General features: G+C 38.3%; 5 protein-coding genes, 1 long non-coding RNA gene, 4 other non-coding genes and 2 pseudogenes across 40 annotated transcripts; 5 read left to right on the forward strand and 7 right to left on the reverse strand.

The window, feature by feature from the left end:
• Positions 1–6,456: 6,456 nt before the first annotated feature.
• Ttc8 (tetratricopeptide repeat domain 8) lies at positions 6,457–57,580 on the reverse strand. Of its 2 annotated transcripts, XM_023566127.2 has the most exons (15): positions 57,387–57,569; positions 49,147–49,176; positions 43,631–43,751; positions 42,402–42,465; positions 42,144–42,303; positions 41,837–41,926; positions 39,169–39,213; positions 30,886–30,971; positions 26,584–26,671; positions 23,402–23,512; positions 13,421–13,560; positions 11,923–12,097; positions 11,506–11,628; positions 8,662–8,745; positions 6,457–7,034 (listed from the first exon to the last, which is right to left on the reverse strand). In XM_023566127.2, the coding sequence occupies exons 1-15, from the start codon at positions 57,498–57,500 to the stop codon at positions 6,918–6,920; spliced, it is 1,548 nt and encodes a 515-aa protein (XP_023421895.2). In that variant the 5' UTR covers positions 57,501–57,569; the 3' UTR covers positions 6,457–6,917. The 2 variants fall into 2 exon arrangements, with proteins under 2 accessions (XP_023421895.2, XP_003472513.2); XM_003472465.5 differs by lacking the exon at positions 49,147–49,176 and having other exon boundaries at positions 57,387–57,580.
• Positions 57,581–60,739: 3,159 nt separating this feature from the next.
• Positions 60,740–76,877, forward strand: LOC100733141 (ras-related protein Rab-18-like; annotated as a pseudogene).
• Positions 76,878–77,174: 297 nt separating this feature from the next.
• Positions 77,175–77,313, forward strand: LOC111757616 (small nucleolar RNA SNORA8). Its single transcript, XR_002791919.1, has one exon. It is a non-coding gene; the product is annotated as a small nucleolar RNA SNORA8 (small nucleolar RNA).
• A 4,560-nt stretch (positions 77,314–81,873) lies between these two features.
• On the forward strand, positions 81,874–287,311 carry Eml5 (EMAP like 5). 13 transcript variants are annotated; one of them, XM_063240921.1, is made up of 43 exons: positions 81,876–82,516; positions 146,019–146,178; positions 147,696–147,773; positions 151,530–151,628; positions 154,631–154,699; positions 157,950–158,135; positions 158,479–158,614; positions 160,100–160,301; positions 163,231–163,368; positions 169,376–169,632; positions 171,016–171,228; positions 186,683–186,850; positions 187,508–187,614; positions 188,046–188,164; positions 189,142–189,328; positions 191,879–191,984; positions 193,847–193,940; positions 194,965–195,065; positions 200,239–200,441; positions 201,214–201,325; positions 202,271–202,398; positions 218,758–218,899; positions 240,981–241,133; positions 241,802–241,933; positions 243,161–243,249; positions 243,831–244,007; positions 246,518–246,719; positions 247,430–247,556; positions 257,573–257,651; positions 258,931–259,060; positions 261,522–261,620; positions 264,248–264,268; positions 277,123–277,296; positions 278,061–278,269; positions 280,122–280,279; positions 282,086–282,200; positions 282,844–283,032; positions 283,184–283,353; positions 284,260–284,422; positions 285,097–285,200; positions 285,902–286,055; positions 286,488–286,588; positions 286,857–287,311. In XM_063240921.1, the coding sequence occupies exons 1-43, from the start codon at positions 82,320–82,322 to the stop codon at positions 286,891–286,893; spliced, it is 5,985 nt and encodes a 1,994-aa protein (XP_063096991.1). In that variant the 5' UTR covers positions 81,876–82,319; the 3' UTR covers positions 286,894–287,311. The 13 variants fall into 13 exon arrangements, 11 of the variants coding, with proteins under 11 accessions (XP_063096996.1, XP_063096993.1, XP_063096997.1 ...); XM_063240926.1 differs by lacking the exon at positions 286,857–287,311 and having other exon boundaries at positions 81,874–82,516; positions 200,353–200,441; positions 286,488–286,829; XM_063240923.1 differs by lacking the exon at positions 286,857–287,311 and having other exon boundaries at positions 81,875–82,516; positions 171,085–171,228; positions 286,488–286,829.
• LOC111757593 (U6 spliceosomal RNA) lies at positions 113,804–113,910 on the reverse strand. Its single transcript, XR_002791901.1, has one exon. It is a non-coding gene; the product is annotated as a U6 spliceosomal RNA (small nuclear RNA).
• LOC106028183 (pumilio homolog 3-like) lies at positions 118,748–135,523 on the reverse strand (annotated as a pseudogene).
• A 2,304-nt stretch (positions 287,312–289,615) lies between the features above and the next one.
• Zc3h14 (zinc finger CCCH-type containing 14) lies at positions 289,616–337,646 on the reverse strand. 9 transcript variants are annotated; one of them, XM_003472341.5, is made up of 17 exons: positions 337,461–337,646; positions 337,024–337,066; positions 330,039–330,153; positions 327,725–327,765; positions 326,740–326,935; positions 326,051–326,480; positions 324,798–324,958; positions 324,067–324,167; positions 320,820–320,975; positions 303,807–303,878; positions 298,618–298,777; positions 297,365–297,597; positions 293,756–293,876; positions 292,859–292,995; positions 292,151–292,239; positions 291,317–291,423; positions 289,616–290,828 (listed from the first exon to the last, which is right to left on the reverse strand). In XM_003472341.5, exons 1-17 carry the CDS (start codon positions 337,494–337,496, stop codon positions 290,822–290,824), a joined length of 2,205 nt encoding a protein of 734 aa, XP_003472389.2. In that variant the 5' UTR covers positions 337,497–337,646; the 3' UTR covers positions 289,616–290,821. The 9 variants fall into 9 exon arrangements, with proteins under 9 accessions (XP_003472389.2, XP_005004918.1, XP_063097004.1 ...); XM_005004861.4 differs by having other exon boundaries at positions 292,151–292,242; XM_063240934.1 differs by having other exon boundaries at positions 292,151–292,242; positions 337,545–337,645.
• A 26,158-nt stretch (positions 337,647–363,804) lies between these two features.
• Ptpn21 (protein tyrosine phosphatase non-receptor type 21) lies at positions 363,805–436,746 on the forward strand. 3 transcript variants are annotated; one of them, XM_063240881.1, is made up of 19 exons: positions 363,805–363,944; positions 367,400–367,768; positions 387,961–388,130; positions 392,904–393,001; positions 395,993–396,060; positions 396,965–397,035; positions 399,331–399,418; positions 399,751–399,839; positions 403,752–403,839; positions 404,729–404,808; positions 413,300–413,360; positions 413,964–414,048; positions 418,095–419,596; positions 424,194–424,331; positions 425,498–425,719; positions 428,023–428,151; positions 428,322–428,556; positions 429,082–429,242; positions 429,864–436,746. In XM_063240881.1, exons 2-19 carry the CDS (start codon positions 367,589–367,591, stop codon positions 429,990–429,992), a joined length of 3,594 nt encoding a protein of 1,197 aa, XP_063096951.1. In that variant the 5' UTR covers positions 363,805–363,944; positions 367,400–367,588; the 3' UTR covers positions 429,993–436,746. The 3 variants fall into 3 exon arrangements, with proteins under 3 accessions (XP_063096951.1, XP_063096952.1, XP_003472512.1); XM_063240882.1 differs by lacking the exon at positions 363,805–363,944 and adding an exon at positions 364,033–364,174; XM_003472464.5 differs by lacking the exon at positions 363,805–363,944 and adding an exon at positions 366,563–366,714.
• Positions 376,898–377,019, reverse strand: LOC111757586 (small Cajal body-specific RNA 20). Its single transcript, XR_002791898.1, has one exon. It is a non-coding gene; the product is annotated as a small Cajal body-specific RNA 20 (non-coding RNA).
• LOC111757626 (small nucleolar RNA SNORA2/SNORA34 family) lies at positions 385,267–385,403 on the reverse strand. The gene has a single exon (XR_002791928.1). It is a non-coding gene; the product is annotated as a small nucleolar RNA SNORA2/SNORA34 family (small nucleolar RNA).
• An 11,712-nt stretch (positions 436,747–448,458) lies between the features above and the next one.
• On the reverse strand, positions 448,459–478,328 carry Spata7 (spermatogenesis associated 7). 6 transcript variants are annotated; one of them, XM_013155304.3, is made up of 13 exons: positions 478,147–478,328; positions 473,681–473,755; positions 471,443–471,538; positions 468,270–468,317; positions 464,854–464,987; positions 459,243–459,506; positions 459,037–459,119; positions 457,937–458,003; positions 455,754–455,869; positions 454,032–454,082; positions 452,594–452,671; positions 449,422–449,479; positions 448,459–449,171 (listed from the first exon to the last, which is right to left on the reverse strand). In XM_013155304.3, the coding sequence occupies exons 1-13, from the start codon at positions 478,163–478,165 to the stop codon at positions 448,617–448,619; spliced, it is 1,644 nt and encodes a 547-aa protein (XP_013010758.1). In that variant the 5' UTR covers positions 478,166–478,328; the 3' UTR covers positions 448,459–448,616. The 6 variants fall into 6 exon arrangements, with proteins under 6 accessions (XP_013010758.1, XP_003472388.2, XP_013010757.1 ...); XM_003472340.5 differs by having other exon boundaries at positions 459,037–459,506; XM_013155303.3 differs by lacking the exon at positions 471,443–471,538 and having other exon boundaries at positions 459,037–459,506.
• Positions 478,329–478,363: 35 nt separating this feature from the next.
• On the forward strand, positions 478,364–489,245 carry LOC106028215 (uncharacterized). Of its 3 annotated transcripts, XR_010044807.1 has the most exons (5): positions 478,367–478,544; positions 480,577–480,678; positions 483,784–484,009; positions 484,407–484,486; positions 485,750–489,245. It is a non-coding gene; the product is annotated as an uncharacterized LOC106028215 (long non-coding RNA). The 3 variants fall into 3 exon arrangements; XR_010044806.1 differs by having other exon boundaries at positions 478,364–478,544; positions 483,784–484,486; XR_001201821.3 differs by lacking the exon at positions 484,407–484,486 and having other exon boundaries at positions 478,371–478,544.
• Positions 489,246–507,318: the final 18,073 nt, after the last annotated feature.

The following is a 507,318-nucleotide window of genomic DNA, read 5'->3' on the forward strand; positions in this document are numbered from 1 at the left end:
CAATAGGCACTTAATATACAATAATTGCTTGCTGTGATGAGGTTCTGTGTTCAGAGCTATTTTATGCAGAGTGTGGTCAGACACACCTGTAATCCTAGACCTAGAGAGGCTGAGCAGGGGAATGCTGCAAATTCAAGGCCAACATGAACTACATAGCAAGACCCTGTCTAAAAAAAAAAAAAAAAAAGTATTTTATGAAGGTCCAAAATGATGACCTGGATCCTTCAGTTTAAAGCCTTTTCAGGGAAACTGATACATCTCCCATTGGAAATGTATAAGATACTTCCCTTTGATTTCGCACTAACAGTTTTTTAATAGGGCTACTTACATTATCTACTTCTTCTTGAGAGAGTTTCAATATTTTTATGTCTTGAGGAATTTAGAGTTAATAGTGGTTTTTTTTTTAAATCATTGAGCAAAGTGGTTCTCAACTTTAGCACATAAAATAATGACCATAGTCTTAGACACTAATTTGGATATTGTAACAAATATTACAAGACAGAAGACTGTATCCTAGGGTAAATACTAATGATTTTCTTGCCCCACAATTTCTGTTCAGTAAAGTACAAAAACAGCACATAACTAGCAGCTCTGCCTTTGTAAAAAGTCAACAATCATGTTGAAAAAAATATTTGTTGCAAACTGTAATTAATGAGGCACCATCTGTGAGAGGCAGTGTTTTTCCCATGAGCTATGACTATCTCGACAAATTGTTATGCTTTGTAACACAGATGGGAAAGAGAAAATCGTGTAACCAAGCAGAAGTGTGGCATGAATTATCTGATCAGTTGCATATGCTAGGTGGTTCAAAATTTTTTAGTTTATTATCTAGTATAAAGATATTCATTTTTACATTCTTTATAGAACACTTAATTTGAAATCTATATCCTACTTGTATTGGGTTTGCACATATGTTGGGGGTGGTTTACTGGGAGCTGCACTCAGGGTCTGCACATTGAGCCCCATCCTAATTGTTTACTTTTTATTTTGAAACAGGGTTTCCATAAGTTTCCAAGTCACCCAGTCTGAGTACAAAGGTGCAATCCTCTTGCCTCGGCTTCCCAGACCATTAGCATTACAGCGTACACCATCACATTCAGCTTCTACTTCATATTTTGCACTTGATTTAAAATATTGACTCCAGAGCAATTCTTACAAAACCCTTCTGCATTCCAGGACTTTTCTACTCCCCCAAAGTTAGTTTTTATGACCAGCATACTCTTACTACCACTGCCCGATTCTCACCCAGCCAAATTCAATCCTAATGTCTCCTAAATATGTTCAAGCATTAGCACTGCCTGGAGTGCCTCTCCATAACCTTGGTCTCCTTTCTGGTTATCAAAATGCTGGTGATTCTTCAAGTCAAGGCATTCCAGTGAGTTTTCTCATCTGTTCACAATGTTTGCTCACTAAAAAACAAAGTTAGAGAGCACCTGAGTTTTTATAGCACTTACTTTGTTGGAGAAAATAACATGATACTTCAGTTAATTCGTATATTCGGATTTTTTTAAAAATCAGGTCTAACATGAGAAAAAATAGAGAAAAAAGAAATAAGTTCTCATACTACAGCCATCTGACTTTTGCAAAAGGGGTCACAAAGATATGTTGGAAAAAAGACATTCTCTTTACCAAATAGTTCTGAGAAAACTGGGTATCCGTGTGTAGAAGATTGAAACTGAATCCCTATCTCTTTTCCTGCATTAAAATCAATTCAAAGTGGAACAAAGACCTGGCTCTAAGACCTGAAACTTTGAAACTACTAGAATAAAACATAATGGAAACCATAGGCACTGGCAACGATGTCCTAAATAGAACTCCAGTAGCACAGGAAATATATCAACAAGTGAGATTACATCAGATTTTAAAGTTTCTGCTCAACAAAAGAAAGAATCAACTTAGCAGAGTTAGCCTACAGGATGGGAGAAAATTTTTGGCAGCTACTCTTCTGACAAAAAATTAATATCTAGAATATTTAAAGAACTGAAAAATTAAACAATCCAAAACCAACCCAATTAGTAAATGTGCAAGTGAATGGATAATTCTGAACAAAAGTACGAATGATTAATAAGTATATAAAGAAAGTTTAACATCTTTAGCCATTAGGTAAATGCAAATCAAAACTACACTGAGATTTCATCTCACTGCAATCAGAATGACTCATAAAGAAAACAAATGACAATGAATCCTGACAAAGATGCAGGGGAAAAGGAACACTTTTATGTGCTGGAAGGAACTGAACTTAGTACAGTCATTATGGAAGTCAGAATGGAGGTTCCTCCACAACCTAGTAACAGAGGGATCATTTGATCTGTCTATACTACTCCTCAGCACAAAGTCAAAAGAAATAACTACTACAGTGACACCCACACACACATTTATTGCAGTATAATTCACAATAACTAAGTTATGAGAATAGCATAAGTCCCAATGAACAAATGAATAACTAAAGAAAATGTGGTATGCATACATGATGGGATAATATTTAGCTGTAAAGAATAATGAAATCATGCTATTTTCTGGAAAATGGGTGGAACTAGAGACTCATACAGTGAAATATTCATATTTTTTCTGTCATATAAGGAATTAGGTAAAGGACTGAGACAGAGAGGACAGAGACAGACAGACAGACAGACAGACAGAGACAGATACAGAGAGTATGGGGAGAAAGACAAGATCTAAAAGTAGAAGAAAGATTATTAGAGATGAGGAAGGGTTTCAGAGCAAAGGGAAGCAAAGAAAGAAGTGGGGGGAGGTGACAATAATCAAAGTACGTTTATGCATGTACCAATATGCCAGAATTAAACATGTGATTACATGTAATTAAAATTCACAAATAAGATAAAAATAAGGTCTGTTGAAGAATCTACATATAGTAAACCTGACCTTTGGTAAGAGTATTGGGTGCTATGCAGTCTTTTGAAAATAATTTTATTGAGGTATAATTATCATACAGTAAACTGCAAATATTTAAAGTTCAGTATGAGAGTGACACATGTGTACACTGGTGAAACCATCGCACAATTAAGAAACTTACTCATCACCCTCAAAAATGTCCTCATATGCCTTTCTGATTTCTCTCTCCTATTGCTTCCTGCCATCAGGCAACAAGGATCCTTCCTATCAATATGAATTAGTTTGCAATTTCTAATATTTTACATAAATGAGACGATGCCATATGTACTTGTTTTTTGTTTGGCTTCTTTTACTCAGACTAATTATTTTGATACTCATCCATCTTGTTATGCAATTTCAATGCATTTTTCTTTATTGCTAAATACTATGTGTGGATATATCAGTTTATTTATCTAACCATCAGTTGTCAGCTATTTGAATTTCCTCTAGTTCATAGCTATTACAAATAAATCTACCTTGAGCATTCATATCTTTTCTTAAATGTATGTTTTCCAAGTTTGAATTGCTCTGAATGCTAATAGTCACTTGATATGGTTCATTAATTTAATTATCCTAATGTTTTATTTTCATAATGACTATAATAATGTATTTGCAAATATTTTGTTTCACACAGGGGCTTATCTTTCCATTCTCATAAAAATGTCTTTTCAAGCAAAGATGTGTTCGACTTTTTAAAATCAAATTTATGAGCTTTTTCTTTTGGGGACACCTTTTATATTATGATCAGAAACCATTGTGTAATCCAAACCTACAAATATTTTCTCCTATTTTTTCTAAAAGTTTTACACTTAAAAGTTACCCATTTGACGATTGCCCATTTAGAATTAACTCTTGCATGTCGTGTAAAGTTATAAAGAAAAGTTAATTTTCTGCAAGCAATAATGAATTATAGTGAAAATACCCTTCTTTCTCCATGTAATTGTCTTGGCATCTTTTCAAAAATGTTTTCAGAGGTGTAGTTCAATGACAGAGCACTTACCAAGTGATAATGAGGTCCTGGGTTCAAGCTTCAACAGTGAAAACAGCGTCTTCCACAGACAAATGATTCTACTGTCAACTTTTTATTACATTCCACTGATCATCTATCCATGTTGATAGTAATACCACACAGTATTGATTCTGTAGTGATTATGGTAGCTTTAAAAGTCTTGAAATCAGGTAATGTTAGTCTCAAATAATAGTATGTTTTCAATAGTTTTTTTTTTTTGCAATACTGTTAATTTTAGAGCCAACCTGTCAATTTCAATTTTTAAAAAGCTGAGATTTTGATTCCAATCTATAAACATGATCTCTCTCTTCACTTAAAGCCTCTTTAATTTCTTGCAGCAATATTTGTACAAGTCTCTATATATGACTATATATGGTCAAGTTTGTGCTAAGTATATATCACATTTTGGATGCTGTTGTGAGTGGGGTTACTTTTGTAATTCCAATTTCCAACTGTTGATTGTGAATATATAGAATTTACTTTGACATCAAAGAAGTGAAATGACCACCTCTCAAAAACGTTTTTATTCTTCTAAAGATAACCAATAATGCCATCTGTAAGGAAGGATGTAAAACTGCAATTGTTTTCAATTGCTAAAGAAATTTTTTTCCATCTAATCTGAACCTTGCTGACCATTTTGGAATTCAGGGATATATTATGGAACATTCCAATTTTGAATTCCTTAGCATTTAAAACTGCATGAGGCTGGGCATAGTGATTACTCATTTTTCTAGCTACTTAAAAGGCTGAAGCAGAAATATTGCCCGAGAACTGGAGTTCAAGGGCAGTCAGGGCACCATGGCAAACAGCTATCTCACTAAACAAAACAAAAACACCGTCTGGTAGTGCTTTTTTTCTAAACTCAGTAGCTGGGTTCAATATTTCCCACAACTGAGTTCTACCACATTCTTTCTAAAGTCTTTATTTTTTAAATGCTTGAACTCAATCCCCATTAGAAGGTCTTGACAGAAATCCTTCCTAATAACAACTTTAAAAATGTAGTAACCTGTTATTTTAATTTTCCTGTCTCTGGGCTACATCCTAATGGCTATCTCTAATACCCTGCTGAATACTCTGACTCTGGGCAATGCCATTCCAAAATGCACAAGAGTTACTACCACAGAGGACTTTCTCAGAAGTGACACATCAGTGATAGAGGAAGAACTTCTAGCCTCAGCAATTATTCAGCACAGCAGTCCGCTTGCCAAATTTCATTTTCATCAGTTAGAAGCAAGCTCGATGGTGTGAATTCTGGTCAAACAATTTGTAGCTACAGGTTGGACACCCTCTTATCTCTAATAGGAGACAACTGTTGGTGGTCTTTCTACAGAAATGTTGGTGCAGAAGCCAGAAGACATGTAACGTAAGGGTAGCTCTGTTACAAAGACACACAGAGCTCCTGAGGCACAGCGCCTGTATGTTCCCGCTCTGTCCTCAGCCATCGTGACCCATCCTTCACATCACAGCTCAAACCGACAACATAAATTCAAGACAAAAGTCTCTCCGTGCCATCTTAGGAACGCAGAATTCTTTAGTTTTTTGCTGCATTAACATTCATTTTAAATGATAATAACTATTTAAAGGAGAAACATTGAGAAACAGTTGAATATAAGGTTTCAGAGTTCATACTCAAGGGGCAATGGCAATCACTTTTGAATCTCAGGGCTATTATTAGCTAAACTCCATTAATAACAGCACTGCAGTAGACTGCAATGGCACTGAAATGAATTAATTCACATAGTGTTTAGAACGCTCAGGCATATTTAATGGCCTCAATGTTAGCCGTTATTCTTAGCTCTTACTTTAAATGTACTAATAAAATTGCTTGTATTATACAGTTTGAATTTAAATAATGAACAGAGTCTTAGGAAATCTGATAGCACTTAAGGAAATCTGATTAGCACTAAACAAGCACACATCAGGGAAAACCTTAAAATAATTCAAGTCTGAAGTTAAGGAACAAGATCCTGTGTTCCAGTGGCACCTGTCCCACAAAACAGCTGTGTGAATCAGGGCCTTGCATCCTTTGTCTATGGCGCAAAGGGGCTTCCTTGTACATTCTCTGAAGTTCTCTCTACTCTCTAACAATCTATCATTCCTTGAATTCAAATTTTTTTTTCTATTAGCTAAGTATGGTAAGGTAAGTATGAATAGCATGTAAATCTCAAAGTATTCATGAAGTTAAAAAATAAAAATAGAACAAAAAATGGTACAGTCATATCCCAAGATATGATATGAGCAGCTCTGATTCCACATGTTCTTGTGTGATGACGTTAATGACGTTAATGAGAGCACAATTTCTTGACCAGAAATGGTCAAGAAAGTTCAAGCACCATCCCAGGACCTCGCAATCCACCCTTTCTTGGGACAGACCACAGGTGGACTCCAACCTTAACGTTCTTATCTTAATAAGGTGATATCCTATACATGCCTTTTCAAGAATAAAACAAAATTGGTGGCATATAATTTTAAATGAGTTCATTTATAAGAATACAAGAATACATCTCATTTCAATTGAGATGAATAAAACAAAAACTCAAGAAAATGACAGAATGTTGATGTTTTACATATTGATTTATTTTAAAGCATAATATATATTTGATTTAAAAAGTTTGAAAAAAATGTTTATTCTCTGCTTAGGATAAAGACACACTATTAGTTTTAAAGGCAGATTCCAGACTTCTTAAGTTGTATGATGCCTGATGCTTAAGGATTTTAAAAATATACAATTATGAAAATTTGAGGTAATTATTAATATGGTAAAATAAAACAAGCATCCACCATACAATGTGAGAGATTTCATGATCTACTTGTAAATATTTAAATGCTGTATCTCATAATATCTATGTATAAAATTCTTACTATAAAGTTTTCATTATACATTCTAGTGAAAACTCTTGCAGGCTTTCACTAGGTACTCTGCGCAGCATACAGTATACTGCAGATGTTCCACACATACTACTTTTTGTGTTTGTATAATAGCTTTTCGTAAAAACATTTTTGGTCTCAGGAACTATCAGAGTGTAGAAAAATGCTGCTTTAATTGTTTGATTAATTGTTGTGTATCCACATGATCAGGAAACGCTGCTTCTGCTTTCCGTGCGGCAATGTAACTTCTCTGTAGATCTCCAATCTATAAGGGACACCAGAATACGAACAGGAAAAAAATGAGTACAGAGTGAAAAAAAATACTAGGCTGATGCTGTAGAAATGCAAAGGGCTCTTAAAGGTTACTTGTTTGATTATGCTACTTTAATTTTAGAATTCTTTCACCTAGATTATCTCAAAAACTACATGAGAAAAATAACCAATTATATCATTTATGCTGCAATATAGCTGTCTAGTTATGAATTCAAAAATCTGTGTTTTCTTCCTGTCACTGGCAGTATTATAAACTGCCATTTGAATGCTTAAACAGATCACTTTATATAGCTTAGGAAAACTATTTGTAACATACTACAAGACATGTTTTGACTAGCGTATTTATCTTTTGACAGAAAATTCAAGCAAACAATTTGTATTTAAAATATAATGATATTCTCTGAGAGGTCTTAAAAGGTACCAACACAATAATGTTAGGAAGAACTGTTTTTAACAGTTTATAAAAAAATCTTTGATTTCCAATGAACTCTGTGTTGAAGTCCAGTCCCAAAGGAAAACACACATACTCTGAAAATCACTGAATGTATGCACTTGTAAAATAGCAGAATTTTTTGGTATACATACACATGCACAAACCCTAGGTAATTCAAGTCTGGTGGTTTTTTTGGTAGCATATTTATTTGTGCACTAAAATAGCCGGGGGGCTGGGGATTTAGCTCAGTGGCATAAGTGCCTGCTTGGCAAGCACAAGGTTGAGAGTTTGATCCCTGGTACCAAAAAAGAAAGAAAAACAAAACCAAAAAACATAGCTGGATAGAGTAGCACACCTGTATTCTCACACTCGGGAGTCTGAGGCGGAAGGAACCAGAAAAGTACAAAACACCTACAACAGTGGTTGGTACTTTCAATCATTCAAGAAAATTACAGTTTATGAATTGCAGCTTTTTCTATTTTCAAAACAGAAATGAGAGTACAGATAGGCTCATACTCCTGCTACAAAAAAAAAAAAACATTTTTTATGTATTTTATCAATAAGGACTCTAACATCAAACATTTTGAACCATTTTTGTATCTTCAGGATAGATCCACCTTCCAAGTTAAAGGGTGGTTTCCAAGCAATAGTTAGTTATGCATTCCCTTTTGTTTTCATATTATTAACAAATTTTACATAATCCCTTGTAGCCTTTGGATATTAACTAGCTTGAAACAGTATTAACAATCCCATTTCGTCCATATTGTTCATAATTAAAATGGCTTTCACTAATATCCCTAACTATATACCAATCATGACAGAAACACTGTGGTAATGTGATCAATAAATAACATACAGGATACATTTGCTGTGAAAGCAAACTGAGTATTTTTTTTAATGATTAAATATCATTTTTAAGACAGAAAATATTTCATCTGCAATTTATAATAGTGTTTAGTTAATATCTGGTGATAACGTTTATTTTAAACTGTACCTTGATGCAATATAGATGGTAGTGTGTGTATACAGAATAAGTCAGAGTTTTAAAAAAATCATTTCTTTCAGATTGAAAAATTAACCTTCTGTTCAGGACAATACAGTTAGAATTTTCTTGTTTATTTGTATTTTGAAGCCATGAAAGAACAAGAAACAGATCAGATGATAAATTAATAAAAGAATAGACTACCTTATCAGATATTGCTGCAAAATTAAAATGTGGTTCATACATATGGGGTGCCAAAGACGATGCCGTTTGTAACAGTGCTCGTGCCTGCAAAAAAACAAAACAAAAGATATATCAAAGGCATATGAGCATGTGTCAGTATTACATGTGGTATTTTTTTTAGTAAAAAAAAATTCTTCACCTACAACAACACCTAAATAAGCATGATCCTGTGATATATGCAGATGACATATCTCATGAAATACAATGAATGACCTTTTTAGAAATACAGTTAACTATTGTTATTTTAACAAAATTATATTAACTGTAAGCACCTCAAAAAACAGAAGATATAAGACAGTTGAAAATTTAGAGTACATTAAAAGTTATTTTATGACAAGGATATATAGGGATAAAGAGAAGGGGAAAGTGGAGAAAGGGAAGAAAAAAGAACTAAGATAATTTATATACATTTACCAACTCTCTACAACGAATGTAATTATTAATTACTCCAAGCATGTACTAGTAAAAGTAATTTTTAAAAGATATTTGAGAACCACTTCCTTGTAAAATTTATATTTTAGTATGATATACATTGTAAAATGTAAGTTTAATGGTAAACAAAATTCTCTTAATCTAGTTTTTGTTGTATGCTCTAATTACATGTTGCCTAACATAATTTTTATAAAAAATACCAACAAACCATAATAAACTTCAAAGCCTAAAGAGCTGTGTTGGATGACAGTAAGCAGGAATGTATTATACTGCAGACTGGTTTTTTAAAGGAAATAGCAATGGAAAATGATGAGCTTTCTGTTAGTGAAAATTCTGTTCTCAAAACATAAAATCCACACTTTGGCGGGGGGGAGTGTTTGGTCCTTGCAGGCTCAAAGGATCATATATTGCACAGGCCACTGAGTGGCATGATACACTCAATTATGTCGTTAAGACCACAAACTCAGCATAACACGCTGTTGAACAGACTTCCAGTTTGTAGTTAAACACAAAACTTGTATCCATGACCCCAAGGACAAATTCATGTATCTTTTGGAAATGAAAAATAAAAGGATATCATATAAGATGGTAGGTATTAATTAATAATGAGGTTAGTGGAAAACCTTTTGCTAAAACATTTCAAGTTAATTTTATCCTAGAGAAACTATAAGTAGTAGGAAGGAAAGAAAAATCATCCCTACATATTAGAAAAGAAGAATCACAAAAGCACTGGCTTCATGTCGACCTGAGCAAAGTTCTAGGACACAATAAATGTCCACATTAGAATAATGTTCATAAATCAGAGAATTTGTGAAACAAAGTTATGCTTCTGCCCTTATTAGCAATGTGGTTTGAAGAGCAAGTGTCTGTCCCAGCACACTGTTCACTACGTCTGTAACCCTGGGTACAACTACAGACCCTCTTCCAGTCTCCAACACTTCATCTCTAAAATGGCAGATGTAGTAATAGTTACCTTTAGTTGCCACTAATATTGTGAGAATATAATTAGCTTTTGTTATTTATACAATAATAATAAAACTCATTAAGCACCTATGCTGTGCTCAATACCATGCCTCGACTTTACAGAGATGATCCAGTCTTCACAAAATCACATTCAGCAGAGACTATCAGGTAAGAAGAAGGGAACGGGAAAAATAGGAGAGGAAGGCAAACACTGGTAAAAGGGGGTCTGAATATGATCGAAGTATGTTACAGCATGTATACAATGAACCTCATTATTCTGCACAATTAATATGCAGTAATAAACACATCTTCAGGTAGGTACTGTTATTACTCTATTTTATTGATAGTGCAATTATTCCACAGACACTGACTGGGCACTTTAACATGTGCTGGGTACTATTTCTGATGCTGAGAATACAGCTCTAAATGGCACATGAGGTCCCTGCTTTCACACAGCCAGCGTTCTACACACAAATAAAATAATATCTGATAAAATGAGAAGTACTATGCAGAAGTTAAAAAAAAATAGAAAGGAGCCATGCTAGCCCCTGGTCTCCTTGAGACTGGTGTTGACATGGGTTTTCTAAGGAGGTGGCATTTAAGACTGAGTGACAGAAAGCAACCTAACATTGCAAGGTCAAGAAGGGACATTCTGAAGGCCCTGACGGAAGAAGACTGAGCACCGCGTCATCTGCAGAGCAGCAAGGCAGCTGAGGAGGCCGGAAGTAGGTGAGAAAGCAGGAAGCAGTGAGTGGCACTCGCCGGCTGAGAGGGAGGCACAGACCACGTCATGTGGGGCCTCACAGGCCAGGTTTGAAAGCCCAGGTTTACTCTAAATGCCAGGCACTGAAGGATTTTAAGCAAGATGGTGATGGAATAATCTTTTCTTATAAACATTTTTTAACTCTCCTAGGCCCTTCTGAGGAGGGTGTATTTATCAATGAGTCACCCATGAGGTAAGTGTGGGAAAAGAGCAAGACAGAGATGGCAGCAGGGTGGAACAAGAGGCCCAGGCTCACAATGTGACTTTGAGGAGGGCTACACAGGTTTGCTGAATAGGATACTGGGGCAGGGATGGTGGAGGAAGAAGGAAAAGAGAGGTTTCGAGAGTGGCTCCTAAGAGTTTTGGCAGGGATAGCATGATGGTGGATGGCAGATGGTCAATAATGGAAGAGTTTGCAAAGACAGGGAAGAGCAGGGCGGTGCATAGCATCCTATAAAACCAAATGTTCTCTTTTGGAGTCAGAAAGTAACTTGCCCAAGGTCACACAGCTAGCTCATAAAGGAGCTGGGATTCAAACCCAGGCCTGTCAGATTGTAAAGCTCATTTTAAAATTGTATAGTGACAGCCACAGGTGACAGCTTTTCTCTGAAGGAGGCAGACTATCCTTGGTGTCAGTGTTCCCTGACCTGTTCGACATGGCCCTTCCGCATCTCCAGCACTGCCAGGTTGTTGTAGGCCTCAGCGTGATGGTTGTTGTTGACCAGGGCCAGCCTGAAGCACTGATGGGCCAAATTCACGTCTCCTATGCCCTGAAAGGCAAAGACACATCTGCATGTGTGAAGCCATTCACTGACCCCTTCCCCAACCCTCTCTCTATCTTCCTCAGATAAATCTTTCCCACTACCCAGAGACAGCAAATCCCATTGGTGGGAGTCAAGTACGAATTCTGGGTAATAACTAGGGGATATAACATGAGCTGTGGTGACTGCTAGAAATCTTTAAATTCCCACCTAATACTATAGCCAGGATTTACAATGCCCGAAAATGTCTTCAAACTAATTTATTTTTCTAGAACAGAAATTTGCTATCAAAACCTAACATACCACAGCTACGTGCCCCAGGTTGTACCAGACATCAGCTGCCTCTTCTTCATTTTCCACCAGAGAGAGGGCACGTTCAAATGAGGTCAGAGTCATATCATACTGCTGGGCATAGAAGCAACACAGCCCCAGATTGTTTAAAAGCTGGCAGTTATAGATGCCCATCTGCAAGAGTCGCCTTTTCAAACAAAAAGAGCACAAATGTTAACCGACTTTACAAATGTTACAACATGTATTTTTCACAAAGTTAGAAATGAATGCATTTTATTATTATCAACACCCACAAAGAATATAAATAAAAAAGGTTATTGTAAATGAAAAGGTGTTTAAAGCATCTCTTTTATAAATGGTGTTAGTCATGGGGAATATGTCCCAAGTCAAGGTCAGAAACAATTTATCTATGCTTTCTTTTTCCCCTAAAAGCTTTGTTACAGAATAAAATAAGAAATAGTCATGCAAAAGAAAACCGTCGCATTTTAGTTTTAGAAAGCCTTAGTCCCTGGAGGTAAATCTCTGAGACCCTCCAACCTAATGTGAGGACTATGTGTCACATTTTTCTCTAAGTCGTCAGCTGAACTGAATACTGTTTTTGGCTATCTGAACTTTGTAACTATCTACACTGACTTCCAATGAGCTTCCACCAAGAAGATACCATCAGTGGGTCCCTATATTATCTACAGCTTTCATGCTGCATCTGCATCTCACGAGCCCTGTTTTGCCACTAGACATACTTAATCCCAGAGGGCAAAGGACAAGAGAGTTTAAGCAAATGAAAATTCAACTCAGCTGACTGCGAATGCCTTGACCCACTTTGAAGACGTGAAGTATTCAGCTGCATGTACATGGGATGCATATTATATGTTTTACAGTTCCAGTATTTTAAAGAACCTTTGTCAGCTGCCAGTCATTTCATTGTATGTTACTTCATTCCTTGAATGAAGAGAAAATCATAGTTTTAAAATGTATTTTAGAAGGCATATGTAAGATTAAACTCAGCACGCCCTCAAAAGAGCACCAATGAACATAATTTATTTAGACTTTGAAAAAAAATATTTGGAAGATGAGCTGAAAGAACTTCACACAACAGGTGATTCTGCTTCAGACCCTCATCAAGGTTCAAACGTGGAATCTAGTTCTCTGTATGCTGCTCTTCACTCTTTTGGTCTCGGTGTCTTATGTTTAGTGGTATCAATGCAGGTACTGATGCTAAGGATTTTATGTAACTATGAAGCTGCTATTGATAAAGTGGTAAGTGACTTACTCTTACAGTAAGTTAAAAAGAAACTCTGTCAATTTTCGCAGGTGCATTTCTGCAAGATGCTAACATCCACAATTTCAAATTATTAGATGTTCAAATGCTCAGAAAATATCTGAGTGTTGGAATTTTTAGGTTCATCTATATGTGACCTATATATTATTTCTCTACATTTCTATCCTACTTTTGTTGCTGTCTCACTAATACCTCACAGGTAGGTAGTTTATAAATTGAATGTAAACATACCTGTAAAACCGGAGAGCTATCTCTGGTTGATCAGAATAAAAGTGGTTGCTTCCAATGCATGCGATGGCTTCTACATGAGTATTGTCTTGTTTCAAAACTTCTTTGTAGTATTCAGCTGCTGATGAGCTGTTGTTCATTTCCTATTCTCCACCGAGACAGAAAAGTTTTATTAACACTGAATGAGAAATTATTTTTTTGGGACCAATTTAAGCTCCTTCATTCAGCAAATACTGATTGAGAGCTTGTCACATGTCAGATCCTAGCCTAGGCTCCGGGGACATAATATGAACAAAAAGATGAAGTCATTCTCAGGGAGCCTACAAGCAAATGAATAAATATGGCCTACAATGTCAGGCAAGGAAGAGTGATGTGAAGACACACAGGGTAAGGAGACAGACAGCGAGCGAGCTCCAGGATGTTGCAGAAGGAGAGGTCACCTTAGAGGAGGAACCACTTGGATGGAGATTAAATGAAGCAAGGGATCAAGACGTGAGCACACACAGAGGAGCTCACTCTGGCTGCAGAGATGAGCAAATGTCCAAGCCTAAGATGAAGACAGTTAGAAGAGCCACACAAAGTGTGAGCAAGGCTGGAAAGAAAGACAGTAGCAGAGGAGGAGACCAAAGAGGCAGCCAGCCATGGGAAGAGCTTCAAACTGTTTTCTAAATCCAGAGAAAATAATTAAGAGGAGTAACATAATCATACTGTGCATTTTTCAAAGAGTAAAACTTGGCTGCTAACTGCAAGGCAAACAAAAACAAGGAGGGAGGGTAGCACGGAGACAAAGTATCTAGGGAAGAAATGATGGCAACTTGACCAAGTTCAAAAATAGTTACATATCTAATTAACAGCTGAAGAAACCAGCTGGGCATGGTGGTGCACGCCTGTAATCCCAGCACTCTGGGAGCCTGAAGCATGAGGATTACAAGTTTGAGACCACCCAGGTCAATTTAGGGACTTACTAAAACTCTCTCTCAAAATAAATCAGGTCTAAGGATGTAACTTGGTGCAAATGACTTGAATTCAATCCCTAGTATTACAAAAACAAAACCTTCTGTGATTATTATATACTTTCTAAAACACTGATAATCATAATATATTATTTTTGTTGTTGTTATCAAAATAGGGGCTCACTATACTGCCATGGCTAGTCTGGAACTTCCAGATCAAGTCACCCTTCTGCCTCAGCCTCCTGACTAACTCACTCATCAGCACATCCTGCTCATATAATATTATTAATAAATGTCGTATCTCTCAAATCCACCTTAAGGGCTCAGTTCTGGCTTTGCATCCTTCATGAAGAGTCTCCTGTGTGCTCACTTTCCATGGCTCTTCTGCCTCTCAGCTTAGATGAAATTTCCTGTGACCCACATATTTGATGCTCATAGTTTTTGGTAAGATTTTAATCATATTTCATTACACCCAAAAACCTCAGCCAATTGCAAGAAACACTATGTAATCCTTTTCTAAACATGGAACTTTTACTGATACTTACTGATAGGCTTATTAGATCTAAATGCAATGCAGATCACTCTTGCATACTGTCTATAATATACACATAAAAATAGACTGAATAAAGCATTCCTTTGCATGATGAGCCAAGTTCTTCTGAATCCTGTTTCAACATGGCCATCCATGTCTGTCAGTGATACAGCTTTTCTTCTTTTAATTTTATTTTTGACAACTAATAATTTTACATATTTACGGGGTACGATATGATGCTTTGCTACACGTCCACATGGTGGGAGGACCACATCAGGATAACGAACATATTCCTCACCACACTTTGTTCTCATTTCTGTGTTGAGAACATTCAAAATCCACTCACACCATTTCCCAGCAGTATGTTCTATTTTCTCAGGGATTTTCTTCCAAGTCAGTTATTTTGCTATGCCACTGCCTGTGCTTTCTTGATCACACCAGCAGGTGTCAACGAAAGCTTCCAGGCAACAATCAGAAAGCAAAGGCCAAGTTCGCCCCGTTTGGAATAACTAACAAATTTTTTCACTGGCAGATGTTGACAACTCAGTGACAACAGTCACTTGACTAAGGGATCAAAAGATATTACCAGCTGGATGTGGGGGCACACACCTGTAATCCCAGCACTCTGCAGACCAAGGCAGAAGGATTGTTGCGAGTTCAAGACCAGCCTGGGCTACAAAATGAGTTCAAGGTCAGCTCAAATTGCATAGCAAGACACTGTCTCAAAAAAAAAAAAAAAAAATACTACCTATCATAGCATGCAATTTCAGAGATGTTAGTATGTGAAAATATATCTACTTTTAGAATCCATGAAACTTGGCAAGTTCTTGGAGAGCAATACCACATGGTATGCCTCTCCTTAGCACCAAGTTTAGAGCTTCTAGCTACTGAAAAAGAGTTAAACAACTTCTAGAATTTTCTTATCTCTCATGATTCTATCAGAACAGTCTCTCAAATTTTTGGGTCTCTAGATTCCTTTCAAACTCTTAAAAGCTGCTAAAAATTCTTAAGGAGATTTGTTTACTTAGGTTGTATCTAAAGATGTTTAAAATTCAATGGAAAAAAATTTTTAAATATTTACTAATTCATTCTAAATATTATGCAATAATAAAAAATAATAAAAATAAAATCATTAATGTTAATATATTTTTTATGAAAATATATTAGGCTCTTCTGAATGGAGAAAGCTGCAGAGGGAACACCACACCTGCTATCTGTGGTAGTCTAGCTCAAATTAGTCTAACTCAGAGATAAGAGAGGATCAAGGCTTTGGGGCTGAAGACCTAATGCTACATGCTCCAGTTCTGTTTTTATCAGTAACAACATTAATGAATTAAAAAAGAATTAAAGCCAATAATTTTTTTAAAATGCTGTACATCAGACTATACTGAATGATTCTATTTATGGTTAAAATATGCAAACTCACGTGTGCCCTTTCTGTGAACAAAATTATATTTCCTCCATTCTCCATGAAGTTAGTGCTTCATCTTCTATTTGTCTACATTTTGTGGGTATCTCTCACAAATTTCTCAATTTCAGGAACAGGGTGTTATTTATCAGTTCCATAAAATCCTAATAAAAATTCCCAGGTAGCTCCACATGCGTGGTTTTTCTGATGCGCATTATATTTGAACTTCTTACCCTAAGGCAATAGCATCCCACTGGGTAAGGCTTCTAAATTACAGCTGCCAAAGGTTACTATACCTGCTACAAAGAACACTCCTGCCTCCATGAGCATTTTGTGCAAGCATGGGGATGCACTGAATTATTTTACAATATCTACATACTTGACTGACAGCCACAGAAATGAATTTATGTAGTCACAAGGAATTTGAGACTGAAATATACTTATGTTGCCAACAAATTCCTATACAGTTTTTCAACTGACTTTTTGTAAACTTATAAAATACTTCTCTATGCTAAATAAATTTAAACACAACAAAAGGATACAAAATTAAAAGTAAAAGCCCCAAACTCCAATGCACAGGGGCTTTGTTAGCAGTTTCTTGAGTGTTTTTCTTAAAGAAATTTTATTTGTATGAAGTATACAGACAGCTCTGCATGTTTTTACCCTGAACAGACTCACACTATACATTGTAATATAGTTAATTTTTTTCACTCTTGTGTTTTGGCATTCTTTCCATATCAAAGCAATCTACTTCATTACTTTTTATTTCTATATGATGTCCCAGTGATACATAGACCATAATTTACTTAATGGTCCCTTTTTGGTGAGCCTTAGCTTGCTTCCGCATTTTTTTACCATAAAATATACTATAAAATCATCTATGTGACATATCTTTGTGCACTTGTATGAAAAAAACCCTCAAGAAAAATTTCGAGAAGAACTTTTGTGCCCCAAGAGCACATACATGTTAAAGTCTCATCAGTAGCTGTAAACAGCCACCAAACAGACTGTGCCAAAACACACTGCCAACGACAGCGTTCAGCTGCAGGCTGTTACTCCCAGCCCTGGACAACCCCGGATAGCACAATTTCTGCACCTCTCCCCACCTCATTAAGTGAAAAGTAGCACAGCATTGTTGTTTCAGTTTTTCTTTCCTTAACTTTGACAGAGGTTAGTCTCTTAACACACAAAATAACTATGTTTCTTTTTCTATGAACTGCCAGTTAATTTCCTTTGCCTATTTTTCTATGCTATATTTTGTCCTTTTGTTATTGGCATTTTATTTTCTTCTTTTGTCTTGTCTTTGTTTCATGTGGCTAAATAATTCAGGCTGTTCTCCAACTCCTGGCAATCCTCCTCCTCTGCCTCGCAAATTCTGGGATTATAGACATGTGCCACCACACCCAGTTTATTATATTGGCATTTTAAGCTGCTATAAAGAAATACCATAAACTAGGTAATTTATAGTCAACAGAAATTTATTTGGCTCATAATTCTGATATAAACAGTGCAACTGGGACTCTAGGACTGCTCCTCTCCACAAACCTGAAACCACCACCACTACCCCTGCTCTAACCACCACCACCACCATCTTTGTCCCAAGGCCTACTACTCAGGGGCAGAGATAAGATAAACAGAGATCTCGGAGCCTGCCCTGGAAATTTTTAAAATCCCAAACCAGGGTGCATGTGCACCAGACCCTTGTGCACAACCTACAGTAACCTTTCTTCACCTTGACCTTATTGAAGGTTCATGCCTGTGTACATCCAAGTGTGACTTACAGGAAAGTGTTGCAGGCAGCTGAGCTTGTTAGAAATATTATAGGCAGTGAGATAGGGCTACATCCTCCTTAGAGGCAGTGCAGACACCTGGTACCTGCCAGGAAAGCTAACGCCTCCTGCTGTGGCTCAGGCCTCAAGACAAAAGACTGTACGAAGGCACCCATATCCTGGGATTGATACTCTAGTTCTCATCCCCCTAGGAAGGAGTCACAGCTCTGTAAGAATGCCCGCTTTCCACATTTGTCCTTCATGTAATCAATTTTATCTGAACTATTGATCTTATTGGCTAACTATAGTTATGTCCCACTCTATGCCCATGAGTCTTTTCAGTTCCCTGCCTTCCCCTACCTTGAACCCATGGTTGTACTCAGTCCCTGGAAAAGACAGAGTCCCTGACAACCCGCTCGAGGCCCCTTCTGTCTCTCTTCAGACAGCAGCTTCCTTTCTCTCAATAAATACATTCTACTCTTCACCTCTGCTGTTCCTAAAATTCACTCTTCGGTTTTAGAGAACACGAACTCGCGGACATAGAAGGTTGGGCATTTCATTCCCCTATATCAAAAGGACATGTGCAAGAGACACAGCTGACATGACTCAGCACCTGTCAATCAAACTAGCAGACCCACAGGAGGAGCGCTAGATCGAGAGCAATATTGTAAGTCTCTAAACCCAATGCTCTCTGTGTTCATGCCATGTCTCATTTCACCGCCACAAGCCTGCTCATTGCAAGAGTACTGTCGCCTAGTTAAATTTTGTTTCTGTTTCCTTACCATCCCACACCAAGTCCAATTCTTTGTTCATCACATACAAGAACCGAGGAACTTGTCCAGGATCTCATCACCTCCAGTACCAGTTCTAGAGGCTGAGAAGTCCAAGATCAAGGGGCCACACCTGGTGGGGGCCTCCTAACTGCGCTATACATGACAGAAGGCAGCACTCAGGAGGGAAGGGAGAAGGGCCAAATTCATCCTCTGTGATGAATTACCCACTTTTGTCATAATAGCAGGAAGCCATTCTTGAAAGCAAAACTCCCATGGTCCAACTGCCTTCTAAATATTGTTGTACTGAGGATTAAACACGCAACAAATGAGCTTTGAGGGAGACACTCAAACCACTAGGTGTTGGGTAGGAAACTGCCTTCCTGTATTCAGGAGGCAGAAATGACCCTTGAGGATCCCTGGGCATTGTCTCTGCTTTCTTATTCTAGATGCAATAAGCCTACGACGATGTAAACTCAATTCAAAAACCAAGGAAGTTTGACGTTTATAAACATTCCCTCTGAGTGGACAAGTATAAAAGAAGTTCTTCCAGATGGGTGTCATGGAGTCCCGAATATGAAAGGGTGCTGGTAGAGTCAACAAGTGATTGGAGGAAGGGCTGCAACTCTGTGGTAGAGCACTTGCTGAGTGGAACTAAGGCAGGGAGTGGAGGGAGAGAACTGTGTTTGTGTGGTGTGTGAAATTCTTAGCAAATTTTAAGTGGTATATAGGAGAAGAAAATCAAAAAGTCTTGTCTGTCTCAGATATGACAGGTATTTTCTCTGTTTGACACTGTTGACTTTCGGTTTTGGTTTAGTTTTATTTAAATTTTTGTTGCTATTTAGGAAGTTTATGTTCTCAAGTTTATTGACCTTTCCTAACTGTGTCATGTTTAGAAAGATCTTTATTCCAATTTGCACAAATAATGCATCTGCATTTTCTTCTGGAACTTTCATGGTTTCATTTTTTGAAGTTTTGGCTCCTCGAAGTTTTAAATCTGGCAATAATAAATTATTTTAGTGTGAGAAATCATGACTTATCCAGCTCTATTTTTAAACTATTTAATAATCCAATAATTCATTTGGCTTAACAGGCGATCTTTATCACATCCTAAATTTTCATATGTATGAACATATGTGGGCTCTATTTTCGTCCTTTAATTTATTCCCAAATGTGAACTGTTTAAGTTATACTAGTTCTAGAATAGATTTTATTAATATAGATTTAAAATAACACCTCTAAGTATCTAAACATCATTAAAATACCTAAGAAAGTTGGTATCACTTAAATGATTTTTCCAATAGTTTTATTTTTTTGAACCATTTTACAAAATAGTAACTATATTTAGATTTTCATTTTATAAAATAAAACTGCAAATAATGCAAGGAAATGAGTGGTACAATGGCCCACAAAATGTTTTGCCTCAGAATCATCTAGCTTATTAGAAATACTCCTTAGTCCCAATTTCCATGGCTCCTGAGGAAGGTGATAGGTTTACACACTTCCACCATAATTTTCAGACACAATAAAGTTCAAGGACTACTAGAGTAACATTTCCAGAGTTAGAATCTAATTTCAAACACCTTTCAACAAAGAACAGCTAAAATAGGGCCTGTCTTTCAAACAAAAAATGTCTCCAGAATAACTAAAGCCACCAAAATACAATGTAGATACAATAAACATTTTAAAAGAGGGCCTGTACAAAACAAGCAATGAACCAGAGGCATGTTCTGTATAAATAGGAAACATTTAAAAGATACAATACCAAAACGAAAGTGATAAATAAAAAGGAGAGAACATAATAGCAGAGAATCCTCCCTCAAGGCATATACAATGTAGGCTGCAGTACTGAGGAACAAAGCTCACTAATTAACTCTAAAGTCACTGTCCCATGATGAGAAAAAGAATCCCCTGGAAATCTGACTTTGGCGTGCTGAGTTTTGGCAGAAGGGAAGTTAACTATGTAAATCCAAGGGAGAAGTATTCCACCTATTTCAAGTCAGGGCTTAGTCTTTCACTATTCTATCTGCACAAAACACAGTCCCTACAGTTGTTACTTCCTTTTTTCAAGTGCAAGCTTAATTCAGTGCAGCCACAGAAGGCGGCAGCAAATAAAAGAATCCACCCAGGGACCACACCATACCTCAGCCCTAGCAACAGCCATAGTGACAGAGGCTTGCAAGGACCTCTGAAGAGCACCGTACTGCACAGCGCAGTGGTTCCCCAGCCCTTTCTGCTAGCACTTCCTGCCTCAGAGGAGAAGGGCAAGGACCTGGAAGAGCAGAGCCTAAGCGCTCAGGAGCTCCAACTGCATCAGGAGCATTAGCATGAATTTCACTGGTTTCAAAAACTGATTCCCTTTCATTTCCTTTCTAAAGTTTTTTGGTCCAAGTTTTGTTCATATTCAGTTCAGGGTAACAACAAATGAAGATAGAGCAATACACAAAACATCTATGCTGACTGATCAGAGTCTTTCACGTACATAGTCATCAAAATTATATTTTTAAAAGCAACACATTTTTTACACAATTTAAAATAATATTTTTCCATTTTAAAATATTTTTATAATTTTAAAAATAAAATAAAATAAGAATTTTTAAAATAAATATTTTTCCATTTAGTAAAATCTTTGTTCATTATAAAAAAAATCTGGAAAATATAAAAAATGTAAAAAAGAAAATAAAAAATCATTCACACAAATATAGCAATTATCTCTATCTTCCATTCTTCTTTAGCACAATAATTTTAAAGTGTTGCACCTAGAACTTTCAAGCAATTTAAAGAAAACAGAGATTTTTCTGTTCAGGATTGTAGTTCTGAGCAATGCAATACACTTTTTAGAAGTAATAAAGTAACTGAAACAAAGAAATGAAACCATCTGCACTGGCAGACAACAATTTATTTACTTAGATTTGCAAGAGAATCTATGGACAAGACCTTAAATTCACTGCAGCTAGAATGAAACTTTTTTTTTTTTTTTTGTCTTTTTGAGACAGGGTCTCACTATGCAGTTCACTCTGGCCTTCACTTTGTAGCCCAGGCTGGTCTCAAACTTGCAAAGGATTCTCCTGCCTCAGCCTCCCAAAAACTGGGATTACAGGAGTGTGGCACCATGCCCAGCTTTTTGAAACTAATTTTTAAAGAGTAGTACATTCTTATTCACTTGAAATAAGTAAATAGAAATACAAGAGAGGAAAAAATTAAGGATTCCACTCAGTTTTATCTAGGAATGCATATGTGCAGAAAAGAACCAAATCAGCTATTCTTGGAGAGTCCTGGGCCTGGGAACACAACTGGTTCCCTGCATTGATACAAGCTTTCCCCAACTGACAAACACAGCTTGCTACACTTAACTGTAGGAACAGTAAGGGTTTGTACTGAACACCTGCTTACTGGTGGGAGTTTGAAACTTTGTTATGCAATAGCAGAGAGTATCTGGACTAGCCCCCTAACAGTAACCCCAGATACAGTTTCTAATGAGCTACCCCGGTGGACAACACTTCTTGTGAGTTGTTATAACTTACTTTTGGATGAAATTAGTATATTCTATTTGACTCCAAAGAGAGAACACTGTGGAAGGCTTTCCTCTGAACTTTATACCACATTGGCTTTTGTCCTTTACTGAGTTTGCTTTTTTATCTTTTGCTCTAATAAATCTAAGCTGTGTGTATCACTATAAGCTAAGTACCAGTAATTCTAGGAAATTACTGAATCTCAGGGTGACTTGAGGGACATATTTACAAATTATTCATTGAAGGACAAAAAAGACTTAAGTACATTAAGCGTTGTATCATGCCAGAGAACGGGAAGAAAGGCAACCCACAAGCCCAATCCTATTGTGCGTATATTTAATGCAATTCTGATCAATACACTTGCAGAGTTTTTTTAATGGTTCTTAATTAGTCAATTATAAAATCAATATAGAAGACTGAAGAGCCAAAATTAGCTAACTGTAAAGGAGAAACAAGGTGCCAGAATGTGCCGAACTTGATTTCAGAAATTACCATACAACTATAGTAATTAGGAAACAGGGAGATAACTCAATAGGGCTTCTCAGAGAATTGGACAACATGACCATAAAATATGTAAGAATAAGTATTATACTATAATAGTCAAGACACTCCTGATGAAGATGAACCCTTTTAGATACTAAGTGTTATAAAGTTATAGGCATTAAAGGAACAGACCAATGAACGTAACAGAAAATCCTCAAACCATATCACCAATAAATGAAATAATGGTGTTTGATATTATCAACTTTAGGAAAGGATCAATAAACAGGCTGGGAATACAGGCTATTTGTACAGGGAAAATAATATAAATATCTTATACCACTTTAAATATTCTTCTATATTTCTGAAACACTTCATAATAGACACTTATCTTGACTAGATGTATACACTAAACTCTCTTATTCTACTGATAAATCACAGACTGACAATCATAACTTTATAAATTGTTCTCCTTGTTAGAATCCTGAAGGACTCTGAACTTATTTAGATAACATGTAACCTCAATTTAACCTCAGATTTCAAAATAATTTGAACTTTACCTCATAGATCCTAGCAATCCCACAAAGCAGGGTAACTTCTCCTGGAAACGTATCTAAGCCTTGTTTGAAAAGGTTTAAAGCAGTTACAGGTTGATCCAATGACATGTAAACCTAAAAACAAAACACATTTTAATAAAAGTATCAATTCTTAAAATAACAATACTTATATGTCAAGACTACAACTATGGATTCACAACAAATTATCTACTAGATAACATAGTAAATATTTTTCAGGAATATGCAGAATTAATTTCCAATTATGTTACAGTGTTATTGCCACATGTTACACCTAACGCAATCTTTCACCTTTTCCTCCAACAATTATTTATTATGGACTCACTATTGTCAGAGAGGATGAACAGCAACTAGACAAGAACTCAGGAGAAAACCCTTCCAGGCTAGAACAGGCATGCATATGTCTAGAGGCTGGCATTAGGGAACCAAATAGGAGACTAAAGTTGAAGGCACTGGAGAAAGAGGAAAGAACCCAAGAAACAAGGTCCATGAGGGTAGCAGTGCAGCAGGTGGTTGGGGAAGGCTCCCCAAGAGAGGAGAAACAGGTTTGTAAGGTACGGGGTCACAGAGCTGAGCCGCTGCATGCTGAAGGCTTCCACCTTAACCAGAAACTAGGACATTAGCACGGATAATCCACATGCTTACTAGGAATCTCTGAAATAGTGAAGGAGGATTTTATGGGCAGAAATGTAAGACATGTGCTGTTATGGGTTTGGATCATGAAAAGTTAAGTATTGCTTTGTTAAGAAGCCCAAAGTGCAAATGCAGAAAACTATAATACAGCATTCACCTCTCAAGTATGAGATTACAGGGACAGATATGGATGAAAATATCTTCAATTTTTGACTTATACACTGAGCTTCTTTTTAAAATATAACACAACTACAAATTTAAAATATTTAAGAACTTTAATTAACAATTAAAGCCTTTAAGAAATGATGTTGTTCCCAAAATCTGCTTGATTTCTATTATATAGCAACTATCTTTACATATATTAATGGAAACGAGTAAAATTTACCTCCATATTGACATGTAGGCTTATACAAAAATAGGTAAAACCATGTACTTAACAATGGTTAAAACAAAAAATAGCACTTTTTTCAGTCCCATGGCCAGGGATTAGTAATTAAGAAGATGATAATTAAATGGTATGACCTGAGCCTTAATTTCAATCTGCCTCTTTCAAAAAATTTACCAACAGTGATGCTTAGAAACTTCTTTCAGAATTTAAGCAGTATAATATACAATGTATAAAAGAAAAACTTAGATACCAAACAATTTTGTTTATGAAAGTCATTGTAAACATACTAGGATTTGCAGAACAAATTTATATAGTATAATTTTCATTTACTTTTTAGTATACTAATTTTTATTACTATATTTAAAGACAAGTAGGGGTAGAGGTTTTTTTGGTTTTTGTTTGCTTGTTGGGTTTGGGTTTTGGTTTAGGTTTAGTTTGATTTGGTTTGGTGTTTTTGAGACAGGGTCTCTCTGTGTATCAATCAGGCTGGCCTTGAATTTGTCGCGGTCCTCCTGCCTCAGACTCCCAAGTGCTGGAATTACAGGTGTGCTCCACCATATCTGACTGGGTAGTTTTTATTTAATGAAATTTTCTTTTCTGAAATGAAGAGTTGATTGGTCTTGTGCATGCACCACTGCCAGGAGTGAAGGCACTTCCCTTTGTATTATTTCTGGTGTAAATCACCTAAGCTCTGTTTTGAAACTAAATGGATAGGGCTGTTACTAAGGAGCTCCTAAAGGGCTGTCCCGCCCAGAGAGCCCCACAGAAACCACAGCCAGAATTATGAGCTTACAGCTGGGAACTTCTTTACAGGGTTTGTCAAAAGTTGCTTCATCAAATAAGGCAGGTTTACTGAGTTTGTCCCAAAATTTTCCTTAAGATTCCTTTTTTAAAGCCTTGACACCAAATCTGTCCTCTCTTGGCTGATTTTCCAGCGCCGTTCATCTGGTTCCTGGGTGATATCACAAATTTAAGAGGCAAAGTCAACCACTGCAGCCTAAGACGTGGGACAGAAAGCCAGCACTCCTGTCATGCTCATCTCCTTTACCACACTTTTTAATTTAGAAAATACTGAAAGACGCAACAGATGGTTCCACAACAACCACTTCATCAAATGTTTTTCTTTCAAAGTACCCTTGAAGAAGGTCAAGAAGTAACTTTATCCTGAGACCGCCTGAGTGTCCCTTATATAAAATGCTTGGGATCAGAACTGCTTTCAATTTCAGGTTTCCTTTGGATTTTGGTGTATTTGCATATACATAATGCAGTATCTTGGGGATGGAGCCCATTTAAACACAAAATTCATTTTCTATTTTATCTGTACCTTCTCCCCATGACCAGAAGCTAATTTTATACAGTGTTTTCAGTGCACCTGCATTTTGACTGTGACTCATTGCACGGCATCATGTGTGGAATTTTCCACTTGTGACATCAGGCCAGGTATTCTAAGAGTTTCAGATTTTGGAACATTTCAGATTTCAGAGTTTCTGATTTAAAATGTTCAGCCTTTACTGAGAATTCTAGGCAGCCTTTCATTTCTGCTGTGGCTGTGGTTGGTACTAAGCAGCAGTGAACAGGCTCCGGAGTCCAAGAGACCGAGGTTTGAAGAGTGGCTGTAAACCAGGGACCCTGAAATGCTTACCCTCTTGAAGCCTCATTTTCCACAAGTACAAAGGAAATTATAAAAACCCACTCTGCAGAATATTGTGATGATTAAATTAAACTGCATATCCAATGAACCAGATAGAATGCCTTACGCTGAGTAGGTGCTCAATTTAAAAAAAGGAAAAACATCCTTATTATTCTGGCAGAGACGAGCAACTAAGGATCTCTGTAAGAATGGTCGCTGTTTTCTTCGACCTCGTTAGGTGTAAAATAAATGTGTTGTAGGCAAAAGGCTACTCTGGCACCTGTTACTTATGGGTGAGCAACATAATTTTTTACTGTCCTAATGGACAACCTTTCAGAAGGGTTTTCTTATTTTTCACAGCAATCGTTTTGTCCTGAGGTGGCTGCCCTCCGTAGATAATTTTTCCCTTGCTAGAAAGAAAAATAAATTCAATCTGAACATATTAATATGCCAAATACTCCTTAAGGAAGTGGCAACTCGCCCCAGATTTCATTCAGATTAATGGTATTTACTTACTTTTGCCAAATAGAGAAATGTATCTACCATTTCCTGCTGCTTCAGGGCTGATTTAAACTGTTTTTCTGCTTCACGATACATTCCTAACCTAAAAACAGCCATTAAAATAATTAGACGTTCAACTAAAAATAAATATGACAGCATATTTTTTCAAACCCCCAGGACATGGATAGAGACAAATTAGAACTGTAAGAGCAGGCCTGTGAAAGAAGCTAATTTGTACACACACATGTACTGACATGTGTGTTAATACAGTACAGTTTAGCAAAGTCGCCTGTCTCCCATTTCCACTGGCTGGCTAATCCTCAAATGGTGTGTGAAGAGCCTGCCTGCCGAGTAGTCACAGCAGGACTAACAGCTTCCAGTAAGCCAGGTCACATCAGTTCACTACCTGAAGAGCTTATGATCAACTGGACATATGGCAAGTGACCTAAATAGATGCTTAGCGTCTCCATTTTACTGGAAGAACCGGAAGATGTTACTTTGAAAACATCTCCTGCTCTGAGACAATAGCCCATATTTTTAGTTACTCTTAAATATTTTGAGGTAAATAATAATTTCCACTCAAGTAATACCACCGTATCATCCTAGAGATCTTTTGTGTTTCTTTTCCTTTATTTGGTATCTGATACTGATTGTCTCAGTCTATGACTCTGATTTATGCTCTTTGCCTAAATATGATTGTTCTGAAGGCAGTATCTACGTCTTCTGCCCAGGAAACCTTTTCTTACCATTAAATCCATCACTGAAGCATATTACACAGCTTTAAATTCAGTCTGTCCTTCTAGACCTGTTAGGTTTTCTCGTCACTATGCATCCTTGGTTATCTAAGAGCCACTTAGATATGATAATGTCTCATTTTATAACACAAGATCAAAATCATATACAATATGTACACTGTACTGCTTTCACTTAAAGGATTGGAAAAATAGCCTTCATCAATTTCCATAATCGATACCTCAAGCATTTGGTGTGGCTGATACTCAAGTAACTGCTGAGAAGTGGGCTTCAAGTGATTACGTGTAGCCCAAAAATTAGCCTCAGTCAGAGAATGTGTGACGCAGCAAAAGCCCCTGCCTCGAACAGCCCACAAATATCACAAAGAATATGTATAAAACGTTACTGGAGAAAAGCACCAAAAAACAATATATACACATCAGTAACTGAGCAAGCAAGGCTTAATCCCATGAGTGAGGCAGTCACTGGGTTTTATACACACTCATCACTGAATTTAAAAGTCTGTATACTTTTATTTAATGACTACCTCTTTCCAAAAGTGACTTTAAAAGGATTATAATTAAAAAGTATACATAAAACAAGAACAGCAAAATAGAAATAGATTTTTAAACAATGTAAATGAAAGGATAAACGAATGAAATGACAATCAGGTACTGAGGTACACAGAAGCCAAAGGAAGAAAATATGAGTCTTATCTTTTTTCTTAATACATCCTCGAGAGAAAATGTCCAGCATTACTGGAAAGGACTTTTCCGTATGTGTTCTTTTTTCTTTTCTTTCCTTTTTTTTTTTTTTTTTTTTTTTTTTTTGTCTTTTTGAGCCAAGGTCTCACTATGCAGTTCAGGCCAGCCTTGAGCTCACTTTGTAGCCCAGGCTGGTCTTGAACCTGCGACAATCCTCCTGCCTCAGCCTCCTGAGTGATGGTATTACGGGCATGAGCCATCACGCCCAGCAACCATATATATTCTTATGCACAGAAAACTGAGTAGACTGCGTGCAGAGAAAGTCTAGGAATAATGGAAACATTAGTCAAGTTCATAATTTCAAGTTGGTATCAGAATCAGGATACAGAGAAATAGTTTCCAAGAGCAGCCAATATTTTTCTTTCCAATTTAATTCAACTAAATTGTCAATCAACAACTGCCTGCAGGTTTTGTGATGGTAAGGAGATGCAAAAATGAAGTTTACAACCGTGTCCTCAAAGTGACAGCAGTCAAACAGTGATACAAAACATCTTCACACACATGCAAACTTAACTGTATTATAGCCAATAAGAAAAGGTTTGGGAGCACAGAAGACAGACAGAGTGAAGCAGGAGTTTCAGGGAAGGACAGATGTGATTTCAACAGCTAGATACGATAGCGGTGGTGGAGGTGCATTTCCAGATGGAAGTAAACTATGACATAAGCACACAGGCAGGAAAGAAAGTATGCAATATGTTAGAGGAACACTGAGAAATTGGTACAATTGATAAAGATAATGAAAACAGTGAGATAATGTCGACACGTAGACTGGGACAAAATTATCCTGCTGTCCTTAAAAGCCATACCTCTTTCTAGAGATGATAGGGAATTACTAAGGGATCCAACAAAAGCTGTTTATCACGATAGCTATTCTCACTGAACACTGGAAGGACTGATGGGCAACAGACTGGAGACAGAAACCTAGGGAAGAAGCTACTATCAAACCTTAAGCAAATGGTACTGAAAGCCAGAATGAGGACACTAGAGTGGGAATGGGTAGTAAAGGAGCAACTTTGAGTTATTGCAGAGATGAAATCAATAGAACTTAATGACCTGGAGCAAAGGGACAGAAATCAATTTCAGGCTACATTTCTGGTAATCCATTCTTGACCTCTGCTATTGAGGTCAGGACTTCTTTCTCTTGGGTCCCACTGCACTCTGTCACTATGGGACCACACTTAAAATTATTTGCTGCCTGTCTAAACCATTTGAAAGAAGGGACAAGCTAATATATCTTTGTAATGCAATTTAATGAGAGTAGTTGCGTATAACTATTCTACTGAATGAATGAATGAATGAATGAATGAACATTGAATACATAATAAAGATGAGCAAGTACAAAGGATAGAAAAGAATGATCAATATGACAAGTGTATTCATTTAAATGTCATCATATGTGGGCAGCAGAAGGAATCAGGTTTGTGTTCTTCTTTACTAAAGATTTTTGAAGTTTCTCCTTGGAGGTGCAAGAGTTCAAAACTGTCTAACAAATTATATTCATAATATAATTTAATGTTACAATGTACATCGTACAGTGTAAACAATATAGTTTAATGTTACAATGATCTAAAATTATCTTGGCCAAACATATTTCCTCAATCCAGAAGTTGGAAAAAAATACCTTCTTCCTAGAAATTCTGTAGCCAGTGTTAATACAATCATGAGTTTTATGTGAAATATCTAGATGAAAAGTACTCTTAATTTCAACAGCAGAACATTTCATTTGCATTATTCATCTGTCCCACAGTGTTTGAATAACACTGAAATTTATAAATATTGAAGGACGCTCATAGAAACTGAAATCTATCTTGTTTTTGAATAAGACATTGTTATCTTTATAAAATATAATTGTTTTAAATTTGTGTTTTCCAAGTGTTCTAAATGCATTTCAACACCAGCAGCAAGTTTCAGGTCTTTCTTACTAGTTGTTACACAAATGTTCATAAAAATCATGATGACTTTTCTGATCTCTCAGTTGATTTGCCTTGAAATGTACCTAAACACTAAGGGAATGTAAGAATACTCAGGACCTACAGAAATAATATGGGATTGCAAAAATAGTAAGAGAACTGGCATCAGGATGTGGAGCTCAAACTCTTACTCTGCCATTCACTTTATCTTTGTGAGACTCAAATTTTTCTCATCTGAGAAATTATGAAAAACAGCAGCTATCTCTGAGATATTGTGAGATTGAGAGAAGATAATATGAACATAATATAATATCATATTATGATAATAATCGTAACTATAAAGCGCCTTCCATTTGGGAAGCATCAGTGTAAATGAGAAAAACTTGAGAACCAAGAAGATGACAGAGGAATCAACAGACTCAATTCGGTCCCAGGGTTGTTAAATATCTGACTCTTGTTTTAAAGATAACTTCTTATTGTCGCCTTGTGACTACTGAGTAAATGCTCTCTTGAATAAGCCAAAGTCTTTACTGTCTCATAAGGAAATCTACCACTCCCCCTAACCAAAAAGGATATATTTGAGACACATTGCTGGAGGCTCAGCATCAAGAAGGAATCAATATATAAAGACAGCTGCATCTTCTCCGTCACAGGCTGCCTGGGTGTGAATCCTGGATCTGCTTCTCACCAGCTATGTAAGTTGGAACAATTTATTTCCAATGTTTGTGACAGTTTCTCCACCTTAAAATGGAAGGAATGAATCTCTGCAGAATCGCTATTAAAGGTTAAATGAAGCCCATTTGGGGGTGTCTGCAATAGGGCTTATATTTAGTGCTCAATAAATTATTTATTAGTATACTATGAAAAACCACTTCCACTTCTAAGTCCTTCACAAATAATCAAAATTTTACCTGTAGTAACATTTTCCAATCTGCACTTTCCACCACCAGTCCTTGTACTGAGAATGTTCCGTGGAAAGAGCAGCCAGATCCAAAGCCTTTGAAAAAAATTCACTTTAGATTAGGATGTTCTTTTCTAACAGTAAGCAGTCAGAAAGATAAGTAACGAAATAATCCATATAATTAGTACCAATCAAAACATGCATTAGAAATCAGGCCGAATCATGTTTCCAGATGGCCCTTCCAATTTTCCCTAAATAATCAGTTCCAGACCAGAGGGCTAACAGCAGATGAGATGAAACACACTGATCAAAGGGAAGCAGATGCACAATATACTGTATTTTAATACACGAAATTGGTATTAAAAGACCACAGGCTTTGACTGTCTTCCTAGCATTTATCTACTTACGGTCTAATGATTCAAAATGTCTCTTAGACTTTGGTGATAGTCAAGCTTTTGGTAAGACAGGTCCAACAGCATCTCCCACTTTAAACACAGATGTAGAGAAACAGTGAAGGGTCATAACAAATGAAACTGGCTCATGAAAAAAGAGCTATCGGGTGACTGCCACCTTCAACAGGCATGATTCTAACATCTCTATCTATCAGTAATTCTAAAGGTCAAAAGCTCAAATGGAAAGAGAAGTCCTTCACTGCTTTCATACTGTACATCTCCTTATCTCATGTCTTCAATATCTTCTGGTTTATTCTTTCCACCATTTATCAAAGAGATGACAAAATAGGTATTGGGATTTTAGAAGAAACAGAAACGATTTTGAAAAAACTAATTTTGGCAAATAAGTTTTTACATAAATTCGAAGTTCAGAAGTTTGAAGCCCCTTTGACAACTTGATGAGCAAAAGTTGAAGTTATTAGTTAAATGAGCAATCTAGCTTTAAAAAAAAATACTTATTTTTTCCCTCAAAGTAGGAAACTTTTTACTCTGCAGCCAGTGTTAAAATAACCATGATATCCAATCGCTTGATTAAAGTATCACTTAGATATTCATTTCTATTATCTCAAAATGCAACCCATATTACCATCCACTTCTTAATATTAATTCTTTTCTGAAATGAATGCTGGAAGAGTCCTTTCAATTTCTATTGCAAAGTTAATTACTTTTCCCTGTGTTCCCTATCTTCTCTTGCTTCAGGGGAGATCTCTAAATATGCAAACTCCTTATAAAAGAATACTGTCACCATGCTGAGCTTCTAATGGACTTGAAAAATCAACATCTCTACTTGAAAGCTATGGAAATTAAAAACAAGCCACATACTACATTCCCATGCTTATTTTTCTTTTTCCCCTCCAGCCAGAAATAAAAATGAAAGCAAAAAATGAAGACCAAAGTATAACTTCAATTAGTATTATCTCTAGAACTATTAGGAAAATACATTTTCAATCAGCTCAACTCCATCATGCACTGTAAATCTGAACACATTAACTTTAACTACATCTTTCTAAAGATGTTTTCCAGCACACAGATCATATTTATTCTTATGTTTAATATAAAAGACCTTCTATATTTTAGGAAAAAAATGCCCTTCAAAATTCTTGTCCATATTCTGGTTTCCCAAGGTTGGATTTAGTTTATTTCAGGATGCTGATTTTGCATTTAAATATTGTCCTAAAACAAGTCTTGTGGTGGAGGAAGGAACCGTACGTTTATTCTCTCCAAGAAGGCTACAGATTTAGCTCAATGGCATAAGTGCTGCCTGGCAAATGCGAGGTTGCGAGTTTGATCCCTGATACTAAAAAAAAACAAAAAAAAACAAAAATCTAATTTTATCAAGAGAAAATACAAATTATTGGTATAGAATATAAATGGTTATTAAATTACATTTTAATGATACTTTTCCATGAGGAATCAACTTGCAATACAGAAAGATACTTGTGACAATTTCAAATGGCCCCTAAGCTCCTTTTTTTTTTTTTAAATATCTTGACAGAGCCAAGGACAGAAACCATATGATCATATCAATTGATAAAGTATTTGACAAAGTCCAACAGCCATTCATGATAAAAAAAAAAAACTTACAGAAAATTGGAATCGCTGATCTTTATTAGAATCTGATAAAAGTCATCTGTGACAATCAACAGCCAATATCACACTAACTGGACAAAAACTGAAAACTTTCACTAGTCTAACACTGAGAACAATGTGGTCCACTAGCACCATTCTGAAACATTATTAGCCAGAGTAATGAAACAAGATAAAGAGATGAAAGGACAAAGGATAGGAAAGGAAGAAATTAAATGATCATTATGTGCGCTGCGGTAGTTTCTGGAATGTTGCTATACTCATAAGAGATACTTGAGAACTACTTGTTGACTGAATTAGTTATACTGCTTCCAATCTATGTTGACAATAGCTTAAGAACTAAAAAGAAAAAAATTTTTAATAGTAAAAGATTTATAAATAAAACTTACATCTCTAGTTTTTTAAATGGTGACAGATCTATATTTCTTTAAAGTCTTCCCCAATTCTTTTAAATAAATGACAATATATTTATACTTAATACTCTTTAAATAATGTAATAAAACATATCTATATTAATAAGGTCTTAGAATGCCATTTTAAAAATAAAAATCAAGTTATTAAAGGAATCTTGGTGGATCTAACCAATATAATGTATGTGAATTTGTCCGACCACTCCAGTTTTTAAAAAGCCAACCTTTCTTAATCTCATTCAAGTTGTGACAATTTCAGGTTGATGAAATTAAAGAACATATAAAAAAGATTTTGGATTGTCAACCCACATGCTACTTCCATTTTGTCAGACTGCCAATATTGGCCCAAGAGGAAGGGCTAGGTAAGGAGAGTTATTAAAAACTCAAGGCTGGGAGCTGGGGATTTAGCTTAGCGGCATAAGCACCTGCCTTGCAAGCAGCCAGTCGTGAGTTCGATCCCTGGGAAGATAAAAACAAAAAAAGAAAAAAAAAAAAAAAAATTCAAGGAAGAAATACAATTTTCTGTGGATCAGCTTTACTTTTGCTTAACATTTAAATACTACTTCATAAGTATTCTCTATACTTATTTACAGCATTCTCTGCATTTGTGTATAAACATATACAATCATCAACCTACATGTTACTGTAGTTTTAGCAGCCAACTAGATTGAGACAGTATTAAAACCTCAAAGACAAAATTTAGCTTATTTTTATTTTCTTACAATTGAAATACCACTTCACAGTATTCTTTACATTAATCTCTAATATTTTCCATATTTATATGAGAAACTTTAAAAACTTTTTTGAAGGGGCTGGGGATTTAGCTCAGCAGCATAAGCACCTGCCTTGCAAGCAGGCAGTCGTGAGTTCGATCCCCGGTAGCGATAAAAAGAAAAAAGAAAAAAAAAGTGTAAAAAAAAAAAAACTTTTTCGAGGCCATCCAAAGTAACTAAATAAAAGCACCTCTGATTTCTTAAGCATGTTTAAAAAGTGATTTCTTTGTAGTTTTTTCATCTAAAGATGAAAAATACATATAAGCTATTTTTAAAATGCATGCTTTATGTTTGTTATATAACCGTTGCCTCCATCAGAAAATAACTTTTGGGGGGCTAGGGATTTAGCTCAGCGGCATAAGCACCTGCTTTGCATGCACATGGCTGTGAGTTCGATCCCCAGTACCGATAAAAAAAAGAAAAGAAAAGAACTTTTGTTGTGAAATCTAAAATGACATTTTAATAGAACAATGTGATAGACAAGAGCATTAGGATGTGGCCGGCCCAGGAAAGTAAGAAGGAGGTCACCAGATCTCTGTCCTACTCAGGATCCAGAGTCCCCATCGCAATACTGATACATGCGCACTTACAATTATTTATTTACAGAATAAACCAATCATCTAATAAATCAATAAATGAATTAGTGAACAAAAAAGAACATAGAGGAACAAATAGTTTGTACCTTTTGCTAAGTTGAAGCAAGACAAATTGCCTTATTGCATGGTCTATAACATAGCCAACAGGAGTAGGCACATGAAAATACTAAAGATACAATTAACAGCATTTTAATTTACTGCTGTACCTAATTTACTGCCAAATTTATAAAGGAAAAGTTGCTATAATTTTACTGTTGCAAGTTTTTAAAAGTAAGTTAAAATTAGACTTAATCTCTATTAGTACCGTAGCTGTTTTCCTTACTGTTGCAATCCAAGCTGCTGGCACAACATAGGCAATCAACAAATATTTCTGGAAAGATTACATTTTAACCTCACAGCACTACTATTTTCATTTTTAAGTATCTGTCATATACTAGAGAAAGAGAAAAAAAAGACAGAGACAGAGACAGAGAGGGTTATAATTCTGCTCAACCTACAAAATGCATTCTTTTTGGGTTCACATTATAAAATAAACATTTTTCAATTTTTATCACTTTGATTATGATTTTATAATTATGATTACTAGTGGCTACATGAAATTTTATCATATTAGTGATTATAACTCACTCTCACTGAATATTTAGGTTGTTTTCCAAGTATTTTTGCTACTGCCTCTGCAAAGACATTTTCTGAAACTAGTATTTTCTGAAATTCTTTGAGAAATGAAATTATAGAACAAATTAAATACATAATTTTATGGCTACCTGTTTTATATTATCAGAATGTTCTCCGAGTTGTTCCTCTTACAACACTTATAATAGATGACAGTGAATGACATTAGCCCCAAACAGTCAAAGCTGCTTCATTTCATATTTAGGTTGTTGAGAAAGGACATCTCTAAAGTACTGATTTACTGGCATTATCTCTAATATAAACTTTTTATCATATGGGTCATTTCCATTTTCATAAAAAGTTTCCTAAAAAATTCAGATAAGCTTTTTAAATATGAGACAATATTTTAAAATCATATACATATTTTGCCCTCCTCCTGTGTTTTACTGTTAATTTTCTTTGTGCTTACTGTATAGAAATTATATATATGAATCAGAAAATCTCTTTCCTTTGTACTTGCTTCACAACTCTAACCTAATTTATAAAATATTTTATTGTTTGCTAATTTAATTTTTTAAAGTCTTCACCAATCAATTATTTAATACAGTGTCTAAACAAAATTTTATAAGTGTCACTTAGAGAATTATAAAGATCTATTTCAAAAAGAGCCAGGAACTGTGTTTAGCATTGCTTGTTTCTAATGTACTGAGATTTTTACAATCAAAAATAAAAATATAAAATTTACAAATGGGGACTCCAGTTCTTAATAGTATTAAGCATCATTTCCTTGTTACTGAGATACACTTAACAGTCATTTTTGTTGTCTCGTTTCTATTATTCTCTGATTTCTGTTTGTTTGCTTGTTTGTTTTATGAGGCTCTGTCCTTAAAACCCTACTGAGGCACCTCAGCTCATTTCCTACAGTGTAAGAAATGTTTTTAATGTTTCTATAGTTTTTAACATATACTCTACAGCAGTGGTTCCTAATCCTTGCTAAAAATTAGCATTGCCTATGGTCTCTGAGTAACAGAATTAGCAGACATCCATTGGGGATTTTGATTCAAGAAGTCAAGCACAGATCTAGAAATCTATTATTTTCCAAGGCCCTTGGTATTAAGAAAATGAGCTCGGTTTACCACTGTAGCCTCTAACCAGCTGAGAGGAAGCGCTTCAGTGATCAAATTCTAAGTTTGCCTCACCTGATATAATTCATGCAGTTCCACTCTCTCTGCTTTATATAATGGCGTCTAAATAAAATTTCATTTAAACAAAATTATTTTGCTGCTTAAATGAAAACCTGACAGTCACTGCTCTATCTGTTTTAAGGTCAAAATTTAAAAACCCAATATATATGAAGATCTGTGAATATAGTCTCTCATATTAGCATAACATTGGGAGGTTAAAATCTAGTTCTTAGACTCTTTAGTATGTAAATCCAAAAGCGCAAGAAAGAAAACCTACATTTACTGTCTTTGGGAGTGGGCTGGTTTGGTTTACTTTGGTGCTAGAGATTGAACACAAGGGAGTCATACATGTTAAGCATATACTCCACCACTGAGCTACATACACTCTAGCCTCATTGTTTTTTTGTTTTGTTTTGTTTTTTCCCAGTGTGGTTCTTATTCTTTAACATTATGTAAATCCCAAGCTGTAGAATGTTATCTTCAAGGTGCATCTTTTAATAAAGACAGCATCATCATGACCTTCAAAATAGCATGTGACCTGTTAAGTTTCTGAACTGATCACCTGGAACACCTCCTCCTTCCAGGACTCACTCCAGCCACACTGGCCTGCTTGCTGTTCCTCACAGTCCAGTCATGCTCCAAGCTGCCTCTGCAGATAAGGTTCTGAGGCTGAAATGCTCTTTGCACACAGAACTGCATGGCTCCTGTTCTCCGTCCTCAGGTCTCTGTTTAAATGTCATCTTTTCAGTGTGGATGCCACTGACCATTCCCCAATCCATCCAAAACTGCATTCTCCTCCGTGTCATTTCTTCTTCCCTCATTTGCTTTCCTGCTATTTTGCTGTCATAGTGCGTCTCATCTCGTGACACTTTATTTTTAATTTTTGTATTTCTATTCTCACCCAACCAGAATATAATCTACAAAAAGAGAACTTTTGCTCGTATGTTCCCTTTGTGATCTCAGGACTGTAACACTGGCTCAAAAAACAAACTGGCTGAAAGAATGTCCCTTCAACAAATGAGTTAATCTTTAAAAAAACAAAAGCACTAGCTTTATGATAATCCAGTAATTAGAGATTTACTCATTTATGAAATGGATAGAATTTTAACATTTTTTAATGACAGTAGACTCTTGACTTTTACATATCGTCACATTCAAGGCTCTACTGTGTAGTAACTGAAAGTAACAATTTGTATTTACAGAAATGTGCATGGTTTCTCAGCTTTTGTTCCCTCTTTTCCATACAAGACTACTTTTCCAAATATCTCATCACAGGTAACTACCATTTTCGGTGTACCTGGCCTGGATTCTCACCTGCACTTAACTGCCACCATCTCTCAGCACATATCCAGCAGTACCTTCACGTGGGTAGCTTTTTGTAACTTCAAACTCAAAAGGTCTCTAAGCGAATAATCTAGCTTCTTTGCAAACTGACTGCCTTCTCCAATTATGCCATTTCTGTTAATAAAACCATCATTCAGGGCTGGGGATTTAGCTCAGCCTTGCAAGCAGGCAGTCATGAGTTCGATCCCCGGTACTGATAAAAAGGAAAAAAAAAAAAAAGAAAACCATCATTCTTGAAACATCCACAGGAGGCAGAGTTGACCTGTGTCCCTTTCCTTTGTCCCCAGTATCAAGTCTATTAGCAAATTCTGTCACTTTTTAAATTTTTATATCTGTTTGATGCTCCTATTTGGGAAATAAGGTCTATTTATTTCTCATTCCATATTTTGTTCATGTATTTGCCTTTTCTTTACATCTCTTTTCCTTCCTTTCCACAAAATCCTACTTATTTATGGATCATTAATAATATTATCTCTTTTAAATTTTTCTCTTTGCTAGTTGGTGATGATTTGGGTTCAGCAATTACTTCTTGGTTTCATTTATGTCAATTTTATTTCCTCAGCAAGACTGCATGGTTGGTAAAGGCTGGCTAATCACATTTTTATTGGTTCTCCAGGTAGACTGTACTGTGGTCAACACACAGAAAACACAACTAAGGAAAGTATTCTTGTTTTCCTGAATACTTAATAAGTGGATATAAAGCTTGTTCCCTGTATTAATAAGAAAATGAGGAAAATGAGACACAACAGAATTAACTTCATATGATCTAGCAAAATTCAGAGTCTGATAACTTATATTCTAGCATGTAAAAACTGAAACAAATTTAAAAAGACACATACAATATAATCTCAAATTCTTTGTCAAGCAATTACCAAGACTGACTATTGCTAAAGCTGGATGATAGTTGATTCAGGCTCTTTATATTACTTTTTCTATATTCACACCAAAAATCTTCAATCATAAAATATTAAAGGTAGGAGAGAGGGGCACATGACAAAGAAACCAGAAACAGCTATATTAGTAAACATCTAATGATTACATAGGCTGAAGAAGAATGCATCAACAATGCTAACAATTAATGTAAATAATAAACTTTAACTCAGTCTATTATGCAATATTCTTAATTATCTTGATCTCGTCCTTTAGTGGAGAACTACATAATCAATCCAGGCAAATTATCCTACAGAAACTGATAGTGGATTTACAGTGTTAGTAATTCACCAATCTTTAGTAATTCCATTTACCTATAGGGTAAGAATTAGAATATTTCAGCATTTAAATCCTCAAAGTCAGAAAAATTACAATAAAAGAAAGTAACATGAATTCACAACTTACAGTTTTAACATCATTTTCATGGTGAAAGATATATTCAAACAAAGCCTGTGAAGAAAAAAAATGACAAATATACATTTGGTTATTTTCTATGAAAGGTAATTTATTGTTTTATTAAACCCAAAGTTTGACTGAATAAAAATAATCACCATACTCTAAAATGCATGGGATTCATAAACAAAGGACCTAATTGTTACTTGTTAGAATCTTCATTTTGAAATGCTGCTATTTAAAACTGATTTCTGTTTTTATAGACTATCAACTAGAAAGCTCAGAGAATTGAATGTTTTTCTTCACATTGCATATACTATTTTATTAGAAGGAGACAAATGAAAATTTATTTTTAAAGACTAATGTTAAAAAACATTCAATCAATTTGTATATTCTACATTTGTAGTGGTTATAACTCAATAATGATGATTTAGATATGGAAAGTCTAGAAGTTCTTCAGAGATAAAGTGTAAGTGTAAAGTGGGATTTTTTTTTTTTTTTCTTTTTGGCTTAACTTCTAAAGTTGTTTCTCTTTAGGCAGCATTTATGGTAACTCTGTGACAAAAAATGCTCAGGGCTGGGGCTTTAGCTCAGCGGCATAAGTGCCTACCTTGCAGGCACCCAGTCATAAATTCAATCTCCGGTACAAAAAAAAACACAACCACAAAAAAAAAAAAAAAAAAAAATACTTGGGGTTTTTTTAACAGGGTGCTACTCAATTTAACTCATTGGAATCATTAGGGGATCCCAGACCAGGTCAACCAAATCAGACTTTAGAATGAAGGGAGATGGTGAAACCCTGGCACTATATTTTTTAAAGCCCTTGGATGTATAGCAAGGGCTGAGAACCATGATTTTTATACTTCACCCAACTTATCCAGATCAAGAAGCAGTACTACCTTATCAATAGTACTATTATTTTATATTTGCATGGAGGCTAACATTCCTGGAAGATAGCAAGTTTATTAACTGAGAAGATGTGAGGGCAACCAATAAAGAAATAAAAAAAACAGGACAAGGCCCTTCTTTAAAAAAAAAAAAAACTTTAATAATCTGTCTATGTGTTCTATTACTAAAAAAGAAAAGAAAAAGTGCAGTCCATGTACCACTGCCATGAAAAAGATGTGACAGCACCCAAGATGTCTGAGCATCACCACAGACATACATTAGGAGTCCTGATGAGGCAAGGAAGGTTGGAGCCAAAGATGGGACCATCTGAAGTTATTTCCACAACACACTAAAAAAACCACGAAATGTAGTTTATGCTAAACCTTGTACACATACCAAGTCCATCCTGTATGCATCTTAATTTAGCTGAGGGAAATGCCTCCCATAACTGCACTGCCTCATTAAAACACAGCAATGGCATTGACTAGCTAGGTGGTCACCTCAAGTAAACAGCTCATGTGAGCTCCTTTTCATACGCTATTCTCATAAAGGAAAGGGAAATAAAGCTTTACAATTCTGCTAAATGCAGTTGATTAGATTGCTGTCAAACAAGAATTTAAGAAGTCATTAGCATTAGTATGGGCTGACTGCCTCCTGCCAAGTGGCACTGCATTTTCAAATTTAAACTTCAACTCTACATGACTAGTGTCCACTTTCATTTACTACTAGAGTGTGGCATTAGAACTAAGATCGAGAATGAGCTCAGAGTCCACACAGAGTTTAGAGACTTGAACTGAAACCTGGGCTACGATTAAACCATCTGCCAGAAAACAAAGGCTCCTGTCTCTGAATTATTCCAAGCTCACCCTCACATCTTTTATACTGGAAACGCCATGGACACCTCATTTTCTTTCATTTTCTTTCGCTCCTTTAATGCATCTCTCTTCTTTTACCTTCTTCCTCTCTACCTCTAATTTTTTCTTTAAAGTGGTATTTAATCTCCAAGTAATTACAGTGATCAATGTGTTTGGCTTGCCACTGTCTGTTTTGAATACTCATTACTGAAATGCATGATTAGTTACTAATAAAGAGCATATATTTGCATTATTCTTTTTACAGCCCTAAAATAGAGCAAGGACAAAATTTTTTCTGAGAATAATCAAAACTTGAAGCTTACAAATAAACATAAACACACACAAAACTCCTTGAGATTCATTTCATAAATGTGATATTATATCCCTGCTTTCTTTGGTAAAAACTGTCTCGTTTTGTGTTGTTTTTTCGGACAGATCTCAATTTGTAGTTCAGGCTGGATGTAAACTCACCCTGTGACTCAGGCTGGCCTCAAACTCAAGAGCAATCCTCCAGTCTTAGTTTCCCTAGTGTTGGGAGTATAGGCATGCACCACCTTGCCTAGCAAAATTAGTGTTCTTTGTTAAGAGAAAAATAATTTCCTGTAATAATTTCTTATAATAAAGCATAAGTACTTTACTTCTGATTGACTTTCCTTACTTCAATATTAAAAGAATCTCTACACATTATAGCAATTGAACATTTCCATTTCAATCAATATATAGCTTTTTCTTCACAAATTTTTATTTTGCATAGTGTTATTATAAAATCATACTTCTGGGTTTTTTTTGTTTGTTTGTTTTTCTTTTTTATCGGTACCGGGGATCGAACTCACAACTGCCTGCTTGCAAGTCAGGTGCTTATGCCGCTGAGCTAAATCCCCAGCCCCTAAAATCATGCTTCTAACATCACTTTATTTAAAAACATTTTAAGTACATACCTTTGCCAATTTAGGTTTCTGGGAATATTTTGTTAAATTCAGTCTAGATAAATTTATAAAGGGTCCATCAGGACTTGTAAGCATCGAAGCCTATGAGAGAAAGGAAGATGGAATAGAAAATGTGAAGCTTTCTTTTGAAACATAAATGGAGTTTAACATGCATAGAAATTATGAAGGCAGCATGAGTGAAAAAGAATCACCTTCAAAAATTTCCCTGTAATTCTCCAGAATAACAGCAGCGAGTGATGTAATATAACAGGAAGTGACTTGGGTGACACAGGGCTATGGCAAAGTTCACAGAGCTTACCGTCCCCAGCCTGATGAACCTTCCCGAGGAGCTCGTGATGGGGCGCGCCGTGTAAGCGGTTCTGGGTGTTCTGATGGCCTGTTCCATGGTTCCCGGCCTTCCGCTCTGTGTGCTGGGCCTGAGGAAGCCTGTAATGGGTCTTCCTGCCTGAGTGATTGGCCTGTGAAGAACCCAAATTGTTATAAAACAAAGAAGATCAACTGAGGAAAATGCTCATATTGTCAATATTTAGCAGAGAGTATAAACAGAGGCACGAACCTGACAGCTTGAGTGGGCCCTCCTGTCTGATTAGTGCCAGGGAGTTTCAAAGACGTTCCTGGGCCTAGGAGATAAGAAAGACAGCAGTTGAATTCATGCATTTATTAATCTGTAAAAAAGGTCAGGTAATCTAATTTTCGCAATTGTTTTGGCCTGGTGAAAAAGATGTTAATAGCAGAAAATGTATTTTAGGGAAACGTGTTTGAGATGAATATTCAGTATGTTACTTATGTTACCACATTTAATCTTCACACTAAGTCTACAGGGGACATAGTTTTAACTTATTTAACAAAAGTTAACCAAAATAAGTAAAGATCAACTTATTAGTTGAGCTCATATTCAAATTCAAGACTAACTGGTTCCAAAGTTCAAAATGATGATTCTATATTCACAGATTAACTATTTTCCATTTGATATCCTTCCAATAAAAGATCATTCACTAACCCATATCTAGAATTTAGATATCCTGGTTCTGAAGGAGTGAAGTATTAAGGAAGAAAGACATTTTAACAGGAAACACATGTATTTTTTTCTCAACTTCCACTTCAAGTTTTAAAATGATCATTACCTTCGAAAACATACACATGACTGAGAATCTGTATCAGCTAGTAAGTTACCAGCAAGATCATCATATGTCATGGTAACCATTCAATACCATTTGTCACACCAAACTGCCAAGCTGCGGACTGGACCTCTGAACAATCCCAATGGATCGTCACAGTCCAGCATTATCACCTCATGACCTCACACCACGCATTGGGGCAAATCATGTCAGATTATAGCAAATGAGTGATGCTTTCAGATGATTATCTCACAAAAAATCCTTTTAATGCACTTCTGTTGTTGGGGTGCTTTTTGAGTTTAGAGACCCAAATGAACAATCTTCTGATGTATTCTGATGCAGTTCGAACATAATGCATTTCTATAAAAGTATTTTTAAAGGCATAATAAACCTTTTAAGGAAAACTGTATGTCAGTCTCATACCTTAAGTTAAAGAGAATATCAATGAATGGTGGAAGGACATACTTTGTATTATAAGACAGAGCAAAAACCATTTACTTAAGGTAATTTGTTAAATATATATACACGAAAAAATATATATACATGCTTCACTTATACAATGTTTGTATATTTATATAAAATTTACACATATATTCTTTCAATATGGACAGTAGTATTCCTCCTTTTAATAGCATTCCATTAACTTAACTGAAGAATCAATACTTACGTGGAACTTGAGCAATAGCATTTTCATCCAGAATCATTTCTGCAATTCCTTTCTGATCTACATCAATTTCATCTATATATACGATTTCAGTGAGTGCTCGTGCTTTTAAAATCCAAGCTGCCTACAAACCATACATAAATAAAATATACATTAAAATAGCACTAGAAAGAGTATTATATAGCTTATAGCTAGCTAACATTCATTTTTATTAGTTAATTTTTATTAAATATGTTTGCCACTTAACATATTAGGCTACTTTAAAGGGCTATGTCAAAAAACTAAAAACAGAAAACAAGATCATTATCAATCAACAGACACATTAATATATCAATTACCCAATAAATTAAAATGTGAGAATTACCTGGTAGTTTCCTAACACTCCTTTTTGAAAGTAAAAAAAGATCCTTAAAGAAATTTTTCATAGAAAATTTTGAAAACAAATTAATGAAGTATAACCCTGTGCTCTTTCAGCCTTCCTCTTCCAGGGCCAAGACCTCATGAAGCCTTCCCTGATCATCTGCTTGTCTTCTATTTATGACTCTAATCTTATGCACTTAACCATATTTGACAAATGCTATATTATTTGGGTATATATGAGCCCTCTTCTGTCCCCAAAATATATGCTTTTTTACCTTGCTAACTTTTGAATTTTCCATGATATCTATAGTTTTTGTATATAATAGGCAGCCAAGCAATGTTGGTTGACTTAACCTAAGATCAAATTGTCATGATATTAAGCAGCTAATCAACACAGATGACTGTGATCCATCCAGTCAGAAAACCTGCTAGAATATGGGGGGTGGGGAGAAAAGGTAATTTAGAAATCTATTTTGGAAAATATCAGCTTTGCTTTAGATTGAGAAAGTCAATATAAAGGTACACAAGCTTAATGTTCTCATTAAACGGATGAAATTGCTTTACAAGAAATTTTTACCTTTACGCTTCACTACAGAAAAGCAACAGAAAATGATAGGGCTCAGTGTCCAGTGGAGAAGTTCGGGAGAAGGCAGTTCTAGAAAATAGTAGCATAGATTTGACCGTACAGTTTAGAGGGAGCAGCGGGAAGGGAAATTTGAGGGGATTAGACTCAGTATACTAAGGATCTGGCTGTGAAGCTGGCAAACGGGGTGAGACAGGAAAAGATGGGGTGAGACAGGAAAAGATGAGTAATACAGGAGGTCCACAAAGTCCTCACATAAAGAACCCACGACGCATTCAGTCAGTCGATCTATATTTATTGATACCTCCTCGTTACCTACATAGCATCAGGCTAGGTTCCAAGCAGGAAACACAGCAAGATTTAAAAGTGGATCCTAATGTTCCCGAAAACCACACCTAGCGGACCAAATGACAAAGCAAAGTAGTGCGTGATGAGTGGGTGACAACTGTGTGATTGAGAAAATAAGTTTATAGAAGCTGATAAGGAGATACCCTTTTGTGAACAAAAGTAATTGAAATGCATATTTGTGCATTTTGTAAAAAGAAAATAAAAATTCCATGCTATCATCTATGAGAGAATAAAAATAGGCTGCCTTTATTACATTGGATTAAGTAATTGGCTTTTTGGCTTGTACTCTTTTGGTTGAAGTTTATTGGGTTCTTACCAGATAACTTATGGCAAAATGTTTCACATGCTATGTATGAATTTAACACAGTAATGAGTATATTATAGACTCAACTAATTTGTCTGTAAAAAGAAAATCTATTCTAATTGGAAGCACATCTGACTGTGGGAGCCACCAAAGAATAAAAACAACCTGAGGTTTTCACTCAAAAGAGATCAGGAAAGACACTAGATCTATACAGCTATTTCCAGGGAAGCCATCACTGTTTTAGACTAATAGTCTAATTTTACTTCAAAGAAGGACATAAACAACCCTGATTTATCTTAAATGGGCAGTGAATACTGCCCTGCAAATATCTGATAGCTTTAAATTTTCTTTTGTCTGGACCCTGGTGGATAGGAAGGACTGCAGCATCTTGGTGAAATAGTAAAGCTGGACACAGCCTCCTAGTTCTCTTCTTTAGAGCTACTGTGTACCAGGTCCTGAGAATGCAAAGACTTACAGTCCTAGTTCTGACAAAAAAGAATTTCAGCGTAATGGGGGGGGGGGGGGTCCTAATAGTAAAAATAACTTGGTGTGGTACTCTCACCTGTAATACTAGCTACTTAGGAGGGTAAGGCAGGAGAGTAGCAAGTTCCAGGCCAGCCTGGGCAACTTAACAAGACCCTAAAACTCAAAAAGGGGAAGTAGCTCAGCGGTACAGCATTTTCCCCCTGCATGCATAAAGTCCTGGATTCAATCCCCAGTACTCAAAAAAAAGAAAAGTGCATTATGGGAAGAAAGAGGAAAGGTAGCCAGCTACCGGTTAGTGGAAAAAAGAACAGAAAAACACATTTTGGCTCTGTGGCCATGTCAAGTGCCCAGTAAGGCAAAGGCAGGCTAGCTCCAGAGCTCGTGGTTCTTGGAAACTCCTCAAGAGTTTAAAATGGTTGAAGAACACGGTTAACTAAGGAAGCCATCAGAGGGCTGGGCTAGAGAAAATCGCAGAGACCAGATGATAAATTTGGTATGCCACAGCGATGTATAAGGGTTTTATCCTGACAATGAGGAGCTAATGAAGCTTCAGAACTACTATCTAGAATCTTAGTTAAACCAACTTTTTAAAAATATGGTCTTACAACTAGGTATCATTTATATATTTTATTATTAATCATCCATGCATGTATTTTACTTTTAACTATAGTCCAATCAATCACACTTCTTGAATTCTTGCTCCCTCTTAAATGTTGAGGAGGGGCAAATTTTTACATATTAAGCTAAGCAAAACATAGGAAAGTGAATCCACTGTCCCTTCCTAGCAAGGTGAATAAATATTTATAAGAAGTCAAACAGGAACATTTTTAAAAATTCTGTAAGAATCTCCTTTTTTCAAAAAGGTAAATAGATTTATATTTGTTTTGATTTTTAAAATCTAATTCTTAAGAAATGGGGATAATGATGTGAATTTTTGGTATTTGAGATTTGCAATAAGCTTGATATGGCAGTGCACACCTGTAATCCCAGCTACTTGGGATGGCAAGTTCCAGGTCAGCCTGGCAATTAAAGACCCTGTCTCAAAACAAAATTTAAAAAGGCTGGGTTCAAGCCTTCGTATCACACACACACAGAAATATGTAATAAGTTATACTCAAATCATTATGCAATTTAAAATTTTATCAGAGTCTCAGAAAAATTAGTATTTCTGATTTTTCTTCTATCCAAACAAAAAGTGACCTTGAAAGTCATGCCACTGCTAGATTACACATCAGGCTATATTCACAGAATGATGCCTGGCAATGTGAACAATTCTTGAGATTTTAATGAAAACAACAGATGGGGCTTTGGTTTTAAAATATATTTTTTTAAATTTTGGAAATGAGCCAACTAGGTTTTACAGACCAAAATCTTCTGCTTGTTTTTTTTTTAAACATAATTAGAGTACACACAGTAATCTCAAATTGTCCCTTGAATATAATTGTCTTCCAGGCATAGTGGTGCACACTTGTAATCTCAGTACTCAGGAGGCAGAGGCAAGAGGATCACTACGAGTTCAAGGCCAGCCTATACTATATAGCAAGCCTTGTCCCAACCTCCCCCTAATAAATAAATCGTTTTCTCAGGCATCTTTATCTTAATAAATGGTAGAATCACACAATTTTAAAATAAATAGTTATTTATGTAAGTGTATTTGAGTAGTTTTGTATTGAAGTACCTCCAAAGTTGAAAAAATAAGAGAAAACACATCTATTCACACAATTATAACCACTGTGTCAACTATTTTTTATATCTGTGAAACATACTCTCATCTTATTCATCTACTGAGTTAAATTTCTGGATGTTCCTCTTCAGGCAAATACCTGCCAGTTAACATCATGAAAATACTAACTCACTTGTTTTAAGTTTTGTGAAATTAATCCATTTTTAGTTATAAACATATGAAGGGGTAAAGATTTTACTGGCTGGGCAAAACCTGTTAAATTATCCTGTTCATTCCTACTGCAAGGCCAGTAGTTTAAGATATATAAGAAATAATTTGATAGACTACTTATTATTAAATTAATAATAATTTGATAATTAATATTATTTATTAATAACCCCCAAATAGTCTGTCTGATCTGACTCAGACATCATAAAAATCAGTACAAATATTTTATATTTTGATTACTCTGCAAAAATGAAAATTTAAGTATAAGATTTTGAATTGCTATTAAAATGCTTCATGTTTTCAAAGAAAAGAAGACAACATTGTAAATGAGTGAGCACAGAAGAATCCACCCAGTCTGGTACCCATGTAGGTCTTTATCCACTATAAATCTACAAAACAGGACAGAAAAGTAATGCTGAAGATGTTCGTGAAACCTCTGCACTTGTTTGATGAAACTTTTAAAGTTTCAAAGTAAGCGCCATTTACAGCTTTCCAACCATACCTATGACACAAATTACTGGTATTTTAATTGAATTTTAATTAAAACCTTCCAAAACTACTGAGAACAAGAATGTACATTTATAATTTACATCCTTCTTGAGTGACCCGTACATGCCATTCAAAAAATAAGTTTTGCCCTATAATTGTTTGTAAATCAAGATTACAACCCTTCAAAAGACAAGTATCACCCTTTTAAAGAACAGAAGGCCACATTTTAGTCCCCTTACATTTACAGGCTTCCATTAGAGTATTTTGTAAGTTGTTTTCTATCCTAAAAGGTTTCATCATTTACTCATATGCATTTCATGTGAGGTTCAAATCTTTCATCTGCCTACAGGACACTGTTCATGTTCTAACTCACTTGGCAGGGCAAACACCCGGCAACACTTAAACTCTCTAATTGTTACTCTGTGCCTCCTTTTTCCTTGTTCCCAGACCTTCCTAGCTAAAAGCTCCACTGGCCAGGGTCCCCCTAACCAGACTCCTCTCTCCCAGGGCTTCCTCCTGCCTCAGTCTATTGTGTCTGATCCAGTTAGCAGATCGCTGACCAAGTGTCACCCATAAACAAGTTGGTTTGGCAGAGTGGCAGTCTGGCCAGTGTCCCTTCCTTCTTTCCTCATTGTGGCAAGTTCTTCATTCTTCAAGCTGACAGATCAATTAAAACCAAGACCTTCCCAGCACAGTTATGCCCTCCTACTCAAGACCTACTGTGCCATCCATCACAGTCTTTCCAGACACTTGTGGCTCTGCTGATTCCCCAGCTCCCTTCCTAAGCCCACAGTTTTCTTCAGCTCCTTCATTCTGATCCTTCAGATCATTCTCATTCCTTTCCATTTAAGCGCCAGGTCTTAGAACATTAGTTCTACAAGGTTATCCATAATCACTAAAGCACTAAAAATATAGTTATTGACAGAAAAGCGTACATATGACTAATTTTCTAACAAGACTAATTGTGCAGCAAATTTTCTAATCTATAGCAAAAACTAAGCAGCTGAAGTAATAACTACAGCATTTTCTAGACTAAAAGGTTGAAACTCAACCTTTACCTGAGACACTGGAAAATCAGGAGCTGGTTCCTGGAAAGCATTAAGAAGCCAGTAAGCATGTTTAAGAAATGTAACTTCTAAAATGAAAGGTTTTAATGATGAACCAAGTATCTGTACATGAATTCTAACTCATTCACTAAAACTCCAGTTAACTTTAATCTTTCTACCAGTCTCAAGAGTTCTGTAAAACTGACACAGAAGGCTAAATTGCCTTTGATCAGAAAATTCTAATTAATCTAACCTCATTCAGAGCATAAAGAGGAGGCATCTTTATTTGTTCACTGAAGATACAGTATTTCAGAATTTATGACTAATTATACCAAAGAAATGCTGCTTTCAAAGGTAAGCTCATGACATATAAAACACTCAAATCTTAATCACTTAGGGGACACAATGAAAATTCAAATAACATAAACCTACTTTCTGCAGAAACATAATAGAATTAGGGGCTGGTAATTCAAACTGTAATATCTGCTGAGAAATTTTTATGAACATACTGCAAAATATACAGTTATGTCAGGTGTGATAAATTCAGTACCTGAGATTTTTATATCTAAATTAAATGGAACCTACTCACGAAAGCGATCAAACTTACAATAAATTTATTTATAAAATATCTACACTTACACATCTAGGCAAAGCTTCTACTGAGCATTTAATCATGTTTTTATTGGACAAATTACTACAAAATAGAAAAAGAGGGCCCCCGAATGCTCTTTAGTAATATATTATCTGTATCAGCCCTGTGTGAACCATGGTCATCATGAGGATATATGACACATGACAGGAATTTGAAAGCAAAAGACAACATTAGGCTAGAAAGTGAGAACCTCAAAGAATGGTTTAGGGAAAATGCAACACTGCACTGAAGACAAAATAGAACTAAAGAATACAGTAATTGGAGATATTATTAAAAAAGGATCTGGAAGAAGGATGGATTTCTTAAACACAACCCATGTCTAGGAAAACACAGATACAGGGAGTGAGATGGGAGATGAAAGAAGTGACCCTTCCTACTCTTTCTGTGTCCAGTTCTAAACATTGGTTCATTATCTTATCTGAATGTCACATAAACCTCTGCAGGAAGCAACTGGGTATTATTATCCATTTTACAGATAAGAAAACAAATTCAGAGATGTCAAGTGATTTGGTCAAGACCACACAAATGGTTGTGAGAAGCAAGAGCTCTCTTTTGGTCAGGCTCTCTAAGAGGTTCAGACAAACAAAAAGAGCATGAGTTGGAAATAATAAGGCAGGACCGAAGGGTAAAGTTCAGAGAGATACAACATAAGTATAATCAAAATGGGGCAAAGAGTTTATCAGGGGTCATTATAGACCGTGCTTGAAGAAGAAAAGAGAACAGCTAAAGGAGACAAAAAACAAATGATGCTAAACAAAAGCTAGGCGCTTGTTATTCTGCAAGTGGCAGAGAGATTCCTCCAGTGACCCAAACTGAAACCAGCAGTTGAGCCTCACAGGATTTGATCCTCAGATGAAAGGCTTTGTGATCACTGTCGTGTACTCCTGCCCCTCAGGAATATATCTATGACTGCAAGTGAAGAGCATGTAGAGAGCTAATGAGGAAAACATGAGAGGCCTAGAGAATGGCGAGATGTGGAGACAGCTGAGCTGAACAGACAAGGCCTAAAAGGGAGTGAGGCCGGAAACACATTAATTTCACAACACGCTCAGAGAGTCAGACATCCCAGGGGCCAAAAACATTCTGTGGGGAGAAATGCATATAAATAAACGACAATACAATGCATTAGATGTTATATGCACATTATGGAAAAAACAGAACAAAAAGCAGAAGACATGGGCATTAAGGGAGTAAGTAAAAGAGATTATTCTAGACATTATCAAGTGCCAGTGATTTATGAATTGCATTCAGTGTCATTTCCCCATTTTGTCACTGGACAGTTCCCTCACATGTGACTTCCAATGGGATGACCTTTGCTTTGTCTTCAGGGAGCTACTCAAGGCAGGACTTTGAAAGCTCAGGCACCCTTCACTACCCCCTCAAATTAAACCAATAAAGCTACTACCTGGAACTCTTTTAAGGCCTAACAATAAAACCTTGACTTTTAAACAATACTTTATGTGTTCAATCTCTAACATATAAAAAAAAGAGTACTTCAAAACCTTCATATATACTGGCGTAATCAAGCGTAAGGTTAATAGACAAGCACCAAACATCAATCCCCTTTTTTAGAATTCAGAACTGACTCCCAGTGACGGCAAACCAACCTGAAACTTCCCTCCAAATCTCCTTCAAGTGGGCAAGTGGACCTGTGAAGTAGACCGATGGCCACTGGCCTGGAACCAGCAAACACTCATTAGCATCAACCTCAACTCACATTTACTTCCTCCCTCCCTCCCAATGGTACAGTTTTCTCTTAGGCTGGTATTACTTCAGAGAATTAAATCTCCAGATAGTTCTGAATGCAGCTTCTTAATTGCTACCAATATTTACTGCAGCTAATGAGTCTACCCAGCTTTACTCCAAACTCCGCTGAGTCGTTACTCAGAATTTAAGAATAAAAGGAAGGAAGAAATCTGTAAGATAACACAGAAACGGATTGATTTCAGGAGATTAGGGAGATCAAATGACCAAGAAGCCAAGTGGGAATGTGATCTACGTAATTTACCAGGAATAAAAGGTCACAAAATGAATGCCTCAGTATGCATAGAATCGAATGATTAAGTCGAGGTAAGTCTCCATGGTCCCAAAGAGGAAACACATTAGATAATTGTACAGAGATTTTTTTTTGGCTTGGATCACCACATTGTTGTCTCGACTAACTACTAACATACAGCTAGCTCTTTGGGGAGAACTGGTTTCATATCTCTTGTCTAAGCCCCGCAGTTTCCAGCCTTTTGTTCATCTTCAAATTATTTACAATAATAGCGCTGGGCTCTGTAACATTTCTCATTATAAGCAGAGGTCAGGGGAGTGGATTAGAAAAAGCTCTGACATGTAGGTAATGCTCCCACTTTTAATAATCTGAAAAATCTACTAAAAACCTCATATGAAATTATATTTTCTTTTAAACCACAACTCCCATAGCCTGAAAAATTACCATGTTGTCTGAAATGTTTAATTACAATGAAGCAAAAAAAATCAGGACTGGTTCTAAAGCCCCGAATCTGACATATGGAATACAAAGAACAATAATCAGATTAAGCAACTAATCAGGATGATCAGCACGAACTGCAGAAGCAAGCATTCCTTCGAGGTCATATTGCTCTGTGGAGACTGATTCGTAATTCCTGTCTTTTCTATCTAATAGGGTTGGGGCACAATTTAAATAACACTTTGAAAAAAAAAAGGCAATACTTCTCTTTGAATTGGTTATTCTTAATATACATTATTTTATTTAAAAAGGGAAACTATGAAATAAATTAACTTACCATCCTCTTTATTCTTAACAGATCTAAACTTCAATACCCTTCTGGTTTTGGGACCTGGTTCTCCGGACCTCCATATTTTGTATCCATTCTTCAAGAACTTTTACCCATCAAAAAGCATCCTATTAGTATGTTCAACCTATCCTTGAGTGCATTTGCAGTCAAAGAAAAATACGTTGCTCTAAGAAAATATGCTATTCCACAGTAGTGTTATCATACCTCCCTGGCTTGCCTGACTACCTGGACTTTGGCAAGAACCAAAAAGAAATTAAACTCAATGTCCTAGTAGACACCACAAGGCAATAATTAGAGATTTTTGATGATAGTATGCCAAAATGGTATCCCTTAAAGGGGAAATAAAAGCAGGTGAAGTAGTCTTAGAGACAGGTTTCATCGAGTAGGCTGATGTAGCAGGGCCAAAATGTTTTCTTTTTGAAGCTCTATAACCCAGTTTACAGGAAGATTAACAAATAACAAATCACTTTACTAAGGTTCATATCTTTCATCTAAGCCAGTGGTTTTCAGCCTTTGCTGCAATATCAAGGGGAAAAATATTGTTATTAAGAACAAAAATTATCACTTGTTTTGGAGAGGGGAAAAAAAAACAAAAGCAGAAATGAACCTATGTTGCACCCAAAAGAAATATTTTAATTTCTTTGCTCTTCCGTATATCTAAGCTTCAAAGCAACTCACTGATACTGAAATCAGATTTTTGGCACAGAAATATTTCGAACAGTTGAAAAGGGAAAGTAACGAAAATGTGGAAAGTCAGTAAATAGGCCCTGAGGTCAAAGAAGCAGGGGAAGATAAACAGCTAACTGTGGGTCTAAGAACTACCCACTCCACTCTAATCACACTTCTGTTAACTTTTCATAGATTATGAATCTTCTTCTCATTTAATTCTCTCCACTGAAACAATAAAAGAACCATAGTAAATACCAGAGACCATAACTACTATTAGAAACACTCTCCCAGCCTAGCCAAGTATGGTGGCACATACCTTTAATCCTAGCACCGTGGGAGGCTAAGGCAGGAGGATCACATGTATAAGCCTGGCCAGGGCAACTTAGTGACTTGATGGAAAGCAGCTCAGTGTCAAGGCCTTGGTTTCAAAGCCTAGTACTGTGTGGTATGAGTGAAGGATCTTCTGGAGATACCCAGGCAGAATTTTCTAAACAGACTTTTCAAAACTGACTCTCCAAACAAGAAATGAACTAGAATGTCCATAATGTAATTATACTTATTTGAAAGGCAAATGTACATTTAAGAATGTAAGACAGAATTAAAGTCTGGTGTTAATAACTAAGGATGGGAAGAGGAGAAAAAAAGATCATTAGGCAGCTAGAATGAGCTCCATAAACTAGCATATATGAATAACTCCATCAAAATGCATATATGAATAAGTAATATACTCATAACATTAACACTCTAATATATATTTTGTTTTCATTAAGAAAAAGGCAGGATTTCTTGAAGCTTAGGAAAAATCATACTAGGAAGTATTTTCAACATGAAATCAGGTGGGTAAAAAATACATAAACTGGTGCTAACAGTTGATAGCAGAACACCATTTAATGCTGGATCAAGGAATAACTAAGATAAGCAACTCCTATTAACTTTTCAAGAGCTTCATCCAGGTACCAAAAGCCTGCTTTGATAAGATTACTTTAAATTAAAAGTCTGTTCTTGGTCAAATGATACTCATTATCCTGGCAATGCATGTAATTCACCCACAAATAAGCTATTTTAACAAAACAAAAACATTAGAAAGGAAAAAGAATATTATAAATTTCTTCCAGATCTGGTACTGATTCTCTTAGTCCTACTCTGATATTTATCCAAGTCAAACATAGCAATCCCTGTTCATACCAATAAAACAGTAACAATGCATAACATTTCTATAGTCTTAGAAATTACATGTTACATTGTTAAGTATTATTTCAAATCTACAAGAAATAGGACAATGAAATAAACCAAGACCTAATAAGCTATATTGTCATAATGGTGTTAACGTATTAAAAACGTATTAATGGTTATCAATGTCAATAACAGCATTTCTCAATATGCTGTTGTATCTTGTAATTTTCATCATCATCATCTTCAGCATCATACAGCCACCAAACAAACCTAGTAAGTCTCGATCTTTCAAGAAAGGCATTAAGCTCTAGTAGATGCTGTCAAGAGGCCTCACAAAAGGACCCAAAGTTGTAATATAATATAAAAGGTTTTCAACAAGAAAATGTTTCCCTATTTTTTCTAGATAAAAGAAAAAGAGCTAAGATCTCTTCTGTTATCCCTTTTAGCCATAAATAAAATGTCGTTTTACCTATTAACTTCTCAAGGCAGTCTCTCTGCAAGATAAGAGATACTTGTCCTCCCGTCTCTATAAAATAACAGTCAGGGGTCCAATAAGTTGCAGAACTACTGACTTAGTTAAAATTAGGTAGAGTTTTCTGCTGTGGGACTTCCAAGAAGCTTTAATTCAAGTATATGGGTATGTCAAAATTACTTAACACAATCTAAAATCTTGAAATAGGCACAAATATATTGTGCAAAGTTACGAAAACTGGGTCACATACATGAGCCAAGGAAGCAGCACAGTGTACAGCTTACTAGTTTTGTATTTTAGTACTTTGTGCTACAGTCCGCATTTGTAAAACCAGGGAAACTAGTACCAGCTCCTAAAACGGTTGAGGATTAGATAAGAACACAATAAAATGCTCTGAACCAAGCTCTTAGCTATTATTTTTGTTAATTACCTTGCATAGTTATTCTCAGCATTAGAAATACTATATGTAGCTTACAAAAACGATGTCTGACAAGTAGTAAACATTTGTCATTGGAATAATCACGTAAAAATGATCACAATACCTAGCACAAATGAAATCTCAATTTACAAGTGCAGTAGTGAATGTAACTATAGAATAAAGATTATAGGGTCTTTATTAAACATTAACAAAAATACTGCTGCTGTGCCTGCAAGAACATTCCCCGGTGTAAAAGTATCTCCCCAAGCTAGTAAGAAAAAAAATCAGACCCTAACCCTGGGGGAGAGAGGAAAACCCATGGTCAAATAAGTTCCAAACTATTAGGCTAATCAAAATGATGTTTCTTTTCTTTGGAACTATTCAGAACCTTTAGCATTCATCTTGAATCTCTAAGGAGGGAATATACATTTCCCAAATGCATTTTAAGAAAACTTTCTTGCACTGAGCAACTCTTGGGATGAGTGTTCTGTGAACACTGAGTGGAACTAACCTAACTCAATAGAAAAATACGTAACGTTCTTATAGATCATTGTTTCTTAAGCAATGTCTAGCACATCAAAGGTCCTAACAAACTTCTGTCATTACAAATACCAACATTTTCTCACAGTTCCAAAGATAGTTGACTGTGAATTTTTTTAAGCAGCATCCAAGTGATTACTGTGCCAAGAAACAACCTTGGAAAAATGTTTGTCTACAAGAACATAGTCCTATTAATTAAGGTGAACTAGCACAAACAGAACCTAGATTAGCTTTACCATTAATATGGCTTGCTCGGCAGAAATCAACAGGTTCTCACCTACCCATGTGCTGGAATGTAAAACAGAGCCCAGTAAATGCCTTCACAGTCAGACTTTTACTTTATAACTCCCCTCAATTTTCCTTTTCGGCCAACATCTCCAATGCTACACTACTAGAGGAAAAAAACAGGAAACTACAACTGTCTGTATTCTGTATCTACTAGCAGCACTGAAAGACTGCACAGCTTTCTACTATTCTCTTTGTGAGAGAGAGAGTGTGTGTGTGTGCCTGTTGCAGGAGATACCATCCATATTCAAGTTATCCCTCTCTCACTGTTTATTGGTCATTTCATTCATTATAAACAAATAATGTAGGTTCCTTTTAAAAATTTTTATTAGTACATGTTTGCAGTACATAATGATTACATTCTCTGAGGAGATTGGTACATGCACATAACACATTTCAATTTCATTCATTTTTTCCCTCTCCCTCTGTCCACCCCTTTTTATTTTTCCACACCAGATTCATTTATTTTTTATAAGGCCTTATAAGTAATTATCATAAATATAGATTGAAAACTAAACGAATAGGCTAAAGAACTTATAAAACATGTAAAGTGATTGTGCTAAATTAAGTTACACTTTTAGATACATTGTAATCCAGGATGGACAATGTATATATGTAAGTTCCCTTTTAATCAATGTCACTATTCCTTCTTTTGGGGAAACTTCGGGTCCCATCCCTCCCTTCTATGATCAGTTTCCCTTGCCTAGGTAATTTATTAAATAGCGCGTGCATCCTTTCCTATCATACATTCTCACTCCTCTGTGTTGCATATGTTTCGAACTAAACTCCGCCCACAATCAAAAGCTCCTTCATTCTTGGAATCTCTGAAATGGGAAGATCATACATTTGAGCCAAACGAAAAGGCAGCTATATAAAGGAATGGAGAGTCATAGGCCTTTGTTTACGTGTAATTGTTTTAAAAGCAATTAACAAAAAGAACTTGAACTCATCCAGTCTAAAGTATAAGCGAATTATTAAACTTCCTAACCACGCTACAACTTAGGGCCCTAACTCTGGGATACTACAGGAAAAGGGATGCTGAAGTTTGCATAGCGAGCAGTCAAGGTACAGAACGCAGAGAATAGAGACACGCCAGCCACGGTTCGAAGGGGTCTCGCTCCACGCGTGTCGCGTCGGCGGACCGTACTGTGAGTCTAGCCTTGAGCCTTCCTCCCAGACTCCCCTCCCAGGAGCCAGGGATCCCCCAAAGCCCTGGGCCTCAATGCCAAGATCCATAGGCTGACGGGGGCCAGGCGGTACCTGATCATAAGGGGATTTCTCCAGCATCTGCGTGCACAGTTCAGCACAGAGCTGGAACTTCCTGCGCCTAAAATAGCTCCAGGCCAGGAGCAGCGGCTCCATCTCCGAGCCCATCTCGGCCCAAGAAGTCCAGCGAAGGAACAAGGTCCCGCCCCTGGAGGGCAGTGGGCGTGGACGGGAGCGGGTGGCGTCAGGCTCTCCCCGGCAACGCGCGGCGGCTGGGCCTCACGCGAGGGGTGCCCGCAGCGCGCCTGAGAACAAGAAAATGAAGACTACCGCGAGCGGAACTCAGCCTTAGAGTTTGCCCAAACTTGCTGCAAAACAAATTGCGTACTTTTAAAGACTACAGACCTCATTAATTTCGAAAAGTAAGATGCCCATCGCTTAAAAAAAAAAGGTAATGATTTAGACACCTCGCCTGGGGTCCTCCACCCTCCTGGGAGGTTTAGTTGCCTAGCAACAGCCGCTCTTTCCTCTCCAGCGGCTGGAGTGGGAGGGGAGTAGGGAAAATTAGAACCTCTGTGGCAGCTCTCTCTATTCTCCTTTGCTCATTCCTACCTGTGTCACCGTTCTAACTCTAGAAACAAAAATGTGGAAAGTTTTTCCAATACTGCCCTGCCCATCGTTAAACCCAAAGCCCTAAATCCTGAAACTCTCTAGTCTGTGTCTTCAGTTCCTAACCTCCGAATCTCAGTGTTCGAATTGCAATGGGGTTTAGAGATTGCTTGATCCGATCAACTCATTTTACTAATGAGAAACTGAGATAGGATCAGAGGAGTCAAAATATTTACCCAAAGTCCTAAGCAGTTAGACAGCTGGGACTGTAATCTGGGTGACCATAAGTAAGGGATTCTGACATTTTCCCCAAGTCGGTAATGTGTGCAGAAAATAAGAGCTCTTGAAACACTCCATCCTACCTCGGGCCCTGCACCCGAGATTTCGAGATTTCTTCAGGCACACTTCTGACTTGCCCGTGGCAATTTACAAACAAGCAGTGGTTGTGAAGACAGAAATGTGATCGTGATAAATCAGGTTAGGCTTCATGGTGGATAAGAAATCTTTTTCCTCACCTTCTTCCTACCATAGTGTGAGGGACAGGAGAGGGAAAAAAAACCCAATACTTCAAAACTGTAGGTTCAAACATAAATCTTTATGTAAAAAGGAACTGACAACACTCTTAGCAAAGAGAAATCATTTGCAATTTTCTCAAACAACTAAGGAACCATAATGCTGACATCATATGTAATCAAGATAAATTTTATAGGTATCAATTTAGGAATTTAAGTTTCTAAACTACAAAATGGATTGTAAATTTTTTCTTTACGAAGCAATCCTTTTTAGAATTTTTAAGTCTTGAAAGTGAATAATTATCAAGGCAATGATTGCTACAATTATGTTTACTACAATTGGTCCACTATGTTTCCCTGGAAATGATTTTAGAGATATAATTTGTCAAAAGGTCCTAATGCAGTTGTTAGTTAAAGTCAGGTTTTTATGAATGTGTAAGCTGGAAGTTGACAATTTAGCTCAATGTTTACAAGGGCTTTTAGTTTTCTGAAACGATGTAAGCAAATTCCTATGAGATTCTCCACCCTGGCTCCGTATTAGACTGATTAAACTTTGTATTTTAGAATAATTTGAGATTTACAAAGAAGTTGTATAGATAATACCAAATTACCATGTAATCCTCACCTTATTTTCCCTATTGTTAACATCTTACATTACCTTAGTGTATTTGTCATCACTAAGGAACCAGCACTGATACAGTACTATTATGCTACAGTTTATTTGAATTTAAGTGTTTTTCTTCTAATATATTTTTTCTATTCCAGGATGTCACTTAGGGTACCATAATTACAATTTAATCATATCTCCTTTGCCTCCTCTGCTTCATGACAGGTTTTCAAGTGTTTCTTCGTTTAATGACCTGTGGGTTTTGAAGTGTTACAGATTTGCTGGTTAGAATGGAGAATCAACGTGATTGGCATTAGGATCCTCCTGAAAGATTGGTGGAGCATGTTTCTGAGTGGGCCATGGAGTATGGACTTGAGTTCTATATTTGGTCCTTCCGCCCTTCCTCTGTGGCACTGTTTTTTCCTTCTTACTAACTACCATGACCTAAATAACTTTTCTCTACCATGTCCTTCTGCCATGATATTTCTGCCTTGAAGCCAGCCCACCATGGATTGAATCCCTGGAACCCATAAGCCAAATTAACCTCTCTCCCTTTAAGTTGTGAAGTTTGGGAATCGTGCCTCAGTAATGAGAAAACTGACTGATACAGAAAATTGATGCCCAGAATGGAGCCATTGCTATGATTTTACATAATCATTTGCTTTAGAAGCCTTTGAAACTGGTTTGTGAGAGGAATTTGGAAAACTTTGAAGATGAAGGATAGAGAAGCCCTAGAATGCTGTAAAAAATTGATGGCTGATTCTGGTGGAGGTCAGAAGACTATAATCCCAATATAAATGTGGACAGTAAAGGCCAGTTCAGGAGGTTTCAGTTGGGAACAAGGAATTCAATGGCAGTTGGACTAAAGGCAAAGTGTGTTCCACTCTGTAAAAAAAGTATTACCTACAGTTTGCCATGTTCTGAGACTTTGTGGGAGACTGAGGTTAAGGATGATGGATTAATTGATCTGATAGGGTAAACTCAAAGGTAGCCCAGAAAAATTCACCTTCTAATACTCCTAACTCATCCAGAGTAGCTGCCAATTTTCTATCTCTATCTCTCTCTCTCTCCCACTTCTTTTTCTCATACCTTCAAATAGTATTCTTTTAAAATTTAAAGAAGGTAACCCAACATTCAGGCTGTGGCATATGTACTATAGCTGGCTGCTTTTAACCAGATTTACAGTTAGATTTAAGGACAAAAATCAGAATAGGAAATTTCAAAACACTTAATTTTGACCCAAAAAGAACCATTGTTGGGGCCAAAAGAGGTATGGCTACTAAAGAGATTAGCATCATTACAATGAAACCAAGTGCTTTTGTACAGGGACTAGAAGAGAGATGACTTGAGGACATCTCAAGAATCAGCAAGATCCCACTTTTTGCAGCTCAAAGGTACAAAAGTACACATTTTATATTTGAAAAAGGAGCCTATGGGTCCCTGCTTGAGAAAGACCATTCAGGAAGTTAGATCCCAGGATTCATTTTACCATGTTCGGCCATCCAGCATTCAGAGTGGGTGGCTGGTATGATCCAAGGGGTCCCAGCTACTGCCCACTCTAGTGGCAGACCTTGGTATCATCCATATAATGCTGATTTTAACAGCTTATAGCATACAAGTATTGGAGAGTAAGGGAGAGTCCATCCTAGAAGGTCAGACAAGGAATCTCTAAGAGGGTAATGCATGAAGCTGTGGAAATGAAGCCAAAAGTACAGGGGAGACCTGAGGAATTTGGAGATACCAGGGACCTGAAATGTCTGCCAAGTAAAGCTGTGGGCCGCAAGCAGAATGAGCCCAAAAGAAAGGCTGTGTAATGACAACTAGCAAGGCCATAGGAGTGTGGCTGTCCAAGCCATCTGAAACTCATTATCTCACCCTGAATATCAGAGACATAACTTAATGTTTGACCTTGGATTTCAGTCCTTGCTTTGGTCTCATTCTTCTCTATCTCTCTGTTCCTCAGTTTTGGAATTGGAATATTTACCCTGGACAATTATGTCTTGGTATTATATAACTTAGTTTTGGGGGGTTGTTTTGTTTTATCTCTTTGAGACAGGGTCTTGCTATGCAATTCAGATTGTCCTTGAGGCACTTTGTGCCCTACATTTGTCTCAAACTTGCAATGATCCTCCTGCCTCAGCCTCCCAAGTGCTGAGATTATAGGAATGCACCACTGTGCCCAGCTGTTATGTAACTTAGTTTTGAGTTTTACAAGGGTTCACAGATAATGATTTGCCTTGAATCTCTTGATAGACTTGGACTTAGACTTTTTTTGGGTTTTTTTTGGTCTTTTTGAGACAGGATTTTACAATGCAGTTCAGGCAGGCCTTGAATTCACAGTAACCCTCCTGCATCAGCCTCCAAAATTCTGGGATTACAGATATGTGCCACCATGCCTGAATATGGACTTAGACTTTGCAGAAATGCTGGAACTGTATTTGCAGAAATGCTGTGTTCAGAGTTTGAGGATGAGCATATTGCATTTCCAGTTGTATTGTGTTAGGGAGAATTACTAACTTTTTATGGACTTTATTTGGAGATTAAGCATGGCTTAATGAGATGTGTTTTCTTAGCAAGTTGAGAGGAGATGGTATGTGGTAGTTAGGGTAGAATGTCAGTTTGACTTTAGGATCCCCTTGAAGAAGCACATTTCTTTTTTTTTTTTTTTTTTTTTTTTTTTTTTTTGTCTTTTTTCATTTTTTATCAGTACCAGGGATCGAACTCATGACCGCCTGCTTGCAAGGCAGGTGCTTATGCCGCTGAGCTAAATCCCCAGCCCTGAAGGAATACATTTCTAAGTGTATCTTGGTTGGTCAAGGAGACATGGCCTCATAGTGTCCCTTCATCTCTGGCTTTGTTCTCTTCCCAGCTGCCATAGACTGAGCATCTTTGCTTCTCCAAACCCTTCTGCCATGATGTTCTGGCTTTGGAGCCAGCTGGCCATGCTCTGAATTCTCTGAAATTGAGAGCCAAATCAAACCCCTCCTTTACATTGTGAATATTCAGTGTTGTGTCTTAGCAATGAGAAAACTGATTAAAATAGATGGTCGGGTATTTTGCAGAACATTTGGAGAGGGAAAGCAAAGTGGATCAAAGTGTGACATTTATATGTACAAATTCCCCATGATTAATGTATTTATTATAACAAACATATACTAAGAAAAAATACAGATGCCCCGGCTGAGGATTTAGCTCAGCGGCATAAACACCTGCCTTGTAAGCAGGCGGTTGTGAATTCAATCCCCAGTACCGATTAAAAAAAAAAAATGCAGTTGCCCAAATTCCATCCCTAGATCTACTGACTTAAATGATTTGAAGTAGGGCCAAAATGAATGTATCTTTTCTTAAGTTTTCCAGGTGATTCAGATGTGCAGTCAAACTATGCTTAGTAACATTTAAAAAGGAAAGCTTGCAGTGCACTTCAGTGCGAAGGCTCTAGGTTCAATCTTCAGTACTACCGAAAATTATTTTTTAAAAAGTCAAATAATGAGGGGAATTGTGTAGTATTAATCGAACTGCAGGATGTTACACATTTCCAAATGCAGCATAACATATGCCTCTATAAGGTTATGAACATTTATTTTTATATCATGTAAATGTGTTTACAGTTAACTGATTTTATTAATTTATACTTGTTTACATTTTTATAATGCTAACCATAAAGTAGAAATAATTATTTTTTAAGTGCTAAGAATAAGAATGGTAGATACAACAATTCCTAGTAAAGGGGAAAGATAACAATTACTAGGACTATTTTACTGCTAGAGAAAATGAAGCACAGAGACACAATTTAATCCCTTTAGGTCAGTTTTCAAATCAGTGCTAGATCTCAACTCATTGATTTTATCTTTTGCTCTCCAGCAACTAGATATCCCTTCTGTTTAATTCAATTTAAAAACAAATACTTAATATAAGGTAACTTTAAATGCCAAAGGTTAAATTTTCTTGAACATTAAACTGGAATTATTCAGGCCATTTAACTTAACCCAAAGAAACAAAAGAAAATGTTTCTTTTACCCAACAAACCCCTTGTTTAGTGACAACACAGAAATAAAGAAACCAAATCATCAGGATACTTAAGCAAAGAGTAGTTATTCGCAAGAGTACTGGCCTTCTGGTTAGATTTATTAGCTGTGTTTTTTCAGCCAAATTCAGAATAGAATTGTGATCATAATTCCAATACTGCTAGATATACTTTCTTAAGATGTCAAATAAACTGATTTGATATGCATTCTTTGAGACTACATGTCCTCTTGACACAAGCTTCTTGATAATTTTTGATTCATTTGACAAGCACTGATTGAGCACCTACTGTGCCAGGTCCTTTGCTAACAAGCAGGGCATGGATGAGAGGAGATATTGCAGCTTTTGGTAAACTAGGAATGTATGCTATTTCCTTAGTATATTAACCTAGGCCCTTTTTAAAACACAGCCCAGAGGTTTGAGATGGTGCCCTAGCAAATGTGAGGTAGAATATTTCCTAGCATGTTTGAGGCCCAGTTCAATCCCTAGCACTGAAAAAATAAAAAAGCCCACAATATACTCAACAGTATACACATAAAAAATTCCAATAAATTCTAACCTTGTGTTTACCAGGCAAGTGCTTGAGCCACTGAACTAAATCAAGGCTCATAAGCTTTGCTTTTGGAAACACGTAGAAAAATTGGGCTGGGGGTTTAGCTCAGCAGCATAAGTACGTGCTTGGCAAATGTAAAGTCATGAGTTTGATCCCAGCATCACAAATAAAAAGAAAGAAAGAAAAGAAAAGAAAAATTGCTTCACAGTTCAGATAATTGTCTTTCTAAAAAATTTTGTTGTATAAGGAATCCGGTTTTAAAAATATTTTGTGTTCTATAATTTACATAACACTCTCAGGGCTGGGGATTTAGCTCAGCGCTCAGCGCTCAGCAGTACAAGTGCCAGCCTAGCAAGTGCAAGGTGTGAGTTCAGTCCCCAGAACAAAAAAAAATCCAAACCCAAAAACACTTTCAGTAATTTGTAATGCCCCAGTCATTGTGTGTTAATTATATAAGATACACATATGTATGTATATGTATATGCAGTGCCATTTATATTAAAGTCAATACTTATGACCATATGAAACAGTCAATTTGTATGGATCTATTTTACAAAGCTTCATATTTTTCTCAAACCTTCACATTTATGTGATCCTGTATTCACAGAGAAATTGTTTTATGCCATAAAGTGGTCACAATTCAATATTATTTGTATTTCCAATACTTGAGCAGTGATTTTTTTCCTCCTCTAGTGAGAAATATACTCTTCATCCAACTCTGAATCAAAATGCACTACAGCACTGATAACTTCTCTGAAAAGAAAAATGCTTCTCAATTTCTGTACATGAGCTGCATTGCATTAGCCTCAAATTGCTGACCATCTGCCAAGATCTGTTTTCTTCTCGTAGCTCTCCAATGATGTTACCACCTGTTATTTTGGCAAAGATCTTAAGAAAGAGAAAGTACGGTTATTAAACAGCCCCTTTGATTTTGAATTTGCTTGTTTAAGTCTAAATTTCACAGCCAATTACATGGTCACTAAGGTGACCCATCTAGGTGTTCCTAGGAATATTTATCGAGTCCTTCTGATTTCTAGCAGATAAGACAGCCTAAACATTTTAAACTGAGCACGCATGAAAAGAGCTGATTACACTCAATTGCTTTTTCTATCAAGCTTTTTGTACTCTGGAAATCAGATTCTGTAGTCTGAAAATGAATTCATTTTCAACAATTGAAGTAAGTTTAGAATTTTGTTAGTATAAATTCTGTTCATGCAGCAACCACTTCCATCTTTCTCTTATCCTGATAAGAGCACAACATGAAAGACTGCCTATTTCTATTTCATGGCAAGGAGCAATGGGAGGTTCTTTTTACGCTATTTACAAAAAAGAAAAATAGGCCTAGATTTTTTTAGGCTAAGGTAAGTATATCTACCTGTTATGTGGCATTTATGTACAGAATGCTAGCACAAATACTAAAATGCAAAATAAAAGTACTGATTTTAAAAATGCAACATATGGATGGAGGTTTAGTGCTGTGGAGAGCATTTGCCTAATATGCATGAGATCCTGGGTTCCATCACTGCAAAGAAAAGAAAAGATGTAGTATACAATGTATGCTTACATCCTAATTTTTACCCTAATCTACCACAGAGGTACTTACATATGAATGAGAGAGGGGCAATAAGTAAGATAATGACTTTGATTTGGCCAGAGTACTGCTCTTTAAAATAATAAATTAGGCAATACTTCTCAGCACGATCCAAATTCCCTATTTCAACCTAAAAGCCCTGACATTTCTAGGTGCTGTCTACTTTTCTGACACATCTCAACACCTTCCTCTTGCTTACCCCCTAATCAAGAGACCCCTGGCATCCTTGCTGGTTCTTACCTGGACTTACCAGGGTATTTTTAAATTTGCTATCTGTTGATAGTCTCAGTCTTTCCCAGATACTTACCTGCTTCAGTTACCACTTTATAAAGTCCCCTTTGATACATTATTTCCCTGATGAAGTCCTCCGTCCAACCCACCTCCATCTCATTTCCTGGTCACAATTTTCTTCAAAGGACCTACTATTATTAACAAAATTCTCTCTTGGACCAAATTTTAGCCATGTTCTTAATTCGACCATGTTTATCCTTGCAGAATCCAATTATAACAAGAATTCTGCTAAGTCATTTAGAGAAAATCCTTCCCTCAATATCTGGTCAATTCCTTATATCCCCCCACCTCCCAGGTGATGTCTGATAATTCTGGCCTGCTTCAGAAAGAATTCTGTAAGGAAGAACTCCTACCCTGATGCCTCACTTCTCCTAGTGATTTTCCATTCACCACCTTCCAGCTGAACCCTTGCAAACTGCTCTTAGCTATAAAAACCCACTCTTTCTTGCTGTATTTCAAGTTGAGCCCAGGTCCCTTTCCCCTGATGCAATACATTCTGAATGAAAATTTGGCTTTCTTCTTTATAGTCAGGTTCTAGTTTTAACATCACCTGGTATTTATATTATATTATAAATATGATTGCATCATCTATTTCTGCCCCCTGCTTCCTTTGCTCTAGAATGTAATCACCAAGAGTAGAATCTTTGCTGTGTCTCCAGGACCTAGAATATTATTTGGTAACCTTTCCTGCAAGGTTAGACAGCTTCCCCCGTCTACCACGTGACTCACAGTATGGTATTCGGTATTCGGTGCTTTTCCCTGACAAGGAATACACTATTCCTTTCCCCATGTCCTTGGATTCACTTGGCTTGCCGTGGCCAAAGAATGAGGAGCTGGAAAAACATGCTCCACATTCCCCCACAAAATGTCAGAGCCTACCTGTAGTTGGCTGTTACACTTTTTCTCATGTACCTTCAGCCTGAGCCCTAGAAAGAGAAGACACATGGAGAAAGCAGTAGGCAAGCCAAGGACTAAAAACATCAGACCATCACTGCCAACGAACAGTGGGAACAGGAAAGAAACTTCAGTTACCACGTTTTAAGCTACCGAAGAATATGGGTCATCTGTTAATACTGAACCGCAAAGCTGACAAATAGTATCTTCACACTCATTTCTCCCGCCGTTCAAATTCTAATGTTCACTATTAACTGCCACTAGCAGGATGACAACTAATGTTTCTAGTATTATGTTTTATGTTGCTGCTACATATATCAAAACATTTTCTATTAATATTTTAACCTCTTTTATAATTGTTATAAATAGTATCTCATTGATGTAAAGGAATAACTTTTGGGAAAAAATGATTCCACAGAAAAGTATTAGAAAATGTGAATTATTCAATAACATCTGTACGAAGCTTTCTTAATGACTGGTCTCGAAGTCAGGAGTTTAAGCAATCCTCCTACTTCAGCATCCAAGTTTCTGTGCTACTGTGTTCATCTTCGCTGAGCTTTTTGAAAAAGTACATTATATTCAAAGGCTAAAAAACCATCGATCTGTGGTTATATGGTTAAGAACTATTCATGTTCTTTTTTTACTTTGGTACATTATTTTTTAAATAGCAATTTCTGGTACATTTATTTCACAAAGATTTGAATTTATCCCATAGCTCTTTTCTTTGATATCTTTACTGCCTGCCATGATCATGTATAGCTAATTCTGATTTTCATTCCATGGTGTAAATTTGTACCCAAATATATAGCCAGACCCTGTGTAACATTGTTTGGAAAAACATCTTTACCTTCACCACTGGTAACAATAATAACAACAACATAAATTATTATTACATAATATCTCTTGTGATGTTAGCCTCATTTTTTTCATTTACCAACTCATTGGAACCCAATTTGAGTTCATATAGTGCCTACCAAATTGAAAGCAATCAATGCCATTAAGTTATGGTCATCCAGTTCTTTGTTCTGTTTAATTATTTTTTTGGATAAGGATTATTAATCAGTCAAATTATTCCATCCCTTTGGAATATTCTGCAGTGCTTTCAAATGACTCTGTGCATATTCACCACTTAATTTACTACTTAATTTCTTCAGAAGTGCTATAATGTAACACTGCTTTCTTATACATAAATTTCATAATCTAATTTCAATATTATTGAGAGTGTTCTTTCTCTCGATTCATCTATGCCAACCTCTCCCATTTTTCTAATTCAAGGCTTTCACAATTGTGCAAATTTGTTGAAGTTTTAATTTTAGAGTCTTTCACAGTCTTCAGAGAGAAGAGACAATTCAGTTCATTGAGTAGTGAATTATATGAATTACTTCTCTACTAGACTCCCAAGAATCCAATGGAGTTTAAGTTGTCACTGTGTGAACTTCATTGAACTATTGTTACCAGAAAATATAAGATAGTCATAATGTTTGTTTTTTATAATCCTATTTTTATTTATAGGACTGTGCATTATCTGATCTTTCAAAGTTAACAGAAAAGTATTTTTAAAGTTCCCTAGCCAAAATTAATTTGTAGGGAAAAGTGTATTTCAAGAAGTATTCATGTTGAGTACGGTGGTGCATGCTTGTAATCACAATACTCAGGAAATCTAGAGAACAGCCTTGAGTTTGAGGCCAGCCTGGGCTACACAGTGAGTTCAAGACTATCCTGAATTACAGAGCAAGACCCTGCCTTAAAAACAAACAGAAAAAAAAAAAAAAAAAAAAAAAAAAAGAAGAAGAGGAAGCGGGGGAGGAAGAAAATCATCCAAAAACAAAATGTTTCATTTTGACATGCACACACACACACACACACACACTCACACATATGCAAACATATTGTACTCTTTAATTGTTCTTTGAAATCTCTAAGAATGAGATTTTTATTCTGAGCACTTATAGAAATTCTTTATGGAGTTCGATGAACATTATGAAGAGACAAATCATATTCTTATCTGCACTTTTATCACTCAGCAAAATAATAATACTTTGTTAGTGTTTCAAGTTCTTTTATAAGAGATGAATGTGTTTGAATGCTAAGAGGTAGGGCTTTGGGGAGAACAAAAGGATAAAAAGTCTCCATTTGGCATGTACAAGTAAATGTAAAAAATAAGATTGTAGGCATTTGATCACATTTATATGAAAAAACATTTTAAAAATAAAAATGATCAAGGTAACTCTATTGTTGCATTTTTAAATACTAATGTTACTGTTATGTTTTTCAATTTTTATTTTTATTAGCACACATTGGCAGTACATAGTGAATATATGCTTTGTGGAATGTTGCCATGAGTTTATAATGTATCAATTTTTTCCTCCCCTTTCCCTTCTCCTCCCTCTCCCTTTCTTTTTATTATAAAGAGAATAAAAACAGAAAAATCAGTAACCAAACAAAACAACAACAACAGCAACAACAAAAAAACAATAGTGACATAGTTTTGCAATACAAGAAGATAGGAATTTAACAAGGTTGCCTTATTGCACATTGTTATCTTCAAAATAGTTGCTGTGCACCCAGAGGCCCTGCCAGCTGGGGAGAATCAGCAGGGAAGCCACCTCCACCCCTTGCCCCACCCCCACCTCCCATAAGCAACTGGACCCAAAACAGACTGAGATAATAACTGAAGTAGGAAAGCAACCTGACATTTGTGTTGTTTGATTGACTTTGCAAGCCTGGGGCTGGTAGTGTAAGCAACCATTTAGAGGATAACAATACTCAATACAGTAATGAGTGTGGATTTCCTACTGTCCTATCACTTTTGTTTTTTTAATTTGCTCTTCTTTTTTATTCCCTTTAAAATAAAAATAACGAATGAATACAAATCGTTGCTCAGGCTACCAAATACAGGAATAAAACCAAATGATTACACAGAACAAGACATTGGATTTCAAAAACAAGACAGGAGGAAATCCCCCACAGTTGCTCACATTATCCCTACGCATGGACATAGCAGCCACTTCTAAGATTTAGCTATTATGAACTGTGCTCTACAAACATGCTTATTCTTCTATCCCTGTAATATGTCTTTAACTATTTGGGGAAGATTCTTGAAGAGACCTAGCTGGGTCAAGGAATTTCTAACTTCATTTTTTTGAGCCATCTCCATTATGGTTTCCATAATGGCTGTATTGGTTTACATTCCCACAAATAACCAAGAGTGTTCCTTTTCCCTGCAGTTTCATCAGCATTTGTTATTACTTGATAAATTATAATCTCTTTGTTATATCTCAAAATACTTCTTATGAACACCTTACCTCGAAGGATTTCTAAACTATAATCACTGATTTATCAGTTTATTTCTTAAGGCTATTGAATACAAATCCCATAACTTTTAATTATTGTGAACAAACCTGGCAGACATCATTTAACTAAGTTATTAAAGTTAATATGGCAAATAAAGGAACAAATATCTTTAACACTTGTATATAATATGCTGATGTCATATGTTTTTTGTGTTATTATCAAAAATGTGTGACTTGAATCTAGTACTGAAACAACATCAGACAGATCCAAATAAGTAATAATGTGCAAAATAAATAATCTTAATTCTTCAAAATGTGAAGATGACAGAAGATAAGATTTAGAAACTTTTTCAGATTAAAGGAGACATGGAAACCAACTGCATTACGTGAAAAAGATCTTGGATCAAATTATAAAATTTTTCCCGTAAAGGACATTAATTAGACAACAGCAAAATTTGGGTAAGGTTTATAGATTTTAAAATGGTACTATATCAATGTTAATTTTATGATTTGGTTAATTCTACTTAAAATATGAAATTTGTTTTAAAACAAAAATTTACAATAATAAGTGCAAGGGCCATTATTACAACTTATAAATGGATGTGTGTGCATGTGAGTATGTATGTGTGTAGAGGAAGAGGGGCTAGGAATGTTACATGCATTATATGCAATGTATATGCATTTATAGATACATATGTAATAAAAAATGGTAAAAGAAATGTGATAAATGTTGATTATTTGAGGAATCAAAAGATATGGATAATAAATTATACCTGAATTCCTACCATTTTTAAAATCTAACATCTCAATGTTAAAATAAAAAATTAGGAAAAAAAATATTTTCATCAAAATAAAATAACCACTATATTTATATGAGATCCAACCCAAAATGAGTTGATATTTTAGTTTGCACTGAGAGATAAACACTTTTTCTATACCTGAAAAAAATATTACTTTCACAGATTTCTCATGATCTGCAGGATTCACAATGAGAACTGCTTCCGTAACACGTTCATTATCATCCACATTAGAGTGGCTAGAATTTGTGCAAAGTCTCGAGAGGATTTTGCCTTTGCACAGTTGATTATTTGCTTATTTTATTAATTTAAATTCTGTTGATAGTCAAAAAGTTTTAACAAACATTTTTAATTACATTTATTAATAACAATACATTTTGGATTTTTAAAAAATATCATTTTTATATTGTACATATATAATCATTCTAAACTCACTAGTTCAGATGGTTTTTGTGGAATCTTTCAGCTCTTTTTTCCTTTCAATGTAATTTTTTCTTCAAAATCTTTAGACATTTGAACCAGGGATATAGCTCAGTGGAACAAGTGCCTGACTGGCAAGCGCAAAACAGTAACAACAAAAAAATTTTTTTAAAGGTTTGTTCATAATATGTCCAAGATTGTGCATGTGTTCTGTGTTATATATATATTCTTCTTGAGATCTGCTGAGCTGCTTGGATCTATGGTTTTTATCTTTTATTAATTTTATAAAAATTATTAGCCTTCATTGCTTCAAATATGTTTTTGTCTTTGCTCTTTTTCGTCCTTCTGGGACTACAGTTACACATATCATAGGCTGTGCTGTCTTAGGCCTTGAATGCTCTTTTTCTTTTCTGTCCTTTGCTCGTTTATTTCTTTGTTCATCAGCGTCTATTAGTTTGCAGACAAATGCGTTGGAGGAACTCTTGATCTGTGACATCATGTCCTTTATTTCTAAAAGGTACATGCAGACTCTTTTGTAATTTTTTTCTCTGCTAAAATTTCCCATTGCTCATGCATGTTATTCACCTTTTCTACCAGATTCTTTTACATATTAGTCATGGTTATTTTTAAGTCTCTGGTAGTCAGAGTTCTCCAGAGAAACAGAATCAGTAGAATGCATAAAAAGATTTATTATAATGGAATGTCACATGCACAAGCACAGAGACTGATTTTCCATGATCTGCCATCTGTGAAGAAGGAAGCCCAGAAAAACCAGTGGTGTAGTTCTGGCCCAATCCAAAGTTTTATGAAAAACGGGAGGAAAGGGAAGGTAGTATTTATTCTAGAGAGGGGAGAAAAGACTTAAATGAGAAATAGACTAAAACCTGTAAAACTATGAGCCAAAATGAATTCCTCCTTGGGTTAAAACTGACTAATATTGCTCTGTTGGGCTAAGTTGTGTTTGTACCTTTTTCTTATAACAAGTATATATTTCCTTAAGCTGTTGGGGTCTGTGCCTACATCCGCAAACCCCCAATTGGTTGCATGCCAAAGCTCAAAGGAATGAGACAAGCGGCATGATCTCTAGGGCTGAGCAGGGGTGAAATCCTCGGCAGAGCTCATAATTCTGCTAGCTGACCAGCAGACTGATGCTAGGCAGCCAGTATTTAATCAGAACACGCGAGGGGTTGAGTGGACAATGGAGGAAACCTGAACAGGATCTTGGGAGGGGTTCTAAGACAATTAAGGAATTGCTAACTAAGGAAAATTATGCAGAAAGCCTCCAGGTGGCCTCCAGCTGTACCCTATTTTGCCCCAGAGGGGTCTTCTCTTTCTTGGTTCAATCAGGCCCGGTCCATATCACAGCCCTGCACGTGTATTCAGCTTCATTGCTCTCCAACATTAAGTCATGCCGTTGACTTTATGTGAAAGGTCGAAGGAAGTAGGCAAGTTTCTCACTTGTCTCCTCATGGTGACTGATCACTCACTGAGACTTGCACTAAGTGAGACTCTGCGTTTTCCTGCCCCTAACCAGGTTATAGTTGGTGGGGAGGGAGGAGACTAAAGCTAATTAATGATAAAAGTATATATAAAATTCAACTTGATGCACATTAAGAAGAAGATGGTATTATGAGACTGTATAAGCAAGAGAAATGGCCTCTTCAGGAAAGTCAGAGATTTCCCTGTCCAGTGATGACTGATTCAGTATGAAGGCTGGATACAAGTCAGCTAGTTAGGAGTTCTCGGAGAAAGGGAGATTTCCTAATAGGTGAGAATCAGCGTGTTAATAGTCCCTATGGCAGGGTCATATGGAACAAATATTCTAGGAACTAAAAGAAAGCAAAAGCACCAGGGTAGCCAGAGTTTGGTGACTAGGAAGAGATGTAAAATGGGGATGGGGAGACAAGAGTAGGATCATATTAAGCCTCTTGGACTTGTAAAAGGTTTTGGACTGGAGTCAGCGGGAAGCCATTAGATAATTTCAAGCTTGAGTTGGTAGAGCTAGAGGGGAGTAACTGTAATTAGATTTACAAAAACGAATTTTAAACAGCATATCATTAAGATACTAAAATGTTTGTATTTTATACATTAAAGCCTTTGAATGGAGTATAGTTTTTCATTTTTTAAATAAAAGTTCTTGGAAATCAACCAGGATATACTAGAAGTGATTCCAAACATGGGAGTAATATTTGAACTACTCAGCGATATGGCAATATTTTGTATTTTATTACTGTAAGATGGAATGCTGATCTCTCTGTGTAATAGAAGGTCTAATAATATAAGGTGTAATGTAGAAGAAATAAAAAATTTAGTCAGATTTAATTACATTGCATAATATTGCAGAAAAATTATGATCTATATTCAGAAACATTTATTACAATTATATACACTTTAAAAAGGGTTACAAAATATGTAAATTGAGCATTTGTTGAATGGTCATAGGGTACACAGAATAAGATGACAACAGATATTGTTTGGAGATAATCTTTCATTTGTCAGTTAATGAAACACTAGTTTTATATTCCAGTAAAATTCATCAGTTTAAAACATATAAATATGACATTGCACTACTGTCCCCGCTATTTATTTTGAGACAGAGTCTTGCTATGTTTCTCAGGGTGCCTTGTACATGTGGGCTCAAGCGAGGGTCCTGCCTCAGCCTCCTCCTTCCAATTAGCTGGAAAGTGTGCTTTACCACAGCGGCTTTGACTTTTAAACATTCTGACAATATCTTCTTTTATCGTAAATTATCCCACTTCCTCTTTCTAGAAATGTCTAGAATAAGAGTGCATTTGCCCCTTCAGAAAATGTTCTCCTACATAAAAGTCAGCTTAATATTTATGTTTTCATAAATATTTTGCCCTTAAGATTTTGGTTTGTTTGGTTTTGATTGCACAATCTGTGGTGAATCTACTACTGTTACCTTCCCTAGATTGATTTTGAATATAGTAACATTTTTGTGTTTTGTTTGGTTTTTCTTGAGACATGGTTTTGCTGTGCAGGTCAGGCTGGCCTTGAGCTCACTTTGTAGCCCAGGATGGCCTCAAACTTGCAACAACCCTCCTGCCTCAACCTGGTGAGTGCTGGGATTACACCTTAATATAGCAAGTTTTAATGATGAGCAGAAGTCAGAAAAGTTTCTTTTAATAAGAGTATGTTCCTTCTATAATCCTTTTGTGATTTTAAGACAGTATTTACTTGTATTAAAATGTGTGAATATATTACTTATTTATATATTTTTTCATTTGTTTTTAAAGATACTTTATCTTCTTTTCCTCTTTGAAATATACATTTTTAAAGCATAGTCTGTGTATTTATTTTTCTTGATTATTACTCAATAGTACCAAGCCCAATGTTTCACACATTGGTGCTCAATTTTGTTTAAAAATAATTATCATGGGGGCTGGGGATTTAGCTCAGCGGCATAAGCACCTGCCTTCCAAGCAGGCAGTTGCAAGTTCGATCCCTGGTACCGGTAAAAACGAAAGGAAAAAAAAATAATAATTATCATGCTGGTTCTTCACTTTTTTTCTTCCCAGAATCACCTAGATGAAGAAACTGTTTTTCCTTCAGCATATGTTTTTGCCCCTTTGTCAAAGATTAGATGGATGAATGTATTTTAGGTTGTTTCTTCATTTTATATTCTGTTCTATTGATCTACATATCTGTTTTTGTGCTAGTACCATGCTGTTTCTATCACTGTAGCTTTGTAACATAACTTGATATCTGGGACTAGGGAGCTGCTTGCTTTGTTTTTATTACCTGCAATTGCTTTTACTATTCTGGTTCCATATGAATTTTAGCATTGTTGTTTCTGTGCAGAACGATACTGTTATTTTGATTAGGATTGCATTAAGTCTGTAAACGCTTTTGGAAGTATGGTATTTTGACAATATTGGTCCTGTCTATCAGTTCTCAGATAAAAAAATACAAATGGCAAATAAATATATGAAAAAATGTTCAAAATCATTGGTCATTTGAGAAATGCAAATTAAAACAACACTGAGATATCATCTCACTCCAGAAAGAATGTCTATCATCAAGAAATCAACCAATAACTAATGCTAGAGGGGCTGTGAGGAAAAAGAAACCCTTCTCCACTGCTGGTGGGAGTGTAGACTGATATAACCACTGTGGAAATAAGTGTAAAGATTCCTCAAAAAACCAGGATTAGAGATTCCATTCGACTCAGCTATTCCCCTTCTGGGTATCTTTCTAGAAGAATTGAAATCATCATACCACAGTGATATGTGTGCACTCATGTTTACAACTGCACAATTTGTAATAGCCAGATCTTGAAAACTACCCAAATACACATCAACTGAGGAATTAATAAAAAAAGATGTGGTGTTTTTATACAATGGAGTACTATTCAGTCATAAAAAGGATAAACGATGAAACTTTATATAGATAAATGTATGCAACTAGAGATCATAATTATAAGTGAAATAAATCAGACTTGCATGTGTAAACACTATATTGTCTCACGAGCGTAAGAACCTGAAAGAGTAAAAAGATGCAAATGTTACAAGATATATACTAAAAGGGAAAGAAACTGCTCAAAGGGATATACATTGTTTGATCGATTTTGCATGCCTGTGTCTTGGGAAACTATTTTGAAGATAACAATATGCAATATAGCAACTACTGTTAAATTCGTATCCTCTTGGTTTGAAATCCTATATTGCTATTCTTTTTGTTGTTGTTGTTTGGTTGGTTTTTTTATTTTTCTTTATTTTAAAGAGATACATTTCTCTTTAAAATAAAAAAAATTTCCCTTTGTACCTTAAGCCATGGGCTTCTGTCCCATGCAACCAAAGAAGTCCCAATACAGTATGGAATCTCAGGAAAAGGTAACAAATATTCAAGGTAAAACTTAAGATGCATAGTATTGTGACTACAGTATTTTGTTTCATACTTAATGTCTGACAAATCTGCATGCAGTAACTATAGTGTCAGGCACAGTATGAGGTTCTGTACACAAAACTGACTAAAGTTATAGATACAGAGATATTTTATGATAGCTTATTGAAATATTAAAATTCATAAATTGGCTGAACAAACTAGATAGAATTAATAGCGTGAATTTTAGTTTTGTGTTTTACATGCTTTGTTCTTTATTTCTTTGTAGACCTAAGGATAACTATCATAATGCTGGCACACAATTGGTAGTCAGTAGTTTATTACTTGCTTGAATTTTAGAAAATATTTCAAATATCTGAAGTACATAAGTCCACATTAGGAATTCATGTTTTAATAAAGACATTACCAAAGAGGTATTGTAGCTTTGATTTAAAGTGCCAAACAAGCTCTCCTGGGAAAGGTTTGAGAGGTACACACAGATGGGCTCTGTTGGAGCAGGGTCAGGCTGGAGGAGGACAAACTGACCACTCCAAAGATCCTTATTATCTGCAAGAGTAGCATAAGCATGTCCAGCCTGCTTTCAAGATTCATGGGTGATGCTTTTAGCATTGACCTCAAGGGGAAATTTTCAGTGGATGGAAATAAGGCTAAACTTGCAATTTGGGATACCTCCGGTCAAGAGAAGTTTCGAACATTAACTCCCAGCTACTACAGAGGCACACAGGGTGTTACATTACATGATGATGTCACAAGAAGAGACACTTTTGTTCAACTGGATAATTGGTTAAATGAATTGGAAGTATACAATACAAGAAATGACATAGTGAACATACTAGTTGGAAATAAAATCGATAAGGAAAATCATGAAGCTGATACAAATGAAGGCCTGAAATTTGCACCAAAGCATTTCATGTTTTTGATAGAGTCAAGGGTATGTGATGGTGTACAATGTGTCTCTGAGAAACTCATTGAAAAGATCACTCAGACGCTGGACTGTGGGAGAGTGAGAATCAGGATAAAGGAGTCAAACTGTCACACATGGAAGAGAGCCACAGAGGAAGGGCATGTGGTGATTATTGTTCTTTGTTATAAACTCTGGGAAGCTCCATCTCTTGCATATTTGATGAGATAGTGACATCTTTCTGTTTATAAGCTCTAACTGTTCTTCTAGGGACCTTGCAGTTTGCACATAATTGTTTTGTATCATGGCAGTAAATATTTGTGAGAAAGCCCACTCTACAACTTTCCCAATGATAAGCATACCATTTTAGACAATCTACACAGTTTGTAGTCTACAGTTCTTTAATGTAACAAAATACTTAATGTTTACAAGTACGTTTGATTTTATGATTTACGCTGATTAGGTACTTTTTAAAAACACCCATCAGTTGCACTGAATGGTATCTGCACTCAACAGTTTATTCCTGCTGATGTGTTCAAAAGACAGTGCGACAGGAATTCAGTGTGTGGCATCGTTGGTTTTCTTGGCTTTGTGCATGTTAAACCTGGTATTTCTACTGATACATTATGTTTTTCTAATACTCATTTTATTCGTAGTCAATATAATATTTTTTAAATTTAGAGTGTCAGCAAAGCGGCAGATCCATTTACCATAAATACTCCTAAAATACAGATCGTCAGCAGAAATTGGATGATAAGATCCCAGGACAGATGGAATGAGTGGATTAAGCAGCAAATTCCTTTAAAAAGGGCTATCTTGAAGATGACAATCTCATTGACTGACCTTAAGGAATATTGCAGAAATCACGTGAAATTTCTTAAATAAAAATTTATTTAATGTCCAAAAAAAAAAAAAAAACCACCCATCAGTCTAGTATACATTACTACAGAGTCTGCTTTGGGTTCCTTTTGCTTAAATACTATTAATTATGAATTACTTGGTAGGTAGAACTCCTAGAACAATTGGGTGGTAAACAGATACTACCAAACCTGTCAGATTTCCTTTGAGGAGTGACAAAGAGCATGACTTCACCACTTTCCTAGGATAGCTGGGAATCTCTTTTACTACTAAGCAAAATCTCAGTACAGACTGTAGCTCAGGACAATTCATAATTAAATTTCTATTTGTCCTGATGATGCTTCTAAAATAATACTGGTATGTATATTAAAGAAGTTTGATGCTACATTTTAACTGATCTCATTAATGAAGCTGGTTGTTTTTACTTTCAATCCTGTGATAGGTACAATGGATTTGCATTGCTTTGTGCAGTGTTTTTAATTACATGGTGTTTGGTAGGATGGTTTATTTTGGTTTTAGAAGGATGTAAATAGTGTTGATTAAGACATCTTTTTTCATAAATGTTGGTTGTAACTTGTGTAATATTTATAAATATCTACATCTTTTTTATTTTATGGAAAAAAGATACAATTTCACAACAAAATAATAGGAGAATAACAATAATTAACACATTACATGTTGTTATCTTTAAAGTAGTTTCTCAGGGTGCAACATATGGGCATAAAGCTTTCTCCAGTCAATATCAGCACAAATCTTCCTTTTTAATGAACTAAGAGACACTAATAGTATAACTGACTGGCATTTTTCCCTTTTCTCTACTGTCTTTTCCTCTTTCATGCATCCTAGTTCCTTTTTCCTTTGAACAATTTCTTTCCATTTCACAATATCTATTGTACATGTTAGAACTTATTTACTATTTCAGGAAGACAATATGCTGCTTACAAATGTGAGTCTGATTTATTTCACTTAAGAGTAGGGTTCACATTGCATCCACTTACTTATAAAAGTCTCAAGTTTATCTTTCTTTACGGCTGAGTATTACTCCATTATATATAAATACTACATCTTTTGTGCATTCCTTGGTTGGTGGCATTTTGGTTGTCTCCAAGATTCACCTATTATAAATTGTGCTGCCATAAACATGGGCGCTCATATATCACTGTGGTATGCTGCTTTTAATTCTTCTGGGAAGATAACCAGCAGGAGAATAGCTGGGGCAGAACGGGACCTCTAATCCTAGTTTCTTGAGGAATCTCCACACTGATTTCCACAGTAGTTGTACCAGTCTACACTCTCACCAAAGGGCTCCTTTTTCTCCACAGCCTCTCCAATATTTGTTATTGGTTGAGTTCTTGATGATAGTCATTCTTTCTGAGGTCAGATGGAATCTCAGTGTTACTTTAATTTGCATCCCTCAAATGACCAATGATGTTGAAAATGTTTTCACTTATTTGCCATTTGTATTTCTTCACCTGAGAATTTGTATTCATCTCAGATGCCCATTTTTGAATTGGGTTTTTGAATTTGGGGGGGGGGTAATAATTTTTTTTCAATTCTTCATGTGTTCTAAATAGAAATCCTTTGTCTTAGGAGCAAATGGCTAAAATTTTTTCCCACTCTGTGGGTTGTCTTTTCACTTTGTTGGTGATTTCTTTTGATCTCAGTTGTTGATTCTTTAAAGTATTTCCTCCACAGCCTGGAATTTATTCATGAACTCTCTACCTATACCTGTATCTTCAAGATTTCTATCTACTTTTTCTTCCAGTAGATACAGTGTTTCTGTTTTAATGTCCATATCTTTGATCCACTTTGACTTTAGATGAATGCATGGCGATGGACAGAGGTCTAGTTTTAGCTGCTGACATGTAGACAGTTTTTCCAGCACCATTAATTAAAGAGGCTTTCTTCCAGTAAACATGTTTGGCTCTTTTGTCAAAGATCAGGCGAATAAGTTTGCAGTTGTTCCATCTTCTAATCTGTTCCACTGGTTTTTAGGTCTGTGTTTTTGCCAGTACTATGATGAATTTATGAATATCTGCATTTTACAGCTTTCATAAATGACTAGTATTCAAAAACCTATTCCTGTGTTTTGAGTGGTGGGAAAAAAAACTGACAATTTGGGAAAGGCATATTCCTTGCAGATTCTAACCTGAGAAAATACTATTGCAATGAAAATTTTGATAATTTACTATAACAACTATTAGTTTATCAAACCTAACTTTGTATAGAATAATAACTTTTCCACAGTATTGTTTTCCAACTTCTTGCTATTGTACATTGTGTTTTTCTAAACTCTTGTTATTTAATTTACATTGATCTATGCTGTTTTTGTCTATTTTAAGTAGTTGATCCTTCAAAATTAGTCACTATAATACCCATCAGTAGGATTCTGATTTTAATTTCTTGGCACTTTATGTATAACTTCAAATTATAAAGATTTTTGTGGACCTTTTCAACATGCATGTTATTGATTTTACTTCAAGTTGTTTACAAAATATATATCTTCACATACAAAAAACTTCCCATCCTACTTGATTTACACTCATTAGTCTATATTACATATGAGCAATTTTTTATGCATTGTGTATTAATTCTGAAATGTTACCAAAAGGTAGCTAGTATGTGTTTATGATTTGGTCCTGTTGCATTAAACTTTAGATTTGTGTATTCATGTAGTTATTTTGAAAGAACTTCTAATTTTTGCTTCTGTGGCTATGTAATAATCTTTCTGTATGTTGAATTGTGGTCTTGATTTGGTTAAGATCTGCATATATACAGATCATTTGAATATAATTTTAAGAAATTTGTTTAAAAAATGTCTAACAGATGTCCATTTGTTGATCTGTAGACTATTCAAGTTTTTTCCACACACATCTTTATTTACACTACTTTCAAAAGATACAGATATTATTTATTTTATACTGGGAATTGAACTCAGGACCTTGCACTTGCCAAGTAGGCGCTTATGCCACTGAACTATATCCCCAGCAAGATACAGATTTTAAAGCTTGCTGATGTGACTTTAGTAATAACTGATTATATAAAGATGTGTGTGTAAGTACTGCTTAGGTTTGTTTTTCTTCCTCAAGTATTCATGAGTGGTTTATTTCCTAGCCACCTTTGTGCATCTGCCATCTCTTTTAGTCTCAACTTGTCATTTGAGGATAGTTTAATTAGCAGTGTTTTTGCTTCACACTGTACCCTTGAGTCATTAAAAACTGTAATGGAACATATGATAATGGAAAATAAGTTATTTAAATCTGTTATCTGAATACTTAAATATGTGTCATGAGATCCGTTATGATATTGTGCTGAAAAATCTGAAACAGGAAAATTTATTTCTCTACATACTCTCATAAAAATTGCCAGTGATTAATGTTCCAAAGATGTATAATAACACAACACTTAATCTTTTCGAAGTTCGCTGCTTAAATTTAATCGACCTCTTTTTAAGGAACATTTTACCTAGTCACAATATTTAAGTCACTCAACTTCATGAATATCACGGCACTAGACATGCTCTAAGAAGTCATTTAGCCAGGTAAGGTAGCAAACACCTGCAATCCCAGCTACTCAGGAGCGGAGGCATGAAGATAGGAGTTCCAGATCAGCCCAGGCAGTTTAGGGAGGTCCCATCTCAAAATGAAAAATTTTAAAGGCCAGGTGTATAACTCAGTTATGTAATGCCCTTGGGTTCAATCCTCAAGTACCAAAAAAGAAAGAAAGAAAGAAAACAGGAACCTACTGGCTCTTTAAATGACATTTTAAAAAATTCCAGGACCACTGCCACCTTATATTAAGGATCGTCATCTGAGGCGTCAAATGTACTTTGCAAGATTTTCTCCCTGTCATATTTATGGATCACAGAGCACTAACAGGCCGCAAGAAAAAGTAAGATATCAGCGGAAAAACAAAATAAAGCATCCTGTATTAATTCCCAGGCATAAAAGTAGCCCTTGCCAGGTGCAGGGGCAGCGGGGACCCGTTAACGATTTAGCGCAAAGACCACCAACAACAGGATCCCGGGGGCACTGAGGGTCCTCCCAGGTCCTAACAGTCTACGTAGGCGCTCAACGTGCAGCGTGGGGACAGACACTGGGATGGTCAATGCGGGAGAGCAACCGCGCAGAGCAGCATCCAAGCAGCTTTGAGACTTCCGGATCTCTGCACGGCTCCCAGACGGGGGTGGGGCCACGCGCGCAGGGGCGGGGCCGTTGGGGGCGGAGCGAGCACGGGTGAGGGGCGGGAAGCGCGGGGTGGGCGGGGCCACACGTGCGGGGGCGGGGCAAGCGTGATCGGGGGGCGGGGCCGCGCGCCTGCCGCTCAGAGGGCTTCGGGAGCGCGCAGCGCGGGACCGCTGTGCTGTGGCGACGGGGACGCAACTGAGGCGAGCGCCGCAGGTGACCGCGGTGAGGCGCCGGGTTCGCGGGCGGCTGAGGCGCTGTGGGCTGGAGGCGGGCCCTCGCTCGGCTCCTCTCACGGCCTCGGTGCTGCGGGCAGAGCGGACGCGGTGAGCCCGGGCCGGTGCCGAGCTTCGGAATCCCCCTGACAGCCGGCGCCGCCCGCGGCCCTCAGCATGCTCCCCGGGGCGAGGGTTTTCCTCCCGCCCGTGGGCTGAGCGGCGACGGCCGCTGCCGCAGACGCGGGATGCACCTGCCGGGAGCGGCTTAGAGGACGCGGCCGGCGGGGAGTTCCAGCCGCCAGCCGGAGGCTTTCGTCGCCGTCAGCGCCGCTGCAGCCGCGGGCCCGAGCAGCAGCGTGGGGGGCGCCCCGCCATGGCGGCCCGGAGCGCCCCGAGCTGCCACCTGCGGCTGGAGTGGGTGTACGGCTACCGGGGCCACCAGTGCCGCAACAACCTCTACTACACGGCGGCCAAGGAGATCGTGTACTTCGTGGCGGGGGTCGGCGTGGTCTACAGCCCGCGGGAGCACCGGCAGAAGTTCTACCGGGGCCACAGCGACGACATCATCAGGTACGAGGACCTCGCCTGCCCGCGCCCAGGGCGTCGTGACCTCTCGCGCGGGGAGCATCGCCCAGGGAGGAGTCGCGGGGGTCTGGTCCCGGGCCCACACACTCTGCCCGTCTTCCCAGGCTCGAGACCCTCTTGTCGGCCAGTGCTGCACCAGGCATTCGATTCCATGGCTTTGTGCCCTTTTCCCTTGCATCAAAATTACGAAAAGTGCGAAAGGTTATTTGGGTAGCACGTTAAAAAAAAAAAAAATTAGTGGGATTTTTCTTAAACGTGTTCTTAAAGAGCAAGGGAGAAATCTTTAGAGTACTGACCGGAGCGCTAGGGACCTAAAGATGGTCCTGGGAGGGCGCCCAGGATGGCATTCTGTAGGGCTGTCACCTCTTGATTATCTGTTAGTTCAAATTTCATTGCCTGCAGTTAGCTGATAGAAAAGAAACTCAGGCAACCCTCAGGCTACTCATATAGGTTGAAATTTGCTCACTTGAAGGCAGTTTGGTGTAGATCTCACCCGAAAACGGCTGTTAGAAAACGGCTCCACCGATGATCTGGTTTTATCTTAACTAAAGTACTCCTAAATTTACTTTCCTGCCTCTTTATTTAAATAAGCAGTGGGTTTTTTGTGTGTGCTTATTTTTCTTTTGGGGGCGGCATCTGCAAGTTGGTCCTAGTGCTTGTTTACATTTCTTTAGTGAGCGGTATATTTAAAATGTAATTATTCAATCAGTGTCTTAGAACTTTTGTGGTAAAGTTAGAAGCTTCACAAATAGGTCGTTGATCATTGCACAGCATTTTTGTCCTTTATGAAATAGAATGTATTGAAAACATTTGGAGGATAAGTGTGTGTGTGTGTGTGTGTGTGTGTGTGTTGCTTCTGGGTTTTTAAAAGAAATTTTGCGCTTGTTTGGCTAACCTTGTTCCCTTATGTTTGTTCAACTGCGCTTAAATTGGGTATTTTGAATGCAGTATCTTGGTTGATGTCTTGTAAGTAAGAAGCTCTTATACTTAAATTGTTTTGCTTTGTATCTCTGTGTATGATGTGTAGAAGAGGCAGTGGCCTAGGACAAACAAGGGAGAACAAGATGGAGTAAAGATAAGAAAAGCAAAAATTGAGATTGTAGAATAGAGAATAAGGCTTTTATTTAAGACATGGAGGTGGAGTACTGATTGTACAGGATGAGATTGTAGGTGATGCATTGCTTTGAAAAGGAAACTGACAAGTGATTTCATTTTTCTCAATTTAGGATTCTTTTTGTAATGGTGATCAAGGTTACAGACCTAGTAGAATTCTGAAGTTTAAGTTGCTAATTAAAGCAAAAAAAAAAACCTCTGTAATAATTGTTTACATTGTTATTTATCCCAAGAACAGAGGTAATCTTAGTTTCTTTTTCACTAATCCTTTCAAGTCTCTCTTTCATGTATTAGTACCAAGAGTACCTGGAGTAACTGGAGTACCAGGTATACTAGCTTTACCTGAACAAAACAGCCTTAATTGAAGCCTTCCTCCATGTATTATCTCTTAGGTTGAATTTAGTAAGTGGTGCAGATGTGAAGGATTTTCGGCTCTTCATAGTGCACTTGAATTTTTTTCTAGGTGGTGGTTAGGGAAGTAGTATTAACTACCATATACTAGTATTTATTGTATTTCTTTAGTTATTTGTTTACTAATATTTATTACAGTAATTAGTTTAAATATACAACAGAATTTTAATGTCAGAAATAATACAGGACTTTTTTGGTCACTTTTTCTTTTTTGTTTCAGGTTATATTAATACGTTTCTCTAGTTACTAGGTATTTATAGAAATTTTAAGACTAAATTATAAAGTATACCAAAGTAGGACCAGTTTTAGCGTGTTTGTCAATACCTGTCTATATTTGGAAACTTGCCAGTTGTCTTCCCAATGAATGTGATAGCTTTTAAAATTTGTTTTTCTGTTTATTGCTCAGCAGCAATGTTTTTGCAAATTTATTATGAAAGTATGAATATTATCAAAAGCTCTCAGATCTCTAATACCAGTAAAGACTGTTCATGGAATATAGTTAACTTGGTTTCCTTGTGGAAGTGACCAGATTTGTATTTTTTTATATATAGAATTTGAAGTGCATTGTTGTTAAAACATGGTGAATGTTTCTCATAAAATAGTGATAAGGTCAAATGGTAATGCATGTGAAATACATTGAGAGGTATATTATGCTGGGGACTGAGCTCAGTGGCATAAGTGTCTGCCTAACAAGTGTGAGGTCCCAAGTTTGATCCCAGTACCCCCCTCAAAAAAACTATGCAGTTGCTGATTAGAGTAATAATTCATTGCTTTTAAGTCTATCTTCTCTATTTAGACTAAATGATAGGTATAGTAGTTCTTTCCTTCAGTTGTTAGGTGGTGTTCTTAAGAAAACTGATCTTTTACCTAGTAAAAGTGGTTTCTGACAGCTCAGTATTTATGGTTATAGAAACTTCATTTAATCAACACAAGTCAAAATTGTATTTGGAAAAACAATTCCATTGTTTTTAAGGTCTGGATAATTTTTAAAATCTGGCAAGAGTTATGAGAGACCTATTTGTATTCTACCTCATGTTTCTAAATATGTGATTAGCTCAAGAATCAGTCTGATCATCAGAATAGTTTGAAGAATTTTCAGAAATTTTTACCCTTTTTCTCAAATACAGTAAGAGGGAATCTTCTAGGATTTTGGCTGGAGCCTGCAATCATTGTAAAAAGTGCCTCATGTGATTGATTGGGAATCATACTGCCATCCTGTATTATTAAGATAATCAGTTTGATGAAAAAATGTTCATTATCATTACTCATTAGAGAAATGCAAATTTAAACCACACTGAGATTCCATCTCACTCCTGAAAGAATGGCCAGGATCAAGAAAACTGCCAACAACAAATACTGGAGAGGCTATGGGGAAAAGGGAACTCTCCTTCACTGTTGGTGGGAGCATAGACTGGTGCAGCCATTGAGGAGGTCAGTCTGGAGATTTCTCAAAAAGCTGAGATTGGAAGTCCCATTTGTTCCAGCTATTCCACTTCTAGGCATATTCCCAGAAGAACTGAAAACATCATACTACAGTGAAAAATGTGCACCCATGTTTATAGCAGCACAATTTATAATAGCTAGATCTTGGAAACACGTTAGTGTCCATCAACTGAGGAATGGATAAAAAGCTGTGGTATTTTTATACAATGGAGTACTACTCAGCTATAAAGAATGATCACATTGAGATATTTATAAATAAATGGATGCAACTTGAGACCATACTCATAAGTGAAATAAATCAAACTCATGTGTATAAATACCAGATAGTCTCTCTCATGTAAGAAATGGTAAGAATACATAAGAGTTTATAGTAATCATGATTCCCCATTACATTGCTCTGAAGCTTTATAATGTCTGCATTCATTAGTTGGAATGGCTTTATCCTAGCTTGTTTGATTTTATTATCTATGATAGTATAAACAGCTATTTTAAAGAAAACAAGACATTAGAATAGCCAGTGCTGATTTAGTATCATTTTACTCTGAAGTTCTACTATGCCTTTGTTTTTTTCTTTCCTTTGGTTATATCCTGTTATATCTTATTGGATATTATTATGTGTAATAGTATAAACAAATTTTCTATGGAAAATGAGATAATATAGTAGCTATTGTTCATTCTCTGCTATTTGGTTCTGAAAGCCCTGTAATGCTTTCATTCTCTTGAATGGTTTTATGCTGTTTCGTATGTTTGATACTATCGTATATGAAGCTATACTCAACTATGTCAAAGAAAGAGACATTATGGTAGTTACTGTTAATTATGGGTTGTCTTGTGGTAAAATGCTGTGTTACTTGCATTGTTCTGATCTGATCTGCTTTGTCTCTTTTGTCTTAATCTCTTTAAAGTAAAAAAATTTTTTAAAAAAGATAACCAGTTTGAGAAATAGGCATGAACTCTCCCCTCAAACTTGAGACCAGAATTTACTTACACATTGTATGATATCTAGAAACAACTTTTCATAAACTATTAGACTACATATGGGTTTCATAAAATTTAATAACTAGAATTAGGTTAACTTTCACAGAGTGTGTCATGATTCTTTTTGATAAGACTTTTGATATGGGCAGAAAAATGATGAACTCCAAAAAGTTTTAAAAAGCGCTTTATTAGCTGAGCTTAGCACGACACTGTCTCGGGATGGCAGGAAAGTGTGCCACTGAGCCACGGGCTGCATGAGCCAGGGGTTATAGCAAGCTGCAAGGGGAGAGATCAGGGTCTTAGGATCAGTTTGTCCCCATAAAAGGAACCAGGAAGGTGGAACAAGCAGTTACAGAAACCAGGGAGGCAGGGAGGGGGTTACATGGTGGGTATGTTACAAGGTTGCAACTTAACTGGCAAATACACAAGTTTTACAGGAAGAGAGCAAGTTATAATAAGTACAGCATGTTTTGGGTTTTTGAGCTTCTTGCAACTTTTATCAGTCTGGATATTGAAACATGTAATATTACATTAAAATTTTCAAATACTACATGCTTTGAAAAATGAACTTAATAGAAAGATAGGAATTATGTAGAATAATGGTTGGAATACTCATAAATATGTATTAACTGTACTGTTTACCTAAAGCTGAATTTTTAGATTTGTATTAAACTATTTTCTCTTATTATTTTTAGACTGTCCTCCATGTAAATATGCAAATAATGAAATGTTTGGATATATATTAAAACATAGAATAAGTTTTTAGAAGTCATTAAGAATTTACTTTTATTTCAAGATTTTTGAAGTGGGTTCGTAAACAATATAGGAATCCAAGCAGCCAAATTCATAAATTTGGAATTTTATTAGCTGAGCATAGACCCCTGTTTCAGAGGCAAAACGAGTGGTGCTGAACTGAAGGGGCACAGGGCATTTAAAGCAAAAAAACTGCGAAGCAAAACATCCTGTGGGAAACAGTTTAGCTAGAATCTTAAATTAATTTTGGTTGACAGGGGTATCCTGCTTCTTTGATGAGCAGGTTAATTTTTCTCTCTTGTGGGTACATTCTACTTTTCTAATGGGATGTGTATCCTGAGTAATTTTTCAGTCTTCTGGCTCGAATACAGGGCACTTGTCAATACAGGGTATGAGATGGTGTCAGTTATGCTAAGCTCCAACAATTTTCTCTGATTTATGGAGCATCTGCTTTGTTTAAAGACACAGCCAAGTAAAGTATCAATTAAAATACTACTTTTGTGTACTAAGGATATCACTGGCATACCTTTGATATGGGTCTTGGTTACTTTTCTCATTGCTGAGACAAAATACTTGATGCCCAAAGCTAAAGGAGGGAAGGTTTATTGCAGCCATCGTTTGCAGAGGTTTCAGGTCATAGTTGGTTGGCTCTAACACAGCGTGGCATTGCAGAGAAATACTTCATAGCAGGCAGAAGGCAGGAAGACAGTGAAGCAGCATGCAAAAATCAGCAAGCCTGGTTTCCTTTTGTCCCATCCAGGCTACAAACCTTTTGGGTGGTGCCACCCATACCCAGAGTGTGGGACTACTATCTTCAGTAAATCGATTCAACCACACCCAGAATTACATTAATTCCAATCAATGAACTGATTTAATACCACATACCCTGAATTTCAGTATTACATCCATAATCAACATTCATGCATCCATAATCAACATTTACACACCCTAGATCCAGTCATCTCTGAAGAGCCACACCTGTGTCTGCATGGGGGTTTGGAGGAAGATATTTAGATACAAACCATAACAATTGAGAAGAGCAAATTTGAGAGGAAGGGAAAATCAGAAGTTCTATTTTAGAAGTGTTCTGTTGCCATGTCTAATAGACAGCCAAGTGGAGGTGTAAATTAGGCAGTTGGTCTTACATGCCTGTAATTCAAAGAAGCAATCTGGACTGGCTGGTATAAATTTGGATGTTATCAGCGTGTAGGTAATATTCAAAGCCACAAACTTGGATAAGTTCATTAGGGAATGAGTATAGACAAAAAATTTTTAAAAAGTGGATTCGTTGGTGGATAAAGTGTCAGTTGAGTGTGTATAGAAATGTGGAAGTCATGCGAAGAGTATTTCAGAAAGGAGTGATGGCTGTGTCAAGTAAAAGGACTTCCTCACCATAATATAGGTGTTAACTATTATGTAACTGTTGCTTCCTCATCAAATGACTCCCCAAAAGACTGACACATGATGAGAGACAGGGGAAAGTAGGAAGAAGACAAATGGTTCATGCCAGTGTACTGTGCCATGCCAGCATCCTTTAAGATTTATTCCAACAGTTCCCACTTTACTTAGTTCTTAAAAGTGGCTGGCAGCCCTAGACTCTTAATTACTGTACTCAAAAATGTGACCTTCAGACTAACAGCGTTATCAAACCTGAAAATTTATGAAAAGTCCAAATTCTCTGGTCTTATCTCATACCTGCCAAATCAGAAACTCCAGGTGTGAGCCAGCAATCGGTTTTAATTGCCTCCAGGTGATTTTGATATCATCCAAACTTTGAGAATCATTGCTGATTCCCAGCCTTAGCTACATAATGATACTGTTTGAACAGTAAAATAAAAAACCAACAAAGGCTAAGCCTCATCCCTAGAAACTCTGATTTAATTTGTCTAGTGTGAGACCCAGGTGTAATTTCTTTGTTGTTTATTTTAACTTGAGGAGAGGAGCTACTTGGAGATAGACCCTGGGGCTCATGCTCTACCACTGACTTACATCCTCAGCATTTTAAAAAATAAAGTCTTGCTAACTTAGCCAGATGATCTTAAAATCTTCCTGTCTCAGCTGCCAAGTGGCCAGGATTGTGTGTGTGCTACCATGACTGAGCTATTTTTTAATTTTTTAAAATTTAAGTTTATTGGAGTAATTTAGCTATACAGAATGACCACATTCATATAGGGTCTTTGTATGTAAAACCTAACCATGTCCATGATATATTTTGTTTCTTCTTTTTCTCCCCATTCCTAGCCCCTCTTTTCAAACCCACTTCCCTTCACTATTCACAAAACTCAGTTTTATGTTCTTTTTTTCTCTCCTCCCTTTCATCTCACACTTCTGTTTCCTTTTTCCTTTTGAAAAGTTGTTTCCAACTTCACAATATTTATTGTACATTTATGATCTATAGTTCTTGCACACTGAAAATGTAAATAAGAAATCAATGTGGAGATTGATCAAAAAAGTAGGATTAACAGTCCCATTTAACCTAGCTATTCCTCTTCTTAATACCTTCCCAGAAGAATTAAAAGCATCATACCATAATGCTATATGCATACCCATGTTTGTAGTGGCACAGTTTGTAATAGCTAAATCTTGGAAGCAACCCAATGAATAGATTTTAAAATGTTTTTTATATAATGGAATATTACTCAACCATAAAAAAGATAAAACTGAGATATGTATAACTTTTTAATTTTTTAAGCTTCCCAAATAATTCAGTTGCAGGGCTGAGGTTGAACCACAGCCTGTAGTTATAATTCATGTTTACCTGGTGGGCTAAGAGTTAACCTGCAAAAACCCTAACCAGTTCATTCACTTAGTATTATGCATTATGTAACAACGTGAGACCAAGGATGTAGCCCAACAGCACAGCACCTGCATGGCAAGTGTGAAGCCCTCAGTTCAGTTCCTGGTACCAAAAAACAAAAAGAGAGGCCTCCATGAGCACACCAGCTACCATTGAGACTCGTCTGTGGGTATCTAGTGCAAGCCTGGAGAAGTAGCCTGCCATGACTTAGAAAAGCTGCTAATGTCTGGAGAAGCTTGCTCTACACCCTACCGCCTCCTTGGGAACCTGGGTTAAGAAAACCTGACCCATGCCCCTACACTGTGGATGGGTAGGACTCTGGAAAGTCAGTTGTGCATATTATTGTGTGCAAGTGTAACAGGACCTGAAGACTGGACCTGCAGATGCCACTAAAATGAAATCTGGTGCCTTTGCATTCCTTTTGTATTTGTTACAGATCTTGTTCATTTCTGTACATAGGCATGTTAGTCGCTTAAGAGATATCTGTAATACCAGGTTTATTTGCTGTAAATTTACCTAACTGTCTCATCCTCCATCAAGACCAAGGACACCAAGATATGAGTAATTACACTAATTTTCAAGATTTTCAGGGTCATCTAAATTGATAGACTTTATAGCATCCAGTTTCAGCCCCCTTAAGTGATGTATAAAAATTTCCAGTCATCATTATAAACCAGCAGTCACCTTGTATTCCAAGAAAAGCAGACCAACCCATGACGAAAGTACCCCTTTCCCCACCAAGCAGGAGCAAGTATGCCATGACAAGAACTGAGATTGCCTCCCTAAGCAGGAACCCTCATCTCATGATGGGAACTGAATTGCCCCCTCAAGTAATAGTGACCCTCCCAGAGCCTTACACTAGTTCTGAGATAACTAGTCAGCCATCCACAACTTGGCCAGGATTACCTGGGCTGCCCCTCAGGTATGCAAACTCCCAATCTTTGTCTCTGTTCCCCTTTTATATAAAACCTAAAAATGTCTCTCACCCCCTCAAATCCAGGTTTTGAACCTCTTTTGTCTGTTATTCAGAATGGTCTTACTTTTCACTTTGTCATCTCCTTTATTGGTGTTATGAAATGCATGGTCAAGCCTGATCCTTTGGAACCCTCAGAGCTGTAACTTTTGCCCTAAAACTCCAGTGATACATCCCAAATGCAGTCAGCTGAAGTTTGCTATAATCTAGTGCCTCAAGTGGTAGTTTCAGCAGGTTCAGTGTCAGCAGTGGGTTTGGCTGAATGGTTTGGATCATTAAAAGCTCAAGATTAATACATTTCTCCTTTGTAGCCAGAATCCATAGTGTTAAATAGACCAGACATCCAATATGGTAATACTGGACTCAACACATAATTCTCCATGAAAATGAAGAGCCATCCCCACCCTGTGAAATTCTAAAATGGGTGTATTTTTGCATGGACAGTTGATATAGCACCCTTGCACTAGGGGAATTCATTATATGTGAGGTCCTGTTTCAATCCTCAGCAGCAACAACAATGAAGTAACTCTACATTTGTGTCCAGTTAGGACTACAAGGTGGTAGAATACTGTATTTTGGGGGGTGTAGGATCATATGTTGCCACATGAGACAATTGACTGGCTTCTCCTTAGTCTAGTATCTTCTATTGTATCTTCAATATGAATTAATATTCTGAGTCAGCATAAGAATGACAAGGTATTATTCTTAGCTAGTATAAACAAAATGCTTTGGCTACAGTAGACCATTCTGATTATAGGGTGGTACAAGGTATGGTTATATTGCTGAAGATTACCAGAATGCAGACAAAATCCTAAATAACTCTTGTATTTCATCACCCTTGGTTGGCCAATGTATATAGCATACTGTTGGATCTTGCTTTTTGATCCATTATGCCAGTCTGTTTCTTTTGATTGGTGAATTGAGACCATTAACATTGATGGTTATAACTGATATGTATTGACTTATCCTTGTCATGTTATTTTCCTGTTGTTGGCTCTCCCCTCTCTTTTTCCCTCCCTCTAATTGTTTTCCCTGGAAAATTCCATCTATTGAGGTTCATGGAGTTGTAGTCTGTATTATCTCTTTCTAGAATGTCCTTCAGAATATTTTGGAGTACTAGTTTGGTGGTCATAAATTTCCTCAGATGTTCTTTGTCATGGAAATGTCTTATTTCTCTATAAATTTTGAAAGATAGTTTTGTGGAGTACATCAACCTAGGTTGAAAGTTGTTTTCCTTTAGAACTTGAAGTACTTCAAGGTCTCCTTGACTTGAGAGTTTATACTGAGAAGTCAGCTGTAATTCTGATGGGCTTTCCTTTATAGGTGATTTGTTTCTTTTCTCTAACAGCTTTTAGGTTTCTATTATTGTGTTAAATTTCTGGAATCTTGACTATGATATGCTTAGCTGTAGTTTCATTGCTAATTGAAGTTCTATATGCTTCACTATTTGTATGTCAAATTCTTTTTCTCTGCCGGGAAAGTTTTCTGTCATGATGTCTGTGAACATTTTTTAAATATCATCTGCATTAAATTGACTCCAGTTAACCTTAAATTATTCTTCTTTGTCTCATCTAGCAGCTGCTGGAATTATTTCTCATGGTCCCTTGCTAGTTTGGAGAAATCTTTCTTTTCCTGGTCACAAATTGCAAGCCTGTCTTCTATATCTGTGATCTTGTCCTTGTATTGGCCTAATCTGCTTTGAATACTTTCTTTTTTTTTATTTTAAAGAGGGTAAAATTAAGCAGAACAAAACAGACAAAATATATCATAAGAAAACAATTTAAGAATCACAGATTTCAAAGCAAGACCACGAGAAATCTTCGTTATCTATTATATTGCCTCTTGTTTTCTTCCAAATAGTTGTCCATATCTTCACACACAGTGAATTCATACCGAACAAAATAGTATTAAATTGATCAGAACAGGATGTTGAAGGCATTTTAGGTCTTCAAGACGAGACAGTAGGGAAGTCAACAATGGCTGCCATAATGTCTCTCATTCTCTTCAAAATAACTGTCCATACCTTCATATATGTTGAAATTAAACAAAACAGTACAGACTAATATCACTCTGAACAGTGAATAATAGTATTGCTAGATTTTATATCATGATGCTATGGAATTAGCACTGGGTATCTTAGTGTCTCTTTTTCTTCAAAGTATCTGTTCATCGTGCATTATATAATCAATTCTCATAAACAATTTAGAAGTTCTATGCATGAGTGAATCTCTACATGTATACTTATTTTTTCTGTATTAGAGGGAAAAACAAATCAAAACAAGACAAACCAAAACAAATTCCTAGAAAAACACAAAATGAAAAGACATATAAAACCGCAATACTAGGTGATCTATAGTAGTTACTATAATGTCTCCTGTTATTTTTAATAGAATTGTATATATCATCGGCATAATGTAATTGAACATAGCAGTACCTAGCAATAGTAAAAAAAAAAAAAACATTGGAGACATTATAGGACTTCAGAAGCAGTTAATAATCAAATTGGAATGGGAATCATATTGAATCTTGTCATCGTCAGAGTAGTTGCCTCTACTGTCAGACTTGATACTAACAAGCATATCAGATTCGAATAAAATCAGTCAAGACAAAACAGCGAACAAACCAGACTCAAATAAGATCAGTCATAGTAAAACAATGTAAGTAATACAGGGCTTCAGATGAAGTTAATAGGAAATTAAGGATGGTTATAGTATATCGTATTTTGGGGATAGCTGTCTATTATACCCTCAAATCTAGTATGAGTAGACAGACTGGAACAGAATAAAATCAAACTAAACAGAGTGATAAGAATAATGTGGATTTTAAATCCTGATACATTATTAACAATGTCCTCTGCCTTCCTTTTTTTTTTTTTTAGAGAATTCCTCCCCTTTCACTTTCACAGGGTGCTTTGTACATTTTGGGTCTCACTAACTCCTTTTTCCCTTAATTTTTAGATTAGGGAGGCAACCCACCATCTACCTAAGTGGTTCTGAAACTTTTTACTTCTCAGCTTGATCTTGAGTTGTATTCTTTTACCTACTAAAGCCTCAAGGGTTTTCCTTCCTTATAGCTGAGTAGCTCTCCACTGCACAAAAGTGTCATGTCTTTCCAACTTATCTGCAGCTGCCGGACGAGCGGTCCTATTTCTCTCTGGTTCCCTGTCACATAGAGCATTGTTTTCTAATCTTTGACTTTTGGTTCATAAACCCTCTTTCAGGTTGATTATATTTCCTATACAGAGCATCTCAATGGAGCCTTTCTCCTGATCTACTCTGCCTGTGTATGTTTTTGCTAGTGTATCAAGGCCATCTGTGTTAGAGATTATAGCCAATCTTCTCTGCCTCATCTCTGCTATGCTATATTTCTGCCATTGGTTGTCTACTTTTCTCCTTCCTTCCACTGTCTGCCCTACTCATTGAGGCCTGTCTGCCACTGTTCCTGGAATCCTGGTGGGGTTTTTTCTCTCTAAAATGTCCTTCAGTATTTTTTGTAGGGTTGGATTGGTGGTCATGAACTCCAGTCACAGTTCCTCTTTGTCATGGAAATCATCTTGTTTCTTCATTTATTTTGAGAGACAGTTTTTAAATTTTTTTTTATTTTAAAGAGGGTAAAATTAAATACAACAGAACAGAATATAAGAAACCAGTGTAAGAAACATAAATTTCAAAGCAAGACAATCAAAGATCTTCACTATCTATCATATTGTCTCTTGTTTTCTTCCAAATAGTTGCCCATACCTTCACATACAGAGAATTCACACAAAACAACATAGTATAGAACGGATCTGAAGAGGACGAGGAAGGCGTTTTAGGTCTTCAAGACCAGACAATAGGGAAGTCAACAATGGCTGTCATAGTGTCTCTCATTCTTTTCAAAATAGCTATCCATATTTTCATGTATTTTGAAATTATACAAAACAAAACAGGCTAAAATCACTCTGAACAAAGAATAATAGTATTGCTGAGTTTCACATTATAATGCTACGGAATCAGCACTGGGTACTGTAGTGTCTTTTTCTTCAAAGCAGTTGTTCATTTCATCATGCATTAATATAATCAGTTCTCATCAACTGTTTATAGGTTCTATGCATGCATGAGTCTACATGTATTTCTATTCTTTCTATATTAGAGGAAAAACAAAGCAAATGACAAGACAAAACAAAACAAATTCCTATAAAAGCATGAAATGAAAAAGTCATATAAAACCACAGTACAAGGTGATACGGTTACTGTGTTGTCTCTTGTTATCTTCAATAGAATTGTCCATATCATCAGGCATAGTATAATTGAATATAGCAGTACATAACAATATTAATAAAAATAAAACATTGTAGGCAGTGTAAAACTTCAAAAGCAGATAATAAACCAGGATGGGTATCCTATTGAATCTTGTCATGTTCATTATAGTTGTCTATACTCTCAGACTTGATACTATCAATCATGACAGATTTGAATAAAATCTGTCAATACAAAATAGCAACCTAACAAACCAGATTCAACTAAGATCAATAATGATAAAACAGTGTAAGTTATATAGGGCTTCAGATTAAGTTAATAGGAAACTAAGGATGATTACCATACTATGTCCTGCTATTTTCGGGATAGCTGTCTGTGCCCTCAAATCTAGTACAGGTAGACCATTTGGAACAGAATATAATCTATCTAAACAGAGCAGTGTGAGAAATGTGGGTTTTAAATCCTGATACACTATTAATAATATCCTCTGCCTTCTTTTTCAAGACCGTTCCTCCCCTTTCACTCCTATATCTTCCAGCTGTAGCTAGTTTTTGGGTTTTGAGTATGTTAGGAGATCTTATCTCTTTAGTTTGTTGGAGATGAGAAGTTGTTGCTTATTTGGCCTAGTCTCTGTTTCTTTGGCACTGTTCCACTGTATTTTCTGTGATCCTTAGTCAATCTCAGACAGGAAATACCAATACCAATAGCTGTTAAGAACAATTATTTCAGTTTTGGCTATAGTGGTACCAATAGCATTGAACACAGCTTAGAAAACAACAAACTGAGCTAACCTTTAATTTGCGACTTTTAACCATATGAAGTAGTTTTGTGATTATATAACAAAATGTAAAACAAACCTGGATAAGAAAACTGATGGCAGTTATGTAATTATGGCATACATAATTACATGCAATATATGTCTGTAAGGTGTCAATTTTGCCCTCGAGGGTTAAAATTTAAAATGGATTAAGGAGAAAATAGAGGAGTGCAAGAAGAGAAAGAGATTAGAAAATAAGGTTGGAGAACAAATGGGGATCATGTCAACTTGGGGAAACTGGTGCAGAAGACTGAAGGAAAAGAGAGATAGAAGAGATAAAAGGAAGAACAGAACAGACCCACACCTACAAGGAGGTTAGGGACCACTTTCACACTCACATAAATACAATAGAGGAAAAAGGAAAGAAAAGGAAAAACAAATAGTCCACTTTCAGGATTCTCTCTGGTTTCACTAGTAAACAACCTGTAGAGGCAGAATCCCAAATGTGCTGATCTATTCCCCCAGCAGTTGCTTTATGGGGGAGTAGTGAATAATCTCAGCAGGCCTGCCCTGAGACCAGACTCATTGGGCTCACCACAGTCCAAGCAATTTCTGTGGGTCTGTGCCCAGCTGAGAGTTGCTAGATGCAGCCAGCAGCAGTTCTGGCTGGCCCATCTCCAAAGTGGTTCCTGGCTAATCATACTCTGTCTGTGGGAGGACCGAGTCCTCTGAACTCATTGGCAGCCAAGTGAAGTTCTCCATGTCCGTTGCTTCTTCCACTGTCGTGTCTCTCTTTGGAGGCCTTGAGTCACCAGCCTTCACTGTCTGTGACCCCATGGACATGTGTCCCTGGGTTCAAACAGCTCCACTCAAAGGCACCACTGGCTATCACTTACTTTCTTCTTCCTTGAATTTTTCCTTTTCACTCTGTGGACTTTGTTTTCATTTCAGATTCTTCCTAGGTTCAGTAGAGCCACTTCTTTCTTCTTGTCTTCCTCACAGTGCTATATTCCAGCAGCTGGACAGTGACTGTCAGAGAAGCTGTTTTCTCTGCAGCTTACTGCTCCTCCATCTTCTCAGAAATCTCTTGTTGGCCAATATAAAGTTAGATTGGATTGTTAAAAGATAAAGTGAAATATAGTGCCCCTCCTTTATAACACTGATATGCACACGAATCTGAAGTTGGATGCATGAGGGAAAACACCAAATAATTGCTGGGCTGCCTGCTAGGATGAGAGGGTAGGCATGGGGCTGAAAGTAGGCACTTTGCCCTGGACCTAGATATTTTGGGGGCTTGGGTACACAAATCATCATAACACAAAATTCTTAGGATTTATTTTTCCTCTAGGATAGGAATTTCATATCATGTTGGATTGTCGAGTAAAATGAGATTATTATCATAGAAGCTGTTAACTGAGATTTTACTCTAAAGATTATATTGTTCTTCACAATTGTGAACAAATACCTGATTTTACTTTAATCCAGAGGCTGGATAATCTAGAAATAAAATAAATTGGTTAGATGTGAGGCAAGAATTCTGGATTGTATCATTGTCAAAAGTATGGCTGATGTCAGCCTTTTGAAAGAGCTTGAGAAAGATTGTAATTTTATGTACTAGAAATATGTAAGGTCTGGTAGAACAGAAAGCACCTAAGTGAAAGTAAAAGCCCATAAATAAACTGATGGCAAGAGAAGTGTACAAGCTAGTTTGTTCTCCACATTAGTTCGAAAAACCAAGACATAGTTACCATCAGTTTTCTTGTCCAGGAAATTCTGCTTCTTTCCTTAGGAATCATGTACCTACCTCACTTTCCTGTGAAATTAATGTTTTCATAGATACCATTTCTATTATGGTTTGTGCCTGGATGTTCACTTGAAGTCTCTTGTAGTCATGGGGGGCAGGCTTTTCAGAAGTGGCTGAATTTAGAGTTTGTGACTGATTCATGGTCTAATGCTGGGATTAAGGATATGAGTGCTACACCTGCCCTAGGGTGAGTAGCCTGAACCCAGTATAAGGGATGGAAAAAAGCTTGCTCTCCCCTCCTCTCTTATTGCTTTTTCTGTCTCTTGCTGCCATGAACTGTTGTCCTTATGCCATGGAGCCACCCTACCTTGGAACCAGCCAATTATGGACTGAAACCTCTACAAACTGTGAACTAAATGAATCTTTGCTCCTTTAACTTTTGGTGTTGGGTATTTTGTCTCAGCAACAAGAAGAGTAACAGACATTTTCCCCCAAATCCATCAGAATCAAGCTATTTGTATCACTTTCATAGAGAATTTTCTAGGTTAGGATGTACGATATTAGATACCACTGCTAATAATGTGAAAGTTACATTACATATTCATTTCAGAATGGAAGGCAAAGGTGGTGACAGTTGGCACAGGCAGTTACAATTAAGAACTGTGCTATTTTTATTTGATACAGTGTTGCTCATAGTATTATTTAAATTAGCCACAAAATGATGACATACTAGGTCTAACCACCTCAATGTAAGGTTGTTATGGTTTGTGTCTAATGTCCTTCCAAAGCTTGATATAGTGATGGGGTGGGGTTTTTTGGAGGTAATTGAATCATCCTTTAAATGTTAGACAGTTTGGTGATTTTCAAAGTTTTGCTATTATAAAGATGATACAGTGAAAAGAATTGTCATAAGGATTAATTTTTTTCGTTCAACATTAATAGCTTTTTGGAATATTGAGTACCTGCTGTGTACAAGTCACTTTGTAGCTACTTAGAATTTAATATGAAGAAAAAGAGTAAAGTCTTCCCTATTGGAGTATACCTTCTAGTGGGGAGAGAGTAAGATAAATCACTATCAAAGCTAATTTTAGATAGTTGATACCTGCAGTCATAAACAAATGAGGTTAGAAGATCGGATATTTTAGAATGACTAGGGAGTTGGGGACTGCTTCTCTGAGCAAGTTATATTAACCTAACCATGAATGAGTTGAAGATCTGGGAGATCATTCTGGATAAAATGGCATAATGAGCTCAGCATATTAAAAAATTAGTGCATGTTAATGATACAGAATCATGGGTTTTGTTTTGGTGTATTACTACATGCACATAACATACTTTGATTATATTCAACCTCATATGCCTTCCTCCTTTCTTTTCTGTCTTGCTGATTCCCTTCATTGTCTCTAAGAGTCTGCCTTTTCTACTTTCCTGTCATCTCTCCTTTGTAAAGGATTCTTCATGTAAGAGAAAAATACGTGATACTTAATGTTCTGAGTCTGGTTGACTTTGCTTAGCATGATGGTCTCAAATTCCATCTATTTTCCTGATAGTGACAGGATTTCATTCTTGGTGGTTGTTTTGTACTTCACTGTGTATAAATGCACCACATTTCCTTTATCTGTTCATCTATTGATAGGCATGTAGGCTGTTTCCGGAGCTAAGGTGTTGTGAATTGTACTACAGTAAGCTGGCTATGCAAGTATCAATCACTATGGTGTTCTATCTTTAATTCTTTCAGGAATTTATTGTACAAGGTTTAGCTGGATCAAATGGTAGCTCTATTTTAGGTTTTTTTTTTTTTAACTTCTGTACTGATTTCTAACGTATGTACTGGTTCACATTCCCATTAAAGTGTAGAAGGATTCATTTTTCTTTCCATCATTCATTTATTTTTCTGTTCTTGATGAGAGCCTTTAAGACTGGGAATCTTAATGTTATTATTTGTTTTCCTGATGTGTAAAGATTTCTTATATTTCTTCAATACTTTTAGACATTCATATTTCTTTGGAGAATTGTTTAACTATTCCTTTGCCCATTTATGCTTTGGGAGGTTTTCTAATTTGTTAATTTTTTTTAGTTCTTTATATATATAGTAGTATTGATCCTCTATGGGAAGAGTAGCTGGTAAAGACTTTTTTCTATTCTACAGATTTTATCATGTTGTTGTTTCCTTTGCTGTGCAGAAGCTTTGCAGTTTGATTTAGTTGCATTTGTTGATTCTTGGTATTCAGGTCCTGTTCAGAAAGTTTGGCTGTGCCTATGGTTTCAAGTGTTTTCCCTGTGTTTTCTTGTAGCAGTGCCAAACTTTCTGTCATGTAGCTAGATGTTTGATCCCTTATGAGTTAATCTTAGTGCAGAGTGAAAGACTGTGCTCTAGTATTAATCTTTTGCATAGTTGTCCGGCACCATTTTGTTTGTTTTTATTTTTTAATTTTATTTAAGGAGGAAAAGAAAAAAAAACCAAAAAGGGTACAAGTAATAGAAAATTTAAAAAATAAACAGTAAAAAATCACTAGTTAATAGATTACATATTCTCATCTTAGAAATAGTTGTTCAAGTTACAAAATTAAAGCATATAAAGTGGACATTCAAACAGTGAGACAGCAAAGAGTTCTCTTTAATGATCCAACAAAACTCAGTAATACGGTTATCTATCTTTATACACTTAAACATAGATGCAATTATAACCTTTAGAACACTTTCTTTTCTTTTCTTTTATGCAATGATAATTACACATTTTGGGTTTTATTACTCCCACAGTTCTTACTACTTTTTTGGAAGAGAGTAAAACTAAATGCAACATATCAGAACACAGTCAGTCAAATCAAAAGGATAGACATAATAGATAATGTAAAAACAAAATACAAGGTGATCAACAGTGTTTACCATACTGCCTCTTGCTATCTTAAGAAGAATTACCTATATCATCAGTTATAATAAAATTGAACAAAACAGTAAAGAATAAAACCAAAGCATTGGAGGCATTACAAGACTTTAAAAGAAGATAAGAGACGACCAGAATGGGCGTCATAATGAATCTTATTGTCTTCACAGTTGTTGCCCTATACTTTTGAACTTGGTACTATCAAGCAAAGCAGAATAGGGGAAAATCAGTCAAAACAAGATGGTGAGGGCAGTACAGGATTTCAAATCAAATTAATAGGAAATCAAAGTAGGTTACTATAATGTACCCTGCTGTTTTTTATTTATTTTTCTCTTAATTAAAAAGATAAAAATAAAAAAGTAAATAATTTTTTTAAAAGGGGATTGAGATAAAAGAGGGCATAACAACAGAACAGCACAGGTCAAAACATAACCATTTAAGCAAAATAGCGTTTCACCACAAGATATCCTGACATAAAAGTAGTTACCATAGTGTCTCTTTCCTTGAAATCTTTGAGTATAACTTTGTATACAGTAGCATCAAACATATCCAGACAATATAAAACCATTCAAGAGAATGACAGTATTACAGGGTATTTAGAACCAACTAACAAAAAACGAACAATGGTTTCTGTATAATCTCCTTGTCTATAAAAGTTTTTGCTTATATTATCACATATAATATAATCCAATAAGATACAACATGTTAAGACCGATGGAGACAGAAGAACAAAAGCTTGATGGCACTTTAAAACAAGAAATTAAATCAGCACTAGCTATTATGATGTCTTGTTTTCTCCAAAATAGCTGTTCCTATCATCCAACCTTCTCTGCCTCATTTCTGTCGAGCTCTTTTTCTGTCATTAGCTGTCAGTTTGTCTTCTTCATTTCTCTTTCTGCTCCATTCATTGTGGCCTCTCTGCCACTGTTTCTGGACTCTTGATATTTTCCTTGTATTCTCTGTAGAGTTGAATTGGTGGTTGCAAATTCCCCTAGTTCCTCTTTATCCTGGAAGCACCTTGTTTTTCCATCAATTTCCAGGGACAGTTGTACAGGATATATCAATCTTGGCTGGAGGTTATTATCTTTCAAAGTTTGAATTATTTCCCCCCACACTCTTTGTGATTTGATGGTTTGTGCCAAGAAGTCTGCTGTAATTCTGATGGGTGTTCCCTTGTAAGTGATCTGTTTCTTGTCTCTGATGGCTTTAATATTCTGTTCTTACATTGGATTTCTGGAATTTTGATTATTATATGTCTGGGTGTAGCTCTGTTTGGGTTGTAGGTGATTGGGGTCCTGTATGCCTCATACATCTGAGTATCTTTACCATTTGCTAAATTAGGGAAATTCTCTTGGATTATTTCTGTGAATAGCTTTTGTAGTCCATTTGTTTGAGTCCCTACTTCTTCTTTTATGTTCTTAATTCTTAAGTTATAGATCCTCTTATCATCTTCTAGCCTTTGTATTATTGCTGTTTGTTTTCTTGTTATTTTTAAGAAGTTTTTCATTTCATGCTCCCACATTACAAATCTGCCCTGCAGTTCAGATAGTCTATCCTTAGTTTCTTTCAAGCTGTTATGCCAGCTTTAGATAGAGTTTTTAGCTTCCTGGTAATCTCTTTGAACTGCTTCACGTATTCTATGTTCTCTCTATTTTCTTCATCAAACAATTCTCCCCTTTTTTTCTGTTCTTCCATTCTACCATGTGTTTTTTCTTGAGCGGTGCTTAGCATTTCTCTAACTATTCTACTTGTATCTTGCTTCAGGTCATTAATAACTTCATTCCTGAACTCCTCTATGAGGCTCTGGAGATAGCGCTTTATGTCTATTGGTGCTGTGTCTGATATTGCATGTTTCTCAGGATTGGGGGCCGAGGACCCTTTCTTGTTGCTCCCTCTTCCCATATTTTTTGTACCTTTTATACAAGCATATATAGGAGGCCCAGTTTCTTTCTTTGTCAGTTACAGTTTGTTTGAATTGCACCAGCTAGGTGTTCCTGCCCCCTGCAGTGTACTAGAGAGACACAGACCTGGGCAGCCTATGCTTGGCCCGCCCCTCCAGGTCAACCTACCGAAAGCTTCACTGCTAGGGTGCACCTCCAGTTACCGGGATCTGGTTTTGGCTAGCCTGTTGGGTCTTAAGTCAGTGGTGACACCCAGGCCAGGCACTCCCTACCAATCCCGCTTGAGAGGGGAATATGCCACTAAGGACACTGCAGCGTCCTGTTCTGGCTAGTCTTTTTGGTCCCAGTATGTCCTTTGCTGAAGCCTCCTACTCTATGGAAGGGTCCCCGATCCACTCACTTACCACAGGTGGATGCAGGGCTCCCGGCCAGTCCCACTCTCAGTTCCATTCACTGCTTCCCACTCTCAGAGCTTTTGCGCCTCTCTCCTTGCTGTGCCGATTGGGACGCAGCAGCGGCTGCAGGAAATTCCAATTGCGGCTTCCAGTGGCGCGGGCTCCAGCTTCCGCGCTGAGACCTTATCTGTTCCTGTTATATCACCGGGATTGCATTTCCAGTTGGTTTCTCTTAGTTTAGTTCGTTCCTGGGTTGGCAGGGTATACCTCCCCTTGCTTAGGACTTCTCACCCCTCACCATTCCTGGATTTTAAGTGGGGTGTCTCAGAGAGCCTCCGTAGCTGCTCCTATCTATCTCCCATGTTTCCAGCACCATTTGTTTGAGGCATTCTTTTATGCAACATATATTGTTGGCCCCTTTGTCAAGGATTAGACGGCTGTGGTTTAGGTGTGTTATTTCTGTGTCCTCTGTTATGTTCACTGATCTACATGTCTGCTTTTATGCAGTATCATGACATCTTTGTTACAATAACTCTGTAGTGTGCTTCAAGTGAGATATTGTAGGGCCTGCAACATTGTTATTTTTGTTGTTTTTCCCAAGATTATTTTGGATAGTCTGAATCTTTTGTGTTTTCATATGAATTTTAGGATTGTTTCCTGTAGTTCTGTGACATGTCTTTAATATATTTATGGGAACGAGAACAGTGAGTTGAGGAAGAACAAATTGAGAGGGTGAGGAGGAAATCAAATTTTCTTTGACAGAGCACCCAGTTATATAAACAAGTAGTAATAGAAGTGAAAAACCAAATTAGCAATAATACAACTGTATCAGGAGACCTTAACACACCATTGACACCAAGGGACAGATCAATCAGACTGAATCACACCTGTGAACAAATGGACTTGATAGACATATACAGAGTGTACCATCCAACAATATCAGAATACACATTCTTCTCAGCAGTATATGGGACATTCTCTAAAATAGACCATATACTAGCACACAGAACATATTTAAATAAATGCAAAAGAGTTCAAATTATCCCATGCATGTTATCAGATCATAGCATGATAAAACTAGAAATTAATGATAAAAGGTACTGCAAAAAACCCACAAACACATGGAAACTGAATAACATACTCTTAAGTAATCAGTGGGTCACAGGGGAAATTAAAGAAGAAATTAAATAATACAAATACAAGTACAGCTTACTGGAATCTGTGCTATGCAATGAAAGCTGTCCTCAGAGGAAAATTTATTGCACTGAGTTCCCACATCAGGAAAACAGAATGAATACAAATAAATAACCTGATGCTACACCTCAAACATCTAGAAAAAGAAGAGCAAGTCCAGCCCAAAGCCAAAAGAAGGGAGGAAATTATGAAAATCAGAACAGAAATTAATGCAGTCTAAGAAAACAATCCAAAGAATCAATGAATGAAAGGGTTGGTTCTTTGAAAGAATAAATAAAATTGATAAGCCCCTAGACAACCTTATTTAAAAAAGGGAAGAAAAAGCTCAAATTCATGCAATAAGGAATGAAAAAGGCAAAATCACTACAGACTCTGTAGAAATACAGAGATGTACAAGGTCATCAACACTTATTTCAAAAACCTCTACTCTCATAGGTTTGATAATACAGAAGAGATAGACAGATTCCTAAAAGCATATGAAGTACCAAAGCTAGATCAAGAGGATGTAAAACTGTTGAATAACCCAATCTCTGTTAATGAAATTGAAAATGCAATTAAGTCCTTACCTACAAAGAAGAGCCCAGGCCTAGACAGATTCACTGCAGAATTCTACAAGAAATACAAAGAAGACTTAATGCCAACACTCCTCAAGCTCTTCGATGAAATTGAAAGGGAAGCAATCCTTCCTAAGTCATTCCTGGAAGCAAATATTACTCTAGTACCAAAGCCTGAGAAAGACCCAACTAAAAAAGAGAACTATAGACCGATCTCCCTACTAAACATAGATGCAAAAATCCTCAATAAAATATTGGCAAATAGGATGCAGCAAATCATCAAGAAGATTATACACCATGACCAAATGGGATTCATCCCAGGCATACAGGGATGGTCCAACATACATAAATCAATAAATGTTATCCACCATGTCAATAAAGCCAAAAGCAAGAATCACATGATCATTTCTATAGATGCAGAAAAAGCTTTTGATAATGTCCAACATTCCTTCAAGATAAGAACCTACAGAAAATTGGAATAGATGGTCTCTACCTCAATATGATAAAGGCCATCTATGACAAACCAACAGCTAGTATCAAATGGCAAAAAACTGAAGACCTTTAACATAAAATCAGGCAAAAGACAAGGATGTCCCTTATCACCGCTCCTATTTAATATAGTACTGGAAATACTAGCCAGAGCAATTAGACAAGAGAGAGAAATAAAAGGGGTAAAGACAGGAAAAGGAGTTAAATTATCATTATTTGCAGATGATATGATACTCTACATGGAAGACCCCAAAAACTCCATTCAAAGACTCCTAGATATAATAAATAAATTCAGCAATATAGCTGGATACAAAATCAATACACAAAACTCTATAGCATTCTATACACTAACAACAAAATCAATGAGAGAGAAATAAGAGAAGCCACACCCTTCATTCTAGCAACCAAAAAAAAAAAAAAAGAGAAATATTTAGGAATTATTCTCATAAAAGAAGTGAAAGATCTATATAGGGAAAATTATAATACACTGAAAAAAGAAATGGAAGATGATCTCAGAAAATGGAAAGACATCCCTTGCTCATGGATAGGAAGAATAAATATTATGAAAATGGCCATTCTCCCAAAACTGTTATACAGATTCAATGCAATCCCAATAAAATACCATCAGCATACCTCATAGATCTAGAGAAATCACTCCTAAAATTCATCTGGAACCAGAAGAGACCTAGAATAGTAAAGACAGTTCTAAGCAGCAAAGGCAAGGGAGGAGGCATCACAATCCCTGAGTTGGAGTTACACTACAAAGCAACTGTAGTAAAATCAACATGGTACTGGAATCAAAACAGAGCTGAAGATCAATGGAACTTATTAGAAGATAGAACCACAACTACAAACACACTCAACCACCTATCTTTGATAAAGGAGCCAAGCAGGTTCACTGGAAGAACGACAGTCTCTTTAATAAATGGTATTGAAAAAACTGGCTCTCCATATGCTGAAAACTAAGAATAGACCAATGCCTATCACCATGTACTAAATTAAAATCTAAATGGATCAAAGATCTGAATATTAAAATAGAAACACTAGGACTTCCAGGATAACATGGCAGATAGATAACAGCAGCTCTGGAGGCTCTCTGAGATAGCCAGCTTAGATTCCAGGAATGGAGAATCGATCAAAATGGCGGCTTGCTAGGGGATCGGGCGAAGAGTCTCTCCAGAGAAATCATACTAGAAGCTAGAATATGACAACATGGAAAGGGCCAGACAAATCGATAACGATTCTTATTAACCAAGACAGTTCAGCGGGAGGATTTAAAGTTGTGCTGAGACCATGAACGCTGATAATGGGAGGCTGCAAATCCCGCGCCTTTAAATCAACAAACTGACCCGTGGACCCAGCAGGAAAAGCTGTGTTGGCTTTTGGTGACTGCGGGAAACTGAGACCCGGGACTCCGAGTAGCAGCCAGGACTGCACTGCTGCACCAGAGGAGATCATAAAAGGCTCTGGAGTTCCAAAGCCAAACGCTGCACAGATTTCTGACCATTCCGCACTGTGCCGGGAGTGAACGCTGTGCACCGTTCTGCGCTGTGCCGGGAGTGCGGGAAAGGTGGGCGGCTTGGTGTGTGGTGGACCCGGAATGAGGACCTGCGCCGGACTCTGGTGAATACTGGGAACCCCTGGCTGCTGGGGTTGGCCAGAGAACATCTTGGAACTGGACAGTGCCCGCCACCACGGGGACATCAATAACACAGAATCTGGCGGCAGACATCTTAGTGTTGGGCAGAAACTACAGCTCAGTGACATCACCGGGTCCCCCTGTAGGGAGGGCTGGTGGAAGACATCTTGAAATTGGGCAGAGCCTGATTACGTGCTGGCTTCAGCTTCACACAGAGAACTAGTGGGAGACATCTTGAATTTGGGCAGATCTGCTGTTCTAGTGCTCCTGTCACAGAGAGGTCTGGAAGAGAACAGCTGGGATTTGGACAGAACCCTGTGCCATAGTGACATTAGTCAGCTGCTTCTGGTACAAAGAGAACTGGCAGGAGCTACTGAGGCTAAACCAAGCCTCTGCTTGGGGCCCAATAAGCAGATACAAAATAGTCACAACTCAGTGACATCCAGAAAGTACAGCTTAATTTACGGATTAACTGGCACAGAGGCTGGAGCCTAGCCTGTACCGCCCCTGCATCCCAGCCTACCCCAGATAACAGCAAATTGGGGAGGACAGCAAAAACTCAAGTCAGCACGCTTCTGAAAGGCCCTAAGCAATTTGGAGAGGGCCAGAGAACCCCAGGACAGTCTGAAAGAAATCAGAAACATGACAAGAGATAAAAATTAAAAAAAAATCCCCAGCTGCCCAACATGAGAAAATAAGTCCATGAGAAGTAAACACTGAAGAGAAAAGCACAGTAACCATCCATTGCTCGACACAGCATCAGCCGAAATTAAAAAGTACCTTCATGATCTCATAGAGGAATTTAAAGCTGTACTCCTGATCCAAGTGAGGCAAGATATAAAGAGATTAATTAAAGAAATGACAAGCCCCGCCCAAGAGAACACAGATGGAAGAACTGAGGAAATCAGAAAAGAAAGAGAAACTTCTGAAGAAGAATTTAAACATAACTTAGAATACATGAAACAGATCCAAAGAGAATACCAGGAAACTAAAAACTCCGTTGAACACTGGCAAAATGCCTTGACAGAAACTAAAGACAGCCTTCTGAAACTTGAAGAGAGATTTATGGCATATGATCGTGAAAGAAAAAGCCTCTTAAAAATAACAAGGAACCAGAAAGAAGCAATTCAAAAACTGGAAGATGACAAAAAAATACATAACTTAAGAATAAAGAATGTGAGTAAGGAAGCAGGAGCAACCAAAAATGAAATACAAAAAAAATATTCACAGATATATTAAAGCAAAATTTCCCATGTATAGCAAAAAGAAATGATATCCAGATAAAAGAGGCATACAGAACACCAGCTACCTACAACCAAAACAGATCTACGCCTAGATATATAATAATCAAGATTCCAGAAATCCACCAAAAGAACAGAATATTAAAAGCAGCCAGAGAAAAGATGCAGATTACCTACAATGGGAAAACTATCAAAATAACAGCAGACTTATCAACACAAACTCTTAAATCAAGAAGGGAGTGGGGAGAAATATTCCAAGTCCTGAAAGAAAAAAATATGCAACCAAAGTTCATATACCTGTCAAAACTCTCTCTCAAAATTAATGAAGAAATAAGATACTTTCAAGACAAGGAGGAACCGTGGGAGTTTGTGGCCACCAATCCAACCCTACAGAGAGTGCTGAAGGACGTTACAGAGAAAGAGAGGAAGAGATACCAGGATTCCAGCAACAGTGGCAGAGAGGCCTCAGTGAACGGGGCAGACAAGGAATGAGGGAATAAGGTGGACAAATTATAGCAGAAAAGTGGAGTAGCAGACATGAGGCAGAGACGGTAAGCTATAGTCTTTAGTATAGACAGCTCTGAAACTATATAAAAAAAGGTAGAGGTCATTGTTAATGGTGTATAACGATTTAAAAGACACAGTAGTCCTATTGCCATATTTAGTTTGAATTTAATTTGTTCTGGTCTGTCCACTCATGTCAGATTTGAGGGCACAGACATCTTGACCCAAAAATAGCAGGTTATACCATGGTAACTATCCTTACTTTCCTATTAACTTAAACTGAAATCCTGTATTACTTACATTGTCTTACTATGACTGATCTTAATTGAATCTGAATCATAAGACTATGGGTTGGCCTTGGCTGATTTTATTTGAAATTGGTATGCTTGTTAGTATCAACCCTAAAAGTAGAGGCAACTACTCTGAGGATGACAAGATGTAAAGGATATCCATACGGGTATTAGTAACAGCTCTCAAATCCTACAATGCTGTCAAAGTTAAGTTTTTATAAAAATAGGTGATACTATGTTTAACTATAATAAGCCAGTGTTGTGGACAAATCTATTGAAAATAACAAGAGAAAACATAGTAGCTATGGAAGATCATTTATATTGTGGTCTTATGTGTCTTATCCATTGCATGTTTTTCTAGGAAATTGTTTTGCTGTCTTTCTATGACTTGGTTTTCCCTATAATACAGAGATGATAGATATATATGTAGAAATTCACACATGTTTTTTTTTAATTATTTATGGGAACAGATTATATAATACAAGATGTAAGGAACAGATAATCTGAGGAAGAGACGCTGAGAAACCCGAGGCTTATTTTGTAGCATTATAATATAAATTCTAGCAATCTATTGTTCGCTGATTAGAATGACATTGGACTGGTTTCTTGAGTTCAATTTCAACATATGTAGAGATGGGGACAGCTATCACAAAGAGAATGAGAGATGCAATGGTAGTTACTATTGTCTTCCCTAATTTGGAACTTGAGGACCTAAAAAGCCTTCATCATCCTGTAATGATTTGATTAGTTCTATAATATGCAATAAGTATATAAAGTGGGTGAAGATAGGGACAACTATTTGTAAGAAACTAGAGATAGATAGACAATGAAGATCTCCAGTGGACTTGCTTTGAAATCTGTATTTCTTTAAATTGTTTTTTTTTTAATGTTCTGTTCTGTTTTGATATGTTTAATCTTACCCTCTTTGAGATGTAAAACAAATGTGTAGGACTGATAACCATGTTATTGAGCTTTTGTTCGATCATAGAGCAGAACAGTTTGTAGTGTCACTTTTTGAATGTCATTCTAAATACTTTAATTCTATAACCTGAACAGCTATTTCTAAGATGACAATGTGTAACTTATCAACCAGCAATTTCTTACCATTTGTTTTTCTGTAATTTTGTATTATTTCTACCCTTTTTTTTATCTCCATGTATTTTTTTGTTTCCTTTTCTTTTAAAAAAAAAAAGATTCCAGGAATGGTATGGTGTGGGGAGTCCTAAGCAGGGGGAGATATACCCTGCCAACCCAGGAACGAACTAAGCTGAGAGAAACCAACTGGAAATGCAATCCTGGTGCTATGATTGGAACAGCTAAAGTCTCAGTGCCGAAGCTGGAACCCACATCTCTTGAATTTCCTGTCACTGCTGCTGCATCTGAATCAGCACAGTAGGGATTGAGACACAAAAGCTATGAGAGCGGGAATCGGTGAACTGAATTGAGAACAGAGCTGGTGGGGAGCCCTGCATCGACCTGCGGTGAGTGAGAGGAATGGGGACCCTTCCATAGACTAGGGGGCTCCAACAGAGGACATTCTGGGACTGGGCAGACTAGCTGGAACAGGACGTTGCAGTTCCCCTCTCAAGCAGGATTGGTAGGGAGCATTTGACCTGGGTGATGCCATGAACTAAGACCCAGTAGGCTAGCCCAAATCAAGTCCCTTAGCCTGGCAGTGCACCCTAATGCAGTGAAGCCTTCAGCAGGTTGATTGACCTGGAGGGGCAGACCCAGCATAGGCTGCCCAGATCCCTGTCTTTCTAGTAAACTGCAGTGGACGGGAACACCTAGCCGGCACAATTAAAACAAACTGTAACCGACAAAGAAAGAAACTGGGCCTCCTATAAACGCTCATATGGGAGGAACAAAAAGTATGGGAAGAGGGAGTAACAAGAAATGATCCTAAGTCGCCAGTCCTGAGAACACTGATCCAGGAAAGGTAAATACAAAGGCGAATGAGGACAGAAAATAGGCAACAGGCAATATCAGGCATGCCACCAATAGGCATAAAGCGATATCTCCGGGACCTCATCAACAAGTTCAAAAGTGAAGTATTTAACCAAGTAAAGCAAGATATAAGTAGAATAGTTAAAGAAATGCTAAGCACCTCCCAAGAATAAACAGATAGTGGAATGGAAGAACAGAAAAAAAAGGGAGAATTGTTTGATGGAGACAATAGAGAAAACGTAGAATATATGAAGCAGGTTCAAAGAGATTACCAGGAAACTAAAAACTCTATTGAAAGCTGGCATAACAGCTTGAAAGAAACTAAGGATAGATTATCTGACTTGGAGGACAGATTTGTAATGTGGGAGCATGAAAGGAAAAAAGCTTCTTAAAAATAACAAGGAAACAAGCAGTAACAATACAAAGGCTAGAAGATGATAAGAGGATCTATAACTTAAGAATTAAGAATGTAAAGGAAGAAGCAGGGATACAAACAAGTGAACTGCAAAGGCTATTCACAGAAATAATCAAGGAGAACTTCCCTAATATGGGAAAAGGTAAAGATACTCAGATGTATGAGGCATACAGGACCCTAGCCACCTACAACCCAAACAGAACTACACCCAGGCATACAATAATCAAAATTCCGGAAATCCAATATAAGAATAGAATATTAAAAGCTGTCAGAGACAAGAAACAGATTCCTTACAAGGGAACATCTATCAGAATTACAGCTGACTTCTTTGCACAAACCATCAAATCATGAAGAGCGTGGGGGGAAATAATTCAAGCTTTGAAAGATAACAACATCCAGCCAAGATTGATATATCCTGCACAACTGTCCCTAGAAATTGGTGGAAAAACAAGGTGCTTCCAGGATAAAGAGGAACTAGGGGAATTTGCAACCACCAATTCAACTCTACAGAGAATTCTGCAGGATATTCTAAAAGGAAAATACCAAGATTCCAGAAACAGTGGCATAAAGGCCACAATGAATGGAGCAGAAAGAGAAATGAAGAAGACTAACTGACAGCTAATGACAGAAAAAGAGCTTGACAGAAATGAGGCAGAGAAGGTTGGATGATAGGAACAGCTATTTTGGAGAAAACAAGACATCATAATAGCTAGTGCTGATTTAATATCTTGTTTTGAAGTGCCGTCAAGCTTTTGTTCTTCTGTCTCCATCGGTCTTAACATGTTGTATCTTATTGGATTATATTATATATGATAACATAAGCAACTTTTATAGACAAGGAGATAATACAGAAGTCATTGTTCATTTTCTATTAGTTGGTTCTAAATACCCTGTAATACTGTCATTCTCTTGAATTGTTTTACATTGTCTTGATATGTTTGATGCTACAGTACACAAAGTTATACTCAAAGATTTCAAGGAAAGAGACACTATGGTAACTACGTTTATGTTGGGATATCTTGTGGTGAAACACTATTTTGCTTAAATGGTTATGTTCTTACCTGTTCTGTTTTGTTGTTATGTCCTCTTTTATCTCAATCTCCTTTTCTTATTATTTATTTTTTTATTTTATCTTTTTAATTAAGGGAAATAATAAATAAATACAGCAGGATATATTATAGTAACCCACTTTGATTTCCTATTAATTTGATTTGAAACCCTGTATTGCTCGCACCATCTTGTTTTGACTGATTTTCCTCTATTCTGTTTTGCTGAATAGTACCAAGTTTGAGAGTATAGGCAACAGCTGTGAAGATGATAAGATTCCCTATGATGCCCATTCTGGTTTGACTATTATCATCTTTTGAAGTCCTGTAATGTCTCCAATGTTTTGGTTTTATTTTTTTTGTTCTTTACTGTTTTGTTCAATTTTATTATAACTGATGATATAGGCAATTCTTTTTAAGATAGCAAGAGGCATTATGGTAACCATTGTTGCTCACCTTGTGTTCTGTTTTTACATTATGTACTATGTCCACCCTTTTGATTTGACTGACTCCATTTTGTTATGTCACATTTGGTTTTATCCTCTTCAAAAAAAAGTAATACAAACTGTGGGAGTAATAAAACCCAAACTGTGTAATTATCATTTTATTTTTTTAAAATTTTATTTAAAAGGAAAAAGAGAAAAAACTAAACAAAACAAAGTATAAGGGTCCAAGTAATACAGAACTACAAAAAAAAAATAAGAAATCACCAGTTAATAGATTACATATTATCATCATGGAGATAGTTGCTCAAGTCACAGTATCAAAGCATACAAAGTGGACATTCAAACAGTGAGACTGCAAACCGTTGTGTTCAATGATCCAACCAAAAACATTAATATGGTCAGCTATTTAACATCCCTAAACACACTTGCTGTTGTATCTTTTAGAGCGCTTTTTTTCCTTATCTTTTTTACAACAAAATTTACACATTTTGGGTTTTATTACTCCTTAGTTCTTCTTACTTTTTGGGGGGTGGAGGGGAGAGAGTAAAGTCAAATATGGCAAAACAAAGCTGTCAGTCAAAACCAAGGATAGACATAGCACATGATGTAAAAACAGAGTACAAGGTTGTCAACAATGGTTACCATAATGTCTCTTGTTTCCTTAAAAAGAATTGTCTATCTCATTAGGTATTATAAAGTTGAACAAAACAGTAGAGAACAAGACCAATAAAACTTAAGCATTGTAAACATTACAGGACTTCCAAAGGAGACAATAGTCAGACCAGAATGGGCATCTTAGTGAATCTTATTGCCTTCAAAGTAGTTGCCTATACCCTCAAACTTGATACTATCATACAGAATGGAACAGAGTCTAATCAGTCAAAACAAGATAGTGGGAGTATTACAGGACTTCAAAACAAGTTAATAGGAAATCAAAAAAAGTTACTATTATATATCCTGCTAATTTTTAAAATTTTTCCCCTTAATTAAAAAAACATAAAAAATAACTAAATAATTTTTTTAATGAATAAGGGAGAGATTGAGATAAAAGAGGACATAACAATATAACAATACAGGTCAAAGCATGACTGTTTCAGCAACCTAGTGCTTCACCACCAAAAAAAATATGGAACGCTTCACGAATTTGCGTGTCATCCTTGCGCAGGGGCCATACTAATCTTCTCTGTATCGTTCCAATTTTAGTATATGTGCTGCCGAAGTGAGCACGTAATTATCATTTTAAAGAAGAGAGGAAAAGAAAGTGCTCTAAAGGTTATAACTGCATATATGTTCAAGTATATAAGATAGATAACCATATTACTGAGTTTTGTTGGGTCATTGAAGAGAACTCTTTGCAGTCTCACTGTTTGTCCACTTTATATGCTTTAATTTTGTAACTTGAACAACTATTTCTAAGATGAGAATATGTAATCTATTAACTAGTGATTTCCTACTGTTTATTTTTAAAAATTCTGTATAACATATACTTTTTCTGTTTTTTTTTCTTTTTCTCCTTATATAAAATTTTTTAAAAAGACAGAAACACTAAATCTATTGGAAGAGAAGTTGGGTAAAAACGTTGAAGACATAGGGGTAGGTAGAGAATTCATGAACAGGAATCAAACTGCATGGGAAATACTTCCCAGAATCAACAGCTGGGATCATATCTTATTAAAAAGTTTCTGCACATCAAAAGAAATCTCTAGCATAGTGAAAAGAAAACTTACAAACTGGGAAACAATCTTAATGAACTGTCCCTCAGACAAAGGACTTCTGTCTAAAACATAAAGAATTTTTAAAAATGAGACCCCCAAAATTCAAGGATCCAATCCAAAAATGGGCATCTGAGATGAATACACAATTCTCAGATTAAGAAATACAAATGTCAAATAAATACATGAAAAATAGTCATCATCATTACTCATTAGAGAAATGCAAACTAAAACCACACTGAGCTTCCATCTCACTCCTGAAAGAATAGCCAGGATCAGGAAAACTACCAACAACAAATGCTGGAAAGGCTGTGGGAAAAAAGGAACTCTCTTGTACTGTTGGTGGGAGTGTAGACTGGTGCAACCATTGTGGAGGTCAGTCTGGAGATTTCTTAGAAAGCTGAGATTGGAAGTCCCATTTGTTCCAGCTATTCCACTTCTAGGCATATTCCCAGAAGAACTGAAAACATCATACCACAGTGATATATGTGCACCCATGTTTATGGCAGTACAATTTGTAATAGCCAGATCTTGGAAACAACCCAAGTGTCCATCAACTGAGGAATGGATAAAAAAGTTGTGGTATTTTTATACAATGGAGTACTACTCAGCTATAAAGAATGATCACATTGAGATATTTATAAATGGACGCAGCTTGAGACTATACTCATAAGCAAAATAAATTGATTGAAATAAATATAAATAAATTGAACTCACATGTATAAATATTGAATAGTTTCCCTAGTGTAAGAATACATAAATTTGGGGCTAGGGATTTAGCTCAGTGGCATAAGAACCTGCCTTGCAAGGAGGCGGTCTTGAGTTTGATCCCTGGTACCGATTTAAAAAAAAAAGAATACATAAAATTATGTGGTAATCACGATTCCCCATTATGTTGCTTTGAAGCCTCATAATGTTTTCATTCACTAATTGGAGTGGTTTTATTCTGAGTTGTTTGATTTTTATGGTCTGTGATGGTATGAGCAGCTATTTTGAAGAAAACAAGACATTATAATAGCCATTGATGATTTAATATCATCTTGTTTTGAAGTCCCACCAAGCTTTTTCCCTTTGTCTCCATCAGTTTTACCATGTTGTATCTTATTGGATTTTATTATATGTGATAGTGTAAACAAAATTTTTTATAGACAAGGAGATAATATAGTAACCATTGTTCGTTTTCTGTTAGATGGTTCTGAATACCCTGTATTACCGAATTTAGTACTTTCATTCTCTTGAATGGTTTTACACTGTCTTTTTATGTTTGATACTATAGTATATGAAGGTATACTCAAATATTTCAAGGAAAGAGACACTATGGTAGCTACTGTTATGTCAGATTGTCTTGTGATAAAACACTATGTTGCTTAAATTGTTCTGTTCTGACCTGTGTTTTTATGTCTTCTTTTATTTTAATCTTTTTTTAAAATAAAAAAAAAACAAATTTTCTTTGAACCTAGTAAATTTGGGATAGTCATAATATATCTTTAGCTCTGGGTTGGAGTATAAGTTTGGAACTTATCACTGTGTGTACGCTTTTAAAGCCAAGAAAAGGGAAGGGAAAAAAACAGCCAAGACAAAACCCTTCAGACACTTTATCAATCAGATGTTAGGCATGGTAGGTAGGACCTAACAAACAAGAATGAATAGAGGGAGTGATTACAGTGCTAGAAAAACCTAGAGAGGTAGAAACAGTCATGGTCAGTTGTGTTAATAAAATACTACTGAAAAATGAGGACAATACGGATATCCAGTTTACCATCCAATTTGGCAGAGTTACACATGACCGTAATTTAACTCAGGGAAGGAGAAGGAACAAAAGTGTACTCTAAGTAGACTTTTGAGACAGTAAAAGGCAGGGAAAAAGTTGGGACAATACTTTTGAGAATTTAGGCTGTGGGTGGGAAACATATGAAAGGTGTTATAGATGAGAAGTCAAAGGAGTTCTTTTTAAAAATCTACAGGCCACTATACTGACTAATGAAGAAGCAGTAATTCCAGAAAACAGTTTTAGGAATACAGTACTTGAAAGTAAAAGCAGTGAGACCCAGAATACAAGCAAAAAATCAAGAAATAAAGACATTTCTTCCATTTTACAAGAGTAAAGTCAGAGTCTGGCAGTACAGTTACAGTTAACATAGTTGGTAGGGATAAAAATGTCTCCTTTAATTCTGTTTATAAAGTACAAGGCAGGCTTATCAGCTACAAGACAAAATAGATGTTGCAGGAAGGTTAAGAAAAAAATGTTTAATAGGATTTTCAAGTAGTGGGAAATACTCATTTAAGATGTATGAAATTAGACATTTGATTAAAACAATTACATATAAGAAGGTAAATCTAAAGGTGACAGTCACTTTGTGTTTGTTTAATGTATTGCTGCTTTATAGTTATGATAAATTAAGAGAGTAAATGCTTTAACTTAAAATATAATTATGGGATTCAATGACTTGTGGATACCTTATTTCTTAACTCAATAATAGGAAAAAGAACTTTTAAAAATGCTTTTCAGTGTATCGTAAATGATAGTATCCACAAATATGATTACATAATCATCTTATTACATGTTCTAAAATAAGTATATAATTTGAATAGCTATTTTTTATTTTCTCTTTTCCAAATTAATGTGGGTTATTGAGTTCAATTATATGTTCAGCAGTATATTAGGCCCTATGTGAATAGAGCTTAACTATATTAAATCGACCTTAAAGATACTTAAAAAACACTCATGTTTTTGTTCCCAGTAAGAAAATTAAAGCTATTACAAGAGAAATTTCAGATTCCACCTACACATGCGAACAACACATCCATCTCCTATTGTGTATAAATTCTTCCACTCGTGCACTAGATCCTGCTGTTTTTTGCCTGCTCTAGAAATTCTCACATTCACCTATTGTATTTTTGTTGTGTATTGCGTGACCCCTGCAAGCATATAAAACATGTTTAAAAGGTAGTCTTCCTTAAAAAATAATGTTTTTGAACATTCCCCCCCAAGCTGAATATGCAGTGTAGGGGAAAAAATGAGCCCCATCCTGTAACTTCACATTATATAAAATTTAACTCAAATTATGTCATAGTTCTTAAATGTGAAAGCTAAAATCATAAAACATTTTAGAAAAAGTATAGAAAATAGAACACAAGTATGAATTATAAAAACAAATTATAAACTGAACCTTATTAAAATAACTTTTCAGACTTCTAGTAACTAAAAACAGTGTTGAATATATATTTTCTCTGGGTTTCTTCCTGGGAAAATAAAAAAAAATCACTTCATGAAGCCATAGCTTTAATATGTCTTAGAGAATCCCAAAACTGTAAAAATAACTATAAATAAAAAATGAAAAACAAATTCCATCTGCAATTTCATAAGCTCTCTTTCTTCTCTGCTGCTAGGCTTTGCAGGAAGCAACAAACCAAAATAACTGAAAAGGAGTATTTTAACTAGGTAATGTAAAGGTAAAGACAAAAAGCGTTGTACATAATGCACCTGTCTAGTTAGTAAGATTATTTCTCATAAGTCTAGCAATTATAAAATGTCTTGGCATACTAAAATAAGTAAAATAAGACTACATGATGAGAACCTCGTTTCTCACTCTTAGAGTAAAAAGTTACAAATAATAAAACAAGAGTTTTAAGTGAATCTGTGGTTTTATATTAAAACCAGAGATATTTATATGAGCTTGTGTTTTTTTGAATATACAAATGGGGAATATATCCGGGTATAGAGTACAGAATGTATACGTGGGTTAGTATGCCTACATATTTTTCCTGGCTTCATCTGCTGAGACAGCTTATGAGCAGTAACACTGAAGTAGCAATGATCACATTTAGTTCCTAGATCTTGCTCAGTAAACACCATTTTTTAATAAAAGGAAGTAGTTGTCTTTTAATAAAAGGCACTGGTTGGTTATAGGCCTGCACTAGCAAAAAAAGCTAGAATATATTATAGTGCAAGAGAGAAAGTAAGTTCTTAAAAACAGAGGGTTAGCATGTGGAAATATTATCAAAACCAATCTCAAAAGTCTCCTATAAGACAAAATGGAACAACTTGAGCTATAAAGTAAATAATGATAATACTGAATTTTAACCCACGAACAAGAGACTGTGGACCCAACCTGGTTGACTACCTATTTTTTTTTTTTGCTACTTATCTTTATAAATTTTTTATTGGAAAACATAAGTATATGTTAACTTGATTTTTAGAAACAATTTTTTATGAATAGATTCTTATGAAAAAAAGGAAACTTGTACAGATTCCCAAATTAACTTGAGGTCGACCTTGCTCTTCTTTTCTGCAATGAGAAAACAAAAGACAATGGGAAAAATGATTCCATTCTGTTCCTAACTGCTTCTGCCTATGCCCTCAGATTTTCAAGTAGAGTTTCTATTCCTTTGATAGTGTTTTTGATGTTTTCTAATGAGGGGATCAGGCTTTTCAGTCCAGCTTTGACTTTATTTGCAACTTCTTAGTATTCAATAGAAGTCTGGAAAGAATAATAGCACCCTGACTTACACCAGCCCAGAATTTGATGTTCTTCATACCAACATATTCTGAGTGTTTTTGCAAAACAGCCTTCTCTTCCATTTTCTTGCATCTTTTTATTTTGTTCTATTAACCACTTCAAAACTAGATGCCCCACAGGATGTTCTGCAACATGAAGCTTTCCATCCTTGCCATCAAGGTGTAGTTCTGCTGCCACCAGGCTGGCAATGGCATTCATGGCAGGGTGAATGTCTCCATTGTCAGAATCCAGAATGTCAGACACCAGCACACATGCAGACTTATCTAGCACCATCTCTTGGGCATTTCTTTGTAGGTAGTTTAACAAAGCTGGAGAAATAGATTCTAAGAGCTCATGATGGATCTTCATATCTTTCTTACTGTGTGCATTTTCATCTCCTTTTCACAGAATGTCAGTGATTTCTCTTACCATATGCATCGGATCCCTGGAACTCAATAAAAATAAGACCTTCTGTATTTGTTATTTACTATATCAGACAAGAAACTGATAATTTCTGATGTGATTATCTGTTTCACAAGCTTAATATCAATACAATCAAATGGTACCAGTAAAACCAAGTGAGACTACTGGCCATTAGCCACTTTTTCAACCTAAATCTTCATTTTTCACAATTACTTTTCTGTCCTTGAGCATGCCAGGTCACAAGCATTGTGTGGCTACTCTGCGCCGTCATGTGTGTGCCCCACTTACACAGTTGTTTCAATGATGAGTTCAACCAGTTCTAACCTTAATTTTGGGAGTTACATAGGTTAAAAAAATCCAAAAATACTTTACAAACTAATGAATGCTTAATCACAGCATCCTTTTGAGCCATTGGAATTAGAATCCATTTCATTTCATCTATAATAAACCCCGATTTTTCTGGCTGTGCCTCCAACCTTGTCAGAGTTGGATGTTCTATAGTCTTATATGGCTGAAATGTGTTCTCATAGAGCTCCTCAGTCAGCATGTTTTGCTCTAAATGGCTTTTTCATTGTATGCATACTCCATTATGATCAAGGCTTCGGCATGCTACAACATCTTCCTCACATGGCCTTTAAAACTTTTGATTATCTTTACAATCTGTGTTTTAATTCCATACATGAGAAATCTCTTAATATTTCTAGAATATTTGGCTTTACATAACTCAAACAAATTATTGCAACCAAATTATTGAATTATTGCTAACTCAACCAAGAATTGCAGTTCTTCAGAATCTTGCTTTGTATTCTTCATTGCGGTACTGAATATAATACTGGATCATGGAAATGGAATCGTGTGCAAATGCAAGTTTTTAATTTTCCCTTGCATCAACTGCAAGTTACTCATCAACTTCACTTTTTTCTTTGTCACAGTCTTTTCTTCTTAAATCTTCCAAATCTATTTTGTTCCAACAGCAGTGTCATAGTTGGTTTTGTCACAGAGCTGCCTGCTCTACTTTATTTCTTATTTTTGAAGACATCCCATTTGGGTTTCTTGGATGCTGATTCATCAGTTTTACTGTCAGGGTGGAATTTCTCTCTTGTTGAATTTTTTTGATATCATAATTCCCATTATATTTTTAATTAACATTTTTCTTTTGAGATATAGATTTACATATGGTTGTATGATATAATATAGACTAATTTGTACCTTTTTGCCTAATTTCCTTTAGAGGTAGCATTCATTATGTACGAATTCCTTTTGATGAATATAATCATTATGTATATGTAAACTGTACCAACAAACTTAATTTTAAAAACTACAGTAAGGTATCACTATCCTATTACAGTGGCTAAAATAAAATGTGGTTGACAACACTAACTGCTGGGAAGATACAGAAAATTAAGTTGCTCCTATATTGCTGGTGGGAATATAAAATTATACAGCCAGTCTGGAGATGTCTGGAAGGTGTCTTAATTATTTTTCTTTCATTGCTGAAACAACACAGCACCCAGAGTTAAAGAGTAAAGATTTATTTAGCTCACAGTTTGTAGAGGTTTCAGTCCATAATCAACTGGTTCCTTGCCAAGGTGGCACAACAGACAGGCATCACAGAAGAGAAACAGTTGATGGCAGCCAAAAGGTAACAAAAGCAACAAGGGACAACCACAGCTCTTTCTAACCCGTATGTCTCATCCAGGCTATTTAGGGTGGGTAGAATTCCCACCCTTAATCCTAGAGCCCTTGAGCCTAGCATTGCACCATGAATTGATCCCAGAATTACACAATCTAGATCCAGCCACCTCTGAAAAAATCCACCTATGACTAATGAGGCTTTGGGCAAGACATCTAGGCACAAGCCATATAATAGTTTTTAAAAATCCCTAAGCATACAACTTCCACCAATGTAGCATTTACACTCTTAAGCATTTATCTCAGAGAAATGAAAACTTACCAAACCAAACAAAAAAAACAAATAAACAGATTTTAATGTGAACAGTATTTTTATTCATAATGGCCTCAAATGGAAACAACCTAAATATCTACAAATGAATGGATGGTTAAATTAATTGTTACATATATACCAGGTAATACTATTCAACAATAACAAGGAATAAACTGTTTATATACATAATGACTTAGATGAATCTCAAGGAAATCATGCTGAGTGAGAAAGATGCCAATTCTGGGGCCAGGGATATTGCTTAAGGTAGAATATATGTTAGCATGTATAAGGCCCTTGGTTAAGTTTCCAGCACACATAGAAGACACACATCAAAAAAAGCCAATCCCTAAGAAATAGAGAATATATTAGTAATTTTCAAGATTATAGAATGTGCAGTGGGGATGTGTTGATGAGAAATGAGGGGTTTGGTTGTTGTTGGTATCTTGGTTGTGACATTGTGGTGTAAAATTACAAAATGCTACCTCCAGAGAAGTCTTGTTGAAATTACTTTGCTGCTAGAATTTGTTCTTAAGTCCTTTATCCCCTTGTTGCTTATTCTGCTTTTTTGGGTTTTTTTGAATGTAATTTATTTTTTTAATTTCAATTAACTTTATTGGTATATGCAATAATCACATTCATCATAGATAATTTGTACCTGTGCATAATATATCTTGATTTGTCTTTTTTCTTCCTCTCATTCCCCTCCCCATTTTTCCAACTCTTCTTTCTCTCATTTACAAAGCTTTGTTTCCATTTTATCCTTCTTTTCTTATTTTTTCTTTTCCCTACCTCCCTTCCCCCTGGCTCCCTCCCTAGTTCCCCTTCCCTTTTGAACAATATCTTCCCATTTCATCATATTTCATACAGTTTGATTCTTAGTTACACTTTCAGTTTCTCACATCAGTGAGTCAGTGCAGTATTTACACATGTGCCCAATTTATTTCACTTAAGAATATGGTCTTAACATCCATCCATTTAGCAATAAATGTCTCAAATTTATCTTTCTTTGTGGCAGAGTAGTACATTATATAAAAAAAAACCAAATCTTTACATTCATCAGTTGATGGGCATTTGGGTTATTTCCAAGATCTAATACAAACTATGCCACTATAAACATAGGTGTGCATATATCGCTGTGATATGATGCTTTTTGTTTTTAACTAGATGCTGAACACAGGGTCTTTTTGTGCTGAGAATTGAATTCATGACCTTGCCAGGCATGATGCTTTTAATTCTTTAGGAAAAATAACAAGATGGGGAATACCTGGGTCAAATGGGATCCCTAGTCCTAGTGTTTTGAGGAATCTCCACACTGATTTTCACAGTGGTTTTACCAGTCTACACTCCCACAAACAATGGAGAAGGGTTCCTTTTTCTCCATAGCCCCAACAGCATTTTTTATATTCTTCCTCCTTCTCCTCTTCATTCTTTTTGTTCTCTTCTTTTTTCCTCCTTCTCCTTCCTCCTCCTCCTGCTCTTCTTCCTCTTCTTCTCCTTCTCCTTCTTCCTCCTCCTTTTCTTATTCTTTTTCTTCTTCCTTTCCTGCTTCTCCTCCTTCTTCTCCTACTTTTCCTTCGTCTTCTCCTTTTCCTACTTCTTCCTGCTCCTCTCCTTCTCCTTCTCCTTTTTTTTTGTACTGGGGATCAGGACTCATTACCTCATGCTTGCCAGGCAAGTGCTTGAACCACTGAGCTAAATCTCTAGCCCCTGATTAATTTCTTGATGTTAGCCATTATTTCTGGAGTGAGATGAAATCTCACTGTTGTTTTAATATGTGTTTCTCAAATGACCAATGCTGTTGAACATTTTTTCATATATTTATTTGCTATTTGTATTTCTTCATCCGAGGATTGTATGTTCATCTCAGATGCCCAGTTTTGGATTGGGTCTTTAAATTGGGGGAGTGATTTTTTTCAATTCTTTAAATGTTCTGGATATAAATTCTTTGTCTAAGGGATAGTTGGCTAAAATGTTTGCCATTCTTTTCACTCTGTTGGTGATTTCTTTTGATGTGCAAAAAAAAAAAAGCTTTTTAAGATGAGATCACAGTTGTTGATTCTTCAAAGTACTTCTTATGCAATCTGGGTTTTGTTCATGATGTCTCTACCTACCCTTATGTCTTCAAAATTTCTCCTTACCTTGTCTTCTAGTAGATTTAGTGTTTCTGTTTTAATGTTCAGCTCTTTGATCCATTTTGATTTTAGTTTAGTACGTGATGACAGACATGAGTCTGGTTTTAGTCTTCAGCATGTGGAAAGCCAATTTTTCCAGCACCATTTATTAAAGAGGCTCTCTTTCTTCCAATGTGTTTGGCCCCTTTGTCAAAGATAAGATAGCTGAGTGTGTTTGGAGTTGTTTCTGTGTCTTCTAATCTGTTCTACTGATCCTCGAGTCTGGTGTTTTTTTGTTTGTTTGTTTTCTGGCCAGTACCATGCTGATTTTACCACAGTAGCTTTGTATTATAATTTAAAGTCAGAGATTGTGATGTCTCCTCCCTTGCCTTTGTTGCCCATGCTATTCTTGGTCTCTTAATTCCAAACAAATTTTAGGATTTTTGTCTCTAGTTCTTTGAGATATGTTAATGGTATTTGATTGAGATTGCATTAAGTCTGTGTAACAATTTTAGGATTATGGCCATTTCACTACATTGATTCTTCCTCCCTAAGAGCAAGAGATATCTTTTCATTTTCTGTTATCCTTTTTGATCCCCTTTTTCAGTGTACTGTAGTTTTCAATGTAGAGATGTTTTACTTTCATTGTTAGATTGATTTCTAAATATTTCTTTTCTTAATGCTGTTGTGAATAGTGTTTCCCTAATTTCTCCCTCAGTGGGTTTGTTATTTGTGTTTAGTAATGTTACTGGTTTTTGAGTGCTGATTTTATACCCAGTTACATGACTGTTGTAGTCAGGGGTTACAAGGAGAACAATTACATATAGGACACATAATTTATAGTATTATTTACAATGATCACCCAAGAGTTAGATACAAAGTGAGTGCAGGAAATATGTCCACAACACTAAAGGCCTAGAAAATCCAGCTGAGGGCCTGGATTCCATGGCAAAAACCTGCATGAGTTCTGCTGAAAATCCAGAGCCCACAACAATAACCCACACAAGTCTATCGTATGGATCTGCACTAGGAAGGCCCAAAGGTCAACAGTGGAAGCTGCAAAGTCTGTGCCAGCAGGGTGAAGGATCTGTACTACTAGGTTAATGTTCTACCCTGGAGCCATGAATCAATGCCCAAAGTAAAAACCAGGGTTCCCCCCAAAAGTACCACAGCCATCCTCAGCTCCTCCAATGATGAGAACAGCCAACTATATATTAGGAAGCCAGCATGACAGACTTCTCCTAGAGATTGAACAGCATTACACCTTCCCCTCCAGAGGCAGAAAGCAATGTTCAAAATAAGGACCAAAGCTCCCCAAAGTTAACCACAGCGATTCTCAGCAACAACGTCCTGAGCTCCTCTAGTGATAATCATGTCAGGGGAGCCAGCATGATAAGCTCCTCTAGGAGAACCAGTAGCTCCAAACAACACCACCACTTAGGAGAACCCACAAGGCTACAGTTCTTCTCTAAGCTTTTATGCTGGCAGCCATCCTCAGTGGTACATCCATGCTTAGCACCACCCTGATCCAGTTCAGCTGGTGTTTAAATTGACCACCAGTTACCAATCTATTACAATGACTGAATTTGGTTGTTGAATCTAGAAGTCTTTTGGTGGAGTTTTTGGGATCTTCTATGTAGAGTGTCATGTCACCTGCAAATAATGATAATTTAACTTCTTCCTTTCCTATCCTCATTCCTTTTATTTTCTTTTCTCTCGTCTAATTGCTCTGGCTAATGTTTCTAGAACTATACTGAATAGGAGTGGTGACAATGGGCATCCTTGTCTTGTTCCTGATTTTGGAGTGAAAGCTTTCAGTTTTTGACCATTTAGTATAATTTTGGTTGTTGGTTCTAATAGATGGCTTTTTATCAGATTGAGATAAAGACCATCTATTTCACTTTTCTGTAGAGCTTATCATGAAAGGATATTGGACACTGTCAAAAACTTCTGTATTTATAGAGATGATTGTGTGATTTTTTTTTGTCTTTTTCTCTGGTAATGTGGTGTATTGTGTTTATTGATTTGTATATGTTGAACCATCTCCGTATTCATGGGATGAATCCCACTTGGTCATGGTGTACAGTACTCCTGATGATTTGTTGCATTCTGTTTGCTAGTATCTTATTGAGGATTTTTGCATCTATATTCATTAGAAAGATTGACCTATACTTCTCTTTTTTGGTTGGACCTTACTCGGATTTTGGTAGTTGGGTAGTACTTGCTTCTAGTAATAAGTTAGGGTGTATCAGTTGTTTCCCATTAAATTTCTTTAGCGTTTCAGAAGTAATCACATTAGATCTTCTCTAAATTTGTTGTAGAATTCAGCGTGAATCTGTCAGGACCTGAGCTTTTCTTTGTTAGTAAGTTTTTAATTACATTTTTAATTTCATTTATTGATCCTGGGTTATTTAGAATTTTTGTATCTTTTTATTCAACTTTGGTAATTTATATGTTTCTAAAAATCTGACCATTTCATGTGTGTTTTTCATCTTACTAAAGATTCTCCAAGTAGATATTGATGATCTTCTGAATTTCCACAGGATCCATATCAATTTCACCCTTTTCATTCCTAATTGCATGAATTTGAATCTTTTCTTTCCTTTTTTTTGATTAAGGTTGGTTAAGAATTTATTGATTTCATTTAACCTTTCAAAGAGCCAACTCTTTGATCTATTGATTCTTCATATTGTTTTTCTAGTCTCGATTGCACTAATTTCTGCTCTGATCTTTATAATTTCCTCCCTTGGATGGGTTTTGGGCTTATTCTTCTTTTTCTGGAAGCTTGGGGTGCAACATTAGGTTATTTATTTGAGCTCATTCTGTTTTCCTGATACAAGAATTCACCACTATGAATTTCCCTCTTAGGACTGCTTTCATTGCTTCTCATAAGTTCCAGTATGTTGTACCAGCATTTTCATTTAATTGTAGATACTGTTTAATTTCTTCTTTAATTTCATCTGTTGCAGGGTAGAGTGGGGGTGCTGTGCCAACCAAGGCTGCTCAGTTCTACTTCTTTCCTGAGGTGGGAGTGGTAACCTCTTACTCATTGCTGTGCCAAGTGCAGTGCTTCTTAAGTCTCTCACACTACTGGCAGAAGAGTGGCAGGGGAGTCATGCTGTTCTACTCTATGCTTTCACCAATGCCTGTGCTGCCACTGCAATCGACTGCATTATCATCTGTAACCTTTTATTACTAGGTGTCTTGGTTACTTTTCTCTTTGCTGAGACAAAATACCCAACACTCAAATTTAAGTAAGGAAAGGTTTATTTAGGTGATAGTTTGTGGAGGTTTCAGTCCATAATCAGCTGGTCCCAAGACAGGGTGGTGTGGCAGAGGAGCAACAGTTCATGGTGGTGGAAGACAGCAAAGGCAACATGAGCAAAAAGGGAGGAGCATGGAGAGAAGACTCATTCTGTCCCTTGTATTGTATGTAGGCCATACCACCCTAGGGTGGGAGTATCACTCACATCCATAATCCCAGAATTGGACCATGAATCAGTCATAAATTCTAGAAGCCCACCCCCATGACTGCATGAAGCTTTGAGAGGATATCTAGACACAAACCACAACATGAGGCAAGTTGGGGTGGGTTGCTGTGGGGTGCCGTTCTGCTCCTGCCACTGGCATGGAGACAGCCCAGGCTGCTTAGTCCCACAGCACAAAGCTATTTAAGTTCCTGTGTCCCTCTAGCCGCTGGTCATGAAAGAGGTTATGCTGTTCCATTCACTGTATGCCCCTGCAGGCTTTAATCTTGTCCTTAGAGATTCCACTTAGTACTCTGGTTCGTGAAAGGAAAGAGAGGGGAGGGGAGGGCAAGGAAGAGGAGAAGAGGGGAAGGGTAAAAGAAAAGGTGGCCAGCTGTGGAGGAGGGAGTGGTTCACTGGAGGAAATGAGATGAGAGATGTAAAAACTGAGTCATCGTGTTGGTTGTGTATGCCTGTGGTCCCAGCTACTGAAAAGGCTGGGTCAGGAGAATCACTTGAGTTTGCAAGTTGGAGATGAGGCTATGAAACAGAGACCCATTATCAAAAGAAAAAAATGAAAAAAATTGTATTATATCCTGTAACATTTTTAAAGTCTAAAATTAATCAAAAGTAAAACATACTAAAAAATTAAATTATCTTCAAAGATACCATCATGAAAATGAAAACACAGTCTGTAAACTGGGAGACCCCTATGCAAAACATGTACTGAAATGAATTGTACCTAGAATGTTTGAAGAACTCTTGTGATGCAGTTGTTCAGCAACTAACAACCAATTTAAAAAGTCAAAATGCTTTTTTGCCCAGAGCTGCATTCCCTTGTGGAAAGTGCGTAATAGTGTATAGAAGCCCATATCCTGGACTTCTAGCTATAGTACAATGAAAATGTTCCCTTGGGAACTAGAGTGCTTAAGAAGAGGCTCTCATGAGGCTATATTTGATGTCTCTGACTTACTCGTAAGCTGCACATTCCTGGAACTGCCTGAAACAGCATGCCAAAGGCTTTGAGAACTGCAGTCATCCAGGTTTCAGATTTGCCTCTGTGATGTATACGTGTGGATAGTATTGAAAAGGATTTGAAAACTTAACATTAGAACTATATAAGGAGGCTTTGGACATGTGTGCTAAGCCTGATTCCATTATTTGCCCACTAAAACAGCCAACCAGCCAGGTGTACAAAAATATCAACATTATCCAGATTTTTCTTTTTTTGGAGACAGGGTCTCACTTTATTTCAGGTAAGCCTTGAAATCACTATAACCCAGGATGACCTTGAATTCCCTGTTCTCTCTCCTTAACCTCCCAAATGATGGGATTATATATATATGCACAATCATACCTGGTTCTCTAGAACATGTCAGGAAAAGAAAAAGTCATATGAATATTTTAATACTAAATTTATTGAGGCATCATGAGATTAATACAAATTAACTTTTGGTCTCTACGATTACAAGAGATGTTCAAAGTGACGGCTATTAGTTTCCAGACATTTAGTAATATGATGTTCTTCTGCTGCCTGAGTAACCTTGGTCATTGAAATTGCAGCACATGCATTTTCAATTTCTTCCCTAAGGAAGCAGTGTGGTCAGTTTTCTGTGATACACAACATCCTTTAGGATCTCATCTGTGAGTGAAACACCATATGTTGCAAAGAAGTCATACTATTTTACTTTTCCTGAAGAGTGACTACATTTTTTTGGCCGGCTCTGTAATAATAAATCCATAGTTCATGGTATTCAAAATGACCAGGATAAAACCTAAAATTAGCATGTAACAAGTTAGGAAAATCTCAACAACTTAGAAACAACAGTAATTTTCAGTCCCAAGATGACTTCATATTGGATTTAGCAAAGAATTTAAAGCAATTTTAACTATATGCCATGAAATGAAGGAGAATGTTCTTCAGACTAATCAAATGCTAGATGTTCTTAGCAAAGAGATAGCTATATGAAAACAGAATGTTTAAACTTCTGGGAGAACATGGTGGACAAATAACAGCAGCCATGGAGACTCTCTGAGATTATCAGTTTAGAATCCAGGAGTGGTGCCGTGTGAGAAGTCCTACGTGAGGGGAGATGTACCCTGCTGACCCAGGAACGATCTAAACTGAGATAAACCAACTGAAAATGCAATCCTGATGCTATAACAGGAACAGATAAAATCTCATTGTGGAAGCTGGATCCCATGCCATTGGAAGCCGTGATTTGAATTTCCTGCTGCCGCTACTGCGTCCCAATCCGCACGGCAGGGAGAGAGACGCACGAAAGCTCTGAGAGCTAGAATCGGCGAACCAAATGGCATTGAGAGCAGGAGTAGCAGGGAGCCCTGCATCGACCTGCAGTGAGTGCGAGAAATGGGGACCCTTTCATAGACTAGGAGACTCCAACAGAGGACATTCTGGGAACAAGCAGACTAGCCAGAAGAGGGCCCTGCAGTGACTTTAGTCGCATGTTCCCCTCTCAAGCAGGAGTGGTGGGGAGCGCTTGGCCTGGTGACACTGCGGACTAAGATCCAGTAGGCTAGCCCAAATCAAGTCCCTGCGCCTGGCGGTGCACCCTAGCAGTAAAGCATTCAGTAGGTTGACTTGGAGGGGCGGGCCCAGCAGAGGCTGCCCAGGTCTGTGTCTCCTTAGTACACTGCAGTGGGCGGGAAGACCTAGCCCACGAATTCAAACAAACTGTAACAGACAAAGAGGAAAAAAAAAAAACTGGGCCTCCTACATACGCTTGTATGGAAGGAACAAAAAGTATGGAAAAAGGGAGCAACAAGAAAGGGTCCTCAGTCCCCAATCCTGAGAACACTGATCCAGGAAAGGTAAATGCAAAAGAGAATAAAGACAGAAAACATGCAATATCAGACATGGCACCTATAGATATAAAGCGGTATCTCCGGAGCCTCATACACGAGTTCAAAAATGAAGTATTTAATGAAATAAAGCAAGAAATAAGTAGAATAGTTAGAGAAATTGCTAAGCACCGCCCAAGAAAAAACAGATGGTGGAATGGAAGAACAGAAAAAAAGGGGAGAATTGTTTGATGGAGAAAATAGAGAAAACATAGAATACGTGAAGCAGGTTCACAGACATTACCAGGAAACTAAAAACTCTAAAAACTCTAAAGCTGGCATAATAGCTTGAAAGAAACTAAGAATAGATTATCAGAACTGGAGGACAGATTTGTAAGGTGGGACCATGAAATGAAAAACTTCTTAAAAATAACAAGAAAACAAACAGCAATAATACAAAGACTAGAAGATGATAAGAGGATCTATAACGTAAGAATTAAGAACATAAAAGAAGAACTAGGGACTCAAACAAATGGACTACAAAAGCTATTCGCAGAAATAATTCAGGAGAATTTCCCAAATTTAGCAAAAGGTTAAGATACTCAGATGTATGAGACATACAGGACCCCAGCCACCTATAACCCAAACAGAGCTACACCCAGACATATAATAATCAAAATTCCAGAAATCCAATATAAGAACAGAATATTAAAAGCTGTATAAGACAAGAAACAGATCACTTACAAGGGAACCCTCATCAGAATTACAGCAGACTTCTCGGCACAAACCATCAAATCACGAAGAGTGTGGGGGGAAATAATTCAAGCTTTGAAATAACCTCCAGCCAAGATTGATATATCCTGCACAACTGTCCCTAGAAATTGGTGGAAAAACAAGGTGCTTCCAGGATAAAGAGGAACTAGGGGAATTTGCAACCACCAGTTCAACTCTACAGAGATTACTGCAGGATATTCTAAAAATGAAAAATACCAAGATTCCAGAAACAGTGGCAGAGCGACCACAATGAATGGAGCAGAAAGCGAAATGAAGAGGACAAATTGACAACTAATGACAGAAAAAGAGCTCAATAGAAATGAGGTAGAGAAGGTTGGATGGTAGGAACAGCCATTTTGGAGAAAACAAAACATCATAATAGGTAGTGCTGATTTAATATCCTCTTGGTTTGAAGTCCCATCAAGCTTTTGTGCTTCTGTCTCCATTGGTTTTAACGTGTTGTATTTTATTGGATTTTATTATATGTGATAATATAAACAAAAACTTTTATAGACAAGGAGATTATACAGAAACCATTGTTCATTTTCTGTTAGTTGGTTCTAAATACCCTGTAATACTGTCATTCTCTTGAATGGTTTTACATTGTCTTGATATGTTTGATGCTGCAGTATACAAAGTTATACCCAAAGATTTTAAGGGAAGAAACACTATGGTAACTACTATTATGTTGAGATTATCTTGTGGTGAAACACTATTTTGCTTAAATGGCTATGTTTTGACCTGTGCTGTTTTGTTGTTATGACCTCTTTTTTATCTCAATCTCCTTTTTATTATGTACTTTTTCATTTTTAATCCTTTTAATTAAGGGAAAAATAAAAAATAGCAGGATATATTATAGTAACCCACTTTGATTGCCTATTAACTTGATTTGAAACTTTGTATTGCTCTCACCATCTTCTTTTGACTGATTTTCCTCTATTCTGTTATGCTTGATAGTACCAAGTTTGAAAGTATAGGCAACAACTATGAAGACAATAAGATTCATTGTGACACCCATTCTGGTTGACTGTTATCTTCTTTTGAGAAGTCCTCTAATGTCTCCAATGTTTTGGTTTTATTGGTCTTATTCTTTACTGTTTTGTACAATTTTATCATAACTGATGATATAGGCAGTTCTTTTTAAGATAACAAGAGGCATTATGGTAACCATTGTTGATCACCTTGTATTTTGTTTTTACAATATGTACTATGTCCATCCTTTTGATTTGACTGACTCTGTCCTGGTATGTCACATTTGGTTTTACTTTCTTAAAAAAAAAAAAAGTAGTAAGAACTGTGGGAGTAATAAAACCCAAAATGTGTAATTGTCATTGTACAAAAAAAAGGAAAAGAAAGTTCTCTAAAAGATATAACTGCATATATATTTAAGTGTATAAGATAGATAACCATATTACTGAGTTTTGTTGGATCATTGAACAAAACTGTTTGCAGTCTCACTGTTTGAAAATCCCCTCTATATGCTTTAATTTTGTAACTTCAACTATTTCTAAGATGACAATATGTAATTAACTAGTGATTTCCTACTGTTTACTTTTTCTGAAATTCTGTATTAACTTTTTCTGTACCCTTTTTCTGTTTTTTTTTCTTTTTTCTCCTTAAATAAAATTAAAAAAAAAAAAAAGAAAACAGAATGTTTAGATCACAAGAATACAAAAATAGGAATAGAGAATACTCTAGTGGTCTCAGTGTCTGTCTTCATAGTAGTCAAATTGGCCCCAAAGATATCTGTACTCTAATCTGTAGAACTGGTGAATTTATGCTGTTTAAGCACAAGTGACTTTGCAGTAATTTAGTTAAAGACCTTAAGATACCAAGAATAATTTGAATTATCTATATTGGCCCAATCTAATAATCCAAGCCTGTAAAAGTAGAGAATTTCTTAGCTGCAAGAGAAATCATAAAGATCCAGAGCTTGAGAATTACTCATTGTGACATTGTTCATTTGAAGATGGAGGTGACAATATGGAGGGAAATGTAGATAATGTTAGAATGTAATGTTTATGAGGAGGCTGTGTATGTCTTACTGCCTGGTGGCCCTGATTTGAATATGTTGCATTCCTGCTGGCTTGAACCACCAAAGGTATATACCTCACTGTCCTGTTGGGCGGCTTGAGACAATCATGAATGTGAAGTGGCTCAGGCTGTAAAGAATATGTTAAGAGGTTCCATAAGGCAGGCCTGTTGGGGAAACAAGGTTGTTTATCCACAAAAAACTAAGTTTAGTTAACATTCTGAATGAATTTGGAAATTGATTCGTTTTCAGAGACTTCAGAAAGAAATGCTGCTATATTGATGCCTTGATTTTTGGCTTTGTCAAATGATAAGCGGAGGATCCACTGGAGTCACATTGTAACCAGATTTTCGCCCTGCATATCTGAAATAATAAATTTGTGGTGTCATAAAATCTTAAATTTCTGATAATTTGCCGTATCACCACAGCAACCTAATAAAGTATGGGGAGTGTTTTTCTCACAAGCTAATGACCTAGACTTCTTATTGTTGTTTCTTGGATACTGGAAAAGATATGATATTCCTGGGTCAGAGACAAAGGATTTTCTTACTCATGGCATAGCAAACACCATCATCCCATTAACTGCAGAATATACATTACATTCTTTTCAAGTGCCACTTGAATATCTAATATAGGCTATATATTAAAACAAAATTCTACAAATTTAAAAGAATTGAAACCATACAACTGATGTTCTATTGTGGGAGACAACTCTAGTGTCTCCCTTTGAATCCAAAACAATTACTGTGACTTTGAATATTTGGAGACTCATTCCCTTATATTGATATGTAAAAAAGATGACTAGGGTATTTCTTTCTCTCTTCAGTTGGCTCTGAGAATTGCAAATAAGGCTAGCGGAGGTGCTAATGTGTAAAGTCTAGCCATCAGACTGTACAAGAGTTTGCAGATCACAAACTGAAGTAATAGCCCCCAAAACAATTCCACTGCTACCTTACTTAGGTTATGTACCTTACTCAGGTTATGTAAATTGATCCTTCTGCATGTCTTTATCTCTGCAAATTACTGAGATGCTATCCTTGCCACCCACCTGGCCACCCAGCTCAAGTTACTCAGTAATCTCCAACATTCTTCACAAGATAATAAAGGCTGGAGAGGCCTAGGATCAAGGCCTTTGTCCACAAGTTCTCACAAAGATTGGACTTAGGGACCCTTTGGCTGCCGTTAACTTGGAATACGCTTTTGTGTTTTGATTCTCGCTGTGGATTGCACTGGTGATGGTAGATTGGAATTGACCAGCAGGGATTCCAGTAACGTCTCAATAGGATTACAAATATAACCTTTTGGATTGTGAGGAAAACTATGAGGATTATAATACTTGGGTGACTGAATTGGATATTTGGGTTTACAATATTCTATAACTATGATGCACTCTAAGGTCTTCTTTTTCCACCTAGTGCACTACTGGGCATTGAATATTGGGACTGAACCCAGAGCCTTATGCATGTTAGGCAAGTGATATTCAACTGATCTACCATGTGTCTCAAAGTGAAAGTGAACAGCACAAAGAAAACAGAAGAGAAATAGGAAATATATTGAAGTAGAAGAAAGTGAAAATACAAGATGTCAAACATTGTGAAATTCCACTAAAATAGTGTTTCAAGGAAAATGTATAGCATTAAATACATATATTTGAATAAAAAATATCAGGTATATAATTAAAGAGCAAACTGAACCCAAATGCAGTGAAAAGGATAAAATAATAATGAAAATAAATTGAGTCTAATATCAAAACAATAGAGAAAATTCAAAAGCTTCTTCTTTGAAACAATTGATTAAATTAATGTTATTGAAGTGAGACTAATCAGAAGAACACAAAACAAAACAAAAAAAGAAGTGACATTGTTGACCTAAAATTTTTGAAATGGTACTAAAGGACCCCTATAAACAACTCTACAAGTTGATAACTTAGGTGAAATGGACTATTCCATTGAAAGATATGAGCTATAAATTTACCCAGAAGAAATAGATAATGTAATGATAAGAACCCTATGTTGGATAGTTCCAGATCTAAATTGTTTCATAGATGAATCTCCCAAACATGCATCATGATACCAGTTCCACACAATCTCTTACAGAAAATGGCAGAAGAGTAATTACTCCAGAACTCTGAGGCTAGCGTTACTGTAATACAAAATCCAAACAAACACATTAGAAGAAAAGGAAATTTATACAATACTGTTCTTCATTAACTTTTATGTAAAACTTCTCAACAAAATGAGCTTATAAGTAAATAAAATCTGCAAGATAATGTATCATGATTTGTGGGATTCATTGAATACAAGACAGATTCAACATTTAAATTTAATCATTGCAATTCACTGTATTAATTGACTAAAGAAGAAAAATTATGATAATCTCAATACATGTAACATCTATTCATGTTTTTAAAATAGTGGGCATACTAGAAATGAAAGGCCACTTCACTGACCTAACAGTAAAATTAATAAATGTGTAGCCAATATAATGTTTAATAGTGAAATACTTGTAACTTCGGAAAAAAGACAAAGGTATCCTCTTACCACTCCTAACTAAAAAATTGTTCTAGATGTTGAAGCCAGTATAAAAGATAACAAATAAAAATAACTTACAGAATGGAAAGCAGGAAACAGTTCATTTCAATTCTGAGATAACATAGTTGCTCACTGAAAATTCCAAGTAACCTTCGAAAACAAAAACCAAAAAGGAACTATGTATTTACACACACATGCACAGAAACACAGAACCCCTAAGATTAATTGAATTTGGGAAAGTCACTGTGACCGTTAATCATGTACTTTTTTTTTTAATCTATTCAAGTTGAGCTATCAGTGATGAGTAAAGCACAGTTCTTGGTACATCCAGTGATGACTGACATGTAGGCCAACAAACTGAGGGAAGAAAACCACCCAGGGAATAAAAAGAGAAAGAAGTGTCCTTGTTTTAGGAGAGCTGAAGTCTTACCATCACCTTTGGACATCCATTGCTAGTATCTTTTGCTTTCCAATACAGACTTGTGCCATCGATTCTGTAGAGAGCTTCCAGGCTTTCAACTTTGGACTGGTGTATGTCATCCATTTCTCTCATTCTGAGGCTTCCATCTTCTTGAGTTTAGTAGCTATTGTATCATCTGGCTCTCCAGCATGCAGACAGCCATTGTGGACTCCCCACCTTTGATCCCAAAGGTGGCCATTATAGACTCCAACCTTTCATCCTATATGCCTACCAGATAATTCCCCTTGCATAATTATGCATGTATTTCTTACTGATTCTCTTCCTCTAGAAAGCCAGATAGTACAGTCACAAATACCAGGTAAACATATCTAAATCAACTGTACTTCTGCATACCAGCAACAAATAGAAACTGAAATTTTAAAAGATAAATATTTAAAAATATTTGCAAATTATAGAGTGGGAAAAAAGGACTTAGAGTAAGAATATGTGAAGTAATTTCAAAATTCAAAAATATAAAGATAACTCAAAGTGGCCAGAAGTATTGAACAGGTAAAGAAATGTCACTAATCATCAGGGCAATTTAAATTGAAAAGACTAATACTACCACATATTAGTGATAATACGGAGCAACTGAAACATTCTTGCATTGCTAGAGAGAGAGTAAAGGTACAACTGCTGGCAGTTTCTACATTTACCCTATCCTTTTTCCTTCAAGTGACTTTGAATGTCTCTGCACTACTGTATAAAGATATCACATTAAACTATGCAGGCCTTTGTGGTTTTATTCCCCAGTTTCCAGGTATGGGGATATTTTTCTTACATTATTACTTATGTGTCACTTTTAGCAATGAGAAAACAAGACTGAGATGATTTGCTAAGAAGACTGAAAACAAGTCTGTTTTGAATGTAGATCTGTCTGACTTCAGAAATTTTCCAATCCTTTTATTCAAAAAATATAAAGAATGTAATATTAGTTACTCTCTTTCCCACCCTTCCTCCCAGTGAGTCATATCCCCGGCCCAACTTTGTTTTTTTAAGCAAGTAAACACATACATACAATTAAAAAGTGTTATTGGAAGGAAATACTAGTTTAAAACAGTATCTGTTTATATTTTCATAAATACTGAACTACACCTGAGATCAACTTTCTTTACTATTAAGATACAATTCACATTACATAAAATTCACACTTCAAATGCACAGATTTGTTATTTAATGTTGAGGTGAAATTTTGCAGCCATCACTGCTCTCTAATTCAAAGCATTTTCATCAGCCCTAAAAAATTCCCATGCTTCTCCATTCTGCTGTACCTCCAGTCTTGGAAATTACTAATATGCTTTCTTTGTAGATTTGCTTATTCTAGACATTTCTATAAATGGATTCATACATGTGGCCTTCGCATATTTCTTTTTTCACTTCATGTTTTTAGGGTTCAACCATGTCATAGCATCTTATCAATACTTCATTCCTTTTTGTTGTCACATATTCCATTGTGTTGATGCCATATTTTATTATATTCTTCAATTGATAGACATTTGAATTGTCACTGTTTTGATTATGAATAATGCAGCTGTGAACAGTTCTCTGTAAATTTTTTCATTTCTTTTAAAAATATATTTAGCTTTTTGTTATTGTTATTTCTTTTTTTTTAATTTAAGGAGAAAAAGAAAAAACAAAAAGGGTACAAGTAATACAACATTTAAAAAATAAACAGTAAGAAATCACTAGTTAATACATTACATATTCTCATGTTAGAAATAGTTGTCCAAATTACAAAATTAAAGCATATAAAGTGAAATTTCAAACAGTGAGACTGCAAAGAGTTCTCTTCAATAATCCAAGAAAACTCAGTAATAGGGTTATCTATCTTACACACTTAAACATATATGCAATTATAACCTTTAGAGCACTTTCTTTTCTTTTATACAATGACAATTACACATTTTGGGTTTTATTACTCCCACAGTTCTTACTATTTTTTTTGAAGAGTGTAAAACCAAATGCGACATATCAGAACAGAGTCAGTCAAATCAAAAGGATGGACATAATAGATAATGTAAAAACAAAATACAAGGTGATCAACAGTGTTTACCATACTGCGTCTTGCTATCTTAAGAATTGCCTATATCATCAGTTATAATAAAATTGAACAAAACAGTAAAGAATAAAACCAAAGCACTTGGAGACATTACAAGACTTTAAAAGAAGATAATAGTCGACCAGAATGGGCGTCATAATGAATCTTACTGTCTTCACAGTTGTTGCCTATACTTTTGAACTTGGTACTATCAAGCAAAGCAGAATAGGGGAAAATCAGTCAAAACAAGATGGTGAGGGCAGTACAGGATTTCAAATCAAGTTAATAGGAAATCAAAGTAGGTTACTATAATGTACCCTGCTGTTTTTTATTTATTTTTCTCTTAATTAAAAAGATAAAAATAAAAAAGTAAATAATTTTTTTAAAAGGGGATTGAGATAAAAGAGGGCATAACAACAGAACAGCACAGGTCAAAACATAACCATTTAAGCAAAATAGCGTTTCACCACAAGATATCCTGACATAAAAGTAGTTATCATAGTGTCTCTTTCCTTGAAATCTTTGAGTATAACTTCGTATACAGTAGCATCAAACATATCCAGACAATGTAAAACCATTCAAGAGAATGACAGTATTACAGGGTATTTAGAACCAACTAACAGAAAATGAACAATGGTTTCTGTATAATCTCTTTGTCTATAAAAGTTTTTGCTTATATTATCACATATGATAAAATCCAATAAGATACAACCTGTTAAGACCGATGGAGACAGAAGAATTAAAGCTTGATGGGACGTCAAAACAAGATGATACTAAATCAGTATTAGCTATTATGATGTCTTGTTTTCTCCAAAATAGCTGTTCCTACCATCCAATCTTCTCTGCCTCATTTCTGTTGAGCTCTTTTTCTGTCGTTTGTTGTCAGTTTGTCTTCTTCATTTCTCTTTCTGCTCCATTCATTGTGGCCTCTCTGCCACTGTTTCTGGACTCTTGATATTTTCCTTGTATTCTCTGTAGAGTTGAATTGATGGTTGCAAATTCCCCTAGTTCCTCTTTATCCTGGAAGCACCTTGTTTTTCCATCAATTTCCAGGGACAATTGTGCAGGTTATATCAATCTTGGCTGGAGGTTATTATCTTTCAAAGTTTGAATTATTTCCCCCCACGCTCTTTGTGATTTGATGGTTTGTGCCAAGAAGTCTGCTGTAATTCTGATGGGTGTTCCCTTGTAAGTGATCTGTTTCTTGTCTCTGACAGCTTTAATATTCTGTTCTTATATTGGATTTCTGGAATTTTGATTATTATATGTCTGGGTGTAGCTCTGTTTGGGTTGTAGGTGATTGGGGTCCTGTATGCCTCATACATCTGAGTATCTTTACCATTTGCTAAATTAGGGAAATTCTCTTGGATTATTTCTGTGAATAGCTTTTGTAGTCCATTTGTTTGAGTCCCTACTTCTTCTTTTATGTTCTTAATTCTTAAGTTATAGATCCTCTTATCATCTTCTAGCCTTTGTATTATTGCTGTTTGTTTTCTTGTTATTTTTAAGAAGTTTTTCATTTCATGCTCCCACATTACAAATCTGCCCTGCAGTTCAGATAGTCTATCCTTAGTTTCTTTCAAGCTGTTATGCCAGCTTTTGATAGAGTTTTTAGCTTCCTAGTAATCTCTTTGAACCTGCTTCACATATTCTATGTTTTCTCTATTTTCTCCATCAAACAATTCTCCCCTTTTTTTCCGTTCTTCCATTCTACCATGTGTTTTTTCTTGAGTGGTGCTTAGCATTTCTCTAACTGTTCTACTTGTATCTTGCTTCAGGTTATTAATAACTTCATTCCTGAACTCGTCTATGAGGTTCTGGAGATAGCGCTTTATGTCTATTGGTGCCATGTCTGATACTGCATGTTTCTCAGGATTGAGGGCCGAGGACCCTTTCTTGTTGCTCCCTCTTCCCATATTTTTTGTACCTTTTATACAAGCATATATAGGAGGCCCAGTTTCTTTCTTTGTCAGTTACAGTTTGTTTGAATTGCACCAGCTAGGTGTTCCTGCCCCCTGCAGTGTACTAGAGAGACACAGACCTGGGCAGCCTATGCTTGGCCCGCCCCTCCAGGTCAACCTACCGAAAGCTTCACTGCTAGGGTGCACCTCTAGGCACTGGGACCTGGTTTTGGCTAGCCTGTTGGGTCTTAAGTCAGTGATGACACCCAGGCCAGGCACTCCCCACCAATCCCGCTTGAGAGGGGAATATGCCACTAAGGACACTGCAGCGTCTTGTTCCGGCTAGTCTTTTTGGTCCCAGTATGTCCTTTGCTGAATCCTCCTACTCTATGGAAGGGTCCCCGATCTGCTCACTTACCACAGGTGGATGCAGGGCTCCCGGCCAGTCCCACTCTCAGTTCCATTCACTGCTTCCCACTCTCAGAGCTTTTGCGCCTCTCTCCTTGCTGTGCTGATTGAGACGCAGCAGCGGCTGCAGGAAATTCCAATTGCGGCTTCCAGTGGCGCGGGCTCCAGCTTCTGCTATGAGACCTTATCTGTTCCTGTTATATCACCGGGATTGCGTTTCCAGTTGGTTTCTCTTAGTTTAGTTCGTTCCTGAGTCGGCAAAGTATATCTCCGCTTGGTTAGGACTTCTTGCCCGGCACCATTCCTGGATTTTAAGTGTGGTTTCTCAGAGAGCCTCTGAAGCTGCTGCTATCTATCCGCCATGTTCTCCCGGAAGTCCTGTTATTTGTTTTTTAAAGAAAAAGTATATGTTTATTGGAAATGTATCTCTTAACCCGGCAGATTTTCTGAACATCATACACTGCTAGAGTGAGATAAGTTTTTGCGTCTTTTAAATTGTATTTTTCTTTCTCTAACAATAAAATATATAAAAGCAATCACATTAAGAAGTGGCCAGAATTGGAGGGCCTTTGTCATAGCAGCATCTCTTGATTTCGGTGAATTCTTCACAAGTTCTTTGTCCAGCAACACCGTGGTCATTATTCATCACTAGCATTCTTTGAGCACCCTTAAAGTTTGACAAAAGTAAATAAAGGTGCTACCTGACTTGCAAAATCTTGTTACCTGGTCATTCTATTTGTTTCCTTAGGGGCTTTACAAGGAACAGTGTTTTATATCATTCCTCCATTTAGTGTGCCAGAGGTCCTTCCATTATAGTGCAGAGTGTGACCACAAGATCAGAGATGTGTCAGAGGAAACTACAAGAGAAAGGGGACAGAGGACACTGGACTACAGATCTCTGCTCACATAGACCAGTGTTAGGATGACGTATGTATGCAATTTGAGGACCGAGAAATACATTGTCTTTGGAACTGTCCTTAGGACATGTGCATGGGTGTGTGCATGTCTGTGTACATCAGTTTGAAGGTCTCTGCTGGCTGATCCTACATAGACTCCATGATCCCATCTCTGCTGGTGACCATTATAGGACATAATGGAAGAAGAGATCAAAAACCAGTGGATATGCCCATAACAGGTTGACATGATCAAAGCAAACAGTCCTTACCCTCCCGGGTCAGGGCCTGAAACTGAGGGTAATGGCAGCATCTTTCTTGAAGCAAGCTGGATTGTTTCTCTCAAGCCTGGCTTTTCCATAAGGATTCTACTAAGACCCACAACATGAAATGTGGGTAATTATTCCCTTCCATGACAGACAGCATCTATATTTAACAAAATAGTAACTGCTCAGATGTTGGTGTTGCAGCAATCAATGTATAGCAGAGTACATGACCAAAATCTTATATGGCTTAACTCAGAAATTCGTAATTTAGAACAGTGCAGTTTTAAAATACATAGATACCAATTTTTAGATCATTTAAAATTTTTTTCTGCTTGCTTTGATACTTGGATATACTTGAGAAGAATAACTTTAAAAATGGAAAAAAATAAACAGAAAAAAACACCCCAAGTTCCTCCACTGCATCTCCCATTCACTTTGGGAAGGGTTGATGCAGAAGTCTAGTGGGGAGCACTGTTTTCTGTAAAAGCTAAAAATCCAGGCGGTATAAGAAGAAAAACACAACAAGAAAATGAAAATTTAAAAAATCTCACACTCCTGTGATCAGAGAAAGGGTGGAAGGGACCACCAACCAACCAACCAAAAAAGCCTATTTTTCTGATTTTGTGTGTGTGTGTGTGTGTGTGTGTGTGTGTGGTTCTTCTTAGTTCTCTCTAAAAAGTTTCTATGGACAACTTTTCACAGTGCTTCATTGGGTCTCTGAAACAAGGAAAAGACAAGACAGAAATAATCCTAGAAAATTTAAAACTGAAAGAACTCTTTATTCTTGAAATAAGGAAACTAGGGCCTGAAAAAAAGTGTTTGCTCACTGTCATAGAACAATGGCAGAGGTCAAGGATGCCCTTCAAAGGCCAGCCCTCTCCTGTGCTGCCACCTGTTCCCAGAGCATTTTCCTCATTTTGTTCTTCCCCTCATTGTCAGAGGCACCTGTCTTCTGGCTTCCTTTCTGCTCACTGATGTGTTTAAACACTTTCCTGTATGAAGGTCCTTGAATGTATCCCCTCCCTTTACCTGGACAGCTACCTATCTTCACCCTCAACTTGGCTACAACTACTCATCTTTTAAATTTTTTTATTTTAAAGCGGATAAAAAAATAAAACCAATCAAAACAAACCAGTGTAAGAGACACATGACTTGCAAAATATTGCAAAATCAACAATAGGTACCATAATGCCTCTTGATGTCTTCAAAATAGTTGCATAGTAAAAATACAACAGAACAAATTAGAATAAAAGCAATAAAAACAAAAACATTAATGCAATAAAGGATTTCAAAACAAGCCAATAGTAAATCCAAAATTGCTACCATAACGTATCTTGCTATCTTTGAAATAGCTGCTCCAGCTATTGGATTTGACATGATCAAACAAAACAAAAGAGAATAAAACCCAATCCAGCAAAACAACGGAAATGATGTAAGACTTCAAGACCACAAGGAATCAACAATGGCTGCAACCCTCAGAAGGAGATCCCTTCCTAGATGCCACACTGCGTGCCACTATCTCTGAGCCTATTATCAGACCACGGACCCTAGACCAGCAATGTCATTGAAACACCAAAGCACCACAGGCATCCAACTGCATTTCACCTCCATAGCCATCATCACAGCCTGTGTTTATCCCAATAAGCTGGTCGCTCACAGTTGTAGGGAGGGATGTGGGGAGGTTGGTACTTCTTGTTTGCCAGCCCCTGTGCCAGAAGGGGCTGGAGTCTGTCTGTTCTATTCTGGCTGTGGCCCTGCATGGCACTGGTTCCCAGACTGGGCTTGCTTCCTGATGTGGCCTTCTCTCTACCCCTGGTCTGCAAATGGCTTTGTTTTTGTTTTTGAGATGGATTCTGACTATGTAATTCAAGCTGGTCTTGAATTCACTATGTAGTTCATGCTGCCTTGAACTCACAGTGTTCCTCCTGTCTCAGCCCCTCAAGTACTAGGATTACAGTGTGCGCCATCATGCCCAGTAAAAATGTATTTAGAAATAAAATTGTTGCATCATATGGTAACTGTATCAAACTGTTCTCCAGTGTGGCTGCATTATTTTATGATTCCACAAGCAATAAATAAAGAGTTTTCATTTCTCTCATCTCTACCAGAATAATAATTGATAGTTGTTTTTCAATCATGAGTGTGGTACATTGTGATTTGTGTATTTCCATAGTGACTGCTAAAAGTGAGCATCTTTATAAATGCCTTTTGCGTAACCTTACTTAGGAAAATGCATTTACCCTTTGGAAAAAAATGAGTTACTTATGGTTTTATTGTTGATTTGTAAAAAATTCTTTATGGATTCTAGATAGAAGCCCCATGTTGGATATGTATGCTGCAAATATTTTCTCCTCTTTTCTGGCTGTGTTTTCATGTTTGTGATAGTTGTTCTTAAATAACAAAATTTTTAAATTTTTCATTGTCTAATTTATCTATTCTTTTGTTGCTTCTGCTTTTGGTATATCTAAGGAGCCATTTCTTCATCTAAAGTCATGAAGATCTGTGGCTGCTGCTTTCTTTAACAGTTTTATGATTTTTGCTGTTATAGTTAGGTCTTTGTTTTATTTTGATTTGTTGACTTTTGTATATGAATTGAGGTTTGAGTCCAAATTTATTCTTTGCACATGGTTACTCAGGTATCCCTATACCATCTATTGAGAAGACTAACTTCTTCCCAATTAAATTATCTTGGTACTACCCTTACTGAATCGATTGGCAAAAAATGTGTAGATATGTTATTGGATTTTTAATTCTGTGTCATTGTCTGCATTTCTGTCCTAATGCCATTACCACACTTTCTGGATTACTGTAGTTTTGTAGTAATAAATTTTAAAGTTGAAAAATATCTTTCAACTTTGCCTTTTTCAGGATTGTTCTAGTTATGCTGGGTCTTTCTGAATTTTAAAATTGGCTTCTCAGTTTCTGCAAGAATGAACTGGTATCTTGGCAGGGATTTTGTTGATTTAAATTAATTTAGGATATGTTGCCATATTAAAAATATGAAAGAGGAGTGTGTGTGTCACTTGTGATTCAGTGGTAGCATGCTAAAGGCTCTGGGTTGGATCCCAAGCACTAGTGGTGGCAGCCGTAGCGGTAGTAGCAGTAGTAGTAGAAGTAGTAGTAACACTTTCAAGCCTAGAACTTGATGTCTTCCCATTTAGAGCTTTCAGAATGTTTTTCACTGGGGTTTTGTAGATTCTGTGTACAAGTACTTCATTAAATTTTGACATAAGTGAATTGTTCTTGATGCTACTGGTTGATTTTGTTTTCTGGATTTAATTTTTGGTTATTCTTTTATGAGTGCAGAGAAATGAATGTCATTTTTTTTTCAGTCCTTGAAATTAAACCTAAGGCCTTGTACATGATGTATAAGTACTCTACCACTGAGAAAAATCCCCAAGGCTTTTTATTTTATTTTTTGTTTTGAGCCAGGGTCTTATTAAGTTGATCAAACTGACCTTGAGGTGGTCATCCTTCTGCCTCAGATTCCCAAGTAGGTGGGATTACAGTAAGGCACCACCGCACCTGGCCTTAGTTAAGTTTCTATATTGTTCTTATATTCTTCAGCCGTGCTGAACTCATTAGGTCTACTGTTTTGTGGATTTCTTAGAATTTTCTATATAAAGTCACATTGTCTGAATGTAGAAATAATTCTATTTTTCTCTTTTTTTTCTTATCTAGTTGTCCTGGCTAGACTAGTACCTTGTTGAATGAAGTAGCAAACACACCCTTATCATGTTTCTGTACTTGAGAGGGTAGTTTTAGTCTTTCATTATTATTAGCTATAGATTTTTTTGATGCCTTTATCAGTTTGAGGAAGTTCCTTTCAGTTTCTGGTTTGTTGCATGTCATGAAAGGGGTTGCATATTGTCAAGTCATTTTTCTGTTAAAATGAGTATATGTGGGTTGTATTGGTCCTTTATTTTTTATAAATATATTTGTTGAATTTCATCTATTGAATCAATCTTGTATTTCAACTCATTTACTCTCCCACTGTTTGCCATTTTTTCAAAAGCATAATTTGTGTTACTGTTGTTTTATAGACTGATATTATATACTGTATTACTTTGTTACATTAAAATTCTAACATGAAAGCTGTAAAATGTATGTTTGTGTATATGTTTGCTTATGTGTGTTATCTTTGTGTACGTGTTATAAATTATATCAATGTGATAAATTCCCTGTAGGATTATATTCAAATTAATTTACAGATAAATGAAGACTCATACAAATTAAAATGGCTAAGTGACCCAGATGCTCTTTAGTTCTTAGAACTTAGATAAATTTTTTTGGTAGAAATAAAACATCGGACTCCTTTCTAGACACTATAATTTGAAATACTGAAACTCATTTAGGATTTTCTGGCTTGATAAATATCATATCTAGTGCAAATAGTCAAGCTAGATAGATACCCAAGATTCTGCTTAGATTCTTCACTTTTCTGTATCTTCTATATCTAGTCCATTGATTTTATTTTGATATCCTCCTAATTCTTCCTCTTTTCATTCCAGGATTTTTTTCTCATCTCAAAGGTGAATATGATGTTCTAAATTCAAACCAAATAAAAATTTACTTCCATTCTTTGCTTTTTGCTAATGTACATAACTGCTACTGTTATATTTTATTTTTATAAATCACTTCCTATGAATTAAGGTGACCTGTTTCTTAGAAGTGATATATAATTTATATATTACTGATATAATAGGAATGCTACTAAATGCCATTTTTAGACATTAATATGTAGTTGAATATTATCCAATAAAAAGAATGGTAAAGTGTAAAAGAGAGCTTAAAACAGATGAGTAGCATATTAATTTTCCCATTGTTCTCTTCTGAAAGTTCTTTTTTTAGTTTATTGCACCATATCATATTGCAGAAATTATGAATATATCTAGTTTATCAAGTATATTATAGAAATAGTAACTCTTTACATAGATTTTTAGTTGTTTGTTTTAAATACAAGTTATTTAAAGTAAATAGTCTAATGTTCATGTTGATATATAAGTACCATATATACTATAAAAGTTCTGTAAATCTCATTATTTGCTTACGTATTTATTCTTTATTTTTTAGTCTTGCATTGCATCCTGAGAGAGTATTGGTAGCAACAGGACAAGTTGGGAAAGAACCTTATATCTGTGTTTGGGATTCATACACTATGCAGACTGTATCAGTTCTAAAGGATATTCATACACATGGTATCGCTTGCTTAGCATTCGACTTAGATGGACAGGTATGTGATACATTTTTGTTTTTCCTTAATAATGTTGTAAAATGTGTACTGTAAAAAGTGGTTATAAATCTATAAATACTAAATTGAAAAGCATTTGATGAAAAATATTTGTTTATCCAAGAGTTAAGATATGTGGGTCAGGTGGTAATTGACTTATATAAGAAAGATGACAACAAAGGGCTTTTTTCCCATCATATCAAGAACTTAAGTTAATTGTTACCTTGAAAGTGAAAGAGATTCTGATTCAATGGAATATTACCTGATTGATATTGAAAATTTACTATATGTAATCCTTTTCCAAGAAGGGTATTTTACAGGAGAGATGGAAGCTATCTTAGGAAAAGCATTTCTCTAAGTATGGGATATGCATTTTAATTTTTAGTTACTTATAAGGTCATCTTTTATAATTACATTTTTATTGAAAATGAGATAATTCCTATGAATTTTTTATACAGAAATCAAAGTTCAAAGCAAAGGATATAATTATCACTCTACTGAATAGTTTCCAAATTATTTTCTACTTTTATTGAATGATTTTTAAAAAGTTAAACCAATCAAGCTTTTCTGTGGGGCTTGTTATAGCTAAATCATACTTAAATACTGTAAAGAAAGTTGGACTTGTAGGTGTAATGAATTTATAATCTTTAAAAGTTTTGTATTAAAATTAGACTTTAAAATCATTTTAACTTTTAGAAGAATTTGTTACTGCTTTTCAATTTAAAGTTAAATTTAGTTTTGTAGGTTTAGATTTTACAGACAGAGATTACAATATATTCTATCCTCTTTAAAAGATAACCAGTACCTATTTCATTTAGTCTGTGATTAGCGTCTTTGAGCATCATTTAGTCTATGATTAGTCTGTGGAATAGCGTCTTTGAGTAGGATAGATTCATATGAGATGAGAGAGTACTTTCGGATAAGGGACTGTAAAAACTTAATTGGAACCTCTTATTTGAGGAAAATATGCTTCTAGGTTTAATATTGTTATGTAGGTATGATTAGCAATTATAGAAACTTAATTCTTGTCCCATTTTTGCTATTATCTTCCAAGTCCTTTATTATCTTCATATTCAAATTTTGTTTTCTTTTTTAAAGGAAAGAGAATAATTCCTACTTCACAGGAATTTAAAATATTATTTTAAATCTACAAACAGTAGTTTTAAAAAAATCATTTATCATTTCAGGTGTTAAGAAGTTTAAGATGTTTTATTATAAGGGTCTTGCTCTTTTTAAATGTCATATACTGCATTGGGAGTGAGATCCAAGGAGAAATCACTTCATAAAGCCTTCAATTTTGCTTTCTTAAAGCAACTTACAAGAAAGTTCTTGAGTACATGTATTATATCACCATAAATCTTCATGAGAACATTGTAACATTTTCAACTTTATAGGAACATATTACCTAAAAGATATGTAGTATATACTAAATGTCAGGCATTTTGTTAAGCCTGCGTTATCTCATGTAAGCCTTGTAACAACTCTGTGGAATAGATACTAATATTATCTCTATTTTACAGATAAAGAAACTGAGACTTAGGTTAAATTACTTGCCCCAGGTTACACAGCTAGTAAATGAAACCAGAGCTGGAACTCAGGTCAGTCATACTCCAAAGCTCGTGTCTTTAACAGCAATGCTTTACTGCCTCCAAACATGTAATGTAGGAGGTAGTATATTTTAAAAGGAATTAATCCATTTTAAATACACAGAAAGATAAACTGTGAGGAATTGCTGCCAGTTGAAGATTGAGATTATGTTAGTGGTTTAACTTGAAAAATATATTTAGGGGACATAACATACCTTTTTTTAATTATAGAATTTTTTATTTTAAAAAGAATAAAACAAAACAGAACAAGGCAAATCAGAACAGAGCAATACAAGCAACACAGGACTGCAAAGCCATACAACAGGAAATCAATGATAACTAGCATAATGTCTCTCATTTACTTCAAAATAGCTGTCCATACCACAATAAACTCAGAGCAAAACAGAACAAAACCAATCAGAAGAATGAAAACATACCTGACTTCAAAATAAGACCAGAAAATTGACAGTGGCTACTATAATGTGTCTTGTTTTCTTCAAAATAGCTGTCCATGCCTTCACACATAATAAAATCAAATAATAGAAAACAGACTAAAACCAAACAAAAGAATGAAAGCATTATAGGACTTCAAAACAAGATAATAGGAAATGAACCTGTTTTCTCTCTATAAATTGTTTATGGGATTCTGATTAGGAATATTGTCTTATATTTTGCATTTTCTAATAGGTTTGACATTATAAGTGATCATTTAGGGTTTATCTGATCAATGAGTTTCCTAGTGGGTGGTAATGCTGAACCTTCTTGTCCCAGAGGCTTTCTTCGACAGAAGTTGAATATCCACACTAATGGTGGCAACTTCTGCTTTATTGAGGACAGCTAGGGCCTGCAAAGGCTGTTTATGTAAATCCACATCAAACAGGGACTAACATTTGATAATAAACTGGAGAGGTGGACAAAGGAATGAGAAATTTAACTGGTATCAAGTGATAACTTCCAAAAACATTTTCCTCATATATAATAAGGTTTAAGTTACAGTTGCAACTCTTCTAATTTATAGAACAATCCAATACATAATAAAAGTTTTAAATTTGATTTTGATTATAAGCTAGTACAAAATAAAATGCCTAATTTACCTTTGACCTATGCTACATGATTATAAAGAGTGTCATTTCTCCTGCCTCAGCCTCTCAAATGCTGGGATTACAAGTATGCACCACCATGCCCGGCTAAAGTGAATTTTCATTTCAGATAATACACTATTTATTTTTACCAGTTTTATTTCTTCTTTCTTCCTCCTCCTTTCTCCTCCTCCTCATCTTTTTCCCCCATCATCTTTCCCCATCACCGTCTCCCCCTCTTCCTCTACCATCACCCTCTACCTCCTTGGACCTTCTGCCTCCTTTTTCCTCCTTTTTCCTTCTCTTTTGTCTCCTGTTCCCCAGGGCTAAAATTAAAGGTATGCAGTACCACATCTGGCTTATATTCTGCTTTGAGAGCTCTCATTTTTCTTTTTATCATTTGTAGTTGTATTTGAACTTTTAGAACATTTTCGTTATAGTTACTCCTCTAATTTTGGTCATCTCCATAATTTATGGGTTGGTTTGTTTCTGTTGATTGTTCCCCCCTACCACCATGAGTGTTTCTATTTCTTCACATGCCAGTAATTTCTTCATTAGATGCTAACCATTGTGTATGTCATATTTCAGTGCTATATTTTATTGTATCTCTTTAAAATATTTGAACATTGTTCTTGAAATTGAGTAAATCCTTCATGGATCTGGGGTGATGCTCCTGGAATACTTAATTAATACACAGTTCAAAGAGGTTCTCCATTCTGGCTGTTAGAAATTTGGATGATTTCTAACCCTTGTGATTTTAAAACTGGCTTTATTTCCCCCTTTAATAGTTATTTTCTAGAGTTTCTTCTTAGTATAGCCTTACGAATTTTGTTCTATGCATGCAAAGAATAGTGTTCCCAAATCTCACTGATAAAAAGATTCTTAGATCTCATTTTCTGCTCTGGAAATTATATTCTTGGCTTCTCTGAACTCTAGGATCTGTCTTCAAAACAGCAAGTCGGCTGGGTTTTAGTGAGTTCCACTTTAAGTGTGTTTATCTGGAAATTGTGCTGGGAATTTAGCTCAGCAGCACAGCACCTGTCTGGCAGACACAAGGTCATGAGTTGATTCCCAGTACAAAAAGAAAAAAATGTAATATTTGGAAATTGCCTCCTAATGAAAGCTCAGGTATTTGTAAGACTCACCTTGTTTACCCCTCTTTTAAGGTTCACATTGCTTTACATCCTGAACACATTTGTTTCATGTATTTTTTACAGATCTTTATATATTTGTGGCAGGGAATAAATTCAGACCCTGATAATCATTCTTGACTACAAGATCACTTTTTCATGTTTCTTAACTTCTCTCATTCATCTATTGTATTTTTATATTTCATTGTTGTTTTTTTTTTATTTGTTTGAAATCAGGTCTTGCCATGTAATTCAGGCTGGCCTTGAACTCATTTATGTAGCCCAGACTGTTCTTGAACTCAGTGACTATTCTGCCTCGACCTCCTAAGTACTGGGAATACAAGCGTGCATCCCCACTCCAGGCCTTATTTTTCATTTCTAGAAATTCTATCTGCTTTTTCACATCTCCTTGATTATGTTTCATAGATTCCTATTCTTCGTTCATGTTCAACTGTTATGAAGTCTTTTTTCTTTACTTTCATTAAGCTTATTTTATATTGCTTTTATAATTCTAATATCTAATGTGTTTTGCATGATTAATTTTTCTTATTGTTGTGACCTCTTTTCATGTTTGCAGAGTGTTCAGTTTCATTTTTTAAAGCTTATTTTTATTGAATTTCTGTGTGTATGAATTCTTTGAGAGATGTGTTGAAAGTTGTATTCTTACAAGATTTATGTTTGCATATGCTCTGTGGTTGAAATTGAAGACACACACAATCCTTAGGAGCACTCTGAAATCAACTTCATACTGGAAAGATTCGTGACTACTGTGAATTTAGGTCATTCAACAATGTGAACTTTGCTTCTGGTTCTGACTGTTCAGGAGATTTTCTCACCTTTCATGCATTGCTAACTCTCTTTAAGGGATTATTCTGCAGTGTGCCATACTCTGAGGGGTTCATTGCTTTTTGTCATTGATCTACAATTTTAATGCTTTCTAGATTTATCACCTATTCCTCTTCAGTCTACAGGATAAAAATGAGTATGTGATTCATCTCATACATATGTATGTGGTCTCTTACCTGTTAGGATTTGTACTGGAAATGTTTGTTTTTGTTTTCATTTTCTTAACGCACCTTAGCAGTACATTTAAAAAGCTGTTTTTTACATTTTATCTAGTATCTCTAATTTTTTACAAGAATTATATTTAGGATATTTTGTCAGTCCTACTATTAGAAATCTTCTTTTTCTTAAGGAAGAAACAATATGTATGTATGTACAAGTTTTAACAAGATGAAACCAGGCGTGGTGGCTCATGCCTGTAATCCCAGCACTCTGGAGGCTGAGGTGGGAGGATTGTTGCAAGTTCGAGACCAGCCTGGGCTACAAAGCGAGCTCAAGGCCAGCCTGAACTGCATAACGAGACCCCGTCTCAAAAAGACCCAAAAAAAAAAAAAAAAAAGATGAAGTACATCTGCCTTATCTATAGAATACACATATATACGTTTTTATGTTTATAACATTCATGAATAGAATTTATTTGGCATTTGTAATCCAGTTAGTTGTTCTTTGATTTGTTTTCTTTTTTATTCCCTCTGGACTTTTTGGACATTACTCAGCGCTTGGTCTCTGTTGGACTGGACTCAAAGAATGCAGTTTGTGTTTGGGACTGGAAAAGGGGGAAGGTATTATCTATGGCTCCTGGACACACAGATAGAGTAAGTATTCTCCTTTGGGAGTGTGAATGAATACTGGGCAGGAAAAGGCTGAAGAAAAGTTCTGGAATTTTTTCTTATGTATTCTGTTACTTCCAGATTAAAATTTTATAGTTTGTAAAAAATTATACAATTACAGGAGAGAGGAAAGCATAAGAATGACTACCACTGGTTACCAATTTCTTTCTTAGATGATGAAATGTTCTAAAACTATCTGACAAGCACAAGGTCATGAGTTCGATCCCCATTACCAGAGGAAAAAGAAAGAATTTGAGACAAAATATCTGTTAAATTCTAATGAAGTTTTTGGACTGGGGATTTAGCTCAGCAGCATAAGTGCCTGCCTGGCAAGCTCTAGGTTGTGAGTTCGATCTCCAGTACCCAAAAAAATCCATTAAAACTGGTTGTAGGGCCAGGGATTTAGCTCAGTGACATAAGTGCCTGCCTGGCACACACAAGGTTGTGAGTTCAATTGTCCATACCCCACCCCCATTGTAATAATGGTTGTACAGTTCTGTGAGTGTACTAAGAGCCATTGGTTTGTACATTTTAATTGGGTAAATAATTTGGGAATTATATCTCAGTAAAGCTATTTAAAATACAATATTTTTAAAATTGTAGAATTGCTGGGCATGGTGGTACACACCTATAATCGCAGCACTTAGAGGCTGAGGCAAGAGGATTGCTGCAAGTTTGAGGCCAGTCTTGGCTACAAAGTGAGTTCAAGGCAAGCCTGAACTGCATAGTGAAATCCTGTCTCAAAAAGACCCCCCCCCCAAAAAATGTAGAATTGTGAGACTCAGAAACATGATTCAATGAGCATAGTATTAGCGGAAAACTTTTAACCCAGTGATTCAGTACAGACTAAATTTTCTGGGGATTTTTTCAGCATCTTTATTGAGTTGTAATATACTTATAAAGGACTGCACATATTTAGTATATGCACTTTTGAGTTTGGACATACACAAACATTCATTATTCAAATATTTTAAAATTTAATGGTTTATATTTAGGATCTGTTTAGTTGGTTTACCACTAACATGTTACATGTCTTATATTACTATGGACTGCAAATGGTGTGGTAGAGCGCTTGCTCTGTAGTAGAGTGCTTACCTGGTATGCTCAAGGCTCTGGATTCGAGCCCCAACAATACAGAAAAAATATTACAATTTTTTTAGAGACCTGCCACATTTTACTTTGGGAATTTGTTAAAATGTATATATCCTTTATTTTAAGTTACATAAGATTAATAAAATAAATATCTTGTAGTATAATACCAGTATTTCAATTAAATATTATACTGTTTTGTAAACAAAGACAATTTTATAATCTCTTAAAAATATCTAATGGTTGAATATAGTAAAGTCCTAACTCAAACCAAAAGAGAGGCAAAATCAATGATTCTTTTTTAGTACAAAGCTCAAACCGATTAAAGTTATACAGAAAATTTTGTGAATATTTTCAGGAGTCTCTCAAGCCTGTTATGCAGTACATATAGTTGAGACAATTATAAAATGTTAGGTATGTTTTATTAGTAAGCTTTCCTGTTCTTGGGACAAAGTACCTGACACCCACAGTTTATTTTGGCTCACAGCTTTAAAGGGTTCCATCCATCACTGGCTGGCACCAAGGCAGAAATGGCATGGTGGAAGGGCGTGCATGGCAAAGGAAAGCTGCTAAAGCCATGACAGCCAGCAACTTGAGAGGGAGAGAGGAGCCAGAACTGGAGATGCACCTGACAGGCACAGGCACAGGCACACCACCTCGACCCAGCTCCTAGCTGCCCCACCTCCTAACACTGTATTCAGCTCTGAATTAATTCCCTGACGCATAAAGTAATTCCCTCCTGAGAGTACCATCTCTGAACACATGAGACTTTTGGGGACGTTTTAGATGATAGCTCTGTATTCTGTCTTACTTAAATCAAAGCATTTAATATCTTAGTACCTTAGCATTTAATACCTTAGTACTTTGAATTTAGTAAATAGGCCAATTATTTTTAAAATTATTAGAATTTTAAAAGTATTTTGGGTATTTTAAAGTTGTGTTTTTTGTTTAATCTCTTTTATGATGGATGCATTGTTAAACATTAAGTTATAAGTATTTTTTCTTCATTACTGAAGAGTTGCTTTGTGAGTTTTTAGACATGATAAACAACTTAGGTTAGATTTTACATGGGTCAAGGAAATATAAAGACTGCCACATAGCAGAACAAGTGAATTATTTTTCAAATGTTTTTCTCTCCACTTATTATTCAATTATACATTTTTAATGCATATTTTCTTTCATCTGAGTTTTTTATTTATCACAAAATGGTTTGTATGTATTTAGGGTTTATGGAATCTTAGTATGAACCAAGCCTGGGACCTCCAAAATATTAAATATGTGTGTGTAAGTTAATTTTTTTGGTCAATAAATAATGAGAAAGCTTTAAAAACTATGAAAAATGTTTTGTACCTTTACGAAAATTGTGTTCTGTGGTAAAAAGCTATAAAAATATTCATCATTTCTTGTTCTATTCATGTTAAGTGTATGTTCCATTTAGAATCTTGCCCTGTAAAAATTATGCAGGTAATTGCCTAAAGCTCTAGTTAGGTTGACTATTTTTGTTATTTATAAGCCAGATTATTTTAAAAATTAGCTGGGTGTGGTGGCACATGCCTGTAATCCCAGGACTTCTGATGGCTAAGGCAGAAGAACCACTGTGAGTTGGAGGCCAGCCTGGGCTACATAGTAAATTCAAGACCAATCTAAACTGCACAGCAAAATAGTCTCAAAAACAATAAATAGAAGCCTTAAATATTTCATTCTGCTGACTGTTTCACTAAGTTCATGATAACTAAGAATGTTATTCCTTATTTTTACTTTTTGTAAAATTCTGAAACGTGGGGTTCTGATTGTTGAGACTGCTGCTAATAAGGGTTTGGGACATTTGCTCTTTTGGACAGGACTTTTAAGCGATTATGGAAATAAATATTTTAACTGTGAATCCAATTTGTTTACAGATATTTGATATTTCTTGGGATTTGTACCAGCCAAATAAACTTGTCAGCTGTGGTGTAAAACATATCAAGGTACTAGAAGGGTTTTGTTTTATAATAATCCTGTTTCATTTTCTGCTACCTAAGTATACATTACACTGTCAACAATTTAGAGTAGTTTTAGAAACTTGGCAGTATTTATTTTTTAAAAATGTCAACTTTAACGTTCATATGTTTAGTCTAACAAATATATATTGTATAGTTACCTTAAAATGTAAAGCATGTAGATGTGAATAAGAATTAATGAACCACTCTCATTAAAGGAATTTATAGTCTAGTGAGGTAGGATTCATTGTGTTCACTTTGTTTCTTTATATTTCACTTATAAGTAAAAGGTAGTATAAGGTAACCAAGTCAACCAAGTAAGGTAACCAAGTAAAGCTTTTTTAGCAGAGCAAAAATGGTATGTAGAAACATCATGGATAGAAGTGACTCTGCCCTTTATTCTGTGTTTTACTGGATGAGTTATTTAACCTATTAGACTTTTTTTCAAATCTTGAAACTGATTGCTCTCATCCTTGAAGAACTGATGATTAAAAAGATAGCATATTTGAGTGCCTCACACAGGATTAGCTTTCTGAAAGTATTTTTCTCTTTCTGTATTTGTTCTCCAATTTGACTTTAGCTATTATTTACTCTGCTCATACAAGTTCTAGGTTTTGTTTTAAAATTATAGTTGAGGGTTCAAAGACCATAAAGTTAGTAGTGCTGCTCACCTTGTGTCTGAGTCACTGGTGCAAATGGCACATACTTGCTTTCCTTAAACTCTTCTATCTTACAGTTTCTGAAAACAGTTAATTCCTAGTGAGCAGCTCTACTTGCTTCCCCAATTCTGTTTTTCATATTGTTATTGGTTTTTGAATCAGTAATATTAAATCTTTATCTTTTCAATAAATATTAAGTAGCAAAGGCACTATGCCAAGCTTTAAGGCACTATGAAGACAGAGATTTTGTCTTGTTCATCTTTGAGAGCAAGATGATGATTGACAGGTATATGCATGTCTACGTATATGTATCTTAGTAAATGATGGGCTAATTATGAATGGAGAGATCTTACTGATGATTTACATTGTAAATAAAGCTAAAAGTTATATATTCAGAGACTTTTTTTAGAGCTTATCTTCTAAAATTAAACAAACCTGTATCTTTTTTATGCCTTACATTTCTTTTCCTTTGATAGCAGCAGCAGACATCCCCTTTTCCGCCAAAATAAGACTTAGCCAGAAAATAATGAATCTTGAAAACTAGAAATCAAAACTGCCAGTCGCAGTCAGCCTATCCTAGCCTTACCTGCTATCACTATTCTCTTGGTTGGTGGCTGCTTTGTAAGGCAGGTAAGACAAGGATAGCCTGATTGAAGCTGGCATTCTTGATCTCTAGTTTTCAAGGCTGATTATTTTCCAACTAGGTTTTATTTTCAAGGAAACACAGGTGGCATAGTAGTAAAGCCAGGTGTGGTGCCTCCATGCCTGTAATCCTAGCACTCACAAAACTGAAGGAAGAGGATACCTCTAAGTTTGAGGCCAATTTGGACTATGTGGTGAGTTCAAGGCCAGCCTAAACTACATAGTGAGACACTGTCTCAAAAAATAAATAAGAATAGCATTATAGTTCTTTATGCAGGCAGTGTGTGTAAGAAAACTAAGTCCCAAAGGTGATCTAAAATGGTACAATAGCCACTAAACACTTGAAGCTTTTTAGACATAAAGTTAAATAAAATTTAAAATTCATTCTTCCAGCCAATTCCAAATCCTTAAATATTACTGTGTTACTGTATTAGAATGCATGAGCACACACTTTTCATCATTACTGAAAATTCTGATGGAGAGTTCTAATCTACAGTTTAGAGCAGTAGTTCTTAGCTCTTGTTTAACGTCAAAAGCATTTCGAAGGCTGGGCCTCATTCCCCAAAGATTTTATCTCAGTTTACCTGTGTTGGGGACCAGGAAATTTTCTAATTTTTCTAGGTGATTCTGATGTGAAAACAAGCTTGGGAATCACTAACTTCAAAGAAAATAATAGATTTAAATTGGGAATTGCTGAAAGGGAGAGACTGTTTCTACACAAAGAAATTATGAAATTTTTCATTTTAAAAATCATAAAATCAGATGTGGTGGCACCTGCCTATAATCCTAGCTTTTGGGAGGCTAACACAGGAGGATCACTGTGAGCTCAAGGCCAGCCTGGGCTACAGAGAGAGACTCTGTCTCAACCAAAAATAAAAAAAAAGCATGAGTTCAAGGCCAGCCTGGACCACAGAGAGACTCTGTCTCAAAAGAAAAAAAAAATTTAATTCATTAAAGTATGCACTAATTATTTGAATGGATAAGTGTTACAATTTTTGTTCTTTGAGGCTTAGGGCTTTAAAATATAAGTGTAAAATATTAAAATTATAAATTTTTAATAATTACTGCACAGTTAAATTTCCTGGGCATGGAGGTGCATGTCTGCAGTCCCAGTATTCTGGGAAGCTGAGGCAGAAGGCTTGAAAGTTTGAGTCCTGCTGTCTCAGCATTTTTAAAAAGAACTAACAGTATAGGTTAGGGTGTAGGTCTTAGATTCAATCCCAAGTACTGAAAAAAGGGAAAAAAGTTACATTCTCTCAGCCTAATTAATTTATACCGTACCATTTAACGTATTTGTCCCTGTACCATCTAAGTTAAAACAAGACATTTCTCTCTGCAAATTACAAAACTTTACTGAAATCCTCCTGATAGTATAAAACCTCTGGTCACAAAGATTTATGTTTGACTTCTCTGTCTTCTCCAGTTGATGAACAAATCCTTCTAAATTGATGTTTATCTTATTATTTAAACTTTACAAAAGGAAACTGCTCAGCTTTTAAAATATCCACAAGAGAAACATAGTCTTCCCTTCCTATTTTTAGTTTCCATTAGAGATTAAACATTAGAGTTGGTCATGTTTCCTGTCAGAACATGGTGTCTTATCTTCTTTTTCATTGCTAACTCATTCATGGCATTTTTGTCTCTGTTTCAAGTAGATTTTTTTCAGAAATCTAAGGAAAGCATAGTATATTTTTAAAATAATCTAGTTCAACCTCCTTATTCTTACAGATAAGGATTGAAAGCAGTGATTTACCTGCAGTTACATAGCTTTTGGCAACCTTAGAATGAGGATGTGAACATTGAATGCCATTGTATCATAAAGCAATTTATTAGGTAATTTCTGGTCTGCTATTTTGATATAGCATTGAAGTATTGAAATGTTTTATTTTATAAGCATTCTTTAATAATTCGATTATTATACTATGTACTTTTTTTAGTTTTGGAGTTTATGTGGAAATGCTCTAACCCCAAAACGAGGAGTCTTCGGTAAAACGGGTGACCTTCAGACAATATTGTGCCTCGCCTGTGCTCGAGACGAGCTAACATATTCTGGTGCACTCAGTGGAGATATATATGTCTGGAAGGGAATCAATCTTGTACGAACAATTCAAGGCGCCCATACTGTAAGTGTAAACACCTTTAGATGATGACTACTTAACCTTCTATGTTAGTGACTTTTCTTGTTGCTGAGACAAAATACCCAACACCCAACGTTAAAGGAGGAAAGGTTTATTGTAGCTCACGGTTTGTAGAGGTTTCAGTCCATAGTTAACTTTCTCCAAGGCAGAGGGGCATCGCAGAGGAGAAATGGTTCAGGGCAGGGAAAAGGCAGCAAAGTAGCAAAGAAGCATTAAATCTGAAATACTGTTTTATTCCTATGTCATATGAAAATATTAAGTAAGTTTCTAGATTTATATAGTAGATGTTTTAAAGAAGCTTATATTGTTACTTTATTTCCTCATCTAGGCAGGAATTTTTAGCATGAATGCTTGTGAAGAAGGCTTTGCTACTGGTGGCAGAGATGGCTGTATTCGTCTTTGGGATTTAACTTTTAAACCAATTACTGTGATTGATCTCAGGGAAACAGATCAGGGATATAAAGGTAATAATAAAACAAATGTCTCATTACTAAGCAAATTCCAAGCATACCAAGGATTGTTTCTTTCTTTTGATAAACATAATTATATGTTTTGGAAATATAAATAAAAAAATTTGATTTGCCTTTCACATTGTATACATTTTATTTGAAGGCTTTGAGGTTTTCTGTCTTTAGGGAGTTTGGGTTCATGTTATGACAAAGAGTATTTTATATATCTAATACGTGTGAGGATATGACCTTCAGAGAGATCTGCCAGGCACTTTGGTAACCTTGAATTTTGAAAATACTTCATAATTAGAATACTAAACAGAACTATTTACCAACGAAGCTGTTACAAATAAAGTATGTTGGTTATTTAAATGTGTATAGATATGTTTTCTTTCATCCAATTTGTAAGCAATTGGGGGATATTTTTTCTTTTAGTAACTTTAAAACACCACAATCTTTAACAGTGAAATTTAGCATATTTTCTAAAGTAGTATTGTAAGTCTCAGACTGGAAGTTTCTTTGATCTTTGTTTAAATTGTATTTTAGTCACTTGGTAGTGTACAGCCTTGGGATAATTATTTAGTTGTCTCTTTTTATTGTGTTGAGCATTATAATATTTTGAAACTTACAAAATAATTTTTGTTTTATAAAAATTAAGACAAAATTTTATGAATAAGAAAATAACAGTAGTTGTTACACGGTGTATTGTTATCTTTGTTATCTTCACACTACAACACATAAACCAAAAAGATTTTTACAAGAAAGAAACAGGTAGTAATACAAAACTTTCTTTTCAACAAATTAAAATAAACTAATAGTATAAATGAAACCAATTAGCATATATATTGTAAGATAAAGGAATTTGTGTTTTGGGAAATAACTGAAGTTTTCTCTACTTCCTATTTATCTCTCTTCTATTTTACTCTTTATTTGATGCTTTAAAAATTTGATTACCACAAGAATACTGTGCAGTAATTGTTATATTGACCATATTTTACAAATGATGAAACTGAGAAAAACAGCTTTGCTAAGATTGCCAAAGGAATTGTGGAAAATACAAAAGAAGTAAAATTCTCTTATCTGAATCTATTTATGAAAACATTGAGGAAATGAAACATTAAATAAAGTGAAAAGCCACAGTATTAAAGAAAAATATAATTCTATAAACTTAGGTCCTGTGTAATTATTTATTGAATGAAGCAGACTGTAAATGCTATTAAACATTGGCTAAGGAAGTAGATTATCTGGAGTTGTCTACCAGGAAACAAGAGGGTGCATATCTTGAAGGATGAGTGGAAACAGGTATATGAAAAGAAATATCATTCCATGTGGAAAATACAGGAAATTGAAGAAAGTGAGAGTGCAGAATAAGGACTTGCACATTTCTTCTATGTTAATATCCAAGGTATAAGAATTAGCTTTGAATTAGGGAAACTGGCAGTGTATTATTACAGCACTGATATTTAATGCAATCATTGACATTAAATACTTTTTCACCAGGTTTGTCTGTGAGGAGTGTTTGTTGGCGAGGTGACCACATTTTAGTTGGAACACAGGATAGTGAAATTTTTGAAATTGTAGTACATGAAAGAAATAAACCTTTCCTAATTATGCAAGGCCATTGTGAAGGTGAACTTTGGGCACTTGCTGTCCATCCTAATAAACCTTTGGCTGTGACAGGAAGTGACGACCGTTCAGTCAGGTAAGCAAATTACAGAGTCATTGCATAGATTGAAATTTATCTGTAGACAAAACTGAAAAAATACTTAAGTTTCAAATTTCAGAGCTTATAGTATATCAAATGAACAGAATAGGTACTTCAAATTAATAGAATTAATAACAAAAATATTTTTTCTCTGAAAAACAGAGTTTCCTTCATATTGAAATATACAGAGCTACCTATACCTTTTTTTGTTTTGTTTTGTTTTGTTTTTGTACCAGGGACCAAACTCATGACCTTGCAATTGCAGGGCAGGTGCTTATGCCACAGACTTAAATCCCCGATCCTATCTATATATATTTTTTTTTGATACTGGGGATCGAACTCACACACTTGCCAGGCAGATGGCTTATGCCACTGAGCTAACCCTACCCTACCTATACCCTTTCAATGGCTGTTGAATATATTGCAGTTTATTCAACTATCCATTTTTGATAGAAGTTTAGTTTCTTCCAGTTTTGTGTACTTAATAAATGCAGCATTTTCAATGAATACTATTTTGTTTATATTATTTTGTACATATGTAAATATTAATATCTGTTGTATATTCTTAGTAGTGTTTAAAGGATATATGTATTTTAAAATCAGCAGGTAAATATCTTACAAGGAACAGCAAAAATTTACACACCTATCAATATATGACAGTGCCTGTTTTCCTAAACCCTTGCCTAAAAAGCTGAAAAATGATACTGTCTTGTGTTTTGAAGCTATATATTTCTCACCTATTAAATGCTGTTGAGTATGTTTTTGTATGTTGGAAGGACATTTTTTAAAATTTTATTTAAAGAAAAACAACAAAACAGTAAAAGGGTACAGGTAATATAGAATTTCAAAAAAAGAAACAGAAAAAGAAATCACTAGTTAATAGATTACATATTGTCATCTTAGAAATAGCTGTTCAAGTTACAAAATTAAAGCATACAAAGTAGACATTCAAACAGTGAGACTGCAAACAGTTGTGTTCAATGATCCAACAAAACTTAGTAATATGGTCATCTATCTTACACACCTAAACACACTTGCAGTTGTGTCCTTTAGAGCACTTTCTATGTTTGAAGGACATTTGTATTTGCTTTTCTGTGACCAGAAAGGTTTTTGCCTGTTTTTTTTATTAATTCATTGGTCTTTTGCTTTAATTGACTTACAATAGGTTCTAATAATAATTGTGTGCATATCAGAGAAATAGTTCTGGGTCTATAATAGTTCTCACACAGTGGTTCTTGAACCTCCACCAGCATTACAAAGGAATTTATATGAAGTGAAAATTCTCAGACCTTTCCCAGGACCTAAAATAAGAAATTCAACAATTTCACAATCCTTCCAAATGACTACCTTATTGCTAAAACTTTAAATTGCTTACTAGTAACCTACTTAACTAATCACTAGTAAACAGCTCTCTTTGCTTGACTAATATGTGAACCATTCAAAAGCTTACCGTTGCTGTAACCTCATTTTAATTTTTAATTTTGTAAAGAAATTGTTGTGAGAGATTCTGTTCTAAATTTTCTACTTTTTTTGACCAAATGTTATAAAGGAAATATAACTTTCAACCTGCTAGATGTCTGATTTGCTGAGTTTATGTTTCCCAAAATCGAAAAATGAATTCTGAGGAACTGAATGAATTCAGAGGTTAAGAGTAGGAAATTTTATTGAGGGAGAGACAGCTCCTGCCTGAGAGAGACAGGAGACCCAGAAAGTGAGTTGTCCATGAGCCCACTTCTCAAAGGAAACTTTATAGAGCAAAACTACGAGGTGAGTACAAGGTGGGACACCGCTGTGATCAACCAGTAAGACTACAAGTATAACTGCTTAGATAATGTTGATCCAATGGGGAAGCAAGTCATGTAGAAGTATACACTGAAAGAACAAGGACCTTTTTTGGAAAAGATGAGTCAGGAAGTCCTGGTCACCCATGCCAGTGACTGATGCCTATTTAGAAGATCGATAATTGTTTATCTCTGAGGAAGGTCTGTGCTTCCAGCTACAGTTGTAATATATTCTTATCTTTTGCACTGACCCAGTCCTGTCAGATTGCCTATAATATTTCTACCTAATTTAGCTGTCTAAAATGTGTGTTTAATAACATTAATGTACATTTACATTCTTTTAACACAGCTATGTAATAATTACATAATAATGCTTTGCCATCTAATTAACGTTATGATCTATATTCCACTGGCATGTTTCAAATGCGATATTTAAAGTGAACTTCTATCTTTTTCCTCCTGTTTAAACATGATGAATATGTACTGATAAAAAAATAATAAATTTTTGCCACAACTGATGTAGTTTAATGTGAAGACCTTGGGTTCAGTCACCAGTGTGACTGGTTGATTTATTGATTGATATATATTTTTATATAGATATTCCTAAACTTCTCCCCAAGTACTGTTTCAACCCTATTCCACAAGTTTTAATGTGAATTTTTGTTAACTTACTTAAAAATATTAACTTATTTTCATTGGCATTTTATCTTTGTCTCTCTGTTATTTGAAAATCATCATTTTTCAAATAGTACATTTTTTCTAATTCTTTTCATTGTCAATTTCTAACTTGTAGGTTGGAACAGATTCCGAATTTGAATACCTTTAAATTTAAAATACCATATATAGTAATTATATATATGTATATATACACACACACACACATCCATTCATACTTTTTTCAGGATAGAGATCATCTAAAATGATGATTAGAACAAATTAATATGGTTGTATTGTTTTTAAAAACACCTTTGTCAATATAAGCATGACCAATATTTCTATTTTCACAGATGGTATTTTCTTGTCAGAAAGAAATTAAAATATCTCTATCTTACTTGAAATGCAATTATTATTTTAATTGAAAGCTTTTCATAATCATTATTTTGAAAGGATACATTAGTTAACTCTCTGTTTATTAAATTTTACAGGATTTGGAGCTTAGTAGATCATGCATTAATAGCAAGGTGTAATATGGAAGAACCAATTCGTTGTGCAGCTGTAAATGTAGATGGAATCCATCTTGCACTTGGAATGAAAGACGGTTCATTTACTGTACTTAGAGTAAGGTACGGTATTCGGGTAGAAGTACAGTGATTTTCTGTTCAGTGAGGTACAATTTTTAATACTCATTTTTCACCTATTTATTTTTTCTTCTTATTCTTAAAAGTGTGTTTCAGATATTGTCTCTTTAAACATAAAATAGATTTATAAAAGAATAGCTTTGTCAGGAAAATAAACTCAAAAACCTTAGTTTGAGGGGTTAAGAATGCTTAGTAAAGCCACGTGTAGTGACACATGCTTATAATCTCAGTGTCTGAAAGGCTAAAGCAGGAAGAGTTTTCTTATTGCCTTAAAGTTGGAAATATTGTACCTTAGCCTGAGCAATTTAGCGAGTCCTTGTTTCAAAAACAAAGAAAGAAATATAGATGTAAGTAAGTGCACAGACCCTGAGTTCAATCTTCAAATCCCCAGAAGTAGGAAAAAATAAAATTCATTAGACAATTTACTACATTTTTGAGCTATAAATTTAGGTTCTAACTTCCTTTGGTGATACTTTTAATAATGATCCCCTGCATTAAACAACCCCAGGGGTATTTAAAAAATGAGTAGATGTTTTTTGTTGTTGTCAGTCTCTGCATCCTATACTTTGAGAAACAATGCCAGCATCTCTTCCTTGAGTAATTTAATGAATTTGTTTTAAAAAGTTGAATTGTAGCTGAGTGTGCATCCAATTTGAATTCTGTGTAACTATTAAAAACTTGCTACAGATCCAGAGGTATTTACATGCAGAAGTATTAATGAAATCTGGCTTCTCTAGCTCAGTGATTTTTCTGTTCAGTACCTTGATTCAGATACCATCAATTCATTTCTCTCTTTGCGTCCCTCAGTCTGCAGAGTCTACTTTCTTGATAGCTCTCAAATGTATGTCCTCCGTTCCGTTCTTCTCAGTGTACTCTTGTATAGGCTTTTGTCATCTCCTAATTGGATTGGTGGAATAGCTAGTCTCCTTTTCCCTTACTTTTCTTCTCTCAAGATCTTTTTCACTCTTCACTGGTAGTGATTCCTTTTTAAACACATTTATTTTCATTCTTCTTACAAACTATGAGAAACGATTCATACTCTGTTTAGGATGAGATTCATAATCCTTTACATGGTTCACATTGTCACTCTTTCCAGCCAGTTTTCTTACACTTCTTTTTCAGCTTTACACAACTTCTTTCACTTTTTCAGATACATCATATGCTCCAGTACTTTTAAACTGTATGTGCTAACCCCTCTATTAGAAGTAGATTCTTATGATGAGGTATCTATGGTTTTTCTCTTAAAATGATTTTTTAAATTATAGGAGATGTTTCAACTGTTTTTAAACATTTAATACATTCACGTTGTTACACTATTATCAACACCATCTTTCTCTGGACCTTTTTTATCTTTCTGTATGAATTCAGCTTGGCATGACTGTAGCCATCTTGAAACATAACCACCATGACAATCTGACTAACTGCAAGTTTGTTTATCCAGACTGGAGCTTTACAACCAGACCTTGGCACCTTTACAACCAGTTACTAAAAATAATTTAAATAACATTACTAGCTTAAGATAAACCAGGTACATTCTGATTTGGATTAAGTCACTTTTGTCTGCAAGTGCGGATGTGGTTTTGTATCCCTCTTTCTGACCCAATTTTCTAGAGACACACTTACTCTTGATGCTGCCCAGGACCCTACTTCTCTTAGTAAGTCCCTCAATAAATTGCACGTTGTGTGTTGTGTCTCTTTGTCCATTTCTTTCTCCTAAGTGTCACCATATGTTGGGGCCTGTTGTCATACATGGATACCAAATTACCCCACAACATTTCCAAACTGAAACTCAACACCTTTGATGTATTAATTTTCCATCTTCCTCTCCCTAGTCCCTAGTGACCACCAGTCTGCTCTCTGTCTCTATGATAGAATTAGACTAATGTAGATACCTTATATAAGTGGGATTTTTAAACTAAGATTTTAAAGTGTAGTATAGATGTTGAATTAATTAAACTCCTTCCTAAGTCCCTGCGCCTTATTGCCTTGTTTCATCATGTCAATAGCTTCTTAAAATGAAATTAAAGATAATGAAAGTTCTCCATTCAGTTCTCAGGAGAGTTATAATGTTGCCATTGATTTGGTCATTAAATCTAGAATCTTTCTAACCAAAATCATCTAAGATTGAACATGTGTTCTTCATTTTTCTCATAGACTAATTTCTTTGGAGACTTATTATATAAATATTCATGTTAGAAATCCATGGAGACTAGTTATGAATAGTAATATTTACAATAAGCTTCAATTTTGTTTCTCTACAAGAACTGGAAGTATTGGAAGTTTTGGAATTAAAATGCTAATATTATAAATGTTTTACAAGAATTTACAATGTATGTAAAACAACTTAGAGTTCTATTATATTTCTGATATGCATTAAAGAGTTGTGATTATTATTATTTTATACATTACTTGTCCTTTCAGTTATACACTTATTTGTCCTTTGAATAACTGTGTGGCACAAATGGAGTGAATGTTATCTCTAATAAGGCTGTAATTTAGATACAGAATTAAAAATTGGTAATAGGATCCTTAGAATAATCTTTCTGACAGCTAAATGCCTTTGTAGTTTAACCACAGATTTTTAACTTACAAAATAACCTTACTTCTTCTGGATTTGCGTATTCTTGGTTCACTTTGTATTCTCCATTTAGTAAAGCAGGATTCATTAATATAGCTGTGCTAAGTACCCTCACAAGGAATGGTTATACAGTATTATGGTTGGAGAAACATAAAATGGATTAGAAGCTAACATACTAAATCTTTTTGTTTTCTTTTTGTGCTACTGGGGATTGAACACAGGACCTTTCAAATGCAAGGCAAGAGCCTGTCCACTGAGCTATACCCCCATCTCATTCCTTAATAATTCGTAAGATGTACACTAGTGGGGGCTGGGGATTAGCTCAGCGGCATAAGCGCCTGCCTTGCAAGCATGCAGTCGTGAGTTCGATCACTGGTACCGATAAAAACGAAAAAGACCAAAAAAAAAAAATGTACACTAGTGTACCAAGGCAAAAGCATGGTATCTTTCTAAAGATTCTACCCTGTGTTAAACTCACAGATTACAGCCTTATTTTAACAAGATCTAAAAGGCCTTTCGTAATTTTCTCTCAACCTCTCTCACCAGATTCAACTCACACTGTCACTCCTTTCTTATATCATTACAATTACCTGGCCTTCTCAAGCTGAACTTGAATATTTTCTTGCATTGAGCTCCTTCATATACTGTTCTGTCTGCTGGAACATGCATGCTTTACTTACCAGGTCTCATGTGTTCCTTGAAATAAAGTTTAGATGGTTATCTAATCCACTGTGAATATCTATCATGAATATCTATTCCACTCCATTTGACGGTGTCTTCCCAGATTTCCTTAGGAATGATTGTTCTGTTACATTCTCTGGTCAGAGCTATATATCTCCACTTTGTGATGTGTTACAAACTGTTAATATTTAAATATTCCCAGACTTTGGACTGTGTCTACTTTTTAAAGAAATCATAGCACCCACATACTAGTTTCCCAGAAGTCTTCATCTAGAATTTTTTAAATTAACGAGTGTTCACCTATAGTCTTCTTTCCTTTAAACTTGTCATAGAAATTTGTTTATGAGAGAGGATAGTCATAGCATTCATAATGTTTCCTTACCAACATAATATACCAGTCAGCCAGCCAGAACCTCTTTCTCCCTCATTATTTTATACTATGTGTGATTCAAAGAAAAAGGAGTATCATGACAGAAAAACCATGGATTCATGGCTCATTTAATTTTATCATTCACTGGTTGCATTTAAGTCTTTAAAACAAAAATGCTATTAAAAATACCAAAATAGTTCTGAAGTTTTCCAAAAGCATGTTATTAATGTTTGTGGGAATTATAATATCTCTAATAAAGGAAACATGAAAAGTTATCAAATAGTATCTTACTATTTTAAAAATCTTGCTCCATATAGATATAAATGAATGGATAAATACAGAGCAAAGAGGACTAAGATGTATAGATTTAATTAGAATCTAAAGGAAAGAATCAGTGGGAAAAGTATAGAGGTCTAGGAGTCTGTTCTTAGGATCTTGCTAAGGCAAAAGTGAGCAAGAAAGGTTTTTTTTGAGTACAAAAGTTTTAAATATTACAGTCTTGGATCTATCATTGAATTATTTTTCTAGATCTATTTCTAGCATTATATTGGTTTTGGTGATTGTTATTACTATAATTAAAAAGTTCCCTAGATGCATGGTGGGTCAAATACAGCAGAAGATAATTCTTCCATAGGTAGCTGTCTGAAGTCAGCTTTCCTTTCCTAGATGACTCAAAGACCCACACTCTGATTTTGTTGCACTTCATCAGTCCCTGGGCCAATCATCATAGATAGCAACATGTAGCCAGCATAAGAGAGTGTTTCAAGAGGGTGTTACTGTTTCCTAAAAGAAGCATAGCCTGGAAATAGCTTACTTCATTTTTTCTCACATCTCTGGTGAGATCTGAGGCATGTAGCTAAAGGAGACTAGGCAATTTAATCTAGGAAAAGAGAAATGAATTTTTGATTAAGTGCTATCACACTGTCACATATACTGGTTTTTAATTTTCTTTGATCTCTTTTTGGAGTTAAGTTTTCATCTCTTTCTTTATAAGATTAATATGATGCTAAAACTCAAACTGGCAACAAATCAGATTCATCACAGATTGCCTTCTGTTTTCATCCCCATGATTTTCTACTTTGTCTGCCTCTTCTTGTACCACCTTATATTATTCACCATTGTTCAGATTGCCATACAATTGGATACTTCCTTGCTTTGCTCATGCTGTATCTTCCTCCTGGAAAATACTCTCTCCTTTTTCAGACTTGGCCAGCGCCTCAAGTTTTATGCTTCACTAGAAATTCACCCTTCCCTGGCTCTTCCATCTTTAGTCTAGTCTTAACCCATCTTTCAGTATTGCTTACAGAGCTTCACACATTCCTGCTGAGCAGTTACCACATTTTATCATAATTATATTCATCTTTCACAAAAGGTAAGTTTGAGTGTAATTTCTTAATACTAAACCGAAATAAATATTTAATATTTTTGAAAGAAAGCTATATGTGATTGCTCTGAATTGCCCAGAGACCTTAAAAATTGAGAAAAATACTTGAGTTTCTGAAATTATCTACTTGGAACATTTCAGATCAGTGATGCAAAATTTATATAGGAAAAAGTCCCTGACACTAATTGAAAGTATAAATTCTCTCCTCCTGCCACCTCTTTGTTGTCCTTGCCTACCTCTTCTCTATCTCCTCCTTCCCACCAGTTCCACAACCTTGGAAACTCAGTAGAGTTAAACTAAGTGTTCACCCTCTTTTATGGCTCTTACCAATACCTGTGTTACTTTGGAAATGTTTATAAGGTATCACTGAAAAAAACTGTTTAACTTTACTGAATGACAAGATCCATAAGGGAAGATATTTTTTCTTTAAAGATATAAGGAGGTAGAAATCAAAGTAACTAGTAGTAGCTACTTAAACCTATTGTTGAAATAATGTCCCTTCTACTTTCTTTATTTTCTGAATGTAACTTTATGTATTTGCCTTTTAATAAAAATTTGTTAGAAAATTATAGTGTTTATAATTATGTATTTACAAAGAACTTTTATCATAAACATCTGTTTACTTTATTGTATGAATGAGATGCTTAGTAAGAATTTCTGAAGTACTTACTAAATTATAAAGTGATACTTTACTGCTCGCCACCCCTTGTGGTACTGAAGATAGAACCCAGAGCCTTGTGAATGCTAGGCAAGTGCTCTGCCCTGGAGCCGCGTGCCAGCCCCTCCACATCTTCTCTACTTCAGAAATGTGCATTGTTCCCATATGTTTCCATTAAGCAAAATAATTATTCCTCAGTGAATACAATTTATTTTGTAATTTATACACAATTGATACAGGCTCACAGTCATTTTAGACACATTGGAAATAGAATTCTCTTGTGATGTTTGCTCATGTGAACTCATTTTTTCTTTTTAACAGAGATATGACAGAAGTTGTACATATTAAAGACAGGAAAGAAGCAATTCATGAGTTAAAATATTCACCAGATGGAACTTACCTTGCTGTTGGCTGCAATGACAGCTCAGTTGATGTTTATGGAGTTGCTCAGCGTTATAAAAAAGTTGGTGAATGTGTTGGGTCACTTAGTTTCATCACTCATCTGGACTGGTCCTCAGACAGTAGATATTTACAGACAAATGATGGAAATGGAAAAAGACATTTTTATAGGATGCCAGGTAAAATTTTCTAGTAAATTGTATATAGTTTGTAGATTTTAGTGTCTACTTGACATTTTAGAATTTCACTAGAAACAGAATATAAGTTATATTTGATTATAGGAAATCAAGAGATTCAGAGGTAGTATTTCAAGCATTATGGTTTTTCTATAAGGCTGCCATATTATTTTGAAATAGTTCTGGAATTTTCCCTCTCCCTACAATTTTTGAGGTACAGTTCACATAGAAAAATTGTCTGTATTAACAGTGTGGTTTTCATGAACATATTCTGTATATTGTACAATGATTTCCATAATCAAGGTAATTAACATCCATCAGCTTACACTTTTTTTGGTATGATGAAACATTTAAGATGTTATCTCTTAACAGATTTCAAATATACCATGCAATATTAGCCACAGTGCTACAACCAACATGCCACACATTAGCTACTCAGAATGTGTACATCCTGCACAACTGAAACCTTATGTACGCTGTCATTAGCATTGCCTCATCCCTGGAAACCATCATTCTAAGTCCTTTTGTTTCCAAAATTCCTTTACTTGGAGAATTTAAGACCAATTTATATTGTATTAATTTCTCTAACATGTGAGTCATATATGGTAAAGTCACAATCTGTGTTAATGTCAAAATATAATTTTTGTGTGTGGAACTAAGTAAATATAATTGCTGCAAGTGCACACTCATAAATTAATTTTTTGTAGTTGCCTCAAACTTTTCAGTGTTAATACATCTAGTAAACTGAATTTGAAAAGGATTTTTCATCAAAGATTTTAAAAGGGAATAAAGATGGTCACTATAATACTGCTTAGCACTTTAATGTGAAATTTACTAAATTAGTTACTATATTCCATATTATGAACTTAATATATGTCCCCCAAAGCGTCTCATTAATAATCTGTATGTAATAAAGAATTATTGAATCCTCAAGTCCTCTTCCCTAATATAAATGTATTATTACCCTTACTTTTTAGTCTCTTTCAGTTTTCTTCTTTTGCAATTATGTATCTTAGATTTCTTTTTTAATACCTGATTTGCCACTTTCTCATAAGTTTTAACCTTTTCTTCTAATTTTCCTTGTTGCAATCTGTGTCATGATTTTATTAGAATTCAGTTTTATTTTCCACATGGATGAACCTGCCAAGCTGACAGTTATATTCAAATCTGTGTGTCACAATCAGTATAATTTCGTTAATGGCTCTTTAAAAAAAAAAAAAAGCTTTTTTGCATTTTCTTTTCTCCTTATCCAAACTCGCTTATCTATTTGTGTATTCTCAGTTGGGTAAAAATATTTAAAATTTGTGGTTATCATATTCTCAGTAAAATTTAAGCTTGAGTAAAAAAATGAAATAACTTCTTAAATTAAGATTGATTTATTTTTAGGAGGAAAAGAAGTGACAAATAAAGAAGACGTAAAAGGTGTTCATTGGGCTTCATGGACATGTGTTTCAGGCCTTGAAGTAAATGGAATTTGGCCCAAGTACTCAGATATCAACGATATAAATTCAGTAGATGGAAATTATATTGGCCAAGTTTTAGTTACAGCTGATGACTATGGAATTATAAAATTATTCCGATATCCATGTTTAAGAAAAGGTATATTTTCTTTCAAAATATTTTAAGTAGCCTCTCTCTTGTAAAAGATTTCTATATTCTTATAGAAAATTAATCTTTAGATAAGTAAGATTTTATATTTTTAAACGTGCTGGCTGGTAGGGGCATTTATCGTGGTAATTTAGAAATTATTGTCAAATGTTACACTTATTTTTGGTCATGAAATTTTTACTAGAAAATTATTTTTGAATTCATGTTTTTAATAACTGGGCTATTAGACCTCTTTCTTTTCCTGTTTTTTTTTGTTTTTTTTTTTTTTTTCTTTTCAAACCGTTTTGTTTTGTTTTGTTTTGTTACCAGGGATCAAACTCAGGACCTGGCACTTGCCAGGCAGGAGATTGTGCCACTGAGCTACATCCCCAGCTTCTTTTTAAACCTTTTGCAAGAAAACATTTTTCTCCCTACTTTTGAATCATTTCCTGTAGTCAAACTTTGCAGTAATGACTTACTGTCTTTAGTAATTTAACTTGTTAAACATTATTTCTGAGAGATCGTTCTTCAAACAACTTTTTTTCAGTTATCCTAAGGCCAGAGTTTGGAGCCTATTGGTTTGTTGGCTAGTGTGAGTACATTTTTGCTTAATGTATATTTTTGAAATTTATGTTCAATAACAATGAAAATTAAAAGTTCAAATGATCTTATCAATGGTTATTTTCTATGTTTTATATGTTACCTCTTTCTTCACAAATGTCTTCTAAAACTATATTAATCACTTTGTTTGATTGCATAGAGTTCAGTAAGTGAAATATATGTAATTTTCATTTACCATGCCTAGATTCATAAAACATTTCAAACAGCTTATAACAAGTTCATGAATATTAAAATAATTATAAACATCAGTCAGCACCAGAGGAAGTATATAGTACCACATTAAAACCAGGTAAATAAAATGATAATAGTCAGACATGAAATTTGATTTTGAACTTTAGAAAGTAAAAACAAAGCAGGGCACAAGATAGTTTCCAGCATAAGTTTCTTTAAAAAAAAAAAAAGGATACTCCTTTGGGAAAAATTTGTTTAGAGATTTAATTTTCAAAAAATGCTCTCCTATACATTAATCTTTAGATTAGGTGCAGTGAGTATATTACTACACTACCAAATCGTAGCATATGCAATTATGATTTTCAGCTGATCATTGACAAAAGTGATTAGACAAAGATTAAAATGCAATTTAGTCAAAGAGATTATGAGGATAACTAAAGTAGTTTGCTTCAAATACCTAGTCTACCATTTTCAAATTTAGGAGCTTATTTTTCCTAGAAGTCCAAGCTGATATTTCTGTTGTGCCTCTATAGAAGTGACTTCAGGATCCTTTCAGTTTTGCCACGTCACTTATTTCTTCCTGTGGAATATTAGTTTTCCAAGTGCATGTCACAATGCTTCGTAAGTATTGCTATGTATGTTAGCAAAGGCTAGCTAAACCTCTGGCAACTAAAGTACTCTGCTTTTTGCACAGTCATGAGAGTCACCAGGCATGATAAATTTCAGTATGATATTTGCCTAGCTAAACGGTATAATGTTCAGTAATAAATTATGATGATCTTAACTTTAAACATTGCTCCTGTTTGTTGCTTCACATACTGACTTCTATGCAATACAAAAATATTTTATCTTTCTGGGTTTTGTTCATTAATTGAATGTAGGTTATTGGTAATTTACCTTCTATAAAAGAGAAGTATTATTATTATTGCATAACAGTTTTATTTATAACATGAAAGAAAATATGTAATAGTCTTCTGAATGACTGTGAATATTTTACCAAAGTATAAGATGCTAATTTTGTCTAAGATATTAGTCATTGCTTCAAGAACATGAACATAAATTGTTGTTGTTTTCCTTTTGTTAGGTTTTTATTAGTAATGTTGTGGTAAGAAGACTTTTTTTTCTAGGTACTTGTCAGTCTGAGACTATAGCTAGCTAAGTGGAAAAAATGATGAGTATAATATTACATATTTGAAGAATTAGAAATATTTTAAGATTTAGCATTTAATTCACATACTTGCACACTATATAGTTAGAAGTATTTACAGAAAATTCCATTTCAGATTAACTTTTACTGTCATGTTGAAGATTAAGGAAAAGTTATATCTGATATAGTGATACAATTTAGATACCAATTCATGTGGTATCCGTTTGATAGCTTTGAGAAGTACAGCTTTCACAAAATATTGAAACATTTTAAATAATTGAAGTAATTTATGTTATTAAATCATTATAATTTCAAAACAAAATGTAGTGGGTTAGATCAGAAAGAATTAAATGCTAAATCTTAAATGCTTCACTTTTCTCTAGTCCCAGCCCAAAGCATTCCATTTTCCACTTATTACTCTCTTTGTCTCCAGATTATCTTGCTCTAGACTGTCATTTCTTAGATAATCCAGACTCTTCGCAGGCAGCACTCAGGGACTATGATGGAGGGTGAGCAGGTGAATGTAGGAAAGAATGGAAAGGAGGGTAGGTTGCTTAATCCACTACCTCCATCACTCTAATGATGATAAGGGTCATCTCTATACTTCTTGTTGACAAATGAAAGTTTATATTTGGGGACAGTATTTCTTTAGATTCCAAAAGAAAGTACATTGGAAAAACAAAAGAAAAATATCAAATGATTTAAAGAAAACAGATTCACATCAAGTATTTATACAGTGATGTTTTTCTAGGATTCATCTACATCATTGCATGTAGCTTCAGTGCTTTTCATTGCTATAAAATACGGTTGTAAATATATGCTACAATGTATGATTTATCCTCCCTTTTTATCACATACAAGTTTCTTAAAGATGATTACCCAAGAATGAAGTTGCTGGATAACAGAGATGTGAATTTTTAATTTAATATGACAATGCCTAATCATTTTCAAAGTGGTTATGCCATTTTACAAACCCTCTTGAATAACATCCTCTTCAGCACTTGGAATTTCCATGCACACTAATATTTTACAAGTCTAATGCAAATGATCACATTTTGATCATAATTTATTTTTGTCTAACTGCTATTGAGATTGGACTTTTTTATTTTTAGATGTTTTTAGTCCTCTGAATTTCCTCCTTTGTCAAAACACAGGTCTCTTTTCCATTTGTTTCTATTGTTTACTTGCTTGATTTATAGAAGCTGTTTTAAATACTCCAGTAGAATCAAGTATACTGTAATTTTTGCGGATTACAGCTGTCTTTACTCAGATTGTGGCTCTTTTTTTTTGAGCTTTTTTGTTGGATAGTTCTTAATTCCTATGTAGTCAAATCTATTTCTTTCTCTTTTTAAGTGGGTAATACTGGTTTGAATAGAAAGAAATACTCCCCCTCACTAAAAAAAGAATTGCTTACTATTGTTACAAAAGTATTGTCACATATTTATATCTAGATTTTAAAGTCATTGAGACATCATTATATGGGAAAAGTCTTTTGTGATATTGTTACAACTTACTAAACAAATTTAGTTCATATTAGCATTGTGCAGAAATACACATTAAAGCAAATTAGAGACTGGACGTAGTGGTGCATGCCTATACTCCCACTACACATTGAGGCAGCAGGATCACACTTGGTCAACAACACCACAGCAAAACCCTGTCTCAATAAATAAATAGACATCATGGCAAGTCGAGGAAGGGGTTGGCGATGGGCAGGCAGTGCAGAACTCATGATGCACTCAGGAGACACTCACCAACATCTACAGGTACTGGGAGAGAGGGGATGAACGAAACCCAAATACAGGAAGGCAACATGAAAGAGAAACTCACTAAATGAATTCTTGAATCAGGATTTAGAAAAAGAATCAGGGCTGCCTCAGGACCCTAGCACAGCTTAGAGCCCATGCCTGACAAGCAGGTATTTATATATGTGAAATGGAAAATAGAACTAATTATTGCATTAGTTTATATAGTATCTTTCCTGGTCATGTCAGATTTACCCTCACCAAAAATTGTGTATGAAAGAGTCAAACAGAAGCTTCCTATAAGCATATTAACTGATTCTGGCCTTCTTCAGCTTCCCTTTAAGTATACTTTCCACCCCACAAATACCCTATCATACCCCATCATCCTCCCTTGATTCCAGTTGTAAAAATAAAGTCACCAAAGCACTCTTCTTCCACTCATTTTCTGTTATCTTGTACCTTCTTTACTTCTCTCTGAACTTTTTTCTTTCTTGCCTTTCCCTTTTCTCATCATCACATCCCAACCTACTTATTAGTACTATTTTGTCTTCCTGAGTTATTGAAAAAAAGCATGAAATTTTAAAACAATTTTATAATTGATTCGTGGTTGGTTCTGTAGATGCTGGTACAACCAGTAATTGTTCTTCCCTGGCAGCACAGTGACCAAGACTGATCCTAACACATTGAGTAGGATAGTAGATTCATGAACACTAAAACATGACCAAAGCCAAGGTCATGTTACAGAAAGACATATAGTAACTAAAGAGAACTCTATGGTAATGACACAGTTTTTTCCTCTTCCACAACCATCAGTACAAAAATAATAGAAATACGAGAATGCAATAGGTTGCCTCCAAACTCTTAAATCTGCTTATCTCATGGGCACTGAGGGAGAGAAAAGTTCAAACAAACAACTCAAAACTAAATAATTTGTTGAAACAGTTCGAAGAAGAAACAGCCAAATGCATCAGAAGTTCATTGAGCTCAGAGGATATAAATAGATGATTTAGTTATTGTTCATTGAGCTTAAAGATAACACAGAAAATGTTGATTGGGTTTTAAAAGTAATATATTAATGACAAATTTACTAAAACATTAATGATTATGAAAAAGAATCAAGCAGGAATCCTAGATATGAAAAATTCAGTTGAAAGTATGGGCAGTAAGGATGACCAATCTGAGGAGAGATTGTCGAGACTTGAAGACAAGCTTGATGTAGTAGATAAGGTACTGAATGATAAAATAAAAACATCCAGACCTCATGAAAACTGGATCACACGATGGCTAGATGATTTTTTAAAAAGTAACAATTATAAGAGTTAAAGAAGGGTTTATACAAAAGGTATAAAAAGTTTCTTCATCAAAAAATCATAGCAAAAAGTTTTTGAAATCTAGTTAAAGAATTCAAACTTCCAGGTAAATGAAGCATATAGAATCTCAAAAAGCCATGATCAGAAAATAACTTCTTAATGAAACATCAGTCAAAATCCTAGAAATTTAAGTACAAAGAGAAAAATACTAAAAACTTTTAGAGAAAAACATCAAGTGACTTAAAAAGGCAAGTCTCTCAGAATAACAGCAAATTTCTCAACATAAATTTTAAAGGCCAGAAGAGCTTGGTGTGAAAATTTTTATGACCTAAAATTTCCTTTTAAAATCAGTTGTAGAAAAATAGAGACTTCCATGATAAACCCTACAGAAATCCACGATCACAAAACCAACATTGCAGAAAGGCAGCATTGCTGCCCCCTAGTTAGAGGCAGCAAGGGCCAGTATCACCAAAAAAGACCAAAGTAAAGAATACATCTCACTGGGAGAGTAGTTAAGGCAAAAGGAGAAAGGAATGAAGGAATCAGCACTGGAAAAAAAATACAATGACAAGATTCAATAAATACCTTTTAAGGGATGGCAAATAGAGATATTGTGTACATGTACCAATTCCCCACAACAAATGCCATCATTATGCACTGCAAACACGTACTAATAAAAAATTTGTAAAAGTAAATTTCCTTGAAGTAATGCCACTCAATGTAAATATTCTTAATTTCCCAATAAAAAAAGACAGACTGGTTGAATCAAAAAACAAAACCCAAATGTATACTGGCTATAAGAGATACACCTCATCTACAAAAATGACAGATTGAAAATGAGAGGATAGAAAATAGTACTCCATCAACTATAGCACAAAAGCAAGCAGGAATGACTATCTTCATTTCAGAAAAAGTGGACGTCATACCAAAGTTGATCAGAAAAGATAAGGTCAGTATATATTGGTAAAAGGAAAAATTTAACAGGAAAATGTAAAAATAAATATATGTGCACCAAAAGCCAGTGCACTCGTTTCATAAAAACTACTGGGCATAAAAGTACACAGACACCAATAAATTCATAGTGGGAGACTTCATTACCCTCTCTCACAAGTAGGTCAGCCAGACCAAAAAAAAAAAACAAAAAATCAAGTTAACAGAGTTGAACCATACCTCAAACAAATGGATTTAACCAATAACTACAGACTATTTGATCCAAAAACAGATGACACATTTTTCTCACAGGATATGGAACTTTATCCAAAATAGAACATACCTTAGGCCATGAAGCTTGCTTAAATAAATACGAGAGAACTGAAATAATCTCGTACATATGATGGGATCACAGTAGAATAAAAGTAGAAATTGACACCCATAGAAACTGGAGAAACTGTTCCAACACAGAGATTAATAGTACACTCATAATCAGTGGGTCATAAGAAATCAGGAAAGAAAATATTTCTAGACTCAAATGATATTGGCAATATAACATACCAAAAACTGTTGGATACAGTGAAAGCAATGTTAAAAGGAAATTTATAACTGTGAATACCTATTGAAAGTAGGACAACTCCAGATAAGTAACCTAGTAATTATAAAATAAGAGCAACTGAAATCTGAAATTCATAAAAGGAAAGAAATTATAAAGGTCAGAGTGCAAATTAATGAAACTGAAACTAAAATATATTACAAAATATCAACGGATCAGATGTTAGCCAAACACCAAAAGAAGAAAAAACTCAGTGCAATTAGAAAAAAGACAGGGTAAATCACAACACACATCACCAAACACCAGAGCACTATATGAAACTATTTCAAAAACTTATATCCCAATAAATGGAGAACCTGGAAGAAATGAATGTATTTCTAGACATATATGAGTTACTGTGAATGAATAAGGAAGATATAAAAACCTTGAATGGACCAATAATGGAATTAAAATAAAGGCAGTAATAAAAACCCTACCAAGTAAGAAATGCCCAGGACCTGATGGGTTCACCACTGAATTTCACTACAGCACCAGAGAACTGACCTCAATACCTCTCAAACTCTTCAATGGAATTGACAAGAAGTAACTGGCAGGTCATTTCTGGATAATACTGTTTTCCTAATAACAAAATTGAACAAGGATTCAACAGAAAAGGAAACAACAAGCCAAGTTCTTAAAGAACATAAATGAAAACACCATCAAGATGCTTGAGCCAAATGTGGTGGTGAACACTGTAATCCCAGCACTCTGGAGGCTGAGGCAGGAGGATCAACTGCAAGTTCAAGGCCAGCATGGGCTACATAGTGGGTTCAAAGCCAACCTGAATTGCATACTGAAACCCTGTCTCAAAAAGAAAAAAAAATTCTTTTGAATATAAAATAATGTAAATTATTGAATGTAAAAAAGATTAAAAAGATCAAACATCACAACCAAGTCAGTTTGTTCCAGGAGTGCAAATATGGTTCAATATATGTAAATTAATAAATACACCACATAAACAGAAGAACAGAAAACACATGACCATCTCAATAGATACAGAAAAAAAGCTTTGACAAAATCCAACATCTATTTATGATATTCCTAACAGAAATTGGTACAGAAGAACCTTATTTCCAATGGTTAAAACTCATATATGACAGATCCCCTGTCAACATCATATTAAATGGGAAAAAAAACTGAATTCTAAAATCAGGAATAAGACAAGGGTATCTCCTGTAACCATGCCTGCTTAATATAGTACTTGATACTTTAGACAGCGCAATCAGACAAGAAAAGGAAATAGAGATACAAAGAAGGAAGAAGTCAAACTTCTTATTTGTAGATGACATGTTCCTTTAAAGACCCCCCAGAAAACCAGGGGAGTCGTCTTAGAACTGGTAAACAGATTGAGTAAAGTGGCAGGATACAAAATACACAAAATCAGTTGTTTCCTATGTACCAACAATGAGCCCACCAAGAAAGAAATCAGGAAAACAACCCCATTCACAATAGCTTCAAGAAAAAGGAAAAAAAAACCCAATGTATTAATCTAACCATGGAAGTGAAGGACTTCTCTATAACAAGTAGGAAAAAAAAATTTGAAGAGGCCATCAGAAAATAGAACCAATCCCTTGCTCCTGGATAGGCAGAGTCAGTATTGTCAGTGTGGGCATATTTAGTGCAGTTCCTACCAAGGTACCAATGGCATTCTTCATAGAACTACACACAACATTCTGGTACGAGAAGAGTCCTAGAATAGCTAAAGAAATCTTGAGTGTTCCAGAATTGCTAAAGTAACTTGAACAACACCAGCAAAGCACAAAGTATCACAATCCCAGGTTTTAAAATACATTACATACAACAAGTGATTAAAAACAGCATGATACTGCCACAAAAAGTGACATCTGGGTCAGTGGGACAGAATTGAGGATACAAAAACAACCTAAGCAGCCATCTGATTTTTAACAAAGGAGCCAAAAATATATACCAGAGAAAGCATAGCCTTTTTAACAAGTGATCTGAGATTATCCACATAAATTAATCTAGAAGAATGAATCTAGACTCATTTCTCTCACCCAATAATAAAATCAAATCCAAATGGACCAAGGCCTAAATGTAAAAACAGACACTAAATCTAGTGGAAGACAAAATCTTGACCATACAGCATAGACAAGGATGTTATGAACAGAACGCCATTTGCCCAAGAAATAACAGCAATAAGATTACACCAAATTCAAAAGCTTCTCATGGCAAAGGCAACAACAGAGTGAAGAGACAGCCAACAGAATGGGAACTTTTTTTTGGCCAGCTACTCTTTGAACAGAGGACTAATATCAAAAATGTATAAAAAAACTAAAAAGCCCTTCCAAAATAAAACACATAGTCAAAAATGGGCAATTGAAATGGCATTTCTTTGAAGAAGTACACATGGCCAGTAAATTCATGAAAAGAAAAATTCAGCATCTTTGGCAGTTACCCAGTTGCAAATCAAAACACAAATTCTACCTTGCTCGTCAAGAACTCAAAACACAAATGCTGGTGAATTTGTAGGGAAAGGGGAGCACTTCTACACTGTTGGTGAGAATGTAAATTAGTACAGCTGCTATGGAAAAAATTAGTTTATAGAGTCCTCTGAAAAGTAGAAACAGAAATTCCACTCGACCCAGATGTACCTAATCTAGCTCTCTTCTTGAAACAGTATACAGTACTTACATAGTGAGATATGCATACCCATGTTTATAGCAGCACAACTCATGATAGCTAAATCTTCGAAGTAGCTCATATGCCAATCAGTAAATAAAATGTGGTATATATACAGAATGGAGTACTTCCTATTTAATCATGGAGAATAAATTTGTAAGAAAGAGAATGGGCCATAATTCTAAGTGAAATCAAACACAGTTAAATATCCCATTTTTTTAAAATATGAGAAGCATATACAAAGAGCAGAATAAAAGATGGTAGTAAATGGAGTTAGAGTTTGTGGAGGTGGCAAGGGGATGTAGGGAAGATGGGAGAGGGGAGGATGGAGATGGAAAGGGAGGTAAAATGATCAAGGTGTGATGTGTGCATCTACCTGTTCCAAAAGATAAATTATTATATATTGCAAACGTACACTAATAAAAAAATAAATGAAAGGGCTAGGGCTGTAGTACAGTGTGGAAAACCTTAACTGAATTCCCAGAACCACCAAAAAATGTGTAAGAAAGTAAAGAAAAATAAAAGAAAAGGAGCCGGGCATGTAGGGCACACCTGTGATCCCAGCACTTGAGAGGCTGAGGCAGAAGGATTGCCATGAGTTCAAGGCCTGCCTAAACTCTACACAGCAAGACCCTGTCCCCCCACAAAAGGAAGAAATGGAGTCATTGAAAGATGAACGTTTCCATATATTAATCATAACTAAGAATTATCATTCTCTTTTAAATGAGGAAAGTTTCTGTGCCCATTCTACCTAGCCTTGATAAATCCTTCCTCTGAAATACTGCTCCTAATTGACTATACTTTCTTTCATCATTTGCTATTATAGAGTCATAGTTTTTATTATGAGAAGAGACTTTCAGAGCATATAATCTAAATTATTTTAAAATAAAGGGAAATGGATTCGAAAAGACATGACTTGCTAAAACTTGTACTACTAGGTAGATGAGATCATACTTAAGTTTTAGTCTTTTGATTTCAATTCCAGTGGCCTTTACGCTATATATGCTTTTGTCTTTTCCTGTGAATTCTAAGAGTTGAGATCATGTTCATGTCCCTGACCCTTTTTTCCTTCACTACTCCTTTTTCTTCCATTTACAATCTAGCATTCCAATTCAAGAGTACAGGCAGAGTAAAGGGTAATGCAATCCTTTCCTTTGTTTTTGCCTTTTAATACATAATGAGTGCTATGTACCAAGCACTAGTGATAAATGATAAATGAAATGCCACCCCTATCTTCATGTAGCTTATAGTTTGGTATAGGAATTAATAGGTAAATAGACTGTTGCAGTTTCGTATTATAACTACAAGTACAAGGAGTAATCACAGGGAATTCTCGAAGTATGTTGGAGGATATCTAACTTGATGAATCAGAGTCACTTCATGAAATAATGTGATAATAGGTTCACTTTTATGGATATCCACCAGAGCTGGATAAGAAGTTTGGGGGTTCAGATTGTTAAGTTCTTTTGACTTGACTTCCGGGAGAACATGGCGGACAGACAACAGCAACTACCGGAGGCTCTCTGAAAGGCTCGGCTCAGAGGCCAGGAATGATGCGGACTAAGGAGACATGAACCGGTAGAGATATGCTCTGCTGACTCAGGAACGAACTGGGCTGAGAGAAACCAACTTAGAATTCAGTCCTGGTGCTAAAATAGGAACAGAAAAGACTCGGTGTGGAGGCTCGACCCCGCGCCATTGGAAACCGCGATTTGGGTTTCCCGCCGCCCAGCGGCTGGCTGCCTCCACAGCGGCTCGGCAAGGAGAGACACGCAGAAGCTCTGGGAACGGGAGTCTGCGAACGGAGTCGAAAACAGGACGGACAAGGAGGCGTACACGAAAACTGACTGGTGGCGAGGTGAGTGAGAGAAACTGACCCCCTACCACAGTTTGACTCCAGCGGAGGACTTTGTGGGCTTGGGCAGTCCTGTAAGAGCAGGGCGCGGTGGCGACTCCAGCCACACATTCCCCTCTCAGACGGGATTGGTGAAAAGTGTCTGACCTGTGTGACGCTGCGGGCAGACTCAGTAGGCTGGCCTAACCCAGATCCCAGAGCCTGACGGTGGCCCGGAGGAGTGACTGACTCCCGCGTAGGCTGCCTCCTCCGCAACTCCCTGGTGCACAGCGGTGGGCGGGAACACCTAGCCAGCGCAATTTGATCAGGCTGTGGCTGACAGGCAGGGAAGCCGGGCCTCCTATGTAAGCTTGCATTTTATAAGGAACAGAAAATATGGGGAAGGGAAGCAACAAGAAAGGCTCCTCGGCCCCCAATTCTGAGAAACAGGCAATAGTGGACACCGCACCAATATACATTAAGCGCCATATAGAGAGCCTCATAGACCAATTCAGGAATGAAGTTATCAACGACCTGAAGCTAGAAGTATGCAGAATAGTTAGACAAATGCTAAGCACCACCCAGGAAAAAACAGATGGTGGAATGGAAGAACAGAAAAAGAGGGGAGAATTGCTTGATGGAGAAAACAGAGAAAGCATTGAGTATGTGAAGCAGGTTCAAAGGGACTATCAAGAAATTAAGAAGTCTATCCAAGACTGGCATAACAGCTTGAAAGAAACTAAGGACAGACTATCTGAACTGGAGGGCAGACTTGTAATATGGGAGAATGAAATGAAAAACTTCTTAAAACAGCAATAATACAAAGACAAGAAGATGATAAGAGGAGCCATAACTTAAGGATTAAGAACATAAAAGAAGAAGTAGGGACACAAACAAGTGAACTACAAAAGCTACTCACAGAAATAATCCAGGAGAATTTTCCTAATTTAGCAAAAGGTAAAGATACTCATATGTATGAGGCATACAGGACCCCAGCTACCTACAACCCTAACAGAGAAACACCCAGGCATATAATAATAAAAATTCCAGAAATTCAATACAAGAACAGAATATTAAAAGCTGTAAGAGACAAGAAACAGACCACTTACAAGGGAACACCCATCAGAATTACAGCAGATTTCTCTGCACAAACCATCAAATCACGAAGAGCATGGGGGGAAATAATTCACGCTTTGAAAGATAATAATCTCCAGCCAAGATTGAGATATCCTGCACAACTGTCCCTGGAAATGGATGGAAAAACGAGGTGCTTCCAGGATAAAGAGGAACTGGAGGAATTTGCAACCACCAATTCAACCCTACAGAAAGTATTGCAGGATATTCTAAAAAAAGAAAAATACAAAGAACCCAGAAATAGTGGCGGGGAGGCCACAACAAATGGAGCAGAGAACAAAATGAAGAAGACAAACTGACAGCTACTGACAGAAAAAGAGCTCAACAGAAATGAGACAGAGAAGATTGGATGATAGGAACAGCTATTTTGGAGAAAATGACATCTTAATAGGTAATGCTGATTTAGTACCATCTTGTTTTGAAGTCTCATCTAGCTTTTGTTCTTCTGTCTCCAATGGTCTAAACAGGTTGTATCTTATTGGATTTTATTATGTACGATAGTATAAGCAAAAACCTTTTAAAGACAAGGAGAATATACAGAAACCATTGTTCATTTTCTGTTAGTCGATTCTAAATACTCTATAGTGCTGTCATTCTCTTAAATGGTTTTACATTGTTTTGATATACTTAATGCTACAGTATACGAAGTTGTACTCAAGGACTTCAAGGAAAGAGTCTATATGGTAACTACTTTTGGGTCGGAATTATCTGGTGGTGAAACACTATTCTGCTTAAATGGTTATGTTTTGATCTGCCCTGTTTCGCTGTTATGCCCTCTTTTTTCTCAATCTCCACTCCATTATTTACTTTTTTATTTTTGTCCGTTTAATTAAAGGGAAAAAATAGCAGGATATAATATAGTAACCCACTTTGACTTTCTATTATCTCGATTTGAAGCCCTGTATTACTCTCACCATCTTGTTTTTGACTGAGGTTCCTCTATTCTGTTTTGCTGGATAGTATCAGGTTCGAAAGTTTAAGCATCAGCTGAGAAGATAATGAGATTCATTATGACGCCCATTCTCGTTGACGTTTATCTACTTTTGAAGACCTACAATGTCTCCAATGTTTTGGTTTTGTCGGTTTTGTTCTTTATTGTTTTGTTCAATTGTATTACAACTAATGATATAGGCAGTTCTATTAGAGATAGTGGGAGGCATTATGGTAACCATTGTTGATCACCTTGTATTATGTTTTTATATTATCTATTATGTCCACCCTTTTGACTTGACCGATTCTGTTCTGTTATGTCACATTTGATTTTACTCTCTTCCAAAAAAGCAAGAAGAACCGTGGGAGCAATGAAACCCAAAATGTGTAATAGTCATTGTACAAAAGAGAGGAAAAGAAAGTGCTCTAAACTATATAACTGCATGTATATTTAAGTGTATAAGATAGAAAATGATATCACAGAGTTTTATTGGATCATTGAACAGAACTGTTTGCAGTATCATTGTTGGAATGTCCACTCTACAAGCTTTAATTTTGTGACTTGAACAATTATTTCTAAGATGGCAATATGTAATCCATTAACTAGTGATTTCCTACTGCGCATTTTTTTCTTCTGTAAATCTGTATAACTTGTACCCCTTCACTGTTTTTTTTTTCTTTTCTCCTTAAATAAAAAAAAAAAAAGAAAAGAAAAAGAAAAAAAAAAGTTCTTTTGACTTGACTTTTTTTCCTCTCATTTTGGTTCTGGTAGTTGAAACCAGGGCTGTACACATGCACACTAAGCATACACACTACCACTGAGCTATATGCCTAGTTCCTGAATGATTTGTCATATAATCTCTTTCACTAGAAATAACTGGTTTTTCTTAGACTAATTTTACAGCCTTGTTGAGCTGCCCTGGGTTTTTACGGGTGAGATGTGTGTGGGTGGTGTTAAGTTTATTGGTACAATTTAGATATACATAATGATCATACTCATCATAAGGAATTTGTACCTGTACATGGCATATTTTGATTCTTTTTGTCCCATTTCCCTCCCCCTCTTCCTTTCAATACCTTTCTCCTTCCTTATTTACAAGACTGTTTCCATTTTATCCTTTTTTTTTTCATTTTTTTCTTTTCTCTTTCATCTTTTCCCCTTCTCCTCTCTCTTGTTCCCCTTTCCTTTTGAACAAGTTCTTCCTATTTCACAATATCTATTATACAATTTGGTTCTTATTTATACTTTCAGTTTCTCACACTAGAGAAAACACCATATTTACATGTTTGCCCAATTTATTTTACTTGAGTATGGTTTCAGGGTCCATTTAACCGTCAATGTCTCTAGTTTATCCTTTTTATGGCTCAGTAGTACATAATTACATAAAAATCAACCACATCTTCTTTATTCAGTCATCATGGCTATTTAGGTTGGTTCCAAGATTCAGCTGTTACAAATTGTGCTGCTATAAACTAGTACCTAGACTATATAAAGTATTGAAAAGCTTGTAAACCCCCCCCCGGATTTAAAGACCCAATGCAAAAATGGGCATCTGAGATGAATACACACTTCTTAGATGAAGTAAAAATGGCAGATAAATATATGAAAAAGTGTTCAGCATCACTGCCCATTCAAGAGATAAAAATGAAAACAAAAAAATTCTCTCTCTGAAAAAAGTGGCTATTATGAAGAAATCAATAACAAATAATGGCAGAGATGTGGGAAAAAACAGAACCCTTCTCCATTGTTGGTTGGGAATGTACTGATACAACCACTGTGCATATCAGTTTGGAGCCTCCTCAAAAAAATAGGACTAGAGGTTTTGTTTGACCCAGCTGGATCAGGAATATAGCTCAGTGGTATAGCACCTGCCTGGCAAGTACAAAGTCCTGAGTTTGATTCCCCATGCCTACCCCCTCAAAAATTCACCTGACCTAGCTATTTCCCCTGCTTGGTATCTTCCTGAAGGAATTAAAAGCATCATGTCACAGTGATATATGTGCACCCATGTTGATTTAAAATTTTAAAGGATCTTCTGGGTGCTTGGATTGAGAATGTGGGTAAATGTGGTTAGACCAGTTCTTTGAATTTCACATAGGACCAAAGGTCTCAAACCAGAATTTTCAACTATATTAGTATTGAAGTCATTGATCCCTGAACTTTTCTCAGCAGTAAGATGTTGCCTCATATTTTTGCAGTTTCTACCAGCTAGATTCTAAATCAGTAGAGCAAATGTTTGCATCTTTTGGTATCAGCTCATCAACCAGTTTTCTAATCAGAATTTTTTCATTTGTTCATAATTAAGATAAAAGGAAAATACAATGCTTCGTGTCTACTAATTGCTTTTTGAAGTAGTTTTTTGTGTGTGGGCATTTGTTTATCAATTTAAAGATACATTTTTGTTATAGGGGCCAAGTTCAAAAAATATTTTGGCCACTCAGCGCATGTAACTAATGTCAGATGGTCACATGATTATCAGTGGGTTATTTCTATTGGTGGAGCAGATCATTCTGTCTTTCAGTGGAAATTTATTCCTGAAAGAAAACTAAAAGATGCTCTTCACATAGCACCCCAAGGTAAGTAGTATGCACCACCTAAACACTTTTCCCATCAAATAACTCTTCAGTCTAAAATGACAACTTTATAATGGAAGGATAACTTCATAAATTAACAGTATAGCTTGTTATTAGCAGAAGTGTCTAATTGAATTAGGTCCATATGTTTAAAGTCAGATGTTGCAGTATGGAATACAAAGTACTTGTAGTTGCAGTTTAATCTATCAAATGGTGAGCGAAGAAACAGTTATATTAGCAACACAGATATTTAATGTATCCTCTGGGAGATGGGTATCTAGGTTTTATATATGTTTTTTAATAAAGAAATATTATCTAATGTCAATTCATTGTTGCCTGTAGTACTTTTTAGCTATTTTCATTTTAATTGTAGATTATATTCACTTATATTTGCACAGACATTTAAATTTGATGTAGCGGTCATTGGGGAGCCAGTGAAGGGATTTAAAGGAGCTATTGAGTACAGTGAGTGGAGAGGAAGATTATCTGTAGTACAGTTTACTGACATCTGTGTCACTTGAATAGGTAATTTCATTTGATTGTTTTATGCCTTGTCTCCATGTCAGCTGAAATATTCAGCTCTTAATCATTAATTTTGCAATGTGGTTTGAAAAATGAATTTTATTTAACCAAGTGGTATTTCCTTTTTTAAAATTACAGAAAGTCTGGCTGATTCTAACAGTGATGAATCAGATTCAGATATGTCTGATGTTCCAGAACTGGATTCTGAAATTGAACAGGAGACACAGCTCACCTACCGTCGACAGGTAATTATCATACAGTTTTTACCTGAGAAGTCTACTTTCTACTTCTTGCATTGTCTCCCATCTATTGTATCTTTTGTGGCTTTATTCTGAAACAGTGTGTCTCTTTGAGTCCTACCCGTTTAAGCAGTAAAGCACACCTGTATAAAATGTTCTTTTATGTTAAGTGCTTCATACACAAAGTATATTTATTTTTTTTTGTCGGTAGATTTGTGTCACAGTCTACACCCCGACTACGAACGATTCTCTTATGAAGTATAGAAATTTCTAGGAACGCTAAGCACATTTATCACTGTAATACATAGAAAATGAGTTTATTTTTTTCAAGGAAGTTTTAGTAATGTACCTCGTTACTGAAAATATTTGCTAAAACCTGACTGACATGCCTTTGCTGATATACTTTTTAACAGTATTCCTACTTACATTTTTTATAGGTTTACAAAGAAGATCTACCTCAGCTTAAAGAACAATGCAAAGAGAAACAAAAAAGTGCTACTTCTAAAAGAAGACAACAGGCTCCAGGAAATAGTATTCGACTACACTTTGTTCATGGGTATAAAACAACTATTTCTCATTTATGGGTTTTAATTTTGGTTTACATTTACTAGCTGTGTGACTTGAAGCAAGTCACTGTCCTCTCTGTGCTGCTGTTTCCTATCTGTAAAGTAGCTACCTCACAAAGTTCTAATCAGCAGCAAGGCAGTGTTAGTGGTTACTTGTGACATTGTCTGGCACACAAACACTATATAAATTTTTACTAAACAAAAATAAGTTTGTCTTATGAAAGTACACTATTTATAGAAATGGACATTTTGTCTTTTCTACAACGTAAAAAGTAATCATCTCCCCCAATGTGTCTAATTTTCAGTGATACAATGTTTTTGTCTGAATGTTTTGAATTTCATGTTCTAATTTCAGAAAAATGCAGTTTCTGGATTGTAGAATATCTGGCAATACAGGTTTTACACTTACGCTTGACATCAGCAGGCTCTCCATTTGGGTTCTTGTGTCTCTCACTTAGCACTCACTTTCTTACCAGATTGATAATACTTTCCAGGAACTTTGAAAAAGATTGATTTTTTGACAGCATTTTCCCTCTAGGGTTGAAAGGCAGCCTTTCTATTTAGCTGTATTTAAGGCTGCTGTTTTTTCTTTTATAGTGTACAGATTTAATGTTATGTTTATGCAAATAGTAGTATACTAGATACACACTACTAGTATGTACACTACACGGTTATGTTCAGTGTTGACCTTAAGGTGAAACTTGATTCGATTCTTGTCCAACTCAGTTTACAATCAGAATCGTGGAAAGAATCAAGTTCATGAACCAAGGGACCACAGTACCTCTATTTTTCTGTGTTATGTTTGAATTTAGATACTGGTAATCAGACAAAGCTCATAAAAATTTATAGGATTCAAAATTGCTATTTTCTTTTAATTGTTTAGTATCTCTGAAAACTGTCAATTGACTATTTTGTGTTAGTCAAAAAAGACCAAAATTAATTATATATGATTTGCTTTCTGTTTTAGATACAGAGGTTATGACTGTCGAAGTAATTTATTTTATACTCAAATTGGTGAAATTGTATACCATGTGGCAGCAGTGGGTGTCATTTATAATCGGCAGCAGAACACACAGCGCTTTTACTTGGGTCATGATGATGATATTCTTTGTCTGGCCATTCATCCTCTGAAAGACTATGTGGCAACAGGCCAGGTAGGTTCCTTTAAAAGCCTAGTAGGTTACATTGTTAAGTTTCACATTGGGTCAGCCCTAGGAAATGAACAGTAGAGAATTATCTCAAGTGGTATGTTTTATTTTCATATTAGCAATACAGTTCCATTTTGTTTCCTATAGCTTTCTTCACAGTTTTATTGCTTTAATTATTGATTTGAAATTAAGAGCTTCAGCTTGTTTTCTTTCATAAAGATACACTTTTTAAAAAATGTGTAAGTAAAATTCATAGAAAACATTAAGCTTAGAAATCTTTTCTTAAAAGACCAAAAAAAAAAAAAAAAAGAAAGAAATCTTTTCTTGAGGTTCCTAAAATAATATACTTTTTCAGTAAATACTCTGCTCTGTTTTATGTTCTGTAATCATGGTGTCAGCTAGTGCAGGGTGTACATACTGCAAAAACACGTCAGTAGCCACGGCTGCTGCTTGCTCCTTCCTTGCTTGCTTCCTTCCACCCTTCTTCTCCTTTTCCTTCTCCTTTCCTCTTCCCCTTCCACATTTTCCCTTCTCCTCTTCTCTTTTCCTTCCCACCCTCCCTTCCCTTCATCTCCACTTCCCTTCCTCAAAATTGAACCCAGAGCCTTTGCACTGAGCCACATTAGTAGGATTTGGGGAAAATTTATTTAACGACTTACACATCTCAATCGAGAAGTGTAGTATAAGAGTACTCTGGAGGACTTATGAGGGAACCTGAAGGAGGTTTGTGCTTAAGTAATATAATGAAATTCTGAAGAAAACTCAGTAGTGAGAGGCAAAGACTAAAGAACAAGTCAGAATGGTATTATGAATCATCAACAGTGTCAAAACTTGCAGACACTGAATAAGAAAGCAAATTTAAAAGTCATGTTTAAGTAAAACATAGCTCCTGCTCCAAAGGAAGTAAGAGTTTATTGTGAGCCAAATTTGAATGGTCATGACCCATAAACACAGGTTCATGTTTCCCTGTGACATGTTCCACTGTGGAAAAGGCTATATTAGCTTTCATAGTCAAAAGAACAAAAGAAATTTATAAATCAGTGCATTTACCAAATATTGTACCTTGGTGGGGGCTTGAGGTAGGTGGGCTACAGCAGAGTGAGCAAGTTCTTCCTTAGGTTTCAAAGGTAAAATTCTTAGCTTTAGGATTGGTAGAAGCTAGAAATCTGCTAAACTTAACAGTATATTCCAAAAATTTGACTTAGTAGTCACGACAGTGTTGTCACATATCAAGTGACTTAACATTTGGTAGTAAATGACTTGAAAGAGACTAATTATACCCCAAGATAATTTTTGCTTTACCTGCAACATTTCATCTCTGCAGTCACCATGTTCTGTTTATCCAGCCTGTAGGATCTTCAATATAGATGTGGCTTCTAGAACTTCAGTACCCAGTCACTAGTAATGTTAAGCTTAATAAGTTAATGGAACATTTATTGATTTTAGTTGGGTTTTTTTTAACTGTAAAAGCTATGTTAGTTATTTTAGGAGTTGCCCTTATGTACAAAGTAAGTCTTAGAGAAAGTGGTTATTTAAATCTTGAGAAATAACTAAGAATTGATAGATTGCCTCTCCATAAGTAAACATTAGAAATCAAGTATATTATTCTGATTTCCATAGCTCTGACGAAGACTTTAAAGATGAAAAAAAAATATTTTGACTCATGGTTTCAGAGTCTTCAGTCCATGGTAACTTGGCCCCATTGCCTTTAGGCCTGTGGTGAGCCAGGTGAGGACCATGTGGCAAAGCTGAGAGGCCCACTTCAAGGTGGCCAAGAGGCAGGAAAAGAGAGAAGAAAGGACCCATAGTCCCAATATCCGCTTCAAGGGCACTTCTCCAGTACACTGATTTCCTCCCAGTAGGTCCCACCCTTTAAAGGTAGGCCCCACTACCTAAATAATACCGTAGACTGGTGACTAAACCTTTAACAAACAGGCTTTAAAAGAGCACCCAAGATCCAAACCATAGTACCATGCTAAAAGAAAGTTACAGAGTACTATACTGTTTAGAGTTTCACTTAATGCTTGGAGTTTTAGCTCTTTCTCAATTTTTGCTTACATTATTATCCTACTCTATAATATATTTTTTCTATTTAATCTTAGTAGTACGTTTTCTGAAGAGTCAACTCTGTTAACATTCTTTCATAAAGTCTTTCATCTACAATCTTTTTATTTTCATTAAGTACGTATTGCAAAGTATTTATTTAATTGAAAATATTCTGTTTTCCTAGGAGTTTGCAAAAGTTAGCTGCATACCTTAGTATTCATTGTGTCTACTATAGAAATCCTGCCAGTAATAGTGCTCAGTAAGCATTTATTATCTTTAATGATGAAGTATAGGATAAGATTTAGAAGTCACATAATTTTAGAACATTCCTAGAAACACTGAGCCTACCATCATTAGCTTTTGAATGAAGGTGAAGAAAAACATCAGTCATTAATACAATCTACTTCTTTGATCAATTTCTGTAGAAAATAAAGGCTGAAAAATGTTTTATTTCATTCTGACATATAAAAGATTTATTTATATAAAGTAACTTTCTAAATTATATTTCAGGTAGGTCGGGATCCCTCGATTCACATATGGGATACAGAGACCATTAAACCTTTGTCAATATTAAAGGGCTACCACCAATATGGTGTCTGTGCAGTTGATTTTTCAGGTAAGGCTATTTTCTGTCTCAATAAAAATGATCAAAATACAGAGGCAATAATAGTACTTTAAATCTACTTTACCCAAACTTGTGATTTAGGTATGACCTTTATGATTTTTATTGAATGTGTATTGTGTATACTGTTAATCTAATCAAATAGTGATGAAAGTGTGGTAGTTTATAATTATAACTTAGTGGCTATAATTTTAATGCCATTTAAAATTTGTATATTTCTATTAAAATGCTTTTCAGCAAAAGAACTGAAATTATCTGATAGTAATATACATCTCTCCTTTGGACAAATTTTTATTTCATTTGATGTTTTACACCTGCAAAGTAAACTTTGAAAAATGCTTGGAGTAGAAATCTAAAAACTAAAGATGGGAAAAGTGAAATATTTGTTTTAGACATTTCTATAAAATGACAATTTCAGGCTGTCTTAAAATTTCAGATCATGCTAGCATTTTGCTTTATATCTAAAAGTTTAAAAACTTACAGCTAGGTCTTCCACGAAAGTTAATGTGTTGAGAAGAGGGAAGAAAATACCACTAGTAGAGAATTTTATATGAAGAAATACTAAATTAGTGCTTTTTGAAGTGCCCCAACTGAAGTGATATTATCCATTATTATGATTTGGGAGAAATACACACTTTCAAGAATACAAATACCAAAGATACACTTTCAAGAATACAAGAATATAAGAAACCAAAATGGATCACAAGTTAAGTGAGTCAACAATAAAAATAGTAGTGGTAGCACTAAAGAACTAATTATGGTTTGCAAAAAGTGTAGCACAGCAGAAAAACAGTCCTTGTCATCTGAGCTTTGTAACCTGTAAACGCATGCACACCTGTTAGCATGCCTCAAAGATTCATCTAATATATTCATTATTTGGTACTTGATAGTAGTAACAACTAAAATAATTGATCTTCATTGAAAGTAATCATATCAATGACAATATGTTGTTTTAACCTATATGTTTTTCATGTGATTAATTTTTTGTGGTCACTGAGTTCTTATGTCACAAAATTTATTTAATTAAAGTAAATCTTTTCCTTCACTTTAAATTTTTCTTGGCTCATTTATTTTGCACATGTAAGTGACTCATTTAATAGACCCATAATGATTTTGCTTGTTTAATGGGATATAGTGTGAAGTTTTGATACATAGGTGTCATATAATAGTAAATTCATGGTATTACGCTTATTCATCACTTTATATACCTATTATTTTCCCTCCCTTTCCCACCCCCACCTCTGATTAAGTAAACAGAGTCAGATGAGAGGACAGCAACTATGTTAACATGACTCAACAAACCATTATCCCTCCCATCTTATAAATCTCATTCTTTTTACGGCTATGTACAATGCCTAACATTTATCACTATTTTTTAAAATTTTAAATGTGACTCTGTAGCATATTAGTTCATCTTCAGTTGCTGTAATGATATACCTGAAGCCAAGTAGTGATTTGAAAGGAAATTTATTCAGCTTAACAGTTTAGGAAACTGAAAAAACTTCAAGTCTCATGGCCATTGGTTCTGCCTCTGGTGACAGTTTCTTTGGCTGTGTCAAAACATGATGAATGAGTACAAGGAGGAGGGAGCATGTAAACACCCACTATCATGGAACTGTCTCCAGGAGACCAGCATTACTCCCTTCTGAGGACAGAGACGTCAGTGATAATAACCACCTCACGTTAGCCCTCTTAAAAGTTCTGCTATTTCAAACCTATCACACCAAAGATTCCAGCACTTAAAACTTGGGAGAAAAACCACAGTCAAGTGAGAACATGTGCCTTTAGAACACATGCTGAATATTTTTGATATTCTGAATCTTACTGGTCAGTGAGTACATCTGTAATTTTCACAGCCGATGGGAAACGTTTGGCTTCAGTTGGAATAGATGATAGCCACACTATTGTGCTGTGGGACTGGAGGAAAGGAGAGAAACTTTCAATAGCAAGGTATGGAAAAAGTTCAATGTCAAAATGCAAGAGTTACTTAGAACTTTAAAGAGTTTTTGATTAAACCAATGTTGATATGTTAATATGTGACTTATTGCTGCCATTTGTATTACCATTGAGTGAACATGAATGATTTCATCATTTCTTTATAGGTTTATACCTTGTGAACCCACTTTTTAAACAACTTTTATGATATTAAAAGTAACTATTATCCCAATTATCCATTTACAGAGAGTGAACGCTATATGACAGCTATTGCAGAACATGTTAAAATGCTTATATTGTGTATTTAAGTGAAAAGAGTACATATCACAAAGAAAGTATAGGTGATTTTTATTTCCTCATACTTCATTTCTAAATTTTCTACAATGTGTATGTATTAGTTATGCAAAAAATCATTGATAGTGCTAGTAGCCATAGACTACTCTTTGTATTAAAGTGAGATATTATGGCATTTAAAATATACGTAGGTGCTTTCACATACTGCATAGATAATGCCCAAGTAAAAGGAATTTTGTAGTTGGAAAGGCTGTATTAAAATGTAATGAACCTGGGTGTGGTGGTACATGCCAAAATCCACTCCAGAGGTAAGAGGATCGCTGTGAGTTTAAGGCCAGCCTCGGCTACAAAATGAGTTCAGGGCCAGGCTGATCTACATAGCAAAACGCTGTCTCAAAAAAAATAAAATGGAAGGAAGTATTATAAAAAATTTCTTTAACTCATTCATTTTACAAATAGTATTCCCTATGCACAGTATAGGTAACTGGATACTGTATTTCTGTATACTATATTAGGTATCCAGAAGTTCAGTTTTCATTCTTCCCCTCTTTGAGAATCTGTTGAACAGAGTTAACATAATAATGATAAAAAGTCAAATGCTGATTTCACTACCCAAACTGAGAGACAAGTGGGTAATAAGATATTCAAAACAGAGAATTCATGGTAGGATACGTATCGATTGTGCCAAATGTTGTTAGAAGATATATTTATCTTCAGAACTAAAACGTTTTGATATTTATTTCAGAGGAAGTAAAGATAAGATTTTTGTTGTAAAGATGAATCCCTATGTGCCTGATAAACTAATTACTGCTGGAATTAAACACATGAAATTTTGGCGTAGAGCAGGTAAGGAAGTGTTTCCTTTTACTCCTATGAACTTTAAGAAATTCAGTGAAAGTACAGTGTACGGACTGGGGATTTAGCTCAGCGGCATAAGCACCTGCCTGGCAAGGTCCTGAGTTTGATACCGGTACCAAAAAAAAAAAGAAAAGAAAAGAAGTGCAGTGTGGTGTCCTCGACCACATCCTGGAACAGGCCAAGGACATTGGTGGAAAACTCAGTGAAGTTTGGATTTCAGTTAATAAATATAGGTAAAAAAAAAAAAAAAAAGTTTTGTTTAGTTTTAACAAAGCAATTATGGTTGTATAAAGGGTTTACATTGGGGGAAACTGGATGGAAAGGTATATAATAACATCGCATTATCTTTGTATCTTTTCTGGAAAGTTAAAATTCCTCAAAAAAAGTTTATTTGTAAGTGATTTACTGTTGTATTGATGCATTTTAAACAAAGATGTGTTTAAATAGTATTTATATTCACAAAAGTATTTAACACATAAAGTTAATCAGTTGATGTTCAGATTTCTCCTGTTAATACATATTTTGTAATCTAAATGATAATTTACATAAAAATTCTTTGTATGCTATGGAATGATACAAAAGGGAAATGCTCTGTTGCCATTTGTAATGGGAATGTATGAATGTATTGGTTTGCTCCCCCCCCCCAGTCTGGGGGATTGAGCCCCACACCTTCATACTAAGTCATGTTTTCAACCCCTTGGAGACAGGACCTCCCTCGTAAATCACTAAATTGTCTACCCTGTGCTCAAACTTGGAATCATCCTGCCTTAGCCTCTTAGAGTGCTGAGATAACAGTATGAACACCACCATGCCCAGCCAGAACTTTACATTTTAAAATTTAAAAGATGTTGGCTGGGTATGATGCCTCACCTATAATTCCAGCACTCAGAAGGCTGAGGCAAGAGGATCATTGTAAGTTTAAGGCCAGCCTGGGCTACAAAGTGTGTTCACAGCCAGCCTGAACTGTATAGAAAAACCCAGTCTCAGACAAAAAATAATTAAAATAAAATAAACTATTATCTTCTTTCCAAATAGAATATACACTCATAAATCCCAGCAATATGACATCAGTGTCAAAGAATTAAACCTTTCAGAGAAAATATGTAAATGTAGGAAGAAGTAAAATATATATCAGAAAAGGATAGGCTTAGTGAAGACATATCCTAAATTTAACTCAGAAGTATGAATTGATTTTCAGATTTATTTGTCATAGATCCATCAGATCATAATGTATGTAATTACAAAGTAAAATGTATTCTTACACGTATAATTTCTTTTTTGAGACAAGGTCTCACTATATCATTCAGGCTGGCCTTGAACTCGTGGTAGTCCTCCTGCCTCAGCCTCCCACGTGCTGGAACTATAGGCATGCACCAACACCCAGCCTGGCCTGGAATTTGAAATTTCATTTCCACATGCTTAAACATACTTTTCATTTGGGCATTATAGTCACTTAGAATTACAGTATATATAACCAGCAAGCAGAACTTAGTATCCCTGTAATTTTTTTTTCTTAAGTTTGATGGGATATATAGTAAACCTGAAACAGCCCTAAGAGGATAAATGTTAGGCTTTTATATGCATTTCTGCCTTTCTCACTGCCAGAGTTCTGAAAGAGTTCATTAATCAAAGGGGAAATAAGTACTTTTAAAGTCCGACTAAGTACTCTTTGCCTGACCCTCTAAATGCATAGTTTTAAGTCAGCAGTATGGAACCTATGACACATGTGCCAGAGCCTGCTGTTTGTTATCATTGGAAGTTCTGAAGGGTTCGCCATTGCTGTTATAGGTGAGGTAATCTGAAGAAGATGGTTTAGTTCTGAAGCTAAAATGGAGTCTCTTGCTATCTGTCCCAGAACTAGACTCTGGGAATTGCAAGTTATGAATTATTAGTCTCTCCCTGAGATACTTGACTGTTCCGTGGGGGTCAGGGATGAGAAATCACTGACAGATTTTGAATGCAGTGACATGTTCTTATATACTAGGAACTTGTTATGTTGTGTGGATCATAAAAGCTATCAATTTTCTGAGTGGCAAAACTTTTTTGGTAAATGGTCAGATTGTAAATATTTGTTCCATATCAACAAAATCAAAAATATTCCATAAGTAATTATAGAAAAAAGAGCAAATTGTTTCTTAGAATAACTTGCTGTGGGGAATAGGCCTGGCAGGTTGAAGTGGGAGGGGAACCATGGCTAGCTTCACTCTGAAGCCATGTATCCAAGGGACACATGGATCCTGTTATGTCCTTCTGGAAATCCCAGCCTTTTGAAGTTCAGCAGCTAGCCAAAGACAGGACAGCTGCTGGACCAAGGTTCCACTTAGGTGTGTTGCACCTGCTACTACCAGAGCCCCCAACTCCTAACATGTGATCACATCAGGTTCTGAGCAGCAGCTAGTTGCAGCACAAATCAGGGTAGTTGTCTCCAACAGGAAGCTCAGTAGTGGCTGCAAGATTTGGCCCATAGTCATCAGTGGTGAAGCACATCCCTTCCACGTGTGCTGTGCAGCCCTGGCTGGCCTGGAACTTGTGATCCTTCTGCCTCAGACTTCCAAGTGCTAGGATTGCAAGCATGCACCATCATGCTCAGCAAAAACCCTCTTTCAGCTCTGTACTTCAGTTGCTGATCAGTTTCTCTTCTCACCTATAAAAGCCCCTCCAAATAGTTGGTATATCTTCTGTTTGCATTTTCTCATTCTCTTGAGATAAGTCTGACCTGGTTTTGTTCCCTCCTCACTCTATCCACTTGCTTTTGAAAGGTCACCATTAACTGACTGCTGTGTTTTGATGATCTACTGAATACATAGGTAATCTGATGGCTTCTCTTCTTCTGTGCTGCCACCCTGGTTCCTTATCTCCTTTATAATTTAGCCAGATGAGTAAAATAGGTTTTTTCAATCTTACCCCTCCTTTAATCCATTTTCAACCCAGAAGTCAAAATGGACCTTTTAGTAAATCATTTGTCAGATCTTGTTACTCTGCTACTCAAGTGTTTTCTGTCCTGTGTGGAGCAAAATTTACATCCTTATAATGGCCTGCACTGCGATCTCTCACTTTGCTGACCCAGTCTCTTAGTATTGTCTCCTTTACTTTCCTTGTTATTCCATACCAGACTCACTGGCTGTTTCTTGAGAATTTTAATCACATTCCTGCATTGAGACCTTTGCATTTGCTGCTTCTTCTCATGGAAGTATTATTCTAACATGGTTTCCTCTTGTGACCACCTCTTGTTTAGACATCACCATCTTAAGGAAGCTTGTATTCAAGCACCCTACTTTAAATGGACTCCTCTCATTGTCCCCTTACATTGTTTCCACAGCACTCATCATTGTCGTATTGACTATCTTTTACTATGAAACTCCTCAAAAGTTTCTTACTGTTTTACTCGTTCATAACTCTATTCCAAGTGCCTTGAATAGTTTGTGGCATTTGTAGTTTTTGAGTGACTATATAAATTCACTTAAAAAAATAGGCAAAAGATAGTCATAAATAGGTAATAAGAAAAATGACCAAACGCAATACTAATAGGAATGCAAATTAAAACCACAATAAAGTTTGATATTTCACGTTTCCTCGTCTGACAATCCCTAGTGTTCCTGACAGTGGGAAATAACAGGAACTCTTTTCACTGCTGGTAGTAGTGTAAGTTGGTATATCAACTTTGGAGAATAATTGGAAAGGAAAAGCTGATGCCTCTTTTATTTATGTACTGTTTCTTTTACACTATGACCACCCGTAGTCATTCCTTAAGAAATTCCTATACTTGTGTGGAGGAGATACCTATAAGAATGTTTAAAGCAACATTATCTTCAGTAGCAAAACCTTAAAAGCAACTTAAATAAAAAATGGATAAACTGTAGAATGTTTATGTCTTAGTTACGTTTTTGCTTTTGAGACAGAATAACCAACACTCAAAGCCTAGGGGGGGAAATGTTTATTTTGCTCACATTTACAGCACATTATCAGCAGGTTCTAAGGCAGAGTTCCGCACTGTGGAGGGATGAAGGAAGACACTGTGCCTTTAATGCAACTCTGGGGCTCCATACTCACCTGTTAAAAGCTCTGCTTATGAGCTAATGAGGCCTTTAGAGGACATTTTTTTATCTAAGCTATAACATTCAGCCTCTGACCCCGGAAAGACTCTTGGGTACCTCTTTATTGTAAAATATATTTAGTCCATTTCTAAGTGCCACCAAAGTCTTTAAAAGGAGTTGGAAAGGGAGATATCTTTCCTCCAAGTCACACCCCCAGTGACCTGCCTCTTTTGACCAGACCCTATCCTTAACATCAGCTATAGCATCCACATTACTTAATCACCTTTTAAATGTCCAGCCTATAGGCACATGAGGCATTTCAGGAATATTCGCAACCTAAACTGTAATAGTTGATACAGTGGTACCTTCATTCATGAACTTAATTCTTTCCATAATTCTAGTTGCAAACCAAACCAGACAAGAAGCAAATCAGATTCTCCAGGAAGTCAACACTGAATGTAACCTACTCACTAAATTTGATTCAGTTCTCATCCAATTGGGTTTATGACCAGAACTGTAGAAAGAATTCAGTTCATGAACTGAGGTACCGCTGTATAAGGGAATGATACATAGTTATTAAAGTGAGTTTTCTAGAGTTGCAGATCAGCATATTTAAAAATCTGTGACCAATCCTTGGTGAATAAAGTTGCAGAAGAATAAATATAGGGTGGTAGCTATAGAAAAATTCTAAAATATGAAAAGTATAATATATTACTTAAGGATTCAAAATATATACTAAGATGAGAACAACAGAGATAGAATTGACATGAATGGTCAGTTGTTTTGGTATAGATTTTTGTAGTTTGATAGTGAATATGTAGGTGTTCATTGTATTTTTTTCGTACCTTTTTATATTCTTAAATGTGTAATGAAACTTTTGGAAAACATTATCAAAAATGCTGCAGATTTTTTAGAACTAATTTAATCCATGTCTTGTTTATCCAGAAATCTGTGGCCAACACCCGCCATGCAAGCATTGCCCAAATCATCAATTCAAGACCCACATTTTCCTTTTAGTTCTTCTGTTACATGCCTTTCTGTTCAAATAACAGAAGAAGAGAAAATGTACTTCTTTAGAGTTACGTACATTTTGAAAGTGATGATTTATAATATTTTTTATGAACTAGGGGGAGGATTAATTGGAAGAAAAGGATATGTAGGCACACTGGGGAAAAACGACACCATGATGTGTGCAGTGTACGGATGGACTGAGGAGATGACCTTTTCTGGAACATCCACAGGAGATGTGTGTATCTGGAGGGACGTCTTTCTTGTAAAAACAGTTAAAGCACATGATGGGCCAGTGTTCAGTATGCATGCACTGGAAAAAGTAAGTAATCTAAAGAGATTTTTAAATTAAATATAATCTCATTGTGGAATATAAAGCAATTTTAGAAGTAAATGAGCATTACCTTTCTCCTTGGTTTTGCTGCCCAATTATATTGTGGGCTGAAAGTTTTGAGGGATTTGCTTGTCCTTTTTTTCAAACTCCTGAACACAGGATGATATAGATCTGATATGTAAAAAAAAGCTTAATATTTATTGAGCATTTATTATATGTGAGAAATTGTGCAGTGCATTATATTTAATCGCCATATGCTTTTGGATAAGTACCATTATTATGCCCTGTTTTAAATGATGAAGTTAAGACTCCCAAATTTTGACATGGTGGCACACACCTGTAATTCTAGTACTTGGGCAGCTGAGGCAGGAGGATGGTGAGTTTAAGACCACCCTAGATACACTGAGTTCAGGGCCAGGCTGGACTACATAGCAAAACCTTGTTACAAACAAAACAAAACACAAAAAAATTACAGAACACTTCAGGAGAATACATGTAACTTGCTGAAAGTGGCAGATCTAACTCATGGTTCCAAGTTAGAACCTGTTTTTAACATCCTAGCCTAGAATAATGTGTATTATCATTTTAAATAGTTTTGCTGATTCTGTGTTGATGTTTTGAAAGCCATAATGGATTCTTAGCTAATTCATGTTACTTACAAACTGACCTTTGACTGTATCTGTCCTCTTGAGTTTTTAAATATAAAGCTCTTATTTTTAATACATTTATATTTTTTAACTGAAACCTTTCATTTTCACAGGGATTTGTAACAGGAGGAAAAGATGGTGTAGTAGCTCTTTGGGATGACTCCTTTGAAAGATGTCTCAAGACCTATGCTATAAAAAGAGCAGCTTTGGCCCCAGGATCTAAAGGTGATTTGGTTAGTTTATTTTGTAGACAAATAGGTTGTTCATTAATGTGATTGATTATTGAGATAAAATACACGAATTAATTTTTTCCTTTACTTGTGGACATCACAGTTAAATGGGAGAAGTCACTTGACTCTGCAATCATTAATGTTCTTTCAAAAATCTATTTTCTGTCATATATATGATAAAATATTAACCAAGAACAGTATTACTAGTATTAATTTTTAACTTTTGTAATTTTCCAGAAAACTTTCATGCAGGCATCATATTTATCACCAATCAGGAATTTATTTTCAGACTTGGCACTTGTTTTACCTTGGTGTTCTTTCCTCTGGCCTCTGTCACCTCACAGGCCCTTTTTCCCTTTGTCCTTCACTGTATTTCTCCCTCAAAGCACTATGCCACACTCTTTCTGACTTCCAGGCCTTTTCCCATGCTATTACTTTTGCCTAGAATTTGTTCTTCTCTCCTCCTGCCCACTTCATTTACCTAACCACATGCTCAGTTTTCAAATCTCAAACACTATCTTGTCCTTTCCTTCCCCCCAAAATGGGTGAAAACCTCTTTCTATGTGCTCCTTTTCCCATATGCTCCTTCCATGAGCTCACTGTACGCTCCATAAGGGACAGAAACTGGGTCTGTATCATGTTTATAGCTATGTTACTGAAATCTAGCTTAGAATATTGTTAAGTTCTCTAAGAGGAACATGAAGTGGTAAGGAGGGGCTAATATAAGTGGTAAAGAGTCGTTGTCATGATGGTAGTAGGGGATATGGGATGGAAGAGAATTCTGTACAAGTGTGCTTATTTTGAGATTAATAAATAATTGAGGGAGGTACAGTGCATTATAATAATACAGCGGAAACAGCCTTGTAATGTGATTTCATTGTCAAAATAGCATCTTATAGTAATTTCACATCTATAAGAACATCTCCGTTTAACATTTCAGGTCTTCTCTTGGAAGATAACCCATCTATACGTGCCATATCATTGGGACATGGTCATATTTTAGTTGGAACAAAGAACGGTGAAATACTAGAAGTGGATAAAAGTGGCCCAATAACACTTCTGGTCCAGGTATTTTTAAATGTTAATACACTTTTAGTTTTACTTTGCATACAGTTTGTTGTTTTGGTACATAAGAGGCAAAAGTTGACAGTGGTTAAAAAAAAAGTAATGTTTAAAGAAAGATTTGTATATAGGAAAATTTTTGATTTAAATATAGTTACACTAGATACTAGTTAATATGCATATATTCATATGGAATAATTGCCGGTATTTGCATAAATGCCTATCACAAAATAAACTATTTGTAGTTAATTTATCTTAATAATTTATTTCATATTCAACTTTATTTTGTTGAAGTATGTTTGTTGAACATAAAGCAGCTGCCTTTCTGTGAAACTCTTCAGGCAAGTCATTCTTAAGTTTGTAACTTACAAAAAGAAAAAAATGAGTACTGAAGATATTTAGCAGTTAAATGATGTTAGTAATAAAACAAAAATTCAGAATTACTTAAGAATTTTATGGTAGAAATGTGAACTTAAACAGCAAAAAAAGATTCTAGCCACGTGGTTCTTAACATTTCCATCAAGAATGATGTATTAAATTTTAGATGTACGTTTCAGCAGTGTATTATGTTTTTCTGAAAAGTTTGGAGGAAAATTAAGAAGCACTATAAAACAGTTATGTGTGAGGTAGGATTTATCCTGATGAAAACAAGTCCTCATGCAATTATTTTTTTTTCTTAATGAGGATTTACTTGCCTTCTAACCCCAACTTTGCAGGACTCCAAAGCGTGTATGTAAGTCTAAACACTGCACATACATTTGATGCTTTATTATGTTACTGGTATTACAGTATTTTGACATATTGAGAGTATGTACGTAAATGACAAAACACTGTATTTAATAATACCTGATTTCTTTGAAATAAAGAAATGATGGTGTTTAATGTGTTTACAATCGTTTGGAAAATATTACCATTAGTACTGTTTTACAGTTGAATCCAGAGATGGAATTATTAAAAATTGTAGTTTCATAATGGTGATAAAATATTTGAAAATCATAAATGACATCTATTAAGAGAAAAGCTTTAGACAAAATACATTTAACAGAGTTTATTTGAGCATTCAGATACTAATGATTTGAGCAACACTCAACACTGGAAGAGATTCAGGGAGATCTGAAGCAGCATAACAGTGAGCTCAATGTGAAAGACAAGATCCTTGATTGGTTACAGTGAAAAAAGCTTTAATTAGAGATTAATTGGCCATTTTTGACTGTTAAATTTTAAGTATCTAGTTTCATTTTACTACTTAATTGGGACTTCAGTTTCCTTACACAAAAATGCAAAGCACAGGAGCTGTCTCACCCTACTAACCTCCCAAGTAAAATTGTTACTGTATCTTTTTCTCCCCTTTTTTTGTGGGTGTGTATGTTTCTGTTTATGATGCTGGGGATTGAACCCAAGGCTTCAGCTTCATTAGATGCTCTGCTACTGAACCACATCCCCGGCCTATTTTTTTTTCCTCTTTTCTTTTATAGTTTTTTGATACAGGTTCTCACTGTGCAATTCAGGCTGGCCTTGAACACTATGTAACTCAGGCTGGTCTCAAAATCAAAACATTCCTCAGGCTCCCAGGTGCCAAAATTACAGGCTTGTGCACCATACTTTTACTATAAGTTTAAGATTTCAGTGAGTTTCTTTTTGTTTTGTTTTGTGTTTTGGTACCAGGAATTGAACTCAGGACCTTGTGCTTGCCAGGCAGCACTTATGCCACTGAGCTAAATCCCTGGCCCCAGATTTCAGTGTTTTATAATCACCTTGACATCAGGAACAAGATACAGATATCAGGTGTCACTGTTATCTTCCAAGCTTATGGGTAAAACCTCAACCAATCAAATAAACAAATCAACAAAAGATGTAAGCATTTGAAATAAATAGACTACAGTGATATTTCCAGATATAACAATGTTATACTCCCCGGAGCCCAGCCTGTTTGGGACTCCCGCACCTCGCCATCGGTGTGCAGAGGAGGGGCTGGGCGGATCTGGGGCGCCTGCATCAGCCTTCCCGTGAGTCTGGAGGACTGTGGATATCTAAGCAAGCAGGGGAGGATCGCAGGTTCCAGAGGCACCGCGGCCAGTGGTGAGTGCTCAGCACACTCTGCCCAAAGCCCAGACTGTTTGGGACCCTGCAGGCTTCCGGGTGCAGTGAAGTGGAGAGTTGGGTTTGAGGCGTCTACATCTGCCTCCCCATCTCGGCTGCGCTTGGAGAGCTGTGGAGCTTCCAAAGGGCAGGTGGGCGCACAGTGTCCCTGAGGCCCAGCTTATCTGGAACTGCAGAGTTCTGAACAGGCAGAGGAGGGCCATTGGTTCTGCAGGCCCAGTGGCTTGGGGTAATGGGGTGCCAGAGTCTCAGGAGCTGGGAACATAGAAGGGGATTTCCAACAGACCCTGAGGAACCTTTCAAATAACACTTGAAGCACAGAAATATAGGAAAATGACAAAACGAAAGACCAAATTACAACCTCAAACCTCCAGCCCATCTCAAGAAACCCTAGAAGCAATGTTAATAGAAGAAAATACATGCCATTCACCTCAAATATCGGACACAATAGCTACTGAAATTAACAGGCAACTCCAGGAAGCTTTAAAGAAATTCAAACTTGAAATAATCTCCCAGGTAAAAGAAGAAATGATAAAAGAAATGAAAGAGATTCTGAATATATCTAAAGAAAACACAGATAAAAAATTGGAGGAACTAAACAAAAAGATAGAATCCCTAGATGAGCAATATAAGAAACAAACAGTATACTTAATGCAGATGCACAGAGATATACAGAAAATAAAAAACTCCACTGAAAGTTGTAAAAACCACCTTAATGAAAGTGAAGATGGAATTTCAGACCTTGAAGACAGGATTGCAGCTAGTGAACAGGAAAGGAAAGATCTTTTAAAAATAACAAGGAATCAGGAAACAACAATTCAACAACTGCAAGATGATGCAAAGAAAAATAACATAAGAATGATAGGGATTAATGAAAAAGAAGGAGACAACATAAAGGATGTCAAGAGGATATTTAGAGAAGTAATACCTGAAAATTTCCCAAGCAGGAGATCAGAAACCGACATCAGGATCAGTGAAGCATATAGAACTCCAAATAGTCATAACCAAAATAAAACTACACCCAGAAATATAATAATCACCATCCCAGAAATCCAACACAAGAATAGATTATTAAAAGCTGTTAGAGAGAAAAGACAGATCACTTATAAAGGAAAACCTATCAGAATCACAGCAGACTTCTCAGCACAAATAATAAAGTCAAGAAGAGCATGGAGTGAAGTATTCCAGATCCTAAAGCAAAATGATTTCCAACCTAGACTGATGTATTCTGAAAAACTATCATTCAAAATTGATGGTGAAATACGATACTTCCATGACAAAGAACAGCTGAAGAACTTCATGAACACCAAACCAACCCTGCAAAAAATATTGAAAGACAGTTTAGATACACAAAGGAAAAAACCACTAAGCAAAGCAGATAATTAAACAGAACAGAAAGATAAAGATGTAACAGCAGAGACATAACATGTCAACAATAAACCAGCATTTAACAGTAATAACCATTAATGTAAATGGTCTCAATGCACCAATCAAAAGAAACAGACTAGCAGAATGGATCAAGAAACAAAATCCAACCATATGCTGTTTACAGGAAACCCATCTAACCCAGAAGGATACTCACAGACTGAAAGTCAAAGGATGGAAAACAATACTTCATGCAGCAGGAATCCAAAAAAAGGCAGGAGTAGCCATTCTGTTTGCAGACAATGTGAACTTTAAACCAACAGTGACCATAAAGGACAAAGAAGGTCACTACATACTCATAAGGGGAAAACTCCAAGAGGAAGAGATAACTATCTTAAATATATATGCACCAAACTCCAGAGCACCCAGTTATATAAAACAACTATTAACAGAAATGAAAACTCAAATTATCAGTAACACAATTGTAACAGGGAACCTTAATACGCCATTGACACCAAGGGACAGATCAACCAGACAGAAAATCAGCAAAGAAATAACAGAACTGAATCACACCTGCAAACAAATGGATTTGATAGATATATACAGAATGTTCCACCCACATCAGAATACACATTCTTCTCAGCAGTACATGGATCGTTCTCTAAAATAGACCATATATTAGCTCACAGAACATATTTAAACAAATGCAAAAGAGTTGAAATCATCCCTTGCATGTTATCGGATCATAGCGCTCTGAAATTAGAAATTAATGATAAAAGATACTGCAAAAATCCCGCAAACACATGGAAACTGAATAATACACTCTTGAGTAATCAGTGGGTCACAGAAGAAATTAGAGAAGAAATTAAACAATACCTAAAAGAAAATGAAAACGCATATACAACTTACCGGAATTTGTGGGATGCAATGAAAGCCGTCCTCAGAGGAAAATTTATTGCACTGAGTTCCCACATCAGGAAAACAGAATGAATACAAATAAATAACTTGATGCTACACCTCAAACAGCTAGAAAAAGAAGAGCAAGTCAAGCCCAAAGCCAAAAGAAGAGAGGAAATTATAAAAATCAGAGCAGAAATCAATGCAATAGAGACTAAGAAAACAATCCAAAGAATCAACGAATCAAAGAGTTGGTTCTTTGAAAGAATAAATAAAATCAATAAGCCCCTAGCCAACCTTATTTTAAAAAGGGAAGAAAAAGCTCAAATTCATGCAATAAGAAATGAAAAAGGTGAAATCACTACAGACCCAATAGAAATACAGAAGATCATCAACACCTATTTCGAAAACCTCTACTCTCAAAAGTTTGATAACACAGAAGAAATAGACAGATTCTTAGAAACATATGAAGTACCAAAGCTAGATCAAGAGGATGTAAAACTGTTGAATAACCCAATCTCTGTTAATGAAATTGAAAATGTAATTAAGTCCTTACCTACAAAGAAGAGCCCAGGCCCAGATGGATTCACTGTAGAATTCTACAAGAAATACAAAGAAGACCTAATGCCGACACTCCTCACACTATTCAATGAAATTGAAAGGGAAGCAATCCTTCCTAAGTCATTCCTGGAAGCAAATATTACTCTAGTACCAAAACCTGAGAAAGACCCAACTAAAAAAGAGAACTATAGACTGATCTCCCTACTAAACACAGATGCAAAAATCCTCAATAAAATATTGGCAAATAGGATGCAGCAAATCATCAAGAAGATTATACACCATGACCAAGTGGGATTGATCCCAGGAATGCAGGGATGGTTCAACATACGTAAATCAATAAATGTAATCCACCATATCAATAAAGCCAAAAGTAAGAATCACATGATCATTTCTATAGATGCAGAAAAAGCTTTTGATAAGGTCCAACACTTATTTATGATAAGAACCTTACAGAAAATTGAAATAAATGGTCTTTACCTCAATATAATAAAGGCCATTTATGACAAACCAACAGCCAGCATCATACTAAATGGCCAAAAATTGAAAGCCTTTACTTTAAAATCAGGCACAACTCCGGGAGAACATGGCGGACAGACAACAGCAACTACCAGAGGCTCTCTGAAAGGCTCGGCTCAGAGGCCAGGAGTGATGCGGACTAAGGAGACACGAACCAGTAGAGATATGCTCTGCTGACTCAGGAACGAACTGGGCTGAGAGAAACCAACTTAGAATACAGTCCTGGCGCTAAAATAGGAACAGAAAAGATTCGGTGTGGAGGCTCGACCCCACGCCATTGGAAACCGCGATTTGGGTTTCCCGCCGCTCGGCGGCTGACTGCCTCCACAAGCGGCTCGGCAGGGAGAGACACGCAGAAGCTCTGGGAACGGGAGTCTGCGAACGGAGTAGAAAACAGGACGGACAAGGAGGCATACATGAAAACTGACTGGTGGCGAGGTGAGTGAGAAACTGACCCCCTACCACAGTTTGACTCCAGCGGAGGACTTTCTGGGCTCAGGCAGTCCTGTAAGAGCAGGGCGCGGTGGCAACTCCAGCCACACATTCCCCTCTCGGACGGGATTGCTGAAAAGTGCCTGGCTTGCGTGACGCTGCTGCCGGACTCCCTAGGCTGGCCTAACCCAGATCCCAGAGCCTGACAGTGGCCCGGAGGAGCGACTGACTCCCGCGTAGGCTGCCTCCTCCGCAACTCCCTGGTGCGCAGCGGTGGGCGGGAACAACTAGCCAGCGCAATTTGATCAGGCTGTGGCTGACAGGCAGGGAAGCCGGGCCTCCTATGTAAGCTTGCATTTTATAAGGAACAGAAAATATGGGGAAGGGAAGCAACAAAAAAGGCTCCTCGGCCCCCAATCCTGAGAAACAGGCAATAGTGGACACCGCACCAATATACATTAAGCGCCATATAGAGAGCCTCATAGACCAATTCAGGAATGAAGTTATCAACGACCTGAAGCTAGAAGTATGCAGAATAGTTAGACAAATGCTAAGCACCACCCAGGAAAAAACAGATGGTGGAATGGAAGAACAGAAAAAGAGGGGAGAATTGCTTGATGGAGAAAACAGAGAAAGCATTGAGTATGTGAAGCAGGTTCAAAGGGACTATCAAGAAATTAAGAAGTCTATCCAAGACTGGCATAACAGCTTGAAAGAAACTAAGGACAGACTATCTGAACTGGAGGGCAGACTTGAAATATGGGAGAATGAAATGAAAAACTTTTTAAAAATAACAAAGAAACAAACAGCAATAATACAAAGACAAGAAGATGATAAGAGGAGCCATAACTTAAGGATTAAGAACATAAAAGAAGAAGTAGGGACACAAACAAGTGAACTACAAAAGCTACTCACAGAAATAATCCAGGAGAATTTTCCTAATTTAGCAAAAGGTAAAGATACTCAGATGTATGAGGCATACAGGACCCCAGCTACCTACAACCCTAACAGAGAAACGCCCAGGCATATAATAATAAAAATTCCAGAAATTCAATACAAGAACAGAATATTAAAAGCTGTAAGAGACAAGAAACAGACTACCTACAAGGGAACACCCATCAGAATTACAGCAGATTTCTCTTCACAAACCATCAAATCACGAAGAGCATGAGGGGAAATAATTCACGCTTTGAAAGATAATAATCTCCAGCCAAGATTGAGATATCCTGCCCGCGGGAGAACATGGCGGACAGATAACAGCAACTACCGGCGGCTCTCTGAAAGACTCGGCTCAGAAGCCAGGAATGGTGCGGACTAAGGAGACATAAGCAGGTGGAGATATGCTCTGCTGACTCAGGAACGAACTGGGCTGAGAGAAGCCAACTTGGAATGCAGTCCTGGTGCTAAAACAGGAACAGAAAAGACTCGGTGTGGAGGCTGGAACCGCGCCATTGTAAGCCGCGATTTGGGTTTCCCGCCGCGCAGCGGCTGGCTGCCTCTACAGCGGCTCGGCAAGGGGAGAGACATGCAGAAGCTCTGAGAACGGCAATCTGCGAACGGCAGGGAGGCGTGCACTGACTTATGGTGAGGTGAGTGAGAGAAACTGACACTCTACCACAGTTTGACTCCAGCAGAGGACTTTCTGGGCCTGAGCAGTCCTGCGGGAGCAGGGCGGGGTGGCGACTCCAGCCACACATCCCCCTCTCAGGCGGGATTGGTGAAAAGTGCCTGGCCTGCGTGACGCTGCCGGCGGACCTGGTAGACTGTCCCAACCCAGATCCCAGAGCCTGACGGTGGCCGGGAGGGGAGACGCGTAGGCTGCCTGGTCCGTAACTCCCTGGTGCGCAGCGGTGAGCGGGAACACCTAACTGGCGCAATTCGATCAGGGTGTGGCTGACTGGGAGAGAAGCTGGGCCTCTTATATAAGCTTGCATATATAAGGAACAGAGAAGAAGAGGCAGCATGGGAAGAGGCAGCAACAAGAAAGTCTCCTCGGCCCCCAATTCTGAGAAACAGGCAATAGCAGACACCGCACCAATACACATAAGGCACCATATAGAGAGCCTCATAGACCAATTCAGGAATGAAGTTATCAACGACCTGAAGCTAGAAGTATGCAGAATAGTTAGAGAAATGCTAAGCACCACCCAAGAAAAAACAGGTGATGGAATGGAAGAACAGAAAAAAAGGGGAGAATTGTTTGATGGAGAAAACAGAGAAAGCATAGAATACGTGAAGCAGGTTCAAAGGGACTACCAAGATACTAAGAAGTCTATCGAAGACTGGCATAACAGCTTGAAAGAAACTAAGGACAGACTATCTGAACTGGAGGGCAGACTTGTAATATGGGAGAATGAAATGAAAAACTTCTTAAAAATAACAAAGAAACAAACAGCAATAATACAAAGACAAGAAGATGATAAGAGGATCCATAACTTAAGGATTAAGAACATAAAAGAAGAAGTAGGGATGCAAACAAGTGAACTACAAAAGCTACTCACAGAAATAATCCAGGGGAATTTTCCTAATTTAGCAAAAGGTAAAGATACTCAGATGTATGAGGCATACAGGACCCCAGCTACCTACAACCCAAACAGAGCAACACCCAGGCATATAATAATAAAAATTCCAGAAATTCAATACAAGAACAGAATATTAAAAGCTGTAAGAGACAAGAAACAGACCACTTACAAGGGAACACCCATCAGAATTACAGCAGATTTCTCTGCACAAACCATCAAATCACGAAGAGCGTGGGGGGAAATAATTCAAGCATTGAAAGATAATAATCTCCAGCCAAGATTGAGATATCCTGCACAACTGTCCCTGGAAATTGATGGAAAAACAAGGTGCTTCCAGGATAAAGAGGAACTGGGGGAATTTGCAACCACCAATTCAACCCTACAGAAAGTATTGCAGGATATTCTAAAAAAAGAAAAATACAAAGAACCCAGAAATAGTGGCGGGGAGGCCACAACAAATGGAGCAGAGAACAAAATGAAGAAGACAAACTGACAGCTACTGACAGAAAAAGAGCTTAACAGAAATGAGGCAGAGAAGATTGGATGATAGGAACAGCTATTTTGGAGAAAATGACATCTTAATAGGTAATACTGATTTAGTATCATCTTGTTTTGAAGTCTCATCTAGCTTTTGTCCTTCTGTCTCCAATGGTCTAAATAGGCTGTATCTTATTGGATTTTATTATGTACAATAGTATAAGCAAAAACCTTTTAAAGACAAGGAGATTATACAGAAACCATTGTTCATTTTCTGTTAGTCGATTCTAAATACTCTGTAATGCTGTCATTCTCTTGAATGGTTTTACATTGTTTTGATATACTTAATGCTACAGTATACGAAGTTGTACTCAAGGATTTCAAAGAAAGAAACAATATGGTAACTACTTTTAGGTTAGGATTATCTGGTGGTGAAACACTATTCTGCTTAAATGGTTATGTTTTGATCTGCGCTGTTTCGTTGTTATGCCCTCTTTTATCTCAATCTCCACTCCATTATTTACTTTTTTATCTTTATCCTTTTAATTAAAGGAAAAAAATAGCAGGATATATTATAGTAACCCATTTTGACTTTTCATTACCTTGATTTAAAGCCCTGTATTACTCTCACCATCTGGTTTTTAACTGATGTTCCCCTATTCTGTTTTGCTGGATAGTATCAGGTTCGAAAGTTTAGGCATCAGCTGTGAAGATAATGAGATTCATTATGACGCCCATTCTTGTTGACTTTTAGCTACTTTTGAAGACCTACAATGTCTCCAATGTTTTGGTTTTGTCGGTTTTATTCTTTACTGTTTTGTTCAATTGTATTATAACTAATGATATAGGCAATTCTATTAGAGATAGCGGGAGACATTATGGTAACCATTGTTGATCACCTGTATTATGTTTTTACATTATCTATTATGTCCACCCTTTTGACTTGACCGATTCTGTTCTTTTATGTCACATTTGGTTTTACTCTCTTCCAAAAAAGTAATAAGAACCGTGGGAGCAATGAAACCCAAAATGTGTAATAGTCATGGTACAAAAGAGAGGAAAAGAAAGTGCTCCAAACTATATAACTGCATGTATATTTAAATGTATAAGATAGAAAATGATATCACAGAGTTTTATTGGATCAATGAACAGAACTGTTTGCAGTATCATTGATGGAATGTCCACTTTACAAGCTTTAATTTTGTGACTTGAACAATTATTTCTAAGATGACAATATGTAATCCATTAACTAGTGATTTCCTACTGTTCATTTTTTTTCTGTAAATCTGTATAACTTGTACCCTTTCCCTGCTTTTTTTTTCTTTTCTCCTTAAATAAAATAAAAAAAAAAAAGTTAAAAAAAAAAAAAAAAAAGATTGAGATATCCTGCACAACTGTCCCTGGAAATTGATGAAAAAACGAGGTGCTTCCAGGATAAAGAGGAACTGGGGGAATTTGCAACCACCAATTCAACCCTACAGAAAGTATTGCAGGATATTCTAAAAAAAGAAAAATACAAAGAACCCAGAAATAATGGTGGGGAGGCCACAACGAATGGAGCAGAGAACAAAATGAAGAAGACAAACTGACAGCTACTGACAGAAAAAGAGCTCAACAGAAATGAGACAGAGAAGATTGGATGATAGGAACAGCTATTTTGGAGAAAATGACATCTTAATAGGTAATGCTGATTTAGTACCATCTTGTTTTGAAGTCTCATCTAGCTTTTGTTCTTCTGTCTCCAATGGTCTAAACAGGTTGTATCTTATTGGATTTTGTTATGTATGATAGTATAAGCAAAAACCTTTTAAAGACAAGGAGATTATACAGAGACCATTGTTCATTTTCTGTTAGTCGATTCTAAATACTCTATAATGCTGTCATTCTCTTAAATGGTTTTACATTGTTTTGATATACTTAATGCTACAGTATATGAAGTTGTACTCAAGGACTTCAGGGAGGGAGTCAATATGGTAACTACTTTTGGGTCGGAAATATCTGGTGGTGAAACACTATTCTGCTTAAATGGTTATGTTTTGATCTGCCCTGTTTCGCTGTTATGCCCTCTTTTTTCTCAATCTCCACTCCATTATTTACTTTTTTATTTTTATCCATTTAATTAAAGGGAAAAAATAGCAGGATATAATATAGTAACCCACTTTGACTTTCTATTATCTCGTTTTGAAGCCCTGTATTACTCTCACCATCTTGTTTTTGACTGAGGTTCCTCTATTCTGTTTTGCTGGATAGTATCAGGTTCGAAAGTTTAGGCATCAGCTGAGAAGATAATGAGATTCATTATAACGCCCATTCTCGTTGACTTTTATCTACTTTTGAAGACCTACAATATCTCCAATGTTTTGGTTTTGTCGGTTTTATTCTTTACTGTTTTGTTCAATTGTATTACAACTAATGATATAGGCAATTCTATTAGAAATAGCGGGAGGCATTATGGTAACCATTGTTGATCACCTTGTATTATGTTTTTATATTATCTATTATATCCACCCTTTTGACTTGACCGATTCTGTTCTGTTATGTGACATTTGGTTTTACTCTCTTCCAAAAAAGCAATAAGAACCATGGGAGCAATGAAACCCAAAATGTGTAATAGTCACTGTACAAAAGAGAGGAAAAGAAAGTGCTCTAAACTATATAATTGCATGTATATTTAAATGTATAAGATAGAAAATGATATCACAGAGTTTTATTGGATCATTGAACAGAACTGTTTGCAGTATCATTGTTGGAATGTCCACTCTACAAGCTTTAATTTTGTGACTTGAACAATTATTTCTAAGATGGCAATATGTAATCCATTAACTAGTGATTTCCTACTGCGCATTTTTTTCTTCTGTAAATCTGTATAATTTGTACCCCTTCACTGTTTTTTATTCTTTCTTTTCTTTTCTCCTTAAATAAAAATTAAAAAAAACAAAAAAATAAAATAAAATCAGGCACAAGACAAGGATGTCCTTTATCATCACTCCTATTTAATATAGTACTGGAAGTACTAGCCAGAGCAATTAGGCAAGAGAGAGAAATAAAAGGGGTAAATATAGGAAAAAAAGGTTAAATTATCATTGTTTGCAGATGACATGATGCTCTACATAGAAGACCCCCTAAACTCCATTGAAAGACTCTTAGATACAATAAATAAATTCAGTAATGTGGCTGGATACAAAATCAATGCTCAGAAATCAATAGCATTCCTATACACGAACAACAAATCACAGAGAGGGAAATAAGAGAAACTACACTCTTCACATTAGCAAGCAAAAAAATGAAATATTTAGGAATTACTTTTACGAAAGAAGTGAAAGACTTATACAGTGAAAATTATAATACACTGAAAAAAGAAATTGAAGATGATCTCAGAAAATGGAAAGACATGCCTTGCTCATGGATAGGAAGAACAAAAATTGTGAAAATGGCCATTCTCCCAAAACTGTTATACAGATTCAATGCAATCCAAATAAAAATACCATCAACGTACCTTATAAATCTAGAGAAATCACTCCTAAAATTCATCTGGAACCAGAAGAGACCTAGAATAGCAAAGGCAATTCTAAGCAGCAAAGACAAAGCAGGAGGCATCACAATCCCTGACTTGACGTTATACTACAAAGCAACAGTAGTAAAATCAACATGGTATTGGAATCAAAACAGAGCCGAAGATCAATGGAATAGATTAGAAGATACAACCACAACTACAAACACACTCAACCACCTTATCTTTGATAAAAGAGCCAAGCAGGTTCACTAGAAGAACGACAGTCTCTTTAATAAATGGTGCTGGAAAAACTGGCTCTCCATTTGCCAAAAACTAAACCTAGACCCATGTCTATCACCATATACTAAATTAAAATCTAAATGGGTCAAAGATATGAATATTAAAACAGAAACACTAATTCTATTTGAAGACAAATTGGGTAGAAACCTTGAAGACATAGGAGTAGGTAGAGAATTCATGAACAGGACTCAAACCACACGGGAAATACTTCCCAGAATCAATAACTGGGACCACTTCTTATTAAAAAGTTTCTGCATGTCAAAAGAAATCTCCAGCATAGTGAAAAGAAAACCCACAAACTGGGAAAAGACTTTAATGAACTCTCTCTTAGACAAGGTACTCTTGTGTAAAACATATAAAGAATTAAAAAAACTCAGACCCCCAAAGTTCAAAGATCCAATCCAAAAATGGGCATCTGAGATGAATACGTACTTCTCAGATGAAGAAATGCAAATGGCAAATAAATACATGAAAAAATGTTCATCGTCATTGGTCATTAGAGAAATGCAAATTAAAACCACACTGAGATACCATCTCACTCCTGAAAGAATGGCCAGGATCAAGAAAACCAACAACAACAAATGCTGGAGAGGCTGTGGGGAAAAAGGAACTCTCCTACACTGTTGGTGGGAGTGTAGACTGGTGCAACCATTGTGGAGGTCAGTCTGGAGATTTCTCAAAAAGCTGGGATTGGAAGTCCCATTTATTCCAGCTATTCCACTGCTAGGCATATTCCCAGAAGAACTGAAAGCATCATACCACAGTGATATATGTGCACCTATATTTATAGCAGCACAATTTGTAATCGCCAGATCTTGGAAACAACCCAAGTGTCCATCAACTGAGGAATGGATAAAAAAGTTGTGGTATTTCTATACAATGGAGTATTATTCAGCTATAAAAAAGGATCACATTGAGATATTTATCAATAAATGGGCGCAGCTTGAGACCATACTCACAAGTGAAATAAATCAATCTCGCATGTGTAAATACCGAATAGTTTCCCTAATGTAAGTAATGATTCCAATATATAAAAATATGTGTTACTCATGGTTCCCCATTATGTGGCCTTGAAGACTTATAAAGTTTTCACTTATTAATTGGAAAGGCTTTGTTCTGGGCTTCTTGATATGGAAATATTTGAAGCTATAGTATATGAAGTTTTATTCAAATATTTCAAGGAAAAAGACAGACACTATGGTAACTACTATTAAGTCGGGTTATTTGGTGGTGAAGCACTAGGTTGCTGAAACAGTCATGCTTTGACCTGTATTGTTACATTGTTACGTCCTGTTTTATCTCAGTCTCTACCTTATTCAATAAAAAATTATTTAGTTATTTCTTATGTTTTTTTTAATTAAGGGGAAAAGTTAAAAAAATTAGCAGGATATATAATAGTAACTTTTTTGACTTTCTATTAACTTGTTTTGAAGTCCTGTAATACTCCCACTATCTTGTTTTGACTGATTAGACTCTGTTCCATTCTGTATGATAGTATGTTCCATTCTGTATGATAGTATCAAGTTTGAGGGTATAGGCAACTACTTTGAAGGCAATAAGATTCACTAAGATGCCCATTCTGGTTTGACTATTGTCTCCTTTGGAAGTCCTGTAATGTTTACAATGCTTAAGTTTTATTGGTCTTGTTCTCTACTGTTTTGTTCAACTTTATAATATCTAATGAGATAGACAATTCTTTTTAAGGAAACAAGAGACATCGTTGATAACCATTGTTGATAACCTTGTACTCTGTTTTACATCATGCGCTATGTCTATCCTTGTTTTTGACTGACAGCTTTGTTTTGCCATATTTGACTTTATTCTCTCCCCCCCCAAAAAAGTAAGAAGAACTAAGGAGTAATAAAACCCAAAATGTGTAAATTTTGTTGTAAAAAAGAGAGGGAAAAAAAGAGCTCTAAAGGATACAACAGCAAGTGTGTTTAGGGGTGTTGAATAGCTGAACATATTAATGTTTTTGGTTGGATCATTGAACACAACTATTTGCTCTCACTGTTTGAATGTCCACTTTGTATGCTTTGATACGGTGACTTAAGCAACTATCTCTAAGATGATAATATGTAATCTATTAACTGGTGATTTTTTACTGGTTTTTTTTTTGTAGTTCTGTATTACTTGTACTGTTATACCACTTTGTTTTGTTTTGTTTTTTCTTTTTCCTTTTAAATAAAATTTTTAAAAAAAACCAATGTTATACTGTAACTTGGATGACAAAAGAATAAACTGCGTACTAGAACTAATTAGTTACTAGAACTAACTAAGGAGATCTATAATATAATCAGATACACAGTCAACATATAACACTTAATAGTATTTATGTGTAGTGGTAACAGCAAGTTGGAAAATATGATTTAAAAATTCTGCTCACAGCAAAAAAAAAAACTGTATAGCAACAAGGAATTTTATGGTTAAAATGTGCATTGTCTGTGGTAAGAAGACTCTAAGATTTTATTTAAAGATATGAAAGACCTAAATAAATTATAAATTCAATGACAGTACAGACCTTAAGGAGATTTCCAGAAATTTAGGGGCAAAAAAAAAATTTTTTTTTGAGACAGGGCCTCACATGTAGTCCAAATTGGCTTTGAATTCACGGCAGTCCTTCTACCTCAGCCTCACGTGTGCTAGGATTACAGGTGTGCACCATCACAACTGGATCCTAGGAAACATTTTTTAAAAATCATCTGCAGCAGAATATAACAGTAGCCAAAAAAATCTCTTTGAGAAAATCCACATGCTAGAAATAAAGATGGAACTATAGTAATAAAAAATTAAGTGTATATACTTAAATAGAAATACTACTATATGTTTACTTTTTTAAAATGTACAGCACAGTAGCATCGCTATCTGTGGATCAGTTTTGAGATCCACCCTTACAGGATTAAGTCTTCCAGCACATGAGCATGGTGGCACTCTCAAGATCTTTTTCACCAGGGTTTGGCAGTTTTCAGTGTACAAGTCCTGCACTTATTTTGTTAAATTCTAAGTTTCTTATTCTTTTTGGTGCTATTATAAATAGAATAGTTTGTTTAAGAGGAGATTAGGAGCTGTCTTTCTGGATGCTTTTCCCTCTAGCTAAAATCTCTGCAGAGGAATCTGGAATTGAAAGTAAGAGCAGTGGCATGTTTCTCTGAGAGTCCCAGGCTTTAAGAAACTGAATGCTTGGTAGGGGAGAAGGGGCAGCAGTCTCAGGTCTTCTTGAGTTGCACATCAGTGGCACTGTTCCCAAGGTTGAGCTTCCATCTAGAATTAGGGGTTGGGAAGGAGGCGGAAGCATCTGCTTGTTAACTGTATTCTCAAAGATTTTGGATGTGGCAAAGGGTAGCTGGGGGCAGGATGAGAAATGCTAAAACCCTGTACCTCCTAGGAAGATAGCTCTCCAATTAGAAACTGGGAGTGTCAGGTATTCCTGGTTGTGTCATTCTAACATGAAGTTGCCATTTGGATGAGTTGTAGGGGGAAGAGGGACTAGATCTTAGTTTAAATATCATAGACATACTGTGCTTACCAAGTTTTAACACATTTGCTTCAATATTTGTTTTATCTGCTTCAAAACATTTCCAGGCTTTAAATGACTCAAGGTTTAATTTTTTCATCAGTTTCACAGGTGAGCAGGTCTGTGGAGCTCTTCGTTGTGCCATGCATATATTTTTAGGCTGAACTGATCCTGTGTTTTCTTTATAGGGACATATGGAAGGAGAGGTGTGGGGTCTGGCTACACATCCTTATCTACCCATTTGTGCTACTGTAAGTGATGATAAAACCTTAAGAATATGGGATCTTTCACCTAGTCATTGTATGTTGGCTGTCCGGAAACTAAAAAAGGGTAAGAGACTCTTACATTGGAGCATAGATTCAATTGTCACAATTTTCTAACCTTCAAAAGTATGAGAAACCAGGAGTAGACACATAAAAGACTTTTAAGTATTTTGAAATGTTTACTTAACATCTACTTTTTAATGATGTTACAAAAGAAAATTATAAACAGTCCTTATGGAACCTCCCATGATCATGCCTAGACTGAGCCAATTTTCAGTAACATCTTAGAAAGACAATAGGAAATAAAGAGAAGTAAAGAGCAACTAAGTTTTTCTCCATTTGTGATTGAGTTATATAATTCAGGGCTGGAAACTAAGAAATATGGCTTTAACTTTAAAAGAGGTAGCAGAAATGGAGAAAGGTTATTTTAGTGTGAAACAGAATTGGGTACATGTGTAAGAGGCAGATGAAGCTATTAGTGAAGCAAAGTTACTATTAACCTAGGGTGATGAGGCCATACAGACAGCTTTGAATTTCTTAGTAAAGTAGGAATATTACAAAATTAGGAGGTCTGACAGGAGGAATTCCAACTGGCTATGTTGGGAACAGTTACTATAAGAAATGTGATATAGTCAACAGATGAAAGGAAGGATCGTCTAGCCAGAGTAACACCCAACTTGAGGTTAACTAACATGTGTATAATTCATTCAGTTTATTTTTACGTATTTATATTGACTTAAAATGCAGAATTTATTCTCTTTTAGGATTACTGTTCAGTATTTAATGTATATTTAATGTACAGTTAAAAATTTTTGAAAATCATAATCCACAGAATACTTGAACACTTGAATTCTGGTCAGCGCCTTCCATGTTTTTAGTTATTGATGCCCAGCATTTTTATTTTCTGTTTTTTCTTCCCCTACAGCCCTCTTCAATTGGTGTTGTTATTACTGATTTATGCAGTCAGTGTTTATACAGTTTCATCTTCACTTATACATTTCTTTGTTCACCGTTTCTTCTTGCATCTCAGACCTTTTTTCTAGTATCATTTTTTTCTTCCTAAAATGTAGCTTTAGAGTTTCTCAAGTAAAAATTTGTTGAAAATTTGTAAATGTGCACTTATTTAGAAAGAGAGTTTTCACATATACAACAGTTTAAGAATCAGTCACTAGATTGGGATAGGCTGTAAATACAGTGACTGGTATTTCTTCATGGAGGCCATGTGAAGACACAGGGACACAGTGTGCTAATGGAGACAAGAAATTGGAGTGACGTGTTTACAAACCTGAGCGGACCAGCAGTTGCTGAAAAGCGCCTGAAGCTAGAGACAGGAAGGCTTCTTCCCTAGAACTTTCAGGGGAACATAACGCTGTCAACATCTTGCTTTTAGATCTTTCATCTTTAGAATTGTAAGGGAACAGATTTATATAGCATTGACTATCCAATTGTGGTAATTCATTACAGAACCCCTAGGAAACCAGTAAGAGTGTTTATGTAATACCTATTCAAAAAGTCTTTGAACTAAAGGGATTATTTCGACAATATAAGCTGTCATCTCCATCAAACTTGAAAAGCAAACAAAGACTAACCCATGTTCAATTACAACTTCAGTGCAGTAATATAACTAGATACTTATGATTCAGAGATAAATTTTTTAAGTTCTGAAGTTATAGGATTGCATCATCACTGTTTGTATTATGGAACTCAACATAAATTTGAAAACCAGAACCATAATGAGTACAGTGAACATACATCCCCTCAGGAGGTCTAGTTTGATCTAGGCAGCCCAGGTGTGGAATGGATTCTCTGCCCCTGGGACAACTGTGGCTTTATTATTCCAGTTGTCTGCACATCTTTTACTTTTGATGTCTGAGAATTTTCTTTATTTTTTCATGAACTATACTTTTAAAGGATGCCTGTTATGATAATGTTTGTTTAAATCCAACTTCCCACCTGTTCTAGGTCTGCAACCAGCCAGCACTGTAAGGGCTGAGTAAACATGCATCTGTGATGATCGTTACCACTGTGGTTCTGTTTCTCTGCTCTGCCTTGTGACAGAACACTCAAAATAGTTAATGCCTGCTTCTCTCTTTCCAACCTGACAGTTGCAGCACAGCCCACTCCGCTCAGGCTTTTTGCTGTGTTGGTCTCTTGGGCCTGCTGCCAATCCCTTGGTCAGTTTTCACCTTGATTCACATCAGTTTTTGACACACTTGATCATTTCTTCCTTCATTTGACTCTGGAACTGGCTTCTTTTTCGTTTCCTTTGCTGGCTTTCTCTTTTCTTCCTGCTCTCTACATACAGGAATGCTCCAGAGATTCTCTCAGTTTTCTTTTTTTCATATGTATACTCGTGCTTGAGATCAGTCGTCATTCTCCCGTCAGAAGACAGAGCCCATACTGTACCAGCCATTTGAACAGGGAAATTTTAATAAAAAGAAGTGCTAACTAGTAGTAAAAGGTGGTTACCTACAAAGAAGACTGTAGAGGTGCCCATCAGAGAAACCAGCTTCTCTCACTAGTGCTGAAGGAAAGCGAACAAAGAAAGGCTGTGAAGGAGACCTATTTGGAAATGGTGTGTCTGCTGCCAGAAGACTCAGTCTGTTTTTGGTAAAGTCTGGCAAAGAGTGCAGGGCTCCGTAAAGCAGTGGCAACAGTCACTGAGTAAAGGAAAACCTTGGCACAGGCTACAGGCTAGGTCAGGACCACTGCTTGATGAAGAGTTTAACCTCGGGCCAAGGTCACTGAACTGTGAGTACCTCTGCTGGTGTTGGCACAGATCTTGCTGGAGGTTACAAAAGGGCTGATCCATTAGAGCTGTTACTGTGATGGTGGAGAAACTTCCTGGAGAACTCAATTAGGACTGCCATCGTGGAGAATGCACGCAGACTTCTGCCTGCTGGTGCCCTGGTTCTTCTCTGTGTAGAACAGCACAGAGGCAGAAGGAAAACCAACTCCTGGTTTAGCCTTGTAGTGTCTCTGTAGCACCATCTATTGGCAAAGCTTAGTATCAGCCTGCTGGCAAAAGAAAAAGGACTAAAAGTCCAAAGAATGGTAAATTTGGTACTGAGGCAGTAAATTAATAACTGATACAATCTACTCCTTTGGCTAATTAGCATCTACATACTCCATTTCAGACATATTTAAACCAATACAACCACAGAACTAACCTTATGCTTCTACCCAGAAATGCAGTTACCCTTGAAACAAGTGACATTCTTACCCTTCCCCTAAAAAGAAAAGATACGCAGTCCCAAGTCATTTTACCCACTGCTATCTATATTGGCTATTCTCAAATTTAGTCTTAATATTTTGTTACCTTAACACTAAACTTTTAAGTCTCCTGCAAACTTGTATAAAATATTTAGAATATTGATAGAGAACTAATTAGTATCCTAAAAAATATATAGAGATAGAACAAGCATGTATGCAAGTTACTGTAGTCCTTTTTTCTTTAATTGGTCATAAAACTGTAGTTAATTTCTGTGACTTCCTTTTTTCGCTATCTGTGCAGTAGTTTCCTAGTCCTTGACTAGAACCTCAGGTGAGCAGCATTATTAAGCGAGTAGGCAAGCCTGAACTCTTATACTGAATCTGAAATGTCAGTCTCTCCACAGAAACATGGTTGCTGTTATTTTCCCACTGAGCTTTATCACAGGTTATGGGAGAGGTAAGGGGCATCCCAGTGAGTTCTTCGGGTTCGACACAATGCTCTTTGCCTTCACTGTATAGCACTATTTAGTTCTCCCTTGGTAATCCTGACACTCCAGCCAGAGCTATAACTCCTTTCTTTTCCTGTTGGCTCATGTAGCAGTCTCATCTTCAATTTAGGGGATCCACTGTTATGTCTTCAAGTAGAAGCATTCCCCTGGGTCTTGGAAACTAAGGCTGTAGATCTACATCCTTCATAATTTTCAGGATGAAAAACTAAATTACATAAATTAATTACTAGATTAATAGAATAACCACCAAATAGAAGGACCCATTAGATTAACAGATGGAACCCAGTTCCATTTCTTAGATCCGTGCATTCGGGCTGTCAAGAAGATAGCAACAAATAATAGTCTGTGATTCAAAGTTTACACATAGCTTATAAGATGGAACTCCAGTCTTTCAGGAATTGTTTCCCAAATGGTGGTAAATTATTCTTCAGTAAGCCCTGCTGCCTTTCGGTTAGCAGCTTTGCTGAGTAATGGAAGTATCTGGTAAAACTAGTTAACTCCATAGACATGAGTGTGATACTATATGTTCCTTACCATGAATTTCTTAACCACAAATGTAGAAATCTGTGATGATGATTAAACATCTTGTTTGCCCATGGATGGTGGTGCTAATAAAAGCATTGTGAAAAAGGCAAATCCATAATTTGTGTCTATTCCACTGCGTGTGAATCCTTGTCACCTGCATAGTGGAAGAAGTTCAACATAATCATTATTCCATCAGGTGGCTGACTGGTCTTCCTAGGAAATGGTGACATATCAGAAGTTTCGTTGCTCTTTGCTATTAATAGATTAGGTGTTCAGCAGTAATGGTAGCAAGATCAGCCTTGTTAAGAAGGTTGTATTTTTTAGTCCACGAATAGACTCTGTCCTTTTCAAAGTGAGTCTGCTGAGCTAATTGGCTAGGAAAAAAAGGCTGATATCCTGAGCATAACATTTTCCTGTCTAATTATTAAGAACTTCTATTGTAGTGGATGGCTTTAGACACAAAAATCTTCACAGCCTGTGCTCTTTCTGAGAATTTTATTCATACTTATATTTTTCAGTTTTCTTGTCTCTAATCTTCCACTTCTGTTTCTTCCAGGTCCCTAACTATTCATCTAATTCTCTAGCAAATACAAGTGAATCAGCATAGATCTGCATATCTGGTCATCTTTTATAGCAAAGTAAAAGACCAAATGTACTGCTTAAAGTGCTGCCTCCAGGGAGATTTTAACTTCACTTCTGTCATTCAGGGCCACCCTGAAGTGGAGTTGTAAGCCTTTCAAGTGGATGCCAACGTATGGAGAAAAAAATTCTTCCTCAGTGAATTGATCATGAGGAATACTCATGAGCACAGAGGTATAGATTCTAAGAGGGATGAAGCATTGCAGCAGGAATTATCAAAAAGATTTTGAGCCCCCAATCATGCACATTACTTACAACTTTCAGATCTTTCCAAGCCAGGTCTTTCATATTTCATGTCCACTTGATACTTATTACTGCTTTGTACACTTATTCTGGGGTTTGGTTGTCATGTAACTTACAGTTTGTGATTAGAAACTCAGGACGCATGGTCACCTGATGATAACTTATGCTTATGCATTTATTCTAGCAAGGACTAGTAGCAAGCTAGAAGCTGTTTCTCTCTCTTTTTTTTTTTTAATCGGTACCAGGGATTGAACTCATGACTGCCTGCTTGTAAGGCAGGCGCTTATGCCGCTGAGCTAAATCTCCAGCCCCTAGAAGCTGTTTCTCAAAAGGAAAATAGTAAACTGTAAAGGGCATCATGAATTTGCCCTTTAGTATGTGATTTGCTGCATCCTACACAGCTCTGAAATTCCCAGGGGTGGGCAGAAGGGACAGCAAGAGGATGGAGAAATAAAAGACAGAAACATTGTACAGAAAGTTGAGTTCAGGTCACCTCAACTTGAAAGGTCCTGCACTTGAAAGGACCAGGGCTCTCTCTGGATAAAAGGAAAGGAACTGCTCAACCACCACAGTGCATTTACTAATACATGCAGAAAGTTGGGGTCACATGAAACCCCTTCGCCTAACAACTAGCTCATCTCTCATGCCCTGTATTCTCGGGGCTGGAACACCTGTTCACCTAGGGGGCTCCATTGCTCTTGGCTCAATCACTTGCTCGGCGGCTCCTGACAGTGGTCCTTCAATGTGATTCTCCTTGGGTAGTGTTCCATACAACATCCCTGCATGTGACAGGTAACTTTGGGTCTCAATGCATCTGTTGATGTTTTTTTTCCAAGAGGAAGGTCTTGCCTTCTTTTGCTCAGATGTTCACTGACAGCTGGAAGTTTTCTAAAATGAGTTGGTAGATGGGTGGCAGAAGCTTAATGAAATGTATATGTCGCTTCCAAAAAGCCTGCCAAGCATTTTCTTCCTTCTGCTTATGGTAGGTGATAGGAGGTGCAGCAACTTATATTTGACCTTGGGAGAAATACCTTACTCCCTATGACTGGACACTAGGTGGCGAGTCCCTGACTTTTTATGGGGACTGACTGCAGTCTGTTCACGTGTATTCCTACGACATCTGAAATACTTGCTTCCCTGTTTCCCACATCCATTCAGCATAATGTCATCAGTGTAGTGGGCCATTGAGATGTTTTATAGAATGTCAGGACAGTCCAGTTCTCTGTGGACTTACTATGGCAGAGAAAAAAGAATTGAAATAGCCATGAGGCAAGACTTTGAAGATACAAGACAGATAAAAGTAAACTGCTTCTGGTGGTCCTTACAAATTGGCATGAAGAAAAAAGCACCAATTTGGACAATAACTGCTTACCATGCTAGAGGCTGTGTTAATGTGTTTTAGTAAAGGTATTATATCTGGAAAAAGCAGCTTCCTGGTTAAATATATTATCCATTATTTAAAATCTGTCTAATTTCAGTATGGACTCCACAGGCAAGTTTACATGGTGTGATAGTCCCATTCCTGCATATCGAAAGGTGGTGTTTGTGATTTTTATAGTTATTGGCCTTGAGATGTTGCTTCTGACTTACTGGCTTGGTGAGATGAGAATTTCTAGATGATTTCACTTAGTTGTTCTTATCATAATGACCCTGCCTCCATGAACTAAAGCACCAGCTAGGAAGACTGTCATTCACTAAGTACTTTACTTCAGGAATTAGGCGGTAACCACAAGCTACCTAGACCCACTCTGGTTCAAACGTGGCCTAAGACTTCATTCCTAATATGATCACCATAAGCTCCCACTTTCGTAGAAAACAGCAGCATTTTATTTTCCCAACAATTAGTATGTTTTTTTAAAAGCATCAATTCAGGATCTGTGTGTAGTAATCCTTGAAAGTCTGGATTATTTCCTCTTCCCAGTCCACAGCCACTCTCCTAAGTGGTCACAGATCTCTCTGCAGAAGATAGACCTGTGTGGCATACCATGAGATCCTTTCTGAACAGGACCTAGTCTTCCTCTCAGTTAAGAGGCTTTGGGTACAGGGACTGGCTTTGGTCTGAAAGCTGGAAAGTGGAGAATCTGTGACTCTCAACCGTGGATATTTAAGTCATGTTTTTAGCTTTTGTGTCTAGAGCTTTTCCTATTGCATACTTAATGAGTAGTCTACCTGTTTCTGGAGAAATGTGCTTATGTAATTAGCCAGCAACAGAAATCCCCAAGGGCCAAAAAATTCTGGTTATTGGTATATACCTCCTGTCCATTGCTGTAAAACTATGTATCTTGTCTGTGGTTGTTAAGTTGCTCTTTGGCTTCTACTTCTCCACGAATCCCTGTTGAATTAGGGATGCCACATCAGCGGCAACATCTCCTATGTTGCCCTACAGAGGATAACAACAACAGAGTCTTCCAGGATACACATTGTGCCCTTCACATATTTCTTAGTACCTTAATGAAGTGACTGTTTTCTAGACTTTCATGGGGAATATAGTTGGTAGATGGGTATGAGGATTGTGTATTAAAAAACAAGAGTTGGTCATGGTAACGCACATTTAAGAGGCTGCAGTGGGAAGATCACTGTGAGCTCAAAGCCAGCCTGGGCTTTATAGTGAGTTCTAGGGCAGCCTGAACTACATGGTGAGACCCTGTGTCAAAAAAAAAGAAAAAAAAATTGACAGTCATACCTCCTTAAGATTTAGCAGGGGGAAAGATTTTAGGAGCTAGAAGAGAAGGTAAGTCCTACCTCTGTATTATGGGTTAGCCCATGAAGCAAATTTAACCCATCTCATAATTTTGTAAAAAAAAGTTTTGTTAGATCACAGCCATGTCCATTTATTGTCTAGAACTGCTTTTGCAGCACAATAGAGTTGAGTAGTTATAACAGAGTTTTATGTCCCGAAAAGCTAAAAATATTTAAATCTAGTCCTTTAAGAAAAAGTTTGGCCATCTTTGTGCTAGAGGATGCTTAGATTTGATCCAAGTTGTAAATCTAGAGACCACAAAGAGTAGCTGTGCTGTTTCTTCAGAGGGATGGGCATATGTTTCCAACCAACTGCCCAGACGATCAGACTTCTTGGATCCAGGGAAGCAGTCATGTGTACTAAAATATGAGACCCAGAATAACACAGAAGTTTGAGATTTCAGCTTTGTGTGAATCCAACCAGATGTTCCCATTCAGTGCTATGCTTTTTATATAAGAAGCTTGGAAAGGCTGTGTAATTCAACTAATGTTGTAAGCCTGCAACCCTCACAGTTAAAAGTTAAGTTTAATTTTTATCACTATGAAATATCAGGAGTGCTTTTAGACTTGCCATGATGCTCACTCGCTCTCTCAGGCTACAACTTCATGCAGAGTGGTTAAGAACTAAGCTGGTTACTTCTTTCTGTATACACTTCTTACATTCAGTGGAATCTATTGCATAGCACTGTCCTTGTAGTAATCATTGTAGTTATGAAGGAAGCAATCTATTGAGCTCCCAAGAAACTTACTTCAGCAGAGAATCTATCACCATCAACGGTAGGAAATAATCTGATTAATTCTGATGGCTGTGCATACCTTGGATTACTAGGATTCTGTTTTGTGTTGGCAAGGAATCAACACTGTGCTCAAGCACACAGTTTATGAAATGTTAACTTTAAAAAGTAGTTAATCATGAAAAAAGTGTAAGAGTTTTTGAGAGATGTACAAGTAGCAATTGCAAAAAACAGCTACTACTTATCAGACTAATGAAGAGTGGACAGGAATGAAAGTAAAGAAAGGACTATTCCTCTAAATCCACAGTTAAGATTGTGCTTTTTTGGAGAAGAATGCACCAGAATCCTTTGCCACCTGTCAGTGGTAGAGAAGTTTTCCAGAGGACATGGGTCTCAGCTGATGTAGGAAATCTGCTGTGGTGACAGAAGATTTACCTCTATTTTCACCTCTTTTACCTGCTGTGTCCAGCACACCAAAGGAAGGAACAAAGTTCCTTCTGCCTTGGCCTTGCAGTTTTCCTCCAGTGCCTTTACTGGCCAAAACCAAGTTAGCTGGCAAAGGAAAAGTGGATATAAGGTTCAGCTTCAGTATCAAATATCAGGAAAAAGAAGGATGACTTTTATGGCAATAAATTAAATTCCTTATCCTGTTTCATGGGTGTAACTACCATGCTACCACTTTCCATATCTCTTCCTTGTTCTTTGTTGGGATCCAGAGAAGTATTAATGTATCCAATTGGCTCCTTCATGTGTTCAGTTGAATCTTAAATCTTCGCCAACTAAAGGGGTACAGAAGTAAACAGTACTTCCTCTCATTTTCCCATCTCAGCATATGGCAGCACCACTCAAGCAGAAACCTAGTATGGATTTTTAAGTTTTTTCTCTTACTCTACATACAGTTACTCAGTACTACCTCGTCTATCTTCAGAATATGTTCAAAGTATGTCTCATCACTTCCACTGCTGCCATCCTGCTTCAGGTCATCCTCATCTCTTTAATTCTCAAATCATCCTAGGTTTCCTTGTTACTATGTGTTATTTTAACAGTGCATGTTTGATAATTAGATGACTTTTTTCACTTAATTCGTTGTACACTTTTTCATTCTGTACCAGCAATACGCCATCTCTCTTCCACAAATTTCATACAGAATACCAAAAGCCTTGATGTTTTCCGTTATGCTTGCTGATCTTTTGATGTCGGAGTAAGACTAGTTTTTTGTGTTTTTCAACGTGATAATAACTTCTTAAATTAATAAACTTACATCAGTAATCAAGTTAATATTCCATTTGTAATTTTGAGTCTTAAATAGATCTTCCGAATTGAAATTAGTAATTTCTGCTGTCAGATTTCTTTTTTTGTACTTATTTTAGCAGGGTTTTGGAAATAGTATGTGGTCTATTTTGGAGAAAGTTCTGTGTGCTGCTAAGAAATGCATATTATGTTGTAATAGGGTAGAATACTTTCTAGATATCTATTAAGTTCATTTTGTTCAAACGTGTAGTCCAGTTCCGATATTTCCTTGTTGATTGTTTATCTATCTCTCAGTGAAAGTAGAGTGTTGGGGTCATGCACTATGTTTGTGTTGTTGCTAATTTGATCTTTTATGTCCAGCAATATTTATTTTATGAAGTTAGGTTTACTAGTATTGCATATATATTTACCATTTTTATCTTCCTAATGAATTGTTCTTAACTAATATGTAGTGAATTTATTTGCCTCTTCTGGTTAATTTTGGTTTCAAGTTTACTCTGAGAATGAGTTTTCTACCTTAACTTGCTTTTAGAGTACATAAATAGTGTTTTTCAGCCTTTGATTTTTAGACTATGGATCTCATTTAGGATTAGGCAAGTTTCTCGAACACAACAGAACATTAGATTCTTTTTTTTTTTTAACCCAAAATGCCAGTGTGTGCTTTTTATGGGGGCATCGAAGCCATATGTTGAGAGTTATTGCTGAAAGTTATTGATCTATTCCTGATACTGTATTCTTTTTCTGTTGATGACTTCTTTATTTTTCCTTTTTTGTTTGTTTAACTACTCACCTTGCTTGATGTATTCATTCCATCGGATTTTTTTTAGCATGTTTTAGTTTAAGTTTATTGGTACAATTTAAGTATACAGAATAACCACATTCATTATAGGGAATTTGTATCTGTCCGTGGTATATCTTGTTTTCTCTTTTTTCCCCTCATTCCCATCCCCTCGTTCCTCTTTTCAAAACCCTTCCATTTCCGCATTCACAAAGCTCGATTTTTAGTTTATCCTTTTTTCTCACTTTTTTGTTTCAGTTCCTTGCTTTCCTCTCCCACTCCCTACTTTCCTTTTGCTTTTAAACAGTTTCTTCTCATTCATAATATCTATTGTACATTTATGATCTTATTTACATTCTCAGTTTCTCACAATAGAGAGATTATGCAATATTTGCATGTGTGTCCGATTTGTTTCATTTATGATTATAGAATCAGGGTTCATCCATTTAGTTATAAATGTCTCAATTGTGTCTTGCTTTTTGGCTGAGTAGTACTCTATTATACATTTTTAAAACCCACATCTTTTTATCCATTCATTGATTGATGGGCATTTGGATTGCTTCCAAGATTTAGCTATTACAAACTATGCCACTGTAAACGTGTGTGTGCATATATCGCTGTGGTATTGTGCTTTTAATTCTTCTATGAAGACATTCAGAAAGGGAATACCTGGGTTGAATGAGACCTCTAATCCTAGTTTTTTAGTAATCTCCACACTGATTTCCACAGTGGTTGCACCAGTCTGCACTGCCATCAATAATTGAGAAGAGTTCCTTTTTCCCCACAGCCTCTCTAGCATATGTTATTAGTTGTTTTCTTGATAATAGCCATTCTTTCTGGAGTGAGATAGAATCTCAGAATAGTTTTAATTTGTATTTGTTGAATGACTAGTGATGTGGAGCAAGAACTATCACAAAGAATCAACAACTGGGATCTCATATTATTAAAAAGTTTTTATACAGCAGAAGAAATCACCAATAGAATGAAAAGACAAGCCACAGAGTGGGAAAAAAATTTATACCAGCTGTTCTTCAGACAAGGGACTAACATCTAAAACATGTAAAGAACTAAAAAAAATCAGACCCTTCAAATCCAAAGACTCAGTCCAAAACTAGGCATCTGAGATAAATAGACATTTTTCAGAAGTACAAATGGCATCTGATTTTTTTTTGTACTTTGTTGGCTTTGTTGTCTCTGTCTAGGATATTCTTGAGTACTTTTTGAAATGCTTGTTTGGTATTCATGTATCTCTTAAGATGTTTTTTTGTCATGGAATGTCCTTATTTTTTCCCCATTTTGAAATATAGTTAGGCTGGAAGTTGTTTGCTTTAAGGGCATGAAAGACTCCACTTTAATAAATCAGACTCAAGTTTAAATATCACTTTGTTTCTCTTAGGTAAGAAACCCAAAGGGTAAACTAGGAACACAATGGAGCATAGATATGGAGAAAAACATGTTCAAATGGAGAGGGAAAGAAAGGGAAGGAAAGGAAAAAGGAAAAGAAAATAAAAGGGAAAAAATGGAAACAAAGCTTTTATAAATAGGAAAGAGAAGAAAGGTTAAAGGAAGGGAAGGGAATAGGGAGAAAAACTCAAGATATATTATGTACAAGTACAGAGTCCCTGTGATGAATGTGATCAATATGTATGATAAATATGTACTAATAAAAACACACAGAAAGAAACACTTAACTGTAAGATCTCCTGACCTTTAAAATTTGTATTGAGAAGTCTCCTGTAATCTGGATGAGTTTACATTGATACATGATAATTTTGCCTTTCTCTGACAACTTTTAAGATTCTTGTAGTTGGACATGTGGGATTTTGACTCCTAAATCTTGGGAAGTTTCTTTTTTTCCTTATAGTTAATTAGTGTCCTATAAGCCTTGCTTACTTATATGTTGAAATCTTTCCTCAAACTTGGAATGTTTTCTATTACGATTTCTGGAAATAGATTTTTGTTTCATGCGTGCTATCTTCCAATTTTTCTCTAAGTCCAGTTAGCCTTAGGTTAGTCTCAGTGTCATCTAGTAGCTGTCAGATGAAATTTTCTTGTTCGTTTACCATTTTTAAGCATTCTCTGAGTCATTTGCTGTGATTTTCCATTTTGGCTTCAATTTTGAAACCCTGTTCTCACATTGGTCATTTCTGCAATTTATGAATTCTATATAGTTGTCTATCTCCGTAACTTATCTGCACCTTTTCATGAAGTCTATATTTTGGTGAATTTGTCATTCACGCTTTGAACTGTTTTGGTCAGTTCTTCTAATTTTTTGTCTGTTTCTCTATAACTACAGTATATTGGCCAGTTTATATGTTGATTCTGTTATCTTTTGGGTCTGTTAAATATTGTTTTCTTCAAACTTGTGGAATTTCTATAGCTTTTCTTTAATGATTTTGTAAAGACCTACTAGCTGATATTTGCTTGTCTGTCATCAGTGTCTCCTTGAATCTGTTTTGGGAGACTTTGAAAGGTTTATACTGCCTTGTTTTTCGTGTGTGTGTGTGTGTGTGTGTGTGTGTGTGTGTGTGTGTGTGTTTCTGGTGCTAAGGACTGAGGTCAAATGGAATGAGCAGACTTGTTGTTGATATGAAGAACTCTGTATTTAGAACCTGTTCTCCAATGATGTGTTTGTGGCTTTATATGTCTAGGAATAATGTTCACTTCTATGGGCTTTTTAATTTAATTAGAGTGGACTCTGTCACCATGTAGTAAGGAGAAAATTTCTATTGGTTATAATAATGTAAGCAGAACTGAACATATATTAATCATAAACATTAAAGCTTATTTTGATGATTCACTTTTTTATTAGTACCTCTTACAGACTTTATTGTACTGTGATGTGTGAGGTGTGTAAATGCAGAGAGGAAAGGTAAAGGGAAGGGAGTGTGTCAGTGGAAAAGAGGAAGATAAGAGATATGTCAATAGATAGAAAATACACAAGAGGTCAGATTATGTTGAAGTTACCTTATAGCTAGGGTAAAGGCCTGCTGGTGGACAGTTGGGAGAGTTATTTGTGTAGTTAAAAGAATGTGTGCAGATGGGCGGGAAACTGAGACTGTGGATGCCTGTAAACGTGTTTGTTGGCAGTTTCATTTGGGTTTACTAAGCCAAATTTTGTTAAATATTACCTTGATATTCCCTTAAATGGTACTGTTTAACTTATACATAGCATTGGTTAATTCTTATTTTCTAATCCACTTATATAGTTCCCTGTTATGCTTATCCCTAGGTAGATAGAAAGGAGGGTAAAAGGTAAGAAGATGTGATAGTGAGGAGCAGGGTAGGGCTAAGAATAAGGCAGGAAGAGAGTTAAAAGCAGGGAAGGTAAATTGAAAGAGGGAGCAGATCAAGTGGGAAACTCTTGAAACTTAGAACCAAAAGAAAGACAAAGAATGAAAAGAAAAAGCAGATAACAGCAACAAAAGCCAACCAGAATAACCCAAATCTAACAAATTAGCAATGTTACAATACCTATAATTGCCAAAACCACCACCAAAATAAAAATCAAAACCTTGGCATAGTTGTTTTCAAAATTGATGGAGAAAAAAGGTACTTTCATGACAAAGAACTCCTGAGGAAATTTATGACCACCAAGCCATTTCTTAAGTATGTGCCAAAGCATGTATTAGAGAAAACAAAAACCACAACCACAAGAACACCAGTAGAAAGAAGCCAGCAGGCGAGGCAAGCAGTTAAACAGAGGGGAAAGACAGGGAAACAGCTACAGGTAAATAACATGAAAAACGTAAGCCAATCAGTTTTGTAACCATCAGAGTAAACAGACTCAACTCACCAATCAAAAGCAACAGACTTGCAGAATGGGTCAAGAAGCAAGAACCTATAATATACTGCATTCAAGAAGCACATTTAACTCAAAAAGAAATTCACAGACTCAAAGGTAAAGGATTTAAAACAGTACTCCATGTAACAAGATCCTAGAAAAAAGCAGGGGTAGCTGTTCACAATGTGAACAGGGTAGATGTTCACAATGTGAACATCAAACCACAACTGATCAAAAGAGACAAAAAGGGTCACTATATACTTATTAAGGGAAGACTCCAAGAACAAGAGATAACAGTCATAAATATATATATGCACCAAACATTGCTGCACCCAACTATATAAAACAAATATTAATGAACATGAAAAATCAAGTAAGCGCTAAGGGAGCTGGGGATTTAGCGCAGCAGCATAAGTGCCTGCCTTGCAAGCAGGCAGTCGTGAGTTCGATCCCCAGTACCGATAAAAAGGAAAAAGACAAAAAAAAAAAAAAAGCACTGTTGTAATGGGGAATCTTAATACACCACTCTCACAATTAGATAGATCAACTAGACAAAAAATCAACAAAGACATATCACAATTTTTAAAAGCCTGTGAACAAATGGACTTAATAGATGTCTATAGGATGTTCCAATGCACAGCATCAGAATACACATTTTTCTCAGCTGCACATGAGACCTTCTCCAAAACAGACCACATACTACCCCACAGAACATGGTTGAGTAAATGCCAAGGAATTGAAATTACTCCAGGCATATTATCTGACCACCATGCAATGCAATACGAAATCAGTGGCAAAACAAACCATGAAAAGTACATAAACACATGGAAATTAAACAACAACCTCATGAACAACCAATGGATCATGGAGGAAATTAAGGAAGAACTTAAACAGTATCTACAATTAAATAAAAATGCTGATACAACATACTAGAACGTATGGGGCACAATGAAAGCAGTCATACGATATCAGGTTTTGACCTAAATCTTTGATCTCCCAACTAGTGTATGGTGAAGGCTTAAATAAAATGAGACAAGTGGGATGATTTTAGGGCTCCAGAAGGGGCAGAACCCCTTAGCTGAGCTCAAGACTCTGAGGGCTAAGACAAAAGACTTTTTTGGACCACCCATTTTTATTAGGTCCAACAACAAAGGGTGGGGAAACTGAGGAAAGTACAGCCAATGAGCAGGACCTTGGGAGTCACTCAAGGATGTCTCCAAGTAATGAATCAAGTCAAGTTAGTAGAACTTTCTTATGATGAAGACATGGTAGAAGTGAGACAGTAGGAGTAATTCCTGCAGCTGCAGTCTCTTATCTATTTAATTGATGTTTGAGCCAAGTGTCCACAGCTGTGGCCTTATCTTGCCCTTTGAGATATCTCTGGCCTCATAGGCCACTACAAGCCTCATCCAGGACCAGTACTTCATAGACATTCACTTACTATGAATCAACTCCTGTCACCAGGCAACGGGCCGAGGCCTAGGACAGACTCACAGGTAAACACAGAAAGCCAATTAGTTAATTTTAAATCCTGCTCAGAGCTGTTTTGTAGTGGTCTCCAACATCTCCTCCTTTTTGTTTTTGTAGAAATACCTGGATCAGGGTAAGTCATGGTTGAATGTTGTCTAGGAGTCAGCCCGTCTTGGTTCCTCTTTGACAGAAGATACTGCCAGCGGAGCCATTAAGGCAACCAAAAGATTTTCAGGGGTTGGTGGAATTCCCCTTTTGGTGACTATATCTCTAGCCTCATGAATCATTGCTTGGATGTTGTTCCACTGGATCACTCATCTTTTCTCCTGCTCTCTTGGGGGAGCTGGAAATAGATTTTCTGGCTGTTTGGCAGGTCTCTGGGGTGAGTCTCGTCAGTTAGTCTCAGCTTCTGGAGGGCCCAGATGGATGGAGCCATCATGTAGGACTGTCTTTAGCACTGGCCACATCTCCTGCCAGGGTCATATATTGACAGACTCACAGATAAGCATAAGAAACCAATTAGTTAATTTTAAGTCCTGCTCAGAGCTGCTTCACAGTGGTCTCCAACAATACAAGGAAAATTTATAGCAGTAAACTCTCACATCAGGCAAACAGAATGAGCTCAAATAAACAATTTAATACTAAACCTCAAACTCCTAGAAAAGGAAGAACAAATCAGACCCAAAGCTCATACAAGAGAAGAAAATGTCAAGATCAGAACAGAAATTAATGCAATTGAGACTAAGAAAATAATACAAAGAATCAATGAATCAAAGAGTTGGTTCTTTGAAAGATTAAAGTTGATAAAATTCTAAACAACTTCATCAAAAAGGGGAAAGAAAAGACTCAAGTTCAGTCAACTAGGAATGAAAAATACAAAATCACAATGAATCATGTAGAAATCCAGAAGATTAGCAATATCTACTTCAAGAACTTGTATTCTAATAAAATGGAAAACACAAAAGAAATGCACAGATTCCTGGACGTATATGAATTACCCAAATTGAATCAAGATATAAATATTCTAAATAACCCAATAGCAGTCAATAAAACTGAAAATACAATTAAAACTTACCAGTGGAAAAAAGCCTAGCCCCTGATGGATTCATTGATGAATTCTACAAGAAATTTAAAGAACTAATGCCACTAATGCTGAAACTCTTTAATGAAATTGAAAGAGAAGCAATACTTCCAAAATCACTCCTGGAAGCAAACATTACTCTGATAACTAAACCAGAGAAAGACCTAACCAGAAAAGAAAACTACAGACAAATATCCCTAAAAAAAAATAGATACGGGGTCAGGGGGGTAGCTCAGCGGCATTCATTATTGCCTGCCTGGCAGGCGGGAAGTCATGAGTTCAATCCCTAGCACCAAAAAAAAAAAAAGAAAGAAAGAAAAGAAATAAAGGTACACAAATCCTTAATAAAATATTGGCAAACAGAATACAGCAAATCTTCAAGAAGATTATACACCATGACAAAGTAGGATTCATCCCAGGGATGTAGGGATGATTCAATATATGCGAATCAATAAATGTAATTCTCCATATTAACAGAGCCAAAGACAGAAATCACGTGATCATCTCAATAGATACAGAAAAGGCATTTGGCAAAGCTCAGTACCAATTCATGATAAAAACCTTACAGAAAATTAGAATAGGTGGTCTTTACCTCAATCTGATAAAATCATCTACAACAAGACAATAGTTAACATCATACTAAATGGTCAAAAACTGAAAACTTTCACTCTAAAATCAAGAATAAGAATATCCACTGTCACCACTGTTACTCAATATAGTTCTGGAAACATTAACCAAAGCAGTTAGACAAAAGACATAAAAGGAATAAGGAAGGAAGGAAAGAAAATACTGTTATTTACAGATGACATATAGTCTACATAGAAGACCTTAAAAACTCCACCAAAACACTTTTAGATTTAATAACCAAATTCAGTCAGGTAGCTGGATAAAAAGTCAAAGATAAGATCAGTAGCATTCTGGTACAAAAGCAATAAAGTCACAAAGAGAAATTTGGGAAACTATACCTTTCACAATAGCATCCAAAAAACTGAAATGCTTAGGAATCAATCTAACACAGAAAGTAGATCTAAACATTGAAAAGTGCAGTATACTGAAGAAGGAGATCAAAGAGGCTATCAGAAAGTGGAAAGATAACCCTTGCTCATGGATAGGAAGAACCATCATAGTGAAACTGCCCGTACTCCCAACATTGTTATACCGATTTAAGGCAGTAACAATCAAAATACCATTAGCATTTCTCACAGAATTAGAAAAAAATGCATGCTAAAATTCATTTGGAGCCAGAAGAGAACTAGAATAGCAAATGAAATTCTGGCCACCGAAGGTAAGTCGGGGGAGCATCACAATCCCTGATTTGAAATTATAGTACAAACTACTATAATAATATCAACATGATATTGGAAAAAAACCCTGAGGATCACTGGAACAGAATAGAAAGTGCAGACACAACTCCAAGCACACTAAACCACCTTATCTTTGACAAAGGACTCACACACCTTCAATGGAAAGAAAGCCTATTTAATAAATGGTACTTGAAAAGTTGGCTTTCCACGTGTCAACAACTAAAACTAGACCCATACCTATCACCATCTACCAAACTAAAGTCAAAATGGATCAAAGATCTAAGTATTAAAATAGAAACACTAAAACTACTGCAAGAGAAAATAGTTAGAAATCTCGAACACATAGATGTAGGCAGAGACCTCACAACAAAACCTAGACTGCATAGGAAATAGTACAAAGAATCAACAAATAGGGTCTCTTATTAAAAAGCATTTGCACAGACAACTCAGAGAGGGGAAAAATTATAGCCAGCTGTACCTCAGACAAAGGACTTACATCTAAAATGTATAAAGAATTGGAAAAAAAAACCAGTCCCCTTAAATTCCAAGACCCAATCCCAAAATGGGCATCTGAGATGAAAATGCACTTCTTAGACAAGAAGTGAACAAATGGCAAATACAAGAAAAAATTGTTCAACATCACTGATCATTTGAGATGTAAATTAAACTTGCATCTCACCTCAGGAAAAATGGCTATCATCAAGAAATCGACCAATAACAAATGCTGGTGGAGCTATGGGGGGAAAGGGAACCCTTCTTCACTGTTGGTGTGTAGAGTGGTACAACCACTGTGGAAATCACTGTGGAGAGTCCTCGAAAGAGTAGAATTAGAAGTTCTGTTCCCTTTCTGGGTATCTACCCAGAATAATTGAGACCATCATACCATAGCCATATATATGTACCCATGTTTGTAGCAGCACGTTTGTAATAGCTAAACCTTGGAAACAAGATGCCAGATGCCCATCCATCAAGGATGGATAAAAAAACTTGTATTTTTCTGCTGTGAAGTATCATTCAGCCATGCAAAAGGATAAGCTTGAGACTTTTATAGGTAAATGGATGCAACTCAAGACAATACTTATAAGTAAAATAAATCAGACTCAGAAGTGTAAACATCATATCATCTCCCTAGTATGAGAAGCTTTCAAAGAATAAGATCCAGAATGTACATAGATACTGTGAAATGGGAACAGTATGTTTTCTCTTTTCTCAAAAGAAAAGAAACTGGGATGGAGAAAGGAGAAAAGGAAAGGAAAAGAAAGAATCTTTATATAAATATATACACAAGATCATTAAAATAATTTTATTAATTTCTCTTAGTTCATTGAAAAGGTTTGTGCTAATATTGTTTGGACAGTTTTTCATGCCTGTATCTTGTACTTTGAGTAACTACTTTTGAAGATAACAATATACAGTGTATTAACCATTGTTACTGTCTTAAATTATTTTGTTTTGAAATTGAGTTTTTCTCTTTAAAATATATATATTTTTTAAACTTTTTATCGGTATCAGGGATTGAACTCACGACCACCTGCTTGCAAGGCAGGTGCTTATTCCGCTGAGCTAAATCCCCAGCCCCTAAAATAATTTTTTTAAAAAAAGCAATAACCCCAGTCTTTGGCACAGTTCCTTCTTCCCTGGTATCACTGTCTGGTTTCAATTAATCACAGAATTTCCTCCTATGGAGACAGTTGCCTCTCTGAAGCTTTGGGGTGTGTTATTCCCTCCTAACTCGTGGAACTCATGGAGTTCCCCCCCAAATCACTGACTCAAGACAGGCACCCTCCACACCCCTGTGGATCCGGTTGTCTTGATTGATTTGGAGGGTAAATATCATGGACTTTTCTGTGTCTTCCCCTATAGGTTTGTCTCTCTTTCTCTCTTTTTCTCCCTTTCTCTCTTCCTTTCCTTTCTTCCTTCCTTCTTTCTTCTTCCTTCATAGGTTTTTCTTGCCTGTTCCCTTTCTGGGTATCTACCCAGAATAATTGAGACCATCATACCATAGCCATATATATGTACCCATGTTTGTAGCAGCACAGTTTGTAATAGCTAAATCTTGGAAACAAGATGCCAGATGCCCATCCACCAAGAATGGATTAAAAAAAAACTTGTATTTTTCTGCTGTGAAGTATCATTCAGCCATGCAAAAGGATAAGCTTGAGACTTTTATAGGTAAATGGATGCAACTCAAGACAATACTTATAAGTAAAATAAATCAGACTCAGAAGTGTAAACATCATATCATCTCCCTAGTATGAGAAGCTTTGAAAGAGTAAGATCCAGAATGATCTTACTCTTTCAAGAGTAAGATCTGAGGCCACGCTCCCAGATTAGGATTGAAGTTATCTGTTTCTGCTTCACCACAGAAACCACAGATCTTTTTTCTCCGGGCTTCTGTTGCTGTATTGTTTTCTGATTTCCTCACAGGACTAAGGTTCACTTCCTCCTTACCTTCTCCACTAAGTGTTGCTGGGTGTACCCCCCACCAATAGCCGACCGGCCAACAACAGTCATGGGTTGGGCGCTGAATATTCCACATACCACACTCCCATTGCATGTGTGAGAAACCGGTGGATGATGATGAGGATGATGAGGATGAGGGTGATGATGGTGATGATATTAAAATTGTGTTGGAGGAACCTTCTCTCCCTCCCTTTGGTGTCTCACTACGTGCTGACTCTGGGTCCAGGAGCTGTGGTAAACGCAGTGAAGTTTACTCCGTTCTGATTGAGGCTTCCGTGAGTCCCTAGGTTGGAGTAGTCTAACTTCACCATGCCCAGTAGGGGAGAGCTTGGGTTTATTTAGTGTAGCAGGTTGTCCTCAGGGCTAACTTGCTCCCTCCTTGGTCAACCACGACTATTGTCCAGCTGGATTGTCTTTTCCTTTATTGATCAGTATCAGGCTTTATTTTTTACCGCTGCCTCAAGGTAGCTACTACTTTTCTTCAGTGCTCAATCAGAGGTACTCAGTGTTATTAGTGAGTAGCAGTGCCCTGTCTTTTTTGCTCAGTTATTCTGTTGTTAGATTTTTAAAATATTTAAAAGCATTTTTGTAATAAAGTTGGTCTTATTCCTTCAATTTCTGATTCGTTAGATAAAAATCTACAAACGTTACACTCCTTTTCATTTCCCAAAAGTATTGCTGCTTATGTTCATGACTTTTTTAAAGGCAAGGTCAGGCTGCCCTTGAACTCACTTTGTAGCCCAGGGTGGCCTCAACTCACCTGCACCGCCATGCCTGGCTGTCAGTGGGTCTTTCATGTTAACTAATATCGCTCATTCTTTTTCGTCACATAATTTCTTTCATAACTAGTTTTAGTGCTCACTTTGTAAACTGAGAAATAAATTTGAGTTTTTCTGTTGTGGGATTTTTTGTTTTGCTTTGTTTTTTTGGCAGGGGGATTTTTGAGACAGGGTTTCCCTGTCAGTAGTTCATACTGACCTTGAACCCTCGATGCTCAGACTGGCTTTTGAACTCATCATGAGCTTCCTGTCCTAGCACTGCCTCCCAAGGACAGGGATTACAGGCATGTGCCACCATTCCTGGCCAAAATGAGTTTTTATACCTCGTTAGAATTCTGTACTTGGATTTTCATAGAAAGCTTCTTCTGTATCTTTTTCTTTTTAATGTTTGTTTTATTTTGAGACAGGATCTTTTTATGTAGCCTGGGCAGGCCTTGAACTGTCAATCCTTCTGTCTCAGCCTTCCAGTGAGTGCGTCACCATGCCTGGTTTATGTGCATCACTTGACGCCTTTTTTATGTTGACTTAAGGCAATGATAAATATAGGCATCCTCTTTGAAATTAAAGGTCGTTTAAGCTTATACTTTAAAAGCTAATTTAAAGAATTACCTGATACATGTTCTCTTCCTTTTGCAGGTGGGAGGTGTTGCTGTTTTTCTCCTGATGGAAAAGCTTTAGCTGTAGGTCTCAATGATGGAAGTTTCTTAATGGCAAATGCAGATACTCTAGAGGACCTTGTGTCTTTCCATCACAGAAAGGATATTATTTCAGATATTCAATTTTCACCTGGTAAAATAACATTCAAATTGTATTTCATTATTAATTTTGGTCAACTTATTTTATCTCAGAATTATTTTTTACTAGAGGAGGCCTTATGGTGACAAATAAAACTGTATTTGATTAGTGCAAATATCTTGCTGAGTGCTAATTCTTATGTCACTACATTTTCTATATGAGTTGGACCAAGACATTTATCTAAGCCTCAGTGTTTTCATTTGTAACATAAAAAGGATTAGATGACTTTTTATATTAATAGAATTTGAAATTGTATTAATTTTACTCTTAACAATTTTCTCGTATTCATTATCTGCTAGTAAACCTACTATAATATAGGAATTACTAATGCTAAGGCAAAATTTGCTTCTGCTGATTTAATTTCCTTTTTTCCTAAATTTAGAGAGTGTCTTTAATATGATGTGCCTCTAAATTACACTGTATATAATTTTTGGTAAACTGCTCTCTACTAAACTAATTTGTTACAGTAAAATATGCTCCATTTTGTTAATTATATGCTTGAAAAATGTGTTGTTTGACATTTGACATGTCTCTCTTTAATATAACATATGAAACACCTAAGATTTCTCCAAAAATATGTAAAGAAAATTAACCTTAGTTGCAGAGTATAAAAAAATATTTCCACTGGTACGAAATGCCAAGCAAATATGTTTCTGTTGTAGGTTCTGGGAAATACCTAGCTGTGGCTTCGCATGACAGCTTTGTAGATATATACAACGTGATAAGCAGTAAGCGGGTAGGAATATGCAAAGGAGCGACCAGCTACATAACTCACATTGATTGGGACAGCAGAGGTAAGACTTAGTTTCATTTGACTTAATGTAGTTTGAGATTTTTCTTAGTTTTGTTTTTTAGTTTTCTGAGACAAGATCTTGCTGTCGTAGTCAAAACTAGTGTTAAATTTGCTGCATAGTCCAGGCTGGCCTTGAACTTGAAATCTTCCTGCCTCAGTATCCAGAGTGATGGGATTACAGGTGTGCAACACCACACCCAGAAGTGTTCCTGTTAAAACAAAATAACTGCGGTATGATTTAACAGGTTCACAAACCTTGTAAAAGATAAACATTGCTCTCAAATTATTTTCCACTACTTTAGTTTACATCTTACTGTACTTTTTAATGTCATTATAATGCTAGTAAAGTTATTTAAATATTATAAAAACTAATTTTAGTCATGATAATGCAGTATATCTTGTCAGATTAATTTGACAAACTTCCAATTTGGAAATAAAAATGTTAATGATAACTTTAAGTTATTTCCCCTAGTAGTTGTATAAAATATATTTCCTAAAAATAGTCACATAATATAAAAAATTTGATGAGTATCATTTTTTCAGTGTACACTGTCCTTGTTTTCTGGTTTTTGGGTTTTTTGGTCCCAGGTATTGAACTCGACCTCACGCGTGGCAGGCTGGTGCTGTGCTGCTGAACTGTATCCCCAGCCCAAATGTCTTTGTTTTTTAGCAGAATGCATAGCATATCACAGTGTTTGATAAATTTGGATAAATGTTAAATATTTTAAATGCTCCCTTTTCTAGGGTTATTTTAAATTTTCAACTTTATAAACTTAATATTATAAATTAAGGTTTTTCCAAATACTGTTAAAGTATTTCCAATTACTTTTTAAAAAACATTTCTAGAGCTTGTTTCTAAAGTTTTTACATTACAAATAACAGAAATATTTTTATGTGTTTACACATAAAAAATTAAACCATTCACCAGGTGTGGTGGCACACACCTATAATTCCAGCACTTGGGAAGCTGAGGTAGGTGGATTGCTGTGAGTTTGAGGCCAGCCTGAACTGCATAGCAACACCTGTCTCAAAAAGATAAAAAAAAAAATTAAACCATTAATGAATGAATGAATGAATTATAAGAAAAGTAAGAAAACATAATGCTCCAGATATATTGATTCCAGAATAAAATATTTTTATATTTAAGCTTAGTTTTTTTCCCATAAAAATGTAAACATTATACTAATGATATACTATTCATACTTTTATATTTCTATATTATTTTAAGGAAAGCTTTTACAGGTCAACACTGGTGCTAAAGAACAGTTATTCTTTGAAGCTCCTAGAGGAAAAAAACAAACCATCCCTATTGTGGAGGTAGGAAGAGACTGGTGCTTATAGTGGTTTTTATATAAAAGTAAGAGTAGTTAGAAAACTGATACTTTCCATCATTTATTTACTTATGAAGCTTATACTGATCATATTACTCAAAATATGGCTGTCCTTTGGGTGCGTTTATCTTTCTGGGCTAGAATATATAGATGAATAAAAGAAGAGATGTGTTTTAAGAAGTGGAATAAATCTCCAGTGGCTATGCTTGAATCACTGTCTTCCAAGAACGAAAGCATCCACTGAGAAATAGAGAAGATGGCATCTAATTGGAAGTACTGCATGTCTGCCACATCTTTCAGAACCCACATACCTAAGATGTTTGTTTGCAAATTCCTAGTTTAAAAAAAAACCAGAAAAATTGTGTTTAGATTTTAAGAAAAATTATGTTAAGCTTTGTGCCTGGCAAGAGTAATTTTATTGATATGTCTTAATAGATGCTTACCAAATTTAACATGAAATGGCTTACAAAAGGGAAGGACTCTAAGTAAAAGTTATTAATTTGGTTGAGTTTAGTTGTCAGTTATATATTACAAACTTAGAGCAGGTTTTTCTTTTTTTTTTTTCAGGTGGAAAAAATTAGTTGGGCATCATGGACCAGCGTGCTTGGTGTGTGCTGTGAGGGAATTTGGCCAGTAATTGGAGAAGTCACAGATGTCACTGCCTCTTGCCTCACCAGTGACAAAATGGTCCTAGCTACAGGGGATGATTTGGGATTTGTGAAGTTATTTAGATATCCTGCTAAAGTATGTTAAACTTTCTAATGATCATAACTACAAAATGGTTAAGGTTGCATCCTTTTATAACATTTCGTTGTTTGAATATGAATATGAGGTATGATTAGAAACTGCATTCACGTGTAAATTTTTAAAGATTTATTACGGAAGACATTACCATCAGTTCCCTTCAGCATGGTTCTTGCTGCTGTCCTCAGCAGCTGTGAAGGCCTCCCTTGCCAGTGTCTTCAGTTGTGCTGTAACGGCTGAGTCGGTGTCCTGAGTCCATTCAAAATGTTTACTTTGGGAAGGAGCCACAAGTCCCATGATGCCAAGACACTATGAGTAAGGACACAGTGTGATGTTTTTGCAAGCCAGTCTTGGTACTTGGCAGCAGGATATACTGTATATTTTTTCACTTTTGTTCACACTTCATAAGACACTATCAAAAGACTTCCAAAACTGCTTCAGAAAGTAGCAAGAAATGATATGAAAAGTGTATTTGAAAGGAGGAGTGCATTATGAGGATGACTAATGGCAATGTGTCTATTACCATAATGAGTTTTATAAATTTAAACCTTAATTGTGTATTTGGATCATACATCATAGAGGAGTATATATGTCATATACAATGTTGTAGCATGAAAGATTCAGAATTGTTTCCTATTATTGGCATCATGTTTATACTTTTATTTAGAATATTTTAATATATGATACCATGCCTTAAGCTGTATATTATGTTGTACAGTGTGTTTCAATGCTGAGTAGTGTAAATACCCCTTTTCAAAGATACATTCCTTTAATCCCCAGTATTAGCTTATATAAATTTAATATTTTTACTAAATATGTACCATTAAGAGTAAATACAAATTTTATAGACATTGCTTTTAAATGTAAAATGTTTCATCCATTAAATATAAAACACTTAAACATCTATAAAATTAAAATAGACAAAATTGACTTTCTTTGATGAATGGTATTTTTGCTGAAATCAACTGTATAGATTCTTTGGAGTTCTGTGTACCCACACTGCGTTGTATGGTTACTCAATTCCTTTTTTACTTCTTTCTATTCAGCTACTGCAGAACAACACAAAAATATCACATTCAGATATATTTATTTTAACTGTCAAAAATTAAGCTATAGTAATCTTACGCCATCATGAACATAAACATAAGTATGAAATAGGATACTGAAATCATTATCATTATTGTGGTTGTTTTAAGTAACTGCTTATGTATTAATATTTTTATATCAGCACTGAAGTAAAACAGTAAACTCAAACACTCAAGAAAATATTCTACAGATCCTGTTTTAGATATATAGAAGTATTAGGACCTTGGTTGACAACAATGTGTTCCACTAAAAGTATCAGTCAGAAACTTCACTTTCAGAATTACAGATCATGTCAATCCCTTAGGGACAAGTGAATCTAGGATATTGGTCTACAGAGTTCTTCCTTTCTTCATTATAGCAAGAATCACACAGTCTTAGAAAAACTACCTCTTACAGTATTTTGGTGACAGTCCCATTCCTTTTTATTGTCTCTCCCAGAGAATATTCTTATTTTACTATTCATTACATTTTGTTTTCTCAATCTTATTTTAACACACTTAAAAATATCCATCTAAGGGTTGGGGATTTAGCTCAGTGGCATAAGTGCCTGCCATGCAAGCACGAGGTTGTAAGTTCGATCCCCAGTACCCAAAAAAAAAAAAAAAAAAAAAACCTCAGTCTAAAACCTGGTTATGATACATTTGTCTGAAATGTACTTATGTAACTTGGTAATGCTGATGTTCTAGATTTAAAATTTACCAACATCTGTAACCTAGAATTGTGTGGATTTTTTTTTAATACTGAAAATACAAGGCTAGAGATGTGACTCACTGGTCAAGTGCTCGCTAAGCTGTGTAAGGTCCTGGTATTGATCCTCAATATCACACATACACACAAAATGGAAAATTCATTCCCAGGTGTATTCTTATAAACAAAAGGAGATACATTTTGTACTCCAAAGCAGTTAATAATTTTGATACTGTAGCCATGCTGTACAAGGGGTTTATATACTTTTTCAGCTATTGTGTTTCCAGCAGTAACATATCTGCACAACATTGTTATTAGTACATATACACTTACTCCTTAGATGCACACGGCAGTTAACTTGTATTCTGTTAAATACTTAAGGTATATAGATGTTTTCACTACCTTAAGTGAATATTATGCTAAATGGTTTTTTTGCACATGTAGCCATTTGTTAGGAATACAAAGTTGGTTTCTAAAGGAATTAATAATGCAGTGTGGAAACTGTCAGTTTTATTACATTCTTAACAGGTTTCATAATTGGTATTTTTTTATTCTAGCAAATTTTGGTATTTTCTCATGTTTTTTATACATGTTGCACTCGAGAATTAACTAGTTTCTAATGATGTTTTAAGAAAGAAAATATAACTAAAATAGAATTCATTTAATTTTATAAGTTTTCAAATAATGGAAGTTCTCAGAAAGACTTTGATTTTCTGGGTTTTTTAAAAAATTTTTAGGGAAAATTTGGAAAATTTAAGAGGTATGTGGCCCACAGTACACATGTCACAAATGTTCGCTGGACTTACGACGACAGCATGCTGGTTACCCTTGGAGGTGCAGATATGTCTTTAATGGTGTGGACAAATGAAATGGAGAGCTATCGAGAGAAAAGGATTTGTGACAGTGAAGAATCTGATACAGATTCTGAAGAAGATGGAGGTCTGTCATTTTAAAACACTTTAACAAAATCATAACAAAAATTCGGCACAGCTGATTGAAACTGCAAAAGTTTAAAAAGTAATAATGGTGTGTGAATAATTGTGATGTTAATTGGACACCAAAATTGGTTATGTGACTCCAGAATAACAGGCTAGTGTGTATTGATGATTTAGATACTCTTCATCTATAAATCTAAGATAATCAGATTTTTAAAAATACTGTTAAAATTTATCAAACTTCCTATTTGAAAATATTTTTGTTTTCCTAAGATCCAGTAATACCAGTTCATTATGGAAAATACATTTTGAGATAAAAATAAACACTATGTATAATTCAGCCACTCAGAAATTAACTTGTTAACATTTGAGGTATATCCTAAGGTACATATATATTTAGGAATACATAATAATTTTTAATAAAAAATTGGGGTTTTTTAGTAGTTTTACACATTACTAATATATAATTTTTAACAAATAAGTACCATATTAAATTTACTTTGTAACTTGTTCTTATCTCTTAGTGATAGTTCAAAAACATCACTACATATTGCTAAATTTTCTTCTATGTAGTTTTTACTAGGTGCATATTATTTCATAATTTGAGTACAATACAATGTATGTTATATTGTTGGAAATCCTATACCTAATTTATAAAATCATAATTGATCTTTTTAAATTCACTTAATATTAACTTTTGTATTTTGATTGTAGGCTATGATAGCGATGTTACAAAGGAGAATGAAATCAGTTATAACATCAGAGCCTTATCAACAAATATTCGCCCAATGTTTGGAATCAAGCCTCATTTGCAACAAAAAGAACCCTCAGTTGATGAGAGGTAATAAGCTTAAAATTTGGTGAAGAAAAAGATATTGAGATAATGATTAAATGTTTTATTTCAATGGATGTACTACAGAAACTAAGTAACAAAGGTATTCTTGATTTATGCAGTTCCCAACAACTCTTAGGAAAACATTTTGGTCCTTAAATATTTTTTCTGATAATACTGTCTTTGTGCACAATGTAGGGAATGTTACATATATATATATACGGTTAATACGGGTAAAGTAACCTTACTTGCTAACTTTCATAAGTATATTTGATGGAGTTAGGGGAAATAGTAAAATCTGAATTCATAGACTTTTAAGAAGCCTATGAGCAGCGGAGGTTTGATTCAGTTTTCAAAAGACCTCTCTATCCATATCCCCTTTATCAAAGATAGACTGTCATTTCAAAATTTTCTATAACAGAAAGGTTAAAATATAGCTTACCTTATATGGGATTTACTAGTCTTGATCTATAATTTTCAAATCAAAAATAAGTGGATGTGCGTAGCAATTTTATGAGGAGAGAACTTTCAATAAAGTCTCAGCATTAAATCATAGATCAAATGAGAAATTGTAGACCTGATGCTTTCAAAACCAAAGGTGGGAAACTGTAGGCTTAGAGGCCTGTAGAGGCTGGCAGTGTAGCTCACTGGCAGAGAACATGCCTAGCACGTGCGAGGCCCTGAGTTCTATAGTTCTGTCCCCAGAACTGCAAACAGACAAACAACTGTAACAACAAGAGAGGCGTGCGGCATGTACCTGAGAAGCAAACATGTTTTGAGAAATCATAAAGGATAGCTTATTCAGAAACAGCAGCAAGAAGCGAAGAGGGAGTGAGAAGAGGGTGCAGCAGTGACCTCTGGAAGGCTGTGATGGGAAAAGCGTGATCGTAAGAAGTTGGCATCGAGGAAAAAGCTGAACATGAAACCTGTGCACTTACACTGCAGGTTGGGTTGCACCTCAGTGCTGGTCAGGAGGACAGCTAGAGACTGTGATGCGCTTGCTGCCCTGAATATTGCCAGGGAATCTGGGAGGACTGGGGAAGCCATTGTGTGGTCTCCTCAGTTCTACTTCAGGCGCTCAGTTTGCTGACGGGAGACTTCAGATGACTGCAAGGGGAGCTCCCCTAAGGAAGACGCTTACACAGTGGTCATCTGCTTCGTTATGTGCAAGGGCAAAGTATAAGATTTTTTTAGGAAAATAGATCATACTGTAGTCTGAATACTTGTACAGAATTCAAGGCTGAAGCAGCTTGGTGGAAGCAGCATATAATGCTAAGGACATGAATTTTGGAGGCAAACAAATGGGCCAAAATACTCACTTTTCTAATTTACTGGTTGATGATCTTGCACAAGTGTTCATTTTTTCCGAACCTTAGTTTCCTCAATAGCAAAATGAGTACTATAATTTCTAATTTATATGTTATTCAAAGCTAAAATGAAATATTTTACACCAAGAATTAAGATAGGTCTTAACCAACGACCTGTGAGGTCGCCAGTAAAATAGTGAAACATTACTTCTGAAATTTAATGTTCAAAAAAGTAGCAAATACTACCTGTATATTTATTAACTAGAGGAATATTAATACATATTGAAATGCCAGGATTCCTAAGAATATTTGCAGTATAAAACTTAGTAAGTAAGGGAAATTATTGATCTAAGTAATGAAAAGTGTCCTATAGGGAAGAAAAAAATTTCCTTTTTTTTTTGGTACTGAGGATCGAACTCATGACTTTGTGCTTGCCAAGCAGGCTCTTACCTTGGTAAGCTAATCCCCAGCCTGGGAAGAACAGCTTCCAAACATTCTCACAAATCTTTCATACATTATATTCATTTTTGAAAGAGAAGCTTATCATGAACTGTGTGAGCTTATTGTGTAACCTAATTTAATATGTCGGCCATCACTCGTGGTCCAGCACGGACGTTTCCCCACTCACTGCTGAGAGGCTCACACTCTGACAAATGAAATGCTTCCCAGGTCATGAAGAATGATTAGCACTGCCATAAGAGTCATCTGTGCTGCTAGCTTGCCTTCTTTGCAGCTAAGATTTTCAGAATTATTTTTGAAATTATTTTGGTTGTTCTCAGTTGTTTCATAACATCAATTCTGCTGAATTCTTTTGAAACTACTAAAGCGAATGTTGTGAATGTGGCTCTTGAGAGTCTTCCTTTTTACAAAATGGTAGACTCAAAGGAGGTAACAAAAATTAAGAGATTTATCAGTTTTGAATATATTACTGAGGAGATAATATAAATGGGTTTATATTTTAAATAAAGATATTTTTGTCATCCCCAAATGTGAGAAAGCTGCCATGTACAATGGCGCACGTCTGTAACCCCAGCACTGGGAAGGCAAAGGCTGGAGGATCGCCATGAGTTTGGGGCCAGCCTGAGCCACAGAATGAAACCCTGTCTCAGAGACCAAAAGACATAAAACATATTTTGTAAACAAAACAAATACTGAATTTCTGCTTTCTACAATATTTCTCATGACAATTGGTAACTACACTTTCTGGTTAGTACTTATTTATAGATGTTTCTCTTGGACAATTTCAGTAATTTTTTTTCTTAATGTTTTTATAGCAAGTCTTATAAATCTAAAGAGTAAATTTTGCCAAATTCCCAATTGTTTTAATGAAAATACTCAAAACAATGTGACATAAGATGTAGGTGCTTTGTATTTCCTTAGAATGCTGTTGATATAGTGTATACTTTCTGCTTATAAACTGCTGTGTTTACTCCTGATCAGTTTTCATGTTTCTCTTTTTCCCCTTTATTCCTTTCAAAGACAGGGAGTAGTAAGGTAAGTTTTATTAAAGAATATATTTTATTTAAATATTTAATATTTATTTTTATCTTTACAGTATTTATTTGTACATGTTTGGAATATATATGATGTTCATATTCCTGGTGAGGAATTGGTACAGGTACATAAGACATCCTACTCCTTTTTCATGCCCTTTCCCTTCTCACTTCCTGTCATCTATCTTATTTCGCTCTTTATTTATACTTTGGGTTTCTCATGTTAGAGAAACCATGCAATGATAAAGCTTATATGTCTGATTTATTTCACTTAACATTATCCTGAAAGTACATCCACTTAGGGGCTGGAGATTTAGCTCAGCGACATAAGTGCCTGCCTTGCAAGCAGGCAGTCGTGAGTTCAATCCCCGGTACCAATAAAAAGGAAAAAGGCCAAAACAAAAAAAAAAGAAACTACATCCATTTTCCTGCAGGTAACTCATTTATCTTGCTTTATGGAAAAGTAGTACTCCATTATATGTAAAATATAGTACTTTAAAGTATTTTTTCCTAGAAAACTTTTAAATACATTTGTTAAGAAGAATTACAAAATGAAATATGATAAATCTAACAAAAGAGTTGGAATTTTAGGTATAATACATGATTATTGTTACGAAAGTTCTTTATAATTATTTTTAGTAATTTTTTATAAACCACTTAACATTCTAGATAGTTTTAATTTTTCCTTTCAGGAGATCATAAAAACAAATTTGGTTAAACATATTTATAAGTGAAATGTTAATTTATAGGTCTTTTACTTCAAGTACTGGACTTTGACATAGTGAGTCACTTCAAAACATTAAAATAGCATAATTATGGAATTTGTGCATTTGTGAAAGGACACGAGTAAGACAGACATTTAGGATACTTTTGCTGCAATGTATAGTGACATGAAAATGTCTTCAGAGAGTTTCTGAAACAAGACAGTGTAGAAATGGGTAGTCAGTTTTTGAAGTACAAAAGTTGATATTAGCTAAATGTCAAGGGATGGGATAAGGACCAAAATAAATAGATTTGAGACAAGATTGTTCAGAAACTCAAATAGTAGGCACACTGGATATATTTGACAGCAGGAATTAATTATCTGTGAAATTCATCATGTATTTTAAGCAGGTTAATGTGCACAAAGATAAATCCAGAGCATGATATAATTTCTAGAGAGGACCACGGAATCTTACACTAATTGAAATAAAGCGTGCAGATCTAGTCTCATGTTTAGAGAAGATTATTCATTACAGATCTCTGCATTAAAAGGGACATTGCCAGTTTACTGTGGTGTAGAAGAAAAAAGTAATGTAGATAAAAGAAAGCTGGGAGGTCTCTTCATATGAAGAATACTCAATTGTTTAGGAATCATTTGTTTTGAACAAGAAATCTAGAGAGATGATTGCTATATTTGGATAAGAATTTTTTAGAAGACCACTAACTTGTCATGGGTGCTATAAAAGGATGTTCTGACATGTGGAGAAGGACCTTGGTTTCAGTGAAAAAGTGAATTATATCACTTCTGTAATCTCTTTGAGCTCTGTTACAGTCATTATACTATTAAAAGAATTATTTAAAATGTCACTTCCTATATAAGCCAAATCTCAAATCCAGCATGAGCTGAGTGACCCATTCTGCCTGTTCAGACTGACTGATAGGGCTCCCTCTTAGCTCAGAATAAGGGGCCTCTTAGTTTCCTTAAAAGCAGTATAAGCATGAGCAGTCTTTAAATTAGTTAAGATTTTATTTCCCATTCTTAAGAACAAAGATAATCATTACATATGGGGGAAGAGATTGAAATTCTGGCCAGGTGTGGTGCATGCCTGTAATCCCAGCACTCAAGAGGCTGAGGCAGGAGGATATTGTGAGTTCAAGACCAGCCTGGGCTACAAAGTGAGCTCAAGGCCAGTTTGAATGGTATAACAAGACCCTATCTCAAAAAGACAAAAAAAAAGTTATACAGTCTGAAAAAGAAAAAGTAAGAACAAGCTTTGGATATTTGTAACATGTTGAATTCTTTTATTTTTCACGTTGTTTCTTATTTCTGTCATTAGAATAATTTAAACCTTTTTTATATGCAGCAATAAACTAAAAGTAATAGGCTTTTAATGTAGTGTATCTGCGTTAGACTTGTAAAAATAGCCAGGATTATGGCCTATGCCCATAATCACAATACTCAGGAGGCTCAGGCAAAAGGATTGCCGTGAGTTTAAGGCCAGCCTGGGCTACGTGAGTTCAGGGCCAGCCTGGACTACGTAGCAAGACCCTGTCTAAAAGAGAAAAAAAAAAGCTTATAAAAATATTTTACTATAGATGGTATTTTATTAGTGACTTAAATGTAAATTTGTGTTGTAATCTTTTCCCCTTTTCTTCTTTTTTTTTTTTTTTTTTTTTGATCTGCTGCTGAAAAGAGGTTCCAGGTAATATTTTCTTTTCTGTGTTTACAAAGCCTAATTTTGTATTTTAGCATCTTTCTTGTTTATATTTAATGAGCTATCTTGGAGTCTGGGAACATGGCAGAACGGTAAGCAGCAGAGTAAATAGCTTATCTGAGAGAAACAGTCCAGATGCTGGAATACAGCCTTCTGGGGAAGACAAGAAGGAAAGAAGTGGGTCCCCTTGACCAGGAAGAAACTAAAGTGAGAATTGAAGCCCACAGAGAGAATAAAAGAAAAACTTAAACAGAAGGCTGTAGCTGGCGGCAATTTCACTGGAGCTGGAACCACCATGCCAGAAGTGCTGTTGGAACCTGGAGATGCATGGGCACGGTGAAGCTGATGGCTAGCAAGCCTGAAGGCCTTGGCGGGGAAGTGCAGTGGTGGAGGGGAGCAGCAGACCAGAGAACTGCACTGGTGGGCAGTGAGTGTGGGGGACTAAGTTCTCCCATGAGGTAGGTGATTGGCAGGGTGCCATTTTGGAGTTGGGCAGGATAAGCCTGGAGACAGTACTGCAACTGCCTTTGTTCAGTCACTCCTAGCTCGGAGCAGACTGGTGGAAATTGCTTGAACTGAATCCCACCTCTCTGCACAGTCCAATAGCCACTTGCTGAGGTTTCCCTAAAGCTATCCCTAACCAACCCCACCCTCCCGGTGCACACTAATGTGGTGAAGACTCCCTGTGGTTGACCAGCTCAAAGAGAGGGGCCAGCCTGCCCAACTCTGCTTTCACTCCAGTAGACACCAGCAGACTGGGGAAAGCAGCAAACAACAGAAACCCCTAGCCAACATACTTCAGAGTAATTATAATCAATACAGGAAGTGCTGGGGGCTCTGCTACCTACTTGTCCAGAAAAAAAGCAGGAACATGACAAGAGGAAGAAGCAAAAGGCAGTCTCTGATGTCCAACCCAAGCAATACTGGTGCAGGAGATGAAACACAGAAGAGATCGGAAGTTGCACACCTGCAGTTTTTGAAGCAACAGCAGTTGAAATAAAGAAACAGTGGCTGGGGATTTAGCTCAGCAGCATAAGCGCCTGCCTTGCAAGCAGGCAGTCGTGAGTTCGATCCCTGGTACCGATAAAAAGGAAAAAGACAAAAAAAAAAAGAAATAAACAATTCCATGAAGCTATAAAAGAACTTAAAACAGAAATACTATTACAGGTAAAAGAAGATACGAGAAACATAATAAAAGAATTGCTAAGCACCTTTCAAGAAGACACAGATGGAAAAATAGAGGAGCATAGAAAAAGGAGGGAAACTTTCAATGAAGAATATTTTTAAAATGTAGAACACATAAAATAGATTCAAAGAGATTACCAGGAAATTAAAAACTCCATTGAAAGCTGGCAAAACCGCTTGAAAGAAACTAAAGATAGACTATCAAACCTTGAAGACCGGTTTGTAGCTTGTGATTGCAAAAGGAAAGATCTCTTAAAATAACAAGGAATCAGGAAGTAACAATATAAGGCTAGAAGATGATAAGTGGATCTATAACTTAAAAATAAAAAATGTGAATGAAGAATTAGGGGTAAACACAGATGAAACACAAAGGCTATTTATAGAAATAATTAAAGAGAACTTTCCAAGCATAGTAAAAGGAAATGATATTCAGATATATGAGGCATACAGAACTCCAGCCAGTTATAACCAAAATAGATCTACACCCAGACATATAATAATCAAGATTCCAGAAATTACATGCAAGAACAGAATATTAAAAACTGCCAGAGAAAAGAAACAGATCACCTATAAAGGAAAACCCATCAGAATCACAGCAGACTTCTCAACACGAACCATCAAATCAAGAAGAGCTTGGAGTGAAGTGTTCCAAGTTCTGAAAGAAAATAACCTCCAACCCAGATTGATGTTCCCACAAAACTCTCTCTGAAAATTAATGGAGAAACTAAGATGCTTCCATGACAAAGAAAAAGTAAGGGAGTTCATGACCACCAAACCAACCCTACAAAAAATACTGAAGGATATTCTAGATAGAAAAAAAAGGACCATGGTTTCAGGAACAGTAGTAGAGGGGGCTCACTAAACGGGGAGCTTGCCCATCAACTGAAGATTGGCTAGAAAGCCATAACACTTTTATACAATGGAAGACAACTCAGCTATAAAGAAGAAAACCTTGAGGCTCTTGTAGGTAAATGGGTACAACTTGAGAGCATGCTCAGGGGTAAAAAGTTCAGATTCACTTAAGTGAATAGCAGGCTGCCTCCCTAATCTAAAAACTAAAGGAGTTGGTGGGATGCAAAATGTACAAAGCACCCTGTGAAAGTAAAAGGGGAGGAACTGTCTAAGAAGGGCAGTAGCCATTGTTAATCTTCTATCATGATTTGAAACCTTATTGTTTTCATCGTTCTGTTCAGTTTGGTTTTATTCTGTTCCAGTTTGTCTACTTGTACTAGATTTGATGGCATGGACAGCTATTCCAAAGATAGCAGGGTATATTATGGTAACCATTTTTAATTTCCTATTAACTTGATTTGAAGCCCTGTATTTCTTTCACTGTTTTGACTGATTTTATTCTATGAAGTTTTGATAGTATCATGTCTGAGGGTATAGGCAACTGCTTTGAAGACAATATGATTCATTATGATACCCATTCTGGTTTGACTATTATCTTCTTTTGAAGTCTTCTAATGTTTCCAGTGTTTCATTTTTATTGGCTTTGTTCTGTATTGTTTTGTTCAATTTTATTATACCTGATTATATGGGCAATTCTTTTGAAGATAGTAGGAGACATGGTAACCATTGTTGATCACCTTGTATTTTGTTTTCACATTGTGTAGTATGTCCATCCTTTTGTTTTGACTGACTCTATTTTGTTTTGTCACATTTGGTGTATTCTCTTCAAAATAAAAAAATTGGTTTAAATGAGCTATCTTACTTGGTGCTGTTTATCTGTGTTCATAGTTTTCTACATTTTTTCCCTTTAAAGTTAATATCCTGAAATGAGTTGCATCTTAATTATTGGGCATATACTACATAAGTAACTACTCTATTAAAACTTTATCCATTAATCTTGTATAACTTTATACAAGCTGTATAATTTTATTTTAAGTAGTAATATATGCTAGGTATATGATCCTTTAAAAAGTTAAAAATATGCTTGTTATATGGAGTTGCACAGATAAAAATTACTTGTGTATTATGTATTCGTGGAAGTAGGTAGAAGACACTAACACTGAGTAAAGTTACCAAAACAATTAACTTAGAATAAAAGCGCAAGTTTCTATCATTCTTTTCAATGGTCCTGTGAGAAACATTTTAATGTTAAATATAAATTCAGTTCTATTTTTATGTATGGACACTGAAAACATATGAAGTGGGGCTGGGGATTTAGCTCAGCGGCATAAGTGCCTGCTGCGCCTGCCTTGCAAGCAGGCAGTCGTGAGTTCGATCCCCGGTACTGATAAAAAAGAAAAAGACAAAAAAAAAAAAAAAAAAAAACATATGAAGTGTGAAACCAAAGTTAATGTGATAACTTGAAGTTATTTATATATTTAAGGACATTTACTTTTTATGACATCAGGCATGCTTATATATTTTACATATTGTTTAATAAAACAAATGAAAATCACATTTGTTTTATAGTGTACATTAAAGATAAAACACTTTTTAATAAATGTATAATAATTATACTGATTTTGAAATGTAAATATATTTTATGGTTTTAATTTTAGGAGACTTATTCATAACTGTTAAGAGTTTTACATAAAATTAATTTTTACCATTTCCTGATTTAGTTGTTAAAAATTAAATATTAACATTTAGAGGGAAGTTAATGTGTGATTGTTTTAGATTCAGATTTCAGATTTATTAAATATTTGAATAATGGTTATTCAAAATACAAACAACAAGCTAATGGATTTTTTAAAATGAAAGTATTACAGAGAAGTGCCTCCACATTTAAATGATCCTGAATGTGAACCTATATGCCTATTAGGAGATGAGATGTTATCTTCAGAAACAGATTCTGAAGAGAGGACTAGATCTGAGAACTACTGTCTAAGCAACATTGATAAATGTTTGGTAAACAAGGAGTTGTTGTAGACAATATTAACAGGAACTAGATTTTATAGAGTAATGCATGGTTTACAATGCTTTTTAACTATAGTATGTCTTCCTTGAGTAATTGTCTTATACTAATGCCACTAGCTAGGGACTTCAGGAAGCAGAGAAAGTACAGGGCATGAAGAACAGGAAATGAGTACAAATTTGAAACTCATGTGTAATTTATGTTGTCCACAGTGGAAATATTAACAAAATTGACTGTTGAGAAGAATGCATTTACACCTGCCATGTGCAGATAATGTTAGTTGCTTCAGAGAAATGATCCAGGTTTTATTTTTAGAGCATCAATCAAATTTTTGAATATGTCAAACATTTTTACATTTGTTTATAAATTTGTTCTATTTATATTGTGAAGCATGTACCAAAAAATTAAAATGAATAAAAGTTTCCATTATTTTCTACCATTTTGCATTAGAAACTATCAAGAGACTGTGCGTGGTGGCACACGCCTGTATCCCTAGCATTGGGAGGTTGAGACAGGAGGAATGCTTGGAGTTCAAGGGCAGTCTGAGCTACAAAGTGAGTTCAAGGCAAGCCTGAACTGCATAGTGAGATCCTGTCTCAAAAAGACAAAAAAAGAAAACAAAAACAAACCTATCAAGAGGTAGAGGGTACAGAGTAGTTCCCTTTGGGGAAGATGTGATCTCCCCAGAGGGCAGGTTTAGGAAGCCTGATGAAGAGCCCAGTGATGCACCCCTGTCCTCTGCCCACCTCTGTTTCAGGCCTCCAGTGAGCAGAGCTCCACCACAGCCAGAGAAACTTCAAACAAACAATGTTGGCAAGAAGAAGAGACCCATAGAGGTAAGAACACCCACTCCTCGGTGTCACTAAAATGCACCCGTAGTTCATTTTTATAAAACACCGAAGTTTTGTCATTAGTGTTCTTAGAATAAGTATATTGAGCAATTTGTTTGTTAAAATTGACTGCATAACTCTTACTCAACCACAGTTTTGGATTGTTATCTTCTGTTTCCCTTAATTTTTTAAATGTGTACTTCTTTTTACTTTTCCATAAGTAATACCCTCATTTTATTTGTAACTCAGAGAACTTCTAAATGTCAATATACGTGAATAAGCTGTTACTTAGAGAAGTGCAGGCCCCCTTGCAGTGTTTCATACATAGCAGGCTAAGTTTATAGGTTAAAAATTAAATACTTAAACCACATCCGCAACTTCTACCCTACATGATACATAATGTTTGAAGACTTTCTCCTCTGTCCTTCCTTCCAACCAAGAAACCTTCCCCAATAATTGAGAAGTAAGAAAATTTCTGCCTAGTATAGTGGTACATGCCTGTAACCACAGCTACTCAGAAGGCTGAGGCAAGAGGATTATAAATTCAAGACCAGCTTGGAAAACCTAATGAGACCCTGTTTCAAAATAAAAAATAAAATAAAGACCTGAGGATATAGTTCAGTGATAGAGGTGTTAGGGTATGAAGGAAGAAGAAGAGAAAAATGTTTCCTTGAGCATTTCGTAAATCCCAGCATCAACAACAAACAAGAAAAACATGCCAAATGAGGCAAGAACAAGGAGTCAAGCTACAGGAGAGCATTATAGCTTCCTCTCGCATCCATCCCCACAAAATCAATAAAAATAGACACTTCAAATGAGGATTCTCTGCCAGAGCTTCAGTATGGGTTCTCAGAAACAACTTTGGATTCTCCCAAGTACCTAAGTAGAACTGGACATAATTTAATCTGAATTATGTATGTAAAGCAAATATTTCAAGTAACAATGAACATAAATAGAAATTTTCTTCTTTTTGACACAGAAGTTATCTCAGTGATTAACATATTGAATCTTAAACCTAAAATTGTTAGCATCAGATGAACTTGTGATTCCCTTCTCCATTAACTTTATATAGAAAAGCATGGAAAGTGGAATCTTTCAGTTGCATAAAAGAAGTTACACACAAAAAAATCTGAAGCTTAATTTGTGTTTATAAAGTTTATAAAAACATCGAAAATCATCCTGCATTTTAAGGACAATAGCATTATATCACTGATCAGAACACTGGTGATCATTTAGACATGAGGAAAAGTATAATTGTGTAATGGTTTTACCCTTGTTGTTGTAGGACCTTGTATTGGAGCTTGTTTTTGGTTATCGAGGCAGAGACTGCAGGAATAACGTACACTATTTAAATGATGGTGATGATATAATTTATCACACTGCATCTGTTGGAATTCTTCACAATGTTGCTACAGGTAGGAAACACTAATTCTCCAGACTCCCATGCAGTTTTTAAATTATTTTTTAAATAGCATCTTAAAGCTCTTAGTTAAAATTATAATATTTAAATATGGTCCAGAATTTAAAGTACTTCATATTGCAGAACTTCTGGTAATGTCGGTCTTAAGAGAGTATGATATAGCAGAAAAGTATTTCATAATGGAAAGTGTTCACAGATCTCTATTAAAAGCAAAGACTTACTGTACATTAAAACCAAGTTTTATTGTAAAACCATTCATACCTTAAATTCTGTTTTCCCATAACCTCATGACAACGGATGGTTTGGGTGTTTTTCTCTGACGGTGAATCAGAGTTACACACAGATAAGTGATTACTGAGATGGAGGTTATTTTTACTGAGGTAAAACCAAGGAAGAAAGCTACTTATCTGAGGCTCTGGTAAGGATTCTTTGTTTGATAGAAGAAGATGAGAACAAATTTCTTGATGTCAGTTAATTGACTGCCTTGTTGCAAGGCAAATGAAGTTCTCTTAGAACCACTTGATAGTCAATATGATAATCGTAGCCATGTTATGATTTTAATTTAGAATTGTTTTATTACATATAGTTGCAAATTTCATGAAATCTGAAAGTTAAAACCAAAACCTGAGATGATCTCGACCAAACATTTCTGACTTTTCCTCTGATAGTTTTGCTTGGAATAAAGAGTAGATTGATTGTGTGAATTTTCCCTGATTAGTATTAATTGTTAGTATAGTCTGCCCATTAGCTTTCCTAAAAAAGAAAATTAACCAGGATTACGTGAAATCAGTGGTAATTTTCCACTTAATAATGTAGACCATTTAAAAAGCATTCCTTTGGGAAAAAAATCTTTGGTCAGCTTCATGTATCCTTCAAGAGAATAGAGAAGAGTAAAATAAGTCAAGCAAGAAAGGAATAAATATGTAAATAAACTGTTATGTTCATAGATGTAATGTCGTTTTGTTTTGTTTTTTGAGATAGGGTCTTGTTATGCATGTAGTCACCTCTTGCCTAAACCTCCCAAATCCTGGGATTACAAGTGTACGCCAGCTGTTTATTTGTGATGAATTACTTTTCTAATAATAGAGTATTAAAAGAGAGGTCAAAGAAAGAGCAGGCACTTGCTTCAGTTCTCAGTACTTGGTTTCTCACTGGTTTAGGGACACATTGCCATGTTCATAATAGGAAATCTTGTTCTTTTTTTTTTTTGTCTTTTTCCTTTTTATCGGTACCGGGGATCGAACTCACGACTGCCTGCTTGCAAGGCAGGCGCTTATGCCGCTGAGCTAAATCCCCAACCCCTTGTTCATTTATTTTTGAGACAAAGTCTATGTATGTTTCAGGCTGCCCTTGAACTTACTATAGAGCCAAGGTTGGCCTCAGATTTGAAGCAGTCCTTCTCCCTCAGCCTTGCCAGTGCTGAGAGTATGGCAGGAAATCTAAATCTGTTAATAATTTTCTACCAATTCATCCACCTACCCACAATTAGTCATTTATTCCTTTAACTGGACCAACTGTGTGCCCTGTAAAGTACGGAATACATTCCACTTTGAGAATTTTGAGAGTAATAGTAGACCTGTTAAATGTAGTTGAGAGGTTTGTTACTGTTGGGGTTTGTTTGTTAGTTTGTTGGTTTTGGTTTTGGTTTTTTTGGAAAGAAAGGGGAAGACTTGGTATCCATGATCCTGTGTAACTGGATCAAGCCTACTTTTCTGACTTCATTTCCTGTCTGGTCATTTATTTGCACAAGCCTAGTTTTATTCCCCATTTAATGCTCTTCAGTGTCAGTACTGCTAGATGAACCACATAAATGTTTTGATCAAAACACTTCATTGCCCCTTCACTGACTACAGAATTCATATGAAATATGCATAGATATGGCCCAGCTGTGAAGTGAGAAGATTTTCCCTAGTTTCTGTATGACTTCAGTGAATCTTTTTTTGGAAACCAAAACAGAAAGTTCATAGGGTAGTTCAAACTCTTCCATAATTGTAAACCCTACTTCCCTTTCAAGCATATTGCTTGCCTTTCTTTTTTTTCAAAACTTCCACTTCAGACAGAGGTATACCCAACACTTTCCTGCTTGTGTACCTTTGCTTAAAATGTTCTCTGCCTAGAATACCTGCCCTGCCTACCACTGTCCAGGTCACAGTACAGGAATGCTGTGTTCCCATGACAAGAATAATCTTTTCTGTGCCAAATTTTCATAAGATCTTTGCTCCTTAAATCTTTGTGGCACTTGGTAGGTTCAGCTTGTATTACACTGTTTTTCCCTTTCATGGCTCTGTCACTTTAAAACTTGTGATTCTTTTCTATCCTTGTAATGATGTGCCCAGAGTACGGGTTCAAAAAATATGCATTGAATAAGAAAGTGAGTAGTTTATTGCACTAACTAGTGCATTTGGCTGTCACATCTTAAAATTTTCAAACTCAGTTTTCAAATCCTTTCTTTTCAGGGACTCAGAGTTTTTATCAGGAGCATAATGATGATATTCTGTGCCTCACTGTAAATCAGCACCCCAAATTTATCAACATAGTGGCAACTGGCCAAGTAGGTATGTTTCTGTATTTTAAAAAGAAACAATTTGAAGCATTTGTTTTGTTAAAGTAAATTCAATATTATGGGGAAAATATTTATATATATGGATTTTTAAAAATTGATTTATGTGTAAAGTATACACCAGTTATAAAATTTGCTTCTAAATCTTTCTCTTACTTTACTTCTCTGAGTTAGTTTAGATTAAAATAAACTGTTATATAGTGGTTTAAATAGTTGGGATTAGTACTTTAAAGTTAGCCTCTGTTTGCATTAAATTATTTGAAAGTGAAATCTTGGTTCACTCAATAGAAGGGAGGAAGCCTGTTTCCTAAAGGAATAGAGACCACATTACCTATCTAAACACCTGGCTCTGTGCCTCTTAGATCAGAGTGAATTGCTCTGTAAATTTTTATCAAGCGAATTTATTTATTCATCACACTTACTGCACATCTGCCATGTGCAAGGCACTGATCTTGGTGTGGAGGATACAGTTTGTGATACGACAAAGTCCCTGTATGAGTGAAATTTACAGTCTATGGATAAATTTTTAAGAAGATACTCTTTCTTTACTTCTTTTCTTTCTCTTCTTCTTTGATTAAGCAGTTTTACTTAAGTCAGTGCTACAGTTTCCTTTCAGTTAAGAATTGTCATGGTAATAGATTAATCTCTCAGAAATTTGGCCCTTTTTCCACTTCTTTCCCTTTATTTTGAAAGGCATCAGTATAGAGAATATGGAACAGCTAATTATTTCCCCACTGTCTTTCCAAGGTAAACTCTAGCAGCACACAGGTGAATTTTAAAGCCTATATGTAACTCTGTGGTTTGCCATATTTATATCTTTCCACAAAATAGACAACAAAAATGCTTCACTGATGGCTAATTGAATGTAAGTTCCAAAGAAGAGCAGTGAACAAAGAGGTATATCTTTTCTTCTGAATGTAAAAAGAACTGATCACTAGTTACTTAGCTGCCAAACTTACTTAATATCCCCAAGGCACAAAACATTGGATGTTCATGTTAAAAATCATACAGATCATAGAGGAACTGAAATATTTGATTTTGTGATATTTTAGCCAGTTATATATACACTTTATTTTTTCTTCACTAGAATCTTGGAATCTCAGGGTCAGACATAACCATTTTCTCCAGTTCCTCAGTATATACTTGAAACCTACAACCATTTTATGCCTAATAAAGTAACCTAGCCTTTCCCTAATGAACTCACTTACAAAGTAATTCTTCATCTAGAACAAAAATCTGCCTCTCTGTGATTGTTACTTACTGGTCTCCAATCTTAAGTTGCCTGAAACATATAAACACTTATTGCTGACTTTATATCCTAGTTTTAGAGACAAATGTCATATTCCGAGTTTTATCTAGTACTTCGTTTTAGAAGACCCAAGTTAGACATCTGCCACCTGTAATCTGGGAGTGGGACATGAGAACAGATTACTTTCCATGAGGGAAACTGTATGGTACCATGTCTTGGATATTAGAAATTCCGAAATTATCTTCTGAGTGCTGACTCTGCTTGGGGCCCTGAGTCTTTCCTTAAAGTCCAGCTTCCTTGTAGCAGCCCACACAGCCCCAGTATGTACCCTGGGCGGGCTGCCAAGGGTAGCCAGTCATTGAAGTTTTCCAGTGAACTGCCTCAGCCTTCAGTGGATTCTCACTTTGTGCCGGGCCTTCCTGATCATTATAGGAATGTAGCCATCCAGATAAGAAAATAAAAAATATTTCATTTGTTAATTTTATCTTGATTGATAACTAAAATACTTAGGCCTGCAATGTTCATCTGTACTTATGTCCCAAACTTTGGTCAGGGACAGGCTTGATCTCTTTTATCAGCCAGCCTTCATGTGAATAAGTGCAAGTCCTCTTGCCATTTTGAAGTTATCTGAGTAGGTTCAGTACTAAAAGCAGTATTTCCCATGTGTTCTGTACAGCAGAGTCAAATGCTTTATTCTCTCTGCCTTCAAGTTGCAAGTCAAGACATTATGGGGCATATGTTATCATTAGGTCCTTGAAATCATTTCATATGGATATAAGGCTTGATCAGTGCAAAAAACAATCACCAATCTTGAGTGGATTCCTAAATTTTTAGTCTTTTTTTCTTGCAACTTACTTTTCCAAGTTTTGTTAACAAATATTTCCACCACGTATATGATAAATATATTCTTCTTGCTAAACTTTTATTTACATGGAAAATCTTTCCTTAAAAGAACTTTTTGCTTTTAACTTATACAGCAGCCTGTCATGTCTTTCAAGAGGGTTAGATCTAATTCTTCCCTGCAAATAGGGATGCACTGAGAGTCCAGAGGACCTATTTAGCAGTGAATTTTATACATCAAATTTAGAGTCATATCAGTTTAAATCTTATCAGTAAAATTTTAAAAGTTGTTATAGTTAAATTTTCATGGAACTAATTAAATACAGAGAAAATAAATTTTTATGCAGAGAAACATTAAAAGGTCAAGCATACAGTGTTGACATGTATACAATTAAATTTTACTCAGCATAGTAAAAGTAATTTCATGTTTTATTTAAATTACTTAAACTTTTATGATAATTAGGTTTGCAAATTTTCTGTTAATATTTATGTTACATATGGATAATTATTTTTCTACTGCTTTTCTATTATAGGTGATTCAGCAGACATGTCAGGTAAGGAAAAATCAAGTATCTGTGTTAGTTACATTGCTTGATAATGGTAGCCCAAATTTTTATAAAGTAATAAGATACTTAGGCATATCTTATTACTTGCATTTGAGTCTATTATTTTTCTTTAAAAAGCTTAACTTTTTAAAATGAAAAATATATTATTTAATGCCGATACTGAACTGAATCTGTAAAAATGTAGCTTTTTAAAAACTAATATATTACAACCTTTTTGGTGTACCCATATTCTAAGCACTTGACATATATTATTTCATTTAAACATCACAAGAATTCTTCATGATAATTAATGACTTACTATCATATAGCTGCAAAAGTAGAGGAAGATGGAGCTTGGGAGTCCTCTTACTGGTAGAGATCATGCATAGTATGTGAGAAACTGTGAGTTGACCCTCACCAAGGGGAGATTAAAATTTTAAATATAAATCAATAAATATAATTGTACACTTAAAATAATTTAATACAAATCCCTTGTTCTTGGTTAGGAAGAATAGGTGTAGTGAAAATAGCCACACTTCCAAAATTGTTTACAGATTTAATGCAATCTCCCTATCAAAATACCAATAGCATACCTCACAGAATTAGAGAAAACAATTCTAAAATTCATTTTGAACCAGAAGAGACCGAGAATAGCAAAAGCAATTCTGGGCAACAAAGGCAAGGTCAGAGGCAACATAATCCCTGACTTGAAATTATACTAAAAAGTTACTGTGATAAAAACACAGTGTGTGGTCCTGGCAAAAAAAAAAAAAAAAACAGACCCACAGATCAATAGAACAGATTAAAAGATGCAGGAACAACTCCAGATATACTTAGTCCACCTTATATTTGACAAAGGACCTGAATACCCTCACTGATAGAAAGCCTGTTTAATAAATGTTGCTGGAATAACTGGCTTTTTCCATATGTTGAAGATTAGTGCTAGGCTCATATCTTTCTCCATGCACTAAACTAAAATCAAAATGGATCAAAGATCCAAATATTAAAACAGAAATGCTAAATCTGCTGGAAGATAGAATAGATACAACTCTTGAACACACAGATGTAGGCAAAGACTTTATGAACAAAGCCCTGATTGCACAGGAAGTATCACAAAGAATCAACAATCAGAATCTCATCTTACTAAAAAGCTTTTTGCACAGCAAAAGAAATCACCAACAGAGTGAAGAGACAACACACAGTGGAAAAATTTTTACCAGTTCCTCAAAGAACTACTATCTACTGCACAGCAAGTGCAAGATCATGAGTTTGATTCCCAGTATGAAAAAAAAAACCATCTAGAATTTATAAAGACTTCAAAGCTAGGGATTTAGCTCAGCAGCATAAGTGCCTGCCTTGAAAGCACACAATTGTGATTTCGATCCCCAGTACCAAAAATAAAAACAAAAAAACAAAAAACAAGGCAAAAGAGTCTGATTGCTCCAATTGAAAGAGTGCAGCCTGACACCTTAGTGCATGATCCACACGTATACCTCACAATACAGGGTCTAAGTTGTAGATTTTATTAACGACTTAGGCTGCTTAAACAGAATCTGTGTCAGCTTCCTGGAGTACAACCACACTGAGTATTTGATTCTTCTTAGTGACTTATCCAGAAGATGTGTCCATTCTATAAAACAACCCCATCAAATTAGCAAGAATTTATATGTGGCTCTTGTAAGAATGGACAAAGCTAAAAGAATATATTGATTTATCAGAAAAAAAGAATTTCTGCAGTACAATCAATCAAATGTGAAAAATTCACAAAATCCAAAACCGTTTATAATTTTCTTTTTTCTGTTACTAAGGTGTTAGAGAGTACAACAAAGATGAGCAGCTAGAAAGCCTGTTCCAGTGGACTGCCTGGGTCTTTCAGTGACCATAATAGAGACTTCATTATGGTGTTGATGATGCATTTATGCATACAGTCCCAGACTCGCATATTTTGGATAGTATCTGTTTGAATGAAGATAAACAGGAAGTATTTATTAGTATTAGTAGGCATTTAATCTCATGTGACATAAAAATTTGAGCTGATGCTGATATGGTTCATTATGATTAAGAAGGTATTAATGCTATAGAAGAAACTCAGAACAGATTTTAATTGTTCTACAGAGACTATGACTATCAAGATGAATAGTACCTGCTCAGTTTGTAATAACTACAATTATGGGAGAGAACAGAAGGCATTCATCAACTCTCAGTCTACTGTCAGGCCCTGGCTATTATCAAAGAAAAGATTGAGGAAAAAGGAGGATGTGTTTAGTGTTAAGTTGGAGCCCAAAGTGGTCACACTGAACTTGAGAGGCAGCTGAAGACACTTAACAGAGAAAATGTAGAAGTAAATGGAGATGATAATATAGAAAACATGGAAGCCAAAGCTGAAAAGTAACTTTCTGGGAACCAGAGTCCAATTTGAGGAACACAAAGCAACCCTTTTGGCTATGAACCCTAGATTTGAAAGTTTTCCAATAGTACTGAAAGTGTCAAAGCTGATTTTTTTTTAATTTCCAAGGATGTTCTAGAACATTCAGATAGTAATAAAAAGTCAGAATCAAAGAACAGAATATTCAGAGCTCTTGGAAAATGCTAAAAAAAAAAAAAAAAAAAAAAAAAAACAAGACTCTTGGCCTACAGGAGGATGAGGAAGCACAGGCTAATAGCATAGAAAAGCTATTCACTGAAATTATAGCAGAAAATTCCACATCTGAGGAATGAGATAGACATCCAAATGTACTAGAGGCATTTAGAACTCCAAATACACATGTTCAAAAAACCTCTCCATGACATATCATAGTCAAATTGCCAAAACTTCAGAACAAAGAAAAAATATTAAAAGCTATTTCACATACCAGCTTACAATGAGGAATGTGAACATTGTAAACAATACATAGGTACTAACAGAAAAATTTTAAAAGCTGTTAGAAACACCACAACACTTACAATGGCAAATCTATCATAATATCGGCATGTTTCTCAGCAAAAACTATAAGGCCATGGGGACTTGAAATACACACACACACATACATTTGCTACCCTTGAATAATATATTCTGCAAGACTGTCAAACATCAAAGGAGAAATACCTTCCAAAATAAGTATGAACTAAACAAATTCATGACAATGAAGACAGCATTACAGAAACTACTTAGAAAACAATCACAAGCATAAAATCATAAGAAAAAAACAAATCTCATGGGGGGAATAGATAAATAAGAATCATGAATAAGTAAAACATTGGAAAAACACAAAATGGTAGGAATTAGTACATGCTTTTCGATAATAACACTTAATGTGATAGTCTTAATTCTCCAATTAAAAGTAGCAAGTCAAAAACAAAAATGACCCAACTGTATATTGCATGCAAGAAACACAGCTTGCCTAGAAAGACATACTTACCTGGTTAAAAAAGATACTTTAAACAGCTGGAATCTGAAAGTAAGCAGGAGTAAGCTATACTTGTATATGATAAAGTAGACATCAAATTAGAATTAGTGGGCCAGGAATTTAGCTCAGTGGCATAAGCACATCTCTGGCAAGTACAAGGTCATGAATTCTGTCTCTGATCCAATAAATAAATAAATAAATAAATTAGAATCCGTCAGAAGAGACAAAGCCATATTGGTAAAGGAAACTATTCTCCAAGACAAGGTAACAAGTGTAAATATATACACACTGAATGTTGGAGCACCCAGTTTCATAAAATAAACAGTACTTGACATGAAGGGATATATTAGAATCCAGTACAAGCATGGTGGATGATCACAGTAATATAGGCCATAAAGGAAATCTTAAAAGTACGAAGAAAAAACTGAAATAATCACGTCTCCTATGAGATACAATGGAATGAAATCAGAAATCAGGAAATAAATCATATAGTACACAAACACATGTTGATTAAAGTAATACACTTCTGAAAAGGCAAATGGGTCACTGAAGGAATCAGGAGAAAATTTTACATTCCTAGAGTCAAATAATAATGGAAACAAGGTAATAGAACCTGTGGGAGGAAATGAAAGCAATTCTAAGAAGGAAATATAATTAAAAGTGCCAACATTAGGAAAACAGAGTGATCCCAAATAGTGATACATCTCACAGTTCTGGTCTACCCATGACCTATCAAAATTGAACCAAAAGGATATGAAAGATCTAAGTAGATCAGTAACCAGCAGTAAGATTAAAACCATAACTTAAAAACTCTCCCAATAAAAAAACCAGGGCCCTATGTATACGGCGCCGCGGGCAACAAAAGACGTAACTGTGTTTGGATCAGCTCTCAATATTCATTGTGTACAGCGAAGCTGGATCTGACAAGATCCGCCACCCTCAAGTTTCTTCCTCTTCTGCCCGTTGGGGGCAGAAACACACACTTATATAGGATCTGAGTAACCAATCAATATGAAGCAGAAGTCGCATGCTGATAGGCCACAGTCACCGGTAGCTAGGTAGACACTCATTTTGGCAGGGTTGTTTGCGCGGCAACAGGGACCCGGAAGCAGGAAACGAGCGCCACCTTAGGGGAGCGGCTCGAGCAACCCCCAACACCTATGAATTTACTGCTGAAAAAATGCTCCTTAAGCTTTTCCATCTAATAAAAAGAGGAGGAACACTTCCAAATTTATTCTACAATGCCAAAACTAGATAAAGACATAAAAACAAAAATATAGACCAATATCCATAAAGAGCATAGTTGCAAAAATCCTCAATATTCTTTTTTACTAGTACATATTTGTGATCCATAATTAATGCACTCATCATGGGGAGTTAGTACGTGTACATATCACATGTTAATCCCTTTTACTTTCCCTTTCCCCCTCCCTTTTTCCTTTATCTCAAGATTCCTTCCCATCTGCAAAAGGTCTGCCTTCCTATTATCTAACCTCCACTTTGCTTCTTATAGTTTGAGTTTGTCATATAATATAAACCATGTGATATTTAACCTTTTGCATCTGATTTAGCATTATGGTCTCAAAGTGCATTCCTTTTCCTACAAATTATATAAATGTATCCTTTATTATGGCTGAATAGTGAGTGTGTGTATGTGTCATTTTCTTTTTTCATTCATCTTTTGATCCTATAGACCACTTCCAAGATTTAGGTATTATGAGTTGTACTGTATAAACATAGGTATGCATATATCACTAAAATATAATGACTTTAACTAGGAAGACAGATACCTAGTAGAAGGATAGCTGAGTTGAATGGCATTACCAGTTACAGTTTTTCGAGGCATCTCCACACTGATCTCCATAGTGGTTGTACTAGGTTACATTCTCACCAACAATGTAAAAGAATTCCCTTTTTTATAAAACTGCTGCCTCACCAGCATTTGTTGTGTTATATTTGCTTTGGTTTGTACCAGGAATCGAACTCAGGACCCTGTGCCTGGCAGGCAGGCTCTTGTGCTGCTGAGCATATATCCCTGGCCCTGTTGTTTTTACAGTTCTTGGTGATAGCCATTTTTTCTGGACTAAAATAGACTCTGAGTGTTGTTTTGATTTGCATTTCTATACTAGCCAAAGATGTTGAACACTTTTTTTTCATGAATTTATTGGCCATTTGTACTTTTAAGAAGTATCTGTTGATAGCATTTGCTACTAGGTCTTTTATATGAGGGGTTTAATTTTTTGAGTTCTTTATTCTGTATATTAGTCCTCTGTATTTATTCTTGGTGGTATTTCTTGTGTTTTTGGTGTTCTGTTTGGAAAGTCCTCTGCCTTTGTCATCAGTTTTACCCATTTTGTTTTCGAGCAGATTCAATGTTTCTATCTAGGACTTTGATCAGTTTTTATTTTATTTTAGTGCATGGTGAGAGACATGGGTCTAGACCTAATCTTCTGCATGCACACAACCAGCTTTCCCAGCAGCGTTCTGCTGAAGAGGCTATCTTGTCTCAAGTGTATGCTTTCAGCTGCTTTGTCAGAGGTCACATTGCTGAATGTGCCTCTGGTTGCTTCTGCTTTCTCTACTCTGTTTCGTTGACCCGCATGTTTGTTTTGCTGCTGCCACTATCACTCTTTAGTATAAAATTCAGGACTGTGATGCTTCCTGCTTTGCTTTTATTGCCCAAGATCACTTTTCCTACTCTGAATCTGTTCTGGTTCCCTATAACTTTAGGGTTATTTTTTCTAGTTCTGTAAAGAATGCTGTTGGAATTTGGTTGGAACTGTGGTCATTCTTATAAGACTGCAACTACACTAAACTGAATAAGTGTTAAGTTTTGCAACCAAAGTGCAAAACTTTTACAGTTACCAACAAATTAAGTGGAGAAAAACTGAAAGCATTCCCTTTAAAATGAAGAACAAGACTAAGATGTAGACATTACTGCTGTTTAGTACAGAACTCAAAACTTTAACCAAAGCAGTGTGACAAGAGAAATAAATAAAAGGGATTTATTTATATGTATGAAAGAAAGAAGTCAAAGTATCCTTATTCATAGTTGGTATGATCCTTTATATATATGTCCCCAAAAATTCCACTGAAAGACTTTTAGAACTAGTAAACAAAATTAGCAAAGTATCAGGGTACAAAATCAATACACACCAACAGTGAACCCACCAAGAAAGAAAGAATGCATAGTACCTTCAAAAACTAAACTAGACTACACTACACTGAATAAGCATTAACTCAACCAAAGTGCAAAACTTTTACAGTGAAAACTACTCTACTCTAAAAAAAAAGGAGAGATAAAAGACATCAAAATGAAAAAAAAAACCTGTTCCTGGATAAACAGAATAAATATTGTCAAAATGGCCACAGTTATAGGGAACTAGAGCAGAAAGGTTTTGAGAAATATTGGTGTTATATCTTCCATGAAATTCTTATAAAATTCAGTGATAAATTAATTCATCAGCCTCTGAGGTTTTCCTCAATTGATAGGTGTTTTGTTGCTTCCTTAATTTTATTGTCTGTTTATATTGTTCAGTATTTTTATATCTTCTTGGTTCCATTTTGGTAATTCATATGTGTTTAGGAATCTGTCCAACTCTTGTAAATTCTTCAGCTTGTTGGAGAACAGGAATTTTAAGTAGCTTCTTATAATCTGGATTTCAGGTTGTTGGATATGATATCACATTTTTCATTTCTAATTGCTTTGATATGCGTTTTTTTCCTTCCTTTTTTGGTAAGTTTGGCTAAGGTTTTGTTTATTTTGTTTATTCTTTTGAAGAACCAGCTCTTCGATTCATTGATTCTTTGTATAAGTGTTTGTCTCGATTTCATTAATTTCTACTCTGATATTTTTTACTATAAAGAGAATAAAACAAAAAAGAACAAAGCAGATCAGAACAAAACAGTGCAAACAACACAGGATTTCAAAACAAAACAGGAAGTCAACAATAGTGTCTCTTGTTTTCTTCAAAATTCGACTCTGATCTTTATAATTTCCTTCCTTGTACTTGTTTGGATTTGGATTGTTCTTGTTCAGTTGGGTGTTTTGTTTTGTTTTTTTTTTTAGATCTCTGAAGTGCATCATTTGGTTATTTATTCAGGATCATACTGTTCTTCTAGTGTGGACTTTCAGAGCTACAGGACTGCTTTTATTGGTTCCTGTAGGTTCTGGTATGTTTGTAGTGACATTATCATTTGATTCAGGGAACTGTTTAATTTTTTATTTGATTTCTTCTGTGATTCATCAGTTACTCAGGAATATATCTCTCTCCATGTGTTTACATAAATTCTATGCGTTTTTGTTAATTTCTAGTTTCATTGAACTGTAGTCTGCTAATATGCATGGAATTCTCAATTCTTTTTTTTATGTATTTAAGGAGGCTTTGTAGCCTACTCATGTGGTCCCTTTAGGAGAAAGTTCCATGTGCTGCTAAGAAGAAAGTGTAGTCTATTGTTGTGTTGAGCACTTTGTAGATATCTATTATGTTCATTTGTTCAAAGGTGTGGTTCATTTCTGATATTTATTGATTTTTACTAGTTGATCTACTTGATATTCTGGTCCATTACAATTACACTAGTTTATCTGATATTTTAGATCCAGTATCTTTTTTAAACTTGAGTGTGCTAGTATTTGGTGCATATATGTTTATAATTGTTATCTTTTCTTGTTGAATTATTCCTTTTATTGGTATGTGGTAACCTTATTTTGTATCCGTTTGATTAGTTCAGCTACCTTTTTGTCTTCTTTAAGCTCAGTAATTATATTAAGTTCATTATCTGTTTAGTGATATCATCTTGGAGTTTGATATCTTATTGAACTGTTTTTTATTTCCTTTATTACTTTCTACATTTTGCTGCTTAGTTTTTTATTTCTTCCCCATTGATGCCCACTGGGTTAGCTTTGGAGAGTTCAAGTTTTGGAGACAGTTTGTTGTCTTGATTTTGCATTCTCTGTTTCTGTCTCTGTCTGTCTGTCTGTCTGTTTCACTCTCTCAATGTGTGTGTGTGTTTTGAGGGTTGGTCAGTTAAATTGGAAAGACTCTGTTGCCAGTATAATAAGCTCTTGAATTAGTTTCTGCTTTGCAATTTTGTAACCTTGGCTTTGGTTGCTTTTTGGTACTTGTCTGTCCCTCCCACTTAACTCAGTTCAGACCCAGTCATTGTGTTGTAAAGAGAGAATCCCTACTGCTTATATCAATATCAGCAGGTACAAACATGTATTAATTTATAGCATTTTAAAACTTGCTTTAACAATTTATTCTTTTATCAATAACCCATAAAAACAGTAATGCACTACTACTGACAGGATGTGGTGGGTAGAAGAAGGAAAAAAGGGAAAGGGGAAGTAGGTAGATCAGAAAGATGGAGAAAAGAGAAACAGCAATTGAAAGAAATGGGAGATTGAACTCTATTGATATTATTTTAATAGCTTAAGTAGACATCCAATGGAGAGAATGTGTGGGAGCAAAGAAGGAATGCAGAGGAGGAGAAATGTAATTGGAGATGGAAGGAAGCTATGACAAGGCTAGAATTTATTAATATGCTTATATTTAGCTTGTGTTTGGATCCTTTGTATTGAATTTTATTTGTTTGTATTTAATTTTGTTAAGGGATACCTGACGTGTATATGAAAGGTACTACAGATATTCCTTGTTCAATGAACTACCTGTGTAACGACTGTTCAGACGTATGACCAACCAGTCAGACTTACAACTCATCTTTTTTGTACAGTCCTGTGACTCTTGTTTATAGAGCCTCAGTATCTTTTTTTAGTACAGTTCACGTTGTTTATACAGTACTGTAATTTTTGCTGATTGTACTTTGCAATACAATACTATACTTTTATATTCTGTTATATATAACAGTACTGCATGAGTTATGCAAATAAAAAAGTCAAGTTGGAGTTTTCTTTGACTATTTCTTTGCTCTGAATATTGTAATGTACATTTACATTATGTGTATGTACAATTCCTCAGCAGCCAATTCATTTAACAGTGTCACAAGAATGTAACTTGGGGGGCTGGGGATTTAGCTCAGTGGCATAAGCGCCTGCCTTGCAAGGAGGCAGTCGTGAGTTTGATCCCTGGTACCGATAAAAAGGAAAAAGGCAAAAAAAAAAAAAGAATGTAACTTGGGGCCAGGGATGTAGCTCAGTGGCCTAAGCACCTTCCTAGCAAGTGCAAGGGTCCATCCCTGGTACCAAAAAAAAAGTAACTGGGTCATTAATCAAGGAATATGACTGTACTTGAATTAAAGCACTGGTTAATTCTCTTTCTCCATTTGTATAAGCTAAGTGAGTGGGGAACAAAAAAGAGGGAAGATAAAGGAAGGGTGGGGAAGGAAAGATGGAGGGAAAGAGAAAGCCAAGAAAAAAGGGGAAAGCCAGGTGTAATGGCACATGCCTGTAATCCCGGCAGCCAGGAGGCTGAGGCATGAGATCACTGTGCGCGTTCAAGACCAGCCTAAACTACAAAGTGAAACTCACACACACCCACACACACACATGGAAAAGCAATAACCAGCCTCCCAAAGAAACCCACACAGTTGCAAAAGTACAAAATGAAAGCATTCTCACAGTCAGCGAGTTCTTTCCTCCATGGTCACAAACGGAAAGCTTTGATCTGTAAGTGCAGAGGGGTCTGGACAGATCTTACCCGTACCCCTACTCACTGGAGAATCATGTGACCCAACATGCTGCTTCTCACCCTCTTCACTCTACAGCCAGCTCCTGCTGATCTCAGAGCTGCTCAACACCCATCATTCCTTTGCTGGTTTGTTTGGTATCAGGAATCGAACTCACAATCTTGCGCTTGTCAAGCAGGCGCTTATGCCACTGAGCTAAATCCCCAGCTTCACCCCCCATCATTTGTTCAGTTGCCTGACAGCACCCACTTTCCTGCTGATTTACAGGTAGGCCTTCTGAATGTCTGTTCTCTTCACCTGCCTGGCAAACCGTGTAGCTTCTGCGTTCTCTCCACAGCACTTCTGATCAGCGCACTGCATATCACCCTCTGGCTTCCTTTTTTGTTTTTTGCAAGGCATCCCTTGCCAGTCCCTGAACGTGAACTTGGTGTGCCTCAGCACCCCGCGGGGGGCTGGGAGCAGGGCTCTCGTGTGGGCCCCTGATGGTGGATGGTGGGTAGTGAGCAGGAGAGCCCATGGGCGCCCTCTCGGTGTTTGGGGGAAGAATGGGCAAGTGCACATTCCTGGGCTGTTTATCTAACTTCCCAGGGCCTTGTGGTTTGGTTCACTGTCTCTGCCAGCTCACCACACCCTAGCAGTGTAGCTTTTTCTGCACTCTGGTCCTGGGCCGGCACTTGTTTTCCACTTTCCCAAGAGCCTGCCAGCGCTTTCTGACTCTGCTCTCAGGTTCTGTTTGTCCAGCGCCCTGGTTTGCAGATAGCCCACTCCCTGTGTTCCTTTTCCCGGTGAGGAGGGTTGGAATATTGTGATGCTATTCCAGCGGACTGGTCTCCACTGCAGCGAAGCCTCCCTCCCTCGGGGCAGCCCTCTCCCAGGACAGCCTGCGTGCTGGACCTGGTGCAGGAGACGCCGTGGTCCAGGGGTGGTGCAGCTTCCTTTCCTCAGCGCCCTTGTTCTGGCTTTGGGGTTGGTGGGTTTCTTTAGTTTGCCTTCGCATCGCGGACTTTGCTGCCCCTTCAGAACCTCCCTCACCTAGTGCACGACTTGTCAGCCATCTGTCGGAAGATTCTGCAGACACAACGCAGTAACAAGTCCTGAAGGTGATACGGCACCCCCAGGACGACTCATCCGTGCGTGGAAGACATAAAGCAGCGAATGCAGTACACTGTGTGGTACACGTGGAATCAAGGATTAAACATCACAGGTTCACTTCAGTAAATAAATAAGACGCCCTCAAAAACCAGCATCCCTTTATGATTAAAAAAAAAGAAAACCCTGAAGAAAACAGTTATAGCAGTGTAACCGGCTCCCTGAGTCCTTGTTTGGACACAACACAAAAGGAGACGATGGAACAGCAAGCAAGCAATGGGGAACGATCAGCGTGTGAAATTAAGTTTACCTGTGCCGGACTCCGACTCTGAGTGAAGAAGAACGTTCTGATTTTACTCCAGTGCTTCGATTATTGTGATAAATTTTTCAAACATAAATAACCTGTTTTAGCTGGGCGTAATGGTGCACACTATAATTCTGGCCCTCCGGAGGCTGACGCAGGAGGAATGCTGGAATTGAAGGACAGCGTGGGCTACATAGTGAGTTTTCTATGGCCAGCCTGGACTGCATGGCGAGATCCTGTCTCAAAAAAGGAAACTGTTTCATGATTGGAGAACTTGTCTGTTTCCCCATAGTTTTGATGTTTTACACTTACATAAACCTGAACTTTCTACTTGATATTTATGTTTTAATACACGTTAGCTGCTTTATTTGAAGAATTAGCAGATTTAATTTATAGCCAATGAGATAAAATACAGAAATTAGAATATATGTTAGTGAAATTTATTTCTTCATCAAGAAATAATTTATTTCTTCATCAAGTAATTTAAGGCAGCTTGTCTTGTTTAATGTTACTCAGGTTTTCTAAGATTTATCATACAATCTGAGTAAATGTACTTTAATGTTTACTAATTATGCTTTAAAACCGAATTGGTTGCTGAGTTAACTTAGGTATCCATTTTTATAAGGTACAGATCATTGAGAAAAGACAGTACAGGTGTGTGATGTTCAATGCAGAGCCCTGGGCTGAGGCTGTGGCTGAGTGCAGGGTGCTTGCCCAGCACGTGTGAGGCCCTGGGTTAGATCCCCAGGCTGGGGTGTGGGGCGAACAACCTGAAAGAAACTTTCAAAGCAGCAGAAATGATGGATAATGTATTTTGTAAAGATTTGAGGTTTTATCTTCTCCATGAAATTCTGTTTTTTAAGTTAAGTTATATGTAGCTTTTTACTAGGTAGCTGTATCATTAAAAATTTCCTTCTGCAATCTGTTCAGGTAGTTCCCTATGTGTTACCTTTCTCAGTTGCACCTGCTTTTCATCTGTCCCCCATCGGTATTGGATGTGTGCCTGCGTTTAACATACTTCTTGTGTAGTGTACATGGGATGAAGTTATATATAAAGATTAAAAATGTGTGTAAGACCTGCCCCCTCAGCTGTGCTGGGACCAAATCCCGGCCCGTGCCTGCTGAGACCATTCTGCCACTCTGCTACACTTCCCGCCCCAGGCAGGCCTAATTTGTGATGAGTTGGTTAATATCCTAATTACCCAGTTGGCTTATCTAAGCGCTGTCTTCTCAAAAGTTTGGAATATAGCCTAGAGATATGTCCTAGTCCTCATTTTGTTTTCTTCCCATCCCCTTCTTTTCCTTTTAAAATGTAATCTTAATGCTGAGCTATTCTTTATGAAGTACAGCTTTTTTTTCAGAGATTGATACGTATCACCTATGGAAGTGGAAGCGTCATAACAGGGCAATTACTACTTTTGAATTTTGTCTTTGTTTAGCCACAGCACCTTCTATCCACATCTGGGATGCGGTGAACAAACAGACTTTATCTATCCTAAGATGTTACCATTCAAAAGGAGTGTGTTCAGTCAGCTTCAGTGCCACCGGCAAACTGCTGCTGTCTGTGGGACTGGACCCCGAGCATACCATTACCATCTGGAGATGGCAGGAAGGTAGGATTCTTTTTGTAATGTTTTTAAAGCACAAATGCTTAAAAAAAGAAAAAGAAAAAGAGTGTGGTGACACATGCTTTTAATTCCAGCACTCTGGAGGTGGAGATAAGAGGATCATGAATTCAAAGCCAGCTTAGGCTATAAAGGGAGACTGTCTCAAAAAAAAAATACACACACACACACACACACAAATAAGAAATCTGTATTTAAATTGGTGAAAGTATTATTCACCATAGCCCAGAGTTGGTGGGACTGTAGGTGTTTCATTTTAAAAACCCAGTGAAACAGCCCACAAAGCATAAATTAACAAAACCATTAGGATGATTCACAGGCTGTGGCAGATCAGAGACTCAACGAGCAAATATGTCATTTGCGTGTGATGTGAATTTAAACTCTACCTAGTGAATGACAAGAAAGCGGCTGAGCATGTGTGCTCTCGGGTGGTAGGAAGGAGGAGGGGAGTGCTTGTCCTCCAGGTTCCCGGCCCTGCCAGAGTTTTGCTGAGCCGCCAGCAGTCCAGGACACTTTGTGGAAAGCCACTGGCAGACATTTCTCACCTTTGCAGACAGTTTAGTTTCTGTCAGCCTCTGGATTCCGCTCTTACAGTTCAGATTAGTAAGACAACATAGAAACAAGCGTTTTAGTAAAATTTTATTTATGGATATCAAAATAAGATATTTCCTCATTTAGAAACTGTTTGATTTGGTTGATTCTGGAGGAAGTTAAGAATGAAGATGAAGCATGTGTTTGTGTCTTCTGTTCAGGTGCCAAAATTGCCAGCAGAGCTGGGCACAACCAGCGTATTTTTGTAGCAGAATTCCGACCAGATTCAGATACCCAGTTTGTTTCTGTGGGAGTAAAACATGTGAAGTTCTGGACACTGGCAGGAAGGGCCCTTCTTAGCAAAAAAGGGCTGCTGAGCACACTGGAAGACGCCCGGATGCAAACCATGCTCGCCGTGGCTTTTGGTGCAGTATGTCTCTTAACATGTTGCATGTGGTATCGTTTTGCCTACTTTAAACTGTGTTCCTTTAGAGAAGGCACATTAATGTTGTGGGTATGGCATTGTAATTGCTAATCATTACGTGTCCTGGTCTTGCGTACACTTGATCGCTCAAACATCTGATACTTCCAGAAATTAAGGAGTGGGAAAATTAATCAGGATTATGATGAGACATTCTTTGCATTGGGCCACTGATATTCTCCAAGGCCTGCATTAGTAGTCTCAAAATGAGTCTTCCTAGTGGTTCCTCATGCGTCTAAAAATTTGACAGAGTAAAAGAAAGTTAAATCAAGAAGCATAATTTTCACATCTTAAGGTCAGACTTGGGTTTAGGTTCCCTTTGCTGTCTCTAAGTCCCTGCTTACATATCTGTTGGAAGCGCCCTCAGCCAACTCAAGGCAAGAAAGGGAAAGACACAAAGGAGAGTGGGCGCACCATCCTGGTTTCAGTGCAACAGTGTGCAGACGCGCTCTCCCTCTCCCGCCGCCAGCCCTGCGGTCCTGGGTGCAGGACACATCTCCTCCCTTCAGAGTCCTGCCCCGCAAAGGCTGCTTACATCCTTTGGTGCAATAAAAAATGCAGCGGGATACCCTTATTTGTGGGTCTGTGTGAGAATGAAGTATTTGAAGAAAAAAATTGGAAGTTTAGTACCCTTAAGCTTTTGAGAAAAAGACCACTGAAAATGTTGGTGATAGTATGGCAAATTTCTTTTTTTTTTTTTTTTTTTTTTTTTTTTTTTGTCTTTTTCCTTTTTATCGGTACCAGGGATCGAACTCAGGACTGCCTGCTCGCAAGGCAGGTGCTTATGCCGCTGAGCTAAATCCCCAGCCCCCGTTAAGTTTCAACTGAACATTTTGAGTATTCATAATACGATACCAGTAGTTTGCTTTCAGAAGAAAATTCCACACATTCACTTATGTCTTTATTATGCTTCATTAATTTGCCTTGTAAATGAACTTTCTCCAGGTATAAAATTCCTGTGTAGTTAACTGCCCGTTCCCAATAAACTTGATGAGTAAAATATTAAAAAACAAATGCAGTCACTGAGAATGTTTTTATGTTTACAAATTTACATTGGTTTAAACTTTAAAAATTTATTTAGCTGATATGTAAAAACATAAAAATTGTACACATCTGTGGGGTACTGCATGTTTCTTATTTAAACATTTTGAGTCTACGCAAGGGACTATAAAGAAACAAGAGGCTCAGCACTCAGGAGGGCGAGGCAGGAAGATCACTGTGAGTTCAAGGCCAGCCTCAAGTATGTAGCCAGACCCTGTCTCAGAAACACAAAGAAAAAGAGAAGGGAAATATTGTTCTCTGTACCTGAAGCATTTACATTCTGATTGCAGATATCCATGAAGTATTGATACTTCCAGATCTGAGTTAGAGAGTTCTGAAAAACCCCTATGAATTTGATATAGATTGTAGTGCTACTTTCTGGGACAAAATTCTACCACTCCTAATAGAAAATGCTCCTCACTTCCTATTCCTATTCTCTCACTGTCACAGACTAGTGTGACCTTTAAATTTTTTATGGGCAGCCAGAGGGAAGCAATTCCAAAGGAACGGTCTAAACTAGAATCCAGTATTTTAGAACTGGAAAATTGTCCAGGGTTATTCCAGCTGCTGAGTGACAGCCCTGGAGAAGGAAAAGGCCCCAGACAGGGGCTGGTCTCCTGCCCTGAGAGGCCTCCCACCTCGCCCCGCATGCACTTGGTATCAAGCGGAGGTAGCATTACCCCGGCATAGACAATTGCATCTGTTTGAATTCTCTGAACTTTTGATGAGTTTGTCTCCCCCTTTCCCCACTCCTTTTCAGAATAACTTGACGTTTACAGGTACCATCAGTGGTGACGTGTGTGTGTGGAAGGATCACATACTGTGTAGAGTCGTGGCCAGAGCTCACAACGGGCCTGTGTTTGCCATGTACACCACCCTGCGAGACGGACTTATTGTGACTGGTGGCAAGGAAAGGCCGTGAGTTCTTTTTCTTTCTGTAGCCTGAGCGCTTACACCTCTGCCGGACCCAGGTTTGCAGTTAGGTGCTGCTGCCGTCTCTGAGCTCCACAGCCACTGTGGCCGGCCACGTTCCACACATGCTTTCCGTAGGGCCTGACGTTGCCTTCTCTGGATTCTTATTCCTGGTCTTAAATCACATCCATGTGTTTTAAACCTGGACTCCAGGAGGGGTGGTGCTGCTTCTGTCACGTGGCCAGGCCAGGCGATGGTCCTACAAACTAAGAGCGGATTTTCCTTGCGAGCCATGGTGATGCATGCCAGTCAGCTAGTGTGAGGCAGGAGGAGCTCAGGTTTAAGAGCAGCCTGGGCAAGTTAGGAAGACCTTGTCTCAAAAGTACATTTTAAAAAGCATGTCGCCCACAGGCAGTGTTTGTCCCTGATGCATGAGGCCATTGGTTCAATCCCCAGGAAGTAAAACTGATCTCCCTACTGTATGCCAGCGTCAGTACTTGGTGCGCAAAGGGGGCGTGTGGGAGTGTTTACCCCTGAAGCGGACTCTCCTGTGGACACTCGGAGCTGAGGGACACAGCACACAGTGGTGGGAGAAAGCCACGAGGGTGTCTCACAGACTTGTTTGCTTTCTGCTTGAGGCAAGCTTGTTACATAAACTGCTTCCTTTCTACAAGACCTCAAAATGTAAACATGATGGAGTAGTTCTAGTTCTCCCAACAGTAACCACACTCAGGTTACAGCACAGTCATCTGCATGTTGAAATGTGACATGTAAGTGACTAAAACTGTAAGGTAAATACAATTGTGTATTTCCTTTTTCTTTTTCTTTCTTTTTTTTTTTTTTTTTTGTGGGTATCAGGAATCAAACTTAGGACCTTGCAATGGCCAGGTAGGCACTGCATCACTGAGCTATATCCCCAGCCCTATGAAAGATAACTATTATAGTACACAAGCATGTTTCATCCTAAGACAAGCAAAATCATCTAACAAAATGAAGGACATCTTTGAGTTATCTGAAGAGAAAATGAATGAATGAATGAGGAAAACTAAAAACAAGCTGGTTGTGGTAGTGCACGCCTGTAATTCTAACACTCGGGAGGCTGAGGCAGGAGGACTGCCACTACACAGTTTAAAGCTGGCCTGACCTACATAGCAAGACCCTGTCTCAAAAAAAAAAAAAAGTGGGCTATAATTTCTGAATATTACTCCAACGTGTGTCCCACATCGCCATGTTTTGTACACTCAGTAACCCACTAACCTGTTTGCATAAGTTCCATAGGTAGAAAAAAAAAAGTTTTTCCTCAGTCCTGAGACTTGATCCCAGAACCTTCCTACTGAGCTCTATCTTTAGCCCCTTTTGAGACAAGGTCTCACTAAGTGCTCCCCAGCCAGGCTCAAATTTGCAGTCCTCCTGCTTCACCCTTCCAGAGTGCAGGGGTTATAGCTGTGTGCCATCACAGCCTTAAAAGTAATCCACAGCATAGCATCTGTAACCTTACCTCACTTTGCATGTTACTTTTCATGTTAAAAATTACTTTGTATCTTTCTTAAGTATTACAAGAGGATAATTTATGATAAAGGCTAATAAAAATATTCTCGTGTCAGAAAAAATACTTCACAAAATAAAATGTACAGAAACTGATTTTCCTTCTGAGATGCATTATATCCTGAAATTGCCACTGGATGTTTAAGATAAATTACAAGTATCAAGGCTTTTAAAATATTCTGCTTCGAACTCAGTACACTCAGGACACAGTAACTCAGAGTATTTGTAGTAGTAACAAACTCTTTTCCGGGTATGGCTTTTCATTAGGTCAAAGGAAGGAGGCGCAGTTAAACTGTGGGATCAGGAGCTGAGGCGATGCCGGGCCTTCAGGCTCGAGACGGGCCAAGTCACAGACTGTGTTCGCTCCGTGTGCAGAGGCAAAGTAAGACGATCCTGAGCCCATCCGGGCAGAAGCAGCTGGAAAAGTTTTTCTCTGATTCTGTCACCCTTGTAACTCACGAGCAGTGATAATACAGAATGACAGTTTGCTTGGCCATCACTCTGCAGTCTCCATAGGTGGGGCCAGTGCAATGCAGACCAAAAGCGTCCTCTGAACACTGTATCTAAACCCCCATGCTGTCGTCAGTCTGCTAACTCGGCTGTGGTGGTCCACAAGCTGAAAACCCTTGCCTGTTAATGCATGTGATTAGAGCAGCTGTCTTCATTTAACATTATATATGTCATAAAAATTGAGTCTGTATGCTCTCATGTATTTATAAATCATACAGTCATATTAGTTAAGCTTTATATATTTTCACTAAACATGAGTTGTAGTTCTTACATCCCAATGCATTTATGCACTTTTAAAAATTTAAGGTCATATTGACAAATCCAGGCACAGTCCCATAGAGAAGAGTTCTGTGTTTCACATGAACTCTGCCATGCAGCCCAGACCAGCGCTGTGTCCCTGCAGTCACAGAAAACGATGCATGCATGAAGTTTGTGTTGAGAGCTTATGACTAAATCAGCTCAAAACACAGGATGGCTGCATGGCAGCAAAGGTACTGGTCCCACTTGTGTTTCAGGGCAAGATACTAGTTGGGACAAGGAACGCTGAAATAATTGAAGTTGGAGAGAAAAATGCAGCGTGTAACGTCCTGGTTAGTGGCCACGTGGACGGCCCAATCTGGGGACTGGCAGCACACCCTTCCAGGGAGCTTTTCCTCTCCGCTGCAGAAGACGGCACAGTGAGGCTGTGGGATGTCGCTGGGAAAGTAGGTACAGTTTCTAAAGGAATCAGTCTCAAAAAAGCGGGCTTTTAAATTGCTGCACCTAGAGAGCTTGTAACTGAGGGTGGGGAGACTGGCTGAGTTTGTAAGAACTACCCAAGTGTAGTTCTCTGTGGTGGTTTTGCTTCTTACGCAGATGTTAAACAAAGTGAACCTGGGCCATGCTGCTCGGACTGTGTGCTACAGCCCTGAAGGAGACATGGTGGCTATTGGAATGAAAAATGGAGAATTTATGATTTTACTTGTGAGCTCACTCAAAATATGGGGAAAGAAGAGAGACAGACGATGCGCAATCCATGACATCAGGTTAGTCAACGAAGAGTAAAATTTCTAATTTCAAATAGAATAAAGGACCCAGCTTACATTTGGAAACCACCTCTACCCATAGCTTCAAAAATGTTCTGACAGCCTACAGCATTTTGCATCACTAAGTGTATACCGCAGTATGGCTGTTTGTATGCTTATTTAATTTTACTTGCTAAATCATGACTCTACGTGGGTACTAGCTGCAGGGTTTTATAAGTACTGGGTAATGTTTGTAAGTATCACACTAGACATGCAGTAAATTCCCTTTATCAAGAAATATCTCCACTAATACAAAAGTTCACTTACCTGCCCTTTAGAACTTGGAAAATCAAAAGTTACAGCTCCATGTAACATACCTTCTCTTTACCCAATTAAACTTCATGCTTTTCCTTTGCTGCCTGGTATGAGCTTTTGGAGTCTCATTTCTGGTTATTCTCTCAAACCAGTATGCACTGAAAGAACATTTACTGTGTCCCAGGGTCTGAATTAACCTTGCCATGAACTTTTCTTTCTCAGTGCTTTAATACTAATACTTAATATTTTATCAGTAAAGAGATTATTGAATCCAAAAAATGAGTACAATATTTTTATAAAGGAAACCTCTTCAGAACCTCACCATCTTAATAGTGTGACAGTGGCTTTCTGTAGCCCCTGCCTGTCTCTAAAATATCCAGACTTGTGGGACATTTTCAAAGACTTGATTTTGTTCCTAAAGTACCTCATTAAAGCATATTCAAACACTGCCAGGGTCTAGTGCTGCCCCTGTGACCTGTATGCAAACAGTATTTCACTGTCTTCCAAGCTTCCAATTCAACTCTAATTACCTGACCTGCATTCTTTGCTATCCAGTTTTTCAGATCAAAGAACCAAGATTAACATATTTTTTACATTTTGTTGCATATTCAGATTTAGCCCAGATTCCCGGTACCTGGCAGTGGGTTCTAATGAGAACTCGGTGGATTTTTATGACCTAATGCTGGGACCCACCCTTAACAGAATCAGCTACTGCAAAGACATCCCCAGCTTTGTCATTCAGATGGACTTCTCCGCAGATAGCAGGTATCTCCAGGTACAGCACCAGCAGTCGCTCCTCTTTTACAAGGGTTCTTCCTGCTTGAACATTTTGTGAGTGCATTTAGGCCCCTCAGCTCCTCCACTCCCAGTTCCACAGCTTCAACTTTTGCCTTTACTGTTCAGTTTATGCATTAATTCTGTAATACCTCATGGGGGAGAGGGGTTGTATTTATTGGGGATTGAACCCTGGGCCTTCACACATCCCACCCCTTTTGAGGGTCTCAAGTTGCTCAGGCTGGGCTTAAACACCAACCCTCCTACTCCTATTCTCTTAAATTTTAACACAAAATAATGCAAAGTATGTTATAAATACATATATACAGTACAGTAAAAAAGTGTTTATATACAGCAAATTAAGGTTCATCACCTCTGGGACCTAGTTTTTGGCTTGGGTGTAAATTTCTCAGCACGGCTCCCTGAATTCCTCACCTTGTACATCAGCTCTTGGACTTTACCCATGTGACCCAGGCATCTGCTGCTCTAATCTGTATATCTTTCCACGTCCTCCCCACTGAATCCATGCCTGCCTGCCTTGTTTGTAGGGTTTTGCAAGCTTTACGTTAAACATGTAATCATGTAGCTGTCCTAGCTATCTGCTAGGATTCTGAAAACCCTGTGGACTGCGCCTTTACCTAACACAATTCTTGTCCTGTTCTGCTATGATCAAAGGTCTCCAGTGGCTGCTATAAGCGGCATGTTTATGAAGTACCTTCTGGAAAACATCTTCTGGATCATGCAGCCATTGACAGAATTACCTGGGCTTCATGGACTAGGTAAATGCTGATACTTAGAAGGAAAGAGTTACAGTCAGGCATGTTGGAAAAACCCATTTCTAAAGTTAGAGGCATTCTCTAGGGAATAGGAAGAGTTCGTGTTTTATTAACTATGCCTTGAATTGTTAGGATGAGAACTATGTATGTTCACAGTCAGGGCTCCTTTTGATTAAACGTATTTCTGTCCCTTATCAGATTTAAAGGAATGCTTACCTCAAAGTTGTTAGAAGTGAATTTTATAAATTTGTTCAAATTTGCAGACATGTGCCTGTGATGTCCACTGTTTAGACACTGGAAAATGTCATTAAATTCCTTTTTTCTTTGTCTTTTTGAGACAAGGTCTCTCTATGCAGTTCAGGCTGGCCTTGAGCTCACTTTGTACCCCAGCCTGGTCTTGAACTTGCAATGATTCTCTTCTCTCAGCCTCCCGAGTGCTGGAATTACAGCTGTATGCCACCATGCTCGGCATTAAATTTCTATTAAGTACTCCAGTCATCTTTTGTCAGATACTGAATTATAATCTTAATCTTAATTATAACCTTAATCTTAATAAACCTTTCAAATTATAAAATTTCTAAAAGCTGAGAGGGAATGAACAGCTAGATGAAATGCAGGCTGTGACATGATTGGGGAGAGACTGGCGAGTCCATCTGGTAAGCCTGCCAGTGTTTGCTGTGGTGGTGGATGTGTTTTGTCTTCAGTATTTTAGGGGACGAAGTCATGGGAATCTGGTCCAGACACGCTGAGAAAGCCGACGTCACCTGTGCCTGTGTATCTCATTCAGGCATCAGCCTTGTCACAGGAGATGACTTTGGCATGGTTAAACTATTTGACTTTCCATGTCCAGAAAAATTTGTAAGTTTGTATTATTTTGTATTTCACAATCATATTACTCCTTATGTAGAGGCCCAAAGATTAAGTTTCTGATATTTAACATTTTATCCTGATTTGAAAAATACTGTACTTTTAAATTAGTATTTAAAAATTTTTAATTTTAATAAGAACTACTAGAAACAAATCCCTCTCTCCAGCAATGCTATTTATGGAAAACTAATCAAGTTCTGGTGAACTTTTTACAAAATCATTCATCAGACTTTAAATACTTTTCCTCAAAGAAAAATTTTCAAAGATCAAGAGACACTTGACTGCCCAAAAAAGCTGGTGTGTTAAATGCAGATAATCTCTGCCCGTGCAGTCGCAGCTCCGCCCTCTCCACAGTTCCTCACAGAAACCTCTGCATTTGAGTGCATCAGATACTGAGCTTTCTTACTGCTTTTTTTTTTTTAGGCAAAGCATAAGCGGTTCTTTGGTCACTCAGCCCACGTGACAAACATCCGGTTTACAAGTGGTGACCGACATGTTATTAGTGCTGGAGGTGACGACTGCAGGTCAGTAATGTCCTGGCCCCAGAAAAGTAGACCTTTACTAGTTAAAGAGCCCTGATCCAACACTTCCTGTATCCCGGTTCCTGCACACACTCACATCATCATCAGGTGACATGGCCACATGGCTCCTCGGAGTCATGTGTGCACATACAGGATAAAAGGACTTATTAACAAGGAAAAATTTTACACCTATGATTTTGAACCCTCAACTTAAAAAACATTAAACTGTTTTACAAATCTAAAATGTTATCAACTGCCTTTTTTATTGCAGTTTATTTGTCTGGAAATGTGTGCATATGCCTCACTAAAAGATACAAATACTCAGAAGGCTACATAAACTAAGAGCATCGAGAGACCAGAATTAAAGAGAGAAAAAACCCAAAACCAAACTCTGCGTGGACAAGTGGTGCTAACTGAAGATGGTAACAGGGAGAAGTGCACAGGATGACCAAAACAGACTGCTGAGTTCAAAATGTTTGCTATATGCGTTAACTATCCATAACCCACACACTGCCAGAGAACCATGTTTCAGGAAGACTGAATGCGTAGAGCAGACCCCCTTTACTCAGTGTATGTGCGACTTTGCAGACCTGCTGGGGAGAATGGAGGTTCGGCACTGCTCCAAAACTCTCCCAAAGTTAGAGAGCTGGGGCGGAACTCAGAATGTGTGAAGCCCTGGGATCCCACCCAGCACTACCAAAAATAAAAGTTTTTTAAAAGCCCCAATTTGCAAAACTTAGCAACACTGTTTCTTTTAGCACTTTTATTATTAAGGTTCACCAGCCAATGAAACAATCTTTTCCTTGCATTTCTATTAGGAAAGAAAGAACTACCATCACCCTAAAGGATCATGTTTCAAAACACATTTTCCATAGGAAACAGCTTCCCTAGAAACTTTCTTAGGCATCTAAAAAGTTCTTTTCATAAGGACACTTCCTTCCCTTACAGTCTGAGTTCACAAACAGACCCAAGGTCAGTGACATGAGTGACTGCACATGTTCATTTCTGGGCAGTCAACCTTTTGATGTTTAGAACCCATGTCTGTTACTGAAACTGTGAACATGACTGTAGCCTCACCAATGGGAAAGTAATATGGCGAATTACCATTTGCACTTGCAAAGGTTTTTTTTTTTTTTTAAGAGAAAAATGACATGTAAAGATGCAGTCTAATGTGTACACATTTACCATAAACCAGTGGTGGTGAACCCACGGCACACAGGCTACCACAGGCTGTTGATATCATTGAATGCTCTAAAAGGTTCACCATCACTGCAAATGCGTTAAACTCATAAATTATATCACACAATTTAGTAATCCTTGGGATAACATTTTTATAACTTTTTTTCTGTGGAGAAAGTCTGTTTAGGTGTGTGCCACTCCGTAGGCTGATTTCCAAAATGAATGAACCCAGGTTCATTTTGAAATATCTGTCAAACAATTTGTTTTTAGTGGACTGGGGCTAGATTCTTAATCCTTTTCACTAAATGCTGCCAAAGATCTGTATTCATCATTCAGGAATTTGCTCTTTAGCCTGTATGTAATTTCTTGAAGGCTGAAAATTATGTAGATTGATGTTTAAAAATATATTTTTCTATGTGTGAAGCAGCTGGAAGATGCTTTCCTGGTACTATCAATTTTTACTGTGTTACTCTTTGTAGCATAATGTACCCGCTTGAGCCTGGAATGCCCCGTTTGGTTTGACACCACACATCACAGCTCCACAGTCTGTATGGCCAACACTTTGGGATGCCATGAACAGACAAAAACTAAATCAGTATCACAGCCTAACCAGTGACTGAACTGCATCAGTTTAAAGCTGAACAGCTGTGCCAGGACTGATTAAAAAGTCAAGAAGCTTGAAACTTAAAACTATACCATTGTTATTCACCTCAAAGGATTCTGCTAAATTAAGCTGTGTTTTAGAATACAGTAATATTAAATTTCTATTCAGCATATTTTATAAAGTGGTAGGCAGTGAATTAAAGGATTCATGGACATTTTCTCATGAAAAAAAGTCAAAATTCCAGCCTATTGTTTTAAATTTTCCCTTTGGGCCAACTTTACCAACTCTTGGCTACAGAGAAATTTCAAGTTTCACTATACTTCAGGTATAGTATATAGCATAAAGCTGGTTCCCCTGCATTTTTATCCTTCACAGTGGTCAACTCATGTCCACTTTTACCTCCGCTGTGGTCAGTTTCCTGACTGAAGATCACGCTGCTCCAGTTATCTGATGACCGTCTGGTTGTGTTATCCATCGACTGAGGTGAAGAGACATGACAGACCACACAAAATCTGCCACATCCATATCTACTTTAACCTTAAAAAAATTATTTTTGTGTGGAATAATCTCTGGAATTGACCCGTCTCCTGCTGGGCATCCCAAGCCCTGCTGATTCTGTGTGGATAAACACATGCTCACACACACCAGGCACTCTGCTGGTCCTCACTTCATTGTTGCTCGTCCCCTTCCTTTGTGACCCTTTACAGTGGTCTGCTTAGACCATTTTACTCAGCAAGTGTTTTTAGGGTCAGCATTAAGCTGGCCATAAACCTCAGTAACTGAAGATGAACTCTTCTTTCCAGCCAGTGTCAAAATAGTGCATCAGACTCAGATTTTTGGCATGTGAAAAAAAGTGAGCTAAACCACTAAGCCTTTGTTCCCTACTCCCTATGTGGTCTTTATAGTTGTGTTCCCACAGTCACAATATAAACCAGTTATAAATAATGATACTTAAAAATCTCCAGAAATTTAGACAATTTAAAACCAGTTTCTTCTGCACAGATGCAAAACTTCAACCCTGGGATGAATAAATGCCTTAAATTCAGTGGAGTACACGCAGAAGGAAACAAGACTGTCATCTCACTGAAGCCTAGTGTAACACGGTAGCGTTATGCCCTATGTGCTCTTTTTCTTCTTCTGCTGTTTCAGGTGTTTATTTTGGGATCGGCACAGCCAAGCGCAAATTATCAAAAGGTTGAGAGACTGAATCTTGAATGGAAAGACAATAACCACAATAGAAGGCTGGCTTTACAATCGTAAACATGGACTTTCAGATTAGGGTTTATTATCCATCCTTTGGGTGTATAACTAAACAAGGAAATGAATTTTCTGTTACAATTAATTTGGTCCTGAAAAATGTTCGAGTCTTTATTATCCCTTTTGTATTACTCTTTACTAACCACCTTTTAACCTTTGATTTTTAAATACTTAGTATATATATAGTCTTTGAAATCTGTTATTTAAGTCTACAGCATTTCACACTTCTTGCCTTAACACTTTTAAAAACACACAAAACTACGTAATACAGTAGGCCAAGTTTTGTTCTATTCTGCAGTTTACCAATTCTGATCTGTAATTATATAGTTCTGCCATTTAAAATATACTAAAATCTAGTTTTAACTTTCCAAAAATTATCTTCAGTAGTAGCTAAGTATATTTTCTGTGGAGTTATTTCTGAGAATGTTATTTTTCAGAATGTGGGAATATATATGTATATTTATAATCTTGTAAATTTAAAGTCTGTTTTCTGATATCTTATGTATATACTTGTAAAAAATTTTGTATAATTTTGTGATAATGTAGTTCTCCCCAAATTTAAAAAGTGTATGTTAACAGTGAATGAAAGCATTTTGAGGAATTGTTCATATTTTTCCACTTATCACCGCACGCCACCTAGCTCCCTTCACAGAAGGCACAGAACTGAAAGACAATTTTACCCAAGTGGCACTCAAATTGAAATGCCTGTGACATGCTTTTCAAACTAAGTTCATTTAAAATTTTAAAAGCACAATCTGAATAACTATTTAAAACCCCTCAATATTTTCAGTCGTTGCCGTTTTCATGGTAGATCTGGGAGAAGTGAGAGCAGCATCAACCGTGGCAGTGACTCTGCCCCGCTCAGCAGTGCAGCCCTGGACCGCGCTCCATGCACAGGGACAGCACTGCCTCCCTGCGGATGCTGACACAGCGGGCACAGACAGCCTGGAGGCAGCCATTCCTTTCAACCCTTCTCATACCAAAAACAAAATAACAAAAGAAAACACCCCAAGTTAAACCGCTTAATAATAAACTTACAAACTTGAAAAATTAGACACTTCAGATAGGCAATAAAGTTCATATTATGAAAGCAATGTATTCCAAGTTTCAAAGATTTGACAAGTTCTGTAGATTATCTTTCATCAGTAGGAAGAACCTTTCAAACTGCATGATCTTCTGCCAGGTAGGACTGGGGATCATTCACTGAATAAACAAAACCAAAATTTTTTTAAATTAACTGTTTTGCATTCATATGTACCACATATACCTCAGCTAAGAGGTACTTTTACACAACAAATACTGTTCATCAGATTACAGTATTAAAACCAGATTTTATAAAAACTCAAATACGTAGAAAGCAGTTATAATCTAATCCAGTTTATGGGTCGTTCTAAAATATTCTAAGGCTTCCTTTAGTTTACCAATGCTAATGACTAAAACTTGATCTGATGTAAGCAGCACACACACATTCCAGCTGGACTTAGTGTACGTCTGCACAGCAAGATTAGACGTTACAAAGAAATGAGATGATTACTTTTAAAAAATGTAAAATGTAATCACTGGATAAAATTAAACAGCAGAGGAAAATGTGCTAGGGCTGACTTCCCCCAAATTGGTGTGCTCACACACTTACAAGCTTCTACATTATAGCAAAGTATCTGAAAATTACCAGACTTAATTGTCCTCTTTACCTGGTCTGAGGTCGGATCCACTTCAAGGCGTGTCTCGGTGGCACAGTGATGGTGGGATGATAAAATGTGCAGTCTGGTCTCGTACACTGAGTGTTGAATCTACAGTGCTGAACAGAAACGCAGACTGTCAGTGACACTCCTCAGAGGAGCACAACATCCGCCTCACTACTACTGAAGCTTAGGAAATGGATTTCCTGAAGACACAAAATCTTTAAGAATCACAGCAAGTAAAACTTCAAAAGCAAACTGAGCATACAGTACACACTTCTCACCCCTCACTCTTCTGAGTACCCTGGCGTCCCAGACACAGCGGGGGAAATGACCTCTCTTTGGAGTGGGGAGCACAGATGCACACTAAACAAGCACTCTACCAACTCAGCAACACCCTACCCAAAAACCCTTTCATATACAACAGTCTTCAGGCTGCTTTTTTCAAAGATCAACCTGGATAGCCAAGCAGTTGGAGAGACAACAATCTTTTGCACAAAAAAATGTGTTTAAGTGGTACTACTGAGTTTCACCTCAGTATTAGCATGAGGTTTAAAAAAAAAAACACCCACACACTCAGCAACAGAAAAGATTATAGTGCTGTGCCCCGCAAGAGCTTAGCAAATTAATATAAGTGTTTCAGCTCACTTAGCCTAAGGGCCAGGCAGACCTCTGCAACAGTAAGGAACAACTTACAGATTCTAAAGACCGTGAAGTTTACTCTGACCACAGAACAAAGGCGGAAAAAGTAAAGACATGCGAGGCATTCAATGTCTTAGTGAGCTTCCGGACCCGAGACCGAGCAGCTACCACTTAACTGACACTTGGGAGAATAAATATTCTTACTTTTGGATGATAGAAAGGACATTCCATTTTCTTACAAGCTGGGAAGTAACGGCAGAGCTGACTGGTAGAAGGAGATGCCGTTGTTGTAACTGCTGACAAAAAGAATGAACACTGGTCAAATCTGCAGGTTTGTAGGTCCAGAAATGGAACCCAGAGGCCCTCTGGCACTGAGCTCATGTCTCCAGCTCTCATTTTATTTTGACACATTAGTCTCAAAGTTGTGATTCTCTTACATCAGCCTTCCCAATAGCTGGTACTACAAATGTTCACCACACTCAGATAAAATAACTTTTAATGTTGTCTACTGATGCTGTTACAGAAGTGACAGTCATTTAAATTAGAGCTTCATGTTTTATGTATGCTTTAGTGGTATGGAGTACAACACAATGGGCATAGCTGCTCTTCAGCCAATGGTAAGACTCGCCAGCATGGAGGCACACACCTGTCATGTGAGAGGCGGAGGCAGGAGGATCACTATGAGTTCAAGGCCAGCCTGGGCTACACAATGAGCACAAGACTAGCCTGCACTACATGACTCAACCCTGCCCCAAAAAAGCACTAAATGAACGAATGGATGAACACAATACTGATAACATTAATTGATCCAGTTTTTATTTCTAAAAACCTATTCTTTCATTCCATTTACAGGTAGAAAATGCCCTTTTCTATTTTTTCACCCAAATGCAGTAGTGCACAAAAATCACTAACCTGGTTTTGGAGGCAGCACTGGAATTCTTCTATTGATGTGAGTGAAGGGACAATCAGGTTTAGTACACTTTGCATCGTATTTACAATTTGGATGAACAAACAAACATTTTTCAGCAAATTTACAATTGGGGAAGGCTCTATAAAACAAAAGCATAGGTAAGTCATAGTCATAGTTAAAGCAGTATTAGTTTTTTTGTAGTCTTTTTAAACTCTTGTTTTGAAAAAATGGGAAAGTGACAGAAAAACACAAAATAGTAATTTTTAAATGAAGCCAAACAACACATAGGATGGAACTATTTCAAAGTCTTAAGTTACACAAAGAGGCTTCCATTTGAAGCCAAACCATTAATAAAAGGCAGGTGCTTTTTGGTGATGAGAGCTACGCTCTTCATCAAGTAAGATCTGTATCTTACGAAGTATATTCGATACAGTACACACATCCTACGCACAAAGCACTGTGCTCTAAGATTCATCCGTTTGGTCTCCTCATGTATATAATGGTATTATTCCAACACCAAAACTTCTTTGAAGTAATTAGAACATGAGATGTTGCATCTGGTAAAGCTCTAATAATTAAACCAGCCAGCTAGTAAGAAAAACATTGACCCAAGTGTAAAGTGCTTTCTTCCCAGTCCTTCGACATAATTGGGGTGTCTGTGAACAAAACACACACTAACTGTACCTATCTCCTCAAATGTAGAGTCCTCACAAGAGGCTAAGTACCAAGAGCACCCTCCTGCACACACACACACACGCACACACACACGGCTGCTCCAGGGAGAGCTCCAACAGTGAGTGTCACTGCCTGTAGTTATGAAACTCAACCACAATAAATAAATAAAATGGCCTGTGAGACACAGAAAACCTGAACACCAGCCTCAGTCTGAAGTCACTCACTTGCAAGGTGAAACGGGATGGTGGTATGCGCACTCGTCTCCGTTTTTACACGCAGGCCAGTACTTGCAGCGCTCCAAAAGCTTCTCTGGCTTCTGTGCCACATTCAGTTCACTCATCTCCACTACAAAGGGAAAGGAATTAAAAGTGATTCACTCGTTACCACCAATACATGAGCCCTTGAACAAATTTCCCTCAAACTCCAGCCTTAAATGCTAACATTCCTTTTTATTTAAAGTCCTACAAAAAGAAAAAATGAGCCCAAGTATAGTGGTAACTGTGAGGAGAGACCTATAAATTACCAGAACAGGGACTACAATTCTCATTCTGAAAAGGAAAGTAACTGCACCAAGGGCTTAAGTTTTCATCAGAAACTCTAATTCTTAAATATCATTTCAGCACTAAATACAAAAACAGAAGAAGGATGTCAAGTAGGGAGCAAATAAAACTCCATGTTAAGTAAAAACACAAAACAAGGGGCCAAGGAAATATGAGCTAATTTTCATTCCAGCAGATTATGAGTGCTCAAATAAAGTGTTCCTAATTCCTGAGGTGTATCAGTAAAGCCAGATGCTAACCTCACAGAAATGTCCAAAAAGAAAACCCTTCTGCCTGAAATGGGTCACAAACAACACTTGCTCCAACGGCTGGGGACTTAGCTCAGTGACCAAAGTGCCTGCCTGGCAAGCGCAAGGTCGTGAGTTCAATCTCTGCTACAAAAAAAAAAAAAAAAAAAAAAAACCAAACACTTGCTCCAGGGAGGGGGAGGGTTATCTGCAGAGAAGTCACCCGGGGAGGGGAAGAGGACCCGTGAAAGCTGCCCCTCCACTAGGTCGGGGCCAATCACAGGCTGTGCTTCTAGAAGCCTGGGCCGTGGAGCCTGTGCTGCAGATGATCTCCCATTTCAGTAAACCAAAAGCTACCTTTTCATGTGGCATCGAAGGTTTAAATGCTGACAGCTACATCAGAGACACTGAATACAAGTCAAAGTCTACCGTTGAAGGTCATAACCAGCGGCCTGAGAAGCCGTACTCAGAAAGGAGCATCTGGGATTATATACTACAGGTCTGTGTTTAGAAAAGTTAGTTCCACTTCACTACGAGGCGGCACACAACCCCCATCTGCCTCTGCCCAGGAGCAAGCTCAGCTACAGCACTTCAGGCAAGGGCTGCCTAGCATCTCTAAGCTTCAGTTTCCTCATCTGTAGAAAGAGAAAATAATGTCTTCTTTAGATGCAAGACCTCAACTACATATCTAGTATCATTTAAAGTAAGTTGCTTTTTTTTTTTTTTTTTTTTTGTGTCTTTTTCCTTTTTATCGGTACCAGAGATCGAACTCACGACTGCCTGCTTGCAAGGCAGGCGCTTATGCCGCTGAGCTAAATCCCCAGCCCCCAAGTTGCTTATTTTTGCTCTAGTATATAGAGGAATACTTAAGTTCCAAAGAAAACATACACAGTAGACGAAGACATTAGCTTTTAATTTTTTTTTTTTTTTTTTGTCATCCTGCAAAGAAAATATTATCTTGCCTCCCTCCTAGACAACAGACAACAGACACTGGGCTATGGCATCCACACAGACACAGGACAAACGCAAGATCAAAGCAGCAAGGAGTGACTCGCTGGAAAATGGGCGGAAGCAGCTAAACCTCGAAGGACAGCATTTGACTACTTTACAAAGAAACCTAGTCTTTCCGATGGACGTGCACACAAAGGTCAAGCCTCTCGTTTTCCTCACCTGACATTTACTTCACAAGCTATTAAAATGTCCAGTTAGGAGGCAAGTTCACTTTTAACTGGAAACCATAAAAGCAGTGCCACCATGTGACAGTGGCCAGGGCTGCAGGCCGCATCCTGAAACAAAGCACAAACTGCCAACCTGGAAGCAAGTTCCCCGCGTGGAGCACGGAGCCAGGGACAGAGGCCAGATGCTGCCTGCTCTGAGGTCCCCTTTCCCCACCACGCACGGCAACCGCACAGTGCAAAGCCGCAGAGAGCCCCGGGAAGGGAGCCCCATGTCGCCACAGTGGCCACGGCACCTGCACAGGACCTGTGACTGCCAGGTTGTTTGCAGGGTCACCAGCACCCACCCAGCAACAAAGCCTAACCCAGACAGTCACATTTACATGAAATCAGATCCTCAAGGACCAAAGCATTAGGCTCTAAAACTGAAAATCAAGAGTGGCTCAAAACACTAGAATTTTCACGTATTTTAGAAAACATACAAGGTCAAGAAACCTGACTGGTGCAGTTATTACTGATTTCCACTTTCTCTTCCTGTCAGTTTCCAGCTCCCTTCACAAAAGATCGCGCTGTCACAGGTTCACAGGAGGGCAAGCACAGTACCCTCTCTCGCAATCTCCCAAAAAATCTATTCAATTTTTTAAGTGACTGAACAAACTATTCAGTTCTCTCCCAAAAGGATTTGTTGAGAAAAATTTCAAAGTCAATCCCTGTTTTTTCTTTGAATCTGTTCATTTTTAAGATTTTGTGATTGCTGCTACAGTGGTTTACACCTGTAATCCCTACCGTATGGAGGCTGAGGCAAGGGGACCTCAAGTTCATACCTGGTCAACTGAAGACGACCAAGTCTCCAAATAAAAAATAATCAATCTACAGATGGTGACGCACAGCTGGAATCCAGCACACAGAAAGGCTAAGTCAAACGGATTCTAAATTCAAGTCTTGCCTGGGCAATTTAGTAACTTGGCACAATCCTGTCTCCAGATTAAAAAAAAGAAAGAGAGTAAAGAAAGGCTGAGATGTAGTTCGAAAGAAGGCCCTAGGTTCAGAATGCCTGGCACCAAAAATTAACCAACTAAATTAAAAAACAGGAAGGGGTTAAGGGGTTTAGGTCAGCATCACAAGTGCCTGGCCTACCAAGTGTGGGTTGTGAGTTCAATGTCCAGTATTAAAAAGAAACAGGAAGGGTTGGGGACATAACTCAGTGGCACTGTGCTCACCTGGTCACTGAGCTCAAGCCCTAGTGGGACTGCTAAAACCAAAATCTCACCTTTAAGCAGCAGCATTTCTACAAATTCTGTATCACAAATGAAAAGGGTCAGCAGGACTGCAGCTGGCACTGGTGTCCACAGGACAAGAGATGGTGGTGAACTCTCTGCCTAAAAGCTGTCTGAACAGCATGGTAGTAAGTATTACTCTTCAATATGAAGTCTTTTCTACACTTCCAACAAGTACCATGGCAGATTAGGTGAAAAATTCCTCTCAAAGAAATTTTGGAAAGAATATCAAAATACAAATTTATTTTTCTCTAGTTAATTATTATATTACTGCTGGTACAAGGGAGAATGACAGCAGTTTCCAAAGAGGGAAAAAACAGAAGTAACCAAGACATCAAGAATGATGGCTCATCTTTCAACGAGCATAATCAAGAAGTATTTTCGTGGCCTCGGCTGAACTGCAGAACGTCAGCTCTGGATTAACAGCCGACCTACGAAACACGCACAGAGAAACAGACTGAAATTTGGCGGTTTTGATTCAAAGAAGAAAAAGGGCCACTACTGAATACAAATATATGCAAGACCACCAATCAATACTCATTCAAGATAAAGAAGTCAAAGATTCCCTTCACAGAGTCTGAGCTCTCAACACACCGTAGGAAAAGCTACCATCTGGGTCACCAAGCTGCCTCTGCATCAACTGCAGCTGCTGTGGGTGGAGGAGACCTCTGAGTCCCTTGTTTGAGGCTGCAGTTTGGTTTACAGGTTTCACTCCTTCAAAGCACATGTCCTCCTCTTGATCTGACATGTATCCTGGGGGGCTGGGGACACCATCCAGCGTCACTATAAACTTGGGACTTGCAGGTTTATCTGGTTGTACAAGATCTCTGCCAGACAGATAAAAAATACCATAGAATTAGGGAAGCAAACACAAAATGCTGAGACTCCTACAGTGCTCTCAAGCAGAACTAGTCTCCCTTACTTTGCGTCTCATTCAGTTAAACAAAAACAAAAACAAAAACAAAACAAAACAAAAGACTTGGAGGGACCTCCAGGTACCACACTGTGGATGGAGCCACTGCGGCATCAGCACCAGTGACCTTCCAGCCTATATTAAGGACAACCTCCCCTCAACCCTGCTCCACTGTCCATTTCATGCTCATTCGGTCAACATGGAACCAGCTAAAAACCTGGCTCAGATACTCAGAACACAATGGCCAGAAGGTCTGTGTTCACAGATTTTTTTTATCTGTCTGTTCCTTTAAGGAACATGGAGTCCATTTTTTAAGGGAAAAATGACCCAAACCCAATTTAATTCCCATTAAAAGACTAATTGTGGCCACCTGGTTTTTAAAATTTCATTTTATGTGGCTGAGGCAGAAGGACCACTGTGAGTTCAAGGCCAGCCTGAACTGCATAGTGAGACCCTGTCTCAAAAAAAAAAAATTCATTTTAAGAATGCACATTTTGGGGGCTGGGGATTTAGCTCAGCGGCATAAGCGCCTGCCTTGCAAGCAGGCAGTCGTGAGTTCGATCCCTGGTACCGATAAAAAGGAAAAAGACCAAAAAAAAGAATGTGCATTTTGCACTAGGGATAGCCCAGCGGCATGAGCACCTCCCTAACAAGCATGAGGTCATGAGTTCAATCCCTAATACCAAAAAAAAAAAACCAGTCTTACTAATGGAGTTAAGTAATACACTGAGTTTTTATTTGTAGATTAATACACTTTGGAACAAGTAGAATGAACTAGAATTTTAAAAACTGAATTTGGCTATTTATGATCTCGCTGCTCAACAAAAAAGGTTCTATTGAGTGCTGAGGCAGGGAAAAGGGAACTGGGAGCTAACAGCCAGCCTGCACTATCTAAGCACACAAATTAGCTACACAAGAAAAAGAAACCATCTACCGTGTCTGCATAAGGTGTCCTGAAAGTACCCGAAGGGTATCTGCAGTCTTCATCCCCGACTCTTGGTTTGGTGCCACTACTATTTCCTCAGACAGCTTTGGCTTCTTCAGAATAAATGATCTTGTGTCTGCATGGACCATGGATTCCATGTCATAGTAATCTGAGCCAAAAAAATTGGCCATAAATGTTTGCTTTTGAATAAATCTTTTATTCCCAACATCATACATGTGATACGAATGTCAATCTTTTATATATTCATACTTATTTTTTAAAAATCGTAACTGACTCTATTTGGGAAAAGGGCTGCAATGCTATTCCAAACACCACTGGAAGAACTCAGGTGGAACTCTCCTCATAGCGTGCATCACAAGTAATTCAACGAACACTCCTGGCCTGAGGTAGAGAGAGAAAGGCTCTCCTGGGAGGCTGCTGGCGGGATATTAACAATACGCACTACAGACATAGAGAATTTAAGAATCTTAAGGTTTTCTAAAATTCTGATTCACAGATTACTGAACTGTTTTTCTAAAATCTGTTGTTTAGTTTGCACAGTACCATGTACAGAAAACACATGTTTGAAGAAAAATTCATATGGCACAGTTTCCACCTGCTTGCAGAGGACTACACTGAAGAAAAGGTTGAGGGGAATGAGTGTAACACCACACAGCTCACTCATCTGCACACGGCTGGCCTGGCAACATGCCTCCAACTGACCAGTGCCAAGGAGCTCCTTTCAAAGCTAGCAGGTAATCAGGACAAAATTCACAGGACATCCACCCATTGACTAAAATCAAAGAGTAACAGTGTGATAGTTACACAAGAAGGAAAAAGAAAAGCAGCTGAACAGCTGCAGAACCTGACCCTCAAGGGGATCAACACAGCCGGCAAAGCAAAACACAGCTTCTGCGGCTGAGGAAGCTGGCCGAGGAGGGGAGTGGGAAGTGGGCCCCAGAGGCGGCAGCGGGAGGCGACCCGGAGAGGGGACGAGGGGACGGAGAGCAGCAGGCACCGCAGGCACGCGGCAAGGCAGGGCTTCTCCGGGAGGGGTCTGGGAAGCAGGAGAGACCTGGCATGGCTGGAAGAGTGTGTGGGGAGCCGGGTGGCGAGTGGCAGGGAAAACTGAGAATATGCTCAAGGACCTCATCTCGGCATTTTCAGTTTTGGTCTAAGTCTAAGTAGTAAGAAATCAAACGAGGCTCCTAAGCGAGGAAGTGATACAGTCACACTGGTTTTCTAAAAAACGACGCCAAGAACTTGCAGTGGTGCACAGCCATCACACCACTATCTGGGAAGCTGAGGCATAAGGGTCACAAATCTGAGACCAGCCCAGGCAACTAGCAGACCCTGTCTCAAAAGGAAAATGCAAACCTGAGCTGAAAGTGGCTGGGGATGCACTCAGCACACCCAGAGTTCAATCTCCACTCTCAAAGGAGGAAAACACCTCGCAATGGCCGGGCAGGACGGACGGTAAGAGGAGACAGGCAGAGGGCAGGAGTTGCTGAGACATAAAGCACAGGAAAGGAAGACGAGCAGATTTGAAAGGTGGCAAAGGTAAATTTCAAATGTTTAGATTGTATTTAGTTTGAAGTCATTTGTGGCAGTTTTACAGGTTATGAGCAAATCAAAATCTCACATCTGACTGGGGTGGGGTGGACTTAAAAGCAGCACAGGGGAGACGAGCAGGTAACTGCGCAGGTCTCGCTGCCGCCCCCTCAGGGTACCCGGGAGGCGCTAGGAGTCTCCCTCCGTCACTAATGAGCAACTTGTTCCTCACACCTCTCCGCACCGCACCGGGTCCCCAGCTGGCAACAGCAGAGCCTGCACTGCCCAGCAGCCACGCCTGTCTTCCCTCCAAATACGCTCTCTGAGTCACAGCAGTTTCACTAGCTCACATCCTGGGAAAATACTGACGGATGAACTCATGCTGAGGATGGGACACAGTATGAAGCTCCCCTTTTAAGGAGCAGTAGAGAAGAGATGACAAAAAAGAGTGCAAATGAATGACAAGAGCTGCCGGGGCAGTACATATCTGTAATTCCAGCTATTGAGAAGGCTGAGGCAAGAGGGTCACCTTAAGTTCAAAGTGAGGCTAAGCAACTTGGCCAAGATCCTGTTTCAAAATAAAATTTTAAGAAGATCTGAGTATAGCTCAGCACTCCCTGGGTTCACTCTCCAGGATCATAAAAAAAAGGGAAAAAAAGTGACAAAAAAAACCAACGAGAGTCAGGCATTTAGCTCAGCAGCATAAGCTCCTACCTGGCAAGTGCAAGGTCATGAATTTGACCCCCAGTACCAAAAAAAAAAAAAAAAAAAGTACAAATAATACAGGTCAAGAATGAGTAACAGTCCACTATTATGAGCCTGGAGCAGGCCAAAGAGGTAACAAGAGGATATTATGAGTACTTTAAGTACATGTTCAAAACTAAATGGGAAAATTTCCTTTTAAAAAAAAAAAAAAGAATGAAAATATAAAGTGAAACCCAAAGGATCAGATTGAAGAAAACCTGGGAACGTGTCATATGTACTCAGGCAAGAGTGCAATGAAGCCAGGCGTGGTGGCGCACACCTGCAATCCCAGCACTTGGGAGACTGAGGCAAGAGGATTGCCGTGAGTTCAAGACCCTGTCTGAAAAACAAAAACAAAACAAAATAAAGAACTATAAAGGAGAGAACCGCAATTTCAAAACAGAAAACAGATCAGTAAGAGCTAACTTAGTAGATCAGCAAACATGGAATTCTAAACCAATAATGAAGCCATCCACCTTAGATCACAAGAGGGTTCAAAGGCTGAAGAACTGGCAGCAAAGGGACCTTGAAAGGGTGGAAAGGACAAGAGCTGCAGGGTCTGCTCAGGAGGCCGGAAGCGGGCGGGGCGTCCTTCCCAGACTCCTCAGCACGCCCGGCCAGCTGCAGACACTGCCACAGACGGGCACTCTCTGAAAACCCTCTGTGCCCATGACACACTTCTGCCCTTGGGCTCTTGACAAGAGCCACACTGCCAGTCTGTGCAACAGGGACGCCAGCCACGCTGCAAGAAGCCAGCACAGAAACGAGGGGGCAGTGGCCGGGCCCGGCCTTGCTCCTGTGAGCTATCTCAATTCCAGCACCCCGGCTTTTCCTTTGCAGACCTCTGGACAAGTGAACTGGCCTGCAAGGTCTGAAAGGCTAAAGGCAGCAGCAGCAGCAGCAGCATGCCCTACATCACTCTCCACAACATCCACATTAAAACATGAAGGCTAAGGGTCCCGCACCCCAACTCATAAACCCAGAACAGCCGTCAGCTTTTTAAGAGTTCCACTCTTACATCCCAGATCACCATGACCCCAACATGCAGAGCTTTCATCAGGACACAACCAAGCTGAAGAAAACAAAATCGGGACAGAAAGGAAAAAATGTTCAAATAACCTTTAATATCCTCAGAAAAATAAGAAAAAGTATATATGCAAGAAACAAAATCGGTCTGTTAAAAAGGAGTTGTACGTGGTAAAACACGCCTATACCCGCCACACTCTGGAAGGCGGAAGCAGGAGCCCCGAGAAGAAGAATCCAAGATGGAGCCCAGGCTAAGCTACTCAGCAATACGGCAGGCAGGACCTTGTCTCAAATCAGAAATTCAAAAAGCGCTGGTATGCTCACCTGTAATCCCAGCACTCTTGAGAGGCTGAGACAGAAAGATCTGAGCCCAGTCGGCCTGGCATTTCGGCAACTTGGTGAGACTCTGTCTCAAAATAAAAATATTTTAACAGAGCTGTCGATGGAGCTGTATGTAAAGCCCGGGTTCACTGCCCAATGGGGGGACAGGGTGTACTACAAATTATTTTTAGGGATAATGAAGTATTTCTGAATGCACCATTAATGTGACATCAGGTTATACTTTGTGGATATTTCATTATACACTTAAAAATGTTTTTTTTTTAAATAAATAAATAAAAATCTTTGATTTTGCAGCTGGCTACAGTGGTGCATGCTACGATCCCAGCACTCTGGGAATCTAAGGCAGGGGATCAGAAGCTCCCCCTAGCGTGGGTAATTTAGTTAGCAGGGAGCGAGTGGGGATGTAACAGCACTAAGGCCTTACAGAATATAGAAAACAGAAGGGCTCTCACAAAAAAAAAAAAAAAAAAACCTGATGGAGGTCAAGGACTGTGGTCATTCACAAGCCTCACAGAACTTCCTGCTGCCTCAAATTGTACATGCAACAAGTACAGAAAGAGTAAATATAAAGAAAAAAGCTACCAAAGCAAACACAGGAACTGACAAAGTGAACAAGACACACACAGTCCCTAACTGCCAAACTCCCTGGGACATTCAACGGAAACAGAATGGAAAGTCAGAAGAGAGAGCAAACCAAGGATAAAGATTATATAAATACTTTACAAATGTAAGAAACAAGCCAGAGGCGAGACTATGGCAGCACGATCATGTTCATCAGATGGGCGGGCAGGCCCTGGTGTCTGGATGGTTAACCCTGAAGAGGAAAATCACACCTGTCTCAGACTTGAAGCCTAGGTGGGTCAGGGAAAAGTCACTTCCTAGAGTCCTGGCAGGGAGAAAGCTCAGGAAAGGGATAAAGGGACCCAATGAAAAAAGGTTCCAGCAAAGGGCAGACTTAGGGGACACAGAAGGACAGAAAGACTTCCACCATCTAATGGTTCCCTGCATCTATTAGGCAGCAGGGCAGGGCCTGCATGCTGAGGACACCAGGCACCTGCCCTAGTCCCGAAGCAGCCTGTGATATGTCTATCAGGCGTGGCAGAGAGTAACAATGACATGACAGTGGCTCCAGGCAGGGGTGGCTTAAGACTTAAAAAGTGAAGTCAAAACGAAGATAAAGATGAACCAGGGAAGCAGAGCGTACAAAAGCAGCTCAGGGCAATGGCAGAGGCAGGGCAGAGAGGCGGAGCAAGTCAGGTGAGGCACACAAGCAGTCCATGACAGCACCAGAGTGAGCAGCCAGGGGTCCAGGAGGAATGGCATTTAATGAAGTTTTTAATATGCAAAAACCAAAATAACCATACAACATGAAGAACATGCAGAGCTTCTCTCTTGCCCTAAAATACTTTCACAAATCTGTATGTGGCATCTTAGGGCGGGAGCTAAATCATAAAAGATGCACTGAATGAGGTGTAAGCAATGAGGGTGGCAACAGAAAATCGCTGGTTTACAATGAAAATTTAAGTGTCACCAACCTTGACTCTGCAGCGTTTCTGCCATGACTGGGTCAATTTGCAGTCGGGATAACAACTGCCTCTGCTGAGCACCTAGAATATAAATTTTAAAACTTCACTAAGCTTAAAACATAAATGCCAGCGTTCATTTCCCAGAAATTAATCTTGTTGGATTTCAGAAAATCTTCAAAATAAAGCTCCAAATATGTAAACTGTCAATCACTGGCACACCCCAAAACAAAAAGTTGTGCTTAGGATTAACCCAGAAATGGCAATGAGGACAAAGCCCTGGCTCTTCCTCGGTGAGCTGGCCACGTTTCTTGGATGGGAAGTAAAGCCTAAAAGAGAAGTTAAGGTAAGGATGGAGCAGTCAGCAGGTCCTTGAGTGCTGCCACCCAGGGGATGGGCCGGTCAACTAACTGGCAGACAACACAAGCAGCATCTCCCACTCCCTCCTCTACACCAACCCCCATCTCTCTCAAGACAACAAAACAAAACTCCAAAGTTCTCTCATTATGAAATTCCCAAAAAAACCTAAGGGTTCAGGAGGCTGCAAAAACAACAATAAGCAAGACTAACACTCAAATACGGCAAAATTCTACAGTCCAAGGCCCTAAAATCTGCAAAACATGAAAATGTAATCAGCACGCCGTGCAACATCACAGCCATCCTGGCCCGCACACAGGACACTGGTCCCCTAGGATTGTACCACACAGTGAGGCAGTAGCTATTCTAGTTTCCTTAAGCACACGCTACAGCGGCACCCTGATGGAAGTGCCTAAAACACATCTCTTGGACCATGCCCATTGTTAGGCATGAATGTAATTCTCTGGATCTGCTACATGAAAAGATGCTCAGAAACGGGACATGGTAGTGCACTCCTGCAATCCTAACTCTCTGAGAGACTGAGGCAGAAGGATCAAGGTGAAGCCCAACACGGGCAACTTAGTACTTACCAAGATCCTGTCACAAAATAATCACAAAAGGGACTGGAGAAGCAGCTCCGTGTGGAAACCTAAGATTCAATCCCCACGATAGCCAAAAACACCCAAACAACATAGCCAACTAGGGTATTTATCATCCTTTCCTCATAAAGCTCACAGAATCAATTCTCAATATGAGGCCCATAACGTTAATTCTTATCAATATTCCTAATTGCCACACTGTATAAAGCAGTAAAGAACTATCTTCACAAGCTGCTTGAAGAATGGGAAAGATCTCCACGCTTCCCTGCACCCCACAGTGCCTGGCAGGTGTCAGGTACCACCAGCTAATGTAGGAGGACAGTGTTACATTACAGTGTAAAAGCGGGGACACAAGCGGTAAAGTTGCAAAGGCTGCAATCTTAGTACGATGTTTTCACGCTGATTTTTAGTGCGTATCTGTGCTGTGTGGCTTCACAAGGACAATAACATGTAAGTACCTTTCATTGCAGGATACTTTTAAATTACAAAAATTATGTTCAATTTGACATCTTATTATTTTCCATTAAAACATGTTATATTACATTACCCCTGTAGTGGTATGTCCAAAAAGGGTAAATTTCTTCTAGAATTATCATGACAAAAACACATATCCTGAGGAACAGACCTGAAATCCAACTGTTGCTTGGTCACATTATATTCTTTGGGACAATCTGGGAAACTGACATTACGGAATATAGAAAAAATGCTCTTAAATACAAGTACCAGGTTCAAATATTACTACAACAGATCTCTTTAACGTATTTAACCAAGGAAAAAAATCACACATTTTAAAGAAACCTCACACAGATCCTGAAAGAGGTCTGGTATATCGTACTTCAAGGGTTTCATCTTCATGTTCATCAGTCATTTCAAAACATCACCTTGGAGAGCTTCTCTAAGATGGAATTCTGATAAATTCTAGGTTTTAAATTGAATCACACACACACAACTAAAATCCATGAAAACTTCACTTCTCTATGCAGTGCTGCTTCTGCATCAGACCTACACTTAAAAGACATACGGAAAGATACAGGAGAAAGGATAGTATCTAGAAAACATCAAAAGGGTTTACCTTTCTCAGTATTTCTAAGGAAGTTGATTATTTTTACATCACTATCCCTTGACTGTGATTCAAAATCTATCTCAGCTTGCAAATCTTCCAATTGTCTGTTGCATTCAGATGTTGATGTTGAATATTCATTCATTTTAACCTCCAAAGAGGAAATTTTTGCTTCATTCTGTGACATTCTAACATTTAGGTCAAAAAGATTTGCTTCTACTGTCAAAATTGCTGCTTTCATTCCTTTAATTTCATTGACATCCGTCGATATTTTTCTTAAAAGGTGGGAAATATTATCTAGCTCATTTAGTGAACAAGAGAAATTTGTTACAGAACCTACATCAACTGGTTCCGGTGAGAGGAAAACTGGTAGAGATGGTGACTGAAATCTTGAAGACATTTTCATAAAATTTTAGTATCTGGGAATTTTTCCTTCACAGCCCATTAAATTGTCTCATCAAAAGCAAAAGCAATGATCAATGCTGTTACCTTACGAAGTATTAAGAGTGACTAACATTTTAAAACCTGTAACTGGAAAAACAAGGTTGTACATTCTAGTCAGAAAATCTGAAAATGCTGAACACAGCAGAGCAATTTTTCTGTTTGCTACAACTCAGAAGTCCTGTTATGTAGCCACTGCAGCCTACTTGTAGCTCCTCGCCTAGTAACCCCATTATTACATACAAAATAATTCTTGCTTCTGATTGGCTGAAGAGAGACATGTGACATGCAAAGAATTTTCTATTATCTACCTCACATGATGGAAACACTAAAGAGATGTACCATAAATTAAGCAATATATTGCTAAGCACTTTATGTCTGAATAATATAAATGTACTTTTGCCCTTTTGTCCATGAAAGCATAACTTTCAAGCCTTAGACTCTTAGTTTTACAGCATCTTAAATTTCATTTACCCACTTTTTTTGGTACTGGGGGTTGAACTCATGACCTTACACTCAGACAGGCACTTATGGCACTGAACTAAATCCCCGGCTTCATTTATCCTTGAAAACAGTACAGTAATACAGCAGTTGTCAAACTCAATTCATTCCAAATTCATGTGTGAATACCACAAAGAAAACTGCAAATATTTTCCCTATAAGAAATAATGGAAAACCAAATAACTGGTTCTAAGGCTTCCAAAGTACACTTTTAAATTTGTTTTTCCAGGACTTTAACAAATTTTGCAGTGATTTAACTCTATCATGGTTCTGACAGTTTCCCTCTTAGCTTTACTGCTGGTATCACTAACTTTCTTTGGAGCCATGGTTATGTTATTTTCCACAAACAGCTCACTGAAAAAAGCACAATGACAAGGTTTTAATGCAGGAACTCAAGCACCATGTGCTGACTGAAAGCTGAAGGGTCACCCTTCTGTGCGCCCAGTGAGGCAGACGCCTGACTCACTCTCAGACCATTGGGTTTTTTCAGGTTGGATTTTTAGTCTGACTATCAAAGAAAGTTACAAATATCAAGCCTTTTTTTTCCAAACTTCGCTGTTGTGAGAAGTGGAAAGTTCAAGCTTAGAGGCATCTGACAACTGAGGCTTGGCATTACCTTTACAGAGAAAGAGGACTGATCACAGACTAGCTCTTTAAAAAATTGGGGCTGGGGACTGGGGATTTAGCTCAGCGGCATAAACGCCTGCCTTGCAAGCAGGCAGTCGTGAGTTCAATCCCTGGTACCGATAACAACGAAAAAGCCAAAAAAAAAAAAAAAAAAAAATTGAGGCTGGGGATTTAGCTCAGCAGCATAAGCGCTTGCCTTGCAAGCAGGCAGTCATAAATTCAATCCCCAGTATTGATAAAAAGGAAAAAGACAAAAAAAAAATCATTACGTGGGGCCAAGGATTTAGCTCAGTGGCAAAAGTACTGCATGACAAGCATGAGGTCATATGAGTTCGATCCCTGGTACAAAAAAAAAAAAAAAGGTCGTTATGTAGCAATAAAGGAAATCTATCACACTAACTTGAGTTTAAGGATGGAGAAATAAGAACTCGGCCTTGTTTTGACACAAAACTATTACTAGATACATGATTCTCACATACTTTCTCCCATCCTATGGGTTGTCTAGTCACATTTCTATAGTATTCTTTGAAACACAAATTTTAAAAATTTTGTTGAAATCCAATTTATCTATTTTTTCTTTCACTGCCTTTGCTTTTAGTGTCACTACTAAGAAATTGAACCCAAAGGCCATACAGACTTATGTGGGGGAGGGTGTTTTGTTTTCCTAATGGTTTAGTAATAATTCAGGTTTTTGTTTTCTCATTTTCAGCTCTTAAATGCAAGTGTTTGATCAATTTTGAGTTACTTTTATATAGTTAATAAAGGGTCCAATTTCACTCTTTTGTGTGGACCTCCAACAGTCTTAATACTATTCATTAAAAACTATTCTTTCTCCATTAAACTGTCTTAGCACGTTTGCCAAAAATCAACTGGTCATAAATATATGGGTTCATTTCTGGGATCTTGATCCTGTTCCAGTGGAATGTCCGTATCACCAGACTGGATTACTATATTACAGTTTTATACGGTTTTGAAAAACAAATCTTTGAACATTATTTCTTTCCAGTAATTTTGGCTCCCTGAAGTCTCTATTTCCACATAAATTTTAGGATCAGATACCAATTTCTACAAAAAGTCCATCTGGAATTTCAATAGACACTGATATGAAACTGCCGACCAACTTGAGAAGCACTGATACCCTGAACAGTATTAATGCCTTCTGATCCATTTATATGGAAAATCTTTCCATGGCTTTGGTTTCAGATAAGTTGTTTTGACTTTGATTTACCCTCCAGCCAACAAACATGTCAACTGGTACAGATGCAAGCTGGTAAATAATACTTATCACAACCTTTTCAAAAGAAAAGCTTTGGTTTCTCTGTCAAATTGCTATTACTCATAATAACAAAGAAAAAGCTAATTGCTGAAATTTATATAACAATACTTATTTCTCCACTCTATCCATACATTAATTTTTCAAAGTCCAGACTAAGTATGTAAAACTGACCAGACTACAAATTCACGTATTTTTTTAAAGAGCACTAGCTGACGTCATCTACTGTCAACATTAAGAACAGCGCATATAGGGGCTGAGGATTTAGCTCAGCGGCATAAGCACCTGCCTTGCAAGCAGGTGGTCGTGAGTTCAATCCCCGGTACCGATAAAAATGAAAAAGACAAAAAAAAAAAAAAAAAAGAACAGTGCATACTTAGCCAAGCACCACCTGCAAACCAGAGGGTTCACTAGAGGTCCGGGAACCCAGTGAAAAAAGCAAGAAAATGGTCAGTGGATCTATAGCAAAGAAACAAGGTACCTAATGTACCTAAAAAGATACATCCTTTATTGGTCATTGTGCCAGGGCCAACTTAGAATGCTAAGTAAGCAAAGGTTCTTCCAAAGATTTTAGTGTAAACACCTACTAGCAGGTAAAGTGTACCTATTTTAACATTTACTCCTCACAACAGAACAGAGTGGAGTGTAATGGTTATCTCTCTAATCACAGGTCAAGAAACTGGGGCACAAAGGAGTTAAAAATCAGCCAGTAAATGCCATGGCTTGGACTAACACTCCAGGTAACTCCATCATTTCAAGGCTGCATCTCTATCTATGATGCACTAAGTGGAACAAAACATCAGAGGACTCCATGTGGCATAACTCCTATTTCATACGTGCATACACACATATATGTAATAGGAACATTCCTATCATTCCACTTTACAAATCAAAATGCCCAAAAAACTAAACTAATTAATACAAACTACATTAGATTTCCAAGTGCACTGCTTACTGCTTAGAAAGGGGACAGAGTTCCCTAATTTGATCTGAACAGTAAAGTTCCCCCCCAAGCATCTTTCACAGTACTTGCAGTTCAAAGTGATCTATTTCAAGCACAGATGGGAACCAAATTTAGGATGGATAATTTCAACTTGTCAGCATATATTAAGACCACACTTTGAACCGTTCCTGGCCTTGTGATGTGTGCTAAGATACACTCTTGTGAAGCTGGGCAATGACAATGAGCCACAGGCCCCCAAGCAGTCACAGGATTATAAAGGAAAGGAACCAGTACTGAAGCCTACAGTGTGCTATATTCAACACATTCCATGAGATTTAGAAGAGCTCTATAGTAAAATAAACTGTGTCAGATAATCTGCCCAACTGCAGGCCAATGTAAATGCTCTAAGCATACTTAAGGCAAGCTACTCTGCATCTTAGACACCTAAGTTTCAATGTTTAAAAAGACTTACTTGGATACAACTCTATCAAAAAGCTAGGTGCATGTGTATCGACCCCATCACAAAGTCCAGGCGCATCTAAATATGCAGTCTCTCATGCTGGAAAACGAATACTCAACCTGTCAGGCATAATGGCATACACCTGTAATCCTTGCCCTCCAGGAGACTGAAACGGAATGCAATTTAGTGAGTTTGTCTCAAAAATTAAAAAAAAAAAAAAAAAAAAAAAACTGGCTGGGGATTTAGCTCAGTGGCTTAAGTGCCTGCCTGTCAAGCGTGAGGTCATGAGTTCAATCCCTGGCACCAAGAAAGGAAAGAAAAAGAAAAAAACCTGAAACAGCTGGCAATGTAGTACAGCATAATAAAGGTACAGGTTCAATTTGCAGTACCCAAATAAACAAATTTTTTTTAAAAAAGGCTGGCGATGCAACTCAGTGCAAAGGCCCTAGGTTCAATTCCCAGCACAGGGGGATAGTCGGCCTATGGAAACATAATTCTTAGCATTCACTAACAAAAAGTCACAGGGAGGGAACCTAAAGATGGGAGGCCAGGGAAAGCCCACAAATGTTATCTAAGTGAGCTATGCCAACACCTGAAAGAAAGTATACAAGCATCTCAGGCTTGGTCACTTCAAATGTCCTAAGAGATAACAGAGCCAGAGACAGAGGGAAAGGGCTGTGGGCGATGAGACCAGAGAGGATTTGGATGTATACTTGGTGTGTGACAGGAAGCCACCAGAGGGTTCTGGGCAGGAGAGCAATATGATTTAACTTAGTTTAAAAGCATCACTCTGCTGCTGTGTGGGATAGACTGCAGGAAGCCAGGTCTGAGAGTGCACACACCTGTAAGGTCAGTTTTCTAACACCAGGGCAAATCATGGATGGTGACACACTAGGACAGCAGCAAAAGGGATGAGCATATCCTGAAGGTGGAGGCTGACAGGTCACAGAAGGGAAGGCAGGAGATAAGAGGAAAGAGAAAAGAACAGGAGGGAAGAAGAGCCCTGAGCATAAAAGAAAGAAGGGAGGAGTCTGGCCTGAGCAACTGGAAAGATGGAGCTACCATTATCTAAAATGAAGATGAATGCAAGAACAGACTGGAGGAGCAAACTAGTTAAGCTTTGAACAAGTTTGCAATAACTTACTAAATACCCAAGAATAAATACAAAGCAAGCAGTTCGATAGGAATTACAAGTCCAGGGGTGAGGCCAGGCTGGAGATGCTATTTAAAGCCTTAAAGCTGATGATACAAGACATCAGTGCAATGAGACAGGACAAGAACAGTGCGTAGCAGAATGAGGTCTAACATAGGCAGACACTTCAAAAACCAAAGTCAAAATGTATGCAAAAAGGTTTTCTATTAAAAAAAAAAAAAGAAAAAAAAAAAAAACACAATCCTACAAGAAGTACAAAAAAAGGAGCAAATTCCCTGAGAGAACCCAGATGACTGGTGGGAGGATCAGGACAACAACCTGCTCTCCAGCAAACTCCACCGCTGTGAGACTGACTGCTGCATTCAGAGCTCAGCCTGCCTGCAGAACAGCAGCACACACCACAGGGCCAGGGCAGCCTCTGTCCTGTCTCTTTCTAAACGATAAACCACTATCTGCAAACACTGCTGGAGCAATCCCGGCAAGTGAGAGGGCAAGAAAAAGCAAACACTGACTCTGAAGGAAACCATCAGTTAGAAGAAAAGAGTTCTTTAAAAGTAATCATTCTAATTAGAATCTGCAGACAAATTCACAATGATACTGTATCCACAACATAAGACACTATGAAAAGATAAAGCAATACTAAGAAGAAAAGAAAAAAAGAAAGTTTGTAGAAATTAGAAAAAATACTCATGGCATTTAAAAGAAAAGTCACATGGGGGGCCTGAAGACACAGAAGGTCCCCCAACTTATTTTGTAATATTGAAAAATACAAATGCAGCAGAAAAAGTGAAGTACTTCAAATTTTGAATTTCAACCTTTTCCCAGGCTAGCAATATACAATATGATGCTATCTTCCTCAAACAAGGCAGCAACAGCAAGCTCTGGCCTCCGGTTAGCCAATACGATCACAAGTCAACAGTTACTACTCCGCAATGTACTTACTTTGCTAAGTGTAGGTAGGCTCATGGGTTCAATGCATTTTCAACCTATAATGTTTTTCAATTTATAATAGATTAATCATCCCCCTCTTTTCTTTTTTGGGTACAGGGAACTGAACTCAGAAGTTCACACTTGCCAGGCAGGCATTGTGCCACTGAGCTAAATTCACAGCCCTTGTACCCCCATTCTAAGTCAAGGAGCACCTGTAAATTCAAATAAGTATTCAAAGAGTACAACAAGATGAAACAAAGAAGACATGAGACTGACAGAAGATCCAAGTGGCTTATTATCCAACAGAATTTTCAAAGGAAACAATGAAACCAGAATACATTTTTAAAGAGATAATGCAAGATTTTTACACACAGAAGGGAACACTTTTTCAAATCTAGTATTTGCAAAGGGGCCAGGGATTTAGCTCAGTGGCATAAGCACCTGCCTGGCAAACACAAGGCCATGAGTTTCATCTCCCAGTACCAAAAAAACAAAGTTTGCATAAAGGATTACTGTTAAAGTGACTTTCTAGTGTTCAGGCAATCACAGTGAACCTGCAACACAACATGGAGAAGCCATGCTCAGTGGCACATGCTTTTAACACCAGCCCTTAGCAGGCTGAGGCAGGAGAGTTATAAACTGGAGTCTTGCCTGGGCCCCTTAGTAAAACTGTCTCAACATCAAAAGACAAATCATTTTACTGTCCTTCCACTATTTACCTGTTGGCATCTAAGGTTACTTCTGTAAATGAGCTTGTCAATCTCCTGGGTGACTATAACAATTATAATGCAGAGGAACAATGTCCCCATGCTGAAGATCCAGGATCCTAAGATGGGAAAGGGTCCTAAGTGAATTTTTTTCCTGTAACAAGGAGGAAAAAAACCCTGGCTAAATATTCTATAAATTCTAATATAACATAGAATTCTCAAGAAAAAGCAGACTTAGATGGCAATACGGGTAAGCAATTGCAAAAGGGAAAATAGGAATGAAAATATTATGTAAGAAAGAGCCAGCACTGCCATGCAGAAAGGAAAAAACAGCTACATAACAAGAAAAACATCCAGGGAATTCCTGAACAAAAAAAAAACCCAAGTTAAATAAAATGTGAACTTGTCTGTGTAATGGGTAAATCTGGTTTTGAACTTTTAAGAACCTTAAAAATCATGGTAGCCTTAACTAGGAAAATGGAACAAAATGTAAATTTGATCAACTTTGACAAAAACAATTTAGTAAAAGTAAAAAAAAAAAAATTAAAAGTAAAAACAATTTAGATAGGGGTGAAGGCGGGCAAAATGTTCATCTTTTGGGGGTTAGGGGTGGGGAGTAGAGCCTTACTATGCAGTTCGGACCGGCCTTGAACTCACTATGAAGTCCAGCCTCGCCTCAAACTTGCAGTTACCTTCTGCCTCAGCCTCCTGAGTGCTAGGACATCCAGCTAGCAACGCCCATCTTTCACATGTCAAAATATACTGAGAGACAAAATATTCTGAAATATCGTTAAAAAGATGAGAAAGATACTTAGATGCATTACTTAAAATTACAAATGTAACAAATAAACGAACAGTGGTTCTTATTAGAAGTTTACATCAGGCAAAGATACGGGTTAGATTCTGACATATCCCAGGAGGAAATCAACAGATAGCATCTATAACCGATAAATGCTCAAAGAATGGATTACTCATATTATTAGACATGGATAAAGTAAGAAAAAGTCAAACATAAATTGTGACTTTAAGGAGTAGAGAACAATGGAGCAAGGAATGTTTCTGCCTTTTTGTTTTAAATCTTTCTATACTACTTGATTATTTTCTAATCTATTACCAGAGGTCACAATACACACTGATTAGTTTTTCCAAATTTCCTATGGTGAGCATATGCTTCATACCATAAAATCTTTCGTTTTAATTTTTTTTTTTCTGAGATAAGGTCTTGCTGTGTGGTTCAACTGACCTTGAGCTATGTAGTCCAGACTGGCCATGAACTCACAGCAATCCCCCACCTCAGCCTCTGAAGTGCTGGAATTACTGGTGTGCGCCACTATGCCCAACGTAAATGTTTTTTGCATATAACATATATCAAACAGGAAAAAATAAAAGAAATCCACACCTAGACAAATCATAGTAAAACTGCAGAACGCCAAAGACAAAAAGGTTCTTGGATGCAGCTTTGAAAGAGAGAAAGGACATATCACCTACAGGAAGGAGAGACAATTAGAACAACAGATGTCTTCTCAAGAACAATGGAATCCAGAAGACAGTGGAATGTAGTCTGCCCACAGTCTGCCATACTCCCAGGCGTCTGGACCCTAATGGCCACCACGTTGAGTACCTCTTATAACTGTAGAAGCCAAAGGTAACTTGTATTAATCTCGTGATGGCTCTATAAATTTAATGTTAAAATATTTATACAAGTTTTTATTTTCCTTATTTATAAATTTTTTTGGCAGACTCTGAATATAAGGTACGGACAGCAAATAACTACCTAAATTTAGGTCTACAACAAAAACTATCACACAGGAATAAGAAGAAATAAAAACACTCATATGTAAACAAACATTTACATCAACAAGAAGTTTTAACAGGAATTTCCAAAAAACACTTAAAATATTAGAAAATTATGATCTCCTAATACTGAGTGTGAGAATGAATAAAATGTTAAACATGTAGGTAATTTCAAACAAACACATCCTGGAGAAAATAATAATTGTGTTCCACTTACGTACTGAAAAAACAACACCAGCCCAGCAGGTGGTACATACCTGTAATCCTAGTACTCAGGAGGCTGAGGCTGGAGGACCACTGTGGGTTCAGAGCCAGCCTGAGCTACAGAGTGAGACCCGGCCTCAAAAAGCAAACAACAAACAAACAAAAAAACCAAACTGGAAACAGAATACCAGTCAAGAAGGTAGAAACTGAAGCTAAAAGTACTCTACTGTTTTATTGTTTGGAAATGAGGTCAAGATATTAATTTCTGGACTATTAAAATAAATGTCCTTGAAAAAAATTCAATGAGACACACTAAGAGAATAGAAATTAAGAGTTTAAATTATAAACCAGTCAAAATATTAAGAGCCAGGACTATTAATAATGAAAGTAATCAATGAAACTTTAAAAGGTGATAGAAACTAATCCAATTACATCACAAATTCTAGTAAGTGATCAAAATGCACTGATAGAAAGGCAAACTCGGGGGCCAGGGATTTAGCACAGGGGCATAAGTGCCTACCTGGCATGCGCTAGGTCCTGAGTTCAATCTCTGGTACCAAAAAAAAAAAGGCAAACTCAGGCCATATGCAGTGGTGTACAGTAATCCTAGTACTTGAGAGGCTGCGTCACGAGGATCACCACAAATTCATGGCCAGCCTGGGCTACATAGTGAGTTCAAAGCTAGCCCGTTTCAAAAAAACCAACAAATAAAGGCAAATCCAGACAGGATTAAAAAATAAAACCCAGCTTTATGATATATAAGTAAGACATATGCCAAAAGCTCAGGGAATACTGAAATCAAGGCATAAAAATACATAAGACAAACTCTACACAAATAGCTATCTAAGACAAAATTGACTTTAAAATAAAAGCACCTGCTTTACAGGGAATCACAGATCAAGACAAATAATTCAACTTGCCAGAAAAATATAGTAGTTTTAATTATGCATGCACCTAATAAGTAATATCCTCTAAATAAAGCAAAAACTGATACAAATACTGAGAAATTAGGGTAAATTTTACATTATGATAGGAAGCCACAATGCTTTCAATTATAGATTGGTCAGGGAGACACAAAGCTCACCATGGTTTGAACAGGAGAGCTTTGATCTACTGAATAAATGCAAAACCTGTCCTCCAACAATGAGCCTTTTTTCTAAAATGTACATGAAGATACACAAAACCGACTAAGCAATTATTAACACTCCTCAAAGACTATGCATTATATAGATATTAACCACAATATAATTAGGAACTAGAAAACAAAGACTAAAAGACAAAACTTTCATATCCTGTATATTCTTTTTAGTTTTTTTTTTATCCTGTATATTCTTAAAAGTTTCAAAAACTCATGAGTAAAAGAATCATAATGGAAATTATAGACACTTTAATAATGAGGCCTTGTATCAAAACTACTAACACAGTAAAAGTTGTACATCAAAAGAAATGTATAACCTAAGTGTAATACTGGAAGTTACAGGCTAAGATGGACTAAGAAAAAATATGGAAGGATGTACTTGAAAGAAGAACAGAAATCAATGAAACAGAAAATAAAGACACTACATGAGAATAATGCCAGAATCATGATGGTAATAAATCTTTCAAAAAAACTGACAAGACAAATTCTGGTGACAGACTGACCCAAGATAAAAGGTGAAAATGCACACACAGTAAAGTGGGCAGGCTAGGAAAACCAGAGGCAGTAGGGGTGGTGGTGCACACTTGTAATCCCAACACTTTGGAAGTGAATCTGTGAGTTCCAAACCAGAGCTACATAGTGAGACCCTATCTCCAAAAAAAAAAAAAAAAAAAAAAAAAAACCAAGAGGACAGAAAGAACATACTATCACAACCCATGTCAATACATGTACATATTTAATTTTTCAAAATGTCTGAAATAACTGTAAAACTGTAAGGACATTAACAATTGCTTACCATCACTTTACACCCGTGAACAATGTATCTAGTCATAGTCTTTAACAACACCTGCACTTGGTAATATTTCAACTCAACCTTTCTTTAAAACATGACAAGAACCCTAGTGAACCAATCCATTCGCGACATAATGAATTTTCATAAAGCAAAACATCTTCTAACCACCACCCAGTTCAAGCAAACGAACTTCTGCCAATCCCTCTAGACACCTCTCCATGTGTCCCATCTTAAATCACTCCTCCCCAAAGGTAGCCAACAAATGCCTTTTAGAGTACTGCCCAAGGGGTTCTGCGTGGTTTTATATATTGGTTTGCATTTCTGGAAACGGTAAGTTAAATGTACTCCCTTTATTTTGATTTGTCCTTTAACATTTTTGCAAATTCTCAGACCACCTAACCTACAAAGTGACCCAGAGACTCAGTCGTACTGCTGCATACTTAAGATGCAGTTCTATCATTGTTCTGAACTCTATACCTTGCAAGCTGTTGGGTTGAGACGTGATGACCTAAGATTCAAATCCTTGGGGCTGGGGATTTAGCTCAGCGGCATAAGCACCTGCCTTGCAAGCAGGCAGTCGTGAGTTCGATCCTTGGTACCGATAAAAATGAAAAAGACAAAAAAAAAAAAAAAATCCTTTGGCCAAGACTAAAAGGTAGTGTTATGTTCTTTCTTCAAGAGACATAAAAACAAATCATTTTTATTCATTCAAAAAAAAAAAAACAGCAAAGGGATTGGGGAGAATTGGAGCTATAATTTTGTTACTTTATCAAAGTTGTTTAGACTATTCCAAATCTTTATTTTTACAGAAATGTAAGAATCAAAATGTTAATCTATATGAAAAATGTTGACAGTTTGATAAGAGATTGTGTTTTCTGATCTTTATTATTTTCTTCTATTTATTTTTGGTTTCATTCTGTTTTTTAATAAAAACAACAAAACACCTCAAGGTCTACCCTTCTGTTTTTTCACTTAGTAGCTGAATTACCTTTCTTAATAAGATGTTTCCCTCATCTATCATGTCAAGGGTTAACATTTCTCAGACTGCAAGGCTATACATGTGCAAACCTACACAACTAACATAGTAATTCAAAAGGAATCATAAAAAAATCCATTCATGAATTGGCATAGTCTGACTCCAACAAAACTCTATTTAAAAAACTGGTACCTACTCCTGTACTACCTGGTTACCGAGTGGTACCACTTTACAGGAAAATACAAATGCTCGTTGTTTTATATACCAAGTTGTCAAGATGAATATCGCTTTAGAACGGAACAGTGGTGGCAAACCTACTGCGCCATGTTCTTTAAGACAAAAGATGCTAATGTACTGAGTTGTCTTTTCTAAATCGAATCTCAATATTCACGTTTAATTGCAATGGTGGCACTTTGTGATGAAGAAGTCAGTTTAGGGTGCAGTTTGGGCATTCGTCTCTAAAACACTCACCACCACTGCTCTAGAAGGTGATCAGTAAAGGTTTACTTTTGGTTGGGTTGAAGAATGCATGACAGAACCCCACCCACTGCCATTTGTACTCTTACTGGAGCTCAAACGGTTCCACACGGCCAATGGAAGTGCTGAAAAGTTGACTCCTGAATCCTTCTGACATGACTGCCACACTGACAGTTTCTTTGCTACGTATAAGGTCTAAACATCCTAGATCACCTTTACCTTTGGTGCTACAGCCAAGAGATCAAACATTTCTCAAGAAGCCTAGTTGTTAACACAGGAGGTAGTCCAAGATCATAATCTGCGAACTAGGTACACCCAGTGGTATGGGACAGTTCAATGATTCTTTGCCTTTCCAGAAATGAATCTAAAGAAAAATTTAGGTGAGTTTATAAAAACTCACAGAACATGATTTTTACTTATTAAAAACTCATACTCTGTTAAGATTCCTTAAGAAGGGGCTGGGGATTTATAGCTCAGCAACATAAGCGCCTGCCTTGCAAGCAGGCAGCCGTGAGTTCGATCCCCAGTACCGATAAAAAGGAAAAAGACAAAAAAAAAAAAATATTCAGTGTAAAAATGTAAGCTTTCTAGTATACAGCTTCAATTTTTCTTCTTCTTTAGAAGCTTTTACTTATCTATTGAGACAGGGTCTCACTATGTATTTCAGGCTGGCCTCAAAGTCATGACAATTCTCCTGCCTCAGTCTCCCACGTACTGGGATTACAGGTGTGTGCCGCCAGGCCCAGCTTCAGAAGTTTCCTTACAAGATTAGTTAAGGTGTTCCCTTGTTCCCCACCACCACCAGAGATTTCTATTTTGCTTTCTTTGTGTTGTTTTACTATCTGCCATTTTCTCTTGAATTATTCTTCTTTATGATTTTTATAATGTTCCTCCCTTTATCTTCAATGTCTCTGTAAATATTTCAGGTTGCTAAAACATTAATCACTGAGTCATTTCTAATATTTTTTTTCTTGTAGTATTAGGGACTAAATCTAGGTCTGTACACAAAACCCTTCATTTGTAAATAAACTTTTACTTGTAATTCTTCTTGATTCATTTTAAAACTTTTTCCAATTCTCTTTAATGTTCATTTTACATCACAAATTTGGGGGATTTTTTTTGGGGGGGGGGGTGCATGGTACCAGCGTTTGTATCCAGGGCCTCAAGCATACTACGCTATCAAGCACTTTTCTATCTCCAGACCTTTTCAAGACAAAGGTATACTGGAGAAAAAAAGACAGAGGTCTGATAAATTTCCCTGGCTGGTCTTAAATTTGTGCTCTTCCTGCCTCAATCTCTCAAGCAGCTGGGATTAATTATGTAACACTACACCCACCCACATCTTACATGTTCTCAATGTCTTCTAGCTAACTGTGAAATAGTCTATCTTTTTGTTTTCAACACCTGAGCAGAAGTGTAGTTCAGTGATAAAGCACATGCTTAGCAAATATAAGGCCATCGGTTTCATTCACACCATCTAGGAGAGGAGAGGGGAGGGACAGAGGAGGGAGAAAAGAAGGGGAGGAGAAAGAAGGGAGAGGAAGACACACGATGTAATCCTAAAACTCCATGAAATCTGCACAACTAAAAGAACACAAGTTTCCAAGGATTGAAAAAATGTATTCTAAGATTAGACAAAAGAAAGTGTAACTGGAAATAACAATGTGAATACAGATTTTATTTAGGCAAAACTTTAAAAATCAGATCTTAGAAACAAGTTGGAATCTTTTCTGAAGAGAATAGGGAAAATAGATTTGAGATCATGGAGAAGGAACAAGCAGGTTCAGTGCTCAGAAAACAGCTACTTAGGACCCCAGGGCATCAGTCCTGGACAATAAGGGCAGGTGCGGGTGCTTTCACGGAGCAGCCACACACTGGTCACACTTTAGAACTCAGGAGACTATGCACAGTCAGGGATGGGGAAGAGGCAAAAAGGAGGAAACAGAACACTCAATCAGAAGCTAACTACTTCAGACCATCAGGTTCAAAAAGTAGGGCCATTGGGACAGACAGGATGGATCACAGAGGAGCATGCTAAGTGAGGGGAGATTTAAAGCCCAAGATTTCAAGGTATGGAGAACAGGGGTAGAATCCAAAAAGGAAGGTAAGAAAACAAATAAATAGATATCTAAGTAAAAACTTTAAAAACCAGCAATATCCATTACGGCTGAGTGACTGGATTCATGGGAATTTACTGCATTTCTTTCCACTTCTGAGAACATTAAAATTTTCTATAATAAAAATCTGTGCATTAAAGGGGTTGGGACTGAACTCAGGAAACACTGAGCTAAATGCCAATCTTTTTTGTTTATGTACTTTGAGGCTGGCATCTAAGTTGTCGGGTTAGCTTTCAATGTGACCCTCCTGCCTCAGTCTCTGAACAGCTGGGATTACAGGTATATGCCAACACATCTGGTTTCATAATAAACATTTCAAATTTCTTAAGTGTAGGTCTGAGCACTCTTCATAAATAACCTTTTATTCTTTTTTTAGTCTGACATTCACAGCACAGCTAATACTCCATTAAAAACCCACTTGAAAATAAAGCCTTACGAGGAAGTTTAGTAACAAGTGATATATTTAAATCCTTACCTTGATTTTTTTCTGCATTATCTCCTTTTGTTTCCTCTTCTTTAATAGGGGGACTAACTCTGGAGGTCCTGCTTTGCCCCTGGACCACTTCTGCTAGCAATTCCTCTTGAGATGTTCGCGTTCTAGGAGCAACTGGAAGTGTCTGTTTCTGTGGAACTTTAACATAAAATTAAGAGATGGAAACATAACAAACATCAGAACACATCAAAACTCAACGGTTAACATATCATAAATGCCTCTTGAGTCTAGAACACTCGAGCATTGACATGAGTTCAGAGACTATTCCCCTAGCCTTTCTTGTATTTCTGAGACAGATAAACGGTATCACACATTTTAAGGCATATGCCACAAAGAGTAGAGCACAATGTATTCATTTTTAACCAAATGCAGTTTAAGCTTTATGTTAATTTTGAGTTGTAATTTAGGTAATCTAGATGCAGAACGTTTCAAAGCTACTTCTTAAAGCTTTTGGATCTCCAAGTCAGGTATGGTGGCTCACACCTGGAATCCTAATACTAGGATTACAGTACTAGGCAGATTAACGTAGGAAAATCACAAGTTTGAGTCCAGCCTAGGCAACCATGTAGCCAACAAGCTGTCTCAAAAAAATTAAACAGAGCTGGAGATATAATTTGAAAGGATTTTGCCCTAGATAGGATATTACAGCAGTGGGAGGTGGGACCAAAGGATGTTTACCTTGAGGTCACCTTCCTCCTTCCCCTATGACAACTTCCTCTTCCTTCTAACAGTGGCGCGAGAAAGTCCCAATCAGCTGCTCACATGTCAGCAATGCCACCCTAAGCGCCACCTCAATCAGAAACTATATGTATGTCCCATGTCCCAACTTTGCGGCAGAGAAAGCCAGGCCCCGGCGGTCATGGTGTTCTCCGCGTCCTTAGAATAAAGGCTATTTATATTTTATATTTTCTCTTTTATCACCCCGAAAACCCTATCATAATTCAGTGTGAAAGCCCCTGGGTTCAAATCCCAGAGTCCTATCCCACCCTAGGAAAATACCTGGGGATCTCCTATTGGAGGACATTTTAAGGTTACAGATATTCTCTAGCTTTGTTATGTCAAGCACTGGTCTTTGTCTGATAACCCTTATCTCCATGCCAAAACTTGTTTATGTTCAAGGGTAAATTGATGATGAGGAGACAGATCAGGATGGAAAATCAATGGCTAATCAATCACTTAGGAAGCAAAGACATAAGAATATAAAAAGCAGGACAGTACTCTAAGACAGCACTGATCGAATCCATAGTAAAAAATTTTAAATGATTTGAGAGTTAATTACCATCATCTTGTTACCACAGAAGTTTAAACACTGGCTACAATAATGAGACATAAACACAGAAATCAATGCTGTAAAAATGGCACCTATCATCTGTACTTCAGAATTAACTTTCTGCAAGAAAGTCTATTTTAAATACATGCAGTATCTTAATATTCTGTCACAATATTGGAATTCCAACGAGTTAATTTTAATCTATCATCTCCAATGTAACCCATGTCAAGAGTAAAGACACTAAGAAATATTCATAGTTATGGGCAGCCAATGGGTCGGTCTTAAACCCAATCCAAGTGAGGATATACAAAGGCCTTGATCCAAAGTCTGTCCCAGAATTTATTATCTTGTGAAAAACGGAGTGGCTCAAGGATGAGTGACAGTGAGAAAGGTGAAAACTACCTGAGCTGGCCATGCAGAGAGTAAGCATCTTTAAAATTGGAGGGGGGGGGGGTGCGTGGGGGTCTGCAAAAAGGCCAGTCTGAATAACCTAATTAGGGTATCATTTAAATATTTTTAGGGGACTATTAAGTTTTTGATATGGAAATTTTTGTGCCCTGGGAAGCCTCTTAAATTGAGGCTCAGACATAGTCACATTCCTGAAGCTATCTGGCTCTGGCATCTCACTGTTGTCATCTTTATGAAGAATGCAATAGGAGAAAACAGGAAACTGTTGGTCTCAAAGACTGCGTGCACAGTGCGTATCAGTACCTCTGCTAGCATTAATGGCACTGCTTAAAGCCAATGAAAAGAAAAAAGTAGTTTAGTCAGCTCTGTACATATCAGTACATGGAGACAGGGTCTAGTTAAATTAATGCAGAGGTAGTATAGTTATGCACTCAAGGAAAGCCGTCTTCCTGGTCTCCTACAACAAAATGATGATGTGCTTCTATCAGTACGATATTAGGGCAAAGCCATCACAACTGAGTTCTCTCCCCGCCCCTTCTTTTTTTGGCAGTACTGAGAACTTAATCTAGGGATCCACACGTGACAGACAAGTGCTCTACCCCTGAGCAACACCCCTAGCCCTACTGTGATTACTTTTTATTATCGTACCATCATCATCTTGATACAGGGTTTTACCAAGCTGCCTGGCCTGGCCTTTAACTTGCAACCCTGCAGTCTCAGCCTCCTGAGCAGCTGGGACCCCAGGTATAAGCCACTGAACTGGCTCCCCCTTCCTCCACTTCACTAATGGATTCCAAAGTGAAGAAACCAATCTACTTGTTTTTAAGTTTTAAACGGAATTTCTCTAGGGAATTGGAATGTATGTAGCTAGCGACGGAGCAGTTCACTAGCACACACAAGGCCCTGGGTTTGCTCTCCAGTACCACATAAAAACACAACAAAACCAAAAACACAAACTTGCCTAACTCCAGCTACTTACTACTATCCAATTTTTCTACCTATTATAAATTTATAACTAATGTTGAATGTGAAAGTCTCATTTTTTAATCTAAACTTTTAAGTCAGCATTGGTGGTACATAATCTATAATCTCATCTTTTCAGGAGGCTGGGCAGTAGGATTGAAAGTTCAAGGCCAGCCTGGGCAACAACATAAGAATGAACTTGTTTCAAAATAAAATAAAAAAGAGTTGGTGTATAGCTCAGCACTAAAGCACCTCACTAGCACATGCAAAGCCCTGGGGAAGTTCAACCTCTGGTATCACCAAAAACAAAAAAAAAGCCCTCCCTTTAAAGTTTATATTATCTGCTTCGTAGTCTTTGGAATGAAGGTGTAGAAGGTACTATAGGTTCTATATGGTACTCAAAAAACTAAACTCCAATGACACTTTTTCAAGTTGATCAAACTTCCTTCTAAAACCATTTTCTATAGTACAAATTCACTTTGATACTGACATGACAGATACTTTATTATAGCAACACTCAGGGAGCAAGCATTTTTAAATTACTGAAGAGATCTCTTATTTAGTATAAACAGACCACATTTTAATTACCTGCAGAATAGTTGGTTGTTTTCGTTACAGATTCTTGAGCTTCAGATATAGCCTTCAAAATCAGATTCTTATTAGCTTGTTTAGAAGGTGGAAGAGAAGGTCTAAAAAGAGTTTTAAAAGAAATCTTTTACAACGTTTTAAATTTCAGTTCTTTACATACTAACCGGACATTATGCCTTTGCGACAGCCTTCCTATGTTTCAAATACACCAGCTACAGTTTTTAGAAAATGTCAAGTAGATTGGAAGAAACCTTGCTAACCTTTAAAAATAATGAATGTGTATAAGTTTTCCCCCTTCATCAAACTTTGTTTTTAATTCTTCGCAATTCTTTCCAGTGTTGTCATTCTCAATAACGTGCCTCTAAACTCTCCAATGGAAAGCCAGGTGTGGTGGTACACAAGTGCTACCCCAGTACTCAGGAGGCTGAGGCAGGGGGATCATTGAAGGCTAGCCTGCAACATATAGTGAGTACAAGGCCAGCATAAACTGCATAGCAAGACCTATTTGAAAAAAAATTCATTCATTCAACTGAAATGTCTTACATGGGATTACATTAGATGTTTTTCATGACTTCCTTTTTAAGAAATCCAGACAGGGTCAGGGATGCAGCTCAGTTGTAAAGCATTTTCCTAACATGCACAAGGCCCGGGGTTTGATCCCCAGCATGGAGTAAAAGAAAACAAAACCCAGAGGACACCGTCAGGCAGTTATAACCACTGTGTTCAGATACCTCCTCTCAGGTTTTGCTGGCACTGACACGCTGCTAGACACACTTCCTGTGCGGGAGCCATAATCGTCATCTTCCTCCTCCTCTTCTCCATCGTGATTAAATTTTTTTACTTTAACAACTGAACTTACCACAGGTAACTTTCTCTTTCTAAAATTTTCTTCCTGCAATCAGATAAATTTATGTTTACCTAGCTGCAGAAAATAACAAAAATCACACATTTTTCCACTTATTAAAAAAATGACAATTGCATTAAAAACTCACAGAGAACTTACTGGTTTCCTATAAAAATGTAAACACTTGGGCCAGAGATTTAGCTCAATGGCATAAGCACCTTAAAGCTTTACATTCATTTTATAAACAGCTACACACAGCAGTTGAGGAAATAAAACTGAGTCAGGTGTTTTTTACAATAATCTTAAAATTTACCTAATCGTTACCAGCAAGATAAGTTACAGAGAAAGCTATTTCAAATGCTGGAAATCATCACTTTCTGCTTTCTGGTTTTTGGGCTAAGAGCAAGTATAGTATCTGTTCTTACCAAATGCCAGAAGTCAAAGAAACTAAGGAAAGGAAGTAACTTGGTTGCTCACTAGCAACTACCTAACAATCCCCCTCCAAAAATGTAAGGTAAAAATAAAGCTAAGTCAGGGGCTGGGGCTTTAGCTCAGCGGCATAAGCACCTGCCTGGCAAGCAGGTGGTCGTGAGTTCGATCCCCGGTACCGATAAAAAGGAAAAAGACAAAAATAAATAAATAAATAAATAAATAAATAAAGCAAGCAAGCTAAGTCAGACATCTAACATCCCAGAAACTAAGAAAACGAAGTTACTCGGCTACTTACTAGGAATTACCACAGATAATGTAAAATTGACCTAAATCCTCTATCCAAAACTATCAGAGTGACTCTAACTCAAGTGTGAAGAATGCTAACAAGGTAATACAGGTATATCACTATAAAATCTCTAGAAGTCAGCCATGAAAAGCATATTACAGCGGAAAAATAATGTGAAATATGTGTTTAATTACTTCACACATTGTTTAGTATCAAGAATTGCCAAATTTCAGCCTAACAAACAGGGATTTAAAAACATACAAGCTGGGTCTGGTGGAGCACACCTGCAATCCCAGCACTGGGGAGGCTGAAGCAGAGGATCACTGCGTGTTCCAAGGCTAGCCTGGCTCCATGGTGAGTTCAAGGCCAGACTGAACTACTCGACCAAACTGTTTCAAAAACAAACAAAAAAAAATACAAACCTCAATCATCATTTTTTCTGAGTTGTTTCTGAAGAAGGGACTGTAAGTCTCTTCTAAGCTGTTAAGCACTTCCGGCTCACATGTGTGTTCTGTTTCATACACCCGACTGTTCTGCATATCCAGTTGCTTAGCAGCATGAATACTGTTTTGCTGCTGCTGAAATTGCAACCTGTTTAAATGAGCACTACTCTCTGCATTTCGACTTGCAGGTGGTCGATAAATCTCAATAGAAGGGCGAGAAGAACCGTATGTAAGAGTCACTGTAGGTTTTTTCTGAGATAAGGGATTCTCTGGCACAAAATTGAGGTCTTCATCAATGAGATCATCTGGTTCCGGCTTAATATCAATCACATCTTCGGAGGGCGCTGGCTCCCTGAGAGGTTTCACTGTTGACATTAATCGGGTTGCAGCTCCATCATCGTAAGTTTGTCTATTAAAAATAAGAACAGTTCACTGTGATATTAGACCAATTATCTCCAAATCCTCAAAACAAATGCTTGTTTTGAGACTGAGTTTCACTATGTAGTTCAGACTGGTCTTCAACTCAGTATGCAGCCATGGATGGTCTAAAAGTCATGGTGATACTTCTGCTTCAGCCTCCTGAGTGCTGGACTTACCGGCATGCATCACCACGCCCAGCAAAAAATGTTTAATAAAAATTTCAATGAAAAAGTGGCTAGTCCCTTTACCTCAGATTACTTGTTTTCTGCTCCTGTGAACTTGCAGCAACTCTGGAATCTCTCTTTTCGGGTCTAGTGCTAGAAATAGCAAGGGGAGGCACCGTAGCTTCATGCCTTCTCTCATCTCCCCGACTGAAACTGCTCTTGTTCGAAGGCACATTATTGTCAAAGATATTGGTATCAGAAGATTTTAGACTTGAGGGTTCTAGAAGGAAAAACATATGGTCTTTAATCTACTTCTTATTATTTTGAAACTTTTCCTCTCTGATCACCAGTTCAAAAGCAATATATGCTCATTGTGGAAAAGTTTTAAAATATAAACAAAATACCAATTACCTCAAAGGTGTTTTGTTTTTTGCAGTACAGTACTGAGGACTAAACACAGGACCTCACCCATGCTAGACAAACACTCTTACCACGGAGCTGTGTCCCCAGCCCTTTCCGCTCTTTGCGACAGGGTGTCACTACATTGCCCAGGCTGACCTGAAGTCCACAATCCTCCTGCCTAAGCCTCTGGAGTGGATGAGAATACATGTGTGTGCCACCACACCCAGCATCGAAGGCCATTTTTGAGGAAAAGTATAGAGATACACACATATAATGTTATGTAGTGCATGTGTGTTCTCACAGTACTCTACATTATTTTTAATGCCTGAATATTACTCCACACATAGTAATAAAATTATATATTTATTACTATTGGATGTTGAAGTAGTTTTCAAATACAACACTGTGAGACACCCTTAAACCTCAGCAAACATCTATGATTTTTTCCTTGGGATAAACTGCACCGCTTCCACTTACACACACATTGCAATTATCACTGGATAAATTTATTGCTCATGAAGGCCATAAAATTGTGCTCCCATACAAAGTTCAAATGAACACTTTTTTCAGTTTCAGGTGTTTCCAAAACTGTATAAATGACTTTCAAAAGAATCATATGCTATAGCAAATAGGAATTCCAAATGAACTTCAATTTTGTAAATCTTACCAGTTGTAACAGAGCGAAGTTTATCTAATACACCATGAAGCCTAAAAAAAAACAAAACAAATATAAAGCCTCCCTTAAGATTTTATTTCAGCTATCACTCTAAATGACATTTTATCCAGATAAATATTGATATATGGTGGCATTTAATGGATAAATGATGCTAAAATTAGCTTTCTAGTTTCACATTTTAAAAGACTGTATAAATATTACAGAGGTCAATCAAAAATCATTATTTTTCTTCACTATTTTTAACTTCTAGCCAGCGCAAATTAGCGCAAAGGAGCTGCGGGTGCAGCTGAACAGCAGAGCAAGTTCTTAGCATGCAGGTTCTGGGCTCAATCCACAGAACCAAAACAAATAAACAAGGGCAAGGACATCTTCTGACTAGAATCGCAGTCTACAAAAAATGTCACTTTGCTTCCCAAGCACTAAAGACTGAGTACAGCTCACAGTAAAACAAAATTACATAATAATGCCACTGTCGGAGTTGTTTAATAACAATTTATATATTTATTTTGATACCAGGGACTCAACCTGGAGCCTTCAGCACACTAACTATGCATTTTACCACTGAGACCCTGGCCCAGCAATTTATATTTAGTTAACTACTGACATGCTTTGCTGGAAAATCTAATCTAGAGAACTTAAAAAAAAAAAAAAAAGTTAACCTCAAAAGATAGTACACAATTTCACTGGAACTATTATTTTCAAAGTAACTGCTATAATCCAACATACGCCATACCTTCTTAGAGCATATTTTAGCAACTACTTATAAGGCAAATCTGGCCTGCAGTCCTTAAAAGCTCCCCCAAACACCACATTTCCCACTGGACTGTCTCACTAAGAACCCTAGTCACATGCCAACAGCACATACCAACAGACACAACTATTCCAGGGCTTCAAAAAATGCAATCTGCTTGGGGCTAATTTAACATTTAAATTGAGAAAGCCAAGTGCCAAAATAAAGATACTGTCCTTTGCATCAGTACATATTAAGGAACTGAATTTGTAGCAAGGACAAGTTAGTTTAATTTTAGCTTAAATTCAGATTCAGTTAATGGTTGGTTTGTTCAATAAATTTCTCTAAAGTATTCTATCAAGTTGTCTCATACAGTATCTACTAGGTCAATCTCCCATCCAAGACAAGCTGGACTCAAACCCAAGGAAATTTAAAGATTAAACCAAAGGTCAGATCACAAAATATTTATTAAACACAACAACAACAAATTTGCCCTGGTAAAGACTAAAGTACCATGGCTACTTTTGTTTGGTAATCAATGAAATAAACTGTCCTAAGTAGGTTAGGGTTACTAAACTAAAGCCATGTGTGAGGACCTGTATCCTACCAATAACTTACAAACCCAGAGAATTTCATGAAAAATTTCAAGGTGGTTGCACAGAGCTATAAAGTATATAGCTGCCTGCCAGGACAAAAACACTGAGTTTTGAGTTAAGGAAGAGATTAATAAGCATCATCTCTGCTTAGGGTCTATTCATTATCCAAGTCTTTTTACCACTCAAATTAAGGCCTTGTGCTCACTCCACTCGGTTCCAACTTTCACTGTGACTGACTGCTCCCAATCCAAGAGCGCTCATGAATTTTTTCTGCCTCTATCCTCAGCTGTATCATTATCTTCTCCCATTCTCACTCTATCTCAAACCTGCTATCAAGACCTGGCTTTCTTTAATGGATTCTTACAGTTTAATCAATATTGCCAACTAAAGTCCCATGTGATTCAGAGAAGGAAATTCCAAATTTATGAGTAATTTATATTAATAATTCCAAACTTTAAAGATAACTGAAATTTCCATTTATCAAATTAAAGAATGAATTTTAAAAGTGAAACAAGCCAAAAAAATTAAATATAATGCCAAAAAACTTTGCTCCTTTAAGGTAACTTGGAAAATATCAAACAGGAAATTGCATTTAGTTTAAACTACATCTGGTGCCTTGGTGTTTCTAACTGGTTTTGGTTGCAGGAAAGTAGTAAGATGTAATTTACAAAGGAAACAAAGCAATTGAAGCTGACTACATTAGGGTCTGCCAGGGGTCAGGCAGACTGCAAGCATTTTTATGTATTTGCTCCTTTAACCTTCACAATTCTATAAAGCAGGTGATTTACTGTTCCATTTTATGGACAGAGAAATGCAGCAAGATGCAGAGCAGGGATTCAACCTGGCACTAGCTCCAGAGGCTGTGCCCTCATCACTCACAAACTGCCTCTCCATGCTGACCTAACAACTGTCAAGAACTGCCTTCCAGACAAAGCACCTACTCTGCAAACTGCAGTGTGCGGCATAAATAGACACATACCATACGGTGAATCGAATTGTGTTGTTCCCTAGAAACAGGGACAGGTCCTCTGTCATTTGGTCCTGACTTTTCTTGTTGGCCACCATCACCATAATGTAATCAGGAAGTTCTTCATCTATTTAAAAGGAAAAGTATATCAAATCTTTTTTGTTTTCCTTAATATTTGTATTACAGTTGATGTGCATTATAGATGTAGCTTTAAGAATCAGTGTCTCTGCTGAAATTGTATCAGATAATGCTCAGATTTGAATTTTTCCTCTTCATTTCACAAATACTCCAATTACTAGCAGAACAAGAATTAGGGATACATGATGAAATCCTTGGAATGAAATATCTAGAATTACAGGATCAGTTTCAAGAGGGTGTTCATCTCCTTGAAGTACTGTTAATCACATGTATTATCAGAGAAGCTTCTAGAAAAGAATATGAACACTTCCCAAGAATAATAATTGAGTTCTGTTTAGCTTTTATTTATGTTTTAAAAATACTTCTCCAGATTACACATTTATCCTTGGTCAAACCAGATTTCAATTACTCAATGTAATCAACTTGAAGCAACATCAAATAAGCTAAAATCACACAAAACTCTACATAACTTAAAATTTTCAATCTTAAGTAGCAGCTAGAAGTGTTTTGGGCAGAGTGCTTGCCTAGCTTGTGCCTAGCTTGTGACCAGGTTCAGAAAGAGGACCACAAAGAAAAACAAATTCAGTTAAATAATGTCAACTGACTTCACTCACTGTGTTCCCTTCAAGTGGTAACCTTATATGATTACCAGGGTGAGGCCCAGGACCATGAATAAATTCATGAAGGAAAAGCAAAACAAACCCTTAATAAGATTACAGATAGTGTACACCTGTAAACTCAGCTGGTCAGGAGGCTGTGGGAGGAGGATTGTTAAATTCAAGGCCAGTCTGTGCAACTAAGATAGACCATCTCAAATAAAGATGGCTGGAATACAGCTCTGTGATTCAGTGCATACTTAGCATGGGCAAGGGCCTAAGTTCAATTCCTGGCACTGCCAAAATAAAAAAACTACAAGTAATACACAAAACAAATGTATTATCCCTACCACCCCCCAAAAAACCTTAAAACACTCATACTTCCATACAGACATAAAGGTTCATCTAAAGTACTACCAGATACTGTCTCCAAATAACTTTGGATCAAAAATACTGTTCAAAAGACGCACATACACACTGAGAAAGCCTAACACAGGAAAGGAAAACTCAACTATCTCACAGACCCATGTGATACATGAGAAGACACAAAGACAGGCAGCCTGGGGGAGGCGCATTAACCAGCTCTCACTGCTTTCTACCAAGCCTTAGTGAGGCGTGGTATGCACTACACGCCACCCCTAGTAACTCAGGTCAACTAAAACAGTCGGCAACGTTTTGGCAGTCTTTTGGGAATGTTTCCCCTTCATAACATCTATAGTGTACAAAGAAACCATCCTGCTCTCACTATGTATTAGTTTCCATTTTCTAAAATGTTGTATGAGCTCAATGGTTGTCTGGACCTTGGGCTGGGGGCTGGGAAAGATCCAAGGGAGAGACCGAAAGCAGTTTCTGAGAATTTGGGAGGGTCATACATACATTCATTATTTGGTTGGGTTTCTGTTAAATTTTTTAGTTTTGTTTCTCCCATTTTTTGTCTGTCTGTTTTTTTGGCAGTGCTGGGGATCAAACCGAGCGTTTTGTCTATCCTTTATTAACAGACTATATTTCCAAGCTAATATAGCCATTACCTTGATTATAGTGATCGTTTTTTCATTGTATGCGATTTAGGGCTGGAGTTACAGCTCAATGGTAGAGCTCTTGCCTAGCATGCACAAAGCCTTGAGTTTAATCCGTCATTCTCCCCTCCACACACACACAAAAGTACAGCTCAGTATATACAAATTATATCTCAACAAAAGCTTTCAGAAATTCTCAAGTTTGTTTTGTAAGTAAACATACAATGAAACATAAAAACTTAATGAAAAATTAACATGTCATGATAGATTCTTACAGAACTCTAACAGGCTTGTCAAGGTGACATAAAATCAGCGTAGCATACTGGGTGGGGGGGGTAAGGGTTTCTCAAAGTTAATTATAATTTTAATTGCGATCTCACTGAAGCACTCCATTTTAAACACAAATGAGATCTTACTACCTTCTTTAAAAAAGGTTTTTCATCTTTGTGTCCCAGTCAATACTTTGAAAACAAACATCAAATATTTCCTGCATAACTGTTTTCACAACTTTAAAAGGGGTCCAGGGCTCTGTTTAAGGCAAAGAGAGATAGAGAGCTGCAGTATGCTCAGTAGAGAACCACTTGCTTAGTATGCACTTGTCCCAAGGTTCTATCCCCAAACCACAAAAAGGAGATTAGAAATTCACCCTTTTCAGAATGGCGGTGATGTACATACACATAATTAAGTAGCTAATTACAGACATAAACAATACACTCTATTTTATTTCAAATGAGTTGAAGGGTGACCTGTTTACCCTCTCAGTTAATATTTATGAAATGTATTGGGCTATCTGCTGTGTCAGTGGAACACAGAAAACATAAACCTCTGGGCTTAAGAAACTTCTAAGCTGGGGAAGAGCCCAGTGGAAGAGCAAGGAGAGCCCTGGCTTCCATTCCCAGCACCAAAAACAAACAAACATACAATCAGACACAGACACAAGAGAACTCCTGTCAAGCAGCGCTGACAAACAAGCTGAGCAAGCGGTGCTAATGTGTAAACTGGTCAAGTTCTGGGAAAGCACATACTCCAACCCCGTCTTCAGCTCACAAAGTTTCTGTTATGAAGTTAACATAATAAACATTAAGGACTCAAAATGCCTGTTCCTTGACTTAAATCTGCTATTGATGAGCTCTACATAGCCCCATAAAGATTATTTTTGTTTGTAAACAGAATACTACCAAAACTCTCCCTGGCACTGTGTTCAGGAACAAAGGGAAGTAAATGAATATGTTTTCAAAACTTAAAATATGGTCAAAAAATATACTGAATAAACTTTTTAAAATTATAGTAAAACCTATATTGTCATTAATCCCCCTCAAAACATTATCCTGCTCTTTGAATGCAATTTCCCATCATTCTTGCCATTTTCTGTAACACGTCTGGAAGTCCAAGACCGCTTTCTCAAGATGTCATTTTGTCATGCATCAAAAATGCAGTGAATACTGTTGCCATGTGCCCTTCAATGGAAAGGCAGGCTCCTAGAAATGTCACGATGTGACCCATTCACCTGTTCACCAGGTCTGCAGGACAGGACTTCTCCATCTTCCCCAAAGTGAAAATGACCCGGAAAGGTAAAAGGTTTTCAACAGATTCAGGATATCAAGGCAACCACACCATTATGATTAACAAATCCATGAAAGAGAACTTCCTGAACTATTGCAGAAAGTGGCAAGAAGCCAGGTGTGGTGGCACACATTGTAATCCCACCACTCAGGAGGCTGACGCAAGCAGACCACCACGAGTTTGAGACCCGCTGGGCTACATTTTGAGTTTGAGACTAGGCTGGGTTACACAGTGAGTTCAAGGCCAGCCTGAACTACATAGCAAAACCTTGTCTCAAAAAAAAAAAGTGGCAAGGACAACAGGGTAAATGTGCTAAGACTGAAGATGGCTGGGTATTTTGAGAGCAGTTAGTGACTATGTGTCTTTTACTGCAATGTGTTAAGTTAAGCATTCACTGTAGTTTTCAATTACATCTCATACACATCAAAGTAAGTTAGATGAAACTTGCAACCAGTTCTTAACGAGGTCAAAATTCCTGGTTTGCAATTTCTGACTGATGACAAAGCCACAAATTCAAATTTACTGAAAGTTTTAATTGAGACTCAACATGTATTTATGCCTTCATGCGATAGGATTAAGAAAAGTTCTTATTAGGCAGTCTGTGGATTTCTCTTTTTAAGCCAAAACGAACTTTTGGCTCATAGCTGCCATCCATTAAGTTTTGAATAAAAAGAATAAATAAATCCTGATGCAGCCTCATTTTCTCCAAGCTTCAATCTTCTCATCTGTTAAAAGCAGTGATGGCCATCTATTTAGAGCTTCAATGGCAACAAACACCTGGCTGCAGCTCAGGTGCCACTGGTTCACCACCAATGTGTTAGTCTTAGAACAGTCCTCACAAGTAATTTTTGAAACCTGGCTATTGTTAAGGCAGCAACATTCAAACTGGTCTCAGACTCCCTCTCTGGTTTATGTCATCTCTATTGGTAGTTACCATATAAAATCAAAACAGAAAATTTTAACTTAAAAGCATTAATTCATTTTAAAGTAATATTCATGTTAATATTCTTATACATCTTTCTAGTAATGTGGCTTTTTTAAAAAGCGGATGGATTCCTTTCTGTTTCTGGTTTTTTCCTTCCCCCAGTACCAGGGACTGAACCTAGGTCTTTGCACTAACCTACATTCCCACCCACTTCTCACTGTGAGACAGAGTCTCACCAAAGCACTAAGTTGTGCGAGCTTGTGCAGGTGCTTCTTGATCTTTTCTAACATTCCCATTGAAGAATGAGAAGAAAATCCAGTGTCAGACATACAGCTGGAAAGGGAAAGAATGTATACATATATTTGGAGGAGGGGTGCAATACTGGGCATTAAACCTAGGGCCTCTGCACACAGAGCTACATAAAAATAAAAAAAAAATAAAAAAAAAAACTTTGAGACAAGGTCTCACCTAAGTCACTAACTGGCTCAGGCTGGGCTTGAACTTGCATCCTCCTGTCTCAATCTCCCAGAATTACAGGCACACAGTGCTGGCTGGAATAGTAGTATGTAGGACCAAGGATTTAGCTAAGCAGCACCAGTGCCTGCCTGGCAAGCGCAAGGTCATAAGTTCAATCCCTAGTACCAAAAAAAAAAAAAAAAGAAAGAAAGGGCCAGGGGTTTAGCTCAGCAGTGTGCCTGCCTGCAAGCACCAGGTTGTGTGTTCAATCCCCGGTAACAAAAAAAAAGAAAGAAGAAAGAAAAATAGTATGTCAATAATCTGTACAGGTAATATGGATATTCTGTGATAAGACTGTAAAACTCAACAAATGCAAATTTTGTAAATGTTAGCATCAATATGGAATCTAAAACTAAAGCAAGTATCTTCTCGTTTTTACAAGAAAACTTACCCAACTGCCCTCTGGTTTTAATGGCTCTTTTTAACCACACATAACTTTTAGTATTACACATTTGTCACCGGGAAAATACTGGTTCATTAAGCTGGTGAAGCACTGACATATTGACATATTTCATTAGACAACATAAAAATTATATTTATCAACAGCTACATAATTTCACCAGAAATTCTTTCAGTACTTGAAAGCTATCAAGCTTGTAGAGGCAGACATAAATATTCTAAAAGTCTGTTTTTCATCTGCAGGTTCAACAAAGCCTGTCAGTTGTTTTCTTATGTCTGTCAAGTACCCAAGTACATAAGCAGTTTATCAGTTCTTAGAAATTAAAAATGATACTTTGTGAAAAAGATGGCTTAGTTCTCAACTCAACCATACCAATGCCTTTCCTTAAAATAATCATCTTTGAGCCAGGTGTGGTGATACATGCCTGCAATCCCAGCACTCGGGAGGCTAAGGCAGGAGCATTGCTGTTAGTGCCAGACCAGCCCAGATTACAATGTGAGTTCAAAGCCAGTCTGAACTATAGTGAAACCCTGTACCAAAAGGACAAAAAAGGGGGAAAAAAACACCCAAGATACTAAATCACTGGTACTTTATTCCCTCAGAAACAGTATTAAAAAAAAGTAATGAAAAGCCAAGGTTTAAAAAATATTTTTACTGCTCCACCAATGATACTCTTCGTTTAAATATTTATTTTTTGATGGTGCTAGCGATTGAACCCAGGTCCTCATTACTGCTAAGCTACTATTACATCACTAAGCTATATCCTCAGCCCTTTCCATGTTTGAGACAGTTTCAAACTTTCAAATCCTCCTGCCTCAGTCTCCTGAGCACCTGGGATTAAAGGTATATATTATCACACCCAGCTCACCAATGACATTCATAAGTGAAATGGGCTTTTCTTAACTCAGGTGTGATGCATTCCTGTCATCCTAGCAATATGGAAGGTGAAGGCAGGAAGATCAAAAACTTGAGACCAGCGCGGACAACTTAGCAAGACCCTCCCTCAAAATAAAATATTTAAAATAAACACCAAAGAAACGTGATTTTTTAAAAATCTGCAAGGGGCAAGTGACTTAAAATATAATCTGTAGTAGTCTGCAGTGACTATTTTGATTCTTGATAAATTACTAACTCTGTTGCACAGCCCAAATTCAAACACAAAGATAATGACTAGTATTTTCTTAGTACTGTATTAACATGGAAACAGTTTTGACTTTAGAATTCCTTAGAGTCTCTCACACTTTGGGGACAGTTCTCCTAAGTGGTAGATACTTTGTTTTGCAGTAATGAGGAATGAACCTACAGCCTTAAGATAACCAAGTAAGAATATCCACTACTGAACTACATCCTCAGCCCTTGAGACAGTCTAGCTAAATTTCCCAGCCTAGACTCAATCATAACCCTTTGACGAAGCAGGGAAACCCTCACTTTCCTGACAATACAATTGGGAATATTACCACTTACCTTTCAGGGTTCTCCTGGGGATTATCATGAGTTAATTGTGTGCATACACACACAATAGTTAGGCACAGTGCCTAGTCCACAATAAAAACGGTAAGAAAACAGAAGAGAAAAAAGCCCTTCCCACTATTGCAAAGAAGAAAATACATCAACAGTTTCAAAATAAAACTCACTGAGCCATTACAAAGGCAAATGCTACAAAGTAACGCTCAAGACACAAGTAAAAACAAAACAACGACTAAACAAACTAATCAGGGACAATCATATTTAAAGGCAGTAGGGTAAAAGATAGTACACTGTGCAGAAAGATGGGAAAAGTGCAATCATTAAAATTAGCTTGCAAACTAAATTCTACTAGGCGAACTACAACAATAAAACTTACCCACGTAAGCTCCTAATTCTTGCAGTTTCCCTTTAATGGCACTCTGAGGGGGGTAAAAAAAGCAAACGTGATCAATAGGACAGGGCGCTAGGACCCCGAGGCCGAGCGCAGCGCGCAGGCGACCGAGACGTGCGCCGCCTCCTGCAGCTCCAGCCCCGAGGACGGGGTGGGGGGTCGGGACCCGCCGGCGAGCGAGGGCGGAGGGCGGCCCGCTGCGCCGCGGCGGGGCTGTCCCGCCCGCAAGCTCCCCACGGCCACTTCCTCCGCCGCTGCCCCACCGCCCGCCGCGCTCGGCGAGGCCGCTCCAGCGCCAGGCCCAAGGCAGCCTGGACTAGGAAACGCCACAGGCCGGGCCCACCAGCCCCGTTACTCCTGGCAACCGCCCGCCCCGGCCCAGCGTCATGTCCCCGCTCGGCGCCGGCCGACGCGGGCCTCACCCGGATCTTGCGGCTGATCTCGGTGCCGATCTCCATGGCTCTGCGGCGGCCAGCGGGCTCCGCACTGCGCAGCGTCTCGCTTACCTGGAGCCCACCCCGGGCTCCCGCTCAGCAGCCACCGCCGCTCCGCCTCCGGTCGCGCGCACTGCGTGTCTCCGCCCCTGCCGGCCCAGAGTCCCAGTGCAAGCCGACGTGCGTACGCATGCGCATGAACACCCGCATGCGCGCTCCTGAAGCCGCGCAGCCCTTGCTCTGGCGCCCTCTGCTGGCGTCCCCGAGGACCGCGGCGTACGCTGGGCGTGACTTCACCTGTGGACGCTTGAGAAACTCAGTTTGCTTTCCCAAACCTCCACTTCCTCGTCTTGCTCTCCTTTGCATAATAAAGATGAATTACATGTGTAGCAGAAAGATTTCGAGCTTTGATGTGATACCTGAGTTCAAATGCAGCTTTCGCGTACTGCTAGAATGGCATCGCTCCAGATGCTTCTGTCAAAGCCTCAGTTTTCTTTCCTGGGAAGGAGTGCCTGCCAGAGGTTACGCTTGGTAGCAAAATGGAATATCCTGGGCAACCGAACCCATTCGGTGCAGTCCTTGCTTTGACTCTGCGAACACCCTGGCTTTCCTGTTTCTCCTTCCTTCTTCCAGCACACTGTGGCCTTTCCCGCTCACCAGGCCTCATCTTCCCGCTACTTTCTGAATTCCCTCTTTGGGCGACTTTTGATTTTTCAGGCCTTCGGTTGCTGCTTCTAGGCTGATGATGGCTGAATTTCCCATCTGCCTTTGTAAAAGACAGATTAGTTCGCTTGTAAGTAGTTGATAAGGGACTAGACCTAAAATCCACTGGTTAGAAAGAAAATAGCATATTCACCCAATTAGGAGCCAATCCAAAACATACACTAGTTAAGCTTAGAAATGTAAAAGCAAACACAAGAAAAAAAGAATGCAGATAACTCTCAAGGAAAAAGCTTCTTAAGTAAAATATGCTAAGTCAGTTAACAACTCCTCCCTCCTTTTGGGCTAGCCTTGGAGAAGCTTGGAAATACAGAGTAACTGGTTCTCTTTAAAGTCACTTTCCCTTAAGCTGGCCAGCTGATTAATCGATTTTTTAATAAATTTTATACAGCCTAAATCACAGTTGGTTATTCTACACCCACAGAACCACCTAGGCTAGGGGATCACTAGATAAAAAGCCACCTATTCTCTGCTTGTTATGTAGAACCTAGACAAAGGAAACACCCTAGAAACTCACTCAGGACCCCTCCAACATGTTCACCTGCAGCTATTTTTCTTCTTAAATTTCCAATGGATGCATCCCCTTTAACCTCTTTCCTGTCCACAATTTCATTCTTCCACCACGTGAGACAAGGGCCCAGTTAATTCATGAGACAAGGGCCCAGTTAATGAAATGAGAGCTGTTTCATCTCAGCTTCCCACCTGAACCCTGCTGTCACATTCTAAGTGGCCGCATCCACTTTATTTTTTCCCTATTAAGCACTTCACAATTAAAGTCTTCATCATCATCATCTCCTCTTCCTGCTCATGTTAGCTTTTCCTCCTGATTTTTCTTTTCCTGTCCATAGCAGTTCACTTCTCCCTGTTTTCATCACAAACCCTGAGAACCAGGACAGGCATAAAGAAAGGGCTCCCTCCTTCCCCACATCCCCCTATATCCTCAGTGGTTCCTTTCTGTTAGTCATCCATGGCTTCATAACGAATGAACAAAACTTAGCAGCTTAGAACACAGACATTTCTCATCTGATGGCTTCCAGGGGTTAGCAATCTGAGCACATCTTTACTGGGTAGTTATTTGGCTCAGGACTGTAATTACCTGCACCAAACAGGTTGTGTTCTCATCTGAAAAATTCCTTTTCAAGCTCACTTAAATGTTCAGCAACCTGTGGTCAGGATACCCAAGATGCCTGGGCTCAGGCTTTTGTCTACATTTTACACTTGCCAGTGAGTCAGCATATGTTGTGCAATTTGTGCATACACAATGAACATGTAAACAAATAGTCTATGCATCTTTGTGATTTTTCTCATTGCTGAGACAAAATACCTGACACCTGTAAGTTAAAAAAGGAAAGGTTTGTTTTTTTATCACAGTTTCTAGAGATTTCAACCCATTATTACCTGGTTCCAGGACAGGACAGCATAGGGAAAGTTGGGGGACAGGCAGAGAAAGTTAAAGGGTCTCAGTGAGGTTGCTGGCAAATAAGGAGTTAAACTCTGCATGAGACAGAGAGAAGCTAAGAAAACAGAGAGAGCTGATGAGACTGGCCAGGCTCACTTCATGCCAAGACACAGCTCCATCCTCCCTCCATCCTCAGTGAAGCACAAGGAAAGCAAAGTCAGGGAGAGAGAGGACTGTCACAAAAATCTCAGTATACGAATTACACACTAACACCGAAACACACATCCACACATGTAAATACATGTATATTTTATTATTATCACAATATTAATACACTAAAATACACGTGGAGCAGCGCCTACCTGGTGAGTATGAGTGAGGTCCTGAGTTTGATTTCTGGTACCAGAAATAAATAAATTAAAGGCACACGTATCCTTTCTAGTAATTCCGCTTTGAATGTAACTCTGCTATAAATATCACAAGATAAGCACCTGGGCAACACAAAGAGACCAAAAGAGGGCTTCCAAAAATGCACAGGCAGGTAATGGTAGGGGCAATAGCCAAATCAAGGGTCTTAGAGCTCAAAATAGCCAATGAAGTGATATCAACTCTCAAGGAGGATAGTCTTCTTCTTGCCACATAACAAAAGAAACTTAGAACAAAGACTCCCTAGTGCCAGCTCTGGGTTCCCCACCTTACTCCAACAAAGTAGCTATCTATCTATTTATTTTCTCCCTTGTTCCCAATAAAATGATTTTGCTTCCTCATTTCCCTCCTCTCCCCAATAAAATGATTTTGTTTCTTCTTCTAAACTCGTATCTCTAATTCTTTTATTGATATAGTTTTTTTTTCTTTTTTACAGACCCTAGATAAAAATCTACCCTTTTGAGACATAACAGTAACATAGTGGAGGGCCATCACAGAGGAGAAATAGTCCATGGTGTGGCAGGCAGAAGGCAGGAAGCAGCAAGAAGCAAGTCTGCTCCCTTCTCTGCCCCTTTATATTCCACCCAAGCCAGAAGCTTATTCATTGTTACTGCCCATGCCCAATGTGTGTCTTCCCATTGTCTACACACAGAACTACCCTCATTCTAATCAATCAGTGGATCAATTTACTACCACACATTTTAATGCCATTATCACAAACCCTAGATCCAGCCAGTTCCAAAAAAGCCCCACCTATAAGCACATGAGGCTTTGGGGGGACATTTAGGTATAATCATAACACTGTTTCATTAAAAATTCTTGGCAGCTTTGCCAGCTGTGAGTGCTTTGAGTAAAAAAGAGCTGGATCCTTTAGGGATGTTCCCCATACCACTGAGACAGTAAAGGCATGCCAGATAGTGTCACAGTTCACTGTTCTTTCTTTGGACTCCCCAAATCTCAAATGAACCTTCCCAGCCTGGAATGGTGGCTGAATAGCAGGTATAGTTGGCAACATTCACAGTAACTCGGTATGGAACCCTCTGCTCTCCCAGGTGGATTGAGGAGTAGTGACCCTCATCTTGACATGGACCCCTCCTAAGGCCTGGGTAAAAGTGGATATGAGACCTCTCTTGATAGAGAAAGTTTTGCCTGTCATGGGACAGGTCCTGGAGGAGACTGACCTTACTGCTGCTGAGGCGGTACAGTAGTTGCTTTTTACTGCCCTTAGGACTGAGACCCAAGCCTCATTAATACGAAACACCTACACCAGGGAGTTGGAAGGAGAGATAGCTGCTGCTTGTAAATTGTGTTCCGGAGGAATGCGTGTCAATAATATAGTAGAGCTCACAGATACAGGCGACTCAGGAGCTAAAGATAGTGAGCTAATTCCATGCGGGAAGGCCCAGCTGGTGGTGAGGCAAAAATTAAGCAGCAGCAGCCCATGGCACCTGACAGGGTGGCTACAGATCCTGCCTCATGACTGAGTTCACCGCCTGCCTCCCCTACGTCCGGCTGAATTCATAGACGTGGGAAGGCAGTTTAGACAACCCCAGGAGAATGTTTGGTGACTTGGTTGCTGCAACTGTGGGGTTCAGGGATGCTGTTTTGCATACTAGGCAAGAGATGGAGAAGTCAATCACTAGCTACCCCTCCCTCAGACAGCCGCTGCAAAACAGCTGCTGGTATGGACAGGGGAGCCGCTCCATGCTCAGTTGACTTAAAGCAGCCATTCATACTGTGTGCACCAATGTGAGGGATGTGACAGACACACTGAGCAAATGGAAGCTATTCCTGACCTTCTACAGGTCCCATGGGATTTGGGTATGTGACAAGTAATATTTTATCTTAACACCCTGATGATGAACAGTTCACAGCAGGCAAGGGGGTCGTGGTCCTCTAGAATGCTCCCCCTTCCTCCTTTGACTCCCTACATGAGGTGCAGGATTAAGGAAGTGATTATTATGGTGGCCAACCTAGTGGAGGCTGAGACTAGAAGGCAGGGCTGTAAGTCTGCACTGTGTCATGAACATCCCCAACGGAAGGAGGAGGGGGTGATGGGGCAAGCCCATGAATATCATAAATGGGGTTAATAGATCTGCTGGCAGTTATGGAGACAACTGTGACAGGATCAAAAATTCTCGGACCAGAGATAAACTCGGGCACCTGCCTGGCAAGTACAAGGCCCTGAGTTCAAGACCCAGCACCCAAAAAAGAAAACAAAATTCCCCCCTCAGTAGAGGGGCACAAATGCAGAGAAGGGTAATCATCCTACAGCCGTGGCTCAGGCCATTAATTTGAAAGATTGTCTCACTCCCTGCCCTCTGGACATTGCATTCACCTTTGAATAGGATCAAAGTCTAGGTGTTTGTCCAACAGGAAACCATGGGGACTGGAGATCTCATGTGGAACTAGCAATCCACTGACTGGGCTCTGATCAATGTCCAGTGGGCTCTTGCTACAGTAAACACCAAGGCTAAGAACACTCCATTGTTTGGGAACCTGGAGAAGCTCTAGAGCCTCACTTTGTATATAGATAGCTATGGCAAGTGTAACATCAAGTTGGTAGCAACTTTTGTGTATTTAAAAGTAGGCTGTTTGCCCCTTAGAGAATGAGGTGTATATGTTTCAATACCAGAGAACATGTTAAAAATTAATACAGCCCGTGAACTGTGACTCGAGAATAGTATGGGGGAATTCTACCTGTTAGTACACACTGTGAAGATGGTGATTGCAGCCATGTAAGACTTCCCCCTTTGACATTTCGGTCCCCCAAAAGATCATTATTGTAAAGAAGTAATGCCTGCCAGGCAGATATGATGAAATCAGTGCATAACCCAGGAACTGGAAAAGGTAGGAAAGATCTGGCCAGTGCATAGCCCCTATACTTTGCCTGTGTGGCCAGTGAAAATTCTTGATGGCTCCTGGATGGATAGTCTTTGTCAGGGACTGAGTACTTAGCACTTTGTAGCAGATTTGGCTACTACTTTCTTTTCTAGCCCCTGGCATAGCTTCTACATGGAACACTCAGCAGTGCCCTTTCACAGAGCTTCCAGAGGGACACCTGTAGAGCCTCATCTCATGTCACAGTTTAGTGGTGTAGGGTTTAGCTCAGTGGCCAAAACCATCATCTGTTCCAATGTACCACTATACGAGTGATATTTCCTTACCTGAGACTGTCTTAACAGACCTTGAGGCTGCTGAACAAGTACTTCTAGCACGTCTCAAAGCATGGGGTTGGGCAGTCAACAAGGATAGGCTGCAGGGCCTGGATTGATTTTGAAGGGTTGTCTGATTGAGAAAGACAAGTTATCCCCAGTGCAGACATAGGATCCAGGTCCATCCTGTGCTACCATGGTGTAGTGGATTAACTAATGGTCAGTTTGTAACACCCAGCTGAACTGAACCAGCATGGTGCTACGCATGGAAGGCCCACTCCAGGATTTTTGCCAATAGCATGAAAAAGAACTGGAGGGTATGCTGTTAATTCTCTTGGAGAAGCTTGTCAGGCTGGCTTTCCTGACATGAACTCAACTGTTCTCATCACTGGAGGAGCTTGGGACCTTGGTGTCACTGATGATGGCTGTGATTCTCTTTGAGGGAGCTCTGGTTCTTATTTTGACCTTCAGTGCATATTCCTCAGCCTTCTGGCACAGATCTTATATCCCATTGGCACAGACTTTCTAACTTCTACCACTGACCTTTGGGCCTTCTCAATGTAGATCCTTGATACAGACTTGCAGGAGACATTGCCGTGGGCTCTAAGTCTTGAGCTGAATTCTAGTAGGACACTGCTGTGAATTCCAGACCCTTAGCTCAATTTTTTGGATCTCTATAGTGTGTGGACAGATTTCCTGCATTTTTGTGTATTTGACTCTTTGTGTGTATATTATAAAATGATCCTATAAATTATGTGTCCTGTATTGAATCTATTCCCTTGTAAACCCTGACTGCAACACACGGTAAAGACATCTGGCCCAGGTGCTATGCTCCCTATATAGGCTAACAAAGAAAGACAGCCCTGGGACTGACCTTCAGAAGCATAAGTGGCCTTTAAGGCTGCAAAAAGAACCATAAAAGTGGCTCAAGCCTTGGATGTCTTTAACTCAGTCCCATCATGTGAACTGGATGTCTATGTAATCATAGATGGTTTTAGGGGAACATTATAGCTGAAGTCAGAATAGCTGTAGCATTGATAGATTTCTCATTCCAACTGTGGAAAGGGGATAAGATCCAATACTCACTGACAGAGAAACAATTGGCTGTCGTTTGTGCTCTGATAGCTACTGAAAGTGTTATTAAGACAGCTCCTGTGGTCATTAAGTCTCCTACCTGGTACAGGATGGTCCGAGATTATACTACCAAGTCCAGGGGAGTACTGCCATGGCTTCCACATCAGCAAAGTTGGAGAAATACCTGCAATAGTGGAGTAATCTATCCACTAGGCCCTTTTAGAGGGAGCTACAAGAGGTTCTAGGATTGGTGACATGTTTCACGGAAGCCCAAGACTCTCCAACTTTCTAGGGAACTTTCTAGGGGATAGAACCTCAGAAGAGCCTTAGGAGGTGGGGCAGCCCCTGTTCTGAAGACACCTGGTATACCTATGTCTCCAGCTGTGAGCAACCACCTGCTTGGACAGGTGCAGCTATACAGTCCTCAACTGGCACCTTATGGTTTAATATAGAAATAGGATAGAGCAGCCAATGGGTCAAATTGCCTAGCCAGGTCGGTAATAACACATCAGTCATCCATGCTCACAATCTGTACTGACAGCTATTGGTATATAAGGGACTAACCCCATACTCACCACATGGCACTTGACTGATTAGACATGATACATCACCCTCTTTGGGGCTGAGCCATTTGGAAAGCTTGGTGGGCCTTGGACCATCAGAAGCAGGTAATCGTGCATCATGCCACTGGTTGTAATGCCTGAGCATCCCCTGAGAATGATGAAGTGGACACCCTGGCCAAGATGAGGTGGCTAGCAAAAGCCCCGTGGGTGGACACAGACTGGTGGCTACTTCACTGATTGTTGCATGAAGCAGAGGAAAAAGCTACAGTGCAAGATTGGTGTCTACCTGTGATGCAGGCTGAGGCCCAGGTTGCCTGTAAGCAATGTGTGGTGTATTTACACACACAAAAAGCCTAGAGACCTATGGTGACCATTAGGTAGGTGCTCCAATGATAAATACCCTTGGCCGTGTCCCTTATCTCAGTCTCTTACCAAGATCAGAAAGGAAGTCCCACCTAGTTACACATGTGGATATGGCCATGGGACTCCTGGGAGTTTTTTTGCCTTGTATCCTGATCAAGCAGCTGCCTTGCACACCTTGGCTTGGTTATGTGCCACATATGTTCAGCCCATGATTATTGAAAGTGACCAGAAAAATCTATTTTGCAGCATCAAAGTACAACGGTGGGCTAAGGATATGAGTATTGCATGGTATTCCTTGTGTCTTATAACCCTAAGGCTGCCAGGATAACCTAATGCTACAATGAGCTTTTGTTTTGTTTTGTTTTGTTTTGTTTTTGTTATTTGAGACAGAGTCATGCTATGCAGTTCAGACTGGCTTTGAACTCCCTTTGTAGCCCAGTGTGGCCTCAAATTCCCAAAACAACTCTCTTGCTTCAGCCTCCCAAGTGCTAGTATATTATAGAGGTGCACCACCATGCCCTGCCTACAATAAGTTTTTAAAGCAAGTGAAAGACACAGTCCTGTACCAGACACAAATGCTCCACCAACTGAAGGATGTGTTGCACAGCTGGAATGAACAAAGCTGCAGAGGGAGCATTGCACAAGTGGAGGTGTTACCGCACTGTGCAGCACCCTCCATCCAATTACAGGTGAAACCACTGATGCTTTTGAAGCCTGGGGTGGATCACTAAGGTCTCATTTTGCTGGCAGCACCAGTAGCCCTGCACTGAGAACAAACAGAAGTCTGGCCCTGGCCCTGGACAATACAGGATAATACACATGTGATGGAGGCACTGTTGGCTCTGTAGGGAGCCAGGTTAGAGTGTGATCTGTAGATAATCCCATGGGTGACTAGCACTTGGTACCCCAAGGTCACAAACTCCCTCACAGGGGCAAGGTCAGTCCTAAGAGGTAATTTGTATTGTGTCTGTGATCTATTATGAGCACTCCCCTACTTTTTTTTGTCTTTTTCATTTTTATTGGTACCAGGGATCGAACTCACGACTGCCTGCTTGCAAGGCAGGCGCTTATGCCGCTGAGCTAAATCCCCAGCCCCCTCTCCCCTACTTTTACATATTGGGTCTTCAGACACTGTAGCCCTAGCAAGCAAGGTTTGGTATGCAAAACCAGGCAGCCCTCCTTCACCTGCTACCCTCTGGTCCTCAAATGAGAAACTTGCATGTATCTTCCTGGAGGTTAAGGACCTACTGTTACTGGTCCCTTTAACTGTTGTTTTTTCACCCCTAAAACTGCTCATGGCAACATACTAGTTGCTCGGTTTCACACATATGCTTCTGTTGCCAATCAAACAACCTGTTGGGTATGTGCCCAACTGCCTACCAGCAGGTTGCCGTGGAAGATCAGTTCTGATGGGGCTTGGCTTACCTCTTGATCCAAGGAACATCTGTCCATCATCTGGAACAAGGTACAGGTGTTTGCTATGGTACTGGAACACGTGAACTGCTCTTGTCCCTGGACTGGCTTTCTATGTGAATGGTTTAAGATGGTGTAACACAAAGACAGTGGAACTGACAAGCCTTGCCCCTCTGCAGACAGCACTTTCAGTGGGTACAGTGATGGGTGGACTCCTGTTGTTCCAGAGTAAAAAGAAAGGAGTGCATGCAAGAAAGCTCTTTCTATCCCTTATATTGTATGCAGGCCACACCCATCCTAGGTGGATGTAGCACTCGCACCCATCATCTAGCATTAGACCATGAATCAATCACAAATTCTAGAAGCTTGCCTCCATGCATGCATGAGGGCTTGTCGGGACATCTAGACACAGACCATAACAGGCATATCTACAATTGTAGGGAGCCAAGGGCTCCTAAATCCAGCTAGGATGATGGTTAACTGGAACAAAGGCCTCAACCCAGGGCCAAACCGGTTTTATTCATTCATCATGTTGAAGATGAGTCACTGTGAGAAAGGCAGGAAGTACTTGAGTCCTGTGATCTGGGCTAGGTAGGTGACCTGAAATCACCTCTGCAATGTGCAGAAAGAAGGATATGCAGAAAGAGTAATCTGAATAACATAATTCAAGGTGGTATCTAATGTTTTGGTATTGGTGCTTCAGGTCTGATGTGTAATCTTTTATGCCCTGGGAGTCACAGCCTCTTATATTGAGGCTTGTCCCCTCCCTGCCCGGCTCACACATGTATTTTGGGAGCTATGGAGGTGGGATAACACTAACCTGTCGTCTTGCTTCAAAGACATATCAACCTCTGGCTAGACTGATTTGCATTGCTTATTGAAGCAATTGAATAAGGAAATTAAAGCTAATTGAAGGAATAAGGAAAAGTCCAGCTCTGTACATATCAATAGTTGGACATAGGGCAGGATTTAGCCAAAATAGAGATCATTGCTAATTTTTCAAGGAGATTCATCCAGGTGGCCCTCCACACCTGTCAACTGGACATGATGCTGTATATGGGGATCGCCACATCTCTCAGCACAAACGCTAGAAACTTTCTGTTTTATACCCAGTAACTGAGAGGCTTTCAAAGCAGGGATTGCCATTTTCCCCCAGAGGACTACCATAGTTTCTCAAACTGAAGTTTCTACTTTTGCCTTGCTTACTGCCCTTTTGTTTTTTAAATTATACTCCATGGGCTTTAGGACTGTGTGAGAAAGTGTGCCGGTTACACAAAGTTGCTTTGCAGAACAGGAGGGCCTTGGATATTCCTGCAGCCTTGCAAGGTGGTGTTTGTGCCCTGACAGGTTCTGAATGTAGTGAATGTATACCTGATAAACATGCCAGTGTCAGCCAGGCATTACCTCCATCGGCTTGAGGAGCTGTAATTATACAAGCACTGTCAGGGGATCTCTGTAAGAAAGGTGGTTGTCCCTAACTTTACCATGGCCTCATGCCCTAGCCACCCTTCAGATAAAGGTTACTTATTAGTGACTTGGTGCCACAGCCTATATCACTGGGAATTATGGGTGCAATGCAGTGCAATTCTCCCCAGAGGAACCATGCAGACGAATCAGTGGTAGATTATGATGTGAAAACCCCTGAATGACATGGGCTGCGTGGTCAGACTACCCGAGATGGCCAAGCTCAAGCTTTTCATCCCAGTCTTCTGCTTCCTGTGAGCCTCCATAGTTTATATAGCTGCAGATGCATGCTAGGGAACATGTAAACAAGTAGTTTGTCTTTTATAGCTTTTTGGCAACTCACTGGCTTTGTGTGAGATTGTATGTAAGACAGGGGGATTCCTCAGCGATGCTCCACATGCCACTGAGATAGTAAAGGCATGTCAGGCATTTCCACAGTTCAGCATCTTTTCTTCAGGCTGCCAGAAATCTCGAATCTAGAGTGAACCTTCCTAACCTGGATCAATAGCAAAACAAATAGGAGCTCATTTTCTTAAGATCTGTAAATAGGGACATTATCTTCCTGCTGGCTGTCATCTAGTGGCTACCCTGAGGGCTTAGAGAGCGCCACAGTTCCAAACCCAGGACTTCTTCAGCATGGCTGTTCATGTAATCAAGTCCCCCAAGAAGTTTCCTTCTGAGCTCAGCAAAGGCCCTGATTCTCTTTTAAGGTCTTTTATCTAATTAAGTCAGGTTTACCCAGGGCCTGACCCCAAAATCAACTAATTAGGACCTCATTTACATATGAGAAACTCCTCATTTTTGCCTATTTTTTTTTTTTGTCTTTTTCATTTTTATCGGTACCAGGGATTGAACTCACGACTGCCTGCTTGCAAGGCAGGTGCTTATGCCGCTGAGCTAAATCCCCAGCCCCTATTTTTGCCTTTTTAAAAAAATCGGTACCAGGGATTGAACTTACAACCTGCGGGCTTACAAAACAGGTGCTTATGCTGCTGAGCTAAATCCCCAGCCATGAAACTTCTCATCTTTATCATATCCATTAGTTAGAAACATCCACACTTAAGGGGAAGAGGTTGTTCAGAGTATAAGTATCAGGAAAAAGACTTATGGGGCCAGCTGGTCACAGTGGCCCATGCTTGTAATTCTAGCACTTCAGAGGCTGAAGCAGGAGGATCACAGCAAATTTGAGGCCAGTCTGGGCTACATAGTGGATTTAAGGCCAGACTGAACTGCATAGTGAAATCATCAACGAAAAGAATTGTGGGGCCCCTCCGGTGTAGAGGAGCACATCTATAATCCCAACACCCTGGGAGTCTGAGACAAGTTCGAGACCAGCCTAGCCAATTAGTGAGACAGTTTCAAAAATAAAAAATAAACAAGGAACTGGAGATGTAGCTTGGTGCAAAGGCCTTGGTTTCATTCCCTAGCAACACACACACACACACACACACACACACACATACACACACACACACACAGGGTGGGCGGGGAGAGGATCATGTGGCCACCTAGGTTCTGTCCAGCACTGGCTCTTTTATAACCTCATATAATTCTTCCTTTGGAATTCCTATCATATCTATATGGGAGCTACCAACTCTGTAATGTAAATGTCAACTCTGTCCATGTGTATTTGGTGTTTGTCTTCCTTAACAAAATCATGAATTCTCTGCAGGTCTTATATATTTTCGAAATGTCTTCAAGTACTCAGAGGGTTGAAGAAGGCTAGAATTTTGAGTAGGAAGCCAGCCAGGGCCATTTTCCCAGACTCTGTTTCAAAAATGAAAGTTAAAAAGGGTCAGGGATGCTCCCATGGCAGTGCACACCTGCAGGGGCAGTGCTATAGAGGGCTGAGGCAGAAAAATTCCAGGTTCAAGCCCAGCACCAGCAATTTAGTGAATTAGTGAGACTTTGTCTCAAAAATAAAAACTTAGCCAAACATAAAATAAAAGAAAAACTAAGCCAGGCACACCCCTATAATCCCAGAACTTGGGAGGCTGAGGCAGCAGGAGGGTCACTTGTCTGACGCCACCCTGGACCTCATAGTGAGCTCAAGATCAGTCTGGACTACATAAGCAGGCCCTGTCTCAAAAAACTAAAATAAATAAATAAACATGTAATACATACATACATACATACAAACTTAAAAAGGCTGGGGAGGTAGCTCAGTGGTAGAGTGCTTGCCTAACAAATGTGCAGATGTGAGGTCCCTGGTTCAATCCTCAGTACTACACCCCCACCCCCAAAGTTTCAAAAATACTAAATAAATAACAAGCACTTTCAAAATTTGTTTTGTGTTTGATACAGGGTCTTGCTGTGTATCCCAGACTGGCCTCTGCCCTCATGACTCAGCCTACTGAGTGCTTGGACAGCAGACATGTCCTGCCATGCCCAGCTGTAAGCACTCACTAAATATTTATAGGGTAAAAGAAATTAAGCCCTAATGTACACAAGCATTCCTCATGGATAAATGCAATGATCACACACTCATTCAATATTGATGAACAGCAGAGCACAGCAACGGAGAACGGGGGATCGGGGAGCCAGACTGTCTGGGTGTGGATGGTGGCTCCGCCACTCCCTCTGGGCAGTTCTTAGGCAAGTTCTTATTCTGTCTGTGCTTCAATTTCCTCATCTGTGGTATAGATATGATACTGGTTTCTCCTGCAAATGCTTTTTATGAGGATGAAGTAAGTTGATATTTGCGAAGCATTTTGAATGGGGCCTGGCTCATAGCTGCACTATGTTTGATTAAAAATTAAATGCCTACCCTGAGCCAGACACTAAGCTTCGAGTCAAAGCACAACAATGAATAAGACCGAGTCTCTGCTTCTACCACACTCACCATCCTAAAGACAGGTGAGTAATTTCTATTGTTTCCTATCGTTTCATAACTGAGAACCATAAATACATTTTCCCATTCATTGCTCCATTACAAAATTAGGATTTTGTTCTGTTTTGTTTTGATGTTGGTTACTGAATCCAGGATCTGTTAAACCATGGAGCACGTTGAGACCTACATCACCAGACTAACATTTAGATAATACTGAAAAGAAAGTTTATATAAAAAAGTAGAAAATATTTTCATGGGAGTGTATTCAAAATAGAAAAATTCATTTAAATATATTCAAGAAAGAGTTAAGACTGAAGTGTAGGCCAGTGGGAAAGCATTTGACTAGCATGTGTGAGGACCTTGGTTTGATCTTGGTTTGTACTGAAAAGATGCAGAAAAAAAAAGCAAGTTTAATTTTTAGGACAATAAGTTTATTTATTTATTTATTTGTCTTTTTTTCATTTTTATCGGTACCAGAGATTGAACTCACGACTGCCTGGTTGCAAGGCAGGCATTTATGCCGCTGAGCTAAATCCCCAGCCCCAACAATAAGTTTAAAGTAACAGAGACTTGCAGGCTACCTTAGAATCAAGCACAGTTGGAACTGTCAGGGTCTGGATCACAGAGCAGGCAGCTGCATGAAGTTGATTGCTTTTGGAAGTTTGAGACTGTTCTATGCGCTCTCCTGGAAGTTGTAGCTTCACAAACCACATCAGCTCTCCAGGAAGGGGTTCAGAATGACTCCATGAGAGAATCTGTTGAAGTGGGTGGTTTTGTTTTGTTTTGTGGTGCCAGGGATTCAACCCAGAGATACTCTACTGTCGGTGTCGCTCCCGGCTGGCAGGAAGAACACACGACAAATTCTGACGGTGTGCAACCTTGTCTTTATTTAAATTCTGACGGTGTGCAACCTTGTCTTTATTTGTCTCCGCGTGGGCCGCGCGAGGCCTCTGCTCTGCCACCAGTCCTTTCTCACCGGTGGACTTCCTCTATCTCTCTCTGTGCTTCTCTCTCGTGGCGGGAGAGGCACTCACTTTTATAGGGTAACAGTGGCCAATCAGTTCAAAGCGCGCGATGCGGGCTGATTGGCTAACATCAGTTGTTGCTAGGCAGACTATCTTACAGAGCGGGTTGTTTACCAAGCAGGAAGCAGGAGATAAGCGCCATCTTAGCACACTCGATGGGAGGGGTAATCTAGCTCAGGCTTTGCTCTTTCTTACAGGCCTCACGTCCGCCAAGTAAGGCGACCGGGCTCGGCCGCGGCTCCCAACATCTCCCCCTATTTTATTTATTTTGAATGAATGTACGCATCGCAGCCCGCCCTGGATTGAGTGCAGAGGCTTATGCCCTGTGTTGAGGCCCACCGTAGGCCCTTGGCTTGGACCCTGGTCGGCCGTCCCTGGGTCCGCCAAGGCCTTGAGACCCTCGTCCTTTTTCCAGGGCCAGGAGTGAACTGGACGGAACCTGGATGCACATAGGCATGCACTCATGCCCCTCCGTGTGATCCCCTCGGAGAGACATCTAGATCTGGGCAGATTCTAGTAATCCAGCGGCTTTCGTGCAGTATGGGGTAGGGCCTGGCTTAGGTCGAGTCGTGCTGGGGAGGCACACTCTTACCCGTCATTGACTCACCTACCCTGCTGTGTGGTGTCAATAGGGAAGGAGTGCGGAAGACCCGCCACATCTAGACCCGGTCGTAGGCCAGTCGAGCGAGCCATGCGTAAGCCTGGGGGTCATTGTGCCCATCACGGGCTGCTGCCAAGGCCGCATGGGCAATCAGGCGTACTTGACGCCGGGCTGCCACAAGGCGCCCATTAATAAATGATGTGACCCATCGGAGCAAGCATGGTCCTATAAGCAGGAGCAAGAACAAGGAGCATAGAGGGCCTAACAAGGGTAGCACATAGGGGAGCAAGCCGTTCCAGGCCCCCAAAAAGGGATTGTCCTGCAGTTCTTTTAGGGCTCATCTTGTTGTTGGGTCTGCGGTTGGCCTCTGGTGGAACAGGCCTGATCTTCAGTCGAGGGACTTGTCGCACGCGTCAACCTCTCTGGGACCCACAGTGGTTCTCGTCCCGGTCCCTGCGGAAAGACACAAACCGCGCCTCGGTTCCAGCTAACCACCGGATCCGGGCCCATTCATTGTCCCGTCAGGACATCTTTCCATCTAACCCATCCTTTATTTTTGGGGGATGGGGTACAATGTGCCATAGCTGGGGAGCAATTTTCACTGTTTAAGTTTAAAAAATTGTATGTGAATAATGCCATAGATAACCGCGCCTTTGGAGGCAGGCCTTGGCTTACTCCCCCTTTTTGTTTTTTATTTTATTTATTTATTTATTTATTTATTTATTTTTATCGGTACCAGGGATCAAACTCTCGATTGCCTGCTTACAAGGCAGGCGCTTATGCCGCTGAGCTAAATCCCCAGCCCCTGTTTCCTCGACCGGCATTTTTCTCAGCCTGCTCAGCAGAGAACTCTGCGTACCATGCTCGCCAGTCTAAGTAGCTGCCTGAGGGTAGACATGCTTTTGCCAACTGGGTCCAGTCCGCTGGGGTGAGCGGCCCAGAAGACAAGTTTTCTAGCATAACTATGGTATAGGGTGCAGTAGGACCGAAGGAAGTGACAGCACTCTTAAGCTCTCTGATCTATTTTATCTCAAAGGGTTCCCAAACATTGCGCCCTTGGCCTGGGGCCATTTGCACAGGATATACTCTATAAGGACCGTAATCTATTCCTTGTATTGGTGGATCCCCTCCGGACCATCGTTCACCCCTCCATAGCCGCCCATGAAAATACCGTCCGCCCCGCGGCGCGACGTCATAGGATGGCAGTCGCGACAGAGTGGAACGGGGCGTCACTTCCTGTGCCGGCTGAGAGAAGGGGGGGTCCCCTGTAGCGGCCTCTCGGTGGGGAACCGCTTCTGGAAATGAACTCCAGGGCGGAGCGGATGGCTCTCTATCTCTTCCCCGCCAGGGGGCGCTCAGGGGCCCTTTCTCCTCTCTTTGCTTTTCTCGGGCGGCGCATGCACACAATTCACGGCGCAACTCGGCATAGGGGTTTTGGGCCTCTCGGCTTCCTGCCCCACCTTCTAGTTTTTTCTCGCTATCTGAGTCGGAGGACTCCAGAGCTTGGGTGTTCTCTATCTTTTCCTGGATCTTCTCCCCCTGGATAGACCCCTCCCGAGAGCATTCCGATTTTGCCTGCTCAAAAGCCTTGCGTGCGTCCATGATTTCCGTGTCTCTAACTGCCGACAGGAACCCCTTCCCCTCCCCTTCAAGACACGCATGTATCATTTCCCACAGGGGGCGAATAGCCGGCGAAATATCGCCTCCCAATTCCGCCGAGGCGAGGTCCCCGCCTAACTTTTCCCATGACGGCAGGTTTAAATGCCCTGTGGGTAAAAACCAGGGAGCCACCCTATCTACCTCCGCTATGAATAGTTCCAGTGTTTTTTGACCTACCCTGAGGTCTCTAGATTTTAAAAGCTTCCTAAGGGCTTTTACCAAGGGCCGTGCCTCCGTGCTCGGTAAATTACCCATCCTTAACCTCCGAGGGCTGTTACTCACCGCGTGTGACTTAGAGAACCCGTCACCTACGCATGAGCCTGAGGGGAGTCTAAAAGTCCTGTAGGTGCGCGCCACCCAGAGCCCAGGTTTATCCCCTACTCACCTGTCCGACAGCACCACGCTGGAGCGTTGCACACCACCGAGAGGAGTGATCAGTTCCCCATACGGGCCACCAGATGTCGGTGTCGCTCCCGGCCGGCAGGAAGAACACACGACAAATTCTGACGGTGTGCAACCTTGTCTTTATTTGTCTCCGCGTGGGCTGCGCGAGGCCTCTGCTCTGCCACCAGTCCTTTCTTACCGGTGGACTTCCTCTATCTCTCTCTGTGCTTCTCTCTCGTGGCAGGAGAGGCACTCACTTTTATAGGGTAACAGTGGCCAATCAGTTCAAAGCGCGCGATGCGGGCTGATTGGCTAACATCAGTTGTTGCTAGGCAGACTATCTTACAGAGCGGGTTGTTTACCAAGCAGGAAGCAGGAGATAAGCGCCATCTTAGCACACTCGATGGGAGGGGTAATCTAGCTCAGGCTTTGCTCTTTCTTACAGGCCTCACGTCCGCCAAGTAAGGCGACCGGGCTCGGCCGCGGCTCCCAACACTCTACCACTGAAGTACATCCTTCAGCTCACAGTGCTGGGATCATGGGTGTACTGCCAGACTGGCATGAAGTACATGTATTCATTACGTATAAAAAAATTAATTGGATCATGACAAGTGTCATAATTTCATCTATAGGATAGTATAAGAATTAGATTTTGGGAGCCGGGTATGGTGGCTCTTGCCTGTAATCCCAGCACTCGGGAGGCTGAGGCAGGAGGATCATTGCAAGTTCAAGACCAGCCGAGGATCAAAGGGAGCTCAAGGCCAGCCTAGACTGCATAGAGAGACCCTGTCTCAAAAAGACAAAAAAAAAAAAAAATTAGATTTCGGAAAACCACAGTGCCAGCTAAAAGGGCTCTGGGCTATCAAAGAGAGAAAATGACTGAAAAAATATTGCCTTTGAAGTTGAGGGAGGTCTCAGTAGGACCCCTCTGCAGAGCCCTAAGTGCTCCAACATAGCTTCCTGGCCATCTCCAACCTCCTCTAAGGGTTACATTTTGGCTGGATTTCACATATCCTTTGCACGTTATGTGGGGGTTGAGGGAAGTTTCTTCCTGCCTTAATGTTTTTTCTCTTTTGAGTGTTTAGTGAATTTTATTTGTCCTTTCAGACTCGAGACACAATGAACCAGGCATTACCAATCCATTTAGACTATAAACTCACATACAAATTTCCTCTTTGCCTATGACAATTATACCGTAACCTATTATTCATCTGGTGCATTCTTGAGGACAGGGATTGTCTTTGTCCTTTTTCTCATTACTAGGACAAAATTTCTTATGCTTGAAACCAAAAGGAGTAGTGATTTATTTAGGTTCATGTTTCGGTCCATATTCACCTGGCTCCAAGACAGGACAACATAGCAGAGGGTCATGATGAAAGAGGTGCTTGTAGACAGAAAGAAGAGAGTCAAGGAAGGTGCAAGGAAAGGAGATAGAACTTTCTGGGTGACACCCACACTGACCTACTTCTTTTGCTCAGATTTCCTCTTGTAACAAGTCAGCTGTACTACCTCCATAATCCAGTCATCTGCAAAGGTTTGGCCTCTGCGCACATGAGGCTTTTGGGTGGACATCTTCTGACATCTGAGTGGAAGACTCCCTGACCCCACGACTCTTGAATGCTGCATGCCTGTACAACAAACAGCATGTGGATGATATCAAGGTGTGCTGTCTGCATGAACAGTAGCCAGGCCCTCTTGAGTCATGGCTGCACAGACTTCTGAGTACCTGGATGGCTAAGCACTGTGATCTACATGCTGGGGAACCAATTTCTTACAAGTCCATTCTGGAGTACCATGCTCTGGGGCTCTCTTCAAAGTAGTCTTTTACCTTCATAAATTTGAAACCAGGAAGGATAGATCCTTGCTACTTCCTTATATGACCTCGACATCCTTTTTTATTGTTAATGTGAAATATGTGGTTTATTTTTATATTAATTTTTTATTTATTTTTTTTTTTTGGTACTAGATTGAACTCACAACCTCACACTTACCAGGCAAGCACTTATGTCACTGAGCTAAATATCCAGCCCCTACATTAATCTTTTTGGTAATCAAATTTTTCTCTGCTCTAACTTCAAAGGCCTCAACTTCACAGATGCTTCCTTTCTGATGAAACATGAAACTTTTAAAATAATTCAGTTGTGCCGTTATGATTCTCAATGCAGGGCTAGAAGCCCCCTATGCCACAACCTAAATACAGGTCTGCCTTGAAATTTCCTTATCAGAGTAATTATTTCACCTCCCTTAATCTCAGTCTCCTGCAAAATGTCAGAATAAGAGCAAAATGTAGACACATTTTCTGCCAGAGCCATAACACATATGGTCTTTGATCCAACTGCCAATGGAGTATTTGTTCCTTACTGAACTCTGAATCTCTCATTAAGGTCAGTTTATAGCATTTTAGATCTTCTTTTCCAGGTGGCATCTCTAAACGTTTCCAAATTCTTCCCATGAAGCAATTCCAACGGTATCTGAGCCATATGGCAGGTATCATCATGGCAACAACTTTACTCTTAGTCCTCAACTGTCTTAGTCACTTCTTTTTTTCCATCATTGGGACAAAATCCCCAATACCTGCAACTAAAAGGAAAAGTTTATTTTGGCTCACATTTCAGACCAAAGTTGTTGGCTGTAAGGCAGGACAGCATGGTAGAGAGGGTCATGGCAGAAAATAGCTGCTCATAGCATGGCACACAGTAAGTAGAAAATCAAAGAAGGAGCCAGGAAGGAACTTATAACCTTCTGGGTCATGCACACAGTGACATACTTCTTATCAGACCTCCACCTCCTAACAGCAAGTCAGCTATACTGCCCCCCATAATACAAAAACTTTCCAAAGTTCAGACCTCTGAACATATGAGGATTTGGGGGATATTTAGATATAAATCATAACAGGGATGCATCTTACTCATCTTTCTCCTTGTAGCACTTGCCTTCCAATACATGTGGGATGAATGAGTTTTTTTTTTTTTAACTCTTATCATATACCACCTTTATCCTTAGATCAAAATCTCTAAGTGTTGGGAATTACAGTTGCAGCAACTGAGATTGACATGCTTCTCTATCTGAAAAAAAGTATTAACACTATTGTGTCCTTGAGGTCCAGAGAAATCTGTGCACAGAATTCTCACTTTTTTTTTTTTAAATTTTATTTAAGGAGAAAAGAAAAAAAAGCAGGGAAAGGGTACAAGTTATACAGATTTACAGAAAAAAAAATGAACAGTAGGAAATCACTAGTTAATGGATTACATATTGTCATCTTAGAAATAATTGTTCAAGTCACAAAATTAAAGCTTGTAAAGTGGACATTCCATCAATGATACTGCAAACAGTTCTGTTCATTGATCCAATAAAACTCTGTGATATTTTCTATCTTATACACTTAAATATACATGCAGTTATATAGTTTGGAGCACTTTCTTTTCCTCTCTTTTGTACCATGACTATTACACATTTTGGGTTTCATTGCTCCCACGGTTCTTATTACTTTTTTGGAAGAGAGTAAAACCAAATGTGACATAACAGAACAGAATCGGTCAAGTCAAAAGGGTGGACATAATAGATAATGTAAAAACATAATACAAGGTGATCAACAATGGTTACCATAATGCCTCCCGCTATCTCTAATAGAATTGCCTATATCATTAGTTATAATACAATTGAACAAAACAGTAAAGAATAAAACCGACAAAACCAAAACATTGGAGACATTGTAGGTCTTCAAAAGTAGATAAAAGTCAACAAGAATGGGCGTCATAATGAATCTCATTATCCTCACAGCTGATGCCTAAACTTTCGAACCTGATACTATCCAGCAAAACAGAATAGGGGAACATCAGTTAAAAACCAGATGGTGAGAGTAATACAGGGCTTTAAATCAAGGTAATGAAAAGTCAAAGTGGGTTACTATAATATATCCTGCTATTTTTTTCCTTTAATTAAAAGGATAAAGATAAAAAAGTAAATAATGGAGTGGAGATTGAGATAAAAGAGGGCATAACAACGAAACAGCGCAGATCAAAACATAACCATTTAAGCAGAATAGTGTTTCACCACCAGATAATCCTAACCTAAAAGTAGTTACCCTATTGTTTCTTTCTTTGAAATCCTTGAGTACAACTTCGTATACTGTAGCATTAAGTATACCAAAACAATGTAAGACCATTCAAGAGAATGACAGCATTACAGAGTATTTAGAATTGACTAACAAAATGAACAATGGTTTCTGTATAATCTCCTTGTCTTTAAAAGGTTTTTGCTTATACTATCGTACATAATAAAATCCAATAAGATACAGCCTATTTAGACCATTGGAGACAGAAGGACAAAAGCTAGATGAGACTTCAAAACAAGATGATACTAAATCTGTATTACCTATTAAGATGTCATTTTCTCCAAAATAGCTGTTCCTATCATCCAATCTTCTCTGCCTCATTTCTGTTAAGCACTTTTTCTGTCCGTAGAGGTCAGTTTGTCTTCTTCATTTTGTTCTCTGCTCCATTCGTTGTGGCCTCTCTGCCATTATTTCTGGATTCTTTGTATTTTTCTTTTTTTAGAATATCCTGCAATACTCTCTGTAGAGTTGAATTGGTGGTTGCAAATTCCCCCAGTTCCTCTTTATCCTGGAAGCACCTTGTTTTTCCATCAATTTCCAGGGACAGTTGTGCAGGATATCTCAATCTTGGCTGGAGATTATTATCTTTCAATGCTTGAATTATTTCCCCCCACGCTCTTCGTGATTTGATGGTTTGTGCAGAGAAATCTGCTGTAATTCTGATGGGTGTTCCCTTGTAAGTGGTCTGTTTCTTGTCTCTTACAGCTTTTAATATTCTGTTCTTGTATTGAATTTCTGGAATTTTTATTATTATATGCCTGGGTGTTGCTCTGTTTGGGTTGTAGGTAGCTGGGGTCCTGTATGCCTCATACATCTGAGTATCTTTACCTTTTGCTAAATTAGGAAAATTCTCCTGGATTATTTCTGTGAGTAGCTTTTGTAGTTCACTTGTTTGTGTCCCTACTTCTTCTTTTATGTTCTTAATCCTTAAGTTATGGATCCTCTTATCATCTTCTTGTCTTTGTATTATTGCTGTTTGTTTCTTTGTTATTTTTAAGAAGTTTTTCATTTCATTCTCCCATATTACAAGTCTGCCCTCCAGTTCAGATAGTCTGTCCTTAGTTTCTTTCAAGCTGTTATGCCAGTCTTCTATAGACTTCTTAGTATCTTGGTAGTCCCTTTGAACCTGCTTCACGTATTCTATGCTTTCTCTGTTTTCTCCATCAAACAATTCTCCCCTTTTTTTCTGTTCTTCCATTCCACCACCTGTTTTTTCTTGGGTGGTACTTAGCATTTCTCTAACTATTCTGCATACTTCTAGCTTCAGGTCATTGATAACTTCATTCCTGAATTGGTCTATGAGGCTCTCTATATGGTGCCTTATGTGTATTGGTGTGGTGTCTGCTATTGCCTGTTTCTCAGAATTGGGGGCCAAGGAGCCTTTCTTGTTGCTGCCTCTTCCCATGCTGCCTCTTCTTCTCTGTTCCTTATATATGCAAGCTTATATAAGAGGCCCAGCTTCTCTCCCAGTCAGCCACACCCTGATCGAATTGCGCCAGTTAGTTGTTCCTGCTCACCGCTGCGCACCAGGGAGTTAAGGACCAGGCAGCCTACGCGTCTCCCCTCCCGGCCACCGTCAGGCTCTGGGATCTGGGTTGGGACAGTCTACCAGGTCCGCCGGCAGCGTCACGCAGGCCAGGCACTTTTCACCAATCCCGCCCGAGAGGGGGATGTGTGGCTGGAGTCGCCACCGCGCCCTGCTCCCGCAGGACTGCTCAGGCCCAAAAAGTCCTCTGCTGGAGTCAAACTGTGGTAGAGTGTCAGTTTCTCTCACTCACCTCATCACAAGTCAGTGCACGCCTCCCTGCCGTTCGCAGATTGCCGTTCTCAGAGCTTCCGCGCGTCTCTCCCCTTGCCGAGCCACTGTGGAGGCAGCCAGCCGCCGCGGGGCGGGAAACCCAAATCACGGCTTACAATGGCGTGGTTCCAGCCTCCACACCGAGTCTTTTCTGTTCCTGTTTTAGCATCAGGACTGTATTCTAAGTTGGTTTCTCTCAGCCCAGTTCGTTCCTGAGTCAGCAGAGCATATCTCCACCGATTTATGTCTCCTTAGTCCGCACCATTCCTGGCTTCTGAGCCGAGTCTTTCAGAGAGCCTCCGGTAGTTGCTGTTATCTGTCCGCCATGTTCTCCCGGAAGTCAGAATTCTCACTTTTTTTTACAGCTGAAAAGGTGATATACCTGATGCACTGTCAAGTGTGGTAGGCAAAACGCAAAACAAAGATTCCAAGATTGAAGATTTCACTTATCTAGTTCTAACCCCACACTGCTATCTTTGTGGTGGTAAGTGGTGCTGGGGAACTACCATTAGGTTCTTGCACAGGATGGTAACTTATAAAATCTTTTTTTTTTTTTTTGGTACCAGGAATCGAACTCACAACCTTTCACTTGCTAGGCAAGTGCAAGTGTGTCACTGAGCTCTATCCCTGGAAGGATGGTAATTTATATAATGGATTATAGTGAATATTCACCAAAATACCAAGAGTGGTTTAAAAAAAAAAACTTCTAAGACAATACTAGTTAATACTACTACTGTACCAAAACTACAATATTTTTCCTTTTTGTCATTTTATGTGTATAATTTGTTTTTCAACTTTATTGTATTCTGTAGAATTACCTTGCAATGTAAAGATATGTATAAAATGCTGCTTTCTGGGTACCAAAAAAGGCAGATACAGTACATAAATGTAGTTACCTATATTTCTGTAGATATTCTCCATAAAGATACATAGGAATGAGTTAAGGCTAGTTACTCCCAGAAGAACTAGGTGTCTAGCAGGGTGGGTGGGAAGGACAGCTTTCATTTATACCCCTTTGAATCTTTTGGGGTTGGACCATATGAATTACCTCACTCCTATATGTAGAAAACATAAACCAGTAATAATTTTATGTCTGAAACCTTTGAAGGAGTTGTTTTCATGTCTGACCATGGGAATGCTACTGCCAAATTAACATGACTGAGGGAAGACAGGGCTTAAGGCCTTGTCAGGAAATGCATCTGTGGACAGTGAGGGAGGAAGTTCAACTTGGTTGTCTAACATCACTTGGGTTTTATGATCATTTTCTATTTTTAAAATTCTTTTATTTTCTTCCCAATTCAATTAACACGTTTTTTTTAGTGCCGACACTCTGTCCAGTACTGTCCTAGGAATTCTAGGAGATATAAAAGAAGCCTCCCTGCAACAATTTTTAAAGTTCCTGCCAAGTGTGGAGATCACTGTGGAATGTGGTGGCTAGAAAACTGTCTTGGGAACAAAGTCTTGAGTGAGAAGGGGAAGGTTCAGACCAAAAGAAAATGGCTTGATGGGGGTAGGTGGCTCCCAGAAGCTGAGAGAGAAAGGTCAGTTTAGAGAGAGCCGCAAGGGTAAAGCAGACAAGCTTAATCTTGGGAGTCCACTAGGGGGTGAGTGGTAAACTCAAGAAAGAGGGAGCCAAAGAGAGTCTGGAAAAGAGAATTGAGGAACCAGATGCAAGGCGACCACCCTGGCTGCAAATAGGATGCAAAATGATAAGGGTTTGGATTAGAATGCATCTGGGGAACAGATGAAAGAGTTCCTGAGACATTTGAAAGTAGGCCATGTCAAATCAGGATGATAACTACAATTACAAAGGACAAAGGCAATCATGCATAATGCCGGTATCTCTCGTCTAGACCAGAGATGTGACTCATTTTCAGGTCTTTTTTTCTTTCCTTACATACAAATTGACCCCTCATAGAGTCCAGCGGAAGTATCAGTTATCAAAAGAATTGACCATTCCCTCCCACCCCCCTTATAAATACAGGTAATTTTGCAGCTGGCTACATGATCCAAGCTGAATCTTGCTGGGCCTTTTCTTCAATAGTTCTCAGGTACCCATGACCAGTGCCCCAATTCATGCTTTGCTCTGTGTACAGTATGTTTATTACACACACTAGAAGTCCTTCAGGCATGAGGACTGTGTCTCATGCCTAGTAAGCACTCAATAAGTATTTGATAATTGTTGGGGAAAGTGAGATTTAAACAACACATTTAAAAACTTGCCTGAATCAACAGTATAGAAACAAAATCACTGAACTTAAAGTTCACATAAATTCTTTGCTCCAATTGCTCAAACCACCTGCCCAAATCAAACACTATTGTACTGGTGGTGGGGTCACGGGGTTTTCTTCCTTACATATTCAGTAATGTAGTTCAGTTACACACACACACACACACCCCACCACCACCACCACCACCACCCACCAGGAAAAACAGTGTATCGTGAAGCATTATTAGTAGGGCCTAGAATTAAATGAAACGGTGCATATATCTAACCCTAGCTGACTGGACAGGTATTATTCCCCATTTTACAGAAAACAGGCACAGAGAGGCTAAAATTTGTACAAAGTCACTCAAACTGGCCAGTGAGCCTTGCAGCATTTGAATCCAAACAATCGGTCACCATCTTTACAGCTCTAATTTGTGTTGCATTTCCACACAGATCTCTTTGGGGGAACCACAGATTTAAAGCTTTCCAACTATATTGTGGTAAGGGTCTTTGCCCACCCAGTCCTGATCGGGGATCCAGTTTTACACAATACTGTACATCTTTTAGAGCAAGCACTACATGAAAATGCGTAATATCTGAATCGTCATTAAGAAACGTCCGAGAATAAACTCCATCGACAGCAGCATTTTACAGAGCACCACCTAATCAGAACGCAGGAACCCAACCCTTTCCCTGGCAAGGGGCTAGAGTCCCCCTCCCCTTATTTTTATTAAAAGCTCTGCTTTATTTGGAAACTCTTAAAATAAGTGGTCATACGATTAAAAAAAGCCGCGGCGCGCCCCCTCCCCGGCGGCCGGGCGCAGCTGTCCGCGCCTCCCCCGCGCCCCGCCGCCCGCATTCCAACTCTCTGAGGTCACGGCCGCCGCCGCTCCCCGGATCCGCCCGCCCGCCCGCCTGGCCGGCCCACGAGGAGGGACGCCCGTCCCCGGCTGTTCCGCTGCTCCAGCCTCGCGCCCCGCGTGTGCTCGTCAGTCCGTCCGTCGGCCCCTGACCACCCGCGGGTCTCGGTGCGGCGCGCCCGCGGCTCCCCGCTCGGGCCTCAGCCCTCGCCGCTGCGCGCTCTCGCCCGCCGGGGGAATGTGCTGCGCGCCGCGGCCCTGGAGACAGGAAGTGAGGCGTGCGGGCCCGATGAACGCGCCGCGGCGCGGGCAGGCGTGCGGGCGCGGGCGCGGGCGCGGAGGGCGCGCGGCGGGGCCCGGGGAGGCGGGACGCTGAGCGGGGCGCGCGGCCCCGGAGATGCGGGCGCGGGTGCAGGTGAGCGCGCGGGCCCGCGGCGGGAGGGTAGGGTGGGCACCGCGACCCCGGAGTCCCGGAGGATGGGCCGAAGCGTAACAAAGAGGAAAGTCTTCCTCAGGTTAGCTCTGATCCTCTGGAGCGATTTCTAAAAGGGGTCTCGCGTTTCTGAACACCTCGGCGGATGGCTGCGGCTGAATTCTGGGTCAGGGATTTTAAAGTCTCGAGCTTATTTGTGCCTCTTGGAATAAGTAAGTGTGAAATTTGCCTGCTAACTTTGCCGAGAGGGGGCGGGGGGCTAAGAAAGGACTGTTTGGCAACGCCTTGTTTTGTGTCTGGAGTAAAGTGTGTTTACACTGGAAAGAGAATTCTTGGATCTGCAAATTCCGACTTGTGATTTCTGCAGATCCTGATGAGATTGGCCGCTCCTGGCATGCTCGTCCTATTTTCTTTTTTGCTGAGAAAGCCTTATAATAGCGTATGGTGGAAAACGCATTCAGAACACTGCAAGGGACAATCACTATGTGGCTAATAGTTTTTTGTTTTGTTTTATTAAGTTTGGGATATGACAGTAATTTTACTCTTAAGATAGTTGTTTTGTTTCAAGGGCATTTTGTAGTAGGCTGTATTTGCACAAATGTTTCGATCGCGAGAAACAGGTTTGATTTAATGCAACGGGTTGTTATTTTAAAAATGTCACAATACTGTCATAATCCCTTTTAGGGATTCTGTTATGTTAAAACACTACTGGCAAACTATGCGTGGTGAGGATCTTAGTTGCAAGTAAATGCTGCAAGCTTTTGAGTTAAAATATGTTTGAGAATCTTTTGGAAGGGGATGTCATATTGGGAGGAAAAATTAAATGAATTCACAAATATTGTAGACTGCTTTTTGTAAACTTGTAGTAAAAAAAATTTCAGTATGCATCTCTTTTCTGACTGGATAACAGAATTGTGTTGTGAGCAAAAAATCTTCTAGTTTTTTTTTTTTAAAGCTACTTAGGAATTGATTCTTCTGGTAGTTAAATTGAATTCCAGACCCAACTACTTTTCATATTATTGCATATTTATTTTTACACTATAATGAGTCTCCCCCAAAATCTTAATTTTTTTACTCTTAGCTTTAGTAAGAGTAAACATTAATAACTATCATTTGGTAGCAAATACTGCATAGATAAGTAATCATTGATAATCTTGAAATAATGTTATTTCACAGTGGGTTTTACATAAGTAAGCAAAGGGAGGCCATTCTTATGGATAGAGAAAATGTAGCTGATACACACATCTCTTTTTTGAATCACATGGTAACACTTAACGAGAAAGAAAAACATTAGCTGTTCCTTACTCTTGAACATTTGAAATCTCACCAGACAAGTGAAAGTTTTACTTTTGAGTTTGATTAATCAGAGCTTAAAATAATTATACAGTGTACTATCTGTTGCCTTCAAGGCATACTTCTGTCTATGTGAAGAAACTACCATATTTGAACATACTCTAAATCAAATATTTATCATTCCTGTCATTTATGTAATATCTTGTCTCTTCATACCACCTGTCCTGTTTAAAGTTAGAATAATTTGCATATCAAGTCAAAACCCACCACCTTTTCTCATGAAACCTTTCTCATGTTTAGTGTACATGATATGTGTATATAATTTTTCACGCAAACACTGTTGGTTACATTAGGCAGCCTTCTGCTTAAAAGCTTGTTATTTAAGGTTCTTATTTCTTGATTCCCTCCCTACCATTTTGCTCCCATCTATTTACACTCCTAAAACACCAAAGAGCTTGGGAAACTTCTGCAAGTGGAAACCATATCATTTTATAGCCCAGTTATTCCCTTTATCCTATTATGGTTTTACCTAGAGAAGGCACACCAAAAATGCTCTAACAGTCCTTTAGGTAGTTTTAGGGTTTTTTTTTTCCTCCCCCTCTAACTTCCTATCTCCTGTTTTTAACTTTTTGTTTTACTTTTCTGGGAATAACCAGAGCTTAAACACACACACACACACACACACACACACAGAAAACCAACAACGAATCCGTGGTCGGGTCCTTATTAGAGATCCACCTCTGTATGTAATTATAGCATGCCAGTAATCTTCTTAAGGACAGCAACGGCTTAGGATTCGTCTTAGATTTCCCAAGAGGCTCTTTACACTGCCTTCTGCTCAGGGACACCATCCCCATTTGTGGAATGCGGTTCCGAAATGTTGAGTTTGGCAGAGCCCAGGCCGATGGCTAACCCCGTTCCGCCGTCCCGGGCCCTGAGTGCTCACCGCCTCCCGGGCTGAGCCGCCGTCCGGAGAGCGGCAGGAACGCGGGATCGCGCAACGGAGGAGGCCGCTCCTCTCGAGCTCTGCCCGCCAGAGCTGCTGCCTATTCCCAGTTTGTCTCTGTTCAGAAGTTACCATCAACAGGTGTGGTTTAAAACGTTGTAAGTGGAGTATTTTGGGGCCGCTGTGATCAAACGCGGAAGCACGCGGCGGGCTCTGACTCTCCCCGCAGTCCGTGGGGCTCCAGCTGGCCACGCAAAGATTCACACCCCCGCCCCCCGCCAGGGAGCGTAGGGGCTGGTCCTACGCGAACACTTCCGTCCGGAAACGCGGCGGTGGAAACAGAGTTCCGGGATCTCTGAGGATGCGGGTTGGCCGGGCTACGTAGCGACCTCTTCTCCCGGGCGGGGCGCGAGAGTCTGAGCGTTCTTCGCCCACCTGGCTGCTCTAGCTGTTGAACCCTGTCCGCCCCTCACTAATCCAGGATGGTTCTTAAGGCGTCTTCTGCCTCCTTAGGTAAACGTGCCAACCTAGGTGTCTCTACCCAGACTCGTTTCTTACAACTACCCTTGCTTGATTTGTAGGGTCATTCAGTCAATTATCTATCTCACTGGTGATGTTAATATTTGCAAGCCAGAAAATATTTTTATAAATGTGTGTTATCCTCATCTCCTTTGACCCTCACAGCTGCCATATGTGACAGGCAGCTTATTCCTCTCGTTTAAAGCCAGGGTGAATTTGCCCAAGGAGACTGGCCTTGGAGCCTGGCTCTTTTGGAGGCATTTTGCTCTTAACTCAATTAAGATATAAAGAATTCTGACAATCAGAATATTGGGGAGCTCAAGAGTAAGATTTGGAGTTTTGGGAAATTCCAAAGGGTATATCCAAATGGATGACCACTAATGCTAACTACTAAATTTGGGATTATGGTGGGGCTGGCCTTTATCTGATTTAGTCCTGACCATAGCCCCATATCGGAATCACTGTGTAGTAGTGACAGAGTGAGGGGTGGAGTCTGACCCATGGCCCCGCCCTCAGCGGCGGTGAGGATAAACTTCCCCAAGCTTCCTGACACTGTTAGTGCCCTGTTTTTCCAGTAGAGAAGCAATGTGTGTGCCACAGATGCAGCTTCACTGATTTTTATTTTTAAAAGCAAATTACAGAGTAACTATTCCTGTAACCAGCGTTCCTCTTTTCTCAGCGCTGGCCTGGACGTTCCCTTTACTTGGCCTTTGGAGACTCACTTGCTTTTTGATGGCGTCAGCGGCTGCTGGGTGACCAGCTAGAAACTGGAAAGCGATCGTCCCTTCAGGAGAGTCACCGAGGCCATCCCTTCTGTCGTGGTGGGGGTGTTTTTCCTTCTTCGGCCTGCCACTCTCCAAGGGAGAAGATGCCACTGCCATTTGGATTGAAGTTGAAACGCACCCGCCGCTACACTGTGTCCAGCAAGAGCTGTCTGGTTGCACGGATCCAGCTGCTCAATAATGAGTTTGTGGAGTTCACACTGTCTGTGGAGAGCACTGGTCAGGAGAGCCTTGAGGCGGTGGCCCAAAGGCTGGAGCTTCGAGAGGTAAGCTACAACAGAGATCGCAGGCTTTTCTGGCCCAGCTTCACTGAGTATTGCATGTGGTATGTTCTAGGCCACCAAAACTCAAAGTGGGCCCTGGGTTGTCACAGCTGAGCCTGCAAGCCATGCTCTCCTGGAGAAGGAAAAAGACCAGTACACAGAGCTTCTGAGGGCTACCTTGTAAAAGAATTAACAGTGCCTGCGTTTTGAGTGTGATTATGTTGTCCCAAAATGTAATGGAGATCAAATATAAATGCATTGTAGTTTATCCAAGTTCCTGTCTTTTAATAGAATCCCAAATTATCCTGATCTCTAATACAGTTTGACTTCATGCATTTGTTTAGCATTGATTCACTGATTGTTTTCCACAAGCCAAGATTCTAGAGATGTGTTTACTGACTTTAATTTGGGCTAGTTGTGGAACCTTAGGCAGGTTATTCAGCTTCTCTTAGCCCCAGTTTCCCCATCTAACAGTGGCACCTAATTTTCAGAGTGGTTGTGTGACTTAATATGCAGGTAAAACTATAAAGTCTAATAACTAGTGTGTTATCATAAACGTATGAAGTTTTGCCCTGGAGAACCCCTAATCTAGTTAATGGGAAGTTGTGGAGTCCTCACATATCCACCTAATGTCTTCAATGTAAAATATTATGTGAGGTTTGTAAACAGAGGCACTAATTAAACCTGGATCCTACTTGTGCTTGACAGCCTGGCTCTGGGGTTAGAGAAAGAAGGAAAAACTGGTTATTCCACCTCAGTGTCTGTGTGATATTCCCAACTGAAAATCCCACACTAATTTTGTAATTCAAAAAAAGTTGGGAATGCCGATAGTGGTGGTGCACACCTGTAATCCCTGACACTTGGGAAGCTGGGGGAGGAGGAACACTGCATGTTGGAGGCCACCCTGGGCTGAATGATTTCAAGGCCAGTCTGAACTACAAAAAACGGGAAAAAAAAGAAGTTGAGAATAAACTTTGCTCCTGGCAAAATCATTTGATATTCAATAAGAAGACCTCAAGTATCAAGTACAGAAGTACTGTACACTCTGGCAAAGGCAAGTGTGATAGGCCAAGTAGACTGTGCTCTAGGCATAAGGAGGGTCAGCCAAGAGAAAGCTGCCCAGGGCAAAGTGTATCTGAGCTGTGATTTTAAGGATGGGACTTGGTGGTTTTTTTTTTTTTTCCTAGGAGGAAATGGGGCTGAAAAGACTGCCATAACAAAAGAAATAACATGATGCCAGAGACATGAAGGCAGCTGGTCCTGAAGCCCAAAGTGTGGGGAGGACGGGCTGAGAGTAGCAGGTCCATGATGCAGGGTTTTTGTTAAAGGATTTGGATTTGTCCTGGTGATGGGGAAGAGGAGGGGGGTGGGTTAAACAAGGCTACATTGTGATTGTTGTTGCACTGAGTGAGGTCTGTGGAAAATGAGTAGAGCGGAGACTTTCAGGAGCAGAGGTGGCTGCCTGGATTTGGATGGGGCTGGAAAGCGGTGGGTGGGAACTGGAGCACATATTGAGGATACAGGGCTCACTTGTATCAGACTAGGTTTTATGCAGCAGTGCAGGAGGAGTCCAGGTTTATTTGGGTTTTCAGTAGATGGTGGGAGATATAATTGGAGCAGGAAACAAAAAATGAGGAAATAAAAACCAGTGTCAAGGTATCAGTTGGTGCCATTTGGTTGGTGTTGAGCTGACAGGCAGATGTGTCTGCCTGGAGCTCAGGCAAGAGATCAGGTTAAAGGCAAGAGGTTTGGGAATCAGCAGCTTAGGTGAGCTGATAAAAGCCAGGACGGGTGCCGAGGCTGTTCAAAGACGAGAATGACAATGTGGTAGACTCCTCGGGATTGATTAGAAGATTGATTAGAAGATTGATTGATTAGAAGAGGGGAGAGCCGTGGAAGGAAAGTGATGGAGCCCAGGAAGGAGAAAAATAAAAAGTAAACTGGCTGAGTAGACTTCAGTGACTGGATCTTTACTTGCATTTATTCCTTTTTGCTTCCTTCACCTATCTCTCCTTTTATGATTTCTTTCTTTTCTTTTTCCCCTTTAAATTTCCTCCACATGCTTAAGGTGTGCCTATAGCCTCTGGGGAGCCACCTTCGTGAGGAAATATGGTTTATTTTCGTACCTACAATACCAGGCGTGGAATGGACTCCACAAATACAGGTTAAATTGAACTCACAGCATTCATCGCTTTCCTTCTGCTGGTCAGGGGTAGGGAAGTCGCAATCTCCTGTTAGCTGCTAGGGGTCTCGTGGAACAAGCAGCTTCCCTGAACTGAGGCTGTGAGGTGTGTTTTCAACAGAAGAGCAGAATGGTTTGAGGGGGCACAGGTATGTTCCCTAGAAAATGTCTTCCTTGTGGAGAGACTATCCCATTGCTTCCGACATTTAACTGCAGTGGGGGCTTGAAAGTTTGTGTAAGAAATGTTTCCTTTGAAAGCGCTGCAAGCCCTGTTCTGAAGCATGTAAACAGATGCTCAAGTGCCAGACCTAATCTTACCATGTGACCGTTCAGAAATAATCTGAGTGGGGTACCACCTGTTCCTAGTGTGTGTACATATAGCCTTGTGTGATTCATAGCAAGAAATAGCTATTCCTTCTCCAGGCAAACCTATGATTATCATCATAGCATATAGATTTATCTTATAAAGTACTGCCTAAGTATGAACTGGAGAAAAAAAGGTCTTCACTCCTCTAGCTTACTTGAATGCCATTTCCTTCTGTAATGACAGTTATAAAGGCAACACAATAATACCCCTGTAACACTATCGCCAGGGCTCACCTGTATCGGAAGCATTTCATTTCTTAAGCTGGGTGAGTGGGGATATTGTGTGTTTTCCCCTTCATATTTTTTCAGGTTATTTTTTATTTTAAAAAGAAAAACAATGATAGAAATGATTTAAAAATAGGAAATTAACACTAGTGCATATGCTGTATATTGTTATCTTAGAAGTAGTTGTTCAGGTTACAAGATTTAGGCATGAAAATCATGATCAAACAGACAATGAAAGTACAAACTGTTCTTTCTGATGAACTAACAGAGATTAGTAGTATAGTTATCTATCTTGTGTGTGTGTGTGTGTGTATATATATGTATATATATATATATATATATATGTAGTTTTTTTCCTTCTTCCTTTTCTCTTTTCCCTTATCCTAGTTTTTCTTTCCTTTTGAGTACTTTCTCTTTCATTATCACAATATCTAATGTATATTTGGATCTTATTACTCTTCCAATTTTTTTTTACACTAGGGAGACAATACAATATTTAAAAATGTGAGTTTGATTTATTTTATTTATAAGTATGGTCTCAAGTCATCTCCATTTACCTATAAAAGTCTCAAGATTATCTTTTATAGCTGAGTAATACTCCATTGTATAAAAATACCACATCTTTTTTATCCATTCTGTGGTTGATGGGCATTTGGGTTGTTGCCAAGATTTAGCTATTACAAATTGTGCTGCAAAAAATTCAGGTGCACATAATTCCCTGTGGCAGGATGCTTTCAATTTTTGTGGGAAAAAAGGAGTCCCCTTTCATATGTTTACAAATGTCTGAATTTTATAGTAAATTAAGAATTTTCTCTTTCTTTCTTCCTTCCTTCCTTCCTTCCTTCCTTCCTTCCTTCCTTCCTTCCTTCCTTCCCTCCCTCCTTCCTTCCTTTCTTTTGGTTTTTTAAGACAGTGTTTTGCTATGCAGTTCAGGCTGGCCTTGAACTCACCATGTAGCCCAGGGGGCCTTGAACTAAAAAGTGATCCTTCTGCTTCAGCCTCTCAAGTGCTGGGATAATTACCAAGTGCTGGGATTACAGGCATGTACCACCATAGCACCTGGCATTAAGAAATGAAAACTAAAGGATTAGTACACTTATATCCAACTTAGTTCATTTAGATTATTAATGTTATCCAAATTCCCTATATTTGAACTATGGGAAGTGATGGGAAAACATTACTTCCTTAGGAAAATATTGCTATTCATTATAGCAATAGTTTCTTAGAGCTGTTGAAATTCTATGCCTATGACTCATTCCGTGTTTCACATTTTTTTCCCCCAAGAGGCTATGAGAGTCTTTATGGTATTTAAGAGGAATTAGTCCCCTGCTCATTTTGGAGGTGTGGGTTATAGGGCTTTGAAGGAGGTAGCGGGACAGGGTATCAGCTGGGCTAAAGCACTCCCAAGACACCAGCTTAGTGATTTTCAATTTTTTTGTTAGTATTTTTATTGGCACCTAATGATTACACTCAGAGTGGGGAGTTGGTGCATGTGTGGCAATTCTTTTTGCATCCTTTTCTGCTTTCCATCCTCTCACAAGTTTAGGGATTCTCTATGGCTATATGGTGTTGCCAGGGACCCCACGTTATGTGTGTTCCCGGAGCTAAGCTGTGATCTCCCTGGAAGGGAGGAGGTCACATAGAGCCAGTGCCAGCCAGAAGTTCCTTGGTGAGCATGGAATCAGAAGAGAGGCCACCTTGAAAAGTTAGGTGTTTTTGTAAGGGAAATAGTGCCACCTCCAAGAACAGCCTTTGAGTTGGGGAAAGCCCTATTCAGGGGCCCTGGCCTCTGCCACTGGAGAGGGCTATTTGCCAAAGTGATCAGGGCAATCTCTGGGAGGGTCAGAAATGCTGTGGTCATGAGGACTAAACTTATATTAAGACATTGAGCGGAACTCCTGTGTTATTCAGGAAACTCTGAGTGAGTGTTAGTCTTCATTACTGTTATTACTGGGGACTCTGGGGTCCATGTTGTGGAGAGTGATCAAACTCTCTTCAGATGAGTTCTTTGGTAAATATTACTGTTTCTTCCATTTACTGAGAATGAATGCTTGTTTTAAAATGTTTCTGTAGTGGGCACTGGTAATCACACTTTGCACACATTACAGAATTGTTACAGTGTTAGTATACTACAATGCTTTAGTTGTCTTTTTTATTATTTTGGTTTTTGAGATAGGGTCCTGTTATGTAGCCAGGCTGGCCTTGAACTTGAAGTGATCTTTCTGCTTCAACCTCCTGAGAGCTGGGATTACAGCTGTGTGTCAACATGCCTGGCTAGATGTCATATTTAAGCAACTTTTCCCCTGCCAATTAATTATACAGAATTAATTTGTACAGTGTTACTATACATTTCCCTCAAAAACAGAACTGCAGTGGGATTTAAGTTGCTCTTTTGCCTATTTTCTTTCCTTTTAATGTTGAACCCAAATTCTAGGATTAAAAAAAGGTTTTATGAAAATTTTTGGATAAGGTTTACTTATTCTTCTTTAGGATCTGCCTCTTTCAAGGATCCTGATTCAATAATAGATATTTAAACACATTTTTAACATGGCATTATGGATATTAACTATGCAGACTCTTACTTCTTGAATCCTCTGCCTTCCTTATTGGCCAGGCTGTCCTTGAAGTTGTGATTCCTTTGCCTCAGCGTCCCAAGTAGGTAAGGTATAGTCATATGCCACCACATGCCTGTAATGGACATCTTTCTTGGTTTTAAGGTCTTTATTTAGCTTGAATTTATATTTGTTTAGAGTTTTGAAACGTGGTTTAACCCTCAGAATGTAGGGAAGTTCTGAAATATAGAAGTCTTATAGATCTTTTTTTTTATAATTTAAATCATGGAGGACAGTTTTCTTTTAAGTGGTTTTTTTTTGTTGTTGTTCTGGGGATCGAACTTTCGATTTCCTGCTTGCCAGGCAGGTGCTTATGCCACTGAGCTAAATCCCCGGCCCCTCTTTTAGCTGTTTTTGAGGGGTGCATATGTGATAGGAGTATCTTCATTCTTGTTTCCATAATGTGGCTTATATAATACTTTTTAAAAAATCGGTACTGGGGATTGAACTTACAACCACACACTTGCAAGGCAGGTGCTTATCCCACTAAGCTGAATCCCCAGCCCCCATAATAATAATTTTGAAATCGAGTTAAATACTGAACTACCCCCAAAATTACCTTCAAATTATTTTGTCAAAGAAGGTAGAACATCTAGCACAATTCATAAGCTCTTTCTGTCACCTCTTAAGTTTTAATGAGCTCTGAATATTTCATTGCCCTTTTGTGATTTATCACAGATCTTCATGAAATGTTTTTAAAATTGTATTTGCAGTGCAGCATATACATGCCAGGTTTTTGTTCTTTAGCATCTCAGCTTCCCTGGAGTAGGACTGTTGTTCCCTGGCATATCACTGGGTTGCGGAATAGTGTGCGGTACTACAAAGTGCTGAATAAATGTTTAAAACTCAAGATTCTTGTTTTGCATTTAGATTGATGAGCATGGACAGCAGATCAGTTTGATCAGCCTTTATTTGCCCTGTGATTTTCTGCCTGAAGAAAATTGAATGTTTTCAAAGTTCTGTCTGTGGGTCTAAAGGACCTTTCTTTAGACCATACTTTTCCCCTGTAGGGCTTCTTCTGAAACACACAGGAAGTGATCTAGTGTCAGTAGCTTCTGTGTGTAAAGACTGCTTGTCAAGGTCGAGTCTGTGTCCCCACTGTACTTTGAACAGATTCTTCTCGTAGCACCTTCTGGATGATGGGGGCAATTTTTGGCCAGGGGATCTTGTGGAACAGAGAGAAATCCAACGCATAATGCAAACCATTACTCTCAAGCACAGCTTTAGAAAGTGTTCTTGGCAGTCTGAAGAGTTTTATTTTAAATTAGTATCTTAGGCATTCCAAATATCCACTGACCTTATCTTGACTGTTATCTGAGTAGACTTCAGGAATTTCATGTGCATTTCCTTCTGTACTAGCTGTTTTCATTGGAACTCTAAAAATAGCTGAAATATGTATAAGGGAAAAGTATATTACTTACAGTCAGACTGAGAACTTAGGTATACATGTTTTGAAGTTGGGAAGATTGATTTATAGACAAGGATCATTAAGTATTTTCAGTTAGTTATTGGATCATCGAGCACAAATAAAATGTTAGATTGGCCTCTTCATCTAAGTAATGTTTTCCAAAGTCTAAAACCAATTATAAATGACCAAAGGTTTTTTTTTTGATTCTTAGGGTTTTTGTTTTGTTTTGTTTTTGTTATTTATCTCATTTGGATAATTTGGGGGAATTATTCCTAGCCCTTTAAATTTTTTATTTTGACACAGGGTTTTCCTGAGTTGCCTAGCTTGGCTTTGAACTTGTGTTCCTCCTGCCTCAGCCCTCTGACGTATGCCCTTCAAGATCTTCTTTTTTTCTTTTGTTTTGTTTTTTTGAGACAGGGTCTCGCTATGCAGTTCAAACTGGCCTTGAGCTCACTTTATAGTCCAGACTGGTCTCTAACTTGCAAGGATCCTCCTGCCTTGCTCACAGGGTGCTAGGATTACTGGAGTGCTCCACCACACCCAGCTTGAAATCTTCATTTTTAAAAAGTTGACACTTTATATTTGTACATATTTATGGGATGTAGTACAAATTAGACAAATAAGTAAAGGAATTACATGTAGGAACATGGAGATCTCATGCTTTTAAAAATACATGTAATAATACCAGTTATTGTGGAATTTGGAAATCTGTTTTACTTAAAGCAATAGTATTATGCAGCCTTAGTTTAATGTCTAATAAGTTTAAGGATTAAGAATCTGAGACATTTGTCTTTCAGTGTTGGATTTTTCACTTAGGAGTCAATGGAAGTGCCTTTTAATCTCTTATTGTACAATCATAGGGGCATTTTATAACCACATGAAATTAAGCAAGAATTCGCTCAGCTGGGGAGGATCGTCAGTTGAGTTCCAAAGATGTTTTAGGGGCTCTCCCTCTGTTCTGTCATTGTCCTTGGTTGTAGTTTCAGATTCCATTCCTTGGAGTAACTCTCGAAGCTGCGATGGCATTCTGCTTCTCCTCCATTTGGCGAATGAGCAGGATTGTGCTGGAAGCTTAACTTGTCTTATCTCATTTATTGTTCACTATGAGTCATGCATTACCTTTTCCATTTTAAAATGAGCAAATTGAAATTATGAAAAGTTTAGGTGGTTTGCTGAGGATCACACAGGTAATAAGCAAAGAGTCAAATAAGTTTTTATGAAACTTTCAGATTTCTGTTTAATCTTTAACCTTTAAATTTGTGGGGGCTGTAGATCCTTTTGGAAATACGGTAAAAACAGATTTACATTTACATGTATTTTTAAAAGCATGAGATCTCCATGTTGGGAAGATTGAAGGTGGCTCACTGACACCCTCCTAGTCCCTGCCTGAGCCTTCCTGGATGGAGCAGATTTTTTCTTCTCTCTACGTAATGGAATCTTTCTTCCTTGGTGTCTGTCCCCTAGTGAAGATATTGGGAAGTTGGAATACTTACGAATAATTCAAGACGTCTTTTCTTTCTACTTTTTGTTTTGTTTTTCAGTTCTGAGGGTTGAATCCAGGGGCACTTTACCAGTGAGTTACTCCCCACACCTGGTTCTTTTTTTTGATACAGGGTCTGGCTGAGTTGCTGAGCCTGGCTTTGAACTTGTGATCCTCTTGCCTCAGCTTTCTGAGTAGCTGGGATTACAGATGTATGCCCCTCAAGATCTTTTTTTTTTTTTTTTTGATGCCAGAGTTCCACAGAACATGTTTTTCTTTATTTTTAGAGTAAAATAACAAACTCTTGGCAAGTTGTTTAGAAAAAATATTCCTAAAACTGCTGGACTCTTAAAACACCACGTTGTCAGTCCATCCAGGAAAGGTGGTGGAGGCAGGCGCGGGGCTCACAGCCGGGGCCCGCGCTGGCGGCCGGGGTTCTGGGTGTCAGTCTGGACTGCTTGTCTTGTTGCTGCTGGTGCACCGCCTTCTCCAGCACCCACTCTTGGCTCTCCGTGCACGACCCGGTGTCGGGACCGGGCTGCAATGACCGGCCCGCAGCCGGAGGGGTGACCCCTTCATCCCTGGGCAGGGTGACCTTCCTTCTGCGGTGAGAGTGTGCGGGTGGCCCTTCTTTCCATTGTTTCACCTTCCCTTCTACAGGGTCCTCCCCTTCCCGTGAGGTGCTCTGGGGCCGGGTGCCTGTGTGGCAGGAGGGCAGGGTGTGCAGCCGCCCACCTGTGTGCGGCATCCTTCTGTGGCAGAGCCCCCTCGGGAGCAGCCTAGGCCCGGTGCAGGGCCCCAGGGAGGCCTGGTCCAGCTTGGGGCTCCGCGCCCCTGCTACAGCCCTGTTCCAGCCACCACACGTGCAGGAAAACAAGGCTGCCCACTCGAGGCAGTGCTGACGATGCTCCTCCTCCGGGGCTGATCTCGGCCTCCAGCCCTGGCTGAGGGGCAAGGGGATCCCCCAGCAGCCCGAAGATCATTTTTTTCAATTGACATATATTGGCACAGATTTATGGTGTATAATATGATAATTCAATATATAATGGGTAATGATCAAATCAGGGCATTGAATATTTCTTTTTTCCCAAACATGAATCATTTCTCAGTGTTGGGAACTGTTGGGCTCTGTTTTAGTTATTTTGAAACATATCATGGATTGCTGTAGATTACACTGATCTACCAGACTATAGAGCTTGTTCCTTCTGACTATATTTCAGCACCCTTTATTTAGCCTCTGTCCATCTGCAGTCCTCCACAGCCTACCAAGAAGACCTCCATATTTTTAATAAAATACTTTAATAAGAAATTTAATAAAATAATTTGCATAATAATATACTTTAATGAAATAAATTAATAAAATAATTTGCATGATAAAATAATAAAATAATTTAATAAAAGAATATAATTGTTCCTTCTCTCATAAATGTGTTTTCCTCAAAGAGTTTCATCTTTAGGTCTGAAGAAAGGCCATTAGGGTATTTATTTCATTGATAGGGCAACTTGCTACTAAGGTAAAAGCTCCTTTCAGGTAAGGAGGAAGGAGAGGGTTCCAGCGGGAGTCCCTTCACTGTGCTGCTAGTTGTAGGTCAGTGTTTATCTTCGCCACCTAGCAGCACCTTTGTGCCTGTCTTCACAGTAGGTGTGTGACAGATTTGCAGAGAAGCAGATGACTCATATTTATGTAGTAATCAGATTCCAGAGCCATTTGCTGTGCCCTGTGTCTCATTTCATCCTGTCCAATATATGATTTACCCAAACATGACATTTTCTTGTCTATTTACAGTAGGGCTCACTCATCATTTTTTGAACAGTATGCTGGGTTAGCAAATATTTTCCAGTTTGGTTCTCCAGGCAGTTTGTTCGTAAGCAAATGTGGCTCAGATTTCCTTTATCTTTTAATGAACTGATAAGATACTTAGAGGCAACTTTAACTTTTACTGAAGGTGCTAATTTTACTAACAGAAACCCTGCATGTTGGAAATCCTACATAAAAATTAGCAAGTGGTAGAAATAACTTATTTATTGAGGGGTTTCTCTTGATTAACCAAATGAGATTCCCCAGAGGTGTATGGCATTTAGATTTATGAATATTATTTGAAGATTTATTGTGTGAATAAGTTTCCCAGATGTTTACAGCCTTTGCTTATATTATTTCTCCTTCACAATGGACAATCCTCCATTTTATTGATAGGTAAACTGAGGCACAAGTGTGAAGTAATTTGCTCTTGGTTATATACCACAGACCACAACTAGAATAGCTCTGGATCCTTGAACTCCTTGGTCAGCACCTTTTTTTCCCACCCTGTACCCTTGGGCATGTGGTAGGTGTCTTGCCGTGCAGCCCACCCCTTCACGACAGCCTGGCACATGCAGCCTCCTGGATTCAGGGGAAGTTGTTTTAAGTACATTTCAAATGTTTATTACCATTAATCTCATCATTCCTACCATGTATTTTTCTGTTTAAAATGTTTTTGAAATCGCTGAAGCAAAGAAAAGTAGGCATGAGAAGGAACATGAGTCATCAGGAGCAGCAGGTCAGTGCTGGGCAGTCCTGGGGTGCTCAGGACAGAGCTTTTGGTAGGAAGCCTTTGTGAGCTTGTCCCGGCAGGCGGAAGAAGCAGGCTGATGAAATGCACCCAGGAGAGTTCCCTGCAGGGAGACTTTCCAAAGCATTTCATGTCGTGCTACTGTTGGGTGAACATGGGGGTGTTGTAGGATCAGAATCTACACCCGAGCGACCGCAAGCGGTAGAACCAGTGAGTGCACTGAAGTGTGTGCTGCTTCTGTCTGTGAGCAGAATTATGGTGATTTATTAGGGGACGCACAGGTGCATTTACACCTGTTACAGCAGCTCGTGCCAGTGAAGTGTTTCCATTGTACCATCTGTGAATTACAGGCTTGGGCACGGCTGGCTTTCAATTCACTTTGTAGCCCAGGCTGGCCTCAGACCTGCAGCCATCCTCCTGTGTCAGCCTCCAGAGTGCTGGTGCTATAGGTGTGCACCACCACACCCGGCTCAAGTAAATTGTTATTTCAGTCCCGTTCTTCTCTTGGTCATGATCCTATTGCTTACCATTTTTGGTCTGATTTTTCAATAAGACTTTTTTTTGAGTAATGAATTTTTTTTATGTGTGTTTATTTTTCGAGATAGGGTCTCACTATATAATTTAGGCTGGCCTTGAACTCCCTCAGTAGCCCATTCTGGCCTCAGACTCGTGACGACCCTTTTGCCTCAGCTTCCTGCGCAAGTAGAGATTTAATAACAGAAATACAGGTTTTTTAAAAAAATATTTATCTGTTAAGAATCTTAATGAAAGTAATTTTCTTGATTTTTGTATAACCCTCACATCTTTCACAGTAATATGAATTTAAGCAAAATGCAGCTGCCGTCTTTTTTTAAAGCAATGGAAAACGTTAGATAATACTCTTTTTTTTTTTTTTTTTGGTATCAGGGGTCAAACTCATGACCTTGTACTTGCTGAGAAGATGTTTATGCCACTAAGCTAAGTCCCCAACCCATGGATAATAATTCTTTCAAGCAATAGAAATTAACCTTGACTAAATTCTTTGTTAAAATGTATTAATGGTCACATTTATTTGGATCCCTCAAATCCTCTAACACTTTTTACCTACTATTCTTCCCCAAAATCCAGCATATCCATGTAACTTAAAACAACTATAATTTTAATCTGACAAAAGTGACTATCAGGAAAATAAGCAATTATTCTTAAAAATAATCATTTTAGTTCTTTTCATTTCTGTACTGTGAAAGTTGCAATTTCTGTGAATACTCATGCTATTCACTGTCTTTGAGATAATAGAGAAGGAATAACTAAGACTGGAGTTAAATAAGACATTAAGCATATTTTTCCTGGCTGGGAATTTCGCTCAGCAGCAAAAGTGCCTGCATGGCAAGCGCAAGGTTGTGAGTTCGATCCCCAGTACCAAAAAAAGAAAGGAATATTTTTCCTATAACTTAACTGCCATATAAACACTAGAATATGGACTGAAGTTGTCTCACTTCTTGCGCACCCTCTCTCTCTGTTCCTTGTGCTAGGACTGAACCCAGGGCCTCACCCATTTTAAGAAAGGTACACCTTGTCTCACTTTTCACTGTTTTCTCAATAAAAAGAGAACAGTTGTGACTTATCCAGTGTCCTAAAACATAAACATTTGTGAATTAAGCTAACAAGCTAAGCCAAAGAGGCCCAAATTATGAAACACGGTTAGAAAATCTAATTCACTTATTGGAATAAGAAATGTTCCTGTAATAGAACAAGTGTGTAACTAAAACGATTAAAGAAATGAGATGCTCAGGTTTATACCTTGTTTATGGGTCCTAAACAAAATGATCTTTCATACAATGATACACAGATCAACACATTTGCCTTTGCCTGTATTGAAATTGTGTAGCAACATCTCAGTGACTTCTGCCATCCTTGGGAGAGTTATGGTTGATACATTGTGTCAACTTGAGAAGTCTAGAAGCTTAACTAAGTAACTCAATAGCCTACATCCTGGGGTGTAGAGGACAAGCCCTTACTGCTCCAGGATGTTGCTTATTGTGTCAATTTGAGGTCAGAAGTTTAAATGATTCAGCAGGGGCCCAGGGTCTTCCTTTGTGAAAGTCTTTAACCAGTGCAAAAGGAGGGCAGGAGATGGTGTGAGTGCTACAGCCACCCAAGGGGAGGAGCCTGCGTACAGTGTAAGTGAGGACAAGAGGCTTGCTCTTCCTCACTTTGCTCTTGGTGCTTTGCTGCTTTCTGCTGCCTTGAAGTGTTGCCCCTGTGCCATGTCACCCTGCCTTGGAGCCAGCTAATTACAGACTGAAACCTCTACAAGCTGCGAGCTAAATAAACCTTTCCTTTCTTAATTTTGGGTGTCAGATATTTTATCCCAACAACAACAGAAAAGTAACCAAGACAGGGAGTAAACTGTGTATATATATATATATATATATATATATATATATATATATATTCCATATATTAGATATGTTAATTATACATATATTAAACATAAGTACATATTAGATATATTTAAATATATTGGTATTTTTACATATTGAGTATTTAATATATATTTAATATATGTATTAAATAAATGTTAAAATTCCCATGTAATCCTACTTTATTCTTTAAACATATGTGATGATACTTTAAATTTTTTTTTTTTTTTTTTTTTAGCCAGGGTTTTGCTATGCAGTTTGGGCCGGCCTTGAGCTCACCAGGCAGGTCTTGGAGTTACAACAATCCTCCTTGTGTCAGCCTCCTGAGTGCTGGGATTACAGGCATGTACCACCACTCATGGCTATAGGTTAAATCTTATGATTAAATATATTTCGCTGTAGCATTTCTTGGTATCTGGCACACCCTGTATTTTGGATCTCTTTCTTCCCCCACAGGAATGTAAACTATGTGAGAGCAAGAATTTTGTTCTGTTATTCAGTGCTGCATCACTAGTACCCAGAATAAGGGTTGACACATAGTAGGTGTTCAGTCAATACTGAATGATGAGGTGAATAAGACAGTGTACTTTCAGTAGAAGGCGATATAGAGTAGATTAATAAATACATATATCCATCATTGGTGCTGAGAATAAAAAGCAGAGCCTTGCACATGATAGGAAATGCTCTTCTACTGAGGAAAGTAACCAAGTCCAGTCCAATAATAATATATTATTTTAGGCTTTTTTTTTAAAGACAGGCTTTTTTTTTTAGCCAGGGTCTTGCTATGTAGTTCAGGCTGGTCTTGCTGTTGCTGTCTAGTCCAGGCTGGCCTCAGACTTACGGAGGTTCTCTTGTCTTAGCCTCCTGAGTGCTAGAATTACAGGCGTGCACCAAGTCTAGGTCAGAAGAATATTTTTTTTAAAAAACTAACTTACTGTGTCTCAGTCATTATGTCCTTTATATCATCTGGTTGTCTAGAATTGTAAATAGAAATATATATAAGCAGTTCATTTTTTTTGTACATAATGCTCATGCCTTGAACCTTTCTTCCTATAAATCTTTGAACTGGCTTTCAATTCATGCAAATTCATTTGACTCTTTTCCTTATCGTTAAATGCCATAACCAGGACAACAAAATCTGACCACTCAAGGAGTTCATTTACTTGGACTTCAGTTTGATAAAATTCAGTAAAAGTAGAAGATCAAAATGTACTTTTGATTGTTATTTTCTGAGGCCTCACTTACATGGGGTAGTCTAGCGATACTGTGTAATATCACCTTGACTGTAAAATAGTATATTGTTATTGATCAAAGATGGAAGAAAAAGGAATAACAGTGAAGAGAAAAGGAAAGAAGGCTGCCCGCTTTGAGGCAGTGTGACCACTGCCATCTGTCAAAAGGAAGAAGCAGAATGCTTCATTATTTATGGCAGACTCAGTGTAGAGAGAAGCTCAGGGCTTGAATTAGGTTAATACTTGTTCACTACCCTTGTTAGATGATCTCTGCTGGGATAGACTTTATCTCCAACTGTCTCCTCTCATCTCTCTCCTGATCAAGTCCTCCAGCTTTTGGCCTACTCTTAAGAAAGGCATTGAGATAAAATTATATTTGCTTTTTATCTGCAACTAACTTTTATCAAACTCAGTGCATTGGTAACAACAACAAAAAAAAATCCTCCAGCTGACTTGTGTGTCCCTCCATGCTGCTTTTAAAATAGTATGATCAAAAAGACCTCAGACAAGAAATGACTAGGGAATTAGGGAATTGCATTTTGTTAACACGTGGACCTGCTTATGATAGCTGGTGTATTCATAGAGAACTGTGACTCAGGGCACGGTGCCTCTTTCTCAAGCTCAACTTTGTAAACTATCTTTTCCTCTAAACCAAAAGCTTGATTATTGAATCATTTGTTCTCAGAGTCAGTCAGTTTATGAGAGTGAGTCAACTGTATTGCCTGAAAAGAAGCCAAGTTCCGTTTAACTTGTTTGTAATCGTAGTTTACGTAGCAGGTACAACGCTCTGTACACTTAGGGGAACAGCTATGAAAAACCTTAAAGTTTTGAAGAAATCATTGAATAACTATAACACCACTAATGTGATGGCTCAGAACAAAAGAAAAGGAAAATGTAAAATAACTGACCATAAAAAAACTTTCTTAAAAGGAATGAAAACTGATCATTGATCTAGAGGGTTTGAGCCGGGTCAATGATTCAGAGGCTTCTGTTGGAACACATTTTTCACAAGTCAAGTCAGCCTGCTTTGCTCATCAGTGAGAGCTGGCCGCAGGAGAAACCATCCAGAGATTAAGCTTATCTAGAAGGTACTGAAACGTTGGATGAGAAGGCGTGCCAAGAGGCCTAAGCAACACCAGTGATTAAAGCCTGGCAGTAAACTTCCATTACAAGTCAGCCAAGCCCACAAGGAGGACCAGGATAGTCATAACCCAGAAGATTGGGATTTAAGGAAAAGGGAACACATGATTCCAGGAATGTATCCTGGAGAGCACGTAATGATTAGTGACAGGTTGAGTTTCCCTTATCTGAAATGCTTGAGACGGAAGTGTTTCAGATTATGGAGTTCTTCAGATTACTGTAACACGTTTTAAAAAATGATTTTAATAATCACCATATATTTCCATCACCCCTTGTACAATTAAAACAATTTTTAAATGGGTGAAACTAAATAATCACTTTAAACCGTAATGATTTTCCAGTAGCACAATGCATTCACATTGTTTTTCCCTGCTGGTCCTCATGTGAAGTTGAGAGGGAAGTGTTGTTTTATTTTACGCTGGAGAAAATGGAATTGAACTGACCTTTTTTTTTTTTTTTTTTTGGTACCAGGGATCGAACTCATGACTGTGTGCTTGCAAGGCAGGCACTTATGCCGCTGAGCTAAATCAGCCATTGACTCTTTTTTTTCAATTCACAGCTAGTAAGTGCCTGCTGGAAATCCAGCTTAGAACTTTGACTTTTTTAAGTATCAAGCTCTTCATAGTAAGATTGATGTTTGTCTTCTATAAATGTTAGTTTTTTTATAAAGAAGCAATAGGATTTGTTTTCCATATGCGTAATACATTTTCTATCCTTTCAGCTACTATGCAATTCATATTATAATGAATTGGTCAGAGCATCGGAAATAATTAATACCAGAACTTAGACTTTTGGGTAGTGTAAAATATATTTGAATTTTCAAATATTTGATGTTCATACAGCTTTTTCCAGCATAGTTCTTTTTTGAGTTAGTGGTTCTTTTTTTTTTTTTTTTATTGGTACTGGGGATCGAACTCATGACCGCCTGCTTGCAAAGCAGGTGCTTATGCTGCTGAGCTAAATCCCCAGCCCCATCGTTCTTTTTGAAACAGGATCTCTTTATGTAGTCTAGCCTGGTTTAAACTTTCGATCCTCCTATCACATATTCCTGAGTGCTGGATTATAGGTGTGTGCCACCATGCCTGACAAGCATAGGTTTTTCATAGAACTTTCTTCTGTGTCATGTTAGAGGGACAATGTGGTGTAGAATGATGCTTTCCAAACTTTAATGGCACAAGAATTGTTGGGATTCTTAATTGCTTTTTAGTTAGGGCCAGAAAACTGTAGGTCATTCTGGTAGAAGTGGTCCTGGGGCAGTATTTGGAAACACTGAAAGGAGTATTTACTTTTTTTTTTTTTTGTCTGTTTCGTTTTTATCGGTACCGGGGATCGAACTCACGACTGGCTGCTTGCAAGGCAGGTGCTTGTGCCGCTGAGCTAAATCCTCAGCCCCATATTTACTTTTTTAAAAAATTTTTTAAATTTTTATTTTAAAGGGGGTATAATTAAACACAAGAAAACAGAACAAAATAGGACATAAAAAAGCAATGTAAGAGATATAAACTTCAAACCTAGACGACCCAAGATCTTCACTGTCTATCATATTGTCTCTTGTTTTCTTCCAAATAGTTGTCCATGTCTTCACATACAGAGAATTCATACAAAACAACATAGTATAAAACTGATATGAACTGAAGGAGGAAGGCATTTTAGGTCTTCAAAACCAGACAATAGGGAGGTCACTAATGGCTGTCATAGAGTCTCTTGTTCTCTTTAAAACAGCTGTCCATACTTTCATGTATATTGAAGTTCAACAAAACAAAACAGGCAGGAGGGGAGGGGTTGCCTGGTTTCCCGGCGCTCCAGGTCCCGGCATGGCATGGGTCCCAGTAAACCTGGAGGCTCCCATACTGAGCCGTTGCAGCCTGCCACACTGACAGCCACTCATGGGGCAGGTTTGCTTCAAGCTGTTTCTTTCAAATGAATTGACCATTTCACTGCGCAAGTTCTGAAATGGCCCACAGACCATAGAAAGACATCTCTTTAGACTTCTGCTTGAAACCAACAGTGTCAAGAAGCTGCCGGCCTTGATTCAGAGCCAGTGGAGTATCTACTTTAAAAATTAGTGGGAATGATCTGTCCTACAGTACTTTTTAAATTCTTGGCATAGAACTTGGTACCTAATAAATGTTCAGAATATTCTATTCATAGGTGATGACATGGCTGCAACTAAGAAGTCAGAGAATATTCATTGTTTTCATATTCTGTATTTCCTGTATGTTGCAGGGGTTGGCAGATCTGAAAGGACAATGGATAGTTCTTTTGCAGAATTTATTTGATAGACTAATGATAAAGTTCTAATTCTTCTCTTGTAAAATATTGTAAAATAAAAATTAATATTGAAGACATACTTATATAAAATCTTTTTCCTGGAAATCAAAAATTCATGTTTTATTTGAATGAGACCTACAGGGCAAGGAAATGGGTCTGCTTTTTTTTTTTTTGCGGTAGTGGGGATCGAACTCATGACCTCGCACTTGCCAGGCAGGTGCTTGTGCCACTGGCTAATCCCTGGCCCTAAGGGCCTGCTTATTATTTTCCACATTTTGTTACTGCTGCAAAACTCTGTTACCCAGTGTAGCTACAACAGCAGCTATTTAATTTAAATGATTTAAAATTAAATAGCAGTAGAAATATAGGTTCTTGGTGGCATTAACTACTCTTAGGGGCTCAGCGGCCACCTGTGGCTGCAGTGGTTGCCTTACCGGACAGTGTGGATGTGGGCTGAACGTGTCCATCACTGCACAAAGCTCAGTTTGACAGTGGTGCTGTAGCCCAGAACAGCAGAGCAGTGGTTTTCCAATGGTCTGTATCTCTAAATTGATTTTTTTTTTGTCTTTTTCATTTTTATCGGTACCAGGGATCGAACTCATGACCGCCTGCTAGCAAGGCAGGTGCTTATGCCGCTGAGCTAAATCCCCAGCCCCTCTAAATTGATTTTGAGGTGAATATTAGTAGTGGATTGAGGCTACCACTTCTACTGAAAAAAATTTTTTTTTAAAAAATTTTGAGGCAGAGTTTTGCCAAGTTGTACAGGTGGAATTCAAACTTGCAACCCTCTTGCCTTAGCCTTTCTCAGTGCAGGGTTGACCCCAGAACTTTTTACATTTTTTTATTTTGAAATACAGTCTCACCAAGTCACTGGGGTCAAACTTGAGATCATCCTGTCTCAGCCTCCCAGAGAGCTAGGTCTACAGTGTGTGCCACTACCATAGCTCCATTTCAACTCTTACTAGATTTTTTTCTCTTTTTTTTTGGTACCAGGGATTGAACTCACAACTTTGAGTCTGCCATGCAGCAGTTTGTACCACTGAGCGAAATCCCCAGTCTCCATTTCAACTCTTAAGTGCTTTAATACCTTCAGATGGAATAGGCCCTGGGCCACTATTGATTTGCATTAGTAATGTCAGTATACAGCAAAGAGAATCTAAATACTAATTCTGGGCTTTTTTTTTTTTTTTTTTTAGCTTCAGAATAATACATTATTCTACTGCATAAGCATAGTTTTCTGTGTGTGTGCTTGTGCACGTGTGTGTGTGTGTGAGCATGAGAGAGAGAGAAAATTCTACATCCCCTTTTTTTGGTACCAGCACTTGAACTGAGGACCCTGCCCTTGCCAGGCAGGTACTTACACTGCTGAGCAATATCCCTGGCCCAAAAATTGCCCATTCTGTTAATTCAAAATTCATTGTGTATATTAAACTATCATTTAAAGCACTATACTTGTTCTAACTTTGTATCCAACAATCTTCTGGGAATGAATAAGAATTGGATTTCATCTATGCTAAGTAGAATTTATAGCATTTTCATGAAATTATCTATAGCAGCCAAATTTAGGAGTAATGAAAAGTTGAGGGGACATTGCCAGAATTCTACTGGAAATGATACCTTTTGTGCGTTTTTTTTTTTTGTTTCATTTTGTTTATTTTGAGACATGGTCTTGCTGTGTTCCATTTTGACTTTGAACTCGCTGTGTTGTCCAGGCTGACTGACCTTGAACTGGCAGTCTTCCTGCAGCAGCAGTCTCCCGGAGTGCTAGGATTATTTGTGGTTGTGTGCTACCATGCCTGGCTTTTTCTCTCAAAAAGTTAATTATGATATATTTGTGTTTTGGTAATTGAAAAACTAAAAACAATTTTCTCAGTATTTTGTTGTTGTTGTTCGTGTTAGAACCTGTGTATAACATCCCGTAGCACTCATTACACTCTGATACCTAGGCTGTGGATGATGCACTTGTTTTCAGAGTTCAAAAAAGGAGTTGCAGGTTGGGCATGTTGCTCAGTGGTAGAGTGTTTGCTTGGCTTGCTTGAGGCCTTGACTGCAATTGCCAGTACCATAAAACAAAGAAAGAGAAAGGAAAGAAGGGGAAAAAGGATATGTGTTGCACTGTTTCTTAACCTTTGTTTCTTGAACAGGAGCTCTGTATTGTTGGAGGTAGAGCCTGCCTTTTGCCCCCTTCAGATCTCCCTGTTGTCCCTTTCTTAGCAGAGAGGCGACAGAAGAGCTATCACTGTCCCAGGTCATGGTGAGCATGACTGAAGTCATTGAAATCATTTTGTGCATTACTGCGGTGTCCTTCAGTGAGCTCTGTCTTTCTAGGTCACTTACTTCAGCCTCTGGTACTACAACAAGCAAAACCAGCGCCGATGGGTGGATTTAGAAAAGCCCCTGAAGAAGCAGCTGGATAAGTACGCGCTGGAACCCACCATCTATTTTGGAGTGGTGTTTTATGTGCCTTCAGTTTTACAGCTGCAGCAGGAGATTACCAGGTGAGAAAGCACAGCCTCTTGTTTTCTGCAAATAATCTGGTGAGATTAGAAAAGTAGAATAAGGTTGAAGGTAGGAGATAAGAGTCTGAAACTTTGCCCTCTCAGCCCATGCTTGTAGCCAGCCTATTACCAGCGCTTCTGGTATGCACTATGTCATCAGAGGTTTACTGCCTGTCCGGTGAATAATGGGTTCACTAGGCGAGGAATGATTAAAGGGGAAATGATGTTTTTACCCTGGCTGTAAACTCTTCTCATACTGGTGTTTCCTTTTATTGTTTTGATTTTTGATCTTTTGTAACGAGTAAATGAGAGAAGAGAGTTTAAAAATGTAGTCTCAGAATCTGTATTCATTCCTCAAGCAAATGCTGAAGGTTCTTACAGCTCTCCAACTCTGAGAGCTATATTTATAGAAAGAACCTGTGTGGGCAAACCACAGAGAGGGCGGGGCAGGGGTTTACAATCAGAACATGCTGGCCAGTGAATATGCCTTGAAGGTCTGAAAGCAGAAAAGGAAGATGATATTCAGAAGAACACCAGAGGAACTAAATGTTATTTAATTTTTTTTCCCTGAAGGACAATTAAAATAAAAAACAATGGAATAAAACTTGAGTTCTTGGCAACTCAATGGAATAAAACTTGAATTCCGAGAGTGTAGCTCACTAGTAGAGTGCTTGCCTGGTACACTTGAAGCCCTGAGCTTAATCTCCATCCCTTGAAAGGGGAAAAAAAATTGAACTTTTGAGCTTGCCCAAGTTACCTAAATCCAGCAGTACTTTATAAACCTCTGTGACAGTGCTCTGGAGCCAGGCTGCACTAGTTCCCACATGCCAAGCACCCTTCCGCCTTTGAGTCCCAGATCTTCCTCTTGTACAGATGTGTCAGAATCATCCCGTTCATCTTCTGAACTCTGCGGCTCCCAGGTTGGAATGAGCGTTGCCTGCCTCCTCCAGGCTGGCTTACAACTGCTGTACTTTGGTGAGGACAGCAGTTATCACCGCCCCTCACTGGGGTTTTTTGTGTGTATATCTTATCTGTTTCCTAGACTTTAAGTCCATGTTTGTCTTTAGCTTTCCATTTCTTTTGAAAGCTAGGCAGAACCTGGTACAGCCCCATGCTCCTGGAATGCTGCTTGAGCCCGCAGTTAATTATTGGAAGAGAATGGAAAACCAAAGAAGTTTCAAAGATCAGGTGCAGGGAAAAACAAATACTAACTGTGAAACTGGCCTGAAATATCAGTGTTGAGAAGGAAGTGAAAAGCTGATCTCTTTCACTCATGTAAACATGTGTTGATACACCGTGAAGATCAAAGAATTCTGTTGGGTAGTATGGGAGATGATACATAATTGTGCATTCTTCATTTGCACTGTGGAGGAACTGGCAGTTCGTATAAATAAATAATTACAGTATCCTAGGATAATAAATGCTTCAATGGAAGCTCTGGGATCCTAGGAATGAGGTGTAAAGAGCCTGACTGCAGAGGTAAAGAAGTGGTCTTTTGGTTGAATAAGCTTTAGCAGGGGTTTTTAGTTTGTGCAAAGCAGCAGGAATATGACCGATATGACCTGGAGAGGTGAGAAAAGGTTTAAACAACAGGTTCATATTAGTCATAAAGTCATAGCCCTGTGAGGAAGACTTTTTTCAGCTTTTAATGGAATGGAATGATCAAATTTGCATTGTGCAGAGATTAACCGTAATGAAAGGTCAGTTAGAGGCCATAAGACCTCTCAGTTAGAATAGAGGTGGCTGCAGGAGGCCAGTTAGGAGTGCCTACAACATGATTTAGCATCATCTAGAAAACAGGCCAGAACAAAGACATTAGAGAGAATAGGCCTATTACATTCATTCAGTAGGATTAATTGATTGAGTACAGGAAAACTTAAGAAATACTGTCAGTACGGATTAAGTATGACCTTAAATAACAAAAAGAACCCAAGTATTCTGTAAGAGGTCTCAAGAGCCCTTACTGCCTCTTCCTGTTACACTTTTTCAGCATTTTCTCCATTCACTAGGTTACTGTGTAGCACACGACATCTAGAAACCTTCTAGCCATCATCTGTATTTTTTTCTTTTTTCTTTCTTTCTGAGACAGGGTCTCACTGTGCAGTTCAGGCTGGCCTTGAACTCACTTTGTAGCCCAGGCTGGCTTGGAACTCCCAGTGAATCTCCTGTCAGCCTCCCAGACCTCTGGGATTATGGGCGTGTGCCACCAAGCCCAGCTCCGTCACATGTGTTGTGCAGTGAGTGAGCAGAGCCCAGCCGTGGTTTTCTAGGGGAGGGGCATGGGTAGGCGGGAAGGATGATGAGGTATACAAAGGAACTGTAGCAGGTGGCCTGTGTGTTGCCTTGTGGCAGTGATTTTGTGAATTCTTTGATGTGTCGGAACTACGTGTTAACTCTGTGTGATGAACCACATTGCTAATTATATCTCAGAAAATGCGCCACCATTCAGAGATACTTTAAGGAAGAAAAGTGTTTGTGTGGGGTGGGGGGCTCTAAATACAGTCAGACCTTGGTACTGTGTTTGGTGGCTCTGAAACATCAGATCTGATACTTTTACACAAATGTTCCATCTAGATACTTGCTGTTCGTTTGGCACTTGCTACACAAGCTAGAAATTCTTGTGCATTGCTTGCCGTGTGACTCTCTCCCCTTTCTAGTCAATACACTTTGTTGGGTTCTTGTTGTTTTTAGTTCTCATGGTGCCTCTTGGAGTGAATTAACAATGAGTGTTCAAAAGACGAAGATTTGCCAGAAAAGGATGTCCACAAACACTAGAAAATGGCCACCAAATATTACAAAGTGAACTAAAGAAACTTAAGAAGATAACATGTATTTAAATCCAAATTAGATGAGCTTAGGAAAGGTCTGCCTAAATAATAATAAGAGAATAGGAAAATAAAACTACTCCAGGTAAGAAAAGAATTAGAGATAATTTTAAAATGATAGAAACAGTATAATTTAGAAGACAAGACCAAAAATTATAAAAACAAAAACAAAAATTAGATGTTAGAGGATTCTCTAAAGGAGAAAGTCAGCACATCAGTGAAGACAAATTCTTAACACTGTGGTAAAACTTCTTTGAAAGACTAATGACCTGAAGCTGTATATTGAAAGGACAGTGTGCCCAGAACTCAACCTCGAGTCTTCAGTCCTAAGCTATGTCCTGCAAGATCACTGGAAATTGAATATGTAGACAAGAACTCTGTTATTCGTGAATCAAAGAAAAGAAGATGGTGTCAGACCTTTGGAAGAACACTTCATGAGAGCGGATAAAAGAGTAACACTTAACATACTCAAGGAAAGAGACCGTGAGGCAATATATCCTGCAAAAATGACCCCTAACTATGTCTTAGCTTGGAATGCCATATTAAAATACCACAGAGCACTGGCTTACCAGAAATGTCTTTTCTCACAGCGGGGAGATCTGAGCGTTTTGGGTGTGGCGTGGGCTCTCTTCCTGTGCTGCAGACCTCCCTGGGCTCTCACACGGCAGAGGAGTAAACTGTCTGGTTTTTATAAAGTACTCATATTCTTATAAAAGACTCATCATGAAGCCTCCACCCTCACAGCATCATCTAACCCTCATATACTCCTAATGCTCCATCTTTAGGAATCATCACATGGTGGGTTAGAGCTATAACTTAGCATTTGGTGGTGGTGGTAAGAACAGGTCAGTCCCCAACAGAGCATAAAGGCCTAAACATTTGAGGACATGCAGGGACTTGGATTGTTTTTGCATCCTCTAAGGGAACAATCAAATAACCCATCTTCAGTCAAATAATGATTAAACAAGCGCCTGTAAGGTCTGGTGCTCTTGGAGCTAGAAGCAGTGACAAATAGGTAGTAATGAATACTGTGACTCATGATTTTGGTCTAATATTTTCCATAAGGGGGATTGGAATTCCACTGGGGAGATAGTTGTCAGGGCAAGCCTGAGACCATGGGAAGCTGAGATCACTGATGTCAAAATACCTACTAACTTATTTGAAGAAATTTTTACTTCAAAAGAGGAAATTTGGAGTATCATGAAGAATAATGACTATATAGATGGAAATACAGCATTATATAATTTTTTTTTTTTTTTTTTTGTACCGGGGATCAAACTTACAACGTTGTGCTTGCCAGGCAGGCATTTGTACCTCTGAGCTAAATCGCTGGCCTAGCAAGTATGTTTTAAAAATTCATCAGTTTATAATATGTTACTTCCTGATTTTTTTTGGTTTTTTTGTGCTCTTTTTCTGTCGGTACCGGGGATCGAACTCATGACTGCCTGCTTGCAAGGCAGGTGCTTATGCCGCTGAGCTAAATCCCAGCCCCTACTTCCTGAATTTTTATCAAAAGGGGAAGTGATACAGAGGAAATACTGCTGATTGACTCAAAGTGCATGATTGCTGATAATAACAGCTATTGTTTGAGTACCAGCTACTTTCCCAATCTTCTTACTGAAAATGCTTCGCCCTTTGAAGGGGTTATGGCACAAGCGTGCCTGTGTAAGTACAGTCAAGGATATCTTTGTTACTCTTCAAAACCACCTGGAGTTAAGATTTCATTTGACCTTGGGGCTGGAGATTTAGCTCAGCGGCATAAGTGCCTGCCTTGCAAGCAGGCAGTCGTGAGTTTGATCCCTGGTACCGATAAAAAGGAAAAAGACAAAAAAAAAAAAAAAAAAAGATTTCATTTGACTGGTTTATGTTCTTCTACCAAATATTGGTGAAATGCTTTATCTTGATGGAAGATAATACTGTCTTTATAAAAATTGACTTTTTTTAATAGGTATCAGTATTATCTGCAGCTGAAGAAAGATATCTTGGAAGGAAACATTCCTTGTACTTTAGAACAAGCAATTCAGCTAGCAGGCTTAGCTGTTCAAGGTAAATAATGCATGCTAAGTGATTGAAGTAATAGTTGTATCTGATTAAAATGTGTTCTAACAAAAACAGTAATGGTTTCTTTAAGTATCTCTTTAGTGATATGTTTATGAAAAAAATATGCGATTATTTAAGGGGCTCCCTTGTAGAAAGGAATCAATTTGAATTACTTTAATGAAATATGGACTTTTGGAAGGGTAACCATGTTATATGTCTAAAGGTGTAGCAGTCCAGTGAATAGAAATACAAGCTTTTTTGGGAGGTGCTGAGGATCAAGCCCTGCCTTGTACATGCTCAGCAAGTACTGAATCACTAAGCAACACACTCAGTCCTCACACGCATTTTCAGTTGTTTAAATCTTTCACTTTTTACCTGTTTAATGTACATGTGGTTACATATATGTGTGTACTCTGGAATGATTTCTGATAGAATGTCATTTCAAATGATGAGTGACATTTAACCTTAAGAAGTGAAATTATTTTTTATTTAACGAGAAAAAAAAAGCAGTAAAAGGGTCTAAGTAATACAGAATTTCAAGAAAAAAAATATACAATAAGAAATCACTAGTTAGAAACAGTTGTCCAAATTACAAAATTAAAGCATACAAAGTGGACATTCATACAGTGAGATTGCAGACAGTTCTGTTCAGTGATCCAACAAAAACTGAGTAGTATGGTTTTCTATCCTACACACTTAAATATACATGCAGTTATATCCTTTAGACCGCTTTCTTTTCCTCTCTTTTTTACAATAACAATTACACTTTTTGGGTTTTATTACTCCCACAGTTCTTATAACTTTTTTTTTCTAAAGAGAAAAAAAAAAAACCCCAAATGTGACAAAGCAAAACAGAGTCAGAACAGAAGGATGGACATAGTACATGATGCAAAAACAGAATACCAGGTGATCAACAATGATTACCGTTATGTCTCTTGCTATCTTAAAAAGAGTTGCCTATATCATCAGGTGTAATAGAATTGACCAAAACAGTACAGAACAAGACAAATAAAACCTACATTGGAGACCTTACAGGACTTCAAAAGAAGATAATAGTCAAACCATAATGGGCATCATAGTAAATCTTATTGCCTTCAAAGTGGTTGCCTATACCTTCAAACTTGATACTATCAAACAAACCAGAATATAGTAAAGTCAGTCAGAACAAGATGGGGAGAGCAATACTGGGATTCAAATCAGGTTAATAGGAAAGCAAAAAAGTTACTATAATATATCCTGCTATTTTTAAATTTAGTTTTCCCTTAATTAAAAAAAATAAAGAATAAATTAATTTTAAACAAAGGGGGAAAAAAGGAGGAGATTGAGATAACAGAGGACATAGTAACAGAACAACACAGGTCAGAACCAAACAATTTAAGCATCATTGTGTTTCACCACCAGATAACCTGACATAATAATAGTCACCATAGTGTCTCTTTCCTTGAATTATTTGAGTATAACTTCGTATACTATAGCATCAAACATATCAAGACAGTGTGAAGCCATTCAAGAGAATGAAAGAATTACAGGGTATTTAGAACCAGCTAACAGGAAATGAACAACGGTTTCTATATTCTCTTTGCCTATAAAAAATTTTGTTTATACTATCGCATATAGTAAAATATAATAAGATACAGCATGTTAAAACCAATGAAAACAGACAAACAACAGCTTGATAGGACTTCAAAACAAGATGATATTAAATCAGCACTAGCTATTATGATGTCTTGTTTTCTTCAAAATAGCTATTCATACTATCACAGACAATAAAATCAAACAACCCAGATTAAAACCATTCCAATTAATGAGTGAAAACATTATATGGTTTCAAACCAATATGATTGAAAATCATGATTACCACATACTTTTATGTATTCTTAACATTTCTTACACTAGGGAAACTATTCGGTATTTATACATATGAGTTTGATTTATTTCACTTATGAGTATGCTCTCAAGCTGCGAAGAAGTGAAATTTAATCCAGAGAATCATTAATAAAATTCCTCCAGACATGATCTATTCATTTTAAATAAATGTCTGATATATATGGAAAAAGTACCTTTTGCAGGTACTTTTAATTTTCTTAAAAGTATCATCTTTGACTAAGAATACCTTTTCAGCCGGGTGTGGTGATATGCGTGTAATCCCAGCACTCAGAAGGCTGAGGCAGGAGGATTTCTATGAGTTCCAAGGCCAGTCTGAACTAATAGTAGATCCTGCATCAAAAAAAAAGAAAGAAAAGAAGAGAAAACCAATATCGTTTCTTAAGTTTGTGCGTGGGTGTGTATTTGCCAAACTCTTTAACTTTTTAATTGATTTAATTTAATTGTTTTGAGACAGGCTCTCGTAGCCCAGGCTGACCTCAAACTCACCATTCTCTTACCTCAGCCTCCCAAGTACATATTCATTTTTTTAACAATTAAAAATTTCACCCCCCAAAGAAACTCCCAAGTACATCTTTCTGCAACAAATATAAATGATCTAATTCCACCCCTAGATGGGTTTCTTCCTGACACTTTTATTTGTGTAAGAGAGCATAGGCGGGTATGGTGGTGCAAGCCTACAATCCCAGCACTTGGGAGGCTGAGGCAAGAAAATTGCTGTAAGTTTGAGGCCAGCCTGGGCAACACAGTGAGCCTGAGTACATAGTAAGACCTGCCTCCTAAAACCAGAACTAAACTGAAACAAAACAAACTCCTCAAAAGCCAAACCCATTCATACACAGTTACAGGATGTTTTGTTTTTAGTTATGAAAACCAGAGTATATTATATGTATAGGTTGTAACTTTTAAAACTTGATTCATAAGCATTTATGCTTATTCATAAGCAAGTCAAGATACAGGAACCTCCTAATTAATATTTTAAAAAGATAGTTTAAATACACATTCTATAGGCAGATTCGACTTCTGAGTGACAAGCATAGCATCTCTATACTTGCATGTTATGCTATGCAGATTAAATATAATCAACATGTGAATATTTATCATTTTGTATAGCTGATTTTGGTGACTTTGATCAGTATGAATCCCAGGACTTCCTTCAGAAATTTGCCTTGTTTCCTGTGGTAAGTCTTCTTTTGGCACTGGGCCTTTGTAAAAGGTTTATTTGTATGTCTTAGAAATTCCTGCAATGGGGGTTGGGGATTTAGCTCAGTGGCGTAAGCACCTGCCTTGCAAGCAGGTGGTCGTGAGTTTGATCCCCGGTACCGGTAAAAATGAATAAAAGACAAAAAAAAAAAAAAAAAGAAAAAAGAAATTCCTGCAATGAAGTCCATATGGTGCATACTTCCTAGGCTGGAATAGTGTGGAAAGCTCGGTTCCCTCTCACGAACATTAGAAATGTCAGTCTTTTCCCTATTGTAGTCTTCTTGGTACTTGGAGACTTACAGAAACTGAAGTCTGTAGTCATGACTGTACCTAGAAAAATTAGTTTTCTATTTGAATATGAGTCTAAGGAGGGGAATTTGTTTTCCTAAGAACCACCTAGAAGTTTTGATTTTTCACAGAAGGCCCGAAACCTCACAAAGTTAATGTGGAAATGACTTTGACTTCTTATCAGCAATCTAAAAAAAATACATTGCCTTTTTGCTGTTTGAAGTCGTTACTGACGGAGATGATGTGAAAACTGCATGGCATGCTCTTGAGAACATGTACACAGCCAGCCGGAGCATGCACAGGATGATTTCACGTGGGGTCAGAATTGGCTGGCAGGGGTCACCACCCTGAAATAACAACTCCTTGAGATTCTCTCTGGATGAGTTGAAAAGGGAGGGCAAGGTTCTTGGCTCCTGAACGGGAGCCCCCGAGTTCCTTAGATCATGATTACACACATGAGGAAAGCTCATACTAATACTAGTACTGCTACTAATACTAATACTAGATGTGATTTTGCCTGAATGGAGAGTCAGTAACAGTAGCAACGATTCCTTCTAAGAAATTTACCTAAGTACTGCTGTGTGTTTCCTTCAGAGGTGGCTACAAGATGAAAAAGTGTTGGAAGAAGCAACCCAAAAAGTGGCCTTACTACATCAAAAATACAGGTAACACTAAGAAACAGGGCATGGCAGTAGTACGGAGGTGTGCCAGTTTGAATGTGGAATCTGTCTGCAGACCTTGTGGTTAGAACCTTCCTGCAGCTCTGCAAGGAGCCAGCACATCCAGAGCACTCACTGCGTGCAAGTGCGTTTAAGGGGCACTGACCAACATTCATTCATGTATCTGTCAGTCATGTTTTATCACCAAGGAAACGAGGGACACGAAAAGCAGCCAGTCATTGAGGGATGCCAGGTCATCATCACCGTATGCGTTAAGTAGCGGCCCTTACACGTTACATAACAGTATAGAGGAAGGCAACAGTAGGGAGATTGGTTTCTTTTGCAGTGCAGCAAGAGCAATTATTTCCCCCAGAGGACTTTAAGCAGCAGTATTTTTGTCATCTGGGGAGCTAGGAGGAGAGCTCTGGTGCTGCCTGCACTGACTATTTTTGGTCTGCTTCCGTCTACCTGCGGGCTGATGGTCTTCTTTGATGGTGGATCTCTGTGTTGCCTGTAAGCAAAACCTTCCCTCAAGGAATGCTAGAGCTTAGCCTAAGCCAAGCATCCTACATTCCTAGTTCTTTACATACTGGTAACTTCTAACTACAGTACTCTTTAGGAAGGTAAATATTACCTCTGCCTTAAAGATGTGGAAACCAAGCTCAGAAAGACTTTGGTCTTCACATGTCGCAGAGCGGGGATTTGAAAGCCCACTGAAAGTCTGTCTGCTTATAACCCTTTGTGTGTGTGTGTGTGTGTGTGTGTGTGTGTGTGTGTGATCCTGGCAGTGGTCACTGTACTACTGAAACACCTCCCCGGCCCATGTGCCCCATATTCTCTTCCAAATAAACTTTCGCCACTCGTCTCTCTCCACTCCAGTCTATATAGTCATTCATAAAAGATCAGTCTTCTAAAATAGCACTTTTATTTCTCCCCCGCTCCTTCCCAAATGTTCATGGATATTTTCATGATCTCCGTAAGCTGGGGAAATCCTGCTTTTCCATCTCTATTTTCCGCTCTCCAAATGAGCCATTTCGTTTTTCTCTAACATAATTGATTCCCCGAGGCACGCAGTATCCTGCCTTGTGTCATTTTCATTTCATCACTTCTGCTTCTCTTTTCTTTTCTTTTCTTTTCTTTTCTTTTCTTTTTTTTTTGGTACAGGGGATTGAACCCAGGGCCTTAACACCGAGTGATACCTGCATCCCTTTTTTAATTTTTAATTTTGAGACAAGGTCTCCCTGAGTGTCCCAGGTTGGATTTGAACTTGTGATTCTCTTGCCTCAGCCCTAGTCTTCTAGCCTTCTGCGATGACAAGGCAAGCGCCACCATGCCCAACCCTTCTGCACTTCCTTAAAAGCACCTGGAACTCATTTGTACTCTTTCTCTGTATGAGGCAGAATGCTAGATTGGCTCAAAGATAAAAACAATAATTTCCTCCTCCCGAGAGTGCATTCCTGGCCTGGCAGTCCTAGGGATGGGCAGGGCAGCCGTTCAGCTGTAATTACAGCGATATGATAGGATAATGGGTGCCTTGGGAGCGCTGTGGGCAGAAGGTATTATGACTGCACCTGGGTAGGGGTGCCCGCTGGGCAGTCCAGACGGTGGCAGAGGGGGAGCGATAGTCTACACAGAGTTGCAAGGGATATTAGGGATCGTTCCGGTCCCCATGTATGTGAGAATGAGGGAGTAATGTGCAGAGGTCCAGAGGGGTGGGCGAGTGGGGTGCATTCAGAGAAACGTAGAGTTTGGAATGGCTGCACTGTGGGTGCTGTGGGGCCTGAGGGAGCGACAGAAGATTGGGCCGGATTGGTGCGTCTCCTTGCTTAGAGCACCCCTTTCCCCCCTACACTGCCTTCCTACCAATCTTTGTAGTGCCCTAGTCACCTGAGCTAAAAGAGATTTCCCTCTATCAACCTCACATTTCCTGCATTTATTGTCCATCTAGCACATGATTCTCTGTAATGCCTGATATTTTTGGATAATTAAGCAATTGTGGAAAAACTCCTGGCTTCCACTTGATATTTTAGGGCCTGGTCCATCCCTTGCCTCTGCCCTCACCTGCTTACAGTCTAAGCTGTAGAATGTTACAGATCTCACCTTCTGTGTTCAGCTCAGTTCTTGGCTAGCAGTCAGTTTTTGCAAGGTATTAAAGCATTGATGTAATCAATTACAGATGCTTAGAAGCCTGAAATTCTTATAATCTCTTGTGCCAAATTTGTATGTAGCCTTTAAGAAAACCTTTGTTTAAAATATTTCTTGTTTCTGTAAACAATCTCTGTAACATCTCTTGGGTTGCAGAGGGCTCACAGCTCCCGATGCTGAAATGCTGTACATGCAGGAGGTAGAAAGAATGGAGGGCTACGGAGAAGAGAGCTACCCTGCAAAGGTGAGTGTGGCCAGAAGCCGAGACTGAAGTGAAGCACAGGAGTTTGAGAGAATGGCGAGGGAGCTGGGTGCTCTGATGCTCAAGTCTGGAAACTTGTTTAAAAGCTGAAGTCCTTGCATCCAGGATTTTATAGTAAAACATTTCTATTTTGCAGTTTGTACTTTGAGATGATCAGGAAATAGTTTTACTTTCCATACGTGTTTACCAGATAAGGTGACCCTCTGCACATTTTATATTCAGGTGTAGGGGTACCTGTGTAAGGACTTGTATGTAAAGCTATTGCAGGTCTTATGCCCCTGCTTCCTGAGTGATTCTCCACTCTGTGCTCCTAGGACAGCCAAGGAAGCGACATATCCATTGGAGCGTGTCTCGAGGGTATCTTTGTGAAACACAAGAATGGAAGGCCTCCTGTGATATTTAGGTATGTTTCTTTCCTTTTTATGTGTGCATTCTGTGGCTTCTATTGGTGATATTTTAAAAAATTGCTCACAACTTTGTCAGTAGAAAATGGAAATATTCTCTTCCTAGACCAAAATGTCACCTGAAAATAGCGAGTGGTTCATTAATGTGCCATGCTCTGTGGTAGCAAATGTGCAGAAAATAGTGCTTCTAACAGCGGTCTACTTGTAAAATGCTTAAAAATCCATGACCCTTTTCTTGCCATGTGGAGGCGATTCTTTGTTTTGATCTGAATTTTTCATTTGAGTGCTGGTTTCTAGAGCTATTCGTTGTGGAAAATTTAGACTTTTCTTTTGATTCTACTTATGTAACAAAATTCCTCAAATACCAGCATCTTAACAAACGTCAATTACTTTTTATAATGTTGATTTTTCTCCCCCAGATTATAAAGAAATGATACCACTATTCGCTTGGAGTGTATATAGTAGGAAAGACAGAATTGATAATTAAAGATGTCGTAATGGTGGCTGAATGTTGAAGTTGCAGATGGCTTATGTTGTCTTTTTCATACCCTGTGTTCCAGTTAGTGTCTTAAACATAGAAATCAGATCAAATTGTTTAATTCTTGCATTATAGTTCCTTAAAATTCTAGTCTTAGAAAATCCAGTGTCATTTCATAGGGATATTTACAGTTTTTACTCTGAGATTCTATTCTCTTGCTAAAACTATTAGTCACGTATATTTCTTTATGAAGTATTAAACATATCCTGTCACTTCTGGCTTTGGTTCCTTTGTGTCTGCCATTTACTGAAGGCTTTGTATCATGTACTGGATACCATGCCACATGCTTCCTGTTTATTTTTCATGTGATCTTTATGCTCTGAGCAGTACATGTTCCTGCCATCTTGCATGTGGATATTTGGGGCTCATAAAAGCTGAGTAATTTGTCGATGATCTCCCAGTTATTAACTAGCATAACTGGGATATAAATCCAGTTAGTCTACTTTAAGCCTGTGCTTAGAGCAACTCTCTTTTTTAATTCCTCCTTATCTCCTACACCTCCACTCTCTCCCACCCAAGGCACACTGTTCAAGCTTTCTAAGCCATCTCTGTCATTTCTTCTTGAGACGCAGTCTTTCCTTTTAAAAACTTTTTCACTGACCAGGTGTAGTGGCACATGCCCGTCAGCCCAGCTACCAGGGAGACTAGACTGAGGGGCAGGAGGACTGCAAATTCAAGGCCAGCTTGGGCTGTGCAGTGAATGGGAGGCCAGCCTGGAACATAGCTCGACCCTGTGTTAAAAAATTAAAACCTGCAAAGCTCTTTCCACTAACTAAGGTGGCTTCTCTTCCTTCCTTTCCCTGGTGCTGTGGCCTTTGGCCCTGAATTGAACACAGAGGGTAGACACAGTGTAAGGAGCCACACACCGTTCCTGCTCTGCACCACCCAGGCTGGCTGCCCGCCTTGGGCAGTTGTGTGCTCTGGTCTCCAAGCCAGTCAGGAAGTTTTCCAAGCATGCTGAGCTGGGAGACCGGGAGAGGAAAGTGGGTCTGGCTGCACCTGGAATGTAGAATGCTGACAGTGTGGAAGGGTTACATGGAAACTCGAGACATCCACACAGTTGTCCTCATTACCAGATAGGACTGATGGATGGAGGGGTCCATTGGTTTATAGTAATGGAGGTCAAACCCAGAGCCTTCTTGCTTATCCACATCCCCTCCTTTTTTTAAAAAACATTTTATTTTGAGACGGGGTCTAGCTAAGTTGCTAAGTTGCCCAGGTTGTGCTTGAATTTGTGATCCTCCTGCCTCAGCCTTCCGGAGTGCTGTGGTTATAGGTGTGCACCACTGTGCCAGGCTGCATAGGAATTTTATTAAAAATGCCTTATTTAAAATGATGTAAATAACTTTTTTTTTTTTTTTTTTTTGGTCTTTTTGGTTTTTATCGGTACCGGGGATCAAACTCACGACTGCCTGCTTGCAAGGCAGGCGCTTATGCCGCTGAGCTAAATCCCCAGCCCCTGATGTGAATAACTTTTAACTTTAACAATTAAACACTGACTCACTACTGAGTCACTTTTAAAAAATGTACGTAAATAAGTAGAACACAAGTTGAACACTTTTTAATCCAAAACTCTAAAATATGAAATGTGCAACTTTTGAACTCCAACATGAGGCTGAAAAAGTTTTAGATGTGGGGTTGGGCACACAGCTCTGTGGTAGAGTGCTTGGTTAGCACGTACGGGCCTGGGACTCGATCCCCAGCACCATCTCCACACGGAAAAGTTCAGACTTTGGAGTGTTTCATAGTTTGGGTTTTCAGATTAGGGATGCTCAAATGGTAGTCGGTGCAAATATCCCCAAATCCAAAAACCAAAACACTTAATCAGTTCTGGTTAGAGACACTCAGCTCACACAACGAGGAGGTATAAAGTAGGGTACATTTTCTCCTTTGGAAACAGTTTCCCCTTTTGTAAAGTTACACAGCTGTGTATTGAAGCAAATGTTAATAAATGAAAGCTAAATATAATAAAACAGGATGGAAAACATGACATGGACTTCGTGTCCTGGTGAAACACCCAGAGTAGTTCAGTTCTTGGGTTCCCCGCTCTTGAACTTCATCTTTACTCTGCGATCTTTCAGAGTCTCCCCTGCTGGTGTGCCTTCTTTGTCAGTTTAACTACAACATTTAGCAGTACTTGTGTATGTCCTGCCTCACACAGCACCACCAGCCAAAGTGCCCCTTTGAGGGGAAGGAGCTGTTACTAGTGCTACTGTCCTCAAGACCTATGCAATCAGGCATGGTTGTGATAGGTGCCCTTTACAATATTTGTTGAATGAATAGTTGTGGCATTGAACATTATGCTAACCTAGTAAATGGGGATATACGCTACTTTATATCTGTTTTTTATTTTAAAGAGGATAAAATAGAATAAAACCAATCAAGGCAAATCAGTGTAAAAGATACAGGACTTCAAAACATTATGAAGTCAACAATGGTTACCCTAATGCCTTTTGATGTGTTCAAAATAATGGCAGATAACTTCAGACATAGTGAAAATCAAACAGAACAGAATAGGATAGAAACAATAAAAAAAGGACAATGAATGCAACAAAGGACTTCAAAACAAGACAACAGTAAATCCAAAATTGCAACCAAAACGCATCTTGCTATCTTTGAAATAGCTGCTCCAGCCATTGGATTCAACATAATCAAACAAAACAAAAGAGAATAAAACCCAACCCAACAAAACAATGGAAATGATACAGGACTTCAAAACAAGACCATAGGGAATCAACAATGGCTGCAACCCTCTGAGGGAGAGTCCCTCCTAGATGCCACACTGTGTGCGGCTGTCCTCTGAACCTATGATCAGACCACTGGCCCTAGACCTGCAGTGTTAGTGAGACACCAAAGCAGCACAGGCATCCAAGTGCATTTCACCTCCACAGCTATCATCACAGCCTGCGTTTCTGATCACTTACGGTGGAAGGGGGAGTGGGGTTTGGGGAGGTTGGCACTTCTTATTTGCCAGCCATGTGCCAGAAGGGGCTGGGGTCTGTCTGTTCCTGGTCTGGTGTGACCCGCACATGGCACTGGTTCCCAGACGGGGCCTGCTTGCTGATGCGGCTTTGTTCTCTGTCCCCCCGCCCTCCGTGAATGGCACTGACTCATGGGGAGGGGCTGGGGTCTGTCTCTATTTTACATCTTTCAGATATTCTTTCTTCACTGACTGTACATGCATTTATTTTGGTAAGTAGCTGCTGTTGCTTTCATTAGAAAATAATGCCAGGAGAGAAAAAAGACTTTATTTGTTTTATTTCAAAATGATTAATGAATATTAATTTCTGTGCCAAGCCTAAGGAGAACTCATGTGTTCTGTCTGCTCACCCACACTTGAGCACTCACAATGCCGTCCTCTGTTGTGTTTTAGGTGGCATGATATTGCTAACATGTCCCACAACAAGTCCTTTTTTGCATTAGAGCTGGCTAACAAGGAGGAGACCATCCAGTTCCAAACTGTGAGTAAAAACGAGGAATCTGGGCAGAAGGCTCTTCTTAAAAGGGCACAGGGTTAGCATTTCTCTGAGTCTGGAAGGGAAGAGTAACATTAAAATTGTAATGCTTCTTAATTGTGTAAGGCATCAAGTTGTGTAATGTGACATTTTGAAAAATGGATAGAAAGTGGTTGCTCAATAGATGTTGTTGAGTAAATGAATTTTTTTTTTTTCCTTTCAGTTAGCAATCAAGAGAGTAAATGAATCTTTAGGTGACATGGACACAGCAAAGATTCATTAGGTGCTTTCTTTTTTTTCTCTTAGTATTGGGGATTGAATCTAGCACTTTCACACTGAGCTATATCTCTGACCTTTTTTAAATTTTTTACTTGAGGACTAAGTATGGGAGCCCACAAGCACCAATACCTTAATTCCAGTGATAGTGAACAGCTCTGCAGAAATACTGTGTGACAGTTATTTGCCTTCACGCTCTTGACAAAAACAATAGTCACTGAATCAAATGTTTTGTTTAAAGTCTTTGAGGGTATTTGTCAGGAATAAAAGTTGGCATTTTTATGAGTTTTACATGGTTGGGACAGATTTTTTTATCTTCACCATTGAAATCCTCCTGGTGAGATTCACATAATGGGAGATTTAGAAAATGAAAGAATTGGCCCAGGGATTTAGGTCAGCGACACAAGCACTTGCCTGGCAAGCACAAGGTCATGAGTTCGATCCCTGTTACAAAAGAAAAAAAAGAAAGAAAAGAAAATGAAAGAATCACAGTGCACAGGAAAGGACTTTATTGTAACGTCATCCAGCTGTATCTTGACTTCAGACAAACTGTGTTAAAAGTACCAAGTCGAGCCCTGTGTGTGCTTTCATACTACTCCATGCATGTTTTGTTTGCCAGGAAGACATGGAAACAGCGAAGTATGTGTGGAGACTCTGTGTTGCACGACACAAATTTTACAGATTGAACCAGTGTAACCTGTGAGTATCTCCTGTCTGTAGGAATTGTCGAAAATGATGCCCTTAAAAAATGTAATGTTGAGCTTTCTTATATATCTGAGTTATCAAATGATAACTTTTCCTTATACTTTTGTAATAGTCTCTTTGTTTTGTTATATTAAAATGACATTTGTTACTCAAGGCTGGTGTTATGTGTGTGCAATCCTAGGACTTTGGGAGGCTGAGGCAGGAGGGTCACAAGTTCGAGCTCAGCTTGGGCAACTTTAGTGAAACCCAATTTGAAAATAAGGAAAAAGAAAGGGCAGGGATTTAACCCTGTGCAAAGGCGCTGGGTTCAATTCACAGCATGACAAAAAAATTTATTAGACCAAGTTCTAATAACTACAGTTATGCCTCCAGAATTTCTTTCAACCATTCTAATTTTCAAAAGTTAAAAAAGAGAATAATATTCTTTATGTTTTATGCATTCTGAGCAAGCATTAGTTTCAAGCCTTGTGAGTACCTGAGGTCCCCTCTCCCTAATGCACATTCGCAGTGACGCACATGCAGACATGCCGTTGTGTCTCACCTGTGACGCCTTCAGCTGTAGCACCAGGAGCAGCCCTGCTCTCACAGCGGACTTCTGCACAAGTCTTGTGCATAGCGTCCTTCCCTCCCTCCCACCCCGCTGCCCTGAGCTGCTGCAGCGTGGACACAGCCATAGTCAGCTGGCCTGCACGCACGGGCACTGCAGGAGCTGGGTCCTGTGAGTGCTGCACAGCACTGAGCCTCTGGCTGCTCTGCAGATTTGATCTCCAGCCCCGTGTCCCCCTGCGCTCTAAAGTTCTGCAACCTGTCACATCTTTACTTGTCCCTGGGGTACCTGTTGGGCATCTCTCTGTGACGTTTCTCCAACAGTTCTCTTTCTCTCCTGCTCCTTTACCTGCCCAAGCCCGCTTGTTTTGCCCGTTTCCTGTGTTGACAAGAGGCAGCACACTACACTCGCCCAGTTGCTCCGGCCCCAGACCTCCAGTACTTGAGTCATACTTCTTTTTCACACCTTTCCAATTCATCAGCAAGCTGTGCTAGCCCCGCCTTCGGAGCAGAGCTGAGATCTGAGCATTTCTGCCTCCCCACCCCCACTAATGGCTTGGTGCCAGCGCCGTCATTCTCGTCTCTCGTCGGGGGCATCGCGGCAGCCTTCTGACTCTCACTGCTGTGCCTTCCTGCCTGGCTTGTTTTCCCTGAGTCGGCCAGAAGGGTGGTAGCTTAACGTATGTCAGCTCCTCTTACTCTTCTTAAACCCCTCCCTCCCTTGGCCTCCTTCTAACTTCCGAGCATCGGAGGGCAAACGTGACATGGTCCTTGCTTGGTCCCGACCTGGTTTCCTTCTCGCTCCTCCTCGCTCACTGCGCTGCAGCCGCGCTGCATCCTTCTGTGCTGTGAGCAGGCTCCCCTCTCGGGCCGGTGGGCTTGCTCCTCCTGCGTGGAGTGCGTGTCTTCCTACACCTTCTGGTACCTGGCTTCTTCACCGCATCCCCTTGTCTGGTCAGAGGTGCCCTCTTCAGAGGCCGATTCCCTGCTGTCAGTCTTCCTCCACAGTTACCTGTCTATCTTCTTACCCAGTGCTGTTCTTCACAGCACTTAGCACCAGCTGAATTTCCCTATTTGTTCATTTGTTTGTGGGTGGTCCCCCCCCCCGCAGGAATTTCCACAGCACAGGGGCAGATGTGCTCCCCGTCTTAACTGCTCTATTCTCGGTACCACCTAAGAGTCTTGCTCATTCAAGGCCTTGATGCATCCGCTGAGTGAATCTATAGAGACAGCACTTAGAGCTCTGTTTGGGGATGTCAGTGATGCTGTAGGATCCCTCAGGAAAAAGCTACCCCACCCAGCACAGCCAAAGTAGGGAAGGCTTCCCAGCAATGTGATACCTATGCTGCGTACTGACTGACAGTTTTTGCTCAATCCCAGTAGCCTTACTTTAAGGTGTCTTGGCTCTGCCAGGCCAGTGCAGTGCCGCTGGCCCCAGCCTTCTAGATGGACAACCAAGCAATGGAGCGCTGCTCTCAGAGTCACAGGTCAGGCCCAGATGGAGCTCATTCCTCTCCACCGAGCCTCCTGGCTACAGAGTGAAGTGCAGGCTTCTGGGTGCTGCATCGCTGCCTTAGCCCTGCCGAGCCTTGATTCTGGCTCCCAGAACTCACCATTCTCATTGTGCTAATGCCTCTCAGCCCAGGCTATTGCAGTAGTGTCCTTCCTGCCTGCCTCTGGCAGGCTCTCAGTCATTCTTTAGGATCTAGTTTTGGAGCTGGACACGTAGCTCGCTGTTAGAGCCATCCTGATTTCCAACAAGCATTTGTAATTTGTAGGGGATTTTAGTAAATGCTTACTCTGTGTTAAGCATCGTGCTGAGGGCATGTGTCTTCTTGAGTCCTCCAGTCACCCTGTCTGCCACATTAGTATTGCTGCCTGTCTGTGGACGAAGGTCTGGAGATGTAGGAGGACTGTCCTGCCCAGGAGTGTGCCTACTGGGAGGTGGCAGCAGGACTAGAGTCTGCGCTCTCAGCACATTTCCCAAGCTGCTGGAGTGTTTGTGGTTGCTGTCCCTGTGGATTGGACAGGATGGGGCTCTGTGAGGGCAGGGCCGACTCGCATTCATCCTCAGGTCCTGGCAGGAGAGGCTGCATGAACAGTGCCAGCCTGAGTGAGTGGTGGGAAGAGCCTTTACCCTTTGTCTTATCTCCTTTTACTACTGATTGTAAATGGGGAGCATGGGGAAGACATTTGTGTCGTTTGTGAGAGGAAGGAGAGAAGGAGATAGGCTGTGGAGGGGCTCGCTGTTTTACAGTGTGCTAAATACAGGACCTGATCAGGTGTGACGGTCCAAAGAGAATGGGCTAGGCCACCCCATGGGATGGGAATCAGCATCAGCATCAGCTAATGATTACGGCAGGGGCCGCGCTCCTCCCATGGCCTTAGCTGGGTTCACACCATTGCTCTGGAGATGAGGTTTTGGTAATGAGTAACTGAGAGGCAGGAGGAGCCCCTCTTCTTCCTGGGTGCAGGAAGCCTTGTCTGCTGGCTGTGGGCTTTGGAGTTCCGCTGCATTTGGGTGTAGAAGAGCTCCCCCTGGTGGATAGATTCAGCGGTGCCGCTCGTACAGGATCCCTGTAGTGCAGTTTTTGCAGGCTCTGGGCTGGCCCGGTTACCCAGCCCCATATGACATTATTTCTGTTACTATTTATTTTTGAAGCAATAAATATACAATCTGTGGGAACATTGAATTTTCATTTTAAAGCCTTTCAAAAGTTCATAATGAGCCATCATACCTCAGTTCAGTCCTTTTCGGGAAAATAGTGGAGAATCAGTTACTCTGAATAAACCATGAACCGCAGTCCCCTTTGAGTAAACATCCTTATTGCTGGGCGGTTAATGGCTTTTTTGTTTAGCAGTGCTGGGGATTTCACATGCTAGGCAGGCACTCTATCACTGAGTTGCATCCCCAGCCTGGATGCCTTTTTAAAAAAATTGTATTCGGGTAAATCATCAGCTAATAATGATTTTTAAGACTCAGAGGGAAAAGCAACAAATGATCGTGGTAAATGGTGCAGTCTCAGAAATGTGCTTTTTTTTTTTTTTTTTTTTTAAGAAACGTGCTTTTAACAAACGTGAATAAAGCTGATGTCATCAGTTTTAAATATTTACATAAGGAACACTTGATTGTTTTGACTGGAATAATTATATATAAAAGGTTAATTTCCAAATTTTGTTTTATATGTCTAAATTATGGAAGCTTATTTCTATGAACTATTCCTGTGTAATTATTTATAATTCATTCTGTGAGAAATATATTTTACTGTGTATTTGTTTGCCATATAAAGTGATTGCAACTTTTAATTAGTTTTTAATGTTTTAATAAGAAAATAAAAAATAACTTTAGCTGGGCACAGTGAGTGTCCCCTGTAGTGTGGGGGAACATGTCGGCCACTGTCTAGGTCTTCCAGGGACGTTTGTGATCCAGAAACTGACTGGCATAGGGGAGAGGGACTTGCCCTCTTCATCACGACCTGTGCAGCCCTGAAGAGATGGTAGGAAGCCCGGAAGAGGTCAGAGCACCCCTCCCAGCTTCTAGTCCTCTGGGCCTCAGAGGTGTGGAAAGGACACAGCACTCCCACTGACCACAGGGAGGGGACCTGTGGTAGAGGGGACCCAGGAGCAGTGGCAGGGCCTGACAGTGGGATGTCTGTCCTCTCTCAGACACGCCTGAGGAGAGCTGGTACTGGACATGAGGGAACTTCTGTGTCAGGATTATAGAAACTAAAACAAAGGCAGAGAGCACAAACTCTCAGGCAGAAGAAGAAAAAATGGGGAAGGGCTCCAGCTTGAGGGGAAGAGCTGAAGGAGCCCAGCTCTGAGGGAGCCATTAACAAAGCAAAGGGGCTTTGTAATCAGCTCGCTGAGGTGGGCTGGGGTCTGCTTGACATTATCTCAGCTCTGGTTCTCCACTGTGGCTCTGGAGAAGCCCGTCTTCCTTCTGGTTCCCATGGGATGACAGCTCCTGCATGGTGGGGCCCTTAGCTCCTGTCAGGGGGTAATTATTCCTGCTTAGGGAGCTGATCTCATCATAGGGCCATTGTTTGCAGATACTCTGCTGGAATCCAGGGCGACTGCAGGTTTAGGACGGTGACTATAGAGACTTCTAAGTCCTGCTCCAGAGAATCCAGAACAGGATGAAATAAAAACTGGCAACTGAATGTCCCTGCAAATCTTGAGTGTGTCTTAGTGACTCTTGGTATTCTCAGTCTTGAAGGGGGATGACATAGGTTAGGTAAATGTAGAGCTAACAAACTGTTACTTAAATAGACACTCCACGATTAGCAAGCTTACCTTACAGAGCTGAGCAGAATCTGACGCCAAGATTAAAGGAATAAAGGACACAGATATAAAATGAAGGCAGAAATTCCAACCTTTATCCTTCCAGTTACCCATTGGTATCTGCAGGTCCAAGGGAAGAGTCAGTGCCTCTCAGCACACATTGCAGCTTTTAAGTCCTTGTCTCACAGAAGGCAGCTTCCCTTTCTGAGCTGGTCACTGTTTACATGAAGGTTATTATCAGCCCTTGAAAAGCGGACATGTCACGGAGCTAGAATGAAGCTTCTGGTGTCCTAGATGCCTGAGATCTCTGCCAGCTTTGCCCTCTCCTGTCCACAAAGCCAGGGGTCTGTATTTGAGGTGTGGGAGAAGAATGGGAGCAGGCATCTCAGAGCCAGGCGGTGCTCTTGGAGCAGCCTGGTTGTGCAGCTCTGGCCCACCCTTGAGCAGAGAAGGAGAAAAGCTTTTGTTCTTCAGGAAAGTCACTGAGGGAAACATCCGGTAGATATTTCTGCCATGCAGCACATTTTCTGATCATGAAAATCTACCTTTTACGAGCTAAAAACAGACAAAGGACTAAACAGAAGCTCACAAAATGAAGTCATATAATCCGAGGAACATGAGCTCAACTATAATGGCTCAGCAAAAGCCATCAGCTCCCGTTCCCACTCACTCTGTCATTCATTTGTTCAGCACCGCTCACACTGAGGGCTTCCCGTGAGCCAGGCAGTGTGCCAGGCAGTGTGACGCCATGATATGTCTTCTTCTCCCAGACAGCTTCAGGGTAGCTGGAGTTGAGGAAGCGGCCAGACCAATAATAATCAGAGCCCATACCCGGAATCTGACAAAGCTGCTTGTTCAAATGCTGGTTCCGCCACTTGTTTGCCAGGGGATCGGGAGCAACTTACTTCATCTTAGTATCAGTTGCCTCACCTATAAAATCGTGGTAATAACTGGCTCTTCCTTTTGAGGCTGGTGCTCGGGTTTCATCAGATAGTCTGCAGTCTTTAGCACAGTTTCAGTGAGCACTATCTTTAATTTTACTTGGATGGGAAGTCGTCTTACATTGTCTTCTCTAGTATGCATACCCCAGTGACTGCTGAGAGGTCTCTCAGCTGTCTCTTATTTTAGCAGCACTCATCGGCACAAAAACCACACCAGAGGTTTAGAGAGCACAGCCAAGGGCCACATTGTTTTCTCTGGTGTGTGAAGCTGTGAGGGTTGATCTCAGTTTATGTGCCATGGAAGAGGGAGTCAGACGGTTAGAACCGACGGTGAGGCTGCTCAGGATGAACCATTTGGCAGCCAGAAGAGCTAGGGGCTTGTTTTGTGGCCTGCAGAACTGGCTTCTGCAGTGGGCAGTGTTCACCTCCAGGGGTGCTGCCAGCAAGATGCCTGAGTAGATAGCGTGGGTGGGAGGTGCCGCCTGTGCTCCCAAGCTCTGCCTCCTAGGATTTGGTGCTGAATACACTTAGGTGGACCCGTTGCAGTTTGCTGACAGTGCAATCCATCAGCAATTCTTTCTTCTCATTTCTGAACTCACAATATTTTATAAAAGTCCAGTCCATCTACACTGTAGTCTCTGCTAGACTTCTGTACAAAGTCCAGGGGCCCCCATTTACCTAAACCAAGCTGCAACCAAGCAGGATAATGAGAGGCAAAATAAATTTCAGAGCAACAAACCACAGCATCTTGCATGTAGTTAAAGCTCAGATATGGTCACACTAACATGGGCAGTTGAGTCCTTTGTAACAGACATCTGTGTTTCATAAACAATCTGAATGCAGATTAGTAAAAGAAGTCACCTAGTAGAAAAGCAGTTTAGTCACCTGATGGTGTGTGTCATCTCTATCTGTTGTTTTTTTTTTACTACTGGTTTTCTGTTTTTCTCAAGAGTCTTATACAAGTAAGTCTGAGCATAGATAGCAGTTATCAGAGTGCTAAGAATAATACCTGTCTGTCTATTTATTTTTGTGATACTAGGTATTGAACCCAGGGCTTTTGCATTCAACTATATCCCTAACCCTTTTTAAATTTTTACTTCTGTCACAACCCACACAGCCAGTGGGGTCCTGAGAGGGGGTGACAGGAGATTAAGAAAAAACTATAGAGACATACTACCAGGAAAGCTGGGAGGGGTGGGACCTGACCTCTCTGATGGAGAGACGGTGACAAGCCAGCATGGTGTGCATCTTCATTTGTACACAGTAAAAAGGGAGAAGCATGTGAAGGGGTCGGAAGTGCAAGGTCTCAGTGTGCTTTACTGAGAACACTGAAAGCAGAGCATTCTCGGAGCTCCCTGCGCTGTGTAAACAGGGAGGAACAACACGAAGGCCAAACACCTGCCCGACTGGCTTTGCCTTAGTTTAAACAGCTCGTTTACCTGGCTCATCACGTGGCGCCCCGTGTTTTTGGGGCTGGCCTTGCTCTAACCCCAAATGTGTGGTTGATCTCCAGCTTAGCCATCCCCCACAATTGTGAGAGAGGGTCTTACTAAGTCACTAAATTGTCCAGGCTGGGCTTGAACTTGTGATCCTCCTGCCTTAGCTTCCCAGAGTGCTTGAATTACAGGCATGTGCCACTATGCCCAGATGAACAATGTTAATTTAGAAGACAGGAGGCTTCATATTATTAATTAACTTGTTGATTACATGGATTGAATGTTCACTTTGTAATAGTGGAATTCTAGTAGTTAGTCCTTAGAACTCTAGCCAAAGGCCACAGGATATTTTCTTTAATCACTAATTATGTGCCATAAACATTTGTGAGTTAGGAACGGATAGTAAAAATTTTTTTAAAAAAGTTCTTTGACAGAATTATGTAAGTCATCCAGAAAGCCAAGAATTCAGTGTCTCTAGGTTCCCAATTTTATTTGCAATAAAATTGACCACACACAAGAAAAAAAAATACTGCTTATATTTAAAAACAGTGGAGTTACAAATGGGCTTTTCTGATTTTGTTCTTTTTTAAAAAACTTACTTATTCAAAGATGAAACTTGTGTGAATAGTTTAAAATCTCAAACTACCAGATAATACCAGTTAGCATGCCTAGATTGTCTTAGTTGCTTTAAAAACAAACCAGAGGGAAGTTTCTTGCAAAAAAGAAGGTGAATGGGTTTATCAAAGAGGCCCATAGAACTGATTTTTTACTTTTTGCTTTTCCTAATTCAGTTCCTTAGGGAAATGTAAGCCCCTTCCCCATAGATAAATTCCTAAGTCATCAAAATTAGACTTGTCTTTTCCTGATACTTGCAATCTTTGCAATGTGTGGTTCTGCCTATTGTGTTAGGCATCTGGGCTGCCCGCTGGTGGGTCACCCCCGTCAGGACTGTTAGTGGAGACTTTCAGTGCTTCCCAGCCTGCAGGAGAGATGACTAGCTGAGTTTGCTGGTGATCTCCCATTTGCCGTGGCCACTGCGCAAGCCTTGTCTCACTGGTCCCGTGGGTGGGGAAAGGACCAGTAGCTCTCCCTTCCTGGTGGTCCAGGGAATGATGCCCCCCGAGCATGGTCCAGGGCCAGAAGGGGTCATCCCCACAGGATGCCAGCAAATTAGTTTGTCTTTTTACCTTAGAAGACTTCTTGTGGTACTTTCGTCTATCTTGTTTTGACAGAATTGGGAAATGTGTGTGCTTTTCTCAAAATTGTCTTGTTTTGCAGACAAACTCAGACTGTCACAGTGAATCCAATCAGGAGGAGGTCATCTTCAAGGATGTCTCTGGTAAGAAGAAACATTTGATTGCTTTTTTTTTCTCTCTTAGCAGTGTCATTTGTCATATGCTTTGGGTAGTGTGAATTTTGAGTTTGAGCCATAAAACTGTGTTCATTCTTGATCATTTTTATCCAAAGAAGGATGATTTTTCCTGAGTTCAACCTAATATTATATTATACATATTTAAATATCAGGTCCAATCAAATGCTATAAATTTGAACTATTAGCCAAGAGTAAGCCTAAGTCGGTAGATGTTTAAATTTTTTGACAACTTTGTCTAACAGGATTAAATATACTACATATACGCTTCTTATATTCAGATCTTTATACAAGGACATGTATCAGTTCCTTCTTGCTCTTCCGTTTCGGAGGCAGATTTTATATCCTTAGTATCAGTGCACAGGGCCTGGCGTTGCCACTGTGGGCAGTGGTGAAAGGGATACATACAGTAAGACCTCCTGTATCTTCATGTTTATTTTCCATATATAATATATGTAACTCCTTTAGAGGCTTCTTTTTTTTAATGGAGGGAAAGAATCCAGAAAAGAATGACTTTACCTCTATTACATAGGCAATGTGTTTTAACCCTGTGTCCAACTTTCCATTTCTTAGCCTAAACCCCAGCCCTATGTGATGCCTCCCCCACCCCAGCTGCATTATAATGGACACTATACAGAGCCATATGCTTCTTCCCAAGGTAAAGTACGCTAATTCTGCAAAGCCTTGCACAGTTATTACCATGAATAAATCTCTGAAGATATCCTCAAGCCTGGATAGCTTTTGCCTGAAGTTATACCCCAAATTGTCATGATTATAGCCACTCTGGATACACAGGATAAGTCAGTACATTCAGGTTCTTGCATATGTGGTAAAAATTTGTAGTTTCAAATTTTGATGCTCAAATGACCCCAATATTGGCCAATGTGAACTTCAAGGTGATTCCTGTGTGCTTTTAACACCCCCAGCTGCATGAGCCTTTGAAAGTTCTTTATTCCTTTCAGGAAAAAGACGTTCCCTTCTTACTCTGTTTTTCCCTGCTCGAGGTCATCCCATTGTACAGTTTTAAACACTTGATCACTGCAGCTTTCATGTTTTAAGTACAGGGAACTGTATTTACGACAGTGCCCCAAGCTGACTGGTGCATTCCTTTAACACTTACTTGATAACCTGTGTATAAAATGGCACTAAAGGACATGGAGTTTGATGCAGATGAGTAGCTCCCAGTCTTTAGAAGTTTAGAATCTAATTTTGGGGTGAGACAAGTCCACCTATAACTTGAAATCAAAGAGAATGCGATTCTTATGTTGAGAGAGAGCATGCAGTCCCTGTGCCCTGTGCTGGGAGACAGACTCATTGTCCTGGGGGGCTGAGACCTTTCTGGACTTCGACAGGTGGCTGGATTTCAGCAGTGAGAGAGGCAGGTCCTGCCTGGGGCGGCTGCTGGGATGTGGGGGACAGTGGCACCGAGCCGGGAAGGGGACCTTTAGCGAGCAGGGTGGTCCGCTTGCCCTTGCACATAGGGACTGAGCAGGGAAGGAAGCTGGAAGGAACAGAAGGCAGACTGTGACTGCGCTGCCCGCGCTGCTCCCTGAAGCCCAGGAAGGAGCGCCTGGGGTTGGGTTCTGGTTCTGTGTTTCTTCGCGTCATCCTCCTCCACCCACTCTGCACCGAGATAAGGCTCTCCTCTGCCTATTGGTCTCCTTGCTGCCCTTTCCTACCTCGGTCTGTGAACATCTTGCTATCTTTTGCTCTCCGCAGTCTTCAGACGATTGTTCCGGGTTAAGTTTTCTTTCCTTGTACCCCCAGCTCTCCTTCTCCAAGGGGTCTGTGTGTTTGCTTCTGCTTGTTGTTTATCCTTTGCCTCTTCTGCCTTCGCTACTCTAGAAAAGCCGTCCTCCGAGGTCCCCAGCACCCATAGGGCCTTCTCACCATCACCCTCATCACTGTGTATTCCATCAGTTTTTTAATCATGTGATTTCATTTTGGCAGACTTGGACATGTTACTGTCACCCCCTCTTAAGGAGTGTGCTTCTGAGTTGGGTTTTCCTCCTCCATCATGTTGCTGTTGCTCAGTGTTCTTGTCTGTGGGCTTTTTCCCTCCCTCTGGGAGCTACCACAGCAGTTACCACGCTTTGGATTCTTCATCTTCCACCGCGCCCAGCCCGGGCCCAGCCCTCCATTTCCTGCTGTCCCACAGATGGTTGTGACAGTTGTGGGGGCCCAGCACGTGAAGCCCTCAGTGAGGGCCTGCCTTATGGGGGGCACGCAGGAAATGACGTCGGCTACTGACTTGCTGCAAATTGAAATATTACATTTGAACGAATGTCTCCACTGGGTTCCTTCCCTGGGTTCCACATTTTTCTGAATGTGATGAAGTCACTTTCCCAGTTACTCAGATTCTTGGTTGGCTGTTTTTTGAGATGAGGTCTTGCTGTGTTTCCCAGGCTGTTCTCGAACTCCTGGGCTCAAGCCATCCTCCTCCCTCAGACTCCCAAGTGCTGGGACCGCAGATGTGCCTTACCACGCCTGGCACTGGTAACTTGGATTCTCAGCTGCATGTAATTTTGCTGCTTTTTTTTGCCCTGGACATTTAGTCATTTATAAATCGTACTGCCCACAACTTTATATCATACCTCTTCCATGTCCCCTGCCTCTAATCCAACCCAGCCTTTGTTCTTTTTTTACTTCTCACTAGTCATGTCATATGAGTTGGTATCTTCAGTCTCTACTCTCCTGCTTCATCTAATACATGACTGTGTTGACCAGGACCATTCATTTGCCTAGTGTTTATGACTGCACGTTTTCATAACCCATCCTTCTATTTAAAATGGTTTCCCACTGTTGGCTTACTCCTCTCTAGCCTGCCCTCAAGGGTCAGTCCCTGGCATTGCCCATGCTTGCCCTGTACCCAGAGCTGCAGTCCTTATCCCTCCCACACATCCTCCTGCCCATGTGTTGCCATCCCACCAGCCTAAGATAGGCTATGCAGTGCTAACAAGCCATTCCAGAGCTCAGTGGATTTTTGTCTTGCTCAGATTACCTGTCTCTTATGCCTAGCAAGAGGGCTCTGCTCTAGGAGAACTTGCCTCGGTGGCTCAGCTTGGGGATTCTCTTCCATCTGGAATGCTGTTGGTCATAGTGGCAGAAGGAAGAGACCAAAGAAACTGGCCCTGATCCTCTGCTCATTTTCCTTTGATTATTTCTAGTCACGTGGCTGTGCCCACCATAAAGGGATGAGGAGGCTTAACCCAGAGTACTTGTAGAGGTGGAGGGGTCTGGGTACTGATGGATGCTGGACTTGCCTGCTTCTCCCACCTACCCGCAAGACGCCTTGAGTACCGTAGCTTCCGTGAGGTTGTTTTTGATTATTTCTTTTGTCTCTGTCCTGATCAATTTTGGCTAAGTTGGAAGTGATCCTCTTCTGTCTCTTCTCCTTTCTTTAATTATGGTGATTGTCAGCCTACATCTCACCCTTCATTTGCCTGTATTCTGGTATGTTTTCCCCCTTCTGCTCTTAGCATAGTCTTACACAGTCAACAGGCTCCCAAATGATTGAGGGTAGACAAGTATCATACCAGTGCAGACAAGCTACAGTGGGGATCTGAGCTGTGATGCAGGCGGTGAGGAAAGAGGAACTGCAGAGGTTTAGCATTAGCCGAGTGTTCCATGGATCGGAAGGCATAGCAGCAAGGAAGCCCTGTGTGTCACCAGGAAGAGGAGCAGGCTATCTTTGGAGCCGTGTGTGCCCTGGAATACAGCGTGCCTTCTGGACAGTGGTCTATCATTTTGATAATCGGTTGTCACTTAAACATCATGGAGTTTTCTAAGCACACAAAGAATGCTTATCAGAGAAAATTTTTCTCTGAAGGACTTGTCTATTGAGTTTTCTTTGTAGTGTTGGAAGTCAGTGTCATTAGTAAAGAGATTCAGGTGGCTACTGATTGGCTGGAAGAAAAATGGCTCTTTCTAGCTTGGGACAAGAATACACATACAGCATTGCAAAATTAATTGTTGAACCCTGGACCTAAAAGCCTTACTGAAATGTGGGTCAGGGCCCCTGGTGGGGCGCATAGCTATTGGTGACACTTAGAACTGGAGACGCTCATATCTCACTACACTGTTGTCCTTTCATATGGAAGTTTGCCTTCATTCTGGAAGAATTTACACAGGTGATCTAAAGTCCCAGTTAAGGGAATTTCTATGGGTAGCTTGACCTAGCTCAGCATCAGCAGGCTCTTTGTACCCAGGGAACCACTAGAGTCCCTCGCTCTGGACCTTGAGCAATTGCCCTGCCTCAAGTTGTGGAGTTCCACAAAGCCTGTTTTGTGTCTCCAGTGAAGCAGAGGTTTTTAACTTTCAGAAAAAGACACTTATTGGTCACACAGTGACAGTCAGCACTGGAATTAGATTAGATGAGTCATTATCAGGTACCAGGTCCCGAATCCCAACCTTACAGCAGGCAGAGCCAGCCAGCCTCATCCTATGGACTCCCGAGGTTTACTTCAGCAAGGCTCTTGTGGCTGTGTTGAAAATGCCATTCAAATTCAGGGCCTTTCTCAATATTTGCCTACGGTAAATGGCCCAATTTAATACAGCTTTAAAAAATATCATTTTAAAGTACATTTTATTTTATTTTTTGGAACCAGGGATCAAACTCACAACGTTGCGCTTGCCAGGCAAGCACGTATGCCGCTGAGCTAAATCCCTGACCCTGAAGTACCTTTTAAAACTGTTCTTTTCCAGATAACCTCTTTGTGCCCAACCACAATGGATATTACTGTCACTCCCAGACAAGCTTGGATAGAGCCCAGATGGACGTCAACGGTCGCATCCGGAACGGCAGCGTCTACAGTGCACACAGCACCAACTCCTTGAACAACCCTCAGCCCTACCTGCAGCCCTCGCCGATGTCCTCCAACCCAAGCATCACCGGCAGTGACGTCATGAGACCCGACTATGTCCCCTCGCATCGCCACAGCGCTCTGATCCCCCCTTCCTACCGCCCGACCCCAGACTATGAGACTGTGATGAAGCAGCTCAACAGGGGCATGGCACACGCAGAGAGGCAGAGCCACTCGTTGAGGAATCTCAACATTGGCAACTCCTATGCATACAGCAGGCCCGATGCCCTGGTCTACAGCCAGCCTGAGATCCGGGAGCACGCGCACTTCGCCTCCCCACAGTCAGCTCACTATGCATTCAATCTGAACTACAGTTTCCACAGCCAGTCTCCCTACCCCTACCCCGCCGAGAGGCGGCCTGTAGTGGGCGCTGTGAGCGTGCCAGAGCTCACCAATGTGCAGCAGCTCCAGGCCCAGGATTACCCGGCCCCCAACATCATGCGGACCCAGGTGTACCGCCCGCCACCGCCCTACCCTTACCCTTACCCCAGACCGGCCAACAGCACCCCGGACCTGTCCCGCCACCTGTACATCAGCAGCAGTAACCCAGACCTGATCACGCGGCGCGTGCACCACTCGGTGCAGACCTTCCAGGAGGACAGCCTGCCGGTGGCGCACTCACTGCAGGAGGTCAGTGAGCCTCTCACTGCGGCGCGGCGCGCGCAGCTGCAGAAGCGCAACAGCATCGAGCTGGCGGGGCTCACGCACGGCCTGGAGGGGCTGCGGCTCAAGGAGCGCACTCTGTCGGCGTCGGCGGCTGACGCGGCCCCGGCCCCAGCCCCAGCCCCAGCCCCGTGCGCGCTCCTAGCTGGCTCCCAGCCCAGCGTCTGCAGCAACAGAGCCAAGCAGGACGGGGCTGAAGAGCCGGATGAGACCGAGGAGCAGGAGGGCGGGAGGTACGGCCACAAGAAGTCGCTTTCGGACGCCACCATGCTGATCCACAGCAGTGAAGAGGAGGAGGAGGAGTTCGAAGAAGACCTCAAAGTCGCAGCCGCGCTCCCCACGCAGCCTGAACCCCGGCTGCTGGCCGCCTACGCCGCGGAGCTGCCTCGGAGCCACCCCTGTGCCGCCGCCATCGCCCCGGGCCCCGGCCCTTTGCATATTCTGGAGCCCAAAGCCCACATCCTGGAGGCCGAGAGGAGGGCGAGGGATGGAAGCCCCGCGCACGCGATGGTGGAGGCACAGCGCCCCCGGAGAGAGGGACTTCTGACGCCCTCCATGTCCGAGTCCGACCTCAGCACATCTGGGAGGTACCGGGCCAGGAGGGACTCTCTGAAGAAAAGGCCGGTGTCGGACCTGCTCTCCGGGAAGAAGAACGTGGTGGAAGGGCTCCCGCCGCTGGGGGTAAGTGTCCCGGCTGCGCGGGTGGAGGGCGCACAGACCACTGCGCCTGCTATCTGTCCCTCTACTGGCCCTGCGTGCGCTTTTGACTTGTTGCTTCTGATGTTTCTCAACTTTTTTTTGTTTGTTTGCTTTTAAATCTTCAACATGTTTCAACTTATTTCCCTGCATATTGCTAACCATTTTAAGTTTCCATATGGAAATTAGAGGGAACTGATGAACATTTCAGTAGTTTTACCAAAGATAACGCACTGGATGTAAAGGTTCTGTGGGCTGGCATGGGAAGACTGAATGTCTCAGGAATGCAGCATTGAGGAGAGGATTTCCTGACTTTAGTCAAGGTGGGTGTGCTAACCACCATGGAAGAGATTGTGGGTGATGCCGCGCGCAGAGGCTAGTTTGTTCTGCTTGCTCCAATGATGCCCGTGTGTGGCGAACTAGGCTGCGTTCCTAATTGTGTGGGTGATTTGAACGCCTGAATGTGTAGATGTCGCCTGAATGACCTCTGAGGAGAGGAGCGTGATTCTGGGTTGGGAAGGTGTCACCATGAAAGCAAAAACCTCAGAGCTCCAGCTCCGTTTAAAAGAAAGATTAAATAAAATGAGAGTTCAAGGAATGTCTCTTGTAGAAATAGCAGCTCTTTTGTGTTCGGTATATAAATAAAAATGAAGCACTTCTTACTTATTTGAAGCAAAATGTGAGAGAGCATGATGACATCTCTAGCTGCTATTTTCAGAGCATTTACCACTTACTGATCGTGTCATCTACTTTTCGTGTCCAGTTTACAAGAACCTGTTGCAAATAAAGAAATAGATCCTGAGATACTAAGTAACTTTTCCAAGGTCACACAGCTAGTGAGTTTCTGAGCTGGCTTTTTATCTCTGTAGCCTGTTCTCTTCTGCACTGCTGTGCATGAAAGTTACAGCACACTGTATGTGAAATTTTACTAAGTAACAGTTACTTGTTGAAGCCTCTCTGTTCTGTCTTTCTGCAGAACTGTGTTGATTTCTGGACCTTTGACTAGGAATTCATGGTTTTATCACGAAGCGTGTCCACTTCTTGTCATCTTACTGCATTGCTCCAGGGTCCAGCTCCTCATGGCCAACCCTTGTCTCCCATGCCCTGCAGATACCAGGCCACTGTCCTGGCCACTGTCCTGGCCGCGAGGATGCTCCTCCCCGTCCCTGCTACACTGCATGCTCAGACATGATGGCTCATTTCTGGCCTAGTTATGAAGTGCTCAGAGATACTACATCATCTTGATAGGGAAGAAAAAACACATGATACTAAAACATCTTGATGAACAGGAAAAAACTTGCATAATAACTTCATAACACTTATGAAAGAGACCATTGTATACAAACAGAAACCACTTACAAAGGATGCCATGGATTTTTTTTTTCCGGTTTTCAGTTTTTTATTAGTACATGGTTGCTGTGCATAATGACTGTATTGCTTGTGAGGAGTCAGTTCAGATACATAACATATCCTAATTGTTTTTATCCCTTTCTTCTCTTCTCTCAGCCTTTCCATATCTCAGTCTCCTTCCCTTTTGCAAAAGATGTATCGCCCTGTTTCCTACAATCTGTCTGTTTTCTGACTCTTCATTTATATTTTGGGTTTCTCATATAAGAGAAATGCTTTTTTTTTTTTTTTTTTTAAACCAAGTTAGGGTTTGTATTTCATCTTTAACTTTTCCTGAGGATAACTCTTTGTCTGAGTAGTAAAAACCAGTGCCTCAGTGGACCAAGGTCAAGGACACAGGCTGATGAGCTGGTTAGGGTGGAACAGGTTTGGGCTTACGTAGTCACTGCTTGAGACCCTGAGCTGCAGGACAGGGCCTTGTGTTAGGTGAAGAACTGGCCACTGTCTACACGTGACCCCGGTCTGCAAATGATAATGGTCTGAGTGTGCCCAGTATTTACCCCTCTGTTATGAAAGGGGCCTGGCAAGTTCAGGTGAATTTGAAGGCTGATCAGTTTGATTTTCTTTAAAATGCAAAATTTCTCTCTCAATGACTTTTAAGACCTATAAGATTAACAAAACCATGTAATTGGATTATACTTCTGACTCTCTTCTTTTCACATAAAAACATTTTACTTACTGTGTAGCAGCTTTGGTCAAGGGGAAGAGTATAGTCCTAAGAGTTAAAAAGCCTTGGGTATCAGCCTAGATTCTGCCATTTATTAATTTCATGCTTGTGGCCAGGACCCTTCATGCATTAAGCCTCAGCTTCCACATCCGTAATCTGGAGACGGTCGCCCCTGTTCTGCCCTTTTGCCTTGTACCATTAAATCCCACATGAGGTTAAGCATGAAAAAATGCTTTTTTTAACTAAATGACTTAGCATCAGTGTACTGAGAGATTGTTTTGTTTTGTTTTGACGTATTTCATAAAGGTGATTTTGTGACTTTGAGAAAGCTTCTTAGTCTCTCTGTGACTCCAGTGTCTCGTGTGTGAATGAAAGTTGCTGTAGAAATATAATGAGGTCCTATTGCATGACAAGTGCCAGCCAGTATTACCTTATCACTGTGAGGCTGCATCATGTGCTTAACGTACAGACTCCTCAAGAGCTGCAGAACAAACCCCCTGCTGAAGCTTGGATCCCTTCACGGTACCACGAGGTTGCCATTATTTTGTGTAATTTTTTTTTTTTTTTTTTTTTTGGTACCAGGGATCAAACTTGGTGATGCTTGCAAGGCAGGCATCACTGAGCTAAATCCTCAGTCCTATTTTGTGTAATTTTACGACCAAGATACTGATGCGAATTAAGGTTAAAGAGGTTTAGTGTTAAAAATGGTGAAGTAAGTTGTAGATAAGGAACAGTTGAGGATTCTCTACTCCATGGACAGCACTGCTATCTCAAAGGCAGACTGATGTGGGTGCTCATGCATCTGCACGGAGATTTTCTCCTTGATGTACCCGTAGCCTTGTGCAGTGGCCTGCACATAAGGCATAACCCTGCAGGCTGTGCATTTAAAACCATGTACTTGTACTCTAATTAAGGGATTTTTCGAAGCTTGTTTTGACTTTTTTTCAATTGCTGACTTTTGGACTGACCTTAGAGCCACTCACCTTTACCCAGCACGTCAGTGTGCAGCACTGTGAGTCCTTTTCAGGCAGCTGAGTGCTCCGGTGAGCTTATGCCGGCCAGCAGGAGCTGACTGCTAAGTTCTCTTGCAAGCTAGCTGATGGGCACATTGGAAGTGGGCTATGATGGAAGTGTGTACACCATGAAAATTGACAAATGTGAATCCGCACTTTTCCTGCAAAAGCCAATTGTTAAACATTATCAACACATCACTGTGTTTTGTATATATTAGAAGCATGAAATTTTAGCCAGATTAGGACCTTTAAGTGTCTGTGTCTATTTAGAAGAGACTTAGAAGAGAATGTGGCTTATGTGAAGGTTGTTAGTCAGAGGCTAGAGTTCATCCCAGGATTCTATCCATTCCTAGTCCAGCTTTCATTTTGTGGGACACTCATGAAAAAATATGAATCAAAACACAATCTCCAATTATAGCCTTTTTTTCTTTCTGTATCCTCAACAAAATACCTTTTCTTTTTCTGGAATATCTGTGTTGTTGTATTGTTAGTCCTGGGGTCCTGGCTTTTAGTATGCATGTAGAGCTTGAGTAAAGCTGATTTCATCTTTAAGACACAACAAAGAAAACCGTTTCTTTCAAATTGAGCTACTCATTATGGTATTAGAGCTTCTAAGGAATAAAATATCTAAGGAGACTTAGCATTCTTACGCTTATTTGCTACAGGGAGGAAAATCATTAGGTTTAATAATAACTTCAGAAGACACTGTGCTATTTAAGCTTGTGTATCTGACATTTCACTTAACCATATATTCTAAAGTTGCTTTTTTTTCATAGATGTGAGAAGAGTTTTCAAAATATTAGTATCTACTTGTGTTACATTAAAATAAACATTTGCTTAAAATAACTTTAGGAAGCAACTGTTTCCAGAACACAGAATTCTATTGGTGCTTTATCATACATGCTATCCTCTTCATAGAGATTTCAGCCCTGTCTTATTTTCCTGATGTAAAAATGAGGCCATTCTGAGACGTATAATGTCCTGACCTGGGCCACCCAACGCTGCAGTGAAATGTTGACCAGTGTGGAAAGGCAGTGCTCAAAAGGAGCTGCCACAGAAAGCATTTCATCTTTAAAGAAAGTTTTAAAACTTCGTATTTTAGAAATATTTTAAAAGTTATGTTAGAATGAAATGATTGCATTTAAAAATTTCTTTTGTGGACTGCAGCTGATTTTTGTTAATGTGTCATGTTGTGAAATTGGGGAGTTCTGTGAAGGAATGCTGCGAGCCTGGAGCCTCACCTTTCTTGTTGCAACAGAGCCTTGTAACCGAGTGAGTTTCAGAACCTTCTATCTGGAAGACTTATCAGGGCTTTGGCCTTGAAAGGAATGTCCTTCTCCTGATGTTTATTAAACAAGTGATGGGCAAGGCGGCAGAGCCTGTCTTGTGATTGGCAGAGGAGGACACTCGGTTTCTGGTCTTCAGCCCACTGAGATTTCTTTGGAAAGGATTGTGTCTGTGCGTGTTTCATATGTACGTGTAAATATTTTCACAGGGAATGAAAAAGACTCGAGTAGATGCAAAAAAAGTTGGTCCTCTGAAGTTGGCTGCCCTCAATGGGCTCTCCCTGTCTCGACTGCCTCTGCCCGATGAAGGCAAGGAAGTGTCCACCAGAGCGACGAATGATGAAAGGGTATGTGGATGAAGGGAGCTGGCTTTGTGGCTGTTCTGGGACGACTCGTGGGTACTGCAGAAATGTCTTTATGAGGGTTTTAGTGAATTTTCTAGCGTAAGTTAAGAATCAGAAATGAGTGTTGAGGGATCTTATAATCTGAGGTTATAATCTGAGCCACAGAATTGGACCCCTTCTTTAGCCAATGTCTCACTAGATAATCTCAGGCTTGGATGTTTATTTCTTGTTTCTTGACATTCTTCTGTGTCTTCTGCCAGCCACTGGGGCCGTCTTGGTGTTTGATGACCTTTAAGTGAATTATGAAAATGTATGTATATATACATAATAAAGAGGGCAGACACTGACTGTTTCATTATCTTGAAAATGTATCTTGAGGGGCTGGGGATTTAGCTCAGCGGCATAAGCACCTGCCTTGCAAGCTGGCAGTCGTACCGATAAAAAGGAAAAAGACAAAAAAAAAAAAAAAATGTATCTTGAGAGTAAACAGTTACCAGAGTTTTCAAAACTGTTTCGTGAGGTATATTTTCAATTCAATTTTATTATAAAAATCAGATAGCTTGAATTTGTTTACAACTCGGCCTAGAAGTGGTTTCCAGTTTACCCTTGTTTTCAGTATTTTATATATCATTTATTACAAAATGGAGTATTTGTAGATGTTAGAACTGGTTATCCTATTCTAAAATGGACAGTACTGCTCACTTGCAGAATTCTGTTTTTTTTTTTTTTTTTTTTTTTTTTTTTGTCTTTTTCGTTTTTACCGGTACCGGGGATCGAACTCATGACTGCCTGCTTGCAAGGCAGGCGCTTATGCCACTGAGCTAAATCCCCAGCCCCCAGAATTCTGTTTTTTAAACCTCACAAAATGAACCTTGACTGATTGATTGATTTTTGTTCTTTTTTGAGGCAGGTGACCATTAATTTACAGGGAAAAAATTCAATAAATTACTTCAGGCCAGTTTTTAACTTTAAATACAATTTTGCATTATTTGTCTTACTAACAAAGTTATACTTTTTAATTTTTGTTAAAATTTTAACGTTTGCTTCATGTAGAATTTTCAGTATTAGACAAAGTGGACTTGAAGCAGAGGACAGGATTGCAAATGTACAGCCAAAACACAGCAGTGCCATAACTGTATTCACGGTAGTCCGCATGTTCTATTTTATAGTGTAAAATGCTGGAACAGCGGTTAGAACAGGGAATGGTATTCACAGAATATGAAAGAATTCTTAAAAAGCGGCTGGTTGATGGGGAGTGCTCGACAGCCCGACTGCCTGAAAACGCAGAAAGAAATAGATTCCAAGATGTCCTTCCCTATGACGACGCGAGAGTGGAGTTGGTCCCCACCAAGGAAAACAACACTGGCTACATCAACGCGTCACATATTAAGGTGAGGGGACCGTGCGGAGCAGTAAATCACACACACAGTTTGGGGTAAGAATGGTCAGCACTATATTCTTGTCGGTATTCTAAAAGCACTCCAGTTTGGAACCATGTGACAACCATGTTAGAATCTGGAGAATCTGTACGTCAGTGCCACGTGAAGTGTTTTATCAGAGTCAGGGTCCTGTCCACGGCTCCATGTGGGAAACCACCCTGTCCCCAACTCTGTCATGAGGACTTGGGGGGCACTTTATTTTGCCTGGCTTTAGAACTTGTCTTTCTAAGTCTGAAGACCTCTTCGTAGCTCATGAAATTCTTGTTTAGCTGAACATGCAGCAGGAATGAAAAAGGCTCGAGTGGGTGTGGAAAACTCCTCCCAGGAGCTGCTGAGTTACTGTGTTTCCTCGTCACGTCCCTGCACGTGCTTTCATGTAAGGCAGACGTCTGGGCTCCTCAGTGTGTTCACAAAGCTTTGACTTCGGCAGGTGCCATCTGTTCTCTCTCGGCTGCTCTGTGATCATTTTTAAGTATCACTTTGTTCTGGGCGGGACTTTTTATCCTAGAAGCAGTCTGATGCCATTTATCTGGGGGCACATCACGTTCATTAAATTAGGAAAAGTGAGGATTCACCACAGGTGCTGAATAAAGCCAGATGTTCTGTCTCTCCTCCATCATTGTACCCTTTGTTCTCGACAGTTAAGACTTGCTTCTTTACCTTGGGAAGGAGAAATCTGCTAGCCAGTGAATGAAGAGGTGGTGATGGTTTAGTGTTAGTTTTCTTCCGTGTGCAGGTCATATTTGATAAGACACAACCTGACGCCTGAGGCTTTCCAAAGAGCCGGCACTGTCTGTGTGCTCGCTGGTGCCCCTTGGTGGTTCTGCAGCGACTGTGCATGTACTGTTCTGTCTTTGTATTTGGATATTATATACTTAAAAACCAGGCATTTAGGTTGGGGCTTTAGCTTAGTGCTGTAAGTGCCTGCTTGGCAAACTCGAGGTTGTGATTCTATCTCCAGTACAAAACAAAACAAAAATTTAGCCAGGAATTTAGCTCAGCGACGTAAGAGCCTGCCTTGCAAGGGAGCAGTTGTGAGTTCGATCCCTGGTACCAAAACAGAAAACAAAACAAAACAAAACAAAAAACAGGCCTTTGATTGGATAGATAAGAACTGACTGATATAGCAGTCACCTGAAGACTAGAGGAGAGAGGTGAGTTTCAGAACTGGATTTAGATGGTTGCTAGATACCTCACCCACCAGCTGTGAGAGCACTTTGCTCATCCCACAGTAAAGAAATGCAATGCCTTTACCACCACAGATTTTGCCTGCTGTGTAACCTGCAGACCCACCTGTCTGCCACTCAGAGGGCAGTTGGACTGGGGCCTGCAACGGGAGATGAGAGTGTGGGGGGAACAGGGATTGCATGGGGTTTAATAGGAGCTCAGAATATAGTTATTGCCTTCACTAAATATCAGTGAAGTCGAAGTTGAAGCCAGGCTACTGACCCACATGTTCAGTCATTACCCTGTTGTATTAGACTGTCCCCAAGGGTGTTAACCCTTAACTGGCAACTTGTATATCATAGAAACTTATCTTTTTTTTTTTTATTTTTTATTTTTTATTTTTTTGTCTTTTTCATTTTTATCGGTACCAAGGATCGAACTCACGACCGCCTGCTTGCAAGGCAGGTGCTTATGCCGCTGAGCTAAATCCCCAGCCCCGAAACTTATCTTGACCTAGAAGTTCAAAGGTGTGCTAGCATGGCACAAAAAAAAGTTCAGAAGTGAAACCATGTTGACTAGGAAGATTTTTTCTCCCTAGGAATATCTGACATTTAACTTGGGGTTTGGCTTTCAGTGTCAGTCCCTTTTCCATTGTCATTTATCACTTCATGGAGGGAATTGTGTTTGAAATTTGGCATAGCATGATGTTTATTACTTTCATAAGAGAAACCATCACAGGAATAGAGAAGTACTTATTATATGCCAGGAACCATATATATCTCCTCCGTCTTCACCGCCACCCTACGAGGTAGGCAATATTTATATTTGATAGCTGAGAACTGAGACTTGGAGGTTGTCAGATTGCCCCAGGTCATTTAGGTGTTATGAGAATTCACAGTACATACACAGTACATAAAAATGTCAATACTGCATGTAACATTGGTAAGAAGATTAAGAGTTAAGCCTGTTCTTATTCTGCTATGTAGCCGGCTTCACTGTTTTAGTCCTGCCACAAACACGTACAGAGGTTCACACACATATCTCCACACACAGACACAGAGTAATGTTTTAACCTTTTCTAATTCCAGGTCTCTGTCGGTGGAATTGAGTGGGATTACATTGCCACACAGGGACCATTGCAGAATACCTGTCAGGACTTTTGGCAGATGGTGTGGGAACAGGGAATTGCGATTATAGCGATGGTGACAGCGGAAGAGGTGAGTGCCCCGTCTCTGTGAATTGATTTTCTCAGCCTCCAAAGAACGGTTAACGTTACTCACACAGAATGCTGACCTTTGGAGTCCAAGGTGAGGTGGGTGGATCTGCCTCTGCGAAGGGCGCCGTGGCTGGTCTCGTGCTGCCCTTCAGCCGTGCTTGTCTTTAACAGGAGGGCGGAAGGGAGAAGAGCTTTCGGTACTGGCCGCGCCTGGGTTCCAGGCACAACACTGTCACTTATGGGAGGTTTAAGATCACAACCCGCTTCCGCACGGACTCCGGCTGCTATGCCACCACGGGCTTGAAGATGAAGCACCTTCTCACGGGGCAGGAGAAGACAGTTTGGCATCTCCAGTACACAGACTGGCCCGAGCACGGCTGTCCTGAAGACCTCAAGGGATTTCTGTGTAAGTGTCTTTGTTTCCAGGCCAGCCTCCTCCAGCCGGAGGAGAAGACTTTGTTTCTGAAATGCTTCCTGCTGTCTCATACAAGATTTAGAATTGCTGGGTGTGGTGGTGCATGCGTGTAATCCTAGCACTTGGGAGTTGAGGCAGGAAGATCCATTGCGAGTTCGAGACCAGCCTAGGCTACAAAGTGAGCTCAAGGCCAGCCTGAACTGCGTAGTGAGGCCTTGTCAAAAAAAAAAAAAGATTTAGACTTGCGGTAAAATACAGACTATCCGTGCTTTACAGAGGTTTGCCAGGAGGTACTTTAAAGATACAGTTTGACAGCAAGTGGAGCTCACTACCAGCCCTCAGGTCGGTCGTATCTCTCCAAGGGGCAGAGAGTCAGAGGCGCTGATTTTCCCACTGCCTGGCGCCCAGAGCTCTCACCTGCAGCGCTCTCAGTCAGTGGAGAGAGTATGAGAATTGAGTTGTCAATTAAATGCTCCATAATCCTGAGAGTTTTTCTCCTTCCTTGATTTGCCACAGCATACCTCGAAGAGATCCAGTCTGTTCGACGCCATACTAATAGTACAAGTGAACCCAAAAGCCTCAACCCTCCGCTGCTGGTCCACTGCAGTGCTGGGGTAGGAAGGACCGGTGTTGTCATCTTGTCGGAGATCATGATCGCCTGTCTGGAACACAATGAGGTGGTGACTTTTCCACTAAGTCTGATCTTTTTCAATGGGGAAAATAACAGGCTGGGCAGGAGTAGGGCATAGTCACTTAGAAGGTCTTCTGGATGCATTTCCTGGGACTGTGGTGGCCACAGAATGTTACTGTATTCCCTGCAAAAGATGGTGTCTTCCTGCAGATTTTCAGTGCCCTCCTGGCTTACTAAAGATTAAGACCTCCTCCAGTAAACAAGGCTAACTTTCACAGTTGAGCTCATAATCCTTGTTTTTCCTGGAATACCTTTTACTGTTTTAGGGCTCATTAGTATGGGCTGCTATCTCCTTGGGAAATGCTGAGCTAGACTCTTAGACCACTTAGCACGCCGTGTTACTGTTGAATGTTGGTGTATTTGGCAAGAAAAGTAAATTTATGTAGAACCAAAATCAGAGAGCTACACGCAGTGGATGCTGAAGAAACTGTGTGCATGGCTGTTCTGTCTGTGCTTTAGAGATGCCGGCAGTCACGGCTTACAGCAGGTGCTGAGGGAGCCCAGAGACTCTGTCTCCTGGCCAGAGGTTTGCTAGGGCACATACTCACCATCAGCCTTTCTCTCCCCTGGGGAGAGCATCCCCTTCACCACTGTTTCCTCGCCCTAGGTGCTGGACATCCCCAGAGTGCTGGACATGCTCAGGCAACAGAGAATGATGCTGGTCCAGACCCTCTGCCAGTACACGTTTGTGTACAAAGTGCTCATTCAGTTCCTGAAAAGCTCCCGGCTCATCTAAGCTCTCACACCTCCTCACGGGACCCAATCACTGAAGCGTTAACAGCTTAAAAAAAAGAAAGTGCTTGCCTACCTTCCACTTTCTGCTCGATACTTGAGCACACCAGAAATCCATGAGGACAGGAATGGCGCAGTGTGAGTCGCAGCGCGCTAGGGGGAACCTGCAAAGCACAAAGCAGAAGAGGGGGACCTGGGACCTGGCAAAGGTGCTAGAGGAGGAGGACTCGGTTTTGAGGGCATTGTCCTGCCGGCGTCTGTCGGATTTGCAGTACTTGCACACATTGTGGAGATTGTATTTTCTAGACAATTCTGTTTTACTGAAGCTATGCTGGACAGTTCTGGCAATCATGAAAGCCGATATTTCTGTCTTACGCTAGTTTGGGATGATGGAATTTTATGTTATGACTAAAATATTTAGGGGTTTTCTTAGTGACAAAATGAGCTTTCTATGGGGATGATCCACAGATTGAGGTGTTTGTGTATAACATTGTGTTTAAAACCATGTTATTGTGTTATTTTTTTAAAAAAAAAAATCTTTGGGTACTTAATGGCTTAGTTATGGAACTCAAACTATAAGGAGAATCTGAAAGTGTTATTTTGAAACATAGCATTTTTATATTCAGAAATTTTTTTATCCTACAAATTCTATATATTTGTACCTTCTGTATTTTCCAAACTGCTCATGAAGATACTGAAATGAGTCAGTTAATGTAAATAAAAGTTGGGAATGAAGGCACATTGTTTAAATGCAAGAAAATCAGGTTCACTATTTTTTCAGTATTATTCATAAGCCTTAATGAGTTTGGTTTTATTGGCTGAAAATGAAAAAAACAATTACATAGGATGGTTTTAAGCACTTTTTCTGTTAAAAATGAAACCTGAGTTTTAATATATGTTTTGCTTTGTTATTTGAGTGTGTCTTGTGGAAGAGGGTTAAGAGTACGTGGGACGACAAGCACAGGAGGAAGTGGCACGCGATGGGAAAGCAGGATGCCCTTGTCTTTACAGAAATGCAGTATTATCTACACTCAGATGGGGACACCAGGATGGAGAGCAGGGCTCGAGCGAGCGGGCCATGCCCAGGCTTCTCCCAGGAATTCACGGCCGGCCACTGCCAATAACTCAGTTTTCCCCCTACAAGTAGAGGTTTATATTATTCCAAAAAGCCTTGAAAAGGCTTTATTTTATTTTGATTGCAAGAAGGAAGTGGTAAATAGATTCAACTCTCCTCCTAAATCTACAGCCTGGATTTGTGGAGCAGCAGAAATTGCTGTGGTCCTGGGTGGTCCTTGCAGTTTACCCGCTTGCTCCTGTACTTCAGCCCTGGGATGTTTTAAGTCCCCTCTCCCCCAGCCCACTGAGGCACCGGTGACAGACAGAGCCAGGCTGAGCTGACGGAGAGCACCGTCCTTGGCCAGGCTCGGGAGGCCTCTTCTGCCTTCGCTGCCTACTGCCCAGTGGGTAGGATGAACGGGGACTGCTCCCTGGGGAGGCATCTGCTTTTCTCGGGTTCTGAGGCCGATTCCCCACAATGGAGAGCTTCTAGGATATCAATTCTAGAGTTATTTCCCCAGATCACAAGATTCTAAGCATTTTTCTCATTCTCACTTCTTTCCCAAAGCAGTTATCTCACTATGATAGCAGCTACATTCATGTCATCGGCCATGGGACAGGACTTCCTAGGCGTTGGGGCAGGTTTAACTCCATCCTGGAACCAGCCACGCGGGGGAAAATTCAGAGGATTGTAGTGCAAGGCGGCCCTGAAAGTGGACATGCTTCTCACTTAGCAGTAAGATATCAGTTTTAAATCTAAAGTCATCTTCAAACTTCTAGTGAAAGAATAATAGACTCAAGTGAAAATATTCAGAAAAAGCTACCCAGGAGAATTGGAGTAAAGAGGTTTTTAAGAAAATAATATTTTCCATCTCCACACCACTTTATAGTACAGGATTTTTTCTGAAGCTTTTTGTTTTCCAATGGTACATTTTTGAAGAAATGCCTATTAGGCTTACATTTTGAAGTGACCATTGACAAGAACATACTGTAAAGCAAGAGTCTAATTAAAGAGTAATATATGGTATATTTGTGTTCCTGTTGTAAAAATTTGTTAAGCAAAATTTTTTTTTTTTGGTACCGTGAATCGATCTCAGGATCTTGCATTTGCCAGACAGGCACTGTGCCACTGAGCTATATCCCCAGCCCTGTTAAGTAAATTTTTAAGAGGGAAAAATTATACTGTTTAAGTCTGTCACTCTTAAAATGTCATATTTGACATCATTTATAAGCACCATGTAATTTTAAATTTTAAATCGCAGGTAGTGAATATGAAAGAATTTCTAAATAAAAATAAATCTACACTATTGGACTTTAAATAATGTGACTTGCAAAAGCAAATTATGTAGAACACTGAGGTGTTCCATAGGTTTACTGTGGAATTGAGGGTGTTACTGTTGGCCAGCCTGACACATACAATGCTTTGTATCTTAGTGTCTTTCAGTTCCTTAATATTGATTTCATACTAGAATTCCCAAAATGTACATTTTCACAAAAAAGTAGGTTATAAACCAATGTTTCTACTGATCACCTTTGGTATTATTTCTGGCATCAGTTTTTCTGATGATGGGGGGGGGTCCTACCTTGAAATTTTCTAATTGATAGTTTTGAGCACAGACAGTGATCATTTTAAAATATAATCCAGGATGTTAATTATAGCATCGTTAATTATTTTCTTCTGGAACCTCTACTGTGAAGCATTCAGGAAGCCATAGAATTTAGTGTTTGAAAGACTCCGTGGCAGAATTAAAACAAGCTGGACCTGTGCTTTGTTTTTAGAAACTTCCGGAAACAGAAATATCTAACCTGAAACACAGAGGAGGGAGGAGAATGTCACCTCAAATACGCTGATTTATGGATGTTCTCAATAGTAGGAAAAGGCGAATATATCCGTAAAGTGTACAGCTACACAGCGTGTTAGAGGTCAGCCACAGTTCATCAAGAACAAGTTAGGATTGCAGGAATGGATGGAAACAGGGACTGCTATCATAAATGTTTCAAAGCTACAGATTGAAGTAATTTTGGGGGAAGGGAAGACTTTTTTTAAAAAGATTGTCTTAGATATAAATGTAGGAGAATTTATCACCAAGAAGGCTGCATAGCTAGAATGATTCCTTCCCAGTTGGAATTTTATTTTAAAAGAATCTCAAATTCCAAGAGAGTCCTTTTTGAGCCAAGGGATAGACATTTGAGAAGTAGAAAGCTGCATTAAGGATTTGCTTAAAACCCAGATGTGGTACACATACTTGTAATCCTAGCACTCAGAAGGCTGAGGCAGGAGGATGGCTGGGAATTCAAAACCAGTCTATCAAGTAAGTTCAAGGCCAGCCTGACCTATATATTGAGTCCTTGTCTCAAAAAACAAAATGACAAAAACACTTTTTTTTTTTTTGCCTGAGAAAACATTTCTCAAAGATACCCAAGTTTTTCAAATTCCTATAGACAAGGGCTTCATTTAGCCTGTCATCTGTAGTTCCTTACAGAAAAAAGAGGAAATATTAGAAAGTTCGAAGTTTGTGTTTTGGAGGTGGATGAAAGTTCCTTGGATTGTTGACGTCATGTAATTTTCTGTATGTTTCAGGCAGTTCCAAAATTTAAAAAAAAATTGCTGTAAAAGCTCACTTCTGTACTGAATTGAAGTGGTACTGAGATTTAACTTTCTTAGTTTGTCCCCCTAAAGGTTGCATAAGTGTCAGGGGGCCCGAAAGGTAAAAGGTACAGAACCACCTTGCCGTTGCCAGGCAGTGGTCACTGAGACTCAGAATCAGTGGAGACAGATGAGCCAGTGTCACAGAGGCGACTCAGATCCGGGTAGCTCGGCATTTGCTGTGGAGACCTGAGCGGTGGGGTCAGGGACGGGGAGGAGTGAAGTGGGCAGCAGCCTGTGAAGCCTCTGGTGGGCAGGGTCAAGGAGGGTCAGCTGGCAAAATACAAGGGATTGAAATGGAGGGGCAAGGGTGGCAGCTGAGCAGGAGGTGTAAGGTCTGCAGCACCCGGCTGAGGGGGCTGCAGTTCCAGCGGGGTGGTGCTGTGGACAGGGTATCTCTAGCTCACTTGTGAGTAGAATTAATGAAGGTCTGCCTGCCTGTGGTTTCCACACACGTTTAGTCCTGTGTACCTGAAAAAATGCTTTTCAAAGTCTGTGCAAAAATTAAACATTTTTCAAATATTGATGGGTTAAGAAAAGGATAGTAAATGTATGCTTTTAGGTTAAGCTTTAGCATAAACAAGGACAAATGCACACAGGAAAGGAATAATTATTTGCATTTTTTTTTTTTTTTTTGGTACTGGGAATCGAACTCAGGACCTTACATTTGCTAGGCAGGTGCTTATGCTGCTGAGCTATACTCTGGCAACTGTTTGCCTTTCTACCTGTAGAACTTGTTAACAGTATGTCTTACGTAGGGTTCCAAGTTTCTGAAAGTTATTGGAGAAGTGTTTTTGTCATTATTCTTTAACTTCTATTTAATGACTTTGTGGTGTATCAAACAAAAGGACCATTTAAAATCTGTGAAACCCTTGGCTTTGTGCACAGGTAGACAGTGTGATTTCAGTGTAAAAAAATGCAATTTTAACTCAACTGGTAGGTCGATTTTGAACCGTTAAAAAAGAGAATTTATTTCAGTCATCAAACATGGATACTTTTGACATTTTAGTGTACATGTGTATTTTAAATTTGCACTTAAAAATTGGTGAAACAAAAATCTACAGAATTCACTCTTTAGAGGAAATCTATACTGCCAAAGAATTTCAGAAAGTTAGATTATTACTGGGTTAGGAATTTGAATGTCAGGTCTTAGTTTTTTGAGTCTATTGATAAGGCTGGTACAGATTTAATGATAATTGCCTTTCCATTTCCATTTGCTCATTCATCAAATGAGAACTGAGCAAATGAATGAGAAATGTCAGTTTCGGTGCTCACTTTTTATAATATGACAGGTCAGACTGTTCCATATACGAAGAGACTATTCAAATTATTTTTATTGTGAAAGTTTTATTTAAAGATCACCTAAAATTAATGGATCACTGAATGAGACAAATCTTTGGTTACTTATAGTGACATTTATTAATGTCTTAATTTTATAAAGTGTCCTGAAAGCGTTTTGGTTAGGCTTTGTATTTTCCTGGAATAATACTAACACAGCATGAGTGCAGTTCAGTAAATAGTCTGAGAGAAGTAAAAATACCCGTCAGTGACAAAGTATCTCCAGAGCAAATTTAATAAGGACAAGGTTTAAAATAATATGAAACCATTAAGGCCACATGAGTCAAACACAAAGGAAAAGAAAAAGTATACGAAAATACAGTGACCTGCAGCCCCTACCATGGCAGAGCTGTGATGGGTTTTATTCACATAGTTTGGTCTTTGTGGCATAATAGAGAAATCAAGGAAGTAGTTATTATGTAAGGATGATTCTTAATATTTTTTCCAAAACTTCTAATAATATGGTCAGTTTGTTCCTGCCCATATTAGAGTTTTTTACAGTTCTATACTGTAATCAAGTTAATTTCCAGTGGAATTGAATTATTATATATTACTCAGTATAATCAAATTCTAAGCAAGAGATTAACGATGATAGAAATATAGAAGTATTTGTCAGTACCTCACACTTATTTAAAAAATTGATACAATTAAACGTTACTCAAAAGACTGATTGGCATAGCTAGATGTGGTGGTGCACACCCATAATCCCAGCACTCGAGAGGCTGAGGCAGGAGCATCATTATGTGTTTGAGGCCAACCTGGGCTACATAGCAAGATTCTGTCTCAAAAACAAAACAAAAAAAAGGACTGATTGGCAATGGGCTGATATAATTTGCTTTTGTGTGTGTTCACAAGTCATTTTTACATTAAAATATAAAATATGTACATTTTTATCTGTAAGTTTTAAAATGCCACACCTAGGAGTAATACCCGGTGTTTGTTGCTGTTACAGAATACCTGAAACAGTACCTTACGGTCATGGAGGCGTGTTGAGGGGCCTTGCAGCTTGGTCTTTGGCAGAAGGCACATGTGCATGTGTGCGTGGATGTGTGTATGCATGCGCGCGACCACGCTCTTCACAACACTCTCCTGAGATGCCGTAATAACATGGATCCAGGGGTGGGGTATGGCTCAGTGGTTCAGTGCCTGCCTGGCAAGCGCAAGGTCTTGAGTTCCAATTTCTGGTAGCAAAAAACAAAACAAAGCATTGATCCATTCACAAGGGCTCTGCCTCCTGAGCGTCCTACTTCCCAGTGCCACTGCACTGGGCATTAAGTTCCCAACAGATGGACCTGGGGGACACATTTAAGCCATACCATTAAGTATTTTCTATGATGTCATCTCACTATTGTATTTTGTAGAGGAAAATGTAAAACTAAACCAACAAAAGGTTAATGGGATTTGATGTGCCTAACAAACAAAAACAAAATTTGGAGCAAAATGATTTGAAATATACTTCAGGGAAGAATGCATTGGGAATTCTAACCTTTCAAAATAGTAGAATTTTTGTCTACTTTTTTTGTTTAAAAAGCAACTTTATGTGCTGTTGTTTGAAGATAAAATAAAAATGTCTAATCATAAAAGCTTAATTCTAAACTTGGTTTATAAAGCAGTGTACATTTAATGGGCAAAAGCTTGAATGGCTGAGTGTATAATATGTGAAATGAATATATGATAGTCTATTTTTGCCATGAAAATAAATGTATAAAGAAAGATATGACTTGTGTGGAAATATAGTGTAATTAAATCTATTTTGCCTCTTGTTCACGACCGATCTTTTAGATATAGGTATATAATTAAATTAGTCCCATTTCTCCACTCCACTCCTTAATGTGCTGTGCAAGAGATGTTTTGATAAGTTGCCAGCCTGTTGTCACATCTCCACAGTAATTACTTATTTGAAAGTTAGAATGCAGCTTGTCAAAATAACCAGCTTTGGTGGCCAGGGTATTTATGGACTAAGTAGTACAGCTGAAGAATAAGTGTTAGTTGGTATAGTTCCCAACAATGCCAACTTTGCAGTGGGTCTGTGGAGCTCCTCTGGTTTTCCTAGTAGTGTAACTTACTGCTATTTGTTGGTTTCTACTCCTATACCTTTTAATGGTGTTATTTCTAGACCACACCAGCAGCATCTGGAATCATATTACAAATGTGAATCCTTCAGTTGTACCCCAGATCTGAAATTCTGAGTTAGAAACCATGGTGTCAGGGCCAGAAATTTGCCTTAACATGTTCTCGAGGGCATTCTGATGCACATTGGTTTGAACCAATGTTTTACTAATTAAAAAGCTACAGATGTTCAACATGGATCCCAATTTGGGATTCATTATATAGCTGAACTACAATTAATAGGCTCTGAATTTTGGCAATTTTGTTACTAGATCAGTGATATTTATAGTCGTAAGATGAATAATGGCTCCCCAAAGATAACCACACCCTAATCCCCTGAAGTTGTAAATGTTCTTTTATATATAGTAAGAGGGACTTTTCAGCTGTGATTAAATCAAGGATCTTTAAATAGGGAGATGATCCTGGATTATCCAGCTGGGCTCCAAGCAATAACGAAGGTCTTTAGAGAGATATATTTGAAGACGCTACTGGACAGGAGGATGGATGGAGGAAGCCACAAATGAAGGGGTCTGGTGGTTTTGGAAACTGGAAAAGGCAACCTCTCCCCCTGGGCCCACCCAGAGGAGTGGAACCACGGCAAGTCCTTGCTTGTAGGACCTCTGACTTTAAAACTGTTGGTGGTAGCCTTAGCAGCAGTAGGACACCAGTACAGTTGTACAATCTCCCTTTCAGGAGGAGTGTGAAGATTAACTTACCTATTTGAGGTCTCCAAAGTACCAACTGAGTTTTGGAAGCACCACGTTGAGGTCTATTGGATGTTTTTGTATCAGAATTTGCATGTTTGTACAAACCAGAATTCCCAAGACCACAAGGTTGGCCTTGGAGCAAAACTTTACTTACCCCAAACCAAACTGTTTCTCCTGGCCCCTGAACACGTAGAGTTGTCTCTTTGGGATGTGCCACTCAGTACTCATTCCATCTGGCTGCTTTTAGAAGGTCTAGGGAAAGTAGCTTGTTAGGGTGCCATCTTCTGTCTTGAGAGTGAAGTCCTTCCTCTCAAAAACCTTAGTCTTCAGTGTAGACAAACTGGCTAAATGAGCAGTGTAAGCCATACTTTCTGTAGGAAAGCTTTCAGGCTCCACACCCCAGAGGTGGGGTGGAAAGGGACAAATGCTGTGGCGGACTGTCAAGGTTTCAAAGTGGTGTCACATTCAATCTGGGCTATAAATGAAGGCGCAAGGGTGCCACAGAGGAGCAATGATATTTTGAGCAGACACCAGGTGCAAGGGCATGAAGAGGGAGGCTCAGGAAAGAGCAATTAGGTATGACACTTAGGATGCCTGAGATAGTGTTATGGTTTGTGTTTGGATGGCCTCCCCAAGCCTCATGCAATCATGGAGGCTGCTGAAACCAGCATTTGTGATTGACTCATTGTCTAGCGCTGGGATTGATGGTGTGAGTGCTGCACCCACCCAGGCAGGCGGAGCCGGCATATAACATGAGAGGGAAGGAGGCGTGCTTTCTCTCTTTTGCTCTGTTTGCACTTGCTGTTGGCTGCTGCCATCAAAGGCTGCCCCTTAGCTATGCCACCCTGCCTGGGAACCAGCTGAGTATGGACTGAACCACCAAAAAACTAAGCTAAATAAACCTTTCCTTGCTTCACTTTGGGTATCAGGTGTTTTGTCTCAACAATGAGAGAAAAGTAACCAAGACAGGGAGAGATTAGCCAGAGTATAGCAAGGAAAGAAAAAGCAACTATCAAAAATGCCAAGAGGCTAGGACTTTGTCTTGTTAGCAAGGGGTAACTCTTTAGTTGATAGCAAGTTCCAATTGGAACTTTTTTTTTTGGTGCTTGTTCTGGCATGTCCTGTTGCTCAGCTGGTTACTCGTTATAGGCTACTGAGAATATAGAGGTCTTTGTACACTGTAGCTACTTCTGGCTGAAAGGGGTTGTAGGCCCGAGCTACTGGTTCTCTCCAACTACCTCAGGATGTCTTGGCTTACCAGCAGGGTTGAAGACAAAACCTGTCAGAAGATGAGAAAAGAGTTTGCATTTATATGGGAAGGACAGCTGAGCAGCCTGTTTGATGGGAGAAAACCTGATGAGTTTGTCAGGCCAGAACTTGACTATCAGGTTTGGGATGCTTCATGTAGAAGAGAAAGTATGGGAAAGAGGGATGTTAGATAAGTTACCAAGGGCCTGAGAGCTGTAGTCTTAGCAAGATTACCTGTGTTGGGGCTGGGGATTTAGCTCAGGGGCAGGAGTGCCTGCTTGGCAAGTGTGAAGTTGTGAGTTCAATGCGTCGTACAAAAAAAACCAAAAGCAAACAACAACAAAACAAAAAAGATAAACTGTGTTATGGATCTAATTAAAAACAGGGTACCTGTTCAAGCTGTGGTAGATTCTGGATACTTACGTGCATCCACAACGGTACTGGAGTCTTGCTTTTAGAGGAGGAGCCTCAGGTCTTCCAGAGGTGCACAGGTACACTTTCTTCTTTGGTGGTGGCCTCTGTTTGCTAGAGTTATTATAAGCAAGCACACAGATCGGTTTAGTCACTGCTCTCTTAGTCCTATGAAAATCTGAGAAGATCTGAGTGATCATTTCCCATGTAAGATTTTTATATAGTCCTCTACTTGAGGAAGGACTGGAATGGTTCCTCAAGAATGGGAAATAAGGGGCCAGGGATTTAGCTCAGTGGCATAAGTGCCTGCCTGGCAAGCGCAAGGTCCTGAGTTCGATCCCCAGTATTGCAAAAAAAAAAAAAAAAAAAAAAAAAAAAAAAAAATCCAGAAGAATGGGAAATAAGACTAAGATTACTTGAGGGGCTGCAAGGCTGCCCTTCTTATCTCCCTACCAGCCTGTTGATTTCCCAAGACTTTAAACATGTCTCTTTGGTGTCCCTTACAATGAAAGACAACAACCTGCTTGGGAGACAGATGCCTGTAGGAGTTGTAGAGTTTGCAGATTGTGCTTAATGACGACTGTTTATTAGTTAGCAAGCCCCTTTCTTTCCAGACTGTGGCATGGGCAGGTGGCACCAGAAAGGGGTATTTGGAGTCTGTGTATTTAGTCTTTTGCCTTTTCCTAATATTAATGCCCAAGTTAGGGATGTGAGCTCTGCTTTTTAAGTAGAGCTCCCCGGAGGAAGGGGCGGCCTTAATGACCTGTTGAGAAATGACAGCTGCATAACTTGGCTTTCCATGTCCTTCTTGGCCAAAGCTACTTTTGTCAATGAGCCACACCTCCTCAGGTCTTGGATGTCACACCTTCAGGTTCCTGATGTCCAGCCTGCTTGAATAGGTCCGAGAAATCACTTGTTAGGCATCAGTGAAGGATGATTGAGTCGTTATGGTAACCTCAGGGTATATAGAACCATGGCCTGGCATAGCTCCAACAGGTAAGGTTTGCTTGAGCATCTGCTAGGATTGGAGACTTGCTCCTGGTTTGTTAGTAAATCTCTCTCTAGCAAAGGAGTAAGATGCTGTGGAACAATTAACTCATGGGTGAACTACTAACTCATGACATGCAGGGTCACTCGATTTTTTGTTTTTGCAAGAGACAGAGATATCTGTGGAAAGAGCATTGTAGGTTGCCCCAGTCTCCCTTAGTCCTCTTCACTGAAGTGAGAGATGAGGGTTTGGGAGCAGAGACAGTCAATCCTCTCAGTCTCCAAGTCAGGCACATGGGCTGCCTGACGCACAGTACAGAGCTCCAGCAGTAGCTTGTACAATCATGTGCCTGGTGTCCAGTTTTCTTGCCGCCTTATTGGCCCTGAGTTTTCCTTTGGATCTCTTGGATGTACTTAAAGCACTGCCAGCTGGGAAGCTGTAATTTTGGCCTGTCCTTTTGTCTCTGTCCTTTCTCCTTTGTCCTAGCAAAGATGAGACTCTGAGCACAATGAAGGTCCCAAAAGAGTGAGAAACCTGAACAGGGTCCTGGGAAAAACAAAAACCTGAGGGAAATGAAACGAAAATGAAAAACAAAACAAAACATACTTAGTTACTTGTCTCACTGTTGAGACAAAATGTTTCATACTCAGAGTTAAGGGAGGAGAGGTTTATTTCAGCTCACGGTCTGTAGAGGTTTCAGTCCCTGGCTGGCTCCCGGGCAAAGTGGCAGGGCACAGGGGCAGAGGAGAAACAGTCTGTGACAGAGAAAGCGGGCAGCAGCAAGCAGGAAGCCTGCATTTCCCTTCTATCCCATCCGGGTTACAAGTCTTTTGGGTGGTGTCGCCTTCGCCCAGGGTGGGCATTCTTGTTGGCTTACTGAACAAAAGTATTCCAGATCCATCTGGCCTCAAACAAAGAACTGGATGAGACAGGCCAAATGGTGCCAAAAGTTTATTTGAAAAGTAAGGGGTGAAAGGGTAAGGGAAAAGGATAAAAGCAAAAATAAAAGCGTCCCCTGCATCCAGGTGCCTCAGAGTGGGCTACTGTGAGGAGCCATGATGGTGGGCTTCTTGGGTCTGGTGCCCATTATGCCATCCACATCTCATGGAGCTTTTGGGAAGCCCTGCATACAGTGTTGGGGAAGCATCAGGCACCACCCTGGGATTTTAAAATTGGCAGGTCCTGCCCACTTCTCCAGTTAATTTGGCCACATCCTACTGCCTGTATCTTTCCTATTATCCACACCCAGAACTACACAAATTCCAATCAGTGGACTGATTTAGTGCCACACACCCTTCATCCCAGTACCACACATGCTAGATCCAGCCTGCTCCAAAAGCCCCACCTATGACCCCACAAGGTTTTGGGGGGGACATCTAGGTATAAGCTGCAACACTAAATTCTAGGTCAGTGGTGGCAAACCTAGGTGTATTTTGTTTTAAAATGAAAGATAGTAATGTAGAAGTTATTTTTTCTAAACTGAAATCTCAGTATTCAGGTCTAATTGTAGTAGTATTTTGTTTTAAAATGAAAGATATTAATGTAGAAGTTATTTTTTCTAAACTGAAATCTCAGTATTCAGGTCTAATTGTAGTATTGATTCTAAATGAGTTAGAATACTAATACTAATTGTATTATTGATTCTAAATGAGTTTTGGATTAAAGTTTGGCATTCAGTCTCTAAAAGTCTTGCCATCGGTGCTCTAGGTCACATACACGGAACCTGAATCATCTGTTAGGTAACTGGGTTAATAACAGGCTCTCTGGCAGCTCTTACCTGAGTTATCAGACCTGCAACGAGTGTCTGAAAATTGGAAAAAGAAGGGAAGACAAACATGAGGTGGATCTATGGGCCTTTTCTCAGGTGGGAAAAACCAGGAGGCCGTGCACTTTCCCTCCCATCCCACATGGTGGGATCCAGGCTTCTGAGCTCCGTGGCTCCCATTAATTTTTACCGTCCTTTAGCTCCCTGCCTCTCCCCATAACTAAAAAGGATTTGAGCCCTCTAGTGGTGAAAGCCCATCCTGGGAGACAAAGGGCGAAGAGGAGGACTGGAAGTTTCCTAGGGGACAGACAGACAGGAAAAGAAAAAAATCTAGTCCTTCTGGGCTGTAGACTTCAGAAACAGAGAAATAAAACTTCCCCAAAGGGGCTCCTGGCTGCCTCTGGCAAAATATGTTACCAGTTTCTGGGGGGCTGGGGACCCTTTCTGAGGATTTTTTTCTAGGCTCTTCTTGTTCTGAACAATGAACTGAACAAAACAAGTCCAAAAGGCAGCGGGGATTTATGGTTATTAAAGGTAGGAAAGGAAATAGTATGAATATAAGCCAATTAATAGTAGGAAAATTATACTCTATAGGGTGGGGGTGGTGGACCACTGTGAAAGAGAACACAGCTGATTTTTTTTTTTTTTTAAGAAAAGAAAGATTTATCTGGTTCCATTGATTGTCTTTTTGAGACTGGGGCTCACTATGCAGCTCAGGCTCACTCTGTAGCCCAGGGTAGTCTTGAACTTACAACAATCCTCCTGCCTCAGCCTTCTGTATATCTGGTTTTAAAATAATAGTGGCCTGTGAGCATTTAACTGTCTGAAATCTATTTATTTCTTACAATCCCTCAATAAAAGCTCACTAATCACCACCATCTGAGAGGGAGAAAACAGGCAGAGTAATATCCACTGATGAAGAATCAAACGCAGGAACTGGCTCAAAAGGCTGTAAGTCATTCAGAATTCACACTGTAAGACTCAGAGCTGAGGATGGGCTGAGTGAGGAAAGCGGAGGGGAAGATACAAATCAAGATGCTGTTTCAGACCAGGGTTGGTGGCGCATGACTGTTATTCCAGGGAAGGACCCCGAGATTGAGCTTAGCCTGACAAAAACAGTGATTAGTGAATTCCAGTTCACTGCATCTAATGGGGAATGCGGTGAAGTCCCCAAGTTCAGTCACCAATGCTGCTTCAGAGGTCAAGCCAGTGTTCCCAAACTTACTGCACATAGTCTACTCTTACACAATTTTTGCCATGTCCAAGAACCACTTTTCATAATTCTTTACATCAATTCATTTAAAACAATATTTAAGGTAAGGCAGTGTCATGGTTGATGTCGGTGGCCCTCAGGTCTCATGCATTAGCATTGTGCATTTGTGATTGGTTTATTGTTTAGCACTTGGATTGATGGTGTCAGTGCTACACCCACATAGGGGTGGAGCCAGCATACAACGTAATGGCAGGAAGAAGGCATGTCTCTTTTGCTGGTTTCCTCGTTGGTGTTTGTGGCCGCCATGAACTGCAGGCCCCACCATGCCACCCTGCCTTGGAGCTAACTGAATATGGACTGAAACCTCCAAGAACTGTAAGAAATAAACTTTTCCTTCCCTAACTTTGGTCATCAAGTATTTTGTCTCAGAAACAAGTTAAAAAGTAAGACAGCCAGAGAGTAAGTTCCCTACGGGATACAAAAGTTAGGATGAGTCATGGCGCTAGGGATGAAAAGCTACTGTCAGTTTGAGCAAAGAGACTGAACACATCAAAGCAGGACATGAAGCAGCTGGTCTGGGGCTTGGTCCAAAGGGTGGAGAAGGGCATTGAGAGAATTGTTCCCGAGAATGACTTAAGACTGCAGCTCCAGGCACGGAGATGGAATCTGAGCTGGGGTCTGAGGTTACAGGGATAACGGGCTGTGAAGTGGGAGAAAGTGAGGCTGGGACAGAAGAAATGAGTCCTCGGGCGAGGAGAGGGTTCCAGAAGCAACCAGAGGGCCAAAGACTGATGGATGAGGAAAACCTAGTCAGCTGGAGGCTATTTCTGAGTTTCTAGAAAAATACCTTGTTTTTTGAAAAATCCTTAAGGTTACTAAAACCGTTTCACTTTTGATTCTCTCGAGTTCCTAGCTATGAAACTTAGTACACTTTAGGCACTCAGTGTTCAATTATACTGTTATAAATGTTGGACAAGACAGGAGGAGAGGTGAATGTCTTAGAATGTGTCTTAATAGCAAGGATCTCATGCCTGTACTAAAAGAGAAGGGAGGGTGTCCCACAGGTCTGATAGGAGTTTGCACTGATGAGGGAGAGGATGATGATGGAGTGGTGAGCAGCAGAGAAAGTCTTTCTGAGATTTGGTGTCCAGAAACTGGAGTATAGCAACACGAGGAAGTGGAGGAGGAAAGTGGGTCCCTGGCACTCAGCAAGGATCTATAGAGAGAATTGAAGCCCATGGGCAGAGCAGAGAGATGGCAATGGAGGAGGAGGAGGAGGCTGGCAACTGGCAGTTTCTCCCTGAGCCTGGCTCACTCTGTGATCGGGGTGGCGTGAGCCTGAAGATGCATGGTGACTACTGACCACCTCAGAGGCCTCCATGAAGTGCATTGGTACAACAGAGCAGTGTATGCAGGAGATTGCAGTGGTCGGTTACTTATTTGGGTTCAGTCTCTTGGACTTTGGATTCAGTCTGGAACTCAAGAGCAGCGGTGGGTGGCTCCATTTAGAAGTTCCCAGTGTTGGGGAGAGGTGGAACTGATTTCAAGTTGGCAGGAGACCAAGGAGCAGTTTAAGCTGCAGGAAGCCAAGTTCAAGTCGGAGGCACATGGAGTTTTGCAGGTTCAACAAATCAGGTTCCAGCCTCACCACCAATCGGCCTGAACTTCAGTGAAACTACAGGAACAGACTTGCTGGGATTATCCGCTACCGCTAGCTTGCTAAAATTAACACAGATCTGGATTCTGCTCACTTTATCTATGTGACAGAAGAGACATACCTTGATGTGGACTTTCTCTTTTCATTTTTTGATTGTTCTTGTTTTTGTGTGTGAATATTGTTTCCAGTTTTTGTTGTTTTGTTATTTCTTCCTTCTCTCTTTCCTTCCTCTTCTTCAGTTTTCCGTTTGTGTAATCTTCCTTTGTCTTCCCAGCACTGCTTCTAACGTCTTCCTCCTCTTCTGCTTCCCTAGGTCCCCCCCGCCCAGCCGCTTTTAAGTTTTCTCTCCTTACAGTAAAATTGCCACAGTGAGGGCATAAATATTATATGCAATTTTCTGGATTTAGATTTTTTATATAATCACAAATCTATTTCATACAATTAAGGCAGGAAATTAATAGTTACCTTGGTTCGTCAGTGTGTAGGCTGTGTTTGATGTTGTATTTGTTACTGTTGAATGTACCACTTTAGCCAGGTGACATAATTATTCTTCCTGCTATACCAAGACAGATTGCCTAAGAGTCATAAAAAACACTATAGGCCAGTGCCAAAGAATCAGGTGGTAGGCCAAACCGGCAGCAACTTCTCATCCCTAATACACTGAAGAGGCTGGCTTTTGCAACAGATGCAAAACCCAAAAGCCAGCTATATCTGTAAGGCATCTCTGAGAAATAGTCATTTCCTAAGGTTTCTAAACACTAGCAAGGAAGCTACTTTCTGTAAGTAATTTATAAGCATCAACCTAGGAATTAAAAAAAAAAAAACTAGAAAATGAGAAGACACAAGCAAGATGCAACCCTAGACTTCTAGCTCACTAAAGGCAAATTCATGGGTTGATGAGGTGGGATAATTTCAAAGCCCCCATCTGGAGCCTCTCAAATGGTAACAGAAGTAACAAAGCAGGTGCATGAGGCTCTAGAAAAAAAATCACATTAGAAGTAATTTCTCAGGTAACTATAGAAATGGTGAGCATAATGAAAGACATGGTTAGTGACTACAGAGCAGATTCAGATAAAAAAAAAAATAGAGGAGCTTAGGAAAATGATAGAAACTATGAGTGCCCAACACAGGAAAGAAATGGAATCATGAAACAGATTCAGATATCCAGGAGATTACAATTACAATAAAAGTATATGCAGCAGAACAAGTCAATGTGAAAACAGAATATCAGATGCAGAGGATTAGGACTGAGATCACAAAAAAGGAGAATTTCTTAAAAAGAGCAAGGGACCATGAAAAATCAGATGCTGCCAGATGATGCAAAGAACAACAAGATAAGATTGATCAGAAGATACTACAAATAATGTAAAAAACTTGTTCACAGAAGCAGGAAAAAAAGGATTTGACATTCAGATAAATGAGGCATACAGAACTCTATTAGTCGTGGTAAAAAAAAATGTTTATTAAGGCATATAATAGTAAAGATTCCAGAAATTTAACACAACAACAGGATATTAAAAGCTGTTAGACAAAAACATACAAACAAGTCACCTACAAAGGAAAGCCCATTAGCATCACAGCAGACTTCTTAACACAAAGCCTCAAGTTAAGAGAGTTTGAAGTATTTCAAGTTCTAAAAGAAAACAACTTCCAACCCAGATGATGTACCTTGCAAAACTATCTTTCAAAATTGATGGAAAAATAAGATACTTCCATAACAAATAATACCCTAGTAAATTCATGAGTACCAAACCAATACTCCAAATGTTCTGAAGGACACTCTAGAATGCGATAACAAGGACCACAACTCTATGAAGCCCAACAGAATGAATCCACCAGGCAAGGTAAGCAATTAAACAGAAGGGGAAAAAGGGAACCAACAACAGGAAAGTAACACAAGGATAAGTCAATACAAATCAGTTAGAACCATCAATGTTAATGGTCTCAATTCAATAATCAAAAGAAATGGACTGGCAGAGTGGAACAAGAGGCCAAGGATCAATGGAACAAATCAGAAAATGCAGAAAAAAACTTCAAACACACTCAGCCATCTTATCTTTGACAAAGGAGCAAACATTTTCACTGGAAGAAAGACAGCCTCTTAATAAATGGGGATGGAAAAACTGGCTTTCCAATGCTGAAGATTAAAACTAGCCCATGTCTTTCACCATGCACTAAACTAAAATCCGAATGGATCAAAGATCTAAATATTAAAAGAGAAACACTAAATCTTCTGGAAGAGAGAATAGTAGAATTCTTGCAGACAAGAGTGAAGGTAAAGACTTTATGAACAAAACTCTGATCACACAGGAAGTATCACAGAATCAACATCTGGAATCTGATCTTATTAAAAATCTTTTTGTACAGTAAGAGAAACCATCAACAGAGTGAAGAGACAACCCACAGAATGGGAAAAAATGTCAGCCATCAGTTCCTCAGACTAAGGACTAATACTTAGAATATATGAAGATATACAAAGAACTAAAATTTTTTTTTCTAATCTCAACAACAACCAAAACCCCCCCAAATTTAAAGACCCAATCCAAAAATAGGCATCTGAAATGAATAGACACTTCTCAGATGAAGTAGAAATGTCAAATAAATATATGAGAAAGTGTTCAACATCACCAATTATTTGAGAAATGCAAATTAAAACAACACTGAGATTCCATCTCACTTCAGAAAGAACGGTTATCATCAAAAAATCAACGAATAACATACTGGCAGAGCTGTGTGAAAAAAAGGCCTCCTTCTCCCAGTAACCGGGATTACGCCAGCCACCATTTCTCTTTGCCCACAAAACCACTTAGGCCTGGGAGGAGCTACTCTAGAAATTGTGGCCAATAGATCCTTAGGTGACTCTAGTGATGCTCACCTCTGGCATTCACAGCCTTGTATAATATCTGCCACCCCTACCTGGACGAGGCCTATGACTTGCTTCTAACCAGAAGAATATGGCGGGGTGTTGGAAAGCCAATCCTAGCTATGTTAAGTGACTTCAGACTCCATCTCGTCAGCAGAATCTTGTGTTCTCAGCCTTGAACACGCGAGCAGTGTATAATCTGCCTAAAGACAGCCACGTAGCAGGGAGCTGCACAGCCTCTGGCCGCCGGTCAGCAGGAAATGGAGCTCTTAGACAGCTGCCAGGCACGGAATTCTGCCACCAGCTGCAGAGCCTGGGGGAGGATCCTCCTGAGGGAAGCCTCTGGATGAGACCACGGTCCTGGCTGCTGCCTTGCCTGCTGCTCTCTGAGACCCAGAGCAGAGGACCCCCTACGGTAAGCATGCTCATGATCCTCGGAGACTTGGGATAAACAACAAAGGTGAGACATTTTACATCGCCAAGTTTATCTCAATTTATTATGCAGCCTAGAAAATTAGTATAGAAATTTTACTATGGAAAATTAAAAAATGGAGAAAAGTGATATTGAGTTACTTGGCCAGGTGGGCTCTTTATTAATGATGATCGAGTATCCAAGGGCAGTCATCTTAAATGCTCATTTCCATGATTTTAAGCCTTGGTAATTCCTTGTCATGATTATTATCACCGTAAGACTGAACAGACCGGGACAGTAAAGTGCCCTGACAGCTCCACTCACTTGCCGTCTCAGCCTTCTCAGTGTCACTGTCATCTTCGATGACGTTCACAGAAGTTTCGTGGTCTCTCAAGCTGTCTGAAATACCTGAAGTGTTTTCATCCCACGTTGAAGGGTCAAGGTTTGCTTCCTCGTTTACCTGCTGAACTATAACTCCGGGTGAGTACTGGGATTTACAGAGAGGCAGGACAAATTCACCGTGTGAAGAAGGCATCTCGTTTTCATTCTTTGGTGCACACAACAACATATTCAGAGCATTTTGGTACTGCTGGTGCTCCTGTTGAAGTGCTATGTCCTGTTCGTTTCTAAGGCCACTCGGCTCTGAATTCATGACCCTTTCAAACTCAAATGAGTTCAACATCTTGAAATCCTTTGGCTTTACTGAGTTTTCCTCCGATATGCAGCCTAAGTCTATTTTCAGGCCATGCAGCAGGTGGCGCATTTTTTCCTACGATTAAGAGAATTACATAATTAGGAGAAAAATTACATTAGTTAAGCTAATCAAACTAAGTCAATGTGGTCTTCAGGGCTACTGACTTCAGCAGAATATTTTCCTTTCCATTCCCTCTGCTTCCCACCCCCACAAAAACTGCAAGGGGGAAAAAATGCTTGTTTTAATCTATTCTTTGAGGCCATGAAAAAATTAAAAAGATTTTTGCTTTAGAATTTTTCTGATGAAGCTTTAAGAAAAGACAAACCTCTTTCAAACGATGTTTATTTTCTTTTACATGTCGCTCGAATAGTCGGTCTAAAAACCTACAAGTGACAAATAAAATGGTAAATGCCAGAAAGCCAACTCAATATTAAATTGTTATGCAATGTTCAAACTACTAAAGGCTGGGAAATATTTTTTAGTCTTTTTCCTTCTAAAGCTGAAGACTAATGCTTCCTTTCTCTTTTAAGCTCTTCATTTTTTGTGCTATTATAAAAGTGCAGTCACACGCTGCTGAGTGAAAGAGAACATGTGGTTTGGCTCCCACCAGGAGCCTGCTTTCATTTCCTTCCAGAGGCTGACGCTGCTGACAGAGTGTACGCTACTCCCCTGCCTGTGAATGAAACAGCGTCCATCATGATGCCCACGTTTGCAGTACGTAACGATTACAGTCCTTGTGCGGAGTTGGCACACGTACATAACGGGTCTTAATCCCTTGTTTCCTTCCCTTTTCCTTTCCTCTCTTCCCTTCCTCCATCTCTTCCTTCCGTTTCGTTTCCATCTGAGGAAGAGCTAGCTCCCTGTTTCCTGTTATCTTTGCTTTTGCTCCTTATTTATACTTTGGGTTTCTCATATAAGAGAAAACATGCAGTATTTGTGTCTGATTCATTTCACTTAACGTTATGGCTCAGGCTGCACCCATTTTCCTGCCACTGAGTCAAGTTTATCGTGCTTTATGGCAGAGTAGGACTCTATTGTGTGTAAATTTTTTTTGTCCATCCACCTGCTGATGGACACACAGGCTGCTTCTAAGACTTAGCTTCTAGGAAGTGTGCTGCTATGAACATGGGTATGCATGTGGCATGGAAACTGATGGCTTCACGAGGCCTAGAAATTCTCTGCACATCCCCAAAGCTTGCCCCTACCTCATGCTGACGCACACATCCGGGCGAACACCCCAAACCCCTGTCTGCCTCTGTTTCATTTTGTTGCATGCATTCACAGTCGGAACTAAACACAAGAGAAAATCCTCCTGTGGTGGGATTTTACAATGCTTCCTGAATTACACTTGGAAAAAATACCACGAATAGTAAGTTTATATACTAACCTAGCAATGAGTACTTACTGGGTATCACTAAGTGCTAGCCACATAAAAATAATTTATCTCTATTCCCTGACCAGTGTCAGGAGAGAAAGGTGCTATAAAAAAACCTTTAATGATGAGAATACCACATCTCTAATGATTTTACCTGTCCAAAGCTCACAACCATCAAGAAAATTTAAACTCGAGGAGCCTGATTGCAGAGAAGGTGGTCTTCACCTCTTCACCTTTCCTCACACTTGTCTATCACATTAATAATCAGCAAGCTTCTTGAAAGACAACTGAGCCAATCTATAGTAGTTTTAAATTATTTAACAAAATTTAAAAGCTCCAAAACCTGCAGATAGGGCCAACATTTTTAGACATGTTTCTATATTTAACACATATGTCTTGGGTACCTATTTTTTGACTCAATCATGTGTATCCTAAATGTCTTTGGGCCGGGGATTTAGCTCAGCAGCGTAAGCACCTGCCTGGCAAGTGCTAGGTCTTGTGCTTGATCCCCGGTAACAGGAAAAACAAAAACCAAAAACCAAAAACCATTTTTATTAATAAACTCACTTCTACATGATTTTTAATCACTGAATCTCTCTCTCTCTCTCATAAATGCTCTGTAATTTATCTAACGTAATTTTAGTATTCAACATTTAGGTTAGTTTTGTTCTTTGGTACTATTTTTAAAAACACTGTAATAAAGTCATATACTCTCTTTAGTAAATAGGTAAAATTTGAGGTATAAATACATATGGTTTACATAGGCTCTTTTTGTGTTTTCCTGGTAAAAACATAAGAAAATTCACTATCTATAACTATATTTTCTTTTTTGAGACAGAGTCCTGTTTTGTAGTTCAAGCTGACCTTGAACTTGTAGAGATCTTCCTACCTCAGTCTCTCAAGTGCTGGGATTTCAGGTATGCATCACCAGAACCAGCTTGTCCATTTTTTCCTTAAAAATTGTTTTTCATGGTGCTCGGAATGAAACCCAGGGTCCTGTGCATCCAGGCAAGGGCTGTACCACTGAGCTACCAGCCAACCTGTGGGCCATTTTTAAACGTGCAGTCACCAGTGCTAAGTATGTGTACAGTGTTATGAAAGAGATTGCCAAACCCTTTTCATCTGGCAAATAAGAAACTCTATACCCACTATACAAACAGTTTCTTGGCCAACTTCTTATTTATCTTTTGTAGTGGGAACTGAACTTGTGACTTGCGCTTGCTAGGCAGGTGCTGTGCTGCTGAGCTACATCCCTGGCTGTGGCCAACTTTTTAAATCAAAATTTTATTCCCTAAAATTTAGGTCTTTTTCACACTGTACACTTTTTTATTCTTATAATAAAGATGTTTGCTTTAATTTTAAAAAAGTTATAGAAATAGGAGATAGAAATAACTCACTGGAATTAAGATGCACTTGGAGAAAATATGCAGAATACATATTTGGAGTCCTCGGTTACATACTATGAAGTGGGACTTAGTGCCCTGTGAATTTTAGGGACATAAATGTGGATGCTAGATTCAAGATAGTTTCCTTAAGATATGCCATACCTAATCTGCCTTTGAAAATTTTCTACTTTACTTACAGTGTACAAATCTACGTTTTAAACTTCATTTTACTAGATCTAATCCTAACAGTTGCAATTTAAAAAATCCTTTTTGTTTTTCTTGAGACAGCGTCTCACACTGTAGTTCAGGCTGGTTACACCCTCCCTATGTATGGCGGGCTGTCCTCGAACTTGGGGCAATGCTCCTGCCTCAGCCTCCCAAGGGCTGGGATTACAAGTGTGAGCCACCACACCCAGTCAGCTGTAATAAAAATTCTTGGTTTTGGTTCTCCTAACAGTTTTACATAGCAAGATGGGGTTATGAAGCCTTGCAAATCAGAAGCAAAAAATTTTATTTTACTGATTTATTATAACCATATTTAGATGAGCCAGGATTTTATTCTTTTCTATAACTTCCCCACACTGCGAACTTGCCCTAGGGTGTGAATTAAAAATGATGTACAATTTGCTGTCAATTGTAAGAATATGATCTTAAAAAAGCAACATAACTTCCTAACACTAACATCATATGAAAAATAATGTACACAACTCCTGTAATAGAATTTAAAAAAAACTGACCTGCTGGAAAATAAACCAAGTTTCAAAATTTCGTTTGTTATGTCTTCAATGAAGCTCAAATACAACAGCTCTTCTTCACTGCAAAGGAATGGTGACACAGAGCATAAAAATTATTGCTTACTTATTCTGAAGACTAAAGGAAACACAGGTCAGAAATGTCTATTTCTACTAAATACTTCTGTAAGTTTTAAGGGGGGTATTATAAACACTAAAAAGCAGAAAGTAATACCCACTAGAATAATATTTCATAGCTATCTGCAATTCCATAGGAATAAATGTAAAGACAAATAAAAGACAAAGGAGAACCACCCAGGGCGAGAGCAACCAGAAGAGCCCGCGAGCTGTGTTCCCAACCAGCACTTTGCATCTCCTACTTCTGATCGTGTTCAGCAGCAGAAGCCACGAGTACCACTACCCAGCCCTGCTCCCCACCCTCCGAGCTTTCAGGAGGCAACAGGAAGACGCCAGGGAAGCTTTCACTGTGCAGTTTTTTCCCCCAAAAAATGTTTGAAGAAAAAAAAAATCCTTCTAGTATGATAATTTGTGAACAAAAATATGGTGGTAATTTTTAATTACTCGGATACATTTCTTTATTATGCTATTCTATGAGATAATTATTTTAGTAGCTATTATAAGAAAAGTAGGAGGACTAGGGATTTAGCTCAGTGGCATAAGCACCTGTCTGGCAAGTGTGAGGTCATGAGTTTGATTCCCAGTATCAAAAAAACAAAAAAGAAAGAAAAGAAGGGCACTACTGTAAATTTGATTATTACCTGAAACTAGTGAATTAATAGAAAATATAAATAAGTACTCAATAACTGAATAAGCAAATAGAAAATGAAGCGCAAAATGTAAATCAGATAATTGATTAAAATGGTCTATAAAAAGTGATTTCTGAATGAGTCACAGGATCTTGTTTAAAAACAGCCACTTTTAGGAATAAATGGAACTCTATAAAATATTTTCTTGAAAAAATAATGAAAACAACATTAAAACTTAGAATTGTAGCATGTCCAAAGAAGTGAGCAGGTTCAGAACCACCAGGAAGAATTTCCTGAGCTCCTAAGCTACTAAAAATCTCTCTAAAATTCTTAATTTATAAAATGAATGAGGGCAGTGGTACAGGGCCTGTCTGGCAAGCACAAGGTCCTGAGTTCAATTCCTGGCACCAAAGAAAGGAATCAGAATTAGAGGTGCTAAATATTAAAAATAGTAGTTATTAACTTAGGACCAATTTCTACTGAAAATAAACAAGATTGACACTTATTCCAGAAAATTCTGATCATTTTCTGCAATGCAGCCTGTATTATATGATTAACACTCCAAAGCTGGTTGTAACAGAGAACATGTTTGATCTTGCCTGATTTTATAATGGTTTCTGTGATTCTTAACTCTTAATTCCCATTAAAACAAAATAAAGAGGTCAAAAAGATCTTACTTGGAGATTTTATTCTCCCAAGGACGCTGTGCAGAATACTGACATACTGTTCTATAAGAAGAAAATTAAGATATTTTAGCAAAACAATAAGTTTCCAATAATATTTTATAATAGTAGTAATGTGTTTTAGAATTTTTAAAGCATTTTTATATCCATAATCTAATTTAATCTTCTAAACAATCCAGTGGGGTATGTATGCTAGGTATTATTTTCCCGGTTTGCTACTGAGTTATCCAGGGCTCAGAGGGGCCAAGAAACTTGCCAAGGTTGATGTCAGAGGCAGTAGTGACAGGTTTTAAACTATTTTTCTGATTACAAACTCACTACCCTTAAAACAATGATACTATAGCACTTGCCTAGGATTAAACAATGACAATTTGACTAAGGTTAACATATAAATAATGCTAAACACATACCTTCCTTTGGAAATTTTTGTTAAACTACTCATTATTATACATTTTTTTCATTATTCAGTTCTCCCAAGATTTTTTATTCAAATATACACAATTATAATAGTTTATTTCTTTTACGTAGAAACTACTAGAAAAGATAAATGTTCTTTTCTTTGGACCATTTTTTAATACAGAATGGCTCAAGAGCAGCACCAATGCTGTGTGCTGTGGCACCATGAATTCCAAAGAGGGAAACAACAAATTCCTGTGTGGCCTTAGCAGGTGACAACTTCCCGCAGCGGCCTGAGGGCCACGCTGGGCCCTGAGGGAATCTGAACACTTGGCTTCCAGTCTGCCCTTTAACGCTTCCTCTGCGACCTTTTTTTTTTGTCTTTTTATCAGTACCAGGGATTGAACTCACGACTGCCTGCTTCCAAGGCAGGCACTTATGCCGCTGAGCTAAATCCCCAGCCCTTCTGTGCCTTTTTGAATGTCTGCTCTTTTCTTCTACTTCCTTCATCTCCTATCCAGTTTTGAACACTGGAAATTTGATAGCTGAAACTATCGATGGCATCTTTTAGCTTCTTGACCACCTGCCAACCAATCTTTTTTGTTTAGGTGTTGTGTCCCATAACTGCCAAATGTGATAAACAGTTTTTGTTGTTTATTACTGCAGATTGAGCTCAGGGTCTCTCACGTGCTGGGCGAGCCCTCTTGTGCTGAGCTACAACCCCAGCCCGTTTACTCTCTCTGTCTCTGTCTCTCTCTCTTTTTTATATTTTGAGAGAGGGTCTTGCTAAATTGCCCAGGTTGGTCTCTGAATTGTAATCCTCCTGCCTTGGTCTCTGAGTAGGTGTATGATAGGTGTGTAACACCAGAGCTGGTGAGACTTTAAGAGTCCTCCACATGGCATGGACAGATCATGCACTGGAACATGGGAAACACTCAAAATCACAAATTATGGCTTCTCAAATAGTGAGGGTCACCAATCCTATGCGTGCCATGTACACTGGTTAGCACCACTGCCAGAGGACTTGTCATGGGAAAAGTCCTTTTTCATATGAGTAGTAACTAAAAACAGTGCAAGCCAGGGTCCCTTTTCCCTTTATTAATGAATTGGCAAGCAATTCACTGAAACCTTTACTGAGCACCTAACTTTGTAAAATTTCCTTAGTAAAACTAACACTACTACTGAAGAATTGTATAAGAGTAAAATAGATTAGAGCATATAATTAAAATGGTATTTATATAGTAAATACTATATATCTATTTATACAGGAAAGCAGTTAAGATAAAGATAGCTGAAATATTTCTCCTGCACACTCTTTACCTTTGTGAGGAAGGCCGCGGAGCGCTGTCTTTGATTTCATCCCATGTCAAGTCATGTCCTTGTAAGGACAAAGGGGTTAATTTTTCTTTGGTCCCATATGTCATATAATTAGATGCCTGGGGATGTAACAAAAGAATAAACCTTTATGCTTCAAAAATACAATATGAAAACAAAGCATAATAAGTTTTAAAAGATGAATAAAGGAATCCAATGGGTAAAAGTGAATGATATGTTATTACAAAAAACGTTGTGGAGTAATTTTTCCCTCTGACTTGCACTGTTTTCCCTTAAATTTATTTAAAGTAAAGTAAAGCTTCTTATGTTTTAACAAGCAACATTTTAAATGACATTAAGACATCATTGTGAATAAATATACAAAGAAAAAAATGAAGAAAACTTACAACTTTTGAGTAAACGTGAGAGAAAAATCTATCATTCGGAAATTCAGATATCCTGTTTCAAAAGTCACTATGTCAAATATGTAGAAACACTGGTAGCACTGGCAGTGTAACTACTAATGTTCAAAACATAATAATGGCAGCTTACTTTGTAGAATTCTTCCTATTGGGCAGGCATTTAGCCTCATTGTTAGATTTCATCTGCACAAGTGTGATTTATGTAAAGCACCATTCGGCCTTAGAAGTGTGGTTAAAATGCAGACCTCATGCAGTCAGTGCTCTATTAGTGCCCTCCAATCAACGGCCTGATGGAGCAGGGGACCCTGCCATGTTCTTGCAGGGTTGTTAGTGAATTTTCGGAGCACTATGTTATAAAGATGCTTCAGCTTTGGTTTATTTAATTACCTCAAAACTTATCTTTTCATAAAACCCAAGTTAGTAACAGCTACCATGTATCAAGCCCTGACCAGGCTAGGAACTTCACCCCCATTATTTTACTCCTCCCAGAGACACTATAGATTAATCACAGCTCCACTAGCTGAGCATGCCCAGCTCTCAGAGGATAAAGGTTTTGTCGTTGAGCTCAAGTGGGAGGGCCCTATGTCCAACAGCTGTTAATGGCTGAGATGGAAACCTATCCCCTTCTGCTCATTTTAGAAATAAAGAAGGAAACTGAGTGTGATTCTGTTTTATTCACATACTCTGAATCTGTACTTGACATTTTAATAGACAAACCATTTTTATAAACAATAAATTTAAATTAGGACACATTACAAAATTGATATCCCTCAAAATAAAAATAAATCAGTTTGTGTCAATATCAGACTTAAAGATATAGTATTTAAAAAAAATGATTGCCAAGCATTCAAAATATGAATTTTGTAATAATTAGCTTCATAGTCTTTAGTAAAGGCAAACCTAAGAGAATGGTATCCATCAATTTAATTGGTGATAATTCATTTAAAAATATGGAAATAAGAAAAGTTAAATAACGAGCCAGGCATAGCGATACCTGCCTGGAATCCCAGCACTCTGGGAGGCTGAAGTAGGAGAATTATGAGTTTGAGCCCAGCCTGAGCAAATTAGCAAGATCCTGTCTTAAAAGGAAAACATAAACAAAGGAGCTGGGGATGTAGCCCAGTGTGAATGGCCTGGGTTCAGTTCTTAGTACTGAAAAAAAAATATTTTGAGGTGAGTTCTCACTATATTGCCTTGGCCACTCTTTTTTTTTGTTGTTGTTTTTCCAGACTCTTAATTTGTGGTCTCAAGCAGTCTTTCTGTCTCCATCTACAGAATAGCTGGCACTATGGGCACAAACCGCCATGTCTAGCTCACCTCTGACTTTTTATTTTTGTGTCAGGGTCTCACTATGTAGCTCAAGCCAGCCTTGAATTCACTTTGTAGCCCAGGCTGGCCTCGAACTCACAGCAATCTTCCTGCCTCAGTCTCCTGAGTGCTGGATTATAGGTATGCGCCACCATGCCCAGTTTACATCTGACTTTGGAAATAGTTGATGTATTTTATTGATTCATTTATCTGTCTATTCAGCCAAGCATCTAGATGCTAACAACAAATATTTTTCCAGATTTGGTAGGATCCATTTAGTCATTCTAAGAGAGCCATGACCATTTCTAAGCAGGCAAACCTCCGTATGCTGGCTATATTATACCCAAGCGTCACTTAAAGAGATTATTTTTCACAGTCCAAATTGCTATACATAGCCCATGTATGTTAAAGCATCTGCAATTCAAATGTGGCAGCACAAAAAGATCTCATGTTGATTACCTGCTCTGTGTTGACCTCTGAATCTGTCAATTTCTTAATCTCAGATGTTCCCAAATCAGAATGACAACTGTAATATTTAAAGAAAGATTGTTACTCCTTCAAAACATAAACACTCTGATGACAAGCTTTCCTGCCTAAAAAAAACCCCTTACACATAAGAAAATGAGATCTATTTATCTATTTTTATAAAATGCATAGTTTCAAATAGGGGTCTGGATTACATATGCTTCCTTTTTTAAAATAGTAATTAATTTCAATTAAATATACACTGGGAGAGGTGAAAGGGTACTATTATCTTTGTAACATTCACAGATACAATCATAAAATGAAATACTGTACTACTTCCTGTATTTCCCATTTGACAAGTTTTATCATAGACGTAATTCCTTAACTTTTGATTAAATATATAAACTCATTTGAAATTATAGTATCTGTTCTCTATACTCACATAAGATGTTACTTTCTAAAATAATTAAAATCTAGTACCAGATAAATTGTTTATGCAACATTAAAAGATTTGTTTGTTTCTCTAATCACTGGGCAAACTTTTAATGAGTATTTACCATGTACCAGGCATAAGTACATGTGAAAACATTATTGAGGCAAATTACACTTAATCTCCAGACATTATCCCAGCTGTTTAAGTTATTCCCAGGCAGCTGTTGCTACATGACTAAGTTGCACCAGTTAGGGAGCACAGGGGCAGTTGGATAAAGCAGTGGAGTTTTTCGTCTAACTCCATTATTTTGCCACTTTTAAAACAAATCAATGTGCATATTTACACAAATGTTAATTAATGACATTTTAACAATTCTATGAAAGTATAATATTTAAATGCATACAAAAGTTCAAGAGATATTTTTGAAACAATACATTAAAATACTCAACACTCATCTTTATAAAGAATTGGACAAATTTAATAGCTCTTTGTTGTTTCAACAACTGCTCTGATAGTTTTGATGACATGTTTAAAAGACGTATTAAACTCACTCTAATAAAAAGCCTGACTGTATAAGATATACATCAGAAAGCAAGGAATATTGCTTAGTGAAGTGTCATTTAATTTCCCAGAGTTGCTACTGATTGTTAACATGCCATACCTGCTTAATTCAGTCTGGGTTTCACCTTCTATCTGTGGATCTGTAATATCCTTTCTTCTTTTGGCAGGGGTATAATATCGATACTGTGACAGGAAAGATTTTGCTTCTGTTTTTAAAGTGCGTGGAGTGAATGGCAATTGCTTGTTAGAAAAGAAGTCAGCATGTTTTTCTAAAAGATCCCCACTGGGTGCTTTTGAGATGACTACCTGAAACCGGTGGGAACTTGGGAATGCACTTCTGGGCCTCCTGCCATGCACGGCTCCAGGGCCCAGGTTTCGGGGATCAGAGGTTATACAGTCCACGCTGGAAGGGGAGGAACTGCCATTCTGTGAAGCGCCATTCATGGGGACTCTGTCAGATTTCCGTAGCCTTAGCTGTGTCTCCGAAGAAGGCAGGAGTGCCTTCGTGAAGGATGGGAATCCATTCATTTCTTCTATCAACATGCCCTGGTTCTGCGGTTCCCCTGCAGGCTAAGAACATTGGATTTGAAAGTTACCAACTGGATTAGAAATTCATAGAATTCAGGATGCCCAAATTTAATCTTCATGTATAACTCACTTAATTGTCACATCAACTTCTCAGAAGTTCTTCAATCATTACCTTGTTTCTTCTTTTTTTAGTGGTGCTGGAAAGGCCTCACACGTATGAGACAAGTGCTCTACCACTGAACCTTGTATCACCCAGCCTCTACCCTTATTTACAGACGGAGAAACTGAATTTCAGGGTGTCACAGATTTAACAGATGCCAAATCTACATTTTTAACCATTACATTATTTAAAAAAACTCATTAAAATTATATAATTTTAGGTTTTTACAGTGAAAGGCAACAATTTTTTTTTTTTTTTTTGGTATGAATGCCTTTTAATGGTTCCTGGGTTTTTTCGTTTTTCCAAAGATGTGGGATAAAAATACAAGGAATTTCAGGAGTCGGAAACAATTTTTAATTCCTTTCCTGGTAATGAAAAAATTGGTTAGCCTAAGAAATGATTTACCTATACAAAGAAATTATGAAGGTATCATGACTACCTTCTAAAATAGGTTGTTAGCTACTTACTTTCTAAATTTTCTTTTTTACCCCAAATACAAGGTAAAACTACTGAAAGCAAGTTAGCTGCTGACATTAAATAGTGAGTCACTATTGTGCTGTTTGGTAAATGATTTCATTTTTATTAGCTTTAAAAAGTATCCCCAAACTAGGTTCACAGTACAGTTTATGAACCCAAGAGTTTGGTTCCCTGGAAAGAAACTTCTAAGTACAATCTAAAAAAAAAAATCCAGTGAGGCTATTAATAATCACAGGAATTGGCCAGCAACCCCAGAACTTGGGAAGCTGAGGACAGAGTGCCACAAGCTCGAGGCCAGCCTGAGCTACACAGTGAGTTCAAATTAGCCTCAATCACACAGTGAGACCCTGTCTCAAAAAAAACAAAAAACAAAAAAATTCATAGGAACTACTTATAGGAACAGTATTAACTAAGATCACAGTAAACAGAAACGCATAAGGCATTAGAATGTCTGTGAAGAAATTCTTTATCAGTAGTGGTGCTTGTATTAAAATGAAATACAGGGCTGGAATTAGCTCAGTGGTAAAGCACTCTCCTACCGTGGCCAGGGCTCTGGGTTCAATTCCTGACTCTGCAATTAAAACAAAAAAGACACATCTGTCTGTCTAAAATAGGCTGGGAAAACTGATTCTGAACTGACTGAAAGCCTGCAATTTTTCTGTATTTTCTTGCTCCATAATCCCTGTTTTGTATCCTACTTTTTCTTTCCTTGTAAACCAGAAGAACATTATGAAAAAAACTATAGATTTGCTTTCTGAATTCATGTTAAGTGTCCCCTTTATTTAGGACTATCAGAAGCTTGGGTACTTGTACAAAATAGACGTAACGCTAACCTGGTAAACTCAGTACAACTTGGACTGTTGGTGATTACAAAGTTCTGAAATAAGAAGAGAGTTAATCAGTTACTTCTCCATGGAACAAGAAGTGTGGCGGCAACTGATCACTCACTGTGATGCCATCCTTACAGCCTGATGTGACCTGCTGTAAACTTTCTGTGGCTCAGAATCTACGTATAATAGTCATATAGTTCATGTATTCATGTTTTCACGTCAAGAACCTCTATTCGGTTATATAATTCCCCAGAACTGACCACTGAGTCAATCTTTTCCAGGGACAGTATCAGAAGAAATGGTATACAAAAATTTTCCAATTGTCAGAGTTTAAAACAGTTGAAGAATAACTCAATAGGGGAGGTACAGATTATTTGAAAATCTGTTTTGCAAGGAAGTTTCAAATTATACTCAATTAAGGAGGAAATGGCCATGCTCTTAATGTTGACTTCTATACTTTTAAAAAAGCCTCTCACATGTATTCAGAAATACGGAACACACCTATGTATTCAGCAGCCCACAGCACACAGCGTTACACCAGTGTGGGCAGCACAGGAGCACTGGCCGAGGGCTGACAAACGGGTGGACATGGCTGCAAAAGCTAGCAGGGTCCCAAAGGTGACCGCGTGCGAGTCTGCGTGAGGGAAGGAAACAGCCCAGGGCACAGGCGAGAAACAGGAAGAGTTTCTGGCACATGTTCCTCGTACCGGAATGGCTAAGACACGCAGGGCCAACGCTGGCGCTGTCATTTTAATGGCAGCAACCTTCTCAGCGAGTACAGACAACTGGTGTTTGTTAACCAAACGCCCATCTAATTATCAAGATGTCTTTCCCAGAATAATAGTTTGAAGACAGTTTGGATGTTTCTAAAACACATCATCAAGGCTTGTCAAAAGTGTGTATAAATTGCAAGTTACTCTGAATTCTAAATGAAGTCAATAGAAGTATACATAAAAGCATAAAGGAACTATTCTACAGAGGCAAACAAGTTACAGGCACTGAAGGAAAAGTGAATAAAAAGGATCTTATATTTACATATGTATTAAATATATAAGTATATATTTTTACATTATAGGTACACAAAATGCATGAAGATACACTAAAATATACCATCTAAAAATTTTCAACCTCACACCTCAAAGGACTGTTAATTTATATTCAAAAATGTGGAAAAACAGAAGTATTTTAAACTTTCAGTTTAAAAAAATCCTTAAAAATGAAAATATATTTGTGAGTCAAACAGTGATGAACAGATTCCCAGATGGTGAATTATAGTACAGAGCAGAAAGCAGATTTATCTAAAAGCAGCGGCTCTATTCTTGGTCCCTTCATCTATATAACAGCCTGGCCGGGGGCGGGGGGTTTTCTCAGTCATACTGACTGCATCCCCTGAAGACTCCCAATCTATCCTCAGCCCAGGTCTCCTTCCTGTCATAGCTGCTTCTATGAGCTACTTAATGAATACGCCATTACAATACATGTTCCAGAAGTATCTCATCAAACATGCCCACACAAGTAAACTCAGACTGAATGTACGCCTCTGCCCTTGGCCCTGTCCCCATTATTTCAATGACTGACATACTGTCCTCCTCCTCAGATGCCCAGAACACAGAGGCGGGACTCTCTACCTGCCCTCTTGACCTTCATATGTCACCAAATCAGTCATCATGTTTTAGGGATCCTAAAATATCTTTTTTTTTTTGTCTTTTTCCTTTTTATCGGTACCAGGGGTCGAAGTCACGACTGCCTGCTTGCAAGGCAGGCGCTTATGCCGCTGAGCTAAATCCCCAGCCCCCAAGGGATCCTAAAATATCTTTTAAAAGTATTCCTTGTGTTTTCTGTCCTGCCTTAGATCAGGTCTTAATCTTTCTTTCCCATATTACTGTGACCTTTTCATAATTAACTTGAGCTTTACTGTGGCCAGTATGGTATGATATAAATTCCCAATTAATGTCTGGTCCACAGCTCTCCCACATTTCTCAGAGCAAAAACCCAGATTTGCTTCTACGGCAAAAATACTCTAAGTCTTCCCCCTGCTTGGGTATACACGGCACTTTTTCATTTGCATTGGAAAGAGCTTGAGTAAAAGCTACAGCACGTGGGATTTGAGGGGCACCCCAGGAAAACTGGCTGCAGTCAAACAGGAAACAGTTTTTATGACATCACGGTGCTAGAGATAGAAAAATAAAAGGCTCAGGGACTGACCCCATGCTGGAGAATCTGGGACCTCTCCATGGCTATTCCCCAGCAAGATGGCTTGAAGGAAACTTGTTTTTGAACACTGGCGCTGAGTAGGAAGGGACTGCTGGCCTTTGAGAATCTGAGGTCACATGTTGTCCCACACAAGTTCACAGCCTATCATTCTTGCCACTTTCTGATGCAGTTCTGGAAGCCCTCTTTCATGAGTGTCTGGCTGTGCTGCTGTGGCTGCCTTGATGTTCTGAATAAATTTAAAACATTCTGACTTTAGGGAAGAGCCAGAAGTCTTACGGTGCCAGATCCAGTGAACAAGGTGGATGAGGGCACACTGTAATGTTTTCATGAGCCTGCCTTTCCATCCGATAGCACACAGCAGCAGTATTTTTTTTCTTTTTCTTTTTTTGTGTTTTTGAGACAGTTTCATTACATAGTTCAGGGTGGCCTTGACCTCTTTTTGTAGCCAAGGCTGGCCTCCAGCTTGTAGCAATTCTCCTGCCTCAGCCTCCTGAGTGCTTTTATTTTGGATCATACTCTCCAGCCAATCACAAAAGAGCTATTTTAGAAAGTGCTTCTTAGCCTTTTGGATAAGATAAAGTGCAGAAAGTAGCAAGAACCACGGGATAAACATTTGAAGTATTCTGACCTGGATTAATGGCAACATGTCTTTTGTTGCAAAGCATTTTAAACATTTAGTCACTCATCGTATATTTTGATCACAGCTTGTCTGTCCTGAAATGTTTCTGGTAAAACTTTACAGTGCCTATCCAAGATGGAGGTAGTGGGTGAGAATACAGTTGAAAAGAACTGGTCATGAGCTGGTTGCACCTGTGTGACTAGAATATGTGAGTTCGTCATAGGCATCATTACAGGCAAGTTCTGTTTACCAGGGATGGGAAGCAGATTTAACATTAGGAGGTGTCGTAATGCACGGCATTAGCAGATGGAAAGAGAAAAGTCATATTACCATTCTAAGTGATGCAAAAAAGTTACTGGGTAAAATTACTCATTCATGGGGCAGGAGAAATAGCTCAGCAGCACAAGTACCTGCCTGGCATGTGTGAGGTTGTGAATTTGATCCCCAGTACAAAACGAAACAAAACAAAACAAAACAAAACATATTCAATCATGGGGATGGGGGAAAAGGAAACATGATATATCATGCACAGATACAAATTCCCTATAATGAATATGTCATTATGTATATCTAAATTGAACCAATAAATAAAATGGTACTACATTTAAAAAAAAGCAGAAGGCTATACACTTGTCCATATGAATATTTAATTTCTTAATACAGTCTAATTGAAAAATATCCAAAAAAAAAAAAAAAAAAAAAGAAAAACTACTTTTTAGCAAACTAGAAGCAGAAGAAAATTTCCTTAATTAAATGTTAAAGGGTAGCACAAAAAACCAAAAGCCAAGGTCAGCAAAATATAACACCCAGACCAAACCTGGCTCCCTGCCTTTTTTAATTAATAAAGTTTTAGTGGAACACAGCTAAGCCAGTTCTTTTATGTATCATCGATGAATGGACGCTCCCCAGAGACAGCAGTTCTGACAGACACCGCGCGGCCTGAAAAGCCTAAAATTTTAACCATCTGGCTTTTAACAGTAGCAAACATTTGCACACCTTAACCTACAGCAAAAGTTTAGTAAAAAGTAAGGCTGCATCAGAAATAAAGTAGAAACACTTGCTTTTAAGACAGTAAAACTACAATCTTACCTTTTGGAGAGTGTTAAAAATTGACTTCAAACGTTTTTTAGAATTAGCCTGAATTGAAGTTTTATTTAATTTAAACTCTTTTTCGCATCGTTCTAATTCTTTTTTGAGTTTTTCTCTCCGTTGTTGGTCTGCATCTAAATGGGAAAACACGCTTTTAAAAATATGGAACAAAATAGAAGTAATTTTTGTTAAACTAATGGAATAACTTTTTTTTACTAAAAATCTTTATATCATGATATGTAAATAAAATCTCTCTATATATATTTTCTGTATTTTTGTTTTGTTTTTTTGATACCAGGGATCAAACTCACAACCTTGCTCTTGCCAGGCAGGTACTTGTGCCGGCCTCTATGTAAGTATCTCTGTATAAAGAGATACTTTATAGAAATCCTAAATGAGTTGATCAAAAAGCACAAACAGGATGGGACACACTGAGCAAGACCAAGGGGATTAGAAAGTAATTCCAAACAGATATTTATAGATACATAAAGATCTGAAATGCTTAACCTCACTGCTCATGACTGTGTAACCACTGACTACAGTGTAATTAGCCTACAGACTTCTCCCACAAATGAAATATAGTATCAAAAGTTATACACTTGTAAAATATTAAATGTAATATGACTTTAAAAATGAGATTACAGTCAGATGTGATGTCACAGGCCTCTAGTTCCAGCTACCTAAGAGGCAGAGGTAGGAGACCACTTGAGCATATAGGAATTTAAGGTCAGCCTAGCAGCATAGTAAGTGAGATTTTGTCTCAGAGCAAACAAATAACCAAAACAAAACCAAAAAATCTCAGGAAAATAGTCTGATGGTTTCTCAAGAAGTTAAGCACAGCCAGGCATTGTGGTACATGCCTGTAATCTTATCACTTGGGAGGCTGGAGGATTGTTGCAAGTTCGAGATCACCCTGGGCTATGAAGTAGCTCAAGGCCAGCCTGAACTGCAGAGTGAGACACTGTCTCAAAAAGACAAAAAAAAAAGTCCACATATTGTAGTAGTCCTCTCATCTCAGGGGGTTCACTCCAAGACCCGCTGTGAATGAGTGATGCTGTGGATAGTTCTGAGCTCTATATAGTCTCTGTCTTTTATGATCTATATGTATCTATGATTAAATTTAATTTATAAACTAGGAAGTGTAAGATACTAACAACAGCAGTAAGAATAGAACATAGCAAGTAAGAGGCGACTACTGTATTACCATATGACCCAGAAGTTGCACTCTCAGTAATGTAATTATTTTTCAATAAAACTGCTTTAAAAAGTAAAGCCTCTATTGGTATCCTATAAATGCATACATTTTGATGTCAATTAAAAAAATGAGTAAATGTTTAATTAAATTCGAAAAGGAAAATAGATTAAAAGGACATGCTCCAATCATCAAAAACATAGTAAAGTCTATTTAACATATTACAATACAGAACTAAACAATTATATACCAGTTTTGATACTAAGAAGATTGAAATGATGAACTCATCAGCCCACCCTGACAGAAAAGTGTAGGGAAAACAGAAATGGGAACTTGATGTGGTTACTGGGGAGGCTGAGGCAGGAGGATCAAAAGCTTAAGGCCATTTCTGGGCAACTCAGTGAGACTTTGTCCTAAAATAAAATGGAAAAAGGGACTGGATTGTAGTTAAGTGGTATACTCCTGGCTAACATGCACAAGGTCCTAGTTCAATCTCCGGTTCTACAAATAAAACAAAACCAACTAAACAGTAACAAAAACCAGAGACAGTGAAATCCACAGATTTCTTTTCTTTTTTACATGTTATAAAACCTGCTTCTAAGTTAGCCAATTGACAGTAATGAACATCAGCTCTATGGTGTGAGAAGTGATAACGATAATTAGTTATACTTTAAAGATAACAATCTTTGCAATTTTTCTAGTTCTAGCTATCATAGGGGTTTTGTTGTTTAGACATTTTTTCTCTAGCAAAAGAAGAAAGCAATTAATGGCTCAACTGACTGAAAGCAAAAAATATCATATGCATACTAGGTCTAAATTTAAAACCAAAAATGGAAGCAAGTCTTTAAATATTACCTTTATACTGTCAATTCTCAAATTTTCACTCAGTCTTGAATTTCCTCCTGGCCTCCAGACTTGTACTCTTAACTCTTGGAGATCACTAGTTGGATTTCTAACAAGTAGTGATTTCAAACTTAAAATGACCAAGATTGAGCTCCCAATTCACCTCTCTCAAATCCTTTCCTATCACATTCCTTACTCGTAAGTTGTAACTCTCCCAGGTCTTAAGTACTGACAGCCATCCTGGACTCATTCATTCCCCTTTCTCCTCTCACAGCTTATCCTCATTAGATCCATTAATGACTTTTACATATAGGAGAAACAAAGTCCAAAGCTATTAAATAGTTTATTCAAAGTCACACAGCAGTATAGTGCCAAGTTATAGGTTCAGTTCCAAGATCCTAAATTTAGAAATACAAAAGTTTCCTGTTACTTATAGATTTCTCAAAAGATAATAATACTCTCTAATATGGCTACTAGCAAGACAGAAAAAAAATACAAGTGTTGGAAATGACATGGAGAAATTAGAACAGTTATGTGTGATTGGTAGAATGTAAAGAAAGCTGCTCACCTCATGGTATCCAGGAAGCAGAGAGACAGGCAAAGAGCCGTGAGGAAATGGTCAGGGACCAGATACGGTCCTCCAGGTCACAATCCTATGACTCTTTCCTTTCAACAAGGCTCCACCTGGTTTCCATCACTTCCTAATACTGCCACCAAATTCTGTCAGCAGTAGCTTAATCTGTAGCTAAAGCTAAGGCCCTCATTGTCCAATCATTTCTCCAAAGTCCATCCAGCAACCAAGCCTTGAACACAGGAGCCTTTCTGGGGGGATACTTTGGACCCCAACCATAACACAGGATCTCAAAGAGATGTTTCTACACCTATACCCATAGCAACATTATTCACAACAGCCAAAGGTGGAAGCAACTCAAGTATCCGTCAACTGATGAATGCATGAACAAAACGTGGCACATACACAAAGTGAAATTTTATCCAGCTTTAGAGACAGGAGATTTAGACATATTATGACATGAATAAACCTTGACAGTATTATGCTAAGTGAAATAAGCCAGATGCAAAAGAATAATTATTTGAGAAACTCAGAATAATGAAATTAACAGGCTTAGAAAGCAGACTGTGGACAGGAGTCAAATTCATAAAGATACAAAACAGAATAGTGGGGTCCAGGGCCTGGCTGGGGCACTTATTTAACTGGTACAAAATGGTTCTGGACACAAGTGATGGTGGCAGTTTTACCAAAACATAAATGTACTAAATGCCACTGGAATAAACACTTAAGAATGGTGAGGATGCTACACTTTGTGCGATGTAAATTTTACCATAATCTTTTAAAAAAGGTAGATATCAAAACGTAACTTACATTTGATGCTGGCACTCATGCTTACTGGAATTGAGCAGTCTACAGCAGCTGAAAGAGAAAAATTTTGTTGTTTAATAATATTTTTGGTATTCACAAATGAGAATAAACATCAAAATGGAAATTACAAAATGTTCCAGAATATGCTGTTCCTTGTTTGATTTTTTATTGTGCTTCAGGAGATGAAAAACAAAATATCTTTGATAAAAAACACACTGGGAAGAAATTTTTCAACAACCACTGGGATTAGCTCATTATATTGCAAAAGAAAAAATGAGTGAAGCAGCATTGCAATATTACTCAAACTGAAACAGAAGGACTGAAAAGGAAACAGACAAAGCATCACTGATCTATAACACACCTATGTCATGCACCTTAACATATTTGTAGCTGGAGTCTCAACCCAAGCAAGAATGGAGGACTCACACTCCCTGATTTCAAGGCTTACTGTAATGTAGCAGTAATAAAGGAATGTGGCCTGGGTATAAAGATGGATGTATAGATGAGCACATTCAAATATTAAGTCCAGAAAGAAACACATACAGTTGCTCAAATATCTCAAAAAGTACCAAAGTAATTCCAGGGAGGGAATGATAATCTTTTTAACAAATGTATGGGAAAGTTTGGATATAAACAGGCAAAAACGAATTTTGTATCATAGAATACAAACTAACTCAAAATGGATCACACATTTAAATATAAGAGCTAACATATACAACTAGAAGAAAACAAATTGAGAAAACTGTAGTGACCCAAGATTAGACAAATAAACTCTAAAAATTATTCCAGAATTAAAAAAAAAAAAAGGAATGCCCAGTGTGTGGCTCAGCTGTATGTAGTGCTTGCCCTGCATTCATGAGGCCTTGGGTTTGATTACTCAAACTAGGGTGGTAGGAAACAGACAGACTCACTATAAACTGGGAAAAGAGTCACAATACATACATCTGGCTGGCAAAATGCAGTTTGATTCCCAGTACCAAAAAATAAAACAAAACAAACAAAAGCTCTAGCAAACAAAAAATCCCAACTAAATAAAACCCCTCCAAAACAACAACAAAAAATACATCTGATGTAAGTCCTGCGTTTAATGTATGCAGAACTCACAGCTTAATACTAAAAAGATAAAAACCTCATATAAAAATAGGCAAAAGTTTGAATAGGAATTTTACCAAAAAAGATATACAGATGGCAAACGAGTATAAGGAAAGTGACTCAGTATTACTAGGCACACCAGGGAAATTTTGCAAATTAAAATAATGAAAAGATATTAACTACATGTTGGTGCCCATGAGAGCTAAGTTCTCGGGGGGAAGAATAATGAGAGGATGAAGAAAACACAGAGGCAGAAAGCTGGGGTCAGGTAGAGCCCTTTCTCCGCATGGGAGGAAGACTGCTCAACCACTGCAAAGCATTTATTTAGACCCTTGTCACACCAGACCCCTTTGCTAACCAGCTGGCTTCTCCCCCCACCCCACTGTTCTCCAGGCTGGAACGCCTGTTCCCCTCCAGCCCTCCATGCCCTCAGGGCATTTCTCAGGCATTCCCTACTTTGGGGCACCCCAATCAGGCACATGTGCATTTCACTCTGCATGTGTGAACCATCACCAGCTCAGCAGCTCCCAACATCTACAGATACACTAGATAGGACTTCCGATACCAAATGTTGGTGAGGATGTGGAAGTAACGGAAATGCAAAACTGTACAGTCACTCTGAAAGATAATTTAGTCATTTCTTTTTTTTTTTTTGGTCTTTTTCGTTTTTATCGGTACCGGGGATCGAACTCATGACTGCACACTTACAAGGAAGGCGCTTATGCCGCTGAGTTAAATCCCCAGGCCCAATTTAGTCATTTCTTAATGACTTAAAAAAATTTACCGTATTACCTCACAGTTCCACTCCTAGCAAATAAATTTACCCAAGGGAAATAGAAACACACTGCCCATTATATAAGACAGTTTCTAACTGCTTGCTTGCTTCTTTCTTTTTCTTTTTGTAAGGGAATTGAACTCACAACCTTGCACCTGCCAGACTGGCGCTTATGCCACTGAGCTAAATCCCCAGCCTTAGCAGGTTTATATTTAATAGCCAAAAGTGAGTCAAAGCAACCCACAGGTTTGACAACTGGTGAATCAAAACACAAACTGTGGTAGATACACTAAATGGAATACACTTAGCAATAAAAAGGAGGAAACACTAACAAAAACTATGAGATGGAGTAGTCTCTCAAGGGTGTTCTGCCAAAGAACTCAGGCTCATATGGATACAAATTATATGATATGAGTTACATGAAATGCTTGAAAAGGAACAATGGTGGTGACAAAGAGTAGGTCACTGGCTATCAGGAATTCTCGGGGGGCATGGCTTTAAAGGATTACGGGGAGGTTCTGGGTGATGGAAATAGTTCATTTCATGGGTCAGCTAACTTTTTTTGTAAAGAGAGTAAATGCTTCAGGTTTTGCAGGGTGACGCAGTCTGTCACAACTAGTAAACTCTGCCATTTACTGCAAAGGTTGTCACAGACAATATTTACAAGAATGAATGTGATTGCATTTACAATTAAAATTAGAATTTCATGCTACTGTCAGATGTCACAAAATATTGTTTTCTATTTTTCTGCAACCATTTAAAAATATAAACAGCATTGTTAGTTCACAAGCTGTACAAAAACAAGGAGCAGGGGTATCCAGCCTGTGAGCTGTAGTTAAACTGTGCCTGTTTTATACCATGTGGGATAGAAATTATACATATATTTTTCAAAATATATAACTATAATTAGTGTGCTCTATTGTTTTAAGTTATCTTTTAATAAAGCCAGCAGCAAAAGAAAAATTAAAGAATAATAATAGGTAGCATCTTCTTTGTGCAACTTCTTTGGTTGATTTGAAGACAAAAAAGCAGATTACAAACTTACATTAAAAGCAGTATCTTATATCAAAATAATATCAGCAATAACAGATAAAATTAAATAACCTAAGCATTATAAAGAATTTCAAATACTAACAACAAAGATGACATTCTGATTTTACCACACATAGAGCCAATAATTGGTATCTCACTATACCAAACAAATTCCTCCATGAATAATGTTTTAATTTTTGCCACAGACTTATCCAAATGAGAGGTGACATTAGGGGTTTAAATTGGGTACAGAAAGATGACATTTGCACATTTTTACCTTTGGCTGAAAGGATTTTATTATAGTGAACAGCCATGTGATTCTTGATCAGCTGGAGAGTGGTTAGTCTGAGAGAAGAGGAGTCAGTGCAAAAAGCTAAAAATTAAAACATATTTAAACATTATATATATACTTAAAATTAGTATAATCACCACGAGACAAACAAGTTACCGATTATTAAATGCATCCCTAAACAACGTCCTAGAATTCAATCTTTGTGATGCCAAGTATGTCAGCCTCAATCTTGTGCTGGAAACACTAATATGCTACTAGTTTTGCAGTTCTGGAAATCTGAGAAAGAGATTCTACATTATAATCTATTACTATATTTTAAACATTATTTTTTTTATACCTTTTAATATTGTATTTAAAAATCTTTAGTGACATGCTTGATTATAAAATATTACTATATATTTAACAATCCATGAAGTTATAAAGTTAACAATGCATAAAACCTTATAAAGATTCTACTCTGAGAGGCAAATTTCTAACTTTATACTTGAAAACAAGATCTACAGATCTGTTTACTACAGTCTTTTTTAAGTACTAGGCCTATCTTAAGACAAGTAAGAATTCCAAGGCATTAAATTCTTGACCTTCATCCAAATTAAAGAAAATACAGAACTCATTAAACATTTATATTAGAGGTGCAAATATAGGCTTAACTTTTTAAACTTTTTTAGCCACTAAAAAGCATCTTTTGGGAGAGGAATAGATAGGCCACGTTCAAGAACCTAATAACCCCAATTAATGTAAATACTATAAGCCATAACAGGAACCAAGACAAATAACATCAACAAGTATGCAAAAGGTGATTGGGGCACTCAAGGAAGAAGGGAGCGGGGAAGGAAGGGGAAAAAGGATTAAAAAAAGAAAACAAGCTGTAATTACATGTCACCACTCCCCAAGGTGAAGTAAATGATGTGAATTGCAAACACGCACTAAAAAAATAATTTTAAATATCTAAAAATAAAAATAGGAAAAAACCCCAGCTTTTGAGAGGTAATATGATAGGTTAAAAACAACCCCCCCCCAAATCCAACAGTTGAAACTGCATGCAGAAATTGAAAAATGACTTTCCTAGAATGAACCTTAGTTTCTTCTCCCAGATAAATACTACTACTATTAAAACATCAGTCCTTCTAAGGAAATTCTATGCATAATCAAGCACATACAATACTTATGAGCTTTACTACTACTAAAAGCATTTCTTGAATAGATATCATTTGCTATGCACTGGTCAAGCTCTTTACAAGTAAAGACTTATCTAGTCATTATTTTCATCACTTAATAGAAATGGAAACTGAGGCACAGAGTTGTGAATTAGGTCTTGGACCACATTACTGGATTAGTGTTTAGAAGTAAACCAAGGTAGTCTCCTATTTACAACCACTATAGCTACACTAGCTCTGCACTTACCTTCTTCTTCTTCTTCTTTTTTTTTTTTGTATCAGGAATCAAACTCACAACCTGGCTTTTACTAGGCAGGTGCTTGAGCCACTGAGCCAAATCCCCAGCCCATGCACTTACCTTCTTAAAAAGAAAAAGTTAGCAAACTTCATGTGTTGTTCTTCATCATGCTTTCCTATGCATCTATATTTAAAATCTACTTTCAAATTTTTATTTAATACTTACATCATTTTGGTGTATGATCTCCTAATACAAAAAATAAGTAAAATAACAGAAAACATGATCCTTCATGTTTGAAAGTAAAGAATACTTCAGGTAAAGAAGTTTCAATTATTTTGCCTAAAAATCCAATCTTATAATTTTCAAGTATAATTATAAAACTCTGAAGTAAACATTAAATAAAAATTTACTTTGAAAGTTTCAAAATATAAAAAAAACATCACAGGACCTGGAAACCCAGTAGGAAAAAGAGACCTGCCAACAGTTGCTGTTATTCAAGTGCTCTTTTTCCTGCACAGCTTTTCAGTTTTGGCGCTGGCGTTTCTAACACCTGGTAACCCCCATTCTGGCAAGACGGCTCGCCTCGAACCAGAGCAGTCTGCAGGCAAAAGCCGAGCTGGGCTGCAGCTGTGGCAAGAAGCAGGTGGCAGCTGAGCCCACGTTCGGGGCTTGTTAATCGTTTGAAATCATGACCTTAACACTAATAAATTCACTTATAATAATATAATGCTCAGGTGTATGAAGTAATTGTTTCATCATCTCATATGATTTACAAGTACAAAAAACTGAGTATTATAACAAAATGATCATTTTAAGTCCTCCACTCACCGTTACTTTTGGTGCTCAAGTGCCCTTTAAACAGGCATGGTGGACTACATCTGGGAAGGACAGGGCTTGCTCTGACTTTTAACAAAAAAAGGCAAATTAGGATACATGAAACACAACTTCCATAAGAAATACTACCGAGTATTTTTAAAAGAATAAATATCTTTAGATAGTCATTTAAGAGGTTTTCAATCAGTCAACAATGGTCTGCCAGATAGCAAAAATTCTCTAGCCATAGATTAGAAGTCACTAGAGTCAGGAAAGACTCTGGTCTGCTCAACATTAAAACAAACATATACTCAACAAGTGAACTTTCAAGAAAATCAAACGAGGGAAAATGACTTCTTGCTTGCTCAGAATTCAGTCTCTTTATCTAGAAAACACCTCACATTGCTTTCTAGAGAATGGATCCTACAGTTCAGAGCTGAGTGGAGAATCCAAATCTAGTCAGCTGTGTTGACTCAATCAGCTATGAATAATCGATCCACGTCCAGCCAGTGAGACAAGTCCTGGAACTTTTACTAGAACTACTAGGAAAGCCCTCACTGGGCTTGCTATGCCCAGTAAAAGAGGTAAGCAGAGGCCCACTGCTGATGGCCTTCTTGGATGCTGTAGGGGAACCTGTCTAAGATTGAAGCCTGCACAGATCAAAGTGGACACAGGATACTCCTGATAACATCGAGTACCTGCAGTTATTCGTGTTTGAAACTTTATACTCCTTACTTTTTTTTTTAAGTAAACCAAAACAAATTCCCATTTTAGCTCAAAACAGTTTGAGTCAAAAATGCTAATTTTTTTTGAATACTAACTGTGCCAGACACTGTTCTAAGAAATTCATTTAGCCCTTATAACAATTCTACGAGATCCCTACTATTTATTATTCTCTCCATTTCTGGATGAGAATAAAGTACAAAGAGATTAAGTTCACAGTATGCTCAGATTATACAACTATGACACAACGGGCAATCTGGTTCGAGTCTTATCTGTTACACCACTGTGACCAATATAAATTCATCAGTACTAGAACTATGCTCTAGGGAAGAAGACAGTTCAGCTCTATGTAACTTATCATCCCCAAATTCCATCCTAATGCATGCATATTTTACTAGAGGCCACAAAAAAAGGTAAAAGAGGTTCATTCAGAGAAGTTAAAAAGGCTGAAACCTAATGTTATTCCCTCAGATGGAATAAATGTCATCCCCACCCTCTCTGACTTGGGAAGAGGCAGCCGTGAGCAAACAATGGTATACTTACTATATACATACAGATATAGTCACTGGTTTTTAACATTTCTGCTCATAAATGTCATGTTAAAATTGACAGAATTGTACTAGGTAGATATTTCGTAACACATTTTCATTGGACAATTTAGATTTTGCCTAAAAGCATGAAGCACAAAGGAATACTGTTTGCAGGTTAGAAAATGGAAAGGTTCAAAAGGGTCACAGAAACCTTCCCTTGAGTCAAGGGAGTGAACATGTCCGCTTTGGCTCGATGTGATGGCACAGGGCTGTAACTCCAGCACTGGCGGATGAGGCAGAAGGATTGCTAAGCTTAAACTCAAGCTGGGCAGTGTAGTGATTTAGTGAGATTCTGTCTCAAGATAACAAATAAGGGCTGGGGACATAGCTTCAGCACAGAGGTCCTGGGTTCAATCCCTAGTACCATAAGGAAAAAAAAAAAAAAAAAAAAGACAAGACTGAACTGAAGGGAGAAACAGACAACTCCTCTGGGCCCTCTCTGTTTTGTCTGTATGTGGGGTCATATTTTAGTTCTTTATACGACTCATGATTTTTTATTGAAAATAGAACATTTTAGGTAACATACAGTAGCAACTTGGTATAGAATCACTTCCTAGGGCTGTTTTCATTGTTCACTTAGTGACCTGTTGAAACAATTTATTGAAGTCTATTTCCCAAAGTAAAACTTTTGGTGCTTTTGCCTGAATCAAAACTTTGGGCATGAGGTCTGAAACCCAGCATTTGGGAGGATGCCCCCTTGCAAACGTGTCTTTCCTGGAGTACCGTCCTTTAGTTCTAGGTTACCATATAGTGTTTTCTTAGACCTTGCAGTTACTCTTCTATGGCCATTCTTTAAACTTTCCTTGTTTAAATCACTATATAGTTTCTGTACCTCAATTTGACCCAGCATGATACAAAAGGGTGCAGAGAAGAAGTTTCAAACCAAATGCCAGGGAAAAACAACTCCATCCTTCAGAGTAGTAAGTCTTGCCAGGGTAGTAAGATTCCTTAGGACTGTCTGTGAAAGCGGCTTCCAGAAGGAATGCCACTGAGAAAAGATGATGTTTATTTGTAGCAGGGTTTCCCAAGAATTCCAGGGGTTTGGGAATCTGACTGTCACTTATAAGTATCTTCATGGAAACAACAAATTAAAAAAAAGTCACGCTGCTTTCAGTATCTATCCTTTCTCCTCAAAGGTCCACACTAGAATGTAAAGCAGTTTGGTATTCTGTCTTTTCTTCTTCCTGTTCCCACAAAGACATCAAAAATAACTTCTTGTGAATTATCTAGTCCCCACCCTCTAAGCCCCATTACACAAGTAACTAAGGTGTAGAGAGAGAAAGTGACTGGCAAAGTTTATCAACCTAGTTAGCAGCAAAAAAGGACTAAACCAAAATCTACCATTTTTCAGGCTGGAGCTCTTTCTACTACACCACCATTCAGAAAGTTTAACCTATAAAAGAATGTCTGTAATATTACAGTAAGAAATAATAAAGAGTAATTGTTTTTCAGGTATCGTTTGTGATTTGAAATAACTGAAAGTAACCTAATGAAATCTAAGAAATTTCCAACTAAAATTACACATTTAAGTTTTGGTTAAAATAATGGGTTGCTCATAAATAATAACTTATGGTAGATAAAAACTATCCTGGTTTTTGTCGAAAATTTATTTTAAAAATTCAAAGAAACAATGTTTAAAATTATTATATACATATCCTAAAAGGAAGCCAAATAAACTGGGTAAGTAACAAAAAATAAACCTTTTATTTACATATTGACATGAGCCTAAATTTAAAAGAATCAACAAGTACTGAGAATCTACTAGGTCTATTACTTTAATACATATGTTCTTTCCCTATGCTTCCATCCTTACTATGTCATGAAAATAAAAATAAAAATCACTGGCTCTAGGGTTTTACATTCTTATCCCGCTGGATTCAAAGCCTGTACTACCTGTGACCTGGGCAAGTAATGTATAATTTCTCATTTTCTTTCACTCATTATAAAGTAAGGATAATACTTCTCTAAGATTTTTTGAATATTACATGAGATAATTTGGGAATAGTTTTCTGGCACCTAGCAATGGTATTTATCATTGTTTTGAGAGAGGGTCTCACTGTGTAGCCCAAGCTGGCCTCAAACTCTGTGGGAATCCTCCCGTCTTAGCCTCTCAAGTACTGGGATTACACTGTGCCTCCAAACCAAGCCACAGTGAAGATTTAATGTTTATTTTAAGATTTATAAAGGCTATGAAACCATTTTCGTTTGGTTTTTGTAGGTTTGATCTTAGGTTAGGAATGTCATAGTATCCAGATTACTGATCAACAGCTAGTTATCTCTCCTACAGTCAACACGGCATTTATTCTGATTACCTAATAAAGGTATACACTACACATCCTTGACTTAATTCAAGGAACCAGCTAGCAACTTGACTTACACAGGTTAAAAACACTGAACTGGGGAGGAAGGGAGGTGTGCGGATTTCCTTATTTGGCTTGAGCAAAGAATACTACATGTTTAGAAGGGGTGCAATGGGGTGATTTGTAACAGTTTCTGGTTTAAGTGGCCCAATCACTCTACCAGAATATCCATCTGACTTATACTACTGAGTCGAAGGCAGGTGTACACTGTGATTATGGATTAGTTCTGTTACTAAAACTGTAGCCCTGTAGTCCGCTGAGCAGTTACACTGCATCACGTGGAAGCTTACTGGAAGCCCCACTCCCATTAGATTTACTGACTCACAATCTGCACTTTAATAAGATTTCTATTCACATTAAAGAGACCAGCTATGGGCAACGAGTAGTTTGGGGGAAGAGGGAACGAGCTGGTGACGGAAAGGGAGATTTAATATGTACTGATTGCTTAAAATATGCCCTTCTCCTGCGTATTTTCTACCTTTAATCCTCAGGAACTCTATGGCACAGTATTTAAATCCTACATTCAAGAGATGCAGACATGGAAGGCCATCTCCGTGGAGGACAGTGAGACTTGATTTTGGGTTCAGGGGTGTCGGACTGCAAAGCTCAAGCTCGATTCCTCTGCCTCGAAGCTACCGAGGTAATAAAAGCTGCATGACCCTATACTCAGGCGACAGTCACGGCCAGGAAGCTGCCCTTGGAGCCGGGCAAGCAGGGCGTCTTTTTGGGCTGGGGCAAAGCTGGCAAATAAACCGGGGACAGGGGGCGGCCTCTACCCGCGCAGCCCCGACTCAAGGCTGCTCTTTACCTCTCCGGGTGCCATCCATGCTCAGTCCTCTTGCTGCCAACTCGGGGACACAGCGGGTCCCCTTCGGTCCTTCCCCAGGCCTGGCCCACCCCTGGTGGTAGGTTGGAAAAAAGAGGAGGCGGTGTGCAGCCGCGGCTGCCGGGAGACGTTCACCAGGTCGGTTGCTAAGGGTCGTTTCCAAGGCGCTGAGATTATGACGTCACCGAGCAGGAGACGTACGCTGCCGTAACCCCGCCCCCAGGGAACGCAAGTCTCGCGCAAGGTGGGAGGGCGGGGAAAGTGCTCACAGCGGCTGGCTGTTCCCCGGGCTTTCAAGTTTGTAGTACCCTGGGCGAGCTCCTGTCAGAAGCCAAATTCCACCCGCCCTCCCAAAAAAGAAGCCAAATTCCCAGCACCTGGTAGGTTGTGTCCCTGTAGGAGGAGAATGGGAGGAGTCTTCTCATCTGGCATCCACTTCCCATGGGTTCCAGAAAAAAGTCAAACACAAATGTTTCTTGAGATCAGGGTAACATTTAACCAGTTCCAAATAATTAATTTTTTAAAATTTAAAGAATTTTTAAAGAGAGAGTCTCGCTGTGCAGTTCAGGCTGGCCTCGAACTCTCAGCAATCCTGCCGCAGCCTCCTGAGCGCTTGTATAGGCTTGCGTCTCCGCGCCTGGCTCAAATAATTAAATTTAAAAGCAGTCCGTGGGAGCAATGAAACCCAAAATGTGTAATAGTCATTGTACAAAAGAGAGGAAAAGAAAGGGCTCTAAACTATATAACTGCATGTATATTTAAATGTATAAGATAGAAAATGATATCACAGAGTTTTATTGGATCATTGAACAGAACTGTTTGCAGTATCATTGTTGGAATGTCCACTCTACAAGCTTTACTTTTGTGACTTGAACAATTATTTCTAAGATAGCAATATGTAATCCATTAACTAGTGATTGCCTACTGCGCATTTTTTTCTCCTGTAAATCTGTATAACTTGTACCCCTTCACTGTTTTTTTTTTCTTTCTTTTCTTTTCTCCTTAAATAAAAAAAAAAAAAAAAAAAAAGCAGTCCGTGAGCCTCTGGGTTAGTGAAAATCTCTGGACTGGCGTGTGAAAAAAACTTCATATTTACATCTTAATTCTAACTTCAATCATCAGTTGGAATTTCTTTGCTGCTCATTGCGCCTCTAGAGCCTGTCTTTTACCTTAAGGCTCTGCCCCGTTTATATTTGCTATGGAGGAGAGCTGCAAAGAACCAGGACGATGATTTGTCTGCAATGTTCTAGTGAATGCGTGGAAATAAGATCACTATGGGGCAGAGAACATTCTCAACACGGATTATCTAGAAGGTTTAGGCTAGGTTTTTAATTGTTGGTTTGGGGAGGGGTGGGCCATTTTTGTGCGTTGTACAACGTTGGCAGTATTCCTGGCCTCTCAATCAAGCCTCTAGACAGTGCCACCTGTTGCCTTGGGGGAATGAATGGCAAAATCGCAAGACAATCAAGAACCATTGCTGTAATGGAAATAATACTGCCTTTGGAGCCAGATTTGCTGAACTTAATTATGAGTTTCCGGGCACATATCAGTTTAATCTTGAATTAGATTCTGTAGCTCCCTGAGCCTCAGGCCCCTCTTTTCTAAAATGTCAGTGATGCTGCTAACTGTGGTTACAACTACTGATAGGTACAGTGGCAAATAAAAGGAGGTATTCCATGAATGTTAGCTTTCTATCTTCTAAGATTCAAGAATAGCAGCAAGCCAGGGGATTCAGGATTAAGGGATAAAGTGAGGAACCCTACAACAAAGAAAGAGAAACAAACCATAAACCCAATTACAGCAACACCTGAACGCATGGTTCCCTGAGATGTAGGGTAAAAAGCAAACTAGATTCAAAATGATAAATATAGAAGTGTGTTTCATGGCTTTTGGCTCCAACTACATTCATAAGGAACAGGGGCAGGAAGTCAGATGATATCCTTAAAAACTTCCCTTTCTACTCATTATTGCTGAAAATCCCTTTCTAAATCACAAAGTCCACTATTAGTAGCTTTAAAAATATCTTGCATATAATAGGCCTCCCATAAGCATTTGTTAAATTGAATTAGAGCTAACCTTTAAGGGCAAACAGCACTCAGAAAGGAAACACAGTCATTTAATTCATACAAAGATGATACTAACTTCTTTTATAAAAGTAGATTTTAGGATAAGAATAGATTTTTCTTTCAAGTAGGAAAGGGATCCTGTAACTGAGAGAAGACAAAATGGAGGGTGTTCTTCATTTCATTAGTCCATTGGAATTTTGTTCCATTTCTTTCAAGAATGTATGCAAATAGGGATCTACTTTTCCATAATTTTAGCAGTGAACATATAAATACAATTTAATTTGTCCTTGACTTTTACTCTATGTATGTAAATAAAAGAGAAGATCCTTCTCTCTTGTGTTCCAAGGAGTGAGCCGATGATCTTGGACAAATGTATACAGCTGGCCTGAGGTTACTACAGAGTAAACTCCTAAGGACACCCTTCCAATGGGGACTCATCTCTGTTGAGGTAGGTCCATGACCACCAAACTAGGAATTCATGACCACCAAACTAACCCTACAGAGAGTGCTAATGGACATTCTACAGAGAGAGAAAGCTGACCATAGTTCCAACAACAATAACAGAGGAGGACCGCCAAGTAGAACAGGCAATTGAATGCACGGGACAAGTGGGGGGCCAACAGCAAGAGGATAGCATGGCAGAGATGAGCCATCGTATGCTGGATGTAACCATTAATGTAGATGGCCTCAATTCAGCAGTAAAAAAGAAATACAGGGAGAGTGGATCAAGAAACAAGGTCCATCAATATACTGTATACAAGAAACACATTGAACTTAAGGAAATTCATAGACTGAAAATTGAAGGAGAGAAAAATTGTTTTATGTGACAGGAGACCAGAGAAAAAGCAAGAGTAATTTGTCCACGATCTGAAGGATGGATAAGAAGCATATGGTATTGTCATGCAATGGAAAGCTAGGCAGTTATCAAGTAGAACAATCTTGAGGCTCTTGTAGGTAAATGGATGCGACTGGAGATCATGTTCATAGGTGAAACAGTTTGAACTCATGTGGATGAACCCTAGCAAAACAAACAGAAGGAGTTAATGGGATCCACAAAGCACAATAGATATTACAAAAGTAGTAGGGGAAGAAACACCTAGGAGGGGAAGATGGTAACTTCTGTTAATTTCTTATTGTCTTGTCTTGACCTCTTGTATTGTTTTCACAATTTTGCAGGTTTTATTTTGTTCAGTCTTGTTAGATTTTAATGTGTTCTGTCTTGTTAGATTTTACTACATATGGGCAGCTATTTTGAACATAATGGGATGTATTATGGTAATCATGGTTGGTTTCTTTTTATACTATTTTGAAGTTCTATAATGCTTTTATTCATTTAGTTGGTTTTATTTGATTTTATTATGTGTGATGGTATGAACAGCTATTTTGAAGAAAATGAGACATTGTGGTAGCCATTGTTGATTTCCTATCATTTTATTTTGAAGTCATATAATGATTTTATTCTTTTGTTTTGATTTTATTCTGTTGTGTTTTATTTGATTTTATTATGTGTGATAGTATTGTCAACTGTTTTGAAGAAAATGAGACATTAGAGTAACCATTTTTCATTTCCTGTTATCTGGTTTTGAAGTCCTGTAATGTTTTCATTCTTTTGATTGGTTTTATACTATTTTATTATGCTTGATATTATTGTGTATGAAGTCATGCACAACTATTTCAAAGAAAACAAGATACATTATGGTAGCCACTGCTGATTTCCCATTGTCTTATTTTGAAGTGCTGTGTTGTTTTCATTGTTCTGTTCTGATTTGCTTTGTTTTGTTTTGTTGTGTATTATTTTGTGCTTACGCCGCTGAGCTAAATCTCCAGCTCCTTATTATCTTTAAAATGAAATAAGTTGAGCTGTTGACTATTTTTGAGTCATTCCCCAATCAAAATATTGTAGCTGTTGAGTTATCTAATAATTAAATGAGAAATGGAAGTTTAGAGCTTATTGGTACTGTGTTATAAAGTAATAGATTAATCTGGTGTTTGTCACTAGATGGGGCTTTAGTTGAATTTTAAACTCCATCCCATAAGAAAAACAGCGATGCAGAGCCAATATTAACTCTCAAATCTTGTTCAGGTGCAGCTGACAAACAACAACAACAACAACAAAATGATTCCAAAGTAAAGCTCTTCCAATTATAGTTAATGATATGTGTACTGGGTTCTTTTTCAAGCACAGGAAAAAAAAATACTCTATTGTCTAAAAGCCTTTAGTGGGTAGAAACTAATCTTCATTATTGTCAGCCCATAATTTGATTTTTCTTCATTTCATTGTTAGAAGCAGGATAAAGCAGATATGGTTATAATTCTCTATGTGCTTAATAAAGTAGATTAGAAAAAGGAGAGTGATAATAGGATATACTGACCCCAAATGATCACTGTGGGTCTCTGGACTAGAACTCTGATATCAGAACACAAATGTAATCTTATTCATTGAAAATGATCATTTTCAGAAATTTAAAACCACATAGTTATTTACTACACTTTTAAACTTCATATTTTATTTTCAGTTTTCCTACTTGTATAAAAGGACAAAAGTCTGTGGTGACTGAGCTGGCTTCTTTTTACTAAAAAAAAATCACTGGTACTATAACCTTTGGTTCATGATTTAACAGGTCTGCAGATATTAGGTCCACTGATAATTGCCTTCCATTTTCTTCCATTTCTCCCCAGCTGTGCTCTTTAAATCTTTTCATCCAATTAAGAGAGCCCGTTTCTGAGAACAGAACTTAGTCATTTTATGGTTACTAGGTAACCTGTCCCCATAGCTTCAGAAAAGCATTTTATCTTCCACTGTCAATCAATTGCTACAATACATTAGGGAGGATACTCAGTCTAAAGATTTGATAACTTCCACCAAAGACATTCTGTGTTTGCAAGTGGCTATACTGATCAAAACAAAGCAAAGCAAAAACATAACCAAGATGTTCATCTATCTCCATAATTCCACTTAAATAGAAAATAGAAGTCAGAGTTCATACAATTTTTTAAACATTTTCTATCTTAAGCTTACTTTTAATTGACAAGTTAAAATTGCAGCTATATGTTGTATATACTATGTTTTGAAATACATATACATTCTGGGATAACTGAATTAAGCTAATGAATATATGTGTGACCTTATCTACTTACCATTTTGTGTGTGTAGTGACAACACTTAAAATCTACTCTAAGCACTTTTCAAGAATATAATACTTTGTTATTAACTGTAGTCACCAGTTTAGCAATATAACCCTTGAATTTCTTCCTCCTAACTGAAGTTTTGTTCCCTGTGACCAAAATCCTTTGTTTATATCCCCAAATCATCACAGAAACCAATGTCATGGAACTTTTCTCCTGTGTTTTCTTTTAGTAGTTTTATGGGTATGGATCTTAAATTGAAATCTTTAATACATTTTGGTTTTGTATAGTTAACAGTAATTTATTATATGCTTCAAAATAATTATATGGTTCGGAAGAAAGGATTTTGAATGTTTCTAATACAGAGAAATAATGAATGTTTGATGCGATTTGTATGCTAATTACCCTGATTTGATTATTTACATAGTCCATATATGTGTTTCAAAATGTCACACTGTGTGGACTGCAAGGGAAGAGCAAGAAGTCACCAAGAAGCAAGCCCTCCCTGTGAATCGGTGCCATGCATGGACCACTGGCAGCAGAGCCAGATGCCAGTTCCTGTGTGTAGGCTGGGAAACAAGAAGAGCCCCTCCCCCACCAATAAGCAACCAGTTGGTCCCAAGAAACACATGCTGTAATGATAGCCTATTAAGGTAAAATATAATTTAATGCTTGCAGTGTTCAGTGTTTCACTGACTTTGTAGGCTTTAACCCAGTGTTCTGATCATCTATTCAGAGGATAACAATATGCAATATAGCATCTATGGGGGATCTCTTTCTGAAGGTGGTAGCCATTGCTAATGCCATATTATCTCATTTTGAAGTCCTGTTTCATTTTCATTGTTTTGTTGGACTGGGATTTGTTCTGTCATTTTGTTGGATTTTATTATACCTGATGACATGGGCAGTTATTTCAGAGATAGCAAGATACATTATGGTAGCCATTTTGGATTTACTATTATCTTGTTTGAAGTCCTTTATCACATTCACTGTTTTGATTTTATGGACTCTATTCTGTTCTGTTTTGTTTGATTTTTACTATGTCTGCAGGTATTTTGAAGACAACAAGGAGGCATTATTGTAACCACTGTTGGTTTTGTATGTTTTGAAGTCCTGTGTCACTTATACTGGTTTGTTCTGATTGGATTTATTCTGTTTTGTTTTGCTTGGCTTTATTCTTTTTAAAATAAAAATAAAAAATCACACTGTATCTTTGAAATCTACAATATCTTTAGAAGCAATTTCTTTAGCTGTATATGGTGGTGCATAACTATAATCTCAGCACTCTGGAAGGCAGAGGCAGGAAGTTCTCAAGTTTAAACTCATCCTGGGCAACTTAGTGATTTAATGAGACTGTCTCAAAATAAAAAAGGGCTGACTGGGCAAGTAGTTCAGTGTAAAATCCCTGAGTTCAATTCCCAATACAAAAAACAAAAATAATTTCTTTAGACTCTCTGACCAAGTAAACTTCAAAAATGAAAGGAGGGATAATTCTTGATGTTCGAAATCGAACTTGACTTAATGTAGTTTCTCTAGCCCCTTTGAGCCTTCCATTTCCTTGTCTGCAAAAAAAATATTATTCATTATGTCTCATACTTTAAAGCAAAATCTAAATTATTCAACAGTATGAAAACATGTTATGAAAACTGCTAGGAGTTAGGTAATGCTACCTGCTGAAGCTTCTCCCCATAGGAGACCTTAGGTTAAAGGAAAGCCTGGAGGTCAAGATTTAAATGCAGGAGATATTTCCTTTGGCAGGCACAGAACAGATAAACATTGTGGTGGGTGGGGCACAGAAAGACCCTCTCCATATCATATGAAACATGCTGAGTAAAGTGTAAAAGAGTGGAAGATGGTAGAATAAATACGCTTTCCAATATACTCTCTCTCTCTTTTTTTTTTGAGATAGGATCCTTGTAGTTCAGGCTTTGTAGTCTAGGCTGGCCTGAACTCACAGTGATCCACCTGCCTCAACTTCCCAAGTGTGAGGATTACAGGTGTGCGCCAACATACCTGGCTCTTTCTCTCTCTTTCTATCTTTAATATACTCAAATATAGCTTCCAGAGGATTTCAGATATCACTAAGTCAGTATCCTTGTATTTCTGAAAAGACTATTATTGAACAAGATAACTAGTCCATTAACTCGGCTTTCTGACTCTTGGTTCAATGCTCATTTCACTAAATCAAAAAATAAGCAGTTAAGTTCACATAAAATGGAAAAGGTAAACGAGATTCCTTACCTTTTGTCTTAGGCAAACTTGTGTCTAAGCTGTCCTCCATAAATGGGAATATGTACACTGTAAAGTCAGAGCTGTTATTCTGAAACAATAACATGTATTGTTCTTCTAACATGAAACAGAGCATAACTGAGTCCAATTTCTTTCCTTCTCAGAAAGATTGCCATTTGCATTGAGTCTGGGACTGTTTCACTCTGGAGAAATACCTCTCACAAGTGACGGCTTCTCTTTTCAAGAATGAAGGGAACGAAAACACGAAGCACTTGCTGAAAACTAAAAATTGCCCTGTGTTACTTAACCAAAACTAATCTGCAAGGCTCACCACTCATTTAGTCACATTTTTCCTTTCAGAGTCTGCAGGACACAACAGTAGTTTCTCGAGTTTATTTGCTTCCCCTTCCGTGATCTTGGAGCTCTCGCTTGTCCTGAACAGAATCCATGGAAGCTGGATGTCTGCAGCGAAACTCTGAAGTGGCAGGTGCCGGAATAGCCATTAAGTGTGTGTTGGAATCAATCTGCTTTGAAACCTGACTCTGCTGTTTCTCAGCTATGTGACCTTGACCAAGGGCCTTATTTCTTCATCTGTAAAACAGCATAATTAGAGTACCAGTTTCATGATTGTTGTGAGAATGACAGGAGGTAATGTATGTAAACAGTTCCTCACAGTGCTTGGCTGTCATAGTTTGGGTTTCTCCTGAAGCCAACCCTGAAACAAAGATTCAAGTTCAATCATACTATATTTGAGGGACAATCCCAGTAAGCATCAGTAGGGGCTACAGAAGTGAAATAGAGGAAGAGAGAAGTTACAGAGGGGCTTGCCCCACCCGAGGGGCAGGAGGAACTGGGGTATTTGCCTACTTGTCTGAAGACCGCTAGGGACTTAGCTGTCCTGCCGTCTTGCCCCATGGACAGGTGGGGTGGGCCTTGGTGTTCAGAGGAGGCTGTGGGCACTTGCTGGCTTTGCAAGTAGGTAGGGACTGGGGTGCAAGGAAGGGGTGAGGGCTAGGGGGCTCTGGCAGCATGGCTCTTTCAATACCGATTTACCCCTTATGTCTTTTTTCTTTTTTTGTACCGGGAATCAAACTCACAACTTTGTGTTTGCCAAACAGGCACTTACACTGCTGAGCTAAAGCCCTGGCCCCCTTATGTCTTGTTATAAGGTGACTTTTTAGGTTTTTAAAAAATCAAATATGCATTAAAAATATCAAATATGCCTGGCACAGCACACAAAAGACATTTGCAATGATCATTTATCTTTTTTTTTTTTGTACTGGGGATCGAAGTCACAATCTTGAGCTTGCCAAACAGGTGCTTATGCCACTGAGCTAAATCCCTGGTCCAACATTTATCATTTTTGTGTTACATCCTTTCCTTTTTCTTACAGCCAGAAACTCATCTTATGTGTGATATGGTCTAGATCTCCTTTCCTCCCAAGTCCCATTGCATCTTCCACCCCTTCATTATCTCAGGAAGGAGAAATGTGATCCTAGCTTTGCAGAATATTTGCACCCAGCCAATGAGGATGGGGCGCAATCTGAAGGGAGCCCAGCACCCTAGCAGCATGTCAGCATCCTTCTTCGGACTTGGCTGCTGGAGCTATTGATTTCTTCTGGTTACGTTTGCTAAGCTAGAAGATAGGCATTCTGGGTTACTGACAGCTATGCTGTTCTCTATTGAAAACAGGTAGACAGACAGAAAGACCTGAAGGCATTTTTCCAACAACTATTTTTCCTTGTACTATAAAATAGCATGCTTCATTTTTAGTTGGGCCATTGAGAATCAAAACTTCATTTTCTAAGGTAAAGATGAAGGCTTATACTTTTATATTCCTACCACCTGGTGGGATGACTGCCTTAGGGAACATGACTAACAAATGTTTGTTGGTTGGGCTAGCATTTCCATTCTAGGCATGCGTGTTCTTTACTTCCTTTAAATTCCCTTCTCCAAAGCTGTAGCAGCCTGCTAGTGTGTAACGACTGTTTTTTCTCCATCAGTTTTCTTCTGCTCAGTGTCAGTTATTACCAGTAATCAGAGGAGGAGGTTAAAGGAAGATGACCAGAAAGGCTGGGCTATTGCATACTGTAGGTGCCAATGCAGGATAAATGCTGCCTGCCACCTTTCGGGGCCTTATTTCATTTCTTTATGTAAACCAATCAATGGGGGTAGTGGTGTGGGCTAGAAGAGTTCCTTTAAGGATTTGATTTTTGGAGGCTCCACAATTCATCAAATATGATTTCAGTCTTACCTGGACATGGACATCAACTGACAAGTGGAGAAGATGAGGAGGAGGATGATCAACATAGATTTATGTGGGTCAGTCTTGGAAATGACTTATACCACTGCTGTCTACTTTCTGTCAAATTTAGGGAAGCATGGAAAATATGGTATAGCTATATTCTAAGACAAAGAGGTTATGAATTTGGTTATACACACACTGCTGCCCAAACATGAAGTCATTTGTAGTTACAGCATTCAAGAAATCCTTATAGTAGTGGCCATTAAAACAGCAGATCCTGGGGCTGGGGATTTAGCTCAGCGGCATAAGCACCTGCTTGCCCGGTACCGATAAAAAAGAAAAAGACAAAAACCAAAAAAACCTCCCAAAAAACAGCAGATTCTAGCTCCTCTTGGTGGGAATCTTTGTTAACAGTACTCATAATTGTCCTGTTGATTCTATTGTTTGGCCCATGCATACTTAATTGTTTCTTTGTCTCCTTCAGACTTAAAGCTGTATACCTACCCATGATAAAAATGCCTGATGTCTATCAAGGGCCTTTAGATAGATCCTCTATAGAGTATCTCTGACTGCCAATCAACTACGACCTCTTTCAGTCTGAAGAAGCCAGATGGGTCATCGCCCATTTCTCCCTCATGGCAGTTTGGGATACTTATTCAGAGAGGGGGATGTTAAAGGCAGCTGGAGTTAATTAAATATTATAGGCAGTCAGAGAGGGCTAGGCCCTCGAAGGAGCCAGTGCAGAAAATCAGATGTCTTGTGATTTTGAAGGAGACAGACCAACATTTTAAAGATTGATATTCTAAGTAGGTTTGGATCATCTTGGGGAAGCCAGGAGTCACCATCCCAACCCCTTACAGAAAGAGTCACTGCTCCTTAAGCGTACCAGTTGCTACATGACTGGCTTCTCCATTTGTCTCTGATTTAACCAGTCTTACCTGAACAATTGATCTTATTGGTTAACCATACCTCTGTCCCACCTCATGCCCACCTTGTGAGTTCCTGTTTTCCCCCACTTTGGACCCACCTCACCTCATGGTTTTGCTCTATAAAAATCCCTAGAAAGGCAGGGTCCTCAGCAACCCACTTGGGCCCTCTTCTATCTATTTCTCAGACAGAACCTTTCTTTCTCTCAATAAATATATCCTGCCTTAAAAAAGACCCAAATAGTTGGGGATTTAGCACCAGTGGCATTAGTGCCAGCCTGCAAAGGGCAAGGTCAGGAGTTTGATCCCCGGTACCCAAACAACAAAACAAAACAAAACAAAAGATCAGCTTAACATGTTGGCCTGTACCTGTAATCTCAGTACTCTGGGGGGCTGAAGCAAAAGGATCTCAAGTTCAAGTTACTTTGGGTGACTTAAGGAGACCCTGTCTCAAAATAAAAAAAATAAAAATGACGGTATGTAACTTCATGCTAGTGGGTCATTACATCCTAGCAGTACCCAAGAACTGCTTAAACAAGTAACTTAATGAACACCAAACCAAAACAAACAACCACAAAACAAATCTCAGCAGATCTTTTCTTCTTAGAATTAGTGGGAGAGAATTTCTTCCCCTCTCTTTTCAGCCCTGTTTTGTCATCTGCTTTGCCCTCTGCATGAGCAATTACTGGTGACAAATACAGGGGGATAAATGAACATAAAAGAGAACAAAGCTGAACTTGTGCCAATAAACCCCAGCTGTCAGGATGCATCTCTGATATGCAAGTACTGATCTTAAGTGTTTCTCAGAAGTGATCTCTTTAGACCAAACCAAGCCAGAACACACTTACCATTCATCATCTTCTGCTTTTATGTAGCTCCATAGTAGGAGCACTTTGGGATCTTGTCAGACAATTAGTTGTTGAGTAAAAACGCATTTGTTGGGATAAAAGAAAGAGATGGCAAATTAGAAAAGAGATGATAAGTCTATGGGGTGTCCTTGTAGCTCAAGTGTTCTCTTTCACATAGAGAAGCTAACCTCACAGTAAGGCAGGCCACAGTCTAGGGCTGGTCATACCCAGAGGCCTGAAAAACCCATAGGTGTTAAGGTTTCCTAGCCTAAAGCTCATGGAACTTGACCTAATTTAATTTACCAAGATAGGTTTACATGTGAATTTTATAATGTGTATTTCTAGCTGGTTTTTTTTGAGGGTATTTCATTTGTAGGAACTATTGAAATGCAATATATCATACGTTCATAAAACCAAATTTAAAAGCTATTTGGTGTGGAATATTAAAATGCAATAAGTGATTTTGCAAGTGTGGTTACATAGAATATGGGCCTTAGATCAGTATGAATGGGCTACAACCACCAACATTTGGACCTGTTGGAACACACATAAACATGAGCATCAGAATTCAGTAATTTCTTGGTCCTGAATTTTTTCACATATTGTATGTCAGCTCCCAAAACCCAATGGTTAAACTAGAGGAGTAGCCATTGAGTATGCTATTTTGAACTACAGAAAATGTGAATTACTCACTGCCATGGACTAAATATTTTTGTTCCTCAAAATTCATATGTTAAATCCTGATGCTCAGTGTGATGGGCTTAGGGCAGAGCCCTCATGAATTGGGGCCCCAGATGGCGACATGAAAGAACAGGGAAGGGTGGCTGTCTATACAGCAGGAAGAGACTCATCCCCAGCATGGTGTTTGCCAATGCCTTGGACATTCCAGCCTCCAGAACTGTAAGAAATAATTTCTGTTGTTTATTCGTTAAAGGCAGTGAAAGTATACCTTTTCTGAAGGTGGAAAAGTGTTACACCCTAAAGGGCAAGGCTGCGCTCATTAAAAGTCTCAGAAGTCTTGAGGATAAGGGAAAGGAGTCTTTTGCACCCAGAATTTCTGGATTGGCTTCCTCCTCATGCAAATACATTTGTCCTATTAAAAACTCACTTGGCACTGCATCAGATTTAAGCTGTTTTACCAAAAGGCTGCTTGGTTTCCCACTAGATGTAAATGAAGGATTGAAAAGAGCATTTTCTGATTGGCTTGACAAACAATACTAAATCCAAAGAGCATTGAAGTTGGCATTTCTGATTGGTCCATAGTGCTCAGCAATAAGTCTGACATCATTTTGTGTTCAGTGTTCTGGGCATGCCTTTTCTTTTTAGGAAACTTCTTTCTTTGTTAGTCGTAGGTTTTTATGATCTTTGACACATTCTGCCCAGTTAGTTGACTGGGTTGGCCCAGCTCTAATCTACCTCATTTTCTTCCTGAGAGACATAATCCACATAGTTCTTTGTATGATGGTGGCAGTTCCTTTCTGCTTGTATCTGGTTCATGCTGAAGGAGACTGTTGGCCATGTCTGCTGGAGATGATGTGATCTTTCACTATCTTGGGATTTGTACTGACTGGGCTGGTAAAAATCTCTCGGAAGACAAAAAGAAAGGAATTGGTGCCTGTGTGTCAGGAATTGTTGAGCTGCCTGTTTAGTGAGAGAAAGCTTGGTGAATTTGTAGGAAAGATCATGATCTGTCTTCTGGACCATCATTTGAAGGTGAACTTTTTGAAACTTGATGGACAAACTTTACTATGAGGTTGAGGAGGCAGAGGCCAGATATGAGAATGAACAGGATCACCATGAGAAGTCCCATAAGAGGAAGGAACCAAGTGATTTTGGGAAGATAAGGTCAAAAAGCAAAACATCTTGTGGAACAGATTGGAACATTTCCCTTTTTATCTTAAAAGAGGCCCATGACAGATTCAGAAACTAGAACCTGTGTGATTATTTGGGAGAAGTTGACCAGTTAGTTTTATTGTCATACTTCCACTGGAGAGAAAAGCATGGCACAGATGGGTATTAGGTAAACTACCAAGACCCTCCTAGTTGTAGCCAAAATAGCTTTTAGCAGTGTGGACATCCAGTAGACACTCCATCTAACTTTGTTGAAAAGTATGCCACTGGGCAGTGGTCCTGACCCAGCATTTGGGGCAAGATACCCAGAGCAATTTCTCTTTTCTGATAGATAGAAGAGGAAGGGTTTTCTTAATTCAAGTATTCCTAATGCTGGGGCATGAGTGAAGGCATGCTTTATTTCCCCCCAAACATTGTCAATTGACTTTTTTCGTTGAAAAGTCTCAGAACTCAAGACCTTTGATCGCCTCACACAGAGGCTTTGCCACTGTCCAAAATTTGGTATCCAGATTTGGCAGAAGTTGGCCATCCTCAGGAAAGAATGAAAGGGGCCTAGATCACAGATAGCCTGAATCTGAAACTAGACAGTTGTCATACCCCAGGTATAATCCTAAGTATTGAATACTTAGCCTTTTATTTTGAAGTGTCACATCCATCACGTAGAATTCTGAGAATTTGCATGGTATTATAGTTGGAAAACTTCCTACTTGTGATGAACATTAGAATATCATCTACATGCTGTAGGGAAGTCCTATGTAAGCTCCTGTCCCCATGCTTGAACAAAAAGGTGGGGACTATCTCAGAATCCATGTGGAAGAGCTGTCCAAGGATATCTTTGCTTTTCTTATGAGATGAGATTTTTCCCATTCAAAAGCAAGCAAGAATTGGGAGTCTTGGTGGTATACTTCCTGATACTATGCAGCAGGATCCACCTGCTGATGAATTAAGTCAAGGAGATATGGTGTAGTCTCAACAGATAAATTGTGGCCTTAGCCTTGGCTGGAACTGAATAACTGTCCCAAATTTTAATAGTAAATCTCTTCCTAGCAAGGAAGTAGGACACTGTGATACAGCAAAACACTCATGGTTGAACACTTGACCTTTGAATTGACATATCAAAGCAGGAGTAAAGAAGCTGTGACTAGGGATCTCCTTGACCCCAATTATAGCTAATGTTTGAAACGTGTCACAAATCCCAGTTGTACTTGTAACCACTGCTATAGTTTGGATGAAGAATATCTCCCCAAAACACCATGCATGTGTCTACAGGGCTTTTGGAAGTGATTGGATCATGGGGCAACCTACTCACCCACTGCAGATTTCAGGTATGCTACTGGGAGGTGGTGCCAGGTTATAAGAGGCCTGTCACTGAGTGTATGACATAAAAGGGTTACTGTCTCCCCACCTAGCTCCCCTTCTCTCTCTGCTTCCTGGCTGCTCTGAGGTAAGCACTCCTCCACAGTGTGTCTCCATCACCTTGTTTCTGTGTTTAAGTCTGCCAAACATGGACTGAACCTGTGAGCCAAAATAAGTCTTTACTCTCCTCCTTTAAGTTGTAGGTGTCCATACTTTGTCCAAGCACTTAGGAAAGTTGACTAGCCAGCCCCCATATTCCAATTTGACTCTGAATGCAGTAACTTTTTCTAAAGACTTGGATATAGTTGTTCTCCCCCAAAAGGACATTAAGTTTGTTGAGTAGGTTAAGTATATCATCCAAGTAATCAAGTTTTACAACCCATTCGGTGTCACTGAAATGTGCTGCTAATGATTTCGGTCTTTCTAAAAGAAATCGCTGGAAATCTTTTGAACTAAAAAATTCTGGCCAGTGAAACCTTTACAAAGCCATCTCCCTTTCTGTGTATAAGAGGAAAAACAGTGTGTGCCACATTCGTCTTCTCACAGAAGTCATAAACAGACACGAGCTAAGAGCGTGCACTTTGATGTGGTTGATGATTTTAATCACATCCTGTGATACACCGTTAAGTCCTTGCAGCATTTTTGTTTTTGGCTAGAGTGTTTCTCTATGGGTGACACAGTGTGTAAACTCACATTTAGAAGACCTAAATAGTGAAATTAGAAAACCATCCAGGCATGGCAGCCACTCTGTCCATGCGTATAGGAATATAAAATGACTTATTTTGACTAATGTTTGAAACATTATGATTAAAGTTTGAATGATATTCAGTCATTCAAAGGTTTGAATAGCTCTGCATCTGAGGTGTTGGTTGATAACAAAAGCACACATAACATATATTCATGTACATCCTCTTCAAAAGTTTACTGCACAAAAGTAAGTATCATTGGGGCTGGAGATTTAGCTCAGCGGCATAAGCGCCTGCCTTGCAAGCAGGCAGTCATGAGTTTGATCCCCGATACCAATAAAAATGAAAAAGACAAAAAAAAAAAAAGTAAGTATCATTGTCTTGCTGTCAACTTTGCTATACTCATTCACCTGGAATAAGTACCATAATTAATTGTCAGTCCCCTCCAACAGTTGTCAATATATTATGTTATTTTATCAATTCATCAAGTTATGGTGCTATACAAAAGTGAAACACATGCCTTTTTTGAACTAAATTTTTTTCTAAAAGTTCATGGCAAATGTCCTCAGCAGTACGCAGGATCAGCTCTTTACAAATGGTAAAGAGCCACCTAGCTTCAGCAATGCACTTAGCCACGAAGAAGATACTCTCAGCACAGAGACATTTGATGACTTGTGTAGTGGATTAATTAATGGTCAACTCATAACCCCCAGCTGAACTGAACCAGTGTGGTGCTGGGTGTGGAAGGCCCACCTCATGATTATTGCCAACCACAAAAGGAGAACTGGGGGCGAAGATGTGTACTGGTGATTCTCCTGGAGAAGAAGCTTGTCGCACTTTTCCTGATATGAACTAAGCTTGTCTCATCGTTGGAAGAACTTGGCTCCTCAGTTCTGTGTTTTTTTAAAGAGACTAAAATCAAGAAAAAGAACAAAGCCAATTAAAACAAACCAGTGTCAGTGACACAGGACTTCAAGACAATAAGAAATCAATAATGGTTACTGTAATGCCTTCTGCTGTCTTCAAAATAGCTGCAGATACCTTTAGACAAAACAGATATTAAACAAGACAGAACAGAATAGCACCCATAAAAACAAAAACAATGAATGTAATACAGGACTTCAAAACAAGATAATAATAAATCCAAAATGGCTACCATACTATATCTTGTTATTTTTGAAATAGCTGCCCATGCCATTGGATACAGTAAAATCAAAACAAAACAAAAAAACCACAACCCAACAAAAACAATGGAAATGATACAGGACTTCAAAACAAGACAGTAGGGAATCAACAATGACCACCACCCTCAGAAGGAGCTCCCCCATAGATGCTACACTATGTATTGCCGTCCTCTGAATAGATGATCGGACCACTGGCTTTAGACCTACAATGTCAGTGAAACACTAAACACTGTAAGCATTAAATTGTATTCCACCTAAATAGCCATCATTGCAGCCGTGTTTCTCTGGATCAGCTGGTCACTTACAGTTGACGGGAGAGTGTGAGTGTTGGCTCTTCTTGTTTCCCAGCCCACATACCAGAAGGGGCTGGTGTCTAGCTCTCCCCCAAGTGGCTTGCACATGATGCCTGTTTGCAGGGAAGGCTTGCTTCTTGGTGACTTGTTCTCTTTACTACTGGGTCTATGTTTTTGCTGAAGATGGCTGTGGTTCTTTTTAGCAAGCTCTGGTCTTTACCTTGACTGCGGCTTCCTGGTTCCAGTGAAGATCTCTCAACTTGCTGGCACAGATCCTTCACCCTGCTGGTGCAGATTTTCTAGCTTCCACCACTGACATTTGGGCCTTCCCAGTGCAGATCCTTGACACGGACTTGCATGAGACATTGTGGACTCATGTCCTCAAGTTGGACTCATGGAGGACATTGTCATGGGCTCTAGGTCTTCAGCTGGACTTGTAGGACATTGTTGTGGGATCTATGCTCTTAACTGGATTCTTTGAGTCTCTAGTGTATGGACAAATCTCCTACATCCTTCTGCATTTGATATGTTGGGTAAATATAAAATAATCCTATAAATTATGTGTCTTGTATTAAATTTATTCTTTTGCAACCTTGACTGCAACAAATTATGGTTTTTAATAATTGGTTCTGCTTTTTTGTGTTTGCATGTTTTAAAAAATAAAAAAACACCAAAGTCTTTTAATGCAGGGTGCTTGGTTTCCTTGTGACTATGCAGTTTTGAAGAAGTCATTGCTTCATTAGCTACCCGATCCCATTACAATATACAAAGTGGGCTTGTCGAATGTAAACCACCTCTTGCAATGAACCTGAAATGTAACTAGGATGCCTGGTACTTCTTTTTCAAAGGTAGACTTCTTTTGTTGGCAGTTTGAGAGTCTTCTGCTGTTTTGCCATTAATTTTTCTACTCTTTACAAAGAAGCTCTCTGAGGATGAGTTTTGCTCATTTGTTTACAGTTAGCTTGTAGGCTTCCCAAAACTAACTAGAAGAGTGGGCATCATAGCAAAGAAGCATAAATGGAGGTTGTACACAAAACACACAAGAATGGGTGGGTTATGTGTGAACTAAAGTAAGTGTCACATTCTGAATGAAAGCTTGCCACCAAATACAATTGAAATGCATCAGCTCACTTGCTACTATGACGTATACCATCAGATGCAGCTTATTTATCACTTTCCAATCACTAACAGTGTTTTTATGTGAGTCTGCAAACAATTGATTCATTGTAGGGAGCCATGCGATCTCCCCACTGCTGTCTCCCCGCCTCTCCCTTATATGGGCACATAGTGTGCCTACATCAACCATGATCCTCTCCTGCTCATGTCAAGTACACAGACATGATGATGACCCATCAGAGATCACCCCGCAGCCTCTTCCTGTCCCACCAGCCCACCCTTGCCCTATAAAAGCTGTGACCACTTCCTCAATAAACGAGACTTGATTGGACTTCCTCAACTTGTCTCTGTCTCTCTGTCTCTTGCCCTATCTGTGTTAATCCCTGTTCCTCCTCCAGGTGGTTACCCTGTGGATTGACCCATGGGCTGGGTCAATTCATTATGGTTTCTCTACAGTCAAACATCTCTGCTAATGCTAAGATGCATTTGCAGCTGCTATCCAGGACTAGTGTCACTGCCTCAGCCCCATCATCAGAGATCACCACACATTAGATTTTTATAAATATCTATAGCTTGGCCCCCTCACATGTGCAGTTCACAATACGGTTCTTATTTGTATGAGAGCCTAATGCTGCTGCTGATCTGACAGAAGGTGAGGCTAGGGCAGTAATGCAAGTGATGGTGGCCACTGCAAATACAGATGAAGTTTTGCTTGCTCAGCTGCTGCCCACTCCTTCCAGTGCAGTTGGTTTCTAATAGGTTATGAACAGTATTTAACTGTGGTCTAGGGGTTGGGGGTGCCTTGTGGTAGAATACATCACAAATCTATATTGAGTGGAATGGAAAGATCTCCATAGTGAGCTGGTTGGGAAAAGTAGGTCACAAACATCACAGTATGATTTTGCATGTATAAAATCATTAGGATACACATGTGTTGTATGCACAGAGATGTTGGAACGATAGTCACCATGGAAATCTATTGATTCTGGATAATTTGGGGTGACTTTTACTTCTTCCAAGTTTATATGCTTCTAAAATGCATGCATTATCTATTTGAACATATGTTTTCAGTGGGAAGTAAAAGAAAAATAAAATTCTTTCATGTTTCCTGTTTAACAGTGTTACTTGGGCAGTATCACTGTCCAGAATCCAATTTTATTTTTTTATTATTGACCTGATTGCTAAGGTACACAGCCGTACCTGCAAAAAGTGATACTCTAGTACTCCTCATTCTTTCTGCCTCTTCTTCAGAGGTTCAGAGGTTCTAAGAAGTATTACAGAAACTTTATAGTGAAAACAAGCAGTAAAGAAACAAACAAATAACTTTAGTCCTGGGAAACCTATGCAGGACCCCTTCTGTCTTTCAGACAGAAGCTTTCTTTCGCTCAATAAATATATTCTGCTCTTAACATCATTGTTCCTGAAATTTATTCTTTGACTTTAGAGAACACAAACGCACACCAGACATCTAGTAGTTTGGGGGTTTCTTTCCCTTATATCATTTGGAGGTCTTTCACCAAGATAATTGGATGGAGGTGAGAATTTGCTTTTGTCTCATAGACTCTGAACTGGGATTCACTTAGGTAACAAATTTTTATGCTTCAAATTTGCTTTGTCTTTGCCCATTGCTTATGATTTTATAATTAGTTCTGATAATTGCTTGTGACATGTCTTTGCCCATTGTTTATAATTGCTTTGTCTCTTATAAATCTAAGTTAGAACATGGGAAGGTTACCTGAGCAATTGCACTCAGAATCTTATTGGATGACCATAGTTCTGTCCCACCTCATGCCCACCTGCCTTGCGAGTTCCCATTTTCTCCACCTTAGACTTGCCTTACTTTGTGGTTTTGCTCTATAAAGTCTCTATAAAAGACAGAGTCTTTGGTAACCCACTCTGGACCCTGTCCGTCTCTGTCAGATAGAAGCTTTCTTTCTGTCAATAAATATATTCTGCTCTTAAAAAGTGACTTTAGTTCTTTCCTAATTATTAAACTCACACTATCATAAATAATATTTCTCCTAAGTAAAAGTAGATGACGGATTTCATATAAAGTAAATCTACCCTTAAGTAATATCTAAATGAAACAGATTTCCTGTCTTCTGATTAAAGAATTTTAAGGACTACCAGCGAAGATGAAGGATGTGTTTTCTGTACTGGTTGCCATGGTTTTCACTGAGGATAGGATATTTAAGCTCATCCTTAACTTGGATAAGCATGAGTCTTGCTTTTCAGGGTTAAAAATGGTGCAACAGGCAGGGATGTTTTTAGATTAGATGGGAGCCTAGCTATAGTAACAATTAAAAATAGTTTCAGTTCTTTAACCCTTTAGCTAATAAACTGGATAAATAAATTAATTGTTGTAGTTTTTTTAAAAATAGGTGGCATACCAACAACAACCACAACAGAACTGGTGTCTAATTACATGGGCATTTTTGAACAAGGACCTTGATACTATAGAAATACTCATATATATTTAAAAGGCTCATTCTAGCTTTAAAGATTAGTTAGTCAGTTCCCACGGCAGCTTTACTCTGTTGAAGGATTCCAGATTGTAACCAGTTTAATGTTTTTAGCCGGTAATTTCCTTTTCCATTTGCAAATAGCACTTTGGAGTAAACAGGAGGTGGACTTTTAATAGTTTGTCCTTGATTCTATTATCTCTATCATTTTATGTAGCATGCCAAGTGTTATTAAAATGCAGATTATCTCTGTATCAAGGACTTTAACCACTGATGGTAAAGGAATCTGTGAAGCCTGGATAAATAAGTGTGCAATAGTTTCTTTCCAATCACGTTTGTTGGAAAGCACAAGGGCTCTATTCCCCCCAAACCCCATCCCTGTCTTATAAATGTTCACCAAGTGATCTACCACTGAGCTGCAGCTCCAGCCCCACTGGGCTCTTTGATGGGTATGCTGTAGTTTGGGAAGCCCATTTAAATTAGAATCAGAAAATAAAGTTTCTAGTTTAGTGCACTTGGCTAGCTATGGGATTTGGGGCAAATCACTTAACTGGCCAGAGCCTCTTATTTTTGGATTGCAAACTGTTCAGTTTGGAAGAAATTTAGACTAGACAAATTATCCAGTTTAAAATTTTATTATTTTCTATTTTAAAATAACAATGATTTTTTAAAAATAAAACTGACATGGGAATCCATCGTGAAAACGGGAAGGTGGTGCTCTATGTATGGTGTCATGGGGTTGGAAGCATCCTAAACGTTCCTTTTTTTCTGGTACCAGAGATGAAACTCATGACCTTACACTTGCCAGGCAGGCACTTATACCACTGAGCTAAACCCCCAGCCCTGAATTCCTTTTTGTCCCTTCTCTGATCACTTTGGAAACATCAAAGAGGAGCCCACAAGGTTTTTCAGAGCACAATCTGAGGTCCTCTCATATGTTTTGTTCAACTTTAGAGTCAATCTGTGGCTCTAAGAAAACCTCAAAAAATGATGTCATTAAAAACTATGGGGGTTGAGGATGTAGCTCAGTGGCATGAGCACCTGCATTGCAAGCAGGCAGTCGTGAGTTCGATTCCTGGTACCGATAAAAACAAAAAAGACAAAAAAACAAAAACAAAAACAAAAAAAACTATGTCATAAAAATAATGCTGAATAGTTTTGGAAAGTAAGAATCTGTGTAGTATACCAGCAAGATAAAATATAGCAACCTCCAAAAGACAGTAATTTTTATTTCCAGCATTATGACTTAGACAACTTGTTTTGACTTTCCTGGTATTTGACAGCCGGGGGCCTTGCTCTCCTGACTGTCTGCTATGAGACCTTATAATATAATGATTTACTGCTTGATGCCTGATCTCTGCTATTTTGTCTTTGTACAAAGACAAATTGCTAAATTGACTCATTGTGTCATAATTTTTGAATTTTTATTTTCTTTTGGATTTTTTGTGTATTTGCACAGCTCATAAACTTCATTACTTTCAATCATAGAATGCCATGTCAGTGTGATGACTTCTTTTACTGTCACTGGTAGTCTAGCCTTCATTGGAATTGGTGTAGAATATTTTTATTTACAGAGCATGAAGGGTCTGGATTGGATCCAAGATTATGGGTTCACCTAGAGGGACCTGGAGCTTGGGTTTCCAAATATTTTTTTTAGAACCTAACCTATTCTACCTACATATACAAGATATAGGCTACCGATGGTAGTTTGAAACAGTGACAGTTTTAGAAAGAATCACAAACCTCAGACTTTCTTCTATGTTTCAAACAAGATTTCAGAACCAACAACGAGGCTTGATCTGATAATTGCCTTTGTGAAGTGTCTACCAGCTGATCTTCATAGAAATCCATTGTGGCATAATCTGTAGATGGACGTATAATCTGCAGCTGTACAGAAATAAAGCTGAGTATGAGTACTCTGACTTAATGATGTGATCTCTGGGAGGAAAAAATATTGTGCACAACACCAAATGCTTAAAGCTGACATCTACATTGTGCTTCTTCCACCACTATATAAACCATTTATCGAGTAGTCATATCAACCATCCACCACTTGTTAAAATAGAGCAAGTATTTTAGCACTTCAAGGCAACTTTATAAAACAGCAAGAGACTTAAAAATGGAAGGAAATGACAGGCTGGAGACCTAACTGATTTCTTCCTTTTTCATCTTAAACCTTAAAATTGTGGTACATATTTAGAGAAATGTATGCAAATTCCAGCTAGCTGGATTTTACCAACTTAGTCCACTGGTGCAAATGGTACCTCTATCAAGAAACAGACCATTAACAAGTCCTGCTTTTGCTTCTTATAGCCTCCATCCTTCTCCTAAGACTGCATGATATCTTGTCCTTTAATAGCATAAAATTATTTTAGCCTGTTTTAAACTTTCATATAAATAGAATAATGTGGTATGCATTCTTTTGAGTCTGACTTCTTGCATTTGACTTTGTGTTAGTGACACTCATCCATGTGGTTGTTTGTCACTGCTGTTTGTCCATTCTACTAAAAAATATTACACTGTGCAATCATACCTCAGTTGGTAGATTAATTCTATTGGTGGGCATTTTGTGTGTGTGTACGTGTGCAGGGCTGGGTGTATCATTAGCTTTCTTGCTGCTGAGACACAATGCTTGACACCCACAATTTAAAGCAGAAGAGATTTAATTTGGCTCATGGTTTCAAGGGATCCACCCATGGTTGGCTGGCTGCAAGACAGAGACATCATGGCAGAAGGGTGTGGGAGAGTGAAGATGCTTATTTCATGGTAGCCAGAAAGCAGGGCAGGGAAGCAGTGACTGAAAGGAAGGAACCAGGGGCCATGTATAGCATCCATACTTCCATGATCTACCCGGATACATCCAGAAATGTCCTTCCCTCGCCTCCTAGGTGGTTCCCAAGCCAATCAAGTTGACAAGCAAGTTTGAGTGTCACAGTGGGGATTAATCCCAGGGCCTTCACACTGGGCTAGATTCCTAGCCTATTAAAAAGCATTTTTTTTTTTGAGACAGGGTCTTGGTAAGTTGCTAAGATATCCAGTTTGGCCTTGAACTTGTGATCCTTCTGACTTGGCTTCCTAGAATGCTGGGATTACAGGCATGTGTTACCACACTTGGAAGACCTTAGGTTTTTGAGTGCTGCAAATTGTGTTTCTAATGGACATTCTCAACCATATCTTTTGGGCATCTATCTGGGAGTGAAGTTTCTATGGCAGTATACACCCATGTTCATATTAACAAGTACTGCCACGTGGTTTTCTAAATGATTATCAATTTACACTCTGCAGAAGTGGATGAGAACCCTAGTTGCTGCATACACTTGTCAACACCTGTAATCTTTTAGTGGGTGGATAGTGGCATACATTTTGATTTTAATTTGCATTTTTGGTGACTCAAAATTGAACACTTTTAGGGGCTGGGGATTTAGCTCAGCGGCATAAGCACCTGCCTTGCAAGTGTGCAGTCGTGAGTTTGATCCCTGGTACTGATAAAAAAAAAAAAAAAACGAAAAAAAAGACAAAAAAAAATTGAACACTTTTCTACACACTCACTGGTCATTTGAATAGCCTTTTTTGTGAAGTATATGTTTAGGATTTTTGCCCATTTTTTTGTTGGACAGCCATCTTTTTCTTACTGATTCATGTTTTTTTTTGTACTGGGAATCAAATTCAGGACCTTGCACTTGCCAGGTAGGTGCTAGGCCACTGAGCTATATTCCTGGCCCTTTATCACTGATTTATGAGTTTTTTTTAAAAATTTAATTTTATGGCAGAAACAAAACAAAATTTTATAACAAAGTAGCATGAAAAGAACAATAGTTAAAACACTATATATTGTTATCTTCAAAGTATTTATTTAGAGTACAGACATGGGCACAAAAAATTACTTACGTGATATTAACACAAACCTTTCTTTTTAATGAACTGAGAAAGACTAGTAGTGTAACTGTTTTGTATTTTGTTTTCATTTTCATTTTCTTTCTTTCCCCTTTCCTGGACCTTAGTTCCTCTTTCCTTTTGAATAATTTCTTCCTATTTCACAATATTGTACATTTGGTCTTTACTTACTATTTCACTTTCTCATGCAAGGGAGACAATATGATATTTATATATATGAGTCTGATTTATTTCACTTAACATTATGGTCTCAAGTTACATCCATTTAGTTATAAAAGCCTCAAGCTTATCGTTCTTTATGGCTTATTAGTACTCCATTGTATAAAACTATATCTTTTTTTAATCCATTCTTTGGTTGATGGTCATTTGGAATCTTGTTTCCAAGATCATGTATTAAAATTTGTATTGCTATAAACATGGGTGCTTATATATCACTGTGGTATGATGTTTTTATTCTTCTGGGATGACACCCAGAAAGTGAATAGCTGGGTTGAATAGAACCTCTCATCCTAGTTTTCTGTGCAATCTTCACACTGATTTTCACAGTGGTTGTACCAGTCTGCACTTCCAACAACAATGGAAAAGGGTTCCTTTTTCTCCACAGCCCCTTCAGCATTCATTATTGATTGATTTATTGGTGCTAGTCATTCTTTCTGTAATGAGATGAGATTTCAGTGTTATTTTAATTTGCTTTTCTCAAATGACCAATGATGTTGAACATTTTTTCATGTATTTATTTGCTGTTTGTATTTCTTCATCTGAGAAGTGTATATTTATCTCAGATGCCCATTTTTTGATTGGGTCTTTGAATTGGGAGGATTGATTTTTTTCAATTCTTTATATGTTCTAGATGTAAGTACCTTGAGAGATAACTTAATAAATTTTTTTGCACTATGTGGGTTGTATTTGAACTATGTTGGTGATTTCTTTTGCTGTACAAAAGCTTTTTAATAGATTACACCCCAGTTGTTGATTTTTTGTAGCATTTCCTATGTAATCTGGGTTTTGTTTATAAAATTCCTGCCTACACCAATGTCTTCAAGTTTCTACCTATTTTCTCATCCAGCAGATTTAATGTTTCTGTTTTAATATTTAGATGTTTGATCCATTTTGATTTTAGTTTAGTGCATGGTGATAGACATGGATCTAGTTTTACTTTTCAGCATGTAGAAAGCCAGTTTTTTCAGTAGTATGTATTAAAGAAGTTAACTTTTCTTCCAGTGAACATGTTTGGCCCCTTAGTCAAAGATGGGGTGGCCGAGTGTGTTTATAGTTATATCTACATCCTTTGGTCTGTTCCACTGATTCTTAGGTCTGCTTTTTGCCAGCACCATGCTGATTTTATCACAGTAATTTGTAGCATAATTTCAAGTTGGAGATTGTAGTGTCTCCTGACTTGCCTGTGTCCCAGAATTACTTTTACTATTCTAGGTCTCTTCTAGTTCCAAATGAATTTCAGGAAAGTTTTCTGTACTTCTTTGAGGTATGTCAATGATATTTTAATTGAGATTGCCTTAAATCTGTCTAACAATTTTGGGAGTATGTTCATTTTCACTGTGTTGGCTCTTCCTACCCAAAATGAAGGATATCTCTCCACTTTCTGATATCCTCTTCAATGTCCTTTTACAGAGTCTTGTAATTTTCATGTGTGGATCTTTTATTTCCTTTGTTAGATTGATTCCTACAATAAGAGTTCTTTGTCTATACTATGCAGTTTCTTTATTTTCTTGTATACAATACGATTTTAAGTGTTTAGATTTATGCTAGGTATGTGTTTTTATTTTCAACTCTTCTATTACTATGTATCTCAGACCACTATATTTTGAAGTCTGCAAAATGTATAATGGTACTTGGTGTTTATTTGTTCATTACTATGACAAAATACTTGAGATAATTAACTTAAAGGAGGAAAGTTTATTTCAACTCCGGTTTTGGAGATTTCAGACATGGATTGGGTTGGCTTTTGGTCTAGGCTGTACCTTATGTGGGGAGCTAATAGTGGAGCAAAGCTGTTAGCCTCACAGTAGCTGGGAAGGGAGGAGACAGAAGAAAGGGCTGGGATCCCAATATCACCTTGACGAGGTCTCTCCCAGTGACCTGACCTCTTTTAGGTAGCCTCTTGTAGCCTCCATGACTTCCCACCAGCACCCAGGCTGGCAGTGAAGCCCACAGTGCTTGGCTCTCTGCAGGATTCTCCAAATCCAGTCAAAGCACTCAGGAACAAAGGTAAACCCTCTTAAGAACTGTAATAGGTGTACGCAACCAACTTCCCTAAAATGTGCCATAATGAATAACATTTAAAAATCACAATTGCTTATTTTTAATCTTTCCATATTGTTTGATTCATTTTATAAAACAAAATGAAAGTAAGAAGGACAAAACAGTAAAAGAGAAGGTAATCTTCCTTTGGCTTTGCTAGACTAGACTTTGAATACTCATTTGGGTAAGTTATCTATGATGAAGTTCATAAAGAAATTAAAAGTACTGTTTTAGGTTTTAGTTTTGTAACACTGACATTTCTTGGTGAAAATGGTCTCAAGATTGTTACATATTGGGGAAGAGATTTGCCATTTTGGCTGCTCCTTTTGGTAGCAGCATTATCCTTCATCCACAGTTGACTCTATGTGTTGATTCTACCGCCACCAGCTCCAGCAGAGAATAAACCCTAGCTTCATTCCTGGCCACACAAACAGGACATTCCTTGGGTACAGTCATTGGCTCAAATGTGGATATGTGGCTCATTCAGATCCACTGACATGTAGCAAAACCTGTGCTGGGACTTCAGAGAAAGAGGAAACTTCATCCCTGGAGAACTGGACTTTAGGAGAATGGGATGCAGAGCTGTTACACTGGCCTTGTCACTTAGAGAGGAGAGTCTGCATGTAGACCAGCCCAGAAGATGTGAAGCTGAGGGTTAGGGAGAGTATTTTGAGTTAGTGGAGTATTTTGAGTCCTCTGCATTAAGGCAGGGATATAGCTAATAATAAGTGATCTTTCCAGTAATGCAAGCCTATACCTTTCTTGTCTGCTTAGGATGGTTTGGATTAGATTTTCTAATACTTGAAGCCTAATGGGTCTTAGTTAATGCAAATACCTGGCCCAGAAGGTATTTCCAGTATTACACGAAGTAAGGCAACAATATGGTTTTAAACCAAATTTTGCCCTTAAATACTGCTTCAAATAATAATAATAATAATAACTTAGAATTCAGGACCTAAATGTTCTCAAGGGCTTGTATGTGGAAATAAAAATTTATTACAATGAAAACATTTAGTTAGGATTTATTTGATGTGGAGAGGTGGGAAAAGAAAAATATATGTCTGTGTCTATGGCCAAGAATAATCACTCTGCTTAATGACAGTGGTTTCCAGCCACCTGACTTTGGACCTGCTCTATCAAAACTGTTTGATTATCTTGACACAAAAAACAAATTAGGGGGCTCCACCTCTGTAAATCTGGGACAGTAACTTAGAAATTGTATTTTTAAACAAACTCTGAGGTTTGACAACTGAGTAGTTTTTATTACTGAGCTTCCTTCACCCAAGATGTTGGATACTTATGACTTCTGTTTTTCTTCTTTCAGGAATTCTGAACTACACAAGGGAAAAAGTTGAGCAGGAGATAAAGTGGGTGAAAGGAGAAAGAAATGCAGAGAGGATATTAGAAAAATGTAACTACCAAAGGGTGAAGATGGCTGGGTGGATGGGGCTGGAAGAAAGACCATATTAGAATTATTTTTGAAGAATCAGAGTTTTCTAGAAATAAAAACAAATCAAATTGAGAATATGAAGGTGCATCTATATTATTTCTTCCTTGATGGTTTATTTATGGGGAAGAGAATGAAGAGAAGATGATCTCAGCTCTCCTTTCCTGTGGCAGTGCTGAGCCAGTGTATATGTCATTGTGTTTCTCACACATTGACCTTGTATGGAGCTACAAAGAAGGTATCTATATATCATTTTCTCTTTAAGAGTGTATGCAACAGATGAAAAACACTGTTATTGATTGTGTCAATTTGAATAAGAAATACCCAACTAAATTGGCTCAGCATGGTTCTGAGTATGGAAGACTCAGCCTAGGGAGCATTTTCACTAGAATGGTATAAAATGGAAATTAAGAACCAAGGCTCCTCCTGTCTTATTTCTTAAACAAGCTCCAACTTCATCTTCACCTTGAAGTTGTCTCCGAGTTTCTGATGCAGACTCTCCAGCCTCCATCACACCCCCTTTGACCTGCTGATATGGGTTCACAAGGGACATCACACTGAGCTACAGGCCTTTGACTGGCTCCTTTGGATCTCCAGAGCGCAAATCCTTGCACTCTTCCACACTGGACTCTGTGGGTGGCTGTCATAAGCCAATCTCATAAATTTTTATATATCTGTATATTTTGCATTTAATCTGTTTCCCAAATAAGCACTGACTGATATATTGATCTAGTCCAGGAAAAAATTTTCCATTTCTTTCAACTCTAATACCATGTGAACCATATCTACTGAAACATATAAGGCCATTTGAGGACACATAGTGACTTCAGATTTGTATGTGGAAAGACTATAGGCTTAGTTCTTTCATGGTATAACAAATGCCCAACAAATGACTATTAGAGCTATTTATAAATCTGGCTCTAGAAGTAAGAGTTGACTTTTATCTCACAGCCCCTGGAACATTGTATTATTCTTCATTATTGTAATTATACCTTGGAAGGAAAGGGCACATAAGTTAAACTTATCTGAATCGCTTTTATGAAGAGCTATTGTACTTTTTAAGGAATTATTGTATTTTATATTGAAAGCTTTTTAATTTTAAAATTAAAACTAATTTATGTTTAATAGACTTGATTAAAATATAAAATTATTGGAAATTAATATTT

The sequence above is a fragment of the Cavia porcellus genome, unplaced genomic scaffold (genome assembly GCF_034190915.1).
Source record: "Cavia porcellus strain 051 isolate PalLab524CR breed Dunkin Hartley unplaced genomic scaffold, mCavPor4.1 scaffold_31, whole genome shotgun sequence".
In the NCBI taxonomy this organism is placed as follows: Eukaryota; Metazoa; Chordata; class Mammalia; order Rodentia; family Caviidae; genus Cavia; species Cavia porcellus.

Excerpts from the sequence above, each read along its gene's own strand:
- Ptpn21 (XM_063240881.1), top strand. The coding sequence starts at position 367,589 with ATGCCACTGCCATTTGGATTGAAGTTGAAACGCACCCGCCGCTACACT. Across the intron at positions 367,769-387,960 it reads AAAGGCTGGAGCTTCGAGAG|GTCACTTACTTCAGCCTCTG; the intron begins GTAAGCTACAAC and ends CTGTCTTTCTAG. Across the intron at positions 396,061-396,964 it reads AATTTGCCTTGTTTCCTGTG|AGGTGGCTACAAGATGAAAA; the intron begins GTAAGTCTTCTT and ends TGTTTCCTTCAG.
- Ttc8 (XM_023566127.2), bottom strand. The coding sequence starts at position 57,500 with ATGGGCTCGGAGATGGAGCCGCTGCTCCTGGCCTGGAGCTATTTTAGG. Across the intron at positions 26,672-30,885 it reads ATTGGAAAATGTTACTACAG|GTTAGGAATGTATCGTGAAG; the intron begins GTAAAATTTTGA and ends GGCTGTTTTTAG. Across the intron at positions 11,629-11,922 it reads ACCTGGGGCACGTAGCTGTG|GGCATAGGAGACGTGAATTT; the intron begins GTATGTTAGGTT and ends TTTGCCTTTCAG.
- Eml5 (XM_063240920.1), top strand. The coding sequence starts at position 82,320 with ATGGCGGCCCGGAGCGCCCCGAGCTGCCACCTGCGGCTGGAGTGGGTG. Across the intron at positions 171,229-186,682 it reads ATATCCATGTTTAAGAAAAG|GGGCCAAGTTCAAAAAATAT; the intron begins GTATATTTTCTT and ends TTTTTGTTATAG. Across the intron at positions 285,201-285,901 it reads ACCTGGGCTTCATGGACTAG|TATTTTAGGGGACGAAGTCA; the intron begins GTAAATGCTGAT and ends TTTTGTCTTCAG.
- Spata7 (XM_003472340.5), bottom strand. Across the intron at positions 468,318-471,442 it reads TAAAATCCTTTCAGCCAAAG|CTGCTGTAGACTGCTCAATT; the intron begins GTAAAAATGTGC and ends TTTCTCTTTCAG. Across the intron at positions 454,083-455,753 it reads CCGCGGCCTTCCTCACAAAG|AACAGTATGTCAGTATTCTG; the intron begins GTAAAGAGTGTG and ends TTCTTCTTATAG.
- Zc3h14 (XM_005004861.4), bottom strand. The coding sequence starts at position 337,496 with ATGGAGATCGGCACCGAGATCAGCCGCAAGATCCGG. Across the intron at positions 324,168-324,797 it reads CCAGCAAAACCTGAGAGGAG|ACCTTCTCTTCCACCTTCTA; the intron begins GTATCTGAACAC and ends AACTCTTTTTAG. Across the intron at positions 292,243-292,858 it reads AGTGCTGCCTCCAAAACCAG|CAGTTACAACAACGGCATCT; the intron begins GTTAGTGATTTT and ends TCTTTTTGTCAG.